Genomic DNA, 563,368 nt, shown 5'->3' with positions numbered 1-563,368 from the left:
AACCTGTAAAGAGACAGTGGGAGCTGCATAGACCTAGAGGAGTTGTGTTGCCCATTGCCAGAGGAGTTGGGGAGTGACCCCAGCAGGCATAAACATACTAAAGGTAGGTGGTAATGAGATGCATCACAGCCCTGGGTACCCCCCAGAAAGCATCACATGGTATACAGACTAACAGTGCCCCTGGTTTGGTGCCAAGCCATAGTGGCTAACAGGGACCTTAGGTGTGGAGCCAAGGCACAGAGGCTAATACTGCCCCTGGGATGTGAGGCTGAGGTTCAAGACTCTGGCCAAGAGGGCCCTGGTGTATGGAGCCGAGGCCCAAGATGCTGACCCAGAGGCCTCTGGGGCAAGGCCTGAGACACTGGTTTCAAAGATTTTTAAAGCCAGATTACCTAGTCTGACCTTGATAAAACTGACCATAAAATCTTGCTGAGCAATTCTTGCATCAAGCCCATAACTTCTGTTTGAGCTATAATACATCTTTCAGAAAGATATCCAGTCGTGATTAAAAAGTTCAAGTGATAGAATCCACCATATCTTTAGTTAAATTGTTCCTATAGTTAATTACTGGAGCCAGTCAGAAAACAGGGGCATGGGGGGAAGGTGCCAAGATGTCCACAGAACATTTTGATGAAACTGAAAAAAAATCATTTTTGTGTAAATTTTTCTTGGAAAATTTTTATTTTTCAATGAAAATTCAATACTGAAATATTTTGGCCGTAAACCTAAATTTGTAAATCCAGAAATGCTGCCGTGGTGCCTCATAAGAGTTGTAGTTCAGGGTGCTTTGTGCTTCCATTTCCTTGTATAGGCTGGGCTCCTTGGTCAGACTACATCTCCCATGGTGTGCAATGGTATCTCTTCATGGGGTACTAGTGTTGAAACCTTATGGACATCTACCAGCGATTCATCCAATCCCTGTTGCCTAGTCCCAGTTTCTGGCAGTCTACCAAATGCCCTAATTATTGCACTTGCCGAATACTGTGCAACAGCATGGGCTTCAGTCCTCACTGTGGCAAGCTAGACTCAGCTATCAACTCTGCCCTTCATATCATTACTGGTGCAACCCAGACAGCTCCAATTTCCAACCTTGTCTGGCATTGCTCCCCCAGAGATTAGGTGTGAAGGCAGTGCCCTGGCTGCATTACTGTGCGCAGCCAACTATCAGGACAGTTTACTTCACAATTTCACCTCAAAGCCACATCAAACATGCTGAGTAAAGAAGCTCCTTTTCTGAAATAGTCGAGCCTCTCAGACAATACATCAGATGATGAAGTGTGTTTTAGCCCACGAAAGCTTATGCTCAAATAAATGTGTTAGTCTCTAAGGTGCCACAAGTACTCCTCGTTCTTTTTGCTAACCTTTTTAAGGAACACTGGCAACAAGTGGTATGGGACTATATTTTATATCGATGGCGCATTTCTGGGCAGATGGAAAACTCAGATCGTTATCTCCTAGTCTCTTTGCATTGGGTCTTGCATGCACCTAGGAGCAACCATATGAATTGAAAGATTACAACAGGATACATTGTGGCCATGGGTGGTTTAACTTACATCTTGACAGTTGAGAGTCTTGAGCTCCCTATCCTGCCTCTGTGGTGCTCAAGAACACACAGCATGCCATCTTGTTATGGACTGCCCTCTTTCTCATCTTGATGGTGGATGGATGTGCTTGACATCTCCAGATGCTGCTGCTGTGATAGTGGCTATATCATTTACCCAATATCTAATTCATTATTTGTGCCATCAGATGTCATATGCCATAAGAAGTCTTTCCACTGGGAGAGACGACATGGTGCATTGTGGGAGATATAATCTGGCCAGGGAGCCCATTTCATAAAGGAGAATGGGGACATGAGACAACTATTATTGTTTTGTTTAATATCTTTGTGATATAAAATCTTCTCAGATTTGGGTTTTTTCACATGCTTTTTAATGTCAGCCACTTCTCTTTTTTGGGAGGGAAACTGTTTCCCTGAGTCATTGTCAATGTTCAAGGTTGGAGTGGGAGGGGGTTTAAGCTCCCCAATCATCAACTTTCCCACTCATGTTAGAAAATATTATTGTTTCCCTCTTTATATCCATTGGTGGATTCTCCATCTCTTGATGTCTTCAAATCAGTATTAAATGACTTTCTGGAAGATGTGCTTTAGTCAAACAAGTTATTAGGTAACTGGATGAAATACTACGGCCTGTGTTATAGAGGAGGTCAGACTAGGTGACATAATAGTCCCTTCTGGGCTTTAAAATTTGAGGTTTTATTATACAGGTTCCTGGTCCAAGGATCTTTTTGGAGCCTTATTTATTTGTGGATATTCAGGGAATAGTAGCAACCAAATGTGATTTTTTTTTCACCTTCCATCTGTTTTGTGTCTGAAGTTTCCTTCTGGAAGCAGATGTTACTTGGTGATATATGCCTTTGTCATCTAAAGATTGGATTACTGCAGTGGGTTCTATATGGAGTTACCCCGTAAGACCAGGCAGACATTTCAGCTACTGTTAAATTTGGTAGCCCATATTTAAAGGGTGTTACATGATGTCTGCTGTGGACTGGCTTCCTAGTAATTTCCAGGTGTAATTTATATTGTTTTTGGTATATTGGTTTTGAGCTACTATATACTTGCTTTTTAAAAAATATTTTCAAAGAATAGTGCACTCTCTAAACAAGGCTAATTATGTAGCTTGCCCTATTATGTAGTGCTACTAAGACTCCTTGTTTACTTTAAAGAAGTACAGTTTAATTCAAACTTCATTGCACCGCGACCCTCTTCTGACAACAAAAGTTACTACACAACGCCAGGAGGGGGGACCGAAGCCTGAGCCCACCCGAGCCCAGTCGCCCCAGAAGCCAAAGCCCAAGCCCCGCTGTCCCAGGTGAGGGGGGCCAAAGCCGAAGCCCGAGGGCTTCAACCCCAGGCGGGGGGCCTGTAACCCTGAGCCCCATCACCAAGGACTGAAGCCCTTGGGCATCAGCTTCTGCCCTGGAGATGGGGCTTGGGCTTGGGCTTTGGTCCTGGGTGGTGGGGCTCGGGCTTCAGCCCCAGGCTCCAGCAAGTCTAACACCAACCCTAGCAACCCCATTAAAACAGGGTCGCAAACCACTGTAGGGTCGTGACCCACAGTTTGAGAACTGCTGGTCTACCTTATTATTTCTATCCCTGTCTATGCAAAATGAGTTATATGACTTATTGCATTATAAATCCACATGCTGCTTTACAAAGATAGGTTAAGTAATGTTCTCGACCTCACAGAGTTTACAATGAAAGTTAGTCAAGAACATATAAAAGGACATGTCAGGTTAAGGAGGTTATTAATAATGAGAAGGTCAGACGATTGCTGAAAGGAGGAAAGATAAGTTGCTTGCTGTTCTATCATAGATGCAGAATGATGGACACAGAAAAGCCGAGACTAGTTAAGATGATAGGCCTGGGGCAAGCAGAAGAAACGGGGGTTAAACAATAATTACAATAAGCAGTATGTCTTTTTCTATTCTTATTACATTCTCATGTAAGATCTTCCTCCAGTCACCAGCCAGGCTAACACTCTGTATAATATAGAGTGAGAGCAAAAGATACCTAGATACTGCAGAGATGATGCTCTACAAATAGCTAAAGCAACCTAATTTTCAATTTTTCTAAGCTTTAGCACCTCTACTTTGAAGTCTGATTGGCTCTGTGATGCTGTGTATAAGAAAGGTGACTTATATCACTGTTGCACAATTTCCATAAATCTTCTACGAAGTAGGTCATGTAAGGTATCAATAGAAAAGCTATGAATTGCTAAGTATGATTATCGTGTTTATATGCACGTATCATCTTTGTATCTGAAGTTATGAATATTGGCTATGTATCTGTATCTCAAACATGTGTTGTACGCCTGGGTGACCCCCCGCAGATAGATTCACAGCAGGGCTAGACAGCTATGTGTCGATGGCCCATTAAGGACACTCTCACAATGGGCCATTGAAGAATCTCATCCTGCCCAGTAGGCCTTTTCCGTGGTTGCCTCAGACAGTGAGGAGCCATTGGCCACCCACAGTTTGATTCAGCAAAATATGTAAAGGCATGTGATATGCTCATATGATCCTGGACTCAATCTTGGACCAAGAACTATGGGCTTTGTTTGGAACAGTAACTTTCTGTGTACATGGCAGAGGATATAAAAGGCACCTGAGAAATCTCCATTTTGCCTCTTTACTACTCCAATTCTCGGGACTGTGGATTTATAACTAGAGGTTTCAGAGTGGTAGCCGTGTTAGTCTGTATCAGCAAAAACAACGAGAAGTCCTTGTGGCAGCTTAGAGACTAACAAATTTATTTGGGCATAAGCTTTCGTGGGCTAGAACCCACTTCATCAGGTGCATGGAGTGGAAAATACAGGAGCAGGTATAAATACATGAAAAGATGGGAGTTGCCTTACCAAGTGTGAGGTCAGTCTAATGAGACAATTCAATTAACAGCAGGATACCAAGGGAGGAAAAATAACTCTTGTAGTGGTAATGAGAGTGGCCCATTTCAAGCAGTTGACAAGAAGGTGTGAGTAACAGTAGGGGAAAATTAGTATGGGGGAAATAGGTTTAGGTTTTGTAATGACCCAACCACTCCCAGTCTTTATTCAGGCCTAATTTGATGGTGTCCAGTTTGCAAATTAATTCCAGTTCTGCAGTTTCATGTTGGACTCTGTTTTTGAAGGGTTTTTTTTTTTAAGAATTGCCACTTTTAGGTCTGTTATTGAGTGACCAGGGAGACTGAAGTGTTCTCCTACTGGTTTTTGAATGTTATAATTCCTGATGTCAGATTTGTGTCCATTTATTCTTTTGCCTAGAGACTGTCTGGTTTGGCCAATGTACATGGCCGAAGGGCATTGCTGGCACATGATGGCATATATCACATTGGTAGATGTGCAGTGAATGAGCCTCTGATGGTGTGGCTGATGTGATTAGGTCCTATGATGGTGTCCCTTGAATAGCTATGTAGACAGAGTTGGCACCGGGATTTGTTGCAGTGTTTGGTTCCTGGGTTGGTGTTTTTGTTGTGTGGTGCGTAGTTGCTGGTGAGTAGGAGAACACTTCAATCTCCCTGGTCACTCAATAACAGACCTAAAAGTGGCAATTCTTCAACAAAAAAACTTCAGAAACAGACCCTGGCCCTGAATTTGCTGGAGCTGTTGGATCATATTAAAGAAGTTCTGTATTAAAATCACAAATGAGTTTGATTCCCCATAGTTTAAATTCCAGGGTATTACTAATTAAGAGGTCTCTTGGTTTTTGGTACTGTTTCTCTCCCTCTGTGTGTGAAACTTGCAAGCTGCTAATTGCATTAGTACATTCTAAGACAGAGTCTGTTCTCAAAGCAATTCACAGAGAGAGAGACTCAAAGCAATACTCTAACAACAGAAACAGCACCCAGAGACTCCCCGCCCTTTTGTTGTATTAACAACTGTGATTAAAATAGAGATAGAGGATGTATGTGGATGGATGCTTGGTGTGGATAATAACTGAATGATCAGGGAGGTGCCAGCCTAAGAATCCAGTGTCCATCGGCTGAAGAAGGCGTCAAGTGGAAATAACCAGAGGACCCCCGGAGGGCAGACTGGAATCCACCCAACAGCCTCAAGAATGGGAGAACCAAAGAACAAGATAACATCTTGGAGCCGTCAGGAATGTGCTATCTGCTGATTGATTCAGCAACAGCATGATGAAGCAATTCCCATAGACTGGCATAGGAAGAAATTCCTATAAAAACAGACTCTAAAAAGTGAGAACTTTGGGGTCTGATTCTGCAAAGCAACTTCCAGGAGCATCAGATGAGCATCTGACAAGGCCCTGCTCCCTCCTCATGTCCAGGCCACCTGGCCAGTGGCTTGGCATGAGCAACTCTAAGGCTGGTAACTATGATAACAACCTTGCAGAACCTGTGTGTGTGTGAATGTGTGTGTGTGTGTGTGAATGTGTGAATAAATATGAAATTGAATGGAATGTTATAGCTATAACTAAGTGCTTACTATGATAACAACCTTGCAGAACCTGTGTGTGTGTGTGTATGAATGAATGTGTGAATAAAGATGAGATTGAATGGAATGTTATAGCTATAACTAACTGCTTACTATGATTCTTTCTGTATTCACAATAAATGTGGTATTTTGCCTTTTTCCCTTTAATAAGATCCTGCTGGTTTTTATTTTATTGGTATAACAGAGCACGGGCACCACGGGCCCATATAACTCGCCACCTCGGGACAAAGCGTCTCTTTTGAAATAGCTTGTGGAGCAGCAGCAGCAGAAAATCCAGGTCCAGCAACTTATGGAGCAAGAGCAGCAGATCCTCCACCAGTTAATAATCCGGGAATGCCCTGGAGTCCAAGGAGCAGAGGTGTGTGTGGCATCCCCAGTGACCCTGGGTAGGGGAGGGGTCCTGACCAAGATGATCCAGAGGCATACCTGGAGGCATTTGAGTGCCTGGCCCTGGCCCACCATTGGCCCTGGGAGCAATGGGCCCTCTGGCTGGCCCTCTGTCTGACTGGGGAAGCTCAGGCAGCATATCGGGCATTAGGCTTCACCTCTGCTGGAGATTATGGAAGACTTAAAGCTGCTATTTTGGATTGTCTGGGCCTCACGGAGGAGGGTTACTGTGGACAGTTCCAGGCCAAACAATTTATTCTCAGTTTTCGCAACTGGGTGCTGACGCAAGGCCTCTGGTGGCGCAAGAGCTCTTAGACTTTTGCTGCCAATGGCTAAGGCCAGTATCCCAATCCCCTGGTGAAATCATTGAGCTGGTGGTTCCTGACCAGTTCTGCTGGGTTTTGCCACCAGGACCTCAGGAGTGGGTCTACCAGGATCAGGCAGCCAACCTGAAGACTACAGTATGTTTGGTTGAGAACTTTTTGGAGGCTGAACTAGACTGTGGGGCACTCTCCTGACCGGAACCAGGAGAACTATCGTTCTAAGCGGATCTGCTGGTTTCCCCCTGCAGCGTGTTGGACTCACAGAAGAAGGGAAAACCCAGGGGCCTGCGAAGACCACAGGAAGTCCGTTCTATGAGCTGGGGCAGTCCCCTACCTAAGATCATACAACCTTTGGGGCAACAGTCTCAAAGGAGTGCAGTTGGGTGGTGAATAAAGGGGCCTGTGAGAAAAGGGGGCTGACAGGAGCTGCGGAAGTTGTTCCCCTGTTGTAAACCACTACTGACTAGGTGAGAACTGGTACAACCCTAGAGTTATCAAGGAGCCTGATCTGGCTTCACCTGCGGGTAGTAGGGCCACAGCTCTGCTCCAGTATGGAATTTGACTATGCTGTAGCCTGCTCCTCTGAGACATCAGCATTCCTCAGGAAGCCAGGTGTTCTAGTTGTCCCCATTATCGTCAATGCGGGGAGGTCCAGGTGCTGGTTGACTCCAACTCTAGACAGACATTTATACATGAGCAGCTACTGGGCCCCTGACTTCCCAATGACTGGGGGAATGTTGCTTATAGGGTGTATCCATGGAGAATTCCAATCCTACCCCACTACCAGGCTTAAGCTGTTCATAAACAGGAGTGCTGCGGGCAGTATCAGTGCTAGCTCATTGGGAACCCCTCCCTGCACAAGACATACTAATAATTAATATGAAGCTTGAGCTGCTTGGGGCCTTAAGCAATTGCTTAGTCTGCTTATGCCTAGCACCGACTCTGGCTGCAGGGTGGGTGGTGGCCATGGTGAAAGAATTGTCAGACGCAGTGATGCTGGTTGAGATCGGGGCCCGGTCAGCGGCGTATTAACTCCTAGGCCAACAAGGCCTAGGCCTAGGGCAGAAAATTTGCAGGGGCGGAAAATTTATAATAGCAGCCAGAGGCTGCTTCCCCCGGCACCAGTTCCCGCCCTCCACCCCCGGCCCTGCCCCAACTCCACCCCTTCCCCACCCCCATTCCCCACCCCCTCCCTGCCCCTATTGGTCCCCTTCCCCAAATCCCCTCCCCGGCCCCGCCTCCTCTCCTGAGCGCGCCACGTTCCCCCCTCTTCGCAAAGCTGTTTCATGCACAAGCACTGGCAGAAAGTGGGGAGAAGAAGGACCCGGCAGCGCGTTCAGGGGAGGAGGCAGAGTGGAGATGAGCTGGGGCGGGGGGGTGGCAATTATTTCAGGGCCTAGGGGCGGCAAAATCTTTAATTCGCCACTGGGCCCAGTAACTGGCCTGCTACAGGAAGCAAACCAATCACACTCAGATCCTAGCCTGCAGGAGGTACTTGTTTTACCTCTTAGAAAAAAATTCCCTTTTATTGACCCTGAACTCTTTGGCACTACTACCCAGGCCCATAAAACACATACGGAGCACTGCTTTGCCCAGAAGCAAGCTCTACTAACATTTAAGGGTCTGGGAAGATGAGTCCTTATATCAGCTGTCACTCAGTGTGGCTTGGACCCTCCAGAGGTGCCTTCACAGGATCCTGACTCAGATACCACCACCTGTGGCCACTCAGGCCCCCAGGGACTCTATGGACTCTGGACCAGAATTGGTGAAAGAGCACGGAAGAGCACAAATACCCAGTACAGTTTGGACACCCCTGACAGGTCCACAAAAGGGCTGCTACCTCCAGCAAAATGATAGGGTATTTAGCTGCCTGAATGGGCAGCTGGTGAGGATGGATGGGACCCTGGCGGATGCAGAATGGGATGCGCACTACCTTCACTTTAATGTGGAAGGAGATGTCCTGGTTCAGACAAAGAGCTGGAATATGCCAGTCACAGCTAGAGGTCCCCAGCTCCTTTGGGGTCAGACCAATGGTCGATCTAGCTCAATACACTGTCTCTGACTGTGGCCAGTGCCACATGTTTCAGAGGGAACGAACAAAACAGAGGAGTTTCAAGTGATCCATTCCCTGTCGACCAGTCCCAGCTTTTGGCAGTTGGAAGTTTAGCAATACCCGGTGCATGGGGTTGCATCCTTGACCATCTTGATTAATACTTATTTATTGGTGGACCTATCCTCCATGAATTTATCTAATTCTTTTTTGAACCCAGTTATACTTTTGGCCTTCACAACATCCTTAACAATGAGTTCCACAGGTTGACTGTGCATTGTATAAAGAAGTACTTTCTTTTGTTTGTTTTAAACCTGCTGCCTATTAATTTCGTTGGGTGACCCCAATTCTTGTGTTATGTGAAAGGGTAAATAACACACCCCTGTTTTCTTTCCACATACCATTCATGATTTTATAGACCTCTATTATATCCCCCTTTAGTTGTGTCTTTTCTAAGGTGATCAGTTCCAATCTTTTAAATCTTTCCTCATATGAAAGCTGTTCCATACCCCTAATCATTTGTGTTGCCTTTTCCAATTGTAATATATATTTGTTGAGATGAGGCAGCCATAACTGCACACAGTATTCAAGGTGTGGGCGTGCCATGGATATATACTGTGAAATTATGATATTTTCTGTTTTATCTATCCCTTTCCAAATGGCTCCTAACATTCTGTTAGCTTTTTTGACTGCCACTGCACACTGAGCAGTTTTCACGGAACTATCTATAATGATTTCAAGGTCTCTTTCTTGAGTGGTAACAGCTAATTTAGACCCCCTCATTTTGTATCTATAATTAAGATTTTTTTTCCCCTGTCCCAAACGTCAGTTGGTGTGTCCCAAACCTACCCTGATTCCTCTTTCCTTAGTAGACTAGCCATTTGAATGTATTGGGCCAGATTAAGTTGGGTATCTTGAACCAATAGCCTGCGGATGCTGCTACATTTTAGTCATCCTGGATTATGCCACCCGGTACCCCCAAGTCATTCTCCTGTGGTCAGTATCAACCCAAGTAGTTACTGATGAATTGCTAAAAGTGTTCTCCGGTCAGCATCACCCTGGGGATGCCTATCTAGATCAGGGCACCACCTTCATGCCAAGGATACTACAAGAAGTTTTCTCCCTACTTGACATACAGTCCATAAGAACTAAAGTTTACCACCTCAAAATGGACAGGGTAGTGGAACATTTTAACCAGCTCTAAAGGGAATGCTATGCAAGTTTGTCACAGTCAAATCCCACAACTAGGAAAAACTGCTCTTGTATCTGCTGTTTGGCATCAGGGAGGTGCCCTGATCTTCCATAGGGCTCTCCCCTTTTGAGTTATTGCACGGAAGACCTTCAGGACCTCATGCAGGAAGCTTGTCAGGACCAATGAACCAAGGCTGAGAATATTGTGAAGTATGTCTTAAATCTGCAGGAACAGCTGGATTTGATTAGGGCCTTTGCCAAGCAAAATTTACAGGCTGTGCAACATTCACAGGAGCTGTACTGAAAAATAGGCTTTGGGGTTAGAATAGCCTCCCTATCTCCCCTAGAATAGCCTCCCTATCTCCCCTAGAATAGCCTCCCTATCTCCCTTTTAATCTGTGTCTCCTAAGGTATGGATCTCCAGAGTAGTTAAGGAAACACTTGAAGGACACGGATACAGCCTTCCAATAAGTGATTGACACAGGCAGTATTCTTTCCAAAACAAATTATCTTTTTATTAATGTAACTAATAATCCCTAATACAGTAATAATCTAGAAATAAAAATCAGACACCTAACCCTTACTGCAAGTTAAAGAGCATTCAAGCCACAATTGCGTACAGTTTAAATGATTCTAAGTGATTGTGCTCTGTTACAGATGACCACTCTGCAACAGGTCGCTGACAGCAGTTCTTAAATGTACTTTACATTTTATATAGGTAAATTACATTAATAACAAAATCTTCTGCATCTTTATTAACCCAGGCATACACATACTAACACTAATCCTACACTATACTATGCTACACTTATACTATAATTATAACAGGCTATACTCTGTCCTTTTGGCTTCACTATGCTATCTTATTGCTGCTGCTGAAATCAGTTTCAGTCAGCTATCTGCTTGGCTCCATTCTCCATCTCCATTCCATTCTCTCTCTCTCAGCTTCTTGTCTGCTCTCCGTCTTTCTCTGCTCCTCTGTTCTAACTGTCCTGTCTGCCTTCTATACTATCCTGTCAACTACAAGATCTTACTGCACATCTTTATCGCTACTTGTTTACCACAGAGTTATGCTGCACTTGTTTGGCTTTCTGCCAATTTTATAGGGTTTTTTTCTTACACACCCCTTTTTCCTACTTTCAACAGTGAAGTATCCTGTGACCTGCAGTGCCTGATGGTGGAGTGATTTTTGCGTATTCAAAATGGAAGCTAGGGGCACAAAATGGAGTCCAGGGAATCTCTCTGGTATCAATATGATAATAGGAATGTGAGGCTGGGGTTTACCAGTTATGGGGAGTGTCTTGTTATTACTACCTAGCTCCAAGTGCACAATGTTCACTAAATGGCTGGGGCCCTTTGAGATAGTGTGCTGGGTGGAGAAGGAAGATTATGAGATTTGGTTAGTTGAGAAGAGACAGAGCACCCAGATCTACCAAGTGGCCTTTTGAAGAAGAGAGAAAGCAGAGCAGTTTGTGAGAATGTAATTAACAGAGCCAGAAAAATGAGCAGTGCAGCAGCTTCTTCTTGACTGAAGTCTAAATATGACTGTAATATCTGACAGTTCTTCAGACTTGGATCTCTATTATGAAAATGGGGGGAGTCTTGGAAGTGTGAAAGAGCAGCTGAACGTCTGTGTGAAGGGAGGATATTCTGGGAAGAACAGTCCTATGACTGTCGCAGTCAGAGTCAGGCCACTAACCCAAAGGGAACAGTAAGTTTGAACAAAATGTGTTGTATCCATTTCTGGAAAGGAAATACTGATATATCATCTTCACACAAACAGACGGCTGACATTCTCCTATGACTGTTGGTTTTGGTTGCTGAATCCAGAGGATGACACATGTGCCAGTCAAGAAGTAGTGTATTGTTAGCTGGCCCAGCTACTCCTAGACAAAATCTTTGAGGGTTACAATGCCTGCCTCTTTGCTTATGGACAAAATGATCTGGAAGATCTCACACAATGACAGGTTCTGCAGAGGAAGTGGGCATAATTCTATGATTTTGCAAGGAAGTGTTCTGGCAAGTAAATATGATTCAAGAAGAGGAGATGAAACATCACACTGAGCTGAGTTACTTTGAGGTGTACAATGAGAGGCCCAAAATCTCTTAACATCATCCAAAGATGCCAATGTGAAGAAAAAAACTCCAAAAATGTGAGAATATCCAATCCTCGGTCCTTATGCAACTGGCCTTTTTCTATACATGGTTAGCTTTTTTGCAGACTTGGCTAGAACTTGGTAGGAGAACTGGGGAAGGGGGCTGATCACAACCCACCCTGGGGGCCCTTGTACTCAGGCTTGTTTGGAGAGAGTCTGCTGGGGTCCAGCCTGGGCCATGGGCTCCCCTGGCCTGCCCTCACTGAACCACACTGGGCTCTCCCGCCTTATGGCCCTTGCTGACGTCTCAGTGCATGTGTTAATATGTACAGGGTACACACCATGTGCACCCTGCTGACATGCATTAACAGTTTGTTAATGCACTTTCCTCTTGTCCCTTTCAAAGAGGACGAGATCAAAGCATATTAAGGAACTGTTAATGTGCATCAGGATGTACACATACAGTCTGCACTGTGGCAGGCTAGTGTGAGGTAGATCACACGTTTTTGCCATGGCTGTGCCACCCAAGGGAGCTGCCTAGCTTGCCTGTGCCTAGGACAGCCGCTGAACATAGTGATCTGAAAGCTGATAGGTGAAGATCTCCAATATTAGCAGAACAAGCCACAGATAGAGTAGTTGGCCAACCCCTGAACTGGGAGCAGCAGGATCAGATTTTCTCCCTACCCCTGCCTCAAATATATTCAGTCATGTGGCTCACCTTTTCTGCTATGTCGCTGCTTGTTTGGAAAACACGGCAGAAGTCACTGATGTTTTGTTCTTACAGCCCAAGCCATACAACGCCTATGCCCAGGTAACAATGCCTCAGCTTGCTGAGAGACAAATCCATTCAAGAACATGCTCAGAACAACATTTAATGGTTCGGCAATAAACAATATAAAAGATTTTGATAAAGATTTCTGCTGCATCAGAGAAAGGCTTCCACACCAAAGTGACCCATAGCTTGTGAGACAAAATGGCTCGGGTAATATATTTTGTGTGCAGTTAATGAACTGCTGTCTAGTGGATGAGACGTTACATACAATTTGCTACTGTTTTTGAAAAATCAAAACGGTTGCAGCGTGTTTGCACACAAACTAATTTAATCTGGTTGCAACCTTCTGTTTATCTGTGATGGGCAATGGTAGGCACCTCTTTAGGCTGGAAGTTCCCCATAGCAGTTGCCCCAGCTGTTGTTTCGAATACACCTAGATGAGGGATGGCACTGGCTCTTTGGTGACAGCCTGAAAATTATTCACACAAACTCTTAAAAATTGTCTCTCAACATTTCATACATGGTAACCAACTGTCTCTATCCTTTAATACTTCTGCTAGTCTCTGTTTACCCCATAGTGCCACATGCAATTACACCCTATTTTTTCCTCCTTCACAAATGTTTGATATTTTCAGTAGTCTGGCCCTTCTGTTTCTGAAGCATCTTTTGGTACCTAATCCTGGGAATCTGCTATGCTATAGGCACAGGGACATGTGAATATGTATGTTCTATACCCAAAGCAATGAGGCTGGGGTGTTTCTGATATTGACATTGTGTGGTAACATCTCAAAAAGGTGTCTGCTGCCTCCAACACATGCCCTTCCAAAAAACAGTGTTTTGGGTTCTGAACCAGACACTCTTACATTTCATTAGACAGTGAATGGTGCTGGCTGGTTTGTAATCTTGTAGGATCCCTACTATTTCAAAAAGAGTAAATCTGTATGAAAAAAAAATGCCCCAATCCTGTTCCCTTGCCAAGACAAAGAGGTTCTCGGGGAGGAAGGTTGGGTTACTCATACTATTAGAGCAGTAAAGACTCTTTGGTCACCCATTGAGAAATTATTCTTATTCTGGTATTCATAGATCATCTAGATTAAATGGACAGAATGTGATTTGACAGCAGCACTGACTCATGCAGACTGAATTTTGGCAAAGAAAATATTGCTAACTGCTGAATACATATGCACTACTTGAGAAATCTGGCTGCAGCACAGACATACAGAAAAATGCAAGCACGCATTAATGCAATGAATTTGATTGTTGTAGCATTAGAAAAACAAGAATGTAGTGGCAATAAAAATGTTACCAGACTTAAGCAAGATAATTTATTGCAACTTGTTACCCTGATGCTATGAGCCATGACCCACAGCTGATTTTTTTTTCAAAATGCATTTGTTTCTCCAATTTAATGTTTTCATATTATTTTTCAAGTTACTAGAAAATGTTGTCTATCCATCTTCCCATGAATCTACAATAGGGGCCTTACCCATTCTTATACTTATACTTTAGGTGCATTTCCCCCCATACATTCTAGGCCAGTCGCTCTCAACCTTTCCAGATTACTGTACCCCTTTCAGAAGTCTGATTTGTCTTGCATACCACAAGTTTCACCTCACTTAAAAACTACTTGCTTACAAAATCAAACATAAAAATACAAAAGTGTCAGAGCACACTATTTCTGACAAATTGCACACTATTACTGACAAAATTATACGTTTACTATATAATGAATACAATAAACTAACTGGAATATAAATATTGTACATACATTTCAGTGTAGAGCATATAGAGCAGTCTAAACAAGTCATTGTCTGTATGAAATTGTAGTTTGTACTGACTTCACTAGTGCTTTTCATGTACCTTGTTATAAAACTAGGCAACTATCTAGATGAGTTGATGTACCCCTCTAAGACCTCTGTGTACCTCCAGGGGTACATGTACCCCTGATTTAGAACCACTGTTCTAGGCTATGTGATAGGAGATGGCAGCTATTCTGCACAGCTATATACTTTAGATTGATATTTAATAGAATTATGTCAGAGGTTGAAGATAATATGCTTATTCTTCAGAGTGCTAGAAGTTTCTATGCTTGCTTTTGTTTATAATTTCTCAACCATTGTATTCCCACTTCCAACTCCTATTTCAAACCCAACACAAGTTTCCCCTCCCTTCTTTCAGCAACTCCCACCAGTGCCCTCTAATAAACTTTGTTACCAGATCTTTCCCCTTCACTTGAACAGAACCATGGTATATTTTAGGGCAGGCCACTTTTTTATTTCAACTAAGCTGAAAGTTGGTGATGGATGTGGCTACATATTTCATAACTGAACTCTGCGGAAGTGTGAGTACTGTTCCTGAGAAGACTATATAGAACCTCTTATCAGGATTGTTGTCTTAATAATTCTCTCTGAAAGCATCCATTAATTATTGAATCAATAAAGGGTGACGTAAGAACCACCTTTGAAATAAATTACACAAACCCTTTCAGAACACTTCATGGAATGCTGCAAAAGAGAAAGTTAACGGGGGTTTGCACATTTCTGGAAAAATGTGGAAATAGCATAGGACACAAGATAAAAGCTGTAAGACAAAGCAGTGTACGAAGGCATAGCATACCTAAGATTACCAGAAGTGACAAAATAAGGATCTGATTGACAGGGCAAACAGATCACTTCTGGATGTTACAACATTACTATAGAAGTACCAAAAACAACAACAACAACAACAACAAAAAAACCCTGTTAAAAGAATGTGAAGGTTTCAAAGTCAAGCAGCTAAAAGCTTGGAAATGCCAGAATTAAGATTGCCTGTGTAATTTTAGATCTTGTCTCACTTGGAAGTTATTTCAGATTAACTTTAGTTGTTTTGGGATGAAGTGTCTTGCATTCATAAGCAATTTTTTATTTTGAATTATCTGGTGTCTCAATCTGCATTACAAAATCCATTTTGAAAGCAAGTTTCATAAATTTTGGAATGAGTTAGCAGGCAATAAGGTAGGTGTGTATGCATCGCCATTTCAAATAAACTATTCCGCCTCTAGCAGCCCTTGCATTGCAAAGAGCTATGTGGAGGTGGAGTGTGAAAAAAACAATCAGGCTCCCTGCTGGCCTTGCCCACTGGAAGGGACCCTGCCCCCCCCCCCCACCCCGGTGATCAGGAATCAATCAGCTTGAGGGGCAGCTCCTCCTTTAACCATTGAAAGCTGGTGGAGTGGGGGGGCTTTACTGCATACCTGGGTCAGCCTGCCTCACATATGTGCCCTCTACTCCTCCAGGATCAGTCATCTTGATGGGATGTCATCACTCTATTTCAGGGGTAGGCAAATCTATGGCATGTGCGCCAAAGGCGGCATGCGAGCTGATTTTCAGTGGCACTCACACTGCCCAGGTCCTGGCCACCGGTCCGGGGGGCTCTGCATTTTAATTTAATTTTAAATGAAGCTTCTTAAATATTTTAAAAACCTTATTTACTTTACATACAACAATAGTTTAGTTATATATTATAGACTTACAGAAAGAGACCTTCTAAAAACGTTAAAATGTATTACCGGCATGCGAAACCTTAAATTAGAGTGAATAAATGAAGACTCGGCACACCACTTCTGAAAGGTTGCCGACCCCTGCTCTATTTAAATGCTAGCTTGCAGACGTGCTTGCATTGTGATTCCAGCTCCCAGACATACAGATCATACAGCAACCATGCCCTGTGTTTCTGCATGGTCCCATGCTGAGGTCCTGGGCTTTCTTGCCTTCTGGGGAGAAGAAATGGTCCACTCCCATCTTAACAGCAGTCACCAGAATACCATACATTTCAAGTCATGTATTTCTTCCATGCTGCCTGACTGCAGCTATTTGGCAATGGAGTTTTCTTACAAAAGCCAGATGCATGATGGGATGAAAGGAGAGGAATCATAGGAATTTATTAATTTCACCCCTAGATTCAGAGTTCCAGTAGAGATCCTACAGTGTAGGGTTACCATATTTCAGGTTCCCAAAAAGAGGATACTGGGGGGGAGAGGAGGCTGGAGGACAGGGTACAGTTGGGGAAGCTAAAGGGGTACCTGCAGTAGGGGTACTCACTGGAGGTGGGGGACAGTGTCACCATTCCCTGTCATGGTGGCAGGGTGGCTGGTGCAAGCCCTGGGCACAGCTACAGCCATCACTCTCTGCAGGCCCCCTTCCCAGGGCTGGGAGTCAGCTGGGGCCAGGGTGGGCAGGATCTGGCAGCTTGGCTGCAGGGGAATGGACCAATCAGCTGCCAATGCAGGGAAGCGGACCAATTGGGGTTCTTTCTGAGCTGCAGCCTCTGCTCTACAAAAACCCCAGACGTTGCCTGTTATTTGAAAAATCCCCTTGGACAGGGGCTCAAAAAAAGAGGCAATGTCCCGGAAAACCCGGACATCTGGTAGCCCTAACACAGTGTACTGTTAGAATAATAGCAGAATGCATATAGCTTAGTGGTGAAACATTGCACCAGGGGATAGCTGCACAGAATACGGTGCTTATTTAAAAAACACCACCACCACGTTGTGTGGATTTCATGATGAAAAACGAAAACAGCTTAAGCTGGGACAACAAAACACTGCTGGACACTGGACAGACTGCTTTAGAAATAGTTATTTCTGAAACAGAAACACATTATGAGAATTAACTTTCAAATATGGACAAGCCCTTAATTCAGCCCCCCATGTGTGTATGCATTATGATTGTCTTTAGTCACATGATCACATACTACTATTTTCCACAGTACCCCGTCTCATCCAGTGCACAAGATAGACAGTGCTCTGTCAGGGTAATTCTGCACTGAATAAAGAATTGATTTATTATTATGTGGCAATTTTCTCAGTTATTTTATGGTATTTTCAATGTAGCAAATGCTTCAGAAATGTAACATCTTCGCACCATCCCTCTCAGGAAAAGTGGTATTAACTATTATCATCCCCATTTTCCTGAAGGAGAACCGAGGTACTGAGATTAAGACAAAAATAGTCGTGTCCACCATTTTTGAGTGCCCCTCTTGAGATGCTTAAGGCCTTATTTCTTAGAGCACTTATTTTTCTAGGACTCTCTGTGCTCACACCACAGCGACACCTGACTTCAACTGCAGCTGTGAGCGCTCAGCCCTGCAAAGCTTGCCCCAAGAGGCTCAAGTCCTGGACTGTGGGGAACATAATCAGTGCTGGTGGAGAGTTTGGTGTAAGCGACTTGCACAGCAGGGACAGGTGTGGCAGGCTGAGTCAGGCATAAAGGAAGTTCTCCAAGCAGCTGTCAACTGCCTTAACCAGACTGGCCCCTTCTCCTTCCTGTAACGCCCTGCCTCAGTCACTGTGCACCTTCCAGCTGGCACCTGCAGCCAGGGAGGTCCGCCCCACGGATCAGCCCCCTGCACTTCACTGGGCAGCCCTGACACACCCCCCTCGCACCCTTCTACCCCAAACAGCCTCTCCAACGCTTCAGCACAGGCGCATTAACGCCCTGGGCTAACCCCCCCCGCCCCCTCAATCCAGGCTTAAACGAGGAGCCGCCCTCTCTGGTTTACTGGCCAGCGGCCTATTCCGCTCCTCCCACCCGATTCTCAGGGGGCGGAGTCGCTGCCAGTGGGCGGGGCCACCTGTCCCCTCCCCCCCGCTCCACTTCCTCGTCCCTCATGACCGTCGAGTGATGCCGCGCATGCGTATTACGGGGAAGTATGGTGAGAGGAACGCTTCCGGAGCGGGCTCGCGCCGTCGGAGGTTAGCTCCGGTCGTGCGTTGTGACCGTTACCGGATAGAATGTTTAGGAGGCCGCCGCGGAACTTCCGGGGCCGCCAGAGAGCCGCCTCCAGCTGTAGCAGCAGCAGCAGCAGCAGCAGCAGCAGCGCCGAAGGGGAGCCGGAGTATGGAGGGGCGCAGGGCGATGAGGAGCAGGAGCAAGGCCCTGCCAGGCCCGCCGCCGAGAGGCAGCCGCCCGCAGAGGGGCCAGCAGGGGATATTAGGGGTCAGGAGGAAGAGGAGGATGGCGGCGGCGGCGTGCCCCGAGGGGCAAACCCCAGAGCGGGGCAGGCGCGGGGAGCGACGGCCCTGCTGAGCTTCGGTGCCGACGAGGAGCGAGATGGTAAAAGTCTGACGCCGGCTCCCTTCCGCCACGCAGCGTGTGTGGGTGTGAGAGAGAGAGATGGAGATCTCCTTGTGTTACAGGTGTGGGAGCAGGCTCCAGGCTGGTCTGCAAACAGCTGGGCCCTCTGTCTGGGCCCTCTTGTTCTGGGCTAACAATGGCCGGGGTCAGCTAACTTTTTTAACTTACACCTTGCCTTACCCCCCCCTCAGCTTTCAAGGGTGGACAAGCCCAAGTGTTAGGGCTTGGATGAGAACCCAGGAGGCTGGTGCCCAGTCCTGTGCTTTAATCACTCCAACACCCTCAGGTACTGGGACCTGCAGTCACCCCCCAAGAGCCTGGCTGGACGGCAGAGCTACTGTCACTTTAGTAGTTCTCTCGGTATCTCTGCTGGGACTGGCACCTGTAAGGGTATGTCTACACTGCGACTGGGAGGGTGCTTCCCAGTGCAGGTAGACTGACCGGCACTAGCTGTGCTCAAATTAGTGCTCTAAAAATGGCAATGTGGTTGTAGTGGTACAGGTGGCCGCTCAGGCTAGCTACCTGAGTGCCTATTCCTGGGTTGAGTGGAATTGCACTGAGGGGAGCTGTGCTGCTTTGTGATGCAAAGACTAGTGAAGTTAATGATGTGATAAAGGAAGAGTAAGTGTGCATAGCCAAGACCTGGCTATTTGATACTGCAAGACACTGCAATATATATGACTCATGTGAAAGAGGTTTTGTGAAGGGGTGGGTCTGCACTTTTTTGCATGTAAACTCAAATACAGCTGATCTCCCACACTAAAGCTGTGCTGATCAACAGTGATACTGAAACTGCTGATGGTCCTTGGTGACTTCACTAGGCACACGTGATTTTTTTGGATTAGTTTGGAACTTCATGGCTACCTGACGCTCATAGGACTATTTCATCTGAGTGGACCCTACAACTTTAAGGCTGTGCACATTCTGGGTCTGATGTTTGGGTCGTGGTGTTTTTTTTTTTTTTTTTATTTAATTTATGCTTATGTTATGATAATGCCTAAAGACAATGTGCAAACATATAATAAATGGCAGTCTCTGCCCCAAAGAACTTGGAGCCTAAAAGACAAGGGTCAGGAGTGGAGTATGAAGGAATGGATGTTACCCTCTGTTATGGACTGAGGCCCAGATACCAAACTCATATTGATTTCAGTGGGAATTAAGTGCCTAAATACTACTGAAGACGGGAGGTGACTGTTGTTTCCTTTGTTTAAGGTTATCTTACCCTGATAAAGTAAGGGGACCTGTTTGAATGGTCAGTCTTATATAAATCCATGGTACGCCCACATCTTGAATACTCCGTGCAGATGTGGTTGCCCCATCTCAAAAAAGATGTATTGGAATTGGAAAAGGTTCAGAAAAGGGCAACAAAAATAATTAGGGGTATGGAACGGCTTCTGTATGAGGGGAGATCAATAACACTGGGACTTTTCAGCTTGGAAAAGAGATGACTAAGGTGGGACATGATTGAGGTCTATAAAATCATGACTGGTGTGAGGAAAGGATATAAGGAAGTGCTATTTACTCCTTCTCTGAACACAAGAACTAAGGGGTCACCAAATGAAATTAATAGGCAGCAGGTTTAAAATAAACAAAAGGAAGTATTTTTTCTCACAACGCACAGTCAACCTGTGGAACTCATTGCCAGAGGATGTTGTGAAGGCCAGCACTATAACAGGGTTCAAAAAAGACTAGATAAATTCATGGAGGATACTTCCATCAATGGCTATTAGCAAGAATGGGCAGGGATGGTGTCTCTAGCCTCTGTTTGCCAGAAGCTGGGAATGAGCGACAGGGACTGGATTGCTTGATGATTACCCATTCTGTTCATTCCCTCTGGGGCACCTGGCATTGGCCACTGGCAGAAGACAAGATACTGGGCTAGATGGACCTTTGGTCTGACCCAATATGGCCATTCTTATGTTTGTAAGTCTGATTTCACTGAGGGGGAAAAAAATGTTCATCTGAGTGACCGCTCTGTGAGCAGTTCAGTAGAACTCTAGAATATTGTGTTCTTCTCAGTTGTTACAGGTTTCAGAGTAACAGTTGTGTTAGTCTGTATCCGCAAAAGGAAAAAGAGTACTTGTGGCACCTTAGAGACTAACAAATTTATTTGAGCATAAGCTTTCGTGAGTTACAGCTCACTTCATACAGTGGAAAATATAGTGGGGAGATTTTATATACACAGAGAACATGAAACAATGGGTGTTACCATACACACTGTAACAAGAGTGATCAGGTAAGGTGAGCTATTACCAGCCGGGGGGGGGGGGGGGGGGGGGAAATGGGATGACATTTTGTAGTGATAATCAAGGTGGGCCATTTCCAGCAGTTGACAAGAACTTGTAAGGAACGGGGGGGGAGATAAACATGGGGAAATAGTTTTACTTTGTGTAATGACACATCCACTCCCAGTCTTTATTCAAGTCTAATTTAATGGTGTCCAGTTTGCAAATTAATTCCAATTCAGCAGTCTCTTGTTGGAGTCTGTTTGTCTTTGAAGTTTCTTTGTTGAAGAATTGCCACTTTTAGGTCTGTAATCGAGTGACCAGAGAGACTGAAGTGTTCTCTGACTGGTTTTTGAATGTTCTAATTCTTGACGTCTGATTTGTGTCCATTTATTCTTTTATGTAGAGACTGTCCAGTTTGGCCAATGTACATGGCAGAGGGGCATTGCTGGCACATGATGGCATATATCACATTGGTAGATGTGCAGGTGAACAAGCCTCTGATAGTGTGGCTGATGTGATTAGGCCCTATGATGGTGTCCCCTGAATAGATATGTGGACACAGTTGGCAACGGGCTTTGTTGCAAGGATAGGTTCCTGGTTTAGTGGTTCTGTTGTGTGGTGTGTGGTTGCTGGTGAGTATTTGCTTCAGGTTGGGGGGCTGTCTGTAAGCAAGGACTGGCCTGTCTTCAAGATCTGTGAGAGTGATGATGAGTCCTTCAGGATATGTTGTAGATCCTTGATGGTGAGTTGGAGAGGTTTTAGTTGGGGGCTGAAGGTGATGGCTAGTGGCGTTCTGTTATTTTCTTTGTTGGGCCTGTCCTGTAGTAGGTGACTTCTGGGTACTCTTCTGGCTCTGTCCATCTGTTTCTTCACTTCAGCAGGTGGGTATTATAGTTGTAAGAATGCTTGATAGAGATCTTGTAGGTGTTTGTCTCTGTCTGAGGGGTTGGAGCAAATGCCGCTGTATCATCGAGCTTGGCTGTAGACAATGGATCGTGTGGTGTGATCTGGATGAAAGCTGGAGGCATGTAGGTAAGTATAGCAGTCAGTACATTTCCGGTGTAGGGTGGTGTTTATGTGACCATCGCTTATTAGCACCGTAGTGTCCAGGAAGTGGATCTCTAGTGTGGACTGGTTCAGACTGAGGTTGATGGTGGGATGGAAATTGTTGAAATCATGGTGGAATTCCTCAAAGGCTGCTTTTCCATGGGTCCAGATGATGAAGATGTCATCAATGTAGCGCAAGTAGAGTAGGGGCATTAGGGGACAAGAGCTGAGGAAGCATTGTTCTAAGTCCGCCATAAAAATGTTGACATACGGTGGGGCCATGCGGGTACCCATAGCAGTGCCGCTGATTTAAAGGTATACATTGTCCCCAGATGTGAAATAGTTATGGGTGAGGACAGAGTCACAAAGTTCGGCCACAGTGTTTGTCGTGACATTATCGGGGATACTGTTCCTGACTGCTTGTAGTCTATCTTTGTGTGGAATGTTGGTGTCGAGGGCTTCTACATCCATAGTGGCCAGGATGGTGTTTTCAGGAAGATCACCGATGGATTGTAGTTTCCTCAGGAAGTCAGTGGCGTCTCGAAGATAGCTGGGAGTGCTGATAGCTTAGGGCCTGAGGAGGGAGTCTACATAGCCAGACAATCCTGCTGTCAGGGTGCCAATGCCTGAGATGATGGGGCGTCCAGGATTTCCAGGTTTACGGATCTTGGATAGCAGATAGAATACCCCTGGTTGGTGTTCTAGGGGTGTGTCTGTGCCGATTTGTTCTTGTGCTTTTTCAGGGAGTTTCTTGAGCAGATGGTGTAGTTTCTTTTGGTAACCCTCAGTGGGATCAGAGGGTAATGCTTTTTGAAAGTGGTGTTGGAGAGCTGCCTAGCAGCCTCTTGTTCATATTCCGACCTATTCATGATGACGACAGCACCTCCTTTGTCAGCCTTTTAGATTATGAGGTCAGAGTTGTTTCCGAGGTTGTGGATGGCATTGTGCTCTGCACGGCTGAGGTTATGGGGCAAGTGATGCTGCTTTTCCACCATTTCAGCCCCCGCACGTCAGCGGAAGCACTCTATGTAAAAGTCCAGTCTGTTTTGACCTTCAAGAGGAGTCCACCCAGAATCCTTCTTTTTGTAGTGTTGGTAGGAAGTTGTTACAGTGGCCCATAAATATCCTAATGCTTTATAGGTGAAATGAGAGGTGAGAGCTAGTCCACCTGTGGTGACAGTCTTGAACTAGTCTAACCTAATGCACTGTAGATTTTTAAAGACCATATGCCATGTAGACCACTGATTATTGATTTTATAAATGTGTATTGTAATCTTTTAGCACCTTCAAATCCCTCTTCAAAATTCTCTTGCTGTGATTCTTACAAAAAACTTGACAATATTTAGGCTGTAGTCTCAGTACACCAACAGCTTGTCATGTTGACTAATATTGTCTCATTGTTTACTTGTACTACCCTATTTGTCTATATCCATTTGTTGTCTCTTGTCTTATGCTTAGATCGTAAACTCTTTGGGGCAGTGACTCTTTTGTTCTCTGTCTGTACAGTACAGTGTGGTCCTGGTCCATGACTAGGCTGACTAGGCACTATGGTAAGACAAATAATAAAATGTTTCAAATGTGGTGATGTTGCTTTGTAAATATGTTTACACTGATCCTTTTTTTCCCCCTCCTACAGAAGGTGAGGAACTCTTTAAAATAAAGAAGCCATCTCTTAACACAATAACATTTAGAATGCAAAGGAAAGAAAACTCTCACTCTGCAGTTAGAGAAGCTGAAAGAAGCAAAGGTAAGTGCGTAGCTACTTATTGGGTGTATTTTAGACTAGTTGTTTGTAAAGCATTTTGAGATCCATGAAGGAAGGGTGCTTTGGCAAGTACTGTTATCAGACATATTGTTTTATATTAATAAATTACAAGAATGAATTTATGGATGAAAACAGTCAAATTTAAATGTATATCCCAAAACACATAATGAGCAGGTTTGATCCTGTATCTATTTAAGTCATCTGCCAAAATCCCATTGACTTTGTAGGAGTAGTATCGGGCACTTAGGCTGACTTTGAGAGGAGTTGACCTCCTGGAACTCGCATTGTAAATGGAGATTACTAGGCAGTTACAAATTCCATTAGTCTCAGGATTTGGTCGTAGGCAGTAGTTTCTCAATGATTTTTAGAAGTGGGCCTCAGATTTCATTAATGAGAGACAGCACAACCTGTTTAAAACTAGTCATAAATCATGTTAAGAATCCCCTAAAATCATCTGAATTTAGGATAAAGAGTTGAAATGAAAATACATGAATTTGTATGATGATGCCTTACTTTACTGTGTCCTAAAATTTTGCTTAAGATTCATACTGAAACTAAAAATACTGCCTTAAATCTTTGAAGACAATGGGATTGCTCAATGTGTAAATTTAAGCACAGAAGTCTTTTCAGGGTCAGGGACTGATTGTTGTCTTCAGATTTATGATGTTTCTTAACAGGTTATCAACATTTCCAGTAGCTGAGACAAAAATCCTGGGTCTTGATTTTTCTCCTTGAATACAGAAATCTTCCAATCGGAGTCTAGAATAATTAACAGTACTGATACATGTGAGACAGAAGAGGAGGATGAGCACTACTCATCAGCCAGTGAAGATTACACTAGTTCAGCCTCTGAAACTCAATCCAGCCCTCCACAGAAAAGAGAGGATTTATCAGCAGGTTTGTAACTAGTTGTGAGCAGCGAATAGGTACTGCACGTAGTCTTGCATATTGCAGAATATTCAAAGTACTGTTTAAAACACTGGACTCTGTTATACTAATGTATAATTAAAGTAACTTCACTGAAATTGTTGTATATCAAGGACATTTATTCCAGAATTACATTGGTGTAACTGAGAGCAGAATTTGCCTTTACAGTCTATTGTCAGTCTGGTCTCTTGGGATAGATCTTTAGCATGATGATATGATAGAAAGCCCTGTAATATTTATAGTAATGAAATAAAAGAAAAGGTAAAATTAGATATCATTGGGTTTTTTATAAGTATGTGCTGAAACAAAACAAAAAACCTCTATTATAGGTCACTCACCATAACTAGGCATTTGGATAGAAGAGAAATGATGGATTCAAGGTTATGGTCCTTTCTAATATTTTTATTTTTAATAAACAGGAAATTAAATGCAATAACTTTATTAATGCTGCATTAAGGATGAATGTTTAGAGAACTTTTGCATTCCTGGATTATTAAAGTATTTATAGTAGTAGTAATCCTTTCTTCGTTTTCATGTATGATCTAGATTACTAGTTTAGCACACTTTTTTTTTCTTTTTCTTTACTGCTCATATTTTAATTTGCAGCCTGAAGGATACTTCAATAATATTTTTGCCTTGATTATATTTTTGAGACTTAGGACTGGCAAAATGAAGAGAATTGTTATGCTTACAACATGTACCTCCATTTATGGCATAAATACTGGAAACTTTTATTTAGGTTGTTGTGACTTTTAAGACTACTGTGGCCTTTGTTTTGAAGGTCTGAAAACTACTGGAAAGTTAACATGTAGTTTAGGGGTGGGCAAACTTTTTGGCCCAAGGGTCATATCTGGGTATGGAAATTATATGGTGGGCCATGAATACTCACGAAATTGGGGGTTGGGGTGCTGGAGTGGGTGCAGGCTCTGGGGTGGGACCAGAAATGAGGAGTTCAGGGTGTAGGAGGGGGCTTCGGGCTGGGGCAGCGGGTTGGGGTGTGTAGGGGGGGTTGGGGCTCCGGCTGGGGATGTGGGGTTGGGATTGAGAGGTTCAAAGGGTGGGAGGGGGATCAGGGCTGTGGTTGGGGCACAGGAGGGGGCCAGGGGTGTAGACTCTGGGTGGTGCTTACCTCAAGCAGCTCCCGAAAGCAGTGGCATGTCCCCCCCCCTCTGGCTCCTACCTGGAGGCATGGCCAGGTGGCTCTGCACACTCTTCCGTGCACAGGCACTGCCCCTGCAGCTCCCATTGACTACGGTTCCCAGCCAATGGGAGCTGCAGGGGCAGTGTGCAGAGCCCCCTGGCTGCCCCTCCACATAGGAGCCGGAGCAGGGACATGCCTCTGCTTCTGGTAGCCGTGCGGAGCCACGGCAGATGTGGAGCAAGGCAAGCCCCAGACCCTGCTCCCCAGCCAGAGCTTGAGGGCCAGATTGAAGCATCTGAAGGGCCGGATGTGGTTCCTGGGCCATAGTTTGCCCACCCCTGATGTAGTTGAAGCAGCAGGGGTATGGAAGTGCTCCTCAATATTTGTGCTCTTTCAAGTTGAGCCCCTTGGACTGTAGAAATAACGTGCACAACTATCTCAATTTATCATTAACAATGTATTGCAGAAAAAAGCCCCAAACTCCTAACGTATTACTATACTTTGGAGAAAAAGCATTATATAATTAACTTTGTCGTGAGGAGTAGTATTGAATTTTGCTCTTAGTCTCTTACTTTAGGCTCTTTCTGTTAATTACAGGTAATATACCTGATGCAGCTTATATCCGGGTTGCTTGTGGGAAACGTCAGTTGGCCAGGACTCAGGGTGACTATATTCCACTGGACCCATCACATCGTGCTCCAGTCTCTCAGAAAACAGCATGCAGTGATACCGAGAGTGAGGATGACTCTGATCATGACACGATTCTCCACTTTGCTCCCAAAACAAAAACTCTTAGGCAGAGGATGGCTGAATATGCAGGTAAGTTTAAGCCTGTTTACCAGGGCATAAAAGTGGCAAAACTTTAACTGTTTGAAGAATGTGAAATGCACTAAAAAAGTGCAGTTCTAGGCCCTGTTTGTAAAAAGAGTGGTGCAGACCCTTATTGCCCTTTTAGGGCTTTTCTGCACAGGTTTATTAAATCAGATTAACTTTAGTTAGTTCACTTTACAGTGCCTTATGTCCACAAACAACAACTTTTTTTTTTTAAGTGATTACTTGGCATCTTAGGTCACTAATAATCCTCAGAACAGGAGTAACTCCACTTCGCAGGGAGTTTGCTTTCTTTAAGTTTGGGTGGATGCATTCCTAACTATTCTCCTTCTGGCAGTCCTCTAACTGCTATCTCACACTACATTGTTCTATTCCTGGACTGGCCTGTCTTGTGCCATCCACTCCCCTGGGGTCATCTTAACCAGATGTCATCTCCCAGTTTAAATGCTGGCACGCAACCAAGAATGCCCATGTTTGATATCAGATAATAGTGAGTTCACATACTCCTTGCTCACCTTACCTGATCACTCTCGTTACAGTGTGTATGGTAACACCCATTATTTATGTTCTCTGTGTATGTAAATCTCCCTACTGTATTTTCCACTGAATGCATCTGATGAAGTGAGCTGTAGCTCACGAAAGCTTATGCTCAAATAAATTGGTTAGTCTCTAAGGTGCCACAAGTCCTCCTTTTTGCGGATACAGACTAACATGGCTGCTACTCTGAAATACTCCTTATAGTAGTCAGGCCAAGCCTCTCTCCTCTGCCAGGTTTCTGTGTGGACTCATTCAGAGATCCAGGACTTGATTGCCCTATTTGGAGAGCTGCATATTCAATCCCATCTGGAGAAGAGTCACTAGAATGCGGCCAACTACAATCTAAAGACATTTGGAGCAAATGAAGGTAAGGAGGCACTCCTGGAGCTGGTCCCAGTGCTGAGTCAAAGCACAGGCACTCCAGTGGAAGTACCTGAGGACAAGGATTCATAACAGGACTTCTGGTAATGCTCCCATCACCTGCCCATACTCTGAGGAACTGAACCACATTTTTGCAAGTGAAACTACCACAGAACCCAAGACTTATGTGGCGGACAGTTTTCCTCAACGCACCCAAGACAACATGCCTGGCACCCAAAAAGCCACTGAAAGCTACCTTGGCCTCATGTATGCCATGGGGATCTAACCAGGAGGAGATGTTTTCAGGGCAGCCAAAAATTGTGTTACCCAACAGATTTGGACACTACACAGGAAGAGCATATGAATAGCTATACTAAAACTGCTGTGGATGAGTTCTACCAGCAGCCAGTCTGAAAATGCTGGGATGGGGACTTATGGCCATGAGCATTATGTGCTGAATTACAAGAAGACAGTATAGGGGGATGTATTCTACTTTTTTCAGGGACCAGCTGTCCACTGCCATGTTGGTTGGAGCTAGGAACCTTTTTTTTCTCCCCTCCGTATTTTGCATTAAACGCCCTGCCCTCAGCATGCTGAAAATGGCATCTGCGTCAGAGATTTAATGCTTTAAAGTTTTATTTCCCTGTGGTATCAAGCTGCACAACCATCGACCACGCTTGCCGACTCCATAAACCTCTTCCTGAGCTGTATCCTGCTTGTTCTCCCTCCCCCACCATGCCCTCCCTTATACGCTGCTCAAGATGTCTGCCAGGCAATGCATTTTTTTAATCCCCAAAGTGCAAACGTTTATTGTAGCAGCAGATACAGAAAAAGGAAAAAACAAAACACTAGAAAAGATTCATTATTTCAGTTTCATTAATACTCAGTTTTTAGTAAAGTTGAGAATTCATGTGGTAAATGGCCCAATAAGGTTGCAGAGCCATTCGAAAATGGGTTTAGAGCAGTTACTGTAGAATTTTATTTGTCAGAAGGTACCTAAAGATTTAGTCTCTAAGGTGCCACAAGTCCTCCTTTTCGTTTTGCAGATACAGACTAACACGGCTGCTACTCTGAAACCTATAGATTTAAAAGTGTATCGTAAAAGAGAACTGAAAGCAAAGAGTGCTTTATTTTGGCGCACACATTGCAAGGCAAAGCAGCACTCCTGGGACTGCCCATATAGCTAGTGTTTCTGTTCCACTCCTGCACCAGTGCAGGGACACTAGCTTGGTAAATAGCAGTGCTGTGTGTCTTCTTGGTTTACCCATTGCCTTTTTGAACAGGACCCTTCTTAATTTTCTGGGGACTCATCTCAGAGTAACATCCACCACTGTAAGGACAGCCTACAGGGGTGCACATGCAATTACTAACCTGCTGTCTGCTGCACCATACAACCTGCAACTTAAAACCAGCACAGCCAGTTCAGATGCCCAGTGTTTACTTCCCCTTGTATAGGCCCCCTGTAATAATTTGGAAATCTTCTTACTGTCTTGAAGTGAACCTCAGTGTGGGAAGAGACTATTGGAATAGCATTCTAAAATTGTAGGGAAGAAACATTTTTGGTTTGGTGATTAGGGTGGGGACGGTAAGTACTTGTGCTCTTTCTTATTTCCTGTAGCACCTGTAATGTCATGGCCCACATGAAGAAGGGAGTTATCACCTGCAGAGTGGCTGACAAATCTTCAAAAGCAGGGAGGCAGGGGGGAATGGCAAGAGAAGATCTGTCCCAGGAACTATTGAATTCCTCCCAGCAGAGAGCCACATAGAAAGGCGCAATTGTGGAGGAGTGGTTTCCTAGAGTATTCTCAAAGGATCTAAATGGATTGAATGGTCCTGGACCGGGACCTGAGGTAGACAGCTGTGATAGAGCACCATTTTAGTTATAAAGGTCAAGCACTGCACCCAAACTTCCAGTGTTCTGCAAACTATAGAGAATGCACCATACTGAGACCACTATTTCAGTCAATACTGGGACATGGAGAAGGAAAATTCTCTTGAGTGCATCACCTGCAGGAGTTTGAGCATTCGTTACTTTGGCCATACCTCACATCCATTGCTGTTAAGGTTGCACCATGTTCTCATTTAATTGGTTCTTCTCTCCCCTCCTCCCCAAGATGCAGTGTTACCTGTTTTTGTTAACTGAATACATTCATTTTGCTTTAACTTGGCTGAAATGTTCCATTGAGGAACACTCAACCCATAAATGACATTGTATGGGAGGGGAGGATGTTATCAACTCCTTACCAGAAGAGAGCACAAACATATTTCTCTTTTTACGGTACATTTGTCACCCCCAGTGGAGGAGAACAATGCATCGCTGACCGTATTTCCTTGACCACTTTGAGCATTTTGTAGAGACTTACTCTCTCACTGTCTGTAATGTTCAGAAAGTCTCTCCACTTCCTGCTCCTACCCATCCTCCAGGATCTCTCCCTTACTCTCACAGATGTTATGTGAAATACAGCAGGCATTTAGCACACAATGAGGAGAAACATACAGCTTTTTCATAAAGCATCACCTGCCCTTCAGCCTGCTAAAAGTACACTTCACTAGCATTCCATAGGTACTTGGAATACTCCTTTCTCTTGTCCAAGTGTTGACTGAGAGCCTTTGTAAGCCAAAAAAGTAGAGGGTAAGAAGAGTCTCCCAGAATGACAGGAGGAATCATAACTCCATTCATTTCTGTAGTGGTCTGGGGAGCAAAAATGTCCTCCTTCATTCCAGTATCCAGGCCACAACTTCTAAATGTTCTGACATCATGGACTTTTCCAGACCACCCCCATGTTAATATTAGTGAATCTTTGACAATGATCAAGGTCATGCAGCACCACAGAGAAATACCTTTTCCTCTTGATCAAGTCTTTGGCTTGAGGGGAAGTGTGTGTGTGTGAGAGAGAGAGAAATAGGCAAATCATTGCCACACTCTGACATGGTATAGCAGAACCCTCCTCATAGCATCCATGATAACAATCCCAACAGTTGAGCTACCACCAACAACCAAATTAATTACTGACTGATAGTAAACAGGGGAGACTAACTTCCAGAGGGTGATGGCAACATGCTTCTTCATGTTGAGGGGAACTCCCATGTTGGTGTTCTTCTGTAGCTGTGGGTGAGCACTGTACAGATCCTCTAGGAAAGTGGCCTCTTTTATCCTGAAGATCTGCTACCATTGCTGGTATCCTGGTCTGCATTACTACCCTCTTCCCCTAGACACTGCTAGTTGGCCAACCCAGCATTGGTTCATTGAATAAAGTTGCTCCTGATAAATGCCCTACAGAAGTAACTACTTGATTTCATTCTCCTTCTCCTCTTCCATTAGCTGTATTACTACAGCATCAAAAGCCCTATGAGACCACAGAGCCAAATCTGTCAGTCTCCATGACTGAAAATGCATTTGCATCATCCCGTTCGTATTAACGGCTGTCATGATCATGGTGCTCAGCAGCCTGTCGTCCATACTACCTTGAAAATGGTGCTGGCAAAATTAATGGATGACAGGAGGAGAAGTGTGGAAGTCTTAATTTGACCCTGAGATCCTGCCTTCTTATAGTTTCTGGTAGGCCATACCACAGGCACCCTGAGAATAATCTGAGTTTAAGGCTGAGTGATGGAACATTGCATTGTGGGGTACGTGCCCAGAATGCACTTGAGTTAACCACTCAGCAGAGCTGTGTGGCTGTAATGATTAACAAGGAAAGTACATTGTGATGGTATAACAAAGTGGGGTGGAGGGAGGGAGGTAGTCCAATATATGCTACCATAATAACTGCCTCAGATGTTTATTCAATATGACACTCTATGCATTCAATAATGGTGTTTTGTTACTTGACTGCTAGGAGTTTCAGAGTAATGTTTTTTATAGAACTTTATAAATGTTGACTAATCCACATAACACTGTTATGAGTCAGATAATTTACATCAAAGATTTTACTGTTCTAGTCACCATTCCCTGCTCTGATGTATACTGTAGTCCCTCAGATTCATCTTGTACAATTGTTTAATGTATGTTGAACTCTTGTAGTGGATGAGTGTTTATCAGGGGCATTGTTGTTTTACATTATCTGCTGGATAAATTTTTCTGACTATTATCATAGCCTGATCCAATGAATTTGTGCCCTGTTGTCTTTCTCCTTTCGATTAATTTGCCTCCCTTCTCTATCCCAGTTTGTTTAGTTTAAAAAGTTTGAATAAGCAAGAATAAATAAAATGTAAAACACGAAAGTATCAATCATTTCAGTGCTGAACAGTGTGACTTTCCCTAGTGACTTCTCTCCAGCTTAAACCTTTTGTCTACATGTACCATTAGCTTTATATATTAAGCTAATTACATTTAAATGTATATTGCCTGGACCATGGTAATGACCATGTAGATTAGTTTTTATGCTGTACTGTCACATTTTTGTTACTTCAGGTTAATTATATCCATGGCTCTTCTTCCCTTCTCTTCAGCTCTTTTTCAACCCTCAAAAGATCACATTTCTTAAATGTGACCTACTTTTTGGGAATCCATGCCTTTGAAGGAGTCAGTCAAGTAGTTTAAGACCAAAATATGAACTTCTTAAAGCATGGTTATACCTGAAAGAGTGACACTGTGAAAATGCCAGAATAAGGGTGCCATGTTTGTTGACTGGAGAATAAGAAAGCTGTGTAGTATTTTTTTACAAACATGCCCCTCAAGTTATCCATTTTGATATTAACAATATTTTTAAATTCTGCATTTTTTGTCAAAGTAACAGTATAATCATGCCATTTACAAATATTTTTTTGTATTTATTTCAAAATACCTGTCAGTAAGTATGTCTGTAACAATACAGACAACAAAAAAATTCACTAAATATTTTTTGACAGATTCCTTACTAGGTATATTAATACAGAATTTTGAGTAAAAATTCATTTAAACTACAATCCAGAAATGTATTTCCTGTACCCCTGAGAAGCAGTGCGAAGGCTTGGGGGCACCAGGGGAAATGGAGGAGCTGAGGGAAAGGGAAGTATTGCTGGGAAGAAGCCTGGGAGTGAACCTGGAGGGTTGTTGGGTGTGGTGGGAGAAGTATGGAACAGATTTATTTTGTGGGGGAAGGGATTGTTAGGGAGTTGGGGAGACTCCCCCATGCACACCCTGGCTGATCCCTAGCCTCTCCCGTTCAGTTCAGCACATCTGGCCCTGTCCATGTATGTCCCTGCACTCCCGCTCCTCCCTGTCACCTCACTCAGCCAGGCATAGCTGACCCTGTCTTCATGTGTCCCTGCACCCCCACTCAGCCACACCCCCACCTCTCCTGACCCCATGTGTTCCTGCACGCCCACTTCCATTCAGCCACTGTCTCAACATTGTCACCCCACTAGCTCGTGTGACCCCCCCCCCCCACCCCCCATATCCCAAGCCTCCTCACCTGGCCCCACTGGTAGGGTGCTGTGAGGAAGGCAGCCTCTGCCCCCTCCGTCTCTGTGACTGGCTGCTCCTACCTGTGAGCCAGCTGCCCTCTCTTTGGGTGCCACACCAGCCCCTGGTGGGCAAAAGATGTAATTGCAGCTTCCCTTCACCTCCCTGTCAAAATCAATTATTCTGCAGGGGAGTCTGCGGGGGACATTAATTCTGGGCTTCTGCAGGGGGGCAGAATTCTACCAGGAGTAACTCGAGAGGGATTAAAAGGGTCTAAGATGTAGCCATTATATTGACTTTCAATAATGTTCATAGCCATTTTGTTTAACAAGTGAAAAGATGATTTTTCTAACTGCCAGCATTGCAAATTCAACCTGGGATCAGAAAGTTGAGTTTTCTGGCTCTCGATTCTGCAGTTAGAACATAGAGCCCAATCCTACACTCCTTATTCAAGTGAGGTTTATAAGATGAGAACTTAGTTCATAGTTTTGTTGATGAGTGATTAATTGCAGTTTTAATCGCACTGTTAAACAATAGAATACCAATTAGATATTTTGGATGTTTTTCTACATTTTCAAATATATTGATTTCAGTTACAACACAGAATACAAAGTCTACAGCGCTCACTTCATATTTTTATTACAAATATTTGCACTGTAAAAATGATAAATGAAAGAAATAGTATTTTTCAGTTCCCCTCATACAAGTACCGTAGTCCAATCTCTTTATTGTGAAAGCACAACTTACAAATGTAGACTTGTTTTGTTTCATAACTACACTCATAAACAAAACAGTGTAAAACAATTAGAGCCTACAAGTCCACTTAAAGAGCGTGATCAGCATGGATGCATGAAGCATGAATGGACATATGAATCTCTAGCACATCTGGCACGTAAATATTTTGCAACGCCAGCTACAACAGTGCCATACAAATGCCTGTTCTCATTTTCAAGTGATATTGTAAACAAGTGGGCAGCATTATCTCCGGCAAATGTAAACAAACTTTGTCTGAGCGATTGGCTGAACAAGAAATAGGACTGAGTTGACTTGTAGGCTCTATAAAGTTTTACGTTGTTTGTTTTTTATTTTTGAATGCAGTTATTTTTTTGTACATAATTCTACATTTGTAAGTTCAACTTTCATGATAAAGAAACTGCCCTACAGTACTTGTATTAGGTGAATTGAAATACTATTTCTTGTTTTTTACAGTGCAAATATTTGTAATAAAAAAATATAAAGGGAGCATTGTACACTTTGTATTCTGTGTTGTAATTAAAATCAATATCTTTGAAAATGTGGAAAACATCAAAAAATATTTATATAAATAGTATTGTTTAACAGCACAATTAATCACAATTAATTTTTTTAATCGCTTGACAGCCCTAGTAGTTAGAACAATAACCATCTATATTTACATATATTTAGTATGGATTATATACAGTTTGATTTGCAAAATAAAATGTGTTTGTAGGGCACAGTATTTTATGCTTGCGCTGGCTCTGCAGCAACAGTTAACTAAGAAACTGTATTCTCAGGGACTTAATTTTCAGTACAGGTCTGTTCCTGCTGCGGCCTTTAAATCCCATTTTGAGAATCCCACCTGTGCTGTTCTTTCTGCCTGTCCCATTTTCTTAGTAATGCTTGTAGGAACAGCAACAAATATTTTTGGGGATGGTGGTGGGAGTGCAGAAAGGATAGATGGAGAGAAACTGCTATTTTTCATATCATTACTCTTCATTTTACTTCCAGTACCCAAGAGTGATGGAGCAAGTGAAGATGATGAAATACAAAACATGTGGGAAGAACAGCAACTAAACAAAGGAGTCAGACTCCCACAGGTGATGTGCTTTTTCTTTCAATGTTGTTGCTTTTTGCTGCTATGCAAGATAGTTTGGTTTGGGAGCAATGTTAGAGCTCCTTCCTTGGTCATTGGACATGCTAATTCATTAGGTGAGAGGAGAATAGAACTAGGCGAAGACTGTGCTAATGCAGATCAGCAATTTCTCATTGCTAGCTGATCAGAGGAACAGCATTGTCATTAACCTCAAAGAAAAGGTGTATTACCCACACTATTCAGTGCAGAGGGAGACTTTTCGGAAAGGCAAAGAATCTGAGTCAACTTAAAGTCTGCGAATGAAACTCTGAGCTAAAGTATCTGCTGTGATGTGAAGGATCTTAAAAACAAAAGTACTCACAAACCAAAATGTTAAAATGCCATCCTCTGAAACCTACACTATTAAACTATCAATAAGGGAAGGGAAGAAACACTCATAACACTTACTGTGCCCCTCACCCCCCCCCCCGCCCTCTAATAATAGATTGGTTATTTAACCTTTCTAAGGGCACTTTCCTGTGGCGTTCAACGGGGTTCCATCTTGTTTCCCTTTCAGTTCAGTGTATACGTGGGCATTTGGGTGGCTTTGTAAGAGTATGAACTATGGCACTTTCAATGTGCTGATGACCAAATAGGTGCTCCTTTAGCTAGTCTAGGTGAGATTGGGGCAGGTAAGAGAAACAGTCTGTCTAAAGCTCAGTCGGGATATGATTGAAGGGATGCTGGGTTTATTTTCCCACTGTGTGTTTACAGTCTGGTATTATTGGATACCCAGCTCCTATTAGACAATTGTGTGGCAGTTATTTCTGGAAAGGCATTTTTTCCTCTGTCTGGCCAGCAAATTGCAGCCATTTCTTTCAGGTGCAGAGTTTGTTGCCATTATGCATGACTTTGTCACTTCAAGACTAGATTAGTGTGATACCGTCTACATTGACCAGACCTTAAATCAGTTTGGAAACTGAAGCTGACCTAGAATGCAGAACATCTTTTCATAGAATCCTAGAATATTAGGGTTGGAATAGACCTCAGGAGGTCATCTAGTCCAATCCCCTGCTCAAAGCTGTGACTGGCTGAAAGCTTTTCTAAGCTGTGATTGGCTGAAATCCTTCTTTTGTCACAATTACTTGCAATTTATACTTTCAAATTGTGGAATCTGTCATATAGTCGCCGATTGTCACAAAATTTAGAGTTTACTTAATTTATTTTTACCCTGTAGTAAATACCTATTATATTTGCAGCCTGTTGCTTAATGCTTATATATGCTGTAGCCCTTCTATATTATTAACTGTTTAAGTCTCATGAGGAGATCATGAATTATTCCCAGAAATCTTGCATATAACCATGTGGTTCTAAAACAAAATATAAAGGAAAAAAATGAGAGCATATTTACTGTTGTCTGTAAAGATGGGATTAAAACATATTAAAAAATATTATCTACCAGGTCTCAGTTTTCAGGATGGAAGTGTTCTGTACAATCCTGGAAATTGTAGGGATTTATCAGTTCATGAAGAGAGAGGAAAAACGCATAGCTCGAACTAAAGAGATATCTGGATAATCAGCTTTACCTGTGCATACATTTTACACAGGAAACATCTAATTTTTTAGAAATTTGTATTACATTATGTACATAATAACAACTTGCTGTATATTCTAATCATTGGGCCTGCTAAAGCTTACAGTTCCAGAGGAAAACAAGTTCATAAAAATTAACAATGTTAATTCTCACAGGGAATTAATGTAGACAGTTCTCTACATAAATCTCGACCCATGAAAATAAGGTTTGATCCCTCTGTTTCACTGCCACCTGTGAACCTGGAAATTGTAAAGAAGCGACTGACTACAAGGTAAGTGTTACTAGTGTGAAACACAAGTTTTGAACATTCTGTGTTACATACAGTGCTGTTACACTGGTTCATAAAAGACATTACATCTCGTTCTGTCTCTACTCTTTGACTCTTTCTTCCACGTACTAGGGGATATTAAGCATTATTGTTTTATGTGTAATGTACTTGCTGCTATATTCAGAATAGTAGTAAGATTTTTGTTTTGCTTGGTAGTAAACATCGCCACAATGTTTATCTGGAGCTTTTTGTTAAAATCTCTTCCACTATTCTACCACTAATGCAGAGCCATGGGATGGAGTACTAATGTAGACTAAACAATTGTGTGTTCACGCCAAAGTCATGTGAAGATGGTGTCAGAAGGGCTTGATGAAATGTTGATTAAAATGCTTTCCGCTCTTCTCTGCTAGTACCCCCCCACTGTTGCTAAAACTGGTAGTAATACAGTTGTGGGAGATTAAGCAAACAGCACAAAGCTGAAATCTTAACACCAATTTTAGGTCCTTGTCCTGTGGAAAGTTATGCATGGAGAGACCCATACAGAGCCCTACTGACATCAGCTTTAAGAATTGTGGCTAAATTGGCTTGAAGAATTTTGCAGCAGTTAATGTTTTTTTGCCTATTTTCCTGGAGAAGATAAGTTAAATTCTGGGTTCACTTGACTATAGAATCAAATTAATAAGAGAATCAGGATATTAGGGGTTACAGTGGATGAGAAGCTGGATATGAGTCAACAGTGTGCTCTTGTAGCCAAGAAGGCCAATGGCATTTTGGGATGTATAAGTAGGGGCATTGCCAGCAGATCGAGGGACGTGATCGTTCCCCTCTATTCGACATTGGTGAGGCCTCATCTGGAGTACTGTGTCCAGTTGTGGGCCCCACACTACAAGAAGGATGTGGAAAAATTGGAGAGAGTCCAGTGGAGGGCAAAAAAAATGATTAGGGGACTGGAACACATGACTTGAGGAGAGGCTGAGGGAACTGGGATTGTTTAGTTTACAGAAGAGAAGAATGAGGGGAGATTTGATAGCTGCTTTCAACTACCTGAAAGGTGGATCCAAAGAGGATGGATCTAGACTATTCTCAGTGGTAGCGGATGACAGGACAAGGAGTAATGGTCTCAAGTTGCAGTGGAGGAAATTTAGGTTGGATATTAGGAAAAACTTTTTCACTAGGAGGGTGGTGAAACACTGGAATGCGTTACCTAGGGAGGTGGTGGAATCTCCTTCCTTAGAAGTTTTTAAGGTCAGGCTTGACAAAGCCCTGGCTGGGATGATTTAGTTGGGGATTAGGTCCTGCTTTGAGCAGGGGGTTGGACTAGATGACCTCCTGAGGTCCCTTCCAACCCTGATATTCTATGATTCTATATTAGGAACATAAAAAATTAGGTCACCTACTTGCAAGCCAGCAGGGATAAGAAATAATTTAATTTGACCATAATGTGTTTAAAATATGCATAATTACAGAAGGCTGAATTGAACATGATTTTTTTAAATTGTGATTGTATTGTTTTCCTTTAGTTTGATTTGACCAGCTGGTCAATAATAATGACTACTTTTTTGATGTATTGCTTAGTTTTTCAAAGTTGGAAGCGGAATCCCACTTTAGGAAAATGAGGCAAACTGCAGCCCACATTCAATCCTGCCTTGCAGTGCTAAAAGTCTGTCCAAAATGAGCAGGCACTCAGAGTGGATTATGCAGATTTTTGGGATATCTGGCCTCTCCTTTCTTACATGACCAGATGAACAGTGAAATAGTCAACTGTGTTGATGTTGAAGTATCATCATTAGCATCTAAGCTACCACCCATGTAAATGAAAGCTGAGATTGGAGAACAGTGGAAAGGCCAGTCTACACCCCACACATTGGGAAATGCTGGCATGATTAATTCTTAGTAGACTTTTAAATTGAGTGGGACTAATGGATGTAAGTATTATTATTACTAACCTAGAACTAGACTTGCTGCATAAGAACATAGCAGTGGCCATACTGGGTCAGACCAAAGTTCCGTCTAGCCCAGTATCCTGTCTTCAGACAGTGGCCAATACCAGGTGCCCCAGAGGGAATGAACAGAATGGGTAATCGAGTGGTCCATCCCATCACCCATTCCCAACTTCTGGCAAACAGGCTAGGGACACCATCCCTGCCCATTCTGTCTAATAGCCATTGATGGATGTATCCTCCATGAATTTATCTAGTCTTTTTTGAACCTGTTATAGTCTTGGCCTTCACAACATCCTCTGGCAAAGCGTTCCACAGGTTGACTGTGCATTGTGTGAAGAAATACTTCCTTTTGTTTATTTTAAACATGCTTCCTATTAATTTCATTTGGTGACCCCTAGTTCTTGTGTTCAGAGAAGGAATAAATAACACTTTCTTATGTCCTTTCTTCACATCAGTCATGATTTTATAGACCTCAATCATGTCCCCCTTTAGTCATCTCCTTTTCCAAGCTGAAAAGTCCCAGTGTTATTGATCTCTCCTCATACGGAAGCCGTTCCATACCCCTAATCATTTTTGTTGCCTTTTTCTGAACCTTTTCCAATTCCAATATATCTTTTTTGAGATGGGGCGACCACATCTGCACACAGTATTCAAGATGTGGACATACTGTGGATTTATACAGAGGCAATGTGACACAATGACTGAGGAAAAACTTAAGGTGGCTTAACTTGTTTGCAAGCAGTCTTTGTTAAGTTGTTTACAGATGTTTGGGGTTTTTTCAGAATGACATCATTACAGGAGCTTCATCGTGCTCACCAGAGGGAGCATGAAAAATATACACAAGACATTGAAAGCTCAAAGAGTACCATCCAGGAGTTAGAGAGGTCTTCAAATGCAGCTCTGAATTACAAATTCTACAGGTCTATGAAAACTTATATGGAAAGCCTTATAGACTGTTTGAATGAAAAGGTACCAACTTTTTGTTTTTCTTCTTTAAAGGGGATGAGGTGAGGTTTGTGATATTCAGCCAACAGAATAGTCACCTTCCTCGAGAAGTTAACATTTTGTTGCCACCAAGTATGGGGAAACAATATTAAAGGGAAACCATAAATTTAAAAGCACTTCTGTCAGAAGGCTATCTTTTATGTAATGCTTAAGATTGTTTAACGAGCCTAAAGAAAATACTTAATTTTCTTATTTTCCATTTGTCTTCTTTGTGGGGGAATAGTAAAACTACGGTGGTGATTGTAAAATCCAAGTCTTGTCAGAGGGAATTTGCTGTTAACATAATAACCTAAAAGTACTTTTTTTTTTAAAAAAAAAATCCCTTTTAAATATTCTGTCCCTGTGTCATCACTACATTGGGCAGCTTTGGTATTTGACTGATGGCTTGAGTATAATTTTAGATCTTGTATTGCTCTGCCAACAACCAGATTTTTTTCAAAATAAAAATATTGGACTAGAATAAGGATATGTGGGGGTGGGGGGGACACATTATGCTGTTTTAGGTAAAAATTGAAAATTAAATTGACAGTCTCACCTAAATGCTCAGTTGTGTGCATCTCAAAACTTCCATAGGAATGTACTCAGTATTATAGAATGGACGGGGTGAGGGTTTCAAGTTTAGATTGAGATGGATTAGCAGAACTGGGGGGGAATTCTTTTACACCACCTGGCTGTGCTATATCTAACTAGCTGAAGCACACCTGTTTGCTGTAGCCTTCCCATCATAACCACCATGTGCATTTAAAAGGAGTGGGAGGGCAAGCAAAGCTTCTTACAATCTGGGTGAGGCAAAGAATACATAGCAGTATCCACCCAGGACATAATGGCAATGTGGTCTGCATTACTGTATTTAGAGCTTAGGTGCTACCTTTAAAACCTCTATTTAAATATCAGAAAGAGGGAGAATAACTGCAGATTGCTCATTAAAATGAGCAAGGTATTCATTCAAAAATCTGAAATGTAAAAAAAAAAAAAAAAAAAAAAAATTGTCCATTTCACAACTCTATTTCAAATTATTAAGTAAACTGTAAAAGGAAAGTAAGGCCATGTGAATTAAAAGCTCCAACAAGTCTTTCTGAAACCTTTTGGATGAGAGAATTCTCTAATTTCTTGTGATAGGAGGATAATTCTCTATCTTCCTAGTACTGGAACAGCTGAGTTATTTTAGACTACTGATGATTTTTAATTAGCTCGAGTGTAACTTGGGCCTGTAAAGCTCACCTGAAATGAACCAGGTGAGTCACACTTTTTTCAGCATGCTAGGATGGATTTGTGAAAGCCAGTGGATTTCAAGGTCTCTAGTAGGGGTGATTCAGGTAGGGGTATCCATGTTCTGTTTAATTTTTACCCTGAAAAAGTGACTGTGTTAATGGAACCTTACTTCACCTTAGTTCCTTGTGGATGGATGTTCTAAGTCAAGTCATATTTACTTAAATGACAAAAATAAGATTTTTACTGCTTTTATTCCTTCTATCCCTGCAAAGCCCAACATAGCTAAGGTTGATTTGGTATCTATTCCATCTTGTGCATCATGAAAAAAATAGCTCACTAAGTTCCAGGCAGTTACTCCTGTGTAAGCCTACTGGAGGCATTGAGATTGAAAAGGGGTCTGATAGCCTAATTTGAAGACAGTGAGGTATAATACAGGTATAACTGAGGGTGAAATTTTGGCCTACTGAAGTTTTATTACTGGTGGTGATGTGTGAAATGCATGGAAGACAGCAGCTTGATTCCCAGAGACCCTATTGCGCTTGTAAGGACAGCAGTTAGAAAAAAGCATCTTTTTATTTGCAAACTGAACACATTACCTACCATTCTAAGTATTCTGTTTGTTCTTTCACATGTCTCAATAGACGGTACTTCTCAGCTTATCATGTACTGAGTCTGAAAGGTCTAACCAAAAGGAACAGGAACTTATTACTCAAATTGGAAAAAATAATGTATATAGTTCATTGTTATGTATAAAAATAATTGGGGAAACTACTTCTGCTTTTGCACATTTTTGCTTTCAGCTTTTCTTTTGTAATTCTAACAGTTAACTGAAAATGTAATATCTATTGAATATATTTCAGGTACTTCATATTAATGAACTGGAGTCAGCTATGCAGATGCTACTTCAACAACAAGCCATAACTCTCTTGAAACGTAGGCAAGAGGATCTGAAAAATGAATCTGCTTATGTTCAGCTGCTATCAAGTTAGCATGACTTTTTAAAAATAAATTTTCAGCAACTGTGTGTGTGTGTAAAAATATATATATATATATATATATATATATATATATATAATGTGCAGATCAAGGTACAAGTGAGTAGCCCAAGTGTAAGGCTATGGCTACACTGGCACTTTACAGCGCTGCAGCTTTCTCGCTTAGGGGTGTGAAAAAACACCCCCCTGAGCGCAGCAAGTTACAGCTCTGTAAAGCGCCAGTGTAAACAGTGTCCCAGAGCTCTAAAATAATCCCCTCATGGAGGTGGATGACCAGGAGCGCTGGGAGAGCTCTCTCCCAGCGCTGGTGCACGACCACACTCACACTTCAAAGCGCTGCCACGGGAGTGGTCCTGCGGCAGCACTTTGACATTTCGAGTGTAGCCATGCCCTAAGATGCTTTCCAGCCCAATCAGGCTATTCTCTACTAGCTTAAAAGGAGATCAGAAAAGGAACAATTGATATTGGTGGACAAGACACAGTGAGCACTCAATAGCAACAGAAGGCAGCACTAGTGGAGGACTAGTCTGGTGCTGTTCTTTATCACTAGATATAGGTTCCAAACCAGATAGTAATTATTCATAATACTTAAGATTAGAATAACTTCTTGAATTGGAATAAAATTGTTGCCTAGTTTCAGTTTTGACTTACAAACGGAGAGAAGTCTCTAGCATTCGTTGTCACTGTCAGCATTGTCAATAGTGTGTTCCATAAGACATTCATTTCCATCTCCAACAGATACCAAAAAGCAATAACTTCATCACTCACACTCTGACCTCATACTGTGTTATATCAAGAAACTGGCATATCAGATTGTTACACAGTCCATACAGGTGTAATGTTATTCTGCTTTAACATTGATAAGTTTTTTCATGCCATTTCTAAAATAATAAACTGTAGAGGGGAAAAATGACTATGGACAAAAATATTTTGTATTCAAGAAAATGGAAATTTCAAACCAGCTGATGTTGTTATACAACTATTTCTACTCATAGGAAAGAATGTCCAGTCAACTGACGACAGCTTGGAAGATGATGAAAAAAGAAAGCAGCTCCTGGAAGAGTGTGAGGCTCGAAGGTAATTATAAAACGTAAATTCATATAACTTTGATCACACATTGTTAGAGTAACTTCCTATTTTTCATGCAGTGGTGAATGTAAATATGCAGGATTTCTAACTGTGAAGCTTTTATTTAACATTTTTCCTGGATTCTGCCTAATTTATTACCAAAAGGAATACTAACTCGTTAGCCTTCCAAAACTTAGAATGGGACTATTTGGAGTACACTTTCACATGTTGTTACTTAATGATCTTCACTCTCATGTTACTTGGGATCTGAGCATCAATGCTTTTGTTCTCACCAGAGATGAGAACAATACTAATGCATTGGTATTAAGAAAATGTCTTATGAGATGATGGAAAAAGCTACAATTCAATATCAGTATTGCGAACTTGTGTAGAAACAAACTTTAGATCATTGTGTGGGCAACCAAAATGAAAATGACCTGTTAAATCATCTCATTCAATTAGTAGCTTTTCCCCTCAGCTCATAAGAAATTTTCTTGATCTCATGTTAGATCCTAGACTACTATCATTGTAGAGGACCTTTCTGTTTAAAAAACAATAAATTATTAGCAAGCATTTGAAAGCATGTAAAATGAGCAAAAGAAACTTGTTTTTTACTTAAGTGCAATAAAATAAGGTAACGAATTGAGTCTATTGCATATAGAAGAGGCATTGTCTTTGGAATTAAAATAGATGAAAAATAGGTAAATTATTTAGAACAGTTAAGTGATAAGTAAAAGTATTACATTGATGGAAAACATTTCTTTTCATGTAAACAACTGAGCATTTTTCAGAAGCAGATATATGGGTTCTGGAATCTGCAGCCTAATATATGACCCCTTGCTATGTTTATAGTTAAATTGGAACTCAACTACATCTTTGAATTTTTACATGGTCTGTTGCACAATGAAGTCTTGAGTGCTCCAATTCTAGGTCTTATGGGCTCTGCGATTTATGGTGCCAGACCCCATTATGCACCAGAGCTCTCAATTAAAAGAAATATTGTATCATGGTCCAGCACAGAGACAACTGAACCTGAAGTTCCATATTGAAGGTGGGGTGGGAGATGTCAGGAAAGCTGGGAGTGAAGTGTGGGTAGAAGCTAATGGAGAAGAGGTTAGAAGGCCCTACTAGGGGCACACATCCCCAAAGATAAGTGTCCTGATAGTCTTTAATCTCAGTTTCCAAAACCATTTTATACAAATTTTCCATTTCCTTTTAGCTCCGCTTTATTACAAAGTAGCTGTTTTTGCTCTGTTGTTCTGTGCTGATTATATTTCCTTTTGCATGCTCTTTTATCTTCACTTTTATTGTAAAATCTGCCTTCATAAAAGTTTTCTCTCTTAGATATAGATATGATGATGGGTCTCTAATGTGAGTTCATTACAAAATATAGGACATGCAGAAGGCAAACAAGAGAGAGTTTTGGGAAATCTGATCACCATGAGGGCATGTCCAGTGATGATGAGCTGTCTGCAGCAGAGATGACTGACTTCCAGAAAAACAAAGGTCAGTGACTGCCTTGTAATGAACACACTCCTTACATATTTCTAAGATAAAGCTAAGTTGCTTTTGAAAAAGAATGTCTTTAAATTAGTACACGTAAATTGAAAACTGAGTCATGCACTTATAGTGAGGAAATATACTGGAGCAACTTTGATTCTGAAATTAATAATTTTTTTGTTGGCGGGAATATGGAGAACGTACAATGGTGTGTTGGGGTATATTGTTTTTGTCAGTATGAGTTTGGGATGGCCACATTACTTGCATACAGTGAAACCATAAGTGAATTATACAGGTTATCCCAAAAGAATTCTGACCGAACCTGATGCCACACTACCATGTATTTTGTATGCCGCTTATTTTTAAAGAAATTTTTTTTCAGCTCTGTAGAGACTGTATTTTCCCCCCTGTGGTTAAAAGTAGGCTTCTCTAATGACCTTGAGTATAAATCAGGTGTGGGCAAACTTCTTGGCCTGAGGGCCACATCTTTCAAAACTGTATGGAGGGCCAGGTAGGGAAGGCTGTGCCTCCCCTGACTGCCCCCCTCAGAACCCCTGACCCATCCAACCCCTCCGCTCCTTGTCCCCTGACCGCCCCCTCCCTTGTCCCCCACCCTACCCCCTTACCATGCTGCTCAGAGCACCAGGACTGGCAGCCATAAGTAGTACACCGTAAGTAGCACATTCTTACAGGGAGCAATTTAATACACTACACCGGTGGCTCTCACAGCTGCGCTGCCCGGCAGGAGCTTGCAGTCCTGCTGCCCAGAGCACTGGTGGCATGGTGAGCTGATGCTGCAGGGGAGGGGCAGGGGCTAGCCTCCCTGGCCGGGAGCTTAAGGGCCGGGCAGCACGGTCACGCGGGCCAGATGTGGCCTGCAGGCCATAGTTTGCCCACCTTTGGTATAGATGCACAGGCTTCAGAGGGAGAGGAAAATATAATTAACTTACTTACAGCACTTTTAAAATGATTATCCATTGGAAAAACTATGTTGTGGTTTTAAAGTCTGAAATTTTGATTCCTTCTAAGGTTAGAAGCAAATCCCGCACTGAATAGCTGTGGGTCTATCTCCCCACTGTTTTTTGGTATAGAGCTTGCAAGATATTGATCATTTTAACCTGCAGCTAGTTCAAGACTGAGCCTTGTCTGTCCTGAGTTTTGTGCCAGTAGAATTGTTTTTTGAGTGGTGTGGGAGGTCCATATCTTTTGGGGGAGAATTTTAAAAAATAAGGATCCACTGTTAGAAGCTTCTCAGGGAGTTGGAATATTAGAATAAATTTTAGCAGAGACCGAGAAGAGGAAGGGTCAAAGATTCATGAAAAAAGCAGTTTATCACATGGATACATCCTCCATGTGTGCTGTCTATGCATATTCTGTTTTAGTTTGTGCATCCATATATATTTTTAGTAATATTTCTGTATATACAAATGTATTTTATCCACAGATAATATCTTACGGGAGAGTAAGAAAATATGTGAAGATGTGCATGCAGATTTTTGCAACATCAGGAATATTCTGTTGAAATTTCAGCAATGGAGACAGAAGTTTCCTGACTCTTATTATGATGCTTACATTAGTTTATGCCTGCCTAAACTCTTAAGCCCATTAATCAGAATTCAGTTAATAGGCTGGAATCCTCTTGAGGTATGTTCACTAGTAAATGTTTTCACTTTTCAGTTGGCACACTGTACTTTATTATACACATACTGCACTAGCATTCCATCTGCTTTTTGTGTGCAATTCAGGGTTAGATCTAATCTGTAAAGCCCTATGTTATATGGGGACTCACTACCTTAGGGACCTGCCTTTATCCATAGGCATCGCTTACATTGCACTCCACAGATAAGAGCTATTGAATCTAATGGCAGTTCAACAGACTTGTACGTGGGGACTGGAATCTGAGCGTTTATGGTGAAGTGTTTCCAACTGGAATTTTCTGTTCTGGGGGGTCTGCCAGAGCATGAGTTTACAGATGTCAATGAACCGTGCAAGTGTTAGGCCAAATATGGGTTGAGTGTGAATCGTTTTGGTATATGTCATAATAAAATAGAGTTAAAGGTGTGGAATGGTACTCTCATGCTTTCTCCTGTCATGCCCCCAGATGCCTTACAATGGATATGTTAAATGGGTAAAGATCTATTGTGTTACCCTCATATTTGAAAAATCTGGCAGGGATTTTTGAAAAAGACCCAACTCCCATAGAACTCCTTGAGACCCATTTTATTCTATCAAACTAATTTGATTTTTTTTTTTTAAATGAGATCACAGATTTGATTGATAACGGTAATAGTGTTGTTGTAATATACTTAAACTTCTGTAAAGTGTTTGACTTGGTACCATGTGACATTTTTGAATGCAAAACAAGAACAGTATAAAATTAAGATTACACACATTACATTGATTAAAAACTAATAGATCTCAATGTAATTGCAAATGGGGAATCATCAAGCGAGTGTGTTTTTAGTGGGGTGCAGTAGGGATCACTTCTTGGCCCTACACTATTTGACATTTTTATCAATAATCTGGAAATAAAAATAAAATAATATTTACAGGATGGGGGACTCTATCGTGGGAAGCAGACACTCTGAAAAAGATTTGGGGGTCATGGTGGATAATCAGCTGAGCATGAGCTCCCAATGCAATGCTGTGGCCAAAAGGCCTAATGCAATACTTAAGTGTATCAAGGAGAATCTTGAGTGGGAGCAGAGTGGTTATTTTACCTCTATATTTGGCACTGGTGCAGCTGTTGCTGGAATACTGTATCCAGTTCTGGTGCCCACATTTCAAGAAGGAAGTTGATAAACTGGAGAGGGTTCAAGACATGCCTTATAGTGATAGGCTCAAGGGTCTCAATTTATTTAGCTTAACAAAGAAAAGATTAAGGGGTGAGTTAATTACAGTCTGTAAGTACCTACATGCGAAACAAATATTTGATAATGGCTCTTCAATCTAATAGAGAAAGGTATAGCACAATCCAATGGCTGGAAGTTGAAGATAGACAAATTCAAAAGAGGTAATTTTTAACAGTGAGAGTAATTAACGATTGGAACAATTTACCAAGGGTAGAGGGGGATTCCCTATCGCTGGCAATTTTAAAATTGAGATTGGATGCTTTCCTAAAAGATATGCTCTAGGAATTATTTCTGGAAAACTTCTATGCCCCCTGGTCTACAGGAAGCCAGACTTAGATGATCACAGGCATTGTGATCTACAAAGAGTTCAACGTTTTAATCCTAATTTTCTTCCTAGTCTTCTTGCTTTGCCATTCGACTTGCTTAGCCATTCGACTTTCTGCCTTTTCAGCCAATATCTTTTTGATCTGTCTTTTTGGTCTTGGTTGTTCAGGTAGTTCTTGGCTTTCGTTAAAGTGAAAGCTCAATTTTTGTATTTTGCCCCTGATATCCTGGGAGAGAATTGTCATTGGGAAATCCATCAGTGAAAATACTTGGACAAAAATGCCCTTTGTGAGTCCTCAGTGGCCTGATGTCGCTCACTGATCGTTTTTCTTAAGCAGAATTTCATAGATCCGAATGAGATGCCGTGGTTCAGAGCTATAGAAGAATTTAGCGATGCCAAAAATATGCCACAATCCAAGAGAAATGATGACCCTGATCAAACAATTTTGCCTACAGTCACTGAGAAAACTATTCTTCCTAAAATTACAGGTATGTTAAGACTGCCTCAATAGTGTTAACTATAGATAGGCAATTAAAATGTGAGCTTTCTTGCTCAATTTAACCAATATTATTTAGTTACTAATAATGGTAAAGCTAGATTCCTTGTTGCAGCACATTAGCTGTTATATAGCTCTTCAGGATGAGGCCAAGGGGCTGTGGTGACAAGCACAAACATTATAAGTAGAGAGGTTGTCATTCAAACAGTAGAGTTCTTGGAGAAGAGTGGAAAGGAAAAGGGGTTTTCCATATGAAAACAAACATCATAGCTATTGTAACCCACACACATTTAGTGTGGCACTCTGTCAGTTTCTGGTGGTGACTGGGCCACAGATGGAGGTTGATGAGCCTACTAAAGCTTTGGCTAACCAACTTGGGTCTCTTAGTTCAGGAAGGTAAAGGCTTCTGCTTTATGATTTGGATGTCCCTCCCTGCCACCAGTGACTCACCCGAGGATGTTGTGTTACACTGTTCATAAAAGCAGGCTGTTTGATCAAATAGAGAGCTTAATCAATCTAAGCAGATACGACCGCTTTCTAGAACCATTTTTGTATGTTTTATTCTCACTGCCTTCTTTGTCCAATGTCTGTGTAGCAAAGTTAAAACGAAGTGCTATATCAAATATTTTCCTTTTCTAATTTAAGCAGTTAGTTCTTGAGACCCTTCATATTTTTTACATAATATTTGGTAAGGGTCTTTTTATGTCTATAAATAAATAAGGTATTCTGAATTATTTAAATTCGATTCCTAAAGTCAGTAGGAAGTTGTATGTTATTGCAGATCACCTCTTGAATTAATCATAAATGACATCGAGTTCGCAATGTATTCTTGGTTTGTCTATATGCTTCTTATGGCCCCTCCTCATAGCATCTAGGTACCATGTACGTAACTGAGTAGGAAGTATTTGTCTGTCAGAACTGTACAGGCAAATAAATGTACATTTTTTTAAGTAGACCTATTAATGTATAAGTATATGCAAAATTAGCAGAACTCACTTTATATTCACTGAATATATGGATTCTTCAGACAAGTAGCTCCATTGTGTGTATGGTTATATAAAGATTTGTATATACTTACTCGTCTACATAAGGAATGAATTACTACTAAGGACATTTCTGCTCTCTGAGGCATCCTAAGCTACACAATGCATCCCTCATGCAGTAGATGAGGGAATGTCAGGCATAATATAAGTTGCTCCAAATATATATTGAATGAGGAGCCATGGATCTATGGTTATGAGTCAGACCAACTTTCTGTCCTTGTATTTTTTTTTGAGTCCCAGTTATGGAAATAACCTTGATAAAAAGAATGTCTCAATTAGCCTCTTGAAATCAGTCTACAACAGATACGTTTGAATGGAGGTATGAAGGGGTTGGGCCAAACCTAAGAGGGAGTTCATTGCCTGAAACCAGAGAGCCTCACAGTGCCTGCCATTGGCCACTGATGGAAGACCGGATACTGGGTTAGATGGACCATTGGCCTCACCAAGTATGAACATTCTTATGTTCTAAAACTAAAACTAGAATCAGGTGCTAGAATGTGAGAACCATGTGGGAGCCTGAGTCAAGTAGTTGGAGAAATGACCCAATTCAAGATTCATGTTCTTGGAAAGAGTGAAATGAGAGAGACTGGAGGTGGAAGACTCCATTCAGATGGTATCACAGCACCCTATTCAGGAAGGTAAAATGATACTCTCATAGAGGGAGTTGGAGTATTCCTCTACAGAAAGGGAACATAAGCTCTACAGGAATGGGGACGAGTTAACCTAAGAATTATAAGAGCATGTTTGGTTACAAATAGTGCTAAAGTAACTATCATCCGGTGTTATGTATCTAGCAGTGAACATGATGAACAAGTAAAAAATGCATTGCATAGTAAGTTGAAGGCTGTATTAAACCAGGTTCATACTGATGTTGTCATTCTGGTTATGGATGACATGAATCCAACAACCTCAGATATGAGCATTGCATGAGTAAATACAGAAGTGGGTGGACAATGGTGATTTACTAAGCTGTGTAGTATGTATAACCTGTACATTAAAGGGACACTTTCCCTCATCTAGGAAACAAAAACTAATATGGAAGTCAAATGGTGGAATTATCAGGAAACAACAGGATCACATTGCCATCAGCAGATGGTGGAGAAGATAAGTGCTGGATACATAATCTCTTACAAGTAGTGATGTAGGAAATGACCACTATGTTGTCATTGGAACAGTTAGAATAAAGCTAAAACGACAAGCTAATAAGAGGGATGGAATTCCTTGTGAAGAAACTGTCTGACCTGGGAATTAGGAGGGATTTTAAAATCTAGCTCTCAAGCAGATTCCAAGAGCTGTGGGTAATGAATGATGATATAGAGTAACAATGTGCTCATTTTAGAAATGTCTGTCAGGAAGCTTCCACAACTTCATTTGCGCCAAGGAGATCAAGGAAAGAAGAGTGGATACATTCAGGCACGTGGAAATAGATTGAAGAAAGAAACCTTTAAAAAGAGGCAAGCACAGGTGACATATGAAAAACAATGCACATTGCAATGAGCGTATGTAGAGAAAGATAAAGAAGTTGTGATGAGAAGGTAAGAGAATGGCTTGACAAAAAAGTTAGAGAAGCTGAAGGTGCATCAGTGAGAGACAAAACTGGTCCATATGTATAAGCAATTATCATGGTTCCAGAGTCACAGTGGTATTGTAAAAGTGAAAGATGGAAGACAGTTAACAATGGAAGCAGAACGATGGTGAGAACATTTTAAGGAAGTACTCAACCAACCACAGCCAACAAGTCTAATCAATGGATGTGACGAAGGTGAAGAATTAAATATCTCACTGCTAGAAATTTCAGAAGCAGAAATAGAGGAGGCAGTTAAGCAGCTAAAAGAATGTGAAAGTGTTAAAATCACTGCTGAAATGCTTAAAGCTGGGGAGGAGGTGTAGTTCATGAAATACATAAACTTTGCAATATAGTTTGGGAGAAAGGTGTGATCTGTAAATTACCAAAGAAAGGAAATCAGGTGGTGTGAGAGAATTGGCAAGGAGTAATGCTACTTTCAGTGTCCAGAAAAGAGTTCTGCAGTGTACTATAGAACAGAATCAAACTGACCATAGGTGGAAAAACTGTGTATTGAGCAAGCAGGCTTTAGACCAAAAGGGTCATATATAGATTACATCATTGCCCTGAGATGATTGATTGAGAAAGGGCTTGCTTGCCAGAGAAGATTAGCCTTGAACTTTATAGATTTCACCATTGCTTTTGACTGCATTCATACAGAGTTGCTATGGAAGATCTTGTGGCAATATGAGCTTCCTAGAAAGGTAGTGTCACTGGATAAGATGCTGTATGACTGTTCAAAATGCTGTGTAAGGACAGAAAGTGGAAAACTCCACTGGTTTATCTCCTCCATCGGAGTGCAGTGGGGATGCATTTTATCACCTCTCCTCTTCTGCATCATGATAGATTACTTGATGCGAAAAGCAACATCAAAGGAAGATGCAGGAATTATATGAAGTAAAGGAAAACTTCAAGATCTTGACTGTGCAGATGACATAGTTCTCTTGGACACATGATGATGATGCTCTGATAAAGATCACCTCCAGTGTGAGGCTGCCAAAGTAGGATTAAGAATCTGCCAAAAGAACGTCAATGTCACAATCATTGAAAGCAATGATAATGCATATGTGATCAATAGTGAAGATACAGCATGGATAACTAGTTTGTATATCTTGGAAGCACAATGATCGCTGATGGCCAGCTCCGTAAGGAGGTGGAAGCAAGAATTGGGAAGGCAAGTGGAACCTTTTCAAGACTGGCAAATATCTGGAAAAATAAGGAGATTCACAGAAGAACCAAAATAAAAGTTATACAATGCTATTGTAATTCCACATTGTTATATGCTTCTGAAACTTCACAAATGTTAGACACCAACAACAGAAAACTTAATGCGTTCTGTCAGAGATGCTTGCAAAGAATACTTAGTGTCTGTCGATGGGATAAACCCGGGGTTCTCAAACTGGGAATCGTGACCTCGTGGGGTCACAAGGTTATTATGTGGGGGGTCACAAGCTGTCAGCCTCCACCCTAAACCCACTTCACCTCCAGCATTTATAATGGTGATAAATATTTAAAAAATTGTTTTTAATTTAGAAGGGGAGGTCCCACTCAGAGGCTTGCTATGTGAAAGAGGTCACCAATACAAAAGTTTGAGAACCACTGTGATAAACTGACCAATGCTAATGTATTATAGAAGGCTGCTCAGCAGACTTCAGAGACAATGATTTGAGAAAGAAAGCTGGTTTGGGTGTGTTGTATGGATGGCAAAAAAATGTATTCCTAGACAAGCCTTTGATTGGATACCACCTCATGGAAGACAGAAAAGAGGAGGACAATAGATGATATATAAGAAAACCATTAGAAAGATGTTGCTGTCATGGAAATAGATTATAAGGGAGGAAGAAATGTGTCATTAAACAGGTGGAAAGACTGGGTTTGCTTATATATCACAAAGCACGAGAGCATCTAATGGAAAAAATCTGCTTATGCTTATTGTAAAGATGAAGAATGAAGTAACATTGTTACCTTTTGCGTGGTGGACACTTGTATGCAAATTTTCACTCCTGTTTAGAGTGACATTTTAAAACAAGCAAGTAACTACTTGTACATTTCTGAAATAATTAATGTTTTTCAGGCTTTGTAGAACACGTGTGGGATCCTTTGTCAACTTCACAAACAGTCAGTCTAGTTCAACTCTGCAAAAATATCTTTGAAGAACATTCCCTTTCCAAAAATGAATCTAGTAAAGCAAAACAGGTAAAAACCACTGTGCTGTTAGAGACCAGAAGAAAATGGTATATTTTAAAGTCATTGATAATTATATACTCTTCCTACCCTTGCTGTATGCATTCATCCTATAATTCTAAAGTTGCTGGTATTTTGATTAACCTTTTCAGATCACCTGTAATAAGCAAAAATTTAAAGCTAAAATTGTTCTGCTTTCAGATGTGCAAATGCAACTCCCTTTTAGTCTGTGGGAGATGTGTACATCTTTGGGCAGAAATTGGCTCTTGCTACTAAAAAAATTATGACTACAATTGTGACGAGCCTCTTGCTAATAGTAATCTTTTTCTCCTCTGTGAAGATGAATCTTTCAAGAACTTACAACTTTGCATTTGATTTTTTTTAAAAAAAGAATTAAATACACAACTTTTACCTGTTTAAAATCTGAAGGATGCTTCAGAGCTCAAATCTTTTTCACTGGTTTAGCACTACAGTAGAGCTAAAGAAAAGCTTTAAAAAAAAAAGTGCAGGCCTGTTTAAACTTCACTAAGTGGCTTCCTTTCTAGAAGGATTTCCATTTATTAAAAAATGGATAATCATTCCACCAGTGAAAAAGATCTCTCTAATATTAAGCATTTTATAATTGTGTACTCGGGGTTCATGATTCTTTACTCCAGTATGCTAGTTTCATTCCTATGTACATTCAATGAACTTCACCATCATAAAATTGGTGAAATTGAGTAGAAAATCAGATCTTGAATATGAAAACCTGTGTGTGTACCTGTCAGCCGGATTACAGCTTTGAAACTAGGGAAATCAAATACAGTAGTACCTTTTCAGCATATTTTTGATGTGTTGGCTAAAGTCAGAAAAAGTAAAACTAAAAATTACCCACATTTTAATTTGATAAAAGTGTAGAGACACTGTGTAAAGCTGTTAGACCTTTGGAGAGAAAACAATAACTGTGGTATTGCTTATGACACAATTAGTTATGCAGAATTTTTCAGTTTTTCTATGTGATGAATCTATTGTTTAACCATCAGTTTCATTTTGTAGTTACAAGAACATAAGAATGGCCATACTGGGTAAGACCATAGTCCATCTTGCCTATTATCTGTCTCTGACAGCGGCCAATACCAACACGTCATGGGAGGTGTACAGAACGGGCAGTTATGGAGTGATTTATCCCTGCCTTCTACTTCTGGTTATAGACTATGTATAATCATTTTGCTATCATAGTAAAATAACATGCAGCAAATGACATCATTTGGGGAAAATTAAATTATCTTGCAAAACACCACAATGACAAATGGTCAAAGAGCGTGGTAGGGTCGGTTAAAATTGCAACCAGCTGATAACTATAGCTAAGAAAAAATATATAAAACAGGTGGCAACTGTATTACATTTATTATAGACTATCACATTCATCTAAAGGGAAATGCTGTCTTTAAAATTATATCTTACAATGTATCCGCTATCATTTAAATGTTTTTGTGGGGAAGCATTGGTACGTCAGTGATAAATCTCCAATTTTTTTAATAGGATCTGGTAAACTCAATTGTTTCAAGAATGAAGAAGTCGATAGAGGAAGATGTCTTTATTCCTCTGTATCCTAAAAGGTAAGGCTAATTCTGTGAAATACCAACCAACCACTTCATTGGAAGTGAGGTGCCAGTTTAACATACAGTCAACATGAATTGGAAACTAATGGAATAGAAAACTTCCTGAAATAGCTACAATTTCCAATGTCTGCTACATCATTATGAGTCAGGTTGGGGAGCCCTTACTCAAGCTGGTGAGTAGTTCTGTTTATTAGAGGAATTGAAATCAGTGGGACTACTCCTGTGAGTAAGTGCTCCACAATGTAAGAGCTCCTCAGTCTGGCCTTATGTATGTATTGGTGATTGTTAAAAGGATGCTTTGGCTCAGCCAGCCTGTATTTCCCCTTTGATTCATCTCCTCCTCACATTCATGAATTGTTACTGTTTCCCTTGAGTCTTTTCACTGTAAAGAAAAATACCTAGCTGTTTGCTTTATTGGATTTGTTTATCACTATATTCAGTATATTTCACAATTTGGAATTAATGGAAATCCCTCTTTTCAGGAGAGACATGGGATTGCAAACTAGCTTAATGTTGGGGGAAAATGCATTGCTAAAGCTGATATAGGAAGTTTGCAGAATATCTTCCCTCTACTGCCTGGCTTTGTACAGTGCTGTCAGTCTGATATCAAGTGTGATTAAGTGTTTCCAATTACCACTTTTAGTAGGGACTATCAAGAGACTAGTGATGGATTCCAAATGTAAAGTTATGTAACAGAGCTGAGACCTATTTTCTGGTTGTGACCTTCTTAATTTCAGTTTTCAATCAATAAACATCCATCAGTATACAGAAGAGATCAATTGGTTGGATATTTTTTCTAAACAAAAACCATGAAAATGTTGTTTTACCAATTTCCTGTTATACTTTCTATGACCAGCACTGTGGAAGACAGAATATTGCCACAATCAAAGTTTCAAGAAAGACAGTTTTGGTCAGCTGTAAAGGTAAGCAAGATGTACCTAATTTCTCCCTGAAAAATCATTTGGGATAAAATATTTCATGCTTGATCTCAAACAAGAAATACGTATTCAGGGAAGTTTGATATCCTGGGGATAGTGCATTGTACTGGGAAGGGGATATGTAGTCCTCAATGAGAAATCATAGAAATGTAGGACTGGAAGGGACTTCATAGATCATGTAGTCCAGTTCCTTGCATTGAGACAGAATTAAGTACTATTTCTAGAGTAGACCATCCCTGACAGGTGTTTGTCTAACCTGTTCTTAAAAAAACTCCTGTGACAGAGATTCCACAAGTTTTTGTCATATTTTGTTTCAGTGCTTAACTATGCTTACACTTAGGAAGTTTTTCCTAATGTCTAATCTAAATCTCCCTTGCTGCAATGTAAGTCCATTACTTCGGTCCTGTCCTCAGCAGTTCAGGAGAACAATTTACCACCCTTCTCTTTATAACAACCTTTTACGTACCTGAAGACTAACATATTCCCCCCTCAGTCTTTTCTTCTCCAGGCTAAACAAACCCATTTTTTTCAGTTTCCTCATGGGTCATGTTTTCTAGACCTTCAGTCATTTTTGTTGCTCTCTTCTGGACTTTCTCCAGTTCGTCCACATCTTTCCCAAAGTGTGGTGCCCAGAACTGAACACAGTACTCTAGTTTATTTGAGCATAAGCTTTTGTGAGCTACAGCTCACTTCATTGGATGCATTCATACCTCCTGTTTCATGAACTAGTTCATCAGTGTCTCTGTGTATAAATCTCCCCACTGTATTTTCCACTGAATGCATCCGATGAAATGAGCTGTAGCTCACGAAAGCTCATGCTCAAATAAATTGGTTAGTCTCTAAGGTGCCACAAGTACTCCTTTTCTTTTTGCGAATACAGACTAACACGGCTGCTACTCTGAAACCTGTCAGTACTCTAGTTGAGGCTTTATCTGTGCTGAGTACAGTAGAATTACTTCTCATGTCTTAGTTTCAGTACTTCTGCTAATAAGGATCAGAATGATGTTTGCTTTTTTTGCAGCGGTATTTCATTGTTGAGTCATATTTTGTTTGTGATCCACTATAACCCCCAGATCCTTTTCCTAGGCAGTCATTTCCCATTTTGTATTTGTGTAAGTGATTATTCCTTCTTAAGTAGAGTACTTTGCATTTGTCTTTATTGAATTTCATCCTATTTATTTCAGACCATTTCTCCAGTTTGTCAAAATCATTGGCATTGGTCCTGCTTTGAGCAGGGGGTTGGACTAGATGACCACCTGAGGTCTCTTGCAACCCTAATCTTCTGTGATTCCATGATTTTGAATTCTAATCCTGTCCTCCGGAACACTTGCAACCCCTCCCATCTTGGTATCATCTGCAGACTTTATAGAGGTCTCTGTCATTTTCCAAACCATTTATGAAGATATTGAATAGAAACAGTCCAAGGACAGATCCCTGCAAGACCACACTCAATATGCCCTTCTAGTTTGCCTATGAACTATTTATAACTACTCTCTGAGTAGAGTTTTCCAACCAGTTGTGCATGCACCTTTATAGTAGGTTCATCTAGACTGTATTTCCCTACTTTGTTTATGAGAGAGAGAGAGTATCAAAAGCCTTACTAAATTTGAGCTATATCACATCTACTGCTTCCCCATAACCACAAGGCTTGTTACCCTGTTAAAGAAGAATATCAGGTTGGCATTACATGGTTGGCATTACATGGTTGTCCTCAACAAATCCATGCTGACTGTTACTTGTCACCTTATTATCTTCTAGGTGCTTACAAATTGTTTGATTATTTGCTCCATTATCTTTCCAGATACCAAAGTTAAGCTGACTGGTCTATAATTTACCCTTTCCCAGTCCTCTGGGATCTCTCCCATCCTCCACGAGTTCCCAAAGATAATCACTAATGGCTCAGATTTTCTCAGCCCAATCCTTAAGTATTCTAGGATGTATTTTGTCAGGCCTTGCCGACTTGAAGACCTCTAACTTGTCTGAGTACATCTTAATTTGATTTTTTCCCTGTTTTAGCCTCAGATTCTACCCCATTTACGCTGATGTTCACAATGTTAGTTGTCTGATAACTGCTAACCTTTCTGGTGAAAACTGAAACAAAAAGGCATTTAATACTTTGGCTTTTGCTGCATTTTCTGCATTTCTTTCTCTCCTCATTGAGTAATGGGCCTACCCTGTCCTTGGTATTCCTCTTGCTTCTAATGTATTTGTAAAATATTTTTTTGTTACCCTTTATGTCCCTACCTAGTTTAATCTCATTTTGTGCTTTAGCCTTTCTACATGCGTGTGGTGTTTTTTTTATATTCATCCTTTGTAGTTTGATCTAGTTTTCCCCTTTTTGTATGGCTCCTGTTTTAGTTTCAGGAATGTGTGCTCTTCAAAGATAATTGGTTGTGAAATAATGGTTATAAATGTGCTGGCATTTGAATGTACTTATCCATTCATTTACACAAATGCCAGATCCTCCCCATCTCACCCCAGACCTTGGCCAACCATTCTTGCCCTGCATATTTCCTCTCTCCATCACTTGCTTCAAAAGTCCACTAGAGTGTTAACATGATTTGGTGGCCTTTGGGCTGTACCCTAAATCACTTTCCAAGTCCTTGTACTCTGCTGAGTGCATTGCACTTCTGGGGCTCCGCACCCCAAGCACACATTCTGATGTGACTGTGCAGTCCAACGATCTCTTGTTCAAATAAACACATCAACATATTTTTTTAATCTAAAAAGATTGAGTTGAGGGAAATTCCAAGTGGGAATTTGGGCCTGCACGCGGTCCCATGAGAACGTGTAACCAAAGTATTACATTCTGGTTTTATACTTCAGTTTACCTGCTATCACCAAGTGTGCTCATTCTAAGCTTGTTTATCATTTCAGCTGCTGTCTAATATTCTTCTTTGGGATGGGATCATAGTAGAAGATACACTACATGAGTTAGGACTAGGCAAGCTGCTGAATCGATATCTCCTTCTGATACTTCTTAATGCACCACCTGGACCAGATAATGTGGAAAAGTGCAACAAGGTAAAAATTATATACAGGAAAAAGGCTTATATAGAAGAAAGAGTTTTCATGATAAAGAGATCATGTCTGAAGATAAAATAAGTAACAAACAGTATCTATAGCTTTTAAGGTAACATTGTAAACTCTTGACGGTGTTAGAAAGGCACAGTCAAAATATTCAGGCCCGAAACTTAGAAACTATTACAGTCCAATGGAAAATATCTTTTTTGGATCCTAAGGGTGAAATCCTGGCCCCATTGAAATCAGTGGAAGTTTAGCCATTGATTTCACTGGAGCCAAGATCTCACTAAGTATCTTTTTGAAAAATCTGTTAGTTCAAAATAAAATAAAAAGTGTGAGCTGTTCGTACTCGCCTAGATCACCAGCTATAATTAGCCATTTAACCTACACCATGCTAGTAAAGTTTCAAAGCCCATTGAAGAATGGAAAGACCTCTGTTGAATTCCTTCAAGTCTGGTTCAGGCCCACTACTCACAAAGTTGTATGCTTTCTTGGTGCAATAGATTATGCTAATGCACAGAGAGTTTTGTCAAAACAAAAGCCACATTAGGTTTGTTAAAAATCCAAAAAATGCCAATGTTTGACTCCAAAGTAGAACTTCACACCGTTGAGAGGATAGAAATCCTGGGCTTTTTGCTTCTAAGTGTTACAAACAGTGGAGGGTAAAATAAACAATTTCTAAAAAGGATATTGGCGATTTAATGATTTAATGCCTTGGCTCCGGAATAAGTATTTTCATAATGCTGGTTCTTAATGTAAGTTCAACAGCTGGAGTTGTATATCTCTAGCCACAAAATGACTTATCAATGAACCTCTTGGTACTGAGGATGAAGAAGGTGGTGGCTTCTTTGAATTGGGCAGATTCTAACTTCTTGACCTGAGGGATTAATGCAAGCATATGTTTTTGCCCAAAGCTAATGTATGCTAATGTGCTTTAAAGGTTAGCAGTTCAAATTGGCAATAACTAATGGTGTTTTATGCCGGCTAGATTGTTAGAGGGCTTTCCCTTCACCCTCTCCCCTGGTTCTTGTCACGCAGACAGAAAGCAGAAGACCAGAAGTCCGAACTGTAGACAATGCAATGTTTATTGGGGTTAGTTTCCAGCGAACATGTTCCGTAACTCTGACGCCGCAGTGTTTTGTCCCCCACTCCTCAGAAGGTATAATTTACCTGCAGTGCATGCCCACAGTCCCACCCCTTACAGCTTAGGGTCATGTTCCCTTTTGGGTCTGGAGTCTTAGTCCCACCTCTTTTGTATCCCATCGGAGGGGTAAGGAGTGAGGTTGTGCTCTGGTTGGGGACCGCCATTTTTTTACTCTTTTAGTATTTTATACCTTCCCCCCAACCCAAGCCCCTTTGCCCCTCCCGACTGGTTGCTTGATTTTTTGCTTTGAGATAGGGGTTGAGGCAACCTTAAAGTGTGCTCTGAGTAACACTTTAACTGCTCTGATCTGTTCCCATTGTACTAGCAAATCCATCTGACTAGACAGAAGCAACATCATTGTTTTTTGTCCTTTGTTTACACACATTAGTATAAGAGTATCAAAAAGTCAAACCCAAAATTCTATCCCAGGCTAACTAACAGACCTATATACTAATATAGATAAAATTGTTAGGTCTTTAGGCAGTCTTTTTAATATATGCGTGCAACAAGCATCAGAAGCAAAATGGAAGGTGTAGAAAGGACTGAACTTTTATCACAAACATTTGTGTATAATTGTTTACGTTCATTACACAGAAACATAAAAACCTTTAGAACAAACAGCCTATAAATTCTTGAAGCTGTTGAGTATGCCAAGAATAACAGATATCTGGCTCTACATCTGACAAAGCTTTTTATTAATTACAACAAGGGAGCCAATTAAAGGAGAAATAAGTGTGAGTTAAAGCAAAGGGAGTTAATGCATTTAAGAATTGTCTAATGTTTTCCAAATATGTTTTGATTGAACAGGTAGTTGCATGTCTCCCAGAACGATGGTTCAAAGAGCTTAAAAATGGATCAACTCTCCCTCAGTTGGCAAACTTTAGCCAACATTTGTTGCAAAGTGCACATATACTGTACAAGAATAACTGCAGGTAATCTGGCATTTTTTTGGAATTCATTATTTCTGCATATACTGTGTATGTTTATTTTATTAACTTTTTTGTGTTTGTATATTTACATCATACGCTTCAAAAGGGGCCTTGTCAGTGGTTTATATTTTGATCTTTTCATAATAATGCATATCTATTTGAGAAGTGTGGAAGGATTGTAAATCAAAAGCAAATTAAAAACCTTGTAATGGACACACAAGAATAATGGAAAAAGGCTACGTGACTTACTTACTGGTAACAGTGTACAGACATGTAAAATCCTACATTACATCGTTCCTATAACACTGGTCCATCTATTTCTAGAGAATTGAGGAAATAGTCCTATAATGTTGTTCCTAAAGGAGGTGTTGGAGATCTGCTGTGATTCTCTGTATCTTGCACACTGAGATGTCTTATTAGTGCTTGCTTTTATAAGGAATGAAATAATTAAAATATGTAAATCTAATCAGATTAGATTAAATTTATAAAATGTGATCTAATAGAAATGGAAGATATAGATTTATGTTAGCTTTTCTTGCCTAGCCTTTGGACACTGGAATGGTGTGCAACATAACCGATCACCATAGCCCAGAGTAATTTTCATTAATTTCCAGTGTAGTTTCTTATCTGCATTTTAAAAATCAATACACTCAAACTATATGGCGGTCAGACACTTGAATAGTGTACATTTTCTTTTATTTTTTTAGTGATGAAACGAGAGACTTGATTCTTCTGTTGGTGAAAGTCAACGCCTTGCATATTGCAGAGGACTTCATTGAGGAATATAAACTGGAACACCTGAAATCTATGGTCAGAAAATAGAATTCCAGCGAAAGGACTAAAATATAAAATTTAAAATGCTGTAGCCATTTTAGGTTTGATTTAAAGCAAGATAAAGGTCAAGCTAAAATAGTGTTAAAGGTTTTGCTTGAACAATGCAACTGACGAGTTAGGGCTGCCCTTTCTTTAGTCTGCCTTGTTGAGCCTAGATATTTCATGGGACTTAAAGGCCCTGCAAGTATTAGGCTTGAATTTTTGCATTTCTTGTGCACCCAAAATTCCCATGGTGGGTAGTGAGTGTTCTTGGTGCACCAGGAATGCAAAATCTGGTCCAATGCATGTTGCACTGGTTGGCATCAAGTTAGTTGAAGATGAAATGGCAATCTTAAGTACCACAGGGGTGATGATGCTTTATTCCTCTTATAGGTGTCACTTAAAGGATAGTGAAAGGATCTGAAAAATATGTGTCAGAATCAGTATACTGTAAGTAAACAGCCTTGTGTAGAATTTCCAGTCTTGAACTGTGAGCCTAGTATTGTGTAATATCTCTCTATCTCAGGGAGAATACCAGGTCCCTTCTCTGGTCAGATTCCAGTGACCATCTTTATGGAGATCCGTGGGAGAATTAGTCCGTATAAGTCCTGCAGGGTTTCAACTGAATAATAGGAATAGAATAATGGGGACAGCTGAAATAGAAAGCTAGGGATAGCAGGCACCTATCTATATTATACCTAGTGTGCAAATGTAACACTTGTAACATCACAATGTAAGGATGGCATCAGCTGTACGTTGTCTTTTATAATTCAGATGCTAATGTGGATTGTGCTCAAGTGTTTGTGGGCCTGGGCTCACCTCTGGTCCTATTTTCCATCAGTTTCTTTTTAATGATCATACACACTTCAGTGGTTGGCAGTGAGATGCAGGAGTCCTTTATTGTAGCAACTTCAGAACATTTTTTTATGTGAATTTTTCACATTGTTTTCAGAAATCTGACTGGTGTCTGAGAGTCTTGCTGATAGCTATTTTTGCTTCCCCCTGATGTGTACACAGTCTTGTCTATCATACACAGAATATTTTAAAATAGATTCTATGTTTTAAAGAGAGAATTTTAAATGTATATAACAAAAGTCGTTCTGCCATGGAATTGAAAGAGAATTGGTCATAGAAATCCAGAGAGTGGCACAAGTTCTGATGCAGAGTCATTTGTATCTGTATTTCCCCAAATGGTATTTAACATGTAATATTTGTATTTTTCTTATAGTAGATTTGTTTTCCCTGTGGACATGCTTTTACATTTTTTTAAAACTGGGTATTTTTTATTTTTGTAAAATAAATGAATATCAATTGTAAATGACTAGGTACTATTTTTTATCTTGATTGTTTAACTCTTGTACAAATGGACTTCATAAAATAAAATTATTAGTCTTGCATTTAGTTCATATTTATTTGAACAAGTAATTAATGTCAATTCTGGGTGTTCGCTGTATTTATCATACTAACATGATTTAAGCAGCATATCTCTAGAATGTGCAGGATTCTACAAAGTAGTACCCTCTTTCAAGACCATCTTTTGCTGTGATTACTGTAATAAATCAACTTACTAATGATGGCAAGATTGTGCAGCAATTGATAACTTTTTTAAATTAAGATTTTTTTTTTTTATCAGCAGGAACTATGAAATTAGGCAATAGCTAATCAACATAAGCATGTGATTTGTCCTCCTTGCCTTCCCTCCATATTTGTTGGTATGTTGTCTCAAATTAGACTGAGTTCTTCAGGGAATGAGCAGTGTCGACCAATGTATTTGTATAGCACCCAGCACAATGGACCCTTGACAATGTAGATGCTGTTGCACTACACGTAACATTCTTTCAATGTCATTATTGACTTGATGTTCCTGGATGGTGTTGCAAGTGCTATTTTGGATGATATAAAAAATGGTAGCCGTTGGGGGCTAAAAAGCCCCTCCAGAGGTATGACCAGAGTAAGGGGTACTTACTCATGGTGATGGCCAGGATAAATTCCAGTTGCGTAACTGAATTCTGCGTGTTTCAGTTTTCCCTGAAGTTTCAGTTGTCCTGTAATAATGGAGCTGTTAAACAGCTGCACCGTTTCACCAAAACACTGCTCCTACTGAAGTGCAGTTGAAGTGACAAGCATATATGTGCGTGTATTTTGTAGAGTGCTGTGGGAGCCCACAGGCTAATGTGTACTTACACATTTTTAAAAGGCCATTTTAGTAAGATTTTGCAATCTTAGTATTTTTAAGTTTCTACTTAATGTAGTTTGTACCAAACCCAAAGCTTTCAACCACTTAACAGACACCTACGTTTCCCACTGTTTTTGGCCAGCCATGTGGCACTTTCAGAATTGTCAATTTCCTAGTGTACAGAAAGCCTAATGTAGACTCAGGCCTATCCTACAGGTTGCAATGGGGGAAGGGTAAAATAGCTGTTAAGTTTAAAAATCCATTCCATCCTCCCTTTTAAAAAATGGAGCCTAGGCATTTGTGCAGTCTTATCCTTTCTACCAGCAGATTTAACTACATCTCTTCTCCCTCTGTGGTATTAACTAAAAGGTGTAGCTAGTTATTTGATTACATTCATTGTTTGTTCTTAAAAGTGATTGAGACCCAATAACCAACCACAGCTAAATGTATTGTCCAAAGACAATAGTATGGTATGAAAAGGAGGCATGCATACCCTTCTTATCTCTCAGCATGTTTTTACATGGAAGGTATGTTGTAAAGATGCACATTTCAGCTAGCAGTATTGATTCTGTGATTTCTGAAAGTTACAAAACTCCTAACGTGTCACTAAAATCCAACCCACCAGTTTGTAACAGTCCCTTGTTTTGTTCTGTACCTTTCTTACCTCTGTCTTGGATACCACATTCCAAACCAGTTGGGCGTAACGATACATCCCAATCTGTGCTAGGACATACCATTCATGTATCCTGGCTTTGTCAGGCTTCCTATTTTCTAATGCTAAAGCTGACATCAGCTTTGCAAAGTGTTGTGGGATGCTTGACATAGGTGAACAGAATTGGCAGAGCATAATACATTGATGTAACTTCAAAACACCCATATATAATACCACGTTGGGACATTCCCCAGGGTACAGCACTGCTGAACAGCTATGTCCCCCTCAATATTCCAGCCTGGGATGCCTTTTATACTGTTTTGCTGTGGGAACAACCACTCCTGGCCAGTAACTATACAGCCTCTAGCATGCAAAATCCCATTGTGACATTCCCAGCTATATTACATGAATGCTCTGTCTAGCCACTTATGAATTAGATGCAGGGCAACACCAGCATATTCCCAGCCCCAGACCTTTCCCTAGAAATGTGCTTTTTGTACTGGCAGCACCTCCTGGACAATACAAGCTCATACAAAGTCTTGTCATTTCATCAATTGAAAATTATATGCCCAGACTGTTATCTCAAATGGAGGTTCCCAAACACTTCAATCCAAACCCACACGGGTTTAGATAAAACAATAAAAAGTGCATTAACTATAGAAAGATTTTAAGTGATCACAAGTGATGAGACATAAAAGTCAAATTGATTACAAAGAAAATAACAGGATAAAACTGAAGGACATAAATTCACACTGTGTAGAGGGCAAGCACAGAAGTTTATTACGTATAGCGCTGACAGAGTGTTACCTCACTTATTAGGCTTAAAGACACTGTTAATCGATTACAATGGAATATATGGATTTTCCATGGGCGGGGGAAAGTGACAGGGTAGGCAGTTCCACAACCATGGATGGGTCTAGCAGCAAGACATGATAGCACAGTAGCCAATGGTCAAAGGTTACATAATGTGTCTGCCCACGGTTTTAAATTGACAGATTAACATTTAATTAGTACTTTAATCAATGTATTAGTATAAAATATATGTTGAATTTTGATATGGGATTCATAGGAATGAAGTAGCTTCTTTGATTGTTCAACAGATACATATCTGGGGGTAAAAGCAAAGAAACAGTGAAAGTATATGGCAATAAAGATTCTTTTAAGTTGTTTGTTTGTGTTTTAAGGCAGGCATTGGTTCCTGGGAAAGGGAGGTGGGAGGAGGCCATATTTTATACTGACATGCTTGAACCTTTTATAAACTCAAGGTTGGATGTGTGGGAAGAACATCTCCCTACAGAAGAAACTAACACAACAGAAACAGGGGTTCTTTGTTCTATTTGCAACTTTGAATAAGACACAATTATTGCCCCCCAACATTTGGCGTTTTGCTGACCAGGCATATCTTAGGAAAAGCAAGGTTATTTTTGGTTATTTTGCTTTCTCTTAGCTATTGCTAGGCCTGTGACCTCTTGACTAAACTCTGGACTTTGGGCCTGTACACAAATCCATATACCAAGTTATTAATTAGCAATGGATTTTAACCCTTCAAAAATGAAAGCTAATAACTAACTTAACAAGCTAAAGAGTGGTAGCCGTGTTAGTCTGTATCAGCAAAAACAACGAGGGGTCCTTGTGGCACCTTAGAGACTAACACATTTATTTGGGCACAAGCTTTTGTGGGCTAGAACGCACATCATCAGATGCATGGAGTAGAAAATACAGGAGCCCGTATAAATACGTGAAAAGATGGGAGTTGCCTTACCAAGTGTGAGGTCAGTCTAACAAGACAATTCAATTAAGAGCAGGATACCAAGAGAGGAAAAATAACTTCTATAGTGGTAATGAGAGTGTCCCATTTCAAGCAGTTGACAAGAAGGTGTGAGTAAAGTAGGGGGAAGTATGGTGGAAATTAGGTTTAGGTTTTGTAATGACCCAACCACTCCCAGTCTTTATTCAGGCCTAATTTGATGGTGTCCAGTTTGCAAATTAATTCCAGTTCTGTAGTTTCATGTTGGAGTCTGTTTTTGAAGTGTTTTTGTTGAAGAATTGCCACTTTTAGGTTTAGTCTCTAAATTTGTTAGTCTCTAAGGTGCCACAAGTACTCCTCTTTATTTTTACTTTTAGGTCTGTTGTTGAATGACCAGGGAGATTGAAGTGTTTTCCTCCTCGTCTTTGAATGTTATAATTCCTGATGTCAGATTTGTGTCCATTTCTTTTGCGTAGAGACTGTCCAGTTTGGCCAATGCGCATGGCAGAGGGGCATTGCTGGTACACGATGGCATATATCACATTGGTAGATGTGCAGGTGAACAAGCCCCTGGCGTGGCTGATGTGATTAGGCCCTATGATGGTGTCCCTTGAATAGATATGTGGACAGAGTTGGCATTGGGGACTACAAGCCATCAGGAATAGCATCCCCGCTACTATCAAGGCAAACCTGGTGGCTGAACTTTGTGACTTTGTCCTCACCCACAACTATTTCAGATTTGGGGACAATTTATACCTTCAAGTCAGTGGGACTGCTGTGTGTACCCGCATGGCCCCACAGTATGCCAACATTTTTATGGCTGACTTAGGGGACGAGAGCTGCAGAAGCGTTGTTCTAACGCCCCTACTCTACTTACGCTTCACTGATGACATCATCATCATCATCTGGATCCATGGGAAGGAGGCCCTTGAGGAATTCCACCAGGATTTCAACAATTTCCACCTCACCATCAACCTGAGCCTGGACCAGTCCACACAAGAGGTCCACTTCCTAGATGCTACAGTGCAAATAAGTGATGGTCACACAAACACCATCCTATACCGGAAACCTACTGACCGCTATACTTACCCACATGCCTCCAGCTTTCATCCAGACCACATCACACGTCATTGTCTACAGCCAAGCTCTAAGATACAAACACATTTGCTCTGATCCCTCACACAAACACCTACAGGATCTCTGTCAAGCTTTCTTAAAACTAAAATACCCACCTGGTGAAGTGAAGAAACAGATTGACAGAGCCAGAAGGGTACCCAGAAATCACCTACTCCAAAATTGGCCCAACAAGGAAAGTAACAGAACGCCATTAGCTGTTACCTACAGCCCCCAACTAAAACCTCTCCAGCGCATCATCAAGGTTCTACATCCTATCTTGAAGGACGATCCCTCACTCTCACAGACCTTGGGAAACAGGCCAGTCATTGCTTACAGACAGCCCCTCAACCTGAAGCAAATACTCACCAGCAACTACACACTACACAACAAAAACACCAACCCAGGAACCAAACCCTGCAACAAACCCTGGTGCCAACTCTGTCCACATATCTATTCAAGGGACACCATGATAGGACCTAACCACATCAGCCACACCATCAGGGGCTTGTTCACCTGCACATCTACTAATGTGATATATGTCATCATGTGCTAGCAATGCCCCTCTGCCATGTACATTGGTCAAACTGGACAGTCTCTCTGCAAAAGAATAAATGGGTACATCTGACATCAGGAATTATAACATTCAAAAACCAGTAGGAGAACACTTCAATCTCCCTGGTCACTCAGACCTAAAAATGGAGTCTGTTTTTGAAGGTTTTTTGTTGAAGAATTACCAGTGTGAAACTGCAGAACTGGAATTAATTTGCAAACTGGACACCATCAAATTAGGTTTAGGTTTGTAATGACCCAACCACTTCCAGTCTTTATTCAGGCCTAATTTCCGCCATACTAATTTCCCCTGACTGTTACTCACACCTTCTTGTCAACTGTTTGAAATGGGCCTCTCTCATTACCAGTACAAAAGTTATTTTTCCTCCCTTGGTATCTTGCTGTTAATTGAATTGTCTTGTTAGACTGACCTCACGCTTGGTAAGGCAACTCCCATCTTTTCATGTATTTATACCTGCTCCTGTATTTTCCACTCCATGCATCTGATGAAGTGGGTTCTAGCCCACAAAAGCTTGTGCCCAAATAAATTTGTTAGTCTCTAAGGTGCCACAAAGCCTCCTTGTTGTTTTAACAAGCTAAGTGAACTTAAAAGCAAGAAGGGTTCTCTCACTATAGGCTTACAGCAAACTGGCTAGATTGCTTTAGCCAGGATCTGCCTTCTAGTTCAATGGTGTTTCCTTTCCTTTTCACCTGTTGTAGCTGCCGTGAGTAGTGATGAAGGGAGAGGGGTAACTCTGTTGTGTGTGTGTCCTCTATTCTTATACCATTCTCCCGTCTTTGAGGATTATCTCCATCTGGGGTTCAGGTGATAGCCAGTCTGGTTACCGGGACCTCCAACAGTTTCATTGTCAATATGTGAAGTTCTTGCTCAGACCCTTCTTCTTGCCAAAGAATGGCTGCTTAACTAGGAGATTATGCTGATATGTGAGCAGGGCATCAATGTGTCTTTTGTCTCTGAAAAACTGGTTTGGGCCTGCTTTTCTGACTCTGGAGCATGTTACAGCAGTCTTGTACAGTAGAATCTAAAAACTTTACATACAATAATCAGCATAGTATGAATTTTCAAATGATACCTCACAAGGCATACTTTGTACAAAATTTTTTATAGTTAAGGCTACATTTTAGTCACAGGTATTTTTAGTAAAAGCCATGGACAGGTCACGGGCAGCAAACAAAAACATGGCCTATGGCCTTGACCTGTCCATGACTTCTATTATATACCCCTAACTAAAACTTGGGCTGGGGGACTGCAGGTGCTCTGTGGGAGTGGCCCAGGACCCCTACCAGTGCCGCGCAGGGAGAGGGGGGAGGGTTGGCAGGCTCCCTACCTGGCTCTGTGTGTCCCTGCAGCTCCTTGGGGGAGGGAAGGCCAGGGGGGCTCCCTGTTCTGCCCCTGCCACAAGCTCCAGCTCTGCAGCTCTTCTTGGCTGGGAACTGCAACCAATGGGAGCTGTGGGGGTGGTGCCTGTAAGCACAGGCAGTGCATGGAGTCATAGAATATCAGGGTTGGAAGGGACCTCAGGAGGTCATCTAGTCCAACCCCCTGCTCAAAGCAGGACCAGTCCCCAATTTTTGCCCCAATCCCTAAATGGCCCCCTCAAGGATTGAACTCACAACCCTGGATTTAGCAGGCCAATGCTCAAACCACTGAGCTATCCTCCCTGACTATCCCTTGGCCCCTCTGCCTAGGAGCTGCAGGAACAGGCCAGTTGCTTCCAGGGAACCCCCTGGAGGTAAGTACCACCCTACAGCCCAACCCCTTAGCCCCCTCCCTCACCCAAACTGCCCCAGCAGTGGCCAGTGCTGCTGGCCCAGGGGATGCCCGATCTGCTCGGGCAGCCCTAGAGCTAGCCACACCAGCTGCTGCAGAAGTCACAAAGTCATGGAATCTGTGACGGATACAGCCTTAATCATAGTCTAGTAAAAATGGTGTACATAATGGTATGGACTATCACAGATGTGCATAACTGTTAATGTGGTGTGTACTATGCCTAACATATACATGTTGGCTGACAGTGATCATCTTGAGGGTGCCCCTTTAGGTCCCAGGCCTCCAGCTGTCACCTCTGTGTGGACAGAAGTCTGTCCCCCTCTCCCTCTGTACCAAAGATTTGATATAGTTCCCCTGCCATTCACAGTGGTTCTTAGTCCAACACCTACAGCTCACTTTCCCTTGGGTTACCAGTGACCAGCTAATTTTAGAACAAACGCATTGTTTTATTTTCTCTGTAAATAGTCTACCTGTATGCTAGCTTACCAGCCATCATCCATCTTCCACAGGGAGGCCCTGGCCAGTTCCAGTCCTTCACACCCCTCCAAGAGGATTTTACCCTCTTAGGTACAATCTTGTCAGGTTATTGTTTTTAAATCAGAAAGAGGGCTGTGGCTCAGTTGAGTCTGACCCTTTATTCTTAAAGCTTTTTGTTTGCTAGGCCTCTTGAGCCCAGTCTGAACCAGTACATGCAATTCAGCGGGTAGTACTTCCTTGGAGTTGTTTACTTGTCCTGAGATCTAATTACTGCCACCTCCCAGCCAATTTTCTTGGGGGAAGCTTGGTAATCTTGCTGATAAACTTAACATACAATTCCTAGCTCAGACTGATACATATAACCTTTATACATAGAAAAGTTTGACGAGTCCCAGACCACATCAGTCTCTTAAAGTTTCTATGCTGCCAGGGTCTTGCATGTCACAGACTGTTCAAAGTAACATTTCCCCTTCAGCAACTACTAGTGGTAGATCCTTCTAGTTGGAGCAGGATTGTCAAGGTTCCTCCCCCACTCTGAACTCTAGGGTACAGATGTGGGGACCTGCATGAAAAACCTCCTAAGCTTATCTTTACTAGCTTAGGTCAAAACTTCCCCAAGGTACAAAATATTCCACCCTTTGTCCTTGGATTGGCCGCTACCACCACCAAACAAATACTGGTTACTGGGGAAGAGCTGTTTGGACACGTCTTTCCCCCCAAAATACTTCCCAAAACCTTGCACCCCACTTCCTGGACAAGGTTTGGTAAAAAGCCTCACCAATTTGCCTAGGTGACTACAGACCCAGACCCTTGGATCTTAAGAACAATGAACAATCCTCCCAACACTTGCACCCCCCCTTTCCAGGGAAATGTTGGATAAAAAGCCTCACCAATTTGCATAGGTGACCACAGACCCAAACCCTTGGATCTGAGAACAATGAAAAAGCATTCAGTTTTCTTATAAAAAGCCTTTTAATAGAAATAGAAGTAAATAGAAATTAAAAAAAAAATCCCCCCTGTAAAATCAGGATGGTAGATACCTTACAGGGTAGTTAGATTCAAAACAAAGAGAATCCCTCTAGGCAAAAAACCTTAAGTTACAAAAAAGATACACAGACAGAAATAGTTATTCTATTCAGCACAATTCTTTTCTCAGCCATTTAAAGAAATCATAATCTAACACGTACCTAGCTAGATTACTTACTAAAAGTTCTAAGGCTTCATTCCTGGTCTATCCCCGGCAAAGACAAAATATAGACAGACACACATACCCTTTGTTTCTCTCCCTCCTCCCAGCTTTTGAAATTATCTTGTCTCCTCATTGGTCATTTTGGTCAGGTGCCAGCGAGGTTACCTTTAGCTTCTTAACCCTTTACAGGTGAGAGGAGATTTCCTCTGGCCAGGAGGGATTTTACAGGGGTTTACCCTTCCCTTTATATTTATGACAAGGATACATACTATTTCATCGATGAGAGCAGGGACACAATTCCTCAGACCTTACAGAAAAAGGGAAGTTGAGGACTTGGGCTGGGTTTGCTATGGTAAGTGGGAATAAGTGTTAGGAGTTTAGTAAACTGTGGGTGGGGAACAGGAAGAGGAGAATCAAATCAACTTCAAATTTGTAAACTCGTGTTACGTAGGAGTGAATACTGGCTCACAGGGTCATGTGCATGTTTTACACTCCAAAGCATGAAGGGCCTGAATCTGGCTTTTGGGTGTTTAAACAACACAACAAAAAATTGAAACTGTCAACTGCCACTCTGATCATTTTGTGAAGTGTTCTATCCCTCTGTCTTGGTCCATGTGCTCGAGGGCGGGGACAGCCTTTCTGTTTGGCACACTCCTAGTGCCCAGTGTTTTCATTTAAGGCTTACTTAACTTTTAGTTTTGAGTTCCTTCCTGTTCAGCAACATCACTCGTCAGACATATACCTCCTACTGTATTTAAACAAGCAAGGAATGAAAGTGTGTGTTTGGAGGTGGGGGTGTGTGTGTGTGGGAAAAAGAGGTTTAGAACATAAGACAATGGACAACAAAACCATCACTGCAAAGTCAGTTGGCTGTGAAACCAAGGACAGGAAGATGTGTCTTGGGCCAGAATTTGGAAAAAGTCAAGTCAGTCTAACAAAGTAGTGACTGACAAAGTCTTAGTTAAGGCAGCTAACCAATGGGTTAAAAAAAAAAATTTCATAGCTGGAGGGATATGTTAATCGCAAAAGAACAAACACCTCCCTGGATTCAGGTAGTATATAGCCTGTTGTCAAATGAGGAACATGAAAAGTGTAGCAGCAAAGGCCTGTTTTGTTACTGTAAAGACTGAGAATGCCTGGAAAAGGGGGCTGGACATAGTACTTTGGTAAGATAGTTTCTCAAGATTTTACTGAAGACAATGGGACTCACTGCCCCCACTCAAAAAGGGGGAACTAAAGGAGGTTAAAACCACTGCACTATATATACACAAATGTACTACTTTTTTTGAAGGATTAACTTTATTGTACATTCTGACTATATACACAAGTCTTACACAATTGAATTATATATTAAAAAATTCAGGTGGCCTCCCTCCTCAGTAATTACTGTATAAAAGCAGTATCATTTTTTTAGCTCTTCATTCACTTCTTTCCATATTTCCTTCTCTAATTTTGAAGTATTGTATTCTCGGAGCATATCAAACTGTATCCAGGGCATGCTCCATTTTTGTGCTTCTTTCATCATTTCTTTAGGTAGTTCAAAGTGGATTCCTTGAATGTTAAATTTTGGTCGTTCCCAACGTTTTGTCCAGGGCTTAGGTTTCATTTTGACCTTCATCTAGGATTGGAAACAAGTAAAGAATACATAAAATACAAGTCTGCATAGAACTTTGACTTTTTTGCATGAGGATGCATTTTCAACTTGGCCCTACTTGTCTTTTTGCTCTAAAAGAAAGCGATACCAAGTTTGACTGTAAGATCAGCTCTAAAGAGCTACTGATCAGTTCTGTTTGGAAAACTGAAATTTATTCCTGAAGAAACGTAGTCATTTCATGCCTATGTGCACAACTATTCTATAGACAAGGCTCATCTATTTTCAGTCTACTTTTGAACCCCACTGCTGATCAAAGTTAGATGTGGTCTTATCTCACATAAACAACTTGTTTTTCCTTTTCAGTAGCAGGGCTGTTAGTCCTTAGTGTACTATCATAATCACTTAAAATATTCCCTCCCCCTTTGAACTATTAATTGTACTGGACAGTTAAAAACAAACAGTCATCCACCCTCCATCATCCTCAAGATCACATGTTCACACTTAAGGTCAAACTTCCAATATGGAGTTTTTTCCTGACACCCTCTATTTTGGTTTGCCCCTGCAGTCTATTAATGCCTTTTTGTACTGAGTAGCCCTAACCACTACACCGCCCACTAGACACAGGCATATGCAGGCCACGCTACTTTTAGCCTAGTTATAAACATTAAAAGTATAACATAAAACAAAGTAGATCGGTATTAAACTCAGAAGATGGTGATTTCTCTATTAGATGGTACCATATATGGCACAGTACAGGATCTGCCAAGATAGACATTGCATACTTGAATTGGCATGGTATATGTATCCCACTACCATCTACAAGTCTTCCTGAGCTAACGAAGAGGGTAAATGATTTCTTTAAGTCTTTTGGAAAGAAATGATCTACTTTACATCCACTAAATTTCTACCCTCAGCATGACAATAAGCTGTTGTCCACTAGCATTCCCCCCTCGTAATTTTACACACAGATTCTCCTAAGAAAGGATGACAATTTAGTATTCAAATAGTTCCAGGGATGTCAGGCAGGCATCTAAGTCCCATCTACAGAACACACACAACGTGGAGACGCTTTTTCCATATAATCCCCTGCATGTGCCTCAACTCTGACCTAGAGAGCCCCCTCTCGAAGAAGTTTTATTTTTCATGTCCATCAATCCTTGTTCTCTGTTAAAATAACCATAAAGGATGCTGGATAGTTCAACTGCATTGTGGATGATTATTCACTATAAAAACAGAGTAAGACCAAACTTGTTTTACATGTGACACCTGATAACAGTTCAGTGGCCTTAGAGGGCTAGATTCAAGCTAACACATTATATATGAAGCATTTATATTTTATTACATCACTTGAATCACCTCCTCACTTTCCCACCAAACTTCTATCACATCAGACTCATACCTGGTTTACAGGAATTTCATCATTAGCTGAATGGGGCACAGGTTTCATGTTAACATCAAAAGTACTATATTCAGGAAGAGCATCCCGTAAATACATCAGGTTGTCATCTAGTCTCTTCTCCAACTTCAAAACCTTGATCTCCCGGATTCGAGGATTGTACAGTTCATAGCAAAACTCAACACCTTAAGACGACAAACAATTATTTAACTTGTAGCTGAGAATCAGGGGCCATAAGTAACCTAGTCTGGGTTTGATATATTGCAGTTTAGTGTATCAGATCCTTGTATTAATCAAGGACAGTGTTTTGTTACATTTTGGGTCCATTTTTTGAATACAGTATTGTATACATTACTCTTTTACAAAGAAATTAAAGTCTGTGGACTAGACTAGCTCAAGAGGCAGAGGCACTTATAAGTATAGAATTTAAGAGGGAGCCACAAGCATGGATTTTAAATTACTCAATGTATTTTGGGTACAATGGCGATTCACCTGTGATATATTTATTTAAGCAAAATAAGGAATGCCTAATTCCTGCTTATATTTAGAGTAATGCAGACAAAGCAACGCCTGTATTGCCCTACAATGGCTTTAAAGTGCACCAGAAAGGAGGTGTGTGATGCAGCAGGCTGCTACATTGGTCTTCCATTATGGAGACCTAGAGTCAAATGTAGCTTAGGTTAAAAATGAGGTGATGTAGGACTGATATGAGACAAGTGAGAATCAAGATTAAGCTCTATGGGGCATAGACTGTATCATTCTGTTTGCACAGTGCCTAGCACAATGGTACTTCGCTCTCGGTTGGGCGCTAGCTGCTACTACAAAACAAAATGTTTTTTATAAGGCTGTTAGAATAATATTAAAATCCAGCTACTACAAAGTTAGTTCATAAATGAAGTTAGTAGATGTATTACTTTTGACCAAAGTTGAAACATGAGATCAGCCCAGGTGTACCAGATTTTTAAGCAGCTGAGATATACTGTACACTAAGGTCTCACTGCATCTTGCAGTGCATCTTGTTTTTAAAACAAACAAGAAACAGTAGTATGCAAAATGATGATTTTCTTTTAATACTCTAATACCATCCCAACTGCAAACAAGATTTCTATAATATACCATTTCATATACAGCTTAAATACTATATCTCCTCCATTTAATAGTCCTAATGTAAGAATGAAAGCTGTACGAAGACATACCCTGCCCTTCTATAATATTCCGAAGCACAAAGGTAGCACCAAGTCCTTTTCCTCCTCTTTGAATGCAAATTCCGACAAAACGGCTGGTTTTGTCACTGGCATATGGATCTGCTGTGGTAACAGAAAGGATGCTTCCTGTCCAAAGGAGAGACTAGTCAGTAAATCATTCCTGAAACATGGAGAAGGAGTCAGATTTTAAGTGCAGACATTAATAGACACACTCAACTAAATTAATCTTTCTAAGAAACAGACTGAATTTACAAAATGTAGGCTTAAATATTTATATAAAAATATAACATTTCTTTGCCTTTAAATATTTAGTTCACATCATTAACGCTATTTACTTGTGTCTATAAACAGGAAAATTATAGACAAATGTTTCTTGGACCACATGCACACTGCAGTGTTTAGGTTGTAAGCAATGCATAGAGAATGTCTGCATCCAGAACACTAACCTGTGTTTTCACTGAGTTCAAATGGCAATACTTCTATTCATCATATATTCTATTAATTGATCCTACACTGTCCATTAAATTTGGCAGCAGAAAATAGTAACATTGTTGTAAAGCTATGCCAATAATATATATAAGGGGCAGGCAACCTCTGGCATGTGAGCTGATTTTCAGTGGCACTCATACTGGCCGGGTCCTGGCCACCGGTCCGGGGGGCTCTGCATTTTAATTTAATTTTAAATGAAGCTTCTTAAACATTTTAAAAACCTTATTTACTTTACACACAACAATAGTTTAGTTATATATTATAGACTTATAGAAAGAGACCTTCTAAAAAAGTTAAAATGTATTACTGACATGTGAAACCTTAAATTAGAGTGAATAAATGAAGACTCGGCACACCACTTCTGAAAGGTTGCTGACTCCTGATATTTTACTATATCAATGACCAATACTGGAAAAGTTATTAAAAATCCCAATGCTGTTAACTGACCAACATAGAACTCTGGAATGTTGAGCACTTTTCGCCTCCGTATCATGTCAGTTCTTTCAATATAGAATTTAAGAGGATTTGTTCTCCCTCTGGGGGGAATAAATTCTGGACTCAAGAACCTGTGGGGAAGTCAAAACCTTTATGAGTAAAGACGGAAGTAACTTGTATTAAAACCTATAACTTACCATAGTACTGAAGTAAAAATATTTGGTTTACACATGAAAGACCTCTGTTATTCATGTGTGCAAGTTGCCTTCACACTGACATAAATAGCAGTTTTTGCAATTCCTGATTTGAGTGCTCCAAGTTTCTTTCAATGAGAAGATGTGTAGTTTGTATTCAGATATTTTGCAGCTACAAGTACCTACAGTATTCATTGGCCTTTTGAGTGCGTGATAATTTTCTATTATTTATCACTTTTGTCATTGCTATCACTTTTGAGCATTAGAACTATGGACAAGGAGGATTAGTAATGGAATCTTTCATGGTTCAATTTAACCCATGTTAGCAGTGAGTACTTAAAATTGGATGGTTCATGGCTGAATAGTATTGTGCGTGAAACAAGTTGTAGGAGGTCTCTTTTGCTCCTAGTAGATGGGAGCCCAGAAGACACACCATGGGTGAGATTTTCACCCCCCCTCCTTTACATGGGATAATGGGGCCAGAAATGCATAGAGGGACTATAAAAACCCTGGATCTGGCTGGAATTGCTCGACACAGAAAATTAGGAAGACAGATGGAGGTGGTCCTCTGAGGACTGCTTCGCAAACCCTTTTGTAGGGGCATGGCTATGCAGTGGAAGCACAGCACACAAAACAGCAGAGATTCTGGTCAGTGCTGCTGTCCACAGGATAGCCCAGGGAGGCTACCATAACTTTGCCTCAAAGGGCTGCTCTGGACCCTGGAGGGCAGAAAAAGTGGTTTAACTGGAGGGGAGGAGGGCAAATCCCTCTTGGCTGCAAGTTCTAGGAAGTGCAGCACAGAATCTTACCCCTTATGAAGACAGTTTCAAGTAATGAAAACCCTTACCAGTCTGAGATGACTGTCCAAGAGCTGAACGGATATGGAAAGGGGAGATGGACTGGATGCTCTCACAGGTGTCAAAGTTCTGATTCTAAGAAACTCTCCCCAGTCCTAGGCTGATTATACACTAGGCTTCTTTGGGAAATCTCCCAATGTTGCACTACCACCAACAGTGCAGAAACATTTTAATCGTCACCTAATGTTGCCCAGAGCAGGTTAGGTGATACAATAATAGAAACACTTGTGCCCTTTTACACTAGCGTTCTCACTAGAGTTCTCATTGCCAGCACCAGTGGCAGCAACATTTTACAGCAGCAGAGCCAGAATCATAATCCAGGTCTCTCAACTTCCAGTCACGGGTACTTTCTCCCTATGACAGACTATTGTACTGAAGATACATATGTATTTAATACAATGAAGCTCAACAAAACATTACCCAGACTTGCATGTATGTTTACAACTACATAGTGATTCATGGATAAGTCAATTTTTGTAGATGCAAGTCACAAGGAAAGGTATTTTAAGCCCATTTTTTGACAAATTGGCTCTGCTTGCTTAACAAATGTTTACTTTACTTTGCATAATAGTGCTTAGTGGATTTCAGGAAGTGCTCATATAATTAATAACTCAACTGAAGACTATGGAAGGGAGTAGCAACTTTTAAGAAGTGTAACTATACACTGTGCTAAGCAACAGAGTATCCTACCTTCTCTCTGCTACCTCTTTATGTTTGTCAACAACAACTGGCTTTGGAGGTGGCTGAAATTTTGCAGGTTCTCCATTGTTAGCCCTCAGAAGTCCAGAGGAAGAGAACCACCCTTCAAAAGACAGAAACAAGATGGTGCTGAAAATAAACCAATTTCAACCAGGAGTAAAAGCAACGCCCATAACAAGCATGCATACAATTATAATGTGAGCAACTCTCAACCCTTCAAAATACTATGTGTGTATGAACATTCACAGTGTGCTTCCTCTGTTCCTCCAGTACCATCTTAAGGCAATAGTAAAAGATCATTTCTTCCTTTGTTAGATGCTCATATGATAGAAGGAAACTGTGAGAAGCTAATTCAAGAAGTTTTAGATCAGTCAAAAGGAGATTAAGAAAAATGATATATTTCTTCTTCTGGTTTAAGCATCACATTTTAGAACAGTTTTAAGACTGCTTTATTCAAGCAGTTATTGCTGCAATATTTTCCAAATTAAGACTAAACTCATCTAAATCTATTTTTAACCTACAGACTTTCTCCTCAGTGATTTGCAGAAGTCTCAGGTACTTTTATGTTTCACTACTATTTGAACATTGCAAAAGGACTTATTACTGCACTATCACACTGAAAGTACAAAAATATTCTTGCATGCCTTGATCCTCCAAGATCTGTGCAGAGCTCACCGCAAGATCAGACCCGTAGAAAAAAAAAAGTGATGAATATAATAGTATGGAATAAAAGTACCGCTCTCCTCACTCACAGTCCTGGACCAGAACCACAACCATCCTTCCTCTTAGCAGATCTCTGCAACCTGAAAACTAGGGTAATCTATACCATCGTCAATTTGGAAAGAAGTGTTTGAGAGGCTTTTTACCGAGAGAAAATGAGCCCAAGGACACTGCATGAGGATGTAACTAACCCGAAGCAATGTCATCAGGTGCGACACACATTCCAGGGCCACAGAAAGCACTTCCCTCCCAAAGGGGGGGAGGGGGGAGGCTGGAAGCAGGGATCCCGGCAGCACCCCGCACAGGAGGCAGTGAAGGGCACAGCAATCCAGGCAGCCCCTCCCATAAAGGGGACACTGATGGGGGAGCGGGGACCCAGGCAGCCCCCCCTTCCCCGACAAAGGGGGCAGCGGCAGGGCAAAGGGAGCAGGGACCCAGGCAGCCCCTCCACAAAGGGGTAGTGGCCGGGTGATGGGGGAGCAGGGACCCAGGCAGCCCCTCCACAAAAGGGGCAGTGGCGGGGAAAGCGGAGACAGGACCCAGGCAGGCCCGCCCCGGGCAGGGGGACGGTGACGGGACAGCGAGGCGGCAGGGACCTGGGCAGGGCAGGCCCGGCTTCCCCCCGCGAAGGGGGCAGTGACGAGGAGGAGGGACCCAAGTTCCGCCCCAGTTCCTTACGGCAGGGCGCAGCGGGCCGGGCGGCGGACGCCCTAGCGAGGGCCCTCACGCCCGCCTGCTCCAGGAGCCTCCCGCAGGCGGCGGCCATGACGGCTCCAGCTAACGTCCCCGGGGCCTGCGCGCGCACGCGCCCACAAACCCCCGCGTCGCTACGGCCAGCGCAGCGTCCCAAACAGCCCGCGAAAGCGCAACGAGGCTTCAGGGCGGGCGGGGCCCTGCCTCGGAGGCGGGGCTGGTTTCTGAATGGGGGGGAGGGGCAGCTGGAGGCGGGGCAGAGCGCGCCAGGCTCCCGCGCTGCCCCGCCGGCCGAAGGCGAGGGGCTGATGGGAGACGGGGCAGCCCTGGAGGGGACCCCCCGGACGGGGTGAGACCCCCGGCGGGGCGTGCTCCGGCGGGGAGGTCGGGAGGCGGAGCCCCCACAGTCCCGCCTCCCCACCTTGTAAGCCGATGTATCGTTTTAAGAATAATGTAAAAAGGGACTGGAAACAGGAAGCGTTTAACAGTTTCTCTGTATTGCACAATATCACTATTAACTAAAGAATATCGACCTTATTAATACTCTTTGGAATACGGAAACAACCAAGCCCTCTTGGATCAATAACCCTCGAAAGCAAATACTTTCTAAAATTAAAACAAAGATGGCCCCTTCTTTCGCAGTGTTCTTCAGGCGCCAGCAAACACTTTTCGTGGTTGTTTGGTTCTTGAAATGAAGTCATCATGGAGACTTGCAATGTCCAGTTCAGAGGTAGAGTTCTTATGTAAGCAGAGTCAGGATGAGCTGGAGCCCTGACCCCTGGTGGTGAGGTGCGGCAAGTCGTGGAAAAGAACTTCAGGGGCTGATCTCATTTGCATAGGCACACCCACCCCGCCTAGAATGAGGCCATAGCTGCCCAAATGGTCACTTTGGCTGCTGTGGGAATCCCCAGTGTCTCTGTTATTGGGGCCCGAAGAATAAATTGTTATTACCCAGTGTTATTACCCTGATTATGGGCATCAAGGACAGTGTAACTGCACTTGGCCTTTTGTAATGCTGGAGGGACTCGCCATCAACTAAATAGCACTTGCTAGGCAAGGGACATGGGTTCTAAAACTCAGTGAATTGAGAGAGAGGCTGGGAATAAGTATTAATACTTGGTGGTCTGGGCCCCCTGGTAAGGGCCTTACATGCTAATTGTACTTCCTCCTCTCTCCACTGTGGAATATCAGAGCTAATTTTGATTCTATTAGGAGTCTAGTTACAGGCTGCTGAGCTGAATTCACTTCGGGCTAATGGTGCACCAGCACTGAGGTTCCCCTACTACAAGCTGAAATCACTGAGTGTTGTGTTAAGTAGTGGGGAAGCCTGAAGATATATGGTGGAGCAGTTTGTGGGATGGCGAGCGGAGCAGCTGGTGGAGCAGAGCAGTTTGTTGGATGCCTAGAGCAGCCCATGGGGTGGCTGGCACAGTGGAGCCCCATGGAGAGGTGGGGCCATCAGCTTTGGACCATGTGAGGTGTCCCTTAACACCCCCCTAATCTCCACCCAGGTTGGGAGGTAAAACTCTGCAGATAAACTTTTGAACTCTGGGGCTGCCCTGACCAGGGACAGAGACTTTTGGGTCATTGGACTTTTGGGACTTTGGGTGATTTTGGGTTGCTGGACTCAAGAACTAAAGGGAAAGGAAATGCCCCAATTTGCTTGGGGTGGGTTTTTGCTCATGGGTTGTGTTATGAATCCTGTTCGTGGTGTTTCCCCAACATAATGCCACATTATTAAAAGGCTTTTTGTTACACTCAGACTATGTGCTTGTGAGAGGGGAAATATTGCCTCTTGGAGGCGCCCAGCGGGGGTGGTATATATTTGTCCCAGGTCACTGGGTGGGGGCTCGAGCCGGTTTTGCATTGTGTTGTTGGAATGGAACCCCTAGATACTGAACTGGGCCCTTGTTGCTGCCAACTCTGATGGGCAGAAGGGTTACATTTATGAATGTGCAGAATGCCAAGTGATTTAGACGTCGTTCGCAAACACTTTTTCAGTCTACGCAGGCAACTGAATGATCGCTCAGCGGTGCAGGTTGTAGTCGGAATTGTGTAGAATGATTTCAGGAGAATTGTAACTTCTGACAACATGTCACGCAAGCCTTCGTTTTGTTTCAGAAATTGCTTCACTTCGCTCACTGAAGTAAGCTGGCAATTTCTCGATCTGCAAATATCACTCAACATTTCTAAATGAAGAGAGAACCTCTCCGTGTTAATGTCAACATGGAAAGCTTCACTTATTGGGACAATGTCCTGTTTCAAGCCATTTGCTGCATCAGTTATATGCTTCTCCAATTTTACAGTGAATGTAAAGCTTTCTATTGAAAACCTCTGTTCAATGGCAAGCATCAATTTGCAAGCATCAATGATCCCGACGTATATTTGATGAAAATACACTTTGGGGTCACTGAAAGTGTGAGGAAAGCTTCCCTGGTCGAACCATCTTGGTGGCTTGTGTTTTTTCGGGAGTGTAGGATCATCTAAATAAAGATTTCTTGCCTTCTCTACTGTTGTTTCCCAGAAGTGACCCTTTGATGAGTCAGTGCGCAATCCCACTCAACACCTTGCAACAGGCCAACTTTCTTCATAACATTTGCCAATGACACGTTTTGGCTTTGAATTTTTGCATTAGCTTCTTCTACAGGACCCATGGCTTTCACAAGAACTGTTAGTGTAAAGTATGTTGAAAAAGATTGACATTGCTTCGAGAATCCACTACATTTTGAGCCAAATTCATCGGAAGAGAAACTCAATTCATCTAAGCAGTTCATCATGGCCTTGTAGTTGTGGAGCAGTGAGTTAATGCTACTGATCCTTAGTGTCCATTTTGTTGGGCACAATGGTTGTAAAGAAGGCTCCCCTTCACTCTGAAACTCTCTGAATGCTGCCATACGCTTTGGTGACTCCCTGAAAGCACTGATGAGATCTTTCACCATCGAAAACATATCACGGCATTCTCGAATATTATGCAGGGCATCCTGCATGGCAAAGTTAAGGGAATGTGGGTCACTGTGCACAAACTCCGCTCTCGGCTCTCGATCCTTCACTCTGGCTTGGACCCCAGTAATTTTGCTGGACACATTATTGGCTCCATCATAACACTGCCCCCAGCAATCAGAAAAGGGCAAATCTCACCCGAGAAGCGTATCTTCCACAATTTTGAAAAGAGAAGCAGTGTCCATTGCGTCAGTTTTGTATAACCCAATAAACTCCTCATAAATTTCCCAGTCTGCACTAAAAAAGATCATTAAAGAAAAACGTACTTGTTCTTTTCTTGACAACTCAGTAGTCTCATCCATTACAATGGCATAAAACTGTATTGCCTTTATCTTTTGCACAATTTGTCTTTGCGACATCATTGCCATCATTTTGATTATTTCATTAATAACCTCATGTGACAGCCATTTGTATTTTGTGCAGTCTCAGTTCCTCTGACTCTGTACTGCGTAGCAACAAGAGCTGCATCAAATTTGAACCACTCTCATTATGTCCTATGTGATACAGCATGGCCAGAGAGCAGCAGGAGAGTGTTAGAAGGGAGCCTTATTCCCTGTAGAGGGAAGAAAGTTTGCTATAGATTAATTAAAGAACCTGAAGCAAATTAGAGCACCTGAAGCCAGTCACCTGATAAAACCCCCCTGCTTCAATCAGACAGGGGAAGGAGTTGAAGCAGAGTGGATTGGTGTTGGAGCAGAGAGCAGTTTGGAGAAGTGCTGCGGTGGGCTAAGAAGACCAAGACCCTAAGTAAAGGGACACCTGGTTTGTGCAGAGCGAGGGCAGGAAGCCCCACAAGCTGAAGGGCAGGAGAGGGAAGTAACAGAGGGGAAGGAACCGCTAGTTCAAGCGGTTTACCACTATCCCTAGGGCCCCTGGGCTGGGACCTGGAGTACAGGGTGGGCCTGGGTCCCTCCCTCTCCACTCCCCTCCTCTAGGACACTAGTGGGGCAGTTAATACCCCAGTTCAGGAGCGAGAAACGGTGCCCTGAACCCTCCCCAAGAAGAGAAAGTGCTAGACTCATCAAAGTAGTGCTGCCAATTTGCCACACCATGTAATGCTATTCCTTGTTGAGCTAGGACCTGAACACTGTTAAAAGTTTTGTGCGGTGCATTCCTAGCTGATTGTGATTCTTTTTGGTAACTGGCTGACATTAGTGCAGAAACGTTAACTGCGATTGCAGAGCAGCATACTTCATTACCACTTCCATGTGGCAGGAGGGTTTTTCATGTGATGTAAAACCCTGCAATGCGTGTCTCCGATCTTGAAATCCGGACGAAATAAACATTGGTTTGGCCTTTGTTGAAAATATTAAGATCTTCTTTTCAGAATAGTTTTTGCAGACTGAGCAAAAAGCTCTGTCTAATTCGCTACTGTACTCCAAGCACATAAATCTTGATAGCCAAGACTGCTGAAAACTCCTTTTCTTATCTTGTAGATTTGCCACATCTTTCTTTTGTATAACTTCAATTTGAAAGCTGGGTGTCGCACTCAGGCCGTCACTTGATGAATTACCTTTTTCTTCTTTTTCTCTGGGTAACTTTATTAAGAATTTATCCATTGTTGATTATTACTGGTCCTATAAATCAAGAATTTCGTTGCTGGGATAAAATGAAGCTACAATGCGCTGATGCCACAAGATTACAAGGGCCAATTAAAAGTGAAAAGTCAGAAGCAGCACTTGCCTGCTTCAAAGACATTATATTTTGTTGTACAACCAATTATATACTTTAAAGGGTGTAAAATAATCAAGTATTGTGGTAAACACGATCATACACCAAACTAACCACCAAATTTAAGTTGTGTGTTTTTTCCCTCAGGTCAGGGCCCTGGGGTGGGGCTGGGGATAAGGGGTTCACAGTGCAGGAGGGGGGTCAGGGCTGGGGATGAGGGTTGGGGTGCAGGGGGGTGAGGGCTCTGGCTGGGGGTGCAGGCTCAGGGGTTGAGCGGGGCCAGGGATGAGGAGCTTGGGGTGCAGACAGGCTGCCCCGGGGCTAGGGCCAGAGAGGAGGACTCCCGCAATCCTCTCCCTGCCGGCAGCAGTGAGTTCTGGGGGAGGGGCCCCCTTCTTCCTGCCCCAGCAGCACACTTACCCTGCACCACTATCACTGACTGCGCTCCTAGGGGCTGGGCCCCTCTCAGGTCCAGGAAGCCCCCTCGCCTCCCCTGTGGTGGTGCTGGGGCGGAGGGGGAGCTGCCATCATGTGTGGCCTCCTCCCCTGCTGCAGCGTGCTGTCCCTCACCATAGCCTCACGGAGGATGTGGCTGCCCCTTGCCCAGCGTGGGACACGAGTGGTAGCTGTGGGGGGTGGTAGGGCGCGGATCACACGGTTGGACACTCACCCAAGCCCCAGCAACTGCTCAGGTGAGGTCCAGACTCTGTGTCCTGGAAGCCCCCTCGGTGTCGCCTTCAGTGGGTGCTGGGGAAGGGGAAGGCTGCCAATCATGTGTGCGCCTCCTCCCCTCCTCAGGTGCAGCAGCTGCCTCAGCCTGCTGCCGGCGCCGCTCTTGTGCTGTAGCCTTAGGTCACAGTGGCCGGCGCAGGCAAGGGAGTGCAGTGTGGAGCGGCAGGGCAGCTACCCGCTTTCAGGTACGGATGCTCCAGGGCCAGGGGAGGCGCGCGGGCGGGAGGGGCGGCAGTTGGGGGCCGGGGGAGAGACCCGGCTCCAAACATTGGTGGATCCGGGCCCCTTGGCCCTGAATATTTCTGGAGCCCGGGCATCATGGGCCCATACAACTCGCTGTCCCTGGTCACTTTCCCCCTTACACGCGCAGCATGGGGCTCGGCCAGCCTAGCTCTCGCCGCGTGGCTATTCCCTGTCACTGTGCTGGGCTGCTGCCCCGCATGGACAGGCCTTCCCAGGTGCCTAAAGTCAGGGCCCTCCCACCTCGAGATGCTCCTGTGGCAGGGGGCTGGGAACCCCAAAGACTTGTCTCTGCCTCAACTGCTGCACCTTGCAGCCGTGCCACTGTAGCGCTTCAGCAAAGATGCTACCTACACCGACGGGAGGGAGTCTGCCGTCCTCGTTAGGGACTCCAGCTCCCTAGAGGTGGGCGCTAGACCTACAGGAAAAGGGGAAAAAAGGTGATCCAGGAAATTATAGTCCTGTTAGTTTGACCTCAATTGTATGCAAGGTCTTGGAACAATTTAAAAGAGAAAGCAGTTAAGGACATAGAGGTGAATGATAATCGGGATAGAATACAACATGGTTTTACAAAAGGTAGATCGTGCCAGACAAACCGTATCTCCTTCTTTGAGCAGATAACAAAGGATTTTTTAGACAAAGGAAATGTAGTAGATCTAATCTACCTGGATGTCAGTAAGGCATTTGATCCAGTTCCACAAGGGAAATTATTAGTTAAATTGGAGAAGATGGGGATTAATATGAGCACTGAAAGGTGGATAGGGAACTGATTAAAGGGGAGACTGCAACAGGTCATAATGAAAGGTGAACTGTCAGGCTGGAGGGAGGTCATTAGTGGAGTTCCTCAGGGATCGGTCTTGAGACCAATCTTATTTAACATTTTTATTACTGATCTTGGCAAAAAAAGTGAGAGTTGCTAATAAAATTTGCAGATGACACAAAGTAGGGAGGTATATTCAATACAGAAGAAGACTCGCATATCATACAAGAACATCTGGATGACGTTGTAAACTGGAGAAATAGAAATGGGATGAAATTTAATAGTGCAAAGTGCAAGGTCATGCATTTAGGGACTAACAAGAAGAGTTTTTTCTATAAACTGGGGGCTTATCGGTTAGAATTGACAAAGGAGGAGTAAGACCTGGGTATATTGGTTGATCACAGGATGACTATAAGCTGTCAATGTGATTGGCTGTGAAAAAGACTAATGCAGTCCTAGGATGCATCAGACGAGGTACTTCCAGTAGAGACAGAGAAGTGTTAGTTCCATTATACAAGGCACTGGTGAGATCTCATCTGAAATACCATGTGCAGTTCTGGAGTCCCATGTTTAAGAAAGATGAATGCAAACTGGAACAGGTGCAGACAAGGGCTACTAGAATGATCTGAGGAATGGAAAACCTACCGTATGAGAGGACAATCAAATAGCTTGGCTTGTTTAGCTCAACCAAAAGAAGGCTGAGAGGAGATATGATTGCTCTCTATAAATACATCAGTGGGATAAATATCCAGGAGGAAGAGGAGTTATGTAAGCTAAGCACCCAGCATGGTCACAAAAACAAATGGATATAAACTGTCTTTCAACAAGTTAGGGCTCGAAATTAGGTGAAAGTTGTGACGGTGCCCCCCATAAGCCTTTATGGAAATATGCTTATGAATGTATATATGACATAACTAGAATATGTTTTATGCTACATGTGCCATGTAACATATCTATGTAAAGGTTATGATCTACTGAATCTATTAATCCTATTTGTAAGCATGTATCATTTTTGTATTTTAAGTTATGAATATTGGCTGTGTACTGGCTTGATTGTTAAGTAATCTTTGTAAAGCATTTGGTCAGCTTCTTGAGAAAGGAATGTGCAAATTAAGAAGCACTTAAACTACAATGGATCTTGGAATGCTCCAATCCACATAAGAAGTCTACTGGAGGATGTTCAAGGTAGCATGTGACCCATGGCTGCTACCTGGTAAGAAACTGTGAGTCATGCATGGACATGTGACTTGCCCAAGTGACTCCAGAACTCCATCTTGGAGCTGGACTTTGCACAGGAGAGAGGAGGGGGTCTCCACCCATAAGAGAAAGTCTATTTAAACCCATGGGAGACCCCTCCATTTTGTCTTCAGATTAAGATTATTATTTAAGATTAAGTTTGATAAATTTTATGGAGGGGATGGTATGATGTGGCCCAACAGCAACTGCCAATAGCAAAAGTCCCCAATAGCTGGTGATGAAACACTATAGGGGGAGGGCTCTGAGTTACTACAGTAATTCTTTCCCAGATATCTGCCTGGTGGGTCTCGCCCAGGTGCTCAGGGCCTAATTGATCACCATATTTGGGATTGGGAAGGAATTTCCCCCCTGATCAGATTAGCAGAGACCCTGAGGGATTTTGCCTTTCCCTACAGCATGGGGCACAGGTCACTAGCAGATTTAAACTAGTGTAAATGGTGAATTCTCTGTAACTTGGAGTCTTTAAACCAGTGGTCCCCAAACTTTTGAGGGTAGCGACCCCAGGGCAGGGAGCGGGGTGCAGCTTGGAGGGTAGGAGGATGCAGACAGGGGTAAGGAGGCCAAGGCTGGGGCCATAGCTGAGGGTGGGTCTGGGAGTGGGGCTGGGGACAGAGCCACAGCCAGGGGCCAAGGCTGGGGTCGGGAGCAGAGCTGCAACCGGGCTGCAGTGTGGGCCAGCAGCCAGGCTGAGGCTGGCTACAGGGCCAGGTGCGGGGTCTATGGCTGGAGGTGGGGCCAGAGCAGAGCTTGGGCCCACCGTGCCTCCCTAGTTTGGGGACCTCTGCTTTTAACCATGATTTGAGGACTTCGGTAACTCAGCCAGAGGTTATGGGTCTATTTAAGGAGTGGGTGGGTGAGTTCTGTAGTCTGCAATGTGCAGGAGGTCAGACCACTAGATGATTATGATGGTTCCTTCTGGCCTTAAAGTCTATGAGACTGGATAATTCCTCTCGACCTAGCACTGTGTATATGGGGGGTTAGGATTTTTCACACCCTGGAGCAATATAGTTATACTGATCTAATTTCCTAGAATAGACCAGGCCTTAGTTAGGCTCTAGCTCAGTGGTTTTCAACCTGTGGTCCACAGACCCCTGGGGGTCTGCAGACCAGGGTGGATAAAAATCAACAATTTTTTTCTTAAAATAAAACAAATAGGATTTTTTTATTGATAAAATACTTTTTGAGGAAAAAACTAAAAGATAGTTTTAATTAAGATATATTCTAGCTCAAAGATATCTCATAATGGAATAGGGATTATAAATTCTAATTCTATAGTATGGGAAAATATATTCATGTAATGTTTAAGAAAAGTTTTGTAAATGAGTTCCAATAGTTCATGGATTAGGGACCCAATCTTATAGGGTTCCAGGGGCTTCTGTATAGATTATTTAGGTTAATCTTTCTATCTACCCAATGGGACTCAGTGCTCAATCTAGAAGATACCATCAAAGATGCTTAGTTTGTAGTTCTCAAACTGTGGATTTGTGTCTCCAGAGATAACACGCTTTTAAACAGCAAAAACTTTTTTAAATAAATAAATAATATATAGAGGTGAGAAATAACAGACCTCAACCCTATTGTCCCTCTGCAAATTTGTGTACACAGAGTCGATCCCTTACCTCTCTCTAAAAGTGAAAAGTTTCAGAAAGTTCAATGAATAGCAGATTGTTGGGGGTGGAATAGATCTGGACAAGGAGAAGAAGTCTGGAGATAAATATGAGAATGGAGGGACAGGCAGTAGAAACAAAAGTGAAACTGTTTGAGCAGCATATTCCAGAAGTCTTGAGGTCTTTCTGAGTGTATCATAGAATCATAGAATATCAGGGTTTGAAGGGACCTCAGGAGGTCATCTAGTCCAACCCCCGCTCAAAGCAGGACCAATCCCCAACTAAATTATCCCAGCCAGGGCTTTATCAAGCCTGACCTTAAAAACTTCTAAGGAAGGAGATTCCACCACCTCCCTAAGTAACGCATTCCAGTGCTTCACCACCCTCCTAGTGAAAACGTTTTTCCTAATATCCAACCTAAACCTCCCCCACTGCAACTTGAGACCATTACTCCTTGTTCTGTCATCAGCTACCACTGAGAACAGTCTAGATCGATCCTCTTTGCTTTCAGGTAGTTGAAAGCAAATCCCCCCTCATTCTTCTCTTCTGCAGACTAAACAATCCCAGCTCCCTCAGCCTCTCCTCATAAGTCATGTGCTCTAGACCCCTAATCATTTTTGTTGCCCTTCGCTGGACTCTCTCCAATTTTTCCACATCCTTCTTGTAGTGTGGGGCCCAAAACTGGACACAGTACTCCAGATGAGGCCTCACCAATGTCGAATAGAGGGGAACGATCACATCCCTCGATCTGCTAGCAATGCCCCTACTTATACATCCCAAAATCCCATTGGCCTTCTTGGCAACAATGGCATACTGTTGACTTATATCCAGCTTCTCGTCCACTGTAACACCTAGGTCCTTTTCTGCAGAACTGCTGCCTAGCCATTCGGTCCCTAGTCTGTAGCGGTGCATGGGATTCTTCCATCCTAAGTGCAGGACTCTGCACTTGTCCTTGTTGAACCTCATCAGATTTCTTTTGGCCCAATCCTCTTATTTGTCTAGGTTCCGCTGTATCCTATCCCTACCCTCCAGCATATCTACCTCTCCTCCCAGTTTAGTGTCGTCTGCAAACTTGCTGAGGGTGCAATCCACACCATTCTCCAGATCATTTATGAAGATATTGACCAAAACCGGCCCAAGGACCGACCCTTGGGGCACTCCACTTGCTACCGGCTGCCATCTAGACATGGAGCCATTGATCACTACCCATTGAGCCCGACAGTCTAGCCAACTTTCTATCCACCTTATAGTCCATTCATCCAGCCCATACTTCTTTAACTTGCTGGCAAGAATACTGTGGCAGACCGTGTCAAAAGCTTTGCTGAAGTCAAGGAACAACACGTCCACTGCTTTCCCCTCATCCAGAGAGCCAGTTATCTTGTCATAGAAGGCAATTAGATTAGTCAGGCATGACTTGCCCTTGGTGAATCCATGCTGACTGTTCCTGATCACTTTCCTCTCCTCTAAGTACTTCAGAATTGATTCCTTGAGGACCTGCTCCATGATTTTTCCAGGGACTGAGGTGAGGCTGACTGGCCTGTAGTTCCCAGGATCCTCCTTCTTCTCTTTTTTAAAAATGGGCACTACATTAGCCTTTTTCCAGTTGTCCGGGCTTCCCCCGATCGCCATGAGTTTTCAAAGATAATGTAGCCTTCACTGAGTTGAGATCTACCATACCATTCTCTCACTAGACGGGAAAACCTACAATGGCAGCAAGCCGTAAAAGAGACCCAGTTTGGGTCTCATCTATCTCGGAGTTGTGAAGAATATGTATTAAGGACTTGTATTATAACAAACAACAAGAATGCACTTTTATGTAGAAATCCATGATTAAATCAAGTCTTCCTGACTAGTGATTTAAATCAATTTGATTTAAGTCATCAAATCCACCCTGCTGCAGACTATATCTAAGATTTCCAAAGGGGTCCGCACCTCCATTCAAAATTTTTTAGGGGTTCACAAATGGTAAAAGGTTGAAAACCACTGCTGTAGCTGATGTCCGGAGACCACCGTTGATTTACTCTACAGCCATGTTGTGGGAGTGCTTGAATGGTTTAGGATCGCTGATATACCACAACATCAACATGCCCCTAGTGTAGACACAGCTACACTGGTAAAGTTGTACTGTGTAGCAGGCTAGTAACACCTCCCCCCCACCCCCTCCCAAGAAGCTATACTGGTAAAAGCACAGTATAGCTGCATCTACATAAAGGACTTCATAATTGCATCAGTCACAAATCACACCCCTTTGCACACCTGATCAACCTAAGTCTGTGGTCAAGGCCATCCTTAGGCATAAGCAGCATACGTGGCTGCGTAGGGCACCTGAAAATTTGGGGCACTGTTCCCGTCACTGGCCACGGCTGGAATCCTCTCTTCTCCAGCCCCGCCCTCGTGCTGGGCTGGCAGGCTTCTCCCCGCTCCCAACCCTGCCCCCTCCCTCACTTGGTCCTCGGCCAGCTGAGGGCTCCAGACTCCGGTTCTGCTGCCCCAGCCCCGGGGAGCCCAGCGTGGCCAGTCACTGGCAGCCCAGCCCAGCCCCCCGCTGCCCAGAGCGGAGTCCCTCCCTGGACCTTGCCTGCCTGCGCCACTCGGACTCTGGCGGGGGCCAGGACAGGAGGAGTGAAACTTCCACCTGATTCAGCGGTGGGGGGAGCCGGGCTGAGCTGGGGAGGGAAGGGAGGACTTAAAGAGACAGTGCGCTCACTTTCTATGATACTTCCCTAACACACACAAACACACACACACACACTGCCTCTCACAAGTCACAGTCCCCCAGTACAGATTGTCACACACACACAGAGTCTCACACTCCCCCCCCACACACTTTGTCACACAGTCCCCCAACACACAGTCACACATGCATGCGCACACACACACACACACACTTGTATTATTGCTGTTGTTATTACTGCTTGGTACTTTCTGTCAAAATGTTTGTGGTGAGCCAGGAGTGGCGAGGGGCTGCAGGAGGGCCGTGGGCTCTGGCAACATGCAGCCCCCATGTGACAGCGTGAAACCTGCCTTGAGCCACTGGCACAGCGTCTTCTGCGTACGAAGCTTGGTGTGTGTCCACAATCGGGGGGGGGGGGGGGGTATTGGGGGTCCGTGGGCAGGGGTGGTGGCTGTGCCCCCTCAACACACTGCGGTCAGCGGTGCTGGATGGGGACCGCCTTCAGCGGAGCATAGGGGTACCAGTTTAATAATGCTGCGTAGGGCCCCATAAATCCTAAGGATAGCCCTGTCTGTGGTGGCAAAGAGTCCTGTGGCACCTTATAGACTAACAGATGTACTGGAGCATAAGCTTTCGTGGGTGAATACCCACTTTGTCAGATGCATGTAGTGGAAATTTCCAGTGGCAGGTATAAATATGCAAGCAAGAATCAGGCTAGGGATGCTCTTGCCACAAATGTATTGGTGGCAGCTGATGCTGTGGTCTGCGCGAGCCATCATATTAGTATGAGTTATTGCTGGTTTGTGAGAGAATGTGGTTCAGCTGTTTGGCTCCTGACCTGTCACTGGGACAAAGGCAGGTACTGCTTGGCATTTGCTGATTTAATACAACTGGATTAATCACATTGTGAATACTATTCTGAAGATCTGGCTGCCAGCAGGGGGCTCTCTAACCTTGAAAATAAAAAAGCCCCATCAATGAGAACTAGATATTTTACTTTTCAGCAAAGATTTCTCTCCCTAAGGATTTTTCAGTGCATGGCAATGGGCCAGCCTGGTTGAGAGGGTAGAAAGATGCATGGGGTGGGGGTGGGGAAGTAATTTGGGGATAATCCAAATAACCATGCTCATCAGGGAGGCCACCAAACAGGCAAAAATAGGTGCATAGGTTCTTTGGATAGAGAAAAGTAAGGACCTAGGGTTTACAAATGTCCCTGTGGATGAAGATTTCAGCCTTTTAGCACTGGATCTTTCAACATAAAAACAATTTATTAGCTCCTTGTTCCACCATTGCTGAGTGTATTCCTAACAGCATCATAGTTCCTTCACCCCATCTTTAAATTTTATCACATATTTATTCCATCCCATGCCAATGCATGATTAGTCCTTACAATATATATTCAAATGCTTTGTCCTCTCTCTTTTTAGATATTTACAAGCAAACTAGAAACCCTCCCACCTTGACTCAATTTTCTTAGGAGATAAGAGATGGGAGAGGAAGGGCTCTCTTCCCACATTAATTACCACAAGGAAGGAAACAGCATGAAAATCTGCATAATTTCAAGATTATAATACTGAAATCGTCTTTTCTAAAACAGTATAGTTGTTGGGAGCATGGTGGTAATTCATAAATTATAAGGCCAGAAGAGACCATTGTGATCATCTAATCTGACCTGCATCACACAGGCCATAGGAGATCCCTGAATTAATTCTTGCTCAAACTATATGAGGTCTTCGAGAAAAAACATCCAATTTTGATTTTAAAATTTCCAGTGATGAGGAATCTACCACAACCCTTGGTAAATTGTTCCAGTGGTTAATAACCCTCACAGTTTTGCACCTTATATCTAATATAAATGTAGGGTGACCAAAGTCCCGATTTTATAGGGACAGTCCCGATTTTTGGGTCTTTTTCTTATATAGGCTCCTATTACCTCCCACCCCCTGTCCCGATTTTTCACACTTGCTGTCTGGTCACCCTATTTAAATGTGTCTAGCCTCAATTTGCAACCACTGGATCTTGTTATACCTTTGACTGCTAAATTGAAGAGTACTCTGTTATCCAAATTTCTATTCCCCATGTAGGTACTTAGGGACTGTGATCACGTCACCCCTTAACTTTCTCTTTTAAGCTAAATAGACTGAGCTGGTTGAGTCTTTCACTACAAAGGCATGTTTCCCAATCCTTTAATCATTCTTATGACTCTTCTCTGAAACCTCTCCAATTTTTCAACATCTTTCTTAAACTGTGGATGCCAGAACTGAACAAATTATATATAACCTCTCTGTTCCTACTTGATATTTCCCTATTTATACATCCAACAGATCCCTTCTCGCAATCTGTGCTTCATTAGAATAATGATTGTTCAGCCCTAACCAGGTGCACATTCTGTCAATGCTCCCTGCTTGGAGTTGAAACACGCAGGGAGTCAATACGGGAGAGGGGAAGGTTTAAAAAAAATGGAACATTGGCACCTTCCAATAAGTTCCTCCGCCCTTACAAACAGGATCCTGTGCACTGTCTATGACACCTTCCTTCTTAGCTTCTCAGAACATGTCACAAACAACAACAATTAAACCTTATAGCCCTTTGCCAGGGAGAAAAGTACTCTGATACCTATTCTCTAGATAGATTAAGCGAGGCACATGATCTTCTGGCCACAGAGCAAGTTGGTGGGAGAGCTGACATAGAATCCCTGCTCCTGAGTCTCCGCTGCCTTGAGCCTTGTAGATTCATTTACTCCTGTGTGAAGAGGCTCAGATCCTGCACTGTCATCAAGCCAGCTTAGCCAGCCACTGGAGGATTTATTTTCCATAGTGGCATCCTCAAATGGTACAGAGCTGCTTTAGCCCCACTGATTGGTCACTGGTGCAGGGGTGTGGTTGCGGGAAAAGAGAGCCTGTCTGAGGTTCCCAGTTATCATCCCATGTGTCCCAGATATCTCCAGGTGCCATAATAGCACCTTGGGATCATTGGCAACTGCAGAATCTTAGAGCAGGCTGGTCCAAAGGAATCCAAATTTTATTAGGCTATCTAAAATGACCGGCCAGCAAAGCAGGTCTTTCTGAAATATATAGTTCAACCAAACACAAGTAACTGGGCTCAGTGCAAGGGGAACTGGGTGAAATTCTATGGCCTTTGCCATACCGGAGATCAGATAATGATTTAATGGTTCCTTCTGGCCTTAAGAGCTGTGAATCTATACATTAAAATAACATACCCATCAAACAACTTTTCTACTTTATTGAGGGGAGACGGGAAAATATTCTTCTGTAACAGCATGGATTTTGCTTTCTATGGAGATGGTTTTTAAAAAAGTCAGCTTGTTCAGTCCAAAAATCCCTGGGACTTCAGCAGTTGTGACATGTACGTTCTCTTGGGTTTACTTATGGTTAACCTTGCCATACTATTAATGTTTTTCCCCCCTTCACTTGCAAAGCAGTGACTGATGAGAAGCGCTCATTTAAATACCCTCACCTTTGCCTGAGGCTCCAGGAATACCTGTTCCTGTGGGCATTGCTTTTGTGGCACATAACCAACTTGTTGATACAAGCTCTCTTTAAAATGCCAGACATGAAGAATAAGCTGCTGACGATTGTATAACTTTGGGGGGGGATTAAAAAACAGGTGCCAGTGACTTATGTTGCAGGGAACAGGAGATACATGAAATGTGAACTTTGACAGTGGTGTGTTTTGAAAACACTGGCCCTGTATTAATAATCAAGTCTCTTAAAAATCTCCTCAAGGAATCTTTAGGTAATTAAGAACTTAAGATGCAATTTACTATGACTTCTCATTGAGTTTGAATCTTGGCTTTGTTTCAAATCATGAAATCATGGATGTGACACATAGCACAGTTGCTAGTTACAGAAGGGATGATTAATCTATGCTACCTAGGGATTTATAAACCCACATATTCTCTTCCATTATGAAATGTGCAGTGCATTCATAAATATGTTGAGAGAATTGTTCTAGACTTGTACAGAAGGTGATAAAGTATTGGTCTACAAGATAAAGGAGTGACAGACTTCCATGGGGGTGAAGGTTGGATACAGTGACAAAATAAGATGGTGGAATGGAGATAATGCTACAATAAATGGACTCTGAGTCTTTCCTCCTATGCAGCAGTCTCTTGGGTCCTCAGGAGTTCAGCTGTGGTTAAAATTACCAGAGGACAATACTGAGATTCTTGGAATTTCTCTGCCCAAGGCTGGCTGCAAGTGCAAACAATAGAAATGAGTGCTTGGGATCATGGACTTCAGGGAACACCATCAAACTAATTTTATGGACTAGTCCAAGCTACTCCTTTGGTAATAACACCAGTGGAGGCCCAAGGGAGAACTCCTGGCCTGCCCTACTCTACACCTACCCTATTCTAGCAATTTGGGGTCCTTCTCTTGCTCAGGGCTCAATAAATCATAAAGATGGCCCACTCCAGACCAGCCTGAAAACCTGAAGAGGGCACACAATTGAAATGTCCATACTCAGCATCCTATTTCTTTAGATGCTTTCAAAATCAGGATGGATTACGAGAGAGAACTCATTCATCTCGAGAGGCAAGTGTAAACTGAAGACCGGTGGGTGAACTCATAGGTACCTTTGCATTTCTTAGTCAATATTTGCTCTCTTTCAGTTTATAACTCTATTACTCTCTAGGTAGGCAGGAGAGTTCAAAGGCAGAACATTTTTTCCCTTGATTAATGCATTATTAGGGCTTGTGGGTTTGCCATGGTAAATTATACCTACCCTCATACCCTTGTCATGGAGTGGGGGCTGGAGGAGGAGGGAAGGGGAAGGGAGGGGAAAGAGCAGAAGTAATAAATCCATGTTAAAATTATTCAGTCACAGATCCATATTCACGGAAACAAAATGAGCTAAATTCTACTTACATTGCTGCAAGATCTTGCTGGTAATCAAGTAGAATTTGCCCCAATATCTTTTATTTTGCAATAAATCCCATTTAAAACCAGTGCCAGTGGGTTCAAGTGTGTGCTGCAGCAGTGCAGGAAGTCAAGCTGCATAGACCTACTGGTGTTTCATCTTATGCCTGGTCTTCCACAGAAGTCAATGGGAGGACTTCTGTATACTTCAATAGGAACAGAATGGTGCTTTTTCAAGTACTGCTTTCCTGCCTTATTCTCTGTAAAGGTAGCAGGAAGTGCTTAAAGCAGCAGGACATAGATGCTGCTTTAAGCTATGTAACCTCCTGTCTCTTCCCTTTGTCCCCCCTGCCCCCCAAACCTAGAGAAATTCTACCACCAGCTGTGGCTTCCTTCCTTTGACCATGTGACCAATCACTAGCCCTGTATCCATATTCAGTTCACATGGTGCCTCTTTTCAATGAATGAATGTACTTTGGTTTTCTGCCTAAGCTTATGCAACAATACACATTTTTTTTTTTAAGAGAAGGTTATTTATATGCAGGCAGGTGTGCTGTAGCTGTGTTAGTGAGGTGCAAATAAGTGAATCAACCTGTCAGCACAGGAGAAAACACCTCAGTGCGGCTAGTACAGTACCTCCAAGATGGGGTTTGCAGATTAAGTGAGGAATTTATTTATTAGGCCATGCTGTGACAAACTGTTTCAGTTAACTTCTGTCCCTTCAGTACATTTAAATCTTGTACTTTTCACTGATGAGATTATCTGTGATCTAGTAGCAACTGCCATAGTGACAGCTGTCTGGTGGAAACCTTGTTTAAACAATAAATGGAGAGAGCCATAGGACCAGCAAATCCTGAGTCACAGTGCAGGGGTATATTGGCGGATATAACATTGCTGTACTAAATCCATGCTGCTTGTTAAATACTAGCTAGAACACAGCTCCATACCTGGAATTTATGCACTAGAATTTGTGTACAAGCTTGTCAGGGCAAGGACTGTCTCTCTCTGTTTATATAGTGGGTCCTGATATCAACTGGTCTCTAGACCCGGCTGTAATACAGATTAATAATATTCTCTTGAGTACTTTAATTGTATGTTAAACAGCGCAGCTACTTGTGAATGGACCTTTCAAATGCAAACGATTTAAAAAAAATATTTATATGCCTGTTCAGAAATCCCTGGTCTACCTGCTCCAACTGGTGGGTCATTGCTGAATTTCTTCTAAGGTTAGCATATATATTGTGGTTGCATCTACACAGTCAGTCAAATCAGGTGTGTTAGTGTAACAGCACATCTACACTGCAAAAAAAACCCCTTTGGCTGCGAGTCTCAGAGCTTGGGTCAACTGACTTGGGCTTGTGCTACAGGCTAAAAATAGCAGTGTAGATATTCCTGCTCAGGCTGGACCCCAGGCTCTGAAATCTGGTGAGAGTGGATATTGTAGGAGTCAGCCATCTCAGAGTGGCAAATGTGTAGAAGACCCTTAACCAATTCTGGCCTACTCCAAATATTCTTCCTAAGCTCCCACACCCTGCCATCTATGTTGGAGAGTTTAATAACCACCACATCATCTGGGGATACAGAAAGTCAGATCAAAATGGATTTGACCTTTTGGACTGAGCCTCACTTGATGACCTCCACCTCATCCATGATCCAGAACAATAGGGTACTTTTCATTCTGTCAAATGGAAGCAAGGCTGCACCTCTGACCTCACCTGGGCCACCAGCCAGTCACTCATCCACTTTGAGCTGCTTCTTCTAGCATTTGCAGTGCTTGCCAAGCCATCCGACAGCAACTTCATCAGTAGAATGAAGAGCCCAAAGGCTACCATGAAATCTAGTCAGTTGACACCTTGTCAACAACATGCACCATTGACTAACAGAGGCCATATTGACAAAGTGGGTTGTTGTGAAGACCCCATGTGTAGAGGCTGGCTGCAAATATTCCTTGGCCAGTTTGAAACCTGTTCAGCAGAGTCCAAAGGTGACATGGCAGGTCAAATCCTGGTGGTCAAATGGTTGATCAGTGACAAGGAAACCATTCCAAGCATCTTTAGCTGACACTCATCAGGTGATTTGCTGATTTAGATTATTCCTGGTCCTGACTTTGGCAGCAGTCTTTTAAAGATGGTTATGGAAAGTCAAAGAGCAGTGTGACACCAAGGTAGACCATTTTTGCCTGTGTTTCAGTTCTTTTCTGTTGAGAGAGACATCTAACTCAAGTTTTGCGCTTGTGTTGTGGCGGTGGAAGATGCTTGAAACTGTCTTGGTCACACTTGGTTGGAAGCACCAACTGCTACAGTAGGTTGTCATCTTGGCCAGGTTCGCGTTCTCCAATTCAGTGAAAGAGTGTAACTGGGGACTGCAGTAAATATAATCTGCATAGATAAACTTGCATGACAGAATCAGCGGCAGGTTGTTTGTGTACCGATTGAATGGGGTGGGCGGAAGCACAGAGCTTTGGGGTAAACTGTTGGATTGTCTTCTCCATGCACTTGTTCTCTCTCCCATATGTACTCCAAAACACCTGTCATGACATAGAAGTTCAGTAATGTCCACTACCAATGCTGGGAGAACTCTGACAGTTTTACCAGAAGACTAGTGTGATATACTGTATCATAAACTGCTGTCAGGTCCAAGAAAACAGCTCCTGTCTTCAAGTTCTATTGAAACCCATTTTCTAGTTCGAGCTATAAGCAGTGTATGGAAGAACTTCTCACATGGTAAGGATTGAATGACAGTGACCATACCTATTGTGAGCACCAATAAAAAACCCTCGCTGGAACTACTGGAAAGCAAACTGGGCCAGCTTTGCACAATTCACTGACTGCTATGTCACTTGGATCCCATGCAACATATTTTATGAGGAAGCGTACATGTGGTTCACTGATATTAATGGAGTTATACCAGGGATTAATGTGACCCACTGTGGAGATTATACCAGGGATTAATGTGACCCACTGATTCCATTTTTCATACTAATCTAAGATCTGTGAGTTGGAGCCTTTTACTTAGTCCCCTGGATAATGATAGAAGGCTTCAGTTTTTGCCTCGGGGTTGAGTTGCACTTGAGGTAAATCATCATGTTGTACGTTCCATATATGCAAGGTTGGGTCCAATATCTGCAGAGGTCCTCTGTGAGAGTAATACACTTTCCTACTAAACCTTGTGATTAGAAGTGAACACCATACTTAACCATCTGTATAAGAGCCTTATACAAAGCCCATTGAAGTCAACAGGAGTCTTTCCATTGGCTTCAATGGGTTTTGGATCAGGCCCTAAGAGAGTCGCCCTAATATTACCTGTGACCCAATAATACTGGCTGCTACAGCCCACAAATGTGAAATTCTTAATTTTCCTAACTTGGATCCTGGAAATCCAGGGAGATTGTCAAGATATGAAAACTTTCATATTTGTGCTCACTACTAGTAAGGCCTTAGCTTATTAAAGCCAAAAGAATTTTAGAAATTATACTGATTTTTCACTATTTGCATCAGTTGTTTGCTTTTCACCCTGCACATCGCATGGACAGGGAAAGTAGACTAGTGAATTCACTTTTTGTTTCTAGGCAGTTGCATTTTCTTGGTGTCATGGAATAGCTGAATGCTGTTGTGTTTGGGTTTGTTCCATGTCAAAGGGATATTTAAATCCAACCAATATGGATTTGTTTTTAAAGTACATTTCACAACTATATTCTTATTTGTTCCTGTATTTGTAAAGGTCTTGGTTTGCTAAATTTGGGGATAAGTCAGTGGTTCCCAAATAGCAATCTGTGGAACACTTGCTGGTGGTCTGCAGCAGACAGCTGGCTGGTTCCATGATGCTGGTCCCCTCCTTCCAGCTGAGAGAAAGAGTAGGAAGGGAAGAGATGAAATGAAAATAAAAAGCAGATCGAGTGATTCACTTTAAAAAAACAAACAAAACATTGTTTTTGTCTAGATTAGGATTTAAGGGTTTATTAGATAGTATTAGCTAGTTAGCTCGATTTAATTAACCTTCTAAAATGCCAGTCAAGACAAGTTGTACTTTTAGTGACATGCTAAACTGGTTGAGTTAAAGTTGAAGTTTGGATTAAATTATCTAACACTAGTTTAGGAAAAGCCTTAGAGTACAATGGCCCGAATCCTGCAGACACACATGCTTAACTTTACACATATGCATAGTCACACTGATGTTAAAGGGATGACTCGTGTGTAAAGTTAAGCATGTATGTGTTTGTAAGATCAAGGCCTAAGATAGCTAAAACAGTGTACTTTCCTAATACTACTTTCCAATATAAGCAATTACTGTAGTTGCCACCATAATGTTATGCAATTGTGAATGGGAAATGCTCTGTATAATCAAGAAACAGAGGAGAGGTGGATCCATGAGACAATCTCTCTGTCAGGATGTGGTTCATTCTAAAAACAAATTTGGGCTTGATTCCATAGTCCTTGACTGTAGAATCACTTTTGAGAACGTACAGCTAGAAGATAATAAGGTGATAAATAACAGTCAGCGTGGATTTATCAAGAACAAATTGTTTCAAACCAACCTGATAGCTTTCTTTGACAGGGTAACAAGCCTTGTAGACAGGGGGAAGTGGTAGATGTGGTATATCTTGACTTTAGTAAGGTTTTTGATACTGTTTCACATGACCTTCTCATAAACAAACTAGGGAAATACAACCTAGATGGAGCTACTATAAGGTGGGACATGACTGGTGGGAAAATCATTCCCAGAGTGTAGTTATCAGTGGTTCACAGTCATGCTGGAAGGGTATAATGAGTGGGGTCCCGCAGGGATTGGTTCTGGTCTGGTTCTGTTCAATATCTTCATCAATGATTTAGATAATGGCATAGAGAGTGCACTTACAAAGTTTGCAGATGATACCAAGCTGGGAGGGGTTGCAAGTGCTTTGGAGGATAGGATTAAAATTCAAAATGATCTGGACAAACTGGAGAAATGGTCTGAAGTAAATTAGGATGAAATTCAATAAGGACAAATGCAAAGTACTCCACTTAGGAAGGAACAATCAGTTGCACACATACAAAATGGGAAATGACTGCCTAGGGAGGAGTACTGCGGAAAGGGATCTGGGGGTCATAGTGGATCACAAACTAAATATGAGTCAATAGTGTAACGCTGTTGCAAAAAAAAGCAAACATCATTCTGGGATGTACTAGCAGGAGTATTGTAAGCAAGACATGAGAAGTAATTCTTCTGCTCTACTCTGTGCTGATTAGGCCTCAACTGGAGTATTGTGTCCAGTTCTGGGTGCCACATTTCAGGAAAGATGTGGACAAATTGGAGAAAGTCCAGAGAAGAGCAATAAAAATGATTACAGAAACCATGACCTATGAGGGAAGATTGAAAAAATTGGGTTTGTTTAGTCTGGAGAAGAGAAGACTGAGAGGGGACATAAGTTTTCAAATACATAAAAGGTTGTTACAAGGAGGAAGGAGAAAAATTGTTGTTCTTAACCTCTGAGGATAGGACAAGAAGCAATGGGCTTAAATTGCAGAAAGGGTGATTTAGGTTGGATATTAGGAAAAATTTCCTAACTGTCAGAGTGGTTAAGCACTGGAATAAATTGTCTAAGGAGGTTGTGGAATCTCCATCATTGGGGATTTTTAAGAGCAGGTGTTGGTTTTTTTTGTTTTTTTTTAAGAGCAACCTGTCAGGGATGGTCTCGTTAATACTTAGTCCTGCCTTAGTCCCTTAGTCCTGCCTTGAGTGCAGGGGACTAGACTTGAGGTCCCTTCCAGTTCTGTGATTCTATGTCACAACTGCTGAAGTCCCAGGGATTTTTGGACTGAACAAGCAGACTTTTTTAAAATCCATCTTCAAAGAAAGCAAAATCTATGCTGTTACAGAAGAATATTTTCCCCCTATCTTCAATAAAGTAGAAAAGTTGTTTGATGGGTATGTTATTTTAATGTATAGATTCACAGCTCTTAAGGCCAGAAGGAACCATTAAATCATTATCTGATCTCCGGTATGGCAAAGGCCATAGAATTTCACCCAGTTCCCCTTGCACTGAGCCCAGTTACTTGTGTTTGGTTGAACTATATATTTCAGAAAGACCTGCTTTGCTGGCCGGTCATTTTAGATAGCCTAATAAAATTTGGATTCCTTTTGGACCAGCCTGCTCTAAGATTCTGCAGTTACCAATGATCCCAAGGTGCTATTATGGCACCTGGAGATATCTGGGACACATGGGATGATAACTGTCAGTGGTCTGTGGTGCTAAGAGGGGAAATATCAGAAGGGAAGTCACGAAATCTTTATTTTATTAAGGTTGAAGTTTCCATTCCAGAGCCACAGCCGATGTAGTTTTTGAGGGTGGATTACTCCATGTAGGCATCACCACCGTCATCAGGCATTGATGCCCAGCAAGAAAAAGTAGTCTGCACAAAGTGGTTCCCCGATGACGGGTTGTGGTTCAAGAATGGAGCACAGAAGGTGGAGAGAAGGGTTCACTGGGGGTATTGTTAGAAAGAGAGAGAGAGAGTAAAACAAGAACATCTTTGAACTTTGTCACTGAAAAGAGGATTCAAATCCCTGGACCCGCAGCTATACTGTAGTTTTGCTTCTGGGTAGAATCCCAAACTAGAAGGGGCTTATTTTCCTATTTTGATTTAGATTTTATGAAAATGTCATGAGAACCAAGAAGACAGCAAAAATCTTGTAACAGCTGAGCCAAGGAGTTTTTCACCATTCAAGAAAAGGGGAAAAGTGTGGGCCTTTTAGGGCCAAAATTTAATGAGTGGCTTATGAGATAGCTTTACTACTGAAACTGAACCAAACAATTTGCTTTGATCTGGCCCAACCCAAACCTGGTACCCTCCCTTAAACTTAATCCAGCTCCAGTTCTGCAACCCCCCTTTTCAGGCGAGGCCTGCAATAGCATCACTGAGGAAATAGTTGTAGGGTCATTCGGAATATAGTTGTTGCCATAAGGTATCTCCAGAAGGCACCATATTTAGAACGCTAGACTAGGAATCAAGGGAATTGGGTTCTATTCCTGACAGGCTGCATGACTTTGGGCAAGTCATTGTGCCTTTTCTCTGTTTCAATTTCCCTTTCTGGAATGAGACTTTTTTTTTTTGTAAAGCACTGTAAGATCTGCACTATGTAAAACAGAAGTATTATAAATAGGCAGGTGAGAGGGTGGGGGGGGGTGTTTGGAGGGAGAAAGAGAAGACCACTATGTTATATGCACCTAAACATAATCTGTAAATCAAAACAAATATACAGCTAAACAGTGGTCATATTATAGGAGAGTGAATTCAATGCAAGATACAAGTAAAGAAGGAAACTGTTTCTGGAAAGAAAAACAAACATAATATAAAAGGATAATTGTGGAGAAAAAAATGGTTAGGCATAATGGTCTAGATCTTTAATGCTATTTAGGCACCTAATTCCTGTTGAAATCACTCCTGGGAGTTAAGTGACTAAACACATTTGAGGATCTGGGCCAGTGGGTCTGATTTTTCTGAGTTGTTGAGCACCAGCTAAGGTGACCAGATATCCAGATTTTATAGGGACAGTCCCGATATTTGGGGCTTTGTCTTATATAGGAGCCTATTACCCCCTCCCCTCCACACACATACCTTATCCCGATTTTTCACATTTGCTATCTGGTCACCCTATCCACTGCCCACATTGACTTCAGCTGGAGATGGGAGGTCCTCTCTGGATTCAGTCCTCTCTGGAAATCAGGCCCAATACATCCTGTATATTTATGTATAATCAGGCACTATGAACTTCTCGGATTGTCCAAATACATAACAGTCTCTGACAGACATGGGCCTAAGGTTTAGTACAAACAATAAAGGGATGAGCATCGTCTCAAAACCTAGACTGATTACAGGATTCTGCATATTCTAGAATGGAGCATGTACATTTAAATAGTTCCCAACATAACAGCTTCATGGATACCATTCGTCATACCCCATAGTAATCCTATGGAGTGGGCAAACAGTCAGTCCTGTTGGTCGAGATCAAGAGCCATGTCAGTTTAATATATGATTATACCCTCTGGTGGGTGATTGTATGCTGCCTCGGTGGGGCATGGGCTCCATTAGGCTTTGCCACCTCTAAATTTGTATGATCATATATGTTTCCAGCCCACAAACAAGACACATAATGCATGTTGGTATATCCCCTGGGAAGCATATTTGGAGGGATGGACAAATTTCAGGGTCTGTTGCTTTTAAGAGGGAGTTACAGATTTGCACCAATCCACCGATTAATATTTATCCTTTGGGACCATAAGCAACGAAGGAATAATCCTTTGTCTCTGCTGCATTTGGGACAGGTGGCCATTTTCAGTTTGAAACTCACAGCTGATGCTCCCATATGCCCTAAGGATAAGGGCATTTATGGAGATAAGTTTAAACAGAATTGTCCAGTTCTAAGAGACTGATATATCGTTTCTTTCTGGAGAGTTATTTCTGTCTATGTGGGGTCTTTCCAAACCTGCTCAAAACCAAAGCCCACACACTATAAAGACACTAAAAACTTACCCCCTTCCTGGGGCTCAACATTATTAACAATGACGTAAAAGTCAGCTCAAAACTGCTCCCTACGTTTAGCTGCTCTTGAGGGTCCTGACTCCGGACCTCTCAGTCCTTTGTCACCAGAGTCTCTCTCATCTCCATTATATCACTGACTCAACAGACCCACTTAACTATTAATCAGGAAGATCAACACCAGCTAACAGGGTGGGCGGCTTCAGGCAAATACCGCCAGAGTGTTTCACTTTCCCAAACATTATATGAACTGCTGGTAAGTTTCTAGAGGTCCTATTACTGCTTATTTGTCCTGCCTGGTAAGCAGCATAGAATATGGTGATCATAATGAACTATATCTAGAAATAAGTGCAGATTATCTCATACCTATAAGCTACAGTGATACGTATCCATTTTAGCAAGAACAATAGAGACAGAAATCACATGTAGCTCTTAGTAGCCTATTGTGCCATAGATAATAACCTCTCTTCTTTAAACCCTGTGAAGCTATGGCAAATTTACCAGCATCTGGGATTAAAGTTAGAGGAGAAATAAAGTGTAGTGAGGGAGCCAGAGGAATGTCAATTGTTGGGGGCCTGATCCTGCCAGGAGTTTCACATGGATGGACCCTCCACAAAATCACTGAGGATCTGCATGGGTGCAGGAGTCCATCTGTATAGAGTCCACAGTATTCTGCCTGCTCACTTATATCATGAGACCTTTGTTGGGTGTGTATCCACTCTTGAAAAAAAAATTATCCTTTGGGGTAAAACTTATTATGCTTGCTGTCAGTTGAAAGGGGAATGTTTCTGGAAAATTTGGCCTAATTCCAGAGGCTGGGCTTGAGATATAAGCATGAACCACATGTGGTTTTCACTTAGATACATTGTTTGATGCAGGCTTCCTTTTTTAAAAAGAGAAATAAGTAGTGGGTTTTTTTAGCGGGGGGAAAAAAAATCTGCCATGGACTTAGGGCCTGAGCCTGAAACCTGGGCTTCATTCTTGTAACTTTACTCACATGGGTCCCAATCCTCCAAACATTGACATAATTGCTTAGCTTTACACAGGTGAGTAGGCTTCATTGAAATCCAAGGTTAATGCATTTGCAGGATCAAAGATTAAGTGGCCTGGTTTTCAGAGACATTGATCATCCAGAGCTCCAATCACTGATGAGCTGGAAGGGACTCAGGAGGGCTCCTTAACAGGAGGAGTTCAGCTTTCATTTAAAATGAAAATTATCTTGCTAGTTTTTTTTTTCCTTGTGAAGGTAGCTAGCGTTGGAAGTGGAAATTGACTGCTAAGGCTGAGAGGAACAAGCAGCTGAGCTCTCCTTGGGCAGGAGTTTTGGTGGTCCCTGCATGCCCACACACACTTCAGTCAATTGAGTCTGTGGGGTTTGGGTGTACCCCTGAGCATCATCTCACTACTAACCAATTCCCCTCCTGCTCTCCCTCCCCCACCCCGATCCTAAGGCTGGCTTTCTGCACTGTGGAATCTGCTATATTTGAGTCTGAAGAGATTGGGGGGGAAAACAATTTGTAAGCACTAAAAAATGCCAATGCTGGCTCTGCCTGTTAAAATTCTCTGTTCTTTTCTGAGTCTGGCCTGTGTAGGTCACACGTTGCTGAGGTTAAGGCAGCTGAGATTGCTACTGTCTTGCATCTGAACCAGCAACTGTAGCCTGAACAAGGGAATATGCACCACCTAGAAACCACATCAACAGCTCCAGCGGTGCAAGAAGAGGAGGCTGCTGCTTTTGCCCTGAATGGCAGTTCTGTTGCGTTTTCAGGGGCTGGGGAATAGTATGGAACTGATGGATTCTTTTGGAGGGGAGGAGTGCTCAGTGCCTCTGAAAATCAGGCTACTTACTTAGATGTATCAGTATGGATTTAAATGCTCCCAAGCTTGAAAACTCTTGCCATGGTTCTGTGTATGTGAGGGAGAGGATTTCAAACTATACAGTAAAATCAACTGGGTTTTTCCCAGAATCACACTGGGGACTTCATACAACATAAACCTCTCCACTGCTCATCCTTGCCTAATAGGGCCTCATCCTCCCTGATTGAACTAACCTTGTTATCCCTAGCCTGATTCTTGCTTGCATATTTATACCTGCCTCTGGAAACTTCCACTACATGCATCTGAAGAAGTGGGTATTCACCCACAAAAGCTTGTGCTCCAATACGTCTGTTAGTCTATAAGGTGCCACCGGACTCTTTGCCGCTTTCACAGATCCAGACTAACACGGCTACTCCTCTGATACTGGAGTTTGAAGGGTGGTCTTTAGGACCCTGGGAATGCAGCCAAGGCCCAGGTAGGTCTGTCTCATTCGTCAGTTTCACTCACTCTGGGATCCATTCACTCACTCCCAGCGATGTGTGTTCAGTGAGTGCTTTTGCTTCCTGGCTGGTTGCTGTGATCATTCACAAGCCAGGGGACTAGTAGTGATCTCTCTGCAATGAGGAGTATCAGGCTGGGTGGAGAAAGAGATTTATTTTCTCTGGAAGAAAACAAGCAGTTGAGGATATTTAAGGATGAACTGCCCAGATGTGTCTCCCACTTCTACCTTTCTCTTAGGAGTAATGTGCTTGACAGCTCTCAGCAACTTTGCTAAGACTTCCTCAGACTTCTCAGGTAGGAGTGAAGTTCTAATCCTTTGAAGTGTATTGATTATAAGTGAGAATTTGTAATAGATATTCTTCAAGAACAACCCAAGAAAAGTGGATCCAAACGGGTCTGAAATAGTTATAATGAGAGCAATTTTTAATTCTTTTAAAATATGATGAAGCAGATCTTCATTAAGAGGATTTCAATTATTTAAACTTTCTTAGCAACCCCAGCTAAAATATTTCAGTAGAGATATTTCTGAATAACTTCAAGAAATGCGGGGAAGGGAATTATGTAAACTTTCCTAAGTTTGTGGTGTTGGATGGAAATATGTATGTGTGAGAGGGTGGAAAAGAGTTAGGTTACAGGGCTGGGAAGTTTCTGGACACAAGTTAAAACTAATACAGTAGGATCAAGATATTTTATTATGGACTAGATTCTGACATCTTTGCTCATGTTAAATAGTACCTTTAATCAGCAAATAGTTCATTGCAGTCCATAGGAATACTAAGAGTTAGATGCTACTAGCTGTGTACATGGATTGGAATCTGACCCTATGTTTACTTGTACAATGCTCAAAAATTACTGGTACTCACTTCTAAAGACATCTTTATCAGTTTCACATTGTTTTCCACAGCATATATCATGAAACTTTCACAGTAGTTACATGTACTGCACTTTAAAGATGTGAAATGCTATATGTTTTATGACTATTATATACAGCTGTAATAGTCACATTAAAATTAGATTTCTGCTGCTCTTGTGGCTGTGAGATGTGTCAAAGCAACTCCAGCCTATAAAACAATAATGTAGATCTAATTTTGCATGAGATTAGGAGTAATCAGTCAGCTCATTAGTGATGGGGCAATATTGACTCCAGAATATCTGATCAAATTCTGAATGCACTTGTGTATTTCTTAGAGCTAAGAACAGTTCAGGATACTCCTTATAAAGAATGTTTTAAAACTTTTTAGTGGAGGAGAGCTGCCTATTATAGTTTGTTGGTGGAAAAATGTCATTAGTAAGAACTGTCATCAAAAGATTTAGACTGAAGTACACAATTGCAGTTTCAATACACCACAACATTACAGCTTGGTTCTTGGGAGCCAGTGCCTTTGCATGTTGCAGAGGGATTTGTGTTATAAAGGTGTTTATTGTGGAGTTTCAGTTGGGGACTAGAATATGGTGGGTTTAAGTCTTTTACTTAAAGTGTATTGAAGGGGCTGACGTGCCTGTGATTCCGTCTCTTTTGGGGGCCGATCAATTCTGTGGCTGCCATTCAAAGCAGATCTGCCTGTGAATGGAAAGAGCTGAGGCACTTCCAATTTATAGTAGTTTTGTTCTCTTTAAAGTTTCTTTAGCACTGAGCTTTCTCTGTATCCATCATTCAAAGCAAGCTGGTGCAGAGTGGATGTGTGTGGGGTGGGCTACTTAGGAACAACTGTTGAAATTGCCTTTTATATTTCAGTTCCTGTGCAGAAAGTATTGATCCTACTAAAATATAGACACTTCACATCCCAGCCAGCCTTACTGGCAAGAGCATAATGATGTACATTGTGATCTTAAGGCACTAGCATAAATGTCAGTTGGGCCAGCAGTAAGGGTAGGCACAAAGTGAATGTTAGCAGCCCAACCAGAAAAAGAAAACCAATTCAATAGAGTGTGGGGATGCTGGCTTAGAAGGATGCTACCACTTTAAAAGCAGGTATAAGAAAGTCAGTGGTAGCAAAATCATGTCCTACGGGGTACCAATGAATTCAAAACTACAGTGCGCTCCATTAAAAAGGAGGGGATAGGTCAGTGGTCTAAGTATTAGCTTGGCAATACCTAGCTTTCTTTCAACCGCTGATTCAAATCCCACCAAGGAAACTCTGTGCTTTGGCATTTCCATGAAGTCTAATGATTGTGGAAGTTTTCAGTGAGGTCCATGGCACCTGTTGTTGTCCTTGTCCAAAGTCTCCCTTCTCTTACCCACTTGCTGCGCTGCAGGTCGGTTGGATGCTGCGTTGAAACGTTGATTGTGGGGCCTTTGTCACCAGTTTTCTCACACTGTGGGCTATGGAACGGGGAACAAGTCTCACTCTAGGTATGTACAGAGCCTACCACTTTGTGGGTGCTACCATAATACTGATTTGTGTATTAAGTGTTTTGGTATCCTCTAAATGAAAGGTACTAGATAAAACTACAATATTCCTCCTAACAATACCTACCACTTACCTACCTTCCCAGCTGCAATGATTTTTACAGAGATAAATACTAATAACACTTTTATCATATTGCCACAATCCTTGATGGGACAGCCCAGTTGACATACCACCAAAGTTTGGGACAGATGTGGTGCATCTCCGTAGAGGGACACTGGCTCAGAACTGGTATAAAATGCTCATTCTTGCACAGTAAGAAAACATGCACAGGTGGACACCCCATATCTGCTGCGGTTGCCCGTGAAGTATTATTAAGGCAAATCAGATATGTAGATTGTTTGCCATCATCCAGAACGGGAAATTATTGATTTCCTGGAAAGAGAAGCTGGACCCTCCTGCAAAGAGATCTGAATGTATGTTTGGTCTCTTGCTGTTTGACCACAGTTGTCATGGCCAGGAGAGCAGAGCACACAGACCCCTCTCTGGTGGGGCTATAAAGGGCTGCCCTGGGGCTTAGGAGGCAAAGGTCACTGGCAAAGCAGGACAGCCAGCTCCAGGTTCTTCCCTCCACCCAAGGTCCTTGTCTGAATTTCACCAGCTGTAGGGACAAGGGATCTGTCCCCGAGTGGAAGTCCAACATGATCACAATGTCTGTCCCCATGGGCTCAATGGCTTTTTATTCTCTCTGCATTATCTCCTGCTTGCAGCCATCACCTGCTTGCAGCGTTAGCCATTGGGGGCCCAAAACAGGAACATTTTCCACCCCTACCCCCCGCAATACTAAAACACACAAGTTCTTATAATAAAAAGCGAACAGGTGGTCCCCTTGAGCTGCTTGGGGCCTAAGTAATTGCTTACTCTGCTTATGCCATGTACCGGCTCTGCCCTCGCCCTTTGAAAACCTGTGTTATAGCCACCTTTGTCCTGGCTGGGTAGGGCTGAACTGGACTCACATTTGAGTCCATTAATGCTCCTTTATGATCTATCACTGTTACTGCCGAGCAGCAGGAGGGTGTGGCACACACCCTCCCGTTCCTACCAGGGGCTTCCTTAGCAATTCCAACCGCTGGCCGTTTGGGGAAGGTGAGAGCAGGACGGGGACTCAGATGCAGGTCTCCTTGTGTGTGTAGAGCAGCATCCCCCACGGGGAAAGCAGGCACTCACAAGTAGTGCTGTTTCAAGGAAAAATGGTTATTGAGGATCCAAATCTGTAGTCCCTGCATAGGCAAAACACACCATGGCAGAACGTGGTCTGCATTAGCACTGCAAGTATTGCTGTAGGAACTAAAGGCCCTGACTATAAGTGTTGGAACTAGAGGTGCTGGGGCTGCTGCTGCACCCTCTGACTTGAAGTGGTTTCCATTATATACCGGGTTTACAGTTTGGTTCAATGGCTCTCAGCTCCCCCACTATAAAAATTGTTCCAGCACCCGACTGAGACCAAGGGCCCCATTGTGGTAGGAGCTGTACAGTGACAGATAGTGCCTGCCTGAAGAGAAATATAAATAGATAGACGATGGGAAGGGAAGCAGAGGCCCAGAGAGATTGAGTGACTTGCTCTAGGTCAGGGGTCAGCAACCTTTCAGGTGTGCCGAGTTTTCATTTATTCACTCTAATTTAAGGTTTTGCGTGCCAGTAATACATTTTAACATTTTTAGAAGGTCTCTTTCTATAAGTCTATAATATATAACTAAACTATTGTATGTAAAGTAAATAAGATTTTTAAAATGTTTAAGAAGCTTCATTTAAAATTTAAATTAAAATGCAGAGCCCCCTGGACCAGCGGCCAGGACCCGGGCAGTGTGAATGCCACTGAAAATCAGCTTGCATGCCGCCTTTGGCATGCGTGCCCTAGGTTGCCTACCCCTGCTCTAGGTCATGTGAGTACGTTGGTGGCAGAGCTGGGAATAGAACACTGGTGTCTTGACCCTACCCTAGACCATGCTGCCTCAGATTTCCACTGCAGTCCCAATGCCAGAGCAGCTTGCATGTTTTTTTTAAAAAAAAAAGGGGGGGGGGGGACAAATTAAGCATGTGTCATGTTAGGGGCTCTTGTAATCTGAGATGTAAGAATAAAAATTCCTTTTATGTGAAATATTTGAACTATGTGAAGAGTTTGGAAGGTTTTTGTTATAGTTCTTTAAGCAGCTGGCTGTGTGTGTGTGGGAGGGTAACCAGGCATTCTGCAGCCACTTCTGCTAATAAGGCATGAGCCGCTGCCTTGACTGATCTGAGTGTTTGCACTAAATTGTGTGATTTGCCACATCATGCTTCTGTTCAGTGGACCTAATGCTGAGGACCCTGTGGTTCTAGATGGTCATTAGGGAACCAAACTCTCCACACTTTCGCATTTGTGCATTGAAGCCTTCAGTGACGGTTGCGTCTCCATCCTCTTCCAGAAAGAAAAGAGCTATGAACAAATACCCAAGTATGCAGTAGCAAGAGTAGCTTTTCTTATCTGCACGTTGTATCCTCTCTAGTCTTCATATGTAATCCGAATACGTTGCACTTCTGGAGCCCATCCCAGCTAAAGACCTCAAAGGGTTTTACAAACATTAATGAACCCTGGGAAGTAGAGGCATATTATCCTCATTTAACAAATGGGGTCACTGAGGCACAGAGATTTTGGGGTCCAAAGTCGCATCTGAAGTCTGTAGCAAAGCCAGGACTAGAATGCTGATCTCCTGGGTCTCTGTACATTAACCTCAAGACCCACAGGATTAATACACAGCCAGATGAAATCCCTGTGCACACTTACCTGTTGATTCTTGCTATTCTAAAAACTTCTAATTTGTTTTAGACTTATAGGCTTTAAGGCCATAAGAGTCCACTGTGATTATCTAGTCTGACCTCTTACACATCGCAGGCCACAGAACCTCACCCACGCACTCCTGTAATAGACCCCCTAACTTCTGGCTGAGTTACTGAAGTCCTGATATCATGATTTCAAGACCTCAAGTTACAGAGAATCCACCATTTACTCTAGTTTAAACCTACAAGTGACCTGTGCTCCACGCTGCAGAGGAAGGTGAAACCCTGACAGGGTCTCTGCCATGGGTCTCTGGGATGTTAGATGGGGTGGGATCTGAGTTACTACAGAGAATTCTTTCCTAGGTATCTGGCTGGTGAATCTTGCCCATATGCTCAGCGTTCAGCTGATTGCCATATTTGGGGTCGGGAAGAAATTTTCCTCCAGGGCAGATTGGAAGAGGCCCTGGGGGGTTTTCGCCTTCCTCTGTAGCATGGGGCATGGGTCACTTGCTGGAGAATTCTCTGCACCTTGAAGTCTTTAAACCATGATTTGAGGACTTAGGTGAGGTTTATCACAGGAGTGGGTGGGTGAGATTCTGTGGCCTGCGTTGTGCAGGAGGTCAGACTAGATGATCATAATGGTCCCTTCTGACCTTAATATCTATGAATCTGACCTGGGGAAAAATTCCTTCCTATCCCCAAATATGGCGATCAGTTGTACCCTGAGCATGTGGGCAAGACCCACCAGCCAGAACTGGGGAAAGAATTCATTCTAGTAACTCGGAGCCCTCTCCACCTAGTGCCCCGTCTCCAGCTGTTGGAGATATTTGCTACTAGCAGTCCCAGATAGGCAATCAAGCTCATCCATCTTCCACCCTTGCAGTGAGTTTTGCTGTCAAAACAAAACACGCTCTGCCCTTTGGACTTATGTGTAAGCTGACTTGCTGGACATTTACAGTAGCACTTGGAGGCACCCATTAGCAGTAGGGCCCCACTTTGCCGGATGCTGTACAAATTCCTGCTGTGAATTCACCCAGAGGCTTAGGGAATGAGCTCACGATGTTCTAAATGAAATCCTATTAGTGTCAGTAGGATTTGTGGAGAGGAAAGTAACCTCTTCAGGGCCAAGTCCAGCGCTCGTTCCAAGCCCTGATCCTTTCTGTGTGAACCTAGGTGCAGCCCCATTTAAGTCGATGTGGATCCGCTCAAGAATAGCAGTTGGCCAGAGTGCAGCTCATTGAAGGTCCTAAATCAGCTGGGGGTGAGGGGCAGCCTTCAAGTCATCCTCACCTTTGGATTTCCTAGTGTATCCTGCCATCTGTGTGTATCACTTGTATCTGCACCCATCAGAGTGCCTCGTGCCTTCTCCGCACTGGGGATTTGCCCCGGTTTCAGCCATCCATGCAGCTGCACTGACAGAAGCCCCTAGTGCAGACAAATAGCAGCTTTGCTTGTGCTGACAGAGTTTGGAACTGGGGTAAGCTGAAGGGTGTAAATCATGCCTTCTCCTTGTTTACCCTGCCTGCTAGGGGTTATACCACTGCAGCTACAGAGGGGGCTGGAACTGGGAAGACTAGGCCTTAACATGCAGGTTCCTTGGGGCATGCAGCGTTGCCAGTTCTGTGTACTGTTCTGCTCCTCACTCACTTGTGGTGCTGGACAGATGAGAATGGGACTAAATGTGGCCCTTAGTGCTGACTTAAAATGCACCAGTTGAAAGCTTTGCCAAGAGCTGCAGTCTATGTACCCCACTGGTGTGGGTATGTTACAGGTCCTCCACCGAGGACACGAGTCTGTTACAGCCCCCAGCTCCAGAGCTCTTTAGCTCAAACTATAGTAGCTGATGTTTTTAGCTTTGGAGGTCCCTGGTTCAACCCTGCTGTAGGCCATCACACCTATATCTGTCATAGCAGTTCTCTGGGGCAGGAACTTTCATTGATTATGGCTCTACAGCACCAAGTACAATGCGGCCCCAACCTGAGGCCCACACAATAGAAATGTTTGCTAATAACGCCTCGCCTGGATCCTGCGTGCTGGCTAACTGCTCTGCAGCTTTTGTGAACGTCCCTTGAAGAAATTTCCCTAGGTTTAAAGGCTGCCAGCGTGCTTTTTGTTTAAGCAGGGCTGGCTTAAATTGTGAGCTGCCTTTGTCACCTACCTCCTAATTGGCTCGTTGTGTTTGTCTGAGCTGATGGGGGTGGGGGGCTAGCAGTGGTAGGAGAAGAGCCTCCTCCCCCTGCTTGCATTTAATCAGCCCGTAATAATGGCAATTTGTTTGACAAGTCCATTCACCAAATTATCACAGAAATTGACAAGCTAACAGCTTCTGAATGGCATTTAAGTAGACTTAGATATTGGGTTTGGAGAAGTGAATGGGTTCAGTCAGGTCAGGGGGAGGTCCATTATCCAAGCGTGTTGAAAACTGGGCAGTGAACGGAAGCCGTCTGTTAATGCAAGGGAAAGGTACACGACGTTTTGTTCTCAATGGCTCTAACACAGCTGTGTAATTTGGGGAGGAGGGTTTGTACTTCTGGCCTTCGCTACAATGGGCAAACAAACAACCTCAGACAAAACCAGCTAAGCCCCTTGCCTTCCTCCTTACCACCCCGCAGTGCTCTAACCTAGGTCTCTACAGGGGCTGAAGGACTTTTTCTCTTAAAACCCAGTTTGTCCCCATCCACACTGTCCCCTTCCACACCAAACCAGCCTCACTGAACTTCTGGTGTTGTGTGCCTTGTGTGGGCTTAATGGATTTTAAGGCTAGAAGGGACTATTCTGATCATCTGGTCTGACCTCCTGTATAGGATTTCACCCAGTGATTCCTGCATCAAACACATAACTTCTATTTGAGCTACAGGAGAGGGGCCATGCCGATTATGGTTTGTGCACTGATTTAATCTAAACCAATGTAACTAAATTGCTATAACACTCTCAGCATGAACACGTAAATTGGTCTGAGGGTCTGAAATCAGGTTAGCTTAAGTCTACGACAAACGCGCTTCAGATTGGAAATAAAGGCATACTTTTTTGACAGTGAAGGTAATTAACCATTGGAACAGTTTACCAAGGGTTATGGTGGATGCTCCATTACTGACTATTTTAAAATCAAGATTGGGTATTTCTTCTAAAAGATCTGCCCTAGGAATTATTTTAGGGCAGTTCTGTGGCCTGTGTTATACAGGGAGTCAGACTAGATGATCATAATGATCCCTTCTGGCCTTAAAAATCTATGAATCAGCTAAACTGATTTGAAGCCACTCTTAAACTGAGATAAGAGTGACCATGCAGCCTTCTGCATGGTTTATCTAAACCAGTTTAAAAAATCACAACTTATCTTCAACTGGTGCAACTCTACTTGTAGACAAGGCTCTTGGTGTGAGTTAACAGATGTCCAAAGGGTTTCAAATAGGAGGAAAGAGGGTGTATGTTCTCATGCAGGAAGCTATTTATATGGCATTAGTATATATCTGAAAAAAGATCATGGAACCAATCCATGTTCATCTAAGACTTCATGGTTGTTGCTATGCTGAGCATAAAGACTGTTTGGGAAATCATGGTGCCACAGGAGAAAACGTTCCTTCTCCTGCTCCTAAAATGCAGACCCTTAACATGTGAGCGAAGGGAGAATTGTTGGTAGCAGTACATGGTCCAATACATAGTTGAGTGGTTCTCTTCCGTAGAAGTCAATGGTCAAAGCTGCTATTAATTTTTCTGTGGACAGTGCTCAGCGATGATTGTGAAGGGAGGCAGTATGAAACCCCAAGGGAGACAGAGGGGAAGATGCACACTAGCCAATACACTGCAATACTCTATATACTTGTAAACAGAAGTTAAACTGAAATGTCGCCTCTTTGAGATGCCAGAAAAGCGACTGACTGCACATGGAGGCGTTATCTGTTTAAAATGTTGCTTTAATTTTTTTGCTGTTTAGAAACAGTCTGGGCTGTAGGAGACCTGGATTCAAATCCTGATTTGCCACAGATTTCCTATACGATTTTGGGCAAATCACTTAGTCTCTCTGTGCCTCAGTTTCTCATCATTACAATGAAGATAACAGCAGTGCCCTACTTCACAAGAGTGTATGAAGATAAATACAATAAAGATTGTGAGGCGCTCAGACACTGTAGTGATGAGGTTGGGGGGGTCGGGGGGGGAAGAGGGGCAAAATATAGACCAAAATAATAATAATGCAACAATTTCTCCAGAGCCTCTCTATAAATACCTGCGTCTGGGGCCACGGGCAGCGATCAAACTCTCAGAAGGGTTTGTGGAAGTAGACTTTCCCAGGAGAGAGGTCTGGCTGTTTCAAGGACCAGAGTCAGGGGAGAAGAGGGGTGACTTTGCCACACCAAGGATGACTGAAAAGAAAAAGGAGATGAGGGGGAACTCCTTCAGGGACCCAGGGAGTAGTTTGTTGTCAGTTTGGGGGATGGACGCTTATAAAGTGGGACTGCGTGGTAATGGAATGTAGGTGGACTGTGACTATTGGAGACAGGCAAAAAAAAGGGACTGCTAACCATTCCTGTAGGAGTGGGCAGGAGGCGGCAGCAGAATTGGTGGACCCTGCCTCAAGACGCTCACTGGACTCGAAGGGATTTGGTAAAGACCTGGTACCACTCAAGAAAGAGATTGTGAAGTCCTTGTGGATAGTTCTCTGAAAACATCCACTCAATGTGCAGCGGCAGTCAAAAAAGCGAACAGAATGTTGGAAATCATTAAGAAAGGGAGAGATAAGATAGAAAAGATCATATTGCCTCTATATAAATCCATGGTACGCCCACATCTTGTATACAGCGTGCAGATGTGGTCGCCCCATCTCAAAAAAGATATACTGGACTTTGGAAAAGGTTCAGAAAAGGGCAACAAAAATTATTAGGCGTATGGAACGGCTGCCGTATGTGGAGCGATTAATACGACTGGGACTTTTCAGCTTGGAAAAGAGACAACTAAGGGGGGTTATGAGAGAGGTCTATAAAATCATGACTGGAGGAGAGAAAGTAAATAAGGAAGTCTTATTTACTCCTTCTCATAACACAAGAACTAGGGGCCACCAAATGAAAGAAATAGGCAGCAGGTTTAAAACAAACAAAAGGAAGTATTTCTTCACACAATGCACAGTCAACCTGTGGAACTCCTTGCCAGAGGATGTTGTGAATGCCAAGACTATAACAGGGTTCAGAAAAGAGCTAGATAAATCCACGGAGGATAGGTCCATCAATGGCCATTAGCCAAGATGGGCAGGGATGGTGTCCCTAGCCTCAGGAGCTGGGAATGGGTGACAGGAGATGGATCACTTGATGATTACCTGTTCTGTTCATTCCTTTTGGAGCACCTGGCATTGGCCACTGTTGGAAGACAGGATACTGGGCTAGATGGACCTTTGGTCTGACCCAGTATGGCCGTTCTTGTATTCTTATGAATGTTGCCAGGTGGAAGCTTAGAGTTGGAGTGCATAAATGGGAAAAGGAAACTCTACCCAGTGGCTGAGATTCCCCCTAGAGATGAAGGGGAAGTTCAAATGGGAGTGGGCCAGGTAATAGATAAGCTACCTCATCCAGTCATGGTGGGAACTGACTGGAGTCCCTTCCCTTAAAAGGGGAAGATGGGGTCCCAGGGTCCCCTGTGGCAAAAAGCAGTGGCAACAGGGAATGAGGAAAAGGGGCTTCAAACAGAAAAATCAGAAAACCCTAGACCAAGGAGCAAAAATAGGACCTCCCCAGGGAAAGGGACAGGTAGACCAGAACAAGATGTAGGGGAGAAGAGTACGCCTAGGTTGTTGATAGAAGTCAGACAGGGACCCTTGCCACCAGAACGGTGGGAGGAACCCCAGCCCCAGTTCAAGACCAGAGTCCCTACATGAGGAGAAAAATGGGGGACAACAGCAGGCTCTGCCCCAAAGCAAAGGGGAAAAAAGCTAGGCGAGTAGCCCATCGGGTTGCTCCTGGTGTGAAGACTTATGGGCAGAAACAGAACTACGGGGGTGTTCCCCACCCAAGAAATGCAACTTTTGTGGGTGGAAGTTGGATAACCACCCTGGGGGCAAGTGTGAACAAAAAGACTCCAGTGTGTTCTCCTAAGAAGGGAGTGTGTAGGGAAAGAGAAACCTGGACCTCAGATGTGTGAGAATTCAGGCAGCTAGAACCTATTGGGAATCTGCCTGCCCACAGCCAAAGGCTCCTCACCCCAGCCTAAGGGGAGGAACTACCAGACCCAGATTCCAACCAATTCCAGGGGACAACTAATGAGAAAACAGGGACAGGAGTAAGGGTCAGAGAGTCAAAATCAGGGATTCAGAGGGGGATACCGAGTAGAGAACCCCAGACAGCGTCCACTGCTCCTCGAAGGCGTCTAGGGAACCAGCGGACACAGCCTTAGTGTATTCAAAGACGTATTTCCTAACTGTAGTGACAAAAGTAAATTGAGCCTGTGAGGCTTACTGGTTTATGGGTTTTGTGTCCCCCTCTGTGCCTGATCCACAGATTGTCTGGGTCAGTGGTTCTCAAACTTTTTTTTCGCAGAACACTTGAAAATCGCTGAGGGTCTCGGTGGACCACTTAATGATCTTTCCAAATGTTGTTTGTACCGTTAGCTGACTATTGTAGGGTGCCTTGGATAAAAGCGCTATATAAAAAAACCTTAATAATAATAATAAACGTTTTTTGTTCTACATTTAAAAGCACACAACTCATATTTTAATATCTGTAGTCTTATCTTTCTAATGCGATGGAGGTGCCCTCTCTCCCCCCACTGCTGCAGCCCCCGAGCTGGGGCTGGGAAGGAGGGGGGTCTCACCTCTGCCACAGCAGCCCCTGAGCTGGGGCTGGGAAGGAGGGGGGTCTCTCCCCGGCAGCTGCAGCCCTGGAGCTGGGGAAAGTCACCTTTTTCTCTGGCTGCCGCAGCCCTGCATGTCCCAAATTCTTCTCACCGCACTGGCCCCGCTCCCTTACTCCCCCCAGGTCATCACCTCACCTTACATGTGCTTCTTCTCCAGGTTCCAGGCACCTAATTAGTGGAGCCATGTCTGCGTGGCTCCCCTAATTAGGTGGGTAGCCCTTCATTCTCTTGTGTGAAGAGGGCGCGCACCTTAGAGGGAACTATCCGCAGACCACCTGAATGGAGCTCACGCATCACAGTTTGAGAACCTCTGGTCCGGGTCTATGACAGAGGTGAGCTTGAGAAATCTGGCTCTTTATCTCAAGCTGCAGAGACTCATGCTTTTAGCTATGTGTCTGGTGTCAGCCATGCTGGGGCCATTGCACCAGCACAGCTATGAGAGCGTCAGCAGCATTCTGTTCCTCCTTGTGCATTAAGTAAGCGGGGGAATAGTCCCGCTATTGTGAGGAACTTTCTTGGCTTCTGCACTACCCTGGTGAAGTGGGCTAGCGAAAGGAACTGAGTCCTCGCTCCCACTTCCTTTACCCAGTGGCCTCCCTGCCCTTGAGGACTCCCCTTCCACTCTCCTGTCTGGCAGAGTCCTCGTAACCCCAACAAGGCTGGGCCCAGGATTCCTGGGGGACTTGACCCCCAACCCTGCTGTGGTCACCTAGGACAGGGGCTAGGGTGTCCCCACTCCGGGGTACTCTCTCTGCACCGCGCACTTCTCTGACCCACTGACCATTACATACAAGTTAAAGCAAATGCAAGTTATTTAATCAACAATTTTAAAAAGAATAAGGAATAATGGGAAAGGTTAAAGGAAACACATCAACCCACTCTGTGGCAGGGAACATCACAGTGTCTCTGGAATGTCAGGGCAGTTCACAGTCTGTTCCTTGTACGTCCCAGGCCTCCTGCTCAGGCCCTGGCTGTGCTGCAGGGATGCTGTTGGTTGGACACTTGCTCTGGTGGCCACACGCTCTCAGGCTCTAAGTGGTAGGACCCTTCTTCCCAGTGTCGCCCCCACCCTGTCGGGGTTACGATCCACGCCTGGCCTGCAGAGCCTCTTGGCTGAGGCGTCTCCCTGTGCTGGGCCCGCTGCCCAGGGTCCCCCTCGCTCTCCCCGGCTGCTCACCGCACCCAGCTCCGGACTGCTCCAGCCCCATCTGCACCACTCTGTCTCTGCACTGCTGCTGCTGCTCTGCCTCCAGCTCCCTGGGCTGCTTCTCTGGCCCCTCTGGCTCTGGTTGCTGCAGCTCTGCCCCCAGGACAGGTCTGATCTGCTCCACAGGCTGCTTCTGTGACTCTGCTCCCAGCACTGACCTGCTTCCTGGGCTGCTTTTCTAGCTCCTCTGGCTCTGGTTGCTGCAGCTCTACTCCCAGGGTAAGTCTGCTCTCTCTGGGCTGTGCCTCTGGCTTTGGGGCTGCAGCTTTGCTCCCAGGACAGGGTCTGCTCTCTCCGGGCTGCTTTTCTGGTCCCTCCTGATCTGGCACAGCTCTGCTCCTCAGCTCAGCTTGGGCCCCTGCTTTCTCCTTAGCTCGGCCCCACTCTGTCTGACCCAGGCAAATCCAGCTCACATGGAGGACGGGACCTCCCTGGCCTCCTGACTCCCTGATTAGCCTGCTGGCCCTGTCATTCAGGCTGACCTGGAGCATTGGCCTCTCCCCTTGTTCCTGGGGGCTGTCAGTCTCAGGGTCCTGATTCCCCATCAACCCTTCCCCCTTTTTAGTACTGGGAGCTAGCCAACCAAAACACCCCCACTGTATGTTAGTAAGGGGGCAACAGTCCCCTTACAAAAAGAAAAGGAGTACTTGTGGCACCTTAGAGACTAACCAATTTATTTGAGCATAAGCTTTCGTGAGCTACAGCTCACTTCATCGGATGCATACTGCGGAAGTGAAGAAACAGATTGACAGAGCCAGAAGAGTTCCCAGAAGTCACCCACTACAGGACAGGCCCAACTGTCCAACTGGGCCTGTCCTGTAGTGGGTGACTTCTGGGAACTCCTCTGGCTCTGTCGATCTGTTTCTTCACTTCCGCAGTATGCATCCGATGAAGTGAGCTGTAGCTCACGAAAGCTTATGTTCAAATAAATTGGTTAGTCTCTAAGGTGCCACAAGTCCTCCTTTTCTTTTTGCGACTACAGACTAACACGGCTGTTACTCTGAAACTAGTCCCCTTACAATTAGCAACAGAATTGTTTACTACATTACAATCCAGTCTCACCTGTGCAAATTGAGAAGCTGCAATGTGGTTGCACAGGACTCAGTGAGGCCTGACTTAGCTTATGGAACTTTTTATGTTGGTCTTGCGACCTGGAGGCAGAAGCACCTGAGCCCTGCACTAGCACCACTGTTCAAACCTAGAGTACAACCAAGAGGTGATTCCGCCAAGTCATGTTTGGAGGCACGGGGAGAAACCTGAACTGTTGTTGCCCTTCCAGAGCCTATTTTGTGACTAAATGGAGAACTTTAGACTCCAGAGCTCGGATCACATGCACTAGATTTGCACATGCAAATTAAAGTGTGTGGGGGGGGAAGGGGCTGGTTAGCGTATAATATCTGAATTTGAACTGAAAGGCTCTACATGCCAAGACCTGAGTTGGGGCTGACATGTTTGTCTCCCCAGCTACAGCTGATGACATCCCCGACACCTAAAGCAGTGTAAGGAATGCAGCTCCTTGCACTACTTTAGGCATGGTGGATGTTGTCAGCTGTAACAGAAGAAACCCTGAGGGTCCGAACTCACGTGCAATGAGTGGTAGAGTTTAAATAGACCGTACATACATATTTCTCTACTGAATAGAACTGGGCTGCTGACAAAAGTGTGCTTTAGAAGAGGGAAACATTTCTCTTTTTGAAAAAGTCTGCTTGGTTATTTTTAACTGCATAGATAAGAAGGTGTCAAGAGAGCCAATTTGCAACTGCTCCCATTTCACACACAATCTGTTGCAGGAAAATGATGCTACAGTAAATTTCCTGCCCTTTGTATTATGCTAAAGGTGCAGATGCCTATGAATTAATGAAAAAATGTTTATGCAATTACTCAAATGACAGGGTCAGGTAAACTTTAGCTCCAGATGAAAGACTTGTGAAAGCAGGTTTCATACAATCTACGTCCAACAGAACTTCAGTGAATTAAAAAGAATCCTATAGAAACAGTTTGAAACAACCAAAAATCCCTCTGAGCTGGCATCCTCCTGCAGTGTTTGCAACCCAAACATGGCAATGTTTCATTAATGCAGGAGAGTCTGCAAGTGAAATTGACTAGAAAGTGACTAAACAAAAGTGAAACTATCTCTTTTCATTGTTCATATACAATGCAAAAAATAAACAAGTATAAATAGTGGAAAAGTAAACTTGGGTTTATAAATTCATTTTGAAAAGAGGGCGCTACGTTTCAGAGGAAAAAATATGGACCACAATTTTCAAACTTGGTTGTCTAAAGTTAATCACTTAAATACATATGTAGGTACTTCAATAAATGTTGCCTGATTTTAATGGGGTATTCAGAGTTCAAAATCAGGCCATTTTTTAATGTAGGTGCTTAAACAGTGATTTCGGTGCCCATCATTAGGCAACCAAGTCTGAAAAATTTGGCCATGGTTTCTAACATCATTGTCATTCCCTCTTACCTAGATTTATGAGAACTTCTCCAGCTCCGTCCATTCTGTGGTGTATTAAAGTGTGTGTATGCATATAGGAAGTGATCCAATGCCTGCAGGACCCATGTGTCAAAGGAAGTGGGATGAGATTTACAATTTACACAATATTACTCATGTACTGATCATCACTAGTTCCAATAGGCCTAACTCCTAATTTTAGCTTTCATTAATGAAGAACCATGGTTGGTTGTGACTCACAACTTGTGAGCTGAGCCCCATTCCATATGGACAAGCAGGGCCAAATTCTGCAGTGACTTATGCTGGTGCAGAAACTCCATTGACTTTCCTGGTGTTTTGCAGGGTATGAATAAGCTTTGAATTTGGTTCCAATTCCTCCTCTTGCTGATGAAATTTGATCGAGAAGTAACCATTCTGCATTGTTCTAAGTATTCTTGAAAGAAAAGTTTGAGATTTAAACTCCCTCGCCCCCACTCTTTAGCTGCTGCTTCTGCCTCAGGAAAGACTGTGCTGTCTCTCAGCTCTGATTCGGATGTCGAACTGATCTGAGCATGCCTGTTTCAGCTCATTGAGTGAGAATGAGCTCACATTCATAGTAATTAAAGTCTGTACTTCTGCTCTTCCAGCAGGTGCTTAATGCTTGGATGCATTAGACCTAAGGCGTGTTTCTTCATGTCAGGGAGTTACAGCTCTGGGTTGGCAGCTCTGGGTCATTTACACAATAAAATTATAAGTAGGACAGGGCACCTCAAATGCAGCTAGTACCCATAAATGCAGCCAGCGGGTGCCCTCTTCTTTGGCACAGGATGTGGACCACACAGACTACAAGTGGTATCCTTTAATGCCCCATTTTGACTCTAGTGTTGATCAAGATGGAGTGTTGTAACCTGGCACCTGTAATCTGTTGCATTCACTGCATGCTGCTAAACTCTGGGCAGTCCTGATTTAGGAGTACCCTTAAAATACTGGATGCACATGTGGCATGGCAGAAAACATTGGAGTAGTGGGGTAGAGCGTTGGTCTTCAATACGTGCCCTTCAAAAACTATCATGTGCTCTGCTATGAATGGTAAAGTTGCGGAGGGAGGGGAGCTGATCAGTCTTGGACAAACTGGATTCTGACCAAAGTGTGAGGAAAGATTTGAAAATGGCTCGTCTCATTACGCTGTGCTGCATGTTGCCTTTAGTGAGCTGTCGCTCACGAAAGCTTATGCTCAAATAAATTGGTTAGTCTCTAAGGTGCCACAAGTCCTCCTTTTCTTTTTGCGGATACAGACTAACACGGCTGCTACTCTGAAACCTGTGTTTAGAGCAGACACTGAACCTGGTTAAAAGGGCAATTGCAGCTAATACCAGCAGAAGGCCTGGGCAGCTGCTTAGTACAGAGTCTCATGTCTCATCATGTGTGGATGCTGAGAGTCAGTGGAGCAGGGGCTGGCTCCTATGTCTCCCACACCCTGGGTGAGTGCGCTAACCAACAGGCCACAGAGTCATTCTCCAGCTCATGTGCATTTTTCTCTGGCCCAAAGACTTTTTAATTTATCCCCAGTGACATGGCTTCAACAGAAGTGACTGAATGAACCCCACGCCAGACTATCCCATTGCCCAGTGGTTGGGCATGCAGCCGCAAGGTGACAGATGCCTGTTCCAATCCTTGCTCAGGCAGAGGGAGAGCTTGATCTGGGGGTTTCCCACATTCCAGGTGCTTACCCAAACCCCTAGGCTAAAAGTTAGGAGGGAGCTCCTCCATTTTGTATGAACTCTCCTGTGTGGCCCAATCTGGTAGACAAGCTCTGAGCACTTTTACTGGATTGGGCCCTCCAGACGAGTTAGGCAGCGGGACACCTATTTTCCCCAGTTTGTGCATTGCCCTGGGGCGTAGGCGTCCGGATGCCTAGAGAGGGGCAGCAGTGCACATGTACAGGACAGGCGCTGACTTTTCAAACTGCCAAGGGGTGCTCGACCCCTGCCTTTGCCCTAGGCCCCGCCCCCACTCCACCCGAGGTCCCACCCCACCTCTTCCCGCCCAATCCTTCCCACTCCTCCGAGTGGGGCTGCGTCCCCACTCCTCCCCCATCCCTCTTAGCCTCCGTGCACGCCACGAAGCAGCTGTCATGGTGGGTGGGAGTTGCTGATCAGCGGGGCTGCGGCAGGTGGGAGGCGCTGGGGGTGGGCGGGAGGCGCTGGGGGTGGGTGCTCAGCACCCACCATTTTCCCCCTGTGGGTGCTCCAGCCCCGGAGCACCCACGGAGTCGGCACCAATGGTGCACAGAGGAAGAAATGGGTGCCTAGGCAATTCTTACTGCAAAATTTAGCTGCGGACTGAGTTTGGGCACCTACAGGTTGGGTGGCAGCTGAGCGGGGGCTTTGTGAATCCAGGTGGAGCCTGATTCTGGGATTTAGGTGCTTAAAGTGGCAGTTAGAAACTCAAATCCTTCTGTGAATCTAGCCCTCAGTGTCTCTGGTCAGTCACAACAAAGAAGTACAGCAGTAAAAACTATCCCGATGTTAAGAGCTCAAGAGTGGAAGCCACTTGAAGTGCACAGCAAGAAGTTCGATTGGCCTTACAAAGCTCAGGAACTATATATTTTTTATTCTTCAGCATCACCTCAGTCCCTGGAAAAATCATGGAGCAGGTCCTCAAAGAATCAATCCTGAAGCACTTACATGAGAGGAAAGTGATCAGGAACAGTCAGCATGGATTCACCAAGGGAAGGTCATGCCTGACTAATCTAATCGCCTTTTACGATGAGATTACTGGTTCTGTGGATGAAGGGAAAGCAGTGGATGTATTGTTTCTTGACTTTAGCAAAACTTTTGACACGGTCTCCCACAGTATTCTTGTCAGCAAGTTAAGGAAGTATGGGCTGGATGAATGCACTATAAGGTGGGTAGAAAGCTGGCTAGATTGTCGGGCTCAACGGGTAGTGATCAATGGCTCCATGTCTAGTTGGCAGCCGGTGTCAAGTGGAGTGCCCCAGGGGTCGGTCCTGGGGCCGGTTTTGTTCAATATCTTCATAAATGATCTGGAGGATGGTGTGGATTGCACTCTCAGCAAATTTGCGGATGATACTAAACTGGGAGGAGTGGTAGATACGCTGGAGGGGAGAGATAGGATACAGAAGGACCTAGACAAATTGGAGGTTTGGGCCAAAAGAAATCTGATGAGGTTCAATAAGGATAAGTGCAGGGTCCTACACTTAGGATGGAAGAATCCAATGCACCGCTACAGACTAGGGACCGAATGGCTAGGCAGCAGTTCTGCGGAAAAGGACCTAGGGGTGACAGTGGACGAGAAGCTGGATATGAGTCAGCAGTGTGCCCTTGTTGCCAAGAAGGCCAATGGCATTTTGGGAAGTATAAGTAGGGGCATAGCGAGCAGATCGAGGGACGTGATCGTTCCCCTCTATTCGACACTGGTGAGGCCTCATCTGGAGTACTGTGTCCAGTTTTGGGCCCCACGCTACAAGAAGGATGTGGATAAATTGGAGAGAGTCCAGCGAAGGGCAACAAAAATGATTAGGGGTCTAGAGCACATGAGTTATGAGGAGAGGCTGAGGGAGCTGGGATTGTTTAGTCTGCAGAAGAGAAGAATGAGGGGGGATTTGATAGCTGCTTTCAACTACCTGAAAGGGGGTTCCAAAGAGGATGGCTCTAGACTGTTCTCAATGGTAGCAGATGACAGAACGAGGAGTAATGGTCTCAAGTTGCAATGGGGGAGGTTTAGATTGGATATTAGGAAAAACTTTTTCACTAAGAGGGTGGTGAAACACTGGAATGCGTTACCTAGGGAGGTGGTAGAATCTCCTTCCTTAGAGGTTTTTAAGGTCAGGCTTGACAAAGCCCTGGCTGGGATGATTTAACTGGGACTTGGTCCTGCTTCGAGCAGGGGGTTGGACTAGATGACCTTCTGGGGTCCCTTCCAACCCTGATATTCTATGATTCTATGATTCTATGATCATCTACTGACAACTTATCTATAAACTAGCTAGTCACCTATATGGGGATCTTACATTATCCTGTAACGGTAAAAGTGCTGCAAGAGAGAATGTGATCACACCATTTTGTTTTAGCCTGTGCTTTCAGGCTATTTTTTACTAGAAATTTGAATTCTATATAATATTGCTGAACTTGAGTAGAGCTGAGGATGAGTATTGGCATATAAGACTAGCTCAAGGGCTTAAAATGTGGCTTTACTCTGACAAGTGACTCTACAATTAACATTGTGGCATTTCATGTTTATTGCCCCTCAGTGACGTTGGTATCAAATCTGCTCCATTTGCAAGTCTAACTGTTCATCCTGCCAACTCAGCCTGGGGGGATCTGAGGGGTTTGTTTGGGTTCTTTACTCCTCACTCCTCTTTGCCAGCTGGCTGGGCCTACCCTGACACCTCTTCGCCCACTTTGCCTTAAATCAGGGATAGGGAACCTTTTTTCTATCAGGGGCCATTGACGCACAGAAAAAATCAGTCAGAGGCCACACACTGCCTTGCAGGAGGGGAGGGGGTGCAGAGGCTCGGAGCCTTCCTCCAATAATGGGGCGAGCCGGTGCTTGCAGCTCCAGCCCCGTGCGGGGGGGGAGGGCGCGTAGGCTTGGGGCTTCCCCATGGCTCTGCCTGCCTGCCTGCCTGCCCTGGCTCTGCACTCCCCCCCCACCCCCGAAGTGGCAACATGTCCGGCCCCAAGTGGAGGGGCCAGGTGGCTCTGTGTGGTTCGCGCTGCCCGCGCCCACAAGCACCACCTCCACAGCTCCGATTGGCCACAGTTCCCAGCCAATGGGAGCTGTGGAGCCAGCACTGGGGACAGGGAAGCACTCAGATCTTCCCTGATCGCCTCCCTGCCTAGGAGCTGAAGGGACGTGCTGCTGAGTCAGTGCTTGCGGCTCTAGCCCCGCACGTGGGGAGGGGGTGCCGAGGCTTGAGGCTTCTGGCCCGCAGAGCAGAGACTTGCTGCGGGCCAGATGAAATGAAGCCAGGGGCTGGATCCGGCCCCCCCGGCCGGAGGTTCCCCACCCCTGCCTTAAATGGATTTCACAGATGTGACCAAGTGGAAGTTAGTAAACGATTCTGCCGAGGCTGCACAAGAAGGAACAGAATGCTGCACGCTTTCTTTGCTCTGTTGGTTTTACAGGATTAACGAGCTTGTTATAGGTGGAGCTGGTGAGGCTGCTGGGTTGCCCAGCATTTCCCAGTATCAGGTCCTGTTTTCACTTGCATATAATGTTACCAAACTTTAACCATTTGGGCTGAAATTTTTCTTGTAGGATGCCTGCCTCAGGCTAAACTTTTCTGGAAAACTTCAGCCACAACTTCTGACAACCTTTTTTTGGAAATGCTGTAGCAGCCCTATGCTTTGGAGCAGCGTCTTGAAGTTTGGCAGGGCGTGGTCTCTGTGTCAGTGAGGTGCCTTTTGCCACACCCATGAAAACTGTAGAAATCCTACCGTTATGAGCCTCTGATAAAACACAGTTTGCATGTGCTCAGTAGAGACTTCTCAGATTTTAGCAGCTAAATCTCTGCCGATTCCATCCTTGCTAAGCACAGTCCACCCTCTTGCAGCCCCAGCGAGTGACAGGACTGCACATGAGCATGAGAGAATGAGCATGCTCCAGGCCTGGGTACGAAGAGGGACTTTCCCTGTCCGGGCTGCTCTCTGCTGGAGTGGAACCTGACACCAGAACAGAGAACAAGGAGCCTGTCTCTCCTGTACTCCTCCATAAATGATGGATAGGATTTTTGAAGATGTCTCTTGTATGTCTTCTTGTTTTTCCTACTACGAATATACAGAGTCAGAAACATGCCTTTTCAAAGTTACAGAGTTTCCAAGCCAACCCCCTTAGCTATAGGTAAATTCACTACAATGAAATGCTTTACATTTTAGAAGATTGGTAATTGTTGAATTTTCTTTCTCTCTAGATTTTATTGTTCACATCACCCCTTAGAAACGCCAGAGGTTGATCTGATTTTTTCTGAAGCACGTCTCTCTTTTCATGCATCTTTTGTTTAGTTGCTTCTTCTGTTGTGAAAGCTTGTTTACTTCCTGGTTTGTTCAAGCCAAATGCAAAAGCAAAGTGATCAAACCTTTATAAAAGGGAGCGTAGAGCAGCGAAGGGGATCCCCAGTTGATGATGGTGCACACGTGTGTGGGTCCCAAGCTGTGCTTACATTTCGTTTATTGTTAGGCTAATGATAAGGAGCAGCCTAACAATAAACGAAAGCCATCGATACCTGACAGTGGGCCTTTAAAGTAAGACTGCTCAGTCGCTGACCGCAGTACTGCGGGAAGTGGCCAGAACCATTTCTGTGTAACTCCTGCTGTTCTGTTTTCTACTTTGCCTTTGCTCCTGCTCTGGAGTTTTTTATTTTTTCAAGACACACTGCAAAATATGGCAATTGTGTGAGGGAAAACTGTCACATTTCAAATGCAGGAGAAATATATTTGCCCCAAATTGGTCCTGTGTTATCATGGGATTTTTTTTCCCATGACACGTGACCCTTGTAACCTTTCTATGCATTTCCCCATCATCTGTACATCAGAGTGATGGAGCTGATGGGAATTGTTTCTGCTCAGTAGAAGCTTGTTGGTGGGAGGAAGGGAGGTAGCGGACAACGTAGTGTCTAGAGACGAATCACAGAGTGGTGTAAACGTCTCACTTGATTTACAGCATATTGAGCATCAGTGGAGTGCACTGAATTTCCAAGCTCTTACTAGAATGGAGTTGTATTAGGGATCAGTGTGGCCTCCATTAGATGGAAGTAGGGCTCTCCCTGACTTCCCATCATAACCTCCTGCCACTTGCTGGTCAGACATGGCTGCCTGAATCATAAAAACAAGGGCCCCCAGTGACACCTGTACAAGCCCATTCATGTCCAGACACAGGGAACTACCTGCTTCTGGGGAAAAAGGGTGGGAGGACACCCACTTAAGGAAAAAAAGAGATCCAAGTTGTTCTTCTTCAGCTGCATCTAACCAGTTACCCATTTCTCCCAGGAGATGTTTTGAACACCAAGAACAACTAACTGGCATTTCTTATTTTCAAGAAAGTCCAGGACCCAATTTATCCTCTCTGTCTCCGACAGCACACTTCTCCAGCTGATCTCTGCAACGGCTGTCTGTCCCCAAGGGCTGGTAAATCTAACCCTGGCTGACACTGTAACGAGTTAGGGGAGACAGCAATTGCTAGTGGCACTAAGCTGAGCAGAATCTTGCAGTGAGATGAGCTGTTGCCTGTGGACTGGCAGCTCTTTGTTTCGTCTGGATTGCTCCAGTTATTGCAATGATTCATTGCTGTTGATTAGTAGCATGGGGGGATCAATGCGATATAGCCTTGTGAGTAGCCTTTTCCTGTGTGGGTGATCCCATGGGAATCAATAGGAGCGCTCCCAGGAGTGAGGATTTGCAGGGCTGGGCTCATGCATGTAACTCTGTCAGTGGGATGTCAGGAGGCGGGACAATAGGGAGTGGCTTTTTAACCTCTGTGCTAGGTAATGACATTTATTTAATAAGGATAATTAATACTGACACGCTGCAATAGCTTCCTCACCAATTGTGCTATAAATGCTACTTTTGATGTAGCTGAAAGAGTAGATTGTTATGTGTTTTCAGATTTATCCAGAAATTCAGAACAATATCCCACAATCTCCACTACTTTCATGCCGCAGTGACTGAGGCTCTCTTTCCAAGTGGGCTGCACGTAACCTGCTGAACGGGATGCAGGAACTTTGGAGCAAGGGAACTGTGTTGGGATGGCCAATTCCAGTGGTGCTGGTGCAGCACCAACATGTTCTGTCAACCCCCCTAGCACTGCAGTGGTGTGGAGTGACCCTGGACAAGATGCATTAGTGAGCTTTGCTTTGAATAAATGTGATTGCACCTGTGTCGGCTGCACTCATGCACCATTGCAAGTGTAACCCAGTGGTGAGTGTGTTACAGGTCCAGCCTGTGTGTGACCCATAGAGGATGCGAGTCCCTAAGGTGGGTCATTTTAGTAGCTCATGATTTTAGCTTTGGAGATCCCTGATTCAGTCTCCGGTGGGTCTCTGAAGATGGCAGCAATCCCACAAGCACTTCACTGTGTGTGTCTGCACTGGTGAAAATTGGATGTGTAATTCACCACTGGTGCAGCTAGAAGACATGGTGATAAACCCCGCGGCCTGCTCTGCACTTCAGCATCCATTGCTGCTGCCGACAGAGAGAGCTACCCCAGTAAAATGAAGAGTAATATAGTACGCTATTAAAAGTCAATGTATTAACTTTTTTTAAACTGTAATGCAAAGAGGGGTTTTATTAAAATATAAACACTTGTAACTATTCCTTATGTGGTCAGTAACACTGATGATGATCTACACTAACAGTCTATCAACACAGGTGTAATGGCAGGAACTTTTAAAAGTAACTATTCATACAAAATACGTTGCCACTTTTGACAAACATTCTTCCCAACTACTCACAGCAAAGGATCAGACATGCTGAACTTCATACCTCAGACTGCTCGTCTAGTCCCTGAGGCCCCACCCCCATTCCAACCCCTTCCCCAAAGTCCCCACCCCAACTCCGCCCCCACCCTGCCCCTATTCCTACCCCTTCCCCAAATCCCTGCCCTGGCCCCGCCTCTTCTCTGCCTCCTCCCCTGAGCGTGTCGTGTCCCTGCTCCTGCTTCCTTCCTCCTGGAAAGTCCTAAGCGCCGCCAAACAGCTGCTAGTGGTGGGAAGTGCTGGGAGTAGGCGGAGGAGCAGGGACGCGGCATGCTTGTGGAGTGGGTGAGGGGAGCTTGGCTGCTGGTGGAGTCGGTGCCTATGACGGGCCGCAGGAAATAACTCCGCGGGCCGCGTGTTTGAGACCCCTGCTCTAGTGGAAGTGAGGCTTGTGGGAGAAAGGATAGTTCATTCTCTGGGCCCATTCAGTCCTTGATCTCTAAACTGAAACAGCTGCTGCCCCAGAGAGTTCATGATACACAACAGGTGTGTGAACAGACAAACTGGAGTGGGAGGACAAGGTGTCAGAAGGCAGAGATGTTGATTGCATAAAGGGTGTGCTTTGCAATCACAGCAGTCATAGACAATGTTGCCAAATAGGAGCAATAGTATTATGGCAGCATCTAGAGGTCCCACTGGGGGATCGGGAACCCATTGTGCTAGGCACTGTACACACACAATGGTAAGACAGTCTGGCCCCAAAGAGCCTACAGTTTTAGCGAGGGGGTGGAGCGTGTGTGTGTGTGTGTGTGAGAGAGAGACAGACACACAAAAAGAATAAAATCGAAGTTGCCCTACCTTGGAACAATTATGTGGAGAGCATGCAGTGACATGTATAATGTTGTTACATCATGAGCAAAACCTCGGGAAGAGACTGGGTCAATTTCTAATAGTAAAATTATCGTCTGCTCTTCAAAATTCCCAGGCATCTTGATGTACCCACACTTGCCAATAGATATAACTGAGGAACAGCTCAGAGCCTTTCAAATGATCACTATCACTATAACTGCTCCTGCTTCTGAGTAAGTATAAAAAACAGCTTCTGGAAAGGCTGGCTTCCTTTAAGCTTCTCTTCTGCAAAGGCACAAGGCAACCTGTGAAAAGCAAATTTTAGAGGGTTCACCTAAAATTTTCAAAGCTCACACCCATCTGCTTCCAGTTTGTGTCCTTGCTTGAAACCTTGTTGCAATGACTTGCTAAGTTGTAATGTCTGTAGAGATCGGTGGCCAATGCAGTCAGTGGGGCTGTAGAGATTTACTGGTGCAGTACACGGAAGAAAGTTAAACACGCCACAGAAACCAATCTGTTTGTTCTCCCAAATGCCAGAATCAGTGAGAGCCAAACCTTTATTCTCGAATCTTTATAATGGGCCAAATCAAAACCTTGGATCTGAACAGTAAGAAGCCTGAAGAGATTTCAGATCCAATTTTGAACTCAGCCCTGTTTCTTAGCCTATGTCTACACTTCCAGAGTAGAGGCGCTACATAGGTAGCTACATGCTTCAGTGACAGGCTCTGGCAGCAGGAAAACGCTCTGGTAACTCCCCCCTGCCAAAACCTTTCCCCACTGCCTCCTCACCGGAGCCTTTCACTGCGGTGAGGAAAGACAGAGACAGCAGGATGCTACGCTGCTAAAAATAGCAGTGTAGATGTGAGAGACACTGCTTGGGTGAGTAGAGCACCTGTGTAGGGTATATACCCTGGGATTCAGGTGTGTAGGGCACTGTACTCTCCTAAGTAGTGCCTCTCTGTCTACGCTACTATTTACACCTGTGCTAGCTGGGAGTGCAGTATCTGAATGCCACATGCCATTGCAAGTGTAGACATACCTTTTAGATACATGAAATCTTCTGCTGGTGAAAGCACCTGGCCCCAGATCCTCAAAGGCATTTATGTACCTGCCTCCTAGTGAAATTAAAGAGTTAGGGTTCTAAACACCTCTGAGAACCAGGGCACTGGTGTTTTCCTACATGCTTTGTCAGCAAGGACTTCAGGAAACTATTAACCTCCCTACAGCACCTTTGCTGAGTCACCGTATGTGCTGGATGAGTGATCTTGTGTAAAGATTCCTTTGTCTTGTCAGTGCTGTGGGTTAATCGCGACATTGACAAACGTGGAGAGGGCTTATGATTTTCCCTGGATGTTTGGCCTGGGTGGAAGTGTCCATATAGGCATCTACTCTCCAGACAACAGCTATTTACTTTTCTGTGACTGTGAATTATCAATAACTTTCTTTTCCCAGGCCTGAAGAAGAGCTCTGTGGAGTCCGGAAGCTTGTCTCTTCCACTAGCAGAAGTAGATTCAGTGAGATAGTACCTCTCCCAACTTGTCGCTGTAAAGGCTTTAATTTTCTTTAGGGATGAGGGGGTCTGATCAATGGCGTAAAGGTGCTTGAGGGTAAGTGAGAATCAGGACCCCAATATATTTATGGTTAGATAGTCCATTCCTACTCAGGGGCTGGGCATAAGGGCCGTTTGTGACACTAATCTCCCAAGAGTGGTGAGGCAGGGAGGTGGCATGTCTTGAGATGTGTTTAAAGGATTTACCCTGTAGCAAATCTAAGGATAAAAGTGGCAGCGTAGGGTACGTCTACACAGCAAAACAAGTTTAAAAAAAAAAAAAAAAGACCCGCTACAACATGTTCAGAGCCTGGGTCAACTGGCTCGGGCTTGCGGGGCTGAAAATAGCCGTGTAGATGTTTGGGTTTGGGCTAGAGCCAGGGATCTGAGACCCACCAAGCTCATCAGGTTCCAGGGCCTGGACTCCAGCCCAAGCTGGAATGTCTACACTGCTATTTTTAGCCCTGCAGAACAAGCCCTGAGAGCCTGAGTCAGTTGACCTGGGCTCTGAGACTCACTGTCACAGGTGTTGGGTTTTTCTTTCTTCCTGTGTAGCTCCTGCTCCGTTGTTTTGTTTTTCTGGCCATCTGCTGGCAGCATCCAGCCTTCTAGATCTCTAGACAAGAAGGGCACTCTGAGATGATCTATGGATTTTTAGTGCTCGGTGGTTATTTTTTTCTCACTGTGGCTGGCAGCTTGTGTGTGGTAGTGTTTCAGGCCTAAATCTGCACTGGCGTTCCTAATGAGGCTCTTAGAAGTGCTCTGGAATCCTTCAGACCCCCGTAATGAGGAAACAAGTGAAGATAAAACATCTCAGAGGTTTCTTTCAGTGACAGAAGGGACAGACACAGTATTGTCATTATTTACTGACTCCTTGCTGCACAGCTTTGTGTTTCCATCTCTGTGCTGCAGCAGGACACGCGGCGAGGTCAGTTCAGTTTGCTAGATCCAAAATGGGGGATTGCCTTTGTGTGACCTAATTTAGATTTTTTTCCAGATCTATCAGAAAAATGTAACATTTCTCCCCTCCAGTTTTGGCTTTGAAATACCATCCGTCAGTCTGTTCAGCAATATTACTAATAATAACAATTCATAGTGCTTATATGGCACCCTTCATCCGTGGAGTCCCACACACTTAACAAAGATGGGTAAATATAATTATTTTTGTTTTACAGATGGGGAAACTGAAGCATAGAGAAAGTGACACAAGGTCACTGACTGGACAACAGCAAGGCAGGTGTCCTGACTTCCAGCCTACTGCTCTCCCCCCATCCCCCCGCATCACATGGCCTCTCTGTATCTTATTGGGGTTAGATGAAGATAATGCATTCCTAGAGCACCTTCAATCCCAATATCTCACAGTACTTGATGAGCATTAATGAATTAAGTATCCCAATGAGCCTGTCAGATGGGGGAGTAGAGTGGTCTCCATTATCGTCTTTACAAATGCCTTTTAAGTCACAAAGCTTCTTGCAGTACTTGTGCTATCCCCTTCCCTCTAGGGAACACTGAGTAATATTTCCTACATGCACAGTTCAAATGCAATGAGACTGGAGCTCTATGGTTTCTAAACTAGATCTCCCCTTCTGTCCTGAAAAATATTGGTGCAAACTCCAAGACACAATTCAGGTCCATTTATTCCTGCTCCTTTGGTAGGTTGTTGTCTGTCTGGGAATTGCCATCTGGTCACTGCTGCCCACAGACACAGCCGGGAGATTGACACAACACAGGCAGGATGAGGCAATTTACCAAAGGTAGGGGTCCCCCAAAATTTATCTCCCCCTTTATCTTCATCACAGAGTCAAGCCGGTTCCCTCAGACACTCTCCAGATTAAGAACACCATCTTAGCAAAGCAGTGGGGTACAGCTATAAGAGATTGATCTAAAGCCCATTGAAGTCAGTGGACAGACTCCCAATGGCCTTTGTGTGTGTTTTGCGAGGAAATCTAGAGTTATAATAATGCTTAGAAATGACTCCATTAATTATTGCTGTTTCCTGTTTGGAAGCAGCCTGCTATTCATTCACACTGAAGCAGCCTACTGATTGTCTTCCCCGATGCTCGGGGAGCTAGCCAGATGTTGGGCTAAGAGGCTGCAACTGGGAGGCGAGGAGCTAATTTCATTAGTTGATGGGAGGAGGCTTGGGGCCAGAGGGGTGGATAATAGAATATATTTGGAGATTTCATGTGCCAGATGGTCTGGCATTGCTCTCCCCCTAATTTGGAAGGCATTGGGCGGGAGGGGGGGAAGCAGTGACTTGGAAAGACAAAACCTGTAGCGAGATGCACACAGCTCCTCTGAGCTAGAAGGCTACTTGTGCTTTGTAGCGTTTCAGCGCGGGCAAAGGGTGTTCATCCATCCCTGCTCTCCCACACAGTGCCATCCATACACTAGTTGTGAAGGAGGCAGCAGGTGAGGGGCAGGCCTGCAGCAAAAGTCACTGATGCACTTACAGAAGAATATTGCTGGGTGTGTAGGACCGGCCACCCAATAGTACAGAGGCCAAGATGAAATAATCCTGAGGCCTTGTGCACTTGAGTAACGGGTCAGTCACTGAATGTTTAAAATGCCATACAGGGAATTATCATTGTTGCGGTAGCTCCCTTCCCACAAAGGTGTATGAATAAATAGCTGGAAATCTCAATTGTTTTTTGTGGCCAAAATGCATCCCCTTCATCCTTATCCCCTGTTGGTGTTTTTCATCTTCAACTCACCATATGGTCACTGGCTAATTCACACAGCTGCCTTAGATACGCAAAACTGTTAGCAGGCAGAGAGGCAAAGGCCAAAGTTTTCAAAAGCAACCTCTGATTTTTGGGAGTCTCAGTTTTTGGGCGGCCAATTTACGACACCCGTAGAGATGCCCTGTTTTCAGAGGTGATCAACTGCCACTTCAGTTCAAACTGGGGGTGCTTGGCAATTTCTGGAAAATCTGGGCCAAATGCATTTAGAGTTGGGTGCCCCAAAATTGAGGCCCTTGACATTTATAATATTTTGGCTTAAGAGACTTGGCCAAAGCGACACAGGAGGAATAGGAACTAAGAGTCAGGAGGTGCTAGCTCCCGTTCCTTTCCTTGGACCACACCTATCTTCCGTGCTTGTCATGAACACTGCGTTTGGACCCGCTTCCCCTTTCTGAACTTGCTTTGCCACCTTCACCTTTATAGGTTTGCTAAAAGTGCAGAATAATGAGCAGCCCCCCTGGGCTTTGGTACAATGGCAATAAACCAAATAGGAGGAAACCAGTAGCACACATCAGCTAGCTTGCCTGGCAGCAGCATGTTGCCTTTTTCTCCTAGTAAACATGGGATGAAGGAAGGGGCCTGCTATGGGCTTTGGGACAAAGTGGTAACTGTGTTCACTGGTGCTCAAGGCTAAAATTGCCTGACAAAACCCACGAACACAGTAGCCGAGCTGCTGTTGGCTCTGAAATATTCAGCACACATACATAAGCATCCTTACTGAAAAAGGGCCAGCAAGTGGCCTGTAGCCAGTGGAGCATTTTATATCCCCTGTGGTAGGACAGAGTGTGAGGGGAGAAGGAATTTTGTCCTTGTAGTAGCTTACTGTGAAAGTTCATGGGCCAGATCCTCAGCTGGTGTAAATCAGCACAGCTCCATTGATGTCAGTGGTGCCACATTGATTTACCCCAGTTGAGGTTCTGGCCCCACCGCGTTGTATTACCGGATGATCTCTGTGCAGAAGGCTGCAGCGATAGTGCCAGCTTCAGGTTTGATGCAGGTAGATCTCCTTCAGTTCCTGGCAGGGTTAGCTCCGCCCTTCATTCGCCTGGCATGATCCTATAGGACCCAGTTCTGCAGTCCTTATTCAGGCAATGCCCTTGGTAATGTCCATGTTACCTGAGTAAGGAATGCTGATTTTGACCTACAATGACTTTTGTGGGAAAGTGCTTTAAAGCAGTAGGTAAATAGGACAAGTGAAATGCAGCCACTTCTGGAGTAAAGGGTGGCCACCATCTTGTGTACAATGAGCTGCAAATGTAAGATGATGATATCCTTATAATAAACTCTGGGTATCGATAGAGAACCTTCCTCCTCCTGCCTCATCCAGCCTGCAGAGGGGCTAGTGCTTGCCACTGAAATAATCACAATAAGAAGAGCCAACTGGCAAGCAATGGAAGGTGCAGAGCCTGTTATATTAGCATTGGTGAGCAGAGTAGCAGAGGGTCTCCCCTAGCTGATTCCATGGTAAATCAGAATGGCTCTGGCTGTCAGGCTTGACAGAGCACTGACTGATGATGTGGGTGGGGGACCTGAGGCCTGGAGAGTTCAAGACAGACCCTAAGCTGGTCGGGAATGGGGGTGGGGGAGGCCCAACTGCAGGGGGTGGATGCTTGCTGTTTTCTCTGAAGGGAAAAAAGGTCAGGCTCTGCTCTGTTAGGCCCCCTCAAACAATACGGGCAAAAATGTTTGCACAAATCCCACCCTTGTGTGATACCCGCAGAGGTGGGCTCAATGGGGATCATAAACATAAAAAAAACCCTCCTCTCCCACTCAGTAACATTCTTGACAAAGAATAGCAGAGATCAGGGCTGCACTGGTAGCAAAAAATTGTGCAATATGTAGGCAGGGCTTCTCTTCGAAGCCATATACAAACGTTAACTGTGATCAGTCCCCACAAGTGTTGTCATCATCATTGTCCAGATGAGACCCTTCACCAGTGCAGGGAAACTGAGGCATGGAGGTTATGTGTCATGCCCAAGCTACAGGGGGAGTCATTGTTAGCAAGCGTTAGAAACTGGGGCTGGGAGCCATGAACACCTGGGCTCCAAATAGTAGCACCTGTCTCAGGCATGATTCTAGCCTGTGGTAGTGGTGCAAAGCAGTCAGACAGCTGCCCTAACTGTGCACACCAGGGTATATAGGCTGAGTTTCTAGGTTGTGTAAAGCTGGTGTAGCTGGCTCTAAGACACATCTCTGCACAACCCTGGCGCAGGGGGTTTGGCTGAGGGTGTGGCTGGAGGTAAAGCCTAAGAGAGATGTGCTCCGGTGATCCACACTCCCTAGAAGCCTGCTCTAGCTGGTGTAGTTCAGAGCAGCCCGTAGGGCCTGGGTCAGGCTGGAATCAGGTGAATGGAAAAGTGCCTTAGAGCCACTTTCCTCTCCCTCTTCCCCCATGCGTGCCAGGTGCTGGGCCTGGGGATCTGGCACCTCAACTCCAGTACCGTGTATCTTTTCTGTCTTTGAAAGTTACCAGCATGGAATAAGGTGATTAATAGCCCCATAAGTTAACTGGCAGTTTAACAAAGCACTCATTAAAAAGCACAACCAAGTGCCAAGTTATTGTACTGTGGTAGCGCCCATGGCCTGGCAGGAACAGGCACTCTCCAACAGTCACTTCCTTGAAGAGTGTGTCATCTAAAAAGACAAAAATGCCCAGAATGTTGGGGGAACAGGGATCAAAACTCTGGGGGGGAAATGACAGTGGAAACAGAAAAGTGAGAACATGTGGTCTTGTGTGGATTCCAGAACTTGGAGACTGAGAAGAGCTTTTATACAACTTTATTCAACCCCATGGCCCTTACACTATGTGTGTATAATATCTGTGCATTTCCTGGTAGAATCAAGTTTGCTAAGTTCCTATGTAAGGGGACTGTTGCCCCCTTACTAACATTCATTGGGGGTGTTTTGGTTGGCTAGCTCCCAGTACTAAAAGGGGAAGGGTCTATGGGAAATCAGGACCCTGAGACTGATGGTCCCCAGGAACAATGGGGAGAGGCCAATGCTCCAGGTCAGCCTGAATGACAGGGTGGGCAGGCTAATCAGTGAGCCAGGAGGCCAGGGAGGTCCTGTCCTCCGGGTGAGCTGGATTTGCCTGGGTCAGACAGAGTGGGGCCAAGCTAAGGAGAAAGCAAGGGCCCAAGCTGAGCTGAGGAGCAGAGCTGTGCCAGATCCAGAGGGACCAGAAAAGCAGCCCAGAGAGAGCAGGCCCTGTTCTGGGAGCAGAGCTGCAGCCCCAAAGCCAGAGGCACAGCCCAGAGAGAGCAGACTTGCCCTGGGAGCAGAGCTGCAGCAACCAGAGCCAGAGGGGCCAGAGAAGCAGCCCACAAAGCAGGTCCGTGCTGGGAGCAGAGTCACAGAAGCAGCCTGCGGAGCCGATCAGACCTGTCCTGGGGGCAGAGCTGCAGCAACCAGAGCCAGAGGGGACAGAGAAGCAGCCCAGGGAGCTGGAGGCAGAGCAGCAGCAGTGCAGAGACAGAGTGGTGGAGCTGGGGCTGGAGCAGTCTGGAGCTGGGTGCAGTGAGCAGCCGGGGAGAGCGAGGGGGACCCTGGGCAGCAGGCCCAGCACAGGGAGACGCCTCAGCCAAGAGGCTCTGCAGGCCAGGCTTGGATCGTAACCCCGACAGGGCGGGGGCGACACTGGGAAGAAGGGTCCTACCACTTAGAGCCTGAGAGCGTGTGGCAACCACCAGAGCAAGTGTCCAACCCACAGCATCCCTACAGCACAGCCAGGGCCTGAGCAGGAGGCCTGGGACGTACAAGGAACAGACTGTGAACTGCCCTGACATTCCAGAGACACTGTTTGTGATTTCCCTGCCATAGAGTGGGTTGATGTGTTTCCTTTAACTTTTCCCATTTTTCCTTATTCTTTTTAAAATTAAGTGTTGATTAAATAACTTGCATTTGCTTTAACTTGTATGTAATGGTCAGTGGGTCAGAGAAGTGCCCAGGGCAGAGAGAGTACCCCGGAGTGGGGACACCCTAGCCCCTGTCCTAGGTGATCACAGCAGGGTTGGGGGTCGAGTCCCCCAGGAATCCTGGGCCCAGCCTTGTTGGGGTTACGAGGACTCTGCCAGATAGGAGAGTGGAAAGGGAGTCCTCAAGGGCAGGGAGGCCACTGGGTAAAGGAAGTGGGAGCGAGGACTCAGATCCTTTCGCTAGCCCACTTCACCAGGGTAGTGCAGAAGCCAGGAAAGTTCCCCACAAGAGCGGGACTATTCTGCTGCTTACATATACACTATATAGATATATATATGGCCAAATTCTGCCCACAACTTCTACTGTGAGTACAACCCAATAGAGTTCTATAGGGTTGCATAGGTGTGACTGAAAGGGAGAATGTGGGCCCTATAGTATGTCTCATATAGTGGTCATCATTTTAAAAAGTCAGTATTTGCCAACTCTTATTGCACCATCATAACTGAGACCAGATTCACTTACTTACACTTATGACACAGTGTTTACATTCTAAAATATTACACAGGAATTTTCTTCAGGCTACTAGGAAAAGAGATGTTTTCTAGCCTGAGGAACAAATTAATTCACTGATCTCTTTGTGTGAGTGACTTACTATTGTGTTGCAGTTTCCCCATTTGTAAAAGAGGGATAATAATACATATCTACCTGTAGGCAGGGGAATAAATTAATTAGTGTTCTGTGTAAAATGCCTTGAGATTGTCAGGTGCAAAGTATTTCTATCTTGTGCCACAATGCTGCTTCATATAACATCACTTTACCTGTTGTGCATGTGAATTCAGGGTCTGATCCAATGGCCATTGACTTCAGTTGGCACAGAATTGGATGACGAGGTGGCAACTCTTAAAGTCAACAGAAGGACATCCATTTACTTCAGTGGGTGTTGATTTGCTCCCAGAGATTCGGAGAAAGGGGTGATGCGCTGATGACTGTTAGTGATTGTGAGGAAAGAGCAAGGGTGCCAGTACAAAAATATCCAGTGAGATATCTGTTGTTTCCAGTTACTTTACTCCTGATGTATTGAGGATTTCTAGGGTTTCTGTAAGTCAAAGAGCCTGGGACTTCTTATTCCCTTGGAATTGTCAAAGTCCTTATTATCCATACAAATCTCTGTCAATCAGCATTGCAGCTTCTGCCTGCTTCATTTACTGCCCACACTCCATCCAGAAGACAGATATATATTAAATGGTGTAGTATGTGCACTTTTTAGGGGTACATTTTCTCAGGGTTGCTATGATTTTGTCCTACGGCTTCCATTGGCATAAAAAGAAATCATCCAACTCCTTGGAAAGGATCTTACATTTACACACAATCTTTCAGTTGGTGCTGTGGGCTCTTTGTCCATGCATAGCGAAAAGAACCTCCAGTAGCTCCAAGTCTCGTATGAAAAACTCCCCCTAGTCCTGCGTACACAATTCATCAGCCTTGGAAGAACAGGAGGCTGAGCTTAACAACACCTGGGAAATGACTTTGTCAGCTCTATTATTCTGAGAGGCCAGTTCCAGGTCATAGTGTAACCCACATACCTTCTGGGTGTGGTGTTCTGTCTCATCTAGTGGCACCGAGACCGCTTAAAGAGAGAGGTAAAATGAGTCTGCTCTACAACCTTCGCTAACAGCCAGTTGGCTTTTAGCTCATGCAGTAGAGGTTCACGCACTAAGCTCCAGCAGTCCAAGGTTTGATCCCGCCCGCCGATGACTGGGGTCTGTCGGTGTAACAATAGCACAGTGGTTTTCAACCTTATTTGTAGACCCCTAAAAAATTTCAAATGGAAATCTTAGTCTATGGACCCCTCTAGGTTGAAAACCACTCTCCTAGGTAGTTCAGTGTGGTTAGAGTACAGGCCTTTAATCTTGAATGGGATGAATGCAAATCCTGTCTCCTGGGCTTCTTGAATGAGCTTGGTTCTCTCATCATAGTCCATGTCCCTTTATACTTGTCACAAACCCTACACACCCCCAGTGGCGTAGCCAGGTGGAGAAAACGGGGAGCGGAGATAAAAAAGGCGCCACCCGCTTATACTCTCTCGGCGGCGCTCCGGGTGTTCGGCGGTGGGTCAGGCGTAGCTCCGGGTCTTCAGCGGTGGGTGAGGCGGCGCTTCAGGTCTTCAACGGCACAACGGAAGTTTGGCACTGAAGGACGCCCCCCGTCGAAGACCGGAGTGAATGAAGGACCCGATGCTGAAGTGCCGCTGAAGACCTGGAGCGCTGCCTGACCCACCGCCGAAGTGAATAAAAATTAAAAAGGTGCCAAAAAATTTAACAAGGCGCCACTTGTGCTCGGTGGGGGAGCAGCCGCTGCCCCTCTTGTTCCAAACAGACTGAGTGGAATAGTGGGAGTGTATCTGGTTGGGGCTGACGTCCGTTGGCACACCTATGAAAGGAAGTTCACACACTACCTGCCTAGACTATGTATAGCTGCAAAGCAATTAGATTCAAAGCCCATTGGCGTCAATGGAAATATTCAATGGGAATCTTTCCTTTAATTGTAGCAGACTTTGGCGCAGGCCCTTGGTCCTTCCTCCATAAACACCACATTCACATGCAATTATTCTTATAAGGTTAAACCCTGTGCTTACCATTTCTGATGCTAAGAGGCCTAGAAATACCGAATAAAGATAAAATAGCACCTCAGGGCCTGCTCTAGCAAAACCTCACTTACACATGTGGTTCTTACACATGCTAGTAAGTATTGGTTGTATGAGGAAGAGTTTGCAGGATCAGCAGCTGTATGTTTTGCCTTGTTTTTGGATGAAGAGACACCAAAGTATTTCTTGTCTTAGTTAAATAGTATAAATAGGTCACAATGAATTGCATTTGTCCTCACCCTCTGATGGGCTTACTAATGACTTGAAAGTGGCCAGGAAGAAAGGTGAGTGTTTACATTGACTTTAACTGGGCAGTGCAGGCTCTTCCGATTAGTACATATCTGGGAATTCTGGTGCATGGCCACAAGTACTGATTATTCACTGTATTTTGAAAAGTGTTGGGTTTCTGGATCTGACCTTTTGGGTGGATAAATAGAAGGATTAGCAGCTAAGGAAGCAATTATCCACTCTCTATAATTAATATCTCCTCCTTATTCTCTGGTGTATTGACCTGGAACCAGAACCTATTCATGTTGCCAACTTGTGTAATTACCTCCTTTAAAATGAGAGAGAGAGAGGATCATGGGTCCTAAGAAACCAGCATAATGGAAATGGGGAGGAAATGTGGGATGAGAAAAGCCCCACAGTACAGGAAGGTTAGAAAGTCCATATGGCAGAGGGGGGAAGAAAGAATTCTGGTGTTGAAGTTACTAATTCAAACTCCAATGCATAAAAATGATGCAAATGATAATGATAAAAATTTAGGTCTGTCCTTTGGGTAACAGTCTCCGTTTAATGCCAGTGTGTCTCTTCGTATGAGGATTACATATGCTCACTATTCTGCTTAAGACAAACAGGCCTCTCCATGGGCCTTTTGGAAAGGATGCTGTTTCTGCCAATTGTGCTGTGTTTTCTGCCGTCAGAATTTAAAATGCCATCTTGATCAGGTGCATCTAGACTGATAAACCTTAGACTGGAACTTCCCATTGAAAAAGTCAGAGATGTGGCCAGATATTACTCTCATCTGACAATCTCAACAGACTTGGGAGAAGGAGGATGTATTTACCCATCTTCTTTTTTTATCTGAATTCCTTTTCTACCCTCTTGTCTATCTTGGGGTGTCTGTAGCACCTAGCCATCACTGTAATATATGAAGGCTATGTTTGAGTCACTTTAAAAAATGATTAGAAATTTTGAGTGCTTCAATTTTTGGGTGTCTAGCTTGAGGCACTTTTATGAAAGGGATCTGATTTGCAGAAAGAGCCGAGCCTCTGGCCTCTGAAAATCAAGCCATTTCTAACGTGTCTCCAGCTGAGCATCCAAAAACACTGACCGCTCTTGGAAAATATGGGGCTAAGGACAAAACGCTTTGGGGGCAGGAGAGACATTCAGGCAATTTATAAAAATGCAGCTAGTTATAACATTCAGTATTATTAACCTTATCTGTAAATGTCCCCCCCAAAGAGCTTCAAAAAGTGGCTGTAAGTTAGAGGAGGCTTCTTGTAGGTTCTTGTTCTATGATGCTGTTCTTGATTGTTAACTTATTACTCTTCAAGGGCTCATTGGTTCACATCACATAAGCAGTACAGAGCGGATCTTGTCACATTCCTCCCCCTTTCCCTGCTCACAATTAGATTTGGCGAACAAGGAAAACTAAAGCGTTTATAGAATGGATCCCCTATAACAACACAAAAGCAAGCATTTGGGCATAAATGCAGGTAAAGGGCAATCTGAATGCTCTGAAGAAGGTTGAGTTTTCAATTACATGAATAGACTTTGGCGGATACAGCCCTGCTTCAGAGAATGGAGAGGTTTGGCTAATCAAGGTTGAGCTGTATACAGCACAGAGAAAAACAAAGAAGTCACATAATTACATAGCTCATCTACAGTAACTCAGTGCTGGGATTATCTCCCTTTCCACCTCCCACTCATAAAAGAAAACCAAACAAAAAGGACAAAACGCTTGCAATGTGAAATAGCATTCCACTTGTGCTCTCAGAAAAGATGCCCTACAAAGCTATCCCCAGGTCCTATGTCCTGAGGGCCACACAAGGTTCATAGTCAGACTATCAAATAGCCATCCATGTTAGAAAAGCCATTAGAAATCCAAACTAATCTGCACACTGGGGTTTAATTGGATAAAAAGCTATTGGAAGAGTCAAAAATAAGTAAGGAAGATGCTATATCTTGTTGAAATGGGGCTGCTCTTTAATTGCATTACTAGTGCTACAGATAAGCAGCTGGGGAGTCCAGGGAGACTGTCCTCCATGGGTATTCGAGATACTAGAAAAATCCTGGTTTGTTCAGTAGAAGCAAGGAGAGAGGGTTTCTCAGCTGCTATTAATACCTCAGTTAAACTCTCAGAGTTATTTTTTTCTTGGAGAGGAAAATGGTGTCCTGTTTGTCTGGGCTCAGTGGGAGACCAGTGGTTTTAATTTGACTTACCCCATGCCGTTTAAGAACCTGCTGACTGATCTAATACCTTTAAGGCAAATTGGGCTTAAAGACGACCATTGACAGTGCAGATTCAGAAGGAGGAAAAACATGTGGCGTATGTGAAAGCTGAACGTCGTATAGGCTTGTGGTTTAGTGCGGCGCTGCTTTTTGTTAAACCAGGTTGCTCGGTACTGTTGTGAAAGCAACCCGCCTTGGTTCTCCCAGTAAACTGGTTGGGGTTTGCAAGAAAACATTTAACCATCAAGATAGGGAGCTGTCTTCTAAACTGAGTGTAAAGTGCCCACATGGCATTGTCGTGATAATTAGCAGTAGTAGTAATTTTCCACTAAGTCTGTGTGGCTTATATGCAGTAGATCAACATTTGCTCTGTCACACCAGCTCAAGTCCACTGACTCCTCTCCTGCCCCCAAAGAGTTGGGAACAAGTTAGAGCCTGCAATGACTGCTCTCAGTTATACAGGTTTAGGAGTAGCAGCTGTGTTGGTCTGTATCCGCAAAAAGAAAAGGAGGACTTGTGACACCTTAGAGACTAACAAATTTATTTGAGCATAAGCTCACGAAAGCTTATGCTCAAATAAATTTGTTAGTCTCTGTGGTGCCACAAGTACTCCTTTTCTTTTTTCTCAGTTACACAGTAAGAGCAGAATGTACCCAAACTAGCCGTCCCCTACAACTGGCATGGTACCTTAGCCAGCAAAGCAAAAAAGTAACGTATCTTGCCAACTTCCCAGTTCAAAATAGACCAAAACCCATTCCTTAGGGCAAAACAGTCCTCTCTGGTTGGCACCGCAGATCTCTCATTTGTAGAACATGGCCTGGACCAGAAAGGAGAATTTTTTTCCTTGGTTTTCTTTGCACAGGGAAAGAAAGATGCCTCCATGCAAACCATTTCTTAGAGTTTTTCATAATTCAGTGATAGGCAATGGAGTTTGCCTCTTCTTAGATCACTGGCTTGTGCACGGTACGTGTGTGTTGGGTTCTGTTTCAGCTACTAGTGATGACTGCCCAGCTGCCAATCCACGTGCTGTCGTCTCCCTCCCCCCCCGCACTCAGCTGCGTGAGGAAGGCTTTTGGTGCTTTGACATGGTCAATCACCAGCAGGACCAGCTCTAGGCACCAGCAAAGCAAGCACAGGCTGGGGGGCGGCACAATTCCAGGGGCGGCATTCCGGCCATCCTTCAAAAATCACCAGCCTTCAAAAATCGTGAGTCAGGCCCCCAAACTTATGAGATTGGCTTAAAACCCATGAGATTTAAAAACAATAAAATAAAATTGGAATTATTTTCAATTGCCCTCAGGTTTCTAAGCCTTTAGGGCAGTGGTGGGCAACCTGCGGCCTCTGGGCCGCACGCGTCCCGCCAGGGTAATCCTCTGGTGGGCCAAGAGACAGTGTTTACATTGATTGTCTGCAAGCACGTCTGCCCGCAGCTCCCAGTGGCCGTGGTTCGCCAGTCCCAGCCAATGCGGGCTGTGGGAACAGGCCCGGGCTGCAGGGGATTACCCTGACAGGCCGCATGTGGCCCACGGGCCGGAGGTTGCCCACCACTGCTTTAGGGTGTATAAGGTCCCTCACCAAAGGCTCTTAAGCAAAGTAGTCAGTCATGGGATAAGAGGGAAGGTCCTTTCATGGATCAGTAACTGGTTACAAGACAGGAAACAAAGGTGTAGGAATAAAGGGTCAGTTTTCACAGAGAAGAGAAGGAAACCGTGGGGTCCCCAAGGATCTGCACTGGAACCAGTGCTTTTCATCAAATTAATAAATGATCTGGAAAAAGAGGGGTGAACAGTGAGGTGACAAAACATACAGACAATACAAAATTACTCAAAATAGTCAAGTCCAAAGCCGAGTGCAAAGAGTTACAAAGGGATCTCACAAAACTGGGTGACTAGGCAACAAAATGGCAGATGAAATTTAGTGTTGATAAATGCAAAGTAATGCATGCAGGAAAACATAATACCAACTGTACATATAAAACGATGGGGTCTAAATTAGCTGTTACTACACAAGAAAGAGATCTTGGAGTCACTGAGGATAGTTCTCTGGAAACATCCGCTCAGTGGCAGTCAAAAAAGCTAACCAAATGTTAGGAACCATTAGAAAATGGAAAGATAATAAGACAGAAAATATCATAATGCCATCATATAAATGTATGATATGGAAATACCTTGAATACTGCGTGTAGTTCTGGTCACCCCAACTCAAAAAAGATATATTAAAATTGGAAAAAGTATAGAGAAGGGTAACAAAAATGAGGATAAATTATGAGAGATTAAAAAAACTGGGGCTGTTCATGTTAGAAAAGATACGACTAAGGGAGGAATACAACTGAGGTCTATAAAATCATTAACGGTTGTGCAGAAATTAAATAGGAAAGTGTTATTTACTCCTTATAACACAAGATAGGGTCACACAATGAAATTAACAGGCAGCAGGTTTAAAACAAACATAAGGAAGTATTTCTTCACACAACACCCAGTCAACCTGTGGAACTCATTGCCATGGGATGTTGTGAAGACCAAATGTATAACTGAGTTCAAAAAAGAATTGGATAAGTTCATGGAGGATAGGTCCATCCATAGCTATTAGCCAAGATGTTAGGGATGCAACTCTATGATCTGGGTGTCTGTGAGCCTCTGACTGCCATAAATTGGGACTGGATGGGGTGGATCGCTTGATAATTGCTCTATTTTGTTCATTCCCCCTGAGGCATCTGGCACCAGCCACTGTCAGAAGACAGGATACTGGGGCTGGATGGACCTTTGGTCTGACAGTATGGCCATTCTTATGTTCACCCAGATCATGTTTTCAGGCTTCTCTTCGCAACCATGAGGATTAGAAATGTTTTTTTTAAAGCAGAGATTGTTCTGTAATCACATCCCACCATGAGATAGAGCTATAAGAAAAATGCTAAATAGTGTGAGACTCCCTACAAATCACAAGAGCTGGCAACACTGATTCAGTGTCCTGAGATGGGGAGGAGTTTTCAACAGCTCAGTCATCATGCAGTGAACCTGGTTTTGCTTGTTTATTGCAATATAGTGCTAGGAAAGGCTTTAGTTTGTCATGTTTGGAGAGCTGTGATGATGTCTCTGCACATGACTTGGAGTCCTGACTGGTAAAGAATCTTTGCTTCACATCATCCAGAGTGCATAGGGCTATATCCAGCCCTTAATTGCAAGTAACTCCTGTTGGAAGTGAGAGACACATTTGAGGGGAATTAGGCTTTGGAACAATTTACCAAAGGACATGGTAGATTATTCCTCATCTGGAGTCTTTAAATCAGGACTGGCTATGTTTCAAAATGAAATGTACAATCACAAGTTGTTGGGCTCAATGCAGGAATTGCTGGGTGAAACTGTGTGGCCTGTGTTATGCTGGAGGTCAGACTAGATGGTCATAATGGTCCCGTCGTCTTGACTTTGAAATCTAGGCATTCAATGGGGATTGTGCATGAGTTGTCTGAGGGCAGAATTTGGCCTTTACTGATTAAGAAAATTTGTACTGGGGGGCAGTCTGTTTTGAATCTGGATAGAATTAACTCTAAGCCTCTGTTTAACTCTGACAGCTTAAAACAAAACAAAACTGAAAAGGGTTGAAACGATTCACTCAGTAAGGAGCTGTGTTCATCCATCACCAGCCCAGCCCTCTGGCCCAGCTGTTTCTCACTGGCCTGGTTGCTTCTCTTCATCACTAGATTTGCTTTGATTGTGCTACATGTCAGCATTTGGTAAACCAGAGCTTTGACTGGAAGTTGTTTTTTGCTTGCTAAATTACAGCTAGCTGCATCCACTAGCTCTGTGTCAGCCAGAAGGGCCTGTCATTATCTGCAATATAAATGAACCTTGGGCTGAAATCTGATGAACAAATTTCAGCCCTGAAGTGAGTGTTTTTATAATAATAATAAAAAAGTAATATGGTTGATGTGCTCTGAAGCTTCTCAGAATGGAAGTAACCAAAGCTGTAGCAAATGCTGTATGATAGTGGTCCCTCTTAGAGAGTGAATCACAAGAGGTCTCGTTTTTGGAGAGCTTGCTATTTCCAGCAGCATTCCTCATCTCTGTGGTAGTAGTATTTATTGTTTGTACTACCATAGTCCCTAGGGCCCCTAGTCAGAGACCAGGACCCTCCTAGGTTACCACGAGACCAAGAGGTTATTGAGACAAGAGGTAATCCAAAACTTATAGTTATTTTTCATGGAAAATGATACTTAAATTTTTTTTTGTTTTTGTGGTGGAAAAAAACCAAAACAAAGTCTGAACATTTTTTTTTTATAGAAACATTTTCAGTTTAAAACCCGTTAAAACTTGAACCAAAATGAGAGTTCTCACAAACATTTTGGGTTTTGTTTCTTAATGCAAAAATGTCTTGGTGGAAAAATTGTTAACGATAACATTTCCACCAGCTCTAATTGACAGGTGTAACTGCTTTGGTGCTTTGAAAATAAAAAGCCTTTCTAAATGCTCACTATTAAGGTCAATAGCTTGTCTCTTTCACCAACAGAAGTTGGCCCAGTAAAAATATTACCTCACCTCACCTCACCTTGTTGCTCTAATATTCTGGGACCAACATGACTACAACTAGGGTTGTCATTGCTCCAGGATTGTCCTGGAGTCTCCAGGAATTAAAGATTAATCTTTAATTAAAAATTATGTCATATGATGAAACCTCCAGGAATTCGTCCAGCCAGAATTGGTGACCCTAGCTACAACACCACTGCAAACGCTATTAATATTGTCCAGATTTTCAGTGAAGCACACAAGTGTGCTCACCCATTACAAAATCTGGGCCTATGTATTTGTAATATATTGGCTAAGTATGTGAGATGGTGTGCTTCTGGAGAGGCTGACCCTGGCAGACTAAGAACTTTAGTGATGACTAATGATAACAGGGTACCACCTTCAGTGGTAAGGGTTAGTGGGTTTGGTGCTAAAGGTAGTGGGTTTGATTCTCTGCTAAACACTGTGGTATTTGTACGGACGTGCCCACGATTTTTTTTCATGTTTACACAACTCTTTGGGCAATATTATGAGTCTGATTCCGGGGGACACATTCCATTGTTCAAGATGAGAGGCATGCAAAAGAAAGAGTATTCGTAGTGACACATACATTTTATATTTCTTTCACTTTTAGTAGGCTGAGAGGTAAAGACATTTGTCTACCACCTAGGCTTTTTAAGCTGAATGTGTTCTTTACAGCCAACATTAAAATCCATACTTAAATCTACAAAAGTCAGAGTTTAAGGTTGAAAATAATTCTCACCATTGCATGCAGGTTCTTCAGATAAGAAAACAAAGTTCCAGCTAGCTCGAATTGTTCTTGGGAGTTTAGGTCAAACTATCTGTTCTAATGTAATACTGTTTTAGGGGTGAGATTAAATTAACACACTCAACATTGTGCTGCTGGAAAACCATATAACCATTACTTTTTTCTGAAACGAGTAATGGAGAAATCAAGATATGCTTTGTATCTTCAGACAAAGAAACACACGGACCTGTTTTGTTAGTTCCAGTATCTTTTTTTTTTTACATGCTGCTTTCTGACATCTGGGAACATTTCAGAGTGCAGGTGAGGCTTTGAAGTATTGGATTCTGTCTTTGTACATCATAACTCACATGAGGTTTTATTAGTCAATATGGATTCCTGGGAACAGTGTATTTCCATCATTCTTTAGCTTCCTCATCGTACACAGTAAAGACCATATTATGTACCTGAGAGATTCCTGCCATTCCATAGATTTATGTATGGATTATGTCCTCTTATGTTGCATAAATGTGTGCAAGAAAAACACATGGTAAGTGGGAAGTGAACTGTGCTGAGGTATAAAGTCATGGAATCATTGAGGCCAGCAGTGTAAAGCTTTGTTCATTTCTCCAGAAGGTGCCAGAGGCATCAGTGCTAATGTCATGTAACCACCAGCTCCAGTCAGGGAGATGAGCTTGTTCCTCTCCAGTGGAGGAGAGCGTTCTGCAAACTCCTCCTGTAGGGAAATAACTACCCTGCTGGGCTCACCTCATGGGCCAGCTAAACACAGTGCCACAGAACGCAGCGTTGTATGGTACCTTCCCTGCCATCATGATCTTAGCAGATAGGCATTGTAAAAAATCACATAGGAAACAAAGCAGTGACCCAAAATACCCATGGAGTCAGTGGTCACCAGCTATGGTAACTGGCTTATCCAGTTCCTGTCCCACAGTGCAACCAACTGCTGACTCTGGTATGTGCTGCCCTTGGTTTCGCCAAACAGTGACAAGCTGGATAACTTTGCCTCTTTCCCCCAATACTAATGGTACTTGGCTGACTACGAATCATAGGCCCAATTCCTATCTCCACCACAACCGCACTGTTTCCAGCCTTGGGATCTGCATGCATTGCGCATGGGTCTATGGAGAAAAGATCATCAAAGTGCATTGCCTTACTTTGGAGTGCACACTTACCGCCTTTCCCTAATCCCTCCATGTGTTCTGGGGGGGGGGAACTATGCTTCCTTCCCCAGTACTGTGCTTGGCCTGGGCATGACCTGCCCCTGGAAAGCATTGCAGATCTGCGCTTTCTGTGTACATAATGCTTCTTTTCTTTGCACCCTCATGTTAGCTGTGATCTCTGCTTGTGCTGGGACAGTCGGGATTGCAGGAAATAGCTGGATTTCTTCTATGCCACTTTTCCTGGGGTAATTGAAGGGAAATTTAATGAGATGTGCGGGGACTGAGAAACATTTTCATTCCCTTCCTTACCAGAACCCCTTTCCCTCTCCCCTAACAATAAGACCCTAATTGGCCTGACAAGTAGAACAGCTTCTTTCTGAGTGAAACCCACACTCCCTGTTTCTGAAAGGAATTTGCTTTGAACTCTGCTTCCCACCCTGTATTGTCTACACCTCCTGCTTTGTGACAAGGGGGTTGGGGAGAGATCAAACATTCATAGGCCCAGGAAACAAATGCTAAATCCTGTCTGTCATTAGGAGACATTTAACTCACTTGAAGTAAAGCTGTCAAGATGAATCTGCGTAGCCAGACTTGAAGCAGCTGAATTTTGTTTTAAGAGTGTGGGGGCCAAATTATCTCTAGTGTAACACCACTGAAGCTGGGAGTTGTACCAGGGATGAATCGGGCTCTTTATTACTAACTTCCATGCATGACAGGACTTCAGAAACTTTAAGCAACAGAAGCCATGACTGAGCGCTAGCCCAGCCACTGAACGACAATTCTGTGATGATTCCCTGTGCTGTAAGTCACAGCTACGTTGTTACAAGTTAAAGGGACCCATGTGGGTTTCTCATTGCAGGTGACAACAGAAGAATGGCCATACTGGGTCAGACCAATGGTCCATCCAGCCCAGTATTCTGTCTTCCAGGAACTAACAGAATAGGGCAGTTATTGAGTGATCAGTCCCCTGTTGTCCAGTCCCAGCATTTGGCAGTCAGAGACCTTGTAATATCCTTTAGCAACAAGTTATTTCCCTTATTTAGTAAGGATCATAAGGATAAAGGTTTTTGTGTGAGGTATTGTACACACAAATAACAGAAAGACAGTCACTGCTCGGAAGAGCTTGCAATCTAATTAAGACGCAACATGTGGATACAGATGGACAAGGCAGCACAAGTTAAAAATGAAACAGTAAATGAGTTTGCAGTTTCAGTGACCAAAGCTCATTACAAATCTGCTGTGACCCAGGTGAAATTGGACACCAGGGCTAAATTGTGCCTTATGCCCTCTTAGGCGCTAATTCCTTTCACTTTACAATGCACAAACTCCCAAACTCTATTCTTCCAATTTGTATTCATGACGATGATGATGAGAAAGAGGCAGCTGGGCCATTTAAAATAACCAGTATCGTGGTACCCAGTTGCTCCAGAGATCAGTTAACCTGCTTCATAAACAATACAAAAGCGAATAAGCTGCTTCTGCTCAGAATGACATGCAGTAACTCACTCAGGCCTGCTCTACACAAAGGTTTTGTATTAGTATAAATATGTCGGTTTGGGGTGTGATTTCGTGCACCTCCGCAAAATAGTTATATCAGTACAACCCCTAATGTGGATATAAAAGTACCTTAGAGAGGTATATTTTATTCCCTTTCCCATATGAGGAAAAATTAACCTTTATTCTGATATAACTGTGTCTGTAATGTGAGGCCTAGCAGGTAAAGCAGTGGACTAGAACTCAGGAGACCGGTTGTATTCCCTGCTCAGCCCCTGGCCTCCTTTGTGACCTTGAGCAAGTCACTGCCTAGCTCTGTGCCTTAGTTTACCCATCTGTAAAATGGGGATAATGATGCTGACCTACTTTTGTAGAGTCGTTTGTGATCTACTGATGAAAAGTGCTATATTTGAAGTAGGTATTTTTATCATTACTGGTATAGTTAAAGCAGTACAACTATCGTGTGCAAACAGACAAGCCCTAGCTAACCTCTCTTGTAGTGTTACCATGTACAGCATTAATGTGTTTCTTCACTGTCTTCTGAGTCTTTTCAGGTCCCTTCCATCTCTGCCTCATTTCACCCATCTTTTTCCGACTCCCTATTACTCCTCTCAACCATGCTCTCCCTTTTTGGTGCTTTTACTTCTCCTTTGGAAGTTCTGATGGTATAATTGCTTGCCCATAGAGGGTGGGCAGAAGGGAACCAGTATATGGGGGCAGATGGCAGGGGAACTATGGCCTGTACTGGAAAGCCAAACAAGTGGCCCTGAGGTTCATTTTTAGCAGATCCAGGTGGTAGGTAGGAGTAAGGGAAAATGATTGTGGAGGTGGAGTGGCGTATAAGGAAGTCTGGCCTAATTGATTCAGGAGCAGCAAATGGGACTACGTTATTGCAGTGCCAAATATGGGATGAGTGGATGGAGAATTTGCTTGAAATGAGATTCAATTGTGGTGATGTCTGGGAGGAGTCAGATGTTAGTGCGTAGCTGTTGGGGCAAGAGTCTTCTCCTCTGTAGCTCACACTGTCTCGAATTTTTTTCCCCATACACCTCCCCTTTATCAGCTTCCCATCTTGGTTCAGTTCTCAACCGCAAAATGTCTTTCTTTCCCCTATGCTCTCAGTTTCTCTGATAGATGATGTCTGGGGCCTTGCAGGTTGGCTTCCTGGTGGCAGAGAAATCAGTGGCTTGGAGTTTGTATACATTCTAAGTGTAACTTGCTTTAGCTGTACCCAGCCTTGGATCAGAGATGCAGGCCATATCTTCCTTCAGGAATTTCAGCCCAACACCAATACCCAGAAAAAACTCTGCATCAGAAATTGACTCTGGTCAATGCAAGGAGAAAGCTCTCCTTTCCCAGGCAGAGAGCAGAATCTTTTGCGTCTTGCACAGCTCTCACCCTCCAGAAGTTGCCTGTGCGGAGAGCCTCGAGTAGTCCAGAACTAACAATTCTATAGCTGGCACCACCTCCTGAGAAGGGTAGGCTGGCAGGGAGTCACTGGCAACTGGTGAGTACCACGTAGTTTTCCTGTGGTGGTTAGAGGAAATGCTACAAAGACAGACTAAAAGAGTATCTTAAGAAAACTGATGTGGACATCACAAGCTGGGAGGAGCAAGCCACCAACTGACCCCAATGGCACCACATCCTCCATCAGGCAGTCATCCGCTTCGAGGACAAGCACCTTGCCCTCGAAGCTGAAAAGAGAAAGAGAAGGAAGGAAGGAAGGAAAAAGAAAGAACTTTTTCCCAGCAGGAACTGGCCCACCAGGAAACGTCTGTACCTACTGCAAGTGGTCCTGTGGTTCCAGGATTGGACTCCTGAGTCATCGCAGGACCCATATGTAAATCTGTGGTAGAGATCATCCTTGAATCGAGGGATCGCCGATGATGATGATGATGCAGGGAGTCACCATAACTGTACAGAAACACAGGACTGGTTGGGTAGTGGAAACTGAACTGAGGGAAGGGAAAGGGGCCCTTATCTTGTGGCAAGGACTCTACCCAAGTGTCCTCTATGCTACTGGTTCCACTTCACTGGGGATCCTACACTGTTGGGAGGACTCTTTGATGGGAGACAACCCAGAGATGGCTCCTTGGTGGGTGCAATGCAGAGAGGGCTTTTTTCTGAAGCCACAGAGAATAATTGCAGAGCTGAGTGCCCTCTGGTGAGGCCCCCGTATCTAGCCACTAAAGTAAGCTTAAATCACTGTTGCTGAATTAGGTGGTAGAACCTCCGGGCAGGACCTGGCAGTACTTTCCAGTAGACAGGCTTATCCAGATTTACCTCAGAACTGGGCTGCCTGCTGACACCAGACCCTAAGCGGGGTTTAGTGAAGGTGGAAGTGACATGCCTAAGGGTCACTTGCCTATTGGACATTCGCACTGGCAGGTAGGACACCAAGTTAATTGACTGCTGCCAAACTTACCATAGGGGAGTGTCTCATTTATCATTCATACAGATGTATGATTGCTGTGTTTTCTCCAATGGATGCCGTGTTCACATTCCCCCTGATAAAGTTATCTATGTTTCATATACAGACTCAGTGCTTGTGCATGGGGAAGTATTGCCTATTAGAGTTGAGCGATCTCAGAAATTCTGGGTGGGGGCTCAAGGTGGTGGCGTGTGTTAATTTTAATAGGGACCTCTAGCTGTTTGAACTCAGTCTTGTTGCTGCCGTGATCCACATGGCAGATTTACAGTTACAACAGCACTGTCTTATCTTGCAGGGGTGTTGTGAGGCTAAACTCATTAATGATTGTGAAGTGCTCTGTGATGGAGGCTGTTTGAGGAGGTAAATCCCATTTCTTCATGGAAGCACCTCCTCTTTTACTACTCTCACGCTTCACTGGACCCGAATACACGGCAATGGAAATCCACCCTGGGATCCAACATACCTTTCAGGCTCTTGAATCAGGGACTGCAATAATGTGTCATGAATCATATCTGACATTGTCCTTGCCCTCCTTTGTACCCTCTTGAATAATGCAGCATGGGTGTAGATGTGTTACTAGATACCAGTAGTATTCGCTTGGCAGGATCCGGGCTTCTCATCTCAGCTTTCATTCGCAAAGGTATTTTTGCTTCTTGAAATAGCAAATGTGCCCTGGCTGCTGGTGGGAAGCCTGTAGCCGTTCCAGTCTGCCCTTCTCAGGAGGTGGTGCCAGCTATAGAGTCTCTCTCTGCTGAAGGATTGATTTGCGTGAGGAGGGGCAGAGGGAGTTTGAATGCCAGCAAGAATGGCTGGCTGTGTAATCCAAACTTGTCTTCTGAATAACCCAGCCACCGAGCACAATCGGACTTTCAGTGATGTGGAGTGAATCTTATTAAGAGGTTGTAATGCAGGAAGAAGACTGGCTTTTGTGAGTAGTAAATGAAGGAGTTATTAAAAAGGAAGGCGGTCTGGGCAAAGCTACCAAAAGCCTCATTGATATGTTTCAGGTTTGGGCATGGATTAGAGGAGAAATCCACAAGAATCTGCTTTTCAACTTTTTCTATTGCCAGGGTTTGAATGGGATATTGGATATCCCCAGGGTCCTGAGAGACAGCACACATGAAAACAGAACAGCATTCCTTCAGGGGCATGCATTAAGGATGTGACATCTGTTCTGCATCCAAACATTATTTGACAGCCTAGTTAAAACTGATGTTGTGACAGTAAAAATGCCAAGTATGCAAAGAGAAAGCTCTCCTTTCCTTTCAGTTTTGAGTGTAGCCAGGCAATGGGAAAATGAATGTGCACTCTCTGATCTTTCCTCCGCTTACAAATAAATGCCTCCCACTTCAGACAAGCAGGTTAGCCACCCAGGGTTGAGTCATCATTGGAACTTAAACAGCCTGATAGTGATAGACAAGACCAGTGGTGGTCTCTATGAATGAGATAAGGAACAATTATAATGGCTAGTACTTTTGCACCCACTGATCTCAAGGTGGGTAAGCATCGTTATCCTTTACTTTTTAAGTTTGGGGAAACAGAGGCACAGAGAAGTTAAGGCTGGGATTTTCAAGAGTGGAAGGGTGTTATAGGGGCAGCTGTGTCTTTTAGACTCCTTTTAAGATCCATGTCTTAGTGACTTGATCTATGTCATTAAGACCTTTTGACCAGTTTAGTACATGCCAAAGTACAACTTGCCTTGACTACTGTTTCTAGAAGGTATAGGATTGAGCTAGCTAAGGAGATCTAGACAAAGGCACCGTAAATCGGGGCAGAGCTAGGAATACAACGTAGGGCTCCTGAATCCCCAGATCTGTGCCCTATCCACTGACCCACAAGGTATCCAAATGATCACTTGAAGAATGGACTCTCAGGGTTAGCCTACACAATGAAGGCTTTGCCAATACAGCTATACTGGTATAGCTATACCAGCAGAGTCCCCCCTGGAGACAGCCCTGTCTAGACCCAGCCCTGTCTAGACCCTGCTTTACCTATCCCGGCATACTGAAAGCAGAATAATCCTCCTAATGTAGATGCAATTATAGCAGTATAGTTTATTCCTGTAGGGCAAGGGGAATAAACTATACCAGTACAAGGTGCCTTTAAGGTGTTATAATTGCACCCACGCTCGGGGTTGTACTGGCACAGCTATTTCAGTAAAAAATCACACCCCTAATTGATAAAGTTATACTGGTACAAATTCTGTGTGTAGACCAGGTTTGATGCCCCCCAAAACTGATATATCCGGGCTCAAACAAAAATCCAGTGCTTTATTTTACTGTACAACTCCTCTTTGCTTTATGTGGTGCAACTCAGAAGAATGCTGTCAATGTGTTTAGGACCAGGATTTGAGCTGTCTTGAAATCATTTCTAGCTGGCGAGTTAAGTTGTCCAGGTGACAATGACTGCATGTTTTTTATGTGACGCCTTTCAACCAAATGATCCCCAAATACTTTATATGTGTATGTGTTTGCGCAATTAGGCACTCAAAAGTCAGAAAATACTACAGATAAGGTTGCATATGTAATAAACCACTCACTACAGGTCATCAATGGGGATTCAGTCTGGGACTTTCAACACTGGCCTCTATGACTAGAGCTTATAGAGTAACTGTTGGCTGGTAGAAAGTAGTAGGCTCTTATTACCTATGTGGACTGGTCTACAGAGGGAAACATAGCACTCTTAGCCACATTGTTATATATGTGCCACCTTAACTCTGCCCATGTTGCATATGCTTTACAAAACAGTCTTTAGTTACATCACATGCTGTTTCTCAACCAATAATGTTAACTGGAGCTAGGTGAAATTTTTTCAGTGTCAAGTACACTTGCCAAAAAATGCATTTTTTGGGCACCAAAATTATTTGTTGATCTTATTTGTTGAATTATTTCAGGATTGATCACAGCTGAAAAAAGAACTGGAAAAAATAAGAAATGTTGAAATATTTTTTCTTGACACTTTAAAAAAAATTTTTGTTGACACTTTTGAAATGAAGTATCATTTTGAATAGCTGTTTAGAATGTTTTGTTTGCCTGGAACAATTTTTTCAGTTTTTAATTTCATGAAAAAATTGGGAAAAAATTCAGTTGTGTTTTGAGACCAACTGATTTTTTTCCTCAGATTTTTTGGTTCAGTTGAAAAATTACTTGCTCAGCCATAATATTAATGCACCAAACCTTCCCTCTGAACTAGCTAAGGTATACCCACACCTGCAAAAGGAAATGAAAGGTTAAGTCACCTAATGCTATTGGCACCCTGCTTCTGTACCCAGACATACACCTCCCCATTTCCCCAACTACCACAGCCTTAATTCTGCCCCTAGGGGTGCCAGCCTTTAACAAACAACCCCCTCTCAGCCCTATTATTTGTGGGTGTTTGGTGTCTAGGGAAGGGGTCATTAGGCAAAGAGGGTCTGGCATCTCTGAAGGGGCAGAATTTAGTTACACACCAAATCAGCGCCAGACTGGAAACATACTTGAGCCCTGATCTACTGACACCCAGTTCTGTGCCTTTAAGCACCAGAGCTGTCCCTTGGGTATGGCAAATCAGGGCGACTGCTCTGGGCCCCGCGCATTGGGGGGCCCCGCGGGTTGGTGCGATTGGCCGGCACGGTTGGTCCTAGAAGTGATGGATTCATCACTTCTGACCCGCCCTCTCCCCTCCCCTTCCCCCTCCCCGGGGATGTCCCTGTTAAGCACACCCTTCCTTCCCTACCTGCACACTGTGGGCAGGTCTACACTACGGGGTTAAGTCAACCTAAATTATGCAACTCCAGCTATGTTATTCAGCCAGCGTAGCTTAGGCTGGCTTATCGTGGTGTCTATACTGCGCTGGGTTGATGGGAGAAACTCTCCCATCGACTTACCTTATGCTTCTCATTCCGGTGGAGTACCGGAGTCAATGGGAGAGCAATCGGCTGTCGATTTAGCAGGTCTTCACTCGACCCACTAAATTGACCCCTGGTGGATTGATCACCGCTGCGTCGATCCACGGTAAGTGTAGACAAGCCCTGTAACATGGATAGTGCTCTGGGACAGGAGAGGCCCTGTCTGGCTGGGTGTGAGTGCTGGTGGACATTGCATTGCTACCTTTTGTTTAGAATTGGTTGACATTTTTTCAATGGAACACTTTTCTTGCGGCAAATGCCGTTTTGTTGAAAACAAAAAGTTTGGCGGTAGCAGCTCAATTCCTGACAAGATTTCCGACAGGAAGACGTCTACACGGCATCTTTTGGCTTTCGCATTTTGTTTCCCGGGAGCGAATCTTTCATCCTGTTTGTGAGGGAGGCTTGAGTTTGGGATGATTTTAACTGAGCTGCTCTGAAGTGCTCATGTAAATAAGGTGTAAAGCCCTTTTGTTTCTCTGTTTTTAAGAAAAAGGATCAGTCAGGCAAGCTTGGGCTAAAGATGACTCTGGTTTATGAGCCTATACAGCCAGTCTCACCCACTTATTAGACAAAACACAGAGCCTGGAGGTAGGAATTAAAACGGAGGGAGGCCAGGTGTGGAGAAGCTGTTGAAATTTAGTGTAGAAGATTAAGTTCTTTTATGCCACATGACAGATCACTAAGCTAGCCTTAGTGCATTTCCTGTCTGTATGTGTGTATAAATGAATAACAGATCTGCCCAACTGCTAGCCTGTGGCTACACTCCTTCAGCCAAACTGATAGGGCTTAATTTGAACTCTCTTTTCTAATCACCACAAGTGTTTAAAAACTCTGTGTTATAGGGAATGGTTATTGATCACTGGAATACGCACTCAAGCATGTGTCTGCTTGGGATTGTGCTTAGGAATTCATTTGACAAGATCAGCCGGTTGCCTTCACTGATCCGAACAGCCACTTTGTATCCTTCTTTTATTTTTACTATCTTCTTACCCAACTGGGAACTGTTAAATGGGACAAAGGTAAAAGGGAGAATTGCGAGGTAGCAGAGGAATTGTGATGTGTGTGTAGGCAGTGTGTGACATGAGCCTTGTGGTGTTGGTATTAGATAAGTGGCAGCACCCTCCCGGTGTGGTGGGGGAATGAAAATACTGATGGCCCACATGGCAACTCTTACACTACCACTAAAATGAATAATATGTAACACAGGCAACAGATACTGCAGGGTTGGCTGAACTCTGATTAGCAGTATCACCATCATAATTGGATGATATTCTAATAGTGATGCAGGATTAATAATCTACTGTTCTATAGACCTGGTTTTACAGGGATAGTCAAGGATGAGGGACACATTTTTATTTTTCCCAGCAAAAAACAGAAGCGAACATCCTTGAATTTTAATTTGGTTTTTCAGCTGGATGTTTCCAATCAGACTATTGTTAACTCTTTCACTTCCAAACTTCACTTTTGGATTGTCATCATTATGCCCCAGGGTTAACACACAATTGAGATGAATAGTGCTGTGCACACTCCTATTAGGACTATTATTTCATTTTGTCTACCTGCAGACTTGCATTGGCTTACATGCAGGAGGCTTTCTTTGCAATCATAAGGTATAGAAACAATTTTTTTTTTAAAGAAAATGTAAGCCTAAATTCTGTAGGTATTGATGGGGCTATTCTAGAGTTGCTGGTGCCATTCTTGCCAGCCCCATCAGACCTTTTACCTACTTATAGGTGACTCCACATTTAGGGCATGACCCTGAAAGCTGGTCTGTGTGTGGAGCTCCTTTGAAGTCACCCACAAGGAGAAGCTTGCAGGCTTGGAGCCTTGCATGGTGATACAATTCCAGGAAGGGGGCTCCTTGGGTTCCTAAGCAATAGGAAAGGGAAGGTAACGAAATTTCATTTTTGAAGGTTTTTGTGTTCAGCTTGGGTACGCGAATAGAAAGTGTAATGAGTCTGGAGACAACCTGCTTGGAATAAACTTGAACTATCAGATTTGAGAAATGCATTCTTAGGTCAATATATGCTTAATAGCAGGAAAGAAGGAGATTAACTTTTGTGTACAAGCTGATTTAAAAAGAAAGGGCATCTGAATCAAAAGGAAAGGAGTATGGTGACATAGCTCTAATGAATGCACATCTCTTTGTGTGTGTGAAAACCTTGGCGTCAAAGGCCAGGTGACCTATAACTGAACTGGGTTTCCAAGAACATGGTGTAACCCACACACCTCCTTGGGTGTGGTGTTCTGTCCCATCTAGTGGCACCAAGACCACTTAGAGAGAGAGAGAGAGAGAGTTAAATGAGCCTGCTCTACAGCATTAGCTAACAGCCAGTTGGCTTTTAGCTCATGCGGTAGAGGCTCATGCACTACGCTCCAGAGATCCCAGGTTGATCCCGCCCGATGACGACCAGGGTCTGTCGGTGTTACAAGGGGGCACTCATTCATGTAAGAGGAAGGATGGTCCAGTGGTTAGGGCTTTGGCTGAAAGTTAGGAGATCTGGGTTCAATTCTCTGCTTTGCTATAGACTTCCTGTGTGATCTTGGACAAGTCACCTAACCTCTCTGTTCCTTATCTTCAAAATGGGGATAATAGCACTGCTCTGTCTCCCAGGATAGTTGGGAGGATAAAGATATTAAAGGCTGTGAAGCAGTTTAAGATCTATTGATGAAAAGTGCTTTATAAAAATAGGTTTTACATTATTATTATTCCCAGATACATTTGATGCTTAGATCTTGAACAGGGACACTGATGTAAATTTGGAGCTAAGATTGGACAGTAGCTCTGTAACTTAAGTATAGATCTTGCTCAAAGGGCCATTTGTTCTCTCCCATTCTGGGGCACAACACCTACTGCTCACTTACTTCTGCTTCTACTTTGGTAAGTTGCTAATAAACTATTGTTCAATCTAAAGCATTGATTGATGCCTCTTGGGAAATTGCTAGATGACACTCTAGAACAGGGGATGGCAAACTTTTTGGCCTGATGACCACATCAGGGTATGGAAATTGTATGGTGGGCCATGAATGCTCACGAAATTGGGGGTTGGGGTGCAGGAGGGGTTGAGGGCTCTGGCTGGGGGTGCGGGCTCTGGGGTGGGGCTGGGGATGAGGGGTTTGGGGTGCAGGAGGGTGCTCTGGGCTCGGACTGAGGGGTTTGGAAGGTGAGATGGGGATCAGGGCTGGGGCAGGGGTTTGGAGCATGTGAGAGGGTCAAGGGTGCAGGCTTCAGGTGGCGCTTACTTCAAGCAGCTTCCGCATTACCCCGTCCGCAGGCACCACCCCCTTCCGCAGGCGCTATCCCTGCAGCTCCCATTGGCCATGGTTCCCGGCCAGTGGGAGCTGCAGAGCCGGCGCTTGGGGCAGGGGGAAATTTGCGGAGCCCCCTGGCTGCTCCTATTCGTAGGAGCTGGAGGGGGGACATGCCACTGCTTCCGGGAGTCGCGCGGAGCCATGGCATGCGTGGAGCGGGGCAAGCCCCCGACACCGCTCCCCGGCGGGAGCTTGAGGGCCTGTCTGAAAGGTATGAGGGGCTGGACGAGGCCCACAGGCCGTAGTTTTCCCACCCTGGCTCTAGAAGAAAACGGCTGTCTGGCCTCTAAAGGTAGTGGGAGAAAGGTGAATGTGACTGCTTGTGTGGGGGATCAGAAATCCATGGAGAAGGCTGCTGTCTTCCTCCAGAACAGTGCTGTAGTAAGACCAGCAGCTACCACTGTAGACTTAAAAGGACCAAGATCCTGTATGGTGACCAGGTGTTCGGTTCTCTACCAGAACACCGGTTGAAAAGGGACTCTGGCGGCTCTGGTCAGCACCGCTGACCGGGCCGTTAAAAGTCCGGTCACTGGTGCTGCAGAGCAAAGGCAGGCTAGTCCCTACCTGTCCTGGGGCACTGCGCTGTGCTCCGGAAGCGGCCAGCAGGTCTGGCTCCTAGGCGGGGGGGCACGGGGCTCTGCACGCTGCCCCCACCCTGAGCACTGGCTCCGCACTCTCAGTGGCCAGTTCCCGGCCAATGGGAGCTGGGGGGGCAGTGTCTGCGGGCAAGCACAGTGTGCGCCACAGAGCCTCCTGCCCCCCCGGCCTAGGAGCTGGACCTGCTGGCCGTTTTCAGGGCGCAGCACAGTGCCCCAGGACAGGCAGGCAGCCTGCCTTGATTCCGCAGCACCGCCGCCTGGGAGCTGCCCAAAGTAAGCCTATACCTCAACACCCTGCCCCAGCCCTGAGCCCACCCCCCCCAAACCTGGAGCCCCTTCTGCACCCCAAGCCCCTCATCTCTGGCCCCAGCCCAGAGCCCATACCCCCTCCTGAACCCCAACCCCCAGTCCTGAGCCTCCCGCAAACCTGGAGCCCCCTCCTGCACCGTAGAGCCCGCACCCCCAGCCCAGAGCCCTCAATATCCTGCCCTGTCCAGAGCCCATTCCCACACCCTGAACCCCTCATCCCCAACCCCACCCCAGAGTCCTCACTCCCTCCTGCACCTCAACCTGCTGCCTCAACCTGTAGCCCCCTCCCGCACTCTGAATCCCTCGGCCCCAGCCTGGAGCCAGGAGCCCCAGCCCAGAGCCCTCACCCCTCCCACACCCCAATCTCCTGCCTCAACCCACAGCCCCTTTCCACATTCCGAATGCCTTGGCCCCACCCCCCCAGCCTGGAGCCCCCTCCTGCATCCCAAGCCCCTCATCCCCAGCCCCACTCCAGAGCCTGCACCTCCAGCCGGAGCCCTCACCCCCTCCCACACCCCAACCCTCTGCCCCACCCCTGTCTCACACCCTGAACCTCTCATTTTCTGGCCCCACCCCGGAGCCCACCCCCCAATTTAGAGCCCTCACCCTCTCCCGCACCCCAACCCCTGCCCCAGCCCAGTGAAAATGAGTGAGGGTGGGGGAGAGCGAGCCACCAAGGGAGGCGGAATGTAGTGACTGGGGGGTAGGACATGGGGAAGGGGCGGGGCAGGGGCTGGCCTCGGGGAAGGGGGGGGGTAGGGTGTTCAGTTTTGTGCCAATAGAAAGTTGGCAACCCTAGATCCTGATCCAGCAAAATACTGAAGCCTCAGCTTCATTTTTTAAACATATGCGTAGTTCCAATCATTGACTTCACGTATACTTAGATTTCAATGCATAAAATGCTTTTCTGGATTGGGGCCCAAATGACCACCAGGTGCAAGGTCCTCTCCTAGGTGCGATTCAGTTTCAGAAGCACTGTTGGCTTTGGAGCTTGGAGCAGTTTCATTTGGTCTTGCACCCATTGAAGTCTGTTCCTGCAGCCTGGGTATATGTGAGGTTATTCATCTTTTATTTTTTTCCCCAGGCTTGCAATGTTTATTAGGCTCTTTGGTGAACAGCCCTGGAAGCTGGCAAGTTTTGGATCACGATTGTGGTTTTATTCTGCCAGGGTGATCCAGCAGGCCTAATGCACTCCAGTTGCTGCCTTCACAAAGCATTGAATTATAGAATTCTTTTTATTCTTCCCTTGTTAAAAGTTTGTGGTTTATGAGGTTAAGGGACCTTTCTGGGTGAAGCTTTCACTGCGTGGTGATAAACCAGGTTTCAAGAGTGTAATGAATTTTTCTGAGGTTAATTTCAAATAAATGGGACTCTTTTCCATTTACCTACAGCAGAACAGAGCAGGCTTTGGGTTTTAAAATAAACTTTCATGAGCAAATATGTTGCATGCAAACAGTGGATAGCTACAGGGGCATGGAGTAAAAACACAGAGGAAATTTACTGAAAACATAAGTCTTCTGTTTTGGACTTTAGAGACTGTTTAGGAATTGAATTTGCTCAGTACTCAACCATTCCTGACAATCTGATACCTGACAACAGCCATCCCAAGGAATGAGTTGGCTGTCCATTGACAAGAGCTGCTCTGGGTAATTGCTCTACCCAATGTATCCTCCAAAGGCTGTACATTTGTGAACGGTGTCTAGTTATTTAATATAATCCAGCTTTATACCCCGTGTTTTATATTTTACCTTTTGGACAAGCACCTACAGCTTGCAATAAGTTATTAATGTCTAGGGGCCCCAAATGAGATCAGGGTCCCATTTTGCTAGCTGCTGTACAAAAACACAGTGAGAGACACTCTCAGACCTGAAGAGCTTTCAATTTAAAACAAGACAGACAAAGGGAGGGAGCGGAAATGAAGACACAGAGCAGGGAAGTGACTTGTCTGAGGTCGCAAAGCAGGGACTAAAATGCTTATCTGCGAGGTCATGCCGTAAGTTATTTGGGTACAGCCACAGTTTTTCTGGCTGGAGTTCTCCTGCTTACGCATAGATGTTTGTAAATTTATTTTTAATTCTGATTTTAATTATTGTATTTCTGTCCGTTCAAGGAATGGGTATATTGTGTGTAAATAAGCAATGGTCTGAAAGTGAGTGTATCCCTGCAAATTAATAGAATTCTGCAAAAATAACTTTTTTGGGAGGGGACAGTATTGCATCTTTACCATTATTACAAAGGCCCTGATCCTTCTAGGAGCTCCGTGTAATTGGAACTAGACGTCTGTTTGCATGGAGATTTTTTGCAGGAGTGGGGGGCCTAACTTGCCACACTGAGGTCACAGATCAAATCAGAGAGACTTATTACAAATCTAGGGCTAATGACCTTTCTTGCGATACGTGGTCCAACCTTCAGCTTCTACTAGCGTAGTAGAAGTTAGACAGGTGTATCAATATACAATAATGTTGCAGTTATACTGAGTGGAGAAGCTTTGTATCTCAGCAGATAAGGCTGAAGCCAGATTTCCATATATATGTACATGGCGTCTGTATAGCGAGGGTCCAAGGACTATGGCTCAAGGCATTTACTGGAGATTAGATACCTCCTGCAAGCTAGTCATGAGTCACAGGACCTCTGTAAATCATTAATATCTAGGAAATGCCCTTTGTTTCTATCCTTCATAGATACATTAAGCTGGATATTTGTATGGATTGACAGGTAATGAATAGATGCCATGTCCATAAAACAACAATCTCTCCACAGTTACTCTCCCTATACCATAAGAACAGCCATATCGGGCCAAACCGATCTAGTGCAGTATCCTGTCTTCTGACAGTGGCCAGGGCCAGATGCATCAGGACAATTATTGGGTGATCTGTTCCCTGTCATCCAGTCCCAACTTCTGGCAGTTGGAGGTTTAGGGACACCTTGAGCATGGGGTTGTGTCCCTGACCACCTTGGCTAATAGCCATTGATGGACCTATCCTCCCTGTATGTATCTAATTCTTTTTTGAGCTCAGTTATACTTTTGGCCTTCACAACATCCTCTGGCAAGGAGTTCCACAGCTTGACTGTGTGTTGGGTGAAGAAATACTTCCTTTTGTTTGTTTTAAACATGCTGCCTATTAATTTTATTTGGTGACCCCTAATTCTTGTGTTATGAGAAAGAGTAAATAATACGTCCTTATTTACTTTTCCCACACCAGTCATGATTTTATAGATCTCTATCATATCCCCCCTGTAGCGGGGTGGTCACCCGCTCTGGGCCTGAAAGGGTTACAGCCAGCCCTGGGAGAGGGCTGGGGTGGTGAGCCAAAGGCTAGGCTGATGGGGAAGGCAGCCTCAGCTGGGGCCATGCCCCAGTCAGGCTACAGCTGGCCCTATAAAAGGCTGTGAGCCAGGAGCTCAGGCAGGTTCTCGCTAGTTGTGGAGAGAGATGGGCCTAGTTGTTTGGGAGCTGAGTAAGGTACCCAGAAGGAGCAGGGCTGGGAGAAGGCTAGAGGAGCTGGGGGAACTCCAGCCTGGAAAACCCCCCAGGCTGCAGGCCTTGTTAAAGGCTGGGAAGGGTACTGGGGTTGCAGAGGTGCAGCCCAGGGTAGGCAAAAGCAACCAGTCCAAGCCCCCTTTGCCAATGATGAATGGCTTGTACACTGCAGTCTGCCCCAGTGAACAGGGGCTAGAGGGTCACTGGCAGTAGCCATAGACTGAGGTAAGGATAGAGAGTTGGGGGTTCCCCTGGGTAGGGAGACCCAGAGAGAGCATGTACTGCCAGGGGGCAGCACCCAAGATAAAGGGGCACCAGGGTCTGGGATCGACATGGGGGCCTGAGGCAAGTGGGACACCAGCCTGCAGAGGGCGCTCTGGAGGCTGGAGAGCTAATTCCCAGGATGACCAGCGGAGGGTGCTGTGCCGGTGAGTACTGCCTTGCTACACCCCCTTAGTTCTCTCTTTTCCAAGCTGAAAAGTCCCAGTATTATTAATCTCTCCTCATATGGAAGTGGTTCTATACCCTTTCGTTTTTGTTGCCCTTTTCTGAACCTTTTTCAATTCCAATATATCTTTTTTTGAGGTGGGGTGACCATATCTGCATGCAGTATTCAAGATGTGGGCGTACCATGGATTTATATAGCGGCAATATGATATTTTCTGTCTGATTATCTCTCTTTCTTAATGATTCCCAACATTGTTTGCTTTTTTTTGACTGCCGCTGCACATTGAGTGGATGTTTTCAGAGAACTATCCACAATGACTCCAAGATCTCTTTCTTGAGTGGTAACCGCTAATTTAGACTCCATCATTTTATATGTATAGTTGGGATTATGTTTTCCAATGTGCATCACTTTGCATTTATCAACATTGAATTTCATTTGCCATTTTGTTGCCCAGTCACCCAGTTTTGTGAGATCCCTTTGTAACTCTTTGCAGTCAGCTTTGGACTTAGCTGCCTTGTTCCTTTGCTCAGATGACAGTTCCATTTTGGTTACATTTGGCTCAGTGATGGGCATCTGAGTTGAGAGGAAGTGGGAACCTTACTTTATACCTTGGGCATAGATTTTTGGGAGACGATGGTTTACTTTATTTCCACATCAGGGTGGATATCTGAAATGGAACATTTGATTCTCTGCAGCTGTCAATGATGCTTCAATACATGGTGCTTATTAAGTAGGTACATTGAATAGCAGTTACCCTGGATGAAAACACCTGGCTGTAAGATCATCTTTATCAGTGTAAGAAGTAATGTTATGGAATCATCAGCTCTATTTAAAGAGGGGAAGGTAATGCAGGCACTGTATACTCTAACCCTGTTCATTACAAAAACCTAAAAGCAATTATTGTTAGCAAAACTGAATGCGCCATTCAAATGGCGTATTAGTATCCACGACTGCTGAGCTTGATTGACCCTCACCTTTCAGAGTTCTTGGTATGGTCTCAAAATAGGGGAAAATACCCCAGGGATGAATCTGCTGCAACTCCTTTGCAGTTAATGTTCTTTGAGTGCTGGACTGGGAGACCTGGACTCTGTTCCTGGCTCAGCCAGTGGCCTGCTGGGTGACCTTGGGCAGGTCACTTCCCGTCGCTGTGCCTCCATTTACTCATCTGCAAAATGGAGGTAATAGTACCAACAGCCTTGGTATGGCACTTTTAGAGCTTTTCATTAGTAGAGCTGAATCAGACCTAAGTTCTGTTGTTGTTACATTGGGGTTGAATTTGGCAGCATTATGTTGAACTGGGAAGGGTGGATGTTCTTGTGGGTAAGGCTCTGGACTAAGAGTTGAGATTTTAGGTTTGATACCTTTGGGCAAGTTGCTTCCCCTTTTGTATCTCAGTTCCCCCTAGGTAGAATATGCATCTCACACAGGGGTGTTGACAGGGAAAATCGTTAATGTCTGTGAGGTTATCTCATAGGATGGTGATGGGGCACCATCCTAAGTGAAACTGCTGAGTTCTGCCCAGCACTACTACTGATGTGTCTGTAAAGGGCACACTCAAGGGTTAAGCGGAAAGAATAGTCTCCAGAGTGAAATGTCCATAATGGAGTCTAGGCACCAGGAGAACTAATGTCTCACTGAGGATGGAAGGAAATTAGGCCTTGTATTCCCTCCTATCCCAATGTCTGAAGTGGGGAATAAACCTGTAAGTTGCTGATGCATCATGGGGTGTCCAGCAATTCTTGTGCTTTAAAAACAACTCTCTGAACTCCCCTTCTCTTTTCAAATCTCACATCTTTGCTCCCTTGCCTTTACCTATTAATCCCTTTCTTCCTCTGCTGCTACATATTTCACTCTGTAAAGTGGTCTGAGGTAGTGACTTGTATGAAAGACACTGCACCAAGTGGCATAGGCATTGCCCAGCATTCCTCTGGCATGATCCATCTTACTATTGCACTTCCCAACGAACAGACAAATCAAGTCCCAGTCTTGTTCAGTGAAAAGCAGTTTGGGACAAAGTGCAATATTCTCCACTGTTATATGTTCTGCTGTATCTGCCTCTTAATGGAATGTTACAGAAGGCAAGAGATACGCCACTAAAGGCATCCAATGCGCTTGCTACTCGACTGCAATTGTGTCCAACAACTATATTGAAGTTTGTCGGAGAAACCAAGATGGGACAGTTTTGGGGATTTCATGGTCCAGCTACCATTCAATGAAGCTGCCCTTAGTATGCCAGTGGACTAAGTAGCAGCCTTTTTTCCCAGCTATTTTTAGTTGCCTCTTACAATGAGCTTTTGGACTAATTAGCCCAGATGATTTCTCCACCGAAAGTGGATTAGGGAGAAAGAAGAGTGATGGATAAATCTTGAATGCCTGTTTTGACAGGGTTACTGTTTTTCTCTTTTATCCCAAACCTGATCCATCTCTTTCCTCTGTGGGATTCAGAGCCCGTGACAAAGGCCTGACATATCCCTCGGAGGCCTTTTCATCATCTTAAGATGCCCTTAGATTTGTGGTTTTTTTTTTTTTTTTTAGTCATCAGTAATTTTTTTTCTAGAAGAAGCATCTTCCCCCTCCCCCTAGCGCACACACCAATTCTCCAGGAGAATCAGGAACTGAAGTGCTGGCTCCTTTTAAAATCAATACAGATTCTTTTAAAAAAATAATTGGGGTGGGGAAAAACTCTCCTCTGTAGATGTCTATATATTAATGTTAATAATAGTGCTTTATAATCGTTGAATTCCTAATCCTCACAGTGCTCTCTGAGGGACGTTGGTGGTCATATCCCTTTAGCAAAGATGGGGAAACTGAGGATATGTCTATGCAGCAATTAAACACCAGCAGCTGGCATGTGTCCGCTGATTTAGGCTTGTGGGGCTATAAAACTGCAATGTAGATATTCAAGTTCAGGGCCCCTGCAATTAAATGTTTGTGTGCAAACCTTAATTTAAAGCCTTCCCCTGTATCAGTAGGATCAGTCTTTAAATGGGATTGTGATGTTTATTGAGGATTATTTTAAATTTCAGGGTTCATAATGATTTGGGTTGTGACTACAGCAAATGTATTTTTTTTGGATTATGACCAAGTGGGATTAGCCTAGGGCTGGCTCAGCACTCCACCTGCACAGGCCAAATTGGGGAAATAATTAACTGATTAATCAGTTAATGCAGGGATTCAGTTTGTCAGCTGGTGACTGCTAAATGGCAGATGAGCAGAGAGAGGAGGCTGGAAGGAAGAAGCCCAGGATCTAACAGAGGCAAGCCCCCCCTGTGCCAAGGGGGTATATTGCAGCTTGGGAAAAGCCAAATGATGTTGGGACATGAAGCTGCAGAAGACACTGTGAATAAAATACACTGTGGTGAGCTATTGTAAGAGTGTGTGAGGACTTCAGCATGGGGGAGCACACCCTGTGTATTGCAATAGTACTCAGAGATCCCAGTTAGGACTGGAGCTCCATTTTGCTAGGTGCTGCAGCTGCACAAATGCATACAGACGAGTCCCTGCTCTGAAGACTGCGCAGTCTTAGGCCAGATCCTGCAAACTGAACTGTGTGGGTGAGTCTTTGTGCCAGTGTAGAGCCTAAGTTACTTCAGTGGGGCTCCGTGTAGGCATGAGAACCTGTCCGGGGGATCAGCTTAGAAGCTGGGGCCTAAGGAGATAAATGACATATGAAGGATGGATAGGAGATGGATACAAACCTTTTACTTTACTCCACTGAAGTCTCTCTCTCTTTTCTGAGGTGCCTGTTACCAGGGTATCTAAGCATTGTTCAAAGTCAGTGGGAGTCTTGCCATGGATCCCAATAAGAGTAAATCCTGCCCATTGACTCCACTGGAATTACAAGTACAGTATGAGTACGGGTTTGCAGCTGTGATCCATACTCTTGAATATAATCCTATGTGCTTCACAGCCCTTAAGCCTCACTCATCCTAGAAACTGGAAGGGGCAGTCCTGCTGGTGTGTACTGTTATGCTTGATCATAAAACTGAGATGGGGAAAGCCCTTCCCCAGCCTCCAGGCCAATGGAAAGTAGAACCATTTTCCCCCTTCGTTGTCTTGTGTCCATAGGCTGTTTTTAAGTTTTATGGCTAATGGGCAGCATAGCTTGGTTCAAGGTGCTTTTTTGGAGAAAGATGATTTATTACTGACCTAACAGGTAAAGCGTGTTGTATCAATTTGTTGTTCTGGCCCATTCCCAAGTGACATGCCAACCTGTTATACAAAACCCTCTATTGTTTACCAGCAAGGCCATGCACATGTATCATGCTGCAGTCCTTCTTAATAGAAGCAGTGTAAGATTCAAAGAGAAATACAATTATAAGGATTAAAGATTAAAACTAATTCTCAGTTGTTCAATGGAGCGAACTGCAAATGGTTATTAAAGTCTTATGAGCTGCTTACAACAAGGAGGAGATGAACATTATACTGTGTGCAGGGGAGTGAGATTTCCAAAGCATTACAACCTTTAATTTAGAGATTTAATCTACAAGCAATTAATACAATGTTCTTTCTGTCTTGTGACTAGAGAAACTTTAGTTCATTAAAACACTTTGGTTGAGGAGGAGAAAGGAAGAGGTAAAAGCCCTGATTCAGGAAAGCCTCCCAGTTCATGAAAACACATAAGCATGTGCTTAAGGATTACAGCTCCCACTGAAGTCAATGGGACTTCAGCACATGCTTTTCTGAATCTGGGCCAAAGTTAGGGTCACAGTGATTCCAGTAGTAATTTAAATACACTAGAGATCAAAAGACCAAGGTTGAGTTGATTATTTCATTGTGGGTCAGAAGGTCATGAACTGCCAGTTCAAGCAAGGACTTGTTGATCAATGAGCTATAGGATATTACATATGACATTTGAGGGGAAGGACAAGCTGATTTTAAAGTAGCTTCACTATCCAAACAGATTAATGTTGTCTCAGACCTGTCAGTTTGCTTGGCACCATACAAATATTGAAGACCTGGTTCTTGCCTCAAAATATGGAAAATCCAAACACTGCAGACGCTTGGCTTGAAAGTAGCTCTTACACAAATAGCCCCATTTGACTACTTGAGCAAGCTTTTGTAAGGTTGGGCCCTAAACCATATGCAAATGGTATAGCTCAGTCAATTCATATGTCCATCCTTCAAGTGGTGCAATAGTTTTGTTTTTGACATATGTAGGGCCTGTGCTTGGTGGCTGAAAATGGAAACCCTCACAAAAGTGAGTTTGGAGTAGAGTGAATCAGAGCAGATTTCGAACACCCCAGATTTCAGGGGCATTTAGATTTGGGGTTAGGTTTCACTTTCTAAAGCTAGGGGCCAGCTACAAAATATTGATTTGAGTTTAGATTCCAAATCTCCCCAATTTTCAGACAGGAATCTAGGGCTTTGATTCAGGCCCAAATTTGGCTTTAAGGAATGTAAATTTTTATTTTTACTGGTACTTTCTAGATCAGGGGTTCTCAACCTTTTTCTTTCTGAGGCCCCCCCAACGTGCTATGAAAACTTCATGGCCTACCTGTGCCACAACCATTGGTTTTCGGCATATAAAAGCCAGGGCAATTGCCTGGGGCCCCATGCCAGAGGGTCCCTCATGAAGCTACGTTGCTCAGGCTTCAGCTTTGGGTGGCAGGGCTTTGGGCCCTGGGCTTCAGCCCTATCCGGTGAGGCTTCAGCTCTCTACCCTGGGCCCCAGTGAGTCTAACGCTACCCCTGCTTGGAGGACCTCCCGAAACCTGCTTGCAGCTCCCTAGGGGACTCTGGACCCCTGGTTGAGAAACACTGTTCTAGGTGAAAACAAGAACAGTATAGGACCATGCCTGACCATATATGGTAGTACATATGCCTTCAACTTATATACAACCCCAAAACAAGCAAGGTATGACTCTAGCCTACTGAAATATCATTATAGTAGGAATAAAGGGGATATTTTGAAAAGTGCTCAGTGTTGACCTCACTCTGCTCCTATTTAATGTCAATATAAGCAGAATCCATACCATTGACTTTAATGGGGGGAGGGGAGAGTTAGACCAATGGTTATGAAAATCCCAGCCAAGTGATATTTCTCTGGTAGCTGACTTCACGTTACTTTGTTTGCAGTCATTGCAGAGCACTGTAAGCCTTCATCTTCAGCCTTCATCTTAGATCAGTCTCCCCTGTGAAACCTGGTGTTTTAGTCCATCTTTAGTTCACAAGGCTGGTGTGCAGAGACCCTGGGAAAGAGGATGCAATGTTGATAGGACACCAGGCTGGGCATCAGGTTTCATTTTCTGCTTCTGCCACAGACTCCCTGTGTGATCTTGGATAAGCAGCTTCATTTCTGTGCCCATTTCCCCATTTGTAAAGGGGGATAATGCTGCTTTTCAAGCTTCGTAAAGTGTTTGGAGACCCATGCATGAAAAGTATTAGTAAGCATGATAGAGATAAACAGAAGTCTGAATACTTCTTCCCACAAGTAATCAGTCCATCTGGAACCTGAATATTTTATAAATGAGCTTTTCGATATTTATTATGGAAATCCCTGACCCTTGGGGTTGCTTTCCCAAAGAAGCCAGAATAAGCTATAGCCACGAGTACCAAAGGTAAATCAGATCCTTCCAGCTCCTTTCAGGCAGTGGGCCCAGAGGGGCCTGATTGGGATTTCTATTCCAACAGCCTCCGTCCTCTACCCTTCCACATGGGAGAAGCTTTCACAGCATCCTGATGTCATCAACACTCAGCTGCAAAATGTAGATATTTGCATTGCCTTTGGTTATTAGCTCCCCTTCATCCCAACCTTCTCCTAATGCTGTAACCCCGCTAATGTTCCCACTCCATCTGAATCCTGTATTTCAACTGGGAGAGAATTAAACTCTTTTAGAATTTTTCAACAAACCATTTTTCACCAAAAAATGCCAATTTGTCAAAACTAACCTTGTTTGTGAAACAGCATCAGTTTCAACAAATCTCCCGACTTGACCAATTTTTGGGAAAAAGAAAAATGTTCAAAATTGTTTAAAACATTCCATTTCAACATTTTCAAGCTAGAAGTTTAGGGTTTTAGAATTTAAATGATTTTTTCATTTTGAAATTCTAGTAAAATTAGATTTTAAAAACTGTCAAAATTAAAACACTGTTTGAAATTATCAAAATGAAGCTTTTTTCAGTTGTTCAGGTCACAAAAGCTTTCAAGATTTTGACTTGTTTTTGTATCCTGAAAATTTTCCCTGGATGAAAAAAACATTTCTTTTTTATCCCAACTCTAACAGATAATTCTGTTTAACCCCTGTGCCTTTATAGATAGTACAAGGAAAAGTTCTAGCAGTTTTCTACTGCAGTAATTGCTTGATTCAGGCCAGAAACAGCTCTGTTTGGTGTGGGGAAGGTAACCTCTGCTCTGAAACCATATCCAAAAAGTTTTCCCATCTTTCTCTAGAGGGGAAGCCCAAGATATATGCTCTTGATTTATCCCCTTGAAGGGACGGTTCTGCTTGGCGGAACTTGAGGCATCCTACCGATTCCTTAGTGTTTTTATCCCTCTGATCTTTTTCCCCCAGCCTAACCTCCAGGCCCAGGATGAGAGAAGGTGAAGGGAAGACAGAGTTACAAATTGTTTGACATTTGGCTGCTCCATCTTTTGCATATTATTGTGTGGCTGACAGAATGTTTCTTGCAGAAAATACCTTGCATGCTAATCTCTGTGCATTAACTGATCACAACATAAATGCTTGTCCATTAATCCACTGCCTTCCTGTATGTCTTTCATCTCCTTGCTTTCCAGCGTTTTCCTGTTTCACTTTTCCTCCTCCTTTTTTCTTTAACTCCTTTTTAATACAACCTACATCAGGTTGATCGCTCCAGGCTGTGGAAGCAGGGGTAGATATTGTAAGCAGATGGACAGATGAAGTTAATAAATATACCACCCAAAGTTGAAAGCTATCCTTCCTGCAAGAGACTATCTAGATTTGATTTTCTGACAGACATATTTCCATTTCCACTGACATCAATAGCCTAATGGCTTTTGTGCAGTACACTAGCTAAAAGTATACAACATACACCCAGATGATTCTGATGATACTATTAGTTTGATTTTATCTACTCGTTACATTGGCAGGTTGTATGGTAGAAGTTTTGAAATTTACTAAGAACTAGGTGGTTTTTTATTATTTTGGTTATTTTGCTATTGAGATTTTTGGTATCTTATTTAAATTCTCTAGCTGCAATGACCGTATTTGAAACGTGTACTAGTAATGCTATTTAAATGCAGAAAGTTAGAGCTGAAAACCAGAATTCAATCAGAGAAGCCATAAATTATTACATTTTAAGAAGGACTTTTTAATGCAGGAAAAATCTTGCAGCTATATTACTTAATTACCAGAGCCATTTTCACTTAAACTTTCTACCTCATAGTCACTTATCTGCAACTATTTGATCCTGCAGTGAAGCTGAACTTGTGATGTCCCAGATTTCTTGGCAGCTGGCTTGTCTTGTCATGAACTAAGGATTATGACTTCACTGCAGCAGAAGTAATTGGGCTGGGAGGGAGAAAACCCATTTTATTTACAAACATCTTCAATAACAGGAAAAGGGAAGAAATGAGCACCATCAAGAGGTAAAATGTTGCAGTACGTCTCTTCAGCTAGCGAAGTTCAACATCACGATTAAAAATTAAATGCACATATGGAATCTCCCTTTTGCTCTCTGTTAACATACTCATCTGTGTGTCTCCTCAACCTGATGGCTGGTCACACACCGTCTGGTCTATGAATTTTTCCTACCCATTGTTTCACTCTGGAGGTCATTTCTCCCTGCCAGTATGTCCACATTTACCTTTGAAGGGACTGTTTACCTCTCACCCCATATCTTTCCCCACATGCTTTGGGGGTTTTTCCTTTCCTCTTCAGGAGATTCTCTCTCTGGATCCTGTTCCCTGGAGGGGGAATGGAGAAAGCAGCTGCTTCCCAGAACCTGCTTCTGTGGGGCTCCCTAGCAGAAAGAGTGGGGAGACTGGGGTTCTGTGGCAGCAGGGCCCAAGGAAGGAGAATGGAAAAGACGGAGAAAAGTACTGTGGGCCATGTAACAGCAGCAGGGACAGGAGCTGGGGTCAGCTGGAAAGGAGCCTCTTCTGAGCCTAGATACACTGGTCACTGACTGCACAAAAGCTGCTGGGGAAGAGGGAGGTGAAGAGAAGGAGCCCAGTTAGCCACAAGGTTGCTTGTCAGCTCCTCCTGCTTTGGCTCTGACTCCCTCGTAGATTCTTTGCCCTTGTTCATACCTCCATATTGGCTAATGTGTGGTAACTAGCCCATTCTGTTTGCTGCTTGCCCACTAGAATCCAGTGCGTCTTCACTCAGAAAAAATGTGTGTTCTTACCTCATGTTAGCTACACATGGTAACTAACATGAGTTAAAATCCTAGAGAAGACAAGGAAGTTTGCAGGTTTCACGTGTTAGTAGGGTGTGCTAAAAACTATGAGGGAGCCTAGGGTTTATCTCAACCTAACAACTAGTATTTAAACTACAAACCACCCTAGTTTCACTAGGCTTTTACCTCATGTTGGTTACCTCATGTTAGCTAACCAAACTAGCTAACCAAACATGGTTACCTCATGTTAGCTAACATGAGGTAAGAACACATTTTTTCCTAGTGAAGACACACTGTGGGTTCTAGTGGGCAAGCAGCAATAGAATGAATGATGCTTAGGGGCTTTTTTTTCTTGTTTTACTCTGTACATTTCAAAAGTTGGAGAAGTTTTGAAAATAAATATATAGAATGGAAAAAGGAAAACAAGTAAAACTCTAGACCTCATTCCCTTCACTTGGAATACTCTGAGTGACTCTCCAGGAATGCTGCAAAAGACAGCTGTTTGATAGGGTTTCTGGAGATAGATGAAGGGGGATTGGTGGCTAGCTGGCCAAGTTCCTGCGGAACTAATTATTTTAATGATGCTGAGATTTAATGTAATTCTATATAATGTAGGATTTATTATGGTGGGGCACCAAGAGTTTTGGATAGGTGCCTTTATTTAAAATCTAAATAAATACATCCATTCCATTGCATTTGGTGTTTAAAAATAGGCAAATAGGAGGAGAAAGCAAATTCTAATTTTCAATTAAATTTCCGATTTTGGAAATTGATCCAACAACTGAAAAATTTCAAATGAATTTTTTGTTCAAAACTTTTTGTGGGGGGGTGGAAAAAGGGTTATTTTGACTAGCCCTAGTAACAACTCTTGGTCTACAGTCACCTTGTCCAGAGCTGAACCTTGCAGTAATAGGTTCTGTATTGCCTTACCTATCTTCTGTTCAACATGCAGTTGGTCATTCTGTCTCTAGACTGAAGGACTACTTAGGAGAGATTCTATTTGGTAGGAGTAAAGCTGACAGAATCAGGCCTCTCAGGTGCATTAAAAATGGAGCTACTCTCACGGCCCATGAAGACTGCAGATCCTAGCACGTAGGTGCTGGAAGTAGGTGTGCTGGGAATGCTGCTCCACCCCCTGGTTTGAAGTGGTTTCCATCCTGCATAGGGTTTACAGTTTGGTTCAATGGCTCTCAGCACCTCCACTATAAAATTGTTCCAGCACCTCTGTCCCAGCATTCATTTCTCAGCCTTAAACTGGACAGCCTTCTAAGGGTATGCCTATGCTGCAATCAGAGGGGATTGCCAGATGTGCAGACATATTTGAGCTAGCTTTGACCTATCTAGATCCATTATTAGTAGCAGTGAAGCCTCAGCTAGCTTCAGCTGCCCGAGTAAGTATCCAGGGTCTTGGCCAGGCATGCACAGCCCACACTAAAGCCTATGCTGCTATTGGTACCCAAACTAGCTAGATTACAGCTAGCTTGGGTAAGCCTACATATGCTGAAATCATACCTCCAACTGAAGTGTAGACATAACCTAAGAAAAGGGACTAATTCTACTCACCCAGCAAGGAACTATTCATGGAGGTAAGAGAAGGTACTCAGTGTGGGCAAGGGTGGCAGAACTGGGAGATCAGACTCATGGCAGGTTGCCAATGAAATCAATGGGTTGGTAAAAGTTTGGGCACTAGTGGTTGATGGGGAAATTCATGACAGAAATCTTAGAAATGTGGTTATTTTCTTTAATTATTTGTATGTACACTTCTATAGCAGTCACTGCCTTAATGCTTCGGTAAGCCTTATTTACAAATAAAGACCACCAAACCTTGCTGAGTGTGTTTTTTTTTTTTTTTTTTTTTTTTGATCATGTTGCTATGCTTCATGCAGCTGCATTTCATCCATGACAGGCTGGGTCTAAAGGTGAAACTTACATTGTCTTGAGCAGCAATTTATAAAATGAACCCTTGGTCATTTTTATAAAGATAAATGATGCTGTTGGTCAAGGGGTCAGGTTCACAGGAAGGCCTGTTCTTACCTCCCTGGAGTCTGATGCAGGACAGTTTGTTTAGCTGAGAGGTGTCTGACAGCAAAACTGAGAGGCACTGAAATGTCACCTATTGCAGTGATAAACTGCACTCCACCTTGCAGATGTTAGTTTTAACGTTGTAAAAGAAATGCCAGGTCCATCAATGCATGCTGCGAGGTGACTTGATAATGATTTAAAAGTACCTTCACAGGGAGACTATACCAAGGGCTCTTTAACTGGGCAGAGAAAAGCAAAACATTGGGCTAAATATAGGGGTAACTGGATGAAATTTAGTATCTCGTGGCATACCGGAGCAGAGGTCAGACTAAATGAGCTGAATGATCCCTTCTGGCCTTAAACTCTCAATCTATTTCATTAGTTTGTAGCAACATCTTTTGGGCTTGGATACCTAGTTTTTAAGGATTTTACTTCCTTTGAAGAGGTAGAGATCAGCCACTTAACACTAGATTGGTTTCAAAAGTGAACAATTTCAGTGAAAAGTTTCATTGTGAAATTGCAGTGAGTTCTCTTTAATCAGTACTAGAAGGCAGGAACAGTGAAGATATTGAGTTGAGGGTCACAATCTGTCAGACAGGGAGTGCTGTGTGACTAGCATTAGTTGGCTGAGATGTGGGATTCTGTAGTAAAGTGGTCAGGATAGGGTTAACTGCATTTCTGGGAGTCTGATGGTTGGAACCATGCTGCACCCCTTAGTTTCTGTTTTAGTCCATGGGTGTCTCTCCCACACCTAGGGTTGCCAACTCTCCCAGTTTCACTGGGAGGGCCCGATTCCAGGAGACTATCTCCTGGAGGCTACTGAAGTCAATTCCAGAGATTTTTAGGTTGCTAAAGTCCAGCTGTGCAGTGGGGCTAAGGCAGGCTCCCTACCTGCCCTAGCCCCATGCCACTCCCAGAAACAAGACGGCATGTATCCATGCCCCCCCCATGCTGTCCCCACCTTGAGCACTGACTCCGCAGCACCCATTGGCTGGGAACTGCAGCCAATGGAAGCTGCAGGAGCAGAGCCTGCAGGCAGAGGCAGCACACAGAGACCCCCCCCTGGCCCCCCCCCCCCCCAGGGGCGGCAGGGACATGCACCAACTCCACAGTTCCCATTGGCCAGACAGGGGCAGCGCAGAGACCCTCTGGTTCCCCACCTAGGAGGTGCTGCTAGAGAGAGATGCTGGTAGCTTTTGGGAGCTGGCCAAGGTAAGTGCCGCCCCACCCCAACCCCTTCCCCAGCTCTGAGTCCCCTTCTGCACCCCAACCCCCGTCCCAGGCTCAGCACAGAGTCCCTTCCCACACTCTGAATCCCTTGGCCCCACCCCCCCATCCTAGAGCCTGCACCCCCTCTTGGACCTCTGCCCCAGGCCAGTGAAAGTGAGGGTGGGGGAGAGCAAGTGACAGAGGGAGAGATGGGGCCTGGAGTGAGTGGGAAGGGGCAGGACAGGGGCATGGCTTTGGGGAAGGGGCAGGGCAATGGTGTTTAGGTTTGTACGATTAGACAGTTGGCAATGCTACTCCCACCCCATTCTATTTGATGCAGTTAAATAAAGCTGCAAGTTCCCAGCCTGCGGTCCTATGAACTGACTTATTCTATTGCTCTTTGCAGCCCATTGACAAAGGGGATCAGAGTGAGAATGGAGCTGTCTGACTTGGTTCTCCCTGTTTTAAAACACAAACCAAAAGAGACCCATGAGATTCATTCCCAACTTGAAATACTCCCAATCTGCAGCGCAGGTCATAGTTATGTTTTATATTAGACTGCAGTGTACCTGATTTTGTGGTGGTCTGTATTGTACCTCCTGTGCCTTTAGTGGGGACTTGGACACCCAGTGCCCGTTAACTTATAGATTCATAGATATTTAGGTCAGAAGGGACCATTATGTTCATCTAGTCTGACCTGCACAACGCAGGCCACAGAATTTCACCCACCACTCCTGCGAAAAACCTCACACCTATGTCTGTGCTATTGAAGTCCTCAAATCATAGTTTAAAGAATTCAAGGAGCAGAGAATCCTCCAGCAAGTGACCCGTGCCCCATGCTACAGAGGAAGGTGAAAAACCCCCAGGGCTTCTTCCAGTCTGCACTGGGAACTGAGTGTCTGTAGTTCATCGGAAGCTTTGTAACTCTCAGCCTTTGACTGCAAGCTTGCTGAGGAGGAGACCTGCTAATTCCTTGGCCCGCATCACCTGTGGTACAGCACTGTATACGCAGATGATTCACAGAGCTGCACAATAGGTGAAGTGTGGGTTGAAAATTTGGCAGTAGGGAATTTTTCTCCTTCTCCAAACTTGGGGCAGCATTTGAGCTGTGAAGTTTGCATGGAAGTCCGAAGGGCTGACTACTCTGCTTGTGCTCAAAGCTGGCCCCAGCCTTGGTCCTTGGTTCCTGATTATTATGAATGGGGAATTTAGCAAATGCTTCCATAATTTCATCCTGGCATAAAATGATGTAGGGAGTGGTCAGCACAGGGGCTGTCTGCTTGGATCTGGCTGCTTCTATTTTCACTTGAGCTGCTTTTAATCCAAATAATAATGCAGTCCATACACAGGCATAATTTCTACTGCCCTCAGTGGGAGTCTAGCCTGAATAAGGAGTTGGCCAGTGATGTAGTTTAGCAGGTAACTGGTTAAGAAAGAAACCTGCTGTGGTGATGCAGTTGCCGTCACAGCTGTGAGGCCCAGAACCCTTCAAAGTGCAATCCTGCAACAGAAATCCCCTTCTTGTAACCTATTCGTCAAAACAACAGCTTTGTGTCAAAGCAGCACAAATAGCCTTTGGCCAAAAGCTTTCTAAAGTGCTGTTTCTTGGGGGGCCATTCTGTTTTGCCTATTTGTGGTTCCTATACAAGGAGTTAGCATACTATGCGGCTTAATAAATTCCAGTGTTGGATTTCCATTGTCTCTTTGTTCTTTGTTGCCAAGGAAGCCAAATATTATTTCTCTCCTTGAAAGAAGCTCCTAATACGATGGAACTGCATCAATGGGGAAGAGGAGAAATCCCTGTAGAAAAACTTCTTCCCCCCCCCCCCCCTTCACTTTCTGCTTTTGCAGGGATGTAGCTAAGTATGGGCTGACCTCTTCCCCTCTGGCCAGAGCCTCAGCTGGTACAACTGAGTGTGGCTCCTCTGAAATCAAAGGAATCTTTACACCTGCTGGGGATCTGGACCCAAATGTTTAGGCCATGGAGCTCATTGTCTCCAGGCAGTGATTCTATTGGTATTGAGTGCTTCCACTTGCCCCTGTGTTCCAGGCCAATCCTTTCCCCATTTTATTTCTTTTCATGGCACCCTTCCCTGTGGCATAAAAATGCCACACGTGTTAAAAATGAACACCTACAGGTATCTATCTTAGGCACTCCTATGGTGCCTATTACTGTAGGGCCTGAGCATCTTACAATCTTTCATAGAATATCAGGGTTGGAAGGGACCTCAGGAGGTCATCTAGTCCAGCCCCCTGCTCAAAGCAGGACCAATGCCCAACTAAATCAGGCCTGACCTTAAACTTCAAAGGAAGGAGATTCCACCACCTCCCTAGGTAACGCATTCCAGTGTTTCACCACCCTCCTAGTGAAAAAGATTTTCCTAATATCCAATCTAAACCTCCCCCACTGCAACTTGAGACCATTACTCCTTGTTCTGTCATCTGCTACCACTGAGAACAGTCTAGATCCATCCTCTTTGGAACCCCCTTTCAGGTAGTTAAAAGCAGCTATCAAATCCCACCCCCAATTCTTCTCTTCCGCAAACAAAACAATCCCAGTTCCCTCAGCCTCTCCTCATAAGTCATGTGTTCCAGTCCCCTAATCATTTTTGTTGCCCTCCGCTGGACACTTTCCAATTTTTCCACATCCTCCTTGTAGTGTGGGGCCCAAAACTGGACACAGTACTCCAGATGAGGCCTCACCAATGTCGAATAGAGGGGAACGATCACATCCCTCGATCTGCTGGCAATGCCCCTACGTATACATCCCAAAATGCCATTGGCCTTCTTGGCAATGAGGGCACACTGACTTATATCCAGCTTCTCGTTCACTGTAACCCCTAGGTCCTTTTCTGCAGAACTGCTGCCTAGCCATTCGGTCCCTAGTCTGTAGCGGTGCATGGGATTCTTCCGTCCTAAGTGCAGGACTCTGCACTTGTTGAACCTCATCAGATTTCTTTTGGCCCAATCCTCCAATTTGTCTAGGTCCCTCTGTATCCTATCCCTACCCTCCAGCGTATCTACCTCGCCTCCCAGTTTAGTGTCATCTGCAAACTTGCTGAGGGTGCAATCCACGCCATCCTCCAGATCATTAATGAAGGTATTGAAGAAAACTGGTCCCAGGACCGACCCTTGAGGCACTTCACTTGATACCAGCTGCCAACTAAACATGGAGCCATTGATCACTACCCATTGAGCCTGACAATCTAGCCAGCTTTCTATCCACCTTATCGTCCTTTCATCCAGCCCATACTTTAACTTACTGGCAAGAATACTGTGGGAGACAGTATCAAAAGCTTTGAACAACACGTCCACTGCTTTCCTCTCATCCAGAGAGCCAGTTATCTCACCCTAGAAGGCAATTGGATCAGTCAGGCATGACTTGACCTTGGTGAATCCGTGCTGAATTTAAAATCTTTAATGAATTTAGCCTCCTAATCCCCTTGTGCAGTTACATAAATATTATATCTATGGGGAACTGAGGTAAGGTCATACAGGGAGTTAGTCTGTGGTAGAGCAGGGAATTGAACCCACATCTTTTAAATTTTAGGCTGGCACACTAACCACTGGACCAATCTTCCACTAAATCAGCCTCCCTGTTTTACCTATTTCTGGGTAAAGACTGCTTGGCCTGAGTGTCGGCCTGTTTATAGACTGTGTCAAACACTAGCATCACTGTAACTATGGACCATTCCCTCCTTTGTGTTGCTTCCTTTTCACATCATGTACCTCCATAACATCAGGTATATTCTGAGTGTTTAACTACTGACTCCATTGGCCATCTTCCCGTAGCCATCCCTTTGAAATGTACACAACTGCAAAACAAAGTAATAAGAAATATCTAGTTAGCCAAACAGTTGAGTGAGAAATTAAATGGACTTTATCTACTGCACAATGAGCCTTCACCCATATCTGGTTCTAGTTGTTATGAGCCCAAGGGGCTGGAATGGCCATGTACTGTGCCCTGGTGTAGACCACTGATATGTTCAGGGTCAGTGATTTTGCCAGGTAAACTCCCTCAACAGCATTGGGTTGGCTTATTAGGAAACAAAGTTGTTCAGTGTTCACACCAATTAAAATAAACATCCCAGCATATCTGACTAACAAACATCCCTAGCTTAACTTCCCTGTGATGAAAGGCTCTGAAGCCAAATGTATATTTTAAAAAATTCTGTAACCTGGTGGCATAATTCAGCGGGGGGGAAACGCAGTTGCAATTGGCAAGGTCTGTTCCTTGAAGTTTTTTTTTATAAAAGGAAAGCACAATGAGGAGGTGACAAGCAGAGAGAAATGGAAAACTCACAGATTTGGGTTCAAACCAGGTGAGTAGCCGTAGGCATGGAGCCTATCCTGCTTCCTCTGATTCCAAAGCAGGCGTGATATGGTCCCCCTTCATGAGCACCTGAATGAGGGGAGGGGATTGGTGAGTTAACCTGAACTTCTCGTCTGCCGGAGGTTAGGTAGAGCTCTGGCACCCTGTCTCATGGGGTTAGTTTTGCTTAAATTGAATTAAAAACATTAGTGTATAGAATGTGCCCCCCAGTTTTTTTAACACTACAAAATACAGTATAACAGTAACCCAACTCCTGGGGTGCAGTTTGCTTTTGACAGGATAATGTAAAGCCAGCAAATACCATACGGATGCACATACAAACTGTGTTAAAAGAACGTTAAAGTTGCAAAGTCAAGCACTCAGTAGTTAGTAAATGCCAGAATTAAGGATGCCTCTACAACCTTAGTTTTGCCCCTTACCACAGACTCATCACCCCATCTCTTTGCCCACCCAGTCCCAGTCTCTCTCCCCTCTCTGGGTAGCACTACCTGCTCTGACTATAATATAGCTCAAGAGGAGGCTGCTGACATGTAATGGGAACTTAATTCAGGAAGTGCAATGTTATGGGAAGCAGACGTATTGGTGTCTAATCAGGGAGGTTTAACACCTACAGATGGATTACCCTTCCTCTAATTATTGTTTTCCTCCTTCCCTTTTTCTTGAGTTCATATTTCAAACTTCCTTTCTGTAACTATTTCCCCACCTTTGCCTAAGTGGCTTAGCGTCCCCCACTCTTTCAGCCAATTCTCATTGCCAGGGCTAGCTCTCCTGGGAACTGTGTGGCCAAGGAGTGACCAAGAAGAGGTGCACTTCCATCAGATCAGATTTCTCTCAGCCTTCTCTGTTTTTTCACATGATCATTTCTCTACTTTTTTCCCCTCTGTTTTTCTCTTAGTTGTCTCACTCCCCCCTCCTATTTTGTCTTTCTTCTCATGCTCCACCTCTCCTCATTTTCTTTCCTCTCTTGGGTTCATAAAACTGCCAAGGCCTGGCTATTGCAAGAAGAAATAAATTTTTGCAGGCAAGGGTCACTGGCAGGGCAAAACCATGGGTGCCATTACATGTCCTGTAGAAAAGGCAATTTGTTCCAAAGCCACTTCTCTCATTAGCCCTATAAGCAAATCGAACAATGTTATAAATAAGCAATTTACTGCAAAAGGGAAAGAATGAGGTTGAAATCCCTGTGCTGAGGGCAGGAGTTATATCTGCTCTTTGGCTCTTCCCAACCAGTAACTCCAGAGAGGAGAGATGGAGGTGGTATGCTGGGGAGAATTCACCCAGGTTTCAGGTTAGCCTGCAGTTGCCTTTTGTGTGCATCACAGACCTTTCCTGTGCAGACAGCTCCTGATCATAATTCAGTACAGTTTCCAGCCTATTCAGAGGATCCATTGCTATTGAGCTATTAGGTAGCTTTCCTGCCCACATCTGCCAATCACCTGCCTGTATAGCTCAGCATCAAATAATGACAATTGTGAGACTCCATTAGTGTGGAGAAAAAACACTTCAGTAACATGAACAGTTTAACAATTTCATGTTTATAAACATTGATGGAAGAAGCTAACATCTTGGTTAGGGGCACTCTCAGGAAACCAGGATTCCTGCTTGCTAGATGAGATGGTGTGGTGCAATATAGCATAGTGAAGACAAGGCTTCTTTCTCTCTCTCAAGGCGATCAGGGTTTCAGATTTGCTATCCAGGGCAACTTCTGTCCAGGAGTTATTTCACTAGTCTCAAAAAACACACAAGTCTCAGACACGCCAAATGAAATCTAGTGAGTTTAAAGGAGTGGCAATGTGCCACCCTTCAAGGCTACAAAGCTGCCTTCTGGCATCATGCTGAAGTCAGCACTTCTATGACCACTGGAGCAGCAACTCCCACTCTGTTGATCACTCTTGGCAATCACCCTAAGCTAAATGAAGCTCTGTTACTCCCAGGGGCCAATTCTTCCTATACTTGCAGCATCTTCACAATCAGTTCTCTCTAATGGGGGGGGGGGAATACCTGTTTGGTGGAGTTGTTTTCGGCACTCAACGCCTCAACTGCCACATGAGCTTTCGTTGAAACCGTCAGGGGGCTGCCTCTAATCTTGATTTGCTTGAAGGAGGTTGTCAGAATGCAAAGAGTTCTGTCTGTCAGTGGCGTGCTCCATTTACTGACTTTTTAATGTGCCATGTAAAAAATCTCTCCATCTGAGTGATTATATGACATTTCCCTATGACTCCAATAGGGTCATGTGGCTGAAGTCCAAAGGTCCATAGGATGTGTGTGTATAGTAGGAAACTTGCACAGGTGTAACTTTGTCAATCCAGTTATACCAGTGCAACACCGTATAATATAGACCATGGGTGGCTAACCTGTGGCTCTGGAGCCATATGCAGCTCCTTGCATAGGCACTGACTCTGAGGCTGGAACTGCAGATGCTAACTTTCCAGTGTGCTGTGGGGTGCCCCCTGCTCTGCCCCAGGTCCTGCCACCACTCCACCCCTTTTGCCCCAAGGTCCCTGCCCCTTCCCCTGAGCCTGCCATGCTCTCACCACCACAGCCTCCTGTGCACTGCAAAACAGCTGATTGTGGCAGGCGGGAGAGGTGCTGATTGGCGGGGCTGCAGGTGGGCTGGAGGCTGGATGGGGGGGCTGCTGACGTATTACTGTGGCTCTTTGGCAGTGTACATTGGTAAATTCTGGCTCCTTCTCAGGCTCAGGTTGGCCATCCCTGATAGAGACACACAATTTAGTTTAATGCAGTAACTCATCACATTTATTTGAGGATTGCACTGGTGCAACTGGTTCAATTTTAGTTACACTGGTGCAGGCCGTGTGTGTGTATTTTATTTATATATATATTAGGGCCCTACCAAATTCATGTTCCATTTTGGTCAATTTAACAATCATATCATTTAAAAAAATGTCATGATTTCAGCTATTTAAATCCTGAAATTTCAGTGTTGTAATTTTAGAGGTCCTGACCCAAAAAGGAGTTGTGGGGGTGGGGGGAGGGGGTGTCACAAGCTTATTGTAGCGGGGGTTGCAGTATTGCTGCCCTTACTTCTGCGCCGCTCCTAGCGGCGGAGCTGCCTTCAGAGCTGGGCAGCTGGAGAGCGGCGGCTGCTGGCCGGGAGCCCTGCTCTGAAGGCCGAGCTGCCGCGACCGCCAGCGCAGAAGTAAGGGTGGCATGGGATGGTATTGCCACCCTTCTGTGCTGGTGGTGGTGGGGCACCGCCTTCAGAGCTGGGTGCCAACAGCTGTCGTTCTCCAACCACCCAGCTCTGAAGGTAGTGCAGAAGTAAGGATGGTAATACTGTGGCCTCCCCCCCCCCCCCACCCCAAATAACCTTGCGAGCCTCCTGCAACTCCCTTTTGGGTCAGAACCCCCAATTTGGGAAACGCTGGTCTCCCCCATGAAATCTGTATAGAATAGGGTAAAAACACAAGACCAGATTTCACGGTCTGATGCGTTTTTCATGGCCATGAATTTGGTCGCGCTCCAATTATACGTTTGGAAGAGTAACGGTTCACACTTTGGTCAGGCAGTAGATAGCCATCAAAATCCAGCTGGAAAGTGTTCACTCTTGTTCTGAATCTCCCTTTCAAACTGCTTGGGAAGAGGGAGGAGCTGCCCTTGACATTCCCAGAGGCATGGGAATGGCAGCTTCACTGACTGATATATTTTCAGTTCCATACTTCCCCTTCCAGAATCAATTATCAGATTTCTGGGCTTTTATTGGGTAAAGATGGGGCAGAGTTTGCTTCTAGCAATAGAATTGGCTAACTCTGCTATTGCCCATCTTTTCCCCGCCTCACTATATCTCTACTTACTGCAGACAATCCTATCCAGATGCTACCTTATTTACTGTGGATAGTTTTTTGAAAATATCCACTCAATGTGCTGTGGCAGTCAAAAAAGGTAACAATGTTAGGAACCATCAGGAAAGGGATAGCTAATAAGATGATAAATATAAAAATGCCACTATAAATCCATGGTATGCCCACTCCTTGAACACTGGAGTTCTGGTCACCCCATCTCAAAAAAACCTATATTAGAGTTGGAAAAGGTACAGAGAAGGGCAACAAATGATTAAGATATGGAACAGCTTCCGTACAAGAAGAGATTAAAAAGACTGGGACTTTTCAGCTTGGACTAAGAGGGGACATGATAAAGGTCAATAAAATCATGGATGGTGTGGAGAAAGTGAATAAAAGTGTTATTTACTCTTTCACCTATCACAAGAGCCAGGGGTCGCCCAATCAAATAAATAGGCAGCAGGTTTAAAACAAACACAAAGTAGTACTACTTCACACAACACACAGTCAACCTGTGGAACTCATTGCCAGGGGATGTTGTGAAATCCAAAACTATAATGGGGTTCAAAAAATAATTAGATAAGTTCATGGAGGGTAGGTCCATCAATGGCTATTAGCCAAGATAGTCAGGGATGCAACCCCATGCTCTGGGTGTGCCTAATCTCTGACTGCCAGAAGCTGGGAGTATATGACAGGATGATCACTCAAGGATTGCCTTGTTCTGTTTGTTCCCTCTGAAGCGCCTGGCACTGGCCGCTGTCGGAAGATACTAGGCTAGATGGACCATTGGTCTATTCCCAGTATGATCTTTCTTATGATAGGCATCCAGCAGTCACACTGGGATTTGGTTCAGTACCTCTGTTTTAGGAACATAATATGGCCCCCACCACTGTGGGTTCTGAGCACATCACAGCAGAGAAGTACAATTATCCACAGATGGGGGACTAAGGCACAGAGAGGTCAAGTGACTTGCCCCATGTCACCCCGCAGGCCAGTGATAGAGCTGGGAATCAAGCTTATTGGTTTGCTGGTCCCATGAATCTATTCGGAGATTAAGCAGTCGGACTGTAAAGCTCTGTGGTTCTGACAGGCCTGCTCCAGTAACAGAGTTTCTCTTATTTGACTGTACAGGAGAAGCAGAATGATATGAAGAATGTTTGTTTAGGTCCCACTTGGCAGATGGAAGGCATCTATCTTTCTATTCCAAGGTGAAGTTGGGAAAAGCTTTTGGCTTTGAGGACCCAGTTCCATATTTCTATGCTTGAATATGCCATTTAGGCACCTCAGTGCCTAAACAGGGACTTTCAGCACCTAAGTTTGAAAATTGTCCCCTATGGAGTAATAGAAAAAATATTAAAGACTCTAATCAGCAGGTATCACTTTGGTAAAATGCTACTCATACTCCCTAATGTAAAACTAATAAAACAGGCCACAACCTCTTTCTGACAAGCATTTGGAAGGTTACAGAGAGGATGTCATATCCAGGATTCATTACAATTTGTTCTAATATAACTGGAAACCAAGAGCCTAAAAATGGAGAAGGTACAGATACTCAGCTATGGAAATTGGTGTTGCCTCACTGAAGTCAAGATCAGCCAGTTTTTACCCCTTCCTCCAGGTGTAATGTACCAGAGAAATAAAATTACATTTCTTCTCATGCTATGGGTGAGTGTAGTGTTCGTGAAAACTGTTGGACTGGCAGTCCTGGAGACTAAACCCTAATGCAGTGATTTTTCCAGATGGCCGTCTGTAGAACATTGTTCCATGGCTAGAGAGCTGCTTGTTTCAGGATGCCAGCTTTACTCTTTGCTAATTCTCAGCAAAAGATAACAAACCATATGTTACTTTCCTAATGCACTTCCCGGTGTTTGCTGTGATGAGACTGCAAATGGGAAGAGAGGGAAGAGCAACTGAGTCATGTCATTTCAAATGGGGGAAGGATGTTGGTCTACTGGATGATAGCTATGCTCTGGACCAGACTATGTAAAAGTCTGAGGGATGGATCCTCAGCTGGCACGAAGTGTCATAGCTCCATAGACTTCCAATGTGCAATAGAATTGGAGACCTAACTGTGTTTTAATAAGACATCTGTCAAGGCTTAACATGATTCAGGAATGCAGTTAAAACAAATCACATTTGCCTTGCATGGTGGAAAGATATTTCCCTGCTACAGTTCCAACTATGTCATAGGCAGATTCACCAACAGGATTGCATTTGTAGTATAGATAGGATCTTAACTAGGTAACAAATCCTTGATCCTTTGGTCACACTTCATTGCCTGCATTGAAAGAAACTTTCTAGTACAATCCTTGTAAAACTTTTCATGTGCTCAGACCAAAATAACTCTCTCTAAAGTACTTCCTCCGGTTTAGGCATACCATATTTGCTTCTATTCCTAATGTATATCATTTTAATTGTTGCAATTTTTGCTTTTATGGAAATCTGTAGTTTCAAACAAAGGGGAGGGGAAAGAAAAAATAAAGTCAGGTAAGACCAACAGAGTATTATTTTGGAGACCCAAGTAGTAGAGTTTGACGCTAACACCAGAGTAACTAAAGCATTGATGGATTTATTTTTAAATATATTTTGGGGCCACTTGTGCCTTTCTTAACCAGATGTCTGACCACACAGCATTGGTGAAGTGCATTGGCTGAGGGAGGGAGCAATTCAGGAGGTTCTCAGAGAATGCAAACCATTAATTTCTCAAATGCTGTCCACAGGCTCAATGTCTGTCTTTCTCAGCCCTGTTCCCAGCTGTGTAGCTTGTTAACTTTTCATCTGTTTTTAATAACACTGTTAATTCTTGTATCTTCAAGCAGGAAAATAACTGCTTCAATTTCTGGCCTCTTAATTAGTTCAGTCTCTTCTGAACAGTCTCTTCTGTTTTGTTTATCTGGCTGTCAAAAAGCATTAGGAGCCTTTTGAGATGTATTTTCCTCCCACCTGTTCACATGGAAATATGTATGCTTTTAAGATTAATTATATTTGACTAGATAAATTCTGGAATCCTCCTGATGTTGCATGTTGACATCATGTTGACTATACAGTAGTAACATCCACAGCATAGTGGGATAAAAGAAGGCCATGATGTCACCAACATGTCCAGTGTTTGTTCCCTATCAGTTTTTTAAGTAGCAAGTGCCTACTTGACATGTCTCAGTTTCTTTCTCATCTCCATATTCACTTACTTCAGTGCAGTGTTATGAGGCTAAATTAATTTCTGTCTGCACCTGTATAACACCTCTCCTCTAAATATTTGCAAAACAATTTACAAAGTAGTATGGCTATTATTGGGAAAGATTGATTTTTATTTTTATTTCTTTCCTATATGTAGCTGTTCTTTCCATCATACTGCCTAGGTGTGGTCCCATCATGCACACCCAACTGAAAACTCCCACTGATGTCATAGGAAGCAGGATTTGAATCAAAGCTGTTCCTCCTCTCTTGTGTATTTTCATTCTGGTGGTTAGATGTAAGGATTTCCTGTGTCTGACTCTTCCCATACTAGTCCTTCCAGTGAGTGGAGTAGCCATCCAGCTCTCATTCAGTTTCAGGGGCAGAAGATGCTCTCCTGGGGAAAAAACCTATCAATTGAGTATATCTGCCTCAGCCAGACATTAATCAGCCTAAAAATCCCACGAATCTAAATATCACCAGGCAGTGGAATTTTCCTAGGGTAGCTAATAGAGATGCTGGCAGACATGTTGTATCTTACTGAAGCTCATTGTCCTATATCTCTGACACATTGACCCAAAATCTCTTATGCACCTCAGGTCTCATATACATGATCTCGGGACTACATCCAAGACTGGATCCTCAGCAAATAGAAAGTCTTGTACACCCTAACTTGGTCAGACTGCCACTTCCCCATAGCAGATATCCGAAACCAGATTTGCAAGTGAGTAGAAGGGGGTACAGCATCCATGGTCTGTCCTCATGGACTCAGCCAAACTAGTGATCATTGTCCATGAAAACCTTACCTACCTCACTGCCAAAGAGTGGAAGATCTATCCCTTCAGATCAGAGTGTTCCTGTGATGTGGGGAGGATGGGAATTGCACCGCCATTGGGAGGAAAATCTCATTAAATGTAGGTAGAATTCCACACACAGATTTTTCTAAAGTCCTCCTAGTGTGGTGGTGGCAGAGGCTAATAGATCCTCCTGTGCTTTTGGAGCAGATAAACCAAGCCCTGAAGAACTTCTCCAGACCATGAACCATTCCATTACCCTGGTTGCCTCAAGGTGGACTCTGAACAATGGACATGATCCAAAATCCACTGAAGTCCAGGAGTTTTTTTTGTTCCTTTTTGAAAGCTGCAGCATGAAAATGATGCAAGTGTTTCATGCAAAATCTTTCCCATTTTATTGAGCCGCTCTCATAGCAAACTCCCTCCACACAACTTTATGCTGTCAAGATCCTAGACTCTTCCCAGTCAGAGTTCACGCCAGATCCTACCACTAGTGGTACTGATGGATAACTCCATCCTGTCCATGAACAAACCTGAAGTTGTCTGCTGGTTGTGGTGCTGCATGGTGCCTACAACCTCTGCTCTGCTGAAAACTGGCAACATTGGCTGGGGATGGGTCTAGTTTAGAGCACCTGGGGAATGAACTGAATCCGTGCATCCTGCAGGCACACTCCATTTACAGAGCTGTTATGTGTAAGTATCTATGACTCTGGACCCTGCATCTGCTGGCTCCGGGGTGGTTGCTGTGTCCACACCTCTACATCTCTGAAGTGGTGAATGGGTTCAAGCACCACTGACTGTCCCACCCATGGAGGTTCTGACTGGTGGAGCCTACTGCATTCCCTTACTTGGACGAGGCATGCTATCTGTGCAACTAGGTGGATCCCTGGCTTGCTGCTGCAAACAGTCCTTGCTGTGCACTGCTGATACCTTGGCTTGCTCCCAATGCCTCGCTCCTGGTTCCAGTTCCCGGTCTCTGGCTCCACTCCAGAAATCTCACCCATGGTTCACGTTCCCGATCCCCAGCTCCGCTCCTTGATGCCTTGCCTCTGGTTCATGGTCTCCGGCTCTGCTCCCAATACCTCACCATGGCTCTTCTCCACTACCCCTCCTCTGTCTGTGTCACTTGGCTCTGACCCAGTGCTGCTCAGCAACCTCAGGTCTGACCTGATCCTACTGTGGTACAGCTTGCTGCTTTTGGCTTGACTCTCTAGGCTGAACTCAGACCATGTCCCCTCAAACCCAGACCCTGGCCTCGATTTGCACTCCATACCTGAGGTCCTGACATTATGGAACCTTGGTTGTAATTTTAAAGCTGCCCTTGACTGGCATAAGTCTTTGGGGAGGGCACTGATGCAAATGGCATCTTCTCTCCCTCATGAGTGTCTCCTTCAGGTGCAGCCTTCCTGGCTGGCACAAAGAGATGCCATTTGCGCCTGGTTTCTTCTCCCATTTACTCCCTTATCAAAGGCGTTATATTTACATGCTGGCAAACCTCAGAATTGTTCACCTACCATATTTAATAATTGTATTGCAGTGGAGCTTAGAGCCTACAATCATAGACAGGGACCCCATTGTGCTAGGTGCTGTACAAACAGAACAAAAAGAGGAACTTTTCAATTAAGACAAGAAACAAGAGATGGATACAACAGACTGAGGGAGAGCAAGGAAACAATGAGACACTATTGGGCAGCATGCTAGGCAGTGCTCTTGGCACACCAACTGACTAATCAAAGTCTAGTTTTTTCTAGGCATCATGGCAGAGGGGATTTGAAGGAGGACGAAGAAAAGGCAGTGTGGATGTTTCCCAAGAGCTCCTCCCATGTGTAAGGGGCAGCATTGGCAAAAGCATATAGGCGTGTGTTTGTAAATTTACCAGATCAGCCATGAATGTTAGAATCATTAGCATAGTGGAGGCAGGATATGACATTAATAACTGTAAAATGTTCTTGTTACGTTTTTAAACCTAATAAGATGTTCTGTGAACTCATGGACGTGCTGAGGGACATGAATGGTTACAGACACCTGACCTCTTTCCCTATTGCGTAATGCTGTGTAAAATAATTGACTTAGTAACATGCAGATAAATTGGTTTCTGGCAGGCCCTTCAAAGGGTGTTACGCCACCTTGCTTTTAGTTTAACATGATGTAAATACGCCAGAAAGGGCAGAAATGCTGTCAGTCTCTTGCCAAAACACCCAGAGGTTTTTTTAAGAAAAGTTCAGTATCAACGTGCCTTGGCAGCAGGCTGCATGCAGGGATACATCCTGTCTGAGTTCTTAACTTCTGCTTCAAGAGCTGCCGCCAACAGCTGGTAGAAGAGTCAGTGCTGCAGGCTGGTTTTCATAATTACCTTAGTTTCCATCGTAAATGAGATCTGCGATGATGATCTCTGGGGTTTAATTCTTTTGCCATGGAGGATTGTCACGGGGGGAGGGTCAGGAGTATTTTATTTGCATGTTTAGTGTATATGCCTTAAAAGGCAACAGAACTGGAAGTGTAAAGCAACGCTAGTATAAACTTAGAGCTTGCTTACACTGGGAAACTTACTGGTAGAATCATACTGGTATAATTATAGTGGTGTAACTCCCCTTATAGAAAAATCTTTCTTTATTAGGGAAAACTGTTACTCTGCCACAGAGCCAAAGGTGTTACTGCTTCATTTAAAAATACAATTCCTGCTGAATGAATGGTCTTATTAGCTAGTTATGGTACAGTATCAGAGGCTGCCAGAAGGCAGTGCCATGATGTATTTGTATATAGATTATGTTTAGGGAAAGGCTCTGTAGAAGCAAACAAGAAGGAGAAGGGCTGCTGAGAGCTGGAATAGTGAGTATTGTCTGTGTGGAAGATAATGACCGTTGTGTTATGGAGGAACCAGTTGCTTCTCCGTATTTAAGGCTGAGTTGAGTTTTGCATCTAAAGCGGTGATTGAACCTCTGTTTTGCATGAAAATGTAGTGTATCTGCCTCCAAAATCACAGCACAGAGTACAGAATGATTTTTGAAAGAATTTATAAGTAAATCTGTTAGTTTAGGATTTAAAATTTAATTTTAAAATGAGTCCTTTTTAAGAAACAAACAACTTAGTTCAAAACCAAAACTAAGGTGTGACACCATCTTAGTAACGGAATAACAACAATAATTCAAACTTCCCATAAAGTTTACACACAATCTTTCAGCATGTTTAGGCTATGTTTGATATATGTAATTTTTATCAGTAGTATTTTCATTAGTGGAAAATTTTTCCTTCAGCAGAGGATGAAGAATGTTTTACTACAGACAGTTCCACAAAGATCTGCTATCTTTCAAAGAGGCTGCCACCTACCATTGTTCTCAACAGAACCAAGTATTATAATAATAGTAATATTCATTAGATCTCAAAGCACTTTACAAGAGCACCTCTGTCTTCATAGGGTCATCTTTGTTCTGAGTTTGCACAGCACCTAGCACAATAAGGTCCAGGTTCTTTCACCTTGATGGACCTGGTTATAGTTTTTCAGTCATGATATTTTCCCACTGAAAAACAGTTTCCTTAAAATTGAGAATTTCTGTGGGAAAACATCAATTTCAATGACATTTCTTGATTTCCTGATTTGGGGATCTCCTAAATGAAAACATTCATTTTGAATCAATGTTTTGAAATAAAATGAAGTCTCTCTCATTACCCAAGTGCCCAATTGAAATGGAAAACGTGTGTGTGGGTTTTTCAAAATGTCAATGTTTTTTGTTTAGGCATTTGTGATTCAAAACTTCTTGGAATTCATTTCACAAAAAGTCCCAATATTTCAACTTTTCACTCTGATTCAGAATGGAAAATTATTTCAAAATATTAAAATTTCACAGAAAGAAAATTCATTTTTTGCCCCCAAAACCTACTCATTGGGAACAATGAAAGGTGGCCATCCTTTTGAAAGAGGGTATCCATGTATGACATCACTCCCATTGAGAACAATGGGTGATGGTGTTCATTTTGACATAGGGGAATTCTTTGACTTTGTCTGAAGAAGATTTTAAGCACCAACCTCTGTGGACGGATAATCTTTCAGTTATTTAAAAAAGGCAGAAAAGAATTGATTTTATATATTACTATTTGAAAGCTACCAGTTGTGCTAGACATACTCAAGAGTGACTGCAGGAGGGAGGAGGCAATTTTTATGTGTGATGTGTGTACATACAGGCAGAGGAATGTAAAGAGTGCAGGAGGGGAGGAGAAATTGGAGTGAGTCTGAATGAAAGATCATATGGACAGGAACAAGAAGGGATGGGGGTGGGGGTTAAACAAGGCAATGTAGGGTAGAGAAATCTCATGCCTCTAAAAATCTGTTTACTGTAACCTAGTACTAGGAACACTGAAATCCCTCAATTGAAAATATATAGTTTATTGCATAGTGTTATTGCAGGGCAGAGCTAAGTCTGTTTGGGTATCCTAACTGTGGCCTTTCCATACAATATTTTTGAATTTCTTTGAAGTTTAATCTTGACTCTGAATTTCTTGTTTTATAGTGTTTGGTTTCAGGATATTTACAGAATCCTGTAATATATTTTACCGTAAAATATTGATATGTTCTCTTAACTCCATCTTAACATAGTGTATTGTATGGGATAAATACTCAGATCAGTGCTTCTCTCTGTTGCTTCCTCTGCTTCTTTCCTCTATTACACTAGGACTTGGTCTACACCCAAAATTTAGGTTGACCTAACTACGTCACTCAGGGTTGTGAAATTCACACCCCTAAGCGGCGTAGTTAAATTGACATCAGCCCCAGTGCAAGGTTGATGAGAGAATTTTTTGTCGACCTAGCTACCACCTCCTTGAGTGGGTAGATTTACTACAGTGACAGTAAAACCCTTTCTGTTGGTGTAGACCGGGTCTACACCATGTTCCCTGTAAGCTATGCAGCAGGCTCTCAAGGGCTACACATGCTGCCGGGGAGGGGAGCCCCTTTCTCTGCCCAGGCCAGAGCTGCAGTGAGAGAGGGTTGGGGGGTGTGTGTGTGTGTGTGTGTGTGTGTGTCCCCACTGCCGCCCCAGGACAGCCTGCACCCCAAACCCCTCATCCCTGGCCCCACCCCAGAGCCTGCATCCCCTTGCACTCCAACCCTCTTCCCTAGCCCTGAGCTCCCACCCTCACCCCCTCTGCGCACCAACCCTCTGCCTGAGCCCCTCCTCCCCAACCCCACCCCAGAGCCTGCACCCCCCCACACCCCAACCCTCTGCCCCACTCCTGTGCCCCCTCCCATACTCTGAACCCCTCAGCCCTACCCCCGCTGCACATCACTTCCATATTGATGCACATAACATCCATTCTGCACATGGACATTAAAAAATGAGAGGGAACCTACTAGTCTACACTACAATGGCATCGCTGCAGCTGTGGTGCTGTCACGCTTGTAATGTACACATACCCCAGGAGCCTATGTATTCCTTGTGGCTGGGTGATACTTGCTAGTGGCTTTGTGGAGCTGGGACCTGTGCTGTTGTGGCTGAGCTGCGTGTTGAGAGAGCAGAGATGCCCAGCTCGGACCAGTGAGCTACTTTCCGAGCATGTAGCCATTTATGTGTAAACTGCCATTCTGGCTCTGCTGCAGTGGAAGAGGAGGAAATCAGTCTTCAAGGAGCTCCCTGCTGCTTTACCCCTAGCAGCACATCTGCAGTAGGAAACTACAGTAGATCCAAGGTCACCCTGCCTCCTCCATCCCCAATGCATCTCCTGTCCACCTACTCCCCCAGAGAGAGAGAGACTAAGCCGCAGTCATACATAGCAGAGCCTAGGGAGAGATTTCCCCCCTCTACTGTAACTAGTCTTAAATTCTTAAGTGACATTTTAAAGGTAGATTATGTGTGTTCACATTCACTTTTTGGGTTTGGGCCTTTAATTCCTCCTGGTGAAATACATGGGGGGAATTAAATGGCACAATCTATAATGATTGTGTGTGGAATGTTAAACTTCAGGAAATGTTTTCAGTCCCCATCAATCATTTTGGGGAAGAGAGGATAATTGGCTAGAAGGGAAGAGTAGTCAGTTGGCTGCCTTGCGCTACAGAGAATTTAGTACTCTGGAAAGATGCCAGACTGGCAGCCCTGAGAAATGAAATGCATTGAACATTCACTGTTTTTTCCCCACACTGCCCTGCCAATGAGTCTGTGTCTTGTTCTGGAAGGACCCTACCTTCAGCTTGGTCTCAGCAGAGAGGCTGAGACCACCCAGGTGCACCTGGTATGGCCATCTATACAAACCGTTAGGAACGGATCTGGGGTCACCAGTTTCTTTCACACAGGCCACTGAGCAGGCATTAATAACTGCCAGCTATCATTGTCATCTAGTTCAGGCGTTCTCAACTTGGGGCTGTGACCTGTTGTTGTCAGGGGGTCCCACAATCCTGCCCACCCCATGTTGCTACCTAGCAGAGGGTTCAAGGCTACATCTCACCTAGATGGGAGCAGAGGTATGGAGATGGGTTCCTAGTATGCAAAATATTTATCATAACCACTGATCTAATATATGGGTTTATTTTACAGAAGCCAAAAGTGTGTGTGTTAGGCTCCTTACAGCAAAGGCAGAAAGATATACATCCAGCTCCAAAAACCTTATAACCTAATGGCCCTAATCTTGCAAAGAGATCATGCAGGTGGACCCTTATGCCTGCATGGGGTCCCACTGAAGTCAACAGGACTCTGACAGGGCAAGAGGATCTGCCTGTGGCTTTCTGGGATCAGGCCCTGATGTTAAACAAGAGATGATGAATAGATATAACAAACAGTAAGGAGAATGTAAAGAAGCCATTATAAAAAAAGTACTATAGGGCTAAACCCAATAGCGTTGTAGCATGATGAGTGAAACAGGAGAAAGGGCTAAGATTTAGGAGGGACCTAGTTCAGAGTGCCATCATGGGGCTCAAATACGGTCACAGGCCAAGATGTTCTCTCTCAAACTGTAGAGCTTCAGCGTGTAACTGGACACTCCGCGCTCTTGAAGCATTCTTTCCTATGACTCTGTGCCTGCCTGTTGCATTACTAATGAAACACAAGTTGTATATGAATGACTCACATCCTACAGAATTGCGTTTCCAACCCCATGAGTTCAAAAATCATGAATCTGGTTTAAAAATCCAGAGGGTTTTTTTAAATTCCTTTTTATTTGCCTTTTGGTTTCGGATCCTTTAGAGTACTCAGGCCATGTTTTTAAGTTTTTCTTTGCAACCATGAGTGGTTTTTTTTTAGGTTGAAGTTTGTATGAGATCACATAATTCCAGAAGCTGGCACTTTTAGAAAACTATTAAATATAAAACTTAAATGGCAAATGAGATCCTTTCTATAGGGCTTTGGGATCATCCTATAGAATTCCGTGGCAGGGGTATTTATTATAATAATAATAATCTATTAAATTGCATAGAATGGTTCACGCTACCTACAGAAAGGACATCATTTTCTATTAAATTGTATAGGAGTTTTCTACAAGGGAGTCCAAGGATTACAACAACAACCCCCACTGTTGATCTGGGCTAGATTCAGAACAGCAACCTAAAAGTGAACCAACCCCTTCAAGCTAACCAGCTCCCACCACATCTGTCACACTAATCATCAGGGCAGAACCTTACAATTACTGCTGAGCATTTTAAAATGTTATGAAATTCTTCAACCTTAAAAGGTTGACACTGTCCCTTTAAACAAAATACTAGAGTAGCTTTTTACAAAGTCATTTTCTGTTACATTGAATCCCAGTCAGAATCTATACCTGGCAATAGAATAAATCAGATAATGGACAAGATAAGGTTGATTTTAGGTCAGAAGTTTCATAGGCTCACTTGCAAAATCTTCATGTGTTTCCTGCTCTGTGCTGTTTTTATAAATATTACTGCTGGAGGGGAGGTGGGAGAAGTATTTTGTCCTGCAGAATCTTTGCAATGGCAAGCTTTAGTCTATATTTATAGTAACAAAGCAAAAGAAACCCCATGTGTTCATATTAGGCCATGCTGCTGTTTGAGAGAGACGATTTTAGTATTTCAAACAAGATTATCTGCAAGACTGCCTGGTACGAGGCACATTCATATAGACCTACTTACTCTGGCTTGAAGCCTGGCCTTGGGTCACATTTTTAGTCCTGTTTTTGTCTCTTATTCTTAGTATATGCTTTTCTACTCTTCCAGCTCAGCAGTTTCAATGAGATGTTACTTTATATGCAGAGCATTGATACCGATATGTCAGAAAGTTACAACAGTTTATAGCACATCTTAAAACCATGCTTGTTTTTGGGGTCATCTGAACTCAAGAAATAGCATCTGAATAACTTCTCTGTTGGTAAAACTCTCTCTCATATTCCATTGTCTCAAAAATATCTCAAGGAATTTTATCTAACTTAAAAATTCACTGTTTAGAAGAACTACAAAAAATTTCTACCTAGCTGGTAATTTGTAAACATTTATAAATGCTTGGAAATAAGGGGTTAGAGTTAAAAGATCTACCCTCTCCACTGTACACAGAGCAGTATTATTGATGGGGAAGTTGATTGTATTTACTCAGTGTTTCCTAGAAAATGGAAAATCAATTGTTTCTAAGTTTATAGGTCTATGCCAATCAAACTAATTATTTAAATTAAATGTATCCTGGCATAATGTATTCATAATTACAGCTGGTGAAAAGTTTTTTTTGTCAACTTTTGTTGGCAAAAATAATAATTAAAAAACTTTTCAAAGGAAACAAATTTTCACGACGCTTTTATTTCTTTGAAAATGTTTGGGGAATTTTGGGTCAAAAATGGAACAAATTTTAATTTTGTTTAAAATTAAAGGGTTTTGGTTTTGTTTGTCTTCCTCTTGCCACCTCTTTCCTTTGCCCCACTTTTTTTTGGATGGGGTGTGTGGCATGTATGTGGGGAGAACCTGGAAAACCAAAAACTTTCTGGTTTTTTGGAAAACTGACATAATGAGAACTTTTTTGTTCAAAAATTCAGAACATTAGAATTTTTGTTCAAAACTTTTCACAGAAAATACATAACTTTTTACCAGCTGTGTTCATAATGTAGTTGAAGATGTCACCTCTATGGAGTAGGCAGGTAACAGACAGGTCCCAGCACCACGTCCACATACCTCTTGCTTATTCCTCCGTAAGCTTCTGCCACTTCTCCTCATCCGGCTCAATGATAATAGGTTCTGAGATCCTGATTTCAGTGGGAATTAAGGATGCTCAGCACCTTGCAGGATTGAGTATATAGATTCTATTTGATTGGCTATGCACATGCATGAAAAAGTTTTGTTCTCTTTAGTTTTATCCAAGAGAAGGTTAAGAGGTGAGGTGACTTGATCGCAGTCTAACCAAGGAAGAGATTTCTGACAGCCAGGGCTGGCTCCAGGCACCAGCTTTCCAAGCAGGTGCTGGGGGCGGCAGTCAGAATGGGGTGGCAGTCCGTGCCCCACGGCAGCAATTCGGCAGCAGCTCCACCGCTCTTCCCATCGCAGCGGCTTTTGGGCGGCAGCTCCCCCACTCTTCCGTCCGGGCACAGTGGCAATTTGGCAGCGACTGCTTGGGGCAGCAAAATTAGTAGAGCCGCCCCTGCTGACAGCAGATGGTTCTTTAATCAAGCAGAAAAAGGTATAACAAAATCCAGTGGTTAGAAGCTGAAGCTAGACAAATTCAGATTGGAAGTCCAGGGACATTTTAAAAATGTGGGTAATGGATCAGCTTACCAGGGATGTGGTAAAGTCTCCATCACTTGCAGTCTTTAAGACAAGACTGGAAATCTTTCTAAAAGATATGCTATTGCTCAAATTGAAATTAGGGGCTTGATGCAGAAATTCATTGGGTGAGGCTCTGTTACATAGAGCTCATAGTACGTGATCATCATGATCCCTTCTGGTCTTAAAATCCTATGGAATGCACACTAATGTTAGACGTATCCAGAGTGTATCTGAAGTGTATGTTTAGAGTTTTTTTTTATGTAACACGTTTTTATAGCACACGTTGATAGAGGATTTTTCTTAGTGAAGGGGAAGACTGCGTTCTGATGGCTGATCAGGTGCTGTATGTCACCAGGTGCACTGTAAAATCAGTTGCATCATATGCTGCACACGTTTACGACATGAGAATCAGGAACTACATTGCAAAACTGAAATTTTTACTTCATGGAAACAGGCGAAATGTGGTTACCATTTTGAAGGAAAAACCCCATAAATCAGTAAACACTCATTTCTAATGATGTACACGTATGCTGTATTTTTGTCCTATCTCTGGCTGTGAGGGGAAAAGGTGCTGTTTAATTCTGTTCTTTTGTAAGCTACTCCATCAGTTACTCTGCTTTCATAAAAAGGAAAAGCTGTGTCTTAGAAGAGCAAGTAGGCAGCAAGGTAGGGCAATCGCATCAGGATAATGTTGTCATGTCATATTAAGTGATATCTGTAAAACGAAACATGATATGCTCTATGAAACCTTTATTGTCCCCCAGCTAACATATGTCCTAGGTAGTTAGAATTGGCTTTTACTTGAGAACTGAGCAGCAATTCTCTGAAGAGGCCGGTTTGCATGAGTGAAAATGGTTGTTGGGGGAACTGACAAAATTGCTGGCTGGTGCAGAATTTCTTTCCCCAGCCTCTGTTACAACCAGCATAGAAGTTTGTGTTCGGAGTCTGGTGAGGGGTTTTACTAATTTGCTGCTGATTTGCTAAGAGTCAGACTCCTGCCCTGAGAAAAATCCCATTCAGTGTGGTGATTGAAAGGGACATTTCCTCTATTTTGTTGTAATTGACTCTTGTTTACATCTTCTTCCTTGGCATGTGAAACCAGCTATAAAACCCAACAAGAGACCTTTGAACCAAACAGAAACGTAATACATCATGCCTACAGATGGGTTTATTTTAAGTAAGTTATAGCCTACAAGGAACGATCCCTCACTCTTCCTCCTCCTCTCCCCAAAAACTACAAGTGAAAGGTGTGGAGCCCATTGCGTTATTGCTACCCTAAATATTCAAAAATCATCAGATTTAAAATGCAATTTTTAAAAAAGTGGTGTCCTTTTTTATTTGCCTTCTGTTTTTTGACCATTTAGGGTGCATTCAGGTCACGTTTTCAAGCTTTTCTCTTGCATAGTGAGGGCTAGAAACTTACTTTATTTTTAAAATGAAAGTTGAGATTCTCGCCTGATTACTTCTCTCCAGCTTTAAGTGAAACCTGTAGTTTAATGAGACCTAATAAAATCACAAGAGCTGGCAACACTGCAAACTATGAAAAGTATTGACAAGTATTAACAGTGGTTCTCAAAGTTTTGCACTGGTGACCCCTTTCACATAGCAAGCCTCTGAGTGCCCCCTCCTCCCCCTTAAAAACACTTGTTAAAATTTATTTAACACCATTATAAATGCTGGAGGCAAAGCGGGGTTTGGGGTGGAGGCTGACAGCTCGCAACCCCCCCATGTAATAACCTTGTGACCCCCTGAGGGGACCCAAACCCCAGTTTGAGAACCCCTGCATTAGAAGCCAAATTGAACAGATCTGACAGTGGCCTCCTCAGCAGGCCTGTTTTCCATAGAATTGTAAAATCATAGGACTGGAAGGGGCCTCAATCATCTAGACCAGTGGTTCTCAAACTGTGGGTTAGGACCCCAAAGTGGGTTGCGACCCCATTTTAATGGGGTAGCCAGGGCTGGCTTAGACTTTCTGGGGCATGGGGCCAAAGCCTGAGCCTGACCGCCTGGGCCCAAAGCCCGAGAGCTTCAGCCTGGGATGGCAGGACTTAGGTTACAGGCCCCCTGCCTGGGGCTAAAGTCCTGGGCTTCTGCTTTGTTCTCCCTGCCCAGGGCAGTGGGACTTGGGCTTTGGGCCCCTGCCCTCCCCTCCCAGGCTGGTAGAGCTTGGGCGGGCTCGGGCTTTGGTCCCACCTCCTGAGGTCATGTAGTAATTTTTGTTGTCAGAAGGGGGTCAGGGTGCAATGAAGTTTGAGGACCCCTGATCTAGACCATCCCTGACAGGGGTTTGTTTAACCGGCTCTTAAAAAATCTCCAATAATGGAGATTCCACAACCCCTGGGTAACTTACTCCAGTGCTTAACTACCTAGACAGTTAGGAAGTTTTTCCTAATGTCCAACCTAAACCGCCCTGGCTGCAATTAAGCCCATTGCTTCTTGTCCTATCCTCAGAGGTTAAGGAGAATAATTTTTCTCCTTCCTCCTTGTAATCACCTTTTATGTACTTAAACTCTTATCATGTCCCCTCTCATTCTTCTCTTCTCCCAGACTAAACCCAATTTTTTTCAATCTTCCCGCAGCGGTCATGTTTTCTAGACCTTTAATAATCTTTATTGCTCTTTTCTGAACTTTCTCCAATTTGTCCACATCTTTCCTGAAGTGTGGCACCCAGAACTGGACACAGTACTCCAGTTGAGGCTTAATCAGCGCAGAGTAGAGCAGAAAAATTACTTCTCGTGGCTTGCTTACAACACTCCTGCTAATACATCCCAGAGTGATGTTTGCATTTTTATTTTTTTGAACAGTGTTACACTGATTCATATTTTGCTTGTAATCCACTGTGACCCCCAAATTCCTATCCGCAGTACTCCTTCTTAGGCAGTCCTTTCCCATTTTGTGTGCACGCAACTGATTGTTCCTTCCTAAGTGGAGTACTTTGCATTTGTCCGTATTGAATTTCATCCTATTCACTTCAGACCATTTCTCAGGTTTGTCCAGATCATTTTGAATTTTAATCCTATCCTCCAAAGCACGTGCAACCTATCCCAGCTTGGTATTGTCTGCAATCTTTATCAGTGTACTCTCTATGCCATTATCTAAATCATTGATGAAGATTATTGAACAGAACTGGGCCCAGGGCGGATCACTGTGGGACTCCATTCGATATACCCTTCCAGCTTGACTGTGAACCATTGATAACTACTCTCTGGGAATGGTTTTCCAGCCAGTTTTTCACGCACCTTATAGTAGCTCCATCTAGGTTGCATTTCCCTAGTTTGTTTATGAGAAGGTCATGTGAAACGGTGTCAAAAGCCTTACTAAAGTAAAGATATACCACATCTACCACTTCCCCACCCCCCATCCACAAGGCTGGTTACCCTGTCAAAAAAAGCTATTAGATTGTTTTGACACAATTTGTTCTTGACAAATTCATGCTGACTGTTTTTATCACCTTATCTTCTAGGTGTTTGCAAATTGATTGTTTAATTATTTGCTCTGTTAAGCTGACTGGTCTGTAATTCCCCAGGTTGTCCTTATTTCTCTTTTTATAGATAGCCACTATATTTATCCTTTCCCAGTCTTCTAGAATTTCTCCTGTCTTTCTTTCATGACTTTTCTAAGATAATTGTTTATGGCTCAGATATCTCCTCAGTCAACTCCTTGAGTATTCTAGGATGTATTTCCTCAGGCCCTGGTGATTGAAGACATCTAACTTGCCTAAGTAATTTTTAACTTTGTTCTTTCCCTATTTTAACCTCTGATCCTACCTCATTTTCACTGGTGTTTACTATGTTAGATGTCCAAACGCTATGAACCTTTTTGGTGAAAACTAAGAAAGTCATTTAACACTTCTGCCATTTCCACATTTTCTATTATTATTCCCCTCCCCCCCCATTGAGTAACTGGCCTACCCTTGCTTTGGTCATCGTCTTGCTTCTAATGTATTTATAGAATGTTTTCTTGTTACCCTTTGTCTCTAGCTAGTTTAATCTCATTTTCTGCCTTGGCCTTTCTAATTTTGTCCCTACATACTTGTTATGTGTTTGTGTTCATCCTTTGTAATTTGATCTAGTTTTCACTTTTTGTAGGATTCTTTTTTGAGTTTCAGATCATTGAAGATCTCCCGGTTAAGCCAGCAGATCTTAATAGCCTCTTTCTTTTGAATTGCCTGGGATCCACTTTCAGATACTTTCAACCCACCAACAAGTCAGGCTAGTAAAGAAAAAATGGTTATATAAACTATATTCCCATCAGCAACTTGCAAAACCCTGCTAGTAATTGACTTTGTTTTTATCCTGGAGGTTGCACATTTGTGATGTAGTCATTTATATTCCAGTCGATAGTGAGCAGTGAATACTGGTAATTTACACTGCAATGGGCAAGGGAGATGGATAAGAGGATTGAATGAATAGTTTTCCGCGCAGATTTTTTTAGACTGCATTTATCTACCTACCACCAGATTCTATGCACCAGTTAACACCTATTTGATACTGTCATCTTGTATGATTTTAAAAAAGTGTTCCCATGCAGATATCCAAAAGAGATTCCCCAGCACCATGTGGGGAAAGAGGAGAGTTTCCTATTTAACTTGTGTGCCTATTATCTAAGCAACACTGAAGTCCCAAGATGCTTGGCAAGGGCCATGCTTTTATAAATTCAATCAATGAACAATTCATCAGCAACTCACTCACCCTTTGAGGTTTCTACACAGTGATCGGCCAAGAGATCACCTCAGCACCGCCCAGACCCTGATGCTAATGCTGAAATCAATTCAGATGCTCATTTTCCTAACCCCAGAATGCAGAAGAGTGAGCCACTGGATAAGGAAAAATTTGCATTTTCAAAAGTGCTTTCACTGAATTGGGAGTAGGTTAGGCAGATGGGGAAGAGGAAGAGAGAGCGAGAGCATGATGACTATCTACACACCTAGTCCTTTCTGCTCTGCTTGGAAACACAGACAGGAGGGTGGTCCACTTATTCCAGTATGCCCTTTCTGACAGTGGCCAGTGCCAGATGCTTTAATGACAACTAAAGCATGTTCGCTGGCCAGTCACCAGCAAAGGGCTCAAGCGATAGTTTTCATTAATTTGAGCTTGAATGAACTCATGTTGTTCTGTTGCCAAAGGAAAAAAGGAGTAATAAGTTGCTCTAACATGTGATCTGCACTAATTGTGGGGATTGAAAGCAATCCTGATTCTGGATATATTGACACAGGAGCCATGCTGAGGGATGGCTGCTTTGAGAGAGAAATCACCTGAAGCAAGGGAAATCTTTACTGAATCCCGGTAACACTTTCCTTCCCCCCCCAAGTACACCAGAAGGCAGGGAGAAGTCCAAAGGTGGATTGATAACTTGGAAACTAATTTTTTTAAAAGTTTGGTTTTATTATTTATTTGCCTTATTTGATCAACATGCTTTATGAGTGCCCACTGGAGGGAGAGCAGCTATCCATCAGACTCCAGCGTGCATCAGGTCAAAGCAATCACCATGGTGCAGGACGCTTGCTCTCTGAAGTAAGAGACAGCATTGAGCAGACCCAGTTCATTTTACACCAACAGAACTTTCTCAGACTAGGAATAAAAATGTTTTAAAATTTAAACCATGCTCTTGCCTCTGGTCTTATGCAGCCAGGTAGCTTATTCCAGCTGCTGGGGTTGCATCCCAGAAGACTTTTTTTTTAAAAGGCAAATTTTGCTCCTGCTGCTTGAAAATTAATAGATAATTTGAGCAAAGGGGCTATTCGGAATATATTTTGAGGTGTTATGGCAATATAATTGTTTAATAATAATAATAGTAAAAGATGGGGCGGGGGATAGTATCCAACATCCTATAATCAAAGCTAAATGGTGGGGCCGAGCTACATTGTTGCTTTAACCCCAAGGACCCTGAGGAGGAGTTTATTTGTCCTGGGCATCTTGTGCCCAGTTTTTGACCTCTGACCCATTTCAGCATGACAGCCCACTTACCGACTTGTCTGTCCTGCTCTATAGTTGATAAGGGAGGGGGATTGTGGGAAATTCCCACAAAAGGGACCACTAAGATCATCTAAATCATCATTTATATGATTTTTTTTGTGTGAAATCTATCTTCCCCCCCCCCCCCCCAGTTTTGAACATTTTCAAAACTTTTTTTTCCTCTCCCTTCCTAGGTTTTTGTTTTTCCTGCTGCCTTGCCCCTCTCTCCCCTCTTTAACCTTTATCCAGTTACCACTGAAAAGGTTAGAGAAAAGGGCAGGGAAAGGAAAAAACAATAAACCAAAAAAGGGATGGGGTTGTTTTGGTTTGCTGGACAGCCGGTCAGACTCCTGCCCTCCTAGTAAGGGCAGGTTTCGGGTTCCATGCTCAGAAGTGCCAGCACCTAGTCTCTGTTGCAGACAATCTTTCTCCCTGCTGCTACTTGGGATGGGAGAGGGGCAGACGCTGGCTGCAGCAGATGGCTCTCACTGTGGGGGCCAGCTGAGAGATGGGGAATGGTTCCCAGCAGAAGCAGGTAGTGGTGGGTAGAGCTCACTACGGGTAGGAATCCTGACCCAGTCCCCTCTTTCAATGGCTGTAAACCTTCACAGGTTTCTAGACACAGCACCTCCAGTTGACTAGAGTAAACCGTAGTCCCAATTTGCTTAGGACAAGGACTGGCTAGTGTATTAAGCAGAGCTGTATTGACATGGGGTTTGATCTTGAGAGGTACCAGGTAGAACTGGGGAATGGTTTTTCTCTTCCCCCCCCCCCCCCCAAATCCTGTGAAGATTTTCAGGGTTTTCCTTATCAGGATGAAACTGAGACCTTTCCAAGTTTTTCATCAGAAAGAGAGACACACCAACTCCTGATTAATCAACAGCCTGATGGTTAGGGCACTCAACCTAGGATATGGGATACCCAGGTTAGAGTCCTTGGCATGAATCAGGCAAGGAAGGGCCTCAAACCTGGCTCTGTCACGTTCTAGCCATGTAACTCTCTAACCACATGGCTATTCAGGGGTGGGTCTTTTGTGCTGGTTTTGACCAGAGTCCACCCTGAATGGGAGAAACCTTTATCAGTGAAAGTCTAATTGAAATTGGTACGTTCCTGCTGCAAAAAGTTTCAGTTTTGACAAATTGGCAATTCCTGACAGAAAACCTGTTTTGTTGAAAATGTCCCTGACTAGCTCTAGTACTGAGCATTCACAACTCTCATCGATCTCAGTGGTGGCTGAGGGCAAGTATCACCTCTCTGGGTCAGTACCAGAATGTTTAGCCCTGAAGCTTGAGTGTGGTGGATGCAGAAGATGTTGTCATGGTGACTTCTCTGTGATGATCCTCTCAGTCACTTTCACTTAGTGTAACTTTAATGAGACTCCATCCCTGGTGTTTGATGGATAAATGACCTATTCTTCTTAGTGCTTTTACTCTGATCTGTGATGTGGTAATGTCTCCCTGGGAAAGATTTTGTTCTGTGGAGCAGCTTCCTTCTAGAAACCCTAGAAACTCTACCGAAGAAGGGAGAAAACAAACTTTTCATGCCATTGGTTAAAAGGGGAGAAACAATCAAAGAAATTAAAATAGTTTTGGGAGAGACCACGCAATTTAGTGGTCCGAGTGCTGGACTAGGAGCCTGGAACTCCTGAACAGTAATCTCAGTTCTGTCATACACACTCTCAATGACCTTGGGCAAGTTGCTTAATCTCTGTGTCCATTCCCCAGCTGAGAAATGGGAGAGGATGACACAATCTACTTGACTGCAGTGCAGTGAGAGTTAATCACTGGATTTGAGTTAATTAGTGGCAGCACTGTGTAGCTAAGAATGATGATCAGTGACGGGAAGCTAATGGTTCTTGTCATCTCTTTTTTTGGCAGGCTCTATATCCAGAGTGTTAAAGAATTACAGTGACCATGCCTGCGATGGAGAATATGTCTCCCTGAGATGCCCTCACAGAACCACCATCAGCATCCAGTCTTCCTTTTATGGCCGAATTGTGCCAAGTCACCAGATGTGTCCCTCCCGATACCTACAGTCCTATGCAACTTTAATTAAGGAAGATGTTTCCTGTTCAGTTGGCACTTCCCTTCAGGTACTGCATGTTAAATTTCATCTCTTTAATTCTGGGTTTCCTCTTTCCTAGGCCTTGTCTTGTGCCTGATGCCACTTAGATCTATGCTCTAAAAATGATCATGCCTGGTAACACTGGCCATCTGACACTGTGAGAACAATTAACTCTTGGAGCAGCTTACTAAGGGCTGTGGTGGACTCCTCAACATGGCAAATCTTTAAATCAAGGTCTGATGTTTTTCTAAAATATGCTATAGCTCAAACCAGAATTGAGGGAAGTCCTATGGTGTTACTCCAGAGGTCAGAATAAATGATCAGTTGTTCCTTCTGGCTTTATAATCTATGAAATTGTTAATAAATAGTTTGTTCTTGCAATGTAGATGGGACCGAATTATGTCTCACTGGGATGTTCCTGAATTTTGCTGCAGCCTTTGACTTTAGTGATCCAGGAATGTGGCTAAAACACAAATATATTGCAAGATCAAACTGTGTTTTAACCATGTTGGGGGATGGACTACCTTTTAATTGGACCTCCCAACATGGTGGTAGGTTTTCAGTGTAGAAAGGACTTCCTGTAGGGTTAACTTACATTTTGGTTTAGGGTCTTCTATTTTAGTGACTAGAAATCCAAGTAGAATCTTTAGTTTACTTTTTCTCCTGTGCTCACAGGGTCAAATTCTCAGCTGATGTAAATCATCATAGATTTTTTTTCCATACAAATGAGTGACTAAAATTAGCTACTGTCACATGGACAGAATTCTTCTTTATGATTCAGTTATCTATCACCAGTATCTTCTCTTTAAATGTGTGTGACTACCACAAATCAAAGAACCCTTTGTACATTAAATAGGATTGGAAAATTCAGATGTTGAAACCTACACTGATTGATATTGTTGACTTCAGTGGGGACTACTCATGGGCATGACATTCAGTACATGCATCAGTCTTTCCAAGATCAGGGATTTGGATTGCAAGCTTCTGGGGGCAAAGACCTGCACTTTATTTGTGTTAAGTGCCCTGCATATTTATGGCTGTAAGTCAATAAGAATTAGTAATAAATGTTACAGCAGAACAAGGAATGATGCATCTATTGTGCAAGGAACCACTTTGTTCTAATCTGGCAAATGTCCAGTTTCCCCAGAGAGCTGCTAATTCTGGTGTCTCCTGCACCCAAGCACTTTTAGAGAAATTTACAGTTTATTTTAAAGAGCTGATCTGAGTGCTTTTGCTCCTACATGTCAGTGGTAAATGCTGAAGATAAAATGGTGAGGCAATGTGTGCCCTAGAAGAAAATCACATGCTGACAGACTTACAGTTGCTTTTGTAACACTAATACTGCATATCAAGTGGCTGGGAGTCTCCTTCCATCATGCCAGAATTTGCAGTAAAGAGAGGCTTTCCCAGATGTGGTGATAGCTTGTAACAAAGGGGACAACAGGCAGACATGCTGTGGGGATTAAAGACAAAGGACTTTGGCTGAGGCCAACCCATCCTCCTCTTTCTTTATTTGTTGCCAAACAATGCTTTTCAAAATCTGCTCAGTAAGTTGCCTTTGCATTCACAATAGATACACACATGTATTTAGTCCTTTCCCTTATCTGCAAGTGGCATATTTAAGAAGCTTCCCCAGCTTCTGGACTAACAAGAGAAGAGGAGAGTCATAATGTTCAGTTTTTCATGCTGTGACTTTAAATCACTCCTGCAAGCAATGACAATCTTAGGTGTTTGGCAGGGTTCTCATGGGATCATAGAAATGTAGGGCCGGAAGGGACCTTGAGAAGTCAGAGTCCAGCTCCCTGCACTGAGGCAGAGCCGAATGAATCCAAACCATCCCTGACACGTGTTTCTCCAACCTATTCTTAAAATCCTCCAGTAATGGGGATTCCACCTCTGACCCTGCATCCTGTGGGCGACATGCCGCCCTTTGATTTATGCAGTCAGGTTCCATTGGCATCCATGGTGCTTTTGAGAGCAGAAAGTGTCCCTCTGGGTTTTCGAATGAGTGGTGTGTGCTGTGGTCAGTCATGTAGTATGTGTGTGCGTGTGGAGCACTGAATGGTGGATCCTGTAGGTCAGTGGTTTTCAACCTTTTTTCATTTCCAGACCCCTAAAAATTTTGAGTGGAGGTGCAGACCTCTTTGGAAACCTTATACATAGTCTGCAGGCTCCTGGCTGGAAACCACTGTTGTATGGTGGTAACAATCTTTTGCGGACCCTGCGGACCCCCAGAGGTCAGCGGAGCACAGGTTGAAAACTACTCCTTTAGAGGATGTTTACGAAGTGACTGAGATTTAATTATTTCTAGTTACCTATAAGAATGGCCATACTGGGCCAGACCAATGGTCCATCTAGCCCAGTATCCTGTCTTCTGACAAAAAGAAAAGGAGTACTTGTGGCACCTTTTGAGACTAACAAATTTATTTGAGCATGAGCTTTCGTGAGCTACAGCTCACTTCATAGGATGCATTTCCACGCATCCGATGAAGTGAGTTGTAGCTCACGAAAGCTCATGCTCAAATAAATTTGTTAGTCTCAAAGGTGCCACAAGTACTCCTTTTCTTTTTGTGAATACAGACTAACACGGCTGCTACTCTGAAACCTGTCTTCTGACAGTAGTCAATGCCAGGTGCTTCAGAGGGAATGATGCTTGTATACTTAGAGCATTAGCCTGGGACTAAGGAGTCCCGACTTCTATTCCCTGCTCTGCCACAGACTTCCTGTGTGACCTTGGGCAAGTCACTTAGTCTCTCTGTACCTCAGTTTCCCAGATGCAGAATGTGGGTAATAGTACTTTCTTCGCAGGGGTGTTTTGAGGAGAAATCAGTTAATGATTTTGAGGTGTTCGGATACTATGGTGATGGAGACCATAGAAGTATTTTAGATATCCTCCTTCAAACTGTGCTCCTCTCAACCCCATAGGGTCCCTTTTGAACCCTTCTCTCACCCTGGTCCTCATGACATCTTCCATGCTGCCCTCTATGCATGGGAAACACTCTCTCTTCCTCACCTCATGCATTGGATGACTTCCATCCATTTCAGTCCCTGGACATCTTACAGCAACCCCCCCCCCGAAGTGCTAACTACCTGGGTTTTTAAACTCAGTGGCACAGACAGTATAGATGGGGCCATTGTATATGCATCCTGTTTGATAGTAATTTTAAAAATATCAGCTAAACTAGGATCCTTCACAATTAAATCACTAGATTTTAATCAAGCCCAGATTGCAGAAATCAGTCTCTCTGGAAGAGGGGAGCTTGGGGAGTTAACATCCTTCAGTACAAGGGAATTCCTTTGTATTAATGAGTTACATTTAATTCCCATTTAAAGGATCCCCACCACCAAGAAGTATAGTTTGGAAGCCTTTTCTGTGATAGAAGGGAAAATTCTGAGGTTGATTACACTGAGATTTACCACCGTTAATCCAGGCCTCCAGCCTAGTCCTTGGGGTCAAGTGCCAGAATCCCTTGCTATCAGCTCTTGTTTTCATTTGAAACAAAATGTACAGCACGTGGGAATGCCTGTCTGAAACGTTATGTGAGTGACCCAAAGCTACAGAGTTCTGTTATTCTAACATAGTGAAGTCAGATTCAATGTGAGATTTCCAAATGCATAAAGACTTTGAATGGCAAGCAAGCAAAGGGCCATTCATACTGGACTTTCTGTCTCAAAGTGAAGTGACTGGGTCTCTACTTAGCTGCTGGGCCAAAATGAATGAATGGGGTTGGTCAAAGAACAGATTAAAATTGTGGAGAAAATCTGACACTATTTATCTGTTCAGATTTGTGGTGAAACAGCTACCGCTTAGGTTAGGGTTCCCGAGATTTTAATATCAGTAGTTTGAGGTTCATTGCAATATCAGCTGGAGGAAAATCAGAAAAGCTTCTGTCATTTTTCTTGAAGCATCTGTTGCATTTTTCAGATGTTGCAGTGTGGAAAATGACCACCCATTTCTTCTCCTTTTGGGCCAACTTTGGACCTATTTTACTCTGTGGTAATGGCCACTACAGTTGTGGTGCAAGCCAACCACTAACACTGGCCTGTATTCTGTTGCTTCTGAAATTCCACATAGATTATTCCTGATAGGGAGATAAGAAATCAGTGTCCAGGTGCTAGACAGGAATGTACTCAGGCACTATGGTGATGGGTGCAGAATACAAACATACTCAATGTCTCCTCCTTGGCTCTGCAGGGCACCCAGGCAGTTGGAGCTATCAAGTTTTGCAGGGGGCCAAAAGTGTGATGCGACAGCTGTGTCCTATTTATTGTGCCTCCTGGCCATCTCTTTTCCTGCTTATAAGTAAGTGGAAGAGGCAGTCTGAAACCTGAAACGTTAAGCGTTGGAGTATTAAATACAAATGTCTAAATTGTGCCCACAGAATAGATACCTCTGATCACCAATAGTAATTGTGTGCACCAAATGCAAAGTTCTATGGTTGGAAGAGGTATTTTCCTCTTGTTTTGCAGACATCCATGTAGTTACCACTGTATAGTCTTAGCAGAGTTGGTGGAAAAACAGATTTTTGGATTGGTGGCTGAACCGGGAAAAAACGTATTTTGGATTGACCTGTAATTGGGTCAACCAACAATTTTTCTGTTTTTTTTTCTTGATGAAACAAAAAACCTAAATTTCATTTCTGATTGTTTGAAACACTTTATTTCCTCCAAAATAGAATGTTTTGTTTCGTTTTTGAGTGTTTTTTACCCTTTTTTGTGTTAAATTTAGATACACTTCAAAACCAAATGTCGTTTTGAAACCAAGTCGAAATGATTCATTTAGAAAATGTTGAAATGAAACATTTCAGCTTTTTGGGATTTCCCGTCCTCCCCCATTTTTTCCAGACAAAAGTATGAGCTGAATTATTCCTGAATTTGTGAACAGTTTTGGTAAACTGAAATTGCATGTTTCAGTAAATAAACTATTCACCAGAAAAGAATTCGCCCAGCTCTAGTCTTGCGTGATGGGTTTCGTAAGCCCATATTTTGCTTCAACAATATGTAACCTTTGGTCAATGCGTGTTATGTGGCTCCTTCTGCCCAATCTACAGAGGATGCGAGTCTGTTACAGTCTCCTGCTACAGAGTCTTGTTCTTCAGATCAAGCTGTAATGACTCAAGGTTCTGTAGGTCCGTGATTCAAATCTGAAAGTTGACCAAGATACCAGCAATCAGTCACACCTATTTCTGAACCTTTGGCCATAACTGTTCCTTAATTTTATGTCTGCCATTGAAATGTAGCTGCCAAGTTCTAGGTCACTCTTCCCATGACAGTTTTGCAGATTTCTGGACTAGATTCTGGACAGCTGGTGTAGGGGGTGGTATTACTTATTCTTCCTAGAACCACTAATGCAGTGCTCACCTGAGGAATTAGTGGCCCATGTGAAGAGCATCTGGTGTTACTGCTGCCCTCTACATATGTGACAGCTGCCACACCAGGGACTGAACAAGAGACCTCCAGAGCTAAAACCATGAGCTGCTACAACTTCAGGCATAGAGCCCCTGTAACATATACCCACCACTGGTAAAGGAGGGGCAGCTTTAAAACCCACAATAGCTCCACAAGTTTCCTTAGAGGGCTGCCATGTCAATGCAGTCTCTGGCCAGTCTCCAAGACCTCCATGCCCTCAGGGTGCAGAGGCTCTTTCTGCGTTTTGCTGGTCCTTTCTGGCTCCTGTTGTGTTGTCTTAGAAGATGGAATAAGTGGGCCCACTTATTCCAGGTAGCAACATGACCTGTCACGATACCACACTAAACAGTCAACATGGTTCAGGGTTTTAAAGTCTCTGCCTGCTTCGTCCCATGGCAAACACATCATTAAATATCTTTTAAACCTTCAATTAAAGGTACAGGAAAGAAAGAAAAACAGTTAAAGCATTTGAAAAGTAAAGTATTAAGCAAAGCTTTCATTTTAATAATATCCCTTATTTCCTTTCTCTTTAGCAGTAGAGTTTTTTTTTAAAGGAAAATAACCCTGGCTGATGGTCTTTTAGATGGGATTAAAGATGGTAATAACTGTCCATTTTGGGGCAGAGAAGTTCGCTGAGATGGGTTGAAGCTGTTGTTGTTGCTGTAGTTCTTAGCTAACAAGACAAACACACACAAGGGGAGAGAAGAGAAGAGCAAAGATAGAAAATGCAGCTTCTGTCTCTAGTTCTGACTCTTACTGGCAACTGGAGAAACACAGGCCTAGCACAGTCTTATCAGACACTTTTTGGCAGACTTATATCAGCATTGGGCTGCTTACGGCATTGCTTTCCTCTTTCTGGCCACAGGCTTACAGCAGTGTTGTAAAAGAGACAGTCTTGGCCAGCTAATACAGACTTAGTAGACCGAAGGTAAAAAGAGAGCCTTAGGAAAGGGAAGAAATAAGCTGGGGAAGGGAAAGCATACCCAGGGGGAGGAGAGGAGATGTGGAGACAAAGTTTCTTATCCCAGATGGTGTTCAGAATTTAGCCAAAGTTGAGGGAGGTGGTGATATCATTTAGGTCCTTCTCTCTAGCTCAGTCTGCTCAGGACATCTCTCAGGATTAGGACAACAAAGCTCCAGTGGTAAACAGTGGACCCTGGCTTTCCAGGAGATGGTGGGGGTGGTGATCGTGATTGTGAAGCTTGCTCTTTCCTGTCTGTGTCCCAATCAGCAATGGTGGTTCATTTTATTCTCCCCCACGAAGTCTTCTCTTTTAAGGACCCCAAAAGGAATGATGGGTGTAAGAGCCCATACCTCATTATATTGTTCACCAGTTAAGTTTGATTTCTGACTGACCAATATTGGTCAACTGACTTTCAGTTCCACACTCCTCTTGTTTACCAGAGAATGATCTTAACACAGTCCTAATTTGGTCATTGTCTCTTTTGCATTTTTTCCCATCCACGTTTATGGTTATTGGTTGTGACATTTTATGAACTTTCACTCACTTCTCACAGTGGAGGTCACAGTTAGGATAAATTCAAAGGCCCAATTATTACAATATTCTCCACACTGTAAGTGGTGGACTGTGGCCACTATGCACCACTGCTTCCCATAATGGAAGTTCCCCCATCAGGGACCTCTGCCATGGTTTATGGCCCAGGATCTGTTTCCAGATTCTGTTAGTGGCAGGAAATGGTGGATAACTTCAGCCTCCTTCAGCAATCTCAGGTGAATTGATCGATGGCCTATTTTTGTTCACAACCATTTTCAGATTATCTTGGGAGATTTCAGATGAAAGTAAATGGTGATGGGATTTTGTGGGAAAAGGGGTTGTGAATCTATGGAGGCAGAAGGGGGACACAAGCACAGCTATGTAAGGGCTTTGCCTTCATTAAAAAATTGCTGTGTTCTCCCCTCATTGTTTCAGATACCTCCCAGTAATAAATATTTACAAGGTAAATTGTAAACTCCTGGAGGCAGGGACTGTGTCATTTTATTTGTCTTTATAGTTCTTAGCACCATAGCACCCCAAAGCTGACTGAGGCCTTTGGCTACTACTATTTATGAATAAAATGAGTTCATTAAAATATAACCTTCCCTCCCCTACTATAGTATGCGAAAAAATTCTAGCCATGTGCGTGTATGTGTTTGTATGTCTGTATATTAGAGTGGGGCCAAAACCAAAGTCCTGGATCTGAACACTAGCAGATTATGGGAAAGTTCAGATCTGGATCCAAAGTTTGCAGCTTGGGTCCATTGTATGTGTGTTCTATAAAATATCAATGTGTATGCATAGGCATATGTTAATCTTTACACTAGCACAGAAGGTGCAATATAACTGTTGTAAGTTTGTGTGGCCCAATCAGAAATAAGTGTAATTAAAAGCCATTTAAAAGTATTGGCCAAGCCCAAAATGCATGAATTTGACTTGCAAAATCTGTGAGAGATTTAAAGTAAAATACACAATGAGAAGAGTCAGAGGAAGAAGCTTAAAATGATATGGGATTCTTGATACATTTATAAATCTTTCGGTAACTCCATGTTCCTGCATCAACATTCCTGATGTTATTAATTTACAGCATTAAACATAACTCCAGGCTTGTGTGGAAGGGAGTTTACAAGGTGTGACATTGCTTGTTATCATATACATAGATTATGCCTCATGCCCAGTTGTTATCTGCAATATACTCCTATTAACAAGGTGACAGAGAATTAAAAACCTGAATAAAATAAAAACTCCCACCCTGAAGCAAATATTTGCCAGCAACCACACACCACACAGCAAAAACACTAGCTCAGGAACCTATCCTTGCAACAAAGCCCGATGCCAACTCTGTCCACATATTTATTCAAGTGACACCATCATAGGACCGGTTTCAGAGTAGCAGACGTGTTAGTCTGTATCTGCAAAAAGAACAGGAGTACTTGTGGCACGTTAGAGACTAACAAATTTATTAGAGCATAAGCTTTCGTGAGCTACAGCTCACTTCATTGCATGCATAGAATGGAACATATAGTAAGAGAGATATATATCTCTATATAGTAAGAGATATACATAGGAGGCCTTGTGCCTGTAACATGGTGTGCACCGGTAAGGAGAGGTGGGGAGAAGTGCAGCCAGAACCTCAGCAGGAGGACCAGTGTTTGGCCCCAGTGAGCCACACCACTGCCATGTCTGGCCTCGTGGCTCCAAGAAGGAGCTGCTGATTTATGACCCAGGCAGGTGGAAAGACAGTACTTAAAGCATATATATCTCTTACTATATATCTCTTACTATATATTCCATTCTATGCATCCGATGAAGTGAGCTGTAGCTCATGAAAGCTTATGCTCTAATAAATTTGTTAGTCTCTAACGTGCCACAAGTACTCCTGTTCTTTTTGCAGATACAGACTAACACGGCTGCTACTCTGAAAGTAATAAATACCTTGTTATCAGGAAAATAAAAAGCACTGTAGAGGTGTTGTGTTTCTGCTTCTATACATTTGTCAAATAGAATGCAGGCTAAATTCTGCCATCAGACATGCATGCATAGGTCCCCCTGAAACCAAGGGGAACTGCACCTTGGGGGGCAAAATTCAGTCTTGTGACTTATTTGCCTCAAAAGAAAACTGTGTGTTGCTTGTAAAATGCTCTGGAGATGAATCATGCTTTGCTCATTAGAAGCATTAGTTAGCTTTTGGGGAAAGAACACTTGGCATTCCTTCTGTGTTTAGTTTGTGTCTATTTCACCTCTCCCAAGGATGATCAGTGACATGGATCATGAAGGCTGCTGAGGTGGTATTTCCTTTTGTCCTTTAAGTGAGATACATGACACTTTCTCTGTCACCATATCCTGCCGCTGTTCTACCAGAGCGGGAGGCAGTCATACAAAAGGGATTGGATTCCTTGCATTTTAACCACAGAATTCCCTGAGACATCGTTTCCCTTCACTGGCAAGGTTTTGATAATATGAAGCAAGGGCAGTGATATGACTCTTCTGCTGATGGGAAGATCAGACCGCACAGCTTCTGAACCCGAGGCACATGTTGACCACAGGGTGATGGGGATGGAAGCTGTTTTTCCCCAAACATTTTTTTCATGAGCCTCAGAGAAAGTGAAATAGGGAGTGAAAACAAATGTAATTCAAGTGATCCAAATTTCCTAGCGAGCTGAGTGCTGTGACTCTTGTATCAGGCTCCTCTGCTGCCATCTGTCTTCATCTCAAGAAGTTTATTATAATTATTATTTTTAAATTACATTAGCACTTGGAGGCCTCAACAGAGATTGGGGCTCCACTGTGCTAGGTGCAGAAGAAATACATAATAAGAGCTGGTCCCTGCGCTGACGCTGGGACAGTCTAAACACAGAATCCAAAGGGTGTGAGGGAAACAAAGGCACAGAAGGGGGAAATGACTTGCACAAGGCCACACAGCGGGTCAGCACTAGAACTGGGAGTAGAACCCAGAGCTACTCAGTCCCAGTCATGTGCCCACTGGACCCATCTGTATCTTGGTATAATCCATTAATATGTTACAGTGGTTTATGTGCCGTTTCCTTGAACGATTTCTATTTCAGCCTCTGAACATACAGAAATCTTCAATGAGCTTTAATGCTCCAAGGCTTTGAAAGGAGCTGTGAGGCAGAACTTAAAACCCATGATGGTAGCTGCTTTACAAAGGCTAGCATCATGATCAGTGAGTATATGCTCTGATGAAGTTACAATAATTTCCAAACTCAGCCTAAAATCACAGAACTGATGCAATTTATCACATGTACAGTGCCCAGGCTGCATTGTGTTGGGAATGTAAGTATCGCTCCCCACGATGTATATAACAGGTTAAATATTTGTAAGTGGCAAAAATGTTTGATACTATCTCTGTGCAGAAGCCGTGGTGAATATCTGCCAATTTACTCTCTAAATTGCCTTATCCGTGAAATCTTTAGCTTCGCTGAAATTGCTCTTCAAAGCAGTCTGATTGCATACCACAAGGTGATGGATCATTTGTGCCTCCAATTTCTATCTCTGTCACCTTGTTAATTGTTCCCCAGAATAATTGTTAATTGTTGGCATCGGGCTTTGTTGCAAGGATAGGTTCCTGGGTTAGTGTTTTTTGCTATGTGGTGTGTGGTTGCTGGTGAGTATTTGCTTCAGGTTGGGGTTTTTTATTTTATTCGGGTTTTTATTCTCTGTCACCTTGTTAATTGTTCCCCAGAATTATTAATTGTTTCCCAGAATACATGCATTAGTGTGTTGTCCAGTTGAGGTGTAAGAGTTCCAAGTGCTGGGGCATCCATCACTCCCATGGGAAAGTGTTTGACAACATCATGAGTCACTGCCAGTGATTTTTCTTCTGCTGTGCATTTTAAACATTCCCTTCCTGTAATCCCATGACTCCTAGTTATATTCTCATTTATATTTTCATCAGTACCTGTAATATGTCATCTTCCTTTGAAGATGATGTCTTTAATACAGATTGTTATTGAGTCCCTCACCCTTAATTAATATGAAGTCAATATAAGTCAGTATTTGTAAGTCCAGTATTTATAGTAGATGTTTATCAATCCATTCCCCTTCAACCTGCCAAACGTATTCGTTCTTGAGTGGTTCACATCTGAATTAATACCTGGAGATTCATTCCATCTTAATCTTGCTCCAAGACCATGTCTAAACATACCAGGATGAAATTAACAGCATGTGACAGAAAGGTGAATGCCAATATATGTTCTAGGCCAGCACAGCATAACATTGTACTTACTTACCATCTAAGTAAACTGCAATCTGTAAATTTACTTAGATTGTAAGATCTTTGGAGCAGGGACTGCCTTTTTGTTTTGTGTGTACAATGCCTAGCACAATAGGTCTCTGATTCCTGTTAGGGGTCTATAGCTGCTATTGCTATATAAATAATAAGTAATAATAATGATGTGCTACCAGTCACATGGCAAGTTGAGTTGGTGCACAATAGAGATCTAATATAGCAGTTGCTTGATATTCCCCCAGACAGGTACCTCCTGTCCAATCTACAGTGATAGCACTTCCTTGATTAGTCCGCCTTTTCCTGCCCCTATCTGTAATTTGTTCTACTTCCCCACACAACTCCTATCAAAATCCTCTGACTCTATGAACCTCACTGATTTGTATTAAGATCTGGGAGGTCCTTTGTAATGACCATTATTTCTTTATGTACATTGTTTGGGATTTTTTCTTTTAAATCTGAAACTCTTGTTTGAATTACAATTAAAAATATTAACATGTTATGATTTTACAATAATGTATACATTCATACAAAAAATCAACAATATTTAAAATCGTATGAAATCCAATTGTAAGAATAATCCAAATGAAATAACCGATACTCCCGACATTTAAGAGAGGGAACCTGGATACTCCACGCTTTGTATCAATGGGTAGTGCAGACAGAATAAAGGCTGTGTCATTTGTTACTTTTAATTGCAAATCTTGTGGCCTAGCTAGGTAGATGACTGGAAAATGTGTTTGGTGTAGCTATGTGTAACTCCACTGACATGTGTAACTCCATGGACTTCAGTGGGGTTACACCCACTTAGACCAGGACTGAATTTGGCCCAATAACCTTTTATAGCTATAGAATAAGAATCCAGGATTGTCATTCTGAAGCCTAGAACATTGGCTAAGTCAATGTGAAGTGATGGAAACAGCTACAAGCATGGCTGAGAACTCCTTTTGTTCAGAATATCACAAGTTTGAATCGTCACTGGGATTCTCGGTCTGTTACCCATGCAATTTTTAAGTGCTCAGCCATTTTCGGCTTTTTTACACTTTACTACGAATTACATCCATATGACAGCACAGGCTTTCACATATCTCTAATTTAATGCACATATCTCTAATTTAAGAATGCATCTAATGCTTTTTGATTGCTGTCTCTCAACACCATACTACCTGAAACATCATTTAGTGTGGGCCTTCCCTGTTGTTTCACAGTACTGGGTCGTGGAATGTAAAGCACTCAGTTGTGGCATCTCTGGTCAGCACCACAGACCGGGCCGTTAAAAGTCCCGTCGGCAGTGCTGCCTGGCTAAGACAGGCTAGTCCCCACCTGTTCCGACAGCACGTGATGCCCTGGAAGTAGCCAGCAGCAGGTCTGGCTCCTGGGCGGGGGCGGGGGATGGGGCTCTGCGTGCTGCCCCTGCCCCGAGCACTAGCTCCGCACTCCCGGCCAATGGGAGCTGAGGGGAGGCAGTGCCTGTGGGCGAGAGCCATGCAGAGCTGCTTGCGCACCTCCGCCTAGGAGCTGGACCTGCTGCTGGCCGCTTCTGGGGTGCAGTGTAGTCCGTGGTGCCAGGACAGGCAGGAAGCCTGCCTTAGCACCCCCGCTGCGCCGCTGATTGGGAACTGCCTGAGGTAAGCCCACACCCCAACCCCCTGCCCCAGTCCTAAGACCCCCCCCCCCCCAAACCTAGAGCCCCCTCCCAAACCCCTCATCCCCAGCTCCGTTGGGTCAACAATTTTCTTCAACTGGTCGCCAGAAAAAAAGTTTGAAAACCACTCTTCTAGAGTCATCCTTGTGCCTCTCTGATGATGGATGTTATAAGTAGTGCAGCCCTGGGGTGAAATCCTGGCCCTATTGAAGTCAATGGGAGTTTTACCATTGACTTCAGTGGGGTCAGGATGTCACCCTGGGTGTATTAACTTCATTGACTGCAATGGAATTAAAACAGGAATAGGTTTGCCCCGAGGTGTTAAATTCAGTGGTGGTGTATGTAAAATGAATGGTTTCAGAGTAACAGCCGTGTTAGTCTGTATTCGCAAAAAGAAAAGGAGTACTTGTGGCACCTTAGACTAACCAATTTATTTGAGCATGAGCTTTCGTGAGCTACAGCTCACTTCATCGGATGTATCCGATGAAGTGAGCTGTAGCTCACGAAAGCTCATGCTCAAATAAATTGGTTAGGTCTCTAAGGTGCCACAAGTACTCCTTTTCTTTTTGTAAAATGAATGATGCTCAAGGCAAGTAATTCTTGGTGAATATCACGAAGAGATAAACAAGTGTGTATGTGTAGGGGGTGGGTTTTTAAAACACCTTCTTGCAGTGACCCAATTCAGGGTGGTTTTTTTTAAACTTTGATTTCGTTTAACAAGGACCCCTCCCCCCCATTAGAGAACACAATGAAGTTTATTAAGTGTGTAGCTTCTCAGCACCCACTGGAAAGACCTGATTTTGATCTTGCAGCAGCTCTCACATTAAGAGCTGGGTCATTGGAGTGAGATTAATCAGAGGCATAAATCACAGTGGTCAGATTGGTGTTTGTTTTGCTTAAATTCACCTGGCTTTCTTTCCTTCTTATCTCCCCTAAATCTCATGGCTTCTCAACTCAATCATGGAGCAGAGAATGGAATGGATTTAAACTGCCATGACTTCCCTTGTGGGCTCTTGCTGTCAGCCCTGAGGCTTGATTTACCACTGGAACCCCGTTATAAAATGGCACAAGACAATTAAGGAGTCTTCCCTCCCCTTCTGCGTCAGACAAGGATTCCTTCTCCTCCCCAGTTAGTGTGATTTTTTTATAATACAATGTGACTTTAATTTGTACTAGCTGAGGGCCCACCAGATGATGATTATGTCAGAGTCATGGTTAATTCTGCATGTGACGTCCTATTTCTATACATGTCCAGACTGTTCAAGGGTATTTTTCTCATTTTGTTGTTGCACCTTTCCACCTCCTCAGCAGCGATTTGTTATTCTCAGCTCACAGTGACTGGGAGCAAATCAAGCAGGAAGTAGAATGAGAGAATAAACAGAAAGCTTTCTTTGCTCAACATAATTTGTTGCCATCTGTGACTTTGCAAAGGAAATTGATGCTCAGTAGATTAGTAAACAATAAACAAATTGCCTCCTTGGTAAGAAAGTCGCATGACATGTCAGCTGATCACCCCACTGACTGATTTGAAAAGCCAACACCACTTTTGACACACTTATAACCTTTTTGTCTAGTGTAGGGCAAATGTAAATGAGGATAGCAGGGAAAAGATTTTCAGTGGTACATGTGGAAAGGCAACATTTTTGTTAAGATCGCATCCATGCTACAAAAGTATCCAAGATATATTACAGAGTTCAATGATACATTAACTTTTCTTTAGCTGGAATTTAAGAGCGGGTCTACATGTTTAATGCAAAAACTTTTAAAATCAAGAATGGGTTTTTGTGGCATGATTTACATTTCTTCTTTTTTTATTCAATGGTCCATGACTTTTGATAATTGTATTTAAAAGATTGCAATCCTTATCAACATGTTTTGTTTAGCAAAGCCCAGGTTTTAGACAGAAAATGTGAATAATGATTTTGATAAATTTTTCAGCAATTTTTTTTGCCAAAATGCCCATTTTAAACCACACAACATAAAAATAACTTTAAAATGTTGAATATTTTCATGAAGTAATTTCTCCCTTTTTGACCAGCTCTTCTTAATGTTGAAGTTGCCCAGTTAGATATTCAAAAGTTTTCACACTCAACCTTAACTTTGCCCCTAGCATTGCAGTTGCATGGGTAATTTCTCCTATGACCTTTGATACACCAGTATGTAGCATGCTCTAGGGCTGTGTACTACTCTGTATGCCAAAGAGAGCCAAGAAGTCATTGATGTGAAAAATATACAGTAAGTAGTACATTGAGATTAGTGTACAACAAGACAAAGGAATAACGAAACATTTTTGCAAGTAAAGACCACCTACATTCATAGTTAGCTTAGCTTTGTGGTTAGTTGCCTCAGTCTCTGCATTGTGCCTAGGGAAAGCGGCGCAGGCACTGGTTGCACATAGAAGGTGGGGTTTTCAAAAGTGCTCCATGTTGACTCAACTTAGTCCCACTGAAATCAATGGTAGTTTCCCATTGGTTTCAATGGGAGTAGTTAGGTCAATGCTGAGTGCTTTTGAAAATCCCACCTGGATTGTATAGAACATGGCTACGGACGAATGTGTGCATTTTGAACTTAGTGAAAAGAATATGCTGCGAGAGCTAAACACAGAGGTTTTTATACCTTAGTTCAATAACCCAAACACTCCTAGGCACCTCTTCTTAGTGCAAGCTATTTCCATTCAGCTCCCAGATTTTTCATCTTTAGATCTCTATATTAAAAAGACCACACGTACGTTCTTTGTTCACTTTGCCCTCAGAAATGGCTGAACTGTCTTGGTTTAAATTTTAAAATAAATCCACAAACTTCAAGCAGAGACAAAGCCAAGTGAATGTCAGCCAGGAAGGTGAAAGCTCCTGAAGTGTCTGAACAACCGAAAATACTGGGATTTAGAATGGACCCTGCCATGTAACCTAAACTGGAGGAGCCATTGCTATGCCTGTTATAAATATGGGAGATGGAGAGATGAAGGGGTGTAGGTTAGGGAGGAAATACGTTCTTTTCAACTGAGATTTGAAAATAGATGGAGAATCACTGAGACAGTGAGAAAGTTGGTCTGAATGACAGAAGCTTCAGAGAAGAAAGTGTCGGCATGGGCAGTACAGTGGTGGGATTATGGAAAAGGATAAAAAGCAGGTCCATGTGAGAGGAGGGAACAGAAAGAGGAATGGAGAGATGCTGGGAGAGTTTTTGAGACAGTTTGCTGAAGTCTCCTTGTAAGTGGAAAATAATCCGGTTGGGAATGGAATTCATAGCTCTGTTAAGCAGGGACTTAACGATGTTGATGATTTACCTCACTCTGTGGTCTCCGTCAAAATGCTCTGACAGGTTCATGTGTGTCAGACAAACATTATGGTAATTTTAGAGCTTTAAGGGGCTCCACAGAAGTATGTAAATACCACCTAAGTCATCTAGCTGAGCATAAAACTTAATTACTGCCCGCCCCCCCCTTCTGCTTTAAAGGATCATAGGGATAAAAATCATTAATCTTTCTTAATGAAGCCATTTTCTATCAGGAGACAGAATGTCTTTCCCCTGTGGATTTTAAGATGGAGTTTTATAAGGGGTGTTATGAATGGAGAAGTGTGTGAAGGGAATTCCAAGAACATGAGACGTGGGAGACCCCATCAGGCTCACAGGCCCTGCGTGAGTTTAGCTAAAATGAAGCCACTGGAAGGGGGCGGGGGGGAAGTGAGTCCCATTCAAAACGAAGTCAACTGAGTAATACTCCTATCACCTCTACTGCTAGTGATTAGAATGATAATTGCGGCACTTTTTCTGTAACTAACAAAAGAAGGCATTTAAAAGTATGTGGTCCAAATCCTGACCCCACAGTGAAATCAACGGTCAAATTGTCAATAGCTTCGGTGAGACTGGGATTTGGTCCTGTATAATTAATCATTTGGTACTCACTGTGGCAACGCCAATCCTCACTCCTGAACTATCCATCTCTCAGACCTTGTCCACACACAAAGTTACGCTATTTTAACGAAAGGTGTGTTTTTAAATCTCTTTAGTTAAATCAGTGTAAAAACCCTCCATTTTTTTTTACCTGATTAAGCTAAATTGACAAAATCCATTCTTAAAGCAAAGTCTACCCAGGGTTTAACTAAATTATGTAAAAACAAACCTTAATTTAACAGTTCAACCTTGTGTGTAGATGAGGGGTGACATTTTAAAAAAGCACCTAAGTGGCACAGGAGTCCTATTTTTAAAAATGACTGAGGAGCTCCTATGTTACTTAGGTGCTAAAATTTTACCCAAGGCCTCAATCTTTCCTAAAATGTCCAGTGTTGAGCTTGCTTCCTTCTCGTTCACACTCATTCACTTAAATCTCAGATGTCTGCATTATGATCTAATTTGGGCTGCTAGCTAGCATTTCAGCAGTGCCATCCAGTGGAATCCCCCATTGCCCCTGTGGTGCAGTGTTGCCATTCAGTCTGCTTTGTTCGCACTCACTAGGCCAGGCCCTCAGCTAGTATCTATCGGCGTCACTCCACTGAGGTAAATGAAGCTGTGCTGAGTTAAGCTAGCTGGGGATCTGGCCCGTCGTTATGAGCTTTCTAAGTTAGAAGAAGCACCTCAATAGTAAGTCTGAGTGAACAACTGATTTTAGGGGGGTCGTTTTCAAGGATTTGCATGAATATAACATGAAAAATAATCTGAAATTCAGATTTTTGATAGGGGGCAGATATTTGGATTCTCTTTTCTTACCTAACAAACACCCCGGTTGTCTTGTGGCTAGGGTGACCAGATAGCAAGTGTGAAAAATTGGGACAGAGAGTGGGGGGTAATAGGTGCCTACATAAGAAAAAGCCCCAAATATCAGGACTGTCCCTATAAAATCGGGACATCTGGTCACCCTACTTGTGGCTGGAACGCTGTTATGTGGGAACTTGGGTATGTAAAGTGGTTGTGGTGAATTTGTGTTTCTTTGTATTATAGTAGAGCCTAGAGTTTAGCTATAGCCCATTGGGCCAACCACTATATATACACACCTTGTGAGAGACAGTTGCTGCCCCAAAGAGCTTGCAATCTATTGATTCATTTTGGGGATAATGTTGTAGCATTAGGCTGAACTTGGTCATTGTTGTTGGGCTTTTGTGTGTGCTGAACAAGGCTGGGAAGAGTCCCTGGAATTCCAGGGCACTGAGAATTGGTAGCCTCTGCAGTGCAAGCTCATCATGCTGTTCAGTGAGGCCAAGATCACACTACTGCTCTGAAACCTTTCTCCATTCAGTGCACTCTGATAGGTACTAAAGTGCTTCTGTTTTTTTGTTTGTTTTTTGTATGTGTGCCCTTGCCTGTGTAGAAAATGCTGGATGAGTGCCAGGACAGACGGAGCTGCCAGTTCCTTGTCAATAGCCGGCTGTTTGGTCTAGACCCGTGCCCTGGGACCGGCAAGTACCTCATCGTATGGTACAAGTGCAGGCCAAGTAAGTATCTCTCCAGTGAGTCTGGTTGCTTTTGTAAGATCAAAGTTATTCCTAGCTTAAGCCTTTGCAGTGAGGCTTCCTAGCATTCTCTTTTGGGGGAATTTTCACTACCTTCCGCCTTTATTTTCAATGTAACATAAACCATTTGGGTACAGAAGAGCCCTCTCCCCTGCTCTCTCAGGACATTGCTGCTAGACTTTTTCCTTCTCATTGGCAGTCTGCAGTAAGGATTGTTTTTTGCAGGTGCCAGAGAAAGCTCTTGCCAATGTTCAGCTTATGCGCTGCCCAGGTAACATTGTCTTCTTTGGGTGGACTGCTCCAACTTTGTATTGCAGAGGTTTCCACTCTGCGCTGATTGGATGCGAGGCTGCACTTTGGAAGCCATTAGTACAACACAAATTGACAGTGTGACAACAATCCATGTGGCCCAAACTTTCAAAAGTTGTGTGCCTAAAGTTAAGCATCCAAATAAATGGCCTGATGGGAACTGTGTCTGCCCAGCATCTCTGAAATAGGGACCACTTTTTTGGGTGCCTAACTTGAGGTACCCAAGTTTGAAAATGTTGGCCTATAACTTTATTTTGTATAGCCCCTTTCATAAAAACCAGATCCCAAACCTTTTTGGAGAGTTAAATAATACAATTATGAAGTTATCACAGCCAATAATAGCAGAGGAGAAGAGGAAATTTAAGCGTCTGGGCAAGGATGAAGATCTGATTTCAGAAGAGATTTTAAAATAAATGGTGAGCCGACAAGAAGGCTCTTGCTGCAGCATCCTGAGTCTGATACTTGTGGGGGGTGTGTGTGTGTGTTTGGGGGGGGGGGGGAGCTGGCAAGATCTGTCAGGTATTAAATGAAAAGTGGGTAATGAAACATCGCTACTATCTATGTTAGTTGTGGCCTTTGAGCAGGTGAATGGAAGGTCCATCTTTGTATGAGAAATTTCTCTGTATAAAATAGAAGTGATTAGCACGTTGTTCTGACAAGTTTCTGTTCTGCATCCGCTGTCTTGTCTTGCACTGTGTATAGTATGCTGAAAAGGAATGTCATGAAAAGGTCTTAGGATTTGTATGCAGGTTCAGGGGAGGAGTGTAGACTGTGCTGAACTTTTGAAGGTGTCATAGAAGCCCATCTGTACATGAATATTTATGGCTTGGAATGCTCCCCTGTTCACAGGTATGACAGGAAATGGCTTGTGTGTGTGAGCTGAATATCCGAAGTGTGGGGGAAAAGGGGAATTTTCCTGAAAGACAGCAGAGCTTTGCTAGATTGCTTGAGTTTATTTCCCCAAAACATTTTCCATGCAGCTATAATTTTGCAGGGTGAACCAGGGTCACCCGATACATCTTATTGTTTCTCAGTCAATGAGCAAACTCTCCCTGGGAATCTGGTCAGTTCGTAATGCCATTTATAATGTACTGAGCATTAGGCTTGCACGTGGAATGGCAGCAGCATTTTGAGCTATCCACAGAAGCTTCAAGACTTTATCTGCAGGGTAATGAAATAGCAGGAGTGTCACAAGAGCTAGTGCTTGTATGTGTTGATTTGTAGTCCTGTTTTTAATTTGCACTGCTTTAAGGGCAAAATAAGGTGAGATACGATCTTCTTATGAGTTCAGTTAGTGCCTGGCAGACATACCACAAGGAGAACAGGTCTGGTGTTGTTTTAGCTACTTTGGTGATTCCCATGGGCATTAAAAAACCAAAACATGTAAATACAAATATTGTAATATTCTAGGGGAACCCAAATGTGCAGCCCTAATTAGTAGTAAGATCGTATGATTCAGTCCTGGAAGCTGTGGTCCAGTGAGGCGGCGGGCATCTCTGGGGAGGACTGAGCCCCCTCATCTCTTGTCACTGATCACCAGAGAGTATTCACCACAGGAAGCATAAAGGCCCCAGAGAAGCATGCTACCTGGTGTGTGATCTGTTATACATTTATCAAAAGCTACAAACAGCGTTTCAGCCCCCACAACTACTGCCTACAAATACTTGGATACAGTCTGCCTGGTGCATACTTTGTAGTGTTTAGAAGGCTGATCTGAAGCATCCAACAGGAAGGTGTGAGCTTTCCTATATTGAGTGCCGTGCTGAAGACTTGCCAGGAGCCCTAGGATTGCCCCAAATAAGCACAGGCATTTGTACTGAATCTTTTTTTAAAATAAAAAATAAAAGCCTAGGTAACCCACAGGTGAGTGTGTTACAGGTTCCATGCTATGCCGATCCATAAAGGCTAAACCTAGTTAGAGCCCATAGCTATGACTGCTTGGTTCTTTAGCTCAGGCTGTAGTAGGCTCTGCTTCTAGCTCTAGAGGTCTCTGGTTCAATCCCTGGGGTGGGGGGTTGCACAGCTTGTAATAATGGCTTTTATTTGTATCTTTATTAATGAACGAATGACTTGTTTGATTTCCCCCTCCCCACAACATAACTGCCATTGAGCACCTTTGCTGTTACCCTGCAGTTACGGGGTGATGGAGGTCATTGGCTGCGTGTTGCCCTAGGGCCAGACTGATCACACCAGTGGCGTTAACGCTGATCACACCAGTGATGTTAACGCAAAGGAGTTCTGCTCCCATGTTCCTTGCAAGTGAGTTTCAATCCTGCTTTGCTTTTTGAACCAGGTGGCTGCATGTTGGTTTTGTTTTCCTTCCCTTGAGCACCATTTAAAAAGATACAGGGATAGAATGTGGAGCAACATGCCTGCCAGCCTGTGGGGTTGGGGGAGACCTGGTCATCCAACCAGGATGGGGAGATTAAAAACCTCTCTCGCCCCTGCAGCATGAGCATGCCTTGGATTCAAATGCCGCTTTCCTAGCGAGACAGGAAGGGGTGCCAGAGACCTGGCACTGGCAAGTTACTGAACCTCCCCTCTTGGAAAAGAAGAAACTAAAATGAAATAGTCTAGTTTTGCTCTTCTTCAACCACTAGTTGTGAGGCGCAGGGTAGGAATCACTGCATGAAATTCTTTGGCCTGTACTATGCAGGAGGTGAGACTAGATGATCAGAATGTTCCTTTCTGGCCTCAGACTCTCTGAATCTATGACACAGAGGGCATGTATCTAAATACACGTGTCTCAGGTATGTACACAACTCTTTCCCTAAATGGCAGCTGCACAGTAAGTCCTGTATAGTGGCAAGAGTCTAGACTGTAGCTAGATGGTGGGTGTGTGTGTGTGTGTGTGTATATATAGTTATTTCTGGGGTATGGGAGTGCTGGGGAGATCAGAAATGGTCAATAAATTGCTCCGCTCATTCTCATCCATGGCAGCTTGCTAATGACTGTAAGTTGCTGCTACTGTGTGTTCTCTAGCCAGTACCTAATACATATCTGCCCACATCACCACTGGGGAGATTTTCAAAAGCACCTTAGGGGTTCAGGAGAACAAGTCACACTAAAAGTCAGAGACTTGCGCTCCTAAATCCCTTTGGTGTCTTTGCAAATCTTACCTGTTACTGGCAGCCTCAGCACAGAGGCTTCGAGGTGGCTCCCTCCAGGCCAGGATTGGGATATGTTGAGGGGGGCTGTGTGGGGACGCTAGTGCTGCTGTGGCCTAGGCAGTAGTTGTTCTACAAAGGTCTGATCTGAAAGTCCAAGGAAATCCATTGACTTCAATGGGCTTTGGGTCAGGTCCTGAATGCATGGAGGATTTCAGTCTGCAGGACACCTTTCAGGAATGTTAAAATAAAATCTTACACAGAGTATGATTATTTCTCACCAGAGTGCAGGTAACACACTAATTTTGTTTAGAACCATGACGTGTAATTACCCCGTGATCTGAAGAAACATAATTAGAGCGAATTGACACTGTATTTAATTGGCCTCATACACATGCCTTCTAACTGAAATCCTGATTCACCAATATTATTCAAACAATTTTAGAGTTTTGTTTATTCCCCTCAAATCTGGGAGACATAATGCTGGGTAGGATCTTGTATTGCTGTAAGCTAGAAAATACTCATTCTGTGTCATAAATTTGACTCTCTGGAGGGGGGATGGTATAATCTAGTGCTTGCAGTCAGAGGCTAGGAGTAGGACACCTGGGTTCTATTCCTGTGTTGGCCTATGAGACATCGGGCAAGTCATTTAACCTCCCTGTGCCTCAGCAAAATGAGGATACTAATGCCTAGCTACATTTGCAGGGCATTTTGTGGTTCTTCAGATAAAATGTGCTGTATAAAGTTAGTTATTTCTTAATTTATATTCTGAGAGCCGAGAAGAGAGATTTCTTTTGCACTTTACAACGTGGCTGCTGCCTACATGACCTTCGACTCCCCAGTCCTGCCACAAATGCAGGGGACTGGACTAGATGACCTCTTCAGGTCCCTTCCAGTCCTATGATTCTGTGCTCTGCCAGTTTTCTTGCCTCGCCACAGTTCTTGACTCCCCCTCCTGACCTCATGCCTTCTTTGCCCCTCTCTTCTGGAAACAGTTCTCCTTTCCTTCTTCAAATAATTTCTAAAGCACAACCTGTTCCTCATGGTTAGCCAGCAGCAATGTTTCTCTTGCCACTCTTTTCCTCTGCCCCATTGTATTGTACCTGCTGTGCCTTAAGATTGCAGACTTTTTGGGGCAGGGTATCTTGCTTTTTATTCAGTGTTTTTACCTGTTGTAAAATGCTACATGAAGTTATCACATGGTATAAATGATAGTTGGAAATTGATCTGTACCAAACCCCTTTTACTGAACATTCCTGGGATCCAAACTTTTTGCTTCTGACCCCTTTATCTGTGATGAGCCAGAAATCCTGGCCAATGGGAGCTGCAGAGTTGGTGCTCAGGACAGGAGCCGCGCACGGAGACCGTCCCCCCCCAAGGGGCCACAGGGACGGTGCTGGCCGCTTCCGGGAGAGGCACGCAGCGACTAGCGAGGGCGGGCAGGAAGCCTGCCTTAACCCCATTGTGCTGCTGCTGGGGGCCCCCAGGCCCTTTTCAATCACCTGGATCCCTGGGCAATTGCCCCCTTCCCCCCATCGGCGGGCCTGCCCGGAAAACATGGCAATAGATTTTGGGGGAACCTCCTCCATGGCATGCATTGAATGTACCATCGCCCATTCAGTTCCCTTAGGACCTGATCCTGAACCTTTGAAGCCATTGAGAGCTTTGGCACTGACTTCATTCTCAGTGCCACTGTCACAAAGGCCCAGGATCATGCCTTTACTCATTAAATCCTCTGAGCTCAGGACTCTGCCTGAAAGTCCTAGTTAAATTACACCCATCCTTAAGACTTACGCGCTGTTGACATGATTTGCTGCACGCTATGCACAAGAAGAGGGAAGAACGTTGGAAATAATAGTTTCTTTTGGAGCTATAGAAATCCCAGACACCTTTAACACTAGTGATTGATTTTAGTGCTGGGATAGATTGGTAATTCAGTAGCTATCAACCCTGTCAGAAAAGCATTAGTCTTCCTCGGGAGACAGTTTTATTGGTGGCAGGAGAAGTTCATTGTATTGTTTGCTGCATTGCTCTTTGGTGGCTCATGCCTTATAAGCAGCCCCGCGGACTGTGGGCTGTTCGAATGGCACATTCTCCGGGCCTTGCTATTGAGGGTGTAAAATAGGCCCTGGACTCATCAGCTCATTCTTGCTTATCTGTATTATTTCAAAACTGCTTCGATTTTGTAGGGAGTGGAAATTTATAAGGGTAATAAACCTCAGGCCATGAGCGCCGCGGTGATGAAAAGGTGTAAATAAAAGAATGCTATAAATGTCAGAGAGCAGATCGGTGAGCCTGGGATCAGACTGAGCCTTATAAATGAAACTTTAATACTTGCAGTTAATTCTGATTTAAGCCACCAATGCGCAGACATTTTCAGATGCTGTCAAATAGCCCCATCCCTAAAACACACTAATCACTCGACTGTCAGGAGCAGGATTAAGAGAAATGTATGATTTCACTGTCAGTGAATGCAGAAATTATGGTCCGTCAGTGCACGCACTGCGTATGGGAGCGGGTCACAGAAACCCCATCTGACCCGAGTGAGAATGAAAAAATAAAGGGCTTGATTTTTCTCTTGCCTTTGCCAGTGGAATCCTATTGATTTCAAAGGAGTTTCTCCTGACTAACTCTGGTACGAAGGAGAATCCAGCACCCAAATGGGTTCTCAGGTAAATAGTATTTCCCGAAGCAATTGGGAGGTCACAACCTTTGGCCTCAGGTACAATAGACCTAAAATAATTGGCAGATCCTTAGGTATTGTGTATAACTGTCATAACTTTATGCACTGAAGATCGAGATTGCATTGTGGCAGACATTTCAATTGTGACAAACGACTTTGATTGTTGTGGGGAGGGGAGGGGGGGAAGTTTGTTTATACAATTAGTCAAAGTGACATAGGAACTCCCGCTGACTCCAAGAGGAATAGGAATTTTTTTCACAGTGATTAACCAGAACAAACATGTGGAGAAACCAGTGTCAAAGTATTTTAGAATGAAAAGTAAAAACAACTCCCCCCGCCTCACTCATAAAGCAGTATCAAACTCTGTTAGAGAAGCCAAGTAGCAGCTGTAACTGGTACTCCAGTGGCAAAGAGTTCAAGATACCCTGAAAACACACCTTTAAGAGTAACCAAAAGTGAAGGAACACATCCCATTAAAGACATCCTTGTTATCTAGGTCTCATCTCTGCAAGCCTTTACTCATGTGAGAGTGAGGGTCTGCAGAATTGAGCCATAGTCTGGAGCAGACACTTGGCCTCATTGGGCAGTACGCAGGGCAGAGAAGTGAATAACAGAGCACTTCACGTGGGAGTGAGAGAACTATTCGAGGATGATAGAGAGAGAGAGAGCAATCACTCTGAACGGATGTCTTTTGGCATGAATGAAGAGTGAATCAGAAAAGTGTTGGAATACAGGTTTGGCACTGGACAGTTTGCAGTATTGCCAGCTACAGTGGTTAAAAATCATGAGTCATGTCCCAAAAATCATGAGATTTGTTTAAAAATGAGATTTTTTTTTTTTAAAGGGTTGTGTGTGTGTGTGTGTGTGTGGTGTGTGTTTTAATTTGCCTTCTGGTTTTTGAACCTTTTAAGAGTGCAGGTGGTTTTGAGTTTTCAAGCTTTTTTTCTGCGAACATGAGGGTTAGAAACTTGCTTTCATATTTTAGATAAAAGCCGAGATTCTCACCTAATCACATGCATCCAGGAGCTGGGGCTTTATGAAACACCAAATATTGTGAGACTCACGATGAAACCGCGAGTGTTGGCAACACAGTGTTTGTTCTAACTCTAGATTTTGTCACAAGAATCCATTTAAGGAAATGTTGTGTAAAATTGTTCAGATAGTCCTGTTTAAAATGGATTTCTAAAATGTTAGAGTGGATTAAAAAGTGGACTTTTATGAGGTAATAATTATCATATTGTAACAGGGTGCTCCCAATGCCCCCCTGGGTTCAGCCTCCTGGCCCTGGTCCCCATTGAGTTAGGACCACTGCAAGCTGGTGCAACATCCGTGCTCTTTATTCCTGTGTCCGGTCCCCACCACCAAGCTCCAATTATTTACAGGTTTGGCCTAGCACAGGCCTCAGTGGCAACAGGGTAGCAGGCTCCTTCTGAACCTACCCTCCCTTTCTGGTCTCCAAACCCTCTCTCAGGCTTACTTCCTCCCAAGCTTTTAGCCCCTGTTAACGAGGCTGGCAGGTGTGGCCAGTTTCCAGGCCAGGCCTAGCTAGTGGCTTAGCCCCAACCGATTTCCCCTGATTGGGGCTGGAGTGGCAGGAGCTGATTAGGGTTTCCCCTGCAGCACCCTACCACCACATACACACAGCATTTATAAAATTAAAAGTACTGGGCCCAATTTTCCCCTGACTTATGTCCTAGGCAACTCAAGTGACTACAGAATAAATCAGAACTGGATTAGGTTGATTAACTACGAATCATTCCTCTTCCTAACATCCTTGTGAACAGGGTAAGTATGGTTACCATGATTTTGCATATTTTTCAGATGGGGAAACTAAAGGACAGAGTTCAGCTTACACAAACAAGTTTTATATCAGTTTATTTAGAATGGAGTTACTCCTGATTTACATCAGTGTATGAGAGGGGAAAAAATAGGACCAATGAGTCAGTCAAAGAGCTGGGATTGGAATTTAGTTGTCCCTGGCTCCAAGTGTTAAATTTAGACCTCATCTCACAATATAGTGTCTACATTTCAATACCATTCTCTTTTTTTCACCCTTTAGATCACCCTATAGCTTTGTTTGTCTGACAGTAAAGTCCAGCCCAGCACATCTGAGCCCGGCTTTGAAAATGAAAGGTAACAGTTAATTTGCAACTCTGCCAGCCTTTTCAAAGCAGACTCTAAAAAGACAACTGCTTTAGTCTAATGAAAGTGACAAGCGGGAAAGTCTCCTTTTAAATGCTGCAAATTGGATGAGTGCATCACAAGGATAATTTAAAAGGAATCTGACAGGGTCATCTATAAAGAACAATCTTTCCACTTGTCAGAAGAGTTTCAAACCTCCAGAAATTACAGGTGGATGAGTTTGCAGGATGCCTTTTGAAACTAGCAACATTTTTGATCTATAAGTAACTCTATTGTCTTATTAGATGTAATGTTTAGACTTTTAGGGAATAGCTACACTGCAATTAAAAACTCGCTGCTGGCCTGTGCCAGCTGACAGGCTTGTGGAATTCGGATAAAGGGGCTGTCTAGTTGCGATGTCGATCTTTGGGCTCAGGCTGGCGCCTGGGCTGTAGGACCCGGAGAGGTGGGAGGGTCCCAGAGCCCCTTAGCCCAAGCCCTGCAAGCTCGAGTCAGGTGGCATGGGTCAGCCATGGGTAGGGTAGACATACAGACAGATGACTTTCTGAACTGATAGGCATCAGGCCAGGCACACTTTAGTGTTTAAATCTCCACTCAGTGCAGTAAAAAAAAGAAGGAAAAATTGAATAAAAAAAAATTCTGATTTTTTCATTGTGTATTTCAGTGTTTGTGAAATATGCTGTCTTATTTACAATCTAGGGTGGTGGGTGGAACCCACCAGAACAACAAAAAGCCCACCTCTTAGACGAGGGGTTCTCAAGCTGGGGGTTGGGACCCCTCAGGGGGTCGCAAAGTTATTACGTGGGGGGCCACGAGCTGTCAGCCTCCACCCCAAGCCCTGCTTTGCATCCAGCATTTATAATGCTAAATATATAAGGGAGGGTCGCACTCAGAGGCTAGATATGTGAAAGGGGTCACCAGTACAAAAGTTTGAGAACCACTGTCTTAGACCTAGACCTCTACATTTAATGGACTGTGGAATGAAAAACAGGGAAGTAAGTGCAGGTCACAGGCTCAAAACAAGGGATCCAGTGGGGGACATACAGCACTTGGACAATGCCCACTGCCTCAAGAAGGAGTTCAGGGAGTCAGTGGATGCCTCCCAGAGGAACTATTACTGGATGCATGCTGGCCTATTAAATCTTTAAATCTTGAATTGATGGGCAGAGCCAACTGAAGGCCACCCTTCAGATAAGGGTGGGGCTACAGGATTGAGGATTTAGCTGAGTATGGAGGAAAACAAATGAATAGACTGGAATAGGGTGAAGATCCTAGGTACGAAATGAGGGAACCCACAGCCCTGAGCAGAGTACCCTGGACAATGTCCACAGCTCCATGAAGGAGTTCAAGGAATTGATGGATGCAGACAAACTCAGGTCAGCACCTATCAGGGTGATTTGAATTCTAGGAGGCAGTGGGTGGAACCCACCACACTAAAGGACCTCCCCCTCCCGTGAGGACACAAGACTCGGAGAACAAGTCATTAGTTGGGATGAAAAAATGTTAAAATACAATGTAAGCACAGGTCAAAGATTTACAAGAAGGGTTGCAGATGGGGGGGCCACCAGGCAGAGAACTCAAGACAGTGCCCAAGCGGAGAGACCATGAAACTTGAAGCTACATCAGTGGGGCCTCCCTTGGGCACTGATTGGAGGAACACCAAGACTTCTGATTGGTCAGGACTTCCTATTTAAACACAAAGAGTGGCACATAGAAAGATGTGAAGAGAACTAAATAAATGTGCAGCTTGTTTAAATGACCTGGTGAGGCTGGCAGGGGTAACGATGGTGAAGTAACAGGAAGTAGTAGAAAGGTATAAGATACAAGGTAGGGAGAGTTTATTCTCTAGGGTAGGATGAGGTGGAATGAAATTGAGCAAAGGAAAATTTAGGCTGAAGAGAAGTCACCAAAGCAATTAAAATCTGGAGTAGCATCTTGCAAGAAGTCTTATTAATTCAGTCATTTGAAACTGGACAAGACAATGTTCTTGAGAAGCTTCTGTAGGAAATAATCCTGCAGTGACAAGGAGATGGGAAAGGTCACCTGCTCAGTTGTTTCCATTTCTAACTTCTCTGTGCCTGTGATCTGAATGCTTTATAACTTTGGGATGAATATGGATTTCTGATGCCGTGTCTTCTTGGCTCTTTGAACTGTAAAATAGGCTCAGCAAATATACACCCCAAGGATTGCTCCCAATGCTCCCCCATATGGTCATTTATTTGTTGTTGTTTTTAAAGCAATAATGTTACATATGTTTTTCAAGTAAGTTATTTTTAAAAATAGTTTCAGGCTAAATACACCTCTGGAATTAAGATCCGCCCATCACAGACTGCAAGTGCTAGATCTATACAGGAGCTTTCAGCACTGAAATCTTACTGAGACCATTAACGTTAACTTTTGATTTTCCCAATCACAATCACTCATAGAATTATTGGCCATATGTGGAAATGTCCACTTTCCATTGATCCCTTCTGAGTAATTTGCTACAGTCCAATGAATTAGCATCCTTATACACATTGTCTAATTATAGGAAATCTTGTTGGTTACTCTACTACTTGCAAGGGCCAATTTTTCCGTTAGAAATGTTTATTGCTACTTTTCCTCAATTGTTCAAGCTATGTTACAATCACCTTGTATAAAGATCTTTGAACTGTGTCTAGAAAAGCATGCAGCTGTTTCCTCCCCTTCCCAGTCTCTTTCTCTCTCGTTATATTTGATCCAGTGTCTCTGAAAACACACCAGCAATAAAAGGGTATATTATCCTTAGCAAATATCTTAATCATTGCAAATCTCAGTTGCCCTACAAATGACTGCGCGGGGGATTAGAGTCAAGTAAGCCATTTGCTGAATATCACTGCCACCTTTCCCCTGCCACTTAAGCACATGTAATTTTTCAGGGGGAAACATGAAACTCACCAGTACGGATGCTTGCATTCAGACTGAGTTGTACACATACTGTAACAGTCTGAGTAGATTTAGGGCCAGATTGTGACTGGTCTTTGAGCAGGTGCATGAGAGAGAGAGAGAAAACATAAGGCACATTCATCCCCATCCACCCATGCAGCCTGTGCTAGTCTAGTCCTTTCCTATATTTATATGAAGCCATTGTGGCCACTTACTGGTAGTGTGACCTTTGGCATGTCACTTCGCCTCTCCATACCTCTGCCCCCCCATCCACGTCTATTTAGACTGTAGGCTCCTCAGGACAGGGACTGTTGCTTACTAAGCGTTTGTAGAGTGCCTAACAGGATGGGGGCCTAGTCTAAGTTGTGGCCTCTGCATGGTCCAGTCAGACAGCTAATATAATAAAGAGAAGTTCAGGCCACATGGTCTCCTGTCAGCAAACTTCCCTAGTCTCTGTTTGATCCGTGCAAAGTCAGGGTTTGTTCTGCCAGCATCAGCTCTGAAAGAGCAGGACGACGTCCTGTGACGTCCGGCTGTCTGTCTGAAATCAGATTTGAGAGCAGCTTTGTGTATCTGTTCGTATGACAGGCAAGAGCAACTCCCAGAATGAAACAAGCTTAGCTCAGCTCCCAGTGACTCACTAAGGGACGGCTCCTGTTCAGCTCCAGCGGAGCTGCTGTAGCCTGCTGACCACAGTGCGTCCCGTTCACGTTCTAGCTGCGTTAAGGGGCAGGGCGTCCATGTGAGGGCTGACAGATGGCCTTGTGGTTAAGGAACAGGAGACCTGGCTTCTTTCCTTGTCCCTGCCACAGGCTTTCTGCCTGGTCACAGACAAGCCATTTAACCTCAGAGTCAATTTCCTTATCCATCAAACGGGGATACTGCTCACCTAAGGTACCTCTCACAGGTGTGGCGAGGCTGTTAATTAATGTTTGTAAATGCTTTGATTAATTCCTGGTGGAAGGGGCTATACTAAATGCAGATTATCATCTTCATTACCATAGCAAATATAGTCATTGGGTGGGGATCCTTCTGATCTCTAAGTCCATGCCAATCTCTGGGCACCAACCAGCAGACCCCACTATATCTGCCAACCTACGCTTGAGGGGGAAGGAATCTCTTCCTGGTTGGCTTACTTTTTTTCCCCTGCTCGCTCTCTGCACATTGCTGTGGATCAGCTGAATAACGAGACGTTCTGTTTCTTTCCAGACGAGTACAAGAGTAAAGTAGCCTGTGAAGATGACAAGCTGAGACTGAGCTGTAAGAAAAACACGGTCATAGCCATTTACTCTGCTACTTTTGGAAGAACTCAAGGAGGCAGCCTGGAATGCCCCTACCAGAACTTAGGGATGCCTACGATAGGTAAGAAGGGCAATGGGCTGTACACAGGGTGCAATGCTCCATGCTGGTGATTTGATCATTTCATTAGCATTAGTGTGACCTTGCTCATTGTTGGGAAAAGTGAGAGAATTGTCTAGTGGGGTTAGCTCCAGGTTTGTAAACCCACCTCATCTCCACCCCTGGCTAGAATGCTGCCCCCACTAACCACTTCTCCACCAGGTACATGTCACTCTCCTCTTTCTGGCATCCTGTTTGGTGCCCTTCGATTTGCATGGGCAATGGCACTAATTGCCCCGGCAGAAATAGGCCACAGCTGAGCATGGATTTCTATGCTAACATACCAGATTTCTTTAAAAAAAAAAAAAAATGTGGCCCCATAACTATGGCCTGATTGTGCCAACTTCATTCATGTTGGTAAGTGCGTACTCATGTGAACAGACCCACCGATTTCTTTTTGCTCCACAGCGGAGGTCACATAGATCCTGGAATCTGTTGAGCCTGCAGGGGAATTTCAGGGGTAGGAAATAGAGCTGGTCAGAAAATGAGGGATTTTTTTTTTTTTTAACCCAATGAAAAATTTTGGTGGTTTTGTTTTGTGGTGTTGTGTTTTTTTTTTTTTTTTTTTTTTTTGTGTGTGTGTGGAAAAAATGAAAACCAAAATATTTTGGTTCAGAAATGCTGCTGTGCAGCCTCATGAGTAGAGCCCTGTGTACATCATGATTTTTTTTTTTAAAGAAAATTTGTAACTGTAAATAGCAAAGTATTGAATTTTATGGTATTGATATGGAATGAATTTTGCAAGTAAATATAGTCAATTTCAAGGATGGAATGAATTTTACAAGTAACATTTAGTCAATTTCGACTAATATTATTTATAAAATTCATGCTGTCCTTAAAACTGACGAGGTAAAATAATTTTTTGTAGACATTTTCCTTTAAAAATAGTTTAAAAAAATCACGGTTTGTTGGCATTTTCTTGATTTCTGTGCTGTCTGTGAAATTGTGAGTTACACAGGACCTCATGCTCCCACTCTCTTCTGTGGGCATGGCTCCCTGGGCAGACTCTCTCTCCCGTGATGACCACAATCTCCCCTCTTGGTGAGAGGAGGCCATGCATCTGGCAATCACATGGCTACAGTGCATCCTGGGCTATGTAGTATGGCTGAGGAGCCTGGCCAACAGAGGAAAATCGGAGAATGAGCCATCTGAACTACAACTTCTTGGAGGCAGCGCAGTGGCATTTGAGAATGAAAAACCATTTTATTTTTTTGCCCCAAAAATATTTTGGCTTTTGGGCGTGTAGGTGATCAATGAAAAAAATCAATTTTTTGTGAGTGGAAAGCGGATACTTTTTTGCAAAAACACCCCCATGTTCAGTTGAAAACCTACATTTCTGTCAAAAACAGTTGTGACAGAAAATTTTTGAGCAGCCAAGACTAGGAAGGTAGTTGGGATGGAGAAGAGGGAGGGGGAGTCTTGTTAGTAGGTGACTGGTGTGTTGGAGGTCATAGAGGAGGGGAGATTTGGGCACCATCATTAATGTGCTCTAATGACTCAAGGTGGGAAGCTATCAGGGACTTTTCCTGGGGAGGGATGTAATGGGAGGTATTGCAGAATCTTTTTGGGGACAGAGTTATGTTAGCATGGTGTCAAGACGCTGCCAGAAGAAACAAATTGTGGATGTCGAGCTCACCAGGGAAGGACCCATATCCTCCATAATGGAGGTCAACTTCTTGGAGCCCTTTGGTATGTTTGTCATGTGCTCTATCCTGCCTATAAAAGGGAGCCAGTGGAGAGAGCTTGGGAGTCCCAAATACAGGGTTGTTAGCTTAGACCAGGACATGGTGGTCTAGATAATGCTTGGTCCTGCCTTGAGTGCAGGGGATTGGACCAGATGACCTCTCGAGGTCCTATGATTCTATGAGTCATACAGAATTTTGGTTTGTACTGTAAATAGGTTTTTTTTTTTCCAGGATTGTCCCATGCTTGTTCTTTACTAGCTTTTTAACACAACGTGAACTGTATTCTAGCTCAAGGAGGTTCCTAGCATCCATAACTTGGCTGGATGAATCATGTTAGAGACCAGTTGACTGAAGTTATGCTTAAAGAAAGTTGATATGTGGTTCCCAATTCAGTTTGAACCCCAGTGTTCAGTAGACCAGTCACAAATGCAAATGTGTGTGTATGTTATATATATTTTATCTCCATATATATGCATGTATGCGTATCGTTTATGTATATCTGAGACAAGAACACATGTGAACTCTTTAGGTTCAGTGAAGCTTCATTAGCCAAGCTATCATGTTGCTGTGGTGCAGATTTTTGTCAAGTTTAGCAGACTAAATATTTGAGTCTACTCATTGAGTGTCTCATTCAATATTCTCTTTCCTTCATTATGCCCTGAACCATGTATACACTGCAGATGAGTGTATTAGCAACAGATGTCACAGACCGCCTGGGGGCTAAGACTAGCCAGAGTTTGTATTTAAAGTTGTGATTTTGTTTTGTTTTTTTTATAAAGAAGAAAGTTAAAATAGTGGTGGGGGGGAATCCTCAAAGAAAGCTGCTAAATTGCACCATGTTACGGTCGATTTATGGTAGCTTTAAGTAGCTTCTTTTCTCCCAGGCAATCTACAGTTGCAAACATTCATATGCTAAACATCCATAAATTTAAAAAACATACAAAAACCCTCTGTTCTCTAGCCAATGTGAAATGAGTTCAATGCTCTTGGTCTAGTAGGGTTGCCAGGCGTCCGGTTTTCGACCGGAATGCCCGGTTGAAAAGGGACGGTGGCTCAGCCGTTAAAAGTCTGGTCAGTGGCGCAGCAGGGCTAAGGCAGGCTCCCTGCCTGCCCTGGCTCTGTGCAGCTTCTGGAAGCGGCCAGCATGTCCCTGCGGCCCCTAGGCATAGGGGCCAGGGAGACTCTGTGTGCCGCCCCCACCCTGAGCGCTGGCTCCACAGCTCCCACTGGCCATGATTCCCAGCCAATGGGAGTTGTGGGGGTGCTGCCTGTGGGTGTGAGCACCACTCAGAGTCCCCTGGCTGCAGCTCCGCCTAGGGGCTGGACATGCTGGCTGCTTCCGGGAGCAGCACGGAGTCAGGGCAGGCAGGGAACCTGTCTTAGCCCCGTTGTGCCACTGACCGGGAGCAGCCTGAGGTAAGTGCCACCTGCCAGAGCCTGCACCCTAAACCCCTTGCCGCAGGGCAGAACCCCCCCTCTCCGCACCCTAACTCCCTCATCTGTTCTGGCAACGCGTGCAAAAATGGACACATCCTGGTGGCACAATATTGGAGTCAAGATCAGCTGTGCGAATGTCACCGCATTTTACCCTTACTTGGGCGCTGAATGGGAGCGACAAAGGGCCACATTCTACTCTCAGTGGCATTGGAGTTAATGGGATTGGTTGCATTTCTGTAGTTGAGAGCAGAATTTGTCCCATTACAGGCAAGGATGGAAGGAGCCAGAGGACGTAGAGCACAGCTGTAACTGTGTGATAATAAACTGTGGAAGATGATGGCAAGGCTATTGGAATCCACTGGCTGTCATACTGTCCAAAGTCATTGATGTGGTGTTTTCCAAACCAGCCTTTAGCTCTTTTAAGTGAGGTGCATATTGTAATGATTCCCTGATCCTCTGAGAATACTGTCTGATTTTTAGAGTCTGGGGCACGATCAGCTAATTTAGAGAGGAAGATCCACCCTGCAGCTTTGGCTTGTCAATTAAATTTAATTACAAAAGATGTTGTACTATAGAACAATGTGATGGGCACGGTAGAAATGCCTACATAGTTAGATAGTTACAGTCTGACCTAGTGGAAAGAGCACTGGCCTGCAATGCAGAAGATCTGGGTTCTTTCCGTGGCTTCTCCTCTAGACTGCTGGGTGACTTTGGGCAAATCATGTAACGTGTGTGCCTCAGTTTCCCAATCTGTAAAATGGGGTTAATGATACTGACCTCCTTTGTAAAAACACATTGAGCTCTATGGATGAAAGTGCTTTATAAGAGCCAGGCATGCATCCGATGAAGTGAGCTGTAGCTCACGAAAGCTTCTGCTCAGATAAATTTGTTAGTCTCTAAGGTGCCACAAGTCCTCCTTTTTCTTTTGGCGGATACAGACTAACACGGCTGCTACTTTGAAACCAGGCATTATAGTGTTACACTGGAAACAGACTGGTGGCTATAGACTGGAACAATTCTAAAAGTGACTTCTTGACTGAGGGCCATTTTACTGAAGTTAAAGTCTGTGTATATCTGGAATTGCTCGGGGCTAAAATAATGGTACAAAAATATGTTTTGTCTTGTTACAAGCTGGGCCTGCCAAAGGTGAAATCTCAGCTTTTGCCAGACTTTGGGGAGGTGGGGTTTCTCCTGGGGAACATTTAACTGCTAGAGGGGAGAGGAAATCTTTCTGTGACAGAGGAGGCACTGTAGGTGGCTGCCTAGAGGTGCCGGACAATGAAGGGACTGAGACGCAATGTGCTATACACCTGGAAGTACCATGATCTCATGGTTGCTGAGAGGAAGGAGGTGAGAACCCTCCTCCTGACATTTTGGAGTGTTTCGGAGTGTACACCTCTCGTTTTGATGTTCCCCTATGCTCCAGGAAATAGAGGCTATGTCTACATTTGAGCTGAGAGGTGTGATCCCCAGCTGGTAGAGGAGTCCTCAGGCTAGCTCAGGCAGAGCTCTCGTGCTAAAAATATCCATGTAGTCAGGGTAGCTCAGGCAGTGTCTCGGGCTCACAACCCAAGCAAGTACCCCCTGGATCCCCCAGGTATGTACTCCCGCGGCTAGCCCGAGCCGCTGCCTATGCTAATCCAGCTACATTGCTATTCTTTTCAGGCTAGCGCTACTTGAGCTTGAGTGCAGATACGTTACGTGAGCTGGGAATCACACCTCCCAGCTCAAATGTAGACTACCCTGTGTGTGTGTGTGTGTGTGTGTGTTTGTGGCTGGGGAGGGGTGGCTGGGTAGGTAAGGGTAGGCAGGTGCTCCTTCAACCCCCTGTAGCCCCCACACTTCAGGAGCGTGCATTTGAACCTGCAGAGTGTGTTCTGCGGTGGCTGGTTGACCTGGTCAGCAGTGACTAATGATACTGCTGGTGCTACGCTTAGTCTTTCCCTGTCGCGACTGGGCAGCCTGTCCTGAATTCCTTTCATCTGTTTTCTCTCTGAAGCCCCTAGGGGAGGTGACTCAGATGACGGTGGAAGTGGAGGTGAATTGTAGCAGTGGTTATAACTCCTGCACTTGCTCCAAATGCGCAGAGCACAGGGACAACCAATGTAAAACACATTCCCAGCCCAAATCAATGAAAAGCACATGTACTCTGTCTTCGCTGCCAAAGCCGAATATTCCCAAAGTCGCTGCTAGGAATAATATACGGAGTGCACGGATACGTTTTCAGCACTGGGGGAGGGGGTTATGTGCCCAATTCCCATCAATAATCACAGGAGCTATGTGCATAGCTCCCCAAGCCTGCTTTGGAGAATGTACTCCCACCATGAGTCTGCCTAGCACCGCAGGCAGCTATGTTCTTCCAGAAGTAGATTAAAATGTCATGATTTGTAAATCAAGGCTTTCACTAGGCTCTGCAGTTTTTCACAATCATGCCGTATGTAGCTATTGTGTGACAGCCTTTGATTCCAAATGTCAGGGGTGAACTGACTTTACAAATAAACTATATGCTTCAGACACCAGGGAGACCTCCATTCCCCCTTCGCTACAGTCTGGCTACACTCTGAGAATGCAAAAAAAGCTAATATTCTGGGGTGTGTTAGGTAACTGTCATGCACTGCTCAACATTGGTGAGGCCTCAGCTAGAGTAGAGTGTCCAGTTGTGGGCACCAAAGTCTAGAAAAAATGTGGAAAAATTGGAGAGAGTCCAGAGGACAGCAACAAAAATAATAAAAGGTTTAGAAACACTGGGCATATTTAGTCTTGAGAAAAGAAGACTGAGAGGGGAACTTGATAACTTATTTGAAGACTCAGGGCTGTTCTAAAGAGGAGGTGATCCGTTGTTCTTCATGTCCACTGAAGGTAGGAAAGAAATAATGGGCTTAATATGCAGCAAGGAGGATTTAGGTTAGATATTAGGAAAAACGTGCTAACTATGAGGATAGTTAAGCTCTGGAATAGGCTTCCAAGGGAGGCTGTGAAATCTCTGTTGGAGTTTTTTAAGAACAGGTTGGACAAACACCAGTCACGGACAGTCTAGGTTTACTTGGTCCTGCCTCAGTGCAGAGGGCTGAATTGAGAACTTCTTGAGGTCCCTTTCATCCCTACATTTCTATGATTCTGTGATTGCTTCCAGTGTTGTTGTAGCCGTGTTGGTCCCAGGATATTAGAGAAAGAGAAGGTGAGTGAGGTAATACCTTTTATTGGGCTAACATCCAGTGGTGAAAGAGACAAGCTGTCAGGCCTGAAGAAGAGCTCTGGGTACGTAGAAAGCTTGTCTCTTTCACCAACAAAAGTTGGTCCAGTAAAAGATATTACCTCATCCACCTGGTCTCCCTTCTGATTCTGTGATAATTTATCAATTTTGAATTTCATGGCACTAAGGGTTTGCATAAGGCCGGAGGGATTGGGTTGTTAGCAGAGAAGACTCTTCATGGGGAATAGATTAGACACTGGTCAAAACTGAAGTGATTTTTATTCAGCCACTGTGAGTTGTGGGTAAGCAAAGAACATTGCATTTGTTTTTAAGATGAAAAAATGGCATATTTCACTCAGTTTAGGCCAAACATGGAAACTTAAAGCCACAAAAGAGAATTTTAAAGAAAGTTACAGGCATGTAAAAACAAGGGATATTATGGGGAGGAAGGATGGCCTAGTGGATAAAGCTCTGGAGTCCAGTTCCTGGCTCTGCCACAACCTTTCTGTGTAGCTGTGGGCAAGTCAGTTAAAGCCCATTTGAAAAATGGGCATCATCTCAACTGCACTTGGGCATTGTGCGTATAAAATCCATTAACGATCGTGAAATGTTCGAATACGATAGTGGCTATGTAAGGCTGTGTAAGCACCTAGATGAAGGGGAGTCTGAAGTTAACTATCCTACTATAAAACTATAATATAAATAGCACCTACATAGTACTTTCAACCTTCTAAAGTAAAAGATAAATAAAACACTTGTGGTTCCACCACTCGTGTGTAATATGGGAGTCCCACAGTCATGCTTGATAAACCTGTATACCAAACCACAACATATAGATAGGTGAGACAGAGAGGATATCTACAACTTTGCTTAGCTTAGGAGAGAAAGATGAGAGTAATAAGTTTGTACCCTAGGGCAGTGATTCTCCACCTCTCTCATCCCATGATCTCCTGTTACAACACCCAAAGCTTCATAATCCCCACCACTGTCTAACCCTAAAAAAAGGCAAAATGGTCGTTCCTCTGTGAAACCTGTTTGGGACCCAGAAGTTAAGAATTCATGCTATAGGGAAATGTACCTTTAAGAACAGAGGCTCATGCAGAAATGGGAAAACCCTGCAAAATGGCTGGCCCCCAGCCTGAGTGCCTTGGTAACTCTTAAAAGACCTTGCAGGAATTTGACCTTATTTGTAATTATTTTAATAAAGCTCCAAGCTTGCATTGTCGCCGCACATGCTGCTTGCAAAGAACACTGCAGGGCTGGGGGGGGGGGAAGGAATGGTTAGATGGCCCATTTACATCCCAAAACTTCAGCGACATATCAGTGATGTGGATCCTTCGCCACTTTATCCACGTTTTCATGGTCTTAGTCTGAATCTGTTCACATGACTCATGTAGATCAGGGGAAGCTAATTCAAGAATTTGACTTTCTCTACTCATATCCAAGTACAAGTTAATTATTGAATCAGGGAGGAACTTGGAACAGAATGTACAACAGTTACCCTTTGATGTTCACCCTTTTATGGTTTAATGTACTAATAATACTAGCTGATCGCTCTCAATAGATCCTAAGAGTTTACACACCGAATCGCTGTTGCTGACAGGTGTCCATGGGGTAAAATGTACCTTCAGTGCTGCTCTATTTCTTATACACATCGCCTATGAAATTCAGATGTTCAAACAGGACGATAATAGCATACATGTGTAGCACAGGTATACATGCATCTTCAAAGCATGTTACAAACATTAACCCTCACAACCCATCTGTCTGATTTGTATGTTTTATTATTTCCATTTCAGAGATGAGGAAATGGAGGCAGAGAGGTTAAGGCCCTGAACTAGCAAAGCACTTAATCACATGCTTAACTTTAAGCAGGGGAGCAATACTGCTGACTTCATTGGGAGTAGTTATATTTTTAAACTTAAGCATGTACATCCCACTCTCTTGGGTTGGGGTCTAACACCCAGATTGGTTTCAATGGACGTTAAGTGTCTTTGAGGATTTCGGCCTAAGGATTTGTCTAGTATCACCGAGAGTTAGTGTCAGAGCGAGGACTAGAACTCAGGAGGTCCTAGCGCCCATGCTTATGGTCAGACCATGGAATGCTGGGGCAGACACAAGGAAAAACTGCCATTCATTCCAGGGTGGGATGTTACTATCATTTGCTACAAAAAGCTGCATTTAGCTGAGAAATGAAATGACCCTTGTGACCAAATGTACAAATTCTCATGAATGTCTGTATGGGAGCATTTGCAGAGAGAAAATGGATGAAGTCACACAGCTTGAGGCAGTTCATACAGTGGATGACTCCATCTCTTATCAGCTCCAATGACATAGGAACAGGGCAGTGAATTCTGAAGAGGACTCTTTGCGTTCACTGCAAATTCCCTAGCTTTTGTCATTTCAATGCAGGACTCAGAAGGTAATTGCAGTTTGTACTTAATTTCCTTTTCTTCGTGCGAACGTGTTTGTGAGTTCAACCAGAGCCATCATGGTGCATCACGTAAATACCTCTTATATTATTTACCTAATACATCTCGTGGTTCCTTGACTAGACTCTAGCGTACACATGTATTTAATATGTGCAGTGTAAAATTTTGTCTCATAACAAATTAGGAATTCAAAATATTCCTATGAGCCAAATTCTCATTTACATTAAAGTGCCTTTATACTATCATGGCAATATAAAAAAGTCATAAATTGGACATATCTTTTTGTCTCCCTTGCACAGTGATTTATGCTTCCAGATAGATGTAAAGAGGCCTTAGTGTAAATGTGAATCTGGTCCTATGTATTTAACTTACATTTAATGGAGCAACTATTGTGTATAAGTATAGCTAATTATTAAGAACATGTTTTTTGAGCCTGAACTGTAAATATCTAATTAAAAACACAAGTATGCCGGTATGCAAGGTAAATGTCAGTTGGGTTTTAATTCATATACAATACTTTATTAAATCTAAATGAAATCCTTATCAGGATGCTAATTTAAATTGGGGCAAAAGGCTGCTTTCAGAAAACTTTTCAACACTGCATAGTTCGCGTGTTTTTCTTTTTCTTTTAAAAACAGCGTAAGTAACTAAAAGATCTTAAAAAATCAAAACTATTATTGGATTACATACCCTCATGTAAATATGATTTTTATCTAGCAAATAGTTTTTTTTGCCATGTGTCAGGGCTGATTCCCCACTCTGGCAGTATGAGTGCAGAAGGTGGGGGCCCGCAAGGATTCTAAAAATTAATACTGGCCATTCCAGGCTTGTATTAAACTGCCAAGGTTACAGCTTCTCTCTGACCTTGGATGGGTAGATGTTGTCACCACCCAAATGCAAAAAAACCCACACCCTTTTGAGAACCCAGGAAGGCACACTTGGGAATTCCTTCCTGTGGAGCACTCTGAAGTCCTTTTACCCCCCCACCCCCCCACCCCCCCCCGGTTCGGGGAGCAGCTGAGAAACAAACAAAGGAAATCAGCTGTTGCCACCAGCTAATTAAACATGTGCACAAACCTCTTAGGAACACAAAAATCCAATCCTGTCCTTAAAAAACGTAAATTTTATTAAAAACAAAAAGAAAAAAAATACATCTGGAACTTTTTGCTAGATTAAAAAACAAAACAAAAACAAAAAAACACAATTACAAAAATTAAGCCTCAGGATAGCTCTCTTGAGGTTCAGCTTAAAGGTTACAAGCAAAACAAAAGCACCTGGGGTTAGCAAAGAGGAGCCCACAAGCCAATCAGAAATAAAAGAAGTAACCCTAATCACGTCTTCCTAGACATTCCCTGATTTACTTGCATATCTGGGGTTTCAGATAAGCAATTCCTAGTATAATTTGATGGTTTTTCATACCTGGCTTAAAGCTTCCTACAGTATAGTTCAGCCCTGTTCCTGCTCTGTGTCTCCTCTCTCCGGAGAACAACAGACAGACAAAGGGAAAGTTTTTCCCCAATTTTAAAAAGTTCTAGCCCTCCCATTGGCTCTTTGGTCAGGTGCCTGCTCCCTTCTTTTTACCTATGGGCTTTTTTTTTAACCCTTTACAGGTAAAGCAAGGAGAGAACAACTACCAAGAGGGATTTTATAGATAACTGACTGGTTGGTTGTCCATAAAAGGAAAAAGAAAAGGAGTACTTGTGGCACCTTAGAGACTAACCAATTTATTTGAGCATAAGCTTTTGTGAGCTACAGCTCACTTCATAGCTCACGAAAGCTTATGCTCAAATAAATTGGTTAGTCTCTAAGGTGCCACAAGTACTCCTTTTCTTTTTGAGCATACAGACTAACATGGCTGTTCTGAAACCTGTCATAAAAGGAAGCTACCCCCCCTTCATTTATCACACCATGCCAATGGTCTTTTTTGTTATGTTGAAAAAATACTAAAATATTTTCCTTCTGGGCATTTGGGATCATTTGAAAGCCAAGAGCCTGCTAGTGCAAATTTTTACAGCCTTGTTATAATCCCCAGAAGAAAATGGTTCATAATGGAAATGCTGATACAACCTTAATTTTAGTGGCACGAGCAGGTTGTGCTATAATATACAATATACCATTTGAAGAAATAAAAGGGGCATTTGTCGCAGCTTTTAGTAGGGTTGAGTTGTTTGATTGATTTTGTAAAAGGCACCCATCTCCTTAGCACTTGATATTAGTTAAAAACATAAAATATATATATATATATATAAAATAGATTTAAAAATGAAAGGCCAGATTCTGATCTCACCGATCTTGCACTAGTGTAAATCAGTAATAACTCAATTGAATTCCATGGACTTACTTGGGATTTACACCCATGTAACTAGGTTCGGAATCCATATACTCTGCTGCAAAAATAGTTCAGATGTCAGTCAAGAACTTGACCAAACAGAAGGTTTACAGTGAACCCCTGAAGCTTGAGAAACCTAGATACTGGGGAACCTTCACGGGGTGCAGTTCTTGGAGTGTTTAACTCCAGATGCCCTCAGCAAGAAGTGACTTGCTAAGTTGTATTGATCACCGTGGGTAGGAGGGAGAGAGGTAATCTGTCAGATAAATAGGTCCCAGACAATTTGGAGCCTTTGGTCCCAACTCAGCAAAGATATAAACAAGTGTTTAAGTATATCTGTATTCAGCAAATCACTTAAGCACATGCTGAATAGGGATGGACTGATGAATTTGGGACCCTTATATAGGGCTAGATGCATTGAGCAGCAAGATCATTGTCTTGTTACAGTGGCTAGGCAATCAGCTAATGATGTCACTGATTCTACCTTTTAGTTTGATGCCCTGTAGCTCACAACTAGCCACCTGATCAGAAATTCCTGGTTCTATAAGACTTCTTAGAGCCAAGGGGCAGGTTGTTTTCAGATTCCAAATATAGTCCCCAAGCCTGCAAAAACTTACATGTGCTTAACTTTACAGATTGCGAGTAAGTCTCTGCAAGACTTAGGTCTCCAGTACACTTTTTTTTTTATATGAATTAGGTCTCAAGACATACAAGCAAAAAAGGATTTCAGGTTACATTTAATCAAACAAATCTGAATTTAAATATAGTGTCAGTAATCTAGCCTGCAATTGATTCTTTTCTGACACATTTGTAGATGTAAGCAAAATTTTCTTTAAAGGCTACTTTCTCATTTTTGGCTGATTGTGCTCAAGTTTCCTAAATTTCATGACGTGTATGATGAGTAATTCTCTCCCTTTCAATCACGTTTACTTTTCAGCAACAGCTGGCCTTAGTAGCACACCTATTCAGCTCTGAGATATAGACTTCTTACTGTAATTACCTCTCAACTGTGTTCAGTAACTGTATAAATATTAAATGTTAAGTGCAGTTGCACTCAACACAAAGATTCCCTTGCTATCATGCATCTTATATCAACATTTCACTTTTGTTAAAGCCAACAGTTCCGCACAACCAAATGCACTATCAAGGATAGTCACTTTTTCCCACTCAGACATGGAAGTGATTTTTCTGAAATGCTTTTCATTAACAGTCTGTGTCAGCCATTGCCAGAATTAGTCTCTCTTACTCACTGCTTTAAGGAGTGGGAATTTTTTTGCAGGCTTTACCAGGTCTCAGGAGGGGATTTCTATTGTTCTGGTTTCTGCAGCGACAACATCTTAATTGGTTTGTGTCTCTGGAATCTTTTCACTGTCTCCTGGTCTTCCCTTCTCTGTCCTCTGCACTTTTTGATCCCTTCTCATTAGGTATATGCTTTTGTTTTGTTAACCGTTGGTCTTCAGGAATCTCAGTGATGCAGGATTATTTGTGGCTTGGCTTTTTCACTCTTACTTGCAGTTTTAATGGCTTTATAAACTGCTACAAGGAAGAGACACCCAGGGTATTTCTTATATGTATTTCTGTTGCACCCACTACTGTGGCATTTGGGCACCACTATATTTGTAGAGCTATGGCTATATACAAACTAGCTCCCCATTATTATTATTTGTATTACCATAGCGCCTCAGATCCCTGGTCATGGACCAGGGCCCCACTGTGCTAATTGCTGTAAAAACACTGAAGAAAAAGATAGGCCCTGCCCCAAGGAGCTTACAGTCTAAGCATAAGACAAGAGAGAGCGGATGGATAAAGACAGGTTTCAGAGTAACAGCCGTGTTAGTCTGTATCCGCAAAAAGAAAAGGAGGACTTGTGGCACCTTAGAGACTAACCAATTTATTTGAGCATAAGCTTTCGTGAGCTACAGCTCACTTCATTGGATGCATCTGATGAAGTGAGCTGTAGCTCACGAAAGCTTATGCTCAAATAAATTGGTTAGTCTCTAAGGTGCCACAAGTACTCCTTTTCTTTTTGCGGATGGATAAAGACAGACAGATGGGGGAACATGTGGAGATAATAGTGATCAGCATGATAGGCTGTAGTAGGCTCCAGTCTGCTAGCAGAAAATTTAAAGTGATAGAAATTAAATTCCTTTATTAATTTGTCTTTTAGGCTACACCTACACTGTACATCTCTTGCGGCAGTGTGTGGGGCATGTGCAGCTATTCATTGCAGTGAAAATCAGGCTGCATCCACGCTATAGTGTGTTGCTACATGGATAGGCGCTGACTCCGTGGGTGCTGTGGGGCTGGAGCATCCACAAAGGGAAAAATGGTGGGTGTTGACCTGTATCAGTGCCTGCCGGCAGGCCCCACAGATCAGCGCCTCCCCCTCCCTTCCCACGCCTTCTGCCCGCCGCGATCAGCTGTTTCGCGACACACAGGAGGCTCTGGGGTGAGGGGGGGGGAGGGCGGAGGAGCGAGGATGTGGCGTGCTCAGGGGAGGGGGTGGGACTGGGCAGGAAGAGGCAGGGTGGGAGTGGAGTGGGAGTGGAAAGGGGGTGGGGCCTTAGGGGAAGGGGTGGAGTGGGGGCGGGGCCTGGGGCAGAGCCAGGGGTCAAGCACTCTCCGGCACTTTGGAAAGTCAGCAGCTGTGGCTACATGTGTATCTCCGGAGCTGTCTGAGCCTTTCCCTGCTGCCTCCCACTGGCCAGAACCTTTCCCTGCTGCCAGAGTCCTTCACTGGGGTGCAGACAGACTCCTGCAGAAGGGAGCTGCTGGCTAGCTGCAGGGAACTGGTGAAACATTTCCCCACTCCAGGGAGGCCGCAGGACACTGCACTGCTAAAAACAGCAGTATAGACAAGAAGGCACGTCTTTGCGAGTAGAGAACTCTGTAGGGTACATACCTGGGTCCATATCCACAGGATTCAGGAGTGTCTTTATTCACCTAAGCAAGCCTCACCATCTACACTGCTATTTATACCCCCGCTGTGGGGCATGTAGTGTATGTTCTCTACATGCTGCTGAAAGAAGTGTGCAGTGTAGATGTACCCTTACATTGACTTTTAAAGACACGTGCACACTTTAGCTATGTCTTTATACAGTGGGGAAGTAGAAAACATCAGAGATTTGGTGTGTTTACTGGAAGAGATGTGACCAGTGCCCTATGAAGTCATTTTACAAGTTATCATGCCAGCGAAGTCTGCAGCTGTAGCAGGGACCATAAGTAACACTAAGCTTTCTTGGTTTATTTTAACTTTTTATCAAAGCAAAGTTTCAATCAAACGTTACCATACAACATCTTACATTACTTATTCAGGATCAGGTTAATATTTTAAAAGTTTTTTGCGGGGGTTAAACACTGTGTCAGTAACAACTAAAGCAGAATCTTAAAAGAATATGAGGAACTAACAGGGAGTGGGAGATGAACTCCCTTCCCTTTTGTAACATCTCACAGAGAGAGGCAGTTTTGAGTCACTGGTGAGTAAAATGTGAAGGCAGTAAAAATTACTCCACCCCAGTAGCAAGGTTCAAATCACTTTTCCGCTTGAAATCTTTCTCTCTCTCATTGAAGTTTGCTTTTCTCATTTTGGCAGACTTCAGAGCGTATAACCACAATGCTGATTCAGACCTCTCCCAACCTTCTTTGCAGGAACCAGATTTCTTTCCTTGTATTCATCTGACCTCTGACTGCTCCTATCCTACATCCTTGCCTCCCCCTCAAGTCCCTAACCATGTATCTTTAAAAATACTCAGGGCATTCGCAAAACCTCAATCTTGGTGAATGTTCCGTGCTGGAGAGAAATCTTTCTCAGCCCTGTAGTATGCTTTCCACTAGAGATATGTCACTTGTTAATTGGACATCTCTGAAGGGAATATGCCTCTTACATATTTCCTTCCATGTTCACCTCAGAGACAGGAAGCAGAACTAGGAATTTACTGTAGGTTATGATTCTGGATAGAGGCACATTCTTGATTCGTGTACAACAATAAGGCATAAAATCATATTATTTATTAGATGTCTCCACTCAGTTTCCAGTTCCCAATTCCTCACTCTAACATATCCCTTTGGAAGAGAGGGACTTATGCAGTATTGCTCCTTTTTGAGGCCTTTAATTATAATTAATCAATAGATCCTCCTGACAAGTTAAACTCTGGGGTTACTCTGGGTTTTGCAGGATATAGCGCAAATGCAATCTGCTAAGCGTGGGAAAAGAACAATAAATCTTTAAAAGGAAAATGAAATGAGTACTTTGCTTGCTGTGCTGAACACACAATTCAGAGAACATCCCTTTACAGATGGGTGGGGATTGTTTCTAGGGCTTTTATTTATTTATTAATTAACAACTCAGAGATTCTGTGTGATTCCATGTATCAGACAAAGGCATGTTGGACCAATTTACAGCAGGGCCTATGAAGATTTGTGATGCACCTATGAAAGAACAATTATTGCATTGGATCCTGAGTAGGTCCCTACCAAATTCACGGCCCATTTTGGTCAATTTCACGGTCATAAGACTTTTAAAATAGCAAATTTCATGATTTCAGCTATTTAAGCCTGAAATTTCACCATGTTGTAATTGTAGGGGTCCTGATCCAAGAAGGAGTTGGGGCAGGGGTTTCACAAGGTTATTGTAGGGGGTGGGTTGCGGTACTGCTACCCTTACTTCAGAGCTGGGCAGCTGGAGGGCGGCGGCTGCTGGCTGGGAGCCCAGCTCTGACGGCAGAGCCGCCACCAGCAGCAGCGTGGAAGTAAGGACGGCATGGTACGGTATTGCCACCTTTAATTCTGTGCTGCAGCCTGCAGAGCTGGGTGCCTGGCCAACAGCCGCCGCCTTTCGGTCATCCCGTTCTGAAGGCAGCACAGAAGTAAGGGTGGCAAGACTGGGCCCACCCTAAAATAACATTGTGACACCCCTGCAGCTCCCTTTTGGTTCAGGACCCCCAATTTGAGAAACGCTGGTCTCCCCTGTGAGATCTCTGTAGTATAGAGTAAAAGCATACAAAAGACCAGATTTCACGATCCATGACGTTTTTTCATGGCCGAGAATTTGGTAGGGCCCTAATCATGAGCAGCGAAACGTTTCTGCACACACTCCACAATGTTCACATGCTTATGTGCTATAGTGATTTTTTTTTTAAAAGGGAAATTTTCAAAATAAATTAGACGGAAAAAATAATCCCTCACCTAGATTATTAACACTGGGGGGGGAAAAACGACCCCCCACTTTCCACCATTAATGCTGTATCTTTGCTTTTTTTGCATTAGACTCCATTTAGGTAGTGAAATTAGAATAGTAAATTTAATTCATGGAGGATGGGAGAGATCCCAGAGGACTGGAAGAAGGTGCTATATTTGCCCATCTATAAAAAGGGGAATAAAGACAACCGATGGAATTATAGACCAGTCATCTTAACTTCAGTACCCAGAAAGATAATGGAGCAAATAATCAAACAATTCATATGTAAGCACCTAGAAGATAAGGTGATAAGTAACAGTCAGTATGGATTTGTCAAGAACCAATCATGTCAAACCAACCTAATATCCTTCTTTGACAGAGTAACAAGCCTTGTGGATGGGGAGGGGAGCAGTAGATGTGATATAGCTGGACTTTAGTAAGGCTTTTGATACTGTCTCACATGACCTTCTTATAAATATACTGGAGAAATATAGCCTTGACAAACCTACTATAAGATAGGTGCACAACAGGCTGGAAAACCATACTTAGAGAGTAGTGATCAATGGTTCACAAGCGAACTGAAAGGGCATATTGTGTGGGGTCCTGAAGGGATCTATCCTGGGTCCAGTTCTATTCTAGATCTTCATAAATGATTTGGGTAATGGCATAGAGAGTATACTTATGAAGTTTGCAGATGATACCAAGCTGGGAGGACAGGATTAGCATTCAAAGTGATCTGGCAAACTGGAGAAATGGTCTGATGTAAATAGGATTAAATTCAATAGGGAAAAATGCAGAATACTACACTTAGGAAGGAATAATCAGTTGCACTCATACAAAATGAAAATTGACTGCCTGGGAAGGAGTGCTGCAAAAATGGCTCTGGGGGTTATAGTGGATCACAAACTAAATATGAGTCAACAAAGTAACACTGTTGCAAAAAAGTGAACATCCTTCTGGGATATATTAGCAGGAATGTTGTAAGCAAGACATGAAAAGTAATTCTTCCACTCTGCTCAGCACTAATAAGGCCTTAACTGGAGTATTGTGTTCAGTTCTGGGCACCACATTTGGGAAAGATGTGGCCAAACTGGAGAAAGTCCAGAGAAGAGCAGCAAAAATGATTAAAGGTCTAGAAAACATGACCTATGAGGGAAGACTGAAAAAATTGGGTTTGTTTAGTCTGGAAAAGAGAAGACTGAGAGGGGACATGATAACAGTTTTCAAGTACATAAAAGGTTGTTACAAGGAGGAGGGAGAAAAATTTGTTAACTGCTGAGGATAGGACAAGAAGCAATGGGCTTAAATTGCAGCAAGGTCGGTTTAGGTTGGACATTAGGAAAAAATTCCCAACTGTCAGGGTGATAAGCACTGGAATAAATTGCCTAGGGAGGCTGTGGAATCTCCATCATTGGAGATTTTTTAAGAGCAGGTAAGACAAACACCTGTCAGGAATGGTCTAGATAATATAGTCCTGCCATGAGTGCAGAGGGCTGAACTAGATGACCTCTTGAGATCCCTTCCAGTCCTATGATTCTGTGTCTTCACCTAGCACACTGTGGAATTCAGTGCCATGGAATTCTGTGAAGGCAAAAGTATAAATGAGTTGAATTAGATAAGTTCATGGAGTTTAGGTCCACAAATGTGTATTAGCAAAGATGGACAACGAGCTGATCCCATACTTCAGGTGTCCCTAAACCTCAAACTGCCATAAGCTAGGATTGGACTACAGGGGTTGGATCACTGGATAATTGCCCTGTTCTGTTCATTCCCTCTGAAGCATCTGGCACTGGCCACTGTGAGAGGACAGGATACTGCGGTAGGTGGACCATTGGTCTGACCCAGTATGGCTGTTCTTATGTAGGTGACAGTATCCCTTGAAACCCTGACTGTCTTTCTGGATCTGCCGGATTCTGGTTACCCTTTTAGAAATGGATGCTGGTTAGCTGTTGTACCAAGGGGAAATTAAAATGTGTGGCAATGAATAACCAAAGTACCTGCTTTAAGTAAATGAGGATGTGACTAATAGAGACTGGCTTACATTTGGAATTTTTGCCAAGGGAGGCAGTAAAGGAACAATCATGATAGCAAGGAGCTTTAAATAAACGAAAATACATTAGTTGCAGCGAGTCTGATAATAAGGCCACTGCATTATTGAGACTGATTCAAGTCTTCACAGTTTTAAAACCACTTCAGTGCTGTGTGTGTGATGCTCACATATAGTAAAATACTTCCTCATAGCATTGTGGCTTCACTAGTCAAACCTGACATTTGATTAGAGTTTTACCAGCTCAGAGGTTAGGCTGATTAAGAGAGAGCAGATCCTGAGGGTTATATCGGCCTAGCAACTCTTTAACACCGAATGCAACCGGTAGGATGAATTATCTGGTGAGAGCTCAGATTAAGAACTGTGAAAGGAAACTCTGCAGCAGGAGAGTTTGAGGGGATAATATGACAATGACTAATGCAAAAAGTAATTCAACAACAGCGGTCCTCTTTCCAATCCTTCAGCTGTAAAATGGTGGCAGAAGCAGGCAAAAAACCAAACCAGTCCCAAAGGCTTGATGAGTTAAATGATTGAGTCCAGAGCACAATAGAATGGCTAGCAAACTCATTTTATACGCAGAGCAATTTCACGTTTAGCAATTTCACTGGAACTGAAGTAGCAAGCTGCATATCTGCAATGCACAGAAACAATTCAGGACTGCTCTGAAAACAGAGGCTTACTCTGTTTGTCCTGTGTAAGTGGGGTCTGTTTGAATAACTATCCAATGTAACAGCCTAAAGTGCTTTTACACTGCAATAAGATTTGATCTACATTATCTATGGGTGGGATTTAAAAGGCTCTCAGCATTGACGGAACTCAGTTCCTCAGTAACTGACCTCAGTGGAAGCAGTTAGGCCAACGCTAAATGCATTTGAAAATCTCATGCTGTATTTTTAGATTTCTAAAATGTGCCCAGTTACACATCTCTGGACACATGTATGTTATTTAACATAACAAACACTAACATAGAACAAGAGAAAAACCAGACATTCCCCCAAATTAACACACTGCCTTCCTCCATCCAAACTACTACCCTGTCCCTCCCACACCTGTAGGCAAGAGCTGCTGGGAAAACACACCCACCTTTCTTCTCCCACTACAGAAGTGAAGAAAGTAGTTTTCCTATTTTGCATTCTAGTAGCACTTCAAGATCAGGGTCTGGGAGCCATGAAGAAGTTTGGGTCTGGAGTCTATGGGCAATCTGGACTCTGAATATTTTGCAGTGCAATCTTGATTTTATGCCACCATGTTGTAGAAGAACACAGCGCTCTACAATAGTACACCACCCCCCACCCCACTCTCCTGCTGGTATTAGCTCATCTTAAGTGATCACTCTCCTTACAGTGTGTATGATAACACCCATTTTTTCATGTTCTGTGTGTATATAAATCTCCTCACTGTATTTTCCACTGAATGCATCCGATGAAGTGAGCTGTAGCTCCCGAAAGCTTATGCTCAAATAAATTGGTTAGTCTCTAAAGTGCCACTAGTACTCCTTTTCTTTTTGTGAATACAGACTAACACGGCTGCTACTCTGAAACCTGTACAATAGTTGTCATCTTGCTGTGAAGCTAATTCTGCACAGCCCACATGCTAGGGAGTGGACTGACACCAGTTTCCTGTCCCTCGATCTTTGAGGATGGGCTACCAGCCCGTGTAGTCTTCTGAAATGACACACACTCACACTCACACTCACACTCTCTCTCTCTCTCCCCTTATGGGAGTGTATTACAGGTTCTCCCGCTAGGCCAGTTTGCAGTCTGTGTCTGTTACAGCCCTAATTAAACAGCCTTGGCTCATTTGCTCAAGTTGTAGCAGCTTATGCTTTTAGCTCCATGGGTTCCTTGTTCAATCCCCGATGTATTTGTTGGCCAGGATAGCGGTCGTCACACTTGCAGTAAACCTGTAACCTCAGAACTGATGATCTGTTTGGCTGGTTTGAACCTCAAATGCGTCTTATCCTTTTCCTGAACCATTCAGCTAGATCTCCTCAAGATCCACATTTCTGGCTTTTATTAGTTTAAAATTGTGCTAAGTGGGATAGCCGCCGTGAGCTACACATCTCCTTCCCAAGAGCAGCCAGTGTATCTTTCTGATAAGACAAGTAGGTAACATATTGAAAGTGCACACATGCCATTTTATTGGTGAAAATGGTGGTTCATTTATTTCTCACTGTGTGGAGATCTCAAGATGAATTCCAAACTAAGTCCTATTTAATAAATAGAGGATTTTTTGAGCCTCAGTGCCAGAGGGTGCTTAATAAGAGTGATCTCCTCTGCAGATTTCGCTGAACCAATGCCAGAAATAGCTTTCTTAATATTTCCACTATAGAATTTGTGTAATTTGAAAACAAGCCCCAGGTATTTTGGGATCTCTGCATTACTCTCTGCATGCACCACATCATGCAACTCAACTTGAGCGTTTTGAACATTTTTACAGTGATGCTCCTGGGACCCAAGTGTAAAAAGAAAAAATCAGAAATCACTTCTACAGCTCTGAACATCATGGAGACTCCATGATTTATGAGAGTGTTGTAATCTCATACATCACCCTGCTGTCTCTCAGACGTGTTATTGACATCTTCACTGTCAGTTAACAAGGAACTAAAGACTCTAGATTATGACATTTTGACATTCAGCTGAATGGCCTCCTTATCACCAGCGCTTTGAAGTGTTTGATGGAGCTGGCCCTGTTTGGAGGGTCTGATGGCTCGCTGGCATTTTTTCATTCAATGTGTAATGCAGGGGATTGGCACCTGGATGATTTCTCACCTTGTTGCTTCTGTGAGCACCTGAACCATTCCTGTTTTAACTGCATAACAAGTTTATGATAATTCTATCCACTTCGTAGTAGTAGAAAACAATCTTCCCAGTAAACATTTTGCCAAATTTGCAGTGGAGTCATTGAGCCAAATTCTGTTCTCAATGATACTGGTGTAAATCTGAAGTAATTCCATTAATTCCAAGAGAATTGCCCTACCTTTACAGTTACATAAATGGGAACAGAATTTGTGATATTCTGTGTGCTCTTGACCCTATTGAAGTCAGTGGAAGTTTTTCCAGAACTTGCAGCCTGGATGAGGGCTAAAATGGCTTTAGCCACCCTTGCAATCATGGCCTGCTGTGGGGGTTGGAAAAGCTCCCAGCATAATTTAGGCAGCTCTGGAGGCCTGTCTGAATTAAGTCAACCTTCCAGGACTGCCCTCTGGGCTGCAGTGCTACACAGAATCTCCACATTGCTGGGTGCTGCATTCCCAACACACCCATTCTGCTCACCAGTCATGCCTACGGCATGCTTCGTATGCACGTGGGCTTGCAAGTGGGTCCTTGAAAGACAACCTTACAGCTGTCTTCTTCAGTTTCTGCAATGGGGGAACCTTTCCCCCATTGGAATTGTGGTGTTTAGAACCCTTTTATGCTGCTCTGGCCCCTTTTAACGAGTGTATATTGGCTGGAGAGGGGTACGGACTTCATCGAAGGTGCTTAATAAAGAAATAAGGAGGCGAGGTCTCTTCCCTGAGGAATCTACAATCAAAATGGCACACTGGTTCCATGGAGTGTTAAAATACAGAGATCAGTGTAAAGACCTGATCTTGCAAATGGAGACCTTCAGGTACATCTTCGTAGCTGCCCAAAGTCTCATTGAAGTCAATTATGTGGGTGCAAGTGTCAGCCTGCTTGGATCTGCTTTGCAGGAGAGAGGCCCTAAATAACAGGGAAGATGGTGGTGGTGCCTGGAAATGGAGGTGAGATGTACATGTAAGAAAGCAGGCAGCAGTCTCTTCTATGTGCAGGAATCTGAAGGGCTGGGACGCAAAGAGGCAGCACAGTATTGTAAGGTGTAGGGGAGAGGATGTAGCTTGTCTGACAAAGTTCCTCCTCTATCTTGGTGGGTCTTGCGCTTATTGGCGTATTTGCTCACCTTGGAGCTTCATGGCAGCCCTCAGTTTGGCCGTTTTTGTGAACCCACAGTCCAGGTCAACTCCTCCTGTGTCTGACCAGATGTTGGGAGGATTTGGGGGGAACCCAGGCCCGCCCTCTACTCCAGTTACCAGCCCAGGGCCCTGTGGAATGCAGCTGTGTAGAGTGCCTCCTGGAACAGCTGTGTGACAGCTATGACTCCCTGGGCTACTTCCCCATGGCCTCCTCCCAACACCTTCTTTATCCTCACCATAGGACCTTCCTCCTGGTGTCTGATAATGCTTGTACACCTCAGTCCTCCAACAGTCCACGTTCTCACTCTCAGCTCCTAGTGCCTCTTGCTCCCACATGCGCACCAGAAACTGAAGTGAGCTCCTTTTTAAAACCCAGGTGCCCTGATTAGCCTGCCTTAATTGATTCTAACAGCTTCTTGATTGGCTGCAGGTGTTCTAATCAGCTTGTTTGTCTTAATTGTCTCCAGAAGGTTCCTGATTGTTCTGGAACCTTTCCTGTTACTTTACCCAGGGAAAAGGGACCTACTTAACCTGGGGCTAATATATCTGCCTTCTATTACTCTACAAGAGCTTGAAGAAGGATCGGCCCGACTTCTGAGGCACCCCATGGCAAGTCCGAGAACCCCCCGCCGGGCCTGGCTGCCCCCGCCGCCCCGGTGTCCCCTGCTTCCCGCTTGGGGCCCATGTAGCTCCGTTGAGCCGCCTGAGGCGATGCTAGACCCATGGCCCTGCCTGGCCTTGGCCACACCCTGATGCCCCGGTGATGGGCACCACCCCAGCACTGCAATAAAACCCCAACGTGCCACTCAAATAAATAAATAAATAAATATATAAAAATTACTCTCCTGTAGCCACCTGGCCCGACCCTGTCACACTTGTTACAGCTTATTCTTACCAGCATGTATTCGAAAGGGAGAGTACCTTCAGTAGTGCATGCACCTTGTGGTAACAGTAATGGGAGCTGCATGGCTAATTCTCCACACTCCCACCGAGGTGGCGTTGCTCCTGAGTAGGGAGCATTGGAACATTGACTGACTGTCCTGCATGAGAACAATAACAAATTCAAGGAGTAGACACTCCCCATGTAAGCTGCACAGGGCTTATATCGTTTTATTGGCTGTATGACAAAGGACTAAAGCAGGATTGCTGCCTTCCAGATGTTCCAATGGGGACCTCTGGCACTCAAAGGAAAAATTGCCTACAGAAGCTTGGGGGTTTCAGTATGAAAATCCTGACCTGTAGCCCTGTTCTTTTGTCATGCACAGCATGCAAAATAAAATGTCACCTTTGATTTCAGAATAAAGACATGACGCCCTCTGCTGGGTTTTGTATTCTGAATTCTCACCTGTCAGTCATGGCTCTCACTGGTTCAGCTCTAACATTCCATTTCTTCTAGGTTCATTTTCTGCCTCCTGGTTAGTTACTGAGATAGTGTTGTGTAATGAGCAGAGCTCAGACGTAGGAGTCAGAAATCTTGAGTCCTATTCCTGGCTTTGTTGCTGGGCAATCTGAGGCAGTTTTTGCCTCAGTTTCTCCATCTTTAAAATAGGGATAGTTCTTGAATATTACACTTGAGCTGCATAGACGAGAGTGTCATGGTGCTTCATGAGTGTTTATACAGTGCCTCGAAGTTTGGAATTCTGTAGAATATACATTCTTATTATTTATTAATGTGATACCTATGAGCTCAGGTAACTAGATGATTAGGAATTATGGCAATATCTGCAGATATTACCCCCACCTTCTACATATCTCTGTATTATTGCTTTTAAAAATAACTTAATGTCTGAGAAATTTCTTTTATTCTATTTGTCCGTATTCATATAGTTAATACCGAATATCACCATGAGACCCAAAACACAGTTCAGTGTTTAGGTTTGTGAAAGTCATTTTCACCTTAGTTCATGAAAGCAACAGTGAACATCCTGATTTAAAATAATAGTTGGCTGAATATTCACCTTGTTGTTTTGCATATTCAAAATGTATCCAGGTGACTGGGTTAGTCAAATAGGCCCAGCATTTCCAGCCACACTGGATAATTGCTGAATCTAAGCAGAACTAAAAGTTTAATTATTTTGGTCTTTAAATAGACATAGGGCTTCTCTGAACTACAGAGCGCTGAAGCTATGCCACTGTAACTCTGTAGTGTAGACGCATTCTACAGCAATGGAAAAGATTTATCCATCGCTGAAGGAACTCCACCTCACTGAGCAGCAGTAGCGAGGTAGACGGAAGCAGTCTTCCATTGACCCGAGCCATGTCTACAGCAGGAATTAGGTTGGCATAGCTACAGTGCTCCGGGGTGTCAATTTTTGGCCTGGTCTACACTAAAAATGTACATAGACATAGCTACATACCTTGAGCACTATCGCTATGTCGACCTAACCACTGGTGTTGATGCGGCGTGGTTGATGGAAGCTGCTTGGGAGGTGGGGGGTGATGGAAAAACCCCTTCTGTCACAAATGCGTTTACACTGCGAAGTTACAGCGGCCTGCTGCAGTGTCGCAGCTCTGCCTTTGTAGCCCCACATAATGTAAACAAGCCCTATCACACCCGCCTGAGCAATGTAGCTATGTGGATCTAAATTTTTAGTGTACGCCCGGCCATAGTCAGGGTAAAAGTCTGGCCCCCTGTTAAGACAAATGTGGGAGTTCTCAGCTCTTCGGGTTCTATTGTTCCAGCCTGGAAGGTTACAGACTTCCAACAACAGTGCTCTGAATGACATAGTCCATGGTATTTTCACAATCTGAAGGTTTGGAGATTTGGAAAACTACCCCAACTCCCCCCACAAACAAAAAACATCAACCAGCCAACTAAAATAAACTAGTGAAAGCAGGGCCCCAAGCAGAGTTTCCATGTTCACCCTTTCAAAAAGGTGGAGAACCAGAGGCACCATTAAGTCTACTGGGGAGTTCGCTATTGCTATTGATATGGAAGGCACTCAGATTCTACTGTCATGGGAATGCCATTATAAAAACTGAACATAGATACATGGGAATTCCACAAGATGATCCAAAGTCCTTAGAATTCATGTGCATTCTGGTCATGTGACATTCTCTTAGGTTAGCCTATAGGGTGGCATGTGTCTGTAGTGGATTTAGCACTGAACTGTCCCTTAGGAGACCTGGAGTCCATTCTCAGAGCTGCCACTGCTCTGCTGAATGATGTTGGGCAAGCCACTTCATATATCTTATGCCTCAGTTTCCCCATCTGTAAAATGGGGATAACAACACTGACCTCCTTTGTAAAATGCTTTGAGATCTGTAGAAGAAAAGTGGTCTGTAAGATCTAGGTATTATTATTATTTCTTTTGTGGGTCATTTTTTCCCCTCTGAAAACAAACCTGCCTCATTTGCCTCATAACCTTGCCTCATAACCTTGTTTATGTCAATGAGGAAGAAGGTTCCTGGTCTCTTTCCCCCTCCAGCCTGCAGTAGTTTGGTCACCTCTTATCTAGCCCATGATTTTGAACTGATGAGTTTAAAGTTGTATTCTCTTCATGGTGCAGGCTTGGAGGCCTTGAAATATTTCACGTCAATGTCAAAGTGCTGATCTGTTGTTCCTAGCCTACATTTGATAGGTTTTCTCCCAAAGGTTCTGACAAGGATGGCGTGCATTCAGAACAGTTACCTATCTTTTTCCCTTTCAGAGTGTCAGTCAGCCACAGCTCTCCAGCTCATGACCAGACGCTGCCATGGAAAAAGAAGCTGCAGTGTATATGCCAGCACCTATGAATTCAGTGATCCTTGTTACCCAGGTGTCCACAAGCACCTCAATGTAATCTACACCTGTGGTAAGCTTCTTTAACGTTCATTTGGGAAACATGCTGGTTCAGAGATGACCTGTACCTGCTGATGGTGGGGGGAGGGGCACAAGTAAGGGCAGAGTGAGGGCAGCGGCTTCAGCAGATGTTACTGAGCATGCTCAGTCCGTGTAAGCATGCTTAGTACAAGCGAAGCAGTTATATCTGAGAGGGCACGTGACCCCCATGTGCCCTCTCCCTGCGTTGCCTTTGTTCTGGCTCATGAACTAAGAGGTCAACCTATTGTGGCAATGCATGGAAGTTTGTCATTCATCAAGCTGATTGTGCAGTGTATGGCAACTCTGTTTGGGAATGTAGACTAACTAGGGGCCTGGCAGCCTCTGTGAATGGCTTAATGCTGAGTTCTTCCTGTCAGCAGGTTGATATGAAAAGCAGAATTTATGGAATGAATGTTGTTTAATTCATCCATCACCATCCCACTGTATGAGCTTTGGTAAAGGGATAACTGTGCTGATGCTCCCATTCTGAGTGGAGACACTGGTATATTGTTGTATTTGCTTGCAACAAGATTTTGGTCTCTGGTTCTCAGTTTCTATCATTTTAAACAAAAATATTAGCACCCACCGAGTTAATGGAAAAACACCCCAAGATTTGTTTGATGTTATTTGCTAGCCAAAGTAGTGTGATCAGCGGTAACTGTTACATATACTCTATATGGTTCCGTGTGTCATAGTATTAGATGTACATTGTGGTTCTACTTAATCAGGCATCAGGGTTTTGCAGTAGAGCAATAACTATTCCTCTCAAAGCAGCATCTGGTCCATCTTTGTTCAGTGATGAAATTTTACTGATTTATAACATTTGGGAATGATTTGTGTAGGGGCATTTGCTAAGGGAGGTTGTTTATAAGTCTGTTGCTTCCTTTGGCAGTAGCGGACAAGGAAGTGTATTTTGAACGGAGGTAGCAGAAGCAGAGTGGATGTTGACACAGCTCTGTGAATTTACCAACTGGGGAGTGCCCTGTGACTGTATTAGCTATTTTAGAGACCAGCAGGGAAAGGCTTCTTATTTTGATGGAATAGAGTCTGATGTGATGGAACAAACACAATTGGAAATCCAAATACAAACCAAAATGAACCCAGGAGATGCACTTCCAACTGGAAATCTCTTCCTGATGCACATGCCACATTGCTGGGCCCCTGCATTATGGGCCTGATCCAAAGCACACTAGCGTCACTGGGAGTCTTCCTTTTTAACAAGCTTCGGATCAGATCCTGTATTCCCAGTTGCTAGTCACTGTGACAGGTTGCCCCTTTTAAGATACCACCTGCTGTCCTGAGATACTACTGAGCCCGCTTGTTTTGCCAGCATGGGCCCCCTTTTTATCTGTCTTGCTGAGTCAGGCTCTTAAGTTTCCTCCAGCACACACACAGACAGGGCCACACCCAACTGCAGAATGACATAGACACTGAGATCAGCTCTGGGAAGACTCAGGTTAAGGGACTTGCCCCAGCACTCAGGTGTCCACCTGCCTTGGAGTGCAGACCCGAAGGTATATTGTCTTGTGCTGTAGAGAAATCTATACAATGCAAGCTCATAAATTCACCCCCTCCCTCAAGATATACACAACTTCTTGTCCCCTCCCAAGTTAGAAATTACAGAAACTGGGTTTAATAATAAACAAAACAAATTTATTAACTATAAAAGGTAGATTTTAAGTAGTTAAAGAGAGAGCCAACAGAACAAAGCAGATTACTAAGCAAATAAAACAAAACACGCAAACTAAGCTTGATTCATTAAAGAAACAGGTTACAAAATATAATTTCTCACCCTGAATGTTGAATTAGGCAGGATGCAGAGTTTCTGTAGTTCAGCGTTGCAGTTATTTCTTCTTACAGACTGGACCCCTGTCTCAGTCTGGACTCACCCCTGCCTTTCCCTTCAGTTTAGTTCCTTTGTCCATTCGGGTTCTTTCAGAAGTCCTTCTTCTTGGGTAGGCAATGGAGGAGAGTCCCATTTGCCTTTCTCCCCACCCTTAAATAAGATTTACTTAAGGTGGGAATCCTTTTTTCCCCAAACTTGACGCCCCTTCCCTTTTAGTGAAAAGTTACAAGAAGTCCAAGATAATGTTTAGTATCAGGTGATAAGACCACCTGACCTAGTAGCACAAGTATTAGCAACTACTAGGCACAACTACTGGAGATGATGGCATAGTGGTCTAAATGTCCGGTTGGAACTCTAGATTCCTTAGGGCCGACACAGCCTCTCACATGACTGAGGTGATCAGTTGGATGTTATGCAGTTTGTTGTGTGTAGGTCTTTCAGATGAACTCTTAAAAATCTGGGAGCCTGTTTTCTCTATGTAACTGTTAAATAACCCTTGGTACTTTTTGTAAAAGCAGATATTTGCCCAGGAGCCCTTCACTAAAATCTCCTCATCCTGCATTTGTGTGCTTTGGCTACTGCCCTTAACGAAGAGCTCGCTGCATATCCATACTGTTGCATGTGTCCATAGTTTGTGAAGCACTTTAGGATCTTTCTGGGTGAAAAATGTTACAGAAGTATAAATGATTAGGGTTTTAAGCTAGGCTAAAATATAGTATAATCATTTCCTGTCACAATAGGATGACCAGATGTCCTGATTTTATAGGGACAGTCCTGATTTTTGGGTCTTTTTCTTATATAGGTCCCTATTACCCCCCGCCCCGTCCCGATTTTTCACATTTGCTGTCTGGTCACCCTAGGTCACAATGACATAAACGGGATGAAATTCAATAAGGACATTTGCAAAGTACTACACTAAGGAAGGATCATCAGTTACACCAATACAAAATGGCAATTGACTACCTAGGAAGGAGTACTGCAGAAAAGAATCTGGGGTGATAGTGGATCACAAACTAAATATGAGTCAACAATGTAATATTATTGCAACAAAAAAGCTAACAACGTTCTGGGATGTTGTAAGCAAGACACAAGAAGTAATTCTTCCACTTTACTCAGCACTGACAAGACCTGCAGTATTGTGTCCAGTTCTGGGCACCACACTTTGTGAAAGATGTGGACAAATTGGAGAAAGTCCAGAGGAGAGCAACAAAAATGATTTAAAGGTCTAGAAAACATGACCTACGCGGAAAGATTGAAAAAACTTGCTTTGTTTAGTCTGGAGAAGAGAAGACTGAGGAGGCATATAATAATAGTCTTTCAGTACGTAAAAGGTTGTTATAAAGAGGAGCGTGATAAATTGTTCTCCTTAATCACTGAGGACAGGACAAGAAATAATGGGCTTAAATTGCAGGAAGGGAGATTTAGGTTAGACATTAGGGAAAACTTCCTAACTGTCAGGATAGTTAAGCACTAGAACAAATTGCCTTGTGGAATCTCCATCACTGGAGTTTTTTAAGAACAGGTTAGACAAACACCCATCAGGCATGGTCTAGATAATACTTAGTCCTGCCTCAGTGCAGGGGACTGGACTAGATGTCCTAGATGACCTTTCCATCCTACATTTCTATGATGGAATCCTTTGTTTGGGCCAAAGAGGATACATGGCAGGATACAAGCTGTGACTCAGGCAAAACTCGAGTTTGACTTCACAAGGAGTTTTGCCTGAGTGAATATTGGGTGGGGAGGGACTTCAGGGTTTGGCTTTTAGTGATGATGCATGTCATGCTGCACTGCTGTGTGTGATCCTGCAGCCTGAACTCTGTCACTCTTCCTGCTCATCCACTGAATGAGGCGGGGGCAGTCCTGTGCCAACGGTGCTGTGGAGCCACTGACCTGCTCCAGAGGGGACTGTGGAACTGAGCATGTTGATATAAAGGTTGGGATGGGCGTGCGGGTGGAATATCATATTACTGAGACATTTCTCTCTGAACAAACTTCAGTAGCTTTGATGACAGGTCAGCCAGGTTTGGCTCTGGTTCCAGAGCTTGGGGAGAGCTGAACGGAGAGGAATGTCTCCTGCTTTTAGCAATTCCTGAAAAACCTGCCAAGGGACTAACTGATGGAGTAACCAAAGGGTGACAATGACTATAGGCACCAAACAAATGGTACGGTGGGGTTATTGGCAGAAACCTCGGCCTCCTCTTTGCTGTTGCAAGGTTTGTGATAGATAATATTGTAACCTGGAATATGCTACATGGAACAAACCTGTGCTGCCAGAACTGGGGAAGTGAGGCGACGTAATAGGGAGAGCCCTGTGAAATGTTTTCTTTTTTATAATTTTTTGTTTTCTTGTTTGGGAATTTTGTGTTATTTCATTTTATCCACATGTGGGGGTGAGTGGGGTTGAGGTTGGCTCCTGTCACCAGTGTGAGCCTGTCTTACACTCAGCCTCCCGTAGTGGCTCCTGTCCCGCAGGGCTGGGCTGACTCCCTGCTCTGAGTGTTGCAACCTGGCGCATGGTGTTACAGCACTGCTCAGGTTTGGCCCAGTTGTCGCCCCCATCATGATGACAGAGTGGGAGCTGGGTCAAACCTGAGTGGTGCTGCAACCCCGAGTGCCAGGTTGCAATACCCAGTGTGGGGAGCTGGGCCCAGCCCCGCGGGACGGGAGCTGCGAAGTTGCTGCTGCGGGGGGAGTTTTTGTTTTATTCCATTTTATGTTTTTTCATTTTATTTCATGTTATTTCATATTTGCAATAAACACAGGGCTCTACTAATAATGGTTTCCCATCGCTGACATCTCTGGCTTGCGATTCTGTGATGATCACACCCACTGCTACAAAATCCTCCCAGCCCCAGCGTTTATACACGCTCTCCTCTAAATTGTCCATGGGAGGTTTTCCATTGAGTTCCAAGGCAGCAGAGTCCAATTCATATTCTAAAGATGGGGCAAAACAGGTGTGGTATTGGGAAATGCGCTTTAAGTTCCCAGAAAGGAAGTCTGGGGGAGGAGCATTGCAGAATCCCATGTTCTGATTCACAGACACAATGGGATCTGCATCACTAAATAAAGAGGATCTCTTTCAAATATTTTTGGCCCAGAGTGATCATTGAACATCATCACAGGTACCTTTAGTTTTTTTTAAACAGCAGGTCATGGAAGTTCAACCCAGCTACTATACTGGCTTTAGACCATTCTCCAGTTCCATATTTTATTGTTAAATTCCTCTTAGGCATCTAGAGTTATGCTGATTGAATCTGGTTTCAAGTTGTAAGTTAATAATTACAGGTTTCATCTAACTTGCTGTTTAACTCAAGTTTTCATCCCTGCTTGAGTAGTTTATTGTTGTTATTCCAGCCGTCAGGAGGGTCCTGTATTATCTCGGGTCAGCATAATAGGATCATTTCTCAGTCCTCTGAGTATCATGTTATATCCTTTGCGTTTTGTATGAAACTCCTATAGGCATAACTTAGCTGCAATGGAAATAGTACAAGTTATCTTGTATGTAGAAGATGACTGAAACAAGCAAGTAATTGGCAGTCTGATTAGATAGTGATCTCCCATGTACATTAGGATTCCATTAGCCGAGTCAGGGAACAGATGAAAATCCTCCAACATAAAAACATTCCAAACCTGAAAACCGGTAAGACTGAAATATTAAAGTTTGGTTCAGTGCCAGGTTTAGATAATGGTACAGTGTGGAAGGTGGGTTTTCCCAGTGTGCAGCTCCCCACTACTAGATTACAAAAAAATGAAAGAGAGCAAAGGCAAGTACATTCAGGTTAAGCAGAAAATGCATGTGTTGGGGCCACTTTCTGAGCATAGCACCTTTAACCAGACCAAGTCACAAAAGATTTAGTGCAGCTCTTACTTTAAAATACCTCTAAGCTGTTAGCCCATTGCAGCAAGCAAGGAGATGTGCAAACAAGACTAAAGCTTGTATTTCAGTTTTAACAAGAGCTTTAAACTCTTTCTTATAATGCTACATAACTTTGCAGTCTACAATCAGTGCTGCTAGAGTGTTTGAGGTCATTGTTGTTTTTGTAATAATTATTTGTAAGGATTTCTTTGCTCTTGGCCTCCTCCTTTCTCTAAATTTCCCATTCTATTCTCAAGGGCTCTTTCTTTGTTCCTTTTGACCTTGCAGTTTCTTTCATGTCTCCCTATTTCCTCCAGCATCCTCAGTTTGGTTCCCTATTCCACGTCCCTGGCAGCTTTGAGACCTAAGCCCTAGATCAGCAGAGCACTCAAGTATGTGCTAAACTTTAAGCAATGAGCATTCCCATCTCTATTCAGGAAACCACATAAATGTGTGCTTAATGTTCAATCTGTGTTTAAATGCCACTGAAGATAGGCAAACCCTTAAATTCCTTTCTCATTAGGCCTGGGATGTCTCACAAGCTTCAAGTTAAGTAAATGCTTAAGTATTTTGCTGAATTGGGACCAACTGATGATTAAAATGGTTCATTTTCTACATGAACATTATGATGATCTCTTGATTTAATGGAAACAAACAAAAACAAAAAAACAAATCCTCCCGTCCCCCCGCAGGCTTATCAGCTTTTCCTCCACATGGCCTCTTTTTTAATAAGCTTCTTTCAGTTACATAAAATGGTGTTTCTCATACTTCTGGAGGCAGCTATGCTCCTAGATGTCTGCTAGAAGAGTCCCTATTTCCTGAGGAACGTGTCCAAGGAGACAGCTTTGGTTCTCTATGGGAACAATCCTTTCTTGGTTGGGCATTGGACTAGATGGCCTAAAAGGTCTCTTCCATCACTTGTGTCCATTCTCTTCAAACAGGCACATTAGCCAGAAATGGGTTGGTGGTGGCATAGATGACTGGGGAACTTTGAATCCTTTTTTATTGAAGAGACTTTCAGCAGATTTGAGTTTGGTGAAGTCATGGGAAAGGAGAACTTTTTAGTAACTTTTCTAGGATCTGACCTCTGAGCAGCTTGTCCATGCACAAATAGATGAAACTTTGCCATCGTTTTATTTTTGAAATGAATGGCCATAGTGTGTATGTGTGCAAGGGTGTTCGGCTTTCTGCAATCAGAAAGTTGGCAGCCCCCCATGCGTGTGTGTGATCTGTGCCTGATCCACAAAAGATATGAGTTATTACAGCCCTTAGCTATGTGGCTTTAGCTCACGCTGTAGCAGCTGAGGCTTTTTATCTCTGGAGCTTCCCAGTTCAATCCTTGGTGTGTCAACCAAGGTAATAGTATCACACTACGATCCTAACAGAGTGTGACTTAGGACACTGCTTCTCCAAAGCCGTACTGGTTGGGCCTTTTAGACGATGTCACAGGTATGCACCAACTCCCAATGCCCATATCACTTAAACACAAAAAGGAGGAGGAGAGAGACATAGATAGAAGAAATACCTGAGCCCGTTATGTTAAATGGGTATGAAGCAGGAAGGGGAAATGATGATGGGCAGGACAAAGACTCCTGTGGGGGCTGAGCGATGAAGAGAGGAAGTTTGGGGTGAGGCGCTGGAGAAAAAGCCAGCCATTCTTCTCAGGAGATAGGTGTGTGAAGAGGCCCAAACACATGGGGAGCCTTAAAAGTAGAGAGTGAAGGGGTTAGAAAAAAAATTAATAAACAATGAGCATGTTCAAAATAGCAGAGAAAGGGAAGACCATGGTTTTTGGTCCCTACTATTTTCTCTTAACTTTTATACAAGAAATTACTTGTCATGGTGGAAGGGTACATTGCAGGCATCTCCCTGAATTAAAAACAATTGAATGTAAAATTAGAGTATGACTCTTTCACAGGAGCAAAGCACTCCAGAATGTGGATTAGTGATCTATTGGTGGGGAAGGACGGTTTTGTAGTTAAGGTATTGTTTTGCGACGTGAGAGGCACCTAGATTCAACTCCTGCCTCTGTCACAGTTTGCCTGTATGACCTTGAGCAAGTAGCTTAATCTCCATGTGCCTTGGTTCCCTATATGTAAAATGGAACTAATAATAATTATCTCCTTCTCGTACCCTTTGTCTTGCCTTGTCTATTGAGATTGCAAGTTCTTCATGGCAGCAACTGTCTCTTATTATGGGAGCACATAGCATAATAGGGTCCCTATCTTCACTGAGGCCTCTAGGCACTACCATAATATAAATAATAGTAACATTAGTGCACTTCCTAGGTGAATGAAGACCCATACACTGCACCTGAGGCATGCAACAAAAGACTTACTAATGCAGACCCTGGAGTGGCTGATTGCGGCATTATTCCATTTCAGTAGACTCTCACAAACCCCACTTCTGCCAGAGGCTCAGGCATTGATGTCAAATGCAGAGCATAAGATTCAGTTGCACGAGGCGTTTGCCTTCGATGGCTTTTGCAAAATTGCAAGCTTCTCCCCTCCCAGCATTCTGCATATCCCTTTCACGTTCAGGGCAATCACAGAAATGGGAATTCTTCAAATCTCAGATAATTTCCTGTTGCCTTGTGTGAGGGGAGGGGACACATCCTCATCTCACTGACAGCAAGCTTAAAGAGCGTCCTGCCAGGGCCGGTGCAAGGAAGTTTCACGCCCTAGGCGAAACTGCCACCTTGCGCTGCCCCCACCCCCATGGCAGCTCCCCACCCCCCCCTCCGTCCTGAGGCACCCCTCCCCCCGTGGCAGCTCCCTGCTGCCCCCCCCCACCCCAGCCCGGGGAGCCCCCCCTGCAGCAGCTCCCCGCCCCAGCTCACCTCTGCTCTGCCTCCTTCCCTCCTTTCCAATCAGCTGTTTGGCGCGCAAGCCTGGGAGGGAGAGAAGCAGAGTGGGGCGGTGCTCAGGGGAGGAGGTGGAGCAGAGGTGAACTGGAGCGGGGATCGGTTCCCCTGTGCGCCGCCCCTCCCCCCCCGTTACTTGCTGTAGGCGGCCCTCCCCGTGCCCCCCTGCCCCAGCTTACCTCTGCTCCACCGCCACCCCCAACCACTTGGTGCCCTAGGCGACCGCCTCGTTCGCCTAGTGGTTGCCCCGGCCCTGTGTCCTGCACTCAGGCAGTGCCAGTTAGGCGCCCATGTAGAGCTCCCTTTACTTGGAGAAGGGGAACTTAAAAAGGTGAAGCTGGCCACAGACTGGGGGGAAAGTTTGCCCAAGAACAGAGGCTGCTCGTGAGCCCAGGAGCCAAGGGAGCCCAGCCCAAGGCAGTGACTAGCCTTCCCTTCCCCTGATCCCCTCAGTTTAGGGTGAACAAACTTTGCAGCCCTGAAAGGGGATCTGAACATCTGCTCTCTGTCAGTGCCCTGTAACTGGATCTGAAGAGCAGCGCTAGGGACTACACTCAGAAAGGCCCCTGGGACTGAGCTTAACTCCCACAGAGAACAGTGAGCTTGCCCAGGAGTGGGGGAGCTGGAGAGGACCCAGGGGCAGCAGACTTAAAAAAGATGACAGCCGTGCCCAGGCCGAGAGCTGGCCAGCTACACCTTGTCATAAACTTGGAGAAAAAGAAGCCAAGGTAGCTGAAAAAATCAGAGGTAATGGTATGCACACACCAAAGACATGTTGAGTTACTCTCTGAAATTGAAGATCAGAGAAAATACTAAACTGTAAAGAAAACAGGATAACCTTTTAGTGAGAAGAGAGAAAAAGAGACACATTGATGTACATGTGGTCCATACCAGGGGTTCTTAATTTTTTTTTCGGCGTCCCCCCTCAACATGCTTTTATATAAAAGCCAGGGCCAGTGCCAGGGGTAGCAAACAGGGCAATTGCCTGGGGCCCCATGCCATAGGGTCCCGCATGAAGTTACATTGCTCAGGCTTCGGCTTCAGCCCTGGGTGGTGGGGCTCAGGGCCCCAGGCTTCAGCCCCATGTGGTGGGGCATCAGCTTTCTGCCCTGGGCCCCAGCGAGTCTGATGTTGGCCTTGCTTGATGGACCCCCTGAAACCTGCTCGTGGCCCCTAGGGGGACCCAGATCCCTGGTTGAAAACAACTGGTCCATACTAATATATCTTAATTGCTCATGGTATCAAATGCCTGCCTCAGAGTTAATCTAATGAGCATGTCAACATGTCATCAGCAACCTGCAGAAGCTTAAATGCACTAATAAGTTGGCATCAAGCTTTTCGGCATTAACCTCAATTATGAGCTGTTGAATGACTATTGAACTAAGTCTTGGCCGTTCACAGCTGAGATTTTCCTCTAAATGCAGCCTGCAGTCTTACATGAACGGACACAATATGCCAACCTCTTCATGGGACACCTGGAAGAAGCATTTCTAGACAAATGCACCATGAAACCAATGATATACCTGCGATACATTGATGATATTTTCATCATCTGCACAGCCGACTTAAAATCCCTCATAGATTTCCACCACAACTTCAACCACCACGAATCCATTAAACTCTCTCTGGAACACTCCCACATTAGCATCAACTTCCTGAACACGACAATCAGCTTCAACAATGGAATCCTTCAGACAACTATATACAAGAAACCCATGAATCACCACACCTACCTTTATAGATCCAGTAGCCACCCCAAATACACCAAGAAATCTGTTATCTACAGCCAGGCACTGTATATGCTCCGAGGAGAAAGTCCGGGATACACACCTTAACATACTAAAAACTGCCTTCACCAAACAAGGACACTCCACCAGAGAAGTAGATCGCATCATGGAATGTGTCACCCAAATACCACAAGAGAACCTGCTTCAGTACAGAAATAAAAAACCCTCCGACCACATACATGTAGTTGTCACCTACCACACCACACTGGAAGTCTTATGGTGCATAATCAAAAAACAGCAACCCATACTTGATGGGGATCGCATCCTAAAAGAAATCTTTCCTGAAACCCCACTTTTGGCATTCAAACAACCCCCCAACCTCTCCAAGGTCATCGTCAGAAGGAAGCTCCCTACAGACCAGGACACACCAACTCAAAGCGGCACCAGATCCTGCCAGAACAACAGATGCAAAACCTGTAGACATATCTCCGCTTCAATAATGATCAACACGCCCCACAACACACCTTTCAAGTTCCATGGATCCTACACATGCTGATCACAACATGTACTGTACCTCATCCAGTGCACTAAATGCCCCAATAAGAACTATGTGGGTGAAATCAGACAATCACTATGCTCTCAAATGAACTCACACAGGAAAATGATAAAAGACAAAAACACCCTGTCACCTGGGGGTGAACGCTTTTCACAGAGCAGTCAATCTATATCTGATCTATCAGTCCTCATCCTCAAAGGAAACCTGCACAACGCTTTCAGAAGATGAGCCTGGGAGCTTAAATTCCTAATTTTGCTAGACAATAAACATCATGGTCTTAATAAAGGCAAAAAGAAAAGGAGTACTTGTGGCACCGTAGAGACTAACAAATTTATTTGAGCATAAGCTTTCGTGAGCTACAGCTCACTTCATCGGATGCAAGCAGTGGAAAATACAGTAGGGAGATTTTATATACACAGAGAACATGAAACAATGGGTGTTACCATACACACTGTAATGAGAGTGATCAGGTAAGGTGAGCTATTACCAGCAGGAGAGAAAAAAACCTTTTGTAGTGATCATCAAGGTGGGCCATTTCTGATTTATGGATTATTACAAGAAACTGTAACCCACTGACCTCTCTTTTTGTTCTGTGACTACAGGGGTGTTAATGGGCCACTTCATCTTGAATGGTCCCTTTGAATATGTGCTTACTTATGCTAAGCTGTCTGTTCAATCTTGTATTAAGCTGTGACACTCTTAGGTCTGGTCTATGCTACAGACCTATATTGGTATAACTATGTTGCTCGGGGTGTGAAAAATCCACACCTCTGAGTGACATTGTTATACCAACCTAACCTCCTGTGTAGACAGCACTATGCTGGCAGGAGAGCTTCTCCTGTTGGCACAGCTACCGCCTCTTGGGGAGGTTGATTAACTACGCTGATGGGAGAAAATTCTCCCACTGGAGTGGAACGTCTTCACTAAAGTGCTACAGCAGCGCAGCTGCATCAGTGCAGATGCACTGATCCAGTATTTTATGTGTAGACATGCCTTAAAGAAGAGCTCTGTGTAATTCGAAAGCCTGTCTCTCGTAGTTAAGAGCTACCCATTTATCCATTCAGTTTAGATCAATTATTTTTCAGGGGGGAGGGATGGCTCAGTGGTTTGAGCATTGGCCTGCTAAACCCAGGCTTGTCAGTTCAATCCTTGAGGGGGCCATTTAGGGATCTGGGGCAAAATTTGGGGATTGGTCCTGCATTGAGCAGGGGGTTGGACTAGATGACCTCCTGAGGTCCCTTCCAACCCTGATATTCTATGATTTTCCCGAGCTAAAAGCTGTAATCTGAAGTTAGAATGGTAGATATCTACTAGTTATTAGTATCAAAATCCTCTAAGAGAACGTTATCATTTTCTAGCTATCACAAAGATTAGAAAGCCTGTACACTCAAAAGTTTGGGTTACACTTCAAGAAAAAAAATTAGGATGTATGGAAACACACACTTAAGGTCTTCCGCGTACCCTTAACTCTGCCCTGTATCTCTGTCCCTGATTTTTCATAAAATTTCCCCTCCAAAATCCTATCCTGGCAGGAGACCATGCATATCATTGTTAAGCAGTTTGGCCACATTTGGGTAAAGATAGGGCTTGTCTACACTGGCACGTTACAGCGCTGCAACTTTCTCGCTCAGAGACGTGAAACACCTCCCCCCCCGCCCCCCGAATGCTGCAAGTTTCAGTGCTGTAAAGTGCCAGTGTAGAGAGTGCACAGCGCTGGGAGCTATTCCCCCTTCTCAAACCAAAGACAATGCTTCTATCCAATCCTATAATGCTATCTAAACATTTATTAACTAAGAAAAGGAAATTAGAGTTATTTACATGGTTAAAGCAGATAAATATACGCACACAAATGAGATACGGTCTTAGGTTCCAAAAGGTGATAGTAGCTGTTATAATAAGCAAGCTCTATACATCTTTTAGGGCTAACCCAGCCAAGCACCTTGAGAATCCGGATTCCTTGCTTATGCTTAGAAATATTGCCCTCTCTGAATTCCAAGCATCATGGTGGTGATAATTCCTCCCTGAAGGGAAGTTGTATGCCCTTCCCCCGATGTTCAAGCTGTGGTGGGATTAGGGCTCGTGCAAGTACCCTATCCATGGATGTGGGGGAAGCACTCAACAAAGTCTTTTGTCCACTGATGTTCCACAGTGGCTTGTCTGGTGTCGATAGGCCTTTTTTCGGAGAGGAGGAGATGACACCTCTTGTGGCAAACTAGCATGTCACACTTGGTAATGCTTCTCTCCTGACTGTGTGGTTTTACAGTTTTAGCAAACATTTTTATAGTTACAGAGCAAACACTTAAATATTACCTTGTAACATGGGATACCAATATTATAAGTTACATTAATACATGTAACATCCTAGAAACATTTCATAAAGTCTAAACTCATTCTTATAGCTCTAATATGTATTTTAATGATAGGTTTCAGAGTAGCAGCCGTAACACACTGGTGAGCCAGACTGGGCATTTGTCAGTGTTCAATGAGGCCCAGGGGCCTTGGCATGAGCTGGCACCAGGTCTGCGAGCATCACAAAACATTTTGGAAATGTAGGAACAAAATATTTCATTTTGACCCCAAATGTTTTGTTTAAACTTTCAGGCATTTTGACAGAAGCAAAGGACTCACAAAATGGCTGGAGGTGAAGGTGGCCAAACTGCTGCTTCCCTTATAAGCTTTAGTCCAGTGGTCAGGGCACTTACCTGGGATGTCAGAAACCTAGGACCAAGTCCCCACTGCACCTAGTATGGAGAAGGGATTTGAACTTGGGTCTCCCACACTGTAGGATGGTGCACTGAGAGGTGGGATGTTTTGCTGTGGGGCTTTCTCCATCTCTTCTCCTGAAGCTGTTCCACTTTTTATAAATAATTAAGTACTCATTGGAGCGCGGACTTTAATTTGAGTCGCCCATATCCTGAAGAGAGTGTCCTAACTACCAGGCCATAGAGTCATTCTCCCTATCTTTCCCTGGCCCAATGACAAGTTATTGTCATGAATCACTATGACTTGCCACTATGAATAACAATGTATATTTCTCACACACACACATGCAGACAACCCCCGCATTATTCAGTAAATTTTTCCAGTTTTTGATTTTCTATTTTTCATCTAAAAAATCAGAAAATGTCATTGGAAACAAAAATCTACCATTAAAATGTTTATTTCCTTCAAAAAACCATTTTTCATAGGGAAAAAAAGTAGATAATTTTTTGTACAGCTCTAGCATTAATGTTTACCTGTTTCCTGACCAAATTCTAAATCTGAGCACTTACATTCTGCCTATTTAAACTTACTCTGTAAGATTTAGTATTTTTCAGTTTGTGATAGAAAAACATGGATTACTCACCTGAAGAGGAGGTGAACTCTAGCTTGTGATCATTCCAACCTCCTGTCTGAAATTATTATATCACACTCTGTGTGTACATTAAGAAAAGGAGTACTTGTGGCACCTTAGAGACTAACCAATTTATTTGAGCATAAGCTTTCCTGAGCTACAGCTCACTTCATCGGATGCATCCGATGAAGTGAGCTGTAGTTCACGAAAGCTTATGCTCAAATAAATTGGTTAGTCTCTAAGGTGCCACAAGTATTCCTTTTCTTTTTGCGAATACAGACTAACATAGCTGCTACTCTGAAACCTGTGTGTACGTTGGTGTTCCACCCCAGAGGTAGCTGCACTTTTGTGGTGGGAGGAGACAATTCTATATCTAATTTTTTTAAAGATCTCAAAGATGGACCCAAGCCCCTCCAAACACTGCAAACATTTGGAGCTGGATCTGATATTAGTGGTTCAAGCCAAGCTCTATAATATGGATCCAAAATTATTTTTCCCTATGACTTCCGAGTTCCCAGACTGACTAAAAATAGCCTAATGGTACATAGTATCACCACACAGGGGGTCTGTCTCTATGTCTTGGCCTGATCTAAGCAATCATGGAATGGACTGGTAATTATATAACAGCTCCCACACAGCACAAGTCAATCAAGATATAAACAGAAAGACAGTAAAAATTACCAAAACACCCTAAAAGCAGAGGTAATCATGCCTGTACTAATATGCTAGTTACAGTAGAGCAAAAAATTCCACCTGCCTTTATTTCCCCCCCTAGTATGTTCACCTGGCTTTTCATTCATGCCTGTGATGATTGCGAACTGTGCCAGGTCTGAGCTGGCAGCAGCGTGAACCCTGGCAAACTGCAAAGTACTCTTGCAAGACGACTCCCGAGTGTTCTCTTACAGATTCCAGGGAGTACTGGGCTAGGTTCAACTGCAGTGAGCCCCCCAACCAACTCCCAAGCTGTTGTTAAACAAAGGTCTTTATTGGGAAGAAGATGGGGGAAAACAATCAATGTAATGGCAGTAAAAGATCTCAAGTGCCCAGCTGGTGGCGAAGGAAGGAGGGATTGTGCAGTAATTAGCTAGCTTCATATACAACTCTTAATTATTTGTTTACAATAATAGGATTTACATATTTTAGCTCAATAAGAGATGGGAGTGGAGGGCACCAGAGCAGAGATTAGTGGCAGAAAGCTAGGAAAAAGAAGGTTGTTTGGGGGAAGGATCTGAAGGAGGAAGGGACACTGATTGTGGGAGACTGAGTGTCTTCCATGGATAGAAAGAAGCGGGAATAAAGGTGTGGAGGAGATGAAGCTGAAGCTATGCTGCTTGGACACAGCATAGGGCAAGGGGGAGGAGGGCGAATGTGAAAGAGTTATGGAAGAGTTTGAATATAATATGGAAGGAGACAAAAAAGCCACTGAAGGGAGTCAACTGGGGGATGAGACAAAGTACATATATCAGTTTTATTTTAACCGGTGTCGCAGTAGGGATTAACTATGAATGAATCAGCACGAAAGGAGGCTGGTATGTGGTTGCCCGTAAGTACTTTTGTTGAATTCCAAGTATGATTTCTTAGCTCAGCAGATGTGACTGTGACAAGTTGTTAATGTGCAAAGAATCTACCCTTTGGAAAGCTTGTATTCTTCACAAGATAACGACAGCAGGAGGAGGAGTAATGTTTGGTCAATCCGTTATTTCCTAGAAGACTGTACCCTGTGCGGTTTTATTTTGCTGTGTGGACGCATTTAATGTGGCAGTGCACATTTATATGAATAATAAGCTACAGTGAAGCTAAGGGATGGCAGGGGAGCTGGGATAACGAGACGAAGAACGTGTGTAGAAACTGCAAAATGTAACCATATTACTAGTTCAAACCGTGGAGGAGCGGAGCTTCTAACTTGTCTAATTGCAAGAGAGGCATTTTTCATACAGATCATTCTGCTTTGGATGAAATGGGTCCTTTGAACTCCCTCTTTCTTCCTTCAGCCACATCTTCCTTTCTCTCCCTCCCCCAAGGCAATGATTTTTATCTCTGGGTCTCTGTTTCTTTTCATTAAAAATTAAAGGGTTTCAGGACCTTTTTCTTCAGGTGATACCATTACCTGCTCCACCTCCAATGCAGAGCTCAGCTGCCTCAAAGCACTTATTTGTCTTAATCTACACTAGACGCACTCTCATTCTGTACTGGTAATAAAGAGCTACTGTGTTTAGGCCAGCTAGACCTGACCTGTTCAGGTGCTTCTGTACATAAGACTCCAATCAAGCTAACAATGAGTTGTTGCTTCAGCAATGACAAGAAAGGACAGCACCCTATAGGACAGAGTAGCTAAGTGTGACTTTTTCCTCCTTCATTAAAGGTGACCAGCAAAGGAAAAAGTAATTGCGCGGGTGCCCCTTTCTTTTCTTTATTGTGGGTGGGACTGATAGGGTGCCTATTATTAAGGTTGCCCGACATTTCCTGTTATAAGATCCTGTGTCCAGTTGCTTATAACTTTGCCAAACTTCAACCATTTGAGCTGACCGTTTCCATGGTGGGCGTCTACCTCAGGCTGAAATTTTTTAAAACATTTCAGCCGTTATGAATGGCTCAGCTGCTTCTAAGAATGAAGCTAATGAAAGATACTTTGTGATGCTTACGTTAAAGTTTTGTGACATTTTCTTTGAAAAGCTCTAGCACCCCCACGCTTAAGAGCAGGGACTTAAAATTTGGCAACGGTGTGGCCTTTGTGTCAGACATGTGCCTTTTGCCATCCCATTGAAAATCCACCCCAATTTGGCCAAGTTGTAAGCCTATTTTTATATTGCAGTTTGCACATGCTCATTAGAGACTTCTTCCATTTTAGCAGCGAAACTCTGCAAAGATCCCATCCTCACTAAGCATGCTTGAGCCTTTCACATCCCCACAGAGAGTCTTAGCATGCTCCCACACAGGAATCATAGAATCATAGAATCATAGAATCATAGAATATCAGGGTTGGAAGGGACCCCAGAAGGTCATCTAGTCCAACCCCCTGCTCAAAGCAGGACCAAGTCCCAGTTAAATCATCCCAGCCAGGGCTTTGTCAAGCCTGACCTTAAAAACCTCTAAGGAAGGAGATTCTACCACCTCCCTAGGTAACGCATTCCAGTGTTTCACCACCCTCTTAGTGAAAAAGTTTTTCCTAATATCCAATCTAAACCTCCCCCATTGCAACTTGAGACCATTACTCCTCGTTCTGTCATCTGCTACCATTGAGAACAGTCTAGAGCCATCCTCTTTGGAACCCCCTTTCAGGTAGTTGAAAGCAGCTATCAAATCCCCCCTCATTCTTCTCTTCTGCAGACTAAACAATCCCAGCTCCCTCAGCCTCTCCTCATAAGTCATGTGCTCTAGACCCCTAATCATTTTTGTTGCCCTTCGCTGGACTCTCTCCAATTTATCCACATCCTTCTTGTAGTGTGGGGCCCAAAACTGGACACAGTACTCCAGATGAGGCCTCACCAGTGTCGAATAGAGGGGAACGATCACGTCCCTCGATCTGCTCGCTATGCCCCTACTTATACATCCCAAAATGCCATTGGCCTTCTTGGCAACAAGGGCACACTGCTGACTCATATCCAGCTTCTCGTCCACTGTCACCCCTAGGTCCTTTTCCGCAGAACTGCTGCCGAGCCATTCGGTCCCTAGTCTGTAGCGGTGCATTGGGTTCTTCCGTCCTAAGTGCAAGACCCTGCACTTATCCTTATTGAACCTCATCAGATTTCTTTTGGCCCAATCCTCCAATTTGTCTAGGTCCTTCTGTATCCTATCCCTCCCCTCCAGCGTATCTACCACTCCTCCCAGTTTAGTATCATCCGCAAATTTGCTGAGAGTGCAATCCACACCATCCTCCAGATCATTTATGAAGATATTGAACAAAACCGGCCCCAGGACCGACCCCTGGGGCACTCCACTTGACACCGGCTGCCAACTAGACATGGAGCCATTGATCACTACCCGTTGAGCCCGACAATCTAGCCAGCTTTCTACCCACCTTATAGTGCATTCATCCAGCCCATACTTCCTTAACTTGCTGACAAGAATGCTGTGGGAGACCGTGTCAAAAGCTTTGCTAAAGTCAAGAAACAATACATCCACTGCTTTCCCTTCATCCACAGAACCAGTAATCTCATCATAAAAGGCGATTAGATTAGTCAGGCATGACCTTCCCTTGGTGAATCCATGCTGACTGTTCCTGATCACTTTCCTCTCCTCTAAGTGCTTCAGGATTGATTCTTTGAGGACCTGCTCCATGATTTTTCCAGGGACTGAGGACTACAAGGACAAAACTAAGCTCAGTCCTAGAGAAATAATTTTCTCTGAAAATATTTTTTTAAAGTCTGTTTTCTGTTTGTTTTTGTTTTCCACAGAGATAAATAAACTGGTCTCTTGACCCGTTTGTAATAAAAGAAAATTTGGGTCTATAAAAGCACATTTCCCAAATTCATAGATTTTAAGGGCAGAAGGGACCATGATGCTCAGCCAGCCTGGCCTCCTGTCTAAAACAGGTCATAGAATTTAACCTCTGGGTTCCTGCATCTAGCCCATCCTGTTTTGTGGGATGTTTTATATTTAAATAAAACATTTGGGGGATTTCTTAGGCCTTGGCTACACTGATATCATCAAGTAGGGTACGTGTAGCTGCATGCTGCAGTGAAAGGCTGGCTGCATCCTCACTGCGGTGTGCAGCTACATGCAACAATGAAGGGCTCTGGTGAGGGGAGGAAAGCCCCTTCAAATGGAGGCTTCAGATGCCATCAATACTCACTACATTTCTGCCCTCCCTTAGACATTGTTTAGCCAAGCTATTCATGCTCAGCTCCTTTAATCTTTCCTCATAAATCAACTTGTCCAACTTCTTAATTGTCTCTTTGTTGCTCTTCTATGAATCCACTGCCATTTATCTCTATCTTTTAACAAATACACTAAACAGGCTAGCAATTTTCTTTCCCTGAGGCTGGCAAGGCTTTGCCATTCCTGAGCCTTATCTTAGCAACAGCAGGGATTCTCACATTGCACAGTGCCACTCACAGGTATCTGGGCTGCACTGCACTGCACTGTCCCTCCAATTGTGGAACAGTTGCAGGTTTTCTGCTGATTGGGATTTCAATTAACTACTCTCAGGCAGGGGAATCCTTTCAGGTAGGTCACAGAACAAAAGCATTTTAAAAAACCCCCCAATATAAGGACGCTGCTAGTTTTCCTTCTTGGTGGTTTTCTACTCACCTCATCCATTACTCAGGACTGGAGCCTTGAATACAACTGGTAGTGCCTGGTGTGAGCTATTTTGCATGCTATGTTAAATCCCTCTAGAGGTTCTTTAATGAAATTCCTAACTCAGCTACTGGGGACCATCCCTTTCTTTATAACCCATCTGAATAGTTTCTTTGCGAGAGCAAAGATCCTGGAAGCTAGTTAATTCAAGAGAACAGTCCCTAGGTGTAAGTGCATTAGGTGAATATGCAAGTGGCCTGAAGTCATAACCAAAGCCTCAGTTGGCAGACGAGGACTGGTATACAGCTTCCCCTGGAGTCCATCAGCACTGCTTTCTGGTTGGCATAGGTAGCCGTTTGAGAGCAACATGAAATACGTCTTCCTCCAGAGGTCGAGTGTCACAGTGCTCAGAGCCCAAACCTGCCCAGGGAACAAGTGTGACAGAATATTTTGCAGATGTGACATGCACTACAGGGTACACAGAGCAACTTGAAATGTAACTTCCCTTATTTGTGTCTCTGATGAAATCCTGATAGTAGTCCTCAAATCTCTCGAAAATGTCTCATGAAACAAGTGGGAAATGCACTTTCACAAGTGCATATAGACACATCTATTTTGTTTCTAATTTGGCCCAAATATTGGCTTCATAGTCTCAGGAGAGGGCAGAAAAATAGGCTGTTAAGCCCTCCCCCCTTCTTTTATTTTGGACAATTTCTGTTGGGGACAGTATGGCCCAGTGCCAGTGGATGGGACATAGAACTTGGAGTCTGGAGACCTTGCTTCTGTTTCAGGCTCCTGCTCTATGACCCTGGGCAAGTCATTTCACCCATTTGTGCCTCTTCCCACCCTTCATGTGCCTGGACTAGTTAGAGTAAGTACATCAGGGCCAGTACTATTTCTAACAAAATATGTTTGTACAGTGCCTTGCACAATGGAGCCCCATTCTCAGCGCTTGGACACTACTGTAATAATCATAGTAATTTTCTAGGCCTTATTTTCAAAATAGGCATCTAAACTGAAGGCCTATAATTTCTATTTTAGATGCACAAACTGGCATTTAAAATTAGGCTTTAGGCACATAGGATTAATTTGATCACCCAAATGTTGTGATGCCCTAATTTAGAAGCCAACATTTGGAGTTGAGACTCATTTTTTTTTTTGTCATGGGGTTCTGGGAAACACGAAGGACCATGTGTTAAGATGCTTACATCTTACATACCCCTTATTTTTATGCTGTTCACTAGGCTATGAATCCTTGATTGTCCAACATATTTCATTGCCTAATTTGCTGTGTAATTTTCATATTCTGTGGAAAAATATGTATTATTGTGGAGTAGCCTTGATGGAAAAAATGCTAACATTAAATTCTTTCCTTACTTGTATTTAAAAATAATAAATCCCAAACTCTATAGTATTTAGCTGGGATTACACAATAGTGCTTACAGATTTCTTAAAATGTCATACGTTGATCAAAGGGTCCAGCTTCCTCTGCAGTAAGGCTCTGCCTGATTTCCCATACAGAAGAAAGGCAAACATTCTCCCTTGTGTGATTAATCATTATTAAAACCTTCTGTGCATGTCTTGTGTCAGGAAAGAATGGGGGTAGAGAACTGCACAGCTCTATTGCTCCTTTCTGTCAAATGGAGTCAGCTACCCAGTGAACTGGGGCAGGAATTTGTGTAATGTAAATTTCCTGTCAGCGCAAAACGTTTTCCCGTCCGTTATGGTGCTAACAACAAATTGATTCCCCTTTCCTCCTCCTCCTGCTTCATCCCCTAACCACACTTAATTAGAAATGAAAGTGCAACTGACAGCAAAGCAGGGGAGACCGTGAAGGTACAGATCTGTGTTTGCATTCTCAGTTTTTCCTTTGGTTCCCATCTAATACTGTCCTGGTGGTGATTCTCTGCTAGCAGCACGTACAAATGTTCACATTTAATTTGTAGATGATGATGCTAGCTTCTAATAACAAGACAAGCAGCCACTTTAAACCCAGTGACTGACTGACCTATCTTCTGTTTCCAGCTGGCCAGGAGGCTGAGCCCCACTCTATGAAATGGTGACTTCCTCATGGCTGAGCCATGTGACCTCCAGACTGGATTGCTGGAAGTCACTGTATTTAAGAATGAGCACAAAGGCCTTAGAACGGCTCCCACTGGCCCAGATTGCAGAAATTTTCTTACTTGCCAGTGCTACTCACTGAGACCACATCACCCCAGTACTCCTTGTCCTGACCTGGCTTCCCACAGCAAACAGCGTCAAATTCAAGGTCTTGGGCCCTGTCATTAAGGGCTTCCATGCCATTGGTCTCTAAACTACCTAACAGAATCTACTATACTACACTACAGGTAATACAAATAAATTACCTTATCACTTGTGGGCGAACTCTGTTCACAAAACAGTCACTCTATATCTGACCTCTCAGTGCTCATCCTTAAAGGAAACCTGGACAATACCTTTCAAAGATGAGTCTGGGAGCTTAAATTCATAACTCCAACACACCATGGACTTAATAGAGATGCTGGTTTTATGTCTCATTACAACAATCTGTAACCCACTAACCCTTTCTTTAACAGAGGTGTTTATTGCCCACTTCATCTTGAATGGTCTCTCGTAATGTATTAACTCCTTATGCTTACCAATCTGTTTCAATTTATATTTATCTATGAGACACTAATTACCTTTCCCAGACCTGAAGAAGAGCTCTGTGTAGCTTGAAAGAGTGTCTCTTCCACCACCAGAAGTTGGCCCAATAAAAGATATTACCTCACCCACCTTGTCTCTCACATACAAATAAATAATAGTAATAATATTCTGTTTTAGTGTTTTCTACCGTGACTGTCACTGTTGTGTCTAAGTGCTTCCTAGGTAAATTAAATCTAAATTGTGAGTGCCTAGGACTTAATGGAGTCTTGGGTAAGGAGGCTTTGCTCAGGTGGTAGTTATTTGCTTATCAAAATGATCCTTCCAGTTATAGTAGAACTCTTTTCTCTAAGAAGAGGGCTTGCAAAAAGCCCTAAAGGTGATCCTACTCTTGATCTGTTCTGGAAGTTCCTTCCACTGCTGATCCACCTTGACAGAATGCTTGGTCTCTAGATGGAGCTCAAATGCTTTCTCTTGGCTTTGTGAGCTGCATTTTCCTGGAGAAGTACAGCTGTCTTGGTGGATCATGGATGGCAACGTGGTCACTGATGTAGCTGGGTCTGACTCATTAATGGTTTTGAAGATCAGGACCAACGCTTTGAACTGACATGGAAGGGAGTAAGTGGAGGGGATGGAGCACTGGGCTGGTGTATTTATGGTGGTCTGTCCTGTTGAGGAGTAGGGCAGTTGTAACTAGGTGCATTATTAGATACCTTCCAGTCCTCTGGTATACTAGGTGATTTTAATAAGAGGCTACATATTTTTGTTAGCAGTCCAGCAGTTTATCTAGGTGCATAAATAACTTTATAGACTTTGACTCCTTCAGGGAACTGATTGGCAGGATCCCCTGGGAGAATAACATGAGGGCGAAAGGAGTTCAGGAGAGCTGGATTAAAGAATCTTTATTGAGGTTACAGGAACAAACCATCCCAATGTGTAGAAAGAATAGTAAATATGGCAGGCGACCAGCTTGGCTTAACAGTGAAATCCTTGCTGATCTTAAACACAAAAAAGAAGCTTACAAGAAGTGGAAGATTGGACAAATGGGCAGGGAGGAGTATAAAAATATTGCTCAGGCATGCAGGAGTGAAATCAGGAAGGCCAAATCACATTTGGAGTTGCAGCTAGCAAGAGATGTTAAGAGTAACAAGAAGGTTTCTTCAGGTATGTTAGCAACAAGAAGAAAGTCAAGGAAAGTGTGGGCCCCTTACTGAATGAGGAAGGCAACCTAGTGACAGAGGATGTGGAAAAAGCTAATGTACTCAATGCTTTTTTTGCCTCTGCCTTCACGAACAAGGTCAGATCCCAGACTACTGTACTGGGCAGCACAGTATGGGGAAGAGGTGTTCAATATCTTCATTAATGATCTGGAGGATGGCGTGGACTGCACCCTCAGCAAGTTTACAGATGACACTAAACTGGGAGGAGTGGTAGATACGCTAGAGGGTAGGGATAGGATACAGAGGGCCCTAGACAAATTAGAGCCAATTGGGCCAAAAGAAATCTGATGAGGTTCAACAAAGACAAGTGCAGAGTCCTGTACTTAGGACAGAAGAATCCCATGCATTGCTACAGACTAGGGACTGAATGGCAGCAGTTCTGCTGAAAAGGACTGAGGGGTTATGGTGGACGAGAAGCTGGATATGAGTCAACCGTGTGCCCTTGTTGCCAAGAAGGCCAATGGCATTTTGGGCTATATAAATAGGGGCATTGCCAGCAGATCGAGGACGTGATCATTCCCCTCTATTCGACATTGGTGAGGCTTCATCTGGAGTACTGTGTCCAGTTTTGGGCCCCACACTACAAGAAGGATGTGGAAAAACTGGAAAGCGTCCAGCGGAGGGCAACAAAAATGATTAGGGGACTGGAACACATGACTTATGAGGAGAGGCTGAGGGAACTGGGATTGTTTAGTCTGCAGAAGAGAAGAGTGAGGGGGGATTTGATAGCTGCTTTCAACTATCTGAAAGGGGGTTCCAAAGAGGATGGATCTAGACTGTTCTCAGTGGTAGCTGATGACAGAACAAGAAGTAATGGTCTCAAGTTGCAGTGGGGGAGGTTTAGATTGGATATTAGGAAAAACGTTTTCACTAGGAGGGTGGTGAAGCACTGGAATGCGTTACCTAGGGAGGTGGTCCTTCCTTTGAGGTTTTTAAGGTCAGGCTTGATAAAGCCCTGGCTGGGTTGATTTAACTGGGGATTGGTCCTGCTTTGAGTAGGGGGTTGGACTAGATGACCTCCTGAGGTCCCTTCCAACCCTGATATTCTATTATTCTATGATACAAATCTGGCCCTTAATTCCTAAGAGTATGTCTACACTGCACTTAGAGGCTTGTGGCTGGCCTGTGCCAGCTGGTTTAGGCTCAGGGGCTGTTTAATTGCAGTGTAGCTATTTGGACTCAGGCTGCAGCCTGAGCTCTGGGACCCTCCTACCTTGTAGGGTCCTAGAGCCCAGGTGTCAGCCCAAGCCCAAATATCTACCCTACAGTTAAACAGCCCCCTAGCCCGAGCCCTGCAAGCTCGAGTCAGCTGGAACAGGTTAGTCTTGGGCATCTAATTGCAGTGTTGACATACCCTCAGTGTCTTCAGAACTCTTGAATATTTACCATCCAGTCCTGGTGACTTGTTTCTCTTTAATTTACCAGTTTGTTTCAGATCCTCTTTGACAGTTTAATCTTTGAGAGTACAGTAGAACTTCAGTGAGGTTGTTCATAAGTCTGAAATGTTCGTAACTGAACAAAATGTTATGGTTCTTCTTTCAAAAGTTTACAACTGAACACTGACTTAATTGGCTTTGAAACTCTACTCTGTGGAAGCAAAATGCTGCTTTTATCCATCTTAATTTAAATGAAACAAGCACAGAAACAGTTTCCTTACCTTGTCAATTTTTTTTAAGCTTTCCCTTTATTATTTTAGTAGTTTATGTTTAACACAGCACTGTATTGTATTTGCTTTTTTTTGGTCTCTGCTGCCTGATTGCGTATTTCCAGTTCCAAATGATGTGTGTGGTTGACCAGTCAGTTCATAACTCTGGTGTTTATAACTCTGAAGTTCTACTGTACCTCTTCTGTATTACTTGAAAAGAGTAAGTCTGGGGTATGTATTTCAATAACATGTTTTATGCTGAATACTGGCTTGGAGAATAATTTAGCTCCTCTGTTATCCTCCTTAAGCATTTTCTTCATACCCTGGTTGTCCAACTGATCGATCAGTTCTCTTGCAAACTTCCTGCTTCTGATATATTTCAAGAATGTTTTGTTACCTGATCCTGTCTTAATATCTCACAAAGATAGATTTCCTTCTGGGATTTCCACAGCTGCCTGCTTTCAGCTGGGTAACAAAAATCCACAAAGATGATCTTTTCATGGTGGTTCAGATTTTTGGTCCTCTTCAAAAACAGGAAGTGAAGAGACACATAACAATGGATATTGCTTCTTCCCTTCTGCTCTCTGTGCCTCAGGCATGTTTACAGTGCAAGTGAAGGTGTGATATAGGCATACTGTGTTAGCTTTACTCTAGCTAGCATGGGTCACAATAGTGGCAGCGAGGCCTTCGACCTGGGCTAGCAAGCAGAGTGGTCCCTGGCAGGCTTATACTCCATATCCATGCTGAAGCCCTTACTGCCACATCTACACTACTGTTGTTACCCGTGCTAGCTATAGTAAAGCTAGAATGGGTATGTTGACTGATGCTAAATTAACACCTTCAGTTGCAGCACTGACATATGCTAAAACAAAAACTTACTCTCACATTTTGACTATAAAGCGTTTGTTTCACCTTTTGGGGGAGAGCACTAGAAAGGTCTTATTTTTTCAAACCAAATCACCTATTGCTAATATATGTTCCCTACCTGGACACCTGTGCGTGTGAAAGAGCGTAAAAAAGTAAAAAACGGAGACGGAGCGAGAGCGCTATGCAATTAATTATTTCTACCATTTATCCGCCTTCTAAAATAATGCACAACAAAAATGAAAGTAGCAGTTTTAATTTTATTTGGATATGGGAAAAGCCTCTTCTACATTTAGGGAGTTGAAAGGACTTTGAGGACCCTTCGAATGGCATTTCCTTTTCCGCAGTGGTGATAAGAACAACCCTTCACATTCTTCTCTTTCTAAATGAGACTTTGCTGCACAAAAGAGGGGATTTGGGGTTAAGACATGTGTCACTGCACTGAAAACATGATCGTGTTCAACCAAAACTCTTTGAGCCACCCTGTGAATAGCAACTAGTCAGAGAGAGAGAGAAGGCACAGGGCAATATTTACATATCGTTCTGCTGCAGTTTTGCATTATGCACAGCAGATCTGTGTGACACAGTAAAACTGAGAAACTCTTTTAACTTTAATGGGGTAGAGCCTCTGCTGCAGGCAGCTTCCAGCTGGACACGGCAGCGTGGGAGGCTGTCAGAGCACTGCCCCAACCCTAGTCTTGGCACAAGTCAGGGCAGCCTAATTAGAGCTGTTTTCACTTGTGCCAGCCGGCTGTGATCCCCGAGGTACCGTATGCCAGCTGGGAACTGCTGCAACATGTTGCAGTGTGGCCAGTCCCTTTGCCCTGACAAGCCCTCTGTGCTGGGTATTGTGGGGAGGAAGACCTAGGAGCCAGCTCTGCTGTTTGATGCAGGATGGGGGTCTTCCCCATGCTAAAGACATCTCCAGCAGGGGACTTGCAGGAAGTTTCTGTTCCCTTTGTGTCTCCAGGGTAGCACAAAGGAAGTGGATTGGGGCAGAGAATAGAGGGCATTTATGACTCACTATTGTAGGAGGCCTGGATTCTTCAGACATGTGCTGTACATATAGCAACTGATGCTGTCCTCGAGACAGATAGGAACAGGTTTTCTACTCTGGCCTACTCCATTTCCGCTGCCCAGGGGACACAAAGGAAGTGGAAACTTCCTGCAGGTCCCCTACTGAGTAGGGTTCTGCTGATTATCCATGTCTGCATTGAGAGTCGGTTTACTTGTGAGCAGATACCTAAGAGAGGAGAATCAATCCAGTGTTAGATTTTCTGTTTGTTTGTTTCAGAAGTGTCTCTTATTTCAGGGCAAGCATCCCCAAAGAAGGGGGCCGCAGTGTCCAGGGGACTAACACTTTAGAAAGGTTTTGGCTCAGTATCAGGAAAATCTTTCTAACAGCGAGACCTACGATACTGTGGAACAGTCCCCAAGGGAAAGTTGGGATGGGGTCAAGACACTTACTGGAGAATGTGTGGTGGGGGTGTGGTGGTTTATTTGCAACTGGCAGGGGGAGGGACCAGAAAGCCTAAATTTAGTAGACGCTTTCCATCCCCATCTCATGAGATAGTGAGAGAATGAAGGAGAAATACAGTACAGAACCAGCATGCTGCTGTGGATCGGGCTAGCTCTGAAACTGTTTTCATATTTTTCCACTGATTCCCTCTCTTCTTGCTTTTGTTGCTATAAGGACATCAAGGGAAAACCTGCCAATGCCAGCTGTTCATTGAATGGGATGCGATGACACAGCAGTTCAAAGTGTTCTTTAATATCCTCCTCCCGTGTTTCCCCCTCTGCATGGAGCAGCAGCTGCTCTGCTGAGCCATCCCTTATCTACTCCATTCAGATTTGGAGGAGTAGTTGTTTCTGATACTAATTACTTGTCTGATGATTTCTTGGCAACTTGGAGGCTCTGGGGAACAAGGAGCACAGTGTAAGACTGAATGCTCTACAAGGCTCTCGGGGCCAGTTTTTCAAAGGTATTTAGGTGCCTATAGATGCAAATAGGTGCCCACTTGGATTTTTCAAAAGCACCTAAGTAGGTTAGACACCTCAGTCCCATAGATTTGAGTGTTGGGAATTCAGTGTCTATCCTACTTAGGTGCTTTTGAAAATCCAGCTCAGCATCTTTCTGCATCTTTAGGCAGCTAACTACCTTTGAAAATCAGTCCCTTGATTACTGGGGGTAATATTTTGAATCCTGGAAGGATCGCTGCTTGTGTGTGTGTGTGTATACATATATATACTCACAAATTGGGATATAACCACCCATGTTTTAGTGCTTTTCATCTTTTCTGACATGCTTCACAGCACCCTGTATGGCAGTGAAAGGAGAGCAGTGTTTGGATTCACAGAACTGAAGGAAGCTTTTTTGTACAGGTTGGACCCAATTCTGTTTTGTGTGCAACTCCCATTGACTTCAGTGGTAGCAGGGCTCATGAAAGGAAGAATATTGAGTCTTTTGATGATGATCTAGGAAGAGAAGCAGTCAGAGGAAAAGCAGACAGGTTATCACCCTACCTGTTGGGAAATGCGCTCATCTGCAGCATTTCCCACTGACCATCCATCTATCCTGAGGTTGTATTGTAACTGTGACTAGTGGGTTAAACCAGTATTGAATGGTTCCAAACAGAGCAAAAAACCATTCTGATCAGAGACCCAAGCTGTTTTGCAGGAGTCCAGGTGAAACTCTATGTGAAGTAATTATTTCTTTTGTTGCTATAGGTATATGTGACCCTAAGCACCTCTGTATGCACACCCCACACGCTCTTGTAATAATCTTTGGACAAAATATACCTTGTGAGTTATCATTTGAAAACGAATAACACACTGATCATTAATATTCTTGCATGATGTATGTATGCACTGTGTACTAAGTGTTATGGATATATGCTGGGATTATGACTAAAATGTTTTAAACCAAGCATGTCGTGGGAGTTGGTAATCAGGTCTGCCCTAGACAAAGAAATGTGTTTGCTTCTCTCACTAGCTTGGTCATCTGGCAGAGACAATGAAGATACATTTACATATCAGGTAAACAAAGCTATCAAACTAACAAGAGGGGCGGGGGAGAGAGACCGTGTGGTGTCTATGCCCCAGCAGGAGAAAGAAGCTTGGTCTGGGTTTTACTTTTCAAAGAGTATATTGCAAAGGTTTACTGGTCTGTAAAGACAGGAGGGCTGAACCTCAAGTGATAAGCAATTGAATCAACGAATTGTATGCAACATTACTGCATTATAAAAGTGTATAGAGTAAGGTCTTTTCTGAAAGCTAATGATACACTGGTGATTAATTTCATTGTGAAATGTATGTATTAACATTATATAAGCAAATATGGATACTTAATGATATTGTGCTTTAAAGTCTGTGGCCATATAGGGTGAAACAGGTTCCCTTCCAGACAGGAGAAACGGCAGCTATCTACCTGTCTCCAATGAAATTAAGCAAGGTGTGACCCAAAACAACAGAAGTCCCATTTACATAGAAATCAGCATGGGGATGGAAAGCCCACAGGAAGGGAAGAACAGCATGAGGTCATTCTGCCTCTTGAAACAAAGTCATTGAACTTTGGAAGATACTGTATAAGCAAAAGAGAAGCCATCTTTGGCATCCATCACTAGGCAGATGCAAGGGAATAGAGCTCTTGCAAGATGAAAAAGATGGGTCCTTCACCCGAAGGGGTGGTTTTGAAGTCTCTGAAAACTGAATATAGGTAAGAAACCTGCTTAGTCAAAAATCTTTCACCTAAGAAGAAAAGGGACACCCGCACCTTGTATTTCTGTGGAAGGGCCTGACTGAAGGAAAGTCAGCCGTGGCAGGAAGAAGAAAAAGTGGTGAGAGAAACTGTCTTGAACAAAGCCTGTGCCTTGCTAGATTAAATTTTAGACTTTTAGATGTGTATTTTCCCTTTTCTTTGCTTGCAAGCCTTTCTAACTTGGCATCACTTAGCCTAGGTCCTGTTGTTAATAAATTTGTTTTATTTTTACTATAAACTAACTCAGTGCTGTGTTTGAAGGGAAGTGTGTATTTATCCCAGTTAGTAGACTGTAATCTGCTTTTGTCTCTTTAAACGAACCATAAATCTTAACCTTTCGCTGAACTGTCCAGGAGAGGGCTGGACATTTCAGGGCATATGGCTTTGGGGAAATTCGGGACTGTCAATGTGTTGGGGTCACCTTGCTGGTTGCAACCCAGGCTGGTGGAAGCTAGAGTGGGACTGTGTGGCTGTAGACAGGCTGCTGGGTCAGAGCTGCTGAACCAGGGCTGCCTTGCACACAGACACTCAGCGTGTGACCTTCATGCTTGTAGGCTGGCTGGGAGCTTCCCAGATGGGAAGCTGCAGCAGCAAAGCATTGTAAGGCAAGCAGGGTTGCAAAAGTGGCGACACAACCTCTTACTAGTCTCAATTGCAACCCGAGCCCCATGACAGTTTATGATATCAAGCCAGCACTATTGTAACCCTCACACATTGAATGTGGCATTCTGTCCCCCTCTAGTGGGACTGGGCCACATATGAAGGGCATCACTTGTTATGCTACACCCTGGACAGCTCAGCAGCAGGGGTTGAACTTGGGACCTCAAAGCACAAACCTTGATTGCCTGAACTGAAAGACGTAGCCAGGTCCCCCCACTTCTCTGTATGGCCCTGCCATCATTAGAGGGGGACAGAGAGCGACAGTGGATGGGTGTGGATTGCACTGTGTTTATTCGCAACTAGGTGAATGTGAAGGGATGAAAGACGGGAATATTTTCTCTCCGTGTACAGTGTATCCTAGTTGGCTTGGTACATTGGTTTATTTCCCTCCCTTATTCTGATGTGTCAGATATCTGTGGCCACGGCAGAGACAGCTACCAGCTGTCCAGTTCTGCCCACAGTTCAAGAAGGATGTTAATTAAATGGAGAGGATTCAGAGAAGAGCCATAAGAATGATTAAAGGATTAGAAAACATGCGGCATGGTGAATTATTCAAGGATCTCAATCTATTTAGCTTATCCAAGAGACATTTAAGGGGTGACTTGATTACAGTCCGTAAGTATCTACACGAGGAACAAATATTTCATAATGGGCTTGTCTATCTAGCAGACAAAGGTAAAACAGGATGCAGTGGTTGGAAGTTAAAGCTAGACAAATTCATACTGGAAATAAGGTGTAAATTTTTAATGGTAAGGGTAATTCATGCTTGGAAGACTTTACCAAAAGTTGTGGTGATTCTACATCACTGGCAATATTTAAACTAAGATTGGATTTTTTTTTTTTTTTTTTACAAGAAATGCTCTAGTTCAAACAGGAATAAATTCAGGGAAGTCCTATGGCCTGTGTTACCCAGCAGGTCAGACTAGATGATCGCAGTGACCCCTTCTGGCCTCGGAATCTGTGAACTTATGACTCAGTGCAACCAAACCTGTGCATTTGTTTACTGAGTGGTCATGAGAATCTCGACTCTAATGCTCGCAGAGAGGATCTGTTTGCGTGGGCAGTGTTGACTAGCCAAGGCCTCTTAAACATGGATTGTTCTTTTCTGTTTCTCTCCCAAACTGTCCCTTTGTGGATTCCAACTGGATTTTAACAATAGCTGCTTTTGGAATGCCTCTGCCTCATGCCTTTTAGGATCATTGATGCTCTTGCGTGGTCCTGGAAAACTGAAGGATGTTTTACTTATGGCAAGAGCAGAGAGGAGAAACTTAGACCCAGTGCCTCAGGTGTTCATATAGTACTGTAAAGGGGGCAGTAGAAATACCCAAATATATGGATGGATGGTTACTGGATAAGTGACATCCACCATCTTGGCTGAGATGCCAGTAATTGAAACAGGGTCACAGCTTGAGCTAAATCTCTCTACCTACTGCAGTAACAGATTCACACATAGAAATGGTTGGAAGTTTTCCAGATGAAAGTTTCCAAAAGAAAATGCTGATCCTATGGAATGTATTGAAACTTCCAGCAGAAACCAGGCAGAGCCAGGAGCCTGGAAGTCCTGGGAGCCGCAGCTTGGGGTGCCTAAAAGTTGAGAACCCGGACATGAACTGGCATTTCCAGGACAGCCTGGCTCCCAGCTGCTCGGCTGAGAGCCTGGAAGCAGGGCTGCTGGGTTTGCAGGCAGCTGAGGGAGTCTCATTAGTTTTGTTTAGAAAAGGCAAAGCAAAATGATTTTTTTTTCCTTAAATGAAATATTGGGATCCCCATTCCACAGAACAGTTTGAAATGGCCAATGTGGGATGATTGCTTTTTGGACTTTCCCGTGGAATGGGAATTCCAGGTTCTGATCATCTCTAGTCATGTTCTCCATAGATGGGACACAGCTGGTAACCTGTAACACATGCATCACACTAGGTTACACGTGCAGCAGCCGGCTAAATAGGGCAGACCAGCAAGTCCACACCATACCAGGGTGCTTCATGCTCTGTTCAAAACCTTTTCCCTCATCTACAAACCTTTAAATGAGCAGAGGCACAGCTGTCTCAGTGACCATCTCTCACTGTATCTGGCATGGCAGATGCAGTCATCAGGGGAATTTTGGCTGGTGGAATCCAAGTGCACTTTATAGAGACCAAGGCAAGTGCTTTTTTGGTTGAAAAGCCCACAACTATGCAACTTGCTTCTTATCAGGTGTAGCCCAAGTCGTATCCCTTAAGGCTATAGTACAAAACTCATCTCTGTGTGGAAATGTTTCCCTAACAGTTGGGCTGGGTGGACCCAACACCCTCTGCTGGCTGACCATGCAAGCAAGAGGTTCTGAGGCTGGAAGAGATCTGTGCTCCTTTTGTAGATCATAGAATCATAGAATATCAGGGTTGGAAGAGACCTCAGGAGGTCATCTAGTCCAACCCCCTGCTCAAAGCAGGACCAACACCAACTAAATCATTCTAGCCTGGGCTTTGTCAAGCCGGTCCTTAAAAACCTCTAAGGATGGAGATTCCACCCCCCTCCCCCAGGTAATCCATTCCAGGTACACCTTGTGTCTGAAAATGTCTAGCACCTGGACACTCTTTACATACAATCTATCTTTTCAGCTGAGAGAAGATGGCACGGTGAGCTGGTGGTACATATTTTGTAGGCTGGAAATGAGACTGGTGTATAACCCTCAAGTGTTCCATTCTGTAAATCTTAACTCCTAAAGAGGATGTGAGGGGACACAAAGTGAAAACACACCTGCATTCTTGTGCTATGTGTGACATTGTAGGACAGCCTTCTTCCTCTGTAAGTAATGTCACTTAGGACAATGGGCAGAGTGGGGATAGGCTTACAAATACAGTGTGTGTGTGTGTGTGTTTTCGAGAGCACCTACTCCCTGCATCTCTGTAGTTGTGATACTGCCAAGCAGCCTCAGTGATGGACAATCGAGTCAATTATCTATTACTTAGATTATGGTAGCGCGTAGGAACTCTAATAAGGGTTCAGGGCCCCATTGTGGTAGGCAGTGGACATACAAGTGACAAAGATGACAGTCCCTTCTGCAGAGAACTTTCAATGTACAAATGGAAAAATGGAGATCTGGAAAAAAGCCTCTTTAAACCAGTACACAAGTCACTGTGGAGCCCAGTGGAAACTGTGCCCCTAAGATAGGTCATTGGTTTTAGTTTTACAATGCTTTAAAGAAAAGAAGGCTGTGGGTTGATATCTGTCATCGTTAAGACTGGCACCTGGAAACCAAGCTGTGAAAATCTGATAGCATTTTGTATGTGACACTCACACCAATATTTCTTTTGAACCCATGTGTTTGGGTTGCACTTAATTTAAAAAAAATAACACTTGCCTATAATTAATTCCAATTTAGTTTGATTCCTGTGCCTTGATTTAAAGGTACCTAGGGCCTGGGTGGTTTAGGGGCCTGAAAGCTCGTGCTTTTTGAAAATATCAGAACAAGACCATGCAGCGAATAGGAATTGCTGCATTTCCCAGAGATTGGCTAAGAATAAGCCTGAGAAGAATCTCTTTCCAGGGACAGGAGCAGAGGAACTGTTGTAGCAGAACAGACTAGATGTCCATGCAGTGTAGTGTTCTGCCTTGGACAGTATCTACCGTTGATTGGAAGCCAAAAATTCCCATAATGCACTGGCCAGTTTTACAATCCTATACCACACTTCTGGTTTCTTCAGATAATGCCCTGAGAACCTGATGCAATGCCCTTGGAAATCAATGGGAGTCTTTCCACTGAAGTCAATAGGATTTGGATCAGGCCCAAAATGACATAGTTCTGCGTTGGGTGTGTAATAAATGTAATATGTATTAATAATCCTTCTATAGAAGCAATTTACGGTATATGAACTTTTCTCACCTTGCTCCCGTCCAATCCCTCTGCATCCACTAGTTAATAACACTTCCTCACCAAACAGGTCAGTAGCTCTTTCAAAACGGACCTACGAAACTGGTAAAAGGAATTGGAAATATTGTGGTATTTCCAGTCCACGTAAACATGTATAAATTCAAACTGGAATCAGACTGGAGCCAAGAGTTTAATCCCCTTTAAATTTATTGACCTAGGATCTGATTCTGCATTTCTTACTGGTGCAAGCAATTCTTACTCTTGAATCTGCTGATTGGCTTTTGTGATTCGGGGCTCCCTGTTGGATGAGGGCTGCAGGATCTGGTCCCTAGATGATAATTTCAGCTGTGTGCACGTGGTCTAAACAACATTGGATGTTGGACAATTTAATACAGTGATTTATTTGTGAACTTCCTGGAGTGGGTTACAATCTTGAGGCTACAGATAAATAGTTTGTGGTAATATATTTAGCAAGTGATAATGCAGACCTCTGGAAAATATGTAGAAGAGAGGAAAATCCATTCCCTGGGGCTGGGAAATTGAATGTATAGAGCCAGGGAGTAGAAAGTTTAGAGGCAGGGATTTCCTAGGCTTTCCTTCCCTACAGATATATCACTGACTTATTGATATACTGTGTAAATCAAATGGGGCCCACTATTGATCCCTCTGGAAACCACTGCTACCACTGGCAATGGTTCAGAATAAACAGATTCACAAAGCCCCGGAGGCAAAACATATCTGATGTTCTCCAGCCCCAGCTGGGTGATGATGGGGACTATATTCAAAGCAGCTGAAATGGCTTGTGGCTATAGCTTAGACGGTTGTTTACAGTGCTTCTCAGCTGCCTCTGTGCCATCTGCTCCTCCCCAACATTTCCCCTGTACAAGATTTGTTTTTTACATGACCATTTCCTCTTCCTCATTTCACAACTGGTCCCTTACCAAAGAGCTAAAAATCCTACCTTTTTTCCTGCATCCAGTCAATAAGGGCTCATCTCCAGTAGAAAGATAGGCTGTGTTAGAATATACATCCTAGAAGAGTGGTGTTAGCTAACATGACGTTAAACATGACTTTGCAATCAGCATAAATAAGGCAAATCATGTTTAACATTGGGTCCACCAGTTGTGGGTGACCCTTACTGGAATTCTCACGGGCACCTGGTATGATATTAAACATGATTTATACCTGCCTACACTGACTGCAAAGTCATGTCAGTTAACATGACTTCTTGAGGTCATGTTCTAACCTGACTTCATGTTCTTGTGAAGACAAGCCTAAGACACTCATACATCTGACTGCCTTGGTTTTGGTCTGCTTCCAGGCACTTGTTACGTGTTTTTCTCAGCACAATTAAAGAGGGTAAAATTTCAGGATTTGTGACTCTTCATTTTTCCCTTTAGCACCTTATACTTGGGCTCAGTATGGGGCCGAAAGAGCTAAAAGAAATATTGGAAGTTTGAAAAAAACAAAACAAAACTACTGTGTCATTCTAAGACACCTCTAACTCTGCTTTCATTTACATGGATCCCCACTGTCTCCATTTAGGAAGAGTATTTCCCATTTTTAGGAAGACAATTTAGGACAATTTTTAAAAATCTGAGACATTTCAAAGGGGATTAACAGTGTGTTCCAACATTTTCCTTTCAAGTTTCAAGTGTTAATCATTGAGGAAAATACTGGACAGAACCAGACCCAAAACTGATCCCTGTGGGACCCCACTCAATATGCCTTCCAGCTTTACTGTGAACCACTGATAATTACTCTCTGGGCATGGCTTTCCAACTATTTAGCCATGTACTATGTTACCATTCATGTTGGAATTTGGTTAATATCGTCCCTTCTCTTATAAAAAGTGCCATGGGATCTCTAATGGCCAGAGAAGTCCTGACCTTGATTCCATGTCTTACTTGTGTGACACTCTGTACCTCAGAGTAGTAGCCTGGAACCCCCATATTAACCACTGTCATATAATTATGATATGTTTTGTACACAGCATGCCTTGTGAGGTATTATTTTAAAAGTCTTGATCTGTTGAACATTAATATCCTGTTGGATTGTATGTGCTAACATTGTATGTGATATTATGAAGTATTGCTGTATGTGTTGTGTTGTGAGGTTGGGAACACCCACAACCAGCCTTTCAGGTACAACAATGGAGTAGCAAGACAGTGGTTATTTGCTCATCAACCCCCATCAAGGAAAGAATGCACTACCCCAGAGAATGTATGCAGTGGAGACTTCTCAGAGACAGCACGTATGCAATGGGGATTGTTGACCAATGGGGACTGACTGACCCCCAAGTCACAGCATAGATCTTTCCAGAAGAAACTATAAAAGAAGGGAAGTGACATCATCACTTGGCCTCACTCCCCCCCACAACTCAACACCTGGAAACGTGTCTGGAGGACAAAGAATTTGAACTGTGGGAGGGTGGTCCCAAGCTGAAAGGCAGTCACAGCCTGTGTATTGAGGATCTGTAACCTGCTTGTACCATCTGTCAGGGTGAGACACTTCTTGATTCAAATCCTGTTTAGTTTGTAGAATGTAGATTGCGAATTTATTTTGTTTCTTAAATAACCAACTCAGATCTCTATGTCTGCTACTTATAATCACTTAAAGTCTTTCTTTCTGTACTTAATAATCCTGTTTTATAGTTTACCTCAAACAGTGTGTCTTGGTTGAAGTGCCTGGGAAATCTCAGTTCAGTTTACAAAGGCTAGTGTGTGTCTGCTCCACAATGAGGGCGTGGCGAACTGGTTAATGAATTTACACTGGCTAGGCTTCTGACCATTGCAAGACGGTATAGTTCTGGGGTGCAAGACTGGGACCCCTGGGGGAACTGTTGGATGCTCCCTATTGTTGGTTCATGAGTAGCCTGGAGATCATTCATGTAAGGCAGTTGGGTATGTCCCTGCCTGAGGATGTCTGTGTAAGTGTCAGTGCCTATCAGAGGATTGTAACTTGACAAAAGCATCACAGTGTGAGAGGGATATGCCAGGTTGGTGGGACAGAAGACTCAGCAATCCCACAGTCAAGGCTGCACCCCGGGGATCCCATCACAACCTAAAAGACAGACTTCAGAAGAAGGCTCCATGTACATTGTTATGTATTTGCACTTGGATCCCATAAGGTGAGAATTAGAGGTTTCACCTGCCAGTGATTATGTGAAATCTGTAGTAAAACACACACAAAATTAAACTGTAGGTCATGCATTTCAGATGTTGGCAGGGGGAAAATAATAGAGTGCATAAAATATCTGCAGCAAAATCCAATGTACACACGGGACTGCAAAAGGTCAGAAGACAGCATAAGCATCTGATTTACAACACATATATTGCAGAGGCAGATTAGTAGCATGTGTCCAGAATTTATAGAGAACAGACTGCACAGTGTCTGATACCACACACCTAGAGAAATAGCATATTGAGACTTTATTCTTTTGGGAAAAGATTGTGGGACAAAGTTTATTTTTAAGGGGCACCAACATGTTTTGTTTTATGTTCCAAAATCAGAACTTTCTGTCAAAGCATTTGATCCTTTGCATATTATTGCTTGAAAACATACTGTTTATCTAACCAAATGCTTCTAGGGGGATATTTATTGGATACTGGCTTGAAGGATGTCAGGCACTAAATGAAGGAGGTCTTTAAAACTATAGCTATTGCTGTCTGCTTTTGCAAAGATCTCCTCCCTGTGCCACAATCACTATTGGTGAGATACTTCAGATTGCATGAAAACATCCCTGCTTTTCCTGACATGGTCTAAGCTGGCTGAATAACCGTAACAGTCACCTCAATGTGAAATATGTATTTGGGCTGAAATAAGATACTGACTGGCAGCCAGAGTTGCAAATCACATCTTTAAAATGTGGAATTTAGGATGGGAATTCTTTATTAAAAAGTGGAGATATAAATGTACATTAGCAAGCCTTAGAATGCTGTGTTTGTAGTCAAGGATGACAGGCACGTTGTTTCTCCTATGTTTTAAAAAGAGAAAATCGGATTTTTTGCTGGAAAATACACACGCATGAAGTCTCCCCACTCCCAGTATGAGAGCAGTAGCATGGTGAAAATTCTAGTCCCCCGGTCATTCTGGTTTCAGGCTCACGCTAAATGCTGTCCCTGCACAGCAAGGCCCTCCTTCTCCTCTGCCTGATGCTCTGTTCTTTTGCACAGATGGAAATCTGCAACATTCAGATTCAACATTCAAGCCTGTTAAAAGGGGATGATGGCACTGAGTTACCTCCCAAGGCAGGTGAAGGCATCTTAAGGTCCTGGTTGGAAGAGTTAGCACTAATGCATTATTGATAGCTAGGGGTGTGACAGGCTGTCTCAGGGAAAGCTGCTCACTCACCTCTGAACAAATATCACGCAACTTACTTAAAACTTGGCAGCTCTGCAGCCTGAGCATCAGAAATGGAGCTAGTGCAGTAGGTCTAAAACTGGGCTGTGGTCCTTTGCAGCTCTCTTTAATTACTGATGATGGGCTTTGTGGTGGCTGCTTGGTATAGATGCATTAATATAGGTGAGCCCGGAGAACTCCCACACAGGGGTTGCCACATAGCAACTGACCTCCTGTTATTGACGTGTCAATTAGAAGTGCAAGCTACAGCTGTTAAATAGTGCCATGCTCAGCATGCTTCCCTCATGTGCGTAATGCCTTTGTCCAGTGCTTTGGTACCAGGGGAGCTTTTCCTCACCTCACCCCTTTCTGCTCCCCTGGCTCTTGTGTTATAGTCTAGCCCAGAGATTTTCAACCTTTTCTCATTAGCAGACTCCTACTAAAATGTGGATGGAGGTGCAGACCCCTGTGGAAATCTTAGACACAGGCTAATATAATATCCCTGAGCGAAGTAAGTTAAGTGTTGGTGTGGACAGTGCTATGTCAGCGGGAGAGCGTCTCCTTCTGACGTAGCTACCACCTCTCCTGTCAGCTTAGAGCATATTCACCAGAAACGCTACAGCGGTGCAGCTGCACCACTGTAGCTGCTTTCGTATAGACATAGACTTAGGGGTCTGCAGACTGTGAGTTGAAAATCACTGTTCTATGACAACATTTCACAGACCCTTAGACATAGTCTGTGGAACACAATTTGAAAACCACTGGTCTAGCCCTTTGAAACATATGATTTCAAGTTAGTTTTTCTTTGTCATGACAGCAGGATGCCATTGCTGGTAGTGGCCTTCTTAGACAAACTTCAAGCATTGAACACTTTGTTCAGCAAAGCACAATGAATTTGAGTACTTAATTTTTCCTTGTCTCTCCACTGCTGATCCTTACTTGTGTTCCTAGATCAGCAAGCTTTAAACCACAGTGTATCACAACAGCCATTCTCCCCCCGACTTCAGTGCCCAACTCAGGCCTTGATTTGTGCTTGGCTCATGAGAAAATCCTGTGTTACATGACAGTGGCTTTGAGGTATCAATGGATTGGTTTGGAAATTGGGAAGACCTAAAAACAAGGAGCTGAGCTGAGCAACTGAATCTGTAGGATCCTCTGCCGTATTGCAGACCAGACCCTGTACTTCTGTTTGTTTTCCATCAATGCATGTAATAGTCAACTGTAGATTTAGCATGGAGATGACTCTCAGGTATGGGCCATACGAGGAAGGGTGGGAAAGGAGATGTTATTTTCCTAGACATTACCCCTCTAACTAGGGTTGCCAGTTTTGGTTGGACATATTCCTGGAGGTTTCATAACATGACATAATCTTTAATTAAAGATTAATCTTTAATTCCTGGAGACTCCAGGACAATCCTGGAGGGTTGACAACCCTCCCGTTAACATCTTCAAAGTTGGGCCCTGCCATCTACTAGGGGCACTATACAATGACATTTTTGGGGATAATATAGTATTAAAGTTTCATGATTGGGTTGCAAAATTTTGGTAGCAAAGGAAGAATAGTCTGGTGATTTAGGGTACTAGCCTGAAATTCAAGAGTTCCAAGTTCCATTCCCTGCTCCGCCATGCACTTCCTGTGTGATGCTGGGCAAGACACTAAGCTTTTTTGTGCTCAGTTCCCCGTCTGTAAAACAGGGGTCATGCTTCACAGGGCTGTTTTGAGGATGCATACACTAAAGATTGTGAGTTGCTGTGATACTATGGTAAGGGGGCTCCACCTAAGTAGATAGAATTTCAGCGAAAAGGTGTGTGCATTTGTGTTTCTGTGCAGCATTTAACCCTTAACCAGTGGCCATCAACATGAATCAACAGGGAATTGAATGGTTTTTACCAAATGGTCTGGGACGTGCTATTGTTTATTCAGATATGTCCTAGTTATTTAAGACAGTGGAGGCAAACAGGTCATTGTCACTGACACTGATTCTGGGAGATGTGTTTCTCCCATTGCAACCTCTTCTTGTCTTCAACGTCTCATCACATATCCACCAATGTACAATCACTCTCAGAATGCACAGCTGTATTTTTCTTAGTCTTCTTACTTCTTCCAGGCTGCAGAGGAACACTGTCAAGTGGTTAAAGTACAGTACCAGAAGCCCAGATGCCTGGGTGCTGTTGCAGACACTGCCACTGACTAACCATGTGCCTTTGGGCAAGGAACTTAGACCAAGATTTTCAAAAGTGACTTTGGATGCCTAAGTTTCTAGGTGCCCAACTTGAGGCATCTCAAAGTGGCCTGATTTTTATAAAGTATTGAGCACCCCTCTTTGAAAATAAGGCACCTTTGGGGTCTTTCAAGTTGGGCCTGCAGAAAGCGAGGAATCCAAAATCACTATGATTTTCAAAAATCTCAGCCTTAGGGCCTGATTTTCAGAAAGAGCTCAGCTCCCATTTGGGCATCTAAATGAAGGGCTAGATTTTTCAAAACACCTCCCATGTTGGGCGCTGAACTCTTTTGAAGAGCCAGCCCCAAGAGCCAGATTCTGATCAGTTCCACATCAGTGACTTCATTGAATTCAGTGGAGTTACTCCTGATTTACAGTGGGGTGAATTCAGCATCAGGCCCTTAACCTCAGTGAACTGCAGGTTCCCAATTAGTAAAATGAGGTTAATAATATTCACCTACCTTTTATAAAGCTTGTTGAGATCTTCAGATGACAAGCTCTGTGTGAATATAAAGCACGTATATTATCTGATAATGAGTATTTTGCATTTGGCCCATAGATCTGTATCTATTTCTGCCATTGGGATGTGTGATTCCTCTCTTCTGATTCAGTGCCTAAGAGCACAGCATATGCAATGACTGTTGGGCAATATTATGGAAGGGCAAAATTTCAGCGGCTTGGATGTGCTTGTGCGGTTATGTCCCCTACACTTAAACAGTTTTGAGCTGAGGCAGAATGTGTCTTTTGTCACTCAAGTGTCTCAGAGCTCATGCTGGAGAATTCTCACATTTTAAATGATCTAATTTCAGGGCAGCTGGTTCAAGGACACACTTATGCTCTCCACAGCTTCTTGAAGAGAAAAACTTCTACCTGGAAGGTTGGGGTTGGGGGAGGGGGAAGCTTTATTTTTTTCCCATTTACATCATTGTTTTCCTGCTTTGATTTTATTTTAATTCCACTAAAGATTAAGGTTAAGGTTTAGCTCCCCTTAAAGGTTCATCACTAGTGCCTATGGAACTTTCTGTCACTGTCTAATGGCTGACCAAGGTCAGGGCAGACTTCGCCAACCTGGGGCCTAGAGATGCCAACATTGGTGGGCTGGCTGAATGACATGAACAGCTTTTTCTCTGGGGCCCTGAGTGCCCCCTTAGTCATATCAGGCTGGTGATCAAGAGGCTGAGCTGTGATCCAGAAGCCGGTTCTTAGCATTTGATTACCAAGGTGACTAGTGTGGTAGGCTACGGAAAGAACTGTCTTTGACAACAGTGGCTCTAGGCATTAACTTTGTAATATGCCAAGTTATCTTACTACCATTCCTATGGCTTAGCTGACTTTTACCAAGTTGGGAAAAATCCACAAGCAGAACTGTGAGTAAAAGTGACATCTTTACCTCGCCTTGTCTCCTTTCATTCCATTTTAGACCTCAAACTGTCTAATGACATTAGGAGACATTGCAGGATGAGAACTGGAAGTCAGTACTGTTGGATTTACTGGATCATTCTACTATATCATGACACTAATATTAACTGAACACATTGTGAAGGGGGCAAAATTCTATCCCAACAAGGCAACTTCAGGGATCTAGGACATGGGAAAACCTCTCAGATACAACCTGGGAAAGTTGAATAAGGAGGTCTGCATGATCTACTCCTCTGGGAATTAGCTAATGAGCTTAATGGCCCATTGGCAATTATTTCTGAAAAGCTGTGAAGAAACAGACAAGAAGCAGAGTATTGGGGAAAATACGTTGTACCAATCCTTTTTTAAAAAAAAAGCAATCCTTTTATAATGGAATCAATATTCAGAAGAAAAATCTGTAAGCACATAATACAAAATTTACTGCAGTACAAAGGGCCCGCATGAGGCTGTCAAACACGAGGGTGCAGGTGGTGTGACCTGTGGTCAGAACAGGAGTCTTGCCTAGTGGTTGGAGCAAAATCAGAGGTCAGAACCAGAGGTGTGGTCAGGGGACAAGCTAGTGGTCAGAACTAGGTTTCAGGAGCCAGAACAGAACCAAAGGGCAGAGCCAGAGTCGTGGTCAGCAGACAAGCCAATGGTTGGAGCCAGGAGTTCTGAAGAAGGTAGGGACTAGGGCTGGAGAGAGAACAGGCACAGGCTGGAGAAAGGGCTAGTACAGGGAGCAGTCACTTTGTGAGGGTTTATTGACCCAGGTGACCTCATTGGGTTGCTAGGTGTCTGTGCCCGGAGCTAGCTGAGTTCCTAACAGAGGCCCTGCAATAGTGCTCACATCTTGCTTAAGCCCTTAATATGGCTTCTTAAATGGGATGTAAATGATGCATAGGGGGGCAAGAGTGAATTTCATCATTACAGAACAACGGAGCAAGGGGTAAGAGATGAAAATCTGTAATCACTTATAGCAAAACTCATCCTGTGCAGGATCCTATGTACAACTCATATCCCTTAATATGGATGCTTAAGTGGGATGTCAGAAGTATGTAGGCCCTCAACACAAGTTAACTTCACCCTCTTGAAATAATGGAGCAATGAGTAATATGTGAATAGACTTCTAAGATATGCCAGACATTACTTGATCACTTTGGTTTGATCCAACTGCAAAAGTAGTAGATGGAAGGAATATGGTCATTAAAACTGCTTAAGGGAGAGGCATGCTCATATATATAAGGCACTTAATGCATTGTCTCATGAAGCCTTAACTGAAAAAATAGATTTAGATTGACTTGGAGATTAACAGTATTACATGCACTGAAAACTGCCTGGAAGGACCAAAAACAAAGAGTAATGATAGATGAGAATAAACTGGGAAAGATATCTCATAGGGTGCTGCAGGTGCAACATCAACATTTTCAACATCTTTGTTAATGGTCTTGAAGTAGGAGTAAATATCACAAGAATTAAATTCAGGAATGGTACTAAATTTGGTGGAGGGTGCCATTTTTGACACGTAGTGCTACTCCCGCTCTCTCTTTTCCTACTCAATCTTTCCTAAATAGTCTATAACCATTTACTTTAATATTTCTCCCATCCAGCCTGTGGGCGGCGCCTTGAGTATTTACCAAGTGCATGGCAGTCATAGCCGCGTTCTGTGCAGGCAACAGGTACAGGTGTTCTGTACCTCGATGACTGACTCATTAAGGGCTGATCCAGGTCTCAAATGGAGGCACAAGTCGACCTCATAAGAACAACATTCAGTGAACTGGGCCTTCTTCTCAATGAGGGGAAATCAACACTGTCCCCGGTTCAGAGGATAGAGTTTATAGGGGCAGTACTGGACTCGACACAAGCCAGGGCATACCTCTCGGAAGCAAGGTTTCGGTCCCTCGGCGACATCATACGAGGTCTCAGGCAGTTCCCCACCACCACAGTAAGGAATTGCCTGAAATTCTTGGGACACATGGCGGCTTGTACCTACGTAGTACAGCACGCCAGACTCAGACTTTGACCTCTTCAGTCATGGCTAGCGTTAGTGTATGGGCCAGTCTGCGACAGTTTGGACAGGATCGTAACCCTGCCTCCCCGGTACTCGACTCCTTCCTGTGGTGGCTCGACCCACAGAGAGTATGTGCAAGGGTCCCCTTCACCAGCCCTCAGCAGTCCCTCTGGCAAGTGACAGATGTGTCAGCTCTGGGCTGGGGAGCACATCTGGGAGAGCTCAGAACACAAGGCCTCTGGTCTCAGGCGGAACTCACTCTACACATCAGTGTCAGAGAGCTTAGAGTGGTACGCCTGGCATACCAGACTTTCCAAGTCCACTTGACAGGGAGATGTGTATCAGTTATGACAGACAACATCACAGCGATGTTCTATATCAACAAATGGGGGTGCACGTTCCTCTCCCCTGTGCCAGGAAGCCCTCATGCCATGGGACGTCTGTGTAGAGCACTCGATACATCTGCAAGCATCGTACCTCCCGGGAGTACAGAACGAGTTGGCGGACTATCTCAGCAGGTCGTTCCATGGCCACAAGTGGTCCCTTCGCTTGGACATTGCAAACTCAATCTTCCATCAGTGGGGTTTTCCCCAAATAGACCTGTTTGCCATGTGACGCAAGAGGAAGTGCCAGCAGTTTTGCTCCTTCCTGAATCCCAGCCTGGGCTCCATTGTAGACGCGTTCCTCCTCCTATGGGGAGGCCGTCTTCTATATGTGTTCCCACCTGTCCCTCTCGTTCACACGGTGCTCCTCAAGGTATGGAGGGAACAAGCTTTGGTGATATTGATAGCTCCAGCCTGGCCCCGCCAGCACTGGTACACATCACTCTGGGAAATGTCCATGGAAGCTCCAGTCACCTTGCCGCTCTTTCCGGATTTACTAACTCAGGATCATTGCCATCTCCAACACCCGAACCTCGAGTCGCTGCACCTCCCAGCGTGGAAGCTTCATGGCTGAACCCGATGGAACTTTCTTGCTTGGATCAGGTTAGACAAGTCCTCCTTGGCAGTAGGAAACCCTCCACAAGAGCCACCTACCTTGCCAAGTGGAAGAGATTTTCAATCTGGTTGGCGCAGCACTGTTTGTCTCCGATGCTCGCCTCTGTGCCATTTATATTGGACTATCTTATCCATCTCAAGAAGCAGGGGCTGTCCATGTCGTCAGTAAGAGTTCAGTTGGCTGCCATCTCTGCCTTTCACCCAGGAGCAGAGGGCCACTCGGGCTTTGCTAACCCTATGGTTAGCCTCTTCCTTAAAGGTCTCAACAGGCTATACCCGCATGTATGACAGCCTGTCCCAGCTTGGGACCTCATTCTGGTCCTTTCTAGACTCATGGGACCACCCTTTGAACCTTTGGGGACATGCTCCCTGCTCTCTCTCTCATACAAGATAGCATTTCTGGTAGCTATAACCTCAGCCAGGAGGGTGTCTGAGCTCAAGGCCCTGACATCAGAGCCTCCTTACACTGTGTTCCATAAGGACAAGGTTCAGCTCAGGTCTCACCTGGCTTTCCTCCCAAAGGTTGTCTCTCAGTTTCACATCAACCAGGACATCTTCCTCCCAGTACTCCATCCTAAGCCTCACTTGAGTGGCAGGGAGCAAAGGCTTCACTCATTGGGTGTCCGCAGAGCGCTACCCTTCCACATCAAGAGAACGAAGCCGTTCCGAAAGTCTGTCCAGTTATTCATGGCAGTGGCGGACAGAATGAAAGGTCTTCCTGTCTCTTCTCAACAGATTTAGTCAGTGATCATGTCCTGCATCCATGAATGCTACAACCTGGTGAAGGTGCCCACTCCTCCGATCACTGCGCACTCCACCAGGGCTCAGGCCTCTTCAACGGCATTCCCAGCGCAGGTTCCCACCCAGGAAATTTGCAGAGCAGTGACGTGGTCCTCCATACACATTTTCACCACGCACTATGCGATCACCCAGCAGGCCAGAGACAATGCCTTTGGAAGAGCAGTGCTCCAATCAGTGGACAACTCCGATCCCACCTCCTGAACTTGGGCTTGTGAGTCACCTTATTGGAAGCGACATGAACAAGCACTCGAAGAAAAAATGGTTACTCACCTTCTCATAACTGTTGTTCTTCGAGATGTGTTGTTCATGTCCATTCCAATACCCACCCACCTACCCCTCTGTCGGAGTAGCCGGCAAGAAGGAACGGAGGGGTTGGTGAGTTGGCATGGCTCTATATTGAGCACCATGAAGGCATGTCTCCAGGGGGCGCCCAGGCCGACATGACAGAGGCTGCGATGGGAAAAATCTTCTGGCTACCGTGCATGTGCAAGCGCACACCCCTGATTGGAATGGACATGAACAACACATCTCGAAGAACAACAGTTACGAGAAGGTGAGTAATCTTTTTTTCTTCATACAAGTTGGGCTGAGCACCCATCCACAGGTGTGTCCCCTACACCTCTCTGTTCTGTTGGACTAGTTGGATTGTCACAGGTATTGTTCGCAATTTTCATGCTGAGCAACTGGTAATGACTGGACATTTCTAGCTCTGTGGAGCTCTTCTTGGTCTTTGTCTCTCTGGCAGTCACAGCCTGCCCATCCTCCTCTGCATCCAGTTGTGTAGCGTACTGCCTAGTCCTTTTTCCTCTGGTGGTTCTGATTTCCCATTTGTCTGTCTGGTTCCTTGAATCTGGGTGGTGATGATTCCGATTCTCCAAGAACTCCTCAGCGGCTCTGTCGTGTCTGTACTTGACCTTCCCATCTAGGAATCTTTTCTTCCAGCACAGCTACCAGCTTCATACAAAGGAAGTCCCTTTGGCTTCAGGCAGGAAAGAAACATGGCACATTCGTTGCAGGTCACAGGCACTGATCCATCACTGGCCATCACAGTACAGAGAGTAGAGCCACATCTGGAAAGAGACACTCATATTTTCTGCTCAGATGCCCTTCAAAACGCCCCTGCTTGCCACTCCTAGCGCCAGGCTTATATTCTAAGCCTCACTGTTCAGCTCTTCCCTTGCTAACAGGGAAGGATTAACTATTCAGAGACTTCAAACGCTGAGGTTGATCAAAGACTCAGGGGGCCTACCGCACAGTCCACACCAAGACACAAAGAAATAGTCCTGCCTCACCTGGCCTGTTCAGGGGCCCACAGCCCATCACACAGTCCTCCTGGAAAACAAACAAACCAACAAAACACACGCCTCACCAAGTCCCTCTGCCTCCAAGCACAGAGTCCACAGCTAATCCCTCCAAAACTACTCTGTTTGCCTCTCCTGTTTGCCTGTTATCTGAAACTGGACAGCGCCAACAATTGTGCATTTGTGGGCTGACGTGACTTTAAGCCTTCACCACACATAAATTCTATGATCCCGATCCTTTTTTCTTGCTTTCTTGTCTTATTATTGGTGTGGTCTGGTATACCTGGTGTGGTATACCTGTGGCCTGCAAATGTCTGGAGAACTCAGAACCTGCTTTGCTAACCCTAAGAGATTCACCTGAATGCATATGGACCCAAGAGTATTGAGATTGCTCCAGTAGGACTTGCAGTGAGCTGTGTACCAGTGACTTGGTTTAAGTCTATGGGTCTTATGATGTTGATGTAGCTCTCATTAACAGTCAGATCGCAGCAAACATTTTCTTTGTGTCAGCACGCTAGAACTGCCTGATGTGACACAAAGAGATCTGATTCAAAAAGCACTTCTGCTTTTGATAGATGGTATATACAGTATGCTGCTTCAGTGTTTTACCTTTTAAAAATGCCAGCTGTTGGCATTACATTTTTTGGACACGTCGTGAGAATGCCACAAGATGCTCTGGTGAATGCTGTTCTCCAGGTGGCTTGTAACAGCCGGGATAAAATTCCACTAACTGAAGGGTGGAGGTGGCCCAGAGAGAGACAACCTATTACATGAGTGCAGCAGGTCTTTCCCACTTTGGACTCTTGGCCCGTCAAGCCCTTCTGCCACACAAGAACGGACCAAATGGTGAACAATTACTACGGCCAACTGTTCTGCTAAGTATTGAAGAAGAAGAAGCAGCTATTGGCTGTAGGGAATACCCATAATGCTCATTGGGGTGTTTCTACCTACGACCATCATGTCTTCTTGTCTGACATGAAAAGCACGAACTTCTAGGTAATGTTTCCCAGCAGCCTTTTGGTGATGCTGCTGTTCCGGTGACCAAAACCAGCTCCACCTCTGATTTTAATAGCCTCTCCAGCTATTAAAATTCAACAGATGCCATGCTAGGAAGGAGAGGAGTTATTCATTATAAACACAATGCTGGCACTTAGAGGTGACATCATTCTAGCTGGGCCTGCCAAGACAGGAAAGATTACCTGTAAGCCTAGCTTTAGTCTTTTATTGTATAGATTGTTGCCAAAGTCACCTCCCTTCTTGTGTTGCAATTCCTTCTTTTTTTCTTGTGGAAAAGTGTGCAGTGGGTGTGATGCTAGTTAATTATTACAGTGAGGTGACTCTTAGCTGGTATGTGGAGCTTTGTTGTCTTGCCAGATGCAGAACAACCCTGCGGTTTGGGGAGATGTAGCCTGTCTTAGATTAAGAGCTGATTTCGAAGCTGTTGACTTAACTGAAAGACCTTAGACTCATAGAATCATAAAATATCAGGGTTGGAAGGGACCTCAGGAGGTCATCTAGTCCAACTCCCTGCTCAAAGCAGGATCAATCCCCAACTAAATCATCCCAGCCAGGGCTTTGTCAAGCCTCACCTTACAAACTTCTAAGGAAGGAGATTCCACCACCTCCCTAAGTAACGTATTCCAGTGTTTCACCACCCTCCTAGTGAAAAAGTTTTTCCTAATATCCAACCTAAATCTCCCCCACTGCAACTTGAGACCATTACTCCTTGTTCTGTCATCTGCTACCACTGAGAACAGTCTAGATCCATCCTCTTTGGAACCCCCTTTCAGGTAGTTGAAAGCAGCTATCAAATCCCCCATCATTCTCTCTTCTGCAGACTAAACAATCCCAGTTCCCTCAGCCTCTCCTCATAAGTCATGTATTCCAGTCCCCTAATAATTTTTGTTGCCCTCTGCTGGACGCTTTGCAATTTTTCCACATCCTTCTTGTAGTGTGGGGCCCAAAACTGGACACAGTACTCCAGATGAGGCCTCACCAATGTCAAATAGAGGGGAATGATCACGTCCCTCGATCTGCTGGCAATGCCCCTACTTATACATCCCAAAATGCCATTGGCCTTCTTGGCAACAAGGGCACACTGTTGATTCACATCCAGCTTCTTGTCCACTGTAAACCCTATGTCCTTTTCTGCAGAACTGCTGCCTAGCCATTCGGTCCCTGTCTGTAGCGATGCATGGGATTCTTCCTTCCTAAGTGCAGGACTCTGCACTTGTCCTTGTTGAACCTCATCAGATTTCTTTTGGTCCAATCCTCTAATTTGTCTAGGGCCCTCTGTATCCTATCCCTACCCTCCAGCGTATCTACCTCTCCTCCCAGTTTAGTGTCATCTGCAAACTTGCTGAGGGAGCAATCCACACCATCCTCCAGATCATTTATGAAGATATTGAACAAAACTGGCCCCAGGACCAACCCTTGGGGCACCCCACTTGATACTGGCTGCCAACGAGACATGGAGGCATAGATCACGACCTGTTGAGCCCGACAATCTAGCCAGCTTTCTATCCACCTTATAGTCCATTCATCCAGCCCATACTTCTTTAACTTGCTGGCAAGAATACTGTGGGAGACCGTGTCAAAAGCTTTGCTAAAGTCAGTGAACAACATGTCCACTGTTTTCCCCTCATCCACAGAGCCAAATATCTCGTCATAGAGGGCAATTAGATTAGTCAGGCATGACTTGCCCTTGGTGAATCTATGCTGACTGTTCCTGATCACTTTCTTCTCCTCTAAGTGCTTCAGAATTGATTCCTTGAGGACCTTCTCCATGATTTTTCCAGGGACTGAGGTGAGGCTGACTGGCCTGTAGTTCTCCGGATCCTCCTCCTTCCCTTTTTTAAAGATGGGCACTACATTAGCCTTTTTCCAGTCGTCTGGGACCTCCCCTGATTGCCATGAGTTTTCAAAGATAATGGCCAATGGCTCTGCAATCACATCCGCCAACTCCTTTAGCACTTTCGGATGCAGCACATCCAGCCCCATGGACTTGTGCTCCATCCAGCTTTTCTAAACAGTCCCGAACCACTTCTTTCTCCACAGAGGGCTGGTCACCTCCTCCCCATGCTGTGCTGCCCCGTGCAGTAGTCTGGGAGCTGACCTTGTTCGTGAAGACAGAGGCAAAAAAAGCATTGAGTACATTAGATTTTTCCACATCTTCTGTCACTAGGTTGCCTCCCTCATTCAGTAAGGGGTCCACACTTTCATTGACGTTCTTCTTGTTGCTAACATACCTGAAGAAACCCTTCTTGTTACTCTTAACATCTCTTGCTAGCTGCAACTCCAAGTATGATTTGGCCTTCCTGATTTCACTCCTGCATACCCGAGCAATATTTTTATTCTCTTCCCTGGTCATTTGTCCAATCTTCCATTTCTTGTAAGCTTCTTTTTTGTGTTTAAGATCAGCAAGGATTTCACTGTTAAGCCAAGCTGGTCGCCTGCAATATTTACTATTCTTTGTATACATCGGGATGGTTTGTCCCTGTAACCTCAATAAGAATTCTTTAAAATACAGCCAGCTCTCCTGGACTCCTTTCCCCCTCATGTTATTCTCCCAGGGGATCCTGCCCATCAGTTCCCTGAGGGATTCAAAGTCTGCTTTTCTGAAGTCCAGGGTCCGTATTCTGCTGCACTCCTTTCTTCCTTGTGTCAGGATCCTGAACTCGACCATCTCATGGTCACTCCCTCCCAGGTTCCCATCCACTTTTGCTTCCCCTACTAATTCTTCCTGGTTTGTGAGCAGCAGGTCAAGAAGAGCTCTGCCCCTAGTTGGTTCCTCCAGCACTTGTACCAGGAAATTGTCTCCTACACTTTCCAAAAACTTCCTGGATTGTCTGTGCACCGCTGTATTGCTCTCCCAGCAGACATCAGGGTGATTTGAAGTCTTCCATGAGAACCAAGGCCTGCGATCTAGTAACTTCCGTTAGTTGCCAGAAGAAAGCCTCGTCCACCTCATCCCCCTGGTCCGGTGGTCTATAGCAGACTCCCGCCATGTCATCACCCTTGTTGCTCATACTTCTAAACTTAATCCAGAGACTCTCAGGTTTTTCTGCAGTTTCATACCGGAGCTCTGAGCAGTCATACTGCTCCCTTATATACAATGCAACTCCCCCACCTTTTCTGCCCTGCTTGTCCTTCCTGAACAGTTTATATCCATCCATGACAGTACTCCAGTCATGTGAATTATCTCACCAAGTCTCAGTTATTCCAATCACATCATAATTCCTTGACTGTGCCAGGACTTACAGTTCTCCCTGCTTGTTTCCCAGGCTTCTTGCATTTGTGTATAGGCACTTGAGATAACTTGCTGTTTGTCCTGCTTTCTTAGTATGAGGCAGGAGCCCTCCCCTCTCGCGCTCTCCTGCTCATGCTTCCTCCCGGTATCCCACTTCCTCACTTACCTCAGGGCTTTGGTCTCCTTCCCCTGGTGAACCTTGGTGGCAAACTGAAGGAATGCAGATGATGCATCACTGGACAAGATTTCAACAGCTTTGAATGAGTCTGGAGAAGGAAGAGAGGTCAAGAATTATTCTGGTATCTGATCTGAACATGCAGTCAGGGCTAGATTCTCCCCAGCTGATGTTCTTGCAAGACCTATTGTTCTTCAGGTGCGATGGGAACAACCTTAGTGTCCACAAAAGGCTCCAATGAATTTCCCAGCGTTGCTTCGTTCCCAAGTAGGATGCCCCTTCTTTGGGTTGCTTGGCCTCCTCCTGGACTTTCAGCAGAGGAGAGATCGCCTGAAGTACCACATCCACTCCCTGTGGCCTTTCCACTATGAAGAATCTTGTGTCCTTGTTTACATTGACTTCTCCTGGCAATTGACTTCTCAGCTGGAAGTTCTATAACAGTGCTCCTCCTTTATTTTTGGGACTGGCTGAGCTTTGATGAAGGCTGACAAGAGGGAAGCAAGGTGGCCATGCAAAGAAGCCACATGCTTCTGCCCATTTCAGCTGCCCAACTTTATTTACTCCAAGGTGTCGTCTCTCCGCCAGAGTTCAGATTAAATGCTTCTGTGACCGCCCTGCAAATGTGGCAGAATGCTCAGAAGGTACAGGAGTGACACTTCTGTTTTCTCTGATAATGTTGTGTTAGTTTGTGAGGTCTTCCAGATAAGCAGGCAATGGGAAGATGAAGGTCTCAGGAGTATAAAAGCGTTGCCTATTGAGCAGATTAGAGTGAAGAATCCACAAGCAGGATTTTTACATTTATCTCCAGACCAGGCACTTCCTTGTCTGTCTTTGCAGAAAGAGAAGCTTCTCTTCCTAGACTCTGTGCTTTTGGAGGAGGCTCTGCTTTATTAACTGGAGCGCAAACCTTTGGTTTCTGGGATATACAGTCTAATCAGAGATAGGCGCTTACAAACATGCTCCTGTCCTGAGCTTTGAGCTAGAGACCTATGCCAGCCTTTGACTTGAGAGCATTGGAAAGATGGCTGGAGATCTCTCTCTGTTGCTTACTTCTGCAACCCACATAAGGAACTACAATTTTTCCTTCAATGTACATTCTACTACTTATCTTGTGTTCTAAATAGTATCATTCCAGCCTTGCTGTTTGAAATGTGCTCGATATATCATCATCATCATCCTACTCTTTGTGGAGGTGTTCTACAATCAAAACGTTTTGGAACACATTACACGGCTTTATCACATCTAAACTTGTCTTGTGCTCTTACTTCAGCTCTGCTCTCTACCTTGCTAGGTGTAGACACAACACTATATCACGCTGGGAAGAAAATGATTTTGAACCTCTGCTTTACTCCAAATATGCCCTACCAACAGTAGAGGCTTTGAGATGTCAAGGCCTAATTTAAGCTACTTCAGTACAAACATATGATGAAAGTTTTCACTGAGTGTCAGACTTACATTCTGTGAGACTAAGGGCCTCCCTTTTACCCAGGAGAGGTCATTTCAACTGAGTACATTTCACCAAGACAGTGATTCTACCTATTCAAATATTGTCCCATCCGTCTTTTCAGATTTTCGCATCCATATGTTTGTGTATGTTTCCAGCGTCTTCTCTTTTCCCCCTTCTTTTATTTTTTCGCTTTTCTCCTTTTATTTTTGCTCCTTCATTTTCCGTCTCCCTCTTCTCTTGTAATTTTCAATATGAACAGCAACACACGTTACTCAACTTAAAATTCAGGTATTAACCTGTCTCTTTTATTCTTTTCTCCTATCTGCCATGATTTAGGAACAGAGCTGGGTGAAATTTAAAAATACATTTTTTGAGAAACCAAATCTGTTCATGAATTCAGGTTGAATTCAGGGAATGGTTTTGGCCAAAATAGATATTTGTAAAAGTTGAATTGGTTCATTTCAACCATTTCCAATCAAAGCATTTAAAGTTTTCATTCTGAAAGAGTGTTTAATTGAGAAAGTTAGCTATGTTTATTTTTAAAAAAAAAGATAAAAACATCTGAAAGTGAAATGAAACCTTGCTTCAGAGAGGTATGCCCTGGACCAAGACATCAATTATTAGGTCAGCATAAAGTCCAGATTTCAGGTCTTCATACTTGAATTCTTTCTTTTTATGTATAGTTACATATACTGATCCATGTAAGGACACAGGAAATGGAAATATCTGCCTAAGAACATTCCATGGAATTGCATGAGAATGCAGGGGTAATTAAAGATACTCCATTGCCAACTCAGAAATATATGTGTCATCCCTTCAGATACCACCTGTCTGGCTTCTCAAGTGACTCTTAGTTGATCTCACGATGAGCATTACATTGTGCATTCTGATTCATATTTTACCATTTTAAGGATTATGGACCAGTTCCTCAGATGGACCAGATTGTCAGATGAGGCAAATCAGTGAGGCCCCACAGATTTACACCAACTGAGGATCTGGACCTATAACTTTATTGCAATTGGATTGGAAGCTGACTTTTGCTGTATGATGGTCAAACAAAAAACCAGAAGTGAATCTCAGCCTGTGTCAGTACAGTATAATAATAATACCTAGCATCTGAATAGCATTTTCATCCATCGGTATCATTATCTGCGTTTTACAGAACAGGAAACTGAAGCACAGGGAGGTGAAGCGACTTGCCCCAGGTCACACGGAAAGTCTGTGGCACAGCTGGGAATCGAATCCCATCCCAGTGCCCAGTTCACTGTGGGGATAGAATATTTGTGTGAATATTTGGCACAATGTTTCTCCTTGGGGGAAAAATGGTATTTTATTTTTTTTTTTGTTTCCCAGACAGAATCAGGGGGTGAAGACACTTTCTAACTCTCAGGCGAGTTGGTGATGGGAAACCCCCTCCAAAAGCCTACAGAGAATTGGAAGGGTGGCACGGTTCCCCCAGCCCAGAGGATTAGTCTGTGAATGTGCAAATGCATGGGGATGTGTCCAAGAGCGCTGTTAGGATATAGATATTCAAGCCTGTCTGTAAAGGCTTATACTCTAAGAATGAAGGTGTATTCTTATCACTTAGCTAGTTATAGAGGTATAAAAGAAAGAATCAAAATCACTGACTGCCGGTGTAAGGGCCTTCTCTGACTGTGACAGTCTGAGGCCATGTTCTTAGGCTAAGGCCTTTGGCTAAGCAGCAGAGGCAGCCATAAGCTGGGAAGCGAACGGTCACATCCTCACATTCCAACCTAGTCACATTGAAATAAGGTGCTATTGGGCTGTTAGGAATACAATCCTGTCCTAATAATGCCTATCGCCTCCAGAGAAAGGGAAGTGCCTAGAAGATGTAAAAGGAAACTTAGTTTGATAGCATCCTGTCTGGCAAGAACTCACTTATCAATAGCTGGGATGTGAAATCCTCATTTCTTTGTTGTTCTATCACTGTAGTCCCCATTTCCCTATTATTTATCTGTATAATCTCTGTCTGGTTCTGTGATTGTTTCTGTCTGATGTATAATTAATTTTATTCTCAGGTAATAGCTGAGAGACAGCTTTAGATTTCTGCACTGTATACCCCCCCACCACCTTAGGGTTAACCTGTTCCTCTTATTTTCAAGCTTGACTTGTTTTTTAAACCTCCTTATCCTGGAGGGCCATAATCTGAGTCTTCTAGTAACTTGTTTGCTGACCAGATGTATTTATTATTTGCAGCTCCTTTGTGCCCATCAGCTAGGTAATTTGCATTTACACAGAAGCTTTCTAGATTGCTGTTGGATCCAAAGCTATTAGCAGCCGAGAGATGGTCTTAAAAAGGACACAATCCACTTCCACTAGAGTTCTGATTACTTTCCACTTTCATCTCCTGCTCCAAATCACGCAAAGATCTGAAAAGGAAAGCACAACCTATTGTGGCCCCTTTTGGAGCCCTAATAGGATTTTATTTAAGTACCATGTTTTGTTTGCATTTCTTTTACCCCTTCTCCAATATACATTGCACACGTCCTGGGAAAATGCACATTCCTTCCATAGTTTAACCTCCATAACATTATATTAGCCATATTAATTTTACACAAGGTGTAACGGCCTCCCCCGTGCCCACAGAGTTTTTATGCACACCCACCAAAGCAACAATCTGATCCCCCAGAGCCATCCCAAGGCTTAGTGTTCCCATCATTCCTCCCCTTTTCCTTTTCTTTTATCTGTGCACACACAAAATTCTCTTTTGCCTAACATTTCTTGCACAGTGATTACTCTTTTACACAACTTTGCCTTGATTACACTCCCATCTTGTACAACTAGACACAACCAGGGGCAGCCAAGTTAAGTTCCAATAGAAACCCCTTACATTTCTTAAGTGATTTTGATTACATTACCCAATAGTCAAATAATTTTGATCAGATTCTCTCTCCACCTGCTGCCTGCAGCAGTCCCTTATAGACCATTTCTGTGGGAAAAGAGCCCATTTTCCTTCAGAATAGCTGTAAAGGCTTCTGGGGAGAGAAGCATAATGGTGGTAGTAGCCACTCTATCTGACCCCTTTGGATAATTTAATTACCAAGCTTCCATCCAATGTGACTGCACAGAGTCTCACATACAGTTAAATTTATATAACTGGGTTTTATCATTAAACAAAAACTTCCTTCTTGTAACACCATAACTGTTACTCTTTTAACATATTCACAAGAGTTACCTTATACCATTTCCGCAACTCCAAAATGTTTATTTTCCTCCAAACCCTGTATTATTAATTTCTGCAAAAAGTATTTGTAACTTTTCACTCACTTCTTTAAATAGCTTACTCCTACATTTAGTTCTTTAAGGTAGTGCAATTTGTCTGTAATAACTTAGCCACCAAGTACAATTATTGCTACACAGCTGCCTTAACCCGTGCTGTCTTTACCTTGAGACTGTTCAAAAAGGCAGTAAAACATTTGTCTCCATGGATGCCCATGGATCTTTTACTCCAAAATAAAAAAAAAATTCCAGTGGAATACAGGAGACCTCCCTCATACTTTGTCCAAAATAACCAAAAACATTTCACATAAGTATCCAAAGTACCCTCCATTAAAACTTCAGAAAAACAAAAGTGTGGAAAGGCAGGGGAAGAGGTGTAAAGAAACCAATTAAGCCTGTCAAGTCAGTTTAAAGTATAGGCTACCAGGAGCAAAATCAGTAAACGGAGAAAAAGAAGAAAAGGATATAGTTAGCTCTGAGCCAAGAGTAGGCTCCCTGGGTTGAAACAGTTGGGAACCCTTATCCCCAGGTTCTCATCCTGGCTCTGGGAGAAGAGTGGGGATTGTTACCTGCTCCTGCAAACCCTGCCATTTTGCACTTTGAAACCTTTTTTTTTTCCTCTCCACTCCCCCAGGACCAACTCCCAGCTCCAGTCTCTAAAGGTAGTCTGTTAACTCTGCTTTTGACTTTAAACCCTGTTGTGCCAAATCATCTTTAACTACCCCTAACTAATTTACAACCCTTCAGCAGCCCTTGCTGAAGCAGCACCAAACTTGAAAGATTACTGGCAGGTTCCCATAATGCTGCCCTTACTTCAAACCTCTCACAAGCAGACTGAAGTGCCTCCTTTCCCTGGAAGGCATTCAGTCCCCATGGGCCTGGACCTTCTTCCACTACCCATATACCAAGAATGGTGGCCTCCTCAGCCACCCCCCATCCCTCTGGGTCCCCTAACACTTCCTCCATTTCCTTTTTAATCTCATCCCAGGTTGACCCCTGCACCTGGTATGGGCCCTGATTCTTCCTTATCCATTTATCCAAAAAATCCTTTACCCTGGCTTGCCAGAACCCACAACTACCATCATGAGAGTTCGCTATACCCCCTCCAAACAGCTGCGCGGACTGTTGGGGAGGGGGACTTACAGGCTGCCACTCACCTATCCGATGCGATGTATCCAAGTCACGGCATCAAGATGTTAGGGGCTTATTCCTTCACCCGCTTACTTCCCTGGTCCTTCTCGCATGAACAGAGAGCAACAATACCCGAAATCCATAGGTGCAAACAATTAGATGTTTATTGGGGTGAACTTCCAGCAAGCATGATTCCAGTTTCCTTCCTTAGTGTCCCCCTTCCCAGCTCTGACACTACAGAGCCTTACCTGTGTCCCTGTTCCCATTCCCCCCCTTAGCAAAACATGATTCCAGTTTCCCCACCCCCATTCCCTGTTCCCATTTCCCCCCCCTTACTTCCTGATTGACTGCAGACTATATAGTAAAATTTGAGTTCTGCTTAGCTATACCTTAACCAATCATTTTCCTGAAATTTAACTAACCAGTCCTAACATATTGTAACATGATTATGTAACCAATTATATCCCACCACCTTAATTAGTTTACACCCAGCAAAATTAATTATACATCAGACAGAAACAATCACAGAACCAGACAGAGATTATACAGACAAACAATAGGGAAATGGGGACTACAGTGATAGAACAACAAAGAAATGAGGATTTCACATCCCAGCTATTGATAAGTGAGTTCTTGCCAGACAGGATGCTATCAAACTAAGTTTCCTTTTACATCTTCTAGGCACTTCCCTTTCTCTGGAGGCGATAGGCATTATTAGGACAGGATTGTATTCCTAACAGCCCAATAGCACCTTATTTCAATGTAACTAGGTTGGAATGTGAGGATGTGACCGTTCGCTTCCCAGCTTATGGCTGCCTCCGCTGCTTAGCCAAAGGCCTTAGCCTAAGAACATGGCCTCAGACTGTCACAGTCAGAGAAGGCCCTTACACCGGCAGTCAGTGATTTTGATTCTTTCTTTTATACCTCTATAACTAGCTAAGTGATAAGAATACACCTACATTCTTAGAGTATAGGCCTTTACAGACAGGCCTGAATATCTATATCCTAACAAGCGCCAGTCAGTCTGTTAACAGCTGCAGTGCTGTTCTCATTACAGGGGCTCAGCGTGCCTGGAAATCTGTGCTAGCACCGTGTAGAGCCGATGTAGCACTTATTGGCCAGGACAAGACACGCAGGCTAATCAGAAAGAGAAGGAAAAGGAGGGAATGTGAAATGAAATAGACAGCCACTCCCTCCCCTGGCTGAACGAGTGATTGAAATCCAAAATTCATTGGAGAGACCGTAAAATCTATTCAGGACACCACCATCCTTGTTACCCCACCTTGTGTCTTAAGATATCACTGTCAAGCATCCCAAATGTACCTAGTGCATTTCTGCTCCTTCTCAGTTAGGTGACCATTAAGTAGCTGTTTTTTTGCTAATCCTTGAGGGATTGCTTAAAGCAAGTTTCATTGTATTAAAATGTCACTTTGTCTCAATATGTTACTACTAACCTTCAGCTTCGAACTGGGAGTATTTAAAAATGGATTCATTTTCCCTTGTGTAAACAAAGCTAATTTGTACTAATGAAATCCACTGGTGGGGGGATAAAGAAAAGGAAACCAATACATAAGTGATAGCACCTGAAAATACATTTACACTATCATAGCGGCTTGGCAAATGCGCCCTTTAAAAACAAGAGAGGACTCAGACAGTGTGGTGATACAAGAACTCAGACAGATACATACATGACTAAGAATGGCTATACACAGGAAAAGCCTGAACCAGGCATGGAGAGAGACTGTGCGTGTGTTTCCATGACATAGGGTCATTCACACACTTAGCCAGCAATGTTAGCAGGGCTAGTTTGAGAGCTAAGCAGTATTTAAGTGAAGAATTCTACAAACCCGTAAAGTTCAAAAGCACAAGAGTTTTTGCCCAGATTCTTCTCTTCTGATGCTTCTTTCCTTTCAAATGGGGACAAAAGAAAAAAAATACTTTTAAGTTCCACCAGCTCACTTCATAAACTAAGCCATAATTGTTAGAAAAATAAAGCCTTCGATGTAATGTAAACCTACTGAAGTAACTAGAGAAGGTGCCATGGAGGCTTCCCAGCAGCTATAAATTGGGAAGCATTCTCGATCTTCAAGACAATGTAGAAGAAGAATGATGTTTATTAGCAACCAGTACCCACAAGTTGATGGTGCAGTTTATGGAACTACACTTGGATTCCTGTTCTCCTTTATCATAATCCTTAACTGTCTCATTTTACATCGAAACTCACTTCACCTCTTGGTTTATTTCTGTGATTAATCGACATCAGAAACTCCTGTTTAATAAGGCTAGCAAAAAATCCATCAGAAGAGTTGAGAATGTGTGATTGTTTCCTTTTACAGTTGCATTTACTGTATCTTTCCTTTGGGAGTTTTATCTTTATCTTTTCGTTTACAGATTGTAATGGATGATGTTAAAAAATGATTGACTTTATTCCAATTAACCTCTTTCTCCAAACCCCTAGCACAAAGGTGGACAAACTACGGCCCGCAGGCCACATCTGGCCCACGGGACCCTCCTGCCCGGTCCCTGAGGTCCTGGCCCGGGAGGCTAGCCCTCGGCCCCTCCCTTGCTGTTCTCCCTCCCCCGCAGCCTCAGCTCACTGTGTCGCCAGCGTAATGCTCTGGGCGGCGAGCTCCTGGGGCAGGGCAGCTGCAGAGCCGTGGCCTGACCCAGTCTCTGTGCTGCGCGGTGCGTGGCTGGCTCCAGCCGGGCGGCGAGGCTGTAGTGCCGCCAGCCACCGGTGCTCCAGGCAGCGCGGTAAGGGGGCAGGAAGCAGGGGGGTTTGAATAGAAAGCAGGGGAGTTTGGGGGGGTGGATGGGGGTCGGGGTGGTCAGAGGGCGGGGAACAGGGTGGTGGAATGGGGGCAGGGGTCCTGGGGAGACAGTCAGGAAGGAGGGGGGCAGTCAGGGGCAGGGGTTCCGGGGGTGGTCAGAGAGAAGGGGTGGTTGGATGGGGCAGGGGTCCTGGTGGGACAGTCAGGAATGAGAGGAGGGGTTGGATGGGATGGCGGGGGGCAGTCAGGGGCGGGGGTTTCGGGGGCAGTCAGGGGACAGGGACAAGGGGTGGTTGGATGGGGTCCCAGGGGGCAGTCAGGAATGAGAAGAGGGGTTGGATGGGATGGCGGGGGGCAGTCAAGGGACAGGGAGAAGGGGTGGTTGGATGGGGCAGGGGTCCCGGGGGCATTCAGGAAGGATAGGAGGGGTTTCGGGGGCAGTCAAGGGACGGGGAGCAGGGTAGGGTGGATGGGGCAGGGGTCCCATCAGAGAAGAGGGAGGTTTGGATGGGGCAGGAGTCCCGGGTGGGGGGGGCGCATCAGGGGGCGAGAAGCAGGGGGAGTGGATAGGGAGTGGGGACCGGGCCACGCTCCCCTCCCCTAACCGGTCCTCCATACAATTTCCGAAACCCAATGCGGCCCTCAGGCCAAAAAGTTTGCCCGCCCCTGCCTTAGCAACTTCATCCAAATGGTCTATTTTCTGCCAGGGTCTCCAAGACCATTTTGCTAGCTCACAGAAAGACAAAATAATCCAAACTCTCCAAATGCAAACATTCATGTATGAACATATCTAGAAGAATTCACATATGGTCCAACTGGTGACAGATCAGAGGAGAAAATGTGAAGTAGGACCAAAAGTGATAAGTGGGGGTAGAGGTCTAGCCAAAGTTGAGTGGTGGGGAGTCTCAGTTGTAGAGAGCTGATGCTTTGAATTATAATCAAGTGATTAATGTTTCTAACATAAGTGGGTTTGGGAGTTACAAGGAATTGCAGCAATGGCTTGGATAAATATGGCGAAACTTGCTTTAAGAGAAATTTTATTTATAGCACATCCATTACGTTGGACAGAAAGGACAACGTGCTTTTAAGGTTAATGATAAATCCATCTGAAGACTAAACTGGTCTGCTGATTATAAGAAAGGCATTCTTAGGTTGGACTTTTCTTCAAAGGGAAAGAATGGGTGTAATACTGTTGGAGAGACAATTCTTGTTTTCACATGTGGGTTTGAAGTTAGCTTTGCTCCTGAGCTAAAATGTTTGGGATTTCAAATCTTATGTTGCCTTGCCTATTTTAAAAGATCATTCACACATCAAAGTCCTTGCAGCAAGTTTCTGCAAATGAAATTTCTCATAAATATAAAGAATAGCATAGGGAGGAGCAGATTGGCCTAATCCTATAGATTGTATAAGTAGGGGCATAGCGAGCAGATTGTATAAGTAGGGGCATAGCGAGCAGATCGAGGGACGTGATCGTTCCCCTCTATTCGACACTGGTGAGGCCTCATCTGGAGTACTGTGTCCAGTTTTGGGCCCCACACTACAAGAAGGATGTGGATAAATTGGAGAGAGTCCAGCGAAGGGCAACAAAAATGATTAGGGGTCTAGAGCACATGACTTATGAGGAGAGGCTGAGGGAGCTGGGATTGTTTAGTCTGCAGAAGAGAAGAATGAGGGGGGATTTGATAGCTGCTTTCAACTACCTGAAAGGGGGTTCCAAAGAGGATGGCTCTAGACTGTTCTCAATGGTAGCAGATGACAGAACGAGGAGTAATGGTCTCAAGTTGCAATGGGGGAGGTTTAGATTGGATATTAGGAAAAACTTTTTCACTAAGAGGGTGGTGAAACACTGGAATGCGTTACCTAGGGAGGTGGTAGAATCTCCTTCCTTAAAGGTTTTTAAGGTCAGGCTTGACAAAGCCCTGGCTGGGATGATTTAACTGGGAATTGGTCCTGCTTCGAGCAGGGGGTTGGACTAGATGACCTTCGGGGGTCCCTTCCAACCCTGATATTCTATGATTCTATGATTCTATAGAAAAGGTAGGAAATAATATAACTCTAGTGTGAAAACTACACTGATCTCAGTGTGAACCTGGCAGAAATTTCAGTGTTAACTGAAGATCAGATCCCTGGGACATTGTTTTAGTTTGTGGATTCAGAATTTAAAAATGAAATGGGAAATGCAGAGAAAAAAAAAGAGTTGGGGAATCTACAAGACTGACTGGATTTCACCAGACCTCAATACTGTTTTTATAAATGGTTTAAAATAAATAGCTGTGTGCATTGTACCAAGAAGGAATTTCTACTGAGTCATAAAACAAGATGGGAAAATGTCTAATAAAAAAAATACATTTGCACATCTTTTGTTTGGGGATCTCAGTGCACTTTACAAACATTAAATGTCATGCCATTGGTTTTCAAATTGAACTCCCCAAAGAAACCAATGGGGAGTTCAGCTCCCACCCACCTCCCACCAAACAGTGGTACAATATGGCCATAGTTAACTAAGCCACCAGTTGAGGAAGTTGTTTTATTTCTCTCTAGAGCTTCACCAGCAGCTTGTCTGAGAGAACAACAGAGCCTGATGGGATTGAAAAACAGGCACACTAATTAGTCTTTTGGAAACAGATGACACGATATACGTTTTCACAAAATCTCCTGTAAAATGTGTCCTCCTGAGACATCCCTATTTTCTTACCAGAATCAGATTTTCAGGTAAAAATTAAAATGTGGTTTTTATTTGCAAGCTAATGGAAGAGAAAAGACTGAACTGACTCTATTATTACCCCTATGTTTTCCATATGTTGAAGAAGGTGTTATTAATGAGAGACTTGAGGATAGCAATCTATTTTATCAAAAAGAAGATTGAGAGGTGACTTGATTACAATGTATTACCTTCAAGGGGAGAAAAGGGCTCTTGAATCTGGTGGAAAAAACATAACAGGAACCAGTGGCTGGATCTTAATGTTAGACAAATTCAAATTAAAAATGAAGTACAAATTTTGAACAGAGAGTTTGATTAACCATTGGAATAAACTACCATGGGAAGTGGTGGGTTCTCCATCTCCGGATGTTGTCAGACCAAGACTGGACGTCTGTCTGGAAAATATGCTTTAACCAAACAAAAGTTGTTAGGCTCTATATGGAGGTAACTGGATAAAATGTGATATACACCAAGTCAGATTAGATGATTTAATAGTCTCTTATAGCCTTAAAAAGTATGAATCTATGAATAAGATCTTTTTATTCTGAAAATATATTTATTTTATGATAGTGACAGGATTAACTCTTGCAAGTGGATCTGCAGAACCCTGCCTCCACTCAGGGCCCCATTGACTTTGCTGCACATCTGTGTGGAGGCAAGGGCCCATACTAATGGCATGGTCAAAGCCTTAAAGATAGACACAGTCCCTGCTCCACAATGTTTTCAGATAGATCAAGCAACATACAAAAGATAGGGGATAAGGAAGCTAAAAACCTGCAGTTATTTGAAAGTGTTCATAGAATCATAGAATATCAGGGTTGGAAGGGACCTCAGGAGGTCATCTAGTCCAACCCCCTCCTCAAAGCAGGACCAATCCCCAACTAAATCATCCCAGCCAGGGCTTTGTCAAGCCTGACCTTAAAAATATCTAAGGAAGGAGATTCCACCACCTCCCTAGGTAACGCATTCCAGTGTTTCACCACCCTCCTAGGGAAAAAGATTTTCCTAATATCCAACCTAAACCTCCCCCACTGCAACTTGAGACCATTACTCCTTGTTCTGTCATCAGCTACCACTGAGAACAGTTTAGATCCATCCTCTTTAGAACCCCCTTTCAGGTAGTTGAAAGCAGCTATCGAATCCCCCCTCATTCTTCTCTTCGGCAGACTAAACAATCCCAGTTCCCTCAGCCTCTCCTCATAAGTCATGTATTCCAGTCCCCTAATCATTTTTGTTGCCCTCCACTGGACTCTTTCCAATTTTTCCACATCCTTCTTGTAGTGTGGGGCCCAAAACTGGACACAGTACTCCAGATGAGGCCTCACCAATGTCGAATAGAGGGGAACGATCACGTCCCTCGATCTGCTGGCAATGCCCCTACATATACATCCCAAAATGCCATTGGCCTTCTTGGCAACAAGGGCACACTGTTCACTCATATCCAGCTTCTCGTCCACTGTAACCCCTAGGTCCTTTTCTGCAGAACTGCTGCCTAGCCATTCGGTCCCTAGTCTGTAGCGGTGCATGGGATTCTTCCTTCCTAAGTGCAGGACTCTGCACTTGTCCTTGTTGAACCTCATCAGATTTCTTTTGGCCCAATCCTCCAATTTGTCTAGGTCCCTCTGTATCCTATCCCTACCCTCCAGCGTATCTACCTCTCCTCCCAGTTTAGTGTCATCTGCAAACTTGCTGAGGGTGCAATCCACACCATCCTCCAGATCATTTATGAAGATATTGAACAAAACCATCCTGAGGACTGACCCTTGGGGCACTCCACTTGATACCAGCTGCCATCTAGACATGGAGCCATTGATCACTACCCTTTGAGCCCGACAGTCTGGCCAGCTTTCTATCCACATTATAGTCCATTCATCCAGCCCATACTTCTTTAACTTGCTGGCAAGAATACTGTGGGAGACCGTGTCAAAAGCTTTGCTAAAGTCAATGAACAACACATCCACCGCTTTCCCCTCATCCACAGAGCCAGTTATCTCGTCATAGAAGGCAATTAGATTAGTCAGTCATGACTTGCCCTTGGTGAATCCATACTGACTGTTCCTGATCACTTTCCTCTCCTCTAAGTGCTTCAGAATTGATTCTTTGAGGACCTTCTCCATGATTTTTCCAGGGACTGAGGTGAGGCTGACTGGCCTGCAGTTCCCAGGATCCTGCTCCTTGCCTTTTTAAAAGATGTGTACTACATTAGCCTTTTTCCAGTTGTCCGGGACTTCTCCCAATCGCCATGAGTTTTCAAAGATAATGGCCAATGGCTCTGCAATCACATTCGCCAATTCCTTTAGCACTCTCGGATGCAACTCGTCCGGCCCCATGGACTTGTGCTCGTCCAGCTTTTCTAAATAGTCCCGAACCACTTCTTTCTCCATAGAGGGCTGGTCACCTCCTCCCCATGCTGTGCTGCCCAGTGCAGTAGTCTGGGAGCTGACCTTGTTTGTGAAGACAGAGGCAAAAAAAGCATTGAGTACATTAGTTGTTGAGTACATTAGTGTTGAGTCTGGTTAGTGCTTATTTAAAGTCTAAGTGGGAAATAAGCACCTGTTTGGCAGGCTACCCCAAAGCCTCACCAATCTAGAAATAGCTATTAACTCCCAGACTAGGAGCTACATGTAATTGTCAGCATTGGATCCATCTTGGAGGAGGCACTAGATTTGGAGCAGGATGCTCCACCTTAGAGCTTTTCCACCTACAACTTCTATTATTTTAAATTAAATCCAGATCTGAACTATCATGAAGTTCAGGGGTATTGGGATTCTTGGAGCTGGTTCAGGCTCATCCTTTACTATAAAATACTATGCTGGAGTCTAATCCCTCTTCTGTTGCCTTCCATTGTTTATAAAATCATTGAGAACCTGATTGAGGGTCAAGTTCTCCCCTAATTTGCACTCTGGGCAGTTTCATTCATTGACTTTGATGGAGTTACACTGGTATAGGTCAAGCCAGGATTTGGCCATTAAACTGGAAGTAATAGTAGATTTCTCAGCTAGCTGAACAAACATATCTTCTCTGCCTGTTCTTGAGAGACCAGAAGCCTTGATGTGAAATCTGACACAGTTTTCGGCCCCTGTCATAGACATCTGTTTTGAGAAGGTAACTGTTGTGAGTTTATTTGAACTCAGTACAGGGCTCTGTTTATATTTCATTGATGAATTGAAAATAACCTCTTGTTAAGGAAGTGACAGCTGATACCTGAAGATTGTGCTCAAGTCATTCACAAAAGCCAAAGAAATATACTGAGGGTTATGGAGGTCGAGACCCTTGTTTAGATCAAAGCACATGCTGGACATTGTATAAATGCCAACTCTTAAAGTGTTCTTATTCAAGGCTGAAGTCTGGAGTAAAATGATACCATGCCAATAAATCCTTTACTCAGCTCTGCTAACACACTAGCAAATACATCAACGTAGAGCTGGAACAGAGAGGCTTCCAAGTCATTTAGATTTGAGTGCAACTGACTGACTGGATACAAACCTAAATGCCCTGAAGTTTACAGCATCAATAATACTATTACTGGAATACTGTGTGCAATTCTGGTGTCCACACTTCAAAAAGGATATTGACCAATTGGAAAGGGTTCAGAAGAGAGTTACACGACTGATCTGAGGACTGGAAAACCTGCCTTGTAGTGAGAGACTAAAGAAGCTCAGTTTATTTCGTTTATTCAAGAGGTGATTTGACCACACTCTAAAATTATCTACCTGGGGAGATTTCTGATACAAAAGCATAACAAGATCCAAGTGCTGGAATGTAAAGCTAGACAAATTCAGAATAGAAGTAAGGTGCAAATTTTTAACTGTATGGGTTATTGACTCTTGGAACAAATTACCAAAGGCTGTGGTGGATTCTTCATCACCTACTGTCTTTAATTCAAGTTTGGTGTCCATTTCTAAAAGATACGGCCTAGCTCAACCAGAAGTCTTAATGCAGGAATCACTGGGTGAGGTTCTTTGGCCTGTGGTATGCAGGAAATTGTACTAGATAATCATAATGGTCCCTTGTGGCCTTAAAATCTATGACTCTATGAAGTTTAGTGAAGAATGGACCAGGATTTTGCATCAGACCCATCTTTAATTTGAGAGAGAGAGAGAACACAATTTGAAAAAAAAAACAAATAATTTCATATACAGGGCCAGCTTGTGCCTAGCTTCTAGGCAGGTTCTCGGGGTGGGGAAAGGTAAAAAAACCTCTTTCTTTGCCCCCACACTCCTAGAGAGTCCAGGCTCAATTGCAGTCCCCATGGAGCACAAGCCATACCAAAGAGAATGAGGATATGCAAGCAAAAATTATCACATCCAAGGTGGAAGCCAAACTCAAACAGTTTAATGGGGCCAAATCGACCAGCCTGTATAATCTCCATCCAAGAATATTAAAGAAACTGGCACCTAAATTGCGAGGCTAATAACAAGGATTTTTAATGAATCTGTAAACTCAGGGCATCATACTGTATGATTGGAGAATTGCAAATATAGTATCTATATTGAAGAAAGGGGGAAAAAGTGATCCAGGAAACTACAGGCCTGTTAGTTTAACCTCAGTTGTACGCAAAGTCTTTATCTTCCTCTGTCACTTCCAACTGATAAATCCCCAGTTTAAAGCAAAAATTCTTGTTGTTAGTCTAGGAGGAGGAAGTGTGCCTAGACTGTAAAAACAGTGGTTCCCAAACTTTCTACTAAGGTGACCCACCAACTGCATTTTGTCTTTTTTTTTTTTTTGGTAACCCTCTATTACATATATGTACCCTCTGCCCCGGCACTGCAACCCTAATCCCTAGCCCAGGGTTGGGTTAATCTGGCTATGACAACCCATCTGGAATGTTTCTGTGACCCACCATTTGAGAAACACTGCTATAAACTCTTTAGGGCAGGGACTTTTTCTCACTGTGTATGTACAGCACCTAACATAATGGGGCCTTGATCTTGGTTGTGGCTTCTAGGCACTACAGGAATTCTAATATTGAATAATAATAATGGATAATAAATGCCTCCTGGAGCTCCTGAGGTGCAGAGGATATCAGAGAAGCTGATCAGGGTTTGCAAGATTATTGTAGCTGTCAGAACAGACTGGAAGGGAAGAAATGATGAGACAGAGAAGTCATGGATGACCCACAAACTACAAGCTTGGATGGTGGAGGGACAGTGGTAAACTAGAGAGGGGGTAGCAGAGAGAGTGTCTAGGAAAGATACTTAATACTGAATTGAAATCTAGACAAAATATATCCCAGCCTTGCTAAGTGAAACAGCATATAGGATCCATTAGGCAATGGTTTGAGCACGTGCCATGAATAATTTTTCATTTCCACAGTTTGTGTGATGTTAAAGCCATTTTGCCCAGCTGGCCAGATATTTAGCTACGCTCCATGCTCACACCAGCCCTGTGTACCCTGTATGTGATTGCAGAGCCTTTCTTGCTAGGCTAAGCAGAATAGCCCAGACAGCCCTGCCTGTTATCTCTTCCCCTGCCCTGATGTGTTCTGAGCTGGAAGTGATGCTGCATCTTTCTGAATGACTGCATGCAACCCCGACAGAATCATCCAGGCTCTTGCAGTGCATAGGTGACACTCAGGGACAACTCATAAACTTTCTTTGTTCTGTGCAGCCCTTAGGCACGAGCTGTAGCATCTAGGGTTTAGCTCTTCCCTGGCATAAAGCCACAGGAGACAAGAGGGTTAGGCCAGGGGAGGGAATTTGGCTACTAATATATAATGTCATCCCATTGTTCCTGCTCAAAAAGATAAAACTCTGGTGGTAGTTTTCTCTCCCACCCGCTTACTCACTTCTTTAATAAAACTTGATGCCTTTTTTTTTTCCAGTCAGCAGATTTTCTGGCTGGTTAATGAGGGGAAAATAGCCCCCTCCTTTATGTCAGGGGCCAAGTTTGGATTGGAGCTTGGTTTAGTTTTTCATGTCATTTCCTGTTGCTGTCCTCTGAATGTGAACACGAACACTCTCTCTCTCACTCACACACACACACTGGACTCACTCCTCTTGGAAGGATGTGAGGAGGCAAAGACAACACACCTCATGCTCTCTCCTGTCACGCTGCATTCCAGCCTTCTGCTGTCCTGCTGGGCTCAGCTTTCTGCCTGCTACTGACGTGGAAGGTAAAATAATTCTTCTTTACAACTGGGCTTGGTACTTCATACTTTTCAGGCTTGGGTGAAAGTTGATTGTGAATTTTGGAGTCCAGATCTTAAAGCCTTGGTTATTTTTTTAAAACTCTCCCCAATGGTAATTGCAAAGGGATAACAGCAGGGGTTTACTAAAAAGGCAAATTTAGAGTAATGATACAGAGGAGTTGTTTGCTCAGGTAGGATTGCAAGGGAAAGGGCAGGGAAATGCAGTGGCAAGCAGCAGTGCTGGGAGAGGAGAGCTAGGGGAAGATGCAGCTGCTGAATCCAAACACTGTGTGTGTTTCAGTCCCTTTCCGATAAGCATTTTCTGTACAATCTTGCCATTTGCAGGAGAGCTGGAAAAAGCTGACTGTGGAATCTCAGAAATGAAGGAACCGTGTGTAGGTCTCTGTTGAGGTGCACATTATAGAAGAGGGCAGTATTTAAGAGGACTGTTATTTATGTAGTTTTGCAAACACTGATGGCTTGATATGTAGGCTGATGGAAGAAAATAGCAGTTATGGAAAAAACAGCTTGGGGCAGGACAGAAGCTGTGAATGTCACTGAGGGGTGGCAAAAGAAATAAACGCTGTATGTACAGCATTCTTCACCTAGATCTTAGTCTTTTAGTTGCAGCATAGGATTTACCCTGGAAGAAGTTTTTCCATAATACTTGCTTACTATAGTGTAAGAGGGTGGGGTGGGAGGCAGGGTGTTGGTGGAAGGGTACAACCATGGTGGTTGTTATAGAAGTCAGTCCATTTAACTAGAAGGAACATGGCAATCTCCAGAATCTGCATCCTATTCACTATAAAACTGTGCAAAAATCAGTCAGCCTGTGTAAGTCCAATCGGCAACAGCTGATATTTTCCTAGTTTGCTCATAAAATTCGCATTTATTTTGTGTAAAAAAGAAAGGGGTACAAATGTTTTCTTTTTAAAGCTGAGCGAAAGCAACTTCATGCGCTAGTTAAGCCAGTCCTGGCTCTACCTTCCCACTACTTCGTGGACAAACAGCCCATTAAAAAACTGGCGTATCACTTCTGGAGCATATGCTGGAGCCAGTCCATGGGGCTTTCAGAGTTAAAATGCTTTCTTGAGGTAACCAACACACGATAGTAAATTTCAACATGTCTGGGGGAAAAATAGCTTGCAGAGCAGTTTTACATTAACAGATAAAGTAAATGCTCAGGAACCCCATGTTCTTCACATAGAGGATTACTCATTACCACCTCCAGCTATTCAGCAGAATTTAATAAGGGCAATTACATATACATTTTTTTACCAGCCATTAATTAGATGTAGGAATGAGAGCAGAGATCTGGCCTCAGGAAAAATCATCCTAATTATTTATGCATACAACATGGGTTTACACAGAATCATTGCTCAAGACATGTTACTACCTCACTTCACTTTCATTTTACAGTTCCCTCCCTCCTCCAAGAATTTGATTGCTGATGGAAGGTGCAGAATAGGGGGCATAAGAATTGTTGTTATGCCACAGATTGGGCACATCATACACAATAGCACTGCTGGCCTGACATTCCTAGTTTCTGACCTAGCTGAATCACCTCTTGCAGGGAGGTGATATTTCAGTCTCCTTGCCAATCCTCAGCTTCTCTTTCCAGGCTGCCATCCATGGTGGTGGTGGTTACGGCTACCAAATCATTTCACATAGACCAGCCAGCAGCCGTTAATGACTTTCATTAACTAACAACCTAGACTGGAGTCAAAGCTGCCAACTTCATGGTGAAATGTTCAGGCTCCCGGATCAGTCCCTTGGGTCAGCTGGTTCTGTGCTTCGGATGGGATTTGTGGGGAAGTTAATTTTAAAAAACAAATAGAACAATGAAAACTCTTTTGATTCTTTCCTATCTCTCCCCTTCCTTTCTGACGCTCCTTCACTCAGAGTACTGCATTGGTTACTCCCATTTGCTGACTGATTTTCACAGGGTCCATTCCTGCCTTTCAATACAAGTGATGGAGCAAGTGGTATATGAGCTCACATAGCAGAGGGCGTGAGAGGACCCCTAGTCTCACTCACTCCCATAAGCAGTGGGGGAAGAGAGATAGTATTTACCTAGGACTGTATTTTGCATTCCAGACCATGGGATGCAATTGGCCTACAGGGCCACATTTCCACAAGGGCTCAGAACTCAGGAATCTTGGCCAGATTTTCAAAAACCATATTTTATGCTGAACTGTTTTTACAAAATCTTGCTAGATATATATCACAACGGGAGCTACTGGGGCGGAGCACTTCTGCCCCTAAATGGAAGCTGAGATCTTTTTTCATTGTCGTGGTTGAATACTTGAAAATCTGGCTCTGAGTGCTTTGGAAACTTGGTCTACTCTTATGTGACGGGAGCTCGATTCATGTAAGACTAGTATAATTTGACCCTTAAATATTAGCGATCTGAACCTGACCTCACTTCAGTTTTGCCCTCCATTCACTTGCATGGGTTTACTCCTGATTTACACCAGTAAAGGCCAGATCAGAGCAGGCTCTACGTCTCTAGCTCAGGCTGTGACCTGCACACAGGAAGAAAAGACAGAAAAGAAACCTGCTGAAGATGAGAGTCTGATGGGAATGAGGTGGTTCTGCGCATCATCATCAGATTTCTGCTGCTTCATTGGCCTTCTTGCTTGATAAAGTCTCAGTTCTCTGATAGTGGCACCTTTGTCTACATAAAATGACCTACGTCACCTATTCCATCCCCCTGCCAGTGCAAGATTGTTCCCAACAGCACATTTATTTCAGGGTTCATTTAGTCTATGCTTAAAGAGAAAAGGGGCAAGTCTTCAAGTTCTGCTACTTACCTGATGTCTGTCTGGAATTATTTCCTGTTATGCAACCTCAATGTTCTGTTTCAGTTTAATCTCATTGCTCCAAATTACATCCCCTGAGCACCACCGTAAATAATCCCTCCTTCCAGGGCCAGTTCACAGTGGCTGGGAAACCTGTGTTGTAGGAGGCCTCATCTTGGGAAGGGCCTCCCCAAGAAAGCAGAGTTATGCATATGTGCCTGCTTGTGCTTCATCCAGATTAGCTGTGATAAATGAAGGGGATGGAGTAGCTCCCTTTAATGGACACCCACCCAGCCAGGAGCTATAAAATCCCTCTTAGTACTGTTCTCTAATTGCTCTACCTGGTTAAAAAGTCTCACTGCTGTGCATAGGTAAAAAGAAGTGAGTGGGCACCTGGCCCAAAGAGCCAATGGGAAGGCTAGAACTTCTTAAAATTGAAACAAAGACTCCCCTTTTGTCTGTCTGTCTGTTATTCTCTGGGGAGAGGCGGACAGGGCAGAACTATGCTGTAAGAAGCTTGGGGCCAGGTATGAAAAAACCATCAGAATCATACCTAGAAACTACTCATTTGAAACCCCAGATATGTAAGTAGATCAGGAAATGTCTAGGAAGACGTGATTAGATTTATCCCTTTTATTTCTTTATGGCTTGTGGACTCCTCTGTGCTAACCCCAGGTGCTTTTGTTTTGCTTGTAACCTTTAAGCTGGACCTCAAAAAACTATTCTTGATGCTTAATCCTTGTAGTTGCTCTGGGAACTAGCAATAGCCTAAGTTCCCAGATGTATTTTCTTTCTTTTGGTTTTTAATAAAATTTACCTTTTTTAAGAACAGAATTGGATTTTTGTGTCCTAAGAGGTTTGTGCACGTTGTTTAATTAGCTGGTGGCAACAGCTGATTTCCTTTGTTTTTCTTTCTCAGCTCTTCCCCGGAGGGGTGTGTGTGTGAAAGGGCTTGAGGGTACCCCACAGGAAGGAATTCCCAAGTGCTCCTTCCTGGGCTCTCAAAGGGGTTTTGGACTTGGGTGGTGGCAGCATCTACCCATCCAAGGTCAGAGAGAAGCTGTAACCTTGGAAGTTTAATACAAGTCTGGAGTGGCCAGTATTAATTTTTAGAATCCTTGCGGGCCCCCACCTTCTGCACTCGAAGTGCCAGAGTGGGGAATCAGCTGTGACACCAGCAGTTCTCAAACTGTGGGTTGGGACCCCAAAGTGGGTTGCCAGGGCTGGCTTAGACTTGCTGGGGACCAGAGCTGAAGCCCAAGCCTGAGGGCTTCAGCCCGGGATGTGTGGCCTAGGTTACGGGCTCCCTGCCTGGGGCTGAAGCCCTTGGGCTTTTGCTTTGAGCCCCCCACCTAGAGTGGTGGGGACAGGCTTTGGCTTTGACCCCCCAATCCGGGGCGGTAGGACTCGGGCAGGCTTAGGCTTCAGTCCCCACTCCTTGGGTCATGTAGTCATTTTTGTTGTCAGAAGGGGGTCACAGTGCAATGAAGTTTGAAAACCCCTGGTCCAGATGGTACAATGGTGAGTTAATAAGCTGTGCTTTGTGACAATGACAAGATGTAAGCCCTGACTGCTCCTGGGCTGGACCCTTTGGAGATGCCCATAGGCCTTGTGAAGACCACCTAGTGAGACACAAAAGCAGGGGAGTGGTGAAAGTTGATGTCTGGTGTGTGTGTGTTGAGCGGGGGGTCCTTTCCTCTTGAACTACCTTCTGCCTCAGGCACCCTGCTTAGTTGCTGCTGCTGCCCTTGACGGAGGCTGCTTCAAGAACTCTTAGCCTCTGCCTGGATACTGCTACCAGCGTGTTGCCTGCTTCCTGTCCCTGACTCTGCATTCCCCTCATAATTGTAAGGATAGGCATGGGCTGGGAGAGATTGAACAACTCCCTGTGAGGGGGTTCCCCAATCAAAAGGGTCTGCAGGGCACCTTAAATGTGTTTGATCTGGCCCTGGGGTTTACACCTGTCATGAGTTTGTACTCTTATCCCTGTCTTCGCCTAGCTGTCACAGAGAGCTTGGGAGGGGGGGAATGTACACCTTTGTTGTGTTGATGACAATGAAGTGTGAATCTGAAGGGTTGTCTTTGGTAAGATTTTCTGTGGCCCTGCTTATTTGGGCAGGATAAGTAATAATACCACTGCTCTGTTTATTTGGAATAGTGGTTTTCCCCTCTTTTGACAAGGGATCATTCCGCCGCTTTAAGTGATACTAGGTGAATGCACAGAGGTCTTATATATACATTAGCGAACTTAATATTGCATGTGAATGATCATGTGACAAACCTAACATTTCAATGAGTAGCAAAAATTCTAGTTCTTGACCAGGAAATGTTTTTCTTGCTTTGTTTTTTACCTTCCTTCCCTGCTAATGGAAGCAGAACCCTGGGCCTGTTTGGCATTAAAACAACACAGTATGCTCTGATATTGGCTTCAAACTACTTCTGCGTGCTCCCTGGATGGATACTAGCCATCTCTTCTGACCTAATTGATCCCACTTTATTCATTTGCCTGGCTGTTGTCTGTCTAAGGCTCCTATCACTATGGTTTCTAAAGGTATAGCTATACTGCATTTGGAGGTTTGCCTGCAGCACAGGTAGACATACGGGAGCTAGCTTTGATCTAGCTAGCTTGAATAATAATAGTAGGGAAACCGTGGAATTAGGGTTTGGCTGCTTGAGAACATTCCCAGAGTACAGTCCATGCTGCCGTGGCTTCACTGCTGTTATTCCAGCTTGCTAGATCAAAGATAGGTGGGCTATATCTACTCATGCTACAGTCACACCTCTGCAGTATAGACAAGTCCTAAGTGCTGGACACACAAGTTAAGGCAGCATTTATATCATCGAGAGCTCTCAGTCTGTTTTAATCTTTTTTTCATTTTCCCCACACAATATCATTACTTTACTGAAGATGGAGTATTCTCATTGGCTGAGGAGGCTCGGGTTATTGCTCGGGTCATGTGATAGCATTCGTAGCAGCCATACGGTACACCAAAGACAATCCGGATCAACCTGGTGAGGTCCCCAGTGGTGGCTGGACACTTCCAAGAAGGTCCCCTTCCATCCCAAAAAAGTATGTTCTTTCAATTTTCTACATTTAAATGCATGGAGTGCTGATAAGAGGTGCTGGATTGATGAGACTGGAGTCTTCTATCAGTTCAAGCTTCTCCACAATGTGCCTCATGTCTGTTTGAGATGGGTCTGCTCTGGGGATGAAAGGGTATTTCAGCCTCCATGCTCAAGACCCTGGATTGGGGCTTCTAAGGAGCCTGCCAGTTCTGATGATGGTTTCTGTGATGTGGTCACTTACTTGCTGGGAAGTGGACACAGACTACCAGCTAATTTGACCCAGGCCACCAAGCAACTGTCTGAGATGGACAATTTCCCCTCATTACTGATCTGAGCTGGAGTTGAACTGGTGAATGCAAGGTGAAATGCCTCTCTTCTATTAGCAGTCCCCTCAGTCTCCCTCTCCTTCCCGAGAAGTGTTGTTTTTGGTTAATTCATACAAGTCTGGGTCTCTTACCTCCGTCCTGTGGGAGGAAGTCTGGGGCTGGAATTGTGTAATAAATGCCAGATTTCTCACTGCGGTCGACAAAACCAAACCGAGTGGAGTAGACCAAGCCTATTGCCTTGCCAGTTCTTACTTTCATGAACCCCACCATCATTCCTATTAACTTCTGTTGGGTCACTGTGAAATGTGTTATTCCCCAGTGAGAATAAACTTGATCTCACGACAGGATTAATAGGCTAAATGTTAGATATGGGATACCTAGACACCATGGATCTGTAGGAGGGAATCCCATTGGGGCAATCAGACATTCATCCTTCTGATGTAAGTTAAACAGCGTTCCTAGCAGTTTACTGTGTGTGGATCTTTTGGCTGACTCCCTGAAAAGCAAGGCCTTGCCTACTCTATGCTGGGCATTATAGAGCCATTGGACTTTTTTAAATGGATAGGTTTCCTCCATTACCCTTGGCCAATAGCTTGTTCTTCTTCCCCACCCATCTCTTGTACAATGTACTGGCTGTCACCTTCTATCCCAGAGGTTGCCGCTTTTCACTAGTGAAATGATTCCTTTGTACCTGTAGTTTGCAAAGTGCTTTAGGATCCTCTGAGGCTTTTTATGGTGGTAAGAAGAAAGAGCTGGAGATCTGGATTCGGTTCCGAGCTCTCTCTCAGATTTCCTGTGTGACCTTGGGCAAGACACTCAAACCCTCTGTGCCTGAGCTCCTGAACTGTAAAATGAGAACAACACTCACTTTCTCCCTCTCTTTGACTGTTTTACCTGCTTAGATTGCAAGCGCCTCTGCTCCTCTTTTACACCATTTGTACAGTGCCTAGCACAATGGAGCCTGATCTTAGGTAGGGCCTCTGGGTGCCACCGTAATTCACATTAAAATTATGATGCTTTTATTAATTAAACCTGGAATTACCCTGCTTGTCCATCATTCATTACACTCTCCAGGGCAGCAGCAACGATATTGGGAGAGATCATGATACCTGTTTCTCATACTGAATAGTATCTTACATCTTGAGCGCTTGTAGGGAGTGTGGAGTCAAATACTACTCACTGTCAGGTTGTCCCACTCTGGCCCAATGGAGCTGCCTTATGAATTAACATAGAGCGTTCTTTATAATTTACTGCACACTGTTTCTCACTTGAAAAAGATCAATATTGGGTTTTGCCTTTTTTTTTAAACTTGTGCATCCACTGGATTTAATGGTTTCAAAGATTTTCTTTTTCACTCTGATATCAAAATCCTTTCCATAGCTGGTACATTGCATGAATGTCACATTTAAATATGTGCTCTACAATTCGGTCCTTCCCCCCCAGACATATTACTTTACACTACATTTGTCTACAGTAAACTGCAGCTTTGATTTTACTACATCAGTGACCATAAAAGACTCAAATTCCTCTGACTCTGATTTTGTTGTTACTCTTTATTTACTTTAGACAATACTCCAGTTTTGGAAGATTTGGCAGATTCTGAAAGCTGAAATTTCATATTTATTTTGCTTCCCATTCCTTTATAAAGAGAGTTTATAGCTACAAGAGTTACAACCTGATATAATATATTTAGCAGGTTTTGAGCTGAGGTCTTTACAAAGTGGTATAAAGAACTGTAGCAGGTACAGTGATGAGATTCTTATTTATTGTTAATATTGCTAGGTGCTGTGTATACATGTAATAAAGGAGTGGCCTTGCCACAAAGGGCTCATGAGCTAAATACACAAGACAGACAAGCAGTGGCAAGTAAATACACAAGACAGACAAGTATTGTCTCTGTTTTACAGATGTGGAACTGGAGGCATGGAGAGATTGACTGACTTCTCCAAAAGTTTGTACCTTCCACCAACAGAAGTTGGTCCAGTGAGAGATATTACCTCATATGCCTTGTCTCAAGGGAGTTTGTAGCAGAGCCAGGAATTGAACCCAAAGCACCTGTGTACTAGGCTAGTGTCTGAATCATAAGCTTGTCTGTTTGTCTTTCTTGCTTTAAAAAAATGGTATTTTCTGTTACTCTGTACATTTTAGAGGCAAGAAAGCTGCTCTCCAGAGGTGATATTATGAAGCCATGAATATAAGTCATCACGGGTGGGCTAGCAATAGTGAGAATACAGGGATGAATGTTATTAAGACTAGGGAAATCCTACCCTTCTCCCCTGAGTTAAAAACTGATTTGTAGTCAACAAATTATTTTATCTTTTATCCTGATTCCCTGTATTAATCCTGCATTCATTCCACTCCCAAATCCCCCCCTGACTTGATTGGGAGCTCTAGGTATGAAACAGAATCAGTCCCTGAGTGTATAGTTTCAATGCAGAATCATACCATTTAAAACAAATAGTAAATATATAGAATGCACTGCTTGAGCATTGTCTGCCAGAGCAGTGGCATCTTTGAAGACCCCCAGCCAGGCAAACCCTCCTGCTGTGTTAGCCATTCCTGATAAACTGCTTCAAAATTCCTTCCACTATTTAGAAAGCAACAATAGCAGACTATTGCTATTACAGAAGTGCTCTGTATGTACCATACCTATAGTCAAGTTCATAGCCATCTTCTGCTTGGGTCCTGTGTCTGCTTGGGTCTATATTTGATCTTCTCCATTTGGTTGGCTGGTGTATCAGCTTGCCAGGCACAGACCATCCCTTCTACCACTAATAAAGTCTTTTAGTTGATATTTGGGAGATGATTACCTGCAGCTTCCGTTATTCTCCCTGGTGTGGGTACTGGATTGGGACTCCTGAGTTCTAATCCAGTGGCCTTGGCAAATTGCTTCATCTGTCTATGCCTTGGTCCTCTGAGCTATGAAATGAAGATAATGGTACAGCTATATCTCACAGGGGTGTTGTCAGAATTAATAAATGTTTGCAAAGCAGTGTGTAAACACTCTGCATTATTATTATTGTCATCATTGAAAGAAATAAGGAACGGTAAGAATGGAAGCAAGAGGCTATCAATGTAAGATTTCTCCTCCCTCCCCTGCTTTTATTTTCCCACAGTATAAAATAGTCAGTGACCCAGCACCAGTGTAGCCTGTTCTATAATTTTCCAGAGTTGTCCCTTTGAGGCAGGAAAAAGTCAGTTCCATCCAGTTCCCCAGTTTGTCCAGTGCAGAAATGTAATTGTACTGCTGGCTGCCAAACATCACACAGCGAAGAAGAAGAAGGAAGGTCAGAGAATAGCTTGTGAAGTGCCAGGAAACAACATAGAATGAACCAAGTGAATGCAAGTGATTCTAGGTGTGTTTTGAGAGTTTTAGAGTTTTTCTCAAACACAAATTTGCTGCTTTTCTTGTTGTTACACTTGGGGTGAACTTGACTCATCCATCATCCCTAATCCTATGGGAGTTTAGCTGTAAACATCTTACTAGCCTGTAGTGCAGGGGTGGGCAAACTTTTTGGCCCAAGAGCCACATCGGGGTGCGAAACTGTATGGAGGGCCGGGTAGGGAAGGCTGTGCCTCCCCAAACAGCCTGGACCCCACCTCCTATCCGCCCCCTCCCACTTCCCGCCCCCTGACTGCCCCCCTCAAAACCTCTGACCCATCCAACCCCCCCTGCTCCTTGTCCCCTGACCACCCCCTCCCAGGACCCCCACCCAACTGCCCCCCAAGACCCCACTCCCTATCTAACCCCCCCATTCCCCATCCCCTGCCTCCCCCACAACCTCCACCCTATCCAACAACCCCTTGTTCCCCCCCGACCGCCCCTCCTGAACCTCCGCCCCATCCAGCTGCCCCCTGCTCCCTGTCTGCTGACTGCCCCCTGGGACCCCTGCCCCTTATGCAACCCCCCCAGAGCACATGTCTGGGAGCCGTGTAGCCCGGCCCGAGCTACACACGCTGCCGCTCTGCCCTGCAGGAGAGCGCAGCCCCGCCACCGAGAGCACTGGCGGCAAGGCACCTGGCTGCGGGGGAGGAGGGACAGCAGGGGAGGGGCTGGGGGCTAGCCTCCCCGCCGAGGAGCTCAGGGGCCGGGCAGGACGGTCCCGCTGGCCGGATGTGGCCCCCGGGCCGTAGTTTGCCCACCTCTGCACTACAGGCTATAAAAGCAGTCGGAGGTAACCGAAAGCACAGTGGGCCCAATTCTCATTTATACTTTCCCCCCTTTATACCACTCTGGCAGTGTAAAGTTGCCTTAAGGGGAATACAAGTATAAATTATGCTCCTGCCAGAGTGTGTAAAGAGGTCTTAGTTTAAATGAGAACCAGACCCATTAAAGAGATCCCTTGCCATCAGGTGAATACATTTTGCAAATTTATGGTGGAGGTGATTGCCAATTCTAAGCCTCTTCTATCAATCTGGGTTATAAGGAGAACAGCAGATGTCCAATGAATGCTGGGCTTACAAAGCCAGTTTTAGGTAGGTAGAGGCACAATGACTGATCTGTGCCTGGATATGAACTACCGGCACAGCTTGCTCCAGCAGTTCATTTGTGTAGTTGCAAATTGTAGCCTCATGCATGAACGCTAAGAGGGACTTTCTGAAAATCTGGTTCCTAAAAGCCCTTTAGATAGTGCTTAATTTGTAATGAAGGAGGAGCTGGGCCTCGAGCAATTTTTTTACTTTCACAACCGACGCGGCAAGCCCAGAGGTGCTGGGGCTATGAACTGCCAAGCCTGAGCCCTGGCAAGCCGGGGCACAAATTAAGCACTGCCTTTAGGACAGTGAGCCCTTCCTAGCACTGGGGAAGCAAGGCAATCTGAGTGAGACAGTTCAGATATAAAGCAACAGGGTATGGAGGAACAGTAAGAGGCAACCTTACAGGTAAAAAGGAAACTGCTGGCATCCCCCAGTATATTTTAGAAAGATATGAGTGTAGGCAAAGAAATAAAGAAAACTAGTAAGCTGGAATGACTTTGTATTACCTTTAAGGTGATACAAGGAGCAGGTATAAATTAATTAACTCTCTGGGGCAAATTAACAACTGAGCCTGCTCTAGGGACACAGGGCAGTTGGCTTCCCGCAGCTCCACTCAAGGGCAGTAAGAGGCCATTTGGCCCCAGCACAAATTCAGGCAGCCACAAGAGCATCCTAATTCATGCCCCTATTGCAGAGGCCCTTCTGGCCTCGTTTGTGCACCACGACCATGAGGGCAGCCATGAACCCAGCTCTTTTTGTGTAATGAATTGATAACAAAGAGGTGTGGTTTGAGCACAACTTTATTAGCTAAGAAATCCTGAGGTCAAATCATGGTCTAATATACTTAGGTGAGCCAGTTAACCCATCTTTAAAATGGGAGCGCTGGTCCAGAGCTACCGACCCGAAGAATCAGTAGTTACAGCTTGTAATGTGCTTGGCATATCACAAGTGCTCTCTGATTACTCAGGATTATAAATAAGGGAGAACGGAGAGATCCGCATGAATGTGTCTTGTGTAAGTTGCTTGAGGAAAGATGTGCTGTCCATGTAAGAGGCCTCGCAGCATGCAAATGCTGAAAGCACATAAACAAAAGTATAACTGGAGGTTTTGTTGGCCCTAGATGAAGAAGAAGAAGAAGAAGATTCCTAGCCAGGTCTCAGAACAAAGCTTCGATTTCATAAACTTTTGTTCTTCTGTTAATGAATGTGTGCGTCTGGTGGGCACTGGTGCTCCATACCCACCTTGTGGGATTTGCCTTTGTTTTCTTCTGAATTTGCATCTATTTTACTTCTGTGAAATTACAAGAATAACAATTGCAAGAGTCAGGCACAAAGCTGGCAGCTGCTGTACAAAATTTTCTCACAGTACCTGTTTCCTGATTTGCAAGTTTGGAGCCCTACTTATGAGCACAATTTTGTGGTGGTTTTGTGATATGGACTCGGGGGGCTACAATAACACTTAACCAATGCCTTTCCATCTGTAACCTAAAGCCACATTCTACACTGGCTTCATGAAGACTTGATCCTCAGTCAGGATCAGGAGACCAAACATCTAGACCCTTTAGGCCACTTTGGATCAAAACCTGTCTGTGAAAAAAACATATGGAAGAGGAGAACTTACTGGAAGGCCTCTGGGGCTTCTAAGGGAGGCTAGTTTTGCCTCATCATTCCCATTGAAGGATGGGGCTTGTAGCAATATGAAATAGGTAGCAGACATGGTCTGAAACCCATAAGAAAAGACTGCATGGGGTATTTGGACTGACTCTTTATAGCCCCCTGCCTATGGCACCCAGCAATGGTAGCATGGTTGGTTCAATTGTTGTACTGCCTTTGGACACCTGGCGGCAGGTGCACTCCTGTGATATCTTCTATAAGGTTCAAAGGTGAAATAGGGGAAGTTAATGCTACATTGGTCAAAATGCACATGTATACTCTGGGTGTCTGGAAAGGAACTTGGCCCTTGGTGTGTCTGATGCCTGACTCCTGTTCATATACTTATTTTTCCTGTGCTGTATCAGAAATGCTTGGCTGGAGCATCAAGATAGTGTCATTGTCTGATACCAAGTAGCCCATTCACCTTCTGCAAAGCCTTCCTGGGCCCTTTTGGTCCCACCATAGGTCCATCTCCTCACCTCTGTGCTATGTAACAAGAGGGATTTTATAGGCCTTAGCGGCAGCTCATCCTCAAAAGTTCTAATGATTTATGTTTTTGAGATGTATGTTATATTTTTATGGCACAAATGGCGGAGAAGTGAATGAAGTTATCCCAAAAGAATTAAAATGGCTTCCTTGGCAGGAAAACAGAGGGAACGGGCCTGTTGCTTGTGCTTCTGTGCTGATTCTAGAGGGAGATCAAAGTTACTCAGTGAAAACGTTTGTGGTTATATTCTCCTCACCACTGGTTAAAGTTTACAAACTTTCCAGCCTCTGCCTTTCCAGGCTTTCAACACTCAGACTTCAGACATTAACATTGATTTGAAATGGTTTCTGGGCACTAATGATTTGTGGTTTGAAATGCACTGCAGATTTGCGATCATTCGATTAAGTTAAAACCTGACACAAATGAATGTTCCTGCTTTATCTCTGATCACTTCTCTCCCCGCACTCCAGCCGATCCACTCCACATGGGGCATCTCACATGAGGCCTCCCCTGTCCATTAAACTTTGAGAAAGAAAAGGCTAATGCCGGACAGATAGGACTGCAGAATCTTTGCAGCCAGACTGAGCAGCCGCAAAGGATGTCACAATCTGAGGAAATGGTACTTTTCAAATTTTCACTGAAAAATTAACTCTGCAGCCAGCTCAGCTAAATCCATTTCCCCATAAACGAAAGCTGCTTTCACCTAGATTCTGTGCCGGATCATGCCATTAAGGCAGAGCCCTGTGTAGTGGGCAGTGGGAGATGTACTCATCAAGGGGAGGGGAAAAGGCCAGGAGCAATAGTGCCTTGGGGAAGACCAGTGCTTCCCAGGAGTGCAGCCACACTAGCATCCCTTAGAATGGAGCCGCCACCTCTGAGGCTGGCCAGCGGTGTTAGATGTTGCAGAGGGAGGCAGAGCAATGATCCTACCCTCCCCATCCTTATGATTCTTTTGAGGTGTCTGGCAACCAAGGGGACACTAGTAAGAAGAAGTCCTGGTTCTCAGGAGAGCACAGAGATTGGAATTGTGGCTGGCCCCTGCTTGGGGGTGACACAGCTGGGCTGGGGGAGTCCTGCTTTGCACCTTCACAACGGCAGTCTGGCCCGTGGCTAGTACAACTGCTTGTGATCGTTTCGCTTCTGTTCTTTCCTATTAATAAACAACTGAAGGATCAACATTGTGTTGTCCTTCTTGGAAAAGTTTCCTGTTCCCCAAAGCACTTGTCCTTAAGATAATATCATTCTGATTGCCATCTTGGCAGGTAGACCAACTGGGCTAAGCCTTGAATGACTCTCTCTTCAGACAGGAGGTATCCGCAACACTACAACTGCATTCTGCATGAGCTGTAGTCTATAGGGGAGTGCATACAGGCAGCATGCACAGCACAGGGCCCTAGCCTGGAGAGCCCTCACTGCTAAGCAGTGCTAATGAGCTGTGGCCATTTTTTTTTCTCACAGATGGGATAAAAATAAAACAGATTAAGTACAGCCAAGGAAAAAAGTAGTTTTGCAAAGAGTGGTGCAAACTGCCAATGTCAGCAATGAGTGCAAGTAATATAAATAAACTCAGAGAGAAAGCTGCATAAATTCCAGCAGCAGAGAGTTGAAGGGCAGAGCCCTGCACACTAGCTTGATTTTTGCAGGATGGGGGTGGTGGTAGGAAAGAGAGGGGAGGGGTTGGTGATGAGATTAGGTTGATTTGTCTTTCCCAGGGTTACCAACGCAGACCTCAATGCACCGGAAGGTGTTCCTCCTGGCCAATAAATAATCCTGTTTGTAATTAGATATTCCCAGCATTGGTTCCATATTTCCCCCATTCACCCGCATGTTAACCTCTCAAATGCCAAGTCATCCATATGCACATGTAAGGCTTGTGTGCCCTATGCAATTTTTGCAACATCCATTCAGTTTAACCAGTGTTATCAGTCATGTAAGCCATAATGTCGGTGCGCCATCAGTTACCACGACCCTTTCAAGCCTTTTAAGGCAGATCCTTTGTTAATGAAGCTATGACAGTTAGAGGAGTTGCTGCCTTAGACTTGATTTTGCACCACTGAAGTCCATGGGGCTTTGCCCCTGCCTTTATCTGTTGTCATCTAGTCCTGCTCAGACAGGTCTAATCTTTACCATGTGTAACACACCAGTAGCAGACAGAGTCCCTCTACACTAGGGCGCCCAACAGTGCAAAGGCTAGTGGAGGTAAATCAGTACAAGCAACAGTGAGAAATTTTAGCAAAATCCCCCAAGCGTAGATAAAACTGTGGGCACTTCAGTAAGCCTGTTGTTTTCAAGATGGTCAGCAAGGAAGCATCCACAGGTCTATATGAATGACCGTTGTCAGAACATATATTGTATAATCAGCGGGGACTGAGTGCTTTGAACTCTGTCAGGCTGATCTGCTGTGTCATTGCCAATCCGTTGGTGGACAGGACACAGTCTCAGGGTAAAGTACTATACAGCATTTTATTAAATCTTAGCTAATTCTGAGCGAGGCCCTGCAGGTAAATTGGCAGTTGAGCCAGTGTGAGGCATCTTCTGTCTTCCCAGTCCAAACAGGGACAGCTTTGTCTCACTTCCTGTTCCCTTGCAGGGCAGAGCAATTGTTTGATGGGTAGAAGAAAGGTCCCACCAATTAAAAAGAAGGAGTGTGAGATGCCAAGAGATGAATTATCCTCTGTTTAGGGCCCATCTTCTCTCTTACAGTTTCCCTTGCAGGTTGGCTCCATAGTGGCTAAATCTGCTCCTACTAGATATAGTCTGTATAAATAACAGATGTAATAGTGTGGCAGGAGCAGCACCCCCTTGGGGACCTCCAGGCACCCTGACACAGGTCTCCCCATGGGGGAGAGAAGTCTCCAACTGTGGTGCCCACTGTAGCAGGCCTCCAGCCCACCAGCCAATTGTCCCTTCGGTCTCATCTCCCAAACTGTTGCTTACCCCTGTGTCAGTCACTCCTGTGGTCGAACTACTCCTCCCCAGTAGCAGCTCCAGCTACTGTTGTCTCCACAACTCTGCAAGCAAAGCTCCCTTCAGGTGGGGGGCAGAACTCTATCCTGCTTCCTGGCCTGCCAGCCCTTAGCTGAACCAGGCCCTCTTCTCTTATTCCCTCTCCAGGCTTGGTATTGGCTGCAGGTATAGCAGGGTGGGGTTAGCTGGGCCCAGAGACTCTCCTTCACCCCTTCTCTGCTGGCGTGGGGCCTCTTTGCCCCATTACAACAGACTACAGGGAAACCTGTCTGAGAGATTACCCTACCAGGCAATCTTCTAGCCCTCGAAACCACCCCTAAGAATACCTGAACATAATGGAATTAATTCTCTCTTGCTCTCCCACCAGTGAGTAGTGAGTGCAAAAGACTTCTCTGGTTTGGTCATGTTTACATGCAGTGGTATAAATGGCTACTCAAGGTACAGGCCTACTGAATACAATTCTTTTCCACCTCTACTAAGCAACGGATATTTGTTGGTCCCTTGAGAGGTCATTTAAGGTAGATTTTCCCAGTAATTCAAATACAAGTGGTCTCCATGATATTGATGGTTGGGATTGTGTAGGGAACACTCTATAATAACCTCAGCATCCTAAACTTGGTTACTAGCCAGATTTGTTACATTAAAACAAATACCACTATCTGGCCCAAAAAGCTGGTGGAAAGAGGTCAAAAGCAAAACACTGCTGTTACTGAAGAAATAATGGATGAGAAAAAATTGAAGCACAGAACAAAAAAGTTCTATGAAAAAGCTGTTGTTTAGTTTTACATAATTTAAAAATGAAGACAACTGCCGTTTTCAGCTCAATCTCCGGTTTGAGTGGGTGAATGGATTTGCCATTTGAAAGAAAGTATAAGCCTCTTTTGCAAAACTGCTTGGAGATCTATTTAGAGATGTGTCTGAGTGGCACAGTTCATATCACCCAAAGTTGCGGGGCACTCAAGTCCAGCAGTTTGATTCAGCCTGTTTGAAAAATAGTGGTCAGACCCACAGTTCAGTATCTAGGACTCCAGCAGCCAGTAGGGGTTCAGGTCTGGGCATTTGCTTTGGCCCTCATCTCCATATCGAATTCTGCGTCTATATGATTGTCTGGAAGTGATGCCATTAAAGCTGACACAGTGATCCCTCTGTCTCTCTGGCAAGCCACATAAGTCTTCCATCTGGGTATGAGGCAATTTCCTTTGTCTCTTTGTTAGATTAAATAGGCTGCCCCCCTGCTCCCTCTTCCTTGAAGACTATTTATTGCTTCTGGAATTAATAATTTTTAGTATTTGAAGGTTTCCTGCAGACAGATCAAGAGAAAATAGAACATTGCAATGATAGGGTCATTAAATCAAGTGTATACTGTGAAAACCTACCCACTTCCCCCCTTCCTACTGTGTATGGATCTACTCTCAATTGCATACAGTGGTTATCATTTCAAAGTCAACTTTGGCCGATAGGGTTCATACAGTTATTTTCTTTACTAAATGCACTGAGAAAACTGGCATCTCAGATACCTAGAGCCCTGCGTGGATACAAAAATGCGTATCCGCATGCGATCTGCCACCTGCAAAAATTGTCTGTGGATGCAGTTATCCGCAGATACCCGCGGATTTGTAGGACTCTACTTACTGTGGCCGGGCTGTGGCTCCGAGGTACACACTCCTCCCCCCGCCCCCGCCCGGCCAGGGAGAGCTGCGCTGGCAGCTGTGGGGAGCCCGCGTGGAGTCGTGGACCCTCTACCTGCCCTCAGCCAGTCAGGGAGCCTGCGGGGCGGGGATATGGCTGAGGGCTGATGGAGGGTCCCCCTGACTTCCTGGCTGGGCTCCACCCTGGCCTGGCTGGGGTGGGAGAGGGGTGACCTGTGGAGCTGCCCAGGGGCTGCTCAGGCCCCCCGCCCAGGGCAAGTGGAGGGTCCGCCGTGGCTCCCCACAGCTCTTACTGTGGCCGGGCTGCGGCTCCGAACTGCCCTCCACCCTGGCCGGAGCTAGGTTGGGGAGAGCTGTACTGGCAGCTGTGGGGAGCTGCTGGGTCCCTCCACCTGCCCTGGGCGGGGGGCCTGGGAGGGCAGGGACACAGGCCAGGGACTGCTCAGGCCCCCCACCCAGGGCAGGTGGAGGGACCCAGGCTCCCCACAGCTGCCAGCGTGGCTCTCCGGCTCCAGCAGGGGTGGAGGGTGGGCGGCTCAGAGCCGTAGTCCGGCCAAGGTAAGAGCCAGGCAGGCAGCTGTGAGGAGCCGCATGGTCGACCCTCCACCTGCCCTGGGTGGGGGGCCCGAGCATTCCCTGGCCTATGTCCCTGCCTCCCCAGACCTCCCCGCCCAGGATAGGTGGAGGGTCTGCGTCACAGTTCCTCACAGCTGCTGCCCGGCTCTTACAGTCAGAGCTCTGTGTGGATACAAAATTTGTATCTGCAGCCGCGATGCTATCCGCAAAAATGGTCCATGGATATAAAACAGATACCTGGGGATTTGCAGGGCTCTACAGATACCATTGCATTGCTAATTGTTGGCAAATTTCTTAGTGGTGGTGCTAGCAACAGGCATTTCCACCCTGCTCCAAACAAGATTTAACGAGTTCAAACTTTGCCCTCTTCCTGGGATTTGGCTTCATTGGTAACTTAAATGCTAACAAAACAACATAAACCTCAGCCTATGTTTTCTTCCCAAGGTTGGCTGCAACTGTTCCAAGGCCTTGTTCTTTCAGTCCAGAGTGTCATTCCTAGCTGTCATATATCCTGCGGGAGCTAACAAGCCGAATCTACCACAATGAAGCAGCAGAGTTTACTCTGCAGCTTTATGTAGGGTTCTAACTCACAGTGGGGTCTTTAGATCCTGACCCACTGTAACAAGTGAGCGCCACATTCATTGGTACATAGTTATACCAGGGGCAAATGCAGCACACTGATTCCCTGCGTTTGATTATACTGCCCTCTAGTGGTTGGCCCCAGCAGCTTGAGCAGTGGTTAGCCCTCCAGCTCCAGTGGAAAGGGCTTGCACTTTTGGTTCTGAAGGGTCTCTGATTCAATCCTTGCTGACATCCAGAGGTGCCTGCATGTATGTGGTCATGGGTCTTCTATAGAAATAACGGAGGCGACTTATTTATTAATTATTTTATTAGGGGAGAACAAGGAGGAGAAGTGCAGTTTCTGAGGTTCTCAAACTTTTGTACTGGTGACCCCTTTCACAGAGCAAGCCTCTGAGTGCAACCTCCTTATAAATTAAAAACACTTTTTAATATATTTAACACCATTATAAATGCTGGAGGCAAAGTGGCCTTTGGGGTGGAGGCTGACAGCTTGCGACCCCCCATGTAATAACCTCGTGACCCCCTGAGTGGTCCCGACCCCCAGTTTGAGAACCCCTGTCTCAAAGTGATTCATTGAGACCACTCAGTGGCAGCTTTCTGTTGCTTCGCTGTTTTCATTTGGAGTCTCATTCACTCATTCCATTCTCAGATTTATAACTCATCCATTAAAAAAAATATCTAGTCCTGTATTTGAAACTCTTCTCTTGCAGGTCTGACGGTGGCAGCAATTTTTCTTTTAACACGATTTCGGACATATTTGTTTGTCTGTTTTTAAGCAGAGAAAAACATAAAGGTTTGCAGAGGGTTCACGCTTTTTAATTTGAGCTCCTCAATGGTGTGAAACTAGTTTGGTTACATTGGTCCTGTTCCTAATGGACCAGTGTCCTCTGGGGCAGAATGGTGGTTCGCTAAATAGGACATGAGCCTGCACTGTGGGAACTTCGGGGTCTCTTCCATACTCTTCCACAGACTTCCTGTATGACCTTTGGCAAGTCATTAAATTTCTCTGTACCTTTGAATCCCACGTGTGAAATGGGGATAATAGCACTTCCTTATTTCAAAGGAGTCTTGTGTGGCTAACTCCATTAAAGATTGTAAGGTACTCAGTTATTATGGTGATGAGGGGCCATATGAGTATTAAGATACATAATTACCCACACAATTAATGCACAGTGGGATTTTACTGGTGGTCTCAGCATAGAAGCCAAGGGCTGGAAGAGCAAACAAGCATTCTCTTACTCCTAGCGGTGGCCTCTTCAACCCAGGGTTGAGGTACACTGGTGAGGACGCTAGCGCTGCCTCTGGTATTCCTGTTCTGTGATGGAATAGAAGACTTCAGACTCCAGGCTGTCAATCAGGCACCTTTCACCTGCTCTACAGTTATATAAAGGAATGTATCTGAGAGTCATACTTACACATTTTAACAATCCTTAATGTGATCTAATTGCTTTGCATAACGAAAGTAGTTTGGGGGAGGATTTGAATAGAAATGGAGATCTAGTCATCCACTAGACGCAGACATTCCAGGCTCCTTGGTTAATAGCATACCATGTCTGTGGCTATTTTCAGTGCTCTAGGGGTTGAGGATGTTTAAGCTCCGAGCTCTGTTTGTGATCATTGAATGGTTACTGATTCTCCCAACCACTGATGTATTATTGGCCCGCTGATGGGCAACAATAACCAATGACCTGCTGCTAACAGGTTAAAAACAGTGCTTATCAGAAGCAGCTCAGCATGTGAGTTATCTCCTTCAGTAGAAGTGAAGGGGGGATTTTCACTTTCCTGGATCCTTGTTTCATTTGAAGTTGCTTGAATTAAATATCTTTATTTGACATCCTGCATGCCTTTTCTTTGCTGTTAAGGAATGCAGCTGGGCTCTCTGTACATATGGGTCTGTAAGACTGTTTTCTTGAAAAGGATCCATATTGGGGAAGATTCTGAATAATGCTAATAAATACGTAGTGCTTATATGATCCTGTGGATGATGAGCATAATAATACTTGGCTCTTCTATAGCACTTTTCATCAGTAGATATCAAAATGCTTTGCAAATGGGAGGTATTATTTCCCCCCATTATATAGTTGGGGAAACTGAGGCACAGAGAGCAGGGGACTCAGAGTCTGAAGATTTGGGGCCTATTCACAGCTCTGCTACTGACTCACTATGTAGCCTTTGGCAAACCTTCTTTTTTGTCTTGAGAAATTCACTTAGCTAATCTAACCTTCACCTCCCTACCTTTCATGAAGCACTTAATGGAGAGCGCTGTATAAATGCACTTACAGTGATGAGTGCGGGATAGAACCTAACTAGGCAGAGATAGATGCTAAGCATTATTGTAGCACTTTTCATTCAAGGATCTGAAAGTGTCTCACAATTATTATTATCCTGTGGACCAGGACCCAGTAGTGCTAGACTCTGAATTAAAATTTACAACACTCCTTGAAGAGGAATTATTATCCCCATTTTACAGATGAGGAGGTGGAAGCACAGAGAGAATAAATGATGTCCCCAAGGTAAGAGAGTGGTAGAGGTAGGATTTGAACCCACAACACCTGGCTCTCAACTCCATTATTCAAACCAGATGGGAATGCTCAATCTCCAGTCTCTATAGCATAGCACAGTATATCTAAAATGGGACCAAATAACTCTCTTTACCAAGTAGATTCAAAGGGCCGCATTTTAAAATGTATTTAGGCATCTAACTTCCATTGAAATCAATAGGAGTTAGGTGCCTAAATACTTTTAAAAATCTGGTCCAATGAACCTTTCCAGTCCGCCAGCTAGAAAGCTGTTTTTATTTACAGTTAAATTGAAATCAATATTTTAATTACATTTTAATAACATTAAGGTTATGAAATAAATAAAGGGGGAAAGGGGAAATGCGGCTGTTGTGCCCTTTACAATTTATTTTCTTACAATCTTTCCTGTTAAGAATTCCAGGGTTAACTTGGGATTTCCTGGCTTTTATTGTAGTTTGAAATTCAGGTCTTTAAATGTAATTGTAGACGTGGGTAGGACAAAGACATACCTTCTAAGTTGATTTGTGGATGCCAGATGATCAATGCACATTTTAAAATATATATTTATTAATTTCTCAATGGCTAATAGGAGAGACTCACAGTAAATGTCCAGCTATTGCCCCATAGAGAATAATATGAATCTGTGCTGCTTGTCTGTCTGGCTAGTCACAAGTCTGAAGGAGCACATGGAGTCCACTCCGGATGGGGGATGGAGCAGTGCCTTTGCACATGGGTTCTAGTGGGGAAGGACAACTATGGCTGGGGCTTCAGCCACTGAAGCGGTCCATCACCTCGACAGCTGGGTGATTAATGTTAGAGATGGACAGTAGACAGGGGGGTTAGTGATTCAGCTGATGGTGCTTTTCCTCAGAGTCAGTATTGAACCGATGCCTCAGCCTGGTACTGGGGACACCAGGCTAGGGGCAGTGTCATTTCTCCTGTCCTCTTGTGGAGACTTTGGGGATTTGTGTCACGTTTCACAAGGACGTGGGTGTATGCTGCCCAAATTCCACTTTAAGTCATTGCATTCTTCTCTCAGAATATTGCCCCCTTGCTTGGGGACAGCAATCTCTTTCTCACTTCCTTTTCTACAGTGTTGTGCAGTGGATTGGGGCTGTGTTAAGCAGCGGCCATATTCCAACCAGAGTTGGGGTTGGGGCAGTGCTTGCTCTTATATAGGACCTGAGTCTACAAACCCTTATTCACCCCTTGCACCACTGCTTGCAAGAGTAAGGAATACTCCTGAGGTTAAAGGTTTGCAAGATTGAACATGTTGGTTGTAAAGCAATTTGGGATGCTTTGTGGTGAAATGTGCTATATAAATGTAAGACAAAAACAATTGCATATCACCAGCTGTGAAAGCAAACAGGGAACAAGTACAGAAATGCCACTTTATGCTAACACCAGCCTGAGTATATCTTTTAAATCATGGTATCCATAAGTCAAACTAATTATTATTCTGAGGCTATTCCTGGCAGCTAAATCCAGTAGGTTTTCAGTCTTTTTTATTGCCAGAATGGTGCAAAGAGCTGTATTTCATCTGAGAATTGGGCCCTATATGTTCATTATTATTATTATTATTTACTACTAGCACTTTGAAAGGATATAATCTGTGGAAACGTTTGAATGTGCAATCAAAGAAGCTAACAAAAAAAGAAAAACAAAATTAATATGCTGGCCCATTGTGGGGGAGGAGAACTGAGCTCTGGTTTCAAACCTGTGGTCCTTTCAAAAGGACTCCAAAGCTGGGGGTTAAGAAAAGCAGAATTGCTGTATTTTTGCAGAGCTGGTTAGCAGGAATGTGTTGTCTGGCAGACTGAGGCAGTGCTGCTTTGGGCCAAAAAGGGGAGTGTTCTGTCTCTTTAAAAAATCTGGCTGCCACTGAGTACTAACAGGCTGGACTTCTCTGCTGGTTTCTTTTCCAGTCTTGTCCCCACCTGGGTGTGTGTTTTGGGGGCGTGCGAGGGGGCTAGAACTGGTGTGGGGTGAAATGGGGGGATAAAGGAAATGAGACAACCTTTTCCCTCTCACTGACTCAGCCAACCCACCAACTGTTTCCAGTTACTCAGCAAGCAAGCCTGGATCTGTGTGTATGCGTGTGAAGCGTGTGGAGTCAGTGACAGACAGGAGCTGAGCAGAACGGCTGTCCTTGGTGGCCTGTGTTATTTAGATGGGTGCTTGGCCATTCCTGTAGTGATGATTTTTTAATTCACTCATTCTGGAGGGTGCCATTGGTATCACACTAATAGCCGGGTTTGGTTTTCTTAAACGGGAAAAGCAGATGTGGCAGTCTGCCTGGATTTGTTGCTGGTTACAATCCTCAGCTTTGTCCTGTGCATGCACTCCCTGTGGCTCTGTGGTTGCTGTCACTGCTGGTGCTGAAGAGACAAATTGAACAATTTGTGGCCACAACCTGTAGGATCTGTAGCCTAAAGAAAAGCAACCTCCCTCCACTCCTCCCAAAACCATCTGCTGGAGAGAGGCCAGGGAACTTCACTTCTCATTGCCTTGAGGATTCAAAGGTAAGACTCAGACCTTCCAAACTTTGCAGTTGTTTTGTCTTAATCTAGAATCCAAGTGAAACTGCACTGGCCTCTTTTTGCTCCTGTTTAGAGCTTGGTAGAGCTGGCTTGAGATGCTGCACTGTAACCTAGCTAGTGAAAAGAAAAAGTAAAACATTGATGTTTCCAGAGAGCAAAATACATAATCAAATGTTTTTGCAGCTAAAGGACCCACCCGGGTGTAGCTGATGCTGTATGGTTTGTGTATAATTCAGCGAGGCAATTCCAATGCATGCGATTTCCTCTTGCTCATAGCATTCCTTCGCTGTTACTTCTTTTCTTTTTAGTCTTGCTTCACTTGCTCTGCTCTCTGCTTTAAATTAAGCCCCCTATAAATGTGTGCTTTCTGATTATTGCAATCTGCCTGTCTCTGAATAGTAGATCATTTCCTTCCTCGCTCTCCAAACCACTACACCTCTGCTTATGTGGAAAGGAAGGTGGTTGGCTTTTTTCTTTGCTATGCCTGTAATTACTGCCTTTGACCCTCAGGCCCATGGGATAAGATCTTTCTCAAATCCAGATTGTCATGTTGAAGTGATTTACTTGTCTCATCTTTCAGAGCCCCCACCCCCCACACATTACCTCTAGCTGATTCTGTACGAAAGAAGTTTCATTCTTGCTGTTAGAAGGATTCGCTCGGTCTGTTTGAAATATCAGGTTCACATGCGTCTTTCATAAGAGGGATTTTGGAGACAAGAACTCTCCTGGAACGGGTTTGGGCCTTTTTTTTTGTTGTTGTTGTTATTGAGTTTGTCACTGGAGCATAGGACAGCCGATGAATGTTGTGGTTGAGATGGATGACGGATGTAGCAGCTTTGTATACTGTGTATGTAGCCTGCTTTAGTCACCTCTGATGTGTTAGCAATGTTCTAAAGCCAGGCAAGTATCAGGCATAGCTCAGTGACTGTGAAAGAGGTCTTGGTCACTGAGTTGGAGCTGGTCGGGCTGGCATAAATAGAGCTGGGAACACTAGAGTTTCACCTGTGCCAAAGGTCCCAAATTGCTAGACGGGTTTTAAGCACATTCCCCAGGGATTTGCCATCTCCATTCAACACATTCATTTGTATCCTGGTTAAGATGGGAAAAGTTCTATCCATCACACCAGCTTTTCTTACATGTCTTATGGGTTTTAAAGAGCATTTAGGGACCAGGTGAAACTGAATTCCTCTAAAAAGAAAAGGAGGACTTGTGGCACCTTAGAGACTAACAAATTTATTTGAGCATAAGGTTTCGTGAGCTACAGCTCACTTCATCGGACGTATACAGTGGAAAATATAGTGGGGAGATTTCATATACACAGAGAACATGAAACAATGGGTGTTACCATACAGACTGTAACAAGAGTGATCAAGAAAGGTGAGCTATTACGAGCAGGAGAGTGGGGGGAGGGAGGACCTTTTGTAGTGACAATCAAGGTGGGCCATTTCTAGGACTTTATAAGAACAGTAGGAGGGGAAATAAACAAGGGGAAATAGTTTTACTTTGTGTAATGACACATCCACTCCCAGTCTTTATTCAAACCTAAGTTAATTGTATCCAGTTTGCAAATTAATTCCAATTCAGGAGTCTCTCATTGGAGTCTGTTTTTGAAGTTTTTTTTGTTGAAGAATTGCCACTTTTAGGTCTGTAATCGAGTGACCAAAGAGATTGAAGTGTTCTCCGGCTGGTTTTTGAATGTTATAATTTGTTGGGCCTCTCCTGTAGTAGGTAACTTCTGGTTGCGCTTCCTCAGCTCTCATCCCCTAAAGCCCCTACTCTGCTTGCGCTACATTGATGACATCTTCATCATCTGGACCCATGGAAAAGAAGCCCTTGAGGAATTTCACCATGATTTCAACAGTTTCCATCCCACCATCAACCTCAGCCTGGACCAATCCACACAGAAGTCGCCTACTACAGGACAGGCCCAACAAAGAAAATAACAGAACGCCACTAGCCATCACCTTCAGCCCCCAACTAAAACCTCTCCAACGCATCATCAAGGATCTACAACCTATCCTGAAGGATGACCCATCACTCTCACAGATCTTGGGAGACAGGCCAATCCTTGCTTACAGACAGCCCCCCAACCTGAAGCAAATACTCACTAGCAACCACACACCACACAACAAAAATACTAACCCAGGAACCTATCCTTGCAACAAAGCCCGTTGCCAACTGTGTCCACATATCTGTTCAGGGGACACCATCATGGGGCCTAATCACATCAGCCACACTATCAGAGGCTTATTCACCTGCACATCTACCAATGTGATATATGCCATCATCTGACAGCAATGCCCCTGTGCCATGTACATTGGCCAAACCGGACAGTCTCTACGTAAAAGAATAAATGGACACAAATCAGACGTCAAGAATTATAACATTCAAAAACCAGTCGGAGAACACTTCAATCTCTTTGGTTACTTGATTACAGACCTAAAAGTGGCAATTCTTCAACAAAAAACCTTCAAAAACAGGCTCCAATGAGAGACTGCTGAGTTGGAATTAATTTGCAAACTGGATACAATTAACTTAGGCTTGAATAAAGACTGGGAGTGGATGTGTCATTACACAAAGTAAAACTATTTCCCCTTGTTTATTTCCCCCCCTATCTTGTAAAGTGCTGGAAATGGCCCACCTTGGTTATCACTACAAAAGGTCCCCCCCCCCCCCCCTGCTTTCCTGCTGGTAATAGCTTACCTTACCTGATCACTCTCGTTACAGTCTGTATGGTAACACCTATTGTTTCATGTTCTCTGTGTATATAAAATCTCCCCACTATATTTTCCACTGTATGTATCCGATGAAGAGAGGTACCAGCAGGAGAGTGGGGTGGGGGGAGAAAAAACCTTTTGTAGTGATAAACATCCATTTTTTCATGATTTGTGTGTATAAAAACAAACATCTTCTGTATTTTCCACAGTATGCATCCGATGAAGTGAGCTGTAGCTCACGAAAGCTTATGCTCAAATAAATTGGTTAGTCTCTAAGGTGCCACAAGTACTCCTTTTCTTTCTGGTAGGTAGGGAACTTTTACAGATGAGGAACTGAGACACAGTGACTGGGGCAAGGTCACACCAGAAGTCTTTGGCAGAGCAGGGATTTGACCCCAGACCTTTTGAATCGTAGCCTAGTGCACTAACCGTGGGTCATCCTGCCTCGCTAACTAGCCTACTGGGGTAGTTGAGTCTTCCTGGCCAGTGTTAGAGAAGCATGGACTGATGGTCAGGGCACAGAAAACTGACTGGAAAACGGAACCTCCATTTGTAGTTTTGACTCTGACATTGACTCTGTCTGTGGCCTTGGTCAATTAACTTCCCTTCCTGTTTCTTCAGCTGTAAAATGGATATGCCTGGTTTTCTAGCACTGAGGGTTAATGAGTTAGTGTTTGTAGATCACTCTGAAGCCGAATGCATAGATATTATTCTTTCAGTCCTTGGTCTTTCTGCTGAGGCTGCTGAGAAGGGTGTTAATTATTGTCAGTTTATGAGATGGTTTCAGTGAGATAAGCGTAGAGACAGAGAGCTATGTTGTAATTAACTAGGGACCGGCCAACACAGTGTTGATTTCCCTAGTGAGATACTCAGTTATTGTTAGCGTGAACTACGGCTACTGTTATTTATGGCCTCAGTTCAGAAAAGTACTTGAGCGCATGCTTAACTTTAAGCATGCACTTAAGCACCCTTCCTAAATAGGGATTTTTTCCCAAAATGGAGCCTAGCCTGTGATGATAGTGATACTGCGCTCATATATGGTTACACCAGGTGGCTTTTCTGCTCAGCTGCATCGTTACAGGTGGAGCACTGGGAGGCACGGTGCCTCCAACTGGTAGAATGCTTATCTGGCTCTAGTCAGTAAAAGAGCCATTCACTTTGCTCCAACGCAACAGTAATAATTCAGGACACTTTTAAAACTATGTACAGAGCAGCGGCTCTTTCATTGCTCCTGTAAAGCAAACAGATCAGTCCTTCAGGAACAAAACAGGGGGACGGGGGTTGAACATATATTCAGAGAGATCAGTTTGCTGTAGATTACCAACCCACATTTGAGCATCTGAGGAACTAAGACACTGATCCTCAAAGGTATTTAGGCACCTAACTGCAATGGGAGTTAGGCACCTAACTATCTTTGTGGCTCTGGGGCTAAGCAACTAGAGCATCAGTAATTAGACAATCTATATGCCCCAGGGAAACCTTTATGGTAAAGCCCTTGCTAAACAAAGCCACCCAACTGGTGCTGGAGTCAGATGGGCAATTAGAGCTTGTGTAGTGGGATTAGCAGCATCTGATCTGTGGTGATCCAGAGCACAAATCTGCATCTCTGGAGAGCTCCTTCCTGTGCTTCCCCTGGATCCCTGAGGCTCACGGATGTTCCAGTATTGTTAGCCCTTTTCAGTGGCTGTAGGAATGTCTTTCCCTGAGTTACCTCATGCACAAGGTCTGAGACAACAAACCCACCAAGGTAACCAGATCCTAAGTGTGATTGTACCCATTTCACAGGGGAGAGACTTTGCCACCATGGTGAAAATCATGCTAGTGCCATTGTACCAGGTCTTGTTAGGATTTATGATGAGCTCGATTCCTTACTTGGCCATACAGCAAATGGGGAGGAAATAAGCAGCCTTCCTGCTTTTGCACTGCCTGCATACCGACTGCCCAGAATAGCAGACCCTGCACTGGGGGGAGCACAGGGATGCTGTCAGTATACCCTTTCCCCCAATGGGAGTAACTCAGTAGAAAGGGGGCAGGGAGTATGTGGGAAGTCTTAAAGAGATAATAGGGAGGTGGGATAAATGGGAGGAAAAATTGTGCTACAAATGCCTCCCTCCACCATGGGAGCTCCTGAAAACCCCTATTAATATGCTAAAAATGAAAATTAAATGGATTTCACCTTTGATGCTGGGAAGAGAAGCCTGTAAAGCTTTAAAGCTGGGGCATTTTAGGCTGTTTGAAAGTGCAATTCCATCCTGGTTTGAATTGTCCAACGGCTGGTAGTTACAGACCTTGTCTGCCTTTGGAGAACTCGTTTCCAAATGCAACCAAAAAGTCTAGTTTCCAAATCCAAGAGCCAGATCCTAAACCAATGTAAATCACTGTTCAGTTGAAACCAACGGAGCAATGCCAATTTACACCAGCTCAGAATCTGTCCCTGAGCCTTAACAGACAAGTAAAAGGATTCACGTAGGTCGTATTTATTGTGTAGTGAGATTACTGTTGCGCCACCTCCTATGCAGCTGTATCCGCCAGTCCAGTGTATTTTTATGCGCACATGGGTTTACTATAGGCACTTCATAAATCAAGTTCTGAAAGCTCATACTTTTGGGGGGGGGGGGGGCTTGTGGGGGGAACTTGGGAATATTACAAGTCAACTAAAAACTGACACAATCTCTAAGGTGCCCCAAATAAATCTGTTAGTCTCTAAAATGCCACAGGTACTCCTCGTTGTTTTTAATCTGGGATTGGTTCAATTACCAACAAGGGAAGGCTTTCCAGGGAACAGCGTTTTTGTAAGTAAACAGTAGCTTGAGTGGTTGGATTGCGTGCATCTTTTGGCAGGGCAAAAGTTGCATGCTTATTAATAATGATTATTTATTTCACTAGTCTGAGTCTGCTCTGTCTCTGCAGCTGTGCCCTGAAGCAGGGAAGCGAAGCACAGGCAATCCAGCCAGACCGCTTAGGTTTTATTGGAAAGCGCTGCTTTCATTGTGAGAACAGCTTTTTACAGCTCGTCTGCTCCAGCAGCCCCTGCTTTGCCCTCAGGAATGTGAGGAGCTGGAGGAGAAAGGAGCTGGGCAATGTGCTTTTGATTGGAACTCTGTGGGGGCACGAAAGAGGGTAGAAATGAGAGTAAGAAAATAATAAAACATTCTCATAGGGTAGGGGGAGGAGAACATTGAAAAGGTCCATAGTAATGGGAATTTAATGGGAGATTAGCTCCTCTTTTCTACCATTGCCTCCAGTTCTTATCATGGAGTTTCTTGTGTTTTGTAGCCCTAAATATAGCATTTGGCATGAGATCTGACGCCTTCCAAAGTCCAGCGTGGTGTGGAGCTTGGGTTTCGTACAGGCCCCTTTCCACTTGCATTGCCTTTCGTGGAACATGCTGCTCAGTGAGGACCACCCTTAAAGATCTTTGTTAATTGTGGCTAGTGTGGTAGCAGCAGCAGAAATCTTTGTATCAGTGATCCCAACTTTTATGGTCTCCGTTATCTTCTGTGCTGACGCTAGAGAAAGAGTATCTTGTCTGTCTCGTTTCTTTTTCCCTTTGCCTAGCCAAGATAATGCATTGGTGAGGCATATAATATGAATGATTTGTCTTAAGCTCTACACAGTGTCCACAACTAAAACAACTATGCCGCCTGCCAGAGTCAGATTGCTGCTATTGCATTGCTGGGTGTTTGGCTCGTTAAGTTTTTGGCACTCTACAAAATTGAGCAGATGATTTATAAATGTTATAGTATAGAAGCTCCAGTCCAAATTCTTCCCTCACTTATGACCCATGCAATCCTATTAACTACAGGGGGGATGTGCAGGGTTTGAGACATGGTAGAATACGACCCTCAGTGGTCCCCACTTCTACAAATGGACAAGTAGGAAAGAGAGAGAGAGAAATGGGCCTGAGCTGCAAAGTTCACCCGTGGATCTGAACTTCCCCAAAGGTTGTTTGTGGTGGGGTCCAGGGGTTTCCTGTGGGCTCACATTTAGCGGTAAAGAAAAAAGAACATTTCATTATCACTGGGTAACAACACAGAAGGTTAAAGGCTTCACTGGGACAAGGGACTTCTTTGTCAAGGGCTAGATGGTTCCCCACAAGCAGCATGTAGCAGTCACAATTCTTTTCAGCATGACATTGTGTTGGCTTGTGGCCTTTTTGCTTTTACACAATTGGAGGATGGTAATAAAATCTTCAGCTTTCTCTTGAGGTACGTGGTAAATTATGCAAAGGTCTAAAGGCCACCCACCCCCCACCTAGACACACACATATACGCTTAGCCCCTGGATATTCTTCATGCATTGTGGACCTGTACGGTTGATCCTAAAGTTGGCCTGTAGTTTATCAGCTCTGGTTTTGCATAGCTCAACTTTCTTGCCTGTGTCACAAAGTCATGTCCTTTGCTGGCATAGGCCCAGAGGTTTACCAGTGCTTTGGTACTGAACACAGCATGATACGATGGCTCACAAACAGGCCTCCTTCTCACTGCTGTAGTGGAGAACGGAGATGAGTGAAGCTAGGGGTATTGTGTGGCTGAGGACACAAAGCCTCACCATATGAAAGTGAATGGCTTCTGGTCAAGGTACAGAGAATGTGTAGATAGCAAGATTGGATGCAGGTTGGAGTGTCATGGTGGGTTGTGGGAAAGGATAGGGGACCAGTGATAATCAACGGTTGTGTGGGGCCTTTGGCCAGTGTTTCACTGGGGATGCCTTGAATTAGCAACCGATGAAGCTAGCTAACTTGTAGTCTTCCTTTTATCTCCCAGTGAGGTAGCTGCCTTGCTGTGGGCCATGACCACAGACTTTGTGCCTGACTGGGGGGCACGCTAACAGGAGCAATCAAGATCAATAGCAAGTTAATGCTCTAGTGAAGACAAACCCTAAATGAGATTCTCCAGCAATCGTAAAGCACTGGGCATTGGAGAACACTACTAATTTTGTTTTCTGTAATACTGGAAAGCAGCCTGATTCAGTTTTCCACAACTACATGGCATCCAGGTCAAACACAGCAAGGCAAACAGTGCATCTTTCAAGAAAATGTCCTTTTGGGTTTCATTCTGGAACCAGATGAAATCTTCCTTCTCCAAGACTCCTTGGCCAGCAGAGAAGAGTATTGAGTGTAATGAATGTTAATGTTCCCACACCCTTCCAAATGGCTGCCTGTTGCAAACCAGGTTTGTCTGGAAGACAGAATTCTATCTGCATGAAACAATGCCTGGGTTGTGATGATGGATTTAATTATGTTTTTTTTAATAATTAGGTGATTACAACATATTATTTTGCTTGACAGCAACGACAACGCTGTGGAAGAATGTACAGTATTACATATAAGAAGAGTAACGATTGTCTATCATGATTGTATGAGAAATGAGATGAAGGCACAACATTTCTCAGTTCTAGGATGTTTTGGTTTGGGCCCATTTCTGATCTAAATACATGTGTCCAAATAAATGCTCATGCACCCACAAATGCACACACATACATATAGACCAACTTTTCCTCTGAGTCTCCACTTGGTCTCCATGTAGCATGTGTAAAATTGTAAGCACACACAAACACATACGTGCAAACACCTGTGTGTGCACCCAAGCAATTTTAACACTTGACCATACACTAGTGCAAAAATGTGCACCTACAAAAGCCAATTGTAGTACTTGTAGTCATGTGAGTTGTAGAATGGTTCATGTGTGTCTGCAAAGTGTGCATGTGCTTCTGGACACTTGCTATTTTGTGCTTGAAGCTCAGAGCTCATAGAAATACCAGGGTTATGTTTGAGAAAATCAACGTGTTGCCCTAAATATTGAAATGTTTGATAATATTTGCAAGGATGTGAGGGAAAGATATTATTTAGAATGTTTAATTATGAAGTTAAATATTAGGCTTTCATCCTGCAAGTGCTTACGTGCATGAATACCTTCATGTAGGTGAGTAAACAACGTCACTCAGTGGCACTAGCTTGTATAAAGTTACATACTTGCATGAGTGTTTGCAGGATTGGGGCCTTATTGCTTATCTACATGGGGAAGATAGTGTGCACTGAGCTAGGATGTGAATTTAACGTGTACTAGCTACTCTGCACTGATTCCCCATGTGGACACACTGTGCACAAACAGTGCCCTCAGGCAGTTTAGCTTAATACACTGAAGCATGTAGCATTAAGCAAATGTGCACAAAGATACTCGGAGGCCTGGTCTATACACAAACTTACATTGGTATAACTAATTGCTGAGGGGTGTGACGAATCCACACCCTGGAGTGACGCCGTTATACTGACCTAGCGCTTTGTCGATGGGAGAGCGTCTCCTGTCAACACAGCTGATACCTCTCGTGGAGGTGGGCAAACTACTCCGAGGGGAGGCACGCTCCCATTGGCACAGTAGAGGCTTCGCTAAAGCAGTGCGGCTTTCTCAGTGCAGACTTGCCCTTAATGTGCAGTAAGAGTGTTCACATGGGGAGTTGGTGAGGAGTTGCTAGTGCGTACCAGCTATTGTGGGCTTTCCCCCCATGTAGACAAGCCCTATATCTGTAACAAATGAAAGACAAAACTAAGCATTCCTTTGTATTTAGTCCCACGTACAATTTTCCTTTTATTTTTGTTATCTGCTTCCACCTTTGGTATCTTGAAATGGAATAAAACTACACTAAAAAGAAAGTTCCTTGATGCTAAAGTCTGTTGACTAGTCACCCTTCAACCGAACCTCGAAAAGCCCCCGACTGCCGCAGTCGGTCTGATGTTGTGGCACGGTAGAGTCCTGTTGCTATGTCTCTAGGCTGGGTGTCAGTTTATTTTATATACTGCAGATGTTTTGGGATGCTGTTTCTCAGACTTCAGGCTTTCTGTACATCCCTGCTTCTCTTGGGGCAGGAAGGTGGGCTGGCAAAAAATACTAAAAAAAGAAGAAGAAAAAGCCGTTCACTGAACTATATAGGGCACCTGAGATGGGTGACACTTCCCTTTGGGGCTTTACTGGAGAATGGATGCTGCTTGGAGTTTGGGTATGTGCTGACTACGAACTTTATCTACACTACTGAGTTATTATTGCTGCTGCTGTTAGTTTTATTCTCATTCTTATTTGTATTTCATGGACCACGACACTACCGTACTAGGCGCTGTACAAACACAAAACTGAAAAGATGGTCCCTGCCCCAAACAGCTTGCCATTGTGTGCAGTTGCTTGGTTTTACAGGCTCTTTTGGGTTTTTTGAGTAGTCAGGGAGATTGTTGTGCCTCTGATTCTTTATAGATGTAGATAATAAACTTTTTCACCAGGACAGTGGTGAAGCACTGGAACGGGTTGCCTAGGGAGGTGGTGGAATCTTAGAGGTTTTTAAGGTCAGGCTTGACAAAGCCCTGGCTGGGATGATTTAGTTGGGGATTGGCCCTGCTTTGAGCAGGGGGTTGGACTAGGTGACCTCCTGAGGTCCCTTCCAACCCTGATATTCTATGATAATCCCTTAGGATGAAAAATGAGGTTGCCACTTCTTAGATGAGAAGACATTAATTGCTCTACCTTTCTGTAGAATTGACTTCAGATACATTTGTTTTAGAATTTTCAGATTAGAACTATTTGCATTAGATAAATAAGAAACCTGCGTCTTGTGGTTTTTCTCCTTTTGACTTCAGTTATTTGCGTTTCATCTGTACACTGAAGAACATGCATCGCTCCTGATGTTTTGAAGTGCCAAAACCTCTAGATCTGTTAATACGAGCGTGGGGTGGATTACATGTGATGGGTGGTTAATCCATCCCTCTCAGCCAGTTGAGTTGCTGTGCTATGGATTTTTTTTTCCTTCCAGGGTATAGCATCAATGATTGCAGATTGCTCCACAGTGTTGAGATGTCAAAGCTGGTTTACCTGGGAATGATTTAGCTCTGCAGCTTTTGAAAACCTGGTGACTATATTCTTTATTGATATAGACAATGAGGTCAAATAGTAACTGAACAGAGAAAGAGAAAAACATATTAGGGCTTTGATCATTTAGTTATTCTTGTTTTTTTTCAAATGACTGCGTTGTGTGTCATAGAAGCATACAGTTAGAATTGACTGCAAGGGTCATCGAGTCAGGTAACCCCCTGCCAACAAGCAGGATTTATCTGGCTGATCTGGCACGGACCTAGATGTTCATATAATTAGTTAAAGGTGAATAGAAAAAAAATCAAACATATTTTGCAAACTGTTTAAGAATCCAAACTGTGACACTGTGCGTATTGTGTATCTGCATCATACAAGTGTGTGTGTATGCTCCCACTTCACATCTCAGAATGATTTTAAAGATAAGCATATTTTAAATCATGTTGTTGAAAATAGCCTCCTCCTTCACTTATCTGTCAAAACTCCAGTGCCTCTAAATGCAGTGTAAAGAAGGAGGCCAGGGCAACCCCCTACACTGTTTTCATTTTGCGATCTCCGCAAATGTTGCAGGAGAAATGAAACCCTAAATCCACACAGAGTGATAGTCGCAACCAGGTTTGCGCTGCCTTGTGTGAAGGGAAGCTGAGGATGATAAATCGTAGCCAGGTATCCTGGCTTTGGGTGTGACGCACAGTGCATGTGTGATTCCCATTAAAAATATAGTTACTGAGTGCAAGTGAGAGAGAATGAAAATAACAGACAACTGATAGGTAGTCAGATGCTGCAGTGATGCAGGCTGATGTACGAAGATCACTAGCTAGAATAAAGCAGCCTACGTGAAATGAACATATGCAAAATGGTTTTGACCAGGTTAAAGGGATCAGCCTATGCCCCTCTAGAGCTGAACTTAGCACCAGGTTTGTGTATACACAGATCCCTATGTTCATTTCCTAATTAACATCCCCTGTCCCATGAGAGGGGCTTAGCCTTTCCACCGGTTTACATTCTTTTTCCATAGGTGCAGAGGACAGCCAAAACAGGTATAGCGCCTAGCAGAATGGAACCCTGATCCTGACTGCGGCCTCTGGGCAGTACCACAATACAACTAATACATAAGAAAAAAAGAATAAAGAAAAGATAGTGGGGAAAGACAGATGATAAATGCTGGGAACGATGTGTGTAACCTCTGTCCCTTCTCTGCCCCCTCAAATTACAAAGGAGAATGTTAGTGGGAGGAAAGAAAACCAAACCTTTACTCATTGGATTTTCCCTGGGACAGGCTGCTTTTCAACTCGCTTTAACAAGGGAATGTAGTGAAAGTGCATGTTGAATGACATGATCAAAGAAGATCACGGATATCGGAGACAGAGAAGGCTCTTTAGGTAGTCCAGTTCATCACCAAGCTGATGTGGAATTGGTCCTTACAGTATATTTTCTAAAGCTGAGCTTTCAAAGCTGGATTTAGACACTGCATTGCCGGTAGTTTTAATGGCAGGTATGTGTCTAAATTCCCTAATTGGCTTTGAAAATCTCAACCTATGGCTTTGTCCAATGCAGTTTAACTGAGGCTTCCACTATTTTACTTGGGAGTCAGTTCTGACAAAGCTCACTGTTAACTTCCACTCTGAAATTCACTCTAACGTTCTCTGCTTGACCCCATTGCTCCTTTTTAAAGGCCTGATACAACAAAGCACTTAAGCATGTGCGTAACTAAGCATGTGATTAGTCCCACTGACTTTAATGTCCTTTGACTGCCTGAAACCAGGTTAAACTCAATTTGGGCAAATCACAGCTTTCCTTGTGTACACTTTTGGTTTGCATCTGGTGGCTGAGCCCTAAGCATAGACACACCCTTAGAATACTGGGCAAACTCATCATTTGAAACATGAAATCCCACACAGTTTTCTTTAAAGACCATAGATTCATAGATCCATTGATAGATTCATAGAGGCCAGAAGAAGCCATTAGGTCACCTAGCCTGGCCTCCTTTGTATCACAGGCTATTACATTTCATCCCGATGCCTCTTGCATTTGGCTAAAGCATACTTTCCACAAAGGCATCTAGTCTTAATTTAAAGACATCAAGAGATGGCGAATCCACCACTTCCCGTGGTAATTTGTTCCAATGCTTAATGACCCTCACTGTTAAAAATGTGAGCCCAACGTCTAATTAGAATTTGTCTTGCTTCAGCTTCCAGCTGTTGATGCTTGTTATACCTCTCTCTGCGAGAATAAAGAGCCCTTTCGTACCTAATATTTTCTCCCTGTGAAGGTCCTTAGACACTGTAATCAAGTCACCTCTCCATCTTCTTTCTGCTGAACTAAACTGATTGAGCTCTCTAAGTCTCTCATTGTACAGCATTTTCTTTAGCCCTTGGATCATTTTTATGGCTCTTTTCTGCACCCCCTCCAATATTTTTAACATCCTTTTTAAAATGTGGTCATGAGAACTGTATTCAGTCTCACCAATGCCATAGACAGAGGTAAAATCTCCCCTCCCCCCCCCAAACCTATGCACTACTCCCCATGCAAGGGTTGCATTAGCCCTTTTTGCCAGAGCACTGCACTGGGAACTCATGCTGAGTTGCTTGTCCACTATGACCCCATAAGTCCTTTCCAGAGTCCCTGCTTTCCAGGATGCAGTCCCCTATTCGGTAGACATGGCCATCATTCCTTGTTCCTACTTGTATAACTTTGCATTTGGCTGTATTAAAACACTTTTTGTTTAATTGGGCCCAGCTTGCCAAGAGCCCCGGAATGCTCTGTGTGACAGCACTGTCTTCATTATGGTGCTCTAGTTCCATCCATAACAGAGTCAGTCAGACTTCCTTCCCCTCTTCCCGTTGTGGTGACCGACTGTTTGCTGACACTGGTTATGTATGCATGACCACTCTATTGGATGTGCCCAGGTAATGACGCCAAACACACTGCAACAATGAGTGCAAAAGAGGTTCTCTGTTAATAGAGGATCTTTATAGCTGAACAATTCCAGGTGAGTTGTTTTCCCCCAGATTCTTTTATGAAGAGAGTTTTTAATTGGATTGCTTGTCCTGTCCCCTCCACCCTTGCATTCCTGTCGTAAAATAATGGTTTAATTATATTTCAAAAAAATCTTGGTTTCTATTATTTTATCCCATTAGCACTGCTTTTGAATTTATTGCAAGGAATCCAAGGTGCTAACTTCATACTTCCTCAGTCCTCCAGGGGCCAAATTCACGACTGGAATAAGTAGGCTGCCACTTCATTGATGTACTGACATTGTGCCTGCTTCCACCTGGGTGGATTTTTCCGTTTCTTTGGAATTTGAAGCCAAGTCAGTGCAGTGCATGAAAGATGCCAGGAAAGCATAAACTTGCAACAAACAGATGGGTTTTTTTGTCCTAAAGAAGGAGATCAAATAGTGAGTGATGATTCAATGGAACCAAAGGGTGATCTGATATGCAAAAACATAGTCAAAATTACCCAAGAAAATTCTGGATTTAACCATTTCAAACAACTACTACTAATCATGTCCTTAGCTCTTATAGAACAGATTTGCGCTGCAAAATGCCTTTACAGATTATTATTATTACTCATTAGAACTCTCTTGTAAAGAAGGATGGTGTTGAGGTTACAAGGTGAGTCTAGCACTTGAAGGAGCTAGGTTCTGGTCCCTCCTCTGCCACAGGCTTTTTTTTTGGAATAAAAAAAATTTAGGACAAATTTTCAAAAGAGCTCAGCTCCCATTTAGGCGCTAGAATAAGTGGCCAGATTTTCAAAAGTTCACTCAACGGGTTGGGTACTGAGCTCCTTGGAGAATCTGGTCCCAGTTGTGCATGTGAGTTTTTAAAAATCTGGTCCATGATCGCTCTCTGCCTCATCTCTATCTGTATAACAGGGTTAATAATACTTCCCTTTCCTCACAATTTTTCTGGCTTGTCTATGTAGCATACTCTGTATTTGTATATGACCTAACACAGTGGGGCCCCCATCTTGGTTGCGGCGTGTAGGTGCTACCTCTATATACATACCAGTATTCTTTATTTTACAGTTGGAAACTCTGAATCAGATTGGTTAAGGGACCTGCCCAGAACCACAGAGAGAGTCAATGTCAGCCAGGATTGGGATTGAGAACTATTGTGCTTGTTTTTCTGTGTTCATATGGGCTGTCAGAAGCTACCACTCTTCTCTCACTTTGGGAGTATTTATGGGACACATGAGAGTTTTCGGTGAAATATGACTTGTCCAATGGTGAAGCCTGCCATGTGTTTTCACACACAACTTGAGACAAGAATTGAAAAGGTGTTTTGATTTTTGGTAGACCTACCCTGATCTGATTTTTGGCTGGTCTGGTGGAACTTAAGACCTTTCCTCCCAGTTAGTTTTACCCTTCAGCAAAAGATTTTGAGCCAGATTTCTTAGGCGAAGTTATACCAGCTCAGAATGTGGCTTGATGTTTCTTGTGCAAGTGGAAATATACTGCCACATGGCCGGGGAGTATTCTTCATGTCCAGGACTTCTGGAGATAAGTCTTAACTATTGGTAAGAAAGAAGCATGGCATTGGAAACATAGGTGCAGATCCTTTACTGTATTTAGGTGCCTCAATCAACCTACCTTTGAAGATCTGGGCCAAAGGTTTTATTATTGAGGTGGCCTCCTTTCTATCAGCATTGGGCTTGTAGCACACCATTGAGCTGGTCCATGAAGCACCCCATTGCCTCACATAGGAAGGAAAAACTGCAGATTAAGCCAATGCACATTGTCGTTTGAGAAAGGGATGACTGTGGCCAGTTGCGATGATTGTGATTGATAGGACTGAGGCTGTTTAAAGACTCAAGAAGGAGATATTTCCCCCGTAATGGAGGATTTATTTGATTCAGTCAGATTATCAGATCTGGTTCTGTGGCCCTGGAGTATTTGAATGTAATATGCAAATCCAATTAACCCTGGTTGGGTCAGGTCAGTGGTCATATTTGCTGTGTTCTCTATCCTATTGCAATAATACACAGATAAATAGTCACCAAACAGTTAATTGCATCTAACATTTTGCTGCCCTACTCACACTGCTTGTTTTTTTATAAGTGGAAATCTAGTTCTGGCAAAGGGTGCTGGAACTGACAGCCTGAGGTCCTCTATTTACCCACCAAACAGGTACAGCAGCATGAGCATACCACTCAGCTCCATCCATCTGTCTGTACCCTAGAGGGCCACGTCTTGGGGTAAGAGGCAAATGCAGTCCCCATCTTAGGTGCTCCATCAGTTTTATCTTTGGCTGCTAAGCTGTGACTGCCAACAAGGATGCCAGCTAGTTCTAGCTATGGGAGTGAGTTTGTCTACTGGGAACTGGACCAAGAGCACCAAGCATGGATCAGCGTTCACGTTTCACTGCCTGTCAGTACCCGGCCCAAGCCGGGGAGCTAATGATTCAGCCAGCAGACCAAATTCCGTGATGAATCCTAGTCGCGTGCCACCTGAGGCATGTTGTGCATATGCTCAGAAGAAGACCCCACAACCATCAGCAACTGCTTCTTCTGCCTAGTATTTGGCTAGGCAGATCTGATACTCAGTTCTTTGGGGTAGGACTCCCTTTGAACCCCAAAACAGATATTGAAAGTAGAATACAGTTCTGCATGGGATGATAGAATATTTGGCTTAAGGACTGATCTGGGCAGTTCTTTTTTGATCCTTATTGCTATAGAACCTCCTTACAGCTACTCTGGTGGTGTCTCGTCTACTCTATGGGCCTCATCCAATGCCAGTTGAAGTCAGTGGAAAAATTCCCAATGGGTTTTATATTGGTCCACTTACGAGGAATCATTAGGTTGATTAAGGAAAAAACCTTCATTAATTCCTTTATATTTTTCCCTCAGATGATTACTATATTATTATTAAATTAATATAAATAGTAGTTTTACCATAGCACCTAGAAATCCTAGTTCAAGACCAGGACTCCATTGTGGTAGGTGCTATACAAACATAGAACAAATGCATCTTTTGCTCTTGGATTGTTTCCCCAGTGTTCCCTTCTCATGGTTTCCCTGGTATAGCCAATCAGTTTATCCCTTGCTGAAAAGGCCGTGATAAGCACCAGCAGAGGAACAGGAAAAAATAAAGTCTAACCCCAAGTGGGGAACTGTGAGCTTCCCAAAATGGACATAAGGATAGGAAAAGAGCTTCCATCTTGCAGGGCGTTTTTCATCTCCTGGGAGGCACTTTGGTGCTAGCCCAGCTCTGTCAGGCTATTAACACACATGGGAACCAGTCATGGGAGTCTACATACAGCAAAACGTTTGTTACAAACACAGCCATGAAAAGAAATTCCACTGTACTTTCAATCAGTGACAATAATATTATTTGAGGAAGATAAAAATCCTGATAATCAAAATCTTTGGGTAGCTTGGTTGCTTTGGTAGATGCACAGTTTAGCTGTCTGTGATTTATACAATGTAATTAATATATTAAAAAATTAATAGTAAAAAATATCCCCTGGGTGTAAGTGGGAGCAACTTTAAGGGCTGAGTTTGGCCTTAAGAGACTATTTTATCTCATCATCTCTCTCTTTACCCTGACTGATCTCTTTGATGGATGAGGTGTCCAGGATAATATCCTTTAACAATTACTTGGTCTTGCTGTTTCCTCCCCAGACTCTAAAACATCCTTTTAGAAAGGAGTAGCAATGAGGAGAGAGGTGTTGATATGTTTCCTTCCTGTTCCCTAACAGTAGCAGCACTATACTGCACTATGAAAATTAATTAAAAATGTTTAATTTAGGTGGGTAGAATTCATTCTTCACTCTGTGTGGTGGGCAGGATTCTGTTCCCCCTGTAGCTCCAGGGAAGTCAATGGGGTTTGCACAGAGGGCAGAATGTGGTCTGTTGCCCCTAGGTACCTCTAAGTAAATTCAGGTTCGATTTGCCCTCAGCACAGATGGAACACATGTAAAATGACTTAAAAGGGGGTTGAGCAAATTATTTCCATCCCTTTCTGTTTGCAACATCAGCTCTCTCTGCAAACCAACCCTTCTGAATAGTTCTAAAGGACCATATCAGTCTGTCTAAGGGATTCCTCCACCTTACTGTCAGCCGATAAGCACCCAATTCTCCAGTAGTCCCAAGGCTCCCAACTTCTTTCCCATACACACCATTCTATGGGGGATTTGACTCCCCTTTTACAAACTCCCCATGTGACCATTATCTAGCAGTTCCCAACTTCCCCTTCCCTTTAGGGATTCCATGACCTGCCCTACTGACTGGCAATCTGGTCTTTCTCCTTGTGACTTATAGGCAGCTGTGTTGAAAGCGTGTGTGCTCTGGCCTGCAGGCTGTTCTGGGGTGTCTTTGTGCAGGGTGTGATATGGGGCATGCAGGATGAAGCAGAAGTGCTGCAAAACCTGCTAGACCTCACAAGAAGTTATTGAAAGATAATGGGAGAAGCTGGGAGGATTATGATCGGATCAAAGAGTGGGAGAAAGAGAGCACCTGTAGCTCCGAGTTCTTCCTGTCTGGCTGAGCCTTTATGTCTTCCTTGCTCCTGAGGTCAATTTGATCTCTTTTGAAAGGGCTTCTATAGCTTACACTTGGCAGCCCAAGGGGCTGTTATACCTATGCATGGGCCAACTCCCCTGACCCCTAGGCATGCCCCCTCCTACCAGAGGCTCAGAGGGGTGGCAGATATGCCATATCACATAGGGTAATACTCAGGAGGGCTGAACCCATGGGCTTTTTAGCTGCTTTGCGATCTGACCCTAAATCCTTGTTTCCTAATCCAAGGACTCTGTGAGGCTTGCCATAGTAGGAAAGGTACATTGGGGTTGTTTAGTGATTCAAGGACAAGGAAATCACTCCGTCTAGATTCATAGGGTAAAACAAGAGGACAGTAACATGGTTTTCTTTCTTTTGATCAATGTAAAGTAAGCAAAGCCTTATTCGTAGTTGAATAAGGAACATGAGAATTGCCACACTGGATCAGACTAGGGATCTATTTAGTCCACTGACCTGTCTCCAACAAGGGTCTGCAGTAGCTGTTTCAGAGGAAGGTGTAAGAAACCCCACAGTAGGCAGAGATGGGACAGTCTGTGTCTCACTTCAGGTTTCTTCCTGATCTCCAATAGTTAGAGACTGGCATAAACCCTGAAGCATGAGGTTTTATATCCCTTCAAAAAACCAGCTCTTTCTACTCCAATCTCTCTTCTCCCTGACGCAACACCTGACACAGGCCTTTCTTTTATTCCAGAAAAAGCTTTTAAAAAGACAATAAATAAAAGAAAATGACACTGTTTATATGAGTTACTTATATGATCCCCACTACCATAGTGTCTGAAACCTCTTTCCAACAGGGGCTTCCTTTCTTCATAGTCACCACCCAGCTCCTTCCCCAGGTGGGCTTCATCTTTAGTTAGGTCTGGTCCATCCTCCAGGTGCAGACAAATGGGTTAATTGGCCTTTTAGGTCCACATTAACCCTTTCGGAGCCAGGATAGGGTATACACTCCATCACAGCCTCCCCTGGGGGAAAATATGTACACAAAAAGGACCGTTTTAAACAATTATTTTGCACGTTTTGTTGTGTGAAATACCTGAGTTTGGAAAGGACCTTGGCCCATCCTCACAGTTTGCAATCAAGACATTTGTGGGCTCAGCTGATGCCATTTACCTTTTCACCTTTGTGATGCCTGAGTGAGTTCAATGACTTCCATGTCTCTAAAGCATTTATTGCGGCTGTGAAATTACAATTATACAATACAGATACAATTATTTGCACCTACAGTTGCACGGGTGCAGAGTTAGAGGCTGCTTTTAATTAGAGTGTACCTCTTTTGCCAGTTGACTTACTCTGAACTTTATTTGTCTTCGCCCTCTCCTTGCCTGGGATGTAATTGGGAGGTGACTATTTGCTCAAGGGTGAAGAAAACAGTTTTCATGCAAGATTCTATTTTTTTTTTTAAAAAAAGAACTAGGCTTACTTTCTGTTTCCTTATTTTTCTCAGAGGAAAGTCTGAAGCAACCCAAAGAAATGAATTAACTACTTACCAATAGGAGTCTTTGGCCAAATTCTACCCTTGGTTACTCCCCTTACCGCTGCACTTTAATGAATGTTCTAGGTGTAGACTCATTGCAGAATTTGACTGATTTATACTTTGGATCTTTTGATGGTCTTGAAGGGCATGTTTCTGCTCAGAGAAGAAGAGAGAAGAGGTTTACCTGATGCTAAACCTAAGATGAATAAGCAGTCTTTTCCCACTGACAGAGCTACTGCTTTACTCTTTGTTGCATGCTCTTTTCCTTACTGCTTCCATGAATCAATTCACTTCTTGTGCCAGGCTGATTTTGAACTCTGGAGCCACATGGCTAAGATCATTGGGTTCAATGTCATTGGCATCTAGGATACCAGTAACACTCACTATGACAAAGCCTGACCACAGAGGTGTTTTAGTGTAGAGTGTACAATAGAAGTCTAATAATCCTTTAGCCAGTCTTTATTTCTCAAGGAAGAAGTAATAAGTAATAAGAAAGCCTTCTGAAGAGCCTGGGGATTAAGATACATCTCAGTTGTTTTTTTTTTAAATTTCCTGAGTGCAATAATCTTGAAGGGTGAAATAGCTAAAATGGCAATATGCTAGCTGCGCTATAAAAAGAGACACAAGATGGGCTGTGCTTAGTGAAGGCCACTGGTGGTCTTTCCAGAACCCATCTCATCTTGTCTGGCCCAAGAACAAGGGTCCTTGAAGACACTGTGCTGAAGGCTTCCTGGTGTAGAAAGAAGTTAAGATGGTGATTATTAACACCGCTCATCTGTTGCAGGGACCAGAGGCATGACAGATTCTGTGATTTCCTCTTTCATAAATGGTCAAAGAGGACCATCTTCTGCCTCGCCTCCTGGACGGCTTCAGTGGCCTTAGTCCAGATTGACTTTGGGGTAAATGGGGTCAGAATTTTGCCCTGGAGTCCCTGTCTAGAGTAATTTGCATTCCAAGGGCCCAATCCTGCAAAGCCTCACCGGCATGAGGGTTATTAAAGCCAGTAAGGACCTTGGTTAGCATAATACTAAGATAGCAGCCTTAATGAAGCTGAACCCTTGTGCGCAATAGAACTGACTAGAGTGACAACTAGGAAAAGACAAGCATGTGTGAATGAATAATGCTGCTTGTTGTTTTGGATGAGCATTTCATAAAACCAATGGCAGTGCACAGGATTTAATAGGCTAAGCTTCAGAAACAAATATTTATGCTCCAAACCCTCATGTTTTATTTTTTTAATCATTATTATTAAGAACTGGAAAGCTGCCAAGACCATCCAGCTCTCTATTTTCCCACAGCTTTTTCTGAGCTCACAGATTACGCTTGGCATGGAAATAACTGTGGTTTTAGTTGCATAAGAATATTCAGTAGGTGCTAAGTAATGTCTTTCTCTTTTCTTTCCAGGGTAAACAAAAGCTCTGGCTGGGTTGAATGTACTGTGCATTTTGGTGTATGCTGCAACAAGCAAGTGACTATAATTTGCTGTCCCAGAAAACTGGCAGTTACTTGCAGTGACAATTGCAGTTACGCTTGAATGTATCGTACTTACTGTTCCCCCAAGACCCGAAAGCAAGAAATGTTGTGTGTTATGGGTTTGCCTGTAAAACACATAAGCCAAATAAGGTACTTTTCACAGAATACATCCCAAATCATTTAAAGGCAAAGATTTAATGAAAAGGCAAAGATTTCTGCCATTTAAAGACACCTTTTAAAAACAGGGTTTTTTTTAACGCTCTCATAACTTAAAACATCTAAAGGGATTTTTCTCAAACTTTCCAGGATGATTCACTTATGAGCTGAGACGAAGCTTAGGAAGTTTCAGCCTCAAAGGAGAATATCTCAAACGTTATGACCATATGAATATAAGAACTTATATAGAAAACAATTTTGCCACTTCAGTCGTAGATCCTTGGACTTCAAGACCAATAGAGTCCAATTTCCTATGTAACACAGGTCATTGACTTTTATCCAGTAATTCCTGCATCAAGCTTGATAACTTGGGCTTGAAGGATAGTGTATCTTGTTCTATAGTAATTATTTGCACATATGCACTTGTCTACAAAGGTAACAGGATTTTTAATACAATAGCTACCCTTTCTAGCGTGGTAAAGGATTTACTCTATGGCTTTGTTTCTAGCCAGAGGTTAAATTTCCAGCTCAAGGTGATCTACCCATGCTAGCTCTGATCGAGAAAGTAGCAAATATAAGCATGGCAATGTGAGCAGCAGGAAGGGCTAGCTGCCCCAAATGGGTACCCGTCCAAGAGGCTAACGACATACTTGGGGTGGCTAGCTCCACCTGCTGCTCACCCCAGCACAGTACAGCTTGCATCTCTGTGGCTACACTCTGTTTTTAGCACAGTAGCTTCATCAGAGCTAGTACAGGTATGTCTCCTCGGGCTGGAAATTCTGTCTCCAGCTCAAAGTATAGATGTGCCCTCTGTCTCTAACCACATAAACCTCTTCATGTTCTTTGTTCAGATTTCAAGACTATTGATCATTCTTTCCTTCTCTGGTGTTCCAAGAAAGACTTGGGCATCTCATGGGACCATGGGAATTGGCATAGTGAGTCAGACCAGTGGTCAGTCTAGTCTAGTACCATGTCTCTGATGGTAGCCAGTATTAGACCAGTGGTCAGTATCATGTATCTGATGATAGCCAGTATTAGATGATTCAGACTAACCCCATAGTGGGACATTACAGACTAATTCTACCCATAAAGGCACAAGGGTGAAATATCTTCCTAACTCCTGTCAGTTAGTGGTTGGTGCATGTCCTGAAGCATGAACTTTTATATCCCTTATGACAAATATTTAGACTATATAATGTAATTGTGGCTGTAGTCACTATCCTGGTTACTTTCCTTTCCTTATTTGAAGCTAGTTTTCTGACATTCCTTTTACATCTGACCTTCATCTGCTCTGTTATAGAGTGTCACAGGGTTCTGCCTCTTCTCTTTCCATCCTGTTCCACTGAGATGGCTTATTAGGAGTTTGAACCTTGCATGCAGCCACCCATTTCAGGTGACTAAAGATGAGATCCTCTAAAGCCTCTGTCACTGAATGGATCGTGAACCCCTCTCTCCCACTAAAGAACAATTATTTGCATGATAGCCCCATGAAAGCCAATTTTCAATGGGAATTTCCCATTGCAAAAAAGCTCCTTTAAATGGCAGAACTTCTACAGTATGACGCTTGACCCCAGGTTAAATGGGACATGGTACTTGATGGAAAGTTCTTTGTACAACTTGGGTATTTTCCACAAAAACATGTGACATACAATATCTTGCTTCTGAAAGTATTCTGAAGGAACAGTGAGTATTGTGCATTCAAGGGTAGCTGAACTGAAGGCAGTGGGATTACTCATGAGCATAACTGCTCCCACGTAGAAGTAAAGGGGTTCACACAGTCTGGCCCTATGCCAATGTCTCAAGGTGGCAAAGTTGTAATGAGTGAGTTTTTCTGAATACTGATACGGTGCCCCAGAAATATGGGCAATCTATTAACATACCTATTAATATGCCCACTGATAATAAATGGGGAACTGAATGGAACCAGGGACTGGGAGCAGGAGCCCATGGGCTCTGTTGCAACACTGCTCATTGGCTCAACCACCTCTCTGTTCCTCCTGCAGGGGAGGGGCTCTGCCCCATGCCACCCAGATCTTGTTACTGCCTTCCCCTTGCATCCCGGCTCCCACAGCCCATCAGACTGCAACCATTCTTTCCCATCATTCTCCAGCTGTGCATGGGTTGGGGCACACCTCTGCCAACAAAGGGACAGTAACCAGAGCTGGCTGGCATAATCACACAGCCCCTTTGCTGCTGGCATGATGGAGGAGCAGCCAGGCCAAATTTGAGTGGTGTTGCAAATGGTCAACTGCGCTTCTGCTCCCAGTCCCAGACTCTTCTTCACATGGCAGGGCCTGTGCCCATGGATGGAAGCTGCTGCTGAGGGGTGACTCCAGTGCAGGCTCACCCTCCAACCCTCTCCTTTCCCCCACCCCGGGCCCTTCCCTCCACACTTGCTGGATTGGTCACCATGTGCCTTTTTTATCACCCTCATGTGGAAATGGACACACAGTAACATGTGTCCAGATTTGCCAACTGAGTTCCCAGCATCTGCTGTAATTCCTGAGTTCTCATTCTGCATTTTGCTTAGGTACGGTTCTCTTTTTACTTAATGCCTGCACAGCGCCTAGCAGAATGGCGTTGAACTGGGCCTTTTGGCACCATTACTATGGGAATAAGTCATCAGAGCAAGGAAACGTATGCTTTTTACTTGACACTTTTGAAATGTATATTTAATACATTTTCCAATTTGTTCATCAGGGTTAACTGGTGGATTAATCTGCCAAAATGCGATGAGGAATACCACTTTAACAGAGCAACCAAAGTAGAGCACCACCTACATAAAAGCACACACTTTCATAACATTTTAACTTGATGCAATCAGCAGGTGTTTGCTGCTCCAGAAAATGGGCAGCGACTTGCAGTAGCTTGCAGTTACACGAGGGCACAGTACTTAATGTGTGATCTACCTGGAGATTCTATATCACACTTGGAAGATGATAATGTGTGTGCATGAATACAGATATATATACACACACATGCATGGATGTGCACATACACGAATACAACACACATGTACACGACCGGAACAATGTGAGTACAGGATGTCCATGGGACATCTGACTGTCTCAAAGTCTGCAGCCTGATTGAGATGACTGTAAAAGGCACATAAAGGGGACAGCTCAAAGCAACAAAGCATAAGATTACCGGAGAGCCCTTAGCCATCATTTTAAGAGGCAACTCTCTCCCACTGATTTTCCCCATCATTCTTACCCTGACTCCTGTCCTGCACTGCCGTTGCACGACTCAGCATTTTCAACTACTTACCATGTTGAATCGATAGTCATGATAGAATAAAGGCCCCACCAGTACAGGAGTGTTCCCTGCAGTACATTATCAACTCATTTATCCGGTGGAATTTTAAATGGCAAATATTTCCACCACTTGCCTCAAGAGGCAATTCCACAGTTGCCATTGGGGGATCTTCCTGATATGCAGCCTGGCTCTGCAATAAGAAACTACAGGGATGGGCTCATTGCAAATGGGAGAGAGAGAATTTACTTTTTCTTAATTTCATGTTAATACATACACATTAGAGATGGGCCAGTACCCCAGAGCGGAACAGCCCTGAATTTTTAAGAACATTCAGATCCAAAGTCATGTTTTGTGGCTCTCATTTTATAACCTTCACATACTTGGAGACTGTCATCCTGTTCCCCAGATTGTCAGTCCATCCTGACAATTGCTCTTGTACTCTGAATTCCCTCCAGTCAATCTACATATTTCTGTAATTGAAGCACCAAGAACTGAATACAACAAGCCTCATTCAGATCTTACCTACGCACCAGTGTAAATCTGAGGCAACATGCTTTAACTCCGTGGAGTTACTCCAGGGCATTGGTTTGGATGACCTTGGTGTCAGACTGCTAGTCTAACAATGACTTCACTGATAGCTATTATTTTCCAGTGTAATAGCTATGTGGAAATGACAATGTAGACATTATAGGCTCAGTCCTGAACACCACGCTGGCCTCTTTGTGCCACTCCTGGGATTTAAAAGGATGGAAAACTCACACAGCTCCTCAGCTGGGGATTCCCTAGCATGTGGGACTCTCTGGGTAGCGCAGAGCAGGTGGTAATGCTCTCTTACAGTTAACCCCTCCTGGCCCAGGGGGCATGATATGGATGTTTCAGGTGAAAATAGGGCATAGCCAGAGTGCCGTTGAGCTCTGGCAATTCCTGGCTGGTGGAGGGCCCTTTGGGGGGAAATGACTGGCTGAGTGATGTTTGTAAGATGCCTAGGCATTGAACCCTATGTGATTGCATGTGCATTACCGTGTGGTAATTCAGAGCTACATTACATTTGGGAGCATATAACAGTCTAGCAGAGCTGGGATGTGTAAGCACTAGGACAGAGAGTGTCTCTTTGTATCACAGGTTCTTTCTTTCCAAATATAATATGTACATAACACCCTAGAGTACTAGACACTTTTCCACTGTGCCCCTTGGAAAGCAAAAGTCTCAGCAAGCAGCAGACTTATGAATCATTGGCAATAGATGCTATGTATCTTGTTATGAAATTCAAGATGGCGAAAAACCATGAATATGAAACGAGAAGAGGAAAACAGCCCAAGGACAGGACACACTAAGCTTTTGTTGCTAGCAGATAAAGCTGTTTCTAACTTCAAAAGCCAATTTTTAAAAGTTAAAGATGGAAGAAACATGAGAGTCAAAGATGTGAAGCACCATGTAAAATAGTAGTTTGGGGATAGTCAGAAAAGTGAATCTAAAAATGACATGATAGGCTTATACATTCATTCGTTTAATGACTCCATGGCAAATTTGCTCAGTATACAAACCAACAAAATAATCTCTGTTTTTTCTCTTAACTTCCAGTCCTGTACACCCTGAAAGTTGAGCTGTGTTCTTTGTGCCTCTCACCTCCTCATCGGTAATAAAGATTATGCAGTCAAAATTTAGCTGACCATCTGCAAGACATAATAGAATCCAAGGGACTCAGATACCACAATGATGACTATGGTATAAGAAATTAGATAGGTAGGTAGATACTGGAAGCTCTTCCATAGCGGTATTGATTCTGAGCTGCTACCAGGACGTAAACAAATCTGGTTTATCAACTAAGGTAGCAGATATTCTAAACACTCATGAGACTTGATTGAAAGCCCATTGAGATCAGTGAAAAGACTCCCATTGACTTCAGTGGGCTTTGGCTCAGGCCCATGTCTCAGGCCCCTGTGGAGATAGAAGGGCTACTGCAGGGGCAGTCTTGGCATAGTTATTTGGAAAGCTTGCACACAGGCTGCCGTGCATCACAGGTTTTAACTTTTCCCAAAAGCTCGAAAGCTGAAATTTACTCCAGTTCCATCAGAGATGTTGAATATTTGCATCTGTTTAAAGCAGTGTCACATAGTGAATAGCAACCCCCCGGGAGGTACAGCAGGGACTCCTTTGAGTGATGGGACTGATCTGTGTAGGCGGGTTGCAGGGAGGGACTTACTGTATGACAGAGGTATATATTCCCAGAAAGTCCCAGAAGGCTCTTGGAGGTTCAGGAAAATGGACTTACCATAGGCCGTGTGAGTCATTTCCTTTTGTCAGAGGTTTGGAACAGTTTCATACAAAAACACTTTTGTTTGAGGCCAAGTAATTATTTTGGAGGGCTTTGCATTCATTTCCAAGATTATACACCATTGTACTTTGGTCCCCAACGCCTACCTTTTAAAATAAATGGGTGAGATGAAAAAGTTGAGGTCTTGACCATGTGTGGTCATTAACGATCTGTTACCATTTTCACAAGAGTAGAGATTTTTAAATTCCAGCTTCCTGGCCAAATTCCAACTCTGGGACTAGTCTACCAAAAACCTCCTGCAACTTCAGCTGGATAGGGTATTCTTCACTTCCTGGCCTGAACAGCTGTGTGATGCTGCTGGGCGCTATTTGAAGCAGTGGCATTTTACATTAGAGGCTGCTGCACTCTTTTGCGGTGGAACCACTGGAGCAGTTGCTATTTAGAATTCATACATTTGTAAAGGTCTGCTGCTGCTTGCTTTAATCATACAAGTGGTTCCATGTACTTCAGTGGGGCTGCTTGTGTGAAAATGATGAGCAGAATATGGTCCTAAATTTGTAAAGAGCATAGGGGTATGAAAGGCCCTATACATTGTAAATGTAAACTGATGTTACTGTTATGAATAATAGTAAATGCACCAGGCAGCTAAATGCCTTATCGGGGCATTGTATTCTAACATACACTTTCTTTTTTTTAATCTCTGCATTGTAATTTTATTGTACAGTAAGTGGCGTGCATGTCCCAAAATCCATTCTTTTAATAGATTCAGTTGACAAACAAGTTAGTGGATTTTATTTTTGCAGCATGTAAAACACTTTCAATCTATTGCATAATGACAGGTTTCAGAGCAGAAGCCGTGATAGTCTGTATCCGCAAAAAGAAAAGGAGATGCATCCGATGAAGTGAGCTGTAGCTCACGAAAGCTTATGCTCAAATAAATTTGTTAGACTCTAAAGTGCTACAAGTCGTCCTTTTATTTTTACTTTCAATCTAGTGGTCTTGAAAGTCCACACAGCTCACATGTATACAAGACACAGGCAAAAGAATCATTTTCTCTGAACTGTTCTAATTCCCAGATGGTCCTTTTTTGATAAATGTGGATTGTGCTGTGCATTTTCATCCCCTTTCAGGAATCTACCCTCCTCTAAAAAACTGGGGTAATTTATGGCGGGCATTTATCCTTGGTAAGTTGTTTGTTATCTAAAGAATATGCTGAGCTTCAACAATTGCTGGCCCCAGCCTGCCCAGATAGAGTCTGGATGTAGTTTTCCTCTCTGAAGTCACAGTTTATTCAGCTCGCACAGTCTTTAAAGCATTAGCTGCAGGATTTGTTTAATGTTCTCCAGGATCTATTTTAATTATATGGAACTTTCAGAACAAATATCATGGGCTGAAATGCACAAATGAACATATTGTAGAGAACTGGAAACTGACAAATCCTTGTTTGCCTGTTTTAGGGATGAACTTTCAATGTTCTTTCCTCCATTCACCCCTATATATATATCTAGTGTGTGTGCACACGTGCAAATGGAATTGGCTAAGTAGTTGGATAAGGAGGGCGGTATTCCGGGAATGTGGGGGTGGCATTCTTTAGGGTAGCACGGAAGGATAGATCCAACAGTAAGGATGAAATTAACAAACAGAAAGAGTGGCTAGGGCACCAGCTTGGGATTCAGGAAACCTAGGTGCAATTCCTTGCACTACCATAGACTTCCTATGTGACTTTGGGCAAATAACCTAGTTTCTGTGTGCCTCAGTTTACCACCTGTAAAACTGGAGGTGTCATGAAAGTAAATGCATTAAAGATTGTGAAGCACTCAGATACTATGGCAATGGGGCCATATACATACCTAACATACATTGAAAATTTCAGTTGAATGTCAGGATAAACTTCCTGAGAGGGAGATGTATTAGGCTGTAAAATTGTCTCCCAAAGGACGTGGACAAATCCCCAGCACCTGAGTGTTTAAAACTAGACCCATGAAAATGTGCTGTAGGGGATGTTGATTAGCGGGGAGGTGGGTTGATGGATGTTTTTTCCATCTCTTACTTCTGTGATTCTAAATGCACCCCCTCTGTTAGCTCCTGTTTTTTTGCCCCATGAGAGAGATTCTAGAGCACCCGCAGGTAGAAAACAGCATGTTACATAGTGGTGCCAACATGCCATGGGCAGTTAAAGAGCATGACTCAGGCTGTGTGCATGTTCTGTGTTGCACACTCTGCTTTTAAATTTGTTCCTTTCTGGGTACGTCTACACTGGAATAAAAGCCCTGCAGCACAACTGCGGCTGGCTTGGGCCAGCTGACTCAAGCCCGTGGGCGTTGGGCTGTGGGGCTCAAATTATCTGAGATTTCTGTGTGTACACTTCATAATTTTGGAAGGTGCTTAGATACCATAGTCATGTGCTCCATGTGAGAGATTAAATAGACTGAGAGGTGAAAGTTTCCGTATCCCTTTACCAGTCTCGTAATCTATACAAACCCCCTGGAGTTACTCAATTTTTGATGTTCATTTTATGTATAGAACCCAGGGTACCAAGGTGTGTTAGCATTTCAGATGAAGACTATCTGGAGAACATTTCCTCTCCCTATCTTCCATATACATGCCACTTGCTTTGCTCATTTTTTTCATTGGATTGCTTTAGCTATTGGTTGACTGAACTGTACAGACTGTGCGTGTGCCATGCCTTGTCAGGATGCCTTTGCTTAATGTTGAGATAAGTATAACATCCAAGTTACATTTTTTTATGAGAAGTGTAATGTAAATTATTTTTCTTGACAGCTCACTAGAGCTGGACACCACACATTATGTCAAATTAGTTCCTCTTCCTCTTGTGATAACTTGAGGGGTGCATTTCAAAGGAACCAGATGTTTTAATCTTTCTTGGCTAGCTGGCTGCCAGGCGTCTGGGACACAGAAGCTAACTGGAAATTGCATGGATGCTGACCTTGAGAGGGGCTTTTGCTTTTTGACTTTCTTTCTAACTCAGGATATCTGCCCTACATGTTATCATAGCATCATGGAAATTAAACAAAAAAAGACCTCTCGTATTAGGTCACCTAGACCACCCTGTCAATGCGGGACACTTCCATTCTGCATATTCCCAAGAGCGTTAGCCCCTCTAGGTAGGAAAGATTGTCTGGTGAGTAGAGTGTTAGCCTGGGACCTGGGAGACCTGGCTTCAAGTTCCAGCTCTACTACTGGATTCCTGTGAGACCTTGGGTAAGTTACTTAGTCTCTCTCTTCTACTGATTTCAGTGGAAGTTAGGAGCCTAAATACCTTTGAGGATTTTGGCCTTAGTTCTCCATCTGTCACATGGGGATTATAGCACTTCCCTACCTCAAAGGAGTATCATGAGGATCAACACATAAGACTGTGAGGTGCCCAGATACGATGGCGATGGGCGCCATCTACCCAAGTAGGCAGTCAATTTTAAATGATGGGGCTTTCCCCACTTCTCATAGGAGGCTATTGATCAATTACTGACGGCTTTCATAAGGTTCTTCTCCTGCTCAGGATAAGGCTTATCACTCTTACTTCTTACAGATAGGATTTCCTAGGGGATAAGGTTACTGGGGGGTGGCCTGGATGCCAAGGCATTAACTGGGGAATGCTGGCTCTACTGTTCCTGCTTGTGCTCAGGAAAAAGGGGTCAGTGGTTTTCCCCATTTCATTCAGATTGTTTACATGGAAATAGAATGGGGCAGCCTGGATCCCTATGCTCCATCTCAGAGATGGCTGCACTTCAGTGGGGTGGGAAAATATTCTTTCTTGTAGGCCATGAAGAGCTGGTCCAAAAACAGAAAACAAATTTTGTAAAAATGTATTTGAAATTTTACCCTCTTTTCCTTCATTTTTTTTTTTAAATCTAACTTTCCTTACAGTCTGTAATGATCCATGGTGCAATCTGGGACCCTTTGGGAGAAAAGACACTCTATAGCAGGGGTGGTCAAACTTACTGACCCTCAGAGCCGCATACGACAATCTTCAGAAGTTCGAGAGCCGGGGCGTGTCTGCCAGAGCTCAGGGTTTCAGCCCCGCTCCTGCTGAAGCCCTGAGCCCCAGCAGGTGCACCCTGCAGGACTGAAGCCCCGAGACCCTTCTCCCTGCTGGGCAGAAGTCAGGGGCAATGCATGGGGGAACATGTGGGGTCATGTGTATCCCCCACCAGATTTTTGCATGGGTTTGCTAGCACTGCTCGGTCACATGGTGCCACGGAGCCCCATCCCTGCACAGCAGCTGCTGGATCCGGCAAGCTGGGAGCTGCGGCCATGGGGTGAGGCAGCGGCAAACAGCTCAGAGCTGCGGGGAGAGCCGCTGCTTTTGCTGCTGCTCTCCCAACGGAGCTGAAGCAGAGGCCCCTCCCTGCAGCTCCCAGCTGTTTGCTGCTGCCTCTCCCTGCGGAGCTAACGCCTGGGAGCTGCAGGGAGGGGCCGCTGAGGGTAAAGGGGGGCATGCCTGAGGGGGCATGACTGAAGCTGTTGGGGGGGTGGGGAGGCCGAACTTTTAAATTGTGCCCCCCCACTCTCAGCAGGCACCAGTTGTCTCTGGCAGAAGCCTCTAGCCCCACCACCCCGCTGCGGGGCAGAAACTCCTAGCTCCCCCCTCCAGTCTCCTAGGCGGAGAAGGGATGAGTGTGTGTGTGTGGGGGTGGTCGGAGGGCTCTACGAGGCACACTTTAGCGGTAAAAGAGCCGCATGTGGCTCCCGATCTGAGATTCAGCCACTGCTGCTATACAAAGACAGACCAAGATTTTCAAAAGTGAGTAGTGATTTTGGATGCCTCTATTTTCGGGTGCCCAACTTAGATTTGTTAAGGCAGGTTTCTCAAGCTTCATTGCACGGTGACCCCCTTCTGACAACAAGAATTACTACATGACCCTGGGAAGAGGGACTGAAGCCTGAGCTGCTCTGCCCCGGGCAAGGGGGCCAAAGCTGAAACCTGAGCCCCAGCCTCCTAAGGGGCAAAGCCAAAGCTTGAGGGCATCAGCCCTGGGTGGGTTGGGGCTTTAACCTGAGCCCTGCCAGCCAGGGCTGAAGCCCTCAGGCTTCGGCTTCTGCCCTGGGCAGTGGAGCTCGGACTCTTGGCTTCGGCCCCAACAAGTCTAATGCCAGACCTAGTGACCCCACTAAAACAGAGTCACGACCCACTTTGGGGTCCTGACCCACAGTTTGAGAACCGCTGTTTTAAAGGATCTGATATTCAGAGGGTGCTGAGCCCCTGTCCTTTGAAAATCAAGCCCATTTATGGCATCTCAAACTTGACACTCCAGATTGTTAGTTACTTGTGACACTCTTGGCTGCAAGACACTATTTTTAATCCACCCTACATGCTTCCTGGACTTTCTGCCTGTTCCAGTCTTTGGCATTCCCCTGGCTTCTGTTCAGTTACCCCCCAGATAATGTGTTTCCTCTACTGCCTACGCTGAAGAGGAGTCTTGCCACTCCAGTTCTCTCCAGAAACTACTGTGCCAGCTTGTTGATATTTACGAGTTAGGGCTTTGGGTTTTTTAAATATCTGTTTCCTGACCTGATGAGACTCTACTAATAATGCTAGAAGGTAAGTGCTGATGCCTGGGCTGCCAAACATGAAAGGGTGGCCAGTAAATGCAGTTACGGTTCTCAGGCTCAGCAAAGACAGCAAGTCTAATACAGTGTAAAGGAAGGTGACTGGATTACTTCCTGATCCTTAGCTTTTGTAGCTGTGCAAGCTAAATAATGATAAGGGCAATCAGAGCTCCTGCTTCAAGGTGTCAGCTAATTACTTAGAGATCAGGAAGGACCTTCCCTCCACGTGCAGTGTTGCACTTGGCCAGGTCCTTTTTCACATTTGTCTTTGGGGTGTTTTTAGCTGTATAATAAAGTTATACCTTAATTTTCAGTGTCCTGTAGCTTTAAATCTCCAAGGTCTCTGGTGTCTGCAGAAATGAAACCTCCATTTTGTGTTGATTTTAGTGTAGGGTGTCACAGAAGGAACACACATATTATACTTTCTCATGGAGACTTTACTTTTGTTTTCTTAACCCTAACATGTATGGAAGACACATATGTTCTGTAGTTACATCGGCTGTTGGCCACTGCTGGAGACACCACCAGACTAAATGAACTGATGTTCTGACTCTGTGTGGCAAATGCTAATTTACTGTGTGACCAGATCCTCAGGTAGTGTAAATCTGGATAGCTCCACTGACTGCTGATTTACAGCTGAGGACCTGGCCTTGTAATTGAGGGGAGAAAAATACCCTGCTCTTACTAAGACATCTGTGATCCAAAGCAAGAATTGTAGTGTTGTGCACTATTACGCTGGTTTGTAATTGTACAAAGGAACGGTTCATTATTTGCCTTAATTTCTCTTCAATCGCATTTGAAAGAAAAGATAATATGCTAAGGTAAAGGATCAGAAGAGGGAATAGTGTTTATGTATCTCACAAGGGTTTGATGTTAGTAAAGCACTTTGAGAAGAACAGTGCTACAGCACTGCAGGAGGTATAACATTGATTGCTTTTCATTTTGGGATGTTAAGTCAGTGTCTTGAAAAGACTTGTGTCACCTCCTCGATCTTTTCCTCCCACCTCATCTAAATATTTTGACCAATCTAAAGAATTAACAATATTCATTATAAATCAAATGATGTCTTACTAAGTTCACAGTGCCTTGCATTCAGATATTGAATCTGGCTGTCTAGGCATTCATAGCACACTCCTGATGGTGGTAAATGAGCATGTCTTTGGTCTGCTTACAGTATAATTAAATATAAGATGAACCTGTAGCAAAATGGAATAATTCAGTTTATTACCAGCTGAAATAACCCATCCTAACGATTGTGTTGTTTTTGTTGTGCTTCTCTTGCAGTTCCCAAGAAACTTCTGCATGAAACCCAGCCAGAGCCAACCAACTACCAAGGAATTCAGCAACCACATTTTCCACAGCAGCCAAGAGTGTATGATCCTAATGTTATAGGGGACGGCGTGTTCTTTCCTGAAGCCTCGCCGGCCATTCTAGAGCGCGTTCTGCCAGGTAGCTAAGGCTGTAACAATATTTACAGAAACCTAACAGCAGTGATAACAATGATGAGTTCCCATTAGTGGACACTAAATACCAGAATCCACGCTCAGGCATTTGTGCAGTGCATAGGGCCCACCCATTTCGGAACAGTGGGCGAAATACAGTTTTGTCATTGCACAGCTAGCTCATGACTTTGTGGCTTCTGAGTTCTCTGTACCGTTCCAGCAGTGAAGTACAGTACATGTCTGTCAGCACAGTACAATGACTACCATGCAGCTTCAGAACATGAGCCTCCTCCACTGAAGTCAATGGCAAAGCTCACACTGGCTTCAGTGAGATTAGGGTTATGTTTTTACTCTGTATAGCATCTTTCATAAAATTCTATGCCAAAATGCTTTACAGCCTTAACTGATATATTGCAAACATGAAAAAAGGCCGGAGAATGTCAGAGGCAACATGTTTGAAATGGGATGCATACGTTGTAAAGATAAGGGGAGGTTGTTCCAAAGGCTGGGAGCTGCAAAGGAGAAGGCTCTTACACCATCAGTGGTGACATAGAGAAGGCCAACGATAGGCAAGGCATAGGGGAACATCTCTGAGGAAGGCATGGGGGAACGTGGGTGACTTTTAGCCAGATCCTGGAGTGAATGGCGAGCCAGTGGAGATGGATGAGGACAGTGTACAGCGGTGGATGGCCCTTCCATGATATGCTTTAGTTGCGATAGAATAGATCTCCTTTCCTCCTGCATAACCCCTGTAGTCTTTTTCCTACCCTTACTGGCTGATTGTACAATCCTACAGATTAGAAAACCAGTTCTGTGGCTTTATGGTGCTTGTTGCTGGAGTGTAGAGTGCTCAGACAATCATTCATTTAGGAACTTGTTTGACTGCACTAAGGCTCCACTGGAGAAAACAAAGAGCGGAACTCCTCTTACAGTTCAAAGTAAAGAAGTTATTCTTCACTCTGCCTCCTAGAAAACACGCCCATTGTGCAATGTTTCCACAGGATAGCTAGAGCCCAGCAGGTCTCTGTCTCTGTCTCCACCTGGGCCTTGCTTTGTTGATCTAGTATACAGCACATCCTACGGGGAAGCCCCAAAAGGGGGTGTAATTTGAAATCTTTGTCCTGCTGAGATCCAGAGAGGCTCGTCCCCATTATGGAGCTTTCTGAAAACACTGGGGAATCTGTGATGTGGGAGGGGCTGAAGAGGGAAGGAAAAGCAGGAGAGAAGGGAGCGGGGGGCTTGTTGAGCTCACCAAAGATGGAGAGGAGCCATGATAAACTTGCAATGCTGCTCCGCATATAAGTGACGTGGCAATATCAGAAGATGGGTCTTGAGTCGGTACTGCTGGCCTGCACTCACTTATCTGTTCCCTACTTAGGCTTAATTGACACGTCTTCTGTTTTCCATGGGACAGCCCCAATTTTGACATTAAAGAGTTCTCAATTATTGCCTGGGATAGCGTGACTTCATATCATAACGTTGCATCATGGAATGATGATGCCTTGTGGCCGCAGGGAAACACCACCATGTGGAGATGCAGTTACTTTGCCTAAGAGGACAGAGACTAAAAGGTGGCAGGCCTCCTCATTAGCCTTCCACCATGTACACTGACACTGTTATGGCTTTTGGGACGCCCTGGGTGCAGAGAGTGGGATGTTTCCCTTTTGGAAATGAGTGGACCATATACACAGGATTAATCAATTATCTCTTCTCCATTTACGTTATGCACAATTGCTGCAGAGTATACATAGGGGCAGAGATGGCTATTAATCAGCAGTAAAGCCCTGTCGCCACTGTAACTTGTAACCCTCTAACCAGATACTGGCGGGCTTATTTGTAAGCATAGGTTCCATCCACATGTTGACCCTCATCGTGGTCATCACTGGAGACTGACCCCTGAGTGCTAGTGTATGAGCCTCTACAGCTTGTGCGGAATTCCCTAGCTGGGAGCAGTATCAGAGTCATATGCTCGGTGGGTTGGACACGGGTGGGGGAAGGCAGAACGCACACCGAGCAGGGGGCATATCCATGCATCGCCGTGTTAAGACTCAGTAACAGCCCACAGTGGTTTGCCTTTGCCGTACACCTGCCGGTGGTGCCCTGATCACGGTGTGACAGCCTCTGCTACATGCTGCTGCTGTGTTTTAAAAGAAGACCTGACATATTGTGTAACAAAGCACGCAAGGGAGTAAGCCGTCAAAGCCTCATTCACTGTTTGTCTGTGAGAATCCTCTTTGTCTTTTAAATCCCTCCATAAAACCTACCTCTGCTGTGATTCCTGCAGCTCGCTGCCCTCTGGCATCGGCGAGGCAAATGGTGAGCTGAGACTTCCGTTTTTCTGCTAAACTCTCTTCGTTTTATTACCTCGCCCTCCCACCAGCTGCCACCCCATTGGTCAGTTTTCTCTATCCATTGACACCTGAATTGTAAATGCTCTGGGGCAGGGATTGCTTTCTTTGTTAGTTGTTTGCACAGCACCCAGAACAATGGGGCCCTGATCCTTGACTGGGGTTCCTAGATGCTACTGTAATAGAAATCAGATTAATAAATAATTAGAGTTATTTAGGGAGAGTCAAATTTTCCCATATCTCCTCCATTCAGTTCCCTGAAGATGGCTACTTTGGTAAATCACAATCCCTTTAGAAACACCACCTTTAAAGCAAAACACAATCTGGGCTCCTTTTACATTTCCTTCTCCGACTTATTCAGCATCCCATTCAGCTCCCCTTTATTCCCCAAATATGTGGCACTTCCAGTTACTACCTTTCCTGCCATATCAATAATCTGGGGCTGGGAATGGCATTTTGAAGGCTCTACATTCCGAGAGTTACTAGGTTAAGGCCCAAATACCCTTCACAAGTGCTCAGACCTTGGGCTGAGGACAATTGACATGACAATAATAAGAATTACACTCCAGTAGAGCTTGTTATCTGTGATTGTCAAAGTGCCTTATAAAAGTTATCACAATATCTCATTGAGGTAGGCATTATTGCCATTTTACAGCTAGGGAAACTGAGGCATGGAGTGATTAAAGAACACTACATCCAAACGTGGGGGCCCAACATTAAGCACATAGATAAATGGCCTGGATTTTGAAGGTGCTGAGCACCCATCGCTTCCTTTGGTTTCACATTAGGAGTTGAATGGGGAAGATCAAGGCATTTATTAAGATGCTGAAATGTGGATTTAGGGGGAGATTTTCAAAAGCGCCCTTCGTGCCACTGAATTTCCTATTGAAAATGTCCGCCTTTACCCCTCTGTGCCTTAGTTTGTTCATCTATAAAACTGTCTTTCAATGGGAATAGTGCTCCTAAATCTGAGGTCCTTTTGAAAATTTCCCCTTTGGTCCCTCTCTTCAGGCATCCATGTTTGAAAAGTTTTGCTTAAATGACTTGCCCAAGGTCACAGTCATTCAGTGGCAGGGTTGGAAACAGAACCCAAGTTTCCCAATGGCCAGTCCCCTACTCTAACAGCTAGACATCACCACAGCATCCAGCTCTAAGCAGAGGGGTTATTTTAACCGCTGTATTTGGCACTGGTGTGACTGCTGCTGAAATACTGTGTCCAGCTCCGGTGCCCACAATTCAAAAAAGATGTTGATAAATTGGAGAGGGTTCAGAGAAGAGCCAGGAGAATGATTAAAGGATGAGCAAACCTGCCTTATAAAGAGAATGTCAAAGAGCTCAATCTATTTAGCATGACAAAGAGAAGATTATTAAGGTGGTGACTTGATAATGCTCTGTAAGTAGCTACATGGGGATTGAATAATGGGCTCTTCAGTTTAGCAGAGAAAGGTCTAACACTATCCAATGGCTGGAAGTTGAAGCTAGACAAATTCAGATGGGAAATAAGGCTTACATTTTTAACAGTGACAGTAATTAACAGTTGGAACAATTTACCAAGGGTCGTGGTGGATTCTTCATCACTGACTATTTTTAAATCAAAATGGGATGTTTTTTCTAAAAGAGCTGCTCTAGAAGTTTTTTGGGGGAGGTTCTATGGCCTGTGTTATACAGGATGTCAGACTAGATGAGCACAATGGTCCCTTCTGGCCTTGGACTCTATGAATCTCTGAAGCCGCACTAATAGGATGCAGCACCACACAGGCATTTATCCACCTGAGCCATCACCCCTGCTGACATTTTAAATTAACTTATTTCCCCCTCACTCCCAAATCTTTGTCGCTGACCTCGGGGGGCCACACAGCTTCCAGGCAGGTACAGTGCGAAGTGAACAATGTAACCGTTCACCTTGGGTGTGAGCGGTGCAAATGCAAACACAGAGAGACAGTGAACAAACGTGGACTTTCATGCGCTGCAGGCTGGAGTTGAAAGTGACTTTGCTCCCGCAGCAGTAATGGTATTTCATGCACCAGAATTTGTCAGTTTCCTGAACTTAATACTAGCAGATAAGTGGAAGCCAGATGCAATTGCCAGCTACTGTGTACTGTTTGTTTGCAGCCTGTACCAGATACACAGGGACAGGAGTCTTAAAAGGTTTAACAGCCGTTGGCTTTTGCACACTCATAGGTGGATGATGGAGCACTCTCTATGGGCTGACTTTTTAATGTGTTTGAAACAATTAGTATTTTGCCATTGGTTGTGGTGTCTGCAGACAGATCAAGGTACAGCCAGTTCTTAGCAGTGATCTGATAAGGTCTGAAAGGGTCTCTTTCAGCCTTCTGGAATTAGCTGCCTTCTCAGCTCCAGTCTTCAACAAATAAAATAAAATCATTAACCCATGTTCCCTCACCTCTCTGAACGGGAAATTATGTCTCAGTGAAACACAATGAAAGCATGCTTCTGAAGGAAGTCATAAACACAGGCAAAGATCCGCCCTTCCCTTAATAAGGCTGGAGGGAAAGCAGTGCTGCTTGCCAGGTGTAGATCACTCTAGAATTACAGTGAGATGCAAGCGAGGTGTTGCCGACCCTGTCTGTGTCTTCCAAGCTCATGTGCTGAGTTATTACACTGTTAGTGGAACCCAGCATTGATAAAGGATCTTTGATTTAAAAAAAAAAACCCAACCTGATTATATATTTGCTGTATATCATCTGGGTGTGTCTAACGGGGGATGTGAAAGAGAAGGATATAGGGGAGAGGAGATGCTGCCTGGTAGCTAACACAGAAACTGCCTTGAATCCACCGTGTGCTCTCAGCCGAAGCTAACCAAGAAGGTCCAGTTGCCTAACTGCGGCAGATTTGGGTGGCATTGCCAGTGACTGGCTCCAGATTTCTGAATGCAGAAGCAGGTTCAATTGCTTTAGGGCAGGGCCGTGCTGAAACTGACGTGCTTGTTCCCTCACTCAAAACAGAGAAGAAGAAAGGGAGGTCGGCTACCTTTTACCCGCTAGACAACACTCCCTTGCTGCTTCCAGTGGATGAGACACAGCGGCCAGTGGATAACAGCAGCATGGAGCCCGTGGGCGTTAGCACAGAGATGGCCTTGCTCAGCAACATCCTAGCAGCGTATTCCTTTATCACAGGTAGGTCTCTCACCTGCTTCGTCTTTGGGCTGCTGTGATGTCTTTTAAGACTCTCAGTGGGGCGCCCCAGTGTAAGTGAGGGCACAATCTGCCCCTTTGTATTTCTCTCAGAGGTTCATTTTCCCATTTGTCTCTCAGCAGGTTTTGCCTTGAAAGACCTGACCAGTGTAGCTCTAGAGAGGGGCTGACTGTATATAACAGGCTGTATTGTGTTCTGCCTTCCCTTGGACTTGCTCTCATCTGAAGTTAAATACAATGTAATCTTAGATACGGTATTATTTCTAATGTGCCTTTTTCCTTGAGATCAAAGCCTGGCTCATTAAGAAGGCAAGCTTGTCCTGTAATTTGGAAAATAAGCAGCACTAAGATCATTACCCTACTTAAGAAAATTTGGCTTATCTTCAGTGGAAGTGTGAAGATGAAGTTTCTGCTTAGTGTAATTATATATTTAAATCTAATGTAGGGAAAGATTTCCTCCGATCACAGCTTAGCTTTCATCCACATTTTTTCTTGTCATGTGTCTTTCATGTAACACAGGAGCTTTCTTCCATTTACATTTATTTTAAAGAGTCACTCTCATCATGAAGCTCATCAGCCAGAATCACTGCGAGGGGGCAGCCAGGGGGTGGGCCCCCCCAAAGCAGAAAGCCTGCTAGAATGAGGGGCACAGTAGTGCAAGCTGTCCACAGCTCCTGTTTGTATCAGAGACCAGCGCTGGTTGGTGCTACCCACAAAGAGGGTGGAGCCAGCCCCACAAAGCGCAGAGTCAGGCTGGCCAGGAGATGTACTGATTCACCACTTTTGTTAGTCCAGCTTCTGCTGGGGGAGAGGGGCTCCTCCAGAATTATAATTGGAATTGCAAAACTACTGTCCCCAGACGGGAGCCCCCTCCCTCCGGCGTAACAGAGACAGGGCATACAGTTTGCTGGCCGTTCCCCGGCAGGATTGAATCTCGACCCTTGTTGTTTTTTAAAAAATGCATACCCGTCTTGCTAACAGCGTAATGCCCAATTTTACAAAGACACATGCATGTGTGTAACTTTGCACATGGTGAATAATCCCATTGACTGCAATGAGGCTAAGACAAGGGAAGCACAGGGATAAATCTTGCAGAATCAGGGCCAAAATGATTAAAACACAAACAATTTCGAGCTTTCTTTTTTTCATGGCACAAAGCTTCGGTCACTTTTATTTCCCTTCGGTGTCATTCTCTGGGTCTCATGCACGAGCACAAGGCTGTTGTGTTTTGGTTCCCAGCACAAGGTTTGGAATTCTAGTTTTGGCAGATGTACATAGAGTTTGAGAACTTTTCTGTGTATAGTGCTCCAGCCGGGGAGCAGGTGTCGGTGGCCGCTCTGTGTGGCTCCCGGAAGCAGCAGCATGTCCCCCCTCCGGCTCCTACGTGTAGGGGCAGACAGGAGGCCCCGCTCTGCACACTGCCCCCATCCAAAGCGCTGCCCCCACAGCTCCCATTGGTCGGGAACTATGGCTAATGGGAGCTGCAGGGGCAGCGCCTGCAGATGGGGCATCACGCAGCAGAGCCACCTGTCTGCGCCTCCGCGTAGGAGTGACATGCCACTGCTTCCGGGAACCACTTGAGATAAGCACGGCCTGAAGCCTGAACCCCTGAGCCACCCTCACACCTCAACCTCCTGCCCCAGCCCTGATCCCCCTGTCGCCCTCTGAACCCCTTGGTCCTAGCCTGGAGCACCCTCCTGCACCCTAAACCCCTCATCCCCAGAACCTGCACCTCCAGCTGGAGCCCTCACCCCCCCATGCCCCAACCCCCTTCCCCAGCCCTGATCCCCCTCCCGTCCTTAACCTCTCGGTCCTAGCCTGGAGCACCCTCCTGCACCCTAAACCCCTCATCCCTAGCCCCACCCCAGAGCCCGCACCCCCAGCTGGAGTCCTCACCCCCCGCCCCCGCCCCGCACTCCACTGCCCCCTGCCTGGAGCCCCCTCCTGCACCCTGAACTCCTAATTTCTGGCCCTATAGCCTGCACCCAACCCCAATTTTGTGAGCATTCATGGCCTGCCATAGAATTTCCATACCCAGAAGTGGCCCTCGGGCCAAAAAATTTGCCCACCCCTGCTCTAAACCCAAACCTGTGAATGCTGGATCTTAGTCTGCCCAGAAGAATGTCCAGCATATCTTTGTGCGACTAAGGCTCTATCCCCACTGGAGTGCTACCCATGATTAGGGGACTGTTTTAACCTTTCTGCTAATGTGGATTAAATACAGTTTAACAAGTCAAACAGACATAGTTAGAAATATAATGGTAACATAATAAAGGTTTGTGTTTCTGTAGTGCCTCCCATTAAAAGCCCTGAAAGCATTTTTCAAGCATTAATGAATTTTCAATAGAGATGCACTCAAGCCACAAACTCTGGCCCTGAATCTGAATCCTTCTTTTGCCAGCCTTCCCACCCCCATTTCTGACATTTTTTGGATTTGGGGTTTAGTTGATTATGGAGAAGTCACACATGAAATTTGGTCTGAGATCTAAAGTTTGCCCAAGTTTGCAGCTCAAATCTAGAATTTGGCCTGGAGCCGTCTCTAATCCTCACAACTTCCCTGTAAAGCAGGTTATTATTGATATTGTCATTTTATAGTTGGGGAAAAGTTAAAAGTGACTCACACAAGGACTTACAGTCAGTCAGGGAAAACTGGGACTAGAATCTAGGTCTTTTGACTATGCTCAAAGTACCATGGACTATGTTTCCTTTTTCCACAGTAAAACTCTGGCCTATATTTTTCTTGTGGGACACTATCTCTTTTGAGCTGGGATTCTGCGAGATTTAGGGCTGTTCTGTGCTGGTAACCTGGTTGAGCTAGCAATAAAGACACAAGGGCTATAGGTGACAATTTTTTTTAAACCATTCTCTTTTGGGGGCCTGTCCTGCAAGGTGATGTGCACCCTCAGTTCCCACTGAAGTCTATGGGAGTTATGGGCCCTCCATGTTTCACAGCACCATGCTGCTGCGCACCTGTCTGTCGTGCCTCCAAGCAACAGACTAAAACAGGGCTGAAGCTTCATTTCCTGACTACAGCTACCTCCAGTCCCAGCTTGAGGAAAGCCATTCAGAAGCTGACTATACTGACCTGTGCAAGCATTTCCAGACCAAATCCATGGGAAGTGGGTGGGCAGCTGCAGACGGAGAGACTGCAAACACCTGCCACTAGCACCTGTTGGCATGTACCGTGTCGTGCAGCAGGTGGGAAGGTTAGATGCAAATACAAAGGGACATGTCCTGGCCATCCCCTCTATCTTTTTGCTTGAAGTCTGTGTGTAAAGATGCAATGTTCCTATTAATGGCAAAGGAGTGCAAAAAGCCAGTATAGCAGGTCACAGAACCACTTGTGGGAGTGTTTGCTTTCTTTATCAATCTGCTCATGGCCCTCCACACGATTAGTCAGGGTCCTTTGGAATTCCAGCCACAAAGGAATTCGTGTTTATTTGTTTCATGCAACCCCACAGAAGTTTTAACGTAATAGTTCTACAGAAATTTGCAAAGAAAATAAAAGAATATCAATAGTTGGTGATTTTACTATTTAGGATCATCTGGTAAACTGGTCAGATTTAGGACTTGGTCCTTGACTTTAAAGATTGGTATGCAAGTAACTTTGCAGCAAGTCGTTGAAGAATTAGGTTCTTAGTTACATAATGTCCGTAGCTGCAAACTACAGAATTGTTATTTATTATGGAAAAACTCCTGCTGGCTTCACTGGGCTTCGGATCTATAATTGTGACCAAGAACATAGCAACAAACCTAAAATCATCCCTCTAGCTGTATAGTACTCAATTGGCTCTTGTCCCATTTGTCCCTGAGTGCATCCTCTCTGGCCTAGAACTGAACGGGCATGGAAACTGAGTGACCAACTTCCACCTAGAGGTGGGACGTCCCTGCAGATCAGGGTGGCAGTGCATTAGCAGCAGGGATGGTGCCTCCATTTACCCTGTAACTGTTCTGTGGGCAGAGGACTTCGATCTCCAGGATTTGTGCAGAAATTTCGTTTAAAAATGTAAGGGGGAGGGACACCATAACTTCCCCATAAACAGCGACGTGCTGCCAATATGGTAACGAGCGGCTCCCAACAAAAAATCCTGGGGAGCTCAGACCAACTTCCCTCTGAAATTGCTGGTGCTAGAAGTTAGACGGGGCTCCCTGCGAGTCCCCTCCATTACATCGCTGTCCTAACATGGGGAGTCCAACTGGCTGCTGTGCCTTAGAAGAGATGCAGTGAGCGACATTAATGAGGAGCTCCTCCTCCCCGCTGAGCTCTCTGAGGGCCTGATGCCATCACAGGAAATCAGCTGCAGCATTGCATAGATTAATTTTTATTTATTAAAACAAGAAGAAGAAAATAAAGCACTATAATAGCAATAACAACCTTGGCCTGGGCCATTTCCTGGAGAATTAATGACCGTCTGGGCTGATGCTCCCAGCTGATCATTAGCCCACAGGAAATCGCCTCAATAATTGTTGTTTGCTTGGTTGCTTTTTAAAAAAATGTGTTTCTAATTTTGGCTGGTGTGGAGCCTCTAGAAAACTGTGTGCGTTCCAAAGACAGGGACCGGGGGGAAAGGGGAGGCATGCGCCTTTTGGCTACATACATTAAAAGAAGTGATTGAGCAGTCTTCAATCAACGACCTTTTCAGCTGCATGCCCAGCCCAGAGAGAGAGGCACCATAGAGGGGGAAAGCTAATCATTGCTAAGGAGATTGCATGGCACTCCAGGATGGGTCTTGATTAACGTAGAGGGGAAGAATGTAACTCACAGATGTCATCAGAAACTGAGGGAGGAATCTCTTACAGTGGATAATACTGTAAACTTGGACTTCGTCACACCACGAGGCATATGGAACAATCTACCAATGGATATATGCTGTGACTCAGCAAAGTGTTTAAGCATGTGCGTAAATTGCAAGGAGGACAATAGGATTTAAGCATGCACAAAAAGTAAAGGACATGTTTAAGTGGTTTGCTGAATCAGGACCCTGGGGTAGGGGTGGGAGGGCAGCAAGCATTAAGTCTATTTAGAGAGGCCTTAAATGCAGACCATTGATACCCATCCTATGCACGATCTATACTGAGGGGAAGGATACTAGCCTGGATGTTAGGAGATCTGAGTTCAATTTCCTGCTCTGCTTGTGACTTCCTCTGTGACCTTGGGGAAATCACATAAGCCCGAATGCACAGAAGGAATTAGCTGCCTACATGCCAGTTTTGGCTCCATGGCAATGCATGAAACCCTCCTTAAGTTTTTAGGGTAGAAGTTCCCTGGGCACCTATGTTTCTGTTTCTGGGCACGCACACTGCTTCCTCTCTCCGAGTGTCTGGGCACCTATCTCCTGCCTAAACCCCAGAGCAATTCACAAACCAGGAAAGACAGGCGTTCATCCGATCTGGTAGGGACGCTTAGAAGCTGCCTAGTGGATCGGGTCTCATGGAAAATCTGGGTTGGGGGTGCCCACCTTTTTATAACTTTTAGCCCCATGGTTAGAGCACTTGCCCGGGAGGTGAGAGACCCTGCCTCAGTTCCCCTCTCTTTGCCAAAAGGGGAGAAGGGATCTGAACAGAAGTCTCCAGCATTCACATGTGTGCATGTCTAAACACAGACCAGCAGGACAGTCTGATGTAGGGCTCCTTCAATCTCTCCTGCTGAAGGCTGTTTCACTGTGGATAAATAATGAAATCTATTGGATTAGGGGGACAAGATCCCAGGTGGGTGCCCTAACCACTGGCCTATAGGCTTATTCTTGTGTTCTTGCCCAATGACTATTTAAGTATTAATCCACAGTGGAATAGGAATAAGGATTTTGGTGCCTAACGTGCATTCAGGACCCAATGCCTCTGTTCCTCAACTCTCAACTAGGGTTAATTGCACTTCCCTACCTCACCGGGGTGTTGTGAGGATAAATATATTAAAGATTTTGAAGTGCTTAGTTACTACAGCAATGGGGGCTATCTAAGAGCCAGAAATAGTTTGTAATGAGAAAAGTAGACTATATTTTATTTAATTTTTAGTGGGTTTTAGTGTATGTGCTGGATTGACAATCCAGGAGACAGAAATCCACTATTTAGCCACATGGTGGGTACAGCACAAGCAACAACAGTCTTGCCAGCATGCCTCAACTCTGCTTTGGAAGGACTTGGGGGGAGAGAGTGGGTTAGTCTCTGGTAGGGTTGCCAACTTCCTAATTGCACAAAGCCAAGGACGCTTGCCCTGCCCCTTCCCCGAGGCCCTGCCCCTGCTCTGAGGCCCCACTCCCCACTCTCTCCAGCTGCTCGCTTTCCCCCCACCTTTACTTACTTTCATTGGGCTGGGGCAGGGGGTTGGGATGTGGGCTCCAGGAGGGAGTATGGGTGCGGGAGGGGGCTCAGGGCTGGGGCAGGTGTAGACAAGCTGCAAGCGTAGACAAGCCCTGTGTCCCTTGAGGCCTCGCTCTCTAAAGGTAGTTAGATGCCTAACTGCCACTGAAACCAGTTGGCACTCAGCGCCTGAATGCCTTTGAGGAGCTGGGTCTCAGGCCCTTCGGAACTGTTTCCCTGTGCTAATACGGTCCTTGCAGCCTGGCGACAGGCGTGCCAATTAGTGCCCAGTCTGTGATCTGCTTTGTGTGATCAGATTGTGCTTTGTGGTCTGCCTTCTGGAATCTGGACTGACACTACCAAGTCCTTTCACTAAAGAGCCAACAGATGCTTAGGGCACTCAGGCAGTCTGAACCTGAACTGTGCAGTGACCTTCTCCTGACCTGGCCCCAACTGCTTCCTGCCTGTCCTGCCTGCCTCTGCAAACATTCCCCCTCCTTTCCCTGTTGTAGGGGGAGTCCTTAAAGGGACAATGCCCCTTTTCTTCCTGCCAGCAGGTCAGAGGACCCCCCTTCCCCCCCCCCCACTTGGAAACTTGCAGTGAGCACATCTATTTTTAAATGCATAGTTAGAGTTTGAAGTCCATTCTCCTCCCCGCACTCACACCCTGAAAACTGCTCTGAAAAAAAAAAACCCTTACACATAACAGACTGAAAGTGCACAGGTGTGGCCATTCTCAGGGCAACATCTGTGATTCTGTATTCAATAAGAGGCATTCTGCTCAATGAAAGACCACAAAATATGACCCTCGATGAAGATTGTCAAGGATTGATCCGTATTGTTTGATTTGTAAAGCAAGTCACCCATGTCTAATGCCCTGGATAGTGCAGTTTCCTATTAATTATACTTTATTGAAAGTGACTGCTTCACACTTTCTTACATTTTAAGAGTTAGCCCATGTATTGTATCTGTCTAATTTACATTTTATGTGTTGTAAGGCAAGGATATTTGGCCAAACTCACCATTTTAGATCAGTTGGTGCACGCGCTCACACAGACACACTCTCTCTCTCTCTCTCCGGCAGAGGGACAGGGTTTTTGTATTGTACACTGCATAGCACAGTGGGATCCTGGTTCATGACCAGTATGGCTCCTTGGTGTTACCACCGTACAAATAATAATGCTAATAATATTTTTAAAAATGACTAGCGATTCGGGGTGCTTTCGTGTTCGACTGCCAAACTTGAAATGCCTGAAAAGAGGCCGGAGTTTCCGAAAGGCTGAAAACACACCCTCTGAAAGTTAGCCCCCCCCCTTTAAGGTTTCTCAAGTTGGCCACCCAAAAATGGAGGCTCCCCAAATTATTAGTCACGTTTCAAAATCCAGAATCTTGGCCATTGATGATTTAGCTGTTTCAGAGCTATGTTGTTGGCCTAAATTGCCCCTTTGCTGTGCAAAAAGGCACATGCTTTGGGAGGATGGCTGCTGTGTGACTGGGTTGGCTATATGAACTGATACATGCCAGGTCTGCAGGGCGACAGTTCAGTGAAGGAGTCCAGCTTGCGTCCAGCATTTATGAATGCTGATGGCATAACTAATATAGCTCATGAATACCAGCAGAGCCCAAAGATTCAATTACTGCATTGGTACTGAATGAAGGACTATCTGTTTAGAGTTGTGTGTCGTGTATGAAAAATTACCGGCTAACAAGCAATCTAATTTCAGCTCGCTCACTCACTGCCCATGGTAGCTAGAACAGTGGAGAGAGTGAGTGTGGAAGAAAGAAGGAAACTGGCAAAAGGGAAAGAGAAATAATATGTTTTCAGTCCATTCCAGGCTCCACACTCTGCATTTTAGGAATTGTGTCAAAAGAGTGAGCTATGGAACTGATGCAACAGGTATATTTTTTAAAAACTGAGCCTGTATGTGTATGTGAATTTAGTGCTCATACAAGTGAGGTTTGTCTAATCATATCAGCCAGGCATCGAAGAGGCAAACCATAAGCAATTCTGCCAGTGCAAATCAGTCCAGCTAACCCCTTCTCTTCCACTCCTCGGAGCCCTCCATGTGTTCACTTGAAAATGAAGTTTAGGGGTGAAGTTAATTTCTGCACAAAATAACAACCCACCTGGACCCTGCAATCCAAAAGGCAATTTCAAGGGAATATGGGATGGGATGGAGCAGTTTACTCAGGGACGTTCAAGTCAGTGGGAGTTAGGCACCTAACTCCCTTAGGCCGCTTTGAAAATCCCAGTCCTAAAGAATCTCTAATCTCGTACCATTATTGTTTATTTGTATAGTGCCAGCAGCAGGGTCAGGTGCTTTGTAGGTAGGGATGAAGATGAAGGGTGAAATCCTGGCTCCATTTAAGTCAGTGGCAATTTTACTAGGATTTCACCCAAGCTCTCTGCTCCAAAGAGCAATCTAAATAGAGACCTGACAAACAAAGCAGGGTGCCAGAGCAGCAACAGACAGCAGTACAATTGAACAGTGAGATGCAGCACCCATTTTGTCAGTTCCATGGATTGAAATGTCTTTGTTCTCGCATATCTGTTTCAGTAGGTTAGAACCCCAGGCGGGAGGTTGGGTTCTCCTTAGAGAAATGTGGTGTTAAGAAGGGGCTTGAACAGGGAGGGAGTGGAAGCAGATGGACTGGATCAAGTAGTAGGGCCAGGTATATGGGGCAGCATGAAAGAAGGTCCAGAGATAGGAAAGGAGGAGGTACAAAGTGGGCACTTGGTCTGATAGCTTGTGCAGAGTGAAGGGGATCGGGGCCGGGGTGAGTAGAAACAGAAGCAGAGGAGTGGCCACCTGAATGCACTGGGGCTTGAAGACAAAGACGAGGAATTTAAATTGGATCCAGACAGCGAGGGGGTAAAGCTGGTGGAGGCATCTGAAGAGGGCCTGAGCTATGGTTTTTATTGCAGAGGGGAATGTATTGCAAAGCTTCATGCTGAATAAAGGGCAGTATGCCTCCCACATTACATCAAACACCGTATCAAGTTCCTGTTCAGGATTCTTCCCCCTACTGCTTGCTGTAGCTGTGCCATGGGCAGCTTCAGGTATTGGCCTTCGCAGTGACCTTTGACCTCATTCAAACCCAGATTCACGGTCCGATGCTCTTAAAAATATTTTAAAATATGCTCTTTTGTTTGATTTGTGGCCCCATATTTCAAGGGAATATTAGATGCAATGGATTTGAGATTATTACGCTGAGATCAAGACTGAAATTGTCTGTATTATTTGAATTTACCAATGGGGTATGCCCCATCCCCCACTATACACTTCAGGATTGATTCAGCCAGATAAACGCTTCCAAACACCCCCAGCTTTTACACACTAGAAATCTGCTTGAAGTGATTTTAGGGATGTTTCCTGCTTGCCTTCTGAAAACTCCACTTGAAGGAAACCAGACCTAGAGGACCCAATTCTGCTCTCATTTCTAAGGGTGCAATGGGATCCAGTGAAGCCAGAGTTGGCCTGAAGGGGACAGATATATTCCAGACCCTGAAGGCCAGATTCTCAGCGGGTGTAAAATGTCACAGCTCCACCACTGACTTCAGTGGAGCTGCACTGGATCTGAGGATCTGGCCCCAAAGTTTGATTCCCATGCAGGGCTCCGATTTGAATTAACAGGATTGAATTTGGCGCCAGCTATTTTGCCCAGTTCATCTTCATCCTTTGTTGGATCAACTGTTTTTTTGCTATAACACTTAAATGAGCCAAAGTGATTCAGCCCATAGAAAAATCCAATGCATAAGCAATACAAAAATAAGATGGCAGTTTAAAATACAATATGGATCCTTCAAAGTCTCATTATATCATCTCAGAAATATTTTTTTATGCTGAATCTGTCAAGTCAAAGCCCTGGCTCCATCTATCTTGGGGTGTCACCAGCAGTAAATTTTTGTGGTCTGGGCAGAAAGCCAGCACGTTTGCCTTAGATAAGCAAATGAACGCTATGAATCGATCATTTGCCACTTCCTTGGTGCAAGGCTTGCCATTTCAGCTGTGCAAAGGTGCAGAGAGAGCACTGAGCTTTGTCATCATCTTTATTCCTCGGCCAATAACGTATGGGACAGAAAGGTCCGCTTAGTCACTGCTGCCTGTGCAGCTTGCTGGCTTCACGATCCCACTCGCGTAGGGAGTGGCGTTAGCGTTTAATCTGGGGGGGCTGCTCCTTTACCATACTGGCTGGCGTTCGGACACAAGTAGCTCATGGTGTGCATGCAGTAGATGCCTCAGGTACATGTTCTACCACTGGATCCCAGTGACTCCACGGGGGGGGAAACAGTGGAAGCTTTGCAAGGACCATCATGAAACCAAGAGAAGATCTGAACCTCTGAAGAAACTTGGGGCTGTTTGAACTTGTGCAGCTGCCCCGTGTGACCAAGTTATGTGATGCCTTGGTCCTCTGAAAATAATTTCTTTTCTCCTTGCAGAAAATCCTGAGCGTGCCGCTCTGTATTTCGTCTCTGGAGTATGCATCGGACTCATTTTGACCCTGCTGGCCTTGGTGCTGAAGGTGTCCTGCCGAACTGACTGCAAACGATCCCCGGGGAAAAAGCCGCCTCAGGAACCGGAGAGCGACAGCGACAGCAGTGACAGCGAGGACGATTCGGACACCACTTCGGACCTGTCAGCCCGCAGGCACCGCAGGTTCGAAAGGACTTTGAACATGAATGTCTTCACCTCGGCCGAGGAGCTGGAGAGGGCTCAGAGGCTGGAAGAGCGGGAGCGCATCATCCGGGAGATTTGGATGAATGGGCAGCCGGACATACCGGGGACCAGAAGCCTGAACCGCTACTACTAAGTGTTGGGAAATCCCACAGTCCGGTACTGCAGCCTTGGTCTTCCTGGGCCTGCTAAAGAGAGAGAGGAAAGGAGTGTGACATCGGTGTCTCCCCTTTTCCTTTCAGAAGGGCTAACTGGAGCAGTGTGGATGGACAGCAATAAAGCTTTCACCTTCCCCTTTTCCCTGACATGTTGCTACCGACACTAGGAAATCACCCCCCAGGATTTTCTCTCTGGAATCAGTCTGGTCACAGCAGAGGTGGATGCCAGCTTCTCCTCTTGGTGTAGTTCAGCAGTGGGTGGGAGGCACGCTACGGTACAAATGCTGCTCTCATGCTTGCCAGGGAAACCATCAGTGTTCTGCTTTCCCCAAAGATTTCAGGAGAATCGAAAGCAAACTGAGACTCTGGGTCCGCTAAAGGAAAGATAACATGGGGAGGGAGGCACAAGTGCATGATGAGTGACTGTCTTGTGACTTTGGAAGCCATGAGATTAATCTAGTTAAAAAAAGTGACTTTATAAGATGTGGGGATTCTTATGCCATGAAATCGTCTTGGTGCTTGGACGTTCAACAGTGTGTCTTGTTATTTAAGATGGTGTTTTAATCTTGCTTTTCAGTGGCAGCATTTTTTTACTGACACCTCAGGGATAAAATCCTTTTTTTTTTTAGTATGTTTCCCCATCTCCTTACTCACAAACCAACCTGCTCCCAACAGTGAAATTATGGTATTATAGGAGATGTGTCAGTGATGGGTGAAATGTTAAACAGCCTCAAAGAGGTTGAAAGGGGGTTTGTTTGTTTTGAGTTGAGATCTCTAGATATATATTTGAAGAGGCTGCACAGCAATGTGCCTTATTCTTTTCTGTTGTTAAACTACAGGTTTCCATGGATAGTGATGCACAATGTTTTATATATTTTATTAAAAAAATAAAAGAAAAGGTTTGTATTTACCAGAGGGAAATGGGGGGATGGAATGGGCCAAATATGCCAGCAGGATGGGAAATAAATGCAAAATAAACTCTGCTTTGTTTATATCTATTTTAAGTTGCGTCCTTGCTCTTGGCTCACGCTTCGCTGCAGTAAGATACTTTGGAAGAGCAACGAGCTTTTGCAGCCGCTCAAAGCTGACACAAGTGTCTAAGGCAGTGGTGGGCAACCTGTGGCCCGTGGGCTGCAAGTTGCCCACCACTGGTCTAAGGGCACGTCTCGACTGCAAAAGAAAGTGTGTTCTTAACTCAGGTTAGTCAACGCAGATTAAAAAAGCAGTGAGGACACAGCAACTTGACTTTTAACGTGGGTTTACCCCACACACACACACACACCCCTCTCTACCTGAGGTGGCATCAAACATGGTGCTTGGCTAGCTAATTCTTGCTCACATGCTCAGGGTCTAACTGATCGTCATATGTGGGGTCAAGAAGGAATGTTTCTCCTGGTTAGACTGACGACAACTTTGAGGGAGGAGGTTGTGTTGCTCTTGAGCATGTGGGTGGGGATCGCTTGCCAGTCTTATCTGGGTATACGTCAATCATTTCCCTGCCATTGCAGGGCTACACTTCAGTCCCTCCTATTCTCTGCCTGTGGCACTTCATATTGTGAGCCTCAATATTTGGTTTAAGTTACAGCGACCTAAGTGCTGTCCACCCCGGTGGGATGCTGGCGGGAGATGCTCTCCTGCCGACATAGCTTCCACCTCTCACAGAGAGGGAGTAACGATGCCAACGGGAGAGCACTTGCTCATCGGCACACAGCGTCTTCCCCAGATGCACTACAGTGGTGCCCATGTAGCGCTGTGGTGTAGACTTGGCCTTAGAGAAGCCACTTAAATTTGACCCGGCCGCCCCTCCCTCAGGCCAGCAGGGAAGGGGCTTCGCTGGTATGTCACCCAGTGCCTAAAGGGGGAGCCTGGGCCCTGGGCTCCCCCACCATTGCGTCCCTGCCGAGTTCAGTGTGCTGTCTTCTTCCTCATAGGAACAAAGGGGGGGGAAGAGCCATTGTCCCACTTTTTTTAAATGGGGGAGAGCTATGCCCCCCACGTTTAAGAACCTTTCCTAGCAAAGGCTTCTCCTGCTCTTAAAGGGACATGCACCTGAACGTGGCTGCGGTCATAGAAAAAGTAATGCATCTTTGGTTGTATTCTCTTTCCCAAGTGATCCCTCCAACATGTCCCGCCCTGCATTGCCCTCTCCCAATGTGTACATCCCAGACAACGCAACAGGGGTGTTCTGCCACAGACATCCTGTGTGGCCTTGCACAAGACATAGGGCCAAGTTGTTAGGTGGTTAAAGATGCAGCTAGGTGACTTGTGTGATTTTAAAAAGGGCCTAAGTGCTTAACTCCCAAACACAGATGCTTTTGACAGTCCCAATAGGTCTCTAGCTGCATCCTTAGGGGCCTAAAGACCTTTAAAAATCTGGTCCTCACTTTCCCTGGCCCAGAGCCTCAAAAGTATTTAGGCACCTAACACCCATGAAATCAATGTTGCCTGGATACCTTTGAGGATTGGGGCCTGTGCCTCAGTTGCCCATCTGTAAAATGGGGATAAAAACACTTCCCTACCTTGCAGGGGTGCTGGGAGGATAAATACATTGCAGATTGTGAGGTATACAGCTAATGTGGTGCTGGGGGGCCTCATAAACACTATGTATGAATATGGCACCCCATTTACTAGTTAAGTATTTTGGGACACAGTGCGTACCTCTCACCAACTCATCTGAGAACTTCTTGCTCCTTGGAATAGTAACAATTCAATCAGGGGTCTCTAACTGGAACCAATGGAGCATTGTAGCCTTTTCATAAATATGCATGATGGCTTTACCAGCACAGGTCCAGAGCCCAACGTGATCGCCAAATATGGAAATTAGGGGCTAGATTTAAAACTAGGTCTGGTGACACTAAGCATCACAGTGCCTAACTTGTAGGCCCTTAGAAAATCACTGGGAATCCCAAAGCCTGAGGTAGGCGCCTAGGCTCCCTACACAATGAATGGGGAGAGACAGGGGTCAGAATGGGATTCACAAAAGCCAGCATGCTATGCGGCTCCATGCCTAAGCTAGCCAGTGGGAGATGCCAAGCCAGGCACGTAGCTCTGAGAGGCAGAAGTCCTAGCTGCATGGAAGCACCTCTCTGAGCTTGGGAGTCTCAGCTGCAAACCCTGTCTTGGAGTTAGGCACCTACGCTGTAGCTACAAGAAGCTACAGGGAAAGGTCTGGTGGTCGGGGTGCTCACCTGGGACAGGGGATACACCCAGTTCAATTCCTTCTGCCCCTGAGGGGCAGAAGGCTTTTGACCAGGGCTCTGCCACCTGTCAGGCAACTCCAGTAACCGCTGGGCTCTGAGCTGGTCTGATGTGGGGCTCCCTCACTCTCTCCTGTTGAAACTGTTCCACTGTAGATAAATAGTTTTAAAAAGCCCTGGAGGAGGGGGCCTGGATCCTAGGTCTCCCATTCTTGCACTCACCCTCAGGCTACAGAGTTGTTCTCATGCTTGTGCTCTCTCTCTCTTATGTGCTCTCTGGCCCAATGATGCTTTCATAATTTATCCACAGTGCAACAAGCGACAGTGAAGGCAGCCCACATTGGAATAGCCCATGGCCCTGCAGCTGAGTTAGGCAGAGGAACACCCATCCTCCCCCACCCCCACCCCGGTATGTGCAGCGCTCTGGGGCTTAGGTGTCTGGACTCCTAGAGTGGCGCAGCAGCATGCATGCTCAGAAACATAGGCCCTAGGGGACTTTTACAGCAAAAATGTAACTGCCGAGCAAGGTTAGGCACCTGAAATGTTCAGCAGCAGCTGAGCGGGAGTTTTGTGAATCCCAGAAGGGCCTGATTCTGGGATTTAAGTGCCTAAAGTAACTAAGTCCTTTTGTGACACTAGCCCGATGTGTTGGATCTTGCAAACTACGAGTCACACCAGTAGTCAAACTGAAGTCCAGTCTATTTGCCTGCAATCCATGCCATCATTCACATATGTGGCAAGAATACAAACAGGAACTAGGGGTGCAGGGGTGCTGCAGGACTTCTAGGGGCTCTGCTCCTGGCCCCACACATGGGGCTCTGCGATACCCCCACCTGTGGCCCCAGCCTCGGCCCCCCTTATCCCTCTCTGCACCTTCCCCCCAACCCCAGAGCCATGGCCTGCTCCCGGCCCCAGCTCTGGGGGGTGAGGCGGGGGGGGGGTGAAGTAAAAAGTTTTGGGACCACTGCTTTACAGTTTTGTTAGCTGGCTTTCAGCACCCCCACTGCTGCTGAATACAAACACTAGAGTGGTTCCAATTACATACACATTATTTGTTCCTGTTCATTCCCCCCCCCACTCTTGATTTGCCACCTCACACGGTCAACCCAGTTTCGAGGCACTGACCTCTGATGGGGAACTTTGTTCAATGTACCCTGAAAAGCTAGGTAATACGATGTCTGCTGCCTTTCCCATGTCCACGCTGGTGTTAATATCCTCAAAGAATTCCAGAGAGTTAATGAGGCCTGGCTTTCCCTTCCTGAACCCTCCCTGGCTCTACTTAACCCCTTGACTGCCATGGTTCTCAGCACCCCAGGGGCTACACAAATAAAGCAAGTTCGCTTAGCCAGCGGCTCAGCGGAATGTAAAGCATATGGGGATGGGCGGTTCCTTTCTCGCTGCATGGGCACGCTAGAGTTTCTAAGGCCTCCTGAGCAGTTAATCGTGTTATACGTTCCCACGCAGCCTCCTGGGCTCATAGACGTTACTGTGGTCTCCCTCACAAAGAACGTTTAACAACCTGCTCTGAGCCGCAAGTGCTGTAGCCCCCTGAAAAACCAAAATCTCAAATTATTGGCTTCTTTCCACGCTCTGTAATTACCAGGTTTTCCGCCTCACCATTCTCTTCCCTGCCTCCACCCCGCTTCATTTAGTCCCCCCCCCCCCTTTGTTTAAATATTTTTAAATACAGCGAAGGTCTTTGGCTCATGGACTGTCACATGTAAGGTCACTCCCTGAGAACAGCATTCCCTGCTGGCTTTGGTTGCTTGTTTATACCATCGCTGAAGTATGTTCTGTTGTTAATACCTACAGCCTGAAGAGGTTCACTCTTTGCGTGAAAAATGCCAGGTTAGCAGCACTGGAGCCTGAACTCACCCTTCCAGAGAACAGCTCCCCAGACAATAGCCGTGTAATTTTCACCCCTAATAAGCTTCACCGCTGTGGTGGAGGGTTCCTTTGATGAGCTGAAGGGGTAGCTGAGTGCCCAAGCTAGTTCAGTTCTTGGCTTCTGTGCCTGCATTAGACTGTCTGAGCTATAAATTGGGCAATCTTAGGCTAGAATCATAGAATCATAAAATATCAGGGTTGGAAGGGACGTCAGGAGGTCATCTAGTCCAACCCCCTGCTCAAAGCAGGACCGATCCCCAATTAAATGCAAACTCTTCGCTGCACAGGTTGTTCTTACAGGAGTAGGGGCCAAATGTGATAGCATGGAAACCTGTCTGCCAGGAACTGGAGTGAGCCCACAACATTCATTTCACACTGGGCATAGATTATTATTCATAGTAGCTAGCTAGGCCCTACCCTATCTCCCTTAGATACTTGTACAGCCTCCATTACCATAGTGTCTGAGTTCCTCACAACCTTCAATGTATTTATCCTCACAACACCCCGGAGAGGCAGGGCAGTGCTATTAACCCCCTTTTACAGATGCAAGACTGGGGCACAGAGACGAGATTCATAGAGGGGACTCAGGCATTGCAACTGAGCTACGTATGTACGAGAAGGTCAGTTTCTGTCACAAGAAGGTTGCAAAATGAAAAATATTAATCAGTTCCAGAGGTAAGTACTCTATCTTAAAAAGTCTATTGAGTTTTCATGTCTGCCATCTATCTAATGTACAACACACAAGTGCCCCACCTTCTGCTAGGAACATCTTAGAGGACACAATGGATCTTCCCATCGCAGAGTTGCCTTCTTATAGGATTTTCCCTCCCAGCATGCCTTTCTGGAGCTGCTCCTTTAAATTTGGCAGATCTGAGCAGCTGCAGTCCCAAAAAGACCATTTTGCCAGAGGCTGTTTTCTGCCTCTCTGTCTCTCTATTCCAGCTGAGAAGTACCTGTTATGTCTTCCCTTTCTTATTGCCGAGGAGATGGCACACTATCACAGCAGATGATTTGGCCTGTGTTTTCCATGAGTTCACTCGTCATTTCCTGTCTTCTTCCAGGAAAATAAATATAAGTCTAGAGGATAAAGAACAACCATGTTTATATGAAAAGTTAAATATCATTTGTTCACAGCAAGATTGGATGATTGCTGAACAAAGTGAGCTCGAATGGTCTAGCAGAAACAGGGCAAGGCAAACACTTATTATGAAGGGGACATTTTTGCCAGGACTCTTTGCCAAGTGTAAACATTCCCTCTTTGGTACCTCCTTGGAGTTTCAATCATTTCTGCTGGATAACAGGGTTTTGTTTTTTTAAGGCAAACATTTTCCAAGGACACAAATAGTTGAAACAAGTAAAGGAAAGAAAGCAGAGAGGTGGCAAATTTCTTCCTTGGTGCTATGTGAAAGTGCCTATTTCTATTACAACTTCACATAGGAATATAAACCGTAATGACAGTCAAAGGGAAACGGCATTTTTACAAATATGTGGGCTCTCCAAATAAAAAGGAATCTTTCTTTACAGCTCCTGAAGGGGCACTGTCTCGACTGGCTTATTTCCTTCTTGTGTTCTGAGTAATATGTTTTTCTGCATCATGAATGCAATGTGAGCTCCCTCCAGCACTTTTTGTGGTTGTGGTGGCAATTCTGGAGAAAAGCATCCTCTGGGTTTTAGAATGCTGGTGATCTGTACAAAGTTCTTTAAAATCCCCTTTGATGTGGAACCGTCCAAGCTGCATTCTCAGGGTAAAGGGACTTTTGTTTAAATAACTGAATTGTTTAAAAGGGACAGAATTAGGTCTCTTCCATCCAGCGCCTTCGTTTTTGGCATCTGCTAGACCACCCAGGAGGCTGTGTGCTCAGAAGGCATCCAACACCCTTTCTAAACTGCTCCTTGCATGAAGTGCTTTTCCTTACAGAAACCATACGGCAGTATTTGGCAATACTAAAGCTGTTTGCTGCTGTGTTTGGGACCTTTCCTGTCATAGGTATCTGACTCCCAGGACAACATTTGTGTAGTTCTGATTTATTTTAAAAGGCCAGTTGCAGAAAAGCAGCCCAATGAATCTCCAAGCACATAAGCCTAAGCATAAAACAGTAACCGCCCAAGTCAGTATTGATTATCCTGCATCGACACCTAGAGTGCACTCGTCGTCATGGAACGTGAGATAAAAATGATTTGGCAGGTAAGCCTTCTGTGGCTGACAAAAAAATCATTTCACAATGATTGCTAATAATATTGGCTTGAGATTCTGCAACTAGTGGTGACTGCCTTAGGTACCTACCTTGAGCCACCTCAAAGGGTCTGGGTTTTCAGAGGGCAAGAGCACAGCAATTTCTGACAGATCAGACCTCCTTAGGTTATCTTAATGTGAGCACGCAAAAATCCCTAATCAGCCATGAAAACCTTGGCTGATCTCCTCATGCAGTGCAACTCCTTTTTATGATGAAGTATCCCAACGCCCTTTGCAGACCGAATATCTAAATGCATATTTACAAAAAGGGAGAGAGCATACAGCTCCCCCAGCCAGATTTCTTTGTGGAGTGGGGAGGGGCCATCTGTAGTGTCAGCTGCAGCCAGGGACATAGGCAGACTGGAGCGTCCTGCCCACTTACTGTGGCTGGGAGGCGCAGTTTTTGGACTGAGTTCCTGACAGACCCTATGCTTGAGCACGGTGTTAAGGCTCAATGGGCTGCAGGAGGCTCTGTTGTGATGGTTGCCGCCTTGACCAATATGCTGGGGCTGGAACCAGGGATCTCCAGAGCTAAAAGCATGAGCAGCTAAAGCACACTAGTGGGGCTGTAACAGACTCATAGTCTCTGTGGCTCAAACACACACTCACCAGTGGGCTCCACAGTCATTTTGGATGAGCAGTAACGTGGAGCTCCCTGACCATTTCTAGACTTTAGAAGCTACAGTATAACCTGGTATCCTGGCTAGAATCCCACAGAGGTAACTGCCTTCTGCTCATTTCAATTGCCCCTCTAGTTTCATAGAATCATAGAATGTCAGGGTTGGAAGGGACCTCAGGAGGTCATCTAGTCCAACCCCCTGCTCAAAGCAGGGCCAATCCCCAACTAAATCATCCCAGCCAGGGCTTTGTCAAGCCTCACCTTAAAAACCTCTAAGGAAGGAGATTCCACCACCTCCCTAGGTAACCCATTCCAGTGCTTCACCACCCTCCTAGTGAAAAGATTTTTCTTAATATCCAACCTAAACCTCCCCCTCTGCAACTTGAGACCATTACTCCTTGTTCTGTCATCTGCTACCACTGAGAACAGTCTAGATCCATCCTCTTTGGAACCCCCTTTCAAGTAGTTGAAAGCAGCTATCAAATCCCCCTTCATTCTTCTCTTCTGCACACTTAATAATCCCAGTTCCCTCAGCCTTTTCTCATAAGTCATGTGCTCCAGCCCCCTAATCATTTTTATTGCCCCCTGCTGGATGCTTTCCAATTTTTCCACATCCTTCTTGTAGTGTGGTGCCCAAAACTGGACACAGTACTCCAGATGAGGCCTCACCAATGCCGAATAGAGGGGAACTATTGCATCCCTCCATCTGCTGGCAATGCTCCTATTTATACAGCCCAAAATGCCGTTAGCCTTCTTGGAAACAACAGCACACTGTTGACTCATATCCAGCTTCTTGTCCACTGTAACCCCTAGGTCCTTTTCTGCAGAACTGCTGCCAAGCCACTCGGTCCCTAGTCTGTAGCGGTGCATGGGATTCTTCCTTCCTAAGTGCAGGACTCTGCACTTGTCCTTGTTGAACCTCATCAGATTTCTTTTGGCCCAATCCTCTTATTTGCCTAGGACCCTCTGTATCCTATCCCTACCCTACAGTGTATCTACCTCTCCTCCCAGTTTAGTGTCATCTGCAAACTTGCTGAGGGTGCAATCCACACCATCCTCCAGTTCATTAATGAAGATATTGAACAAAACTTGCCACAGGACCGACCCTTGGGGCACTCCGCTTGAAACTGGCTGCCAACTAGACATGGAGCCATTGATCACTACCCATTGAGCCTGATGATCTAGCCAGCTTTCTATCCACCTTATAGTCCATTCATCCAGCCCATACTTCTTTAACTTGCTGGCAAGAATACTGTGGAAGACCATGTCAAAAGCTTTGCGAAAGTCAAGGAATAACACGTCCACTGCTTTCCCCTCATCCACAGAGCCAGTTATCTCGTCATAGAAGGCAATTAGGTTAGTCAGGCATGACTTGCCCTTGGTGAATCCATGCTGACTGTTCCTGATCACGTTCGTCTCCTCTAAGTGCTTCAAAATTGATTCTTTGAGGGCCTGCTCCATGATTTTTCCAGGGACTGAGGTGAGGCTGACTGGCCTGTAGTTCCCCAGATCCTCCTCCTTCCCTTTTTTAAAGATGGGCACTACATTAGCCTTTTTCCAGTCATCCGAGACCTCCCCTGATTGCCATGAGTTTTCAAAGATAATGGCCAATGGCTCTGCAATCACATCAGCCAACTCCTTTAGCACCCTTGGATGCAGCGCATCCGGCCTCATGGACTTGTGCTCGTCCAGCTTTTCTAAATAGTCCCGAACCACTTCTTTCTCCACAGAGGGCTGGTCACCTCCTCCCCATGCTGTGCTGCCCAGTGCAGTAGTCTGGGAGCTGACCTTGTTCATGAAGACAGAGGTGAAAAAAGCATAGAGTACGTTAGCTTTTTCCACATCCTCTGTCACTGGGTTGCCTCCCCCATTCAGTAAAGGGCCCACACTTTCCTTGACCTTCTTCTTGTTGCTAACATACCTGTAGAAACCCTTCTTGTTATTCGTAACATCCCTTGCTAGCTGCAACTCCAAGTGTGATTTGGCCTTCCTGATTTCACTCCTGCATGCTTGGGCAATATTTTTATACGCTTCCCTGGTCATTTGTCCAATCTTCCACTTCTTGTAAGCTTCTTTTTTGTGTTTAAGATCAGCAAGGATTTCACTGTTATGCCAAGCTGGTCTCCTGCCATATTTACTATTCTTTCTACACATTGGGATGGTTTGTTCCTGCAACCTCAGTAAGGATTCTTTAAAATACAGCCAGCTCTCCTGGACTCCTTTCCTCCATGTTATTCTCCCAGGGGATCCTGTCCATCAGTTCCCTGAAGGAGTCAAAGTCTGCTTTTCTGAAGTCCAGGGTCTGTATTCTGCTGCTCTCCTTTCTTCCTTGTGTCAGGATCCTGAACTCAACCATCTCATTGTCACTGCCTCCCAGGTTCCCACCCACTTTTGCTTCCCCTACTAATTCTTCCCGGTTTGTGAGCAGCAGGTCAAGAAGAGCTCCGCCCCTAGCTGGTTCCTCCAGCACTTGCACCAGGAAATTGTCTCCTACACTTTCCAAAAACTTCCTGGATTGTCTGTGCACCGCTGTATTGCTCTCCCAGCAGCTATCAGGGTGATTGAAGTCCCCCATAAGAACTAGGGCCTGCGATCTAGTAACTTCCGTTAGTTGCAGGAAGAAAGCCTCGTCCACCTCATCCCCCTGGTCCGGTGGTCTATAGCAGACTCCCACCATGACATCACCCTTGTTGCTCATACTTCTAAACTTAATCCAGGGACTCTCTGGTTTTTCTGCAGTTTCATACCAGAGCTCTGAGCAGTCACACTGCTCTCTTACATACAAAACGTAACTCCCCCACCTTTTCTGCCCTGCCTGTCCTTCCTGAACAGTTTATATCCATCCATGACAGTACTCCAGTCCGGTGAGTTATCCCACCAAGTCTCAGTTATTCCAATCACATCATAATTCCTTGACTGTGCCAGGACTTCCAGTTCTCCCTGCTTGTTTCCCAGGCTTCTTGCATTTGTGCATAGGCACTTAAGCTAACTCACTGATCGTCCTGCTTTCTCAGTACAAGGCAGGAGTCCTCCCCTCTTGCGCTCTCCTGCTCGTGCTTCCTCCTGGTATCCCACTTCCCCACTTATCTCACGGCTTTGGTCTCCTTCCCCTGGTGAACCTAGTTTAAAGCCCTCCTCACTAGGTTAGCCAGCCTGCTTGCAAAGATGCTGTTCCCTCTCTTCTTTAGGTGGAGCCTGTCTCTTCCAAGCAATCCTTCTTCTTGGAACACCATCCCATGATCAAAGAATCCGAAGCCTTCTCTCCGACACCCCCTGCGTAGCCATTCATTGACTTCCACAATTCGACAGTCTCTACCTGGGCCTTTTTCTTCCACAGGAAGGATGGATGAGAAGACCACTTGCGCCTCAAACTCCTTTATCCTTCTTCCCAGAGCCACGTAGTCTGCAGTGATCCACTCAAGGTCATTCTTGGCAGTATCATTGGTGCCCACGTGGCGAAGCAGGAAGGGGTAGTGATTTTTTTTATTTCTCCACCTAAACTGTTGTCTAACATTGTTGGTGCAGCAGGGCTGCTGCATATCAGAGCTAGGTACATAACAGACTGCATGCATATTCATAGGAAGGCTGTAAAATGGAAGGTGCCTTATACACCTGAGTAAAGTATATTTACTTCCTTACAGTAAATGGCACCAGCAATGCACAGCCAGTGGTGCTAGCAATCCAGCTGTGTGGCTAATACACCCATTCCAGGGAAAAAACAAACAAGTTTCATAGGGCCATCTAGGCTGACGGCCTGTATTACAGAGTCCATAGAACCGCCCCAAAGTAATTCCTGTTTGAACTAGAGCATTTTAAAACAAAACATCAAGTCTTGATTTTAAAATGACCAGATTCTGGAACAGCCTTCCTGTAAGAACAACAGGGAGGAGTGTAAGAAACCTACCTGTTTTAAGACGGAGCTTGATACGTTTATTAATAGGTTTACATAAGGGGGTTGTCTGTAATGAGACAGTGGGCTCAATAACCCTAAAAGTCCCTTCCCGTCCCACACCTTTCCCCTACCCCTCTAGGAACTGTGGGCATTTTACAGCAAAGCTTGAATTTGCAATGGGAATGAGAACACTGCCCTTCATTAAATGCAAAACCGATGTTACATCCGACATCCTTTTTTGAAGCCTTTGGTTTTGGTACAACTAATCTGCTGCTGTCTGTATCAAAACCATACTGCACATATTACCATGCCATCAGCTAAATTATCCCCACTGCTTGTGGGATTATGCAGTGCTCTGTATGGATACTATTGAGTGGCCTGCACTAGTATTCCATGTCTGTAACTACAGTTGGTCAGGAACTTTCCAATGACGGCCAGTGTGTGAAAACTTAAAATTTGTGGGAAGAGATCAATTTTGCCAAATTTCTTGATTTAAAAAGTTTCAAAATTGTCAAAACATTTGTTTTGCCATTTTTTGAAAAGAAAAATTCTGGTTTTCATGTTCAAAATGGCTTTTTGTTTCAAAATGTTAGCTAAGTATTTGTTAAAAAAACAACAATGGTCAAAAGGGACACATTTTGATTGACCTGGACTTTTGTCTTTTTTAATTTTCAGTTTGCTAAAATTTGAGATTCTGACCATTCAACCTGATTCAGGTTGCGGAAATTTTTTGGTTTTGCCGGCTAAACCGTACATGTGTGGTACCAAGGATTAGAACTCAGGATTTTCAGCTCCAGAACCACTTGGCCTGAAGGAGAATCTCCACTAGCTGCTTTTGTATAAGGTCTGTTATGTTCTGTGCCCCAGCTACTACTTTGTGATGCAATCACACCCATGCCCGCAGGCATGCTCTGGTGAGAATTGTCACAATGTGTGAACCTGCCACAGGTTGCTTCAGTGAGAAGCCACAAAATCTGATGGACAAAGCGACATTTGAAATAAAAACAAACAGAAGAGCTTGGGTTGGTGCTGACAGGGCAAGCTACTGCTTCTTTCTGGGCCCTTGAAAAAGAGTGAGATGCTGGAACGTGCTCCGGCTGCATTCTGTGTCTTCACTCCAGTCACGTACAGCACTCCACCTCTCAAAGCTTGGCAAGGAATTCAGACCAGCTCCTGTCCATTAACTCCTCTCAGCTTCTTTTGCCAGCCAGTTAGGCACTGTGTCTATCAACACCCTGACGGCTTTACATGGTCCTTTGAGGTTTTTCATGATCTCCTCTGTCATAAACCTTGCAGATATCAACACACGCTCCTCTGGGCAGAGTCTTAGCGACCCTCGACATGAAATAAAGGACTGTGAAAAATCTTCCCAGCACATTTTCCTTGCGTTGCCTTGTGCTGAGGCAAATTATTATTATTAATTGCATCCAAAAATAACTGTGCTAAAACAACATCATTAAGGTTGCAAAGTCAAGCCCTCAAAAGTTAGGAAATGCCAGATTTAAGGCTGCCTCTGCAACCTAAGCTTAGCCCCCTTTTGCATATGCATTATGATGCAGCCTTTAATTACATGATCACATGCTATTTTTTCCCCATAGGACCCAGTCTCACTAAGCGAATGAATCGTCATTCAATGTTTGGTTTCAGCCTCCTCATTCAATGACTGTGTTGCGGGGTAGGTACACCACAGCAGGGTGTATAAAGCTGGGGGAGAATTAGAGTAAAGCTTAGGCGGCCCAAGTGGCCCAATCGCCTGAGCCACCACAGCAGCCCTGGTTCCCAGGGCAGTGTGGCCCAGTGACCAGAGTAAATAGGACTGCCCTTTGCTGCAGGGCAGCATGACCCAGCGGCCAGAGTCAACAGGACTATCCTTTGCTGCAAGGCAGTGCGTCCCAGTGGCCAGAGTCTACAGAACTACCCTCTTCGGCAGGGTAGTGTGGCCTAGTGACCAAGAGGGGATATCCGCCACCAGCTCAGCAGGGATCCTTCTGAAACATGTTGTGCCAAACCCCAGTTCCACAACTGGATCAGTTCCCCTGGGCTACTGCCTTCTGTCCTTCCAAGGCTGATAGTCCCAGGTTTCCGCTGTCTCTCCTCTCTTGGCAGTTCTGGGTGGCAGGGGGTCGGCTGGAGCCTCACATCCTGGCACTCTGACAGTCTCTGTACAGGAGCTTGCAATGCACATTTGCTCCCTTCAGCAGCCACCCCAGAGTGAGCTGAGCTGCTCCCTTTTATATCCTGGTTCCAGATGGAGCATGCCCAGCAGGAATGAGGGGGCGTGGCCTCCTTGGCCCACGGAGTGTGATTAACCCCTGCTGAACCAGTGCGGGGTAGGTACACTCCGTCACAGTATAGCTCCAGGCCTTATTTACCACACACGATTGAAACCCTGAACTGAATACAGAATTATTAATTTCCTCCTAGGCACATGTCTGGTGCCGTCCCCATTGCATCCGAGTGCTTCACAAACAATGAATTTATCTCACCGCTGTGAGAACAGGTAGTGGCATTATTCCCATTAAAGCCAAAAGTGTCCACTAATTAAGGACAAGTTAAACTATAGGCATTGCTATAATCTTAACTACTGGCTACACCACCTATAGTTATTTGTTTTACAGTAACATCCACAGGCCCTTTGTGCTAGATACTGTACAGGTACATGGTACGGCGGAGTCCCTGCCCTGAAAACCTTAAAAAACTAAAAGACGGACAAAAGGGAAACAGAGAGGTGATGTAACTTGCCCAAGGTCACAGACAAGTCAGTGACAGAGCTAGGAGTACATCCCATATTGTTTAACGTCCAGTCCAGTGCCCCATAAACTGGACAAACGTACCTTCCAGGCAAATCATTAAAACTGTTGCTCAGGAAGACGTATTTCTCTAGGCACATAAGAATGGCAGTACTGGGTCAGACCAATGGTCCATCTAGATCCGTATTCTGTCTTCTGACAGTGGCCAGGTGCTTCAAAGGAAATGAACAGAACAGGGCAATTATCAAGTGATCCATCCCCCTGGCATCCAGGCCCAGCGTCTGGCAGTCAGAGGCTTAGGCATGGGTGTATGTGTGTGTGTGTATTGTAGGTGGGGTTATTACTGATGCCTATAGTTAAGGTTTCCGAACACTTCTCATTATAAGACTTGGTTGTTTATAACTTTGCCAAACTTTGAAATTTCCCATGCCAGGTGCCTGCCTCAGGCTGAATTTATTTCCAGCAAAAGCAATTCAGCCATTTCTAAGAACGAGCTTCTTTTGCCATTCTTTCCCCATGCCTGCCATGGACTTAATTTAATAATACTTTACACTTGTGCACCAATACATATTTACTTAGGCCTCATAACACTCCACTGAAGCTGACAAATATTCCCATTTTATGGGCTGAAGGCCCAATTGTCAGGTGGGTGCAATTTTTCAGCCCACAAATCCTTGACCCTGCAAGGAGTTACAAGTGCAAATAGTGGTAGCTGGACGTCTTGCATAGCGTGTGTTTGGCTCTGGGCTGCTGGTTTAGCTTTGTACATAGTATTACAAGCCGCTGATATTTGCAAATATGCTTCTATTCTCAATGTGTCTTTATTTCATGTTCCCAGGAGGGGAGAAGACTGAGAAATATGTAGCTTAAGCAGAAGAAGCAGAACAGGATGCCTTTTAAGAACAACACTCGCCAATGTCTCTCTGGGATGGATTTTCCAGGATAACCGTTAGCAAATACCAGTGACTTATTAAATGTATTGATGCCGTGGAAGAGTAATGTTAAGGTCTGGTTTCCATGGGGAACTCTAAATCTGTTACTGTCCCTTTGGGAAAGAAGAAAGCCCCGGTGCATTCTTTGAGACTACTGAGTACAAACGAGTTTTAAATGCTGATAAAGCATCCATTTGTTTCTATAAAATATTGATGACCACAAGGCCGGGGTGGATAGACACTGTATTGATTAGCTTGCCGCAGAGCACTAAGCATCTCTTTAGATTATGCTGTCTCAAAACCTAGTAGCTTTGCTGAGAGAGACACTGGCATATGATTTATAGTTGCATATTTCCAAAGGCCAGACTGCTGTAGCTCATGAACCATTTCATCCCTCAGCCCTGATTCCTTATGCCATGCGGGCCTAGCTTGAGATTTTATCATTGGGTTTATTCATGGCCTTGCTGTGCACAGCAGAAATAATTTTCTTTTTGATCTTTTACCAGTGTGTTCATTATGTTCCAAGGGGCACATTCTCTGCCTTTGCCTTCTGACAGGGCTGGCAAAATAACTGTTAACGGGCCTATAGGTTACCAGCAATCATTGGATTGTGATGAACATTTCATGAGATGCTTTATAAACGTTACATAACGTGTAGTCATTATTTGCCAGGCAGATAAGTACTATGGTTTTCCAGCCTACAAGTCATCAGGTTTTCTTAATCCTGATGGAAAGCTCTGCTCAAAAGGTAGGAAAAGTATAACCTTATAATGATACAGTTTCTTTTATCCTGGGGGTTCTCAATGGCGTTTACCAGTTATGCATGTACAGGACTCACATCTCCCACTACTGAAATGGACCCATCTCTTAGGTGAGAAGTGTCAAGACTGGCCTTGTGCTAAAGGCATTTCATTGGGATGCTAGAGATCTGGTTCAATTCCCAGAGCTACACAGCCTATCTATATGACCTGATGCAAATCACTTCATTTCTCTGAGCTTCAGTTCCCAGCGGTAAAAAGGGGGATAATAATACTTCCCATTTTTTGCTTGTTTCCTCTGTTTAGATTATAAACTCTTCACGGCAGGGACTGTCTCTCAATGTAGGTATGTACAGTACCTAGCACAATGGGGTCCTGAACTTGGTAGAGACCTCTGTTATTGTAAATAACAATTTAAAGCAGGAAGTGAGAGAATGCGGTGGCCAAACCAAAAAGCAGAGACTATTTGGCTCATCAAAGAGAAGGTGATTTGATGTACCTACACGGGAATCAGAAATTTGGTTATAGAGGGCTCTCCAATCTAGAAGACACAGGTATAACAAGATCCAATGGCTGGAATTTGAAACTAGACCAATTCAGATTAGAAATAAAGCATAAATTTTTAACAGTGAGGGTAATTAACTATTGGAATAGCTCACCAAGGGTTGTGGTGGAATTTGGAAGCATTCCTGCTAGTCATTTAAAACTAGATTGGACAATGCTCTGGAAGCTATATGGGATGGGAACAATCCTGTATTGGCAGGGGATGCATACAATGACCTAACACGTCTAGTCCCTCTCTAACTTCTGTCTCTGCTCACTCTCTAGCTCAGAGCAGCAAGCTCTACCTGACTTCCTTTAGCTCTTTCCTCATATCACACTTCTACTGTGAAACCACCTTAAACTGTACTATTATTTATTCAGTAGCCAGATCTTGTATTTCAGATTCATACATCCGATCGCAATTCACCGTTGTAATGCCATTGCATTTAAGAGTGTTACTCAATTGACTCAGGTAAGTGAGATCAGAATCAGGCCTTGAGTGACATTCTACACTACACTTTTGGCCACATGTTCAAAATTACTAACTTCCCAGCGTCAACACCCCAGTCACGACTCACTGAATTTCCTTTAGTACTTGCTGATAGATTGCATGCATGTCCTTGGGCTTCCAATGTGCATGCTGATCTGTGCAAAATACTTTCATGAAAATAAACATGTCTTGGAAAGCTTCTTCCCAGCGTGCATGTGCATGGAATGGAAGGGCTTTTTGCCATCCCTTCCGTTATAAAGGATAAAATGAAAGGAGAAGACAAAGGACCTGATTCTCTTCTCACATTGCTTTGTACACCATACTAGCTCCATTCGCTCAGATAGAGTTCCTTCTGCTTAGTGACAGTGTAAATGGGAACAGAATCAGGCCTATAGAATCAACCCATTAACAAAAAACAAACAAATTACAGAGCCAAATTCTCATCAGGTATAAACAGGTGTAGCTCCATTGACTTCAGTGGAGCTATGTGCGCTTACGTGAGCGGAGGATCTGCCCGTACACACACAGATGAAATCTAGTGAAACTTCATTGTGGCCAGTGAGGCTGCACCAGTGAGAAATATTCATCTCCGGCATCATATACGACTGAATGAAATCCCCATGTTATAGATTCATAGATTCTTTGAGTTAAGGCCAGAAGGAACCATTGTGATCATCTACTCTGACCTGCACATCACAGGGCATAGAACTTCCCCAAAATAATTCCTAGAGCAGATCTTTTTTGGAAAAACATCCAGTCTTGATTTAAAATTGTCATTGATGGAGAATCCACCACAACTCTTGGGAAATTGTTCCAACGGTTAATCACTGTCACCATTAAATATGTATGCCTTATTGCCAGTCTGGGTTTGTCTAGCATCAATTTCCAGCCCTGCGATCACATTATACCTTTCTCTGTTAGTCTGAAGAGCTCATTAGTAAATATTTGTTCCCCAGGTACATACTTATAGATTGTAATCAAGTCGCCCCTTAACCTTCTCTTGGTTACGCTAAATAGGTCGAGCTTCTTTAATCTATTCCTATAAGGCAGGTTTTTGAATCCTTTGATCACTCTCATGGTTCTGCTCTGCACGCTCTCCAATTTGTCAACATCCTTCCTGAATTGTGGGCATCAGCCCTGGACACAATATTCCAGCAGCAGTTGCACCAGTGCCAAATACAGAGGTAAAATAACCTCTCCATGCCTACTCAAGATTCCCCTGTTAGAACTAAATCTGTTCTATGCCTTTTGTACCACAGCCAGACCTGGCTTCGTATATGCACCTGTCAATGATGTCACAAATAGAATATTAATGCTGTTAATATTTACCACCCCACAGCTTTCATACCACTACCCAGTCTCCTTTGCCATCACCATAATTGCTGTCAAAAGGTATATTCTCTTCTAGGTAGTCTCAGAAGAAAGGCCCAATGATCTTCCAGCATAAGAACTGAGGTCTCTTCAGGTTCAGGGTTAAGGCTTATAGCCAGGACAGCCTCAGAAACCTTTTGCTGCATCTGCTTTTTCTGTACCTCTTTGGAGCTTCACTCGCCAGTGTTGTCAATGTGACATACTCCACTGGTAGTTAGATTCTAATCCCAGATCCTGCCAGTGACCTGCTGCATGTCCTTGGGCAAGTCATTTAACCTCTTTCTATTCCCCCTCCCACCCTTTCATTTTTCTACTCAGACTGTAAGCTCTCCAGGGCATGGACTGTCTCTGACTACATGTTTGTACAGTGCCAAGAATCTGGGTGGCTGAATAGCAGTTTCAGTGAAGGAAGCTGGGCCGACCCTTCCTTTGCTACCTAAATGATACAAACACTGGACTTACCCTAGACTTCCATTGAGTCAAAAATAGTCATTAAGGCGTGATCGCCCTGACATGAAAGGGAGTGGAGAGCTGTCAGTATCTCACAGGAGACTCACAGTAGCCAGCTGGATTGGGTAACAAGGGCCAAAAATAACAGCTGCAATATATATTCTCATGCCCTGTATCCCATTAGAACTACAACCCGAGGACAAATATTATCTAAGGTCCAATTGTTAAAATTCTGGGGCCAATTCATGGGAGGAAACGTGCAGCAACAGCAACCAAGTTGATTGCTCCTGCTGAAGAAGGGCCCTGTTGAAATATGTGCACCAAATACTGCTCATGAACGACAAGCTGATCTCCAGATGTCATCGCTCGGCTCTGGCAGCTACTCCCCACGTCTGTGGTGTGTCTGCCCCTGGCTGCTGTCAACTCAGCATCGCCGACGGCTCGCAGTGAAGACCGAAGCCAGGTTGGCTGCATTCCAGTAATGGGCTGCTGAAAAACTAATCCACCCTGACAAATTAACAAAAAGGAGTTTTGGATCCTGCCCAGGTTTGCTCTGAAAACACCGTTCATGCAGAGAAGCTGCAGCTTTCCCAATGTTAATCAGAACCAGAATAACAGGCACAGCCATTATTAAATATGTTTGTTTCCCAGGAGTTTTCTAATAAAAAATAAAACAAGCCATAGATTAGTGTAAGGTTCAATTCCATATGTACAGCCAGCAATTTATAAGTCTTCTCCTTAGGCCTTGAAGGATTTTTTTTTATTTCTAAAGCAGAGAAATAAAATCAGTGCTACAAGGAGGAAAATAATTTCTAGGAAACTAGAAAACCAATTACATGTTTTTGTTTAGGTTGGAAAATCAAATACTTTGCATAATAAGCACTGGGGGCATGATTCATTATGGTGTTACCTCTGCTTCACCTCTATTTAACTCCACAGAAATCAAACAAACTAAGTCAGGATTGAGGTACATTCATGGGGCAGTGTGTGGGAAAGTTTGCATTGACGCTTTCTATTGTGACTAGAGGTAAAATGTTCAGAATGGCTCAGGGATTTAGTAGCCTAAGGGTATGTCTACATTGTGATAAAATGTGTCCCAGATTAGGTGACTTGGGGGCTATAAAATTGCAGTGTAGACATTTGGGCTTGGGCTGGAGACTGGGCTCCCGTGGAATCGCCATGGGATTTCAGAGCCTGATTGGCTGTGCTACAATTTTGTGTCCTGCAGCCTGAGCCCTGTAAACCCAACTCAGCTGAACTGGGCCAGCTGTGGATCTTTATTGCAGTGTGGACATATCCTAAGGGACAGATTTAGAACGTTAGTTAGGTGCCTAAAGCTGCAGATAAGTGCCTAAGATTTGATTTCAATTGGAGTTAGATGCCTAATCTGTTGAGGTGCTGTTGGAAATCCCATTAGGCACCTACCTATCTGGCTATTAGGAAGCTAAGTCTTACTGAAAGTCATTGGGACCTAGACTAAATATTTTTGAGGCTCTGGGCCTTAGGAACCCACGTCCTATTGAAGTAAATGAAATGGAAATCGACTCCAGACATGTCTCCTTCTGTTCAGACTCGAATCTTGGCCTGTCTCTAATATCTCCTCAGGGAGCAGCGGGGGACAGCAGAGCAGCACACAGCAGGAGTTTGCCTGGGAGTTCGCCTGGAGTGAGCCCAGTGAGGCTTACATCTTGCCAACTTCTCTGAGGAAGCTCATAGTAGGAAGGTGATATGGAAGGGGGGGCGTTCAGCTATTGTGACCTGCACTGGATGTGCCATGTTTGTCTTTCTTCCACAGGACAGAAGCGACTTTGTCTGTACAAAGTGCAAGCTGGTCTCCATATTGGAAGAGAAGATTGAAGGTCTGGAGCAACAGATAACGACCCTGCGTTGCATACGAGAAACTGAGAATTTCCTGGACAAAAGTCAGGATATGCTTCTACGGGCACAAAGCTCTAAAAATTTAGAGCAGGTTGCACAGCGGAGCCAAGAGGCCAGTGAAGAGGCTTGGCAACATGTGACCTCCAGAAGAAGAAGGAGGGATGTCTGGGTTTCAGCAACGCAGACACAGGTAACTAACCGCTTTCATGTTCTCTCCACAGGTACTAATGCGGAGAGTGGACCAGATGATACGTCTGAGGGAAGGGAGCAGAAGGAGACTCCGCTGGTTGGAAGACATGAGATGCACTGTCCTGAGATGGGGGGTTCCACGACCACCACTCCCAAGAGAAGGAGGCGGGTGGTGGTGGTCGGGGACTCTCTCCTCCGGGGGACTGAGTCATCTATCTGCCGCCCTGACCGGGAAAACCGAGAAGTCTGCTGCTTGCCAGGGGCTAAGATTCGTGATGTGACGGAGAGACTGCCGAGACTCATCAAGCCCTCGGATCGCTACCCCTTCCTGCTTCTCCACGTGGGCACCAATGATACTGCCAAGAATGACCTTGAGCAGATCACTGCGGACTACGTGGCTCTGCGAAGAAGGATAAAGGAGTTTGAGGCGCAAGTGGTGTTCTCGTCCATCCTCCCCGTGGAAGGAAAAGGATGGGGCAGGGACCGTCGGATCGTGGAAGTCAACGAATGGCTACGCAGGTGGTGTCGGAGAGAAGGCTTTGGATTCTTTGACCATGGGATGGTGTTCCATGAAGGAGGAGTGCTGGGCAGAGATGGGCTCCATCTTACGAAGAGAGGGAAGAGCATCTTTGCGAGCAGGCTGGCTAACCTAGTGAGGAGGGCTTTAAACTAGGTTCACCGGGGGAAGGAGACCAAAGCCCTGAGGTAAGTGGGAAAGCGGGATACCGGGAGGAAACACAGGCAGGAACATCTGTGAGGGGCGGGCTCCTGCCTCATACTGAGAAGGAGGGGCGATCAGCAGGTTATCTCAAGTGCTTGTATACAAATGCACAAAGCCTTGGAAACAAGCAGGGAGAACTGGAGGTCCTGGTGATGTCAAGGAATTATGATGTCATTGGAATAACAGAGACTTGGTGGGATAACTCACATGACTGGAGTACTGTCATGGATGGTTATAAACTGTTCAGGAAGGACAGGCAGGGCAGAAAAGGTGGTGGAGTAGCACTGTATGTAAGGGAGCAGTATGACTGCTCAGAGCTCCGGTATGAAACTGCAGAAAAACCTGAGTGTCTATGGATTAAGTTTAGAAGTGTGAGCAACAAGAGTGATGTAGTGGTGGGAGTCTGCTATAGACCACCGGATCAGGGGGATAAGGTGGATGAGGCTTTCTTCCGGCAACTCGCAGAAGCTACTAGATCGCACGCCCTGGTTCTCATGGGTGACTTTAATTTTCCTGATATTTGCTGGGAGAGCAATACAGCGGTGCATAGACAATCCAGGAAGTTTTTGGAAAGCGTAGGGGACAATTTCCTGGTGCAAGTGCTAGAAGAGCCAACTAGGGGGGGAGCTTTTCTTGACCTGCTGCTCACAAACAGGGAAGAATTAGTGGGGGAAGCAAAAGTGGACGGGAATCTGGGAGGCAGTGACCATGAATTGGTTGAGTTCAGGATCCTGACGCAGGGAAGAAAGGTAAGCAGCAGGATACGGACCCTGGACTTCAGGAAAGCAGACTTCGACTCCCTCAGGGAGCGGATGGGTAGGATCCCCTGGGGGACTAACATGAAGGGGAAAGGAGTCCAGGAGAGCTGGCTGTATTTCAAGGAATCCCTGTTGAGGTTACAGGGACAAACCATCCCGATGAGTCGAAAGAATAGTAAATATGGCAGGCGACCAGCTTGGCTTAACGGTGAAATCCTAGCGGATCTTAAACATAAAAAAGAAGCTTACAAGAAGTGGAAGGTTGGACATATGACCAGGGAAGAGTATAAAAATATTGCTCGGGCATGTAGGAATGATATCAGGAGGGCCAAATCGCACCTGGAGCTGCAGCTAGCAAGAGATGTCAAGAGTAACAAGAAGGGTTTCTTCAGGTATGTTGGCAACAAGAAGAAAGCCAAGGAAAGTGTGGGCCCCTTACTGAATGAGGGAGGCAACCTAGTGACAGAGGATGTGGAAAAAGCTAATGTGCTCAATGCTTTTTTTGCCTCTGTCTTCACTAACAAGGACAGCTCCCAGACTGCTGCGCTGGGCATCACAACATGGGGAGTAGATGGCCAGCCCTCTGTGGAGAAAGAGGTGGTTAGGGACTATTTAGAAAAGCCGGATGTGCACAAATCCATGGGGCCGGACGAGTTGCATCCGAGAGTGCTAAAGGAATTGGCGGATGTGATTGCAGAGCCATTGGCCATTATCTTTGAAAACTCCTGGCGAACGGGGGAAGTCCCAGATGACTGGAAAAAGGCTAATGTTGTGCCAATCTTTAAAAAAGGGAAGAAGGAGGATCCTGGGAACTACAGGCCAGTCAGCCTCACCTCAGTCCCCGGAAAAATCATGGAGCAGGTCCTCAAGGAATCAATCCTGAAGCACTTACACGAGAGGAAAGTGATCAGGAACAGTCAGCATGGATTCACCAAGGGTAGGTCATGCCTGACTAATCTAATAGCCTTCTATGATGAGATTACTGATTCTGTGGATGAAGGGAAAGCAGTGGATGTATTGTTTCTTGACTTTAGCAAAGCTTTTGACACGGTCTCCCACAGTATTCTTGTCAGCAAGTTAAAGAAGTATGGGCTGGATGAATGCACTATAAGGTGGGTAGAAAGTTGGCTAGATTGTCGGGCTCAACGGGTAGTGATCAATGGCTCCATGTCTAGTTGGCAGCCGGTGTCAAGTGGAGTGCCCCAGGGTTCGGTCCTAGGGCCGGTTTTGTTCAATATCTTCATAAATGATCTGGAGGATGGTGTGGATTGCACTCTCAGCAAATTTGCAGATGATACTAAACTGGAGGAGTGGTAGATACGCTGGAGGGCAGGGATAGGATACAGAGGGACCTAGACAAATTGGAGGATTGGGCCAAAAGAAACCTGATGCGGTTCAATAAGGATAAGTGCAGGGTCCTGCACTTAGGACGGAAGAACCCACTGCACAGCTACAGACTAGGGACCGAATAGCTAGGCAGCAGTTCTGCGGAAAAGGACCTAGGGGTTACAGTGGACGAGAAGCTGGATATGAGTTAGCAGTGTGCCCTTGTTGCCAAGAAGGCCAATGGCATTTTGGGATGTATAAGTAGGGGCATAGCGAGCAGATCGAGGGACGTGATCGTTCCCCTCTATTCGACATTGGTGAGGCCTCATCTGGAGTACTGTGTCCAGTTTTGGGCCCCACACTACAAGAAGGACATGGATAAATTGGAGAGAGTCCAGCGAAGGGCAACAAAAATGATTAGGGGTCTGGAACACATGACTTATGAGGAGAGGCTGAGAGAACTGGGATTGTTTAGTCTGCGGAAGAGAAGAATGAGGGGGGATTTGATAGCTGCTTTCAACTACCTGAGAGGTGGTTCCAGAGAGGATGGTTCTAGACTATTCTCAGTGGTAGAAGAGGACAGGACAAGGAGTAATGGTCTCAAGTTGCAGTGGGGGAGGTTTAGGTTGGATATTAGGAAAAACTTTTTCACTAAGAGGGTGGTGAAACACTAGAATGCGTTACCTAGGGAGGTGGTAGAATCTCCTTCCTTGGAAGTTTTTAAGGTCAGGCTTGACAAAGCCTTGGCTGGGATGATTTGATTGGGGATTGGTCCTGCTTTGAGCAGGGGGTTGGACTAGATGACCTCCTGAGGTCCCTTCCAACCCTGATATTCTATGATTCTATGATTCTATGATGTCTAGCCGTGCACTCAAGTTCCACATTGTGAAACCAAAGCTCTTAATCTTAATCTTGTGATGGGGTGCACAAACCGCAACCTGGGGCACAGAGGGTTAAGCAGCAGCTCTGATCACAGGAGGCTCCGCCCAGCTGGGAATACTCTCAATGGAGGTGGAGCTTAAAAGGGCGCAGGACAGCTCAGTCAAGGTGGTGCTGGGCTGAACTGAGCTGAGCTGAGCCAGCCTGGCTCGGCTGAGCAGTAAAGAAAAAAAGGGTTGCATTTTGGGGTTTTCTCTGAGGGAGATGGAGGATTTTCTGACCCCCAAATGACGTCACCGTGGAAGCTGAAGAAGAGTCTATTCGAGAGGGAGAATGGATACAAAGTAGGAAAAACACGAAAAGAGTAGAAGCAGAAGCAGATGATGATGATATCAGCAAAAAACCAAAGCCGAGGAAGAAAATAAACCAGAATGTTATAACTGTAAGACCCTTAGCCAAATAAATAAGATTAGGTGATGCTAAACCTGTGAAAGCAGCTGACTGTATTAAAAAAGGCACAGTGATATAGTAAGAACCAGGAGGCTGTGAGATGGGGATGGTTTAAAAACAAAGAGCCAGCTGATAAATTGCTAAACACTAAAACACTGGGGAAAGTTAAAATAAGTTGCCAGCTACCAAAGTATTTGACTGAAATAAAGGGGGTAATATATGGAGTGTCATTAGAGTTGACCAATAATGAAATTACAAAAAGCAACTAACACTTTATCTTCTCCTATGCGACTAATTAGTAAACCAGGGGGAGAAAACACACCATCCAGAGAAGTGCTGATGACATTTAAATGCTAGAGATTCAGAACCAAGCCGTATATCCAGCCCTCCTCTAAGATGCTATAAGTCCCAGCGGTATGGACATGTAGCAACTGTTTGTAAAGGGAAAACGAGATGCGGTAAATGTTGGGGATAGCATTCCTATGAGAACTGAATAGAAGGGAAAGGGAGTATCTGTGGTGGTTATCACAGTCAGGCAATATTGCAGCAAGACAGGCTAAAGAGATACAAAAGACAAAACTTGTTAATAACATATCTTATGTGGAAGCGCGAAGGAGATGCTCAAAGCATCAGGTGGCGAGGGAAGAGACAATCAGCCCAGGAGAAGGGGAACGGTAGCCACAGCCTCATTCTACAGAGAATATGATAAATGCTGTGGAAGGATGAGGTGATGCTACACGAGCAGTGAAAAAAGAAAGGTTTATTGCATTTATGGTAGAAATGATAAATAGTACATCACAAACAGAGAAAAAAACTAGAAAAAATTGGAAATTATTGCAAGGGCAATGGAGGAATATTTGTACGTTAGCAATTTGTCAATGAATCATGATATTCATGCAATTATGAATGAGGTTAATGGTGAAATATAACTACTTTGGGGATCACAATCTTTTGTTGGAATGCACACAGCTTGATAGCACATGGCCAAGAACGAAAAGAAAATATCCCGACACAGGTGCTGAGTTTCCAAAATGCCAGGGGGAGGGTGCTCAATCCCAGGCACTGCTCCAGGCCCTGCCCGGATTCCACCCTTTCCCCCAAGGCCCCACCCCACCCTGCCTCTTCCCGCCCCTGCTCCACCCCCACCTCACCTCTTCCTGCCCGGTTCCGCCCTCTCCCCCAAGCGTGCCGTATTCTCACTCTTCCCCCCTCACTCCTGCCTGCATGTCACGAAACAGCTGATTGTGGTGGGCAGGAGGTGTGGGGAGGTAGCGGGGAGGTGCTGATCTGTGGGGATGCTGGCGGGTGGGAGGCATACGGGGGGAGCTGATTGGGCGCTGCCATTTTTTTCCCCTGGGTGCTCCAGCCCCGGAGCACCCACAGAATCCCGGAAATGAAAACTAAACCAGATATCACATTCATCCAGGAAAGATGGTAGATTTTTCTGCTCTGGCCTGGGAATTATAACAGCAGATATTTTGCAAGTAAATGCAAATGGGAAATATATAAGAAAGAAGGAATGGGAGTGATCATTTCCCAAAACTTACTACTTTTCAAGGGCAAGGTAAAGTTGAAGGTAATGGAAAATTATCCACCTGGAATTTTAAGAAAGCTAACTGGGAGCTATTTACAAATAAATGTACTAAATTTTTGAATAATCATTGTGTGAGTGATGACACAGAGAATTTCAATGACAATTTAATAAAGGGATTTATAGCAGCAGCTGCTGTGGCCATACCTAAGATATTGAAGTACCCCAAAACGAAAAACTCACTTCCATGGTGGAAAGAGGAGTGCAAACTGGCAGTTAAAGGAAGGAACAAAGCCTATAAAAAGTCAAAAATACAATGAATAGTGAAGATCTAATGAAGTGTAAAAGATGTAAGGCAATAGCACAAAGAATTATAACAAATTAAAGAAAAAGAGTCAGAGGAAGTACTGTGGGCTGATAAATAAAGATACCAAGACATCAGAAATATACAGGGAAACTAGAGGAAAGAAGGGAATTCAGACTAGGAGTAGCCACATCCAGCTCTTATTGGGACTGACAACACAGTTAGAAGCTCTGATAATGAGAAAGCAAAAGTTTTAGCAGAAACTTTCTGTTGAAAATCAAAGTGAAGGCTTCCACCAGATTAAAAAACAATTCATTGAAGAAAGTCATGATCCATTATGTAGTTGGGGTAATCATGAAGCTACGATACTGAATGAATTGTTTCTTGAGCCGGGCAACCACCACAAAGTGCATCATGCCACTGAGTGGGAAATGAGCACCTGTGCTCTCCAAGAGAAAGTTTTAAATGCTCCATATACTACCCAATTAGTGCTTATTGTAAATCTGACACCACAGAATAATCCTTTTGGATGCAAGATAAGACTGGCAATAATTTACCTTTCTTTTTACAAAACACAGTGTTGGCAAAAATGATTAATTTATTGTCGGTGAATTTACTGTTAGTTAAAGGTGCTGGTTTGACAGTGAATAGGGGAAGTGTTGTTTACCCCTTCACATAACACAACCACTAGGGGTCACCTGATGAAATTAATAGGCATCAGGTTTAAAGTTTACGTAGGGAAGTACTTCACACTATTCACAGTCAACCTGTGGGACTCTTTGCCAGGGGACGTTGTGAAGGCCAAACATATAACTGGATTTAAAAAGGAATTAGGTAAATTCATGGAGTAGAGGTCCATCAATGGCTATTAGCTAAGATGGCCAAGGACACAACCCCATGCTCTGGGTGTCCCTAAGTCTCTGACTGCCAGAACCTGGAACTGGATGACTGAGGATGGATCACTCAATAATTGCCCTGTTCTGTTCATTCCTTCTAAAACATCTGGCACTGGCTACTGTTGGCAGATAGAATTCTGGGATAGATGGGCCATTGGGCTGACCCAGTATGGCCATTCTTATGTTCTTATTCCTTGAGATTGAAGTCACTTTGAGATATGGCTAGACTATGATAAAAGGAGGTTTTTATTTTTTAAAAAACCAAACATGTTAGCTAACTGGTTTTAACTTACAATTTTTAAACTCCTAGTTTAGACAGACTAAGTTGTAGTTAACGTGTTCTAGCTGGTCAAAGGCCCCCCTGATAGTAGGGTTCATCTGGATCACCTAGCACATGTTAAAATACAACACACTAGCATTTATAGTTCTGTTTTTATATGAATTAATTGATTGGCAATAAACTAGCATCATTGTAAATACTAGTCTAGGCTCAAGCTGTTTGGAAATTTTATGAGAAAATAGAGTTTCCTGGACGGGGAACATATTTAATTTTTGAAACACCATGAGTCAGTGTTTTTGAAAAGGCATTTTTATGGATTTCCAATTTGTGAGAAATTTCAAAACAATTGGTTTCCTTCCAATTTGGAATCAAACCAAATTTTTAAATGCCAAAAATTCTCACTCACTGGAAATCCCAAATTTCAGCCACCTCTAGTCTAGGCTGTCTACAGATATGTGTTCCAAGACACAGTGTAAGGTAAACGGCACACATTTACGTCCTGGAATAAACATTCGTAGAATGTGTAGACTAGCATTTACAATTGTGTTACTCAGCTTGAGTTAATTCATAGATTTTAAGACCATTGTGATCATCTTGTCCGACCTCCTGTATAACACAGCCACAGAATTTCACCCATTGATTCTTGCATCAAGTCTATAACTGACAGTGGAGTTACAGCTGAGAAAAAAAGAGGGAGAATAATTTTAGGGATGGGACAAGAATAGATGATGGAAAAGGTTGCGGGAAAGATGAAAGGCAAGGCCACGTCAGCATTTGACGTGTCACTCACAATATGTCTCCTTAAGTGTAAGGTGCAATAACTGACCTGCAAAGCAATGGGGGAATCACTTCTGTCCATGGCCAGGTTTCACATAGCTCAGGCAACTATCTCTTAATATCTTTGACAGGCTGCAAAAGAGCCAGATCCATGGGCAGTTGAACAGAAGCAGTAAATCTGGACAGCTTTTGGGAACAATTGACAGCCACATATCAGGGGGAGGGGGAAATCCCCCTTCATTTCCCATTCCCCAAAATTACTTATTTCAGATATATGACTCTAGGGTAAAATTAGAGATGGGATCATGGCACCAAGCCACAGGAGTTCAGAATCAGATCTGAATTGCTTCGATGTCTGGGCTTGTTTGAATCTAGCCTACTATGGAGATAGGGGCCATAAATACATTACTGGAAACACCTCTGGTTTTCTGCTTTGGAGAAAGGTTTGCTTCTGCTAAAAGGTGCCAGATGGAGCACCTTGGAGATGGAAGTCCTCTGTATTCCCACAGAACAGGCAGCATCACTGCAAGTGTGCCTCAGAACTGCCTTTCCTGGAGGGATCATTGTTAGGGATGAGAAGATAATTAATTTTTCTTTGCTGTTCATCCTTCTCCATTCCTCCCTGCTGAAGCTTCCAGTTAGTACCTATTGTGATAGGGTTTTCTGTGATGTGGATGCCGGTCCATGGAACCGATCCAGGACACCAAGGTGATCTCACATATTTGGCATTTTGAATCAGAGAATCATAGAAATGTAGGGCTGGAAGGGACCTCGAGAAGTCATCAAGTCCAGTCCCCTGCACTGTGGTCAGACCATGTAACCCTAGACCATCCCTGACAGGTGCTTGTCCAACTTGTTTTAAAAAGCTTCCAGTGATGGGGACTCCACAACCTCCCTTGGGAGCCTATTACATAGCTTTACTGTCCTTATTCTTAGAAAGGTTTTCCTAATATCTGGTGGGGAATTTTCTGATGAAACGGGTTTTTGTGGGTCAGAAAATGACGGTGCATCAAATCTGAAATGGTTTGTGGAAATGTCTCCATTTCAACAAACTTCTGCTGATACACAGGCAGGTTGCTGTCACAATGCTGGGTGATTTCCTACCAGCTTACCTGGCAGGCTGCTGGGGAGCTCGTGCTTCCAGGATCTGTGGATTTGGGGTAGCTTCACCATCCTGACTGCCTCACAGTAAGGGACCCCCAGGGCATCCAGGGTCCACAGCTCCAGGAGAGCCTCACCAGGCAGAGTCATGGCACCGCAAAGAGTCCCCTGGCGTTGGGGCAATGTGAGGAGTTTCTTGGACTCAGAGGCAGCTGCCTTCCGCTTCTCCGCTTCATTTGAAACCGCCCCCTCCGACTCCCACCGCAAATCAAACTGAAACATTTCTATTTTTCCAAAACAATTAGGGTCCATGCTGAGTAACTCAACTGAACTTGGAAGGAATTATAGAAGACACAATACAGTATATTAATTCATTTAAAAACGAGATTTAAAAATTCCCCATCCACCTTGAGTCTTAACCTGTTTTTCTATATTATATTCCCTGCACTTAAGTTAGCAAGTCAGATTTTTGGGGCGGGGACTGTATTTAGGTTTGTACCATGCTGAGCGCATGAGACGTGCTCTTTAAATAGTAATAGTTGCCTGGCACATCACCACAGCTGAGACTGACAAGTACATAATGGTGCTCTGCAGGTCTAGCTCTGGCAGGACTTGGTGAGCCTCGTGATACAGAGACGCCCCGATCCAGGGCTGCGTGGCAAGCTGAGCTGGTACGTGTGCGCTGTTTAGAACATGAATGTTGCACTGCATGCATGGGCAGGAAAGGCCCCGAGGCAGAACTGGAAAGCCGAGCGAGGCAACGTAATGGAGTCCAGAAACAGGACTTCCGCGAATCAAAGGCAGGCCTGTTTATTTACAGTACAGCGAGCAGTGGGGAAGCATCCCCAACTAGCTAATAAACATATTTACGGGGCTTTCACAGCAAGCTCTATAAGAAACAATAAAGTAATCACTCAGCACCTCCACTCAGCAGCTCTTTATAGCACAGAGGCCTACCCACAGCTGCTTGAGTCAGGGTGAGTCACTCTTTAAAAGGCCCTCGACTCTGCCCCCTTCATTAGGGTTTATTGCTTTTCTCTCCCTGCAGCTTTCCTTATTCCCCCTGGTGCTTTAAGCAAGTCTGGGCTACATTTTAATTTAGCTGTGCTTGGTCCAACCCATCCAAACTTCCTTTTCAACAGGGGAGAGAAGTACCCACATGCCGCACAAATGGATTTTGCTCCCCCATTGAAATAGATACTTTCACTTCCAGTCGAGGCCCAGAGGCTCCTGTATCCAGCCACTTCCTGAGTACCAATGCCCATACTGCAAGATGGAGAAACCAGTGGCTTCCCTTCCGACACCAATAAGCAAACTACAGGCAGCTTTGGGCTTTTGTTCTTTTCCCCTCAGTGTTTGCCTGGACACAACGCATTATCCAACAGGTTCCATTTATTCATCTAACATTTCCCCATAAAATACTCAGGGTATAGAGGAGCCAGCCTCGAGTATTCTAGTCCAGTGGGTCTCAGCCTGTGGGGGCATATCCAAATAATGAGTACAGACCATAGGTGCCGACTCTGTGGGTGCGCCAGGGCTGGAGCACCCATGGGGAAAAATTAGTGGGTGCTCTGCACCCACCGGCAGCCAAGCTCCCCCCCCATGCCCCACCTCCTCCTCCTCCCCTGAGTGTGCCGTGTCCCTGCTCTTCTGCCTACCTCCCAGCGCTTCCCGCCTTGCTGCTGCCAAACTGTTGTTTGGCGGCATGCTTGGAGGGAGGGGGAGGAGCGGGAACGCAGCATGCTCAGGGGAGGAGGCGGGGAAGAGGTGAGGTGAGGGCGGGGATTTGGGGAAGGAGTCGGACTAGGGGCAGGGAGGGGGTGGAGTTGGGGTGGGGACTTTGGGGAAGCGGTTGGAATGGGGGCAGGACAGGGGTGGGAGGGGGCGGAGCATGGGTGGAGTCAGGGCGGGGCCGGGGGCAGAGGGGAGTCAAGCAGCCACCGGCGGGAGCAAAGGTCGGCGCCTATGGTACAGACTGCATGGTGATTGGGCTATCTGCCGGTAGCACACTGATATATGTGAGGTAGAATAGAGCACACAAGTCTAGGAGAGGTGGCATGGTTTAGTAACTTCAGTGTGGGGCTGGGAACCAGGATACCTGAGTTCTAAAGTTGGCGACACTACTGAGTCTGTATGGCAGCTGTAAAGCAGGTCAAGTCACCTCTCTAGATCTGCGTTTCCCCTTCTGTAAAATGGACTGTTAATAGTCATTTTCCCGGACTACTGAAAACACAGAGTGCTAAGAGCGAAGTATTACCGAGAGCTGAAGAATGCCCCAACTCTCTGTGAAGAGGCAGGGAATCATTAAACCAGGAGAACAGACAGAATGGAGGCCTCCTCCTTTCACAGCAGCCAGAAGGTGTGTCTGAGTGGGGAAACAGCGGAGCTCCCCGCAGGTCAAGCAGCGGGCTTTACAGTGCCATCCCTGTAAGGGATCTTTAGTGAAAGGAACTAGCACATCTTTTAAAGTACTGGAGAAATTAGTGCAAAGGATTCTGGGGTTTGGAGTCATGGGTGAAAAAATGGGGGTGGGTGGATGGAGGCAATATCGTGGATCAAGAGAAGAACCAAAACAACAGAGAACCACTGCTCTAGTTTACCCCTCTCTAAACCGTCAGCAATCAGCAAACGTGCAACTACTGTCATCTTAGTGGTTGGCCTCTTTACTCAGCCCCCCGGCAGCACACTAACAGGGCTGACAGGCAGTGGCAATGGGTCTCTCTGTTCTGATAGGACACACTAGTTGAAAAGGCCCATGATATTTTTAGTAAGGAGCACAAATGTGTACGGGAAGGGTCATGGCATCAGTTGCCCAGTGTTTTGCCTGCTCCTTGTTTGACAAAAAGCATAAATGTCTTAAGATGTGAGGAATATCACTCACAGCATCTGACTGGCTGGAAGATGAATGCTTGCCTCTTGCTTGCATGTTAAATTAATTACAAGGCAAGAACACTCCCCCAGGGAATGGGTATTTTCTCTTTTTAATCATCAGTCCAGAATCAGTGTTTGGGAAAGGATTCGTACTGGTTCCACCGCAGAGGTAAGTTAAGAGATATTGGATCTTCCAGCCTGGGGGACAGCTCATTTATTTCAATGATTTATTTAATCATTTTGTTTCATTAACATTCTAAAACCCCAACATTTAAGTAAGAGTTACCATCTATACCTTTAAGAGGCTGTTTGAGTCCTTTCATCGACAGTTCCTCTTTCCTTGTTCAAGAGGAGCTTCGAGGACCAATGAAATTAAGTGGCAAAAACATCAGACCTAGAGGGGAACAAAAGATCAAGACAATAAATCGGTGTGAGGATAGAAAGGATCTTCCAGCAGTAAGTGATCTGAATAGAAGTTGTGCTTCCCCGCATCCACGGTCACAACACCAGCTCCCCAGGTTTGCAATGAAGTTTCTTAACTTACCTCGTCTCAGCAACTCTCTCTCAATAGCCATATAGGCTCCGCCTCCTACAACCCTTCCCGAACCACAACAGGTCCCTTCCAAACAATGAAGCGAGAACACATTCAATGAGCGCTAAGGCCTAGGATGCAGACTCAGTGTATTATATGGGAGGTCCAATGGGACCCTCCAGCGAGTGTGTGCATGGAAGGGGAAACATGCTTTTAGAAGTGGATCTCATGACTTGCTAAAGGTTAGAGGTTAATGCCTTGCATCATTTGTACATGGGTTCCAAGTGTCTTTCAGATGGACATTGGTTTCTAGCTGTAGACACAGATGGTGTCCAGGCTGTCACATTGCACTCGGAGTGCCTGCAAACCTCCATTATCTGAATCACAGTTAGGTGCAATTCAGAGTTACTCAAAGGTTACGCATATCCCCTGAGGTTTGGCTGTAGTACTGTAACGTTCCTAAGCTCTTCAGTAGCAGAACTGCAGATGAGCTGGTCCAAGAGCTCCAAAGATCTGTAGCTCTGCACTTGCAGAGCTTTGCAACCCTGCAGGACTGGAGCCATCCCTGGGGAGCTATTAAGGTTGACACAGTCATTACAGTACTCTGGAGCTCCTCAGTCCACCATCTTGCAGCTGTGCCAACCCTTCTGCTTGTAAGCTGGCTGCAAGCTTTGAAGTCTGAACACAGCTGGCTTCCCTGGTGATACAAACCTTTTAGGTGATGTACAAAACTGTGGAGGTTTTAGCATTTCGTATTTTATTGTAAAGGGAGGACAGTGGGAGTGAGAACGTATTCATCCTTAAGACACATTTTTTTTCTATCATTCACCTATGCAGGATTTTTTTTTTTTGGTCATGTCCAGCACCTAAGTATCTAAGCAATGAAAGGGAGGCTGACAGAATAATAAAACATTGTTGGGGCCATGTCCTTTTAATCTTTGCAGTGGTTACATCTATGTACACCTACTCTAGCAAGAAGTGCCATAGATCTCTGATTATCATATATTGTGAGGATTTGTGTCTTCCATGGAAGGCATCTCCAGCAGCACAGTGCCCCCTAACTTTGGCTCAGTACTAACACTGAGGGAAGAGCGGCACCTACTCAAATCACCAGCAATCACTTCCTACTGCAATTTTCTTGGAGGTCTCCCCTCTGTGCATCGAGCAGTTCCAACTCTCTTTGGCCTGGGAGTCCTGTGAAGATGACAGCCCCATGGGTATCATGGCTGCCTGTAAATTGGAAGCCAATTAATTTTTTACAGAACCACTTTTCTTAGTCTAAGTGCAGTTTCGAAACACGTTCGGAGGAAGAGGAGCTTTGGCCTAGCAGCTAAATGAACATGGCTGCTGTACTGAGGCTGTGAGCTTTAAGATAGCAGTTCATTCACCCCAGAGCCATATGAACTGTGATTTGAATACAAAAATACTTTCATAGCTGGGCCAAATATTCAAGCCTTCTAGAACCAAAGCCAAACTAAAGAAACCTGGATCTATGCAGGTATTTTCCTTGTGTGGCTCTCTTCCAGAGGAAAAAAAAACCCAGTTGCCTAAATTCAGTCTAAACTGTGCTCCATCCCAGGTCCCACTCACTGCCATGTATCGACTAACCACAAAACCCTTGAAAACCCGAGCAACAGAACACAGGGATATAACTAGTTTTGTCCTCTGAACTGAGCACACTATTCTAGATACAACCTTTCACAGCTGCTGCTGCAATAAGAAACAGAATGGGATCCAACCGACAGGTTATTGCTAATATATGGCATTGCTGTGTTGCATGGTGTTCACACAGTACAACAGTTAGAGAGGTTTCAGAGTAGCAGCCGTGTTAGTCTGTATTTGCAAAAAGAAAAGGAGGACTTGTGGCACCTTAGAGACTAACCAATTTATTTGAGCATAAGCTTTCGTGAGCTACAGCTCACTTCATCGGATGCTTATGCTCAAATAAATTGTTTAGTCTCTAAGGTGCCACAAGTACTCCTTTTCTTTTAACAGTTAGAGAGCGCAGCCTGAGCTGTAAGATCTGGATTTGGAAAATTCCCTCTACTGCCCAGAAGATTTAGAGTGTTTGTATCCAGGGTTTTGCATCGGTCCAGTCAAGTAACCCTTAGGTGCTCTGGTGCCTGGTGGAATCCTCACCCCGGAGTTGGGAACCCAGGCTTCTGATTCTGTGCATGGGGAGAGTTCATCAAAAGCGAGCAAGCTTAGTGGGGAACCGGCTAAGCTTACTCGTAGGAGATGCAGAGAAAAAGGGAGACGCTTTGGCCCAGACCCTTAATGTTATTTAGGTGCCTAACTTCCATTGATCTGGCCTTTTAGTCCTTGACAGATGGGCTGTGGGGCCTCCCTCCACTCAGCTGTGAACCTTCTGCAGGAGTTAGCGGCCTACGCCAGGTCAGCCGCTTAGTTAGCTCATGCCGTAGCAGCCGAAAACTGGGACTTTTTCATGAAAACCAGACTGTTTTCATGAAAACCAGAGTGCATGATCCCCGCCCGATAGCTAATAGCTCACAGGTTAGAGCACTACCTGAGATCTGGGGAACCCAGGATCAAATTCTTGCTCATGAAAAGAGACTTGAACACACATCCACGCGAGTGCCGTCACCTCTTAAGTATTCTGGGCTCTCTTCATTTGGTTTTTCATGGGAAAGGTCTGGGTTTTGGCTGTGAACAGAGCAACACCTAAGTACCTTTGTGGATCTGGGTTTTAATCTCTGTGCTGTGTGTGTCTTGTTTATTCAGGGACTGTTTCTAAGGTCTTTGCACAGTACCTACGCACTATTGCAATAATAAAAAGATGTGAAATTTGGATTCTGAACCCCATAAAGTTTTGGGGGGGCTGATGTAGGGTCAGGCTGACTTCTAATATATCATATTGCATGATCATAGAATGCAGGAATCTCCAGACAACCACATATCTTGTATTATTGTTGCTATTTGATACTTATTTTTCAAACATTTGGTTGCCATGGTACAAGATACAAAATAAAATCAGTTCTTGCCCTGAATAATTTACAATCTAGATAGGAAAGACATAGCATAGAGAGGAAGCACTAGGATGCACAGAGCAACTAGGATTGTTTAGTTTTTCATGTTAATATATTTTAAATTAATATTATTATTGACCCATTTCCTTTGGGCATTGCAGAAGAAGAGAGCTGTTTAGGAGGGATTTAGGCCTCGATCCAAAAAGCACTGAAGTCAATTGAACAATTTCCACTGACTTCAATAGACTTTGGATCAGAACCTTAAGTAAGAGAGTGTGGTAGCTGTTCCAGCTAGAGTAATGTAGTCACAATTGGAATGTAACAGCTGGCAGTGTTTGCCTGAGACCGCCACTCACCCTATGGACAGGTGTTGATCCTACTGTGCAGGGTTATATTAGTACAGCTGACTCAGGGAGACAGGTGTCTTATCCCACCAGGATATAGGGGAGGTAGGAGTCGCTCTTGAGAGAGAGAGAGGATATGGAGTGTGAGCTGAATAGTCCTGAGGGAGGAACCCTAGGAGCATCCAAGCTTGGGGAGAAGGTTTCACCTTAACTTTGTTTTTGCTAATAAAACCAAACTTTTGTGTCTTTTGCTCTTTCCACAACAATGTAACATGAAGGTACCACATGGACATAGCAGGATTTTTACTAACTATATACAATATGCAAGGCTCGCTACATATATACACTGCTGCTCTAGCAGGGTTCTGGAGGCTTCTAAAACATTGAAGACAGTGAGGGCTATCAGAGGGCTCACAAACTATTTAAAGGGATACTGCCCAATTCCTACATACTACACAAACCAAGAAAGGGTTGAGCTGACTAACTACAGGGTGGCATAAGGCTAATGTTCCCAGTGCTTTAGTGTTATAGTTTATCATTGGAGCTTCTCTTTGAATAGGTTTCAGAGTAACAGCCGTGTTAGTCTGTATTCGCAAAAAGAAAAGGAGGACTTGTGGCACCTTAGAGACTAACCAATTTATTTGAGCATGAGCTTTCGTGAGCTACAGCATCCGATGCATCCGATGAAGTGAGCTGTAGCTCACGAAAGCTCATGCTCAAATAAATTGGTTAGTCTCTAAGGTGCCACAAGTACTCCTTTTCTCTTTGAATAGTACATTTTTACCACAAGAGGGTCTCTACAGCACATTGTTCCTTGAATGTAAAAGAAACAAAAAACTATCAGGAAAGTCAATTTACAATTTTGACTAGTGGGACTATAAAGATCAAAGAAAGTCTGCTTGCTAGTTCATACTGACAGCCATGCATGGGATGTATCATGATCATCACAGTAAATGTATAGTAAATGTTTTGCATTTTTTAAAAAAATAGGTGCGGGGGGGGGGGAGTGGCAGAAGAAGATTAAAAACACTATAAATGACTCCATAAACATAGCATCGGCTAAAATGATTATAAATATTTGATGTTGCAATGATTACATCCCTCTACAATGCAAAAGAGAATGAAGTTCCAGTCCTTGACATTACCAGGGTGACTCCACCACCCGCTTCACCATCACTTGCAGTTCTGATGGTAGCCAGGGAACAGGCCTTAACTAGCAGCAAGAAGAAGTAGGTGATGTGGTAATCCTTTTCTATCTTACCTGTCTGTGAGCCTCCCATGACAACAGGGCTGTCTTACTAACTTGGCTTCAAGTTCCACCAGGACTCTGTATTTATTTTTAGCTGTTTGGAAAACAAAATAATTTTGAAGGTGTTCTTCTGTTCACCCTCCAAATGCAGCTTTTCCCTGGCATTCTGGCTCCAAATGGATAATCTTCAACCTCCGCATCAGAATAGTCTCTGAAGTAGGCTCCCAGGCCATAACAAGAGAAGGGTTTCCTTGTGCCAACCCCACATTTTCAGGGCAGGTGAGTGCTATACTTGCCCCACACAAACAGCTACCATACACTTTCCCGAGGAACAACTCATTGAAGTTAAGAAAAAGACAAGGAAAAGCAAAAGTAACATCTCCATGAGAGGTTTCAGAGTAGCAGCCGTGTTAGTCTGTATTCGCAAAAAGAAAAGGAGGACTTGTGGCACCTTAGAGACTAACAAATTTATTTGAGCATAATCTTTCATGTGCATCCGATGAAGTGAGCTGTAGCTCACGAAAGCTTATGCTCAAATAAATTTGTTAGTCTCTAAGGTGCCATAAGTACTCCTTATCTCCATGAGAGAGAGCCCAGTGTGTGCCTATCTTCTGTGGTGTGTGGCATCTGCACTGAACACAAAATGGTGGCTGATGATACACTCTTAGCAATGTAAATAGGCAGCACACAGGGAACAAAATCAACCACGTCACTGCAGCTTACACTACAATAGCAACCCTAGGTCACATTTAATCTTGTGCTTGAAATCAGCAGGGGCATTTTGCTTGTCCATGGGAGATTTTGTGAGATCCTACTGGACGTCAGTGGGAGCTGAATACACATTGAGGGCTTGCAGGATCAGGAAGTGTAATAGAATGATACCAAGGGGATTATAGACTGTCAAAATTGGGTGCCCAAAGATGGGCCCAGAAATCCATAATTAGGAATCTAAATAAATGTAGCTTGATGCTCAGAAGTGCTGAGCTCAGTGGTAGATTATGGCGTGAGCCCCTGGAAAAATCTCCCCCACAGTTTGGCCCCGGGGCTGGAGGAGCTCTCTGGGGGCAGAAATGAGTGAGCGGATGGTAGGGCCATGGATGAAGGGGCAGAATAGGGCAGGGCAGTGGGCGGAATGGGGGTGGGACTGCGGGGGAAGGGTGGAATGGGGTGTGGCTGTGGGCCAAATGAGGATGTAGACCTCTGGGGAAGGCGTGGAATGAGGTGGAGCCGGGGGGAAGAAGGGGTGGGGTAGAGCTGTGGTTCTGGCCCCAGGGCGCCCTCACTTGCCCCGACCCAGGGCCCCAGGCTCCCACAGCTGCCATGAAAGTCAATGATGTAAAACTGATTTAAGTGAAATTGCATCAGACCCTCTCTATAGCAGACTGTGGTTTTATCAAAGATACTTTAAGGACATGTAGTAAATTTCCAGTAGAGTGGATGCTTGCCCATCTGTTTGACACACCTGTTCTCCTGCACCACAAACTGCCCTGCACGCCTGAGCCCTCAATTAATAGCAGAGGCTGCAGGAAGTTGCCATAGTGCTAGGACTGTTATTTTGATGATGTGTAATAGAACATTTGCTAGTGTATGTTAAAGTAATAAAAACCTATCACTGGAAAAATGAATGTGTCATATGTGTTTCTTTACTGTATTCATTCAGTTACTCATTTGAATGATTCTGTTATGCAGCGTAAATTAACAATTAACCATACTTCCAAAGTAAGGCATGTAAAAAAATATGTTTCAGAATAGTTGATGCAGATGCAGGATTTTTTAAGTGTATGTCACGCTGGCTTTTTGGTTGCTGCATTTTGCTGGAAAATAGGCTTTTCCTACTTCACCTCTTACTTGACCAGCAAATAAATTTCTTTTAAATTAAAAATCAACTCTTTAAAGGCCAGATTTTTCTCTCACTTACACCAGTGTAAAACAGGAGAAACTCGCTGGTGGAAAAAGAATTAGGCTGGATAAAATCAAATTTACTCTTTAGATAGTATTTCCCCAAGTTGTGATCTATAGTAAAACATTCACTGTCCAAAGGGGAAATTGACACAACATACTGTCTGCCTAGGAGTGGAAAATAAAATATCCTTTCTGCTATTAAAGCCTCATTTGAGAGCAAACAAAAATGGACAATGTGCTGAATAGTTTCACACTAAGAAAACAAATAAGATGCACATTGTATGTTAATTGCAACTCAAGACATCTGGTTTAAATCATCATGACTAAGTTAAAGTGAAGCCCTGAAATTACAGGGTTAATGCATGCTGATACAAACACCACAAACTATCACTTAAGGTTTGTTTAATCAATATTAGCAACAGGCCACACATACAATAGGGCTGTTTCTAGAGATGACATAATGTACTGTTTTAAAAAAAAAGGGGTAAAAGTTTTCCTTTCATCCCGCCAATGGGAAATGTGTTTGTGCACTGCAGCAAATTACTGCCTTCAGGCCAAAAACGCTCTTTGTAATGCTTTGGTTCTAAACCAGGTACATAGGCATCTATTCAGCAAGGTTTGACATAAATGTATCCTCCTGAGGGATCTGGACGTCTTGAACTCAATTTCTCAGCAGACTTGCTCTGATGGGGTACGATTTCAGATGGAATTCCTCTCTAAGACTTACGGCTGCAGTATACCTTTTATGGGATTGCCAGAAATAAGTGTTCCCCCAGAAATACAGTAGCAGCATTTGGGTACATGTGTTACTGGAATGTATAGTCTTGAAACACCTGACAGCCCGGATAACCCTTTAATTACAATGCAGTAAGCTTAAATGCTTCCTTTGCCTTATGAAAACATTGTGGAACATGGGTCTGAGCAGTATGGAGCACAAAACACACACAGAGATGTAATGTCAGGCTCTTGTTTCTTTTTCCACTCCATTGCTCATGCTGCTGCCAATGTCAGGGGCAGAATCAGTGCACCGTAAAGATGATTCCGATATCTTCTCCCAGAGAAAATGTCACACAGCAGCTCATTTAAATGGCTTTTATAACACAATGCATAAAGTCACCATCTCCAGAAATGCAAGTTTCTCTCTTTATACCAAATTATTATTTACTAATGAACAAATATGAGATTGTAAAGTCTTTAGGGCCGGGACTGCCTTTTGGTGCTGTGTTTGTACAGCGCCTAGCACCATGGGGGTCCTGATTCATGACTAGGGCTCCTAGACATACTACAAATAATAAATAATAATGAGATTGCATCACCGTGAAGAACAATTATGGTTCTTAGCTATCAAGGTGCTTCATAAGTACCGAACTTTGAAAAAGAAGTAAATTCCAAATACTGTATTAATGAAAAAGGCTCTTAAATCTCAACATTTAACGTTATCATCAACATATCAGTCCTTCTTTTCTTGTCATTAGGTTGTGGTGGGTAAGGGAAAGCCCTTTTATCTCGCTTTGTGTGAACTTGATTTCCAGAAGTTGCTGAGGCAACCAATCATTCAACCAGGTTTGAAGGTTTCCACCACGCTCCTGTGTAAGCTGCCCTGGTTACATCAAAACTGAATCACCACTGGGAATACTTACTGGGTAACCTGACCTGTCAGATTCCAGCATTTCATAATGCGGGACATATTTTATTATGAAGGTGAGTTGTACTTTGGAGTGTTTCTTTTTAAAACTGTGCTTCAGATAAATAGCCTAGATTCATAGTTTAGGGCCAGAATAAACAATTAGATCATCTAGTCTGACCTCCTTCATAGCGCAGGCCATTAAATTTTAGCAGGTACCCCTGTATTGAGCCCAATAACCTGCTTTTGGCTACAGCATATCTTCCAGAAAGGCACAAGTCTTGATCTGAAGTCATTGAGAGATGAAGACTCCATCACTTTCCTTGGCAGTTTGTTCCAATGATTAATCACCCCCAATGTTGAACATTTATTTAACCTAATTTCTAATCTGAATGTGTCTGGCTTCAGATTCCAGCCAATGGTTCTTCTCCTGCTTTTCTCCACTAGATTAACATAGTTTTTTCTCTCCACGAAGGTACTGATATACTCTTAATCAAGTCACCACTCAATCGTTTTTGATAAACGAACACACTGAGCTCTAAGTCTCTCATTGTAGACTTGAATCATTTTCTGTGGCGCTTTTCCGCACCCTCTTGTTTTTCAACATCCTTTCTAAAATATCGACGCCAGAATTATTCACAGTATTTCAGCATTGATCTCATCAATGCCCTATACTAGTTTCCACTCACTGTTCAAATCTTTCCAATATAAGGCCTGGTCTACACTAGAAAATTAGGTCGGCATAACTACATCACGCTAGTGTGAAAAAGCCACAACCCTGAGTGGCACTATTAAACCAATCTAGGTCCCCATGTCGACAGCACTATGTCACATTGGTGAAAAGTTACCTTATGCGGGGGTCAGAATTCCGTGGGAAATATCTCACATATCGCCCTACAAAAGACAGGAATTTTGGACTAAGCTTCCAGATTCAATATTTCATCCACTGTATGTTAATACAGCTCTACAATTACACATCCTCCCTCTTTGAGACACACATACATTCGTTTTTATAGCCTGATAACACACAAGAAAGAAAGGAGGGGAAATGCTGTACATATTGCACACCCTAGTGGAAATTCTTCCAATTGGTGTTAAGTGCCAGGCTTTTGAGAGAGCTCACAGACACATTTTCAAGTGCCTTGTGCCCACAAATAGGGTCAGATTTTCAAAAGATCTCAGCACCCAGCAGCTCTCATTGTGATGGTCTATACTGAAGAAGACCTTAAAACATTGGGCCTAATCTTCCTTTCCATTTGTATCTGTGCACAGTGAATTGCAATTGGGTGCAAAGTGCTATCAAACCAAAACCAGAAGCATTTTACTCACTATGCATTGATGTAAATGACTACACAAGGTCCAGGAATACAGAGATCAGCCCATTGATGTCAAGAGGGTTACTCCTCATTTGTAAGTGTAAGTGCATTCAGAATCTACCCTGTTATTTATAGCAGAGACGGACCCAACCCACAAAAATTGGATTTTGTTCAAATCTGAAGTCTCTGAAAGTTTGGCGTCATTTGGATCTGGGGTTTGATAATAAGGATCTATGAAACAGTGACAACAATGGTATCTTTAGGAGGATGATAATTGCTATTCTCTACTTTTCAGTGGAGACCTAAAATAAAACCACATTTTCCTAGAAGATAAAGGTAATTTTATTTATAGAAAATATTTTCTGTAGTCCAGCAGCCAGAATACAATGGAGCTTATTTAAATGCAGCTCACTTAAGGGACATATTTATTAAAATAATACTTGTTTGCGGATGTCAAAAGATTAAGTACCATACCAAAACTAGGCCAGAATGAGTAAGTGTAAAATAGATACAATTATTTGGCCTGATTCTCCTCTCACACGGTGAGTCTCAGGACCATTCATCAGGAGTAACCCCACCGAAGTCAATAGAGTTACACCAGAGTAATACTGGCGTCAGAAGGGAACCAGACCCATGATTATGTGTTAGTACAACACAAATTCAAACTGCCTTATAAACAGAGGACGGGATAACAAATCGTTAACAACTCTGTAGTGTGACTATTGTAAAAGGATAATACAGCTTATGGAAACTTTTAACTGGTGTCTTTTGCCTTTCAAACTTTGCTGTGTTGAGGGTATGTCTAAAATCTGAGTGTTTTACCAGGATAGGAATACCGGTACACGGGCAAAGTGCTGCTAGAGTGGATGCAACTAGAGCGGCAAAGCTGGGCTTTCTACAGTGAAATCACCCTACGAGAGGAACAACTTATATCGGCAGCAGTGTTGCCAGGATAGCTGCATCTACGTTATAGACTTCTGCCGGCACAGGCTCACTCATCTTCACGCCCCTGACTGACGTGGCGATGCTGGCAGAAGCCTGTAGACACAGCCTGAGTGCTAGACATTTATTTATGTCTGTGTAACCCACACACCTCCTGGGTGTGGTGTTCTGTCCCCTCTAGTGGCACCAAGACCACTTAAAGAGAGAGTTAATGAGTCTGCTCTGCAACCTTAGCTAACAGGCAGTTGGCTTTTAGCTCATACGGTAGAGGCTCATGCACTAAGCTGCAGAGGCCCCAGGTTTGATCCCGCCCGCTGACGACCGGGGTCTGTTGGCATTACAAGTGGGGTCTCTTAAATAGATATTTCCCTATTAGACACATAGGTTACATTCACACTATGCCTGTGTGTGTCATATAATACTTAAAGATGGGCAAATGTGTTTGCTTAATTTGAATGAATGTTTGCTTAATTTGTATGAATGTTCCAGATTCCAGGATTCAACTCAAACTCTAACATGATTGCTTCATACTCCACTTAGGGGACACTTTGAGCAAGAAAGCAGGGAGGAGCTGGTGAGGAAAACAAATCTTGTGAAAAAAGGAACTGAGAAGGAAAGACAGTAAAAGCTGACTGGAAATAGAAATACAGTATATATGTTGCATACAGAGTACTCATTTGTCCTAGCCTGGCCTTCTTATGGTAGTAAAAATTCGCAACTCTTTAAAATGTGTCCTATCTTTCACATTTCTTTACAAACAGTAACTAATTCTGTCCCAGTCACTCTGTCAGATTCCAAGGCAGATAGCTTCCACCTTGGTACAAGGTTTGCCAGTCTGGCCAAGCCTTTGCTGTGTAAGAGTCACACCATGCAGACATGCTAATAATTTATCTTCCTCCCCACTGACTCTAAGCGCCTTGATTTAACGAGCTCCACAGTAACTTGGGACATAACAGTAGTGCCACCTATAGGGGAGAAGGAAGCGCTGCTGATTCTGGGTTCACAGTGGTTTTCAACCTGTGATGCATGAACCCCTGGGGGTCCACAGTCTAAGATTAAGTCTAAGTCTAAGATTTCAGAAGGGGTCCGCCCTGCCATTTGAAATTTTTTTAGGGTCTGCAAATGGAAAAAGGCTGAAAACCACTGCACTACAATGCTTCCTCTTTTACAGGCAGCGCTGATGTCAGCTGAAAGAGTCAGCAGGGCTGGGGCTGTCTGGTGGCAGGTCAGGGATGGCAAGTGGTTTGGGAGGAGGAGAAACAAAAGACTAGGTGGGGAATCAGCCAATTCCAACTTACTTTCCCAGTGCCCAGGTTGGCATCTAGAGCACTGGTAATTTCAGATCAGCTTAAAAAAAATCCACTCATCCTCATCCACTTTAAAATGTGGGTGATGGAAGTGTTTTAGGCATGTGTGCCAGAGAGTGTATTTCCAAGAGTCACCCATAAAACATCTGTAAGCTGATCCTAAGGTTGGAAAAGTCTCTTTATTTGTCCACCAAGTGTTCTCTCCCCTGGCCCCAGCCGTCAGCTTCCTCTCTAAAACTGACCTACTTCTTCCAGGAATCCTTCCCAATCTGCTCTCCTCTCCAGTAATCCCCCATATCCTCTAACATAAGACCATGTCCGATCTTTTGTAATTTGTAAGCTGTTCGGGGCATGGGACATGTCAATCTATGTTTGTACAGGAATCTGCAAATCTACAACAATATAAGTGAACAACAACAGTACTTATTAACTATTAAATGAAATCAGTGGATTCTTCTGGGTTTCAAATTAATAACAGTATCCCGAACTCTGGTGCCTTCCAGAGTTTAATTAGCCCAGGTTATGTTTGTTACTGAGTTAACCTTGTATGGTCCTTTTAATAGTAACCTAAAATGTGCTCTCCATCCTTTCACCCCTCTGCTCTGATTGGCTACTACAAATCCCTCTGCTCTGATTGGCTACTGCCCTCAGAACTTCCCAGCTCCTCACACCAAACACAGACATGTCAGTTTCTTACCCCTCAGTTCCTTCTGTAACCCTGGCCCCCACCTTCTCAGTATCAGCCCCTGTCCTCGTCCATTGGCGAAGGCTCAAGCAAGGACACTGCTTAGCCAGGGAAGGGGCAGGTCAGGCAGTAGGGTTAAGTCATTCATTCATAAACTCATGTCACTACATGGCACCTAGCACACCATGTGGGTCCCAGCCTCTTCCTGGGGGCAGGATGGTAGGCAACGTGAACAGGCTCTGTCTCTGAGCCTGCAAATCCACCACCGCTGCGAGATTCCACAATAAACTGGTGTGTGGGGTAGGCATGGGGGAGAAGACTCATGAGATCACCCCCTTATTTAGGAGAGTTTGGTATCTCCCGTTTCCTGGACACCCAAGAGACAACACAATAAGCTGTTTCAGCTGGCATAATTAGCACTGAGTCTCCGCCCCCACTCCTCCTGCACATTGGTCTCTGGAGACCCCAAGACCCCAGAGTGACCTGGGTGTCACAGAGATGTGGTGGGAGCACCACACCCTCTGGGAATAGCACGCAGCTCACCGCAGACGAGGGAGGTACCATGGAGAAACCAGAGGGCAGCTCTGTGTCACAAGGTGATGAGGATGGTAATGTTTAGGGAAGTAGGGAAAAAAGGGTATTTGGATTTGTCCTGTAGGGCAAAATCACATCACAGTGGTGTAGCCCCAGGATTATTATTTTATGTATCATTTTTATTGGTGGTAGCATCCAAAGGCCCCATTCAGGATCTAGACCGCATTGTCCTGGACACTGTACAAAGCACACATGGTCCCTGCTCTGAGCAGCTCACAATTAATTTAAGAGAATGGAAGAACTGAGGGGTTCTGAACTCAGGGTCTCCTTTACTAAACCAGTGGTTTCATGGTCTGCAGATTATGTCTAAGGGGTCTGCAAAAGACAACTGAAAATAAAGTTTCAGATCCCAGAAAAGGCATATTTCCACGTGGGGGCATTCTCTTACTTTGCCACTAGGTTGGTGGCAGGATGTTGCAGCATCAGAAATGGGATTTGATTCCCCTGCCTTGCGTAAACTTGGGATTGTTTTCAATCCAGGAAAGCACACAGGATAAACTTTTTAGAAACGAGACCTCGCAGCTGTCTAGGGGCTATAATTTTAGTTGCAATTACAGGTCTTGTTAAGAAGGACTTTAGAGGATGAAATCTTGATGAAAGAAAATACTCAAGGCTGCAGATATATTCTTGGGGTGGTAGAAGGTATTTTGGTGTATGTGAACAGCAAAAGCTTCCAGGGTCAGCTAGAAAACAATAGATTAACTATTAGGAAAAATTTAAACACAGTGGGTCTGATTCTCCTCTCATTTACTGTAGTTTTACCCTGCTGTAATCCCACTGACAAAGTCAGAGGAACATCAGGCCAATTTTACTATGCAAACTCTACTGCCAAATAGGAAGTGAGTTTTGGAATTGTTGCAGCCTCTCTAAAAGTAGTGGTTAGAGATCAGATACGTATTACAGGGTCTCAAGTCAGCAACCCTGCCCACCTTCCTGAACTCAGCGGCCATGCAACGAAATTCAACGGACTTAATGAACGTCGCCATGCAGCCCATGACAGTGCAAGTCAAGACAGTCTCATCCAACCTTCTATCCACTCTACAGAGCCTTCTTGTTCTATGTGCAAAATTAGCAGATGTTAATCATAATTGCTCCAGTGATTACTAGGAAATAGCTGATCTCTCGTCTCTTTTATTTTTGATTAGCCAGGACCTTGACCTGAAGTCCAGGCTTCCCTTGTCATCTTCCTCTCAATGTGTTAATGCTGCACTACCTGAAATTAAATCAGCAACTGAAGCTCATCAGTTTATTACATCTCCTGGTAAGATCAGATTTCAGCAATCTCCCACACTTGAGTAAATTGTAAAGAATAACAGGAAAAGATAATTTACTTGCAGGGCAGAATGTATCTCGGCTCTGTTCAGGTGTTATTTCATACACAGACAGAGCCTACTGCTGGTCTCACACCAGTTTTACCAGTCTGAATATAGTCAAAAATGAACTCATCTTCCTTCCAAACTCCTTGTCTCTTCGTCCCTGACAGTACCACCATCTTCCCAGTCACTCAAGCCCGTAACCTGGGTGTCATTTGTGGTGTTGCTTTCTCTGGACTTCAGGCTGTATCCAAATCATGTCACATTTTCCTTAAATGATTCAGCTTTTCTCTCTGCCTTAACCTGCCAAAGCGCTGCCCACACGCTCATCAGCTCATGCCTTGTCTACTGCAACCTCCTCTTTTGGGCGTAAGTACTGCAACCTTGTACCACTTAGCCAACATCATCTTCCTAACTCATTGCTTTAATCACGTCGCTCTCTCCTTTGAGTGCTTCCACTGACTCCCCCATTTGCACCACATGAGAAACAAACTCTGGTTCTTTCCTTGCCAGTTACGATGAATTATTATTGATTGTACAGACAAGCAAGAAAACATGAGGTAGGATTTTCAAAAGCACTTAAGAGACTTAGGAAAAAGGCAAAGCTCCTAAATCACGTAGGCTCATTTGAAAATCCCACCCAAATCCCTGAATCCAGAAAGTTGAGGCCAAAATCTGGATGGCTAAAAATAGACATCTAGCAGGTCAAAATGAGGGATAGGAAGGAAAGGAGACAGCAGTAGAATAAGGTGCAGGAATCGAGCATCCTTGTAGCAAGGTCCAATGATTCATTTTGTTTCTGTGATAATCTTATTTGTAAGTTACATATTTCAGGAGAGGGGTTTGTTTATTTTTGGTTGGTATAATCAGATGCAAGACAGTGAGCAAATTATAGTGACACAGGAGTGCTATTATACTTAAGGTTGTGTCACAGCTTCTGTTTAAAGGTTCATAGACTATTAGGGCTGGAAGAGATCTCAGGAGGTCATCTAGTCCAACCCCCTGCTCAAAGCAGGACCAACCCCAACTAAATCATCCCAGCCAGGGCTTTGTCAAACTAGGCCTTAAAAACCCCTAAGGATGGAGATTCCACCACCTCCCTAGGTAACCCATTCCAGTGCTTCACCACCTTCCTAGTGAAATAGTTTTTCCTAATATCCAACCTAGACCTCCCCCACTGCAACTTAAGACCATTGCTCCTTGTTCTGTCATCTGCCACCACTGAACAGCCAAGCTCCATCCTCCTTGGAACCCGCCTTAAGGTAGTTCAAGGCTGCTATCAAATCCCCCCTCACTGTAATCCCCTAGGTCTTGTCTGCAGAACTGCTGCTTAGCCATTCGGTCCCCAGCCTGTAGTGTGCATGGGATACTTCCATCTGAAGTGCAGGACTCTGCACTTGTCCTCGTTTAACCTCATCAGATTTCTTTTGGCCCAATCCTCCAATTTGTCTAGGTCACTCTGGACCCTATCCCTACCCTCCAGCTTATCTACCTCTCCCCCCAGCTTAGTGTTATCCGCGAACTGGCTGAGGTGCAATCCATCCCATCCCAGCACTCCTCTTGATACCAGCTGCCAATTAGACATTGAGCTGTTGATCTTTACCCGTTGAGCCCGACGATCTAGCCAGCTTTCTATCCACCTTATAGTCCATATAGTCCATCCAATCCATACTTTTTTAACTTGCTGGCAAGAATACTGTGGGAGACCATGTCAAAAGCTTTGCTAAAGTCAAGATATATCATGTACACCACTTTCCCCATATCCACAGAGCCAGTTATCTCATCACAGAAGGCAATCAGGTTAGTCAGGCTGACAGGCTGGCAATCAGGTTGACAATTCAAAGTCCCCTAAAATCGACACACTTACTGGATTCCTTTGAAAATTGGTGTGCCTTAGGAGGGTGCAGAGTAGGGTTAGTGACCCAAATTTGGGATTAAAAAATATAGTTATTTTTCAAAAAGTCTCTAGGATGTTTTGTGACATTGCACTCCATATGCTTTATGGAAGTATGCTTATGAATATGACATAACTGGAATATGCTTTAAGCTAAATACTCTTGTATGGTGTCATTAAAAGCTTGTAATATACTAAGTGTGTTCATCCTACTTGTTTGCATGTATTATTTCTATATCTGGAGTTAGGAGAATAAGCTATAAACTTGTATCACGATGTAAACATATTAAGTGGAGGCCATTAAGAGTGCTCCAGAAACAATCAGTTGTAAATGGCCCTAGTTACTTGAAAGCCTTCCTGTGTACGTGTGGGCCAGCCCATGGGGAATGGAGACTAGGAGTCTTACAGTGACATGTGACCATGTCACCTGATAATGAAATCCATCTTAAATCTGGTACTTTTCCCTTTAGAAGGAGGGGTGGGAATCCAGAGAGACAAAAGATTCCTGCCTTCTGCCCAAGCCATAAAAAGGGGTGGAGCAGGACAGAAAACCCCTGTTTACCACCTGAGATGTCTGCTGGATCTAACAAAGACTGTACCAGGGGACAGGATTGGGCCCAGACTAGGAAGGAGTCTAGTCTGTGAAAGAAGCTTATTGGAACATCTTTGAGGGTGAGATATTACCTGTAATCAGTTTCTTAATGTATTAGGTTTAGACTTGTGTGTTTTGATTTATTTTGCTTTGTGACTTACGTTGTTCTGGCTGTTATTACTTGAAACCACTTAAATCCTACTTTTTATACTTAATAAAATCACTTTTGTTTATTAATAAACCCAGAGTAAGTGGTTAATACCTGGGGGAGCAAAAAGCTGTGCATGTCTCTCTATCCATGATATAGAGGGTGAACAATTTACGAATTTACCCTGTATAAGCTTTATACAGAGTAAAACGGATTTAATTTGAGTTTGGATCCCATTAGGAGCTGGGTGTCTGGGTGCTGGAGACAGGTAACCTGCTGATCTGTTTTGTTTGTGTTTTATTTTTGCTCAGAGCTAGAGATGCTTCCATTGCTTTGAAATCTGGATTGCCTCACAGGGGCGTGGGGTAGCATGAGTGACCCAGATTTGGGTTACACACCTGGCCAAAAAAGCTGGTTTCCTTCTGCTGCCCTGTATCGTTAAACTGAGAGGTACTAATGATTGAAGGAATCACAGACTGCATTGAGATCGATGGCTGTGAATTCACCCTTCAATTAACAAAACTAAGGATAAGTTAATGACAAGACCCCACCTAAAACCAAAAAAGATTTGGCCTGGGTGGCTGGAGGTTGCAACAATTTGTGAATCATAGTTGGCAATTGTATACTGGGGGGAATGTAAACAAAATATTTGGGGAAAATATTAGACATGTGAATGCTTCCATGGATGGGAGGAGTATTAGCGGGTGAAGGAATGAGAGAGTAGGGGGAGAGGGTTTGGGGCTGTGGCAAGGGAAGGGGGCTTATAGGAAGGGGGATTAATGGGGATGGGTTGTAGGGGTGAGGAGAAAGGTTGGGGGCTCAGGTGAGGGTGCTAAGGGTAGTGGAGGGGTGGAATACTGGGAAGGGAGGCGTGGGGATAAGTGGCAGGGGACTGGGAAAGAATAGGGGTAAGGGTAACCGCCCCACATGCTCCCCTCCTGTGTGTGCCCATATCTGGGGGTCTCTTACATTTCTATGGGTGTCTGAGTCCCTTTCCTACCCCACTCATCTGAGCCAGGATATGGGGGTCCTTAGCCCACTGTGGGTGTCTTTGTTATAATAGACCATATTTTTATTTTGTGGAGAGGTTTACTGTGAACACAGAATCATAGACTTTAAGGTCAGACTAGACCATTATAATCATCTAGTCTGACCTCCTGCACAACGCAGGCCACAGAATCTCACCCCACCCACTCCTGTAATAAACCCCTGACCTATGTCTGAGCTATTGAAGTACTCAAATCGTGGTTTAAAGACTTCAAGGTGCAGAGAATCCTCCAGCAAGTGACCTGTGCCCCATGCTGCAGAGGAAGGCGAAAACCCCCCAGGGCCTCTGCCAATCTGCCCTGGAGGAAAATTCCTTCCCGACCCCAAATATGGCGATCAGCTAAACCCTTAGCATGTGGGCAAGACTCACCAGCCAGACACCCAGGAAAGAACCTCTGTAGTCACTCAGATCCCACCCTATCTAGCGTCCCATCACAGGCCATTGGGCATATTTACCGCTAATAGTCAAAGATCAATTAATTGCCAAAATTAGGCTATCCCATCATACCATCCCCTCCATAAACTTATCAAGCTTAGTCTTGAAGCCAGATATGTCTTTTGCCTCCACTGCTCCCCTTGGAAGGCTGTTCCAGAACTTCACTCCTCTGATGGTTAGAAACCTTCACCTAATTTCAAGTCTAAACTTCCTGATGGCCAGTTTATATCCATTTGTTCTTGTGTCCACATTGGTACTGAGCTTAAATAATTCCTCTCCCTCCCTGGTATTTATCCCTCTTATATATTTAAAGAGAGCAATCATATCTCCCCTCAGTCTTCTTTTGGTCAGGCTAAACCAAAACCACAGCAGAGTAGGCAGCAGTTGGTCTAACCAAAATTTTGTTATATCAAGTGGGAGTGGGGGGGGGGGGGGTCTTTTTTTTTCTCTTTGTCCTTTAATAGTATTAGATGGAATCCTCTGAGTGAGAGTGAATGGGTTGTAAAGGAGGTGAAGAGCTTGTACATTTCAGCAATGATGAGGTAGGCAGTGTAAAGGTACATGTGTTAATGGGACGTATTGGAGCATTGCTGAAAGAGGGCAGAGTTAAGGTTCCATGGGCAACCTTTACTGTGAATTTCCTGGTTTCAGAAGTTAGAATTTTGCTCAATGCAATATTCTACAAGGGACGATGTTAGAGAGCTTATTCCTTCACTCTCCCACTTCCCTGGTCCTTCTCGCATGAACAGAGAGCAACAATACCCGAAGTCCGAAGGTGCAAACAATTCGATGTTTATTGGGGTGAACTTCCAGCAAGCATGATTCCAGTTTCCTTCCTTAGTATCCTTCTTCCCAGCTCTGACACCACAGAGCCTTACACCTGTGTCCCTGTTCCCATTTCCCCCTTTAGCCAAACAGGATTCCAGTTTCCCTACCCCCATTCCCTGTTCCCATCTCCCCCTATAGCAAAACATGATTCCAATTTCCTTACCCCCATTCCCTGTTCCCATCTCCCCCACGCACACCGACCCATCCCCTCCCACCCACGCCCACTCACTTCCTCATTGACTACAGATTATATAGTAAAACTTGAGTTCTGCTTAGCTATACCTTAATCAATCATTTTCCTGAAATTTAACTAACCAATCCTAACATATTGTAACATGATTATGTAACCAATTATATCCCACCACCTTAATTAGTTTACACCCAGCAAAATTAATTATACAGCAGACAGGAACAATCACAGAACCAGACAGAGATTATACAGACAAACAATAGCAAAGTGGGAACTATAATGACAAAACAATACAGAAGTGAGGATTTCACATCCCAGCTATTGATAAGTGAGTTCTTGCCAGACAGGATGCTATCAAACTAAGTTTCCTTTTACATTTTCTAGGCACTTCCCTTTCTCTGGAGGTGATAGGCATTATCAGGACAGGATTGTATTCCTAACAGCCCAATAGCACCTTCTTTCAATGTGACTAGTTTGGAATGTGAGGATGTGACCGTTCGCTTCCTAGCTTATGGCTGCCTCTGCTGCTTAGCCAAAGGGCTTAGCCTAAGCACAGGGCCTCAGACTGCCACAGTAAGAAAAGGCCCTTACACCGGCAGACAGTGATTTTGATTCTCTTTTATACCTCTATAACTAGCCAAGTGATAAGAATACACCTAAATTCTTAGAGTACAGGCCTTTGCAGACAGGCCTGAATATCTATATCCTAACAGACGACATACCACCAAGCAACCTTAACTCTGCATTAATGTGGTTTTTTTGCCACTGAATAGCACGAAAGTGCCTGAAAGCTAACTGAAAGAAGGGAGCTTTGAGGAGGAGTTTGAAGAAAGTGAGAGACATTTCAAGACACAGGAGAGGAAAGCAGAGGATTCAGCATGTGATTATGAGATTAATTGTTTATGCTGCTAGTCTGAACAGTGGCAGAGCTGAAAGTCAGATGGGAATGACTGCTTAGGCCATTTAATATTTGGTGAGTTGCTATAATAGCTTATGAAGCTAACTTTAAGAGGCTAACATGTAAAGTCAATTCATATTTATCCAGATCCCTCTTAATATTAACCTTCCATTCTCTGAAATTGGGTTGGGAGAACAGTGGTGCATAATTTACATGGAAACATTGTAACTGCTGTATGAGATCAGATCTGTGGTCAGGACTGTCCCTAAACCAAATGGTGCCCCAGACAAGGAGTGTCTTCAGCCCCCCGCCATTCCTCCATTTGTTAAACTGTTGAATACCTTATTTTTTTATTGTATTGGTAGCCCATTTCAGGACTTTGATACACAATTTGCATGAATGATTTATCCCTGTCACATAAAATGATACATTTGCACGCTAGAATCTGTAAATCTGTATTTATTCATGCCATATATGAGCAAATAAAAAAAATCATTTCCTCTAGGCTTATAGAAAGTTTTTAATTTTAAGAATATCTGAAATGTATTAAGATCAAGAAATGAACTGTGCACCTACGTTGGGTGGACCAGTATTAAATAGTGTTACAATAGGTACAGCCTTATAATGTTAACTCTAGTCCTTTAGTTCAGAAGGTCGCTTTACTTGCCTTTGCCCTCGCGAACTGAAGCACAGCATTAGAGAGATGCAAAGACTTTTCAAGCAATAAAATAGCAAGTGATGTCAGTCTCTCATCAGCCATTGTCGATTCAAGACACGTTTTAATGAGCCCGAGCTTCAAAAAGCTGTGCTCACCACTCGCAACTGTGGCCAGCAGCGTGATCAGAATCCTCAAAGCTACCCACACATCAGGAAAAGTGTCCTTCAGCTCTGCCTCATGAATGAATTGGAGAACTTGGAGTGGAGAGTACTTCTTGTGTGGCAAAATGGACACTCAAGCAGTGTCAATGAGCGAGTAAAAAAACTCCCCCTTGAATTTTCCTTCTGAGCTTCCCATCACCTCATCTCCGCTTTCATAACCAAACTGTCTCTTCTTCCAATTAATTTGAGTTTCCTTAAAGACAGGCTCAACTCCTAAGTTTTCCACCATTTTTTTGGCAACAGTGTTGGCATCTTCAAATCCATTGTCTCTGTAGGCCACAACAAAATCAAGGCAGCTTCGCATCAAAGTAACAGCAGTCGTGATGTCCATTGATTGACTGTGTAATGCCTTACTTACAAAGTTACTTGGAACAGGATATCGTGCCATTAGAAATCTGAAGTCAGTTATCTGGTTTGCCAGACTTTGTGCCTAGTGTTGGCTTCTGGCCTCGGCTTTACTTGACTGCACCAGTAAACCTCAGTCACTTGGTACCTCACTGGCCTTACGCTGTCAATGCGGCTCGCCCAGCAAGTGTCCCTTAGTGGGTTCAAGGTCAAATTTGTAACATTGTCCATGATGATCTTCCACCTGATATTGATGCTGAAAACAGAACATATATCCTTTGCAGTTCTCCAAGGAGAGATACTGAATCTAAAGAAGATGATGCTGCATCTGACACAACCAGGTTGAGGGAATGGCAGTCACGAGGCACGAAGAAAGCTCTTGGATTCAGCACAAGGATCCTTGCCTGGATGCCACTGTTGCTTCCCTTCATGTTCACACTGTTGTCGTAGCCTTGGCCACGGCAGTCCTGAAGCTTTATTTTATTCTCATTCAAAGCGTTCATAAACAGTTCTGTTAGGCCTTACCCAGTAGTGTCGTCCACAGACTAGAAGCAGATAAAGTGTTCCTTTAATTTACAGCCATCCTCATCGTCAAAAAATCTTATTATAAATTACATCTTTTCACTGTGACTAATTTTGGGAATGCAGTCCATTATTACAGCATAGTACTTTGCTTTGCCAAGCCGCATCAATGCATTAGCAAGCATCTTCCTTGCCGTCAGATCAATCAATTTGTTTTGAATTGTTTTGCTGCAGCAATGGTCGATAGCTTCTTTACAAGCTACTCAACATACATAATCATGCATGACATTTTCATATTTCCCAAGGAGCTCTACCAAACCGAGGAAATTACTGTTATGTTCAGTGAACAACTTATCTGACGAACCCCAGAAAGCCGAATTAGTCTTTGAAAGGAAGAGGGTAATTGAGATCAGACACTTGAGCACATTCCTCCAGTGCTGGGTTTCTACATTAATAATGCACTTGTTTTCTGCATCTTTGCATTTATTCAGCTTGAGCCTGGACTTGACCTCCATCCATTTGGAGGCCATGAAGTAGTCGGGTGACTTTTCATGTTGCTTGAGGGCATCAGCCAAGTAATGCCAGTCATTGTACCTGGAAAGAGCAAGCAACGATTTGGCATTCTTGTCAAATATTTTGCAACAAGAACAGAACACTTTGTCAGTTGATTTCGAGTAAACTAGTCAATGCCGATTCATTTTCTCACCATTCTCAAGCATTCTTTCATAGTGTTACTTTGAGAAGTGTCGCTTATGTTCATTTATTGGAAATTTCATCTCCTTGATTTTGCCTGTCCCATTCAAAATTGTACGATCAATATCAGCAGAGTTTAGGAAACAGTATTTCTTTTATATAGTTGTAAAGATAGGGGTTCGATAGATATCTCTGGCATCTCATTAAATATGTCCATTATTAGTTGCTACTTACACTCTTCAAGTCTTAAAACACACGGCCACTTTCATAATTACACAATAAAACAAAGTTCACAATATCGCAGTTGGGCTCTCACTTCACTTCAGTCTGTTCTTATATCTCACTGACTGACTGGCGATGCCCCACCCCTTATATACTCGCAAGGGCATGGCTGACAACATTCTAGGATGTTTGAGGAAAATGTAATTCTCAGAAAGTCTGGAAGGCTCCATGAGATTCTACAAAAGTCCAGAACATTCTAGGAGATTAGTGAAAAATGAATCCACATATGGAGTACCTGAAACATTTTACTTCAAAACATTCTATTTCCCTTTTTGTCGCTAACAACAAAAACAGCACCCCGAGCCTGGCACCCCCCAAGCCTTGTACCCCAGGTAGTCACCTGGGTTGCCTGCCTCTAAATTTAGCACTTTCTGTGGTCCATCTAATCCAGAGTCTGACAGTGGCCAGCAGCAGATGCTCCAAAGGAAGGTTTAAAATCCCAATAATGCACAATTGTGCAATTAGATGCATATTGGGAAATGTCTTCTTAAGCGTAGACAGTTATTATTTTGTTTGTAACCTTAGACATGATATGTGTTGATATCCCTTACACATTTTATCATAACTATTATTATTGATCTATATATTACAGCAATGCCTAGGGACCAACCAAGATCATGGCCCCATTGTGCGAGGCACTATATAAAGACAGAATAGTAGAGAGCCCCGCCCTGAGGAGTTTACACTCTAAATACACAGAATAGACAAAGACATACAGGCAGAGCAATCAATGTAACTAGCTAATGTAACTGTGCATGTTGTTCATATTATTAAAGGGAATAGCTAACAAAATAATTCAATAAATAAGCAATGTTTAAGGTGGACTATTCCCTAAGTGTTTCACATTTCTTCCAGAAAACAAGAGGCACCCAGACTTCGAATGGACTTTTTATCCAAGGTCTGGTCTTCACACATATCATATTGGGAAGCGATGCATCTTCAATGGTCTCTTCCTCCGAAACAAAACCTCTGCATCAGAAAGGATGTTAGAAAAGTGTCTGGGAAGAAAAAAACATGGTACGATCTCTAAAACTATTGCTAACTCTAGAACATCCTAACAGACTTTGGGGCAACATTCATGCATTGCACTAGAAGCCTGGAAACTCGGGTTCAATACACAACCTATGTTGGTTTGTTGGGGCATGATAAGTGGATGTCTAAGAACATAGATGAGCATCATTATCAAGATTGGAATGATGAGAGAAATTAAGTAACCAATAACTGAGAAACAAGAACTATATGGCTGAAACAGCAGGCTTCAGATAGACTAGCTAATGTCCGTTTCCCCAGGACATACAATGCGATGTTCAAGCAGGCCAATATTTAAATATCTTTCAGAGGTGCTCAGCAGCTATGGTTGTGAGTACTCAGAGTCTTTGCAAACCTGACCATGTACCTGTCTAAATGTGGATTGGGATGCAATGTTGTAGACATTCAAGTTAAGATTTTCAAAAGTGACTAGTAATTTGGGGTGCCCCAATGTTGTGATTTGCAGAGGGCAGGCAGAGAGCATTTTCTGAAGAAAAATCAGTCTCCTTTAAGGTGTTTTGGGTTGGGCACTCGCAAATGGAGGAACCACAAATTGTTAGTCACTTTTGAAAATCTTGGGCCATATCTTAAAACAGGGGTGGGCAAACTTTTTGGCCTGAGTGCCATATTGGCATTGTGAAACTCCATGGAAGGCCGGGTAGGGAAGGCCGTGCCTCCCCAAATGACCTGGCCCCCACCCCCTCCCACTTCCCACCCTCTGACTGCCCCCCTCAGAACCCCTAACCCATCCAACCCCCCTGCTCCTTGTCCCCTGACTGCCCCCTCCTGAGACCCCCTGACCCTAACCACCCCCCTGGGACCTCTCCCCCTATCCAACCCCCCCTGCTGCCTGTCCCCTGACTTCCTCAACCCCTATCCACACCCCCGACCCCTGACAGGACCCCCGGGACTCCCATGCCTATCCAACCCCCCCGTTCCCCATCCCCTGACTGCCCCCTGGAACTCCCTGCCCCTTATCCAATGCCCCCCGGCTGCCCGCCCCCTTACCATGCCGCTCAGAGCTGCAGGAGCTCGCAGCCCCACTGCCCGGCCGGAGCCAGCCACGTTGCCCGCCTTGTACATTTCAGCAATGATGAGTCAGCAATGATGAAAGTCAGATGGGAGCTGCGGGCCAGAGCGCTGGCAGTGTGCTGAGGCTGTGGGGGAGGGGGAATAGTGGAGGAGAGGCAGGGGGGTAGCCTCCCCGGTGGGGAGTTCAGGGGCTAGGCAGGATGGTCCCATGGGCCGGATATGGCCCAGGGGCCATAGTTTGCCCACCTCTGTCTTAAAATCATGATCATATCCTCTAGCTTTCCTTTTCTCATGTTCAATTCCTGACTCTTACAGGAAAATACTGTATGTATACATAGAGAGCGAGAGAGTGAGAGCACCAATCTATTGTCTGGATTGTTATGTACTGCATCATTTTTGAGAATTAACTCCCTCCCCCAAGTTTAGATCAGTTTATACAGTATATAGATGCATTTTTACCTTCTTCGTCTATTTGATTAAAATCAACAGTAGCTAAAGATTTAGAAATCCATGCATTGTTATTTGTTAAGAGTGAATCATATAGAAATTTACGGAAAGACACTGTTGACTTTAGCCAATGTGTATGTTTCATAGTCAGCCCAGAGAAGTGTTATATATCCAAATGACTCAGATCAGGAATTAGTGATGCTGTATATTTTACATAATTAAATGTGACAATATCATTTGACATGGACAATTAAGCTTATATTTGTGAGCAGTAGTGGAACTAACAGTATAGACATTGTACCATTTTGAAATCTGTTTTCAGTGAGGGACTAACATAACAAGATAGCCTAAAATCTTGGAGCACTGTTCTTTAGCCAACCCAATTGTTGATGAGTCAACCAGTCATTATGTCTGAGCATCCTGTTTCTAATCTGCCCATGTCTTAAAAAGATTAATTACAAAGGCTGGAACTAAATTAAAGGTACAGTTTCAACTGCATTTTAGTTCTATCTCCTTCTCAGGAAATACCATTTATAGCCACAGATAAGTTTTGATTGGAAGACACTAAGGAGCTATGGGACAATTCCTGAGCTTCTTACTTATTCGTTATGGAAGTAAAGCTCCCACTGAAGTCAATGACGGTTTGTCTGAGTATGGACACCAAGACTTGTCCTCATAAGAACAAGGGAAGATCTAAGCTGCCACTAATCTCAGTCTGCCACTATAACAGAGAGGTTCTCTCCAGCTGCAACTCTGAGCAAGTTGCTTTAAGAATAGTAATGCTTTGTATAACACCAGTGGTCCGAGAATCAAAGAGTACTTTATAGACATTAATTAATTACCACAATATACCTATGATATAGGCAAGCATTATTAGATAGCTAATGGAAGCACAACACACTTACGGGCCAGTTCCTTGGCTAGGGTAACACAGCATAGATCCACTGAAGTCACTGGAGCTATGTTGATTTACCCCAGCTGAGGATCTGGCCCATCATGACACAACAGCAGCAAGTCAATGGCATAGTCAGGAATAGAATTTAAACGCCGGCGTAACTGCACTGAATGGTGCCTATTGAAATCAATGGAGCTACGCTGGCATAAAACTGGAGCAATGTAGTGGTGAATCAAACCCCTGGAGTTCTGATTCCCAATCCGCTGCTCTAGTTACTGTATGCCCTGCATTCCTGTGTGAAAGAATTTGTGAAGCACTACCTTGATTAAGAGATGAGCTGCAGTCAGTGGTGAATGAAGGCCATAGAGTTGCCTAGAAGATATTATGTACAAGGTTGCACAACTTCCATAATCATTATCTTTAAAAGATATGCTGCACCTCTCACTCTAATCTCATATTTTTGAACTTCTCCAAAATTCAATGATTAGGAAACTGAAATATACTCACATTTGTGGAAGTGGTCCGTCCACAGTAGGATTGAGACACACGAATGCACCATAGAAGCTTGCACTTCCACTGTTTATCTCTTGGGTTTTCAGTCCAGCATCTTTCACAAATACTAAGGGACAATTCTGCCCCTGCCTCATCCAGCATCCTTGCCCAAGGTGTTGAGACATATACAGACCAGGCTGGGTTGCCTTCGGAAACATCTGCTGTTCCCTGTGACTATAAAGGTGATAGTGTTGGACGCAGACTCAGGAGGCCTGGGTTCTGTTCCAGACTCTACACCTGCCCTGGTGGGTGACCTTAGCCAAGTCACTTCAACTCTGTGCCCCAATTACCCCATCTGTAAAATGGGGATGATGATGATGCTTACCTCTTCTATAAAGCACGGTTAGAGCTATGGTTAAACACTGATTTATATAGCAAGGTATTAATTATTATTAAGTGCTTCATAATAAATCCTGATTCTGATCTAAATTATAGATGGGCGTCTTGTATCCCTGCTAAGGGTACAACAGGAGAATGGCAGAAAATTATGTTGCAAAACTTTCAGGGACCATCAATCTTTTTGGGTCAATTTAGAGCAAAAATCAATTAGGGATCCCAGCAAATGAAGTCAGTGGGAGATTTTTTGTATATATAAAAAATAAACACCACTAGCTATTAAGTCAATGTAATTTAGCTCTCATACATTTTCTGTTAAGGAAGGAATTCCTTATTTTTTTATAATTTTTTTTGTTACAATGGAGATAGAAATCGATCACAGAAATGGCATTGCAATGGTAACCCCCTGTGACAACAACTACAGCTGTCCAGAACACAGCAGAAACTTTCACAAATTTGGATCAACAAGGCCTGTGGTGAACTTTGGGTGGTAAGTTCGTAATCTGGATGTTACCTCTTATTTGATAAAATTAAATTATTTTAATTTAATTATATATATATAATTATACTCATTCCTGAATATAGAACTGTCATGTGGGATACTTATTTAATTAAGCCCACCGGCACCATAGATTATATACAGTGGTGGAAAATTATGAAAATCAAGGGCCAAGGGACAGCTTAAAGGGGCCTCAGTTTCAGAGAACAGATGCTTCACAGTTTCTGAACATCATGATCCTTTCAAGTGTCTCAAGTTGGGCATCCAAAATCACCAGCCATTTTTGAATATTTCAATTCTCCTCTCAAATCAGTGAAAACCAGGAGTAGTGTCACTGTAATCAATGGAGTGACATGAGATTCAGGCCCAATAGGTTTAACAAATAAGCAATGTGCCCATTTCTCTTCTCATTCAAGCAGTTCTTTTCACACAGTTCAGTTCCTCCCAGTCTGCACAGACATGCACTATTCAGTATGACAAAACTGTGGCCAACTTATGTGCAAACTTAGCTGATGAAATGAAATAAATATAAGATGGCAGCTTTCCAGAATAAAATGCAAACCAGTTTGAATGTAGTTGCAACACAGGTTGATGACACATTGCTTCATAAATACTGTGGTGACAAGTAGATTAACAATGCATCTTCTAGAGGTAGTATTACACGTTTTAAAAGCTATTCACAGAAAGTATGGTTTGCCTTTTTTGTGTTCCTTCTAGTAAGTATCGCTTCTGAGAAAAACACTTCATCCTATTGCGTGCTATGGCTATTATGAAATTTCCAGGCCAGTCTATAAGCTACAATCTGAACATGAAAGTTCAGACAGATGGGACCAAAGGTGTGCAAAAAGTGTGTAAGGGAGACATATTCATGTAAGAGAGTCATACGAAAAGAAAGGAGTGTCAATCGCAGGTTGTAAAGTTGAGACAGATGCAAAAGCCAGACACAAGAGTTGAAAGGTCAGAATGATGTGACAGATGGGGTAGGATTGTTGCACAGCCCAGCTTGCAGAAGCCAGTAAGAATGCAGCTTAGTAACAAGGTGGACATTTCATGGATGGATGAGGTAGAGTTGGCTGTCATTGGTATATAAGTGATGTCTGGAGTTGATGCTAGTAATGAGACATCCTAGAAGAAAAAGCTAAATATGGTGGGCATTCTTATAAACTGGCCACTGAGCCTAAATAATTCCTTAGAAATCTGTACAGCTTTTACCTTCCAGTTTGCAATGTTTTAGGTATTCCATAAGGAAGTTTAGATAAATCTGCAGCTACTGAAGTAACTGCAGCCATTTATCAAGGTCAGTAGTGGCAAGGTTTTAAGGGTGACCCAGCTTGACAAGATGAGGTTCTATAGAAAGACCCTTCAGCCTTTTCCTAATGGAGGGAGTGAGAGAAAGATGCAAAGTCTCTGCCAGAGATAAAAATGGTGTGGTTAGGGAGTTAAGGTGGAATTCAGGACAGGAGAGTACTGGAGACATCAACTTCCTGAACCAGCTCAAGAGATACAGAGAGAAAACGCTGGTACTTTGAGATCACGTAGGGTCACAGGTAGGGCTTAAATTATCATATACCATTTTCTGGAGTACCCCTTGCTCCCCCAGTTTGGGACTCCAGACTTCAGCTGCGGGGTGGGAGGGTCTTAGGGCTTTAGCCCTGCAGGGCACACTGGGTGTTGGGGCTTCACCCCATCAGGTGTGTCCAGGCTCAGGGCTTCAGCCCAGGGGGGTGCACTAGGGCTTGGGGCTTCTGTCCAGCAGGAGGCGCTGGGGCTCACCCCACGGGTTTGAAAATATTTACTGGAGCTCCGCTTTGGATAGTGTCTGCTGAATTTAAGCCCTGGTCACAGGCAAAAAGTCGAGAATTAGCCATCTGGAGGGCAGCGGGCTTACTCCTGTAAAAGCCAGACTGAGTGTTCTCAGGGAGGTTGTGATGGAAAAAGTGATAAAAAAGTCAGAGAAGACCCCCTTTACTAAAACTTTGCTGAAGAAAGGGTGGTGGGTTACGGGCTATAGATAATGGTAAGGAAAGTTCATATTAGGTTGTGTTTTCTATAGAAGTGGGGCTGTTTTGAATGTGGCAGGGAAATGGACTTTTGGAGGGGGGCTCGAGGCATTAGCTAAAGTGTGTCCTAAGGAGAAGTATGTTTGGTTGCTGACAAAATAAGGGTGTCAATGGAACGACTCAAGTGTTTAAAATAATGCTTATACTTAAGTACTTTGCTGAATTTGAGTGAAAGCGTAGTAGAGAGCATCCAATAGATAGATCAAAGGTGAATTGTCTAGTGAAAGGCACTTATGATAGAATGTGGAAAAACATCCCTGTGGACCCACTGTAATGTGGAGTATGCGATCTGAAAAAAAAAAAGTGGATTGCACTATTGACATGTGACTTGAAGCTGCTTACAAAATTCTATAGCAGAGTGCATTTGGAATGGAGTGTATTTCTTGGAAAGGAAATACCAGCAAATACATTTTATTGAAAGCAAGCCAGCTACTGACATGCCTCTACAGGAAGCCATGGCAGTTTTACAGCTCTATTTGTTTTTACAGTGCAACATACAAAAGGAAAGCAGATACATTTATCCCTCTCCAGCGCTTGTCACGGACTCCTTGGTAAGTATCTGCATTGGAGCACAGGGAACAGCCAGAATATATGGGACTGATTCAGACCACACTCACACCAGTACAAAATCAGGGGAAACTCAGTCAAAATCCATGGATTTAACTGGTGTAAAGTAAGAGGAAAATCAGGTCCTTCGTCTCCTGTTTGGAAAAGTCCTGTTGAGCTTAATAGGAAAACAATTAATAGAGTTCTATAGAAATTAAATAGGGTTCCTAAAGTGTGCACTCCAAAACCCAGAGAATGTAGCAGTTGAGACTCTTTCTACAGACCTGTTTAACTAAGGGATAGAAGTCTTCACCTACAGAATTCTTCATGTTGGTTCAAATCTATACAAAAGAACAGGAGTACTTGTGGCACCTTAGAGACTAACAAATTTATTACAGCATAAGCTTTCGTGGGCTACAGCCCACTTCATCGGATGCATAGAATAAAATATATAGTAAGAAGATTATATATATATACAGATAAATTGGAAGTTGCCAAACTGTGAGAGGCTAATTAGTTAAGATGAACTATTATCAGCAGGAGAAAAAATCTTTTGTAGTGATAATCAAGATGGACCTTTTAGACAGTTGACAAGAAGCTGTGAGGATACTTAACTTAGGGAAATAGATTCAATATGTGTAATGACCCAGCCACTCCCAGTCTCTATTCAAACCCAAGTTAATGGCATCTAGTTTGCATATTAATTCAAGCTCAGCAGTTGCTCCTTGGAGTCTGCTTTTGAAGCTTTTCTGTTGCAAAATTGCCACCCCTAAATCTTTTACTGAGTGGCCAGAGAGGTTGAAGTGTTCTCCTACCAGTTTTTGAATGTTATGATTCCTGATGTCAGATTTGTGTCCATTTATTCTTTTGCGTAGAGACTGTCCGGTTTGGCCAATGTACATGGCAGAGGGGCATTGCTGGCACATGATGGAATATATCACATTGGTAGATGTGCAGGTGAACGAGCCTCTGATGGTGTGGCTAATGTGATTAGGCCCTAAGATAGCGTCCCCGGAATAGATATGTGGACACAGCTGGCAACAGGCTTTGTTGCAAGGATAGGTTCCTGGATTAGTGTTTTTGTTGTGTGGTGTGTGGTTGCTGGAGAGTATTTGCTTCAGGTTGTGGGGGCTGTCTGTAAGCAAGGACTGGCCTGTCTCCCAAGATCTGTGAGAATGATGGGTCGTCCTTCAGGATAAGTTGTAGATCCTTGATGATGCATTGGAGAGGTTTTAGTTGGGGGCTGAAGGTGATGGCTAGTGGCGTTCTGTTATTTTCTTTGTTGGGCCTGTCCTGTAGTAGGTAACTTCTGGGTACTCTTCTGGCTGTTCCTTCACTTCAGCAGGTGGGTATTGTAGTTCTAAGAATGCTTGATAGAGATCTTGTAGGTGTTTGTCTCTGTCTGAGGGATTGGAGCAAATGCGGTTGTATTGTAGAGCTTGGCTGTAGACAATGGATCGTGTGGTGTGGTCTGGATGAAAGCTGGAGGCATGTAGGTAGGCATAGCGGTCAGTAGGTTTCCGGTATAGGGTGGTGTTTATATGACCATCGCTTATTAGCACCATAGTATCCAGGAAATGGATCTCTTGTGTGGACTGGTCCAGGCTGAGGTTGATCGTGGGATGGAAATTATTGAAATCATGGTGGAATTCCTCAAGGGCTTCTTTTCCATGGGTCCAGATGATGAAGATGTCATCAATGTAGCGCAAGTAGAGTAGGGGCATTAGGGGACGAGAGCTGAGGAAGCGTGGTTCAAAGTCAGCCACAGAAATGTTGGCATACTGTGGGGTCATGCGGGTATCCATAGCATACAGAGGATCTTATGCTGCTAGAGCCTGATTCAACACTTACTTGAGTCAACAGGAATCTTTCCACTGAGCTCACTGGGGGCCCTACACTCTAAAGCTGTTCCATAAGGGAATTTTCAGCTATTTACAGGCCTCTCAATATTGACACCCTTTCTGATATATGTCTGCTGGACTGTGGCTGCCAACTATAGTAAAATCAATTAGGATAATGTTGATACAGTCTCTCTTTTTAATGGCTTCCAAGACAGGTGACATAACAAGAGTGAATTCTCCTTTAATTTTTTTAAAAAATACATATTTCAATGAATGTTTGTTGAAGTACTTATTTAGAATGAAGGGTAAAGCTTTGTATCTCAACTGGATTTCTTTTTTTTACTGACCAAACATACAGTCGAATTGACCATATTCTACTGTCCGAATGATGTTTAGAAGGATACTTACTGAAAATTGTGCATAGTATATCCAGGGAACCTCATTTACTTCACACTTTAAAATGTTATTGATTTAGAAATTAAGTCAATTGTTTTGGGAAGTGAAGATCCTTAATTATCTGCAGTCAGAGCCCAGTAGCAGGTTGCCACAATGATAAGGCCAGAATCTGATCTCTGCCTCGTCCATAAGCTTAACTGTGAACAATACCCGCCCCCCTTTAATTCATCCTTCTAAATGAAATTATAACCAGGCATAAACTGGTCAATGCTGCTATAATCTGTGGCCTATAACTCAGTCTGCCAAGGCCCAGTTGAGAGATGCTGTGAGCTTCATACTTTATTTCGGATGGAAATCATTTTCAACAAGGAAAAAAACCGAGGGAACTCCGGATCTGGGTGCCACATATATAACTCAGAGAGAGATCAGTGACATGTCTCAAAACAAGGACATTTGAGAAGTATTGTCCATGAACAGACACACCAGGAAAAGAAAATGGCTGCCTGCTGTGAGTTTCTGGTAGGGTGACCAGATAGCAAGTGTAAAAAAATCGGGACGGGGCTGTGGGGGGCCTATAAGAGAAAAAGCACCCAAAATCGGGACTGTGCCTATAAAATCGGGACATCTGGTCACCCTAGTTTCTGGGGAGAAGCAGCAAACTGTTAAAGAAGAAACTCTCCCTTCCCTCTCAGGAGTCCTGAATTCCCTTCCACCTTATGCTTCCACCTTATGCTCGTTGTTCCCTTTGCCTTCTTTGATTCTTTCACAGACACCTGTTTTGTGCTGTTAGTGAGCTCACTTTGGCAGACCTTTGGTAACACAGGCCCCAAATCCCCGGGCAGTTATCAAGGCCTCTGAATTACAGAGTAGTATGGATGCTTGTAAAAATATCTTTTGCTTTCATAAATATTGTGTTTTACAATCACAACCACTCAGATTGCACATATTTCCATGCCTTCTAGTGGTTGTATTTACTCAGCGTATCAAGGAAAAGATTTTGTACACACACCAGCAGGACTTGAAACTGGTATATCTCTGCAATTAAACAACAGCTACCGCCATTGATCATGGAAAGTATGTCTACACGGGAACACTTAGGAAAATTAATCTGAATTAATTTTTAAAGTGGATTAGTTAAAGTGCATTAAACTCCTGTGTGGATGCACTCATTCTGAATTAAAGTGGCCTTAATTTGATTTAGTTAAATCCACTTTAATTCTTAATAAGAGCATCCACACAGGTGCTTAATGTCATTTAACTAACCTACTTTAAATTCATATCTGCAGTTATCATGCATCCGATGAAGTGAGCTGTAGCTCACGAAAGCTTATGCTAAAATAAATTGGTTAGTCTCTAAGGTGCCACTCCTTTTCTTTTTGCGAATACAGACTAACACGGCTGCTACTCTGAAACCAGTTAATTTGGATTAATTTTCCTGAGTGTCCTATATAGAAAAGCCCTTAGGTTCATATACAAGAGACCACATTTCATTAATTCATAGTAATATTTCTGATTTGGGTTCTGGAATTCACTCCACCCTAGATCTTTCCAAGTCTGATTTTTCTATTGTCCGGTCTATTTACATTGTAAATGCTTTAGGGCAAGGATAGTGTCTTAGTAGATGTTTGCACAGCACCTAGCATGACTGTGCCCAGATCTCAGCTGAGGCTGTATGCACAAAACTCATCTCTTTACTCAAGCATTTGAAGGAGGTGGGTTTAATGTGGGGATTATCACGATGCGTGTCACCACTGTAGGGGCAATCTACTACAGGAACTCTTCACTTAAAGTCATCCCGGTTAATGTTGTTCCCTTGCTGATCAATTAGGGAACATGCTCGTTTAAAGTTGTGCAATGCTTCCTTCTGACGTCGTTTGGCAGCCGTCTGCTTTGTCCACTACTTGCAGGAAGAGCATCCCATTGCAGCTAGCTGGTGGGAGCTTGGAACCAGGGTGTACTGGCAGCCCCCCGCTCCCTTAAATTCCCTGTGCAGCAGCTGCCCACAGGCTATCAATTGCTAGCAGTTCAGCTGTCCCCTCCCCCCACTGCCGTGTGCTGCTCCTGCCCTCTGCCTTGGAGCTGCTCTCCGAGACTCCTGCTTGCTGTGTGTGGGGGAGGGGGGGGAGGGGAAGAAGAGGGGGGCTAATGTCAGGGTGTCCCCCTGCTCTATGGAAGATAGGGTAAGGGGGGTGCAGGAGCGGGGAGGGGGACACACGGACAAAGGGAGCTGCTACCCTTGAGGGCTCAGCCAATTGCTAGTTCATCATTTAGCAGTAAGGCATTCCCTGGGAAATATCCCACCCTCTAACTCCTCCACCTCAACCAAGCTTCACAATCATCATCACTGTGTACCAGTATTAAATTGTTTGTTTAAAACTTATACTGTGTATATATATATATATAGTCTTTTGTCTGGTGAAAAAAAATTCCCTGGAAGCTAACCCCCTCATTTACATTAAATCTCATAGGGAAATTGGATTCACTTAACATTGTTTCACTTAAAGTCGCATTTTTCAGGAACATAACTACAACATTAAGTGAGGAGTTCCTGTATTCAGCCAGGGCATTGTAGATTTTATAATGTAAGTGTAACCCTTCTGTCCGTCAGAGTTGGCAGAAACAAGGGCCAGGTTCAATATCTAGGGGATCCATTCCAATAACACAATGCAAACCGGCTCGAGCCCCCACCCAGTGATCTGGGACAAATATATACCACCCCCGCTGGGTGCCTCCAAGAGGCAATACTTCCCGTCTCGCAAGCACCTAGTCTGAGTGTAGCAAAAACCCTTTTAATAACAGAGAGAAACAATGTGGCATTATGTTGGGGAAATACCACCAACAGGATTCATAACACAACCCATGAGCAAAAAACCCACCCCAAGTAAATTGGGGCATGCTCTTTCCCTTTGGTTCTTGAGTCCAGCAATCCCAAATCACCCAAAGTCCCAAAAGTCCAATGACCCAAAAGTCTCTATCCCTGGTCAGGGCAGCCCCAGAGTTCAAAAGTTTATCTGCAGAGCTTTACCTCCCAACCTGGGTGGAGATGGGGGCGGGGGTAAAAGGCACCTTACATGATCTGAAGCTGACCGCCCCACAGCTCCATAGGCCTTCGCTCCCCTCCGCTCCACCAGCCACCCCACGAACTGCTTTGCTCAGCTCCGCTCTGCGGCCCACAAGCAGCTCCCGCCGTCCCACGAACTGCTCCACCAGCCGGTCCACGAACTGCTCCGCGTCCCACCAGCAGCTCCCGCCGTCCTATGAACTGCTCCACCAGCTGGTCCACAAGGCACTCCAGCCGTCCCACAAACTTCTCCACAATATATCTTCAGGCTCCCCCACTACTTAACACAACGCTCAGTGATTTCAGCTCTTAGTCAGTTCAGCTCTTTGGTGAATTCAGCTTGTAGTAGGGGAGCCTCAGTGCTGGTGCACCATTAGCCCAAAGTGAGCTCAGCAGCCTGTAACTAGACTCCTAATGAAATCAAAATTAGCTCTGATATTCCACAGTGGAGAGAGGAGGAAGTGCAATTAGCATGTAAGGCCCTCACCAAGGGGCCCATGCCACCAAGTATTAATACTTGTCCCCAACCTCTCTCAAGTCACAGAGTTTTGGAACCCATGACCCTTGCCTAGCGAGTGCTACTTAGTTGATGGTGAGTCCCTCCATCATAACAAAAGGCCAAGTACAGTTCCAAGCACAGTTCCCATAATCAGGGTAATAACAATTTATTCTTCCTGCCCCAATAACAGAAACACTGGGGATCCCACAGCAGCTAAAGTGACCATTTGGGCAGGTATGGCCTCATTCTAGGCGGGGTGGGTGTGCCTATGCAAATGAGCTTGGCCCCTGAAGTTCTTTTCCACAATTCGCCACACCTCACCACCAGATGTCAGGGTGGAGCTCATCCTGACACTGCTTACATCAGAGTACTGTTTGTTTGAAATATTTCAAACAATGCAGGAACAGAATTACACGGTCTTTGATCTAGTCCCAGTTCAAAGAGATCTAGATCAAAATGCATTAACAAAGTGTTAATGCACGTCGGCAGGGTCCACATGGACAGTTAGTCCGGGGCAGGCTAATGCAGGGTTGATTCACACCCCAGCTTATTGCAAACTAAATGCTCTGTAGACATGCCCTTAGAGAGCGTAGAGTGGCATAGCAGCAGAAAGAGGGAAGTTACTATGTAATCCTTTCCTACTGTTTTTCCTTTGAGGGCTATGGCAGGGAATCAGGCATGTGAACTGTGTAGCTTTATCTCCCCCATGTGGTGATTAGAGCCCCTAGCAGTGAAACTGACTGGGCTTAGAACAGCCTGTGTTTAAGAAAGGCTGATCTGAAACTTATGTTAAAATATGGATTTGTGTTTTTCAGGTAATAAGATAGTTACACAATAAAATTCAGAATTATAGGCTGGTTTGCACAGGTGAAATGAGAGGCTCCAGAGAATAATGGAAACATGCCACTATTTGAGATAGAAAGGACCAAAGCGTGCTCTGAGTTACAACAGTGAAAATCCAGAATAACTATCAATTTCTAGTGAGGTGCTCTGGATTTGTGTTGCTGTAACTGAGAGCAAGATTTGTTCCATATGTCCTGATTCACTTCTCACTTAGACCACTTTAAATAGGGATTAACTCCAGTGATGTTACACTGGTGTAAATGAGAAGAGTCAGGCCCGCCCTAGGACCGTAGGCCTTGATCCAGCAAAGCACATTAGCGTGTGTGTAATTTCAAGTACATCCCAAGTTCTACTCACACCCATGGACGTTCAAATGGGTAAAGTTACACGTATGCTTAAGGGAGTGGAGCAGGGCCATATTATTTAGCTACACTGGGAGTGAGTGTGGATTCTGTGGGGCTCTGAGCAGCAGGAATCCTGAGAGGTTCAGTGTTCACAATAGCTAGGTAGAGGGGCAGCTGGTGCCAACCAATACCCTGACACTTAACTTGTCTGTTCAATGAGTCTCTGCACATGATATACGCTGACAAGCCTTGGACCCTGATCCTGCAAACACCTGGACATGAATAACTCTCCATGCAAGTCAGTGTGACTATTACATGAATGCAGTAACTCTCATTCCTAAGAGATCTCAAGATTTGGCCCTTAGATTCAGAGCAGTGACCATATCTTCCTATGTGCAGCTCCCAGCACATTCTGGTCATTACTATAAAAACAACAATTAGCTGGCACCATTGTAGCCAGATCTGAGCAGAGAGGTCAAGGACTATTAGTCCATCAGCTCCAAAGTGCCCTCTCATTCCTGCAGGAAGTTCCTTGAGGTTGTGAGAAACTTGTGCTACTGCCTGTACTGAATCTGGTTATGAGTAAATAGGGATCCTTATTCTCCAGGCTTGTCATGCCAGAACCCTTTCCAAACACTAAATGTAAATCAATTTAAAAATCAAATTAAATATTAAAATATTTGGGCAAAAAAGTAGTTTAAAGAACAGATCACAGTTAAATCTAATGTTTATTTGAACCATCTGCTCTTGAGAGCTCATTCGGGGCTGTCCTTACCATGAGGCGAACTCAGGCGGCTGCCTCAGGTGCCAGACTGTGCGGGGGCGTCACTAGGACCTAGAGTCTAGAAAATTGTGTCTGCTGCAGGGGCATATGTATTCCCTCTGCTCTGGATGCACAGAGATGGTGGAGTGCCGTGCTGGAGGAAGGAAGGCACAAGAGACATATCAGGCAGGCAGGAGAAAAGGTGAGAGGGAATAACAGAAAGCAGCAGGAGCTGCAGGGAGAGAGAAGAGGAGGAGCCTCTTATGTACCTCTCTAGCACCCCCAGGAGCCTGGACTGATTAACGCCAGCTTCTCAGGGAGCTTCCTGTTTCCTGCTGCTTCCCTGAACCCATTTGAGGAGAACAGGCAGTCAACTGAAATAGTACGAGCCAGTTAGGCCCTTAAGACGCTGATATCTTCCCTCACTCAGGCCCTGCTACCAGCCTGTTTATTTGTCCCCTTCAATTGAGTGTTGAGAGCCACTCTAGCTGGCACAGAACAGCAGTCACGAGTGAAAGAAGAAAACGCCCCCCTGTGGCAGCATTCAGAAAAAAGAAAGAAAGCAAAGGAAGCTTTTCTATCTAAGCAGGAAGGAGCTCTCCTGAGATACATAGACACAAATGTTCACGGTGAGCCATCCGGCCCCAGTGAGGATGTGAGTGGTGAGGAGATGCCGGATCATCCAGTTAGTCAGATTTCAGGTGACCTGGCAGCTAATGCAGCATCCATATCTCCATCTCAAATGGATGTAACCATGCACATTCCTGAAGAAAAGTGTAGATCAGCGAAGAGTGTGGTGGAGGCACAAGAAACAGGTGCTGCTGAGTTTAGTTCCTTAAGTCTAGATGATCCAGGACTGTGGACCCACTTGAGCAGTAGCCTGAGGGACTTCCTTGTACTGCATGGGCCACAGCAAGTGAAAAACATTATGTTCCCCAAAGACAAAGAAAATAGAAGTTTTCATCCAACACATTCCTGGCGTGAAATCTCCCATGGTGACAAAGTGGAGAGGCCATGGCTTATGTACTCAAATACCCAGAATGCTGCATACTGGTTTTGTTGCAAACTCTTCCAGTCTAATGTTCCAGCCACATTGGGTTCTACAGGAACAAAGGACTGGAAAAATCTGGCTAGAAATCTGGCATGCCATGAGAAGGCAGCAAATCACCAGAAAGCATTCCATAGGTGGAAAGAGCTTGAGATGAGACTAAGGTTAAAGGCCACCACAGATGATCAGCATCAAGAGAAGATTGCATCAGAGTCTCTTTACTGGCAAAATGTTCTGAAAAGGCTCATTGCCATTGTGAGAATGCTTGCTACCCAAAACCTAGCACTGCATGGCACTTCAGATCAGCTGTATGTGCCAAACAATGGAAACTTCCTTCAAATTGTGGAGCTGATGGCTGAGCTTGATGCTGTACTCCAGGAGCATCTAAGAAGAGTCACCACCCAAGAAATGTACACACACCACTACCTTGGAAAAACAATTCAAAATGAGATCATACAGTTACTGGCAACAAAAGTCAAACAGAAGATTGTGGCAGATCTGAAGTCAGCAAGATATTCCGCTGTTATTCTGGACTGCACACCTGACATCAGCCATACGGAACAAATGACTTTAATGGTGAGTTTTGTAACAACAACAGAACTGACTGAAAATGTCCCTGCAATGGTGACTGTCAGAGAGCATTTTCTAGAATTTATTGACATTGATACTACAGGAGCTGGTATGACAAATGTGCTTCTTAAAAAGCTGGAAGATATGGGAATTACGATAGCTGATATGAGAGGAAAGAACAGAGGAGTGCAGACACAGATCCGAAAGTTAAACCCTCGAGCTTTTTTAGTCCCATGCAGTTCTCATTCATTGAACTTGGTGGTCAGTGATGCAGCATCAGCTTCAAGAGAGGCTGCTGAATTTTTTAATGTAATTCAAAGCATCTATGTATTTTTCTCTGCATCAACTCATCGATGGCAAATTTTGAAATAAAATCTGGGAACATCCTCTCTGACACTGAAACCACTGAGTGCCACATGATGGGAAAGTTGAGGGGAGGCGATAAAGCCTATCAAACACCAAAGTGGGAAGATAGATGATGCCATAGTTGCCATTATGGAGGATAATGCTATGACAGGAACTGTTTGTGGGAGAACAGTGGCAGAGGGAAATGGAATCACCAGAAACATACATAACTTCAAATTTCTGTGTGGCTTAGTGTTGTGGCATGACATACTGTTTGAAATAAATGTTGTAAGCAAGAGACTCCAAGGTGTTGACCTTGATATATCTGGAGCAATGGAACAACTGAACAAAGCAAAGTCATACCTACAGTCTTACCGGTCAGATGAGGGATTTCAAAACGTTCTGAAGAGTGCATAGAAGCTGGCAGAGGAACTTCACACTGAAGTTATTTCCCCACCCATTTAAGAATATAAGAGTCACTGAAGAAGACATTTTGATTATGAGGCATGGGATAATCCCATAAGAGACCCCAAACAACAATTCAAAGTTGAATTCTTTAACCAGGTGCTAGATTGTGCAATACAGTCAGTTGAAGAACGTTTCATGCAGCTCAAGGAACACAGCAGTATATTTGGGATGTTGTATGATATTCCAAAACTCCTCACTATACCTGAAGAAGACCTACACGAGCAATACAGGGCACTAGAGACAGTGTTGACACATGATGACATGCGCGATATTGATGCGAGTGATTTAGGTGATGAACTGAAAGCCCTTTCATGATACATGTCAGCAGGATCAACTCCAAAGGCTGTTCTGGAATATATGTGCACAGATAAGATGACCACACTCTTTCCAAATGCTTTTGTTTCTCTGCGCATACTTCTAATGCTTCCTGTAACAGCTGCCAGTGGAGAACGCAGCTTCTTCAAGCTGAAGTTAATAAAAACACATCTACGTCCCACAATGACACAGGAGAGGCTGGTCGGCCTTGCAACCATTTCAGTAGACCACGAGCTGGCCCAGACTGTGGACCTTCAGCAGGAAGCAGTTCAAATCTTTGCAACCAAGAAGGCACGGAATGCACCACTTTGATTATTCAAACAGATAAAAATGCCAGTGTTTACTATGCAGACAAGAAAAGTTACATTTGCTGTTCAGGCAAAGTAGTTGAAAGTTAAGTGTTACTTAAAATTTTTGAACAAGGCATTTTACATTGTTAATTCTTTATTGGGGTAGGTAGCAGAGCAGTACCATGAGAGGAGTAGAACGGGAAGAAGGCAGAATTGAGACCTTTCAAAGTTTTGGCCCAAGCGAGGGGGCATGAGGGCATCATTTGAGCTCCCTGCCTCAGGTGCCAAAATGTTGTGGGCCAGCCCTGAGCTCATTCCTGATTATATCTATCACCATTACTGCCTCTCACTCCCTTTTGACCAGTTTATCTGCAGCATTTCTTGTTGCTCTGGTATTAGATCCTCATACAAGTTACAAAGATGTTTAAAGTTCTCCATGCAGTTAGTTGCTTGTAAGCTATTCAGTGTGTTCATCATAAAAAAGCTTCTCTCCTCATCTGCAAATTTCCCATTGTGAAAAAAAAGCCCACTGTAACCGTGTAGAGATGATTAGCAAATAAAATCATGTGGTGTGGCCTGGTGAACAAAGCCCCCCTTGGGAAAAAAGATAAGTGTGGGCATCTGTTTTGTTCTCTTTTGCTTTTATCTTGTACCAACCTAAGGTTGTAAGTATGCATGATCTAGGGGATGTTTTGTTATATGTAGCTGTTTTTGTATGTGTCAGGGTTCCCTCCCCACTGTGAACTCTAGGGTATAGCGTGGGGACCTGCATGAAAGACCCCCTAAGCTTATCTCTACCAGCTTAGGTTAAAAGCTTCCCCAAGGCACAAATTCTTCCTTGTCCTTGGAATGGTATCGCTGCCACCACCAAGTGAGTTAGACAAAGATTTAAGAAAAGGACCACTTGGAGTTCCTGTTTCCCCAAAATATCCCCCCAAGCCCCTTTACCCCCTTTCCTGGGGAGGATTGAGAGTAAACAAGGTGAGCACAGACCTGCCCATTGGGTTTTTAGGACACTAAAACCCAATCAGGTTCTTAAAAGTGGAACTTTATTATAAAGAAAAAGTAAAAGAAGCACCTCTGTAAAATCAGGACGGAAGGTAATTTTACAGGGTAATCAGATTCAAAACACAGAGGATTCCCCTCTAGGCAAAACTTCAAAGTTACAAAAAAAACCCAGTAATAAACCTCCCTCTTAGCCTAGGGAAAATTCACAAGCTAAAACAAAAGATAATCTAATGCATTTCCTTCCTATTACTTACAATTTGTAATCTTAGTTGCTTAGTTCAGGTATGGCTTTAGGAGATGTATTTTCCCTGCCCTGGTTCCTCGCTGTCCTGGAGAGAAAACAAAGAAGCACATAACAAAAACCTTCCCCCACAGATTTGAAAGTATCTTCTCCCCTTATTGGTCCTTTTGGTCAGGTGCCAATCAGGTTATCTGAGCTTCTTAACCCTTTACAGGCAAAGGAGGGATTTTATGCTACCCTTAGCTGTATGTTTATGACAGTATAATTATATTTATGCTTGGATTTCACTACACACGTCACACAGTCTAAGAACAGATGTAAATTCACATGATAGAGAGCCCCTTGCTCTGACTTTAAATAAGTATGCCCATGTCTTGACATCGGCTAAATCAATTTTTAGTAAGTGATGAAGAGGAATTTCTTAGAGATTGTGTTTACTTAACAGCATCCAAGATATTCAGGGCCAGATGATCAGCTATTGTGAATTTAAAGGACAAAGGTGCATGAACAAATGGGAATAAACAAGCCATGAAGACATTTAGGATGGAAATGAGAAGAAGATTTCTAACCACCAGAGTGAGGTTCTGGAACAGCCTTCCAGTGGGAGTGGTAGGGGGCAAACAACCTAATTAATTTTAATTTAATTTAATTTAATTTTATATTGTTTTTCACCAGGTGACCATGTGGCCTGCAAGGACTAGACATTTCAAAAACCACAGCCTCATAATTTTAGAAGACCTTCCAGATATCCAGCACTAATATTTCAGGACCTGATTCTAGGTGGCCTATCATTAAGGCTTCCTGACATTTGCTATTATAGGAACCTGTTCGCAGTTGCCTATAAGGTTGCCAAACTTTAACCCTTTGAATGGAAATTTTCTGTGCTGGGTGTTTGCTCCAGGCTCAGTTTTGCTCTGGAAAATGAATCAGTAGAATTATCAGATGAAATCAATGGGACTATGCCAGTTTACACCAGCTGGGGATTTGGTCCATGATATTTGTCAGTGTCTGGCCTAGTTTGGGATATTTAGGGATGAAAAGTATTAAGCACTGTACAATACTTAAAAAGCTGGATTTTTCTTTTCAATATCTAATGCTGCATGTAGCTTTCAGCAGATAATAGAGCACTGTTTTAGAAACCAAACACAGGACGTAGGTCCTGGGTCACTGAGTACAGTCCCCTGCCATCACAGGACAATCCTATCATCTCATCTCATTCATAAATTTATCAAGCTCCATCTTAAAATTAATTAGGTTGTTTGCCCCCTACCACTCCCACTGGAAGGCTGTTCCAGAACCTCACTCTGGTGGTTAGAAACCTTCTTCTCATTTCCATCCTAAATGTCTTCATGGCTTGTTTATTCCCATTTGTTCATGCACCTTTTCCTTTAAATTAAATTGCGCTTCTCTCACCCTGGTGTTTATCCCTCTGCTGTATTTATAGAGAGCCATCAAATCCCCTCTTAGTCTTTATTTGGCTAGGCTAAACAAATCAAACTCTTTCAATCTCCTCTCATCAGAGCTGGTCTATCAAAGTTGTGGCTGTGAAAAATCACATCACAGACCATGAAATCTGGTCTCCAGCCACCCAGCTCTGAAGGCAAAGCGGATAGCAGTGGCTGCTGGCCGGGTGCCCAGCTCTGAAGTCAGCACCACTGCCAGCAGCAGTGCAGACGTAAGGGTGGCAATACCATACAATACCATCCTTATTTCTCCGCTGCTGCTGGTCGCAGCACTGCCTTCAGAGCTGGGCTCCCAGCCAGCAGCTGCTGCTCTCTTACTGCCCAGCTTCAAGCAGCGCTGCTGCCAGCTGCAGAGCAGCAGTAAGGGTGGCATGGTATGGTATTGCCACTCCGACTTCTGCACTGCTGCTGGAAGTGGCACTGTCTTCAGAGCTAGGCGCCTGGCCAGCAGCTGCCACTCTCTGGCCATCCAGCTCCGAAGGAAGCGCTGAAGTAAGAGTGGCAATACTGAAACCCCCTCTAATAGGCCTGCAACCCCATTTTGGGTCAGGACCCCCAGTTTGAGAAATGCTGTGGGAAAAAACAAAACAAACAAAAAAACCCCACACATTTGTCATGGGTTGGTCACAACACAAATAGAAAATTTCATGGATGTGTTACATATCTGCAAAATTTGGTATTTATGCGGTGACCAACCCATGAAAAGTGTTATTTCTCCATGATTTAAGTAGACCTCTACTCATAAGATAGCCTTTCTATTCCCTGATCATACAAGTAGCTCTTCTCTGCACCTGGTCCAGTTTGAATACACCTTTTTGAACACAGGTGTCTAAAAATGTACACAGTATTCCAGCTGAGGTTTTGCCAGTGCCTTCTACAATGTCATTAATATTTCCCTCCCTCTACTCTAAGCATCCTGTTAGATTGCAAAAGGAATCTTCCCCTGAATGTTTCACACAAAAGCTGCTTTAATATTTAAATATATGCTGATGCTGTAATGTTTCACTGAGTCCAATTTGGTTTGGTTGAAGACCGAATCAGGAAAGCCACTCTGCTGTAACAAGCGAACTTTGCAGTTTGTTAACTCATTTGCCTTTCTCCTTTCCTCAGCATGCCTTTCCACGTGAAGGAGAAACAGCAGGAATTGGAGAACGAAAGGAACGATGTGAAAAATCTAGACAGATGGAAGCCAGCTCCAACAGTGCTTCAGGCCTTGGGTGCTACTGTCCTGGCACACAGAATCAGACAGCGTGAATCGTAGCGGAAAGTTCTTCCTAAAGAACCATTTTTTAAGCCACACATGTCTCTGGTGACATAACATACATGTGTGAATAGTGCTGGATGTGATTTCTTACTTGGATGGTCCTTTTAATGTGTTGTTGCAACCACTGTAGATATCCTGTTTTCAGTGCTGACTTTGTATTGGCTTTTATTCATGATCACACCTGAACAGAAACCCAAAACTACTGTCCCTCTGTCACTCATTTGAAGTTTAGCCAGGTATCAAAGAGGACCAGGCACAAAAATGTGTAGTTAATGTGAAAGGACAGAGTAGTTTTTTGTCCCATGTCATGTTACTTTCTTCACACTGGTTGTTTCCATGGAATAAAGCTCTTGTGGTGGAGTGATGGCTTCTATTTGTTTTCCCCAATATTTAGAATTCACAATTTTTGTCTAGCATTAGAGAAGTAGTCTCAGGTATGAGCACTATTTTTACTTTGCAGATCTATAGATCCTTCCATCCAAACATCTCAGAGAGCTTTAGCAGTGTCAGAAATAAAGCTCAGAACACTTGTTTCCTGGTCTTGTACCTTCAGTAACAGGCCATGCCTCCTTCCATCTTGCTGCTCTGAAAATATATTTCACCTTGCTCTCTTGATGTTCAGTTGAACAAAGCCTATATCACACCTAAGTTGCAAACCATATCCACCTGCCCCAAAGAGCTTGCAGTCTAAATATAGCAAGACACAGCAAGCCAGAGTAACAGGCAACTGGAAGCGAAAGAAGAGGTAGACCAGGGGAACAGAGATAAGAACACGTGGTAACTTTTACCAACTGTGCAACAACTAAAAAGTTTCGACTCAGCATTCCTTTTTTAAAATAAGTGATCCGGAGAAAGTAACAATACCAATTATCCTGCTCATTTTTGTGAACTGGAACTAATACCCTTCCTGCTACTATAATTTGACTTTGGAGGAGTGGCACTGAAGCTATAGAAGAGATTTTGTGCTTGGCTCTTAACTTTGCCTTTATTTTGTACAAAGAGCTCTAGCTGCTCTCTAAGTACACCACAGAGACGCACTGCCGATAAGAATGCTTGTTAGCTCCTCTGTAGATGCATAATGGAAAGAAAATTTCTAAAGGAACCACTGTACTGTGAAAATGATAGTGCTGTGAAATACACGAGGGCCAATGAGTCCTTCTCTGTTTGCTTTATTTTTCTCTTTCTCCTGGCCTGCTATTATTGCACCTACAGGACTTTCAGTTTTTCAGTATGTATGCCCCTGTCTACACTAGGGACGTTGTTTAAAAAAATTCCCCACTTGTTTTGAGAACTTTGGGAACTCTGGTGTAAATGGACTTGTTAGCACCGTGGCATCTAAAACTGCTCAGAATGATCTCATTGACATGAGCCAAAGTTTTCTTAACTGGCCTTAGATCTTTGGGTGCCTCAGGATTAGTTTGAGACACCAAAAGTTAAGGTACCCCACATTAGTGTGCACTTTTGAAAATCTTGGCCACAGTAGTTAAAATGCTGATGGTATCTGGCAGATCATCTACAGCTCACTGCTGAAAGCAAGCAAAGAGAAAACATAAAAGCAGCTAGTGTATTTGCTGTCTGGAAGGAAGAGGAGTTTAACTTGCAGAACTCAGAAGCAAAATCAACACTGTAGTGCTGTAGCTCAAGGGTTCTCAAACTGGGGATCGGGACCCCTCGGGGGTCATGAGGTTATTACATGGGGGCGGGGGTTGTGAGGTGTCAGCCTCCACCCCAAACCCTGCTTTGCCACCAGCATTTATAATGGTGTTAAATATATTAAAAAGTGTTTCTAATTTATAAGGGGGGTGGTGTGGCACTCAGAAGCTTGCTATGTGAAAGGGGTCACCAGTACAAAAGTTTGAGAACCACTGCTGTAGCTGGTTGTCCTCTGGATTTAAAGGGTCAGCTGCCGGAGAGCATGCTGGGAAAGCCTCCTATAAAATGGCAAGGCTAAGCAGCAAGTTCACTGATAGCTAGTAAGTCAGGAAGCAAAGCAGGTACCTGAGGGTGTAAACTAGTATTCTGAGGACTAACAGCCTGCATGAAAGAACAGTTTGATGGTTGCAGAACTGGAGAATAATGAACTGTGTACATGAGCTAATTTTTCTTTTGTGCTACTATCACATTTTACTATCCAGATTCCTTTTGGAGCTCAGTTGCTTTCTTAGCTTGAAGTTTATCCTCCCTCCCCATCAGTACAATTCAACTCTTCTAGTATTAGTAATTATTAATACAAATAATTACCTAATCACAAGAGTACACAGGGCTAAAATTCTGGAGAGGAATGCTGCTGATTTTATAAGCCATATCAAAGATGCTTGAGACTCTCTCTGGAACTGGGCAAATACTCATTCCTGCCCTGTACAGTGTTCTAGTCCTAAATCTCTCTGGAACAAAGCCTGACTAAATTGTCAGTTTTTACAGAGGTTGGTCCTTTTTGACCCAAGTGACTAGTCAAAGTTTTGGGGGATGTTTGAATTGAAAGTGCAAGTTGGTGGAGCCTGGTATTTTCTTGGATACCATCTTGTTTATTTACAAGGAATGTACAAAGTCCTGTGTGTTTGAATACAGAAGGGCTCAAAAACAAAAGGAGCAGATTCTTAGCTTACTGCCCTCAAACCTCTTTAGACAACACCAGACCCCAAAGCTTTCTCTCTAGCTATTTTCAGGGTCACACTGTGCTCACAGGTTCCTGCTGGGCTTTCTTACCTCTTCCTCTCTTTTTTTCCTTGTCTGTTCTCAGTATTTGCATGATCTCTTCCCCCCGCAGCCAACCCAAAACAATTCTCAGCAAAAAGCTCAATGGGTGGGTTCACACACATCTCTGGTCTTAGGTTGGGACTTATGCTTACAGTTATGTTACCTGAAGGATGATTTCATACCTGTTAATCTCAATGGGGTTTTAACTCAACCCATAACAAGGTTTCACTATGTCATAACACAGCAGTTTTGTGAATCAGGCAAGGAGGGGAGTAGGATTAGATCCCTTCCTTCCCCAAACTCACTTCACTTGTAGTGTAATTAGAGAGGAGTTAAACTAACATAAACCTGAGTATTCTGAGTTTTAGCTCGGTGCACGGTCAAGGTCCTACTTGTATAGGACTCCATAAAGAATCAGTGGCTAAGAGCCCTGCGGCCCGCCTGGGAGATTTAAAAGGGCCTGGTGTGGCAGCTGGGGGCACCCAGGACCTTTTAAATCACCTGGGCCCCATGGCAATTGCTCCCTTTGCCTCTGCCAGTGGGCCTGCCCCTGCTTTAGGTCTCATCCTGATCAATGAGAGTTCGAGAGTGGCTTGAATCATGATGTTTATATCCCTTCCAAAATTTTTGTTCCTATTAACTATTATCACCCTCTATAGTCTTTCCATCCATGTAAATATCCAATCCCTTTTTGAATCTTGTTAAATTCTTGGCCTCAACAATTTCCAGGGGCAATGAGTTCCAAAGTCTAATTACATGTTGTGTGAAAAAGTATTTCCTTTCATCACTTTTGAATTTGCTACCTTTGAATTTAATTGACTGTTCACTTGTTCTTGTGTTATGAGACTGGGAAAACATAAGCTCATGATCTACCTTCTCTAACGTTTCATTATTTTGTAAATGTTAATCACATCCTAGAGTCATGGATTTTAAGGACAGAAGGGACCATTGTGATCATCTAGTCTGACCTCCCGCATAATACAGGCCATAGAACCTCACCCAGTTATCTCTGCATCAAGCCCATAACTTTTGTATGAGCTATAGCATATTTTTGGAAAGATATCCAGTCTTGATTTAAAGACTCCAAGTGATGGAAAATCCACCACATCCATTGGTAAGTTGTTCCAATGATTAATCACCCTAATTGTTAAAAAAATTTGCATTGTATTTCTGATTCAAATATACCCAGCTTCAGCTTCCAACCCCCAGCTCCCATTTTGCTTCTTCCTGTTAAAGAACTATCACTTTTCCCTATGTAGGTATCCATGGACTTTGATCAAGTCACCTCTTAACCTAGTCTTGGATAAACAAAAATAGACTGACCTTTTTAACTCTCGCTATCAGGCACAGCTTCCAGTACTCAAATTGTTCTTATAGCTCTTTTCTGAACCCTCTCCCATTTTTCAACGTACTGTATGAAGTGTTAACACCAGAACTGGACACAGTATTTCAGTAATGGTCTCAATGATGCTATAGGTAGAGTCAATACCACCTCCCTACTCCGACTTGATATTCCCCTGCTTCTAAGTAGCAGCCGTGTTAGTCTGTATTCACAAAAAGAAAAGGAGTACTTGTGGCACCTTAGAGACTAACCAATTTATTTGAGCATAAGCTTTCGTGAGCTACAGCTTATTCTCAAATAAATTGGTTAGTCTCTAAGGTGCCACAAGTACTCCTTTTCCCCTGCTTCTATATCTAAAGGTCACATTTGCTCTCTTACCTACAGCATCTCACTGGATCTCCCAGCACCTCTGAGTCCTTTTCAGTGGAACTGCATCCCAGGGTACTGTCTGCTATCTTGTAAGTATGACCTTCATTCTTTGTTCCTAGATGTATGACCTTACATTTAGCTGTTTTAAAACACATGTTGTTCAAATGAGTCCACCTTACCAAGTAATGCAGATTGGTCTTTATAATGGACCCATCCCCGTAATTGTTGACCATTCTACCAGTTTTGCCACTGACTTTAGTAAGGCCAGGATTTCACATTTAGAGTAGCACCTTACTCCATGAGTAGCACTGTAGTCGGTGGGACTAATCATGGAATAAGGTGCTATGTAGAGTGAGTAAGGGTGGCAGAATTCAGCCTAACAATGAAGTTATAAGAAAATCACATTGAAACAGGTATTATGATTATATTAAGGAACTGTGAACGCTAGAGATTATTCACACAGTAATTGAGGCTTTGAGGAATTCAACTACATTTCATTCAAATTAATTGCGCAATACACATTAGCACTCAGATAAATAAATACCGATATTAAATCTAGCAGCCAATCCAGAGACTTAAGTTTGTGTGTACAACAGCTTCCAATTTAGATGCTGAACCATCTTTTTATATTACCGATGTAAACCAGAGCTACAAGGTGCTTCGAATGAATGGCTCATGAAGGCAGTCTTTGGGATTCGCAAAGGGTCAAGCAAAATAACCCAACTTCTTCAGCTGACTTTGCACAATTGCTTATGCCACTTTCCAGTAAATGTAACACTAAATCACACTGACCTTCCAGCTGCTTATCTAGGAAGTCAAAAGGCTTTTCCTTTTATTTCTGCAGGAAAATAAAAGGGAGTGCCGCATGCAGAGTAGAGATATGAAATCTTTGCCATGACTCTTTGCATTATTATATTTAATTAGTAAGTAGGGTCATTTCTAATCTGCCATCTCCCAACTAGGGTAATGCCTTTGATCACATATCTGTAAATTATATCTAGTACTACCAGCTCAATACAAGCCTGCATCCAGGACAAGCTCTCGGGTGATAACACTGTTTATTAGTCATGTATAATCCGGACGTACTTTTTTTTTCTTCTTCTCTAATTTAGAAGAGAATTATGTCTCGGTGGATAGTGCTGGCTTGACAGCTGTGAAGGTAGCAGCACAATATTCAGCCAAGGAACGTACGCAGAGAGGGCTGTCACAATGTAAACTTTCCCATTCTGCCTGCCAATGTGCTTAAGCCTAACAGAGAGGCATAACTTCTGTTGGTGAGAGATTTCAGAGTAACAGCTGTGTTAGTCTGTATTCGCAAAAAGAAAAGGAGGACTTGTGGCACCTTAGAGACTAACCAATTTATTTGAGCATAAGCTTTCGTAAGCTACAGCTCACTTCATAGATGCAGTCCGATGAAGTGAGCTGTAGCTCACGAAAGCTTATGCTCAAATAAATTGGTTAGTCTCTAAGGTGCCCCAAGTCCTCCTTTTCTTGTTGGTGAGAGAGTGGTTCAGTCTTCGTAGCCCATTCCATTGCTGTACTGAAAATGACAGGGATGCCAAGCATGGTGATGTAGACATTTGTCATGTTGTCTAATGTCAATCTGAGGCTACCAACTCGTTCTAGACCACTGCTCAAAATCTGGGAGAGAAACATAACCAATGAGTTCTGTACCTTTGATACGTGGCATATAGGTTGTTTGTAGTTACTGTCGTCAGTCTGTTTTTCATTTGTGACTTATTTCATATAGGCTTGTAAACTCTTTGGGGTTGGGACTGCCTTATACTCTGTGTTTGTACAGCACCTAGCACAATGGGGCCCTGATCTCCAATTACGGCTTCTAGGCACTTCTGTAATACAAATAATAAAAAGAACATCTTGGGAGACTCCTTTGAAGTCAATATAATTCAAGGTATAAAATCTGCGCATGTGAGAGCAGAATCAGACACCTAAAATTTATTGCATACCAGATATTTGTGTCTGCATTATAGCATAGTTGCTTGATATAAATCAAGCCATAGCTCATCTCATCATAAAAGGTTGAATGATGTACAGTGAATACTATTGTTATTCAGTCCTAAAAATGTACTGGTTTAAACCTTAACTCTGTAGCAGCTGTTTTCCTAGACACAAGATTTTTAGAGAAGAAAAATAAACATCTTTTTAAAACTACATTAAATGGAAGAACAGTGAAAATGTTGCCTGTTTATATAGGTGTTACATAATTTCATCTAAACCTCTGTCCTTCCTTCAGGAATTTCAACCTCTTCTGCTGATTCTTTCCAGCAGAGCTGCCAACAGTCAATAGCTAAACAGAAAACCAGTGCTTGAGGTAGAACAAATACTGAGGGTAAAGCAAAATAGGACAGATTCCAATCTCAGTTACATGGGTTTCAGAGTAGCAGCCGTGTCAGTCTGTATCCGCAAAAAGAACAGGAGGACTTGTGGCACCTTAGAGACTAACCAATTTATTTGAGCATAAGCTTTCGTGAGCTACAGCTCACTGCATCGGATGCATGCAGTGGAAAATACAGTGGGGAGATTTTATATACACAGAGAACATGAAACAATGGGTGTTACCATACACACTGTAATGAGAGTGATCAGGTAAGGTGAGCTATTACCACCTTGACAAAATAATCTGCTGGCTATTGGGTTGTCCACTGACAGCCTATTTTGGCTTGCAGTGAGCTGTAGCTCACGAAAGCTTATGCTCAAATAAATTTGTTAGTCTCTAAGGTGCCACAAGTCCTCCTTTTCTTTTTGCGGACACAGACTAACACGGCTGCTACTCTGAAAGCCTCTATTGTTGGTCTTGATGCGTAAGAGGAAAGAAGCTAGTGTGGCCTTCAGAGGACAGGTTGAGTTCAGAGGCCCAGCAGTTAGAAAGCTATTGTCTTTATTTGTAAAATGAGAATGTTTGATATGGAAATCATTCAGCGGCAACAAAATTGAAGCCCCGTTATGCCGTTTTTGCCATGTCATTTTTCACAGTAGAACTGCACCTTAAAGGCAACAGGCCTGATCCTCAACTGATGGAAATTTACAGCCCTCCATTAACTGATTTTCACCAGCTGAGAATCTAACCTCCTCATTTGGAACCAGAAGTATGCAATCAGGCAACAGCCAAGACGAAAAAGCAAATATAGTACAGTACTATGTTTAAATTTAAACTACTAAAAAAATAAAGGGAAAGTTTAAAAAAAGATTTGACAAGGTAAGGAAACTGTTTCTGTGCTTGTTTCATTTAAATTAGGATGGTTAAAAGCAGCATTTTTCTTCTTCATAGTAAAGTTTCAAAGCTGTATTAAGACAATGTTCAGTTGTAAACTTTTGAAAGAACCATAATGTTTTGTCCAGAGTTACGAACAACCTCCATTCCTCAGGTGTTCGTAACTGTGGCTCTAATGTATACTCAGGGGAAAATAGTTAAGGGGCAGTGTGAACCAGTGCTACCATGCTCTATCAACATTCAATATATTTAATTGAATATTGGTGCAATTTATGACATGCTAGCGCTGTTGTTGACCACACCCAACAGAAGCGTGTCTGGACAATTTGTGCTGAGGAAGAAGTTGTGGCCCAATTGACTATACTCTACCTATCACTTTAGGTACTTATATGGCCACATTGCCACACTATGTGTTTATCCTTGCAACACCCCTGGGAGGTGCTATGATCCCCATTTTACAGATGGGGTCCTGAGACACAGAGAAGCTGTGAAATCAATCGGACTTAGGTGCCTATGTAACTTTGAAGATCTGGGCCTAAGAGAGTTGTCCACAATCATACAGGAGGTCTGTGGTGCATTAGGGAATTGAATCCATGTCTCCAGCTAATAGACCCTACTTGGTCTCAGGGGCAATGCATGCTGCAACTTCTCTAAAGGGGCAGTGAGGCCTGATAGTAAGCATTTTCAAACACAACCCCTAGCAGCATTAGTAACAGGAATACCACCACTGGTCACAATACACCTTCCCCTCCCCACGCAGGACAGCCCCATCTCCAGACATGAGGACCCGATCATGCAGCCTTTAGTGACACGGAATTGCTGAAAGCAGTGAGGGGTGCAGGACCAGGGCCTTTAGTTTGGGCCCTTATTTTCCTGCAAAATAAAATGCAGTGCATATTACAGCGGACTTTCTGGAAAATGGAATGTATGGGAACTCTTAAGGGCTAGATCCTCCATTGGTATCAGAGTAGCTCCCCAGTCAACGAAGCTAAGCCAATCTATACCAGCTGAGGATGTAGCTCCATATCCTTCAAACTCTCTCTTCATACAGGAAAGAAATTAAGCTACATACCCTCCCCCCCTCACATGTGTACTGGGAATCAGGAAAGTAGTGGGACTGGCAGACACAAATGGCTGCTTACTGAATGGGGAAAGGTTTGAAGGATGGTATGATGCAGTCTGGGGGAACAACATCAAAGCTAAGGGACTGCAAAGCAATTTAGGAAATAACCCGCCCTCACACTGTAGCTGCTTTTTGCTTTGTTGATTAGGTTTTCCTCAAGGAAAAGGTTTCCTATTAAACCTTGAGTAAGAGTATCATAAATTCAATATTTATTAGTATTTGGCACTCTACTATCCTTTCAGTAGATCAACAAAATGAATCCTGCTGACTACGGGGGAGTTAAGAAGCATTATTTTGCAATGGCATCAATGTTTGGATTCTTTCGGCTATCTTATGTCAGCAAGGCGGATATTATGTCCGGTATGAAGAGACGTGATTCTTCTGCCTGGGCTCATGGTACAGCAAAGTGTACCATTTGTTGCTTATGTAGCACTCGTGATGAAATGCCAGGGTTATATATTTAGGTGCGGTCTGTCCATTTCAGGCTGTCCCTTTAAGAGTTTGGAGCTCTGCTGAAGAGGTTCAAGGGCACCCAGGAGGGCTGTTGTCATGCCCCAGCAAGGCTGAGCAGGTGTGAGGCTTGTGCAAGCTGTGATTGTTTGTTTTATATTAAGTGAGTAAAACCCCAATGTTAAAACCATCCCTGCTCTGACAGCGTAACACAAACCTGCATTTTGAAAAAGATACTTTCAGTTTATCCCCTACTCATCAGTGAAACTGTTTGATTGAATTGAAACCCCATGGCAAGAGAGCCACCTCTGGGGTGAAATCTGGCACCGAACAGCACACAGTAACACAATGGTTTAGGACAGGAAGAGAAGAATATTTTGTCAAGTTGAAGTTGCCAGGAGAACATAGTTAGGCAGAGGGCAGACACACTGTCTGCCTACTTAATGCAAGACATCTATGGGAATGTATGCATCGATGAGATTTACCTGAGTAGATGGTGGCTGGGACACTAGGGCTAGACCCCCACGTGAAAGATTTCTTGTCCTCTTCAATGACTGTGTTACATCTCATCCAAAAGAGCACGCTGCCTCCCAGGGAACTGGTTCTGTACAGATTTGAAAGAAGAGCACCATCTAGTAAACCAGCACCTGCATTGCCTGCAGTTTCCTTTGACCTCATCTTCCATCCACATTTGATCTGACCTTATCATGCTTCATTTGTGAGCTACGACATGAGCACAGAATTTCGGATGATTGCTCTTGGTCAGAGTAGTCTAGGTTCTTAGTCTCTTGTAAACTATACTACAATTAAAAAATAACAATATACTAGTTGTATTGTCGTAGTGCCAAGGAATCTCATTTTGCTAGGCACTTCACAAACAGAATAAAAAAAAATCCCTGCCCCAAAGAGCGTGCAACCAGAGGGCTGGCCTACACTTAAAATGCTGCAGCAGCTGCATTGCCGTAGTGCTTCAGGGAAGATGCAACCTACACTCATGGGAGATGAGGTATTCTATTGGCGTAGGTATTCCGCCTCCCTGAAAGGTGGTAGCTAGGGCGTCAGGAGAAATCGCCAGTCGACCTAGCACTGGCTATACCAGAGGTTAGGTCGGTTTACTGTGCCACTCAGGAGTGTGGATTTTTCACACCCCTCAGCGACAGTTATACCGAACTGATTTCCCAGTGTAGACCAGGCTTCAGTAATCTTTCTTTCTTTAGGACAGGAAATGAAGAATACCAGGCTCATACTTATAAACAAACACCCACTGACTATTTAGGACACAACATTTTAGTTTAGCCTCTAAAATACAGAACTGCAAGGAAAAGGTGTGTCTGGGTATGCATCCATCACCATAGTATCTAGGCAAAAAAACAAACAAACGACAATCAGTGTCACCATATTAGTCTTTTGCAGGCTGCTGCTATGCCTGTATAACACACACAGGAAGAGTGGCTGCTTCTTAACCCATTGCATGAATTGCCTTTGAGCCAAACTGAGCATAACTTTATAAATTGTGCACAAAGGGATTTGCTCCTCAAGGGATTATTATGTAAGGCTTCAAATGAGTGAGATGAATATTAACCCCAGACTGACCCTGGAAAGCAAGTGTCAAAAAAATCTGTGCAAATTTTTTTTTTAAAGTGTAGCAAGATATAACTAAAAATCAAATAGTAATAAAACCAAGTGGACTTAAGTTACTTCATATAAGTCATCATTAATATGTATTAATGCACAAGGGGCTAAAATGGAAAGGATAATTTAAAAAGGGTGATGTATATGTGTAAGATTTTGACATTAGTTCAAAGGCTCCTTATGGATGAGTGAGTTCACATAAAAAATGCATTAACATCTCTTGTGTTATATGCAGTTTCTGGTTGAAGTCTACATTAAAGGTACTTAAAGTTAATGCTTTCTATGCCTATGCTATTTGCTGGCAATTATTTTCCTTTTCCTAAAATTGCCCAGTGATACTGAGAATATGATCACTCCATTAGTATTAAATCAGTTTTGGCTCAAGGTACCATTAAAACCACCATTGTTGCTATTAATATTTGTACAAGTAATTAATGGAATTGTGGTGTATGTATGTAGGTGTTTCCTTTCCCGAGTACTGCATATTCCACATTTAACATGGAAACATCTACTTCCAAAGGAAGCACTATAAATGTTTTAATTGTGAGCAGTGTATAAAACTCTCCAGTTCAAATCCAGCTCAAGTAGCAGGGATCAAAAAAGCTGTTTTCACATAGATTGTATTTGAACTGATGACCGGAAAAGGCTTGAATGGCTTCACACCAATCATTTTAGCCATATCACCTCTTACGTCCAAGACCCTCTTGCATGCGGTGCCATACGTGCATGCAACCACTCTGAACCCAGTAGAGTTGCATCCCATGACACCAAGCTGGACTTGGCCTCTAGTCTCTGATTTCTCAGCAGGCTATTCCAAGTCTTGGAGACTGATCCCACAGGCCGGACACAAGTAAAACTCCAATTGGTCTTTCAGAGTCCACCTTCTCTGACCAAGAGGAGCAGTAACATAATGGAGGGCCTGTGAGGGTTCATTCTGAAATGTTGCTGCCAGTCAGGAGGTGTCTCCAGAGTTTCCTTTCTATCCATGAACACAGATTCGTTCATCTGTCCAGCAACAGCTGTTTCTAGGACTAGTTGAGGAGTGATTCTCCTGACAGAATTGTGTGTGTACTGAATACTAAAATCAGCTCCTTCCAGCAGGTGCCACCTTGCGCTGCCTGTCAACTTCCATTCAGGGGTATTTTTTTTAAAAAAAAGAAGAGAAAAATGGACGTGGCAGGACTAAAGTCCACCACTGCCTAGTCCCCTGCAAGCACAGGAACTGCAGTGTGTAGGATGATCTCGCCCAGTTCAAAGGTGCACTAGTATTACAAAGAACAGCAAAAAATGAGAGGTGGTATAATGGAGAAGGTGCTGAATGGAGACTCAGAAAACCTCAGTTTTCTTCCCAGCACTGTCACTGGCGTGCTGTGACACCTTGGGAGAAGTCACTTGCCCTCTTTATTTCCCCTTTATCTATTTAATGGGCCATGGCTGTTTCTTAACAGTAGGCCTGGAAGGGACCTAGTCCAGTCCCCTGCTCTCAAGGCAGTCTATAATACTTAGTCCTATCCCTGACACCCTATTGTCTAACCTAATAGGATTTATGTTTGTTCAGTGACTAGTCCACTGGGGCCATCAATATAGTTGGAGCCTCTAGAAACTATTGTAGAACAGATAATAAAAGTAGTAAGAAGCGAGAATACCCCAAAGTTCCTGCTAACTGACAGTGAGGACATATTTGCTTCTGGCACTTAAATTCTTAGACAGTCTGTTCCCCTTGAAGTGTGCTGTTTTATATACCTATCGGAAGCTGCCCATCAAATGAAAACCTGAAAAATCAGCATGGTGTGAATGCTGAATTCCAGCATGAGAAAACCAGAGGTTATTCAACTACTATCACAGATTCACTTGGCCAGATTCTGATTTTACGAGTGTAAATCCAGAAAACCTGTTGATTTTATTGTATTTACATCAATGCAACTGTGGGCAGAGTCTAGCCCAATGCCTAACCCTTCCTGCCTTCAATTATGGGTAGAATGCTCAATCTTCGGACTTACCTTTTATCCCTTGGAGCAACAAATGCTACTACTAATGCCCTCTGAACCAGCTGGTATTTATGTTATCATTTTGAGTTGCCAGATAGATGGAAAATATTCATTGATATTTCTGAGTCACATTTTACTGACTTGACAAAGTCAATGAATTGATGGATATGATTTTTCCATTGGTGAGTCACCTATAGTCAAAAATATTTTACAACAATGGCACATCTCTGCAAGTATACAGTGCTGCACCAAAGAACATTCCTTAAAGATGTTTTCATTGAGGAGGTGTCTAGCCCCATATTTTCTTCTAGAAATTCAACATTATAAAAAATATGCATGTCCTTTATTTAGAAGATATATTTTCTGAAGCCATTGTAGATGGCCAACAGTCTGAGCAGCACTCAATACCCAGAGCCACACGTCAAAGTCTTAACTGTGTCTGCAAATGAGAGCATAAAGGCATATAGCTTTGTTGCTGAGCCCCAGACCTCCGACATTTTGAAAATCTGACCCACCTCTTATTTTAGAATTGTTATTTTCTCCTTAATTTATCTTGTTCTACGGGGCACTAAGGGACAGATTTTGGAAGGTGTTTAGGTGCCTAAAGAGGCTGTTAGGCGCCTAGGGGGGTTTTCAAAAATGTCTAGGCCCCATTGATTTCAATGGGAGTTGCACATCTAGGTGCCTTTGAAAATTCTACTAGGCACCTAAATGTGTGTTACCTTTAAATGCTGGACCTAAGTCTCTTGGAGAGTGGGGTAAAACACTCTACTTGGAGTCTCTCCCCTACCCTCTGTCTGTGGGTCACTGTTCTCTCCGTCTCATCAAGCAATCTCCCAGGAATCTTCAGAGTGGCCTCCCTAGCCAGTAGAATGAGCACATGGCATGTGAATTTAGCCACACCCTAGTAAGATGTTGGGACAGGGAGGAATATGGGGCTTGTTCTCAGAAGGAGTTCAAGAGCTGGAAGACAAATCATGAGAAGCACACTGATCATCTCTGGGGCTGCCATTCCCCTTATGGATAACACTCAGCTGCAGTCGCCAAAGATATACTGTTGCCTTATCTCATCTTCTCCACATGCCTCATGCTCCACCCAGTCCTCATGCAGTACAGCCAGCTCATACAACAACACAAAAGGGAAGGCTGGTCCAGTAGTTAGGGGCCCCAGCTTAGGAACTGGATGACCAAGGTTCAGTTCCCTGCTCTGACACGGATACCCTGTGTGACCTTAAGTAAATCACTCACTCTCTCTGTGTCTCAGGTCCCCATCTGTACAGTGAGAGTCTTAGCTCTTCCCCACCTCACAGGGCTGTTGGGAGGATAAAGATGATGAAGCACTCTGAGATCGACTGTTGGAACGCACTGTATAAGAGATAGGTGACATCATTATATATTCAGGAGAGGGCAGCTTAGGCCTTGAAGTCAAAGAAACCAAGCTGCTCGCTGATGTATTGGAGTCAATTGGAGTTGAAGGCATTTGGACGATTTGGCGCAGAGACGACCCATGCCTGCCTATAATGAGGGGGCAGAGTGAGGGCAGATGGCTGCATCAGTGTTACTGAGCATGCTCAGTGTACATGAGCATGGTCAGTACAAGTTAAGCAGCAAATCTGGGGTACACGTAACCCCCCCTTCCCTCCTGCACACACACACGTGCACATCACCTCTGATTGGGAGCTGTAATGTGTGCAAGCCTGGTGAAGTGCAGGATGGATGAGTGTGTCCTACTGAAGACTTCTGATTGGCTAACATTTTCTGTCACTCAGAAGTCATTGAATACAGAGCCTGGCAAGGATGCGTGTGACCTACTGTTTCAGAGCTGTAAAGTAAAAAGGATGGTTTCTTGGTATTTTCACTCCCAATTTTAATGTGATTTAATAACCTTCTGCCCAGGACCTAAGGACAGCTATAAAGATGAATCAGTGATACAGAAAGCTGTCAAAGGATCATTGTTGCTTGCTTTGAAAATGAACTTCTAGTCTGCTTTTCAGAGCTGAATTAGCTTCACTTTATCACTTTATCCAATGTCAGGAAGCAATAATCTTAGAACAAAGGCCATGCTGGCATTGAACACCATTAAAGGGTTTGGCACAAATTAAAAAGAGTCAGGATATGTAAAGATAAAGTTGGTTCCCTCATCCACAATCCGTGCTTTTGCAAAATATATAGAACAAGATAAATTAGGGAGAAAATAACATTTCTAAAGTAAGAGTTGGGTCAGATTTTCAAAATCTCAGAAGTCTGGGGCTCAGCAACAAAGCTGTGTGCAGTTATGCTCTAATTTGCAGACACAGTTATTAAGACAGTGTGAAAAAATTGCCTATATGCAATATGCAGACACAAATGAAGTGACTTGCTCAAGGTGACACAAGATGTCTGTCGCAGAGCTGCACCCTAAAGCCTTACTACCCTTTCTCTCTGTAAATGAATAGATTATATAAATAAAATCACTTAAGCTTTTCTGGGCCTTGACTGAGATGAAGATAATGATATTTACTTCCCCTCAATGTCTGCAATGTGTTTTGAGACCATCCAATGGTGGAAGGAGGTACAGAAGTAGCAAGTGTTCGCCTTCTATTATTACATTGATTCATTTATCCATGCAGTTCCACTTACTCATTCTTCTGCTAACCCACTGATTCCTTCTATCCCACTCTCCCTTCCCTCTTCTCACCACTAAGCCTAGTGAAGGGTTGAGGAGATGGACACACAATTTCCCATTGGCTTTGTGTCTTTTAGGGCCCCAAAGCCAGTGTGCAATTTAAAGCTTCAAAGGTGCATTGGGCTGGGTCTGACCCTGAGAATCAGGGAGCAAGATCCTGCTCTGTGAATCTCACCCACATTTTCTCTCCTCTTCTCTCTTCTGTTAGCACATTTGCTTTATGCATTGCTATCATTGTTGCCTTCGGTGGTGCTGAATATTAATGAGGAAGCAGTGTATCTTGGGTTGCATCCTACCACATCTCTTTTGCTCTGAATGTTGTCTATCTGGGCCATGATCCTGCAATTGGATACACCTGGGTAGACCCTGCCCCTCCTTATTTACATGGCTGTAAAGCACCTAGCACATTTTTATGTAAAGAACAATTCAAAATTTATATAATTAAATAACAATTAATAATAGTTTGGTCCACTCGCAGCCAATCATCTTTATTTCTGTTGATGAACCCATATCTTTGCACGTTATGTGCAAGATGGACAACGTGCAGGTCATTTGTTGGTATCTGTGGGTACAAGCAATTGGTGAGCATTTTGCTTCCTCTCATGTGGGTAGAGTCTCTATGACAGGGCATGGGTGTGAGAAGCTGAAGAGACAGTTCACAAGAGGCCTTGGGTTGGCAGAACAACTTCCTCCAGGACTTCAGACTCATTTGCAAGGCTGTTGTTTAACTAAACAGTCAAAACCAACAAAGCCTCTGGCCACATTCCCATCATACAGTTTAGCAGTCTATAAACTCCAAACCATAGAAAGAACTTCTTGTTTTGGCTTCTAGTCTCCATCATGGCAACATGCCAGATCTTTTTTTTTTTTTTTAAGGGTGTGAATCCAAATAGGCTCAGTTGCAACTGCTTGCCTCAGCTCAGGGCTATCATTGGGGCTGGACTTCTGCAAAGCCCTGCTGGGATTTAACTCCACCAAAATAACGTCTCAGCAGGGCACCACTGAGACGAGACACCATATAGGAGACATGCATGACCTGTACACACTTTCCTGGTCTCACAGAGGTTTTGTGGGGCTGAATTAATGTTTACAAAATGCTTTGAGATCCTAGGATGAAAGGTAGTAGATGGAGGCAAAGAATTATTGTTTATCCTAGCATAATCAGGTGTCACAATACACTACACACACTCATTGGCCTTTCACCTCTATATATGCAGTGTTCAGCAGAGCCCATTTATCATCTTTTGTACTCAACATTCTTGTTTAATTACCTGTCTGTACTTTTACTTACTGGTAACTACACAATTTCACAAACCAATATAAATAAATTAAAAACCAATTAGCTGGAACCACTATGCTTTCAAAAAGCTTAGGTTGCCATATGCACATTGCATCACATGTTCACTTCGGTTCCTGTTATGATGATGCTTTTAAATTAGCTATAGAAACAGGTTGGCAGAAACAGAGAGAGAGAGAAAGAGGTTTAATTGAGGAATTGGTTTACCTGAAAATTTGAATGATATCCTTGTGCATTTTTCTGTTCTATGTCACAAGTTTCCAGCTCTTGAAGTACATTTTGCAGATTTTCTGCAGTGTATAATTTAATCTTGATCTCTGAGCACCTGCCTCATAGGCATTTGCTCGCACAAAATAACTGACAAACTGAATCACAGAAGGAAGCAAAAAAACCTGCTTCTAAGTCTGACTAAATTGTATCTAAATTATACTGGGTCCCTTTCAGTGATGCAAACGCTGCCGCTGTGGGACTCGATTCACCACTCTGCTCTACAGCTGTACCCTGGTTTAACTCCATTGAGTAAATTTGAGAGGCTACATCCTCCGCTGGTGTAAATCAATGTAGCTCAGGTGTCTATGCAGATTTACACCAGCTAGCTCATAGTATTTCAAGGCCAGAAGGGATTATTACGATAATCAAGTCTGCCAACATAAGCCATAGACTTTCACTGCACTGAATCCAATAACTTGCAGATGGACTAGAGCATATTTTTAAGTGAGATATATAAGACCAGCTGCTACAGGCAGCTCCTAGTCCCTGCAGCTGCTCTGCTTGAAGTAGTGTGTGGATTTGAAGATCCCCATTTTGTCAGGGATATTTTCAGTAAAAGTTAGGGACAGATCACGGGCTTCCGTGAATTTTTCTGTTTTGCCCATGACCTTTCCGTGACTTTTACTAAAAATATCCATGATAAAATCTTGGCCTTGCTCATAATACATCAGTAATGTGTTTCGGGGCAGAACATTCAGCTACTAGTAATGCCACCTGGATGCTATACAATGTACTGTAACATCTATTATTTGGAACATTTTGCTTGCATTTCGGGCACAGACCTTGAATGGAGCAAGGTGGTGATGGAGGGTCCTTGACTCACACCAGATACCAGCTTCATAGAATCATAGAATATCAGGGTTGGAAGGGACCTCTGGAGGTCATCTAGTCCAACCCCCTGCTCAAAGCAGGACCAATGCCCAACTAAATCATCCCAGCCAGGGCTTTGTCAAGCCTGACCTTAAAAACTTCTAAGGAAGGTGATTCCACCACCTCCCTAGGTAACGCATTCCAGTGTTTCACCACCCTCCTAGTGAAAAAGATTTTCCTAATATCCAACCTAAACCTCCCCCACTGCAACTTGAGACCATTACTCCTCGTTCTGTCATCTGCTACCCCTGAGAACAGTCTAGATCCATCCTCTTTGGAACACCCTTTCAGGTAGTTGAAAGCAGCTATCAAATCCCCGCTCATTCTTCTCTTCCGCAGACTAAACAATCCCAGTTCCCTCAGCCTCTCCTCATAAGTCATGTGTTCCAGTCTCCAGTCCCCTAATCATTTTTGTTGCCCTCCACTGGACGTTTTCCAATTTTTCCACATCTTTCTGTGTGGATGGGCCAGTGTGGGGCCCAAAACTGGACACAGTACTCCAGATGAGGCCTCACCAATGTCGAATAGAGGGGAACGATCACGTCCCTCGATCTGCTGGCAGTGCCCCTACTTATACATCCCAAAATGCCATTGGCCTTCTTGGCAACAAGGGCACACTGTTGACTCAAATCCAGCTTCTTGTCCACTGTAACCCATAGGTCCTTTTCTGCAGAACTGCTGCCTAGCCATTCAGTCCCTAGTCTGTAGCGGTGCATGGGATTCTTCCGTCCTAAGTGCAGGACTCTGCACTTGTCCTTGTTGAACCTCATCAGATTTCTTTTGGCCCAATCTTCTAATTTGTCTAGGTCCCTCTGTATCCTGTCCCTACCCTCCAGCGTATCTACCTCTCCTCCCAGTTTAGTGTAATGTGCAAACTTGCTGAGGGTGCAATCCACGCCATCCTCCAGATCATTAAAGAAGATATTGAACAAAACCGGCCACAGGACCGACCCTTGGGGCACTCCACTTGATACCGGCTGCCAACTAGACATGGAGCCATTGATCACTACCCGTTGAGCCCGACAATCTAGCCAGCTTTCTATCCACCTTATAGTCCATTCATCCAGCCCATACTTCTTTAACTTGCTGGCAAGAATACTGTGGGAGACCGTGTCAAAAGCTTTGCGAAAGTCAAGGAATAACACGTCCACTGCTTTCCCCTCATCCACAGAGCCAGTGATCTCTTCATAGAAGGCAATTAGATTAGTCGGGCATGACTTGCCCTTGGTGAATCCACGCTGACTGTTCCTGATCACTTTCCTCTCCTCTAAGTGGTTCAGAATTGATTCCTTGAGGACCTGCTCCATGATTTTTCCAGGGACTGAGGTGAGCCTGACTGGCCTGTAGTTCCCAGGATCCTCCTTCTTCCCTTTTTTAAAGATGGGCACTACATTAGCCTTTTTACAGTCTTCCGGGACTTCCCCCGATCGCCATGAGTTTACAAAGATAATGGCCAATGGCTCTGCAATCACATCCGCCAATTCCTTTAGCACTCTCGGATGCAGCGCATCTGGCCCCATGGACTTGTGCTCGTCCAGCTTTTCTAAATAGTCCCGAACCACTTCTTTCTCCACAGAGGGCTGGTCACCTCCTCCCCATGCTGTGCTGCCCAGTGCAGTAGTCTGGGAGCTGACCTTGTTCGTGAAGACAGAGGCAAAGAAAGCATTGAGTACATTAGCTTTTTCCACATCCTCTGTCACTAGGTTGCTTCCCTCATTCAGTAAGGGGCTCACACTTTCCTTGACTTTCTTCTTGTTGCTAACATACCTGAAGAAACCCTTCTTGTTACTCTTAACATCTCTTGCTACCTGCAACTCCAAGTGTGATTTGGCCTTCCTGATTTCACTCCTGCATGCCCGAGCAATATTTTTGTACTCTTCGCTGCTCATTTGTTCAATCTTCCACTTCATGTAAGCTTCTTTTTTGTGTTTAAGATCAGCAAGGATTTCACTGTTAAGCCAAGCTGGTCGCCTGCCATGTTTACTATTCTTTCTGCACATCGGGATGGTTTGTCCCTGTAACCTCAATAAGGATTCTTTAAAATGCAGCCAGCTATCCTGGACTCCTTCCCACCTCATGTTATTCTCCCAGGGGATCCTGCCCATCAGTTCCCTGAGGGATTCAAAGTCTGCTTTTCTGAAGTCCAGGGTCTGTATTCTGCTGCTCTCCTTTCTTCCTTGTGTCAGGATCCTGAACTCGACCATCTCATGGTCACTGCCTCCCAGGTTCCCCTCCACTTTTGCTTCCCCTACTAATTCTTCCCGGTTTGTGAGCAGCAGGTCAAGAAGAGCTCTGCCCCTAGTTGGTTCCTCCAGCACTTGCACCAGGAAATTGTCCCCTACACTTTCCAAAAACTTCCTGGATTGTCTGTGCACCGCTGTATTACTCTCCCAGCAGATATCAGGGTGATTGAAGTATCCCATGAGAACCAGGACCTGCGATCTAGTAACTTCCGTTAGTTGCCGGAAGAAAGCCTCATCCACTCATCCCCCTGATCCGGTGGTCTATAGCAGACTCCCACCACGACATCACCCTGGTTGCTCACAGCTTCTGTATGCCAGTGGAGATTTAGGTGGCATAGGAACTTGCAAGGAATAGAAAGTTCCAGTAGTGAGAGCCAGAGTGTGGAACAGTGTTACTAAGCAGAAGTACCAGTTCTTCTGCAGCTATTGACCGGGGAGGTGTGGTATGTAATGGAGGCCAATGCAGTTCATCAGTAGCATTTTATGGATTCTTTCTGCCACTGAGAACAGCACTGTAACTATGGAGTCCAGAACTACCAGTGGGTGCACTTCTGAATTCCAGAGGAAAGAGTGAAATCCTTGTTCATGAAGCTCTTAGTAACAAGAGGAGACACAGTACTCCAGACGAGGGAAAAGAATAGACCAAGAGCACAAAGAGAACGGGCCATCTACAGTTAGCTCCACAGTCAGTCTGGCTCCCACTGGCTGTAACATGTACCAGTGCTCTCTCTAGCACTTTGTCCTTGGGATCCAATATTTCTAGCTGTGTGTGTGTTGTACACAAGGTCCCCGAGCAGGCTCTGCAGTCACTCATGAGAGCACCTGCACTGGTGGTCACTCTCAGTCTTTCAAAACAGAACACCAGCTGCAGATTAGGAATGATAAGGATGAACAGGCTTCCCGCCCGTACTGGTTAGAAGGGATCCCTCCTGATTCTCCTCCTGCTGCCACAACTGAATTTGGGGCACTGTAGCCTTACTCTTTCTCGTGCACCACGGCAAAGGACATACATGTGAGAACTCACTGTTGTGCAGGTCTGCCCCTTGCTCCCCTGAATCATACTCAGATGGGTAACAGGATGCATTGGCTCTAGGGATGGGCAAGTCTGGTGAGTGGTCTGTGGAATAGCCCGAATGTTAGTGCGATGATGAAGACATTCAGAGCCTCAGCCAGTATAAACTGCCATAGCTTCAGCTTGTTGGTGCTCCATGTTAATGTCAATAGAGCTATACCAGTTTACACTAGCTAAGGATCTGGTAATCTGTGCCTGATTCTCTGTGGCTTCTCATTGCTGTATGCATTCATTTATCTGGTGTAAAGTGGGTAATTTGGTACAATTTTACGTCCGCTTTACAAAAGGTGTCAATGACTGTACCTAGTGCAAGGCAGTGGAGAGCTGACCCCAGCGCTATTGTCATAGTCAAGTAAAAATATGCCAACTGAGCAAATAAATGAATGAATAAAATAAATCCCAATGTGCAAAGTCAACACACTAAGCTCGACAATAAATCAACTAGTGTCACTAGCGTAGCGGAAAGAGTTTGTCTGAATAGAGATTAACTTAATTGGTGGATTGCTCAGGCATTGCCCTGAGCCATCAGGACTATTTATGAGTAGCTCTGCCATCTGGTGTATGTGAATAATCATCTGCATCAGCTGCTGCGCAACAGACCAGCCACATTCCCAAGTCCTAATTCCTTCAAATGAATGTTTGACATTTCATGCTGCATTCTGGGCTGCCTTGAAATTGGACAAAATGAGTAGGTTGTTTCAGAGTAGCTCAACAAAATTGCCACGTCTTCCTAAGTTGAAGTATGACTGAGTTTTGTTGTATATGTACACACACACACACACCCCCACTCACCCACAGATCGTCTGTTGTACCTTGTGTAGTCATTCATACCACTGCAAAATGCTGCCATTCTGCTTTGATAATGTCTCACACTCACTTTGCACTGGTGTAAATGACTACACAAGTTGAGGACAGCAGACAACTGGGACTATAAATTTTAAAGACATCAAATATTTTATTGTAGCTACCAGTATCATCTGACAACTGTCATCTATGCTGACTGCCAGTGAATCAAATCCTACCATTTTTGGGACAAAATTCAAACTAAAAAAAGGATCTCCTGCAGGGTTGGCTTTCAGCACAAGCTAGACAATTCTGGGACTCTTGTATCATACATTGTCCCCCAAACCCCTAGTGAAGGAATGGATGGTCCAGTGGTTTGGCTACTAGCCTGGAACATAGGATATCTGGGTTCAACTCACAGCTTTAGCACAGATTTCCAGAGTTATCTTGGCTAAATCACTTGGCCTTTCTATGCCTTAGCCCTGGTCTACACTAGGACTTTAGGTCGAATTTAGCAGCGTTAAATCGATGTAAACTTGCACCCGTCCACACGATGAAGCCCTTTATTTCGACTTAAAGGGCTCTTAAAATCGATTTCCGTACTCCACCCCGACAAGTGGATTAGCGCTTAAATCGGCCTTGCCGTGTCGAATTTGGGGTACTGTGGACACAATTCGACGGTATTGGCCTCCGGGAGCTACCCCAGAGTGCTCCATTGTGACCGCTCTGGACAGCACTCTCAACTCAGATGCACTGGCCAGGTAGACAGGAAAAGAACTGCGAACTTTTGAATCTCATTTCCTGTTTGGCCAGCGTGGCACGCTGCAGGTGACCATGCAGAGCTCATCAGCAGAGGTGACCATGATGGAGTCCCAGAATCGCAAAAGAGCTCCAGCATGGACTGAACGGGAGGTACGGGATCTGATCACTGTATGGGGAGAGGAATCCGTGCTATCAGAACTCCGTTCCAGTTTTCGAAATGCCAAAACCTTTGTCAAAATCTCCCAGGGCATGAAGGACAGAGGCCATAACAGGGATCCGAAGCAGTGCCGCGTGAAACTTAAGGAGCTGAGGCAAGCCTACCAGAAAACCAGAGGGGCGACCGGCCGCTCCGGGTCAGAGCCCCAAACATGCCGCTTCTATGATGAGCTGCATGCCATTTTAGGGGGTTCAGCCACCACTACCCCAGCCGTGTTGTTTGACTCCTTCAATGGAGATGGAGGCAACACGGAAGCAGGTTTTGGGGACGAAGAAGATGATGATGATGATGAGGAGGAGGTTGTAGATAGCTCACAGCAAGCAAGCGGAGAAACCAGCCAGGAACTGTTTCTCACCCTGGACCTGAGGCCAGTACCCCCCGAACCCAACCAAGGCTGCCTCCTGGACCCGGCAGACAGAGAAGGGACCTCCGGTGAGTGTACCTTTTAAAATACTATACATGGTTTAAAAGCAAGCATGTGAAAGGATTAATTTGCCCTGGCATTCACGGCTCTCCTGGATGTACTCCCAAAGCCTTTGCAAAAGGTTTCTGGGGAGGGCAGCCTTATTGCGTCCTTCATGGTAGGACACTTTACCAGTCCAGGCCAGTAACACGTACTCAGGAATCATTGTACAACAAAGCATTGCAGTGTATGTTTGCTGGTGTTCAAACAACATCCGTTCTTTATCTCTCTGTGTTATCCTCAGGAGAGTGATATATCATTCATGGTCTTCTGGTTGAAATAGGGTGCTTTTCTTCAGGGGACATTCAGAGGAGCCCATTCCTGCTGAGCTGTTTGCCTGCGGCTGAACAGAAATGTTCCCCGCTGTTAGCCATGGGGGGGGGGAGGGTTGAGGGGGTAGCCACGCGGTGGGGGGAGGCAAAATGTGACCTTGTAACGAAAGCACATGTGCTATGTATGTAATGTTAACAGCAAGGTTTACCCTGAAAGACTGTAGCCACTGTTTTATAAAATGTGTCTTTTTAAATACCGCTGTCCCTTTTTTTTTCTCCACCAGCTGCATGTGTTTCAATGATTACAGGATCTTCTCCTTCCCAGAGGCTAGTGAAGATTAGAAAGAAAAAAAAAGCACTCGTGATGAAATGTTCTCTGAGCTCATGCTGTCCTCCCACACTGACAGAGCACAGACGAATGCGTGGAGGCAAATAATGTCAGAGTGCAGGAAAGCACAAAATGACGGGGAGGAGAGGTGGCGGGCTGAAGAGAGTAAGTGGCGGGCTGAAGACAGGGCTGAAGCTCAAATGTGGCGGCAGCGTGATGAGAGGAGGCAGGATTCAATGCTGAGGCTCTGGAGGACCAAACCAGTATGCTCCAGTGTATGGTTGAGCTGCAGCAAAGGCAGCTGGAGCACAGACTGCCACTACAGCCCCTGTGTAACCAACCGCCCTCCTCCCCAAGTTCCATAGCCTCCACACCCAGACGCCCAAGAACGTGGTGGAGGGGCCACTGGCCAACCAGCCACTCCGCCACAGAGGATTGCCCAAAAAAAAGAAGGCTGGCATTCAATAAATTTTAAAGTTGTAAACTTTTAAAGTGCTGTGTGGCATTTTCCTTCCCTCCTCCACCACCCCTCCTGGGCTACCTTGGTAGTCGTCCCCCTATTTGTGTGATGAATGAATAAAGAATGCATGAATGTGAAGCAACAATGATTTTATTGCCTCTGCAAGCAATGATTAAAGGGAGGAGGGGAGGGTGGTTAGCTTGCAGGGAAGTAGAGTGAACCAAGGGGTGGGGGGTTTCATCAAGGAGAAACAAAGAGAACTTTCACACTGTAGCCTGGTCAGTCATGAAACTGGTTTTCAAAGCTTCTCTGATGCGCACCGCGCCCTCCTGTGCTCTTCTAACCGCCCTGGTGTCTGGCTGCGCGTAACCAGCAGCCAGGCGATTTGCCTCAACCTCCCACCCCGCCATAAACGTCTCCCCCTTACTCTCACAGATATTGTGGAGCACACAGCAAGCAGTAATAACAGTGGGGATATTGGTTTCGCTGAGGTCTAAGCGAGTCAGTAAACTGCGCCAGCGCGCCTTTAAACGTCCAAATGCACATTCTACCACCATTCTGCACTTGCTCAGCCTGTACTTGAACAGCTCCTGACTATTGTCCAGGCTGCCTGTGTATGGCTTCATGAGCCATGGCATTAAGGGGTAGGCTGGGTCCCCAACGATACATATAGGCATTTCTACATCCCCAACAGTTATTTTCTGGTCTGGGAATAAAGTCCCTTCCTGCAGCTTTTGAAACAGACCAGAGTTCCTGAAGATGCGAGCGTCATGTACCTTTCCCGGCCATCCCACGTTGATGTTGGTGAAACGTCCCTTGTGATCCACGAGAGCTTGCAGCACTATTGAAAAGTACCCCTTGTGGTTTATGTACTCGGCGGCTTGGTGCTCCGGTGCCAAGATAGGGATATGGGTTCCGTCTGTGGCCCCACCACAGTTAGGGAATCCCATTGCAGCAAAGCCATCCACTATGACCTGCACATTTCCCAGGGTCACTACCCTTGATATCAGCAGATCTTTGATTGCGTGGGCTACTTGCATCACAACTGCCCCCACAGTAGATTTGCCCACTCCAAATTGATTCCCGACTGACCGGTAGCTGTCTGGCGTTGCAAGCTTCCACAGGGCTATCGCCACTCGCTTCTCAACTGTGAAGGCTGCTCTCATCTTGGTATTCATGCGCTTCAGGGCAGGGGAAAGCAAGTCCCAAAGTTCCATGAAAGTGCCCTTACGCATGCGAAAGTTTCGCAGCCACTGGGAATCGTCCCAGACCTGCAACACTATGCGGTCCCACCAGTCTGTGCTTGTTTCCCGAGCCCAGAATCGGCGTTCCATTGCATGAACCTGCCCCATTAGCACCATGATGCATGCATTGGCAGGGCCCATGCTTTCAGAGAAATCTGTGTCCATGTCCTGATCACTCACGTGACCGCGCTGACGTTGCCTCCTCGCCCGCTATCGCTCTGCCAGGTTCTGGTGCTGCATATACTGCTGGATAATGCGTGTGGTGTTTAATGTGCTCCTAATTGCCAAAGTGAGTTGAGCGGCCTCCATCCTTGCCTTGGTATGGCGTCCGCAGAGAAAAAAGGCGCGGAACGATTGTCTGCCGTTGCTCTGACGGAGGGAGGGGCGACTGACGACATGGCTTACAGGGTTGGCTTCAGGGAGCTAAAATCAACAAAGGGGGTGGCTTTACATCAAGGAGTATTTCGGACAGGACTTCACGGAGGGTTCCAATAAGAAATGGTGCGCCTAAGTTATTGTTCTTATTGGAACAAGGAGGTTAGTCTGGCCTCTGATTGATACATGGCTAGATTTACCTCACTGCACCTTCTCTGTGAGTGACTGCAGTGTGACCTAGAGGAATGAGTCCCCTAGACGGGGGAGGGGGGGGAAGCAAATGAATACAAAACAAATCTGGTCTATTTCTTGTTTTGATACACTCCATCTATCTTTTACATCTTTGGCTGGCAGCAGACGGTGCAGAAGGACTGCATGCCAACCACATCTCATGGCTGCCTAGCAGAAGATGATGCAATAGGACTGCTAGCAATGCATATCGCCTGCCTGCTCACCATAAGACAGTTCAATAGGACTGACTGCAGGACTAAAGAGAATGACCTGGTCAAGTCACTCCAAATTTAGTCCCTGCGCCCATGTCTGCCTAGGAGCTCCTGGCCGACGTGGCCAGGAGCACCTCGGACATGACGATGATGGCTACCAGTCATATTGCACCGTCTGCTACCAGAAGGCAATGGGTTGCTGCTACTGTGTAGCAATGCAGTACCGCATCTGCCAGCACCCAGGAGACATATGGTGACGGTTACCTGACCGGGTTCCATGCTTGCCGTGGTATGGCGTCTGCACAGGTAACTCAGGAAAAAAGGCGTGAAACGATTGTCTGCCCTTGCTTTCAGGGAGGGAGGGAGGGAACGGGGGCCTGACGATATGTACTCAGAACCACCCGCGACAATGTTTTAGCCGCATCAGGCATTGGGATCTCAACCCAGAATTCCAATGGGCAGCGGAGACTGCGGGAACTGTGGGATAGCTACCCACAGTGCAACGCTCCGGAAGTCGACGCTTGCCTCGGTACTGTGGAAGCACTCTGCCGAGTTAATGCACTTAATGCACTTAGGGCATTTTCTGTGGGGACACACACAGTCGAATATAAAAAACCGATTTCTAAAAAACCGACTTTTATAAATTCGACCTAATTCCGTAGTGTAGACCTACCCTTAGTTCCCTATTGTAAAATAAGTACTTCCTGACCTCATTGGGCTGTTGAAAAGATCAATACATTAAGAGTCTGAGATGCTCAGAGACTGCACTATAGATAGCATAGAATGACATGTCTTTAATCTGCTTTGTGCATGGTATGGATGGCATAGAGCACTCCACATTTTCAGAGTTCATTCTTTCATTTCTCAGTCTCAGTGATGCCATATTTGCACTTTTTGCTTCTAGTGGCATTTTGGCAAGTGCAGACTGAGCAGTTCATGAGGTACGACCCCTGCCATCTGACCAGTGAATCCTTTTCATAAAATTACTGTATTGCTTTATAATATTAGGCAATGCTTTTCTTTCCAGTCCTACCCATCCCAAAGCTATTAGGGCTTGGTGAATGGTTTCCAGTAGGAATGGACATACCTGCGATATTCCAGTCTGCCACAATGAATTCATTTTTGCAAGCACTGAGTCTGATTCAAAGTCTATTGAAGTCAATGGAAAGACTTGATTGGCTTCAAGGACATGTCTCCACTGCAACTGGGAGGTGTGATTCCCAGCATGGGCAGACAGACTTGTGCTAGACAGGCAGATGTCAGAACAAGGAACAATGGTCTCAAGTTGCACTGTGGGGGCATCTAGATTGGATATTTGGAAAAGCTATTTCACTAGGAGAGTGGTGAAGCACTGAAATGGGAGGTGATAGAATCTCCATCCTTAGAGGTTTTTAAGACCCGGCTTGACAAAGCCCTGGCTGGGATGATTTAGTTGGGATTGGTCCTGCTTTGAACAGGGGTTTGGACTAGATGACCTCCTGAGGTCTCTTCCAACCTTAATCTTCTATGATTCTATGATTCTAGTCCTGCTTGAGCTAGTGCACCAAAAATATCAGCATGGATGTTGGAGTACTGGCAGGGGCTTGGGCTAACCACCAAAGTCCAAGCCCTCCAACCTCTTCCGGGTTCAAGCTCAGGTGGTTAGCCTGATTTGCCAGCCATGCCACAATGTCCACACTGCTATTTTTAGTGCACTAGCTCCAGCAGAGCTAGCGCAAGTCTGGCTACCCAGGCTGGAATCACACGTCCCAGATGCAGTGGAGACATGCGCCAACGGGCTTTGGCTCAGGTCTCAGTTTAGCAAATGTTTGCGCTGCAAATTCATTCAGCCTAAACCTCCAGTTGAGAAAAGGGGCTACTTTTCCTGGGCCTTTCCTTTGAGAAGCCCTGCACCACTGCCAGCAGGAACCCATGACCAGATGACCTTCCCCTTGCAGTATCTGGAAACCCCTTTACACTTTAGGTTACAAGTAGGGGAGGATTTACTTTGAATTCTCACATGATCTGATAGGGCAGAAAGGGAGTTCATGGGTAAATAGCTGTCATGACTGGGGTGGGGGCAGTCTGACCTAGTGGTTAGAGTGTGATTCGGGAGCCAGGAGGCGGACTGGGTCGGATACCAGGAGCCCACCTTCTGAGACAGGCCAGAGGGCAGACTGAGTCAGTCGTCAGGAGGCAGGCAGGCTCAGGTTACTCCGAGATCAGAGTCAGGCCGTCGGATTAGGTAGCACAAGGGAGACAGTTGCACCAACGACTTTCTGTTCCTCTGCTCTGTCTAAATAGTAGCAAGGAACCAGTTGGGACCCCCGGCTTCCACCAGTCAGATCCGAGGATTGGAGCTCTCTATGCATGTTGAGCTTATAGTTCTGATGACTGTTAACAGGGCACCTGATGGCAGGTTTGCACTTAGTGGCTCCTCAGAGCCCCATGGACTGAGATTCAAGACTCATGGTCTCTGACAATAGCAGATGTATAGGAATGGGGTCTGGTTTGGGGAGGGAGCTGGATGGAGCACCATCCATGACTTGATGCATCAGGTGCCAAAAAAATAAAAATAAAATCATGCCTCACAACTAAGGGCTTGCTACTTCCTCTGGGAGCCCATCCCTGGAGTGCAGGGGAATTGCCAAGATTTGGGTCAGACAAACTCAATAGCTGAATGTGAATCACATGGTATCCAGGTTAGCTCAATCCATCTGGTTCCTCTTGTGGGAGTAGTCCAGACCCTTAAGGGTTTGACTCTGTCTAGACTTAGTGGACCTGGTTGCCTCCACTGAGGGAGGCCACTCCTAGCTTAGACTGTGAAAACCCCATGCTGCTGTCTGGTTCAAGAGGGTTGCAGGGACTCCCTCCTCATAGTGTCTGGGAACTGACCCAGCGCTTTGTTCTTTACACTGAGAACTACCAAACAAATAGAGACAATTCCTAAAGCCAAACTACACACAGGAAAGGACTTGAACTTGCAAGAACATTAGAAAAAAGGGGAATTTAGGGTTATGTCAAGCTTTTTATTGCAAATAAATCTCTTTTATAATTATCAAGAGAATATAAATCTTTTTAGGAAGTGTGCTTAGTAAGTGATTATGGTTTGTGTGCAGTAGGCTTTCTTTGAAAGGGTCCATTCCAACTTCCTTACTCTCTGTGATTTCAGTTTACCTAGGGCTATTGTAAAGAGAATTGCAGTCAGTGATTGGATGGATTTCAAGCACAGATGACTTTTCCTGGGCAGGTCAAGTTTCTGCTTTTACTAGTTTATGTGAACTGGCATCCTAGAGAGAAAATAAAAGCAACTGGAAGAGAAAGAATGAAGGCCAGACCCAGGAAGAACCCATCTTCTGGAACCTAAGTGGCTCCATCCTTTTCTCTCAGTGAGGACTGAGAAGGCAGCATTGGGCAATAGCTGGTCAGGTGGCATTCCACAGGGTTCTGTTCTGTACCCTTCCTGTTCAGTATAAGGCTGCTGGGAGGGGGACAGAGAGTCTGCGTGGGCTGTAGGGTTGCCATCTCTGAGGTACAAATAATGGGGACATCAGAGATGACCCTGAACCCATAAACCTGGACAGCTGGCAGTGTGTACTGAGCACCCTGACAGATTTCCCAGGACAACTACCTCAAAAAGGGAGAATCCTTGGAAAACCTCGGCAACCCTAGTAGTTATGCGGATGACACTCAGCTCTATATCAAATGGGGCAGGCCTTCAGCTCTCCCCGTGCCTCAGGCTCAGGTTGAGGTTCAGGATAACTAAAACCCTGGTGTTGTTGGCCAGCTGGGGGAAACCTCCAGAGACTGAGGCAGAAATGAAACATCCCTCACATGACTGAGGGGGGTTGCACGCCTTAGTAAGTTGTGCAATATGGTGGGTCCTGCTGTATCCCCAAGCTGCTTTGGGAGAATGAAGTAGGTTTGAGTTTGGGACTTTGCTCCTACTTCTCCAGACCCAGGGTTAGGGTGGCCCATGAAGGGGTGAGTGGGAAGGTCTTGCTCCCCCTTCCTCACTCACATGGGGACATAGTCATATTGACACCCTAGCCCTCTGCAAGTAGTTTGTTAAACCCATCTCCATAAAGCAATGTATCTTTTTACAGAGCAAACAGGCTTCTTCCCTATTAATGGTGTATTTATGGTTATGGAAATAGTCCTCTTCCTCAGGACTAATACAAATCTAATTTTGGGAAAGGAAATTAGTTTTAAGTCTTTTTACTACTGCGCCCTCCAGCTTCAGCAATCTGCCAGCAAGCAGATGTACCACGTGACAAATTCCCCATTGTGGTGTTATCATCATCTGGCTCTCCCTGGTTTGCATTGTCAGATGGATTGATGTACGGCTTAATTGACAGAGGAAATGCTGCTTTTTGATTTTACCATTTTGCACAAAAGTTTTACTGAGGAGGGTTGGCAGAGCCAGATGGAGAGTTTACCAGATGTGTTTGTCTCAGTGTAGCTTTCCTTAACTGTAGCTACATTTCCCAATTTACAACTTTATTAAGTGTGGGCTAAATTGTCAGAGCAGGATTTTTTCAAGGTGAGACTTTGACAAAGAAGTGTTCATAAATTCCAAGGGACCATTGTGATCGTCTAGTCTGACCTGTACAACACAGGCCAGAGAACTTTCCCAAAATAATTCCCAGAGCAGATGTTAGAAAACCATCCTATCTTGATATAAAGATTGTTCGTGATGGAGAATCCACCACAACCCTTGATAAATTGTTCCAATGATTAATTATCCTCACTGTCCAAAATTTATGCTTTATTTCCAAGCTGATTTTGTGTAGCTTCAACTTCCAGCCATTGGATCATTTTAGACCTTTTTCTGCTAGACTGAAGAGCCCATTATTAAATAGTTTTCCCCATCTAGATTCTTATAGACTGTAATAAAGTCGCCCCTTAACTTTCTCTGTGTTAAGCTAAAATTCTTGGGTGGGAGATATCAAATACTCCTCTTTTCCAGTCATAGCAGAAGACACTTCTCTCTGTTACTGCAATGGCAGAGATGGACAGAGTTTACACCATCAAATTAAACTTTAATGAAAACTTTAAGTTGGTCGTCTAGCAGAGAAAATGAGCTGTTTAAGTACTGTTGGCACTGCAGAGCTAGCAGAGTTCTGGGACAGTGAGTAGGATTCTATTCTGCTTTGTGCATCATAAACAGCATTGTTCACTACATCCCAATTGTGGGCCAAATTTTCTCTTCATTTTCCCCCAAAGACACTGGGAGTTGCACCAGGGTAACCAAAGGCAGAACTGAAAAAAGTGGCTGCACAGGTGTCTGGAAGAGCAGAAATTGCCTCGCTGGATCACTTCTATCAATGATAATGCATAAACTGTGCAGCTTTCCCCAAACGAAACATCTTTAGGGTCAGATCCTAAGTTGCTTGTGGTGGTGCTGGTAGTTAGTAAAAGCCACTGTTACTTATTCACTGAGGAAACTTGAAACACCACTGGACTGCTGCACTTCACATGACCTGGTGTGTTCCTGGCTTTGGGTTGTCTCAGGCTGCATTCTGTGCCAGATTGCACATGTATGAATGGTGAGCCTCCAGCTCAGACTTGTTTTGTTTTCTACTGATTAATTTGTCTCCATCCATCTCCTGCTACTTCTTTTTTGCTGCTCTTTTCCACTTCCAAATATACCTCTTTCTTTGGGATGTGACGCCCCACTGTCACGTGTTTCAGATATTTTGGATACACCTGCTTTAGTAGCCAAAGCTGCTCCTGTAGCTTGTTGAACACGGCCCGTATTCTTGAAACACGCTGTTGTGAGTTCTAGGACTGTTGCCACTCATTTGTGATTGGCAGACAATTGTATGATGGAGATGATGGGTTGTCACAAAGAAGCAGTATGGTCCAGTATACAGGGGATTGGACTAGGGTCAGGAGACGTGGGTTCCTTTTTTTACTCTGCTATTGATTGGCTGTGTGACCTTGAGCAAGGTCACTTCATGTCTGTGTGCCTCTGGTTTCCCCTTACATCTTGTCTGTTTACAGTGTAAGCTAAGTGGGGCAAAGATTGTTCCCACTGTTTTCATGAAGTGCCTAGCATAATGGGGCCCTGACCTCAGCTGGGGCTTCTAGGCATCACTGTAAAACAATTGAATACTACTACTACTAATAACTAATTTATTATTAATCATGATTATTACGGTAGGGCCTAAGGGCCAATGAAGAATGGGGCCCCATTTTGTTAGGTACTGTACAAACACCCAAGTAGCAAACAGGCTCTCCCTGAAGAGCTTATAGCCTAAATAGACGAGACAGATGCAGGATAGGGGAAGGGTCTAACACAGTGGTTCTCAAACAGGTGTGTTATGTGTACCCCTCCAGGTATGCAGAGGTCTTCAGGGGGTACATCTACTCATCTAGAGATCTGCCTCACAATACAACAGGCTATATAAAAAGCATTAGTGAAGTCAGTATAAACTAAAATTTCATACAGACAATTACTTATTTATACTGCTCTATATACTATACTCTGAAATGTAAGTACAATATTTATATTCCAATTGATTTATTTTATAACTATACGGGAAAAATGAGAAAGTCAGCAATTTGCCAGTATTAGTGTGCTGTGACACTTTTGTATTTTTATGTCTGATTTTGTAAGCAAGTAGTTTTTAAGTGAGGTGAAACTTGAGGTACTCAAGACAAATCAGACTCCTGCAACGGGTACAGTAATCTAGAAAGGTTGAGAACCACTGAGCACATAAGCAGGATAAAGAATGTGATGGCAGCAAACATCTTAGTTCCATGATTTTTTTTTCTGGGTGGGTTTAATGAGGAGGGGATAAGCTAAATGGAAAGAAAAGTGAAGAGAAAGAGGACATTGAAGGAAAGGTGGGGGAGACGGGGCGGGCAGGCAGGACAGAATTGGGGCAAGTGTGGAATGCAGATGAGGTGAGAGGTGCCTACGTAAATCCAGACATATTGATCAAGGACAGAGAATTAGCCAGTGTATTCATTTCCCTTTAGAGACTGATTGATGCCCAATACGGAGGAAAACTTCATTTGTATATGATGCCTGCACAAGTGGAAATGTGAGAGAACATTAGCCTGCAAGAGGGCTAAGCCAGCATTGTTTCCAGTGCTCCTGAAATACAGCAAACAAAACCGGATGGAGCATGCTTGGAATTGAAAAAACAAAAGGTGTTGCTAAGCTGGGTAGTATTGTCACAAATACTTCAGCGTGAGGCCTTGGATTTAGGGGGTCAAACAGAGTCACGACAACTTTGTTATATACTCTATTTATTGCTGAAGCATTTATTCTGTATTAAATTGTGTGCTGTTGTGGAAAAAAAGCTGATGGCCTAAAAAGATAACTGGCTTGATGTTAATTAACTTGACCTTTCCTTCATTTCCTGAATGAGATGGATATTTGTGTATTGACTAATGGTCCATAAGCCTCAAAATTTGGCACTTTGGTTTGGCTAAGAACCCAGAAGCTCAGGAGCTCACATTAATGTATCCAAATCACTCCTGGTTCTCCTCCTCACTCTCTGGCCAGGCCTTCAGTGCCTCCTTTGGTGGGTTCTCACCCTCCTTTGTACCAATATCTCTGTATTACTATCCTTGGCCAACTTCTCTTTTTCTTTCTATCCTCTCTTTGGACAATCTTTTTTGCTCATACTAACCTCCTCAGGCTGACTCACAAACCATTCATTTCCTGCCTTGTTTCCATCATGCCATCACTCCCTTTGACATCTCCCCTTGGATGTCTCACCACCAGCTTATCTTTGTATGGTCAAAAGAACTAACATCCTGATCCACCCACCCAAACTCTTTTTACTATCTCTGTTCTCTATCACCATCACTGCTGTCCACCCTGTCATCCAGTCACAGATCCTGACCTTTTCTCTGAGGAGAGGGTGTTGTCTGGAGTTTTCAGCTCAGTGACCCTCCTTGTATACCTGTGACCTTGCTCTGGTCCGGCACTTTTGCTTTGTCCCATTTAGTTGATCTGTGTCTTCGCAATTCCTCCCTCTCTTGGGGAGGAGGCCATTGTTGGTTTGTGTGGGGGGCATTTCCAGCCATTGCCACTCCCACTGACTCTTTATGTGGTTAGTTTAGCCTGGCATTGAGTAACCACTACTTTAAACAATGCTCAGGTGAAATGAAAGTTTTATGCTTTTGTCCATTACTCTGTCATTAGAACAATGTAATTTTCATAAGTGAGAGTTTGATTAAGCAAGTATTCTCATATCTGGCTGCCTGACTCCATAATTGGTTTGTTTTTGGCAAGGGTCGGGAAATTATGAAGATGTCAATCACACTAGAAGTTGAGTATCCAGATCTTTCGCTGGTGTAAATCAGCAGAATTCCAATGACTCCAATGGAAAGATGCTAATTTACACCAGCTGAGGATCCAGCCCAAGGTAAAAAAATCAGTGAGAAATTTCATGCTGCACTCTCTTATGCCACATAAACATCCTCTTCTAATGGTCCTACCTTAGCCATGTGTGCATTACAGATGAGAGGTGTAGGGAGATCCAGAGCATATGATATACTGAGATAATGCTGATTTCAACCTAGTGTAGCCAGCTTACAACATAGGCAGCTGCAATGGACCATCTACTAGCAGTGATTAATGTTTGATCCCAATGAGCAAACTTCCTGTCCTAATTTGTAAGAGGATTTAAAGCTGAATAGGGAACCTAAGCTGATAGTGAGTAGATATTTACAGTTAGACTCTTGGCCCTTCACAAATCACCTTTGTGCTACTCCAGCAGCACACGGGGGACTTAAGGCCACAGTTGAGGATTCCCCTCAGATAGCCAGCTCTCTGCTAGCTGGTCCTGGCACTCACTGTAGGGGGGAGATCCAGGGTAGGGAAGAGATGGAATTGGCGTATGACACATTCTTTTCCTTCATGGACTGGTCAAGGGGGATGAAAGGTGGCATAAAGCTACTTATCTCTCTTTTGTATCAAATGCTATTCTAATGCATCCCAGGATTTAGTGCAGAGCATACAGTCCTTAGGAAAGGTTTTAAATGGAACCATACTGACAACAATCAGCACTTTGCATCTGTACAAATATTAACTAATCAGCCCCCCCCGCATCAGCCTCTGGAGGTAGGGTTCATTACCCCCATGTTCCAGAGGGGGAAACAGAAACATTAAGCGACTTGCCCAGATTCCACAGCCAGACAGTATCAGAGTTGGGATTAGCACTCAGGTGCTCCTCTTCTAGCAGGTCCATACAGGCTCACTCCTCTAAGCACGTTGCCTCCAGATGGCAAGAAAAGCAGGTTTGACCATACAGTGTCATGAAGCCATGTTTAGCCTTTCCCTTGCTGATATATTCACTTTGCTTCCTGGCCACAGCTCAGCTAAAACACAGGCTGCACCCTCACCAGTCTGGAGATTGACCAATCAGGAATGTTTGAAATCCTGGAAGGGTACTTTTGTTCATGTGGTTGGCAGTGCAAAAAGGAATTGGTTTTCTGCCAGTTGACCTGTTTCTAGACTTCCTTTGTCTTTCTAGCAAATACCTTTTTCTTCGGTAATTTCTTAGTCTCATGGGGCTCCCAAAAACCCAGAAACCCTGTGATGGATTTTCAGAGTTTCTTAGATTAATTTTTCCCCATGTAGCACTGACATCAACAAATAACCCAAGAAACAATTACATAGTATTTTTTCTGCTTGAACAAGGATACGTTTCTCTGAATTAACATTTGTGGTGAATAATTAGCACCCACAAAAGGTGACTGGGCTAGATTTATAGTTGTGGAGTCTGGAGTTGGAAAGCTTCTATTTATCTATGGAGAAGGTGGATTGTTTCTTGAAACAGAGAGCAGAGGGAATAAGGATAAAAAGAAGTAATACATGAAGCTAACTACAATCTTACCTAGATATTACAGTGATGGGCACTTCAGAACTGTAGATAGCTTAGATGCAAAGATTGGAGACATGGACATATTAGAGAAAAGACAGCCTAGCTAAAGAGAAAGATTAAACTCATAAAAAAGAAGATTAGGTAACTAGATTAGACAAAAACAACAGTCTGTTGGCACCTTAAAGACTAACAGGTTTATTTGAGCATAAGCTTTCGTGGGTTAAAAACCTCACTTCTTCAGATGCAACAGGTGCACTGGACTCCTTGTTGTTTTTGTGGATACAGACTAACATGGCTACCCCCTGACAGATTAGACAAATGGATTAAATAGAAAAATTAGATAAAAAGATTAGATGAAACACTAGACAGGCAGAAAGATTAAACAGATCATATAAAGATTAGACTGATGCAAAATTACATAACGAGATGGGTTGATACATAGGAAGATTAGAGGGATGGACAGAAGAAAAGATCAGATATACAGAGCAATTAGATTTGTTTTTAATTTTATTTCTTTATTTACATTTGGTTTATATATCCAATGCGCTAGACACTGGTGCAAACTTTAAAACATAAAAAAAATTAATATTAAGCTATGTAAATTTACCAACACCTCTTCCTCCACCCCAGACAAACCCATTTTGCTCAAGAAGAGCCTAAGAACATAAGAATGGCCATACTGGGTCAGATCAAAGGTCCATCGACCAAGTATCCTGTCTTCCGACAGTGGCCAATGCCAGGTGCCCCAGAGAGAATGAACAGAACAGGCAATCAAGTGATCCTGCCCCACCACCCATTCCCACGTTCTGGCAAACAGAGGCTAGGGACACCACCCCTGCCCATCCTTGCTCATAGCCATTGATGGACGTATCCTCCATGAACTTATCTAGTTCTTTTTTGAACCCTGCTATAGTCTTGGCCTTCGCAACATCCTCTGGCAAAGCGTTCCACTAGTTGATGGTGCACTGTGTGAAGAAATACTTCCTTTTATTTGTTTTAAACCTGCTGCCTATTAATTTCATTTGGTGACCCCTAGTTCTTGTGTTATGACAAGGAGTAAATAACACTTCCTTATCTACTTTCTCCACACCAGCCATGTTTTTATAGATCTCAATCATATCACCCCTTAGTCTTCTCTTTTCCAAGATGAAAAGACTCAATCTTATTAATCTCTCCTCATACGGAAGCTGTTCCATAACACTGATAATTTTTGTTGCCCTTCTCTGAACCTTTTCTAATTCCAATATATCTTTTTTGAGATGAGGCAACCACATCTGCACACAGTATTCAAGATGTGGGCATACCATGGATTTATATAGAGGAAATATAATATTTTCTGTCTTACTATCTATCCCTTTCTTAATGATTCCCAACATTCTATTGGCTTTATTGACTGCCGCTGCACATTGAGTGGATGTTTTCAGCGAACAATCCACAATGACTCCAAGATCTCTTTCTTGAGTGGTAACCGCTAATTTAAACCCCATCATTTTATATGTATAGTTGAGATTATGTTTTCCAATGTGCATTACTTTGCATTTAACAGCATTGAATTTCATCTGCCATTTTGTTGCCCAGTCACCCAGTTTTGTGAGATACCCATGCAATCCACCCACCATAAAGTCACCACCCTCCTCAAGCATCTCAAATCCCTCAGGCCACACCATAAGCAAAAGCCTCAAGAAAATGCTACCAGTTGCCCTTTTTGAACTAGGCTGCTGTTGCTACAGGTCCCCCACTTACCACAGACAGCAGGATTGCAAAGGGACAGAGATGTTTCTTAGGAAGCTAGGTCCTAATTGCTTTGTAGGCTAAAATCTACATCTCAAGATATGTCTGGAAACAAGCTGAAAGCTATTGCAGTTTATGGAGCTAGATCTGACACACTGGATAGAAAGGTTCAATTAAGAAGCTACCTCTCCCACTTTCTCTAGGCATCAAGGAGGAGTGGTGTGCAGGGGGGCAGGTCTGAGTGAGGGTGTGTCATAAATATAAAGGGAAGGGTAACCACCGTTCTGAATACAGTGCTATAAAATCCCTCCTGGCCAGAGGCAACATCCTGTTACCTTTAAAAGGTTAAGAAGCTCAGCTAACCTGGCTGGCACCTGATCCAAAGGACCAATAAGGGAACAAGATACTTTCAAATCTTGGCCGGGAGCTGGGGGAAAGGCTTTTGTTTGTGCTCTCTATTTACGTGTTTGTTCTCTCTTGGGACTGAAAGAGGCCAGGCAGAAATCCATCTTCTCCAACCCATCCTAATCCAAGTCTCCAATATTGCAACCAGTGTAGGTAAGCCAGGCAAGGTGGATTAGTTTATCTTTTGTTTTATGTGAATTTTCCCTGTGTTAAGAGGGAGGTTTACTCCTGTTTTCTGTAACTTTAAGGTTTTGCCCAGAGTGGGATCCTCTGTGTTTTGAATCTGAATACCCTGTAAAGTATTTTCCATCCTGATTTAACAGGGATGATTTTTACCTTTCTTTTTTTTAATAAAATCCTTCTTTTAAGAACCTGACTGATTTTTCCACTGTTCCAAGATCCAGGGCTTTGGGTCTTCGATGATTTTGTAACCAATTATGGTTAGGATATTATTCTCAAGCCTCCACAGGAAAGGGGGTGTGTAGGGCTTGGAGGGGGGGAATATTTTGGGGGAAGACATCTCCAAGTGGGCTCTTTCCCTGTTCTTTGTTTAAAACACTTGGTGGTGGCAGCATAGGGTTCAAGGAGAAGGCAAAGTTTGTACCTTGGGGAAGTTTTTAACCTAAGCTGGTAAGAATAAGCTTAGGGCATCTTTCATGCGGGTCCCCACTTCTGTACCCTAGAGTTCAGAGTGGGGAAGGAACCCTGACAGGGTGGCTGGCGAAAACTGTGGGCAGCTGAGCCTGTAGGGGCTGAGGATTGGCAGTGTCTGGACAAAACTCAGGGCAAGCAGGAAGAAGGTTGAGATAACACTGTTCTTACAGTATTTCCTTCCCACAAACTGGGGAGAGAAAACAGGTCCTGAGGACTGGGTTCTGCATTAGACCCCAACCAGGGCTGTCCCTAGGGTGGTGTGGGGCCTGGGACAAATCAGCATAGGTGCGGGAACTAGGGGTGCATGGGGTGCTACAACACCCCTGGGATCCTGGTTGCCAGCCCCATGTGACCAGGGCTTGGCTGCCAGCCTCAAATGGGGGGTGGGGGGGATGGACAGTGGTCAGGGGGCTGGTATTCAGCACCCCCACTATTAAAAATGTTCCAGCGCCACTGCAAATCAGCCTCTGCTGGCTTGGGGGTCCTGCTCTGCATCGGTGGCTGGGCTGGCGGGATGGATCCGGCCTGCTACTGGGCTGCCTGCTGCTGCTGGCAGTTACCGGTGCCTAACGCGGGGCTATTGTTGGTCTTAGCGCCATGGCAGCTCAGGGCTCCGGCCGAGGCAGGGGACTCACTGCAACAGGTCTTCTGAGACTGACCGTGCCGGCCAATCGCACCGGCCCACGGGGTCCCCCAAAGTGTGGGGCCTGGAGCGGTCGCCCCGATTCGCCCTACCCAAGGGATGGGGATTGGCCCAGGTCCCTGAATATGCTCCCCTCACTCAATAATTTAGGGCAGCGGGGTTCAGATTTGAGGTTTAGCTATGTAAAAAGTGTAAAACCTCACTTATAACACCTTATATTGCTGATCTGGGTTCCTGACTCATTTTCATTTTAGTTTCTAAGAGGATTAACTAAAGGGAAGTATTGGATGGGCAATATTGAATAGTAATGCACCAACGTATAAACAGTCATTCGCAGAGGGAAAGCTAATCAGCAAAGGTCCAATAACAGCCAACAGTAGCAGCAAAACTGACACTGAAGAGGTGCCAGGCAGATATGTGCAGAAAGATAAGTGAGATAGCAGGTGGGCCTAAAATGTATGTTGTTTCACCCAGACCCACCCATAAGACTCTTATAAACACTACTAGAAAACTCAGACATTTTTAAATTAAAATATTTAATTCAAAACAGTTCTATTTCAAGGGTGCTCTATCAGAAAGCTGGATTGAAAGAGAGCCAATTAAAAACCTCCTCAAGTTGACAGTGTCCCTTTACAATTCTTCCCTTCTGAACCTGAGACTTGGGCAGAGATGTGGAGTTTGTACAAAGAGAAATTCTGAAGCCTAGTTTAAGACTTTTCTTGTACTAAAGCAATCCTGGTTAGGTTGAAATCTGGCTATTTCTTGGTCACTTGGATTAAGGTTGGTTGTGACGCATACCACTATTTCCCCAAGGAAGTATAGTACTTCTCTGTAAAAACATTCTGCAGCTTGGTGAGCTGTTACACAATATTTCCTAAAGGCAGCTATTGAGCAAGTCTGGCAGATTTCTGGGAAGCAGTTCCACAACCAAGCATCCTTGACTAAGAAAGTCCTGGCCCCTCTGACCTATTGAGACCAAGGACAGACTCCCCTGTGCCAGCCACATAGGGTGACCAGACAGCAAATGTGAAAAATCAGGAAAGGGGTGGCGGGTAATAGGAACCTATATAAGAAAAAGACACAAAAATCAGGACTGTCCCTGTAAAAATCGGGACATCTGGTCAGCCTACAGCCACAGCTGATGTGCAGGGATATCTGGCAAGACTAGATTAAAATTAAATTCATAATTAGATTTAAATGTTTTCCAATTATATTAATTTAAGTGAAATTTGTAACAGCTGAAGGATTAGTTCTTCATTTAGGAAGTCTCATGTCTAAATGTCCACTCATTTTAGCATTGTAAATCAGGAGAAACTGAACTGAAGTAATTGGAATTATATTGGTGTAAACCAACTGTGATAAGAGATTCAAGTCCTTGATTTTTATCTTCTCTGTTCCTTTAACGTCTGCAGACAGTCATCCTTAAAAGTCATTGTGACAGTCCCCTCTGGTGTTATCCGGACCAGTGATCTGCTAGGCCACTCCAATCCTTAACTATGGGAGCCAGCCTTACCTTGCTGTGCTGTGAGAACCCCCACTCCTGGGCTGTTCATGCACAGCCTCTGGCATGTAAGCTGCTCGCAGCTACTTGCAAGCAAATGACACTAGCCAATATCTCCGGTCCCAGACACAACCCTAGGAACCTCCATCTTGCAGTGTCCAGTTATGCCCACTGGACGCTGCAAGCTTATATGAGTTTGTCAATTTAACAAAAAAAATGATATATACCAGGCTTGTTCTCCCAAGGGGAGCCTCTGACATGCTTCAAACCAAAACAACAACAACAAAAAAAAACAGATTTATTAACTATAAAGATAGATTCTAAGTGATTATAAGTCAAAGCATAACAAGTCAGATTTGGTCAAATGAAATAAAAGCAAAATGCATTCTAAGCTGATCTTAACACTTTCAATATGCTTACAGACTTAGATGCTTCTCACCACAGGCTGGCTGCTCTTTAGCCAGGCTCTCTCCTTTGATCAATGCTTCAGTCGGTTGGTGGTGGTGGTGGTGGTGTCTGTAGATGTAGGTGGAAGAGAGAGGACGAGCATGACAAATGTCTCTTCCTTTTATCATGTCCTTTCCTCCCCCTTCGCTTTGCCCCCCTCCCCCTTCAGAATCAGGTGAGCATTACTGAGTCTTTCCAAGCAAGGTTGAGCAATTCTTCTGGTGTGTCCTCATGCAGATAAGTCATTGCATTGTAGCTTCCTTGCTGGACAATGGCTGTTGATGGGTCGTTTGACATCCTGCCTGGACGTTGGTTACTTTCCTCGCTGTTGCCTCTGTGGAGCTAATATCTGGCGGATTCCCCCAATTTACAGCATGTTTTAGTGATCACCATACAACACAATTTTCATAACTTCATATGCATTAATGATATACGTATATGGATAGAGAAATGACTTTCAGCAGATCATAACCTTTCCCCTGATACCTTACAAGGCATGCTTTACACGCAAGATCACGATTATATGAAAATGAGGAATATGGGGTACAGAATGTCACAGTCATGTGATCAGATTAAATGGTACCATATTCATTGCTTGACACTGAGTAGGCTCCCAGAGAGAAAAACAAAATTGTGAGATCAAGACATCAATTCCAACTAAATAAGATTGGCAGAAGATTCTGCCTACAATAAGCCTCACTTCCATTTTATTAGTTAAGATGCTGTTCTAGGATATTGTGGCACAATGTAATGATTACACAATAAATGTGTAATGATTAACACAATTCGCTGACACAATTACTACAGTCTACTTAACTGCAAATGTCCTGTTGACAGCCATTACCCAATAACCTTAATAATGGCGGCGTGGACAGTTAAGAGCACTGCACATCATAATGGAAATAGGACTGTATGTTACTAGCACCTCACATATATACGATATGGCTATAAACTCCCATCCTTTCATGTACTGTGTATATATCTTCCTACTGTATTTTCCATTCTATCTGATGAAGTGGGTTTTAGCTCATGAAAGTTTATGCCCAAATAAATTTGTTAGTCTCTAAGGTGCCACAAGTACTTCTCATTGTTTTTGCTGATACAGACTAACACGGCTACCACTCTGAAACCGGTCATGTATATATGTTAGTCAAGTATCTATGGTAGTAGTCTTAAAGATTTAGGAAGAGGCTAAGATTGAGGCTGCAAAATACAAACATTGGGCCAGATTATGAACGCTTTACTCTCAGTGTTGAACAGTTTCTCACCTGGGCAATCCCAGCTGGTTTGTTCTACAGTTCAAGCCATCTCTGAAATCCTCTTGATCTTGTTCCCATTGAAGTCAATGGCAAACCTATTGCTTCGGGATTAGGTTCCAAATGCAGACAACATTCCATTAAAATGTGAGACTTGGTTGTCGGACCAAAAAAGGAGAAGATGTACAAGTGCATTGATCCAAACCTGGAACTCTGACTTAATGTGATTAGTTCTTACTGAGGTGTGTAGTCCCACAGGACTACTTTCATGAGTAAGAACTATTTGGATGCATAATGATTTGCAGCAATGGGTCTTGAGTTACTCATGCAAGTAGGGATGGTATCTGTTTGTGGATGAGAAGGGGAGTTAAGGGCCTGAGTCTGCAAGATACTGAGCTTCCTCAGTGCTCACTGGAGAAGCTTTTAAGGATCAGGTCCCATGTGTGGAAAACATGACGACTCATTTGACACAAAGAACATAAAATATGAAAAGTTTCTCACCAAGCTGTAATCTACATGCCACTGCTTTGGGTGATGGCTACCATCTTAACCAACAAAGAGAACTGAACCAGGGAACCTCCTGACTTAAGACTACACTACAGCTTGAGCTAGAGACCCTAACTCTCAAACACAACCTTGTCACAGACTTGTGTCCTTTGTCCAGACAGACACCTGTTACACACACTAACCAGTGATTCTCCTCTGGATCAGGCACAGAGGGGGATGCATAGCATGATGAGCAGCAGGCTATGCTGGCACCTGGTGGAGTCATGTACACCTGTGAAAAGTGGATATAAAATACTGCCAGATCACAACAGCAAGGCCTGACCCCTCTTTTGGCACAAAGCCAGTGGCTCTAGCCCATGATGATCTCCCCAACATGGGGGAATGCTCAGGTGATATGGAGCTGCTACAGGGCTCCTATGCCATGCCTACCACCCCATCCCCACTGACAGAGGGTGTTATGGCGGGGGGTGGGGGGGAGTGGGGTGGCTGGGGCACCCAGATGGCCCCAGGATCAGTGCATCATACATGTGGCTTAAAATATATCGAATGAAAGAAACTGAGGTACTTTGTTGTGATTATGATAGACTTTGCAATGTTCTGTGTCAATGAAAATATCCACGTACCCCAGGTAGCTGCTAAGAAAGTGCTGAGGAAGCTCTTTTTATGAGTAAATAAAATTAAGTTTGCTTATTTAAGCTAATAGGCAAAAGACTTCATTATCTAGTTTGTTGATGAGCTCAGACACTTCTGGAAAGATACTTGCATAATTTACCTTATTGGTTCATTATTTATAAGTCTTCATTTAACTCAGAGGTCAGGGTCCGGATGTAGATCCTATATGCTGAGTACTTTGTGTCAGAAAAATCAAGAAGTGTTATTGATGCCCAAGGGAAATGTGATTGACAGCAATGTAGTCAAAGTTAATCTTTCAGCCCTTAATTATAGTAAAATGCTTCCTGTCTTTACCTCATAGGATCTAATAACTGAGCAAGGTCTATATTGATTGGAGAATTAAAATGACTAGAGCCAGAATATGTGGTCTCCTAAGGATACCTGGCATCAATTTTAATTACTTGTTGCATTAAAATACTGTATCAGCTATGCTCTCATGAAATTAGCAAGTTGGTAAGTAGAAGATTCCTTATGACACCATCTAAAAAAAGATTTAGCGATGGGAAGGCTCATACCTTGCATGCCTCAAAATTTAGGTGGTGGGGTTCAGAGACTTATAGGGATTTATTTTGAATATACCCAAAATTGGTGGGATGAAGAGTTAAAATAGTGTTGCCCCTTCTAATATCAGTGTCCTATTCTGACACCAGCATTGTTCTTCTGCTGAGGGTTAGCAGACATCCAGACCTTGAGGGTCAGCTTCTCAGGGGAGGGGATATCCGTGATGTGGAATTTGGTATAAACTAAGTGTAACTTGTTTTATGTACACACAGACCAGTCCTGGAACACAGGCGATCAGATGCATACAGGGCAATCCCTTCTTTTGGGAATCTTAGCCCAACGCCAATGCCCAGTTCCCACTGAGCAACTCTGACTCAAGAACTGACTGAAGTCAGAGACAAAGGCAGAAAACAAACTCCCACTCTGCAGAACCTTCTTTTACTGAGAGACTTGCATGGCATATTTGCTCACATGACAGCAAGAAAGAACTTGGAAGACTGTAACAGTGTTACTTAGTGACAATAGCCATAAAATATTCCCAAGCACAGAACTTGAAAGCCTGTATTGTAATGAAAGGCAGAAGATAAGGAGTAGCATGGCACACATTTCATTACCAAGGTCAGATCGCGTCTCCTGTGGAAAAAAAACCATAGAGGGAGAGTTTTCCTGTTAGAGGAGGAATTGCCCTTGTTTACAAAATGAGCTAAGTGTGGGATGACCTGATGAACCAATGAATCCATTGGGATCCATGCAGATTTCAGAGAGTCCACTGCTTCTGCATTGGCTCTGTGCCCCCATTATTCCCCTCAACTCCCTAGCAATGTGGTTCACAGAAAACTATGACCAAGAATCCACCCACCCCACTCACTGCAGCCTCAGAGAATCCCTTATTAATAGGGGTAGAAGCTACTTCAGCAAGAAGAGGGGAACCGTGAGATATGCTTGAAGCAATAAATCACTCTATCCTTTCTGAAGTTTGGTGCTAACTGAGGAAAAAGATTCCTCAGTCTGCTCTGCCCTGAGCTCAGATATTTTGTTGGCACCTTTGTTGTTTTGTTTACTACACCAGGGAACAATTTATTCATTTAGTTTTACTGTATGAGAATTTACTACTTTGCTTGTCAGGCTTTGAGCCAGGTTGGCCTTATTAACATTGGAATCAGCTAATCAGAGTGTTCCCTCTGAAGCATGCTTGGTATTTTATGGGAAATAAAGTCATTTGTCTAGTGTGACAAATCTTGTTGAAGAAGCATTTGTGCTTAAGTTTAGGCAAACTTTCAGCTTAGCTCTTTATCTTTATTTGTTTACACTAAACTGAAAGCACAACTTGGAAATAATTAGTATTTCCTTTTAAACCCCTGTTCCTTTTATTTTGCACTTTCCTATTCACAGTGCCTACATTTTAGGACTGATTCAACGCATAACCCCTCTGGCACTTCCAAGGTACAAACTCAGGAGGGACAGAGTGTGCTTTATCTCCTGATGTCCTTGGTCATTCTGCCAACCTGGGTCTCCCTGCTGCACTCACAACTCCCCCCACAGGTGATCAGGATTACTTAAGCGGCAGTGCCTCCTAGGATAATCCACCCCATCAGTGGATACTGTTCTCCTTTTGCAAAGAAATACACAATTCTCAAGTTACCTAACATCTCCAGTAAGCTTTATAGAAACTATAGAAGTTAAACACAAAAATGCCAAGAACCAAGCTATATTAAATATATACAAATATGGCTAGATTTTTTTTTAAAATATACACACAGCCATCCATAGAGGATACCCGAAATCTTTTTAATTTTCCTCTGTTGGTCACTTAACACAATCACCTACAAAGTCTCCCTGACTCTACTTGTTATGTTAACCCTCTAACATGTCAGTCTCCAGTCCAGATCCCTATCACTGGTGCACTTGTAGATGTTATAGGTACTGTGATCCATTGTCTGTCTTGTTCAAGGGGTCTGCTAATGCAGTGGTTCTCAAAGCTGGTCCGCCGCTTGTTCAGGGAAAGCCCCTGGTGGGCTGGCCTGGTTTGTTTACCTGCTACGTCTGCAGGTTCGGCCGATCGTGGCTCCCACTGGCCACGGTTCGCCGTTCCAGGCAAATGGGGGTTGCGGGAAGGGCGGCCAGCACATCCCTCGGCCGAGCGCCACTTCCCGCAGCCCCCATTGGCCAGGAGCAGCGAACCATGGCCAGTGGGAGCTGCGATCGGCCAAACCTGCGGACGCAGGAGGTAAACAAACCTGCCTGGCCTGCCAGGGGCTTTCCCTGAACAAGCAGCGGACCGGATTGAGAACCACTGTGCTAATGCACCAAGCAGCCTGGATCTCAGAAATAGCTTTTCGGTTCCAGAACATGGCCTGAATCCTCCTCACACTACAGTAAAAATCTTAGCTATAAGCTTTCCACTTTTCCTCCTGGCTATGGTAACTTTCAAGAATCAGGCGGTGCTAGATGAGGTAGCTAGCTGAACTGTCCGTCAGGCAGTCGCTACCTTCACAGTGGTGCAACAGGCCCTGTGGGAACCTAAGTTGGTGGAGTTTCCCCAACTGAGGACTGGGAAAACTGGAAAAACAATCCATCTGCAAAGGGACCTGGATGCACCCTTTCTGTCTGACTCTCTCTGCTACCCTCTCTCTCTTTTCGCTTCCAACTGACACCCCAGAGAGAAGGGCTACCTCCTGTCTCCCAGGCACTTGGTCTCTGAGAGTAAAGAAACAGAGCTCCTCTCTTTCAGGACATCTGGGGCTGCTTCTTTACTTGCCTCCCTCCAAGCTGCTTTAATTGCCTTTTAAAATACACTAATAAATAGACTAATTATCCAAGATGAAATAACCCAGTATTAATTCAGTTTCAACCCCTCTCTTGAATCCCCATCACTCTGCAATCCCTACTCACAATCATGCTTCCCTTGTGGCTCTAGAGTGGGAATTAATTATGTGGTGCATTAAATTTTGTGAAGTTGAAGGCTCACCCCTTCTCCACCATGTACTCTAACTTTATATTTCCATGTCAGGTGTCTGCAGCCATTTTGCATGTGGTTCAGTGCAGACTGTCAGTGCAAACACATTGAAAAGAGGGGTCTTGCAGCAAGACCTTGTGGTTAACATGCATAAGCTATTGAAGACTAATAGCTTGCAAACGATTGTACTCTAGCCAGGTATCTCAAGATGAAGACAGACCATCCATGCGGAAGATGCACAAGGTAAAAGGTGGCTTGGAATAGTTATTTATATTACAGTAGCACTTTAGGGCTCTGATCATGAATCATTGTCCAATTGTGCTAGGTGCTGTACAAACACATGAGATGTGCTCCCTGCACCAAAGGGTTTATAATCCACATACAGGAAGACAGACAGCAGGTGGATGTAACAAACATCAGGTGTAGGGAGAACAATACTGTCTCATTGTTTTCTTGTGGTCAGCATGATGGGCAGTGGCCTCAGCATACCAGCAGCCTAACCATTGTCCAGTTTTTTTGTAGGACTTACAGCAACGGAGAGATTCGAAGGAGAACTGTAAGAGTTACTCACCAGGGTGCCAAGCATTGCAGGGTCTTCCCTTCTGTCAGCTCCACCCAACACTCGTGCAGGCCTGCACGTGATCCACTTCTCGTGACTCGGCCCTCTAGCCAGGTGACGTGTAGTCCCATGGCTTCCAGGGTAAACAAGGAGGCCAACAAACAATAATCCACGGACCTTCAGCCTGACTTCAGACTCAATACCCCTTGTGTTGGGGCGGGTCCACACCACCTTCCTTGGTTGGCATATAGGAGAACCCAGCCCCTCCCTATACTCTGGGTTCCAGTCTAGGGACCTTTGTAACAAGCAGTTAAAGTCTGTCTACTCAGATCCCTTGTTTCCTCCCTAAACCACTTCCTACCTTGGTCTGTCTTTACGCCTTTCCCACAGCCCCTTCCCAGGCTCACTATCTGCATCTCTCTCTAGGCTTTAGCTCTAGGCCCACTGCAGTGAGCTTCTTAGCACGTTCTGCTACCCACCTGGTTCAGCTGAAGGAAATCTTTCTCTGCTCCCCAGTAGAGACCACACAGGAGATTTCCTATTCCTTGCAGGCATCTCTACTAGAGTGGGTGGACTCCCTCCAGCTTTCTCTCCCAACACTCTGGGGCTCTCGGTTTCAGGCCAACCTTCCCACAGGGAGGCTCTGATATACAGGGTTTGCCTCAGGGCCAACAGGCAAGGCACTAGAAATGAACTTAAGCACTTCTCCTACTTCAGGCCTCCCTTCCCTCAGGGATGCTTTGCCTGCCAACAATCCAACTCAGGTCCCTGGTTCCAGCCAAGGTTCTCACACTGTGAGACCCAGAGATCTGCCCTCTTTCCTGGTCAGCCATTTTAGTTCCTTACATCCAGTCTTGATACCTACTGCAGGTGTAGCAGGGTGGGGCTCTTTGAGCCTACAGACTCTCACTAACTCCTTGCCCAGCTTAGAGTTTATATACTGCCTCACAAGAACAATGAAGTAACTTAGAGGATGTTTATGAGGAGGTCCTCCTATGCACAAGTGGCAGCAGGAGAGAAGGCATGAGTTAAAGTTGTAGTGCACAGGGCGAAAATCAGTGTAGCAGTCACATAACTAAACACTGAAGCTGGTCAAGAATTTTTCAACAAACTTTTCCTGTCAGAAAATTTTAAGTTAATTATAGTATACTTTTATTTTAAATTAAAAAAAAATTGTCAAACCCAAAAGGAAACATTTCAATATTATTGAACTGAAAGGTTTCATCTGACCTGAAGCAATGTTTTTTTTTTTCCATTTTCAGGTCATGAATATTGTCATAGTTTTGATATTTTGCTCTGATTTGGACCAGGAAAGGTTTTTGAAATCTCAATTTTTTTTCTCTGGGTGAGAACATCATTTCCTGCTTAGAGCTATTGAACACACAATGTCATTAATCCCCCCACTGTCTCCATGAGGGAGATGTTATTGTTGTCTCCCTCTTAAAGAGAGGGAAAGTCAAGGCAAACAGAGGTTGAATTACTTGCCCAAGTGACCCAGTGTTAGAACTCAAGTCCTGCCTTCTCTGCATGGATATTAAAAAGCCATATGGAAGTAGAGACCAAGTAGGGGCTTGATCTGATGTCACTTGACAAAATCTCTCTCCCCCCATCACTCTTATGCTATGTGTTGGGCACATTTTGCTGCCCTCCAGGAGTGTTTGTAAAATGCTTGGGGATCCTTTGGGTTAAAATGAGCTATGTACTTGTAAGATAATATTGCTCCTTCTAGTGCATGCCCAGCGGGTGTATTCAAGCTCAAAGTAGAAAGGGAGCCCACCAGCTGAATGGCAAGAGCTAGACAAGACAGAGGTGGGAGAGATTTGTGCAGCTCTGTACACTCTCTTAGGTGTGCTAGTGACATAGCTGGATAGCGGACATAAAGCACAATGGAGTTATGTGGACATGCCTGTGAAACCCGTGCAGTATTTGCTTGCCATAACATTGTGGGCTGTGACTAATGACTGAAAACAAATAGTAGGTGTCACTGAACCATTATTCTGCTAAATGCACAGATCAGTGTGTTACTCTATTACCTATAACGAGAAAATCAGGGCCGTTCCTGCCCTGCTATCCATGTTATTATGCATTATCTGTTATGGTAAGGACTGACCAAGTGCTCAGCACTGTACAAAACACAGGAAAGACTCTCATCAATGTCAATGGGATTTGAATCAGGCCCTAAACTGGGAATCTACAAGCAAAGAGCACATGGCTGGTTTGTAAAGCCACCGCTGTGGTATAGCGTGGGGCATCAGACCAGAAATAGCAGCAGACCAGAGTATCCTGCCTGTTTTGGATACAGGTCACTGGGTTACTGGGGGAATGGTCTGAGGAATGGTAATTGCCACTCCCTTTCCAAAGCTGTACCATGTGCTCCCACTAGTGTTGGCTCTGATCAGCTGATCCGTGCAGACAGGTATGAGGCCCATGAGTCCCCCGACACTGTGTGCATTTCACATCACTTATGAGGTGTCTAACGTCATTGGCCGTGCTAGGATTCACCTGGTGCCTTCACTCACAGAGGGCAATTACCAAGATCCTGACTGACCCTTTCACCCTTACCCTGCCTTGGGCATCTTTTCAGAGGAATTTCAGTTTGCTGGATTTAGAAACAGCTGATAGACAGAAATCTGATCAGCTCACAAACAGAGAGGGAATTTGAAAACACAGGCACCCAGAGTGGCTGAGTCATCATGTCTCAACCTTGTACCAAGTCGTAAATAAAAATGCATCTTTGAAATGTACAGGTGCATAGATCTTAAAGCATTCCCTTGCATGCACTATTTATGCATAGGTTTAAACTACCAGCTTCTCAATGCATCATCTATTCACAGGGGACCAAAAGAACTACACCAGAGCTTGAAATGAGATTTGATGAGAAACTCTTTTGGCAGTGCTTTCCACACGGCTACTGCTTGTTGGCAGGGCACTAGCTTTTAAATCATGAAGTTCATCAGTAATTTGATTTCACTGGTGCACCTCAACTTTCTGCACCAGAGAGCAGATGAATTGGCTACATTTTTAGGTCCCTGTAGTTCTAAGCGGAGAAAAAATGATGACTTAATTAGTTGTTTGGGGATTCAATTGTTTATGGCTGCATGTCCACATTATCAAATTCTCTGCTTGTGTGTGATTGATCTCATTTGTCAGCCGAATAAGGGGAAAGGTTCCAACATGCACAAGGAGCTGAGCAAAAAGCTGCCATTTTACACCGAAACATTTTACACTGTTTTGATGAAGATACTGGTGAAGACAATTTCCTGGTGCAAGTGCTAGACGAGCCAACTAGAGGGGGAGCTTTTCTTGACCTGCTGCTCACAAACAGGGAAGAATTAGTGGGGGATGCAAAAGTGGACGGGAATCTGGGAGGCAGTGACCATGAGTTGGTGGAGTTCAGGATCCTGACGCAGGGAAGAAAGGTAAGCAGCAGGATACGGACCCTGGACTTCAGGAAAGCAGACTTCGACTCCCTCAGGGAGCGGATAGGTAGGATCCCCTGGGGGACTAACATGAAGGGGAAAGGAGTCCAGGAGAGCTGGCTGTATTTCAAGGAATCCCTGTTGAGGTTACAGGGACAAACCATCCCGATGAGTCGAAAGAAGAGTAAATATGGCAGGCGACCAGCTTGGCTTAACGGTGAAATCCTAGCGGATCTTAAACATAAAAAAGAAGCTTACAAGAAGTGGAAGGTTGGACATATGACCAGGGAAGAGTATAAAAATATTGCTCGGGCATGTAGGAATGAAATCAGGAGGGCCAAATCGCACCTGGAGCTGCAGCTAGCAAGAGATGTCAAGAGTAACAAGAAGGGTTTCTTCAGGTATGTTGGCAACAAGAAGAAAGCCAAGGAAAGTGTGGGCCCCTTACTGTATGAGGGAGGCAACCTAGTGACAGACGATGTGGAAAAAGCTAATGTGCTCAATGCTTTTTTTGCCTCTGTCTTCACTAACAAGGACAGCTCCCAGACTGCTGCGCTGGGCATCGCAACATGGGGAGTAGATGGCCAGCCCTCTGTGGAGAAAGAGGTGGTTAGGGACTATTTAGAAAAGCTGGACGTGCACAAGTCCATGGGGCCGGACGAGTTGCATCCGAGAGTGCTAAAGGAATTGGCGAATGTGATTGCAGAGCCATTGGCCATTATCTTTGAAAACTCGTGGCGAACGGGGGAAGTCCCAGATGACTGGAAAAAGGCTAATGTAGTGCCCATCTTTAAAAAAGGGAAGAAGGAGGATCCTGGGAACTACAGGCCAGTCAGCCTCACCTCAGTCCCCGGAAAAATCATGGAGCAGGTCCTCAAGGAATCAATCCTGAAGCACTTACACGAGAGGAAAGTGATCAGGAACAGTCAGCATGGATTCACCAAGGGTAGGTCATGCCTGACTAATCTAATAGCCTTCTATGATGAGATTACTGATTCTGTGGATGAAGGGAAAGCAGTGGATGTATTGTTTCTTGACTTTAGCAAAGCTTTTGACACGGTCTCCCACAGTATTCTTGCCAGCAAGTTAAAGAAGTATGGGCTGGATGAATGCACTATAAGGTGGGTAGAAAGTTGGCTAGATTGTCGGGCTCAACGGGTAGTGATCAATGGCTCCATGTCTAGTTGGCAGCCGGTGTCAAGTGGCGTGCCCCAGGGGTCGGTCCTGGGGCCAGTTTTGTTCAATATCTTCATAAATGATCTGGAGGATGGTGTGGATTGCACTCTCAGCAAATTTGCGAATGATACTAAACTGGGAGGAGTGGTAGATATGCTGGAGGGCAGGGATAGGATACAGAGGGACCTAGACAAATTGGAGGATTGGGCCAAAAGAAACCTGATGAGGTTCAATAAGGATAAGTGCAGGGTCCTGCACTTAGGACAGAAGAACCCAATGCACAGCTACAGACTAGGGACCGAATGGCTAGGCAGCAGTTCTGCGGAAAAGGACCTAGGGGTTACAGTGGACTAGAAGCTGGATATGAGTCAGCAGTGTGCCCTTGTTGCCAAGAAGGCCAATGGCATTTTGGGATGTATAAGTAGGGGCATAGCGAGCAGATCGAGGGACGTGATCGTTCCCCTCTATTCGACATTGGTGAGGCCTCATCTGGAGTACTGTGTCCAGTTTTGGGCCCCACACTACAAGAAGGACGTGGATAAATTGGAGAGAGTCCAGCGAAGGGCAACAAAAATGATTAGGGGTCTGGAACACATGACTTATGAGGAGAGGCTGAGGGAACTGGGATTGTTTAGTCTGCAGAAGAGAAGAATGAGGGGGGATTTGATAGCTGCTTTCAACTACCTGAGAGGTGGTTCCAGAGAGGATGGTTCTAGACTATTCTCAGTGGTAGAAGAGGACAGGACAAGGAGTAATGGTCTCAAGTTGCAGTGGGGGAGGTTTAGGTTGGATATTAGGAAAAACTTTTTCACTAGGAGGGTGGTGAAACACTGGAATGCGTTACCTAGGGAGGTGGTAGAATCTCCTTCCTTGGAAGTTTTTAAGGTCAGGCTTGACAAAGCCCTGGCTGGGATGATTTGATTGGGGATTGGTCCTGCTTTGAGCAGGGGTTGGACTAGATGACCTCCTGAGGTCCCTTCCAACCCTGATATTCTATGATTCTATGATTCTATACTGGATTGGGATTCAAGCAACCTCGGTTGTACAGATTCCTTGTTCTGACATGGGCTTGTTATGTGAACTTGCACAAGTCAATTTCCTGTCTGTAAAATGGGTTTCCTATTGGGTGTCATGGAGATAAAGCCATCAACATTAACATTAGTGAAGTACTCAGATGCTATGGTCATGAGCTCCATTGAAAAGCCTATGAATGACCTATCACTTTTCCCACTACAGTTGCACTTTAAAGCTAACAGCTAAAATGATTCACTTCTCACTTACAATAGGAGAAACTCCATTGATTTCCATGGAGTTCATCCTGACTTATGTGGTGTAAGTCAGGAGAATCTGACCCTGCATCTATCATGCAACCCAAATTACAGCTCCACCCTAGACTTCCTGGGTGATGGCTGAATGCACTGTTTAAATGCAAAGTTCTGTTACCTGTATGAAATGTGTTTTCTTACATTTTGTATGATGAATTGAACGGGTGCTTCAGCTCAACTCCCTCCACCCTGAACTTTGGGAAAAACTGGATTGGGATCCTCTCTATAAAGGAACAAAGCCAGAAGCCCAAATCTTGGAAAACACCAAAGCTTTGGGAGAGTTTGGATCCAAACTTTGCATCTCAGGACTCCTCTAATAATGTCTAAAGCTGGGAGAACCTCTGAGTAGGGCTTTGCTTGCCATCCTTGGGGGCAATCCAAAGGGACACAGATACTTCTCCTCCAACACCAACTTCCACCATTTTGGTGCATCAGTCCTTTTGGAAGTATGGATCTTGCAATGCTCACAGAACAATTCTGACTTGCTTGCAAACAGATTTGCATTGAGCGTGCTGGGCTTAGAAATAGAAGGAAGACAACACAAAGGAAGAACAGAGCAATGCAAATGCTCCCACTCTCTCTCGAGTCCTATAATTATAAAATAGAGCATTTTCCCTTTCATCTTGCAACACAGCTGCCTCGTCTGCTATCGGTCTGGTATCAGTATCACAGCAGCTCAGGGGTGTGCGCAGGAATAAAAAAGTGAGGGCTTTTGGAGGGGCACGTTCTCCCGCCACAGGCCAGAGGAGTTCTGTGCCCCTGCCAACTACTGCAGTGTGTGTGCCCCTGCTTGACCCCCAGCCCCATGTGCATGCCTCGGCAGCAGCAAGTTTTACCTCTCTGAAATGATGTGTCAACCTGGCAACAATTATAAACAATAGTCAATCAGCCATACTCACAGCATCTTTGGAAATACTCCAAATCTCATTTCCTCAGGGCTGCTCTAAATTCTGTTCCGATCCCCATGACTCCCAAGGGACCCTGGAAAGCAGCCAACAGTAGTTCAGTGCACTCTAGTTACACCTTGTCCCCTCTCTCACTCAGTAACCTCACTTGTCATGCTTCCTATTCTGAGGGCTGGGAGCAAGGCTAGTGCAAAGCCCTTACATCTCTTTTACTTTGGTGGGGAGGGCCTCAGTTCAGGGGTATTGTGATGAGGCCATTTCTGCCTCCTTTAAGTTGCCAGAGAGAGCCTTCGTCTAAATGAGAATCAGGCCTCAGGTATTCAGGCCTGCCAGAACTCCTGCCTGAAGAGGGAGTTTTCCCCTTCTGACCTCTTCTAGTCTCCCTGAAGCTTCCCCCCTCCCGCCCACTACATGGAGTTAGTGGAAAAAGCAGTTAAACCATGTGAAATCTCAACATTTCCATGATAAATTTTGAAAAAAAAAAAGTTGATAAACCTCCCCCCCAATTTATTTTTCTTTTCTTTGATGAAAAATTGAAAGATGAAATGTTTTGACCCCTCTACCTCCTACCTTCTCGGCTTGTTCTCTGCCAGGCTTTGAGATAGCCTCCCTCAGGTCTGAATCACATGATGGGAAATGAAGTGATCATGCAGTCAAATTTTAAGTAGTGGTCACTGATTTTGGATACTTCAGTTTTTGGTGCCCAATTTGAGATGGCCGAGGCTTGGTTTTCAGAGGTTCTGAACACCCACAGCTCCCACTGACCTCAACTGGAGCGTTCAGCACTTTTGAAAATTAGGCCACGGAGACAGGAAGCAGAAAGGCAGAATGACTCAGTGGTTAGGATGCTTGTCTGGGGCTCAGGAGAGCCAAGTTCAATTGCATGATTTGCCACAGATGTCCTGTGGAAACCTGGGCAAGGTTCTTTACCGCAGCCCCCCATGTGTAAAATGGTACTTCCCTAACTCACAGGGGTGTTGTGAGGATAATATTCCCATATTGTGGTACTGAGGGACCATATAAGTACCTTAGGTAGACATAGTAAATTGGGCAGCCAGAATCAATAGCCACTTTAAAAAATGTTGGCTTTAGGACATGAATCTCTGCCGTCGTGCACATTGTGTACTGTGACTGTAAAATACTCCCATGCTGAACTGGTGATGTTTCAAACCCACTGTGCAAAGTGTATTCTATGACACATGAGGTGAAAGGCAGTGGCGAATCAGGCCCTTACAAACTGAACGATCTCCCCAAAATGAACATCTGAAGATTGTAACAGGAGCCTATTCTGGTGAGAGGAAATGAACAGATATTTGTTTCTGAACTGAGGTGCTGGAAACCAGCTCATTGGAACTTGCCTCCATTTTATGACTAGAGCAAACCAAGTGCCTGGGGATACAATTAATATTTTCCTCCCTGGCAGTGGTATGTTTGATTAAAAATAAATGAATCCCAGAAATCTTTAGCAAGACACTAGTTAATAATGTATTAATCTGTGCATTGAGGGAGCCAGTAAAAGTAACAATAAAACTATATTACTTTCTGGAGGAGGAACCTCCACATTCAGACATCACCCTTGTTTACCCCAAGACCAATGATAAATACATTATCAGTGGGAGAGCCACAGACAAGATATTCGTGGTTGCACACTCAGTATTTATTACAAGGCACCCGTTGTGAAATTGTTTATGGCTGCATACTCAAACTGAAAAGGAAAGGATGCTACTTTTATCACACAACAATAACACAATTGCACACCTCTTTTAGATAATAAACACGGATAAGAGGCTTTAAGGGCCAAATCTTGCTCTCCTTATTTATGCAAGAATCTCAAAGAACTCAAGTCTCATGAGCAAGAATTGACTCTACCCGTTCAAAGTGCTACACTAATGAACTAGGGTATTATTCTGCTGCTATTGAAGCCATGAACCCGACTCCTGTTAATTTCAGGACTATGATTCAAGCTCTTATTCCTCACAACACCTCTGTGACATAGGTAAGGAGCATTATCCTCATTTTAGAGCTGGGAAAACTCAAGCACAGACTGGCTAACTCTTGTACCCAAGGCCACACGAGTTGGTGACAGTGCTGGGCTCAGTACTGAGGTATTCCTAACTCAGTGACACTATGCTTGTTCCTGTGGCTCATGCTGAATCTCATTGTACGTCAGTGCCCACTAAAATCAAGGAAGCCTTTCCCAATATTTAAAGTGATTTATGGTATGGTATTTGCAATAAGAGATAATCGAGCACCATCTGACGTCACTCACAGCAAAGTTCCAAAGGGTTAGGCTGACCCTAGGATGGCTGCATGGGATAGTTTACTTTAGATCAGGTGAGTGAATATTACGTTTTATATTCCTGGCAGAAAGAGCACAAGAGCAGAAAGAACAGAGTGCAGCTAGGCAGAGTATTAATTAATGAGGACTTCAGAGCACAGTAGGTTTTTCATTCTCTCTCTCTCTTTTTTTTCTTTTTTTGGTGTATTGAAAATTTTATTCTTTGAGCCTAGCCACAGAAAAGGAGAAAACTCTTTAATAGCAACTACAGTCTCAAGTCAGCTCTGTGGTATATCTCACTATTAGACAGTTGTCCCTGGCTCCTTATTTTGTATTTTTTTCCCAGAGCAATCAGAGTATGTATGATAACATACAATGGCCAATTTATTGCTCCCCTGCATCAAATCTCAGCCAAAATCCTTCCGCCTGGGGTGCCTAAAGAGTATCAGGACCTATGGGTCTTGGACCCAGGCCCACAAGGTTCATGGGAGCTGCCACACACCAACCCCTGACCTGCCAAATAGTGGCAGAAACTTACCTGAGCCCCAAGAAGCCCAGCCCCTGTATGAGGCTCCACCCTGAGATATGATTGGTGGACTTCCAGGGCAGCTGATTAGCCTGCTGGCCGTACTTAATCCAGCAGCAGGAACTGGAATCTATATGAACAACTGAGCTCCACCCTGCTCTGGACTGTGTGCTTCCTGCTCCCTATTACTGGCACTCCTAGCTTGATCTCCTGTCATCTGACTTGTGGTTCCTGAACTCCAGTTTGTCATCTGCCTCTGACTCCCTGGTATCCTGGCCCGGCCTGACTCATGGTTCTGATCTCCAGTTTGTTTCCTGCTTCTGACCTCCTGATATTCTGAGCCAGCCAACTCATGTCTCGCGACCATGAACTCTGGTTCTGACTGCTAGGTCTGGCTGCCCATGACCCAGCTGTGACATAGATGTGCATTTGTAGGTTATTAGAGATAGGGAAATGGTGCTGTGGAGATGCTACTCCTGCCTTCTGCATGGAGAAGGGGAAACCTATGTGTTGAGCCCACCAGGGATATGTTTTCCACCCTTTCTCCTCCTGGAGATAGTGAGGGATTGAATACTAAGGTGCGTAGCACGTGGGGAGATGTTTGGAGCTTTCAGGAAAAAAGAAGAAGCAGCCAATCAATTTTAAATTTGCAGATGAATGCTTAACTGTCTGACAATATTTCATTAAAGGCAAGGCATAATTGATGGGACAGGGACAGTCACCAGATCCATCAAATTCAGCAGAAACTCTATTAAGCTCAAATCTGATGGTAGATGGAGAAATAAAAAAGAAACAAGAAGGACAATGTTTGTAAAGATAGAATTAAAAGAAGTACCAGATACCATGTAGTGTTTCTGGGCCATCAAGTATAGACAGAGTGAGACTTTAGGGGACATAAGAGATAGCTTTCTGGCAGGCATCAAATGAAGTGCATTCCACACATCTGGGTAATACTTGTATTGGAAGAGTCTCTTTGAAGACACCCCTCCTTTCCTTTGGCCTCCTCAACTTTGTGACTTATGATGGATATTAATTTATTTAAGCCATTTACAGGTGTTTTACAGGGATAGCTACAGGTAACCCCACAAGTTAATGAACACGTAAAATATGCAAGGAGGTATACATGTCTGAGGTATGGTATTCTATACATTCACACAATTTGATGCAATATAATGATAGGCCGATTAGTCCATAAGTAGCTGGTCTAGAGTTTATATATTCAAACAGTAACATAGGTATTTACTGTAGATTTGTTATACTAGGGTAAGTGTGCAGATTATATTTATTTAGTATCGGGGAGTAGTCAGAAAATGGGATTTCATCAGAATTGAAACTCTGTAGGAAAAGATATATTTGGGTAAAATTTTCTATCAGCAAAAGAAAAGGAAATGCTTAGTTTTAACATTAATTTCTTTATCCATTGAGACACTGCTATACTTTTCAGGGGTTGTAGTTCCAGATCCCTCATGTCCCCCATTCTCTCCTATGTACCTTGCTCCTGGGCTGAAATACATCTCCCATGACTGGCTGAACCATCCTGGTCCACTGACGGACTGCAATGGTCCCATCATAGCAATTCAGGAGGGTACAGAGATTAATTTTTACCCAAAATTAAGTTTCTTTCTGACAGTCTGTTGCCATAAAAATTATTGTAACAGCACAAATACATTCTCAGCTGAATTTGCAGTCGTGTGTGGGGTATATGTCCCTTTCCCCTTGCCTGTATTTGTCTTGTCTATTTAGATTGCAAGCTCTCTGGAGCAGAGACTGACGACTCCTCAGTTCTTGTACAGCATCCTAGCTCAATGGGGCCCCATTCTCAGTTGGCCATTAGGCACTACTATAATCAACCTAATTAATAAGAGTGGAGGAACAGTGGCCAGTGGCTCCATCCCCACCTTAGTTTATAGCAGCCAAAGGACTACTCTAAATTACATCATTTTCTAATTGTCCTTAAAAGGCCATTATATTGAGAGGGATTGCAAGAGAGCAGCATGTTCCAGCCAGCACCCCTTAACTTCAGTATGTCCCATATATGCCCCGTATGGTGGGGGACTGAAGAGAGTGTAATAGAGACCTGGCAAGCTGCTTCCACTCCAGCTGAAGATTCCCTCAGCTGCCCACTTAGCCCCATGCTAAGTTCTACTTCCAGAGCATCCTAAAAAGCCTCAGTGTGGTCCAGGATCTGCAGAAGGAGTAATTGGGCTGTGATGGCACAATCTCTGGTCTGAACATGCATAGCTCTTCCTGGGGTCCTTTTAGGACCATTCAATGGCATGTTAAGAACAACATTTCAACTTTCAATTTGTGGAAAATTCTTCCATCCTTACTGTTGCTGGGTAGTGCCTTACTCCTGAGTAGTCACGACGAGAGCAGTTAGAGTATTTGCAGAGTATCGTTCTACTCAACATGTGGAAAGGTCTCTGCTCTTTGAAGAACGTTCTGACATTACTTAGGCCTAATTTCTGTCCTCTTTACTTGCACTGAGTAGCCTAGCCCTGACTCAGGCAGTCCCATTGACATTAATGGGAACCCTTCCATGACTAAGTGCTGCAAAATCTGGCCCTTCTGCTATAACTACAAGCCCATATTTACCCCCCTTTGTTTTAGATGCACCGAGTATACCATTAGCACTTACTGGTCACCATATCATATCACGGATTGATGCTAACAGCCTTGAACATTATTCCAAAATAAATATTTGTGATTTTCTTATTTTTCCAGGTTTCAGAGTAACAGCCGTGTTAGTCTGTATTTGCAAAAAGAAAAGGAGTACTTGTGGCACCTTCATGCATCCGATGAAGTGAGCTGTAGCTCACGAAAGCTTATGCTCAAATAAATTGGTTAGTCTCTAAGGTGCCACAAGTACTCCTTTTCTTTTTGCTTATTTTTCCAGTGATGTTAAGAAGACAGTTACAGATCATTTAGAAAAAACAAACAAACGTTTGACCACCGCATCCTTTGCTCTAGCTCACCCTTCTTTTGGGAGCCCTTGAAGGTCTGTCTGTTCAGGGCGGCAGGGTCTCACCTGCCTCATCTAGACTGGCACATTTTTTTGTAGAATAAGATGTTGGAGGCATTTTTGGGTAAAAGTAAGTGAACAAGTTATCTTTCATAATTTGAATGGAGTGAATGTGAAAAAAATATTTACCAAGATGAATTTTGAATATTTCACCTTCTAAAGTTGGGTTTTCAGTGTCCTTTTTCATTTGTTGGCAAATAACGCATTGTTCATAAGATACTGTTGAGGGATGCTTCAGGTTCAAGATTGCTTCCATGTTTCATTTATGGCATACCTAACAATAAGAAAAAATATAATTAATAACTACCACGTGAATATTGAAAAACAACAATTATTTACCAGTACGTACCTTATGCCATGGCATAGGCATCAGAATCAATATTTAACTCACTTACACTGTAAGCAAAAGTCAGCTTTAGGTTAGGTTAGTGGTTAAGGCTAATAATAATTTATATTTTTGAAAGAGGAGAATCTACAGAAATAAAATATATCATACTATGTTTTTGTAATGCATAACAATGCATTTACCTCCTTCACATATCAAAAATACCTGAAAAGTAGTTAGGTTTACTTAATCTTAAATGTTGTCCTTACTGCAAAACCAACAAAATTCAAGTGCACATGATGTGACCAAAGGAAGCAGAGAGTATGATCTTCCACACAGATCGCTCCCTGCATTTTCCGATATCTGCTTCCTCCCCATGTTTATTCCCTCCACCCTCATCCCCCACTGTTCCTCAGACATTCTTATCAACTCCTGGAAATGGCCCACCTTGATTATCACTACAAAAGGGTCCCCCCCGCACTCTCCTGCTGGTAATAGCTCACCTTACCATACACACTGTAACAAGATTCAGAATAACAGCCGTGTTAGTCTGTATTCGTAAAAAGAAAAGGAGTACTTGTGGCACCTTAGAGACTAACCAGTTTATTTGAGCATGAGCTTTCGTGAGCTACAGCTCACTTCATCGGATGCATAGCATATCGTGGAAACTGCAGAAGACATTATATACACACAGAGACCATGAAACAAAACTTCCTCCCACCCCACTCTCCTGCTGGTAACAGCTTATCTAAAGTGATCATCAAGTAGGGCCATTTCCAGCACAAATCCAGGTTTTCTCACCCTTCCCCCCCCCCCCAACCCCCCCCCACACATACAAACTCACTCTCCTGCTGGTAATAGCCCATCCCTCTTTGAAACCTCTCTTTATAATGCGCATGATAATCAAGGTGGGTCATTTCCAGCACTAATCCAGGTTTTCTCACCCCCCCCCACACCCCCCTCCAAAAACCACACACACAAACTCACTCTCCTGTCCACACTGACCACTCTCCTTACAATGTGCACAGCAATCAAGGTGGGCCATTTCCAGCATAAATCCAAGTTTAACCAGAACTTCTTGGGGGGGATTTGTAGGAAAAAAACAAGGGGAGATAGGCTACCTTGCATAATGACTTAGCCACTCCCAGTCTCTATTCAAGCCCAAATTAATAGTATCCAATTTGCAAATGAATTCCAATTCAGCAGTTTCTCGCTGGAGTCTGGATTTGAAGTTTTTTTGCTTTAAGATAGCGACCCTCATGTCTGTGATTGCGTGACCAGAGAGATTGAAGTGTTCTCCGACTGGTTTATGAATGTTATAATTCTTAACATCTGATTTGTGTCCATTTATTCTTTTACGTAGAGACTGTCCAGTTTGACCAATGTACATGGCAGAGGAGCATTGCTGGCACATGATGGCATATATCACATTGGTGGATGTGCAGGTGAACGATCCTCTGATAGTGTGGCTGATGTTGTTAGGCCCTGTGATGGTGTCCCCTGAATAGATATGTGGGCACAGTTGGCGGGGGGGGGGGGGGGGAAGGGTGAGAAAACCTGGATTTGTGCTGGAAATGGCCCTACTTGATGATCACTTTAGATAAGCTGTTACCAGCAGGAGAGTGGGGTGGGAGGAAGTTTTGTTTCATGGTCTCTGTGTGTATATAATGTCTTCTGCAGTTTCCACGATATGCTATGCATCCGATGAAGTGAGCTGTAGCTCACGAAAGCTCATGCTCAAATAAACTGGTTAGTCTCTAAGGTGCCACAAGTACTCCTTTTCTTTTTACGAATACAGACTAACACGGCTGTTACTCTGAAACCTGTCATTATGCAAGGCACTGCATTTAGCCGCATGGAGTGGAAATCTATCAACGGCATGAAAAAACTTGTACAGATACAGACAGACATCATCTTCCTTTCCAAATGCAAACAGATGGACATCGTACCAAAAGGACTGAAGGTAAAAAATCCATTACAATCTACATACCACACAGACTATGCTGACAGCTTGTGCCACACGCTCTCAAAGAAACTGCGGAATCACCTGATCAACATCCTCTACAGCAAACAGGGAAAGATTAAGAATGAGCTCTCAAAAATGGATACTCTCATAAAAAACCAACCTTCCACACAAACTTCCTCGTGGCTGGATTTTACTAAAACTAGACAAGCCATTTACAACGCACACTTTACTTCTCTACAAAAGAAAAAGGACACTAAACTTTCTAAACTACTACAGGCTACAAGGGGCCACAGCAATGGTTCCCTCAACCCACCCAGCAATATTGTTAACCTATCCAACTATACTCTCAGCCCAGCAGAAGCAGCTGTCCTATCTCGGGGCCTCTCCTTCTGCCCCTCCACCCCCTCGAACATGATACAGTTCTGTGGTGACCTAGAATCCTATTTTCGACGTCTCCGACTCAAGGAATATTTCCAAAATACCTCTGAACAACATAATGATCCACAGAGGCCTGCCTACCAACATTACAAAAAGAAGGATTCTAGGTGGACTCCTCCTGAAGGTCGAAACAGCAGACTGGACTTCTACATAGAGCGCTTCCGCCGACGTGCACGGGCTGAAATTGTGGAAAAGCAGCATCACTTGCCCCATAACCTCAGCCGTGCAGAACACAATGCCATCCACAGCCTCAGAAACAACTCTGACATCATAATCAAAAAGGCTGACAAAGGAGGTGCTGTTGTCATCATGAATAGGTCGGAATACGAACAAGAGGCTGCTCGGCAGCTCTCCAACACCACTTTCTACAAGCCATTACCCTCTGATCCCACTGAGAGTTACCAAAAGCATCTACAGCATTTGCTCAAGAAACTTCCTGAAAAAGCACAAGATCAAATCCGCACAGACACACCCCTGGAACCCCGACCTGGGATATTCTATCTACTACCCAAGATCCATAAACCTGGAAATCCTGGGCGCCCCATCATCTCAGGCATTGGCACCCTGACAGCAGGATTGTCCGGCTATGTAGACTCACTCCTCAGGCCCTACGCTACCAGCACTCCCAGCTACCTTCGAGACACCACTGACTTCCTGAGGAAACTACAATCCATTGGTGATCTTCCTGATAACACCATCCTGGCCACTATGGATGTAGAAGCCCTCTACACCAACATTCCACACAAAGATGGACTACAAGCCATCAAGAACACTATCCCCGATAATGTCACGGCTAACCTGGTGGCTGAACTTTGTGACTTTGTCCTTACCCATAACTATTTTACATTTGGGGACAATGTATACCTTCAGATCAGCGGCACTGCTATGGTACCCGCATGGCCCCACAGTATGCCAACATTTTTATGGCTGATTTAGAACAACGCTTCCTCAGCTCTCGTCCCCTAACGCCCCTACTTTACTTGCGCTATATTGATGACATCTTCATCATCTGGACCCATGGAAAAGAAGCCCTTGAGGAATTCCACCATGATTTCAACAATTTCCATCCCACCATCAACCTCAGCCTGGTCCAGTCCACACAAGAGATCCACTTCCTGGACACTACAGTGCTAATAAACGATGGTCACATCAACACCACCCTATACCGGAAACCTACTGACCGCTATTCCTACCTACATGCCTCCAGCTTTCACCCTGACCACACCACACGATCCATCGTCTACAGCCAAGCTCTGCGATACAACCGCATTTGCTCCAACCCCTCAGACAGAGACAAACACCCACAAGATCTCTATCAAGCATTCTTACAACTACAATACCCACCTGCGGAAGTGAAGAAACAGATTGATAGAGCCAGAAGAGTTCCCAGAAGTCACCTACTACAGGACAGGCCTAACAAAGAAAATAACAGAACGCCACTAGCCGTCACCTTCAGCCCCCAACTAAAACCCCTCCAACGCATTATTAAGGATCTACAACCTATCCTGAAGGATGACCCAACACTCTCACAAATCTTGGGAGAAAGGCCAGTCCTTGCCTACAGACAGCCCCCCAACCTGAAGCGAATACTCACCAACAACCACATACCACACAACAGAACCACTAACCCAGGAACCTATCCTTGCAACAAAGCCTGTTGCCAACTGTGCCCACATATCTATTCAGGGGACACCATCACAGGGCCTAACAACATCAGCCACACTATCAGAGCATCATTCACCTGCACATCCACCAATGTGATATATGCCATCATGTGCCAGCAATGCCCCTCTGCCATGTACATTGGTCAAACTGGACAGTCTCTACGTAAAAGAATAAATGGACACAAATCAGATGTTAAGAATTATAACATTCATAAACCAGTCGGAGAACACTTCAATCTCTCTGGTCACGCAATCACAGACATGAGGGTCGCTATCTTAAAGCAAAAAAACTTCAAATCCAGACTCCAGCGAGAAACTGCTGAATTGGAATTCATTTGCAAATTGGATACTATTAATTTGGGCTTGAATAGAGACTGGGAGTGGCTAAGTCATTATGCAAGGTAGCCTATCTCCCCTTGTTTTTTTCCTACAAACCCCCCCCAAGAAGTTCTGGTTAAACTTGGATTTATGCTGGAAATGGCCCACCTTGATTGCTGTGCACATTGTAAGGAGAGTGGTCAGTGTGGACAGGAGAGTGAGTTTGTGTGTGTGGTTTTTGGAGGGGGGTGGGGGGGGGTGAGAAAACCTGGATTAGTGCTGGAAATGACCCACCTTGATTATCATGCGCATTATAAAGAGAGGTTTCAAAGAGGGATGGGCTATTACCAGCAGGAGAGTGAGTTTGTATGTGTGTGTGTGTGGGGGGGGAAGGGTGAGAAAACCTGGATTTGTGCTGGAAATGGCCCTACTTGATGATCACTTTAGATAAGCTGTTACCAGCAGGAGAGTGGGGTGGGAGGAAGTTTTGTTTCATGGTCTCTGTGTGTATATAATGTCTTCTGCAGTTTCCACGATATGCTATGCATCCGATGAAGTGAGCTGTAGCTCACGAAAACTCATGCTCAAATAAACTGGTTAGTCTCTAAGGTGCCACAAGTACTCCTTTTCTTTTTACTGTAACAAGAGTGATCAGGTAACACCCATTGTTTCATGTTCTCTGTCTGTAAATCTCCCCACTGTATTTTCCACTGAATGCATCCAATGAAGTGAGCTGTAGCTCACGAAAGCTTATGCTCAAATACATTTGTTAGTCTCTAAGGTGCCCAAAGTAATCCTTTTCTTATTCCAAATTAGGAACATATTCTACATTTAATACCTCTCCTTTACTTTCTATTTAAGTTACAAATTATCACCATTTTCTTTTTTTTGTTTTTACTTACCTTAAATTTCAAAATTTGTCTTGGTAAACATCATGATTTCAAATTCAGCATATTCAAATTATGAAAGAAAACACTTTTACCAATTTATCCCCAGAAATGCTTTCTGTTTAATTAATATCAGCTTATCTGGGAATTTGGAATCATCAGGTTCCTGCAGTAAGCTTGAGCAGGTGTCATGGTGAAATGGCTGGAGAGAGAGATGTCTTAGGAACACCCAGAGCATGGAGTTGCATCCCTGACCATTGTGGCTAATAGCAATTGTTGGACCTATCCTCCATGAATTTCTCTAATTCTTTTTTTAATCCAGTTATACTTTTGGCCTTCACAATAGCCACTGGCAACGAATTCCAGTGGTTGACTGGGAATTGTGTGAAGAAGTACTTCCCTTTGTTTGTTTTAAACCTGCTGCCTATTAATTTCATTGGATGATCCCTGGTTCTTGTGTTATGGGAAGGAGTAAATAACACTTCCTTATTCACTTTCTCCACACCATTCATCATTTATAGACTTCTGTCATAACCTCCCTTATTCGTCTCCATGTCAAGATGAACAGTCCCAATCTTTTTAATCTCTCCTCATATGGAGGCTGGTCCATAGCCTTAATCATTTTTGTTGCCCATTGATGTACTTTTCCCAGTTCTAATACATAAAAATTTTTAATGTGGCAACCAGAACTGCACACAGTATTCAAGGTGTGTGCGTATCATGAATTAATATAGTGACATTAAGATATTTTCTGTCTCATTATCTATACCTTTTGTGACAAAGCTCTGTCCTTGCCTCTGTGGGCCCCCTGTTTCCTGGCGGATTTCGCTAGCCTCAGAGGCTCACTGTGACCCGCCACATAACCCTTCTTTCTCTAGAGACAAGGGTCACAGTCTACCGAGCCATTTTCATCACAAGCCAGCAAGGGAGGTGAGGAGAAGTTATCCTTCCTTGCACAGTCTCCGTTGTCTCCCAGTCTCAGTGATTAATCAGGGGGCAAAAGGTGCGGGGGGAGCCCAGGCCCACCCTCTACTCCGGGCTCCAGCCCAGGGACCCTAATAGTATCAGCTATGGTAGCTGACCTTTTAGAAACGTGACATGTACAATTCCCTGGGCTACTTCCCCCACAGCAGCCCTCATGTCCTCAAGCTCCACTTCACCCTTACCTCAGGGCCTCCTTCCTCGTGCCTGATATGGTGTGTACTACTCAGCCTCTCCAACAGCGCAACTTCCTCCCACAGCTCCTGACATGCACACCCACCTGACTGTCTGGGAGGCTTTTAACTAGTTTCAGCCAGCCCCTGATTGGCTTCAGGTGTCCCAATCAACCCAGCCTTCTCCCTGCCTTCTGGAAAGTTCTTAATTGGCCCCAGGTGTCTTAATTGAACTGGAGCAGCTTCCATTTCACTTAACCTGGTACCAGGGATTTGTTTAGCCTGGAGCTAATATATCTATCTCCCACTACTTTTCTATAGCCATCTGGTCTTGCCCCATCACACTTTGTTAATGGTTCCTAACGTTCTGTTAGCTTTTTTGACTGCCAAGGCACATTGAGCAGATGTTTTCAGAGAATATCCACAATGACACCATTCAAGAAAGAAATCTTGGTAACAGCTAATATAATCCCAACTATACATATACATTGATGGGGTATATGTTTTCCAATGACCATTACTTTGCATTTATCAAGATTGAATTTCATCTGCCATTTTGTTGCTCTCTCACCCAGTTTTATAAGATCCCTTTGTAACTCTTCACATCAGCTTTGGACTTAACTAACTTGAGTAATTTTGTATTGTTTGAAAACTTTGCCACCTTTTGTTGACCCCTTTTTCCAGATCGTTGAGAAATATGTTGAACAGCACTGGTCACAGTATGAATCCTTGGGGACACTGCTATTTACCTCTGTCCACTGCAAACACTGACCATTTCATCCTATCCTTTATTTCCTATCAGTTAACCAGTTACTGATCCATAAAAAGACCTTCCCTCTTACCCCATGACTGCATACTCTGCTTAAGAGCCTTTGATGAGGGACCTTGTCAAAGGCTCTCTCAAAATCCAAGTACACTATATCAACTGTATCACCCTTGTCCACAAGTTCATTGACTTCCTCAGAGAATTGTAATAGAATCAGAAGTATAAGACTGGAACGGACCTCAAGAGGTATCTAGACCAGTGGTTCTCAAAGCCAGTCCGCCGCTTGTTCAGGGAAAGCCCATGGAGCGCCGGACTGGTTTACCTGCCACGTCCGCAGTTTCGGCCAATTGCGGCTCCCACTGGCCACGGTTCTCCGCTCCAGGCCAATGGGGGCTGGGAGAAGGGCAGCCAGCACGTCCATTGACCTGCGCCACTTCCCGCAGCCCCCATTGGCCTGGAGCAGCGAACCGCGGCCAGTGGGAGCTGCAATCGGCCGAACCTGTGGACGCGGCAGGTAAACAAACTGGTCCGGCGCGCCAGGGGCTTTCCCCGAACAAGCGACAGACCGACTTTGAGAACCACTGATCTAGACCACTCAAGGCAGGACTCTGTAATAACTAGACTATCCCTGATGGGTGTTTGGAAATTTTTAACTCCAGGTTCGACAATGACAGAGATTCCACAACCTCCCTTGGCAACAGATTGGTGAGGCATGATTTTCCTTTACCAAAAACATGTTGACTCTTCCCCAACAAATTGTGTTCATTTATGTGTCTGTTATTATAGTTTCAGCCATTTTGCCTGGTACTGAAGTTAGGCTCCAGAGGTGATCCTGGCAATGACAGGTTCATAAGCCTTTTTTAAAAAACGGAGTTACATTAGCTATCCTTCAGTCATCTGGTACATAGGCTGATTTAAGCAATAGTTACATACCTTAGTAAGTACAGCAATTTCATATTTGAGCTCCTTCAGAACTTTTGGGTGAATACCATCTGGTCCTGGTGACTTATTATCAATTTAATTCCAAATTGTTTAATTTATCCATTTGTTCCAAAACTTCCTCTATTGACACCTCAATCTGGCACAGTTCCTCAGATTTTGTCACCTAAATAGAATGGCTTAGGTGTGGGAATCCCCCTCACATCCTCTGCAGTGAAGACCAATGCAAAAATTCATTTAGCTTCCCTGCAATGGCCTCGTGTTCCTTGAGTTCTCTTTTAGCACCTTGATCATCCAGTGCCCCCCTCCCCCCCGATTTGGCAGGCTTCCAGCTTTTGATGTCCTTTTTTTGGAGTTAGTTTTTGTGTCTGTTGCTAGTTGCTCTTCAAATTCTTTTTTGGCCTGCCTAATTATATTTTCATACTTGATTTTCCAGAGTTTATGTTCCTTTCTATTTTCCTCAGTAGGATTTGACTTCCAATTTTTAAGGATACCTTTTTGCCTCTGCCTTTTTTACTTAGTTGTTTAGCCATGGTGACTTTTTTGGTCCTCTCACTTTTTTTTGTACTTGGGTATACATTTAATTTGAGCCTCTATTATGATGTTTTTAAAAAGTTTCCATGCAGCTTGAAGCATTTCACTCTTGTGACTGTTCCTTTTAATTTCCATTTAACTAGCCTTCTCATTTTTGTGCAGTTCCCCTTTTTGAAGTTAAGGAGTACTTGTGGCACCTTAGAGACGTAGCTGAAGTCGACGTACTTAGATCTACTTACCGCGGTGTCTTCACTGCGGTAGGTCGAAAGCTGACGCTCCCCCATCTACTCTGCCTCTGCCTCTCACCCTGTTGGAGTACCGAGTCGACAGGAAAGCGCTCGGTAATCAATTTATTGCATCTAGACTAGACACAATAAATTGACCCCCGCTGGATTGATTGCCACCCATCGATCCAGCGGGTAATGTAGACAAGCCCTACTGATGGGCAGATAGATGAATATCTCTCAAGTAAAAAAATATTTATTATTCCTGAGTGACTGATAGCTGGATGCCACACTGGGTAAAGATTTTGACAGACTGATTTGTGAGTCACTAAGATTAACATTTATGAGATGCTGACAAGAGCTAGTTGAAGCTAGTTTAAAATCCAAATCTTTGTCTTAAATTTGGTGATCCTGTCTTGGAAGAGAACAGTGCTTATAATAGTCATATTTCCTGTCAGAAGGAAGATGGAGACTTAGATGGCAAATGAGGAATGAACACATAAGCACATCACTTAACTTAATTTTTTAATTAATTATTATTATATGTTTGTGATGGATTGGGGGACCTGTCTATGTACAACATACGACTTCTGTTTGATGTTATCAACTATGTATCTATATTAAATAACATCCATTTTGTTTTCTGAGCACTTTTTAGAGTTCTGTGCCTTCACCTTGGCTCTGCAGCCTCTGTAATCGAGCTAATACACACAGAAAAAATTCTTGCACCTTGCAGAGGGATATCAATGGAAGGTTCTTAAACCTTGGTGGTCTTCCATTCAAGTGGAAGCATCCTGGAACACAGAACTGGCCAAACAAAAAAACCCAACAACCTGGCTCTGCTAGGTGGCCTGGTAACCAGAAAATGGATCACCTGACAAGAGACATTGACTATCTGATGTAGCTGATTGGGGGTCATATGATAGAGGGGACAATAACTTAACAGAGGGCAGGAGTGTCTTAAGCCGCTGACTGCCATAAGCTGGGACTGGATAACAGGGGATGGATCACTTGATAATTTCTCTGTTCTGTTCATTCCTTCTGAAGCCTCTGGCAACGGCCACTGTCAGAAGACAGGATAATGAACTAGATGGACCACTAGTCTGACCAATTATGGCCATTCTTATGTTCTTAAAGGGTGTCGTGGGAGGGAAATAAAAGGAAATAAAAGCCAGCCTGATTTGTTGCTGTGATAAATGAAGGGGATGGGGTAGCTCCCTTTTATGGACACCCAGCCAGCCAGTAGCTATAAAATCCCTCTTAGTAGCTGTTCTCTAATTGATCTACCTTTAAAGTGTTAAAAATTCTCACTGCGATGCACAGGCAAAAGGAAGTGAGTGGGCACCTGGCCAAAAGAGCCAATGGGAAGGCTAGAACTTTTTAAAATTGAAACAAGACTCCCCTTTTGTCTGTCTGTTGTTCTCCCGGGGAGAGGCAGACAGGGCAGAGACTATGCTGTTAGAAGCTTAGGGCCAGGTATGAAAAATCCTCAGCATCATGCCTAGAAACTACTCATTTACAACCCCAGATACGTAAGTAGATCAGGGAATGTCCAGGAAGGTGCAATTAGGTTTTGTCTTTTTATTTCTTTATGGCTTTTGGACTCCTCTGTGCTAACCCCAGGTGCTTTTGTTTTGCATGTAACCTTTAAGCTGGACCCAAGAAAGCTATTCTTGATGCTTAATCCTTGTAGTTGCTCTTTTAAAATCTAGCAATAGCCTGAGTTCCCAGACGTATTTTCTTTCTTTTTTTATTAATAAAATTTACTTTTTTTTTTAGAACAGAATTGGATTTTTGTGTCAAGAGGTTTGTGCACATGTTGTTTAATTAGCTGGTGGCAACAGTTGATTTCCTTTTTTTCCCCCTTACCAGCTCTTCCCTAGAGGGAGGGATGAAAGGGCGTGAGGGTACCCCCACAAGAAGGAATTCCCAAGTGTGCCTTCCTGGGCTCTCAAAGGGGTTCTGCACTTGGGTGGTGGCAGCATCTACGAATCCAAGGTCAGAGAGAAGCTGTAACCTTGGGAGTATAATACAAGACTGAAATGGCCAGCATTAATTTTTAAAATCCTTGCGGGCCCCCACCTTCTGCACTTGAGGTGCCAGAGTGGGGAATTAGCTTTGACAGTTGCCATCTATATTTTGTATAGCCTGTAGTCCTACCAACTCTGATCGCACAATCTGAACAACAGGCTTGGTCAGTTCTTGAAAAGGAGATATCCAAGGAAAACAAGATTCCAAAGAAAGTTGTATTGATAATTCAGCAAGTTTTTTTTTTGTTTGAATCAGAAGTGAAATCAATGTTCAAGTATGGAATTCAGAGGAGCTATGTTATTAAAGGTGCTGTCTTAGTTTCCAGGTATAAAACTGTTCTGCTTGCTTTTTATCATTAAAGATCCCATGGTACATTTTTTCAGTAGTGGAACTGTTAAGCCTGATGTCCTGGCAAAATTCTTGGGTAGCTTACATTCTGCCTACCTAAAATTCCCTCCATACTTCAACTTGGAGAATTATGCTTTACCTCCTCTGCTCAGAATTGTTTTGTAACCTTGCTGGTGCAGATAGTTGCTGCATTCCATCCTAAAATAACTGTTTCTCAATGGTTGGTTGAGTCATTCCTATTTTGATTTAGTTACCCAAGAGGGATATTTTAGGTGTTACTACGCAAGTACTTGAGCACTTGCAATTTGTGTGGGATTTTGGAATATTCTGGTGAAAGGTGAAAAACTATCATTATTATAAGTGAAGCTGGTAGTGCCACTTAAATTGATAGAGTCATGGATTCCAAGGTCAGGAGCCCCTTTGATCATCTAGTCTGACCTCCTGCATAATGCAGGCCATAGAACCTCCCTGAATAATTCCTAGAGCATATTTTTTAGAAAAAACATCCAATCTTGATTTTAAAATGGTGAGTGATGGAGAATTCATCAAGACACTTGGTAAATAGTCCCAGTGTTCAAAGGAGGTCAGGATCATTAGCCCTGTTTTATAGATGGGGGGAAACAGAGGCACAGAGAGTGGAAGTGACCTGCCAAAGGTCACCCAGAAGACAAGCCTAGAATAGAACCCCAGGTCTTTTGAGCACCACTTCAATGCTCTATCCACTGAGTGATACTGTCTCCTAATTCAGCCTAAGCTTTCAGCTTGGTTGTTCCGAGGGTTTTTCCCAGGTGGACATGTTGTCCTTTCTTGTTGGTTCTACCTGCCTCATAGCTAGTAGGACTCACTTGTTCTGGCTGCCACAAAAGGTCAGTGGAACAGCTCTGCATCTCTGTGCAGATTCCTAGAGCCCAAAACATTGTTACAGAGTAAGAGAAGGTAGTCTGGGCTCCATGCCTATTAAATATTAGCCCTTTCTCATGAGACTGCCAAAAGGGATGTCAACTAATGCAGGCTGTGATGTGGGTTTTGCAATATGGATTTATCTGCTAGGAACAGGAATGACACCTGTGACGAGGACTGAGCAAATACGTCACAACAAATAGCATGTTTGATGATTTGGCCTCTTTTTTTCTGCATACATAATATAAGAACAACTAAGTTTCCTCAAACATAGTCATTATTTCAATATATTAATTTTTTTTTCTCTCCATGGATTAACTGTGGACATCCAAAATTCAAGCTGTGTTGCTTAGTTGCGAGTGTACTAAGTTACATGGTAGTATTTCAGTTCCTTAATTGCCGAGCTTGCAAGCACTTCTGGCATGACTCTTGGTATGTGTATGACACTGGGTGCAACTCATGGCTCCACCCACCCTGAGGGCTGGTCAGCATGTTGCACTCCTGAAAGGAGAATAGCATTTTACTCATCCCTTCTTCCACCTCAGTGCAACCCAGGAGTCTGAAGAGGCATTTTCTGCTCCACCTCTTACTATGGCCCCATTTCTTTGTAGGACTCCATGTGACTTTACAATATAGAAGAGCTCAATAAGAAGAGCGCCAAAACAGGCTAATCCCTCAGGAGTGTATCCAGATTTTCTAATAACTCAGTCTTGAAGTAGCAGGAAAGGAATGATCCATACTGGAATGATTTAAAATCTCTCTTTAAAACAAACACCGAAATCCCCTAGCCCTTAGTACAGCATTATAGCCCTCATCATTTTTAATTTTAGGCATGAAAAGTGCAGGTCAAAAAAGGTGATCTTAATAACAATGTTTCTATCTCCCTCTTCAGAACAAACTCATTTGTTCTGAGTGGCATGCAGTAATATAGCGAAGCTGTTAAATGATGACCGTATGTCACACAAAAAGATTAATGCATACAATTAACTGCAAGAGTGTACACCTGATATGGTGTAAGTTTAAGGATAAATTCAAGAGTGCGCTAAAGTTAGAATACACTGATTTGGCTACACTAACCCTGTGCAATTTCAAAACTTACAGGGATGTCGAATGGAAAAACAACTTCTTACTTTTCTTGAGTTTATATGAAGTTCTGTACAACAAGGATTCGAGGACCTTAATTTCCAATATTCTTTCAATTGCACCAATATCGTGCTAGGCACTGCACAGACATCAGTGAAGAGAAGGTCTTTGCCCTGAAGAAGTTACCATTTAAATGGACAATTTACAGACGAAGAAT

The 563,368-nt window shown here is 44.0% G+C and overlaps 4 protein-coding genes across 10 annotated transcripts; 3 read left to right on the top strand and 1 right to left on the bottom strand.

Annotated features, from left to right (window-relative positions):
* Nucleotides 1-18,466: 18,466 nt before the first annotated feature.
* Nucleotides 18,467-62,873, top strand: GCFC2 (GC-rich sequence DNA-binding factor 2). 7 transcript variants are annotated; one of them, XM_037893951.2, is made up of 19 exons: nucleotides 18,490-18,922; nucleotides 23,855-23,965; nucleotides 24,725-24,880; nucleotides 26,649-26,870; nucleotides 34,915-35,003; nucleotides 36,728-36,843; nucleotides 39,566-39,752; nucleotides 41,861-41,984; nucleotides 42,991-43,072; nucleotides 44,457-44,569; nucleotides 46,008-46,207; nucleotides 48,078-48,228; nucleotides 52,918-53,039; nucleotides 54,549-54,625; nucleotides 55,485-55,551; nucleotides 58,444-58,590; nucleotides 60,542-60,666; nucleotides 61,371-61,473; nucleotides 61,870-62,873. In XM_037893951.2, exons 1-19 carry the CDS (start codon nucleotides 18,601-18,603, stop codon nucleotides 61,885-61,887), a joined length of 2,532 nt encoding a protein of 843 aa, XP_037749879.1. In that variant the 5' UTR covers nucleotides 18,490-18,600; the 3' UTR covers nucleotides 61,888-62,873. The 7 variants fall into 7 exon arrangements, with proteins under 7 accessions (XP_037749880.1, XP_037749879.1, XP_043398112.1 ...); XM_043542177.1 differs by having other exon boundaries at nucleotides 42,985-43,072; XM_043542181.1 differs by having other exon boundaries at nucleotides 18,882-19,005; nucleotides 42,985-43,072.
* Nucleotides 62,874-72,454: 9,581 nt separating this feature from the next.
* MRPL19 (mitochondrial ribosomal protein L19) lies at nucleotides 72,455-79,606 on the bottom strand. Its single transcript, XM_037893950.2, has 6 exons — nucleotides 79,442-79,606; nucleotides 78,035-78,146; nucleotides 76,306-76,424; nucleotides 75,361-75,495; nucleotides 74,168-74,349; nucleotides 72,455-72,792 (listed from the first exon to the last, which is right to left on the bottom strand). The coding sequence occupies exons 1-6, from the start codon at nucleotides 79,527-79,529 to the stop codon at nucleotides 72,577-72,579; spliced, it is 852 nt and encodes a 283-aa protein (XP_037749878.1). The 5' UTR covers nucleotides 79,530-79,606; the 3' UTR covers nucleotides 72,455-72,576.
* A 27,636-nt stretch (nucleotides 79,607-107,242) lies between these two features.
* Nucleotides 107,243-410,878, top strand: EVA1A (eva-1 homolog A, regulator of programmed cell death). The gene is made up of 8 exons (XM_043542176.1): nucleotides 107,243-107,406; nucleotides 209,887-210,101; nucleotides 228,174-228,297; nucleotides 240,670-240,822; nucleotides 266,742-266,885; nucleotides 393,089-393,253; nucleotides 398,561-398,731; nucleotides 409,488-410,878. Exons 1-8 carry the CDS (start codon nucleotides 107,307-107,309, stop codon nucleotides 409,856-409,858), a joined length of 1,443 nt encoding a protein of 480 aa, XP_043398111.1. The 5' UTR covers nucleotides 107,243-107,306; the 3' UTR covers nucleotides 409,859-410,878.
* A 45,295-nt stretch (nucleotides 410,879-456,173) lies between these two features.
* SPATS1 (spermatogenesis associated serine rich 1) lies at nucleotides 456,174-488,664 on the top strand. The gene is given in 7 exon segments (XM_027830474.3): nucleotides 456,174-456,459; nucleotides 457,349-457,505; nucleotides 457,591-457,706; nucleotides 467,368-467,529; nucleotides 471,173-471,293; nucleotides 473,851-473,913; nucleotides 488,514-488,664. Coding segments are annotated over 7 exon segments (1,056 nt in total).
* The last annotated feature ends 74,704 nt before the right edge of the window (nucleotides 488,665-563,368 follow it).

This window comes from Chelonia mydas, chromosome 3 (assembly GCF_015237465.2).
Source record: "Chelonia mydas isolate rCheMyd1 chromosome 3, rCheMyd1.pri.v2, whole genome shotgun sequence".
Taxonomy (NCBI): Eukaryota; Metazoa; Chordata; order Testudines; family Cheloniidae; genus Chelonia; species Chelonia mydas.
This window is presented reverse-complemented; position numbering and strand designations above follow the sequence as displayed.

What these genes read in the sequence shown, in the direction of transcription:
- MRPL19 (XM_037893950.2), bottom strand. Translation starts at nt 79,529, where the DNA reads ATGGCCGCCGCCTGCGGGAGGCTCCTGGAGCAGGCGGGCGTGAGGGCC. An exon ending in CCGGCCCGCTGCGCCCTGCC is followed by an intron (nt 78,147 to 79,441) that starts GTAAGGAACTGG and finishes TGTCTTTTGAAG; the next exon opens with GGTGGTTCTCTTCCTCTGGA. An exon ending in AAAGAGGTAGCAGAGAGAAG is followed by an intron (nt 76,425 to 78,034) that starts GTAGGATACTCT and finishes ACTTCCCCACAG; the next exon opens with GTTCTTGAGTCCAGAATTTA.
- GCFC2 (XM_043542177.1), top strand. Translation starts at nt 18,601, where the DNA reads ATGTTTAGGAGGCCGCCGCGGAACTTCCGGGGCCGCCAGAGAGCCGCC. An exon ending in AAGGAGTCAGACTCCCACAG is followed by an intron (nt 35,004 to 36,727) that starts GTGATGTGCTTT and finishes TAATTCTCACAG; the next exon opens with GGAATTAATGTAGACAGTTC. An exon ending in CTGTACAAGAATAACTGCAG is followed by an intron (nt 60,667 to 61,370) that starts GTAATCTGGCAT and finishes TTATTTTTTTAG; the next exon opens with TGATGAAACGAGAGACTTGA.
- EVA1A (XM_043542176.1), top strand. Translation starts at nt 107,307, where the DNA reads ATGAACTGCCCAGATGTGTCTCCCACTTCTACCTTTCTCTTAGGAGTA. An exon ending in CAGTTGGCACTTCCCTTCAG is followed by an intron (nt 210,102 to 228,173) that starts GTACTGCATGTT and finishes TTGCCTGTGTAG; the next exon opens with AAAATGCTGGATGAGTGCCA. An exon ending in CTTAGGGATGCCTACGATAG is followed by an intron (nt 240,823 to 266,741) that starts GTAAGAAGGGCA and finishes TTTCCCTTTCAG; the next exon opens with AGTGTCAGTCAGCCACAGCT.